The sequence below is a fragment of the Takifugu rubripes genome, chromosome 4 (assembly GCF_901000725.2).
Source record: "Takifugu rubripes chromosome 4, fTakRub1.2, whole genome shotgun sequence".
NCBI classification, from domain to species: Eukaryota; Metazoa; Chordata; class Actinopteri; order Tetraodontiformes; family Tetraodontidae; genus Takifugu; species Takifugu rubripes.
In genome coordinates this window covers 11,326,161-11,852,733 of record NC_042288.1, presented here as the reverse complement: position 1 = coordinate 11,852,733, position 526,573 = coordinate 11,326,161, and the positions used below count along the sequence as shown (strand labels likewise).

At 47.3% G+C, this 526,573-nt stretch overlaps 22 protein-coding genes and 1 long non-coding RNA gene across 93 annotated transcripts; 12 read left to right on the top strand and 11 right to left on the bottom strand.

Annotated features, from left to right (window-relative positions):
• The first annotated feature begins 1,603 nt into the window (after positions 1-1,603).
• pax2a (paired box 2a) lies at positions 1,604-25,701 on the top strand. 21 transcript variants are annotated; one of them, XM_029835450.1, is made up of 14 exons: positions 1,605-1,962; positions 2,283-3,314; positions 4,316-4,481; positions 4,968-4,988; positions 5,345-5,542; positions 8,441-8,526; positions 8,672-8,791; positions 9,534-9,578; positions 15,076-15,251; positions 16,978-17,098; positions 21,375-21,581; positions 22,207-22,308; positions 23,424-23,510; positions 23,691-25,701. In XM_029835450.1, exons 2-14 carry the CDS (start codon positions 3,272-3,274, stop codon positions 23,810-23,812), a joined length of 1,494 nt encoding a protein of 497 aa, XP_029691310.1. In that variant the 5' UTR covers positions 1,605-1,962; positions 2,283-3,271; the 3' UTR covers positions 23,813-25,701. The 21 variants fall into 21 exon arrangements, with proteins under 21 accessions (XP_029691314.1, XP_029691310.1, XP_029691309.1 ...); XM_029835449.1 differs by having other exon boundaries at positions 4,304-4,481; XM_029835453.1 differs by having other exon boundaries at positions 1,607-1,962; positions 4,304-4,481; positions 23,672-25,701.
• A 31,564-nt stretch (positions 25,702-57,265) lies between these two features.
• On the top strand, positions 57,266-60,376 carry cuedc2 (CUE domain containing 2). The gene is made up of 9 exons (XM_011603284.2): positions 57,266-57,422; positions 58,020-58,158; positions 58,235-58,378; positions 58,477-58,538; positions 58,670-58,800; positions 58,909-59,076; positions 59,158-59,222; positions 59,305-59,365; positions 59,439-60,376. The coding sequence occupies exons 2-9, from the start codon at positions 58,085-58,087 to the stop codon at positions 59,583-59,585; spliced, it is 852 nt and encodes a 283-aa protein (XP_011601586.2). The 5' UTR covers positions 57,266-57,422; positions 58,020-58,084; the 3' UTR covers positions 59,586-60,376.
• Positions 60,377-60,545: 169 nt separating this feature from the next.
• hif1an (hypoxia inducible factor 1 subunit alpha inhibitor) lies at positions 60,546-65,799 on the bottom strand. The gene is made up of 8 exons (XM_003964014.3): positions 65,374-65,799; positions 63,345-63,595; positions 62,981-63,129; positions 62,749-62,894; positions 62,479-62,585; positions 62,206-62,269; positions 62,021-62,131; positions 60,546-61,766 (listed from the first exon to the last, which is right to left on the bottom strand). The coding sequence occupies exons 1-8, from the start codon at positions 65,635-65,637 to the stop codon at positions 61,710-61,712; spliced, it is 1,149 nt and encodes a 382-aa protein (XP_003964063.2). The 5' UTR covers positions 65,638-65,799; the 3' UTR covers positions 60,546-61,709.
• Positions 65,800-68,978: 3,179 nt separating this feature from the next.
• On the bottom strand, positions 68,979-73,951 carry wnt8b (wingless-type MMTV integration site family, member 8b). The gene is made up of 7 exons (XM_003964013.2): positions 73,847-73,951; positions 73,009-73,424; positions 72,315-72,348; positions 71,622-71,760; positions 71,395-71,520; positions 71,171-71,313; positions 68,979-70,135 (listed from the first exon to the last, which is right to left on the bottom strand). The coding sequence occupies exons 2-7, from the start codon at positions 73,077-73,079 to the stop codon at positions 69,566-69,568; spliced, it is 1,083 nt and encodes a 360-aa protein (XP_003964062.2). The 5' UTR covers positions 73,080-73,424; positions 73,847-73,951; the 3' UTR covers positions 68,979-69,565.
• A 1,762-nt stretch (positions 73,952-75,713) lies between these two features.
• On the bottom strand, positions 75,714-78,345 carry scdb (stearoyl-CoA desaturase b). Its single transcript, NM_001078578.1, is given in 5 exon segments — positions 75,714-75,913; positions 76,120-76,352; positions 76,813-77,018; positions 77,235-77,365; positions 78,111-78,345. Coding segments are annotated over 5 exon segments (1,005 nt in total).
• A 1,516-nt stretch (positions 78,346-79,861) lies between these two features.
• On the bottom strand, positions 79,862-81,667 carry trmt2b (tRNA methyltransferase 2 homolog B). Its single transcript, XM_003964043.3, has 2 exons — positions 80,678-81,667; positions 79,862-80,562 (listed from the first exon to the last, which is right to left on the bottom strand). The coding sequence occupies exons 1-2, from the start codon at positions 81,521-81,523 to the stop codon at positions 79,948-79,950; spliced, it is 1,461 nt and encodes a 486-aa protein (XP_003964092.2). The 5' UTR covers positions 81,524-81,667; the 3' UTR covers positions 79,862-79,947.
• Positions 81,661-85,437, top strand: dnajb12a (DnaJ heat shock protein family (Hsp40) member B12a). Of its 2 annotated transcripts, none has more exons than XM_003964042.3 (9): positions 81,661-81,832; positions 82,196-82,373; positions 83,064-83,209; positions 83,291-83,455; positions 83,666-83,745; positions 83,823-83,932; positions 84,009-84,181; positions 84,285-84,427; positions 84,867-85,437. In XM_003964042.3, exons 1-8 carry the CDS (start codon positions 81,700-81,702, stop codon positions 84,404-84,406), a joined length of 1,107 nt encoding a protein of 368 aa, XP_003964091.1. In that variant the 5' UTR covers positions 81,661-81,699; the 3' UTR covers positions 84,407-84,427; positions 84,867-85,437. The 2 variants fall into 2 exon arrangements, with proteins under 2 accessions (XP_003964091.1, XP_029690938.1); XM_029835078.1 differs by having other exon boundaries at positions 83,820-83,932.
• Positions 85,438-85,779: 342 nt separating this feature from the next.
• On the bottom strand, positions 85,780-86,880 carry LOC101079203 (DNA damage-inducible transcript 4 protein-like). The gene is made up of 2 exons (XM_003964041.3): positions 86,611-86,880; positions 85,780-86,483 (listed from the first exon to the last, which is right to left on the bottom strand). Exons 1-2 carry the CDS (start codon positions 86,780-86,782, stop codon positions 85,990-85,992), a joined length of 666 nt encoding a protein of 221 aa, XP_003964090.2. The 5' UTR covers positions 86,783-86,880; the 3' UTR covers positions 85,780-85,989.
• Positions 86,881-91,279: 4,399 nt separating this feature from the next.
• Positions 91,280-108,135, top strand: spock2 (SPARC (osteonectin), cwcv and kazal like domains proteoglycan 2). Of its 2 annotated transcripts, XM_029835434.1 has the most exons (11): positions 91,281-91,578; positions 98,676-98,684; positions 99,053-99,098; positions 103,153-103,267; positions 103,612-103,717; positions 104,359-104,467; positions 104,575-104,709; positions 104,975-105,193; positions 105,660-105,722; positions 106,542-106,673; positions 107,224-108,135. In XM_029835434.1, exons 1-11 carry the CDS (start codon positions 91,390-91,392, stop codon positions 107,367-107,369), a joined length of 1,269 nt encoding a protein of 422 aa, XP_029691294.1. In that variant the 5' UTR covers positions 91,281-91,389; the 3' UTR covers positions 107,370-108,135. The 2 variants fall into 2 exon arrangements, with proteins under 2 accessions (XP_011601585.1, XP_029691294.1); XM_011603283.2 differs by lacking the exon at positions 98,676-98,684 and having other exon boundaries at positions 91,280-91,578.
• Positions 108,136-108,924: 789 nt separating this feature from the next.
• On the bottom strand, positions 108,925-111,238 carry tysnd1 (trypsin like peroxisomal matrix peptidase 1). Its single transcript, XM_003964039.3, has 4 exons — positions 109,971-111,238; positions 109,752-109,882; positions 109,488-109,673; positions 108,925-109,332 (listed from the first exon to the last, which is right to left on the bottom strand). The coding sequence occupies exons 1-4, from the start codon at positions 111,020-111,022 to the stop codon at positions 109,130-109,132; spliced, it is 1,572 nt and encodes a 523-aa protein (XP_003964088.1). The 5' UTR covers positions 111,023-111,238; the 3' UTR covers positions 108,925-109,129.
• A 259-nt stretch (positions 111,239-111,497) lies between these two features.
• On the bottom strand, positions 111,498-114,690 carry sar1ab (secretion associated, Ras related GTPase 1Ab). Of its 2 annotated transcripts, none has more exons than XM_003964012.3 (7): positions 114,541-114,690; positions 113,650-113,720; positions 113,334-113,453; positions 113,193-113,258; positions 113,016-113,119; positions 112,784-112,915; positions 111,498-112,579 (listed from the first exon to the last, which is right to left on the bottom strand). In XM_003964012.3, the coding sequence occupies exons 2-7, from the start codon at positions 113,705-113,707 to the stop codon at positions 112,463-112,465; spliced, it is 597 nt and encodes a 198-aa protein (XP_003964061.1). In that variant the 5' UTR covers positions 113,708-113,720; positions 114,541-114,690; the 3' UTR covers positions 111,498-112,462. The 2 variants fall into 2 exon arrangements, with proteins under 2 accessions (XP_003964061.1, XP_029690574.1); XM_029834714.1 differs by lacking the exon at positions 114,541-114,690 and adding an exon at positions 114,387-114,473.
• A 506-nt stretch (positions 114,691-115,196) lies between these two features.
• Positions 115,197-118,374, bottom strand: ppa1b (inorganic pyrophosphatase 1b). The gene is made up of 11 exons (XM_003964011.3): positions 118,217-118,374; positions 117,227-117,291; positions 117,076-117,129; positions 116,673-116,792; positions 116,500-116,586; positions 116,298-116,424; positions 116,097-116,224; positions 115,856-115,941; positions 115,691-115,766; positions 115,579-115,618; positions 115,197-115,500 (listed from the first exon to the last, which is right to left on the bottom strand). The coding sequence occupies exons 1-11, from the start codon at positions 118,275-118,277 to the stop codon at positions 115,472-115,474; spliced, it is 873 nt and encodes a 290-aa protein (XP_003964060.1). The 5' UTR covers positions 118,278-118,374; the 3' UTR covers positions 115,197-115,471.
• An 826-nt stretch (positions 118,375-119,200) lies between these two features.
• On the top strand, positions 119,201-122,542 carry eif4ebp2 (eukaryotic translation initiation factor 4E binding protein 2). Its single transcript, XM_003964010.3, has 3 exons — positions 119,201-119,517; positions 120,573-120,752; positions 120,826-122,542. The coding sequence occupies exons 1-3, from the start codon at positions 119,391-119,393 to the stop codon at positions 120,855-120,857; spliced, it is 339 nt and encodes a 112-aa protein (XP_003964059.1). The 5' UTR covers positions 119,201-119,390; the 3' UTR covers positions 120,858-122,542.
• A 413-nt stretch (positions 122,543-122,955) lies between these two features.
• On the top strand, positions 122,956-125,775 carry rps24 (ribosomal protein S24). 3 transcript variants are annotated; one of them, XM_029834715.1, is made up of 7 exons: positions 122,956-123,065; positions 123,679-123,744; positions 123,822-124,031; positions 124,423-124,536; positions 124,754-124,756; positions 125,259-125,279; positions 125,688-125,775. In XM_029834715.1, exons 1-6 carry the CDS (start codon positions 123,063-123,065, stop codon positions 125,262-125,264), a joined length of 402 nt encoding a protein of 133 aa, XP_029690575.1. In that variant the 5' UTR covers positions 122,956-123,062; the 3' UTR covers positions 125,265-125,279; positions 125,688-125,775. The 3 variants fall into 3 exon arrangements, with proteins under 3 accessions (XP_029690575.1, XP_029690576.1, XP_003964055.1); XM_029834716.1 differs by lacking the exon at positions 124,754-124,756; XM_003964006.3 differs by lacking the exons at positions 124,754-124,756; positions 125,259-125,279 and having other exon boundaries at positions 125,688-125,772.
• Positions 125,776-145,642: 19,867 nt separating this feature from the next.
• zmiz1a (zinc finger, MIZ-type containing 1a) lies at positions 145,643-218,132 on the top strand. Of its 9 annotated transcripts, XM_029835709.1 has the most exons (26): positions 145,644-145,821; positions 164,372-164,512; positions 165,402-165,519; positions 176,226-176,302; positions 195,040-195,148; positions 197,353-197,466; positions 199,211-199,316; positions 206,032-206,067; positions 210,058-210,193; positions 210,958-211,072; positions 211,195-211,415; positions 211,496-211,697; positions 211,791-212,072; positions 212,315-212,494; positions 212,604-212,672; positions 212,769-212,934; positions 213,049-213,190; positions 213,272-213,482; positions 213,594-213,699; positions 213,856-214,016; positions 214,091-214,158; positions 214,240-214,308; positions 214,393-214,661; positions 214,745-214,953; positions 215,303-215,551; positions 215,732-218,132. In XM_029835709.1, the coding sequence occupies exons 5-26, from the start codon at positions 195,080-195,082 to the stop codon at positions 215,837-215,839; spliced, it is 3,288 nt and encodes a 1,095-aa protein (XP_029691569.1). In that variant the 5' UTR covers positions 145,644-145,821; positions 164,372-164,512; positions 165,402-165,519; positions 176,226-176,302; positions 195,040-195,079; the 3' UTR covers positions 215,840-218,132. The 9 variants fall into 9 exon arrangements, with proteins under 9 accessions (XP_029691570.1, XP_029691569.1, XP_029691568.1 ...); XM_029835708.1 differs by lacking the exon at positions 164,372-164,512; XM_029835710.1 differs by lacking the exons at positions 164,372-164,512; positions 215,303-215,551 and having other exon boundaries at positions 145,643-145,821.
• A 488-nt stretch (positions 218,133-218,620) lies between these two features.
• On the top strand, positions 218,621-221,329 carry ppifa (peptidylprolyl isomerase Fa). The gene is made up of 6 exons (XM_003964003.3): positions 218,621-218,851; positions 218,928-218,958; positions 219,030-219,118; positions 219,199-219,295; positions 219,708-219,783; positions 219,864-221,329. Exons 1-6 carry the CDS (start codon positions 218,708-218,710, stop codon positions 219,997-219,999), a joined length of 573 nt encoding a protein of 190 aa, XP_003964052.1. The 5' UTR covers positions 218,621-218,707; the 3' UTR covers positions 220,000-221,329.
• zcchc24 (zinc finger, CCHC domain containing 24) lies at positions 220,980-243,582 on the bottom strand. The gene is made up of 4 exons (XM_003964002.3): positions 243,070-243,582; positions 240,589-240,789; positions 225,270-225,434; positions 220,980-223,914 (listed from the first exon to the last, which is right to left on the bottom strand). Exons 1-4 carry the CDS (start codon positions 243,307-243,309, stop codon positions 223,801-223,803), a joined length of 720 nt encoding a protein of 239 aa, XP_003964051.1. The 5' UTR covers positions 243,310-243,582; the 3' UTR covers positions 220,980-223,800.
• Positions 243,583-244,664: 1,082 nt separating this feature from the next.
• On the top strand, positions 244,665-252,533 carry anxa11a (annexin A11a). Of its 2 annotated transcripts, XR_003888246.1 has the most exons (16): positions 244,665-244,779; positions 246,221-246,490; positions 247,298-247,353; positions 248,106-248,318; positions 248,413-248,500; positions 248,588-248,682; positions 249,001-249,114; positions 249,298-249,388; positions 249,466-249,545; positions 249,628-249,684; positions 249,766-249,859; positions 249,941-250,036; positions 250,255-250,261; positions 250,845-250,903; positions 250,983-251,105; positions 251,188-252,533. XR_003888246.1 is itself a non-coding variant. In XM_011603275.2 (15 exons), the coding sequence occupies exons 2-15, from the start codon at positions 246,223-246,225 to the stop codon at positions 251,245-251,247; spliced, it is 1,494 nt and encodes a 497-aa protein (XP_011601577.1). In that variant the 5' UTR covers positions 244,665-244,779; positions 246,221-246,222; the 3' UTR covers positions 251,248-252,533. The 2 variants fall into 2 exon arrangements, 1 of the variants encoding a protein (XP_011601577.1); XM_011603275.2 differs by lacking the exon at positions 250,255-250,261.
• Positions 252,534-253,774: 1,241 nt separating this feature from the next.
• On the top strand, positions 253,775-278,492 carry dlg5a (discs, large homolog 5a (Drosophila)). Of its 5 annotated transcripts, none has more exons than XM_029835773.1 (34): positions 253,775-254,516; positions 261,132-261,200; positions 261,831-262,005; positions 262,365-262,508; positions 263,028-263,211; positions 263,819-264,078; positions 264,183-264,495; positions 264,633-264,863; positions 265,198-265,382; positions 265,453-265,578; positions 266,238-266,370; positions 266,490-266,617; positions 266,695-266,870; positions 266,963-267,066; positions 268,004-268,096; positions 268,183-269,226; positions 269,608-269,728; positions 269,807-269,951; positions 270,039-270,139; positions 270,300-270,389; positions 270,646-270,814; positions 270,993-271,070; positions 271,852-272,014; positions 272,564-272,697; positions 272,961-273,125; positions 273,211-273,394; positions 273,925-274,073; positions 274,643-274,813; positions 275,388-275,578; positions 275,651-275,794; positions 275,917-276,044; positions 276,164-276,273; positions 276,395-276,504; positions 276,580-278,492. In XM_029835773.1, exons 1-34 carry the CDS (start codon positions 254,213-254,215, stop codon positions 276,681-276,683), a joined length of 6,126 nt encoding a protein of 2,041 aa, XP_029691633.1. In that variant the 5' UTR covers positions 253,775-254,212; the 3' UTR covers positions 276,684-278,492. The 5 variants fall into 5 exon arrangements, with proteins under 5 accessions (XP_029691633.1, XP_029691632.1, XP_029691634.1 ...); XM_029835772.1 differs by having other exon boundaries at positions 270,039-270,172; XM_029835774.1 differs by lacking the exon at positions 261,132-261,200 and having other exon boundaries at positions 270,039-270,172.
• A 1,918-nt stretch (positions 278,493-280,410) lies between these two features.
• Positions 280,411-366,313, top strand: kcnma1a (potassium large conductance calcium-activated channel, subfamily M, alpha member 1a). Of its 31 annotated transcripts, none has more exons than XM_029835778.1 (34): positions 280,415-281,496; positions 300,432-300,599; positions 316,362-316,423; positions 322,808-322,901; positions 323,175-323,286; positions 327,484-327,559; positions 327,722-327,797; positions 328,195-328,365; positions 329,943-330,034; positions 334,405-334,515; positions 334,621-334,726; positions 334,820-334,902; positions 334,978-335,047; positions 335,174-335,329; positions 335,826-335,935; positions 336,091-336,159; positions 336,821-336,832; positions 339,283-339,369; positions 339,461-339,537; positions 340,523-340,531; positions 343,399-343,572; positions 346,207-346,239; positions 346,543-346,623; positions 349,787-349,880; positions 353,362-353,488; positions 353,569-353,793; positions 354,292-354,484; positions 357,215-357,328; positions 359,804-359,934; positions 360,578-360,772; positions 361,012-361,130; positions 361,252-361,476; positions 362,165-362,193; positions 363,474-366,313. In XM_029835778.1, exons 1-34 carry the CDS (start codon positions 281,206-281,208, stop codon positions 363,623-363,625), a joined length of 3,924 nt encoding a protein of 1,307 aa, XP_029691638.1. In that variant the 5' UTR covers positions 280,415-281,205; the 3' UTR covers positions 363,626-366,313. The 31 variants fall into 31 exon arrangements, with proteins under 31 accessions (XP_029691651.1, XP_029691638.1, XP_029691642.1 ...); XM_029835779.1 differs by lacking the exon at positions 329,943-330,034 and adding an exon at positions 329,759-329,850 and having other exon boundaries at positions 280,416-281,496; positions 346,546-346,623; XM_029835777.1 differs by lacking the exon at positions 329,943-330,034 and adding an exon at positions 329,759-329,850 and having other exon boundaries at positions 280,416-281,496.
• Positions 366,314-373,331: 7,018 nt separating this feature from the next.
• On the bottom strand, positions 373,332-514,959 carry lrmda (leucine rich melanocyte differentiation associated). Of its 3 annotated transcripts, XM_011603272.2 has the most exons (7): positions 514,674-514,956; positions 514,256-514,356; positions 418,034-418,160; positions 416,702-416,841; positions 414,388-414,514; positions 387,553-387,637; positions 373,332-373,994 (listed from the first exon to the last, which is right to left on the bottom strand). In XM_011603272.2, exons 1-7 carry the CDS (start codon positions 514,713-514,715, stop codon positions 373,915-373,917), a joined length of 702 nt encoding a protein of 233 aa, XP_011601574.2. In that variant the 5' UTR covers positions 514,716-514,956; the 3' UTR covers positions 373,332-373,914. The 3 variants fall into 3 exon arrangements, with proteins under 3 accessions (XP_011601574.2, XP_029690662.1, XP_011601575.2); XM_029834802.1 differs by lacking the exons at positions 514,256-514,356; positions 514,674-514,956 and adding an exon at positions 484,937-485,037; XM_011603273.2 differs by lacking the exons at positions 373,332-373,994; positions 387,553-387,637 and adding an exon at positions 413,424-413,684 and having other exon boundaries at positions 514,674-514,959.
• A 2,741-nt stretch (positions 514,960-517,700) lies between these two features.
• Positions 517,701-519,318, bottom strand: LOC115249501 (uncharacterized). The gene is made up of 2 exons (XR_003888175.1): positions 517,936-519,318; positions 517,701-517,832 (listed from the first exon to the last, which is right to left on the bottom strand). It is a non-coding gene; the product is annotated as an uncharacterized lncRNA (long non-coding RNA).
• Positions 519,319-519,483: 165 nt separating this feature from the next.
• Positions 519,484-522,338, top strand: znf503 (zinc finger protein 503). Its single transcript, XM_003963999.3, has 2 exons — positions 519,484-520,008; positions 520,304-522,338. Exons 1-2 carry the CDS (start codon positions 519,766-519,768, stop codon positions 521,732-521,734), a joined length of 1,674 nt encoding a protein of 557 aa, XP_003964048.1. The 5' UTR covers positions 519,484-519,765; the 3' UTR covers positions 521,735-522,338.
• Positions 522,339-526,573: the final 4,235 nt, after the last annotated feature.

The following is a 526,573-nucleotide window of genomic DNA, read 5'->3' as shown; positions in this document are numbered from 1 at the left end:
ACGCCCAGCCGGGGAGGGAGCGCAAGAGGCCGCACGGATCTACTGAGCTGCGTCGGGTAGACGCACCATTAGACAAGGGAGAGCCATGCCTCAGAGCGCTGGTCGATCAGGTAAGGATTTCCACCTCCGCCTTATACTAATGGAAACATTTATTTGCAGGTGAGAAGAGGCTGCAGCTCCCATCACAACATTTTATTATTTTTGCAACTTTATTTTGATGTATGATAACGAGTGTATTATTATTATTATTATTATTATTATTATTATTATTATTATTATTATTATTATTATTATTATTATTGCTAAATCTTTGAGTTTTTTAACCTCAGCTAGGGACTTTAATTGATAGCATCACGATCTAACTCACATCTTGTTTTGTTTTGTTTTTTTAGATGGGGAAGATCAATGGAAAACACTTGTAATGATCTAATTAATTATGGCAAAATTAAAAGCAAGTACAAAATCAATCAGCGATGGTGTTGGAGGATGGACTCAAATTGATATCCATCTGCTGCCGGTACAGAAGCACGTGTAGAAGCGACCCAAGGACGCAGCTGAGAGCCTGCCGCTTGGCACAGGACGCACATATGGCTCTGGGTGTCAGGAGTTCCCAGATCATTGCGAGCTATTACAAGGGACCCCCAGCATGACACAGTGGTCGATTTATTTATTTATTTATTTATTTATTTATTTATTTATTTATTTAGGGGTGGAGGAGGAAATTGGCCGATTTGTTTGAAATTGTCATTAGAACATAACGGAAAGTGTAGAAATGGCGCCATGTTTGTGGCCCGAGCGGCGAGTAAAAATAATACATCAACGACAGTTTTTTTTTCAGAGTAAAAACAACGATGGTTCATGATTTTTTTCTGCGTGGAAAACGACATCCCTGCCTCTCCCTCTCTGTCGACTTACCTTTAAAAGTCTTGCAATTTTTCGTGGTTGCGTGCATTATTTATTTTTTGTGACCTGTAAGGCTCCAAATTGAACCCGGACCTGTTAAAATGTCCACAGTCAAACAGCCCGAGCATTGGCAATTATTTCAAATGTCTGAATTATATTCTAATTGTGTTTCTGGTAAGTGTGCCAGAGTCTTTATTGTAAGCACTGAGGGAAAAAAATCGAAGACAATAATCGCATTAGGTCCTCGGTGGCCGAGCCTTTAAGAGAGGTGAAGTCAGGACTAACACTTTCTTAATTATTATACCGTTTGTTTTTGCTGTAGTTCTGTGACACCAGGACGTCATAGCGGCGCGCAGAGGTACGGGGGCAAATCGGGGTGTTGTGGGGGAAATAGCAGCAGCTTTAGGGCAAAAGTGCACTGACGTGTGAAATTACAGCCCATGGTGCTACATATTGTACCAGAAGCTCCCTCCCCTTAAAAAGAGAGGAGAAAAATAGAAACAAAAAGAGGAATCGTCCTCAAACTTGTCCAAAGGGCAACCAGAACCAAATCTCCAAAGTCCATTGTTATCGGTGTTATAATTATATTATTATTATTTATAATAATAATACCAATAATAATAAAATAATAATAATAATAGTGGTGATGGTTAAATGAATACAATTCAGCCGGAAAATTTGCTAACTTCATTTTAATTTTAAAAAGGTCCAAACCTGTGGACCTGCTTTTTAGCTGCACAGTCAGATCTGCACACGTTCCGAGTTAAACTCTTTCACCCAAGAGTGACGAGGTTATTTTCCTGATTAAGCCTATTATTCTTCTTTAAATTGGTGTTTTTCTCCTTTTTTCCCCTTCTGTCGGATTGAGTTCGACAGGAAGAGATTAAGAGTGTGTAATTCAGCTGCAGCAGGCTTACGGCACAACCCTTGACCTGGTCTGCAGCGGCGGCAGCGGCGGCGGCGGCGGCGGCAGAGAGCCCTTCCTTCCCCTGCCTGCCTCCGTGCACGGCGGCCTGTGTGCCCACTGCGCCATCTACAGAGCGATGCTGCGCAGAGTCGGTGAGTGAATGATGATGATCATGATGATGATGATGGCCCGCTGACTGACTCTCCCTCTGCAGGCTGGGAGCTCACGCCTCTGCCTGTTTCACGTTTTAAAAGTTTCACGTCAGTCATACTTTTTGTTTCGCTAAATACAGTTTAAACGCATAAAAGTCCAAACACATATTCCCACAATCCCCATAAGAATGCTTCAAACATCCAGATTTCCATTAATGTCCCCTTTTCTATTTACGTGATTTCACCTTATAAAACAGTACTAAATGAAAGTGAATAGTTCCGCTTAATTGCGACTGATTTTTATGATTATATTTCTTTAGGAAATGCGGGAAAGTCCTGTTTGGGAGACACCAGAAGTCGTCCCGTGTGGTTCCCCTTTAGAGTAAACCTAAAGTTTGAACTGCGAGACCTCCGTCTGAAAACAGTTGACACGACACAACCTGCGCCAGGCTGACAGCGCTTCTACCTCTCTTCTACGTCTTGTCTTTAATTTCCTTGATTCCTCACCCCCAAAGGCTCATCATTTCCCATTTTGTCTCCCTCCCCTTCCCGGCTGTCGGATGCAGGGACCTCCTCATTTGAGCTGCAGGTTTTTACGTGGGCGAATCACAAAGTGTTGGAATCTATTGCCTTTGTCTGACAAGTCATCCATCTCTATGCGAGGGATCTGTGGGATGGAGGGAGGAGGGAGGAGGAGGAGTGGGGGCGATCTGCGGGACTGCAGCTTTTAGAAACAGACACACGAGGAGAGGGGTTTCATTCTCAGCCCAAAGCTTCGCTCTGGCACAGCCCGTTCTGGGGGAGTGGGGGACACACTGCGCTCAGCCTCGCCGCGTCCATGTTGTTGTCATCTCCGCCCCTGTAACCTGGTCAGACCCCACAGTCCAGTGGTGCTCCGCCGTCAGAGGAGAAGGATTTGTCGGCCGCAGATTTCCTGGCGGACCCGTGGACGCTGCTTTTGTTTTTTTGTTTTTTTCGTTGTTTTTGTGCTCGTGATGTCCCGCAAACAGCAGCAGTGACCCGCTCAGAGTCAATGCTGCTTCGGCCGGTGCGCTCTTCAGACGCGCGGGTCACGCTGTGCACCTGACAGCCCCGCTGCACACTTCTGAGGTCAGGAGGAAAACTTAGCATTGCACCAAGAAGTCCACTACTACTGCAGCCTGCGGACTTTCCCCCACCACACGGACTGTTTTGCGCCTAAATATAAACCTTCGAGTGTGTGTGTGGTTTTTTTTTTTACTCATTAAAGCTGCATCACAGAGGCGAAACGGCGACCTCAGTCGATTACCTTTCTTTCCTTTGCTATCCCATGGATATTCACTGCAAAGCCGACCCCTTCTCGTCGATGCACCGTGAGTATAGTGAACAAGTTTACGCACAACAGCATGCCCATGTTGTGTTTTCAATCATGGATTTTGAACAGCGTGCTAACTGCTAATTTGCGCATTAACTACGCAGACATGCTGCCGCAGCTTATTTACCCATGTTCTATTACGGAAGAAAACACAGTTTGAACAGAAAAAAAAGGTTATTTAATCATCATATTTTCTATTTATATCGGAGGGTTAGGTCAGGTATATTATGTATAAAATATTAATATGGATTTTAAAAATAACTCACTATAAATTAGCCTTCTAAATGAGGACTTAATTGTTTTAAAACGGGAAAATAACTTTTTCGTAAAATACTTTTGGAATTTTATTTCATGAGGTCTATAAAGGCCATTGGATGGAGATATTTGGTGTTAAATAAAATAAAAACATACCTACTTGCTGCTCTCAAAATCCCCTCAATTTAAATACAAGGCTTTTATTGCCTGTGAAATGACAGCTGCTGCAGGGACACAACAGGAGATTGTGTGTAAATTGATGTAAACGCATCACGTCATTGACTCACATTGTTCATACAAGAACGTAGCTCTAAAAAAAATAAAATAAACAATTTTCCTTCTTTTAAAATGTATGCGATATGTGTAAAGAAGAGCCGGATTGTGTGTAAATTATTTATCCCCCCTCATTCGCACCATCGCGTTTGTAATATGAGTTATCAAAGCTCATTTTAATTATTTACAATAATTGTACAAAGAAAATTAAACAGGTGGAAACGTAATACCATCGACATGTGTTAGGCTGCAGTGGTCCTGGAAAATATTTCCAAAGCCCCAAATATTAAAATTACATGACGTATTAACTACGTGTTACGTATTTATTCCGGAAATTGTATTATTATTATTATTATTATTACTATTATTATTATTATTATTATTATTATGGCCATGGTATTGGTGTTGTTGTTGCGGTCTGCAGGTGTGTAATGTTATGCTCCCCTTGTGTTGCTGTTGTGTCCCACGCAGGGCACGGCGGTGTGAACCAACTCGGCGGGGTGTTTGTGAACGGCAGACCCCTCCCGGACGTGGTGAGGCAGCGGATAGTGGAGCTGGCCCACCAGGGCGTCCGGCCCTGCGACATCTCCAGACAGCTACGGGTCAGTCACGGCTGTGTCAGCAAAATCCTCGGCAGGTAAAAGCAGGGAGATCCACGATCACCAGCGCCCGCATGTGTGTCAAACATCAATCTTTAGCTGCGCGCCCTGCGCTCCAATTCAGGTTCGGCCATCGTTTATGAAGGCAGGTCATCTTTTTTTCCCCCCTTGAAGACAGCAATTTTGCGTCCCATATTTTCTATCCATCACATGGAGCTTTGCAAGGAAGGAAAAAAAAAACACTATGATCGCAAAATACAGTTTTTGGAGTGTTTACCGCGTATTTGTTTAAAAGAAAAAGTAAGTGCAAAAGTACAACCAGTGCAGTTTCCAGTTTTACAAATTCTAGGTAGATTTGAAAATCAAATTCTTTAAAATAATGACAAACACTACGTAAACATTAAAAATATAGGATCAATACATTAGTAAGCCTTTCACTAATTTTCGTTTGTGACCAGATAAATACTTTTTTAATTCAGGGCACAAACGCTGTGAGATAATATTTTGAAATATATTTTTTTCAGCTATCAGAAGGCATTTCAGAGGTATTTCCTTCCACACACACTGAATGTTTGTCACCAACATTTGCCATTATAGGTCGTGGTGGCATGTTGTGCATGCTGCTGTAAAGTCTTGGAGACTTTAAATTAGCCCTAAATGTGCTTTTGCGGCTAAAATCTTTTTTTTCTGTCCGTCTCAGTATTTATATAATTTATTTATATTTTATACTTAAATACACCCCCTAGCCTCGAGACCTTTAGAACACTTCCACACTAAAAATAACACACAGCATAGGTTTAAGGAAAATATATTTTACTCAAATCAACCTTCAGCCATGCACTTTCTGCGAGACTGGACATTTCAGTTTCCGTTGATGAATGTCCATTTTGTCTCCATGCAGGTATTATGAGACCGGCAGCATTAAACCGGGGGTCATCGGTGGATCCAAACCAAAGGTCGCGACTCCGAAAGTGGTGGATAAAATAGCTGAGTACAAGCGCCAAAATCCGACTATGTTTGCTTGGGAGATAAGAGACCGACTACTGGCTGAGGGCGTCTGCGACAACGACACCGTCCCCAGCGTTTCATCCATCAACAGGTACGTGGAAATCAATGCTTAAAATAAATGCTCAACGTTAGAATATCAGGCCGATTGTTTCAAAGCGCATTTTGGTTGAAATATCTGCATCCAGAGCAAATAAATTACAAATCAGATGAAGAAGGAAAAAAAATCCTGTGCGGGAATCACCTCTAGAAAATGAGCAGGTATCTGCTCCATTTCCACATATCGGGATAAACTGTGGTCATTTCCAGGCGGGTGGTCGCACATGTGCAATTCAATCTCCATGCGCGGCCCTCCGCCACGCAGCCAGCGCGGGGAGGGGGTGCAGCCTGGAGCCGCGAAGAATCACATCTGTCTCGATAAAAACCGATCGATGCCGCGTAACCGGATCCAGAAGCAAAGGGAAATACCCAACAAAGTCGTTCAATACGCGGACCACACTGCGACAGAGGCAGCCTCTTTATTCGCCTCTACCAGCACGGGGGTGAATGTGGTGCGACTTTCTGACACATTTCTAGGCCGATTATGAGTTTGAGCAGCTCTTAATTACTACAGCTTTAATCACACTTAATTAACATAATTATTGTCTCATTTAAAATCTAACTTCGCGGTGATTATTTGCCAAAATGTAGATAAAGCAAAGTTCCGATCATTTCTGGTCAAAGGCCGTTTCTGTCTAATGGGGCTAAAGCAGCTTCGTATACCTTCAGCTCCCATACGAGAAGTGGGACCTGGAAAACCTCCCTGCGCGTGTGCGCGAAGTGAAGCCCCCCTCACAACGCCTGCGAGTGCTGAACTTTGGTTAGGAGGCACTGTTCCAGAGAGTCGGTCATTGGCATTACATTTTAATGAGCTGAGGAGAGTCTCGTAACGCGTCCAGCTAAATGCGGGAGTGGGACAAATCATGCTGTGGTGGAGAGGGTGGCGTAGCAACAAGTTTCCTCGGGCTTCAGTCACACAGAAAACAAGGAATCTGTAATTCTAAACGTTTTTTCTGATAACTTGATTTAACAACCAATGAGGAGAAACTGTGTTTGAACCTAAGCTGGTCTTAATCATTAACTTCAAACCTGGCTGCAATGCTTGTTTTTATTCATCACAAACAGAAAAAAAAAAATCTTCCGTTGTGTGTGAAACTGTTGCGAGCTGAAATCTCTTGAGTGCTTCTATGATCTAATCTACATTCGGAGATAATTGCCTGGTTTCTGTAGGTTAGAGTTTATGCTGCTTTGTGCTGGTTGTGAAGGGAGGACTGGGAAAGATGTGGAGGAGGTAGAGAGGGAAGAATAGAAGGACAAGAACAGGCAGGTGGGGAGAGAGAGCGAGAGAGTCTCGGTGGACCCCTGGCGGTCTCTGTGGTTAAGGGGCGACCTCTGCTCTCTGACTAAAGAGGATGTCCCGGCTGTAAACACATTTTCCTGCATGAATTATTAAAGATTACACAGAGACTGGGTTACTCTTTGTTTTGCTGCTGCAGAGAGAAGCCTCCGTGCGCGGCCCAGGGCACACCCGCGGGGCCCTGGGCGCCTTTCAACCGCATTGATCCACATTTTATTCTTTCTGTGGGGATATGTATCTCTTTTTTTCCCCCACCACACCCGAACACCGAAGTCGTTAACTGGCCTGTCTAAATTGCTTATTCAATATCAGCAACGCAGACTTGAAACAAAGTCCTTGAATTTATGGGTCTCCCTTGAGTCATGAGATCAGATAACTGTTGTGGCGAGATGTTGGAAATTCAAATAAAATATTGATGTGTGTTTTCTGGAGGAGGCTGCTAGCCTTTGTTGCCCTGCCTCAAGGAGAGGAGGTAACGGGACAGTGAGGGGAATGAAAAGCATCTGATGTCCATTTTGGACCCTCAGGAAGCTCAACCGCATGGCTGCCTGATTCAGAATTAAGAGCTCGTCGCCGTCGCTGCAAAAGTCTGCCTGTGTCACAGTTTTCAAACGAGATGCCTTGGAGGTGTTCGCTCTGTCACCGCGCGCCGCCGTCTGTTATTGAACGGTCCCACTTTCGCCTGTCAGTCAAAAGATTATGGTGATGGTTTAGGGTCATGTCATCATGTCCCATAAGCGCTAAAGCTAAACCTGCGGGATCCCTGCTCACTATGCTGGTAAAAGAGCTGTAAATCTACACACACTTTGTGCTTGTCGCTAAGTTTTTGGTGACGGGGCATAGATTAAAATGTACTCAAACGCTGTTGTTTCCCAACCATTTCGAATTTATAGGCACCAAAGTGTGTTTTAGTGCTCTCGTTCAGCAGTTAGCCTGTTCTGCACCAAAACAGGAGAAGGGAACGGCAGCAGCAGCCTGAAGATTGAATGGACCAAAGAGAGCTGAGGAAAGAAAACGCACAATTGGTATAAAATAGACAGCACATTGGACAGGAGAGTAGAGATGAGGATGAGTTTTTTGGCGAGAGAGGAGTGAAAGATCAGGTTACAGAGAAAGAGAACAAGGGAGGGAGAAAGGGGAGCAGGAGAGGGAGCTGATTAGAGTTGGCCAGGTAGAGCCAGTGAAGCTGATCATTGAGGTGAATTGATGTGATTTCATGCTTTGTTTGCGAGATCATTCAGACCAAAGTGCAATGAAGACTTTCCCGCCACATCACATCTTACTGGTATGGGACTTTATCATATTTCTAACCTCAGAATCCAGCTAGATTGAATCCACGATCTCAGGGGGCAGCCGCTATTCAGCCTCACACAGTAGCAGCGAGATTGCCCCTAAAGCCCCGAGATTGGCTATTTGTGACCGATGGCCCGAATATGTGGCTACAGGCGGCCCAAACGGTGGAGCACTTGTACATGCACGGACATAAATGGACCCGATGCACGGTGTTTAAGTGTCCCAGAGCGGCCGGGCTGCTGTGAAATCTCCATGCTCTGGGAAGGGTATTGATTGATCCGTGGCTGTTGTTCACTTTGCCAGGATTATCCGCACCAAAGTCCAGCAGCAATTCCACCCATCGCCAGACGGATCTGTCACGCCTCTCTCCACGCCCGGCCACACCATAGGTGAGCATGAAAAAAGGCCGCACGCACATCAAACGAACAAGAGTCCTCAAACAAACAAACAAAAACTTGCACCTGAATAAAACCCACAAATAACAACAACCCACCCCACCACCACCACCACTGAATCTGATTTCCTCTCCTTCAGTTCCCAACACAGCGTCGCCCCCAGTGACCAGCGCCTCCAACAATCCCGTAGGATCCTACTCCATCAACGGCATTCTGGGCATCCCGCGCTCCAACGGCGAGAAGAGAAAAAGAGACGACGGTAAGGAAGGACGAGCCGCCGTTTTGCTCTCCACCCTTTTGTTTCCCTCCATCCCTCTGCTCCCACTTTTCTTGTGTGTGAAGGAGATGGCGTTTATGACAGCGCCGCGGCCGCGCGTGTTGCTGCGCGCCGTCTCCTGTGACTTGTTATGTTGTACGCCAGGCAGGGAGAGAACCGCGATTCAATCAGCTTTTCCACTCCCCGCGTTCCACCGTACACCCTCGGAGCTGCGTCTCAATTTTATAGGACGCTCAGATGTGCCTGCAGATATCCCATATAGCTGTCAAACAACACTAATCCTCGCTGGCAAAGCATCGCTGCTGCTGCGAGCTTTCGTTTCCACGACACAACAAAAGGCAGCAAAGCAAGCTTAAACAATCACTCACTTATTCCATATTGATTGAACTCGACGTGGGATTTTTGTACCTCCACACCAAACCACAATGTTCAAAGTGAAGGATAATTTTAGAGTTTAGCATTTTTCATGCCTTGGCTAGGCAGGAGAGTGGACACACATGCTGCCTGGGGGCTAATAGATTATTGGTTTTGCAACAATTGGCTGTTTTTAATGCCTGTAAATTACAATGTCCCTGGTGGTGGCCCAACCAGGTGTAGGGACAGACTGGAGCAGGTAGGGAGGGGGCCGGGTGTGTATCTGTGTGTGCGAGTGTGTGCGTGACAATGATCTCAAAGAGCACTCATCAAAACGGGCCACTTCCTTCTTTTATGTTTCTGTCTCTAGTTCTCTGGAGTGGCAACCACTTGGATGGAAGGAAAATAGGACATTGTAAGTTGAAGTTAGACAAACTTCTTTTTTTGCTTTGGTCACTCCGGTGACGATGCTTTCAATGACTTGTTTGTGCTGTTCTAGGTATAACTGACACATCCTGCTTTCAATGTGTGAATCTGTTGATGATTTTTCAAACAGGTTTTCATTTTTAAACTTGCCATTGCCATTTAATTTAACCTAAAAGCCTCCTACATGTCTCCAGCAATATTTTATGACCCTTCTAACCGAATACCCACCTTTGCCTGTTGCGTGTGTGGAGACCAGTTGAATATTTGAAGCCTGAAACACCGCTGTTGCCCCAAAACTTTGGCAATTTAGACAATCGTGAAGTGCATTTTCTAGCTGTCTATTTGCCCTTTGAGGAGGTAAAAAAAGTTCCCCGTTATTGGAGGGCCGTGGAGATAATGCGGTGTGACGTGCAGTATGTAGAACTTCAGGGACAGAGGCGGTGCACGAGCCATTAATCTGTCCCCGGCTGGTGTTATTGCAAATTAAAAGTAGCGTGTTACGGAGGGGGCGTCAGGTATAGACGGGAGCAGAAGGAGGTGAGAGGAGAGTGGAGGGGACAGTGTTGACAGTAGGGGGGTCAGCTTGGTCGGGGAGCAGGGGTTTGTTCCAGCGTCCGTGCACGCGTCACATGTTCGCGTCCGTCTGGGTCTCCTCCGGAAGCATGGTGACATTTGAGAGAATTTACAATTCTGCAGAGAGAAGCTATTAATTCACAAATTAACATCCCCCCCCCCCCCCCCCCCCCCCCCCCCCCCACTCTATCGCGGATGTGCAAGCCATCGAAAAGACAAAAGAAATAGCCTTAAGGGGGGAGAGAAGGAGCGTCTCAGCCCTATCTGTGCAGAGATTGGCTCGCATGTCTGCAAGCAGCGATACCAATTATGCCAACGCTGGAAGAATGTGTCACGATGCTCCCTCCCACTCTCGCCCCCCTCCCACTACCACCACCACCACCCCCATACCCAAATCCATCCATAGCCAGATTTATTTGTGTATCTCATTACAGGAAATGGAATGTTGTTCCTGCCAAATGCATTAACAGTGAAGTGGGGAAATTAGCCTGTTGTACGCCATGTTCTCGCTACAGTGGAAGGGAAGGCCAAGGAAAGGCAGAAAGGACAGGCTGACAACTCCTGTGTGACTGTCAAACATATATGATTTTGCTAAAAGTCCATTAGATCAGTCGCTTCCCCCAGTTTCCGTGCACTGTGACAGCTCCCTCGTCGGTTTAATCGGGTTGATCTGACCTACGTGCGGGTTTCTTTCATCGCTGGTCAGACCCTCTGGGGAGGACACAGATTTGCGAGCCACGGTGATAAATCAGGTGGAGAAAGCAAAGGTCATTATTTGTGATTGCAGCGTGGGTGTAGAAGAAGCCGAGGAGCGAGTGAGTGTGGGGGTGAAAAAAATATGGCCTAGCAGGTTGTTCATGAGAGAAGAAAAGAAAAACATGCAGCCTGTTGTTCAATAGCTGCAGGGAAAATGAATACAGTGTGAGGTTTAGATTTCATATTTGCCCTTTTTGGAGATCGTCTGCTTTTAACACACGGGGGCCATTTGCGGATGTTCGAAATCCGTTAATGTATAGATCTGAACCTGGGCCTACACCGGTTGGCTAGCCAAGCCAGTCCATGACAATGAGTCAATAGAGGATCACTTTAGAAAATAAATGCATCCAGAGAGAGGCAGAAATAAATGGAATCATGACCACCATGATGGCCCTGATGGGTGTGTGTGAGAGAAAAAAGCCCGGGTTTGAGAGAGGCCACAGAGCGTAACATAGAGACATGAAGCTGTTAGGGCCCCGACAGTAGAGGAGGACTCAAAAGCTCAACGCTGCCATTCTCCCCCACCTCCAGCTTCCTCCTACATTTTATTTCAACATTTAATTCTCCCCTTATCATCCCTCTTTTTTTATTTTGGAGTGTGCTGGGTTAACCGTTTGCTTTGGGCGACATGGCGGCATGAGAGCCGGCACAGAGCTGTAAACACTATATGATGAGATCTTTCAGGAAAATATAAGGAGAGGGAATTCACTCAGCGGAGAGGAATCATGTCAGAGAAAAGTCAATTACGGACAGCGATGCTGAGAATTAATGGAGCGATGCATTACTCAGCTTGAGGAGGGAGAAAAGGCAAGAGAAATGACGGGATGCGTTAATTGCATTTCCACAAATACTCCACGCGCGGGGTGGCGAACGCTAAACGATAGAGCAGACCAGAGGAGGGCAAAGAGGGGAGGAAAAGGAGGAAAAGAAAGTTTAAAAAAAGCCCCGAGACAGTAAACAGGAAAAGATACAGCTATTTAAGGTTTTAACCTTTTAATTGATTATATATTCTATTTGAGAGAAGACAGAATATACAATAATATATTGCAAGTCCTGATTCATTCTGATGATTTCAAGATTGCTTGTGTAAGAAAAAAAAAACATTTATTTTATTTTGTTCATGTATCACCACGTCTCAGGTGGAATTTTTAAGGCGCCCACTACCTTATTAATATTACCCACGAGTGCTTTCAGCTTAGGTCCCCGATCAGGAATATTAATAAAAGTAAATAAAACAACTTGTGCAAAAGCCCTGATGGAGTGCAAACATGAGATGTGCCTGCGACAGTCGGTACACTGGTCTCTGGTGCTAAATTGAATTAATAAAGCTCTTAAACATGCCATAACATAACAGGATCTTAAAATCCATGGCAGCGTTGCAGCCTCACCCATCTCTCTCTCTCTCTCTCTCTCTCTCTCTCTCTCTCTCTCTCTCTCTCTCTCTCTCTCTCACCCCCACTGACTCTCTCCTTTCCGCTTCAGAGGTTTCATAAATATAGCTAGCTTACAGGGGAGGAGTGTTCACCCTCTGGGTATAGCAGTGTTTGTGTTCTCTCTTTCTCTTTTTAAACCAAAATATGTGTGTGTGTGTGTGTGTGTGTGCGTGTGTCATTTTTTTAATGCATCACCAAATGATCCACATTTTGCCAAGGCATCATTTCACCTTTGAGCGGAGGGATCACGGCCTATGATCTGAACCCCCCCATTGCAACTGATTTACAGAATTCATTTGCCTTTCAAACAAGCGGCCTCTACTGTCCTCTTATCACAGGCACAGGGCAGATGAAAGAGGGGCATAAAGAAACACCGTGTCTCCGCAGGACACTAACAACCCCCTTAGTAACAAAGCAAAACAGAACAATCGCACCACTGAGATAGAAACACGTGTAACACAACCGTGGGGTCAGTCGCAGTTTCGCGCCTTCGCTCTGCATCACGGGATTTTTTTATTTCGGTTTGACGTCGGTGTGAAAGAAAAGTTCAACTTTTGGACAAAACGGTGTCATTCTGTGTTAGTTTGCTGGGAAAGAGAGCACACTGGGTTTGGGTTCGGCACGTGAGCGTCACTGTTGCAAAGCCGCAGATTTTTATCTGGGCTTTGTGTCCTCGCACGGCGGCGTTAAAACCAAGAGACGCAGTCAGCTGGTGCTGTGAGAGTGATAAGAGAATACCTGCTGAGACACCCGTGGGGGCTCGAGAGACACAGAAAATGAAACAAGCCAGTCAAAACACACACACACACACACACACACACACACACACACACAGTTGAGCTTCACACTCCACTTGACACACTGACTGTCAAAGGTTGAATCTGATTTATTGCCGCTTTCCTATATGTTAAATACAAGCCCATAATTGTAAAATAAAAAAATGCAGTATTTACAGGCCGTTGATGCTTCCATTTAAAGGCCAAATCATTCATATAAATTTTGAACAATTAATGATTTAAATGAATTTGAAGGGCCACGTGAGCCAGAACTGATAAAGCAGAACCAGTACAAATAAGCCTGTGCACATCATTTGAATTAGTAGATGGTTTTTAACCAATTAGTAGCTTCTTAATAACACATTCTGTTCTAGTGAAAACACAGAAGGTGCACCAAAAATATCCTGTGAGGTGAGTTTGTGTCCTTCTGTTGTGAGTTTACAAGGCCTGATAAAGGGTCTGCATGAGCTCCCAGTATAAACACGCTCGTCCACACTGAATGACAAGCAGTCCTCATTGATCAAGCATGACTCTTTTCTTTGATCAGCTGACACAAGGTAATTAATGATTCCATTTTCCTCCGTTCCAGACAAAACAACCCAGTTTCTTCCTGTGCTACCATTTTTTTTTTTATTTGAAGGAGGGACAAAAAATGCAGAAATAAAGAAGTGGTAAAATATTTTGTTAACTCTGACAGTGGGGAAAAAACACATCCTGCAAAAAAAGGTTTCACAAGTGAACACAGACACACACACACACATATTCTCCACACTGTGCACACTCATACCCATTTGCCGTTCCCCATTCCATTCTCTCCCTGGATCTATTTCTTGCTGCGAGTTGGGTTCATCCTCTGGCCTCAGCCATTGAAAAAAGGTCAAGCAGCCGAGCAAAATGGCAATAACACCCTGAAATGGTACCATCAGGGGAACATGATTGATCAATTGAATTCCATAGCACAGAAAAATGTGGGATTAAGTAGAGTATTATACGCACAATGAGTTGAGGCATGATGTTCATTCCAAGTTCATTTCGCCTCCCTCCTCTGCTGCTGGATCAGGCAATCAATAGCAGCCTTGCATATCATATATCACCGCAGCCTCGCCCAGGAGAGAACATAATCTGCTGCAAATTTAGAATGACAGATTTGTATGGGAGCTAAAGTCCTCATCCACTGTTGGTGGTGGGGTACAGGGAGGGAGGGAGGCGGCTGTAGAGGTTCCTGAGACATGGGCTTGAGCTTTTAGCTTTAGTGTCTTTCTCTCTGTGATTAGGGCTTGATGATCAAGCAGGGGGAGAGCTGTGGCGGTAGCCGCGGGCTTCCCGGTCACGTTGATAGGGTCAGGGATCAGGAGAAGGAGGGAAGCACAAGCTCATTTGTTTATACAGAGTATGACCGAGTGAGGAAATGCATACACTTGCCCCTGCCGCCCCATCCTGATTCGGCCTTGAGCGGTGTCCGCGCTCCATTCTCTTTTACAGAAGACAGGCAATATGTGGGGGGATGGAGGCAGAGAAAGAGACACAGAGAGAGGGATGGGTAATATGTTCAGGAGGAAATAGTGCAGTTAAATAATGGCTCTGCATTTGGCGCTGGCAGAATAAGGGGCTCTGTGTGTAATCGCCAGTCCTGCTTTCGCCCCTGAAACCGGCACACTCCCTTACAAGTATATATTTACGCTGAAGGTAATCCATCAATTACCGTGGGCCTATCACATGATGACCGTGCTGATGGTGGGGGGGGGGGGGTGCTGGAATGAGTTTATACGTGTGTGAGTGTGTAAGACAGAAGAGCGATGCTGGTGGCTAAAGCCACCTTAGCTTAGCTTAGCTAATATTCCAAGACCAACAAAAATGAGAAACCCAGGTAGAAACACGTGCTGTGCTCTGATGCAGAATGCTGTTGCCCTCCCTCCCCCTCCATCCCGTTTGCCCCCTCTATCTCTAGATGGGTCTGATGGCTCAGGCCCTGGCAGCGACTCTCAGGGAAGTGTGGAGAGTTTAAGGAAGCACCTGCGAGCAGATGCTTTCACCCAGCAGCAGCTCGAGGCCCTGGACCGTGTGTTCGAACGCCCTTCCTACCCGGATGTCTTTCCCACCTCAGAGCACGTCAAACCAGAGCAGGTTGGCCGGATTTCTTTGCTACATATGTCTTTCAATGCCTTTATGTTCCTTTTTTGTGGATCATACAATAAGACAGCTGGATTTACCACCATTATTGCCAAATTAGAGATTAAATGTACTGATTTGGGCGTCAAAAAACTTCTTGCTCAAAGCCTGTAAATCCTAATACAGTGAATAAGCTTTATTTACATTTATTAGAATGTTAAACAAGAAGAGAGGATTAAATTTTCTATTGCAACTCTATGTGAGTGCCCATGCAGCCTTAGCAGTGCCCTAATTGAGTTCATTTTCATTTCTGCGCGATCACGGGGAATTACAGCGGCGATAAATCAGAGGGACAGCCCCCTCAGCCTGCGATACGGCCCCTAATGCAGCTAATTACCAAAGTGATTTCAACGGCAAGATCAATACCAAAACGAATTGGAAATGACTTGCAATCACAAAGAGCGGAGGAGAAGGTATTAAAAAGGCAAGAGGAAAATGGAGGAGCGGGGAACGGGGGGGCAGAAAAACGGCATCAGAATGGTCCAGAAAAATCAGTTTTAATTTAATGTAATATTAATCAGGCTGCTTTCCACGCTTTCTGTGCACCTCCCCTTTTTCCCTCCCTGTTTCAAACACCCCCTTCCTTTTCTTAAACTGGTGAAAAGGTGGGATATTAGGCTATTAGTGGCTTGTCTGGTGTCTGCGTCAGGGCATTAAAAAGCCATTTTGAAGAGGCCAGGCTGAATAGGCCTCATCCCTCCCACACTTCTGGCAGCCATGTGGTCAGGTCATTCAGGCCCCTCTGTGCTCGCCACTCGCCCTCCGCCCAGCCCTGCCCAGCCCGGCCCACAGCCTATCTGCATGACAAAATGGCTCTTGTGCTGCTGAGGCCCAGCGGAATAGAGAGGAACATCCAGCCTTGTGCCAGGGAACAGTTGTAAGCAGACAATTAGAGTTTATCAGCGATAGAGGCAGACAAGACTGGGGTCACCAGCTCGCCCCAGTGGGACCCCAGGACCCACTGAGACAAACAGATGTATGCGCGCTAACACTCGCAGGCATAAACGTGTGCACAAACACTTAGCCTTCTGAATGAAGAGAAGTCGGGTCAGGAAGTGTCGTCTTATTAACAAATAGGATTCATCACAGCTGCCGGCAGTGTCCTGACCTCTGCTAGAGTGAGTAAACACCACAGAGAGGGTCTATGTTTGACTTTACTTCATCTTTAAGGGCACAACAACACTGTGCACACAAGCCGCATACCTCAGATACATAGAAGTTGTAGGTATAAAACTTCACATCATCATTTTATTATGGATTTGTCCTCGAAACATAACACAAAGGTTGATTTTGCGGTTGTACTCCCCTTAAAAACCACCACATGTCTGTTCTATAACAAAGCCCTGAATGTCTCCTCCCTTGACTGGTCACAGGGATGACTGCAGTGGAGCACAAAGAGCCAGCTGACACCCCATCCTTTCATTCCTCTCCCAATCCCTCTGTCATCCCTCTCTGCCTTCTTCAGACAAGCCTTAATGCATGCATACATCACAGATCTTGGTAAAGCATAGGGAGGGTACGGGTGAGGTGTTTGGGGGAAACGCAGCGGAGAGAGTGCACCTTTTAGATGGATTTCACCATCATCATACCAATCTGCAAGAATGCGACATTAGTTTGTTTGGTTTTTCAACCTCACCCAAGTTCTGATGCATTTCTGCATCTGCCGTGTGTTTGTTTGCAGGCCAACGAGTACTCTCTCCCGTCCCTGAACACTGGCCTGGAAGATGTGAAGCCCAGCCTCTCCTCCAGTGCCAGCTCAGACCTCGCCTCCAGTGTCTCCCAGAGCTACTCTGTTGTGACAGGTACAACACAGCTCGCACCAGATCGAGCGCTAAAAGAGTAAACACAGCTGCAGCAGGTCAGAGGCAGCTACACAGAGATTGTCAAGCCAGCCGCATGCTTTTAGATTGTTTTGTGATATTGTCTCAACCCCAGATTACAGATAGCAGCAGATAAAAAATAATTTTCCTTGGAGTTTTAAATTCCAATCCTTCACCAACCTATCTGTGGATTTATTTTGGAGGGATAAAATGGGGCGACCCATCATATGAGCCCATTAAGCCCTCCAGACCATTCAGTCCTGCTCCCAACTGGCTATCGCGTTAGCCTAGATTGGCCCGCTTACTGACTGGTGGCACTTCTCATAAGAGACAGCTGCTGTTCTCGCCACGACTCCGCGCTGTCATCAGAGGCTATGATAGTCTGCTGATTGACAGCAGCTGGAGTGGTGCTGTGGTTGGCTGGGAGATAGAGAGCCATCCAAGGCAAAAAGACCATGACACGCTACTGCAGCCCATGAACTGTCTGTTTTGGGGGCTAACGGGTACGAGCACGGGGATGTTTGATTAATTGAAATGCTGCATCAACGCGGCTGCTGAAGGGCTTTCCCAGGAGAGGTTAAGCTTACCGATGGCCGCGGTCGAGAGCAATACTGAAGCCTTTTAATAAAACACCCGTAATTAGGGAGCAGGCATCAAAGTCATTGTGTGCATGTGTGCGTGTGTGTGTGTGTGTGTGTGTGTGTGTGTGTGTGTGTGTGTATGAGGGCGGTTAAGTAAAGAGAACGATCTTGGCCCTTCTCAAATGATCCCCCAGCCCAGGACGCAGGCACAGAGTGATGGGAAAAGAAAGACCCCCTTTTTATTCCTGAATATGTGGGAGGTAGATTTGCCCCAGAAAAGTGGGCCTCAAGAGAATAAAGGTGTGTTTTTGTCTTTGACGCTGGGCCCCGCCTTTGAAAGCAGTCTTGCTCTGGGGAGCAACCTCATAGCAGGTGGCCTTAAAGCCACCTGGGGGGGCCCACCAACCTCCTAAGTAAAGCAATGTGAGCACCAGAAATTGTATAACAAGGATTTTAAAAAAAAACAATGAGAAAAACTGTGTGGAAAGTGCAGGTCAACCTCATACCAGCACTGACTTAGAGTGTAAAACCCACTCAGAAGTAATATTCAGTAAACTTTTTACTTAATTTGAACTACTTTGCAAAGTAATTCATGAAGCATTTGATAGGATGTTGGTTCTCAGCACATACTATATTTGTTTTCTGCCATAAGCAAACCCTGTAAATAGGAATATATGCCAAAGCTGAAAAATGTTAAATTACCTTCCTCATTAAGGTCTGCATCCAATTATCAATAAATTATGTTTTCATACTGGATGGAGCAATGAGATTATATTCATTCCTTAAATGTTTTCTGCTCCCAATTAAAATCTATGCAGTTATTGATCTTGTTGATTTTTATGTCCTGAAATTTGCATAATCTGTTTTAGATGACTGATTAATGAGGTGTTCAGTTTTGCTTTTCCAAGGGCGCCACTCAGGCACTGGCGGCCATCTTTGGCGTCCTCTGTTTACCCTAATGTGTGAAAGCGATGGTTACCTATGAAACACCCGTGTCAGTCATTGTACTGACACGTGTGGTTTTAGATTCAGAAGGAAAACATTAAAAATGACATCATGCATTAATAACACAGCTACACCATCTGAATGGATAAGGCAGAATATTTCTGCAGAAAAAAGGCATGTCATTTTTTACGTGTAAAAATATAACAATATGATGTAGCCACTTGTGATTTTAATGGGGACAAAATATGTACTAAAAATATTTTCTTGTTTTTATGTACAGTGCCATAGTATTATTTACATGAACAGACTAAAAATAGTCAAATTTTTACTTTTTAATATACTGCCCAGCTCTGGATCTGTACATCTTCCTAACATAGTGAGTAACATAGTCAAAATGTCATCTCAATTATTCGCCTCATTCCAAATTCTGTAACATGGCAAACAAGCAGCCATGTTTCCAGCCATGCTGCAGGGCCTAACAACATCTTTGAATTCAACACCAGCAGTCCTGACCTGGGAAAAGAATGTCTTTTACACCAATTGCAACACAAATAAATCATACGCAGTAACACACTGGTGCAATTGAAAGTTTTCTGGTGATCGGCCTTTGAAGAGTTCTGTCAGGAAAGCTTTTGAGGGCCGAAGTTCCTCTGTGTGTGTTTAGAGATGAAATGCCCACTTGAGAGGAGGCTTTTGCAGCTATATCTCGAAGCCTCAGTCCTCTGTAGGTTCTAAACAGTTCATTTCTATGGTTGATGGGGTCTGTGGACGTGGCATCAGTGGTGGAGTGGAGACAGATGTTGGAGAACTCTATAGCTGCTCCACACTCGCTGAGCTATGTTTGCTGGGGAGAAGAGTCCCCTAGGACCTCCAGTTTATCTTCCATCTCCATCATCAGGGCCCGTGATTTGACAGGCTCCCTTTACCCTGGCTCTGCCTCGTCTCCAGGACAATAAGCAACACCATGTCTGATTAGTTTCAGAGTTCAGTGGGCTTGAACGCAGCGTTCGCATCGGTTGTTGTTGCGTCGTAACCCCTGTCTGTTTGACAACGGTTGCTCAGGCAGAGAAAACAGAAACCAACGGTAATGCACAGGAAGGCTTCAGTCTGATCCTGTAAAGTTCACATTAATGTGCAGTTGGCCGTGCAGTACCACTGAGATTCGCTGCTCTGGGAGCAACACTATCTACTTAGTAAAATTAGACTTTTATTTTTTTTTAAATGATTGTTTAGATTGGTTAAGACCTTAACCCCACATTGCTTCTGGTTCTGACTGCATCACTGCAGGCAGAGCTGCTGTTTTCAGTCTGCAGAACATTTGCATTTCTGTTGGCAGCACCGCAACACATTTCAGTTCAGTTAAAGAGGAGGCAAGAGGCTGAGTGAATATGACCTTGATTTATAGTTATCCTGCATTAAACCGCACGTCAAACTCAAGCAGAGGCCTGACCTCAATGTTGTGTTAAGAAAAATATACTTCTCCAGGTTTTTAGCCCAAACTGCAACTATCCGACTGATCTGAATCCAAATAACATTTAGATATAAGCAGAGCCAATTGTAAAATTTGCAATACTGATCAGAGAATAAATATAATCATGCACAGGCCTGAAAAGTACATGTGCATGTGTGTCTGAACAATAGAGAGAGGGAAGTGCTGGATGTGGCATGAGTTGTGCTTTTAAGACACCACCAAAGCGCCGCTATGCTAGTACAATCACAATTTACCATTTAATTGAGTGACTGAGAGAAGCGAGCGGCAGTCACATACACTTATTCCTGCATTTTGCCCCATTTTCCAATATAGTCCTGACACACTAGTACACTGCATTTGACAAACTCGGGATCCGTCCAATTAAATGTAGAGTTTTTCTGCTCATGCCAGTGATTCGTGTCAGCCGCTCTTTTTTAATGATTTGATCATGAGTTGAAAAGTCACATTCTTAACCACTGTGTTTTATTCCCACCCTCACCCCCTGCTTTGACAACGACATTTGTCTCAGTAAGATGTTTAATTGCAGTACCTCTGTCCTTATCAACACTTACAGCAGTCAAAAAAAGAGAAAGGAATACAGTGAATATGCTGTAAGTGCATTTGGGAAAGTAGTCCGTTAGGTTGTCTGATTCCCTGGCATGAGGTTCATGCAGCTGACAGGGTTACAAGCGTCCCCCATTCATAGAACAGCCCTTATCTTAATGAGGAATCACAACACACAGTCCTGTTGTAAAATAACAATGACGGGGAAGCAGCTAATGAGGCTATCATGGTGTCGGGAAAGAGCCATCTCTCCCTGCAGGCCCCTGCGAAGAGAACGGGCTCGGCAGCAGACGCGGAGAGTCCGGAGACAGAGCTCACATTGATTGCACAGGTTCAAGAGGCAGATATGAAAGATGCCAGGACTCATCAGGCAAATTAGATCAAACGAAAGACTATCCACAAGCCCACAAGCGGGAGAAAGCAGGAAAAAGATGATGGTGTTCGTTTTCCTGAAACCTTTGAAATTTTAATTCATTTGAGCTTGACTGATGGGGGGGGCGGTGTTTTCGTATTCATTTGGAAGCACAGGAATTTTAAAATTCCTCTGGGTCCACATTCAATTTGTTTTGTCTGTCATTTGAGAAGTTTCCTTTGAATTGTGCATCCATCCCATCATGCATCTGAATGTCAATACTATGTGAGGAGCGGTATCACGACATTATTTCGAGTTATTTTTCTTTTGTTTCCTACCTGGCAGACTCTCACCCATCATATCCACCTTCCATGTGTGTAAAGCGGGAGCCCCATGAGGCATCCTTTGCCCCGTTCACCCCCTCCTCTGTTGGGGACTCTGCTCTAGCTGACATCTTGCCCCACCAGTCCAGCCTCTCTGTAGATGCCAGCTACCCTGCACATGCCCTCGGCCACTGCTACAGCCAGTATACCAGCCAGGCCTTTATAGCAGGTACAGCTTCATCTATAAGGCTACATATCCAGATCAAAATCAAGGTCGCCCTATTCAGCTCGCTGATTTCAATCATTAACGATCAAAGATTTGCCTAATTACAGTATTTAAAATGTCTGAAAACCTTAAAGCCTGTGGTGTTTTGTGGGCGCGCTGCTGTGCATATGGGAGCAAAATGGCTTCACCCCTCATTAACAGCGGCTGCTCTCTCCCCCTCTCCCACCCCGCTTCTCACCATCGCTGACCCTTTGCCCGTCTCACGGGTTGACAATAGGCTTCCAGGTCTTTCCATCCTCGTGACAGGTCTGAGGGGGGCTACAGGAGGCCAAAGTGGGTGATGGGGCGCAGAGGCACGGCTGCTGCTGGGGCCTGCTTTTCTCCTGGCGAGGCCGATACTGTCAGCGTTAATTACAGGACTGAATGGGAAGCAGCGAGAGCTCCTGGTGCTCCTCTCGGTGTTAAATGCTGATTACACAAATGTTTGAAATGAAATGAAATCACATTAATGGCTTCTAAAATATAAATGTGTACAGATGCAGAAGTTGATGGACGACACCTGGTTTGAAAGAGGAAATGTCCCAGTGCTTCACTGCACTGTAACAGTGTTTTTTTCTGTGCCCCCCAGGTAGAGACATGGCCAGCACCACCCTACCTGGCTACCCACCTCATGTTCCCCCCACAGGACAAGGCAGCTACCCCACCTCCACACTCGCAGGAATGGTACCTGGTAGGTGACTCCATTGCCTTTGTATGACGCCAACATTGTGACTTTAACATGTACGACTTCTTCGTTGAAAACGTGGGAAACCCTTCAAGCGTTGCTGTTGACCCAAAGGATTGAAGCAAGCTTGTTAGCAAGACTGCGGTTAGCTTGTGGTTAGCGTCGGCGGATGAGGACATTAGAAGAACTCGATAGGCGATCACCACAATCAGTGGCCGTGAGATAGGACAGTTCCTCTCAGTTACACTTCAGCTCCCAGCGCTCATTACCCTCACCGTGTCCACACAGCGCACTCTCACCGGCCCCGTCGATAAACACTGCTTTCGCTGCTCGCCTCCCCGGACACCCGGGGCTGCCGAGCATATCTCTTTCCCCTCTACTTAACCTGTGGTTCAGGTTCACAGCAAACAGTTAAGGGTCAGAACACGGAGGCGTGGAAGGCCTGTAAATATTTAAATCACTATCTCTCTCAGGGATGAGCTTCAGTTACACAAGTGACAGTGAGGATGCTGCAGCTACCAGTGTGCGAAGCGCTCCTCTGCAGACAGCTGCGTTCACGGTCCCCTTTGCCACTCGTGAAACACGTATCCTTCACGCTTGGCAATAATCACAGCACAAAGGTGAATGCTAATGTCTCAAAATAAGATAAATACTTTGATTAGATAAATGCCAATTGACAGCGTTTAAGGGTATACTCCCACAGGCCCCTGCCGCCTCTTTCATCCAGCAATATTACTTTGTTTTTGTCTGACTGAGACTAAGAGATTGGCCCAAAAGCAAAGAGCTTTTTTTCCCCCGGCAACTTCAAATAAAATGCAGTCTTTATAGTCCTGTCAACATCAATTATAGATCTACTACTCCCCTCTCAGCCCTCCGTCCATTCCCTCAACCATCTGCACACTGAGAACGAATGAACGAGAGCTGTGGAGGACCCGTTAGAGCTTTTTGAAGCGAAGCAGAACGCCTTTAGAGCTGTGAATTCTCATTTAAGGACACAATTAAGGATACCTTGAAGCGGGCATGAAAAGATACTTCCCTTATTGTACTCTGCACAAGCTGTCAATCATTTCAGCTTGTTAGTTTTATTAATAGTTTCATGTTTTGATTGATTTCTTCTCCAGGTGGGGACTTTTCTGGAAACCCCTACTCACATCCACAATACACCACTTACAATGAGGCATGGCGGTTCAGCAATCCAGCATTATTAAGTAAGCAAGTTTCTCCTACTTAATAAAATATGTGCCTAGTCAATGTTCATGTGTACACGCTAAATTTGAATTCAGGTTCACTCTCTGCGTCCAAATACATTTGCCATACCTGATGCTTGACCTTATGGGTTCCAACGGCTCGCTCTTCTGTTAACTTTCAGGTTCCCCTTATTATTATAGTGCCGCATCCCGTGGCTCCGCACCTCCCGCTGCTGCCACTGCCTACGACCGCCACTAGTTACCATGGAGACCAGCTCAAACTGCAGGGCCAGGGCTTTGGCCTCCATATTGTCCCCGTCTGAGAAACACTGAGATCAAAGGGAAGCCAGATGGAATCCTACAGGAAACCCGTTGCTGTAACTCGGTGCGGAGGAAGGATCAGTGCGGTCGACGCCAGTGTATCTAGCCCAGCTTAGGCATGACAATACATCCGGGTCGCAAAAAAAAAGGCCAGTGGGCGTTCAGAAGTCACCCATCATGCCCTCAATCTCTCACAGGCCTGAATTCCAGAATGACTTAAAGAGATTATATATATATATAAATATATATATATATATTATAAAATATACATTGAAGAAAAACAGTGTGACGAATACAATGTGGAATAAATGTTGTGGGTTTTTATTTTTATTTCATTGTTGCTGTTGTTGTTATTTTATTCACGGATCCTCCCACCCCCCCTCCCCACCTTCCCATCCTTTTTTTTCCTGCTGGGCTGCAGAATTCCAGCAGAAACGACCACGGTCCAGCAGCCAGTGGTTTTAGCCAGTGTTGCCGGGCCTCTCAGACGAAAACGCACCCGGGTTCAACCTGCGCTTTACTTTGGTGCTTTGAATTTGCCCTCTGCCCCCTCGAGTCCCCAGTCCAGCCTATTATATTCCATAGCGTTTCCTACATTTACACCAATGATTACATCACACTCCCTGTGGCAATCAATCAGATGTAAAAAAGAAATCATTTTGCATTTATTCTGCAAGTATTAAAGAACACAGCGGCCTCGTGGCCCCTGACAGAACTTTTGTTTTTACTTAATTTTGCTGTTGCTACCTTTTAATGTAAAAATATCAATAGTCTCATGATCTTTTCTTTTAATTCACGTCCGTCCGTGCATGACCGTCCTGTTTTTTCTTTGCACTATACCTCAACTTAATTAATTTATTTACTACATTCACTCACCTTTAATCCAGCTACCAATTTCAAACATGAGCCAGAACACTTTGGGTTGCAGTCTGTAGGTGGAAAAGGGGCCGACGGGTCGCCTGTCCAGTGTCCTGTGGCCACGAAACCCAACTCTCTGCGAGTTGTACCACTAGATGCCTGTGCAGTGTAGGGAGCTGTGTACAGTTGAGCCAGCCAACAGTTAATTAGCTTCAGCGATTGCCTTACGAACCCGTGTAAACCCATGCCTGTTCATTCCCAAACACCCATCCACCCTTCTGCTTCCCATCAGGACTGAAAAGAAAAAAAAAACTCACACGTTTGCGTTTTGGGACAAATATTTTGTGAATGTAATTTTGCCAAAGACTTAGTTTGATATCTAATATTTTATTTACAGTGTATGTATACATAAATGAAGCAGTATTATCTTTTCAATAGGTAGTCGACACTGAACGTTGAGACATTTCAACCGGCATAAAACATGACTGTAAAGGAAAAAGGTGAAAAACTCCAACAATCCCATCGGTACCAACAAAAAGCTGCTTTGTAGAAAGATTTGTGAATAACGTGAAGACAATTCTTCTCTGTAAATAATATCACACACACATACACACACACACACACACACAAACGTTTCAGTATCATAATACTGGTTCCCTTTGTAGATATGCAGACATTAAAAACATGCATTACTTCTGTGTCTCAGTGTAATTTGCTCTGAGGACTGCTCTCGTGGATAACCTGTGGCTATACTGTGGGTGCAGGTTTCAGGAGCTAGAGTCAGATAGGTTTGATTGTTGTTTCCTCTTGTTTTTTTCATACTGTCATGATGATGTTTATGTCACTATGCAATGAGTTTAATGTCTTTCTGTATCATCGTCTGTCGCCGGGATCCCCGCAGACAACGGCATAAAAGTTGAAAAGTGCAAAACACCTGCAGTGTGAATTGGTTTCTGTCTCTTCCTGCCTTGTTTCCTGTTTGCACCACCAGTGAAGATGTGATAAAGCTGAAGTCATTGGCAACAATCAGACATTTTGTGATCATTATCCTCCCCATCTCGTCTTCTCTCCCACCCCCCCCCCCACCCCCCCCACCCCCTTCGCCGTCTTGGCTGCTGATACGACGCCTCCGAGATGAACCTACAGAATAAAAGAAAAACTCCTCCGTTTCCGGGGGGGCTGTCGTGGCAACACAGAAACAGAGACACAGATTGCAGCCCTGCTTTACAGGAAAAAGCTCTCCAGTAGAAATTGCACTCGGGATTTGCCTATTTCTGCCTATATGCAGCTTGACACATCTGAAAATGAGGCGGCGGTGGAGAGTGCAAGCAGGTCGTTCAGGCAAAGTTATAGGAGGCGGCGCGCCTCTGGAGGGACGCGCCCTCTGCTGCTGTACAGACAATGCAGGAGAAGTGTCGCGGACATATAAAAGGATTTCTGGTGAAAAGCCTCGTGGCCTCAATCATTGTTCTGTTTAAGTTGTGTTCCAATTCTTTTTTTTTTTGTGCACATAAATAAATTCTTTTATATGTCAGCCGTTGACTTGCTGTCCCCTCATTATTAACCCTTGAAGAAAGTGAATTAGAGTTCATGCTTCCTGGGGAGCATTCCTTCTGCTCTATTGATGTTTGCTGACATGCTTGTTCTGAGCAGAGGGGAGCCCCTGTGTGATCAAATGGAAGAAAACTGTTGTAAAGACAGCAGAGAGTTAGCCGCTGCCCCTGACTCCGTGTTTAACGATGCGTCATCCGGCGGCGGCCCAACCACACCTTCCCTTGACACCTGCGACTGAGAAACGCACACGATCCCAGCCCCTCGTAATCCATTCTCCCTGCTTCCAGGGCCTATTGTTTATTTCATAGATCCCCTGTGAAGCATCAAAAGCTGCGATTTCTGTCAGCCCCCTAACAGTTATATGTGTTTGGCATTCAGGCCTTGTTAAAAGATAAAAAAAAAGAAAGGAAAAATCACACATACACATAAACCACTCCTTCCTCTGCAAGCTGAGAATTCCCAGTGGTAAAATTATTCCATTTAGATGGGAACTTTTTGTCACTACCCTGTTTAAATTGGCATATCTGGCTCTCTTGTAGGAACCAATAAACTGTGAACCCGGATGCATCTGTCAGTCAAGCTCATCTTTACTTTAGTGGACCAGATGACAACAACGGGAGAAGAGACACGCAGCAGCGGAATAGGGCGCTCTGATTGGCTCTCATCAGTTAGGCATTACGAAAAGCACCTGTCATCCTCAGGGCTTCTCAAACTCACACAGAGAGGCCCCGCCGCCGGGGCCAGCGGGCCTCACGCACAGATTCAAACACTTGACCGTCACTGTCAGCTCGGCTTGGTGATGCCTTACAGCTGTCATTAATGAGAGACACAGAGTTTCAGCACATTACGTCACGATTTATTCGAGCTATAAATGTATTTATTATAAAAACACAGAAACAATAAAAGCGTGCACTTTCCTACATACAAAGCAGAATGTATCCATTACACCTTGTGAGGCAAAAGTTTAAAATTTAATACTTAACAAGAAGCATTTAAAAAAAAGCTACACAGTTTAATAAACATTTGTGTTGCAAATGATCATTTTCCATCTTCTCTAGTAGATTTAAAGAAAGTCCAACATAAATTCTGCTTTAAGTGAAGAAATATTACCTAAATACTGAACAGATAGAAATTTCTAATCGAAACCTAATTCTCTATTTAAACCAGAACAACACCTAGAAATTCAATATATGTTTTCTCATCGTGGAAACATTCGACCGACGCCCAGAAATCAAAACTCGGAGAGTCTTGCTGTGTGACACGAGCGCACAATTGTGCCACAATGAGGCGTGGTGGTGGTCTCGCACTGACGTCCTGTCATCCGCCTGCATGGGAGCCTGTCATCAGCCTCATCATGTGGCTGCCATCGTTGATGCCGGCGAGGGGAGAGGCCAGCCCCGCCGTGTCAATCAACGAGCCCTCATTAAAAGCCGCTTTAATTAGTCGCTGTATGGGTGCACTTCACAATGGGGCCTTCGTTAACTCCGTTAATCCCAAATGGATTTTCGGTTTAAACGAGACAACACCTTCGGAAAGCAAATATATCGGATGAAGCTTGAAGAAAGTCACTTCCTGTGTTGGGAGGTTCTGGGAAAAACTGATTCCAAGTGTCTTTTTTCCGAGAGATTGAAAGATGCAGGACTTTGCAAATGTTGTCAATGTCAATAAAAAGATAGTGATGAACTTTTGACATGGAAATTTGCTCATATTTGCTGATTGGTGTTCACTCCCGGGTCAAATGGCTCTTCAGCAGATGGCTCTGACAGCCCTGATCAGCAATGATGCGAGCATGACACCTTGGTGAATATGCAGATTTACACAATGATTTAGGCATAAACATCACTCCATCATTGCAAGCAGTTGGTAACCAGGAAAAACGACAGGTTTGGGGGTTTTCGCATTTAGCTGTCCTGTGGTTGAGACGTCCCACATGATGCAATTGAGGAAAGAAAGCCTGATAATAGCTTGTTACAGTGTTTTCCTTTATTTAAAAAAAAATTGTAACAGCTAATTTTAACATAGATAATGTGAATTTGCTTCCAGTGTGAAGGGGAAGCCTGTGAGTTTAAGCCTGTTCTCTGCTGCCCCTGACAGATCAACGATTATGAGGTTATTTCCACTGTCCGCTGGTGAGACCAACCAGGCGACAAGAACATGACTTTCTGATGTTTGTAATGAGTGAGCATTGATTGACTCGACACAGCCTAAAGAGTCGTCTCCCTCCGTGTTCAAGCTCGGAGCGCGCTCAGGCTTCTGCTCGCAGCTCGCACTGTAGCCTAGTTCACAATTAAAATAATGAGCAGTCGAAGGGCTGTCTGGAGAAATGCAATTGCTGTGTTTCTCATCCCAGTCCGTGTCTGCCAACTGTATCCTATTGCTCTAATCTCATCCCAGTTAGATCAGTCAGCAGCGCGCAGTAATTCCCCTTCAGGAGCTGAATTATCGTTTTGAATGGCTATTGTGTGACACGTTGTGTAATTAAGCGCTAAATATGCCTCTCTACCTGATTATGTCAGTCTGGAAAAGCCTGCAGGAGCTACGCCATGATGGCGATCCAGCCTTTGAGTGCACACATCAAGCCATGGTGAGGGCTTTTCAGCTCGGGAGGAACTGCGCAGGGGTGAAACAAAAGGCCAAATTGTGTAAAATGGGGTGCCGCTGACCTGCCTGCCCCCGTCAAGCTGAGAGGGGTCTCCTGCCTGATGCAGCTGAAAAGAGGAGGGGGGGTTTGATTTGTCTGAGTCCCAACTGTTGGTAAAATGCAGCAACAAGAGCATCAGGCAGATCCAGGACGGCAGAAGAAGAACAGATGAGGCAACGAGGGGCAACAGAAAAGTGGGAGGCCACATTCTCCAACCCCCACCACCTCCGACTGGCTACCCTCAGCGATTCAAACACTCCCCCCCCCGCTCTCACCCGACACACACTCGCAGACGCCTGTGGCCCCCTCCCCTACCCAACACCCAGTCACTGTCAGGCCAAACACATGATGAATTGCCCTGTCAACAGAATTCATTCAGGGACCAATTAATTCAGCAGAAATGAACTAGAGCCATCAGTCGCTGAAAAACTCAGAGCAAAGAGAGCAAAGTAGCCCCTCTTTGGCAAACGAGGAAGCGCAGGAGGGAACGGCAGAGAGAGGGAGAGAGGGGTGAGCGCTGTGGAGATGAGGGGGCAAGCAAAAGACAGAGGGGGAGAGAGAGGGAGAGAGAGCGTGGTGGAAGTTAGTCTGACAGAAATTGGTCATTTAATGCTTTAGCGCACTGGAGACAGCCCCTGTCATAGACGAAGGCATGGCAGGGGCTCCCCTGGTATTTTATTTATTAATTATCGTATGCAGCGCGGGGCCTTTAACTGTCTCAGTCCGGCCCCGTCAGCTCAGCTCGCTGTCATTTTCTCTCCACAAACAGATCCTTTAACACCGTGCTCCAGGTTAATGGAGACAAAGCCGATATCCCACCATCCTCGCCTTCTCCCCCAAATACAGTATTCATCTGTACCTTATCCAGGTAATTATGTCTCCGTCGATCTCTTGAATATGTCTCCAGGATGCTAATAAAGCACTGTGGAGCCAGCGTGCAGACAAGCTGACCTTTTAAACTCCACCGCTTCACGGTGGCTATGCCTCCCAAGGAGGGCAGTAATTATTTACACTTTATTGGGGACTGCTTGTGATTGAATATAAATAGCCCTGAATACTTTAATGATGGCTGCACTTAGTATTCCAGAGGATACAAAATTGCCCCCATTTGATCATAGTTGACAAAACGCACTTTATATCATAGAGAAATTTTACTGTTTGTCTTTAGTTCGGATGTTTTTTTCTCTCCGTTTAAATTGTTGAAAGAATCGTGCAGAACTGCAGGCGCCACAAGCTGTTTTGTTTGACAAATTAGCACTGTGAAGGACAATATCAGCGCCGCTAATTAAGGTGTCATGTGATTTTTGGGCTCCGGATCAAAAATCTGCTGATTCATCCCACGGGTGATTATGATGTCCATATGGTCAATGTACAGCGAGCGACGCAAAGGAAACACTAGCAGCCTGCTGCGACGCCGGCTTTGCCAAAACTTTTCTGGGATCTTTTGTGGCGGCGGTGGGTGGTGTTCATCCACGTTCTGAATTATTGAAGGCGTCTCTTTTTATCAAAGCGGGATCCTTTAGTGGAAAATGCAGGATGGGGGCAGCTGGGAGGCTGCCTGTGACTGGGTGACATCAGGAAGTGAAATTGAATCCCGTTTCCACTGCCATTCACTGGTGGACTTAGGGTGCACCCTTCATTTTTATGGAATTATCACAGCGTATCCAACATAAAACACAATCAGTTGCGTGTTCATTGGAGATGCGTCCGTGTTACGAACAGCCATAAAACCAATAAAAACTTTATAGACGTGTCAGATTATTGGTAAAACATCCTCATTGATCCAATTCTATTCAATTCACTCTTTTACTGTAGCGCTAAGCACAATGAAAACACGACTAATAGCCCACGCTGGCACACAAGCCAAGTGGAGCTGACAAATGGGAGAGAAAAGCTAACAGAGAAGAAAGAGGTGTTTAGGCCAACTGTCACAGCTAAAGTGCTTTCCTGATTTCTGTTTACTCACCATGTTTGAGACCTGACTTCTTTTTCCTGTGACTTACAGAAAGGTTCTGTCCTTCTCTGTGGATCCACCAATACATGGATTTTTTATTTTTATTTTTTTTTAAAAAGCTTGTCCTGAATAAGTGGGCTCCCAATTAAGTCCCACTGTTGCATTTGGCCAAAGAAACAGTTTAATAGAGTGTAACGTCAAACAGAACGTGCAAAGGCTGAACGAAATAGGCATGGACGGGAATGAAACCTATATGAAAAGAAATACGACGAAGGAAGGAGATGTACTAGAATATAATTAATTAAATGAGACTAATTAGGAACATGAGAGCAGGTGCCAGGCTACGAGCTGACAGGGAAGACAGCGAGACAACATGCCAGCGTAAGGGAAAAAAGAGAGAGAGGGTGGGGGGGGGGAGTAAAGCACGGACGCCCACACCAGAGTACACAAGCAAACACACGCAGGCACGCACGCACGCTCACACGCATGCACGCAAACACGCAGCTGCAGTTACGAGGGTGTGCGGTGACAGGCACGGGGACCAAACAACTTTCTGCGTTTTGTCATGTGAAACCCCGCAGGAATACTCCATGACAGGAAGCAGAGACCCAGGCACCGTGGGGGTCTCTTGCCTTTGTCTCACGCGCATCCTCTTTATTATTTTGTTCTGCAATGGTGGAAAGAAGTTTTCAGCCAAAGACCAGTCTGGCCTAATTATTTCAACACTGGCTGAGGAACTGGGGGCGGTAAAGTAGATCCACCAGCAGCTTTTTCCTCCTCTCAGACCTTCCAACAGCTCAGCATCCTTCAGCAGGGGGAATTTAAAAATGTAATTCTCATTACGTCATTATCTTTGTTCGCTGTACTCATAGCTGACTAAAATTCAGATTTAACCCTCTGAAAGACATCAGCGTTTACCGTAGTTTCTTATATATGTTAAGGTAGGTGTAAAAGACCATGAAAGCCACCATACAGCAACGCCAAGTGTTACTGTATTTAAGTTGATTGGGGGGGTGTTTGTTCAAATTAATGTAATAAATGTAATAAATTGTCAGTGAGGGATGGAGATGGATTTCCTAAGGTTTCCCCAGTGTTTTCTTTAGCTTAGCAACTGTAAAATAGCAGAAAATCTGCTTTTATTTTTGAATTTTAGGTGGAAATTGACTCGAGCAAGAAGAATTTCAGCATTTCTAACCCTCCTTCGTTCCGTCCTGCAGACGTAGCTCCACAAAGCGGACAGCTCAATATCTACCTGTAGTGCCTCTTGTCATCGCGGCGTCGAACTTGAGTCTGAGTGAGAGTGGAGAGGAATGGGGCGGAGGGGTGAGGAGAAGGCTTTTTTAATTATCTGCGGTTGGGTCGGACTGTGCATCATCATTAGAGAGACTAAATAGCAGTGGTCACTGACTCAGGTAGTGGTAAACGGCACAATTAACAGGCTGAGGGGGAAGAACTGTATTCAATTTGAAAGCCTTCTCTCCTAATCCATCTCCAGTGATCAGCGCCACTGCTGAGCTACGCCCTTTTACATTCAATTAAATTAATCAGGTTATTACCCAGCAAAAAGTCAACATTTTAATCAAGAACTGGCAAAGTAGGGCAGGACGTCACACCTAGACGGCCGTAAGTGACAGAGAGAAAAAGCGACTGATGATGTTCCGCTGAAGGGATTCACGGTGAACGTGGAAAGATTTGAGTCCAGGCTGCACATGGAATGTTTGCCCCCCCCCACACAGACACACACACACACACTTTTTTCTCGTCTCCATTCGCAGGATTGCACCAGCTATTATGTCGACATCTAAGCGAGCCTGAACTCCTCGTTTGGAGTGAATTTCATGAATATGTACACATGTCGGGATCTGCGCTGCTGTTTCAGGCTGCAAATCCTCTCAGATATAATCCTCGCAGGTGCCTGAAAAACCAGCTGTGGAGTTCAAAATCCAAATAAGACAGCAAATCCTTTAACGCTCTTAATGGAACCTCTGGATATACATTTCATAAAGCCAGCCACCTTTCATAAACAGATAGAAATGACTCTTCGGGGGTGATTATTTCATTCACAGAAGAGTGGGGGGGCAGAAAGCCAATTTATATGAATAAGTGCTTACTTCACAAGCAGTTCATGTTGACTTTGCTGACTGACTGCTGACTGCTGACTGCACACACAGAGTGAATCTAATTTAGTAGAATCTCTGGCTAAGCAGCAGTTTCTCACCCATTTTCCCCAACTAACAGGGGGGGGGGGGGAAATCAATTCCAAGGCATCTATGACACGCAGGAGATGCTTGTCTTGTTTTTCCTTTCGTTTTATTATTTCCACACTTCTGTTTGCATTTTTGGCTTGTTAGCAGTTCTGCGAGGGCTAGCACACCAACTGGGCTCTGATTAACGGGGAGAATTTGCTGTTGTCCATCCCATAATGAGAGAAGACAGAGGTGAGAACAGCTCAATAGGAGAGATAACCGCTCTTTGATCCAAACACTCATGCAGAACCTGTACTTGCTGCATCGCCAGAAAACGGATTGTCAAGCTTCACACTTTCAAACATCCCCTTGTAAACTTCGAAAGGGACAAACGCGCTCCGGGTTGCAAATTGCAGCGTCAAATTTTGTGAATTTGAGTCGACATTTGTACCTTCATTCAGATTTTTCTTTAGTTTCCAGCTCACTGTTTGCAGTTCACATGTTAAATGTTCTGTACATTTACACAGAAACAAAGTGGCTGAGAAATAAGGCCCGATTTCAATATATAAAACTGTCCAAGTGACATTTTTCGAAACCCTGCTAACAAGAGCCATCTCGGCTTAAGATGTCTTGTTAAATTGAGACCTTGTTCCCCAATGGACTTAAATGTAAAACATATCTCTACCCTTGACAAGCAATGTTAATCCATTTGGTGTAACGAACTAACATGTCCCTAATTAAAATATGCCTTTTAATGATACATACTGACATCCTGGAAAACACTGTCACGCTTCCCTCCTTTAATGCAGGAATATGCTAATTGCTTCAGTAACACTGGTACTCAAATCCCAACGCTACCGCCACATCCTGAGGGAACTGGCATGTTGGGCTTTTTGAACCCCCTGCTCGATGAAAAGCTCGCTCAAACACGTTTTATCCAGCAGGAGATTTTGAGGCGGTTTCAGGGTCTGACTGTTAATTTTCATTTATCTGCAGACAATCGCTCTAGCATCCAGACCTCACTCTCCAGCCCTTCGTTCTAATCCTTCACCCATAGGGGGAAGAAGGTCATCAATCCATCTCGAGGCAGCTCGTTTAAAGCAAATCAGGGTGAGCGTTGCCAATATCGGCCCTTTTGTTCTTCAGTTTCTGAAAGGAGCAATAAAGCCATAAACTTTATACCCGTGATTTTCTGTTGTTTTTTGGGGTTTTTTTGATGGGCAGTGGAGGACAGATTCATGTGGGTGGAGTCCAAAGTCCTCAGTGGCCTGGGCCCTGGATGAGAGTCGAGTTTTAGTTAATAGGTTCTCTCTGGACAGATGAGGTCCATTAGGAGGTTAATTTAAAAATGAACAGAGGACGTAGAAGGAGAGAGAAGGAGGGCGGGAAACAGAAAGATCGCCCTGCACAGGCCGCCTGGATCAGGCAGACAGCAGAACTACAGCATCGCGTGTTCATTTCTCCATCGAGCAACGCCGCTAATCAAACAATGAATAACTAAATATCAGCATGACCTGGAGAGTCTCAAAATCAAGCAAATGCAAACAAGGAAGCCCGACTCAGACCCCGGCACAACTGAACCCTAACTCTTCCCGTCCACGAGACCGTTCCTTAAACATTGAGGCATTGTTCAGATGCATGGACTGCAGCCCCTGCCTCCCAATTTCCATTTCTTTCCCCCCTGCAGAAAGGCTGAATCTGATCCAGACCCATTGGTGTGTGGATAATGAAGGGGTTACCAGGAGCTGGGAGAGGCCCAGTAATTCCCCGCACCGGGGGAGCGGGTTTTTTGGGTGGAGTTTGAATGAGTATCCCTGCTCCGTGATGCATGCACTCATGTGAGCTTGTGACAGCTTTTACCCAAATCCAAGGGCAGGCGTAGGTGCTGCATGTATTATACAGCTACAGCGGAGAACGTGGCTGCAAACGTGGCACAGAAATGGAGCTGTGTGTTGGAAACATTAGCCAGCGGGCTAGCAGACCCAGAGCGGCGCTGCATTTATCACAACATGACAGCTGATGGCAACATTAACGTGAAATTTAAATTAAAGGCTTGTATGGAATATTACAGCTCTGCTCAGTTCATCATCCTCTTTCAGCAGAATGAGGAGTAACCCAGCTCAACCTAAGGTCAGAGAAATTAGCATATCATCTGGTAAAATGGTGATCCGATGTGTGGGCGTGTCCCAGAGGGGGGTCACCTTAAACATCAGTGTTAAGGCACCAGGAGACCCTCTCTCCTCCAGGGTTAAGTATCTCCACTTCATTATGATAAAGATATTAACATCTACGCAAGCAATGCTGTCAATAGACATTGAGCCCTGGCTTTATCCAGCCTCTCTCAGGACCCGACACGAGGCTCCATCCATCATCGGAATACTCCGAGCCCGAATCATTGCCGATCATTACAGTAACAGATAGAGAGTCCTTATGATTGGCCTGCAATTGTTAGATCATGAGGATCCAAGGGGTGATCCATCATGCTGGGAGGCACTCTAACACCTCCGCGTGATGGGGTTCACCTCAGGGGTCAGGACCAGGTCAGCCACAGAGACCACCTCCACTGAGAATTCCTCCAGCATTCATTACTGTTCCCTGTACGATTAGCAGTTTTATTAGCGTTAATAGGTCGATTTTTTAAAGGGTTTAAAGTTCCTGCTAGAACTTGAGTATCGCTCCCCCCCCCCCCCCCCCCCCTTCTCATTTCTCAAAACTGGTGCAAACACTACCCAGTGTCCCGAGGCTACGCGTTGTCATACAAAATGAGATAAGTTTATTTTCCCTCGACCGGCATTTGTTCCATCAGCCTGTAGGGTCACAGACCACACTAGGAAGCAACGGGGAGCCCTTCTCAGCACCTGCAGCTCGAGCGTGGTGGCCCGCTAGCTAGGAAAGGCTTTGGCTGCTGCCCAAATATCTGCCTGCACCTTCTGTGCAAACCCAGCAGCCTTAGGAAACCAGGAGGCAGCAATATTGTGGAACAAATGTCTTCTAATCTCAGCCTGCTGGTCTGGGGTCCAGAGTGGGACCTCCTCATTGTCCCGAGCAAACACACCTCCTCTGTGGACTTAAAGTCAGATACGGCGGTTTAATGGATGAGTAAACAGGACACAGCTACAATCATAACAGCCACACAACCCACCAGACTCACCACTGATGAGGTATTAATGCTCGACCGACACCAAAACTCACATTTCTAGTGGAAAATGAAAGGAGAAAAGTCTTTTTGGTAGTTGAAAACATTGTGGTTTCTTAATGGTGTGATTGTTTTTTACAAAAAAAAAAGAAAGGTGAGTAATAATTAAAGTGAGTTAGTTACACATTTTATATATTTGAAAGTTAATTTGTTTTTTCATTCTTAAGCATGGATGTCTTTATTAACATGATTAATAAAGTGTTTTCCTTTCGTGATGTGTAAAACTACTTTGAATGTGTATTGGTTATTTAATTTAAAATGGTTTTTTTCTAATGATAACATTCTATTTTAATCTTGTGTTGAACTAATCTTGCTTTTTTTCTCTTTTTAATCCTTTGTTTGTTTCAGCTGTCGTATAAATGTAATATTCTTGTATTGGCTGTAGGAACAATTATGGAATAAATTTTAAAAAATATGTGTCATGACTCTAAAAAATGGTAAATTTGTTTTTTTTAAGAAGCCGACTATACTATTTATTTTTTTGACTGTTTTTTTCCTTGTGTTTTTATGGGATTAACTATTTCACCTCCTGAGTTCTCAAAATCTTAATTTTTTTTCCCAGCTGGTACTAATTAAAGGTCCTGGAGCAGAAAGATGAATTAAGCCTTAAATCAGCTTCTTATTTTCAAAATCCCCAAAGAAGTTCTCATCGAATAATAACAAACTCCACTCACTCGGTCAGAGAACAAAGAAATGTGCCTTTTGTAGCTTTGCATGAAAGAAAAGGCCCCGTGGAGTCAGTTATTGGAAACAATATTTGGGATTATTTTCCTGATCACTGGTTTATCTGCTGGAATTCTTCCACCTCCAGTGGAAAAGTTCTGCTGTTTGAGCAAAACAAACTGAAACGCAGTCATCTACAGTGACTGAAATTTATTTCTAGTGTTCCAAAAACTGACTTTCCATTTTTCATAATCAGTTCTATTAGATAACAATTAAACTGGAGGATGCATGGAAGGAAAATGCTTTCAGATTCAGTAGGCCTGCTGATGTTCTTCAGTGATTGCTTCTTACTAGGGTGGTTGCTAGGTGGCGAAAAATAGAAAGAAACACACATACTGTATAGATGTGCATGCGTGTGTGTTTACTTTAAATGAGCAGTCAGCTGGGGGTGGAGAGTGTATCTATGGCAACGCTCTAGTCCCCAGCTGTCACTGTGAAGAAGAAGAAGATGGGTGTCATAAGCGAGGAGACCACTTAACCTCAGCTGCTCCTCAGCTTAGGGGAGTCAAGATGGTGCTGAAACCCCAGCAGAACCTCCCTTAATATGTAGACAAAAACACTCCTCTCCCTACACAAACCACCAGCAGGTGAGAGGAAGAGGAGCCGGGCATTTGTGGAGGCTCGTCGTCCATGAAGTAGAGCTCGCCATCAGCTTGCGTGCAGCAGATGGAAGGTTTACAGGGACCAGAGCGGGGAAATTGGCAAAAGCTAATTAGATGTGGTTTGACTGGAGAACGGTTTTAATTGTTCACTGTTAACATCTGATAGAGATGCAGCAGATTTTCAACTCGGCTGTGCTCATCTGCCAGAGTTCCACAGAGGAAATGGAGGCAATATGAAAGGTTGAGATGCTGGAGGCCAATAAACTATGATGGAGGCTTTATTCAGCATCACAGTTCAGGCGGTGGGATAGCAGGAACATCAGTAATAATGCATCATCTGAGGGTAGAACAAGCACTGATTCACTTATTATTTCTTTCTTATTTGTTATCTTGTAACTATAATTTATAACTCTGTGTGGTGGAACTCACTGTTTATGATTTTAGTATTCATGGGTATTTGCCAGTTAACTGGTTATTTCCATTTTCATCGAATATTTTGTTTGATGATGTAATTTTCACTAAAATCAGCTACAAAGCTATTATTCAATTTCAATATAGTCAATAAAAGCAACAACAGTTACCTCAAATAAGTAATAATAATTGTGCTTGCACAACAAAAGCTGTGGATAAATAGCAAAGCTCTGGCTTCATCTCCTAACTTGTAACTCCTGCTCAAATTTTAGAAGGGGATGTTTTCTAAAAATAACCCTCTGCTTTGACAGCAAAGGTCAAACTTAAAAATCGACTATTTATTATGCAGCTAATTCAGGCTTCATCAGCCTAGAGAGGTGCTGTGTGGATGGGGGGGTGGGGCTGACAGGGCGTCGTCACGGCTGTGACACGTATTGCCGGTGACAGAGGTCACGGGGTCAGACAGGAAGGTCTGTTGTATGAAGGGGAAGAGCATTGTTCAGCCCCCGACGCTCTAATCAGACATCGTTGCTGCCGCCCGACGTCGACAGCACGCGCTCGTCCCGCGTCTTCTCCTCCAGCTCGTCTTGTGTCTGTCTGTTCTCCGTCTGTGCTCCTGTCTGTCCTCTCATCTCCCCATAACCCTTCTCTTTCACTGTCCTTCAAACACTTCTTCATTTTGGCTTACGTATTCGCTTTCTCTTTCTCTCTCTCTTCCTCGCTCTCTCTCTTCCTGCATGTGTGGGTGTGTGTGTGTGTGTGTGTGTGTCTTTGCCTCAGGCCATCCCCTGGGACGGTTCACAGGCTTTAGAGGCCAAATGAGGTGTAAGTCTATTAAAAAGGCAGAGCCAATGTGCACATTCCCAATATGGCTTGTCATTCAGATGCAGTTAATTTCCACTTGATCAACAGTAGACGCGCTGTGGAGTTGAACAGGCAGAGGCTCGCAGGTCGCCGCCGCACACATCAGGCACCATCCTGCAGCTCTGGGCGGCTTTTATGGTCTTTTAGCATAAGCGCGTAGTTCTGTAAGAGTGTAACGAACAGACTGGATGGGAATGCCGATGACCATCAAAGAATAACAGGCGGAACGAGGAAGGTGCGTCCTGCGAGACAGAGGGATTAGAGATTCTGTTTCTCTGCGGAAGATGACAAATGCAGGAAGCTGGATGAAAACAAATGGCCCAGAGAAGATGCTATTCATTATAGATCGCCTGCAGGCCGTGGTTCTATCTAAATCAGGTCCTAGCCTATTTTCTAAGTCACATGACCAGTTTATGCAGACTCAGGCCTGCATAAACTGGTTCCACTCTGATTTGTCTGCACCCGTAAAGAACGTGGACAATAACCATGATGACCAGGGAAATGCTAAAGCAACACTTTTCATCCACTCAAACTCCAGCCGCCTGCTGCAGCGCGTGGGTCAGCGCGGCTAAGTGACGCGAGAGGAGTGTAACCAGACTCTGTCAGGGCTAATTACAGGTGATTCCGGGTGTCGTTTGCACTGCTAAAAAATTTAATTTGCTATTGATTCAATACTTAAATGGTCCACATCAATTCTTATCATTATAACATGGAAGAGGGGCTGTCCACAGCCCAGCTTTATACACCCAGCAGCAGCCGCTGAATACCCAGGGTCTAATATGATACAGTGTGATTTGTGTGAGTAGGATGAATAATAAGCGTATTCATTCATTCAGATTGTCTGGATCAGTGTTATCACATAGGGTCTTTACATTTACAGGCACATTAATGACTTGGATTTTGACTCTTATCCCAGCTTCCATCTTAATCAGGCTATTACCTGGAACACGAGAAAGCCGGTTATTCAGATGTAAGCCTATATGTTCATGATCAGAGCGGTAATTGTCGTCGCGCCGTGTGAAATTCCCCAACACAGCCGCGGGATGAACACACTCCAGATTTACAGACGTCTCTCACTGCATCTGATCACACTGAGTGAGTCCCCCCCCCCCCAACCTCCCCGTGAGATCAGTTTACAGATTAATTCATGTCACATCTTTACATTGAAGATTAGCATAGCTGGGGATTTCCCACTAGTGTCTCACATTTTATATACAGAGATGTGCTTTTTATAGTGTGTAATAACCTCAGAATTGGAGCTGATGTGAATACAAACTTAACCTTTAACCTACCACTCTTGCTGTATAACAATTTTATTTCATTGTGTGTAAATCAAATCTTTTAAATTACCAGGAAAAACTGCAGCCTTCTTACTTCCCTTATGTACAGTTCTATTGTTTTTCTTTAAATTTAGGTGATAAATACTAAAAAAAAAACAACAATCATATATTTATTTAGCATGAAGAAAATATATGGGTAGTTAACGTTTAAATTTACTGTTATAGTTCGGGGTGTCTAGCAGTGCAACACATCAACAAAAATATGCAAAAATCTACTATAAGGAGAAAGCTAATATTCATGTAACTGTGGTAAATTAGTGATTCGATCAGTTATGTGCCAGTTAATAGGGAAAGGTAGACAGGAAGACAGCCACCTGCCATCAAACAGAGCCTTTCTCTCTGTCTGACGGGGGTGCTGAGGTCAGTAGCCCAGCTCTGACCTCCCTGGGCCCATTTCTCTGACAGGCATTTGTCACTCTGCGCAGAGGCGCGTGCCTTAATAGATTATTGACCACCTCAGCAGTCCCATCGCTGCACACCGCTCCCATCCTCTTACTCCACCGGTGAATACAGAGCAGCAGCACGAGCAGCATGTGGGATGAATGAACAAAAACTTGATACTTTAAAGTGCAGACCGGAGGCTTCGTGCTCATAAATCAGCATGTGTTTAGGCCTCTGAGCGGCGTCAGGACGTAATGTGATGCAGTAGAAACGGAGGGGAAAGTCGAAGGGACACTGCTGTGCTGGTGAATCGGGGCAAGGGAGGTCCTTCCTCCATATTTTGTCTTTTGTTTTTTGGCACATTCTGGAGTCTTTAATTGTATGATAATTCATCTCGGAGCACTAATTTACCCCCCGTCGCTTGCTTTGAATGTCAGATGATTTCACAAACCAGCTCTCAGAATTAGAAATGAGCCGATGGGTCTTCCAGCAAAGGAGCATATTTGTAGCAAAGAATTAGAGCTTTGGGCATATGAGTGTCCATATGTGGCATGTTTTGAATTTGGCTTTCAATGCTTACTATACGCTGTGAGAGAAAGCTGTTTTAAAAGTTAAAAACATTTAGTTACTCCCCCTCCTCACTCAAGTGTTCTAATCCGGTGCAGTGCGGGGGGTTTGATGTGTCATGTCAGGTTTGCAATATGTCCCTTTCTAACACTACATATAACAAAAACCTGCTGTTCAGATTCTTGGATCCTGTCCGTCATGCAATTGTGGGGACATTTAAGCTTATTTCACCATTGCTTATTGAACCACGGGAGGCCTATTAATTCAGCAGGCCCCCGTCCTCTCCAGGGGCGATCGCTACCCACAACACGCGTGTCCCATTGTTTAGATCCATTTACATCTGTGGTCAATGAATAATGACAGCTCCGGAGCAGCAAAACACGTACTTAAAATGAAATGCGCAGGGACACGGGCTCCCCAAATGTAGAGTTAACGCGAAAAGAAAACAAAATATCAGAATTAGCTAGCGGTATCTATGGAGAATTATGGGTAATAAAATCTGCATAACTCCCAGCAAAGCTGTGTTTCCTTTGTGATTTGCTGCCCCTTTAGAGATTCTGCTGGTGCAACTGTTATCTTGGCACCCTCCCAGCCGTTTTTGACCCATTAAATTAGCCACATTGGCTGATACGGTGCCACGCTAATGTCGACTTTTTTCCCCTCCATCCGGTGCTCAGGCTCCTAGCACCCGGTGTTCCACTCTGGCTGTGCAAAAGAGGCTGTGCCAGTGCTACCACACATCATAGAATATTAACCCTTTTCTGTTCCCTGGCAAACATGCCAGATGGCACAGCACAATAACAGCTGTCAATTTCAAGGCAGCGCCTCTTGGATTCTTTCCCCCTTTGCTCTTTGGGATGCTGGGAGGCTCTTTTTTAAGACATAATAAGCGAGCTGATGTGCTGTTTCAGATCGTAATGAATCAAATGTCACAGTGGAGCAAGACGCGTGTTTCCTCCGTGGAAAACCTGGAGAGGTGTTGCAGAGAGAGCGCAACAGTCAGCTGCAACACCCCAGGACACACACCAGCGGTGTGCCGAGCTGTGGAGGAGATGTTGCACATTCGTGCGTGCGCCAGGTTGAGGTTTCCCCTGCTTCCACCCGAGTGATCGTAGCAGCCATGAGACGCGGTCCCTGGTGCCCCCTCAGCTGCCACTCTGCTTAAATTAAAGCGGAGGCCTCCAAACACATTCCTCATTTGGCGTTAAAGTGCGGGAAGTTGCATTTGGCCCAAGTTTAAGCTGGGGAAATGCGTGTGTGTATGTGTGTGTGTGTGTGTGCTTGTGTGTGTGAGTCTCCTTACATTGACTACATATTGAGTACCAAAATCCTCATTCTACTGGCAAAGTGGGGTCAAAGGATTGTTTGATGGTTAAAATAGGGTTTTAGGGTAGAGGTTAGCATTGGGGCTAGGTTGGGTTAGGTCCAGGAGCTAGTTAATGCATCAATGTGTTTCATTGTTTATTTCTCTGTCAGAACTGTTCTATAAGCAACAAAATGATAGGAATGGCAGGATATTATCTGTGTCATGCAGTTTCCAACGGGAAAAGGTAAAAGAGAAAGGTTTTGTATTCTTTTGTCTAAAATTAGCGCAACTTTTTTTTTTACTTTGAGTTGCCCTTTTAGTTCCAATGGCTGTCATTCTTTAGCAGGAGTTGTGGGAGGCAGGTACCAACTGTATAACCGCCACAGAGGTCATCTCTCATCACACGTTGTCCTGTGTAACTCAATTTCCCACCTGGCTTGAGCTGAGGGTGACACACAGGGAGTCAATTCCAACGGCGGCTACCCCAAAGCGTACGTACAATTGAGAACTCCGCGGTTTAACCTAAACGGACTTCATCAATCGCGGACTTGAAGTGAATCAATTCCGAATTGACCCCCATCGCAGTGCTCTCTCAGGTGACACCGTGGTGTCCATACGTGCAGGATGTCTGCTAAGTGAATCTGACTTAATGGTCACCACTCAGGGGCATTTCAGGATGTGCCGAGCAGCTCCTTGAGCCTTTTTTGCCACAGATTTCTAGGCTCCAGGACATTAAGACTGAAGTGCTGTCAGTAAATCTGCACACATCTCCTGAGATCTCATCACACTCATCAGTCGTAAGAACTCATAATCCTGCGAGTGTCTGCAGGCCTGCCAATAGTGGCCGAAGCAAAAGTATCCTGATTACAAAATGGAGGTACAAGCCCAAGTCACCGCTCCTGAATCTGGAAAAGATGAAAGAAAAGGAGGTCTCTTCTCATCTATTTGTAATTTTCATAGTTAGCACTGTACCTTTCACACTTCCAAAACACCCTCTTCATATCCCCCCCTACCAGTTCTCCACTATGGTATCCTCCCCCTTAAAGATTAATTGAAGCTAGGATAAAACAAAATGGCTCCCAGGGGGTGTCCCACTGTTTGTTATTCATGTGGGCCTGAAAACAGCAACAGTAAATCCTCTAAGTTGTTGTTAAGCCGGGGATATTACCATATGTGTGCCATTTCCATAGACTGACAGCTCCCTCTGGATCAACTGGGGACTATTGATCTTGCAGCACTCCATTTCAAGTTAATTGTGCTTGAAATGAGGTCCACACTTCCAGGCATACCTTTGTTTGAAAGGTGGATATTCAGTTTTGTTTGGCAGGATGTTGATTTCAAAGAAGACCAGACATACAGTATTCTAGCCTTGGTTCATGCCAGTCCAGCTGAAGCAGTTTCTCTTGCGGTGATTGGCCAATCAGACGCTGGTAACACACTTCAGAGTGCTGGTTCTTCATTTGCGGGGCATGTGTTGACGATTAATGCTGAAATATGTCAGGAAAACAACACCCTCAAATGGCTGAATGAAAGTTTCCCTTCCTGGTTTAGTCAGTAGAGGAATGATGCAGCATGAGGGCCTCCTCATATAAGCCAGGCGCCGCTCAACGTTTCCTCCCGTTAAGAAGCTTTTCCTGCAGATGCTGTATAAATAAAGTTGGATTGAATAAAAAGACACACACACACACGGCAAGCAAACACTTCATCTACTCATTTAGCTTCAGCCCTCCAAAGCTGCTTATGATACAGTCATGAGGATTTTGTTTATTGTTGCTAATCAGGAAGGAATTGTGGTGAACTTTGCTGCTGGAAAACAGAGAAAAGTTTCACAGCTTTGTAGCTACTGTACATACAGTATAATCCCTGTCATGATTAAGCACAAATCGGATTAGCGTGTGTGACATGTGTGTTTTCACAGCTACTTTTGACAGGCCCGACGGGAACGGATGTGAAAGGTGAGACTTCCAAGGAACGAAGCGAGCAGCAATCTCATTAGGACAAAAGAGAAAACACCATGTTAAGCTCTGTTACAGCCCAAATAATGGCCCTCACGCTGATTAAACCGCTTGTCTCTGTCGTAATCCTGCCTGGAGCAGGTGAAGGTGGATTCTTCAGCACCAGAGGATAAAAAAAGATCCACCGAGGATATCCAGTGAGTGTCGCTCTCAATCTGGAAACCATCTTGAATTATTCCAATTGCTTATTACTCTGAGGGGAAAAATGATTTTATGAGGGTGAGGAATAGCGTACACGCTTCTAAAATCCCTCCCATAACAGTCTGAGCATCTGATTACTACTGTATATGTCGCTACTGTCAAACCACGACAAATAAAAGGTGTGTAATTGAGGATATAGCTCGTGTATGAGGGAAGGATTTAATTTGCATGGCAGATTAGCCATCTAGTCCCACCAGTGGGGCTGAGCCTCAGGGGCTCCTTTTCTGCTTCCCTTTTATTCCTTTATTAGAAGGATCTTCACAAATCCACTCAATTGAATAGGCCCATATATAATCTGATTCAAATCCAGTATGAAAATGCTCAACCAGTGGCCCTGAATGACTTCTGGTTTTCCTCCTCAGGCTACTGGAAGGAGAGAGTGGGAAGATGTGGGAAAGAAGAAAATAATCATTCAAAAAAGAAAATAATCATATAGTAAAAGAAAATATTAGTATTTAGTTTCTTATTAGTTTTCTCATAGACATATTAGTAGTTTTGTTTTCATGAAGATTTTAATCCCTCTAGAGGTCACGTGGTGTCATTACAATATGAGCACAGCAGGAAAATAATAGTCACATGACATGGACCGGGTCACAGCATCATGGTGACAGACTGTAAACTAGGTGTTTAGTTCCAGTAATTCCTGATGACAACCGTGTAAGGTGTAAAAAAATAAAAACTTCCAGACAATCGTTTTATGTAGAGTGGAGGCCAAACCTTAGAATACACAGCCAATCTGGAAATAGACCTTTTCCGCCTCCAAAACATAACTGACTCAAACCGAATTCGAGGTCCAGACTTTGAGGGGGTCTGTTCATCATTTTCTGTGGTCCAGTGGTAGATTCCGCCTGTTGAAGGTCGAAGTAATTCTTCAGTAAGAAGAATGCTCCCAAACCTTCTCTATAGCTACGGCATTAGCTTTAGCTAATAAGGGCAGCAACAGAAAATGGCAGCAAACACATCTGGACAGTTTAGCCTTGTTCTTCAGCAGTAGGAGGACCTGGTGAAAGTGGCTTAAGATGCATCCACCATCCATGGAATGACTTATTCTAATTACAAATGGAAAAAGATGGTTGTCATTCCCATCATGTGCCGCTATACTGCTAACGCTCTCTTTTTCTAATCCTGTCCTACCAGAAAGGTGATAAATAAAGGAACTTTTTTACAGGCTTTCCAATATTATTAAAAATGTTTTTTGTGAACCCACACACACCTACACACACACACACACACATACACATACACACAGATGTGTGTGTGTTTGTATATACAGAGACAGGAAAATCTGTTAGATCTCCTGAGCTCCATATTTCAAACCCCAGTGAAAGATAGAGGGAGAGAGAGAGAGAGAGAGAGAGAGAGAGAGAGAGAGAGAGAGAGAGAGAGAGCCCTGCTGGAGGCTTTTTGGTCTCTGCCCTCTGCGCACTGGCCTGACTGGGGCCAAGTTTCGCCTCAGTGCTCCGGCGAGCCTCGGCTTTACACAGGCAGACAAATACATACACACTCACAGCTGGGGTTACCAGTGATTAGACAGCAAGAGGAGAGAGCCAAGTGTACACTTTCACAAAATCATGCATTCATAAATATATTTACACACCCTGAACTCTCCCCTCCGTATGCAGGAGTGAGTGACGGGCTGCAGCGAGGGGCTTGACAGCTTGGATGCAGCATGAGAGGGGCAGAGATTACAAACACAGAGGACATGTAATGAGCTGCAGGGGCCGTCTGTATCAACGGGTTATTGAAAATGTCAACTCTACGGAAATAATCTGATTTCCGGAGCATCCTCTTTTATAAGAAATCTGGGCTTTCTTTCTGTCCTGATGTTCTGATTTGAAATGTTCATCTGTAAAAAAAAAAAAATTGTAAATAATGTCATCCCTCACTATTGCAGCTTTATGAATCCTGTGATGTCAACCTTGAATTACATCTGTGCAACCCCCCCCCCCCACACACACACACACACACACCCCCCTCTCCACCCCCATCCCGCTCCAGGTCTTATTAACATAGAAGGCAACAGCAGAGGCAACAATGTTTTGCTAACAGTTCATGCATTACCACTCAGGGGAGGGTTAGCACCATGCATCCCTGCATCTCAAACACACGTTCCCCAGTGTGACTCACTGTTGGAAAAAAAAAAGAAACAATAATAATAACGCAACGCTGCCGATCAGAGCTGCCTGCTCTGCACGGGGGGGCCTGACGGAGGTGGTGCTGTTTGCGATGCAGCACAACCTGGGTTTGTCCATCGCTGATTAGCCTTTCCCCCCAGCCATCTTTTGCTCCTGACACGAGCCTTTTTTTCCCTTCTTTTTTTTTAAGATAAAAAACAGTCCAAAGATATGGACAAAGACGGGCAAACATAAATGCACGCAGAGATGAATGCTCTGCAGCGGGCAGGAGCTGTTGTTTAATTTGTAGTACACAGCCCAGCAAAGCCGAAGCAAGGCAGGCAATTAGAGGCTCCTCTTGCTGAGCACTTGACTGTATTCCTTTAACCTTTATACAATGATTTATGTCAGAGAATTTGTCACCTTCGCAGTGGGACCTTCACACACAGCTTTTCAAAACACACAATGGGGAGAAAAAGGATGGAGGGTGGGGAGGGGGGGGGACTTAAAATCCTCCTGTGAGGATTTTGAACTTATATAACTCCCAATTATCAAAAGTTCCTGCAGCCCTGCTTCTGTTTGTAAGACTCACGAAATATCTACAGTGCCACTGAAGAGTGTATAATGCCCGTGTGCCTACATGACTGGCGAAAACACTCCTGCTCTTTCTGCCCCGCTGAGTCCTGCTGCATAATGGGGGTCTTGAAGGCTGTGGGCTCAGAGCAGGCCTGCCTAACAAAGCCTCGGTGGCTTGCAGCAGACAGGAGAGGGTGTTTGCAAGCACGTTGCCAAAAAAACTAATTTTTAAGGGGGCTTTTTTGGGAGGGATGCAGTGGCAGCAGCATGACAGTGTGAGGTTTAGGTATCTCGGTGGGGGGAGTCGGCTGGGGGTGAGATATGCATGTCTTTCCTGGGCTGGTTAAAGAGTCCAGACACGGTCAAGGATGTGTTCCAGAGTGTTCCGTGTATTTAAAATTTCTCTCTTCTGGCTAGTTGTGTATTTATTTCCCTTTTTAATCATTAGGCTCTCTCTATTCACTTGTCTTTGTGGTGCACAGTAATGTAACTGTTTACCTGATGGGTGGTCTTGAGCCAGGCTAAACTAAAGCCCCATTCCCCACAATGTAAGTGAAGAGTAGCTGCTAATCCGATTTCAGGAAACAGCCGAGTACCCCCCGCCCCACTACCACCACCACCACCACCAGCACCCTGCTCCCCCAAGCCCCGCCGCCATTCATCATTCCAGCTTATCGTCTCTCCTCAGCAAGAGAATGAAATAAAAGGAAAGTAAGCAAAGACAGAGCAGAGTTGGAAGGAAGAATATATGAAAGGTTGGAGGGTTAGAAACTACTATAACACATTACACATAAACATTTCCCATGTGTATCCGGCCTTTTAATCAGGTGTGACTCTGAGAACGTATTACCTGCTCACTCGCAGGTCTTTCCTCCTCGCCCTCTCTGGGATGTAGCCGGGGCCAAACATAAAGCGGCGTTTCATGGTGCTGGAGCTTATCTGGCCTCAGAAAGTATGTGAGACATGCCGGCAAACAAAGAAGCTCCTCTACGCTGGCTAGCAGTGTGAACGTATCCCTTTCACCGGCCACACATCTACCTGGACCTGCTTATTAGCTGGTTTACAGCAAAGAAGTTTCGCACCTGGAGACTGAAAACGCCACTGGGGCTGAGGCACAAGCAAGCAAGATATATTTATCATGATGAGGACACACGTGTCATGTCTGTGAGACCATGTGTAGATAGAGTTAATGTTCCCTAATGTAATGCACTTTAATTCTATAATATAGATGCCAAATGTATGTTATTATATTATGTTATCAAAGATGAATTTACATTTGTTGGACCTAGAATTATTCTTGTATTTTAAAAAGCATTTTGAAAATCCAGTAATTAGCTCAAGTCTGTATCATATGTACATTTTAGAGATTGTGTAAAAGACAAAAGCGAATCATGCACAAAGTTTCAGCCATATTTTTCCCCTCTCCTTTATGTAAACTCTTCCAGCAGCATGAGCCTATAGATCTGTGGTGACGGAGCTCAGTGCCAGTATGTGCTCACCCTGAGGAAAGCATGGCCTCAACTGGTCAAACAGGAGCAGTGCAACCAGCAGCACCCTCCAGCCTCCCCAGCAGTAACTCAGCCGCTCATCTGGCCAATTATGCAAACGACAAGTTCTTTTTATCGCCCTTGTTTCTCCAAACTGTCAGCGGCCAGCGCTAAAAACCCAGATGTGCAGTCCTTCAACCGGGACTGTGAGGCAAAGCTGCGTGAGGACGGTAAAGGTGTGACATGAAAACACAAGCAAGGGCTACACGTGCACACGCTGTGGGATTAGGACAGCATTGTGTGTGACACTTGGGGGGGGGGGATCGGTGTCACTGTGTCACAGCTGATCCCTGGTGTACTGTCAGACAGCAGAGACCCTCAGGGCGCTCTTTCACTGCTGAGCATACAACAGTCCGGACGGCATCTGTCATACCTGCTGAAACATGAGCAGTCCTGTGTGTGTGTGTGTGTGGGGGTGTGTGTCTGTGCGTGTGTTCTGCATGCTTGTGTGGACAGATTTGTGTGTGCAACCATGGCACATGTGTTGTGCTGTCCATCTCGGCGAGCCCTCTCGCTGTAACGAGGACTCGAAAGGAAGTATTTTGGTCCAACCGTCTGCCGACCTGATTAGCCGCTCGTCCTTCAAAGTTCCTTCTGTGATCTTTCCCACACACTTAAAGACAAGCACTCAGGTTGTAGCCACCGGTGACCTTGGTGTAGCACTCCTGCCACTGTAGGATTGCTCCATAAACAGTGAGTAAAGGACAGAGAGCCTGGGGGTTAAAAGGGCCCCATTGTTGCAAACAAAGGTAGCTAACAACTCTTCTTTCTTGTGTGACTGTTTCCTGAGGTTCCTCTGAGCGAGAGCAGAGCTTTATTGCCTGATACAGGGTGTTAACCACCGCAATAACATCAATTACTTGCTCTTAGTCTACAGTATCAGAAAGCTCCCAAAGTGGGTCTGTGTGGACTATAACGTCTCCATTTGTCCACATCTCCATCCTTCTGGTCCATCGCAAAAGCCCCTGAACGTGTGGCCGTGCAACTATTTATAGATACTCATGCAGGATTAATCTGGTTCCTTTAGGTAGCCACAAATGTGTGTCAACCTGTTGTCAGCCCCGATATACATTGAAGGTATATCTGGCTGACACCAGCTCGTGCAAAATGACTTTTTAGTGAATCTTTATACCAACTTATGATCATGGGCCCGTTTTCAGAAATATTATGCAAATAGGACACAAATAGATTAATGCTATGTGGTTATTAAATCAGCATTACTTTAAAGCTTTCAGCCTGAATAAACAGCAACCATGAAGGGCTAACTGCCCAAATCACCGTCTTCATCCAGGAGACTGGGAAAGTGCTGATCCAACACTTCTCATTGCTGTGAAAAGAAGTCTCTCGAGATGGCACCAGGAAGCTCAGTCCAGCACCGGGGCAGAGACACAAACAGAACGCTCCAGATTAACAGGTTTTCTTAACGTCTCCTCTGTGACGGGCTTCTCTTTCAGAGAATGGAGATGCAAACGGGCCCCCGGTGAAAGACTCTCTCCCCATTAGTGGAGGTAAATGGCTCTTCTGTGAGCAGCCAGTTAAAGCGGGGAGGGATAAAGGGCCTCTCCACGCGCTTCTTCAACCAGATTAAAGAGGTGACTCTTGTCTCGAGCATGTAAATGTTTATACGTGTGCAGAAGAGCACTCTGGCGTAGAAACCTGGGCCGTGTCAAATCAGCAAGACTGCGGCCATCGGCAGATTTCAGTGGCGGCCCGTGAAAGCTGTTTTACTCTTTTTCGACTAATTTAAGAATTGAAGGACATGAACAGCTCATATCGAAACTCAAAATTCTTCTTAAAATCCCTTTTTTTTCTCCCTTCCCAACGTCTTGTAGGATTAAAAAAAAACTGTTTCTAATTACAGGCTCATTGTTTCCTGACCAGTTTCAAGTCCCCAGGTGTATTTCAGAAGAGAAGTAAATACTTTATGTTCAGTAACCGGGGGAACTCAAGCAGCCGGGAGCGTCATCAGACACTCACAGGGCCCCGATTCTGTCTACCTGCGAGTTCGTGGCCACGTCAGCCTGTGGCGTCTTCCAAAACGTCCCCATCCTGGATTTACGAGGCCTGTTTGTTTTGAGGAGTGTAGAAAAGGAGAGAGGAGCGGAGGTATGTCTGCCAGAAAGAAAAGGTGGGGTGAGAATACAATAGCCGTCCTTCCAGAGTGCGTAACCGTAGACTCTAATAAAGTCACTGCCTGCAAATAAAGAGCCAGCGCACGGCTCCCGTTACAACAACAAGGGCGCCATTATCCAACTCAGCTCTGCGCTGAACCTCACCACCAAATGTTAGAGAGCAACAAAGCATAATGCCTGACATTGTTATTTAATATTAATGAGCTGGTAATATCATATCAAGGTAGCACAGAAGAAAGTCTTTCTCGCTCACTTTTGAAGCCCTCCAACCCCTCAAAGATGGGAACATGATGTTTATGTTTGGAACTGTGAAGGCCTACGTGCTGTTCATTAACCTACTGCCGCTTAGATAAAATCAATAATACAGCGACATTATTGTCCTGTAAATATTAAATTCTAATGCCAGACCTGACCAAGGTGGAAACACGTAACATTGGTTTTAATTAATAGAAGTTCCCTCTCAGAAACACTTGTTAGTCCACTTGTCAATAGCTGCATTCCGCCTCTTTCTGCACATTTCACATTGCTGCCCACGTCGCTAAAGGTTGTGACCCCACTTTTTAGTTTTCCCGGGGCTGTTGGGTTAATGAAGTAACAACAAACTGGGCCTGTGGCTAATTTGGAGTGGCACTTCCTGGCCCCTCTTGTCTCCACGAAGACGTATTTCATTTTCTCTTATCTCGGCTCTGGTCATGTGGCTTTCCGCATGGACGCCCATGTCTCCCCCGGTTGCATGACTAATGGAAACTTCGTTAATGTCATTAATCTGCAGACCGGGACATGAACCAAACGCGTTTAACCTTTCTGGGCGGGCATCTTGCCACCGGAGCTGTGGTGGCCGTATGCACATACTGCACTTGCAATTGCACGACAATTCGTTTCCGAAACCAACATTAGCCGAGCCCTTCATGCTTCCTTAAAGCACCCCCCCCCCCCCCCCCCCCCAACAGCCTTGCTGGTGTTTGTACGACACCGCGCACATTCAAACAATGGCGACGTCAAAAGAGCGCTTAATGACTGATCAGATGCCTGCGATTCATTCAAAAGCTCTTATTCACGCATTCCAGCAGCTCCATGAATGGACACTGTCAGGCCAACATGTCATATACGTTCATTCATAAAGGGCAGAACAGGAGGGGAGGGGGGGTGAAGAATCCCTCTGGTAGGATGGGTAACCCAGGGGACATTCTCCTTTGTGTGGCGCGCAGCTTATGGGGCCAAATGCCAGCAGGCTTACCTCCACACTGTCTGTCTCTGCGTCCCTCTTTCCTTTGCACACAGTAATTAGGAGGATCTTAATGGAGAGGGGGTTTATTAGTGTCTGAGGAAGGCTTTAAAAGTCACTTTAATTAAGGGGGATTCAGCAGACAGCTTGTGTGGCGATGTCACCCGTTTCATAAAAACCTTGTTTAGGCACAACAGGAAAATAGAAGTGGATGTTTAAAAAGAAGAGACGGGGGGGTCCGAGTGGAAACACCGACCCCGGCTGAGCGCTAAGATGATGGTCATTATCTGCAAAGAAATTCTGTGTGTTCACGCAGGGACCCAACCTCTTCACCCCCGTCTGCCGTAAAAAACAAAACAAAAAAACAACCAGCCAAACAAACCAGCCGCCCCCTCTTTAACTGTTTCACTTAAAGATAACCCCGCTGCTAAATTTTTAGGGGGGATTAATTTATTCTCAGCATATCCGATGGTCGTTCATGCAGGATATAAAATCCAAGATTATTTCCTGCTTGGTTAACCAGCATCCGGCTGGTCCCCCTCACAAAGCCATTCTAATGTTGCCATTAGTTATGCTCCTCTGGTGGCTAAAAGATTGATCCCACAGACCTGGAATCCAATAAATGTGTACATGAATGGCCGAGGGAGATAACACGTCTCCCACGGACGGAGAGAGGGAGCGATCGGTGCCCAAACAGGATTGGGAAAAGATGATTAACAGTAGGGGGTTTGGAAACCAAGTCGCAAATTTTTCTCTTTTTTTATTTTTATTTAATTAGGAGAAAAGGGGGGGGGGGGGGGGGCAATTGTCAAACAAAACAAAAAAAAAGGAAGCTACCGTCCCATAAAAGCTTGTGTTGTCACAGACATGGTGGGGTTATAAAGGAAGACCCTTCCACAATAACTGCAGCTGCCGGGAGTCTGCATAGGGGATCTGATAATGGGCCCGGGGGGAAATGACAGCGTGCCTGCAGACCTGGGATTGTCAGGAAGACAGATAAGGAGACCCAGGAGCAGGTTATCAGCCCGTTTATGGGGTGTCGGCCAGCTCAAACACTCACCTGTCCAGCAGGAGAAGAGAAGGCCAATTGGGCCTCCTTTAGCGCTGATTTCATCTGTGAATCCTGCTGTTACTGATCGCAGCGATGGAGACATCAGGCAAAAGACGGGACCGTGGTCAGTCTGAAGCTACTGGACGTCGTTGCCACCGAGCAATAAAAACGGACAAACGGAAAGAGCAGAGTGATGGAGACAAATGGCACTCAACTCGGCGATGCAGAGGCGACACGGTGCCTCGCGGCACCACGGGACAGGTGCGCTCTCAACATTTCCCGGCCAGATCGACAACAGCAGCGACGGCGGGCTGAGGGAAATGAACCATCAGAGGGTCAGCTGACGGATCATAAAGGAGTTGAACGTGGAACGTAGGAGCATTTTCATTAACAAATGTATTTTCCACAATAAAATCATTCTGAGCTCTAAGAAACAGTGTCCAGTGATTTCCTCTAACCATGACAACAATCAGATCATGAATAATTAAAGCCTTTTTTATCACGTTAAAGCAGCTCGAGATGGTTGATTGTAAAATATTTGATGGGAAAAAAAACTGTTTGCCTGTCCATGTTAAGAATTACAGAGACACGCCTCAATGTGCAGGCTGAAGCTACCAAAACAGTCGGAAAAAGGCTGTAAATTCCGCAGTCGTTCAGCGTTACTTCCTCGCCCACAGAAATGATCAAAACAAACGACAGTCTCCACGCAAAGGAGATGAGGAGCCCACAAAAGGGAGTCTGACAGCCATTTCCACAACAGATGTTTTTACAGAGGGGTGTCTTCTCTCCACTGAGCAGTCTCACACATGAGAGACCCCCAAAAGCTTCAGAGAAACGTCCAGAAAACCAACATGTAAATTTGTAACCGCCGCGTCCCAGACTAGCAGACCCACGCTAATTTCATCTCCCTCGCAAAGATATAAATAAGCCCCGAAAACAGAAGAGGAGAGGGTGCGATTATAGAAGCTGGGGCGGTCGAGAAATAAAAGAAGAAATAACAGACAAGGTTGTTATGTGTTATCATGAAAAGATAAGTCGCTATTGATTTGGGTTGTGGGCAAAAAGCTGCACTATTGACAGGAAGACAGAATGTGTGGCCGGGGCAATATTTCACACGTTTGGCCTGTTCACTCCATCACGGTGGGAGGCTGCTTTTCCTGGGCTGTATATAATAACACATGTGCTCTTTATTTTCCTCAGATCAATGGTAATGTGAAGGGGGCCACACAAGATGGATGCCACAGGCAGGTTAACCTATCGACTGCAGAACAGAGACACGCGGGCCAACACGAGGCAGAGGGGCCCTTTCAAAGTGATGAACTGGACGGTTTTCTTCTGGATCAGAATCTGCACCTCGGATGTCTCACTCTGTTTACTTTTGGGTGACTGTGTCATGAAAATGCTGTTCTTTATTGTAAAAAAGAAAATATGCTAAAATGGGGTCCGCGGGAGGCAAAGAGCCGCCTGGTAACCACAGACAGGAGGGCGTGCTGGCCCACGCAGGTGGCCCGGATCTGGATCAGGTCAGCCGTGCACTTGGACAACCAGCCAGTTAATCTCATGCTTGTTCCCCGAGTGCCTTCACCTCGCTTAGCCTGCAGCTCTTTGTGAAAAAAGGCAAACGGATGAGATTTAATTTTTTTTTTTTTAAAACATACGGCAACTTTGATTTGAAGCGTCGTTAACACTGTACTGTTTTTTTTAATCTACATACACTAATAAGAGTCTGGAAGATATCACAAGCACAGAGCTGAAATAATTAGGGACGCTTAGATTTGATTAAAGATGCGGCTTTGATTGTGCAGCATCTCTCACATTGGACGGTTTCAATTAATTAAACGATACTTTGCTTGAATTCACTCTCTAAATGTACCTTTTGTGACGCTTCGGATCAGATGTGTTGAGTGTTTTTGAATTTTTTGACAAACTTGTTCTCAGAGTGATGTGCTGATCCCATCTCTGACGCCCAGGTGTCTGATAATGGAGGCAATGCTGCACATTCACCAAGAAAATACAATAAAATCTAAATATGAAGTCACTCTGGCTGAACTGAAAATTGAACATTGATAGAATAACACTGTTCCGACAGACGGCTCCCAGCGTTATTGTCTAAAGTTGGGTAAAAGGGTAATTAGTTTGGCAGGAAATTATTCAATGTTTTGGAGAATTTGATGAGAATCGTAATATTTCTTCACTCAGACGCCCCCTGCGCCGACCCGGAGCCCTCATTGTCTGCCTGTAAATGGAAATCTATGCCACCAGTACAATATCCACATTATGTGCCCTGACTCGACATTGTGGCATGACATGCTTGGCTGTACGCTGCTTATATAGGAAGAGAAATGAAATAAGTAAACATACCATTAGCACACATTACAGTTTGGCAGCAGCGCATGATAAGGAGGTCTGGATCAGTAGTTGAGGTTTACTATAAAAAATAATATAAGTGTAAAACGATAGTGCTCCTCACATAAGAGGAGCTGAAATTAAATCCCTCCATAAATATTTTACAGAAATTGTCATACATGACTTAAATCCGTGTTACTTTGAGGTAGTCTGTCAGTTAGCATTTTAGTGTCACCAGTGTTGTGATTTTTAATTGTCTCAGTTATTAAAAGCTGATGTATTTTCATTTTATCTTACAGATGAAATAAATGTGAAAAGTCAAAGACAAAGGATGCTTCATCTAAGTCTCAATAATAGAAACATACAACATGGAATATACATGATGATGTCGCTGAAGTACAGAGGTAAATACTAACATAATAATACAATATCATTCAAACTTGGGGGAAAGTCACTAAAAAGGGACTTAAAGTGTTTCCTGATTTAAATTGAAATCATAGAAGCACTTAAATGTGTGTTTTGGACGAATGGTTGTTATTCTGTGTTTTGCTGTTTTATTTGTAGTAGATGGCGTCACTGATGTCACCGGTGACTCAATGCTGCCACCTCGTGTTCATTTATTATAAAAGTCAGTCTGGGCTTCAGCAGGACTGTCAATTAAGTTTACCAAGCATTTTCAACCTGAGGATGACAAGAATAACCATAAAAGATTCAGAAAGGAGTTGGTGATTTGTTATATTTTACATAGTTTGCATCGGAGATTTGCTCAATACAGATGTGGGCATATGTCAGTGTTTTGACCATATTTAGTATCTTAACGTGGCCTGAGCGAGGCCTTCTGCCCGTCTCTGTCCCGTATACTTCAGCTCGACCCGTCTATCCATGAGCTCAACAGTTGAAACAGAGTTCAGCCAAGTCTGGAATTGTTGTCGCTCGTTTTATCAGCGTGTACCAAATTTCCAGATGAAATACCGCAGCCAGCAAAAGATACTACCAAAGGAGCGGGGGAACAATTCGTTGAGAGTGAATTATTGAAAGGTACATATCTGCAATAACACCAACACGGCAGAGGTAACTGAGAGCGGGATCTGATGACATCAGTGATGCTGCCTCAGATAACACCTCTGCCATCAACTATGCATGGATGTGGCTGAAGATATCATCTCAATGGGAGAGTTTACAGGCCACGTGAGGTCCAGAGCAGCATGTCATCATCACATTTGAGCCAGTGTATTATCTGTTCATTTTTGTTTTAATAAACATTAAAATACACACAGTTGGGAATGCATGTGAAAGATTAAATATAACAGAATATATTGTATATATCTAATATGTACTACTACTACTACGACAGCTACCATGACTACTGCCACTAATAATGTTAGATCTTTATGTATACAGGTGAGTCGGTTAAGAACTTATAATGCTATGGAAAAGCATTTTTCCATTATTACACACATCCGTTTTGATAAGTGTGTCGTGTCATAAGTGCATAAAAATAAAGGGAACAAAAGTCACAAGACAACTAAAGCAAGCAATAACGGCAGCTATGTGTTTTAATCACTCCCATTCTATTTAAACATTCTTAAATCGTTCAAGCTAAACTCTGCAGAGATCATTAATTATTAATTATGATTTGCGTCAACATTTGAGCGCGCGGGTTCCCGTCGAAGGAAGTGACGTAGAATGTTTTGACCGTCCGTTTGAATCGTGCAGGCGAATAAAAGCAGGGGACTGAAAACGGGCAACGCTGCGATCGACCAGCCTCCCTCCAGAGACTCTGGGGCAGAATTTACTTCATGTCCCTTTAATTCATATCGCAGTGAGTTTGATTCCATAAGATCATCAATTGCCGTCGTTCTCTTTACAAGCGTCGTATATTAGCCAATTGCTAGCATAACCCAATTTGGCTAGCGCTCGTTTGCTAACACTTTCACCGTTATTCCTGGAAACGAAACGCAGGTTAACCTAACGCAGAAACACCTTAAAAACATGTAGTAGAGACAACAAACGTATGTTGTGACTCTAAAAACAACATCTGGCTGTTTTGTGACTAATGACAGCGGTGATGGTAATTATTACACATTGCGGCTGGAAAACGCACAGAAATAGCAGCGCTGCTAACGCTAGAAGCAAAACAGGTATTATTTCTCCATGGAGACTTTCAAAACTTTTGTTAATGGGTCCTTATTGCGCGATATATAATCTTAAACGCAGGTGCTCCCTTGACGATAAATGTCAGTTGTGTGTCGGCCTAATAATCTTTATTTAAATACTGCCTGACCTTTACTGTGAGATGAGCGTGTTTTTATCTTCATAACCAACCTTTCATAAGGACACATTTTGTAACGTCCGTGTAACTTAACGCTCATTCTCTCATTGGTGCATGGGTGACAACTGTGCTGCCTGGTCATTTAAGGTCTGCACTGCTGTGCACCGAGTCCCCGTCCTGTCCTGTCCTGTCCCTCTTCACAGTAGAAGGCAATGGACGTCCACAAGATCATCCACAATGCACTGTATGAATTTATTCAGAGTTTCATCCCTGATGCCGATATGAGGTAAACATTGCCGTCTACGTTCCTACAGCCGAAACTCTGGTCTGTTGTGAAATGTTATTTATGCCTTTAAATGCAGCACGCTCGACGATGTCCTTCTGTCTTACATCACCGGAGTTCTGGAGGACCTCGGCTCCCAGCAGAGCGTGGAAGAGAACTTTGACGTGGAAGTGTTTGCGGAGATGTTGGAAGCGTACATACCCGGGTTTGCTGAAATCGACAGGTGATCGATCACACTGTCTTTCTGTATTCTGAATCCTAAGCTACTAAACAAAATCTAATTTCTTTGATGTATGCATATATACTTTTATTGTTTTGCAGTGTCAAAGTCTGTGAGATGATGTTCAGTCTTGCTTCAAAACTAGCTAGTGCGAGAACACCAGGTAAGGCTTTGATTTTATTTTAAATATATAAACATGGATAATGTAATTGCAGATCACTTCTTGATTTTTCTTGCAAAGTGACTTATAGTATTAGGCACCTTTAATAACAAGCTAATTGTTTTTTCTTTAAGCTTGTGAAGAAACTGTTGTGCCAAAAGCAAGGACAGAAGAAATTCCATTAAAATTTGCAACTCCCAGTCAACATTCCCAACCGGGAGAAAAACACTGCCTTAACACACCGACAGAGGGCGCTGCCGCAACGGTTCTCGTTGAATAATAGTTCACATCTGCATTTTCCAGATGATGATTATTAACACTTTAAAAATGACTTGTATGTCCTTGTAACCGACCGTGTGTTGTTTCCTTCCAGAAACCAGCATCTGGGTGGGAGGACCAGGAGCAACACCTGCTGGAGATGTTCCCTAAATGCAGCCTGTCCGAGGCCCGCAGTGCCCTGTCCATTGCCAAAGGTGACATGGAGGAAGCCGTGCGCCTCATCATTGAGGGTGACGTCCAGCTCAGCCCTTCTCCTCTTAATGTGAGTCCCTGCTGATGTCATGATCCAACCCTTTCGGGCTTTGTTAGAGTAGTTTGTATTTATGCCGTCCTCTGTGCTCAGGTAAACCAGGGGAAGAGCATTTCCTCAGTGGCAGACCAGAAACTAAAGGAGAGCATCCTTGAGAAGTGAGTGACTCAGTTGTGATCCCACTATGAACACAACTGTCTACCCTTCTTCCACCGTCATAACTTCACGTCTCCTCTGCAGATACATGTTGGTCGACAACGAGGACGATAACAAAACGCACCGCCCCGTCGCACCGAAAGACGTAAGCCTGCGTTTCACCTTCTCCAGCTTCGTCATCAACCGCTATGGTTTCATCACCTCGTTGATTTCCATAGGCTCCAAAGAAACTCATCCGATACCACGGCAACCAGGTGGTGACCACCAAAGGAGAGCGCTATCAGCTTGTGAAGAAGGACGAGACGGAGGACATGAAGAAGACGTACGTCAACCTCAAGCCAGCACGGAAGTACCGCTTTCATTGATGACGAGCACAAGCTTGGAAGAGCAGCTATCATTGGTTTTGTTTACACTAGAGTTATTTATGGAGCTCATTTAATCTGAAATTAGCCGTTTTTGTCCCTCCAGAGAGGTGTGTTAGCGTGTAAGTGGCTTATTTTTTTCAATATCGTGACCATGTTCTGCCTTGGTTTAAAGCTGGAAACGTACCCCTCGATTTCTTACAGGTCTGATGAGGCACTGACTTTTTTAAAGAACTCTCGTATTTATTTGCTTTTTCTTTAACTGACTCCAGTATATACCTGCATATACACGTAACCTTCACTTCTGGTGGTGCTGTACGGTTTCCTCTATAAACTCACACTGGTTTTGTTAATGATTTCAGTATCGTTCGTGCAGTGCTGACTTCCAAACAAAGTATATTTTTAAATTATTTAATATATTCCGAGATGCGAGTTGTCAGCTTTAGTGGAACACGTCCGCGCCGTTGTTTTATTACTGCTCTGTAATGGAGAAACTGTACAGCTTTCGATAATCTCACCGGTGATTTACTTTGTAGGACGGCTTTCTTGCCGAGGGCAGTAAAATCTATCGGAGCGAGTGTCTGGCACACTGAGCAGGAGGACGGTTTTGTTTTCACGTCCTGTGGTGCAAAGCTGATCACCGAGGAACCGAGGCATCGTCCTCAGTGGAAACTTTTCATCTCCTTCTGTGGGTTGTTTTCTTTTTTATTTGTATCAACTATACCGTTTCTACCGTGGTTGTACCCCACCATCAGCCCCACAGCCTTCTGGGGCAACACTGAGGTAGTTGGATATGGTTTTCCTGATGTTAGCCATGACTGACAAGACGCTACTGATATCTGTGAAGGATGGATTACTGTTTCAATCATATTTTATGAACTCACTGACGCACAATTTATAATAAATAAAGGCGATTTTTTTTTTTGTAAATCCTTCCTCTTGAAGCACTTGTGATCCCTTCAGTGAACAACTTCAAGCAAACTTTATTCAGAGGAACATCAAGAACACATACAGCAGATTTTAAAAAACTAAACAGGCATCCGTGGATAAAAACATGCCTCTAGTCGGATTTAAAGCCAGTAATTTCAGACCAAACAGCTTGTTTAACCCGTGCCGTTTGTAAGGCACAGTAAAACTGACAAATCCACTGAACTTCATCAGTTTATCACGTTCCATCATTGTGCTCTTTAACTTAAACACTGAACCCGACTGCGCACGTTTGGATGTTCCCGTTTAAACTTCACAGCATCCTGATGATACACACGGGCGACTATACTCAACATGGAAGTGCAAATAACTGCTGACGGACAACTCATGGCACGTAAAACAGCAAAACGTACGGCGACTCGGCCTTTTGAAGAATCCCCGGTAATGTTTATTAGCAACACATTTAACCACACTGAGTAAGAATGAAACCCCTGCCATGAAAAATGCAGTTTCGCTGCTATATTAGCGCTCGGCCGACATTATTGTAAAACCACATTCAGCTCGTGACATAAATAAAACACAAAGCAACACTGAGCAGTCATATATTCTTCAGCCGGAATATACGATACCTCTTCTTTCATACCGCAAGCACGTTTTGATCACACGTAATCGGCGTTTCTAAGCACATTAGTCACGTCTGTTTTATTGCTGTGCCTACACTGCCCTTCTGAAGCTGCATCCACCCGGCGCTCCTCAACACCACACAGATAATGAAGATGAAATGGACAGATTTTTTTAAAGGCCACTCACCTTTAGTGGTCTGGAGAGAATCGTGTTTAAAGCTCTCATACTGGTAAAAATGGACATTTTCACATTTAGCGCTCAGCTGCATTATTACACCTATGCAATAAATGCCACGATGAATTGAGTGTTTAATTTCCCCCTTTTCTAATCTACTAGTGGTTGTGATATCCGGGCAAGTTGACCTTCCCTGGATGAGCCTGACGCGTTCACAGATGAAACCTTTTCAGACGATTAACTCCGATTCTTCTGGTGACTGGAGCAGATTGATTTGTAAATGGCTACATATTACCATGCAGAGATACAGATCTTCATATTCTGAATGCAACACACACACACACACACACTCGCAGGACCGTCCCACTTTCACATGCACAGAAGTCCAGATTAGGTGAAGTCTTAACTGAAATCCTGGTCGTATCGGCCCTTGATCATCATTTTCAACAGAGGTCCAACCTACAAAGAAACACAAGTGTTTCATGTGTCGTCGGGGAGACGTTACTGAAAGGTGTTTCTGCCCAAGACTGTCTTTGGTACTAAATCAGGTAAGCCATAAATATTCACAGTAATTGGGCTGCTGGGGGGGTCAGCGTGCCCTGGGGATTTCACGTCACTGCTGACCTAAATGCGAGTCTGATCTGAGCTTCCAGAAACCCCGAGTGTGACATTCACGTGTCCTCTAAACGGAACGGAGAAGCGAGTGCTTTTACCTCGTGGGGGTCTCCCAGAGCTTCTCCCAGCATCTTCTCAATGTTCCTCATGATGGCCACTTTTTGGTGGGCTCGTAGGGGGTATTCAATCCTCTTGGGTGTGGGGGCGCCCTGATCAAACAGGTCAGTGTGTTACAACATCTGGCAAGTGCATCGGGAATATTACAGGCGCTGTTTGAACATACTTTGTACCAGAAGTTTACAGTGATGGTCACGCCGCCCTTCAGCAGTGACTCAATGTGATGCCACCTGAAGAGAGAGGACAGATATCAGGTTAATACCAGTCATTAGCTTCTACCCAAATGTGAAGCCATTCCGCATGGTTAGCATTTGTAGCGAGTCTCTTTTTATTCTGTTAGGTGTTACAACACATCTTAATCAGCTATTGTTAATGGCGGGGCCCCGGTGTCTGTTGTAGCCCTACAGTTACTCACTCAAAGTCCAAAAATGCCTCTTACCAATACATGGGGATGTAGAGCACATCTCCGGGCCCCACGACGGCCTCATAGCCAACAACATTTTTAAAATTTGGAAACTTCTCATAGTCAGGGTTATCAAAATCAACCTATAAATAAAAAATATGGATGCGTGAGAACTGAACACAAACACATTTCACACATCCGTTTTCAGTCACTGATATTTACTTTCTTTGGCTTTTATTCTAGAACAAACCTTTAATCCCTATCAAATAAAGGCAAACTAAAGATGTGTCTCAGTGTCGGGCTTACCTGGCTTTGTCTGTCACATGGGTGGTGCACTGGGTACGGATAGAGACATTCAAACTGGTCTGGAGGGAAGAGGAGACACCTCTTATGGCCTTTAATCTGTGCAAAGAAATTCTGCTGCTCATCATAATGTGCCGGGGTGACGTTGCCTAAAGAGAGACGAAAAGGGTATTTTTAACTGTAAAAGCAGAACTCTGTGAAATGAAATGCATACATTTCTATTGTTGGACCTTACCCTCCATCCCTATGAGCAGCAGGTTGGATGTCAACTGCCCCCAGTTTCTCTGGGCCTGCTGTTTGTTGATCCAGTTCCAGTTAAACCCAAGAAAGTCGAGAACAATTTTGTTCCCTACTGTGTCATTCAAGGTCTGCTGCAGATACACCCTTGAAATGGGAAAAAGGTATGCATCATATATGAGGTGGTGTTTTATATAGAACTGATAACAGCTGCACTATCACTATCTATATGCTCGTTTCCTAGAAAGTTGCACATTTACATGACACAGATGTATATGGACCCTGTAAATGCAAATATTTACTCTGTCAGTCTAGCTCTGAATGTCAGTTCTTTCAGAAATAAAACAGAAACTGTATCTTACCTCTCTCTCCCTCCCAATTCTTCCATTTTATGCATTTTATCCACAAATTGAGAGAATTTCATTTCTGTCCGTCGGGACGTTGGGACAAAGTTCTCAAAATTGGACATTTTTTTCTCGTCATAGTAGAGAAATTTGTGGTTTTCTGCAGTATAAACGGAGAAGTCTCCATTTCCAATATTCTCCTTGAGGTATGCGATGTCCCACTTTAGCGCTGGATACACAAGGTTGGTGTCGGTCAAAACAACCGGTTCCTAAAAAAAATAAAGTAATTGGGAAAAGAAATTTTAATAAATGATTGAAACATTTTTTTCAAATGCAACTACTGTATACTGTTTCTCTCGTAAAAAAATCTTCAACATGACTTTAGAGCTGAAAGTGACCTTAATTTTTGTTTATCTTATCTTTATTTGGGAAATAAGTGCAAATATCTGATTATTCCTAAAAATTTAAAACTCGTGTTTTATTTAAAAAGTAAAACTTGAAGACCTTGTGACGTTTACGGCCGTGAACAATCGTGAATGCGCCACTGGTTGTCATTTAGCGGAGGGTCCGTAAATGCATCCCAGTGAACCGAGCTGGAGGACTACGTGACTAACTGAACGTAGGCCGCTGTGCGCGCTCACGGCGCTCATCGGCGTCCTCGGTTTCACTTTCGCTGCTGAAGTTTCTCTACGCAGCATTTTACATTGCGTTGGAATTTCCCTAGAGAAAAACGTGTAGCGAGTAGTGATTTATCACTGGCTTCTTTCCGACACTTTCGAACAATCCAGCGCACTTGACGCCGTGTCGACTTCTGATGCCACGAACGTGTCGTAGAATCGGTTTTAGGTGCTCTTTTGACTATATAACCTAATTTACTGTATCTGTGTTTGGTATTATAAGTTATTTACCAGGGGAGAAATAGTTAATGCCCCCTCTGGATTCAAACATTATATTTTTTTAAGTTAATAGCATACACATACACCGCTAGAATGAACAACCCGCGTTTGAACGCACCACCTGATGCTAACGTCATTGTCCGATGATGGACCTCAGAGGGTGTGGAAAGCTCAAAGCCAAATAAATACCACTCACATGCAGTAAAAGTATTAACATGGCAACTTGTAACTATGCAACTACTCCTTTGTCTTCAAGTTATTGTGCTGCCCATTAAAACCGAGTTTGTCAGCATATTCCACACCATAATCAGTTTAAATGTGTTAAAGAGCATATGTTTTGCGCATAGTTACATGAAATAATTAATTATGCCCTTCCATATCAACGAGTCTTGGTGAAAAAATACTTAAGTTATAGTTTTAGTAACATTTGTTTTGTTAAAAGTTCTGCTCATAATTTTAAATAGTTTAGGAGGAGCAGGTTAGCAGGAAAGAACCCAAACTCTTAACAGTGTGCATTAATGTTATTGATGTATATATTTTCAAGAAATGTATAAAAGTATAGTGTGGTGCTAGATTTGTCACCAAGACTGTTTAACCCTGGAGCAGGATGGAAAACAGAGCCATAATGGGAACTGTCATTTGGGCCACTGGAGACCAGTTTGATGACAAACATGTTTTACAGCCTCCTCCCTCAGGATGGTCACTCATGGGACAGAGGAAGAGTCCCAGGGAAGAACAGGTGTGATCCCAGTCATCCCAGCATCAGCACCACTGCTAAAGAGCCAAGCTGCACCACTGCATCACATCTTCTGGTGCAGAAGGAGCTGGGAAGCCTCAACAGTCTTAACCACATTCTTGGACACATTAACTGATATCTGTTTAAAATTTTAATTACCTTGGGCTTAATCTCAGCAATGGGGCATATTTTATTTGCAAACTACATAAGCGGTGTCTGAAGATTTCAATAGTTTGATGCAAAATAAAACCCGACAGGTCATAACAGTTTAATGTCTTGGATCAGCCATCTAATCGTCCTTGTCCAAACATCGGTCTTTGGATTTTTATTTTCTATTTTATTTATTTTTTAATTTATTTCCTAGGGTGTTAGAAGTTGCCACAAACTACATAACGGGATGCAGATGCGGGGTTACCTCGTTATTTATCAGCAGGTCCGCTCTTGGATCCGTATGAGAGAGTCTAGGGATGGGCTTAGTCGTGAAGGAGTATTTGCGGAGCTGAGACTCATCCCAGCCCCGGCTCTGGACGCCGGCGAAGCCGCCGCAGCCGTCGCTCTCTGCCGGGTCAACCTCGACAACCGTCGCCGCTGCCATTTTCGATGAGCCGCCGCCGTCCTCCTCTCTGGATGGCCCAGACTCCACTCTGCAACGTTCCAGAGCCAGCGGCTGGATGAACATACAACGTTCCGGGGGTCAGGCGCGCGGAACAGAAAGAAGAAATTGGTGCAACGCCGCCACCAGAGCCCAGCTCTCGGTCTGCCGCTGTTCCGTGTGGGTGTTTACGCACGGCATCAATGTTGACAGTCTGAACACACTGCTGAAACTAAAACAACCAGGAAACCACTTAATAGCCACGTCGACCCACAGCGACACCCAGCGTAGCGGAGGAATAAATGCAACCAGTTTGCTGACCACAAGAGGGCGCCCTTAGCGTTGTATTACTTTCGACCTTTTGAAACTAATAGTCTATGTATTTATTACTGTCTACATCGTTTTTATGGATTTTTTTTAATTTTTGCGTCTAATGTTTTTTTTTATGTTTTGAGAAACAATACCAGGTTCACTGCACGACTGTTGAACATTATTACTGAAAGCACCATGATGAATGTTTTGTATTCATACAAGGTACAACCCTCCACAACCATATGAGAATTAACAAATACTCAGACAATATTTAATCTAACCCACATAACCCCCAAATAACTATAGTCACCATGGCATTTTTTTTCTTTGTAAGATAGAGCAGGCTGCACCTTGGCCAGTGGACTGATCGGTGGTTACAAACCTACCCTGTTGAGTCAATGTCAGGCTGATAGTGAGGCAGATCTTATCAATCACTTTGATCACAGTTGGTCTGTATTGCATATGGGTCCAGTTTTAGTTAAAAGCATTTTCAGGCCATGGGCCGTCTGTGTAAACACCTTCTCTTGAGTCAGGCTTTATCAGCAGATTGCTGGGTCCAGCTCGGACTCCCCGGTAGATTCTGGTGCTCTGTGTTTCCTGTGTAGATCAGTCAGCTTATCTCATCTGATCCCTCTGATGCTCCTTTCTGCCCATTCTTTGCAGATGCCTAAAGCCACTGCATGAGACACCCCGCTGAGCACCGAGAGGCTTGTATCTCAACCCTGCTGATAGCAACAAACAAATAGAACACTGCTGTCTTCTCCTCAGCAGATGTTAAACCCTGGACAGATCAACGCAACGCTGCAGCATTCAACCACAGGAGCTATCCACATATTTCTGTTTGAGAGTCTCTGGGGACGTGTTGTAGGAGTTCCACTCATCTGTACTCATCTGTGTCGGCTTTCTCTCACATTCATGCTGACCCTCGCCCCTCTAGGTGTTGTAGGTCCAGAACCCTTAAGCCCTAAATCCTATTAGTCAAGGATTCTTTGAAGCATTTTAAGTCATTTTCCCATATTTCCTTGATTGCATTATCATCTGCTGACTGGTGGAATTCTGCTCCTGTTTTTCCCTTCATATTATGCAATTGTTGGAGTGTGTTTAGGAGTTCTAATTGTGGATATAAGCGCATTTGCTGCAACAGTGTCATCTATTAGCTTTAGACACTAAGGCCTAATGTTCACTGCACACCAGCAACCATCTGCTCAAACCTCGTCCTTCCTCTGTGGTGTCGCCTCTCTTTTTCTGCCAGCTCGGCTTCATGCCTCCCAGGAAATTAAAGGTGGCAGGGACGATCCGACAGACGGAAGTTCGGGCCCCGCGGTCGGAGGTCGTGTCACTCTCCAGGTGGGGGGGGGCCATGCAGTCTGACACATCACGCTACATGTTCTTTCATGCGCTGATATAACATGTGTTCCGCTCAGCTTCCTTCCTGTATTTTGTATATTTTCTCTAAACTGTGAGGATCCAGAGTTACTTCGAGAGTTAATCCTAGTCCAAATAAAATATAATATACAGCACTTTGGTGTTTTTGTGGTTAGCAGATGTGGAGGTCTCGCATTATACAGTGGTATACCTAATAAAAATGCAGACTGTCCAGTTTGAATTAAATTAAGCTAGTTTTTATTACTGGTTTAATGAACATGGAATATAAGTAATCTCAGCTGTGCTGATAAAGGTTTAAACAACCGAGTTAAATGAGTTCTAACACTAACTAAATCGTCATTCTATTATTTCTAAAGCACATTTTATGGTCTCTGAACAGTGAGGATCTGCCTTTGCCACATCACAGTTGCTGTGTCAGCAGCCCAAGTGTGTGTGTGTGTGTGTGTGTGTGTGTGTGTGTGTGTGTGTGTGTGTGTGTGTGTGTGTGTGTGTGTGTGTGGTACATGCAGGTATCAACAGTAAGTGGAAAATTTGAGCCCAACTCCCACCATTAACCTTAATGTGCTCTGTAGTCCGGATTTTGTGGCTTTGTTAATTATAATCCTGAGAGCGTTGCCTTTGACGTGGGGTGAATGAACATTTTGACATGCCTCCGCTGCGCCCGCCATCCCGGTAAATTGCAGACCTTCCACAGAGCCGCGGGGAAAGCGGTTCGGTATGTCGGCTCCTTTGTCACCAGGGGTTTTGCTCACATGCCAGATGAGGCGATCACGCCACCCCGTGGGGGTCGTCAGAGGAGGGCGGGGTTTTATTTATGATCATTATTTGGTAAATAAGATGTCAACAAGGTTTTTCCTTAACACTTTATTGAGTAAAAGAAGGAAGGTGCAGAAATGAACGCCCCCTTTCTGAATGGCCCCTCTAATCTCCTCTTTCATGTCCCTGCTCGTCGGAGGGGTTTGGACTGTGGCTGCCATGTGCTGGCCTGCCTGGGCCTGGCACCTCTCACTCACAGGTGGGGTGAGTATCCTGGCAAGCATGTGTTTATAAAACCCAGTTGTTTGGGCACAATACTTGAACTAACTTCTTTTGAGAGAACAGTGTGAATCTGTGCAAAGCCTTTTCCCAAAGTCCTTTAGAAGGCGACAGCCCATTGAGAGGAGAGGAGAAGGGATTACCTTCCTCGACAGTGGTGCATTTCCGAGAGAGCTGATTAGCTCTGCATTCATTGTTAAATCGAGCAAAGGAAGGCCCTAGAGGAGTGAAAGGATCCAAATAGGTGGGCCCAGAAATAAAACAGCCGCAGGAAGCCCTGGACAGGCAGCCCAAAGTTTTCCCAACATTTCTTTCCCCCCACTCCTGAGGAGGTGCAGCGTGAAAAAGGAGATTAGCATACAAAATTAGAGGCGGGATGATTTTTAAGGATAACTTGCCTCATGCCCTCCACCCCCACGGCCTCCTCTGTCTGGACAAAGTTAATTAAACTAGTATTAAACAGTAAAGAAACTTCCAAGCGCTTGGGAGTTAGGGGGGCTCTTTGAGGATTACCACGATGAGGGAGAGGACGGGAGGTTTTTGTGGAGGCGAAATTGAGAGAGCGCAGAGAGAACATTCTAACCACGGTGCGAATAATGCGAGGAGCGCGGCCGTGTTTACCGCCAACTGTCAGGTATTAGCTACTGTCTCCAAGTGAGATAAAGAAGGATGGACACATGAGGTGGATGGATAAATGCGATTGAAGGGTTTATTATTTTTTTTTATCTTAATAGAAGCTAAATGTCAAAACAAAACTAGAAAATGCCGTGCAATAAATTAACAATATACAGTACAAAGTGCTTCATTTTATATACAATTAAATACATTAAGGGGGCAGTAAAGGTGTCGGAAAGCCAGCTAACAGGAAGTGATACTGTTTCAGCAGATATATTCCTCCTGGAAAATCAAAAGTTCAGCTGCAGCAATGCTGGAAACCTATGATAACCCTGCTAAGCTAACTGGAGCCTAGCGGGCAGTAAACCAGATAGTTCTTGAGAATTTCTTTCTGTTTCTGATCTCAAAATAAATAAATGATGCTGTGGAGAACGTTTGGGCTGAGCTGGGTGAAAGCTCCGTGACTTTTCAAAAGGTCCTAAAAATATAAAAATATACTTTAAATACCTTTATAACAAAAGTTCTATTCCCTCTATGGAGTGGCTTTGTACACACCTCAATCTTTAGAGAAAAAACTGGTAATGCAAATGGATGGGAATGGTATATTTTTGTTATTGCTTTCTGCTCCTATACCTCAAACACTGACAGGTAGGAGAGATGAAGATGCTCAGTGCTTCTTCCTCAGCCGGAGGTTCTTCCTGCGGCTGCCGGCGCTCTCGTTCTTTCCCTTCTGACCTCCTCTCTTGACGCAGAAGTACTTGGTGACTGTCTTTCTGCACTGCTCACACTTCACTGCGCAGCACCAGTGGAATTTACAGTTACAGCTTGACACCGTCTCGGCCTTGCGCTCCTCCACGGCCAGCCCGCACTCGGCGCACAGCCTCTTGCAGCTCCGCTTCTCCCATTTGCTCAGGTTTTTGCCCTTCTTCAGACACTCGCGGCCCTCTGTGCCGGGCAAACCAAGAGTGCGGTTTTCCAGACAATAGTCCGGCGAGTCCTCCAAATGGACCAGCTCCTTGCGAGAGATGGAGCTGAAGGTCTCGGCGATAGCCCCCCGGCTGGCAGCGCTGTTCCCGGCACCTCTCAAGAGGTCCACCTTCAGGGCCCTGTGGTACTTCTCTTTCAAATAGTTGCCCACCTCCCGGAATTCCGGCAGCTGCAGCCAGCAGGTCTGAGTGGTGCAGCTTCCGGACACGCCATGACACTTACACGTCCTCTGCATGGTCCCCTTCACAGCCTGGACACACCAGAAGGTCAAGTTTTGTAACTTTATCAGTCAAACTTTGATCAGGAATGTTTTATTCTGTAGCTATGGGCGTCTCAATTGTCTCTTGATTGACGTGTTGTCAAATTAACAGATTGTATTGCAGCAATGGGGCTGAATGGGTTGAAAAGGAGCAGAGATAGCCTTAATGTCTTTGTTAAGTTTCTTTGTGGTCCACTGTGTCTGACTTTAACCAGCACAAGACAGCTGGAGGCTGAAAAGGAGGAAGGGATGAACTTTCTGCTGAAACGGGACTGAATCCGAGTTTCACATCGAGCCCTTTTTTTGTCCCTGGGACGAAGTCGGAGTATTTACTTAACGTGTTCATTATCGACACTTTCTCCAACGCGAGGAGACCCAATGGCGAGCCCTATTGAGCGGAGAAATGAAAAAGCAGTTTTTCTCTCTTTCTATCCCCATTTTTTTCTGTTACAATGATGCTGCAGGTGCCGTGGGGAACCTCGAGCCCGACGGGGGGGACCGAAGGCACCGAAAACAAAGGAATCTTCAGCTGCACGCCTGTGGTCCCCTCAGACTCCCTCGGGGCCAAACAAAGACCAACATAAATGTGGGATCCTTATTGCAAGAATAAAAACTAAACACTTATTTTAAAGAGCAGCATAATACAGAATGTTGTGCAGTGTCTGGCTCCCCAGGATCACTAATTAAGCTTGCACCAGTGATCCTGAGATTCACGAGTTGAGGTCTTGTCATAAGAGGCATTCACTATGGGTAAATAGGCCCTTCTGGTACACCGAACACACTGTTATTATTGGAGAACGAGTGGCACCTCACTTATAGTGAAGTGAATGGGATGCTTGGGTGGCACACTCAGCGTAATTCTGAAGAGGGAAAAATGATTCAAAAGGTGCTTTATGCTGTGCGATCGGAGAGAGTTCCAAAAATTTTCAAACAAGACGCCCCGCCGTTTGAAAACACTCGACGGAATCATATTACAGCTCGGGAGGCCGGGTGGGAGGAGTGAAAACGCGGTGCTCGGGGGGGTACCTTCCGTCCGGCCTCGTTGTTGTGGAGGTTCATGGCCGCACGCGCGTCCTGCCCGGTCTCCAGCGCGTCGACAAACTGCTTGGAGATGGCCTCGCCGAAGACCACGTTGTCGCTGCAGCCGCCCCAGAGCCAGCCGTGGCCGCCTGCAAAGGAGGAAGCATGGGTTTGTCCCGACTGAAGAAGAAGAAAGTCATCTCTGAGCAGGCTTCACGAGCTGCGCTGACCCCGCTGTCCGTTCCTGCTGTCGTCGCACCCGCAGTTGTCAAAGTCGCCGAGGCTGCAGTTCCTGGTCAGCGTGTACATGACGCCGGCCGAGCTGATGGCGTGCACGAACGCGGTCTCCCGATTTGCTGTCATCAGAAACATTAACAAACACAGCTTCAGAACAGCGTGTTCCTCGTTTCAAACTAGACCTTCCTCTCTGTCATCCGCTGGGGACGGGGGGACCCACCACTGCGCAGGCTGCTGTGGGTGGACAGCTGCAGACCTCTCTCCGGGCAGTTCCAGCGGTCCCACGCAAACTGGTACTTGCACTCCTCGATGCCGCTCTGAGCTCCAGCGGCCACGCTGCTGGAGTAGATCAGGTAGGCCTGCGGCAGCAGCAGGCGGAGGGCGCGTTAGAATAACACGACGTGAGACGCTGAGCTGGTGCGGAAGCACCCGGCGATGGGGAAGGGGGGCGAAGCGGGATGCTGTTCATCATTGGTGAACTGAACCTCTACTAGCATGTTGTTAGTTGTGTGTTTGAGGACAGAAACGGGGCAAATCCTAGTTTTTGCTTCTTGTTCAGGCAGGGCGAAGAATAATATAACTAATATGTCTCAAGTGGCCGTTGAGGAGATGGAGTACCACCTCTTTCACAGGGGTATGCCTCCCTAATGATGACCACCCACCACAACAGTGCCGGCCCTCACCCCGATACATACACAGCCTTTGACTAAGGTCAAGTGTATGGAGCGGGGGGGCGTCACAAAAGGCCAAGATATATATCAAATACATCATACCGACGTCTTGTATATGGTATCAGTGGCACTGCTGCATAGAAAAAGAGTGCTGGAGCTGGTCGAGAGTTAAGATATCACAAAGACTATCCTGCTTCTCTGTTCCCGACTGGGAGAGAAGATCAAAAGGAACGTTGGCTTACCTTGGGTCCAGTCATCAGGAAATTATTCACTGACCTGGAAGAGGAGACAGCTTATTTACTCAGGGAAGCTCAGTGTCCTTCACAAATTCCTCTCATTATCTCTCACATCTCTCATTAGTGCGGTTTGAAACTGTGTGACACCCACCGATGTGCAGACCTCAGTCAAAAATGTGCAGGAATTTGCTCGGAAAACGTCTCAGGGGAGCCTTTTCTAGGCCGTTTTTTTTTTTTTAAATTGATTGTTGCTTATGCCCAGTTTGTGATGCAGCTCTTACAATCAAACAAGCCTTTTAAAGTTATTAATAAAGAAAATAAAGTGAGGATCGGTCACTGCTGTTTAGAGGTTGTGAATTGTGCATAAAATCTGTATTTTTCTAGAAACTGACTGACAGAATTTATAAAATAATCACAAACTAACTTTATAATACAGTAGTTGCAGTTTACTTGACATGAATAATCAACTTAAACTATTAAAATTGGCAATAGTTAAATTAAATAAACATCCGGCTCTCAATTCTGAGATGAAAAATCAATAAGTCCAGAAAAATTACTTAAAATATCAATTCTGGAGACAATTTGCCTTGTTAAATTATTGTTAAAATTACAAAATAAATGGGGAAATACGGTGAACCAGAACGAGGAAGGGGGGGGGGGGCGATCCGGAAATTGATTAAATTTAATAAAACAAACTCACCAGCAGCCGCACGGATTCATGTGAATCAGAAGGATGAAAACGTAGTAGAAAACTTCCAAATGCATGAACATCCTGACAGGTGAGGTGAGGGTGACGGTGAGTCAGAGCCCGTCCGAAGCCTGCAGACACTCGAATGATGGAGAGGAAACTGAGCTACCGCATGAAACTTCCAAAATTCGAGGAGGGGGCTCTGAAATGGAGCCGCTCTCGTCCCTACAAGAGATTATCTGCTTAATTAAAGATTTTCCCCCCTCTTGCTCTCTTGGCCAATCAGAGGTTTTTGCACCAGAGAGAGGCTGAAATGATCAGGGCACCCTGGGCCTGCAGGGCCGGGCGACGGGACGATCCCTGCCTCCAGAGGAAGATCAGCTTAATCCTGTAGGAAAAGTGCAACACTGATCCCTCCGATCTCCCGGCTGCAAAAAAAAAAAGAGAAAAAAGTTTTTTTAAGATATTTAACGCGCAGTTGATTGTCGGGGATTAGAGGAAGATGGTTCTTTGGTCGGAATAATTAGACTACAAATCCGTACTTTGGCGTGATTGAATCAATGTTTATCATCCGGAAACACAAGGGCTATTACTCAGGAAGAAGATGACACGCTGTCGTCAAACCGAGGAGAATCATCCTTTAAAATAATAGTTTTAGTGTTTTGGGTTGTTTTTTGTTTGGTTTGCGTCGTTGTTTATGTTATTGCGCATATCTAACATTTACAACAGTGGATGCTTTAAAATAAGCGATGACCCCCGCTGTCATGAAAGATTCGGACTGGGACAGAGTTAAGGCCTGGTCATTGATCAGATATGAGGCATTTGCATCACTAATCCAGACGGTCCCTACCCAGCCCTGGATGAAGGGTTATTCCCACAATAACCCCGTCTGACCCCGTGGTCCGCGTTCTTTCGCACAGGCAGCCCTTTAGCAATCTTCTTGTGTGCAAATTAGGATTAGAAGGGGGGGAAAGTGATTTGGAAATTGGAGGCGGGGGTGTCGTCCCGAGGGATGTTTTTGGATTAAGATTTAAAGAAGAATGACAAGTTAAATTAGATAACGAAAGGATTCCGTCGCGAGAAAGGAGAAATTCATTGCATTTCTGAGGAAGTAGATATTAAAATCAGATGGTTGTAGCGTGACCACAGCGAGGGGTGGATATGGCCTGACAGGCTGCATCCAATAGACACAGGGCTGATGTCACTGTTGGACCAACGAACTGACGAGTGAACACTTGAACACACTGTAATCATTTGGCAGGAGAAAATCGACAAACACGCAAATAATATTCCTTTTAAAAAGAAAAGCAAACAATGAGTTCGTTTAAATTTGCAATGCAAAGCGTGTCCAGCAGAGGGAGACATCTGACAAACGCTTAAAATCTGAACGTTTAAGAGTTTATAAGTTTAAAGGAACGAAAGTCATATGGCATAATTCATCAGCAGCCCTGCATAAAAAAAACCTTCTGGTGTGTGTGTGTGTGTGTGTGTGTGTGTGTGTGTGTGTGTGTGTGTGTGTGTGTGTGTGTGTGTGTACTATTTCCTGACATCTCTGCAGATTAAAGATGTCTTAAAAGCCTTTCCAATAATTATTCGTCAATCTTTGTAGAAATATTTACCCTAATTCAAGCATGAACTGAGTGTGGAGGTCATAGGTGAAAGGTCACTGTCGCTTTGGCCCTAAGGTATTCTCAAGCTTGTCTGTGCAGAATTCCAGGAATGTCTTGATGGACTTCTTTTTTTTTGCAAATTCAAAAGTCAGCTTGGACTGAATAATTCAAGTTGGAGGACATCTTGAAGTCAAAGGTCACAACAAACTTAATTGTAAAGTTCACAGCGGCTTTCACTCATTTTGTCAGGGCTGCCGCCAATAATCATTGAAACAAAAGCTGTTATGTTTGTTTTTTTATTCATTCTACAAACAAGTAGCACTACAGAATTCCAACAAAACAGCAACATACACTATAATATATTTCTGACAAGTAGAAAATTGGATTTATTTATTGTACATGTACAAGTAGAGGGTCAAACATTCGCTTGATAAATGTGCCAGTTTTAAGGCATTTAAACTTCAAAATGTTTAAAGTGAAGTCAACATAAAGCTGGGAAATATACTTTTTGAACAGATATTGATCTCTGATAAGGCATCTTTACAAGATTTCTGATATGTTGAAATGCAAAAGTATATCTGGTTTTGGAGGTCATTAACAATAATAATCATGATAAGAACAACTATTACTATTATTTTTGGTTTGGTCATGTGCTTCCATCTAGTTCAGATTGTATTTAATGGGAGAAAAAGACAGACAAACAAACAAAATAAAAACATATATCAAGATCCAGTGGAATTAAACTCTAAATTAGAGCCCAAATCTCTGAACGTCTCTCGTAGAGAAACCACACAAGCTTCCCTACAGCCTTCAAAGTGCCAAAGACCATCAATAAATAGCACATTAAATAAGCTGAACAGTAAAATCATTCTGGAATTGCTGCTTTGAAACTCCTTCGGACCGTCCCTTATATATTACTGTGATAAAGCTGTGTTTGCGCGTGAAGCCACGTGATAGTGAATGCTTCGAAAACAGGAAAAAAGGATCCACACGAGTTCATTACTAGCTTCTGGAAGAGGCTCAGCGTATAATCAGAAGCATGATATTCCCCATCCCCCCACCTGCTGCTACAGTCAAACCCTTTTTTTTGGCGTGGGTTCGTGTTCTTCAGCCACTTTTGTAGCTGCCGTCACCCGTCCGCTGCACTCGGGTGAGGATGGTGTCCTTCGACACACTCTTGCGATCTCTCGCCAGACCCAGGAAGCACATAAAGTCTATGAAGGCAGTGGTGAGGTTGAGCTTGCATCCAAACTCACTGGTGGCATAGTCAAAGGGGAATGTGTGATGGTAGTTGTGAAAGCCTTCTCCTAACAAGAAATATAAAGAAATAAGGCTTAAAACTTGTTGGATCCATGCAAATGCTACAATAATACAGCATGATGGTAAAAATGTTACAACCTAGAAAAAAGAAACTATGAAATCTGGATTACCACAATTGAAAGAGGGAAAAATGTGAATTAAAATATCCCTCAGACGACACACAAACGCAGATGTGAAGTTTAAGGTTTCTCACCGATGGCGCTCAAAGCGACCATGAAATTTTCCCTGGGGTTGATGGTTTTGTCATAGGGCCTGTTGCCCCATATGTGAGCAGCGCTGTTGACCAGCCAGGTGGCATTAAGAATCAGGCTGTACCTCAGGAGGCCGGGAACAAAGTACCCCACTGCTAAAGACTCGCCCCAGAAGTACCAGGGCACCAGCATGGGCAGCAGGAAGCAAAGGACCACCACAGAGAGCTTGTAGTGCCTGAAATCAGAGATCATCTCCGATTAAGGTGTCTTTGGGATTTTACACAGTCATCTGTGAGGAAAAAGGGCCAGATTTAATCTGGCAAAATGGAAGGAGAAGCAATATTGCTAAATTACTAGCATCGTTATACATCCATTGTGTTAAAAGTACCCAAAACTCAGTCGTATTGACACATTATCTTCCCCCGCATCATTAGCTGAATGTCCACAGATGACGGGGGACTGGGATTGGACGGCTGTGCCCGCCGTTAATCCCCTGTGCCTGAGAGAAAACGTGGAAATCTGGGAGATCATCCAGAACGGCAACATAGTTGAGCAATGACAAGTCAGTAGAAAGTGACAGGCTGCTGCTGCCTGTGCGCATTCAGGGTCTTCTCGTGGTCACCCTGACCCCAGACGCGGAGTCCTGTGTGTCAACTGCTGCAGTAAACCCCAAATGAATTCCAATATTTGCTCACCGCCTCTGGAACATCACCACCGCGTCGGCCTTCAGGTCGGACAGGTCCAGCTTCTTCCCTTTTTCGATCACGTCCGGATGCTTGCGCACCAGCAGCCAGCCGATGTGGGCGAAGAAGAACCCCCGTTTGGCATTGTGGGGGTCCGCGTCCGTCTCGGAGAACTTGTGGTGGACGCGGTGGTCCCTGGCCCACTCAAATATGTCGTTCTGGTCATGGGGGGGGGGGGGGGGGGGGGGGGGGGCAGAGGAGGGGATTGCGTGGGTTTCAGGTCAACAAATTAACGACTGCGATCTGTCGATAAATACTGCAGCCGCCCACTCGTGAGAGGCAATAAAAGGTAAGATTCTATCAAGTCTCTCAACTAGCTACCTAATTAGTGCACAATCAGTGCACAAGAGACAACAGACGTTTCACGTTTTTACCTGAAAAGACATGGAGTTGGCTACGGCGAGGAAGACCCGCAGGGGGAAAGAAGCCTTGTAAGATCTGTGGCTCCATAACCTGTGCGCGCCGGCGGTCACGCCGAGAGCGCTGACGAGGTAGCAAACGGCACCTGCGGGGAAGAGAGGTGGAAAGGACAGGTGTTACACAGAGAAGCAGTTCAGCGCGCACCCCAGAGAGCTGAGAGGCCCTGGGACAACGTGTTCTTTCCATGACAGCCAGGCTTCTGTTCAGGGATTGAGCCATGTTTGGAGACGGGCTGCTTGGTTAGGGTGAGGGTGGGCCAGGTCTGCCCACACACCTTTATTTTGTGTCTGTCTCTGGAGGAGCCCCAAAGGAGCTGGGCCAGAGGTTCTGGCTGGCAGAGAGGATTCTGTTGTGGTGCCGCGTGGCTCACAATAGCACCACTGTGGGGATGCCGATTGTGCTTTGTCTTTCCCCGGTGAAATAACGCACAAGCTCAGCATTGCAGAAAGAGACGGGGCAAAATTATGCAGCGCCGGAGTGGAAACAAAGTTGGGACTGTTGAGGAATTCAAGTCATGCCCCCGTGGTCTGGTACTGGTACAGATTCTAATGATTCTGACTGTTACCACTGCAATTAATCACCCTCCTAATGTGAGACACAGCCCCAAAAGGCTGTGACACTTTAAATGAGCGTTGAGCTCCTATCCCTCCACATGGATGGATGCATGTGAGGGTTATGGTGGGAAATCAGGGCCCTGGTGACTCATTCTCAATCTCACCCGCGCTTCCAGCACAGACCAGACACCAGCGCCGATCACCAGCATCAGCACATTCTGCTGTGGGTAAGAGAAAGCAGTGCTAAGCCTGCTACAGTGTGCAGCAAATACTCACTCCATACTAGAGTTAAACCGGACGCGGAGGGCAGCAGAACCAGTCCGTAAAGCGCGCCGGCGTGCAGGAGAGTCATTAGTATGATATTCCTCCAAACCAGCCTCCTCGGAGGTTTGGGTCCGTCTTTCTCTCTGTAGGTGTCGTCAAAAACATCCTCCACCGTCGACGATTCCGCCATGGCACCGCCGTTCGGTTGCCTGGCAGCGTGCGGATTCCGGTTCTCCGTCTCGGTCATGTCGCTCGGAATCGGTTCGGGTGAAGGAGAAATGCTGCTCGGTCAAGTGCGGCTGTGTGCACGAAGAGAGCGGAGAGCGAGTGCGGCGGCGGGGCTGCGCTTAAATCTCCGAGCGAGGTGGGCTGAGGGAGCGTGCCACCGCTGCACGCGTGGCATCATCGCAGTTATGTCACCGCTGGCTGTTGGCGTGACCCCGCTGACCTGGGCACAGGTCGCCTTTTTATTCCCTGTAAAGCAAAAGTCACCAGATCCTCTTCGTATGGGTTCCGTCCCTCCCCCGTAAAAAAAGGCGGGGGGAGCCATAGGATCCACAAACATTTAAATTTCATTAAAAAATGATGCACCATATAATTAAATAATGCGAATAAAATTAAGCTGGACCGTTTTTGCGCACTTTTTCTGATGAGATTGGTTAAGCGGATTGTTTGTTTTGCTTGGGAAATGTGTTTATTCTGTGATGGTCGAGATTAAAAAATTGGAAATTGACAGTAAAGACCCGACGCCACCCCCTCCCACCCTCTGTCCTCATCCTTCCATCATATGATCACATGTAAAATGTCAAAGGCCAAAAATGCGCGTCAGTTAAAACGATGGTGTAAAATAATGCGGTAAATACAAATAATATTTTCTGATTTGATAAATAATTGCTAAGAAGATAAAGAAATGGCGATAATACTAATACTGTAACAGAATGTTGTAGTTTGACCCATGAGCAGGATCTATGTTGTAATGTATGAGATCATCTAAACTTTAGTAAACCCCGAGAAAACACACACACACACACACACTCACACACCCACGCACACACGCACGCACGCACACACACACACACACACACACACACACACACACACACACAATTTAACCTGTATTGAACCAAAATGGTGAGACTAAAAAGGATGGGCGCAGTAATGGCGCCATCTAGAGTGATATTGTCGCCACTGCATGTCAAAATACAATGGCCTCTTCTTCCCTTCCAGGTGAGCAGATTCAATTTGTTAGCCCTTAAAACCTCTTGTGCTTCACCCAGAATATTCTTTGCTGACATAAACAACGTGAATAGATGCTATTTTAAAGGTCACCATCCACACATTACTTCAGCTGGTTAGAACTCCTAAAATGTGCATAAATGGATCATTATACTGCGCACTGAAAAATTGCTCTTTGATAGACAGTGTATGACTCTGTATGTTGAAGTACTTTATGCTTGATTTTGCTCATTTAATTCTGTTTTAAAAACATCTATCTGAGGAAAGCTGAGCCACCTACGAGAGAGGAAGAATTTGCACATCTCACACCGGCAACATTACTAGAGAACTGCTGAGGCACTGTGAGGCAACAGTGCCAGAGGGTGTAGTCTGGGATCAGATGGAGGTGAACACAGATGGAGCAGACAGACTCTAGAGCAGCCAGAGCAAACAGAAGATAATAGACTTTGCATACGCTGGTCAAATTTACTCGTGCCAACCTCCCGACTGAGCCAGAGACCCAAGAATCAAGGTCAACATCACAGTTCTCTTGGATGTTCATGTGGTTTTTATTACCAAGCTATATAATACAGCAACAACAAACAGTTTAAAAACGACCAAGCGCTAATTCAAACTACCTTTCAAAGAGAAGCACCAGTTCGCAATGAGCAGTGTGTGGGAACATATCCACAGGCAGAGCCAGGCTTGGAGAAAATGCTTCCCCTGTGAGCTTTTTCTGCCGATCGGGAGCGCAACAAAGTTCCCTGAAGTTCCTCATGGCCTCCCCGTCTGGTTTGCAGGACACAAAGACCAGCCTGCGGATGTCTGGTTGGTTTCGTAACGCGCGGACCACTTTGTGATGTAGCCCCGCACGAGAAGGGTTCACCACTGCTGCCACGGGGCCTCCAGAGCCAAATTGAGACATAAGTCCAGGCAGCACCACCTCCGCCTTCCCGGGGATGAATTCACAGTTCGGCACATCGTTGAGGGCTGCGTTGTGTTTAGCATCTTCTACCGCTTGTTCTACGAGCTCTATGCCAATAACTCTGTCCACTCTGGGAGAGGTGGTTATACCAATGGCACCCGTCCCACAGCACACATCGAGGAGTGTCCCAACTTTGGTTCTTTTTTCTTGGACTGAATGCTGCGGGACACACAGGTCTCTCACTGCACTGTACAACACCTCGGCCGCCACCTGGTTCACCTGGAAAAAGGCATCGGCAGAGATACGGAACTTGAAACCGAGCACCTGCGGAGGAAACAAAGATGAGTTAACATCCCTAACGCAGGTGCTACAATGGTTTACTACCAAACTGCAATTTAGAGATACAAACCAGCAGTTTGCCAGTAGAAACCAGTGTTACCTCTTCATATATGTGTGGCTGCCCATGCAGGAGCTGGTAGGGGGACTCCTCATGAGTGGTGCGAGTCATGGTGCTCTCCTGGAAAAACAGCGAGTCCAGCTGACAAACTGACCCAGGACCCCGTGTGAAGTAATCCACCAGGTCAGCCTTATGGAGCGCTACCTCCGCTGGCGAGAGCGTCTGTGGATGAAAGTAGACGATCGCCATGGTGTGGCCCTGCCTATTGGTCCTCACTGTGATCTCTCGCCAGTGGCCCCCTGTGTGGAAGAGCAAACAGGGCTCCAGAGGAGAGAGGCGGATGAAGTCCTGGTAGCACCTGGCCACCAGTTTGTGCTTTTCCGGCATGTTGAGGAGGTGGTCTCCATTGACGCAGACAATGTTTCCCTTTTTCCCAGTGCCAACGTAAAATCCTACTGTTTTGGGGTTCCCATCAATTCCCCTGTTGACGGAGAATGTGGACTTGTTTCGGTATCCGTCCTTATGTGGCGAAGGCAGGATAGGCAGCACCGGGAAGTTGAGTTTATTTCTCAGATGTGACGAGGCGTGTGGTTGAAAGTCTTCTAAAAGATAACCACTAAGCTGTCTAAGTATGTTTTCCTGCTGCTTCTGCTTCAGATCAAGCTGCTCCTCATAACTCATCCTCCAGAGAGGGGTGACCACATCAGCCAGTCTTTCCTCCCAGGAACCGCCATCAATCCTTTGAACCTTCTTGTGACGATGTTTTGACAAAGGTTTCTCAAGGACATTGAAATAAGAGTTAGTCGTTGAAAACAACACACAATGTTGTCTTGTTGACAGAGATCTGTGTTTATAAAAAAACGAACTTATGTTAGCCGACAAATTCATTCTTAAGTTTGCCAGACGAAGGTCCTGCAAGCGTCTGTCAACGTTACGTTTAAAAAAAACAACATAAAATGATTATGTCCGCTCTGAACAGCCGTCGCGTTGCTGCTACGTATAATCCAGGAGACGCTCGCTGCTGACGTCTTTTATGTGCGTCCTGATAAGTAAACATTTCCGTGATGGACTCAAACAAGGACGAAGCTGAGCGGTGCATTAAAATAGCCCTAAACGCGATCACCAAAAACGAGCAGGAAAAAGCAAGGAGATTTCTTGAGAAAGCACAGCGACTGTTTCCAACAGACAAGGCCAAAAGTACGTCGATTATAGACCTGTGTCGACGGGTATCTTATATTAGTTGATGGGCCATTCCTGAGGCCGATCCAGCTAACGTTAGCATAGACCGTATTATCGTTACACCAGCTCATGCCGACACTGGCATTTGTAGTTTTTAAGCCTCGCGTCTTCGCGTTCTGTCAGATATTTAAAGTAAAATCTTATTTTGGTGTTTGGCGTTCACATTTCCTATTCAATCTGTCTTGGCCTACATCATTGACGCATTTGCTTGCAGCTAACATGAGTGCTAACTTTTAGCTCTTAATGCTAGTGGAAAAAACTAATTTGACAGCAAAACCAAGTAGCAGGTTGTGAGTGTCGCGGCTCCAATTTTGTCTGCAGATTTATTGGAGTCGTTAGCGCAGAATGGAAAGCCTCCAGGTGAGAATGGCAGTCATGTAAACGGGGACGGGCCCCGAATGAGGCACCGAGGCCACGGAGAGGATCCTCATGTGTCCGCACAGGGAGCTACAGAGTCATCGAAACCGTACACTGCCGAGCAGCTGGAAGCTGTCAGAAAGTTAGTGCACGCAAGTTAGTGTATCTGCTGTTATGGTTTAAGATGTATCAAAATGTCCTACTTTAGATTGACCATAGCAATGAAGAACCTGGAGAGACGAGAAACAGCCTTTCCTAATTATATGATGTGCCGATCAAAGAACATATCTTCCTTTTACCTTTAGTGATCATTAAGAAACCAAAATTGGCTCTACGTTCATTTCCAAATCCTGGAGACTTTAGTTATTTCTAGGCGTCTTCCATATTTGCCATATCATGCGCTATCAGGTTAGGCTTGGCTTTTAGTGTTCCAGACACTGTAGATATGCTCACTCATTAACAAGAAGTTATCAACTGTTCTCTGTTTAATCTAGAACTTATTGTTCCTTTAACCAAACTAAAATAGCCAAATGTTAACAAGTTTACAGTTTCGCTTTGTGTGGATTTTTAATTTTTTTTAAATTCATTCACATTTTCTGAATTTTACTGACAGTAAATCCTATTTTAATTTGACAGTGTTCATCGGTATTTGAAATACAGTAATGGTTCATATTTTCAAATCACATTGTAATAAAGTCAAAAATAAATTCTGTAATTCTTTATACTGTGATATGATTGTCACTGATTTTAGCAAAAATTGAAAATATGTATGTTGCCAACCCTTTTAATGCATTTTTTTTGTTGTGTTTATTTTTTTTTTTTTTTTTTTTAGAATTAAGAGCTGTAAAGACTACTACCAAATTCTGGGAGTTGAAAAATCCTCCTCCGAGGAGGATCTGAAAAAGGCTTACAGAAAGCTTGCTTTGAAATTTCACCCTGATAAAAATCACGCTCCTGGAGCCACAGAGGCGTTTAAAGGTAAATTAAAGGTATTCTCCACGATTGGTCCATGTGTAAATGTAAACATGCTCATTGTGTTTTTGTGTGTGTGACTTTCAGCTATCGGTAATGCTTATGCTGTTCTAAGTAACCATGAGAAACGAAAGCAGTACGACCAGTATGGAGAGGAGAGATCAAACCCGAGCAGACACAGGCGAGATTTTGAAGCAGATATTTCTCCGGAGGACCTCTTTAACATGTTCTTTGGGGGAGGCTTCCCTTCAAGTAAGCACTGAAAAATAACGTTGAAGTGAAAGAGTAGCAAATGGATGTATGTCCTCATTTAATGTATCTTCAGTGGTACCACAGAAACAATCCCATCATTGGATGGCCATAATATTATAATAGTTCACACTGATTATTTATGTTTAAAGCATCTGCTTTTAATTCCTCTTGAATCATCTTTTGATCGTAACATTCTGCCGTTCTTTTTAGGTAATGTACATGTTTATAGAAATGGAAGAATGCACTTTGCACATCACAATAGGCAAGAAAGAAGAGAACAACAAAGAGACGTACGTGAAATGATCTGCAGTGGGTTTCTGCAGTTCTTACATCAACTGATGTGATTTTTTTTTCCCGCTCCAAGCAGGGAGGTTTGGCTCTGTTTTTCCAGCTGATGCCCATCCTAATCCTCATAATTGTCTCCGCTCTCAGTCAGTTGATGGTCACGCAGCCTCCTTACAGCCTTAGCTACCACCCGTGAGTATTTTTCCGGAGCTGGGTGAAAATAGATGGCCGTGTCTGTTCTCTTATGGTGTTTGTCTTGATGCATTAGGTCAACTGGACACATTCACAAAAGGCACACGTCACACCTGAAGGTGCCTTTCTACGTGGGAGATCGTTTCAACGAGGAATTTTCTGGGAATAACTTAAAGAATGTTGAGAGAAATGTAGAAGAAGACTATATTTCTAACCTCAGGAACAACTGCTGGAAGGAGAAACAGCAGAGTGAGTTTAAAGAACACGAGATTTGTCTTGTCGGTCATTTGATTGAATGGTTCGTGTACACTGAATGAATAGCTGGCTGAGAACTCCCATCTTGTATTTCCAGAGGAAGGTTTATTGTATCGTGCTCGTTACTTTGGGGACTCTGATTTGTACAAGAAGGCACAAAGAATGACCACTCCGAGCTGTTCCAGACTGTCTGAGGTTCAGACTATGCTGGATGGTTAGAAACCACGTTCACTTGTATAGGTAAGATTCTACAGACACCCAATTTAAACAAGCAAATTTGGTTAATAAATATTCTGTACCTGTGTAAACACTTTGATTCTGACATTATTATTAATAGCTAACCTTTTTGTCAACCTTGTAGCCTCATTAGGACATCTTTAAACAAATCCATCTGCTTGTGGTAACAAACTTTGACCATAAGAAGACATCAATAAATGTAATCAACAGCTTATTTTGATTGTTTGCATATGATTAGCGAGGACACGTTTTCTGCAAGATCTGCAAAGAATGACTCCGCCCATTTCCACTCCGCACTCATCCCTCGAGTTCCAGCGTTCTGTTGACGCACATTCAAATAGTCTCTTTCGTCCAAGTTCCATTTTACCCTTTGCTTTAATATTTAACTGACTGCACATCTGTGATTAATCAGCGAATTATTTTCCCTTTTTTTTCTTTTTAGGTGTGTTGATACTCGGCTAATGTGAAGAAATCTGTCAGAGCCCTGAGAAATTGGAGCATTTTTATGCCGCAGATGAAGAGATTTAGAAATGCCTTACGTGACGTGGGCAGCAGGCCTCATCAGGGAACCTCTCTGCTACTCGGTGATAAATCAGCCTCCTGTAGAACTTTTGAGAAGCTGCTGACATTTTCCTACTCTAGCATCTCTGGAGATGTCGAGAGTCGGCTCGGCAATCGCGGGGGAAAGGAAGAGTGTAGTAATCTATTTGAACAGCAAACAAAGCTGCTAAGATAAGCATTCAGCGTTCAAGTCTTTTTTTCCCCCCTTTATCGTTTTCTGAGACCCTCTGGCTTTGTCAGAGACAGATGTCTGAGCCACTCACGAGGATAGCGTGTAATTTTTATAGTTCCTACCAATGTAAATATTCATCTTTCTTTAAACAGTGCAAGGTTTGTTGGCATTAAAATAATTTAATACAAATTTGCTCGTAGCCTGTTGGACATAAAGTGTTGAAAAACGAATGCACAAATAAAGTGAACCATATTTATTAAATTAACTTGCTAAAATTGTATCAATGTGTCTCTGTCTTTTAATTAATGCACAGCTTTTCTTCAGTGTCGCCTGCAGTTCTGAAGACGCCGTCCCTGCACAATAGCGCAGGCTCGATAGGATCAGCATGTTGGTGAAGATGTGCTCCAGGCTGGAATGGATGCAAATTTACACTAATGGGATGTTTCACCCTAACTTTTATGTCTTTTTTGACTATTTGAGAAGACAGAAGAGTGTGTCATTTGTGGTTAAAATACTTGAATAGATATTTGCCTGCTTTATTTTAAATTAAATAGCTTCCCTTTGACTTGTTTGGAACTGTAACAAATGCACATGTTTGCGTGAGGAAGAAAACACTGCAAAATAATACAAAATAATTTATTTGTGTCATAGACAGTATAAAACGTTTCACCTGTAACCAGGAGAATAGCTGCCATGAGAAATGGTTTCAGGTAAACTTGAGCATCGAACGAGGACAAACTGAACAAAAATGCTAGTGCCTTGATGATACAATGCATTCTAACCATATTTTTCACAACTGTCAGAGATTGATGTGCAAGAGTGGGGTGCTTGGTCAGTAGCACTCCTCAATGAGCAGCTCCCCTGAACTGTACAGTTTCCTCTTGATTGCCCTGAAGCTGGTACTCAGCCTCAGACTGCTCTGGTGCTTTGTTGAAGTGCTGCCCTTAAAGAGCTTCTGAAACTTCGGCCACAGTCCGCTGGCATCTAGCCTCAGTACCAGGGTCACCTGAAAAGTTGGGACCAGCGTGGGGTCCACTGCTATTTGGTCCACAGCATAGAGGCAGCCCAGGTCCACCCTGTCCACACAGAGGTCGATCAGCGCCCCCCTGAGACCACAGGGCTCATTGGAGGCCAGATGGAGCAGCTCTTGGCTGATGTTGCGGAGCAGAAGATCGGAAAAGATGAGCTTGGTGCAGCCCAGGCTGGAGGAGGCCTCCTGAAGACTCAGAGTTATGTGCTGTGCAACCTCTGCTGCCAGGGTCTCCTCCAGCGGATAACACAGGAAACTGTTGTCTAACTCCGACAGAGACATGTCTGCAAAAGACCCTGAAGCAAACAAAAAAATGTATCAAATCTTGTCTCCTGCACCAAAAAAGTATTATTTAAACTGTTTTACTTGGCGGCATAGATTATTAAAGTATTGAAGTGTAGTTTTAGTCGAATAAAGACTCACCAGTTTGGCTGCTGTTCCTGCTCAGATGATCAGCTGTGGCTCTCTGATTGTTCCCCTTCAGCTCGGTCAGCCTCTGCAGCAGGCTGCCCCAGGACAGCCGGTTGGAGCGCCGGTCCTCCGTTGGAGACGGAGGAAAACTGCCGTCCAAGGACTGGTCGCAGGAAAAAGACATCTTTGTATTCAAATTTAGAAATATATATCCCTACTTTCCTTAAAGTGCACTGTTGTGAGAGTGGGGGATCTCTCTTGTGGCCCAGACCAGCTGGAAAACACTGGAAACAATGGAACAAAGCATTAAATACCCGAGTCGGGAGGCCCCGCCCACTGGAATTATCAGCCAATGAGACTTTAGCGCACGTTCTCAGCGTACTATCCTGCCTGGCAACTTTTGGGATTCTTTGATGGTGGAAAGGTCGCCCCCCCTCCTCACTGACGACTGCCTCCCCCTTCCAGCCGTGAATATTTTCATCTACATTTAATAAAGTTATGGAACATGCGGACTTCTAAGACTTCCGGTTTCTTTGTTACATCAGAATAATTTTACAGATACATATTTTACACATACTGTGTGTATTTAACCCGGGGCCTTGGCAAATGGTAAATTATTCCTGATGATTCATCGACTTCAGCTCCGACTGACACGTATCACACGTTCTTCTTGCGTCTGGTTACAATTATGATCGGAAATGTGAGTGCTGACATCAAATTTCGAAACAGCTTTTTCGCAAACCTGGAACCCGAACGTGATGCGTTTCTGGGCCCGGGTAAAGGGAATTCATAAATTCACAAATACTGGCATTTATGTCGGACTCCGACCTCAATAACAGCTCACATACAGTTCATGTGCACAATTAATGACCAGCTTGACCATTAAATGACTTTGAATCGTTATTTATGAACACAAAACAGCTGTTCTGACATCTACATCTGTGATAGATAGATAGATAGATAGATAGATAGATAGATAGATAGATAGATAGGCAGGCAGGCAGGCAGGCAGGCAGACAAACAGACAGATGACACCCGTTACACACGATTTCAAATTGCTTAAGTTAAACATTTGGGTTTTAATTCAGTTCTTTGCTCTGCGTTACCATATTATATGTACTTTTTTTTTACACATCATATGTAATTCAAACAGAAACTCCAATCTTCTTTAATATATACCCAGCAAATAGTGCTATGAATGTCTGTTTGTGTAAAACTATGATATTACTGAGAGCATATTAGAACTGATATAACTAATAATATAGACCTGGATTTGTTGTTTGGGAGCCATTATCCACAGTAGACATTAAAAATCATGATTAATGAGTCTTTCTTGTAGCGTAATACATTATTTGTACACAATGGGGCGCTATTGCATCGCACCAAAATGACAGGGAAAGAACTTTCTGGTTTTGGGGTTTGTCGGCCTGCCTGTAACCTGATATCTGATATGTGGACGTGCCTGTGGCGAATCTCACACTTCCACGCGTAATTCGGGCAGACTGCAAGTGTGATTAACCTGCTGTATCACGTGGTTCAGCGCTCTGTATTTGAATGCGATGAACAGATCTGAGGATTTCTGAAGCCACCGTTTGGCCTGAAATGTCTGGCCTGCCACAGCCCTGAGGGGGGGGGCAAATGGAGATGAAGCGTGACAAGCCGCGTGTTTTACAATTCAAACAGGTCCCGAGAGCAGCTCGGCCCGCAGAATTCATTTATATTCAAATCTGCCACATATCTGGGAAAAATGTTTTAATCTCTGATAATCTGGACTTTTTTTTTCTTTTCCATCCACTTAGTGCGAAAATGTCTGCAGCAACTGTGACAGGGTTGTGAATGGAGTATATTTACCTTCTTGAACTGACTTTTGTGGATATGACATGTTAATTAATTCAGGAAGGGTCCTCTGGATTGTGTTTGCCAGTCTGTAACTATGGCAACAGCATGGCCCATCTCCCCGAGACAGAGCACACTCAAATATTCCTCGCATTGGTTTAACAATTTATTTCCCTGAGTTCGTGACATAAGTCAAACACTTTTAACAAATAATTTAACAAAAGAAGAAATCGAATTTAATGTCCCACCTGGATCTTCTCCCTTGTTTGTCCTTTGCAACACAGTTGGCTCCTGTGTGTCCCCTGAAGATTGAACAGGGATCAATTATTGCCTTGAATGTTTTGCTGAAGGAAGCAGGAAAAGATCTGTACTCTTTGCAGGGTTCAGGAGGGAAAATCAGATTTTGCTAAAATGCACTTTTTGACTGGTAAAGTTTTGAAATTGTACAGAGATGCAAACAGCCAATGTTTGCCAGCTGAGATGTCCAGCTTGTAATTGCTGTGCTTGTGAACAAGCCCTGTATTAAGCATAAAGGCTTAGATACAGGAGTAAATAAATAATCACACCTCCACGGCGAGCACATGCATCAGAGCAGGCATCATTATTTATAAGTGTCCTGAGTGTCCCTGAGTGAGGCCGTCTCTCATCCTGCATTATTCAGAGTGGTCTATTGTTTTTGGTTTTAAATTTTATACAGCGGCTGTCGTGACAGCTCTTTTATTCTGATGCACATCACTCGTCTTCCTGTACAAATTACTTTCTGATTTTTTTTTTACTTTGATCAAATGCTTAATTGTTTAGGGAAATGGGGATTAAATCATCCAAACATGTAGTTTGGATGAGGAAGCAACTTGATGGATGGATGGATGGATGGATGGATGGATGGATGGATAGATGGATGGATGGATGGATGCATGGATGGATGGATGCATGCATGCATGGATGGATGGATGGATGGATGCATGGATGGATGGATGGATGGATGGATGGATGCATGGATGGATGGATGGATGGATGGATGGATGCATGCATGCATGGATGGATGGATGGATGGATGGATGGATGGATGGATGGATGGATGGATGGATGCATGGATGGATGGATGGATGGATGGATGCATGGATGGATGATGGATGATGGATGCATGGATGCATGGATGGATGCATGGATGGATGGATGGATGGATGCATGGATGGATGGATGCCTGGATGGATGGATGGATAGATGGATGGATGAATGGATGGATGGATGGATGGATGGATGGATGCATGGATGGATGCATGCATGGATGGATGGATGGATGGATGGATGCATGGATGGATGGATGGATGCATGGATGGATGATGGATGGATGGATGCATGGATGGATGGATGCATGGATGGATGGATGGATGGATGGATGGATGGATGCATGGATGGATGGATGCCTGGATGGATGGATAGATGGATGGATGAATGGATGGATGGACGGATGGATGGACGGATGGATGGATGGATGGATGGATGGATGGATGGATGGATGGATGGATGGATGGATGGATGGACCAGTGTACATTAGCCCAGTCCTTAGGGGAGGGTTCCTGGCTAAATCCCTGCTTGTGGACCAGGTGCCAGAAATCTTTTAGAACACTGCCAAGGTACCCTTGAGCAGCTTACTCAGTAATACAGTAATATACCCAGTTTGGGACTAATAACATACACTTCTTCTTCTTCATGTACTAAAAAAGATGATTAACGTCCCCATGCTGCTCTGGTTCCAGACATCTCAATTAAATCCCCCATTTGCGTCCCAGAGCATCAGACCTCCACGGGAATGAAATCCCATTACTCTGACTCACAGGTGAGCTTCTTAAGCAGCTTGCCTGACACTCCCCCCTCCCCCTACCATTCCTCTCCTCCACGGGGTACCTTTCCATCCTCCTCCACCGTCTCTCTCCCCGGGCCCTTCACACCACGTCATTCTGTGGGTTCTGGACCTGACTCCCAGCCTTGATCATGTGACATTAGGGATTAGGGACCTTCTTTGTTGTGTTTCCGGACGCAGGTTCCCGTCAAATCCCACAAGCGTTCCATGAACCGAGCTTCCTCTTTCTTTGCCGGTAAGTCTTAGTGCATCAAGATGAGAGATTAGGTGCTGGGCTTTATTAACACGGCCCCAAAGAAATTCCTCTCAGGGTGAAATACACATGACATCAGTTAATGCGGCGCATCACTGATATGGTGCCACCGGATGTCTCAGGGGAAGCGAGGAGATGTAGAGTGCTTCTGCTTCTCTGTTGTAATAAAATAAACAAATAAATATATAATGGTGTTGCAGCACCTGAGATCAACAGCAGAATGATTCACAAGGGTCACAAAGCAGCTGCATTTCCAGTGTCAATAAATCCTGAGTGAAGGTGTAATTAAAGACTCATTATCAATATGAACATTATCATTGTCAACATTAGCGAGCAGCTGCATTGTACGATGTTGAGGTCAAATAGGAAATAAAAAGGAAAATAATTTTGGGTAAAAAAAATGAAAATGATCATCTTCCTTCCTCATTCTTGCTCACGCACTTAAAATTGAATCAAAACACCGGCCTAAAGGAAAAGAACCTCTGATTGGTTTCACACCAGAACGCTCCCTTAATTAAGACACCATCTATAAATCCTGGATCACGTCAGTCAAGATAGGAGAAATCAACTGACTGTTGTTAAAATGAATTATCTAAATATACGGCTGCTGCTAAGGTCAGAATTCCTGACATCACGTGATTTTCTGACCAACTTTATCTTATTTCTAACACTTTCCCCGCCTAGCTCCGCCCCTCCTGCTCTCCTCTCTCCCTCTCTCTCCCTCTCCCAGGCTAATCACTTGGTACTTCCAAACACAGCCCGAGCATCCTCCCCCGCACAGAAGAGGAAGAAACACGCAGCTGCCGCTTGAGTTAAGGGAATTTTTCTGACCGCTGCCATGGTGGGAATTACGAATATAGCGTGCCTCCTGATCCCGCTGGTGATGCTCGCAGACTCTGCCTTCCAGAGCGACTTGAAGACCGTCAAGGAGGCGGAAAAAACGGGGAATTTCATGGAAGACGAGCAGTGGCTGTCCACCATTTCACAGTACAGCCGCAAGATAAAGCACTGGAATCGCTTCAGAGACGTAAGTCCAGCCGCGCTCAGCGAGAGGCGCACGGCGATGCGCAGTCCAGAGTTCTTATTAATGGCACACCAAGCCGCACTGGCAATACGATATAAACAAAGCTGCTGGGACCTGGGTCTCCTGCAGTTGTTTCAGACCAGATACTGTTTAAGTTTGCGTGGCCTATTACGCAGCCTTAAAGGCCCTGCGTGTTTTAGAATACAAACTTTAAAATCAAAAGTCCCACAGCGATGTTATTTAGAGCTCCATGTCTTATTTTCAACTGTCTTATGAAAGAATTCCTGAGGAGTGGGATGGAAGAGAAACGGTGTTTTTCTACCACTATGTTTTGTTGGAAGAGCTTTGTCCAGGACGATGCAGGTCACATGGAGACCCTGCCTATTACTTAGGTAAATGCAATTACCACCTCAGTCCTGCTCACAGAGGGAGGAGACCCACTCCATCACACTGTCCTTAATAAGGGTCCGAGCTGTTCTCAAATGTGTCCTCAGGGAGGGTTTGCAAACAACAGATCGGGGCAATTAATGCAAAAGCACCACGATGGATTGATGGTCGCAGCCGTTCACCTGCTGTTGGGAGCAGGCCGGGTTGCTGGGACTGATGAACGCCTGCGGGGTGTATACGAGCAGTGATGTATTTCCCTCTCTGTTGTTGCATGGACGTACCTTTGCCTCCAGCCCTGTGAAATGATTACTAATGATCACAGCAGGATTTGGAGAACGGTGCAGTTGGATTAGGTTCCCGTTAACTGGGTTGTAATTGATCCGGAGCGGCTATAGCACTCGACAGGTATCATTATTGGATTTGAAACATGAGCGTTTCAATGTGAGCCATGAGACCGAGGCGCCCCCGTTTTCGAAAAGACCGGCGGGCCCCTCTTCCATAATGTCACGTCACAGTGAAAGCCTGGAGTGTTAAATATCTGAATTATTGTGGGATGAGGTGATGCTGCTCCACCTGCTGGGAAAACCATCAGCTTCATCAGCGTCAAAAGACACTAAAAACACTGAAAATATGGAGATTCGTTTCATGACTCAGAGGAAATCATGATCAGCGTCAACATCACATTGAAACTCATCATCATCATCATCATCATCATCATCATCACTGAAGGTGTTGTGCAACAGCATTTCTAGGACCCTTATTCCCTACGCCGCCCAACTTAAGTGTGCAGCGCGCTAATGCAGCGACATTAAGCGTGATTTCATTCGGGCTGTTGCATCTGTGCACTTGCGTCGGCAGAAGTGATGCTGATGGCGCCGGTGATGATGGTGTTGACGGGAGAAAACACTGAAGCCAGCCACCAACCCTCTCAGGGGCATCGCCGGAGGAGGCCGCGATAATTTCAGCTCGCTACCGTAGCAACAGCAGCCTTGTGATGTGAAAGAGAGTGTCATCGCTGAGGGTTTGATTACTTTATCCCCATCAGCGGCCCCGCTTTAAGGTTGGAGGAAGCGCTGTAAAACATTTTTGGATTTAGATTTTTTTTTTTAGATCATTTCAAAGAGAATGTTAAGTAAGATTCTTAATGAGGGCTGCGGATTATTAAGTAGCAGCATAATGAATTGATCCGATGTTGCATCACGCTGGTGAAAAATTACAACTGGAAAACGAACAATTCCGTCTCCGGGAACCATTGCCACGGGAACAGTGACTTCCAGTGATGCTGTTGTATCAGATTACACAAACTGATGTTGACATGCAGAGTCCTCTGAGAGCTGACTGTTGAATTTTAATCCAACACAGGAAAGCAATAATCAAAGCCACACCACACCAGAGATGAGACCCCCCCCCCCCCCCCCCCCCCCCCACATCAGTGCAAACACTCAAACCCTCATATATCACCCACAGGCGGCAGAGATATCTCATATTTATCATTACTTACCGAAGGTGAAAACAAAATCAGGAGGAAAGGCTTTTCCCTGTGCAGAAAAAGTGCTCCCATACTTCAATTTACTTTATTTCCCTGAAACACGAGCAGATCCGCTTTACAGGCAACAAATAATAGAATTGGAAACCTTCAATCCTTTAATCTGACAGGTGCCCTCAACATTTAATTCCAGTAATGCTTCAAATCCAGGGAATAAGGGAGAACATCGGAACAGGGGAGGATAGCCAAACCTGAGAACTCACATTTAGCTTAAATTTGCAACAGAAGAGACTCCGAAACAGATGGCAGGCAAAGGACAGTGCACAGTTTAGCCATCGGTAGCTCCCCATCACTTCCAGCTACCTAGACAACCTCATACACTGTTCTCTTGCAATCACTTCCTCTATTTACTCTTCTTTAGGACTGTGGGTCTTCTACATGCCGCAGACTTTAACCCGGGATCTGTTTCCTATATTATCGCCCCCTAGAGGTCACCGAGATATGCCGCACATGTTCTGCTTGCGGGTTCAGGATCGGGTGCTTTCGTAGATGAACATCGTGGCAGATATCTTGCTAGGAGCTCCTGGATTTTATCCTCGTGCATCACTTGATGGGTTCTCTTCCTATTTTTTATTTTTTGACAGTGGCTGAATAAAGTATGTTCTGTTGTCAGAAATCCAAAGGCTCAATTAAAAGGATAATTACACACCGGCTGGATCATTCCACTATTCAGTGGACTGACTAACCAGTAAATCGAGTAGAAATTAAATTGCTCCGCGTTGTACACGGCTGATCTAATTTGGTTCAGCCATCTAGTAAAGACAAACTAAATTGAGCTAGTTTTGTAAAAATGTTATCATCCATAAAATTGCCAGGCTGTAAAATCGGTGTTTTTTTCCCTGTTGATAAGAGGAAGAGACGGTCCTCAAACTGACTGATGAGGAGGACGCAACAGTGAGCAACATCCATCTTGTGTGACGCTACAAATATGCTGAAATGACGAGAATCTTCTTTTTCTCATGTATATCGTTTTCTTAAAAGATGGAAAAGAGGCCCTGTTGTGCACAGTCATGCATTCAGCCACTATTTCACTTCATCTTTCAACCAAAAAGATAGACAATGTAGCCTCGCGAATACTTCACGTACCACTGAAAACCATCAGATCTCCTGACGCCAGTGGATTAAACACATTCTGCTCCAACGTCTGGCTCCCGACTGCTCCTCCTGATTTAAACCTCTTCTTCTGGAAACTGGCCGCAGTTCAGCGGGATGTTAACACCTTGTGCACGCAGGTTCACACATTACTGCGGCCTTTCGTCATGTCAAGACAACATGCAAAACATAATTGTGGATAATGGCGTCTGTAAGGCCGGAGCCAAAGCCTCCATTAAGGAGGTTTCTGATGAGGAGTAAATTATCCACGTCGGTCTGGCGTCCCTGCTGCAAGTGCACGCCGCTCTCTGATGTAAGGATGGACTATTCAGCCTGCGCTAGTGCATTGAATTATGATAACAGCTTATCAGAAACCTATTAGATTATCTGGTCATTTTTCTGAGCCCTGTCATGAGTCGTTCTTCATCTGCGCCGCGGCTCTGCTGGCAAAGCCCGAGGAATTTGTCTTTTTGTCCTTTGAGCGTCGGGTCTGGGTGTTGTTCGGCGTTTGGACGGATTACCGGTCTCACCGTTGGGTATCTTGGCCGGCTACCAGTGTCCTAGGTGGGCTGTAATTGAGTTAAGGGTGGGGAGAAAAAGGAAACAGTGTTTCATCTTCCCCTGACTGCATGACTGCAGCAGCTTCCCCACTGCTGTAGGACACAAGTGGCGCCGCCGCCGAGCCTGCGATGACTTACTAACTAATGAGAGACGCTGATTATTAAATGAATTATCAGATAAACTTGCACATAACTGAATACATTATCACTGCGAAGCCAACATCTGTTCGGAAAAATAGGCCTCATGAAGTATTCAGGTGACAGGAGACGCAGGAAACTCCCGGCGTGCTTGCTGTATTTCACATGCATGGCTTCTCAGAGTGACCTGCTTCGGTGTTGGCAACACAAGAGCGTTTACATCGGGCTGTGTGCTGCACCTGCCTGCAGTGAGCTCACCATGCAGACCTTCCCTCACACACGCTATAACTAAGAGGGGCGACAGCTCCACTAAATCACTAAAAAGTTTTAGCTGATTAAATCTGGATGTATCTGGGTGGATGAACAAAGAGGTGCTACAAGTACTGGTGACATTGGGAAAGTAGTTCCCAGGGACTGTAAGTGAAGGACGCATGTAGGACACTGTTGCTTCGCTACTCTCAATGTTGTCGAGGTCGGTGATCTAATGCACGGTGTTGGGGAAACACAATAAAGCATAAGCTGTCTCTGTTTTGTGTGTGTGCGTGTGTGTGTGTGTGTGAGTGTGATATGAGCTCTGGTTTGGAACTACATTTTTTGCTGGTGGTCTCATTGACTCAAATGGAGAATCCATTGACCATTTAGACGTTGGCGGCTCAATCTGCCGGTCAGGGACCAGAGGAACAGTTTTCTGTGTGGTAACCATCTGAATTCGTGATGAAGTGAGCTCACAGTTCCGAAAAAGGTTCTTCTTGGCGTGATTCTTATCAAGAGAATCTGGATTTTTATCATTTAATTTGATCGTGGATGCCTTTGATGCTGCTATTGTTTATGGGTGGGGGAGTGCAGTTCTAGTTCAGCAAGATCAGATGAGTATTTGGGTCATGAAATATAGAGTTTCTGCTGTGCTGCAGAGGATGGTTTGCAGCAGTTAGAGGAAACCTATTTTCAAAGGGTTTTATCATAAACTATAGGCTCCACCAGCTAAACGGGCAGATCTTTAACATGTTGTATATGACAATGAGCCCATTTTCAGGCCTCTGTGTCCTCCTCTCCAGTGTCCTAGATAATTTCATTGATTTTCTGTTGTTGTTCATTCTTCGCCTCAGCTCAGCGTTTTTGCCGAATTTTTTTTTTTTCGAAGGTCTTCGCCGTTTGTAGCGTTTTCTCCTCAAAGACGGAGACTGTTTCTTATTCCCTGCAGGGCTTGGAACAGGCAAAATCTGATTTTATTTTGAGATAGTGAGGTGGGCTGGCATGAGTGCACAGACATTTTGTGGATCGACTGTACAATTACTTTCCCTCTTAGCTCCGTCCCTGTATGTGCACATGTCTGTGTGTCGCAGTATATGGAGGAAATGATAACAAGGAATGGAGAGTGAGCCCATTTTATGTCTCACCTTTGCTACAAAAGTGATTATTGGTGCATGAATCAGTGTGAGGCGATCCAGATACATGCAGTGTGTTTTATATCTGCAACTGAAGCATAAAAAAACATCTAAATTATTCATTCGATCTGAAACTTTCAGCAGAGGCTGCACTCCCAGCTGTAATTGTTCCTTCTTTGCAGTCCAAATGCACTTTCCTTTTTATTTCGCTCTCAACGTCTCCTCCCCGTGTGTGTGTTTTACACAGACATTCCTTTCCTTACAGTATTCAACCTTGACCTCAGGCACACTTGAGCTTCGACCTGCTGCTACATGAGCGAGATGATCAATAAATCGTTCCAATTCAGACAGGTGTAAAAGTCACGACAGTCGCTCCAGTTACTTAAATTTCCTCCTTCCAAAGGTCTGAACCTCCGTCCAGTCACCTTCCCCCTGACTCTTCGACAACACTCTCAACAATGGATCTTGTTGATTAAATGGCTCCATCTGATCTGAACGTTCACATGTCCATCCAGTCATTTCCTCTTTTCATTATCAGCTTTTTGTCCTTCCAGAGCGCCGCATCGCCTCTATCAGCCCCACGTTCCTCTTCGTCCACGCAGTCGATGTGATTGATTCTCAGGGGTCGTTATCGCACAAACAGTTGCCGTATTAATTGAATGGAGAGTCTGGCACCATGACAACAGAGAGATGTTCAAACGTGCTTGCACTCAGTCCTTGTTTGATGTTTCCATCCGCAAATATTGGGATGATCTTCAAAGGTCGGGGAGGAACCTACACCTGGAAGATGAGCTGGAATAGGTCTCCACGGGAGAGCATGCCCTTAGCTGCTGATTGGGGTGGGGGGGTGGCGCTACCCCTCCTCTGAGGGCAACCGGAGTCAACACAGAGTGGATCTGAAGGCATTTAGCAGGAAACGGCCACCCTGGAACCTGCAAACGGCCAACCCCATCAATGACTATCAATCATCGGCTTATTATTGTAGCTCTGTGTGAGTCTGTTGGCTGAGGCCAAAAACTAGTCTGATGGGAGGATGATGCCTGTTTCGATGCTTTTTTTCATTTTGAGAATTTTCACTTTTACAGCTGGGATGAGACGATAACGTTTAGCATTTCATTCGTAAAATGGATTGAAATAACAGATTTTCTTTTTCACAGTGGCAGGAATATATAAAATATGGTCCAGCAATCCAAAGGTAGAGGGATGAAAATGAGGGAAGTGAATAAAGGATGGAGTTAAAAGAGATCCTCAGCAATTATCCACGGTTTTACAAATAATAAAGCATCAGCACAAGCAATGGTTGAAAGAAAATAGAGAAAACAGTTTCAACAAAGAAGCAACAGAAAGAAAGAACCTGGCGTGTAACAAAACATGATGGTTTCCTGTGCTGTGGGCTTGAAAATGTTACTTTAAGGGTTCTCCTCATGTCTCCCCTGGTTGGAGGCAGATTGGAGACCTCAGAATTCATGTTTCTCCACATAAATTCCCCACAATCTGTTGTGTGTAAAGTCGATGCTGTCCAGCCTTGTCATCTCATCAGAACCACTCCCTTTTCCATGGAACACAAATCCATAAAAGGCTGCTAAATAACAGAAGAGCATCAGCAAAGGAAGCAAAGAATAGGCCTGATTTATGACGGGGTTGTAAACCCTTCAAGGCCCCCCTGTGTTTACACGCTGCTCCATCAGTTGTCGCATCCACAGAGCTCAGCTGGAGAGTCCAGACATGGACGCTTGCTTCGTTGCAGGAGGGTGCTGTGGAGAGGTGAATGGAAGCGTAGTGATGAGGATATTGAGGGTCAGAGAAGAAGGGCCAGGCTTCGCCGTGATGAGTAAGAGCGAAGGAGGGAGGGGGCTGCAGAAATCTTGCTCATATGTCTCTGCGTCCTCACCGGCTTTTTTCAGTTTGTTCAATGAACGAAAGCTCCACAACTGTGTCAAGAACTATGACTAATGCGGTTTCTCTTCTTTCCCTATGCTGTCGTTTCACCAGGAGGTAGAGGTCAGTTCTCTCCAGCCTTTCAACAACGCTGCTCCAGATTCCTCTGTCTGGCCTGTCTTTATCTCCTCTGTTACACACACACACACACACACACACACACTCTTAAAAGAAATCACCGTTTTAACTCAGGGGGCGGGGCTTCGAGGGTAGAAACACAACACAGTCCACACTCATCTGTGAGTCACTCTGCTAATTATCATACTTCAGACTAATGTGTATGTTAACACGAGTGTGCAGAGTAAATGAAAAGCGCTTCGCCTCTCAAAGATGATAGAGTGTTAATATTTTATGGTATGCATAATAACTCTGCACTAATGTGATGAGGCCTGGCGGCCACTGAAAGAGTGTTTGTTTTCATGTCTCTGCAGGATGATTACGTCCGAACTTGGGATGAAAATCAAGGATCTAATGAAAGTAAGTTCAAAACTAATTCTAGGTAGATATCGGTCATGTGATCAGACCCCCATTCAATCACAACCTAATGTTGTGAGAGCATCTCAGTTGCACCCTAGTGGTCAGCTGCAGTAAAGCAACCAGCCCCTCCTCCGTTTATTGTCCCATGTGATACTCGGACAACTCTGTAAATCTCTTGTCAGGCCTTTACGACTGTTTTTGCTATTTTTCTGTATGTTTGTGTGGATGCGCAGGCTTATTCCCTCTCCCAGACCGGCTGCACGTGAACACATTTGACAGTGTGCATGTTCGGAGTGCTGGCGTCACGCTCGCTGTCCACGCTTGTGTCATCTCCTCGGTAAAACGCTTGGAAGATGTTAGCGCCCCGTTTCTTCTGCTCGAGCGGATTTAACGTGCCGCCCTCGGGGGACGCGTAACATCGGCGAACCTTCACCACGTTGCTGCGATTCCTCGTTCCTGTCCAGCGGGAGTCTGTCTGCAGCCTCCGCTCCGACCCCCCCTCAGCCGTAATTGAGCCCGAGCAAGATGAAGTCATGGCAGTCATGCCCTCAACCACATTCGGTTGATTTGCAGCCCAGATGATGCCGGCTGAAGGGCAGAGTCCATTAACACAATTTCCCAAGGTCTTAATGAAGGACTAATTATGGTTTTGAATGAAATCCCAAAGTGAGACATAAAAGCAGAAGAAGAGTGTGAGACAGCAGCGGGAGCTAATATGCTCTGATTGAGTGCGGAGCGACCAACATTATCGCCATTCCCGCCGACGTGAGGCCGAGAGTAGGACGAGAGTAGGCTCAGATGAATACAGGGTCGGATCGAGTGGGAGGACGTCTTCACCTCCCTTCGCTCAGCTGAATCGGAGGCAGAGGTCGTTAATCTGCCGAATCACATGCAACATCACAGGGAGCGTAATTCAGGGGCAACTTACTGAGGCGTGTGACACTTTATTGTACCCCGGCGGTTTATCAGAAATTATTTATTTATGCTTTTCCTGCAACAAAGACCAGGAATTCCAGAAAACGTCGGTTTCCATACAGGCAAGCGCAGCTACTATTCATACCTGTAGACACCTTTTTTTTCCCAAGGTAACTATTTTTGGTTGCTCCTATTTTATTTTCTTTCTTCTGTCGCAACATTCGTCTGTATTCAAGAAACCACACGTGGAGAAGATCATTTCTCCATTTGACCTACGCTTTTAAATAACTGCTTCCTTAAAGAAGTTGGTTCCTCTTTGCATCTACTGATGCAAATTGATGGATGAATAAAGTCAAACATGCACATTTATGTATTTTCACCAATTTCGCAAATGACAAATTTATTTGCCGCAACCTTCTTTTTTAAAACTATCCTAAGTTGAGCATCCTTTGTGGCGAGTTAGCAAATTTACTCTGGCATGACACATGATGGATCACCCTCAGGCCAGGGCTTTGCTCCTATAAACCTCCAGTCGGGCTTTATTTGAATGCCTTCAGCATGTCACTATTTTCATTCCATATGGCATTAAAGTCCTCATCTTCCCTATTTCGCTTTCCGCCCTTTTTGACGCAACTGTGCTATCGCCCTCCATTGATCTGTCCTCCTTTATGAGCTGCCTAATGAAGCGGCGGCAGGAAAGGGAGATTTGTCCCTGTGAGACGTCACTAAATCAGCGTGATGTCTTCACTCCCAATGAGCCTGCGGGTTTCGTTTCTCCATCCCGTCACGGAGAAGGTGGGGGGCTTTTGATCTGCCGCTGCTCTGAAAACACCGGCTGTAAATGCCAAAGATGGGCTGAGGTGGAAATTTGCATTCAGGCGCTGCACTCCACTCTGCCTCACATTGTGCCAAACCGGAGAGAGAGGTCAGGCTAATTTGCAGCCGATTTTCTCACTCAATCCACCAATCAGGCGGCTGATTGAATCAGGACTGTAAACACCGTGGGAGAAGGGCTGTAATTTAGCCCTGTAAGAGCAAACACGCTCCCTCTCTCTGAGGCAAACAATGAGACGGAGGACGCAATTCTTTTGTTTGGCTATTAATTTGTGGTAGCGGCAGAAGCTTTTCTGACAAATCAGAGCAAATGGAAGGAGGAAACGCACAAGTTTGTCCCCGCACAGCCACATCTGCTGCCCTCGCTCCCCTGTACACTCCACAAAATCTTTCTATTGTCCTCCCTTCTGTCCCTCTTCAGGACACCTGGGACCGCTTAAATGAGATCAGAATGTTTCCTCTACACTCCAGTGAATAAAATCTTTTTGCCTTCCTAAACATTAAACCTCTGACAGCTTGGGAAGAATGCACTACAGCAGGAAGAGGTTCATGTTCCTCCATGAGTCATGTATATAACAATAAAACTAAAGGACCTTTCTGTGTTTTCTGGTGGAAAAAAGCACCACTTAAGGCAATTATTCTCCTTAATGGGGTGGTCATTTAAAGGCAGAAGTCTGAATTTGGAGCAGAAAATGATGTTGCCTTCAGTTTACATGAAGAAACGTCGTTGTTGTTAGCATTGTTAGCTAAAAGCAGCTGATTAGGGCACATTAGGGAGAAACTGCACACTGCTGTCAGCACAATGTGCTAATCTAGTTTTTAGTCAGTTCACGGAATAGCCAAAATGCAATTCAAGCTTTTTTCCCCCTCGTTTAGAGTTATAGAAATGAGACAAGTCAGGCTTCACGGCAAACAGGGAAACAGATTATTTCTGATTATATTAGAGACTGAGTGTGTAAATAGTAGATAAGAAGGCTGATGAGGAGGATGTGGCTTTAGGCTGCTCTTGTTATCTTTAATCTGTGTGGATAAATCTCAGGCACAGTAGAGGGAGCCTAATTAGGAAGGATTCTTTTGGCTGTGGGCACTGGCTTAACACCTGAAGATGGAGATTTTGGAAAGAAAAATTGGAAGTAGGTGGGTGTGTAGGGGTCAAACCGAGCGAATGAGATGAGATCGACAGGCAGGGCAAGAAATGGGAGAAAGTTAAAATCAAGAGAGAAGCAAAAAAAAGAATCTGCAAAAGAGGAATTTATCAAGAGAAATCAGAGGTGGAGAGAATTACAAAAACGTGCTGCAAATCACACTCAGACTGGAAATGATTGCGGACCACAAAGAGCCCGTTGCTATGGAAACGTCATCATTGCAGGCAATGCTTTAATCTGTGGAAGCCTGTTAAGCTAACATGAGGCTCAGGCAGCCACCTTATGCTTCTGTGTTCACAACACAAAGCGGTGCCAGCGTTGTTGCCTGTCGCTATCAACAAGATTTCTTTACCAGTGGTTTGAAAGCAGGATTTTCTGCTACTTTTGCCTTAATTTGCAATTGAATAACTAGATGTTTTTGAGTGCCCACTCCCCTCTGTAATATGCTGTACCCCCATCTCCATATCCTCCTTTGTTTCAGGAAGTGTTTGGTAATTGGCTGACGCAACCTGAATTTGCTACAGTGCTAGTGTTAATTAGATGTGCAGTAAACACGCAAAGGGAAAAGCAGACAGGAAATAACAAAAGAGAAGGCTAACAAAGGCTGTCACTCACCAGGCAAACACAGACAGAGTGACCAGAGAGTGGGGGTGTCATTCGATGCTGACCAAAGATTGTGATTTCACAGAAACTTCTGCTGCTTTTATGATATGACGCTTGCAGCGGCCCAGGTAGATGAAACAGAAACAGGGAATCTCAGGGGGCTGTGAGCTGACACATGGTCCAGTATTAGGAGAGCCTGATGGAAGAGGGAGAGGGCGTTAAGACCACGGGCTTCAGTTCAGATTGCTGAATATGCTCATCTCAGCAGATTGGCATGAAAAAGCAGGCATTCACGATGTCAAAGATATGATGCACTTAAAATAGAAGGGTCACTTTGACCAGTTAGGAAGACCCGGGGAGTGAAATAGTGCAGTGCAGCTCTGCGCCGAGCTGATAATTCAGACTGGGGCGTAGGTTGTGCTGAGCTAACAGAGAGATTTGGGATTTGAGACTGCCGATGCAGACTGATGGCAGATAATAACAGGGTAAAACCTGTGTGAAACAGTGACGATTCATCAGCAGACGTCTTCAGTCCATTTATTCTTGCTCTTCCACAGACGTAGACACCACCAAGGACCCGTGTCAAAAGATTAAGTGCAGCCAACACAAGGTCTGCATCGCCCAGGGATACCAGAGAGCTGTTTGCATCAACCGCAAGAAGCTTGAGCACAGGTGAGTGTGTGCAGCCTGCAGGCATGAACTTTCAAAAGACCCGCACCCCGTCGAGAACCTGCTTTCATGACGCAACTAAAAACGCGAGCCCAACGGAGCCATGACAACGGCCGCTGGATTGTGCTGGTCGCTCCCACGGTAACAACAGTAACACCTGTTTGCACAGAAGCGCGTGGCTGCCTGCTCTCTAACGATAAGCTAATTCATACGGACAGCTCAGCGGACAGCTGCTTCCTCCATGTCCAGATCGCTGCTGCTGCTGCGTCTCTGCACCCCAGATGAGCGCAGCGGCCGCTGTTTGGGCCACGGTGCTGAGGTGCTTGTGTTTGTCCTCTCTCCCGCAGACTGAAGCAGCCTGCTCTCCGGTCCCCTAATGGAAACTGTCAGCCCTGCCCCATCTCCTCCACGGGGCCCGTGTGTGGATCGGACGGGCACAACTACGCCTCGAAGGTACGCGGAACCAAACCCAACTGGGATGAGGTCTGCAGATGGAGGGTTTGAGCGTGATAAGCAGGGATTCTGCAGCAGTGTGCATCGTAGTCTCCTCCTACACCCCCCCACCCCCCACCCCCGAAAGGAAAGGTGTGAAACATGAGAGGATCAATATCCATGAATCCTCAAAGCATCCCCCCAATAAAGATGCATGTTTTTTCATTGTGTGTTCATAAACGCATTGCGAATCCCGCGCACTGTTCTGTACATAAGAAATATCCATACCGCAGATTTAATCACAGCTTTGTCTTATCGATTGGGCACAGCGAGGAGTATGCACTGAAAGGAAGTGTGACACCGCTGTGCACGTTCAGAGCTGAGTGGTTGGGTGTTCAGGGGGCAAAAAGCAATGATATATGGCCTCAGAAGGACCGATTGGTGGGTTGTGGTAACAGATTCCCTCGTGTTTATTGATCTGGGCCTTGTCTTCGGGATTGCTATTCCTGACCTTGTGTGCATGTTGAGGTTAGAAAGTGCCTTTAGGAGCAGGCCTAAGATTTACACTAAGCTATACAATCATTTGGCTCATGAATATTCCATGCGTGCTGGGACGGCATTTCATTTTCCTTTCGCCGTGCCTGTGTGTATGTGCGCTGCAGTGCAAGCTGGAGCAGCAGGCGTGTCTTACTGGGAAAGACCTTACCCTGAAGTGCACAGGCCTGTGTCCTTGCACAACTGCTGCACCCACACCCAAGGAGAATAAACGAGGTAGGAACAAACCCACCCTACTGTGATGCTAAATATGAATTTACAATCAATTTATAGTGCAACAAATGAGATCTTTTCTTCTAATTCTTCCCCTCTGGCCTCCACAGAGAGCTGTACTGGACAGGATTTGGCAGATCTCGGGGAGCGACTGAGGGACTGGTTCCAGCTCCTGCAGACCAACGCCAAGCAGAACAACAATAGCAAACGTGGTGCCAGAACCACTGCAGCCAGCACCACATCAGGTCAGACTGTTTAATGGACCCTGAGAGGGAGTCAAAGCACTTTAGTTACAGTGTGCTAAAAAGGTCTAAGCAATTAACTTGATGGTGCTGCGTTCAACAACACAAGCATTGTGGAGCATGTGTAGAGAGTGGCATGTTGGACTGGGTTTGCGCCCGAAACAACAAATATTTCCAAGCGTTTATTCAGGTTTCATTTTATTGTTTGTGCAGCTGCCCCCTTGATAATAGGAGTGACATCGTTTGTTGTCATTCTTTGTGTTTGCAGTCCTGGACAGGAGCCTAGTTGCAAGCTGTAAGGACTCCATAGGCTGGATGTTCTCCAAGCTGGACACCAACGGCGACCTGTATCTGGACCAGGCTGAACTGGCGGCCATCAACCTGGACAAGTACGAGGTCTGCATCCGGCCCTTCTTCAACTCCTGCGACTCCTACAAGGATGGCAAGGTCTCCACCGCTGAATGGTGCCTCTGTTTCTGGAGGGAGAGTAAGTATCCTAGGGTGGGTGGGACACTAGTGGGTGGCGTACGCAGATTTCATTCCTCCGACCCACGCTGACCTGATCCCCCTGGTGCGTGCGTACGACGAAGCAATCCTCTCAGCGGCCCGCAGCTGTTGCCACCTCTGCTTCATCAGTATTCCCCTTCCTTGTCACCCTCCTGTTCCCCACCCCTCCCCCGGTGGCCTGTAACGGTCACCGCAAGGAGCCATAAACATCCCTCCCGCTTGTTGACAACTCGGTTGTCCTGCCGCTCGCGCAGATCGGGCGTGTCAGCGAAGCGGCCAAGCAGAAACTGGGTCTCTCTCACAACTTTAAACTGTTGCAGGGCGAAGCAGACGGGTCTCATTTTCACATTTGAACAAGGTCGTTTCCAAACATGAATTAAACACGTTTAACGTTAAATCGTAATCATCTCCTCTGAATTTAATGAACTTTGTTCCTTGTTTTGAAGAGCCACCGTGTCTGACCGAACTCGAGAGGATTCAGATACTAGACGGAGGCAAGAGAAAGTACGGTAGGTGTCAAGCAGTATTTTAAGAGAATGAAAGGGAGGTGAGGGCGATGCCCCGATCTGTTAAACACAAGCAGCCAACGGCTTTCCCATTGTTTTGAGCCCATTCGTATGACCATAAAATTACGATTGTTTTTAAATTATTCAAGCGATCCTGCAGCTTTATCAGATAGCTGCAGATTAAGAGTCTTAAATTTCTCCCGATCCTGCCTGCATTCACCTGTTAATCTGATTTATTTCATTCTTTTACATCTGCACATGTGAAAAATAGAAAGTGGAAGTGAGTGGAAGACAAAAGGCAACAAACACAGAGTATAAACGAAGTAACCTGTAGTCTATTCTGGAGCCCCATTAGCACAGCTAATGCTAAACCTGTCGTCGCCACCACGGCCAACAAAACAAGACTGGATGTTTTAGAACATCAGGAAGTTTGAGGTACTCCCAAAGTGTGTTTTGGGGTTGTTTTTTTGTTATTTGAACAGCTGTTGGGAAGATAAAGCAGCCGTTGCGCCAACTGTTCATTGATATGCTTTACTTTAGACAGTCGTGTTGTCCCATCTCATTTTCTCACACACTTTCATTCTGCTTACTCCACACATGATGCTAGTTAGCACAGACGCTCACCATGCTGGTGGTCTATGATATTACAACTTGCTCTTTTCCCATTTCCTCCCTAAGAGTGCGCTATTTGTATTCATGGAATATGGAATGATCTGCCCCACGTTACACATGTGATGTGATGCGTGGGTAGAGGGGAGCTGGTGTAAAACAAGGGATGCGTAATGCTGCTTCACCTTGAATTTTTTTGCCTTCGAATTTAAGGGCGATTCATCCCCAGCTGCGATGAGGACGGCTTCTACAGGAAGCTGCAGTGCGACAGGGGAGAGTGTTGGTGCGTGGACCAAAATGGCGGAGAAGTAGCCGGAACCAGAACCCGTGGCAAGACAGATTGCGGTGAGGTTGCAAACGCGTGAACCGATAAACGCAATTTTAACCTGGAAGTTGTAAAATATAGGCAGCAGTTTGGACCACTTCAACCAACACACACACACACACAAACACACACACACACACACACACACACACACACACACAAGGCTCCCTTTATGCAAAAACATGGCGGCCCGCTGCATCATTACTCACTGCAGGACTGGTGGCACATTCATGTGTCCAGAGTCATTTGCATTCTAAAGCCCTGCTTGTCACTATGAGAAAAGTCTTTCAGGATAAATGAGCCCCGGTTGGACTGAACGTACGTCTGATAAGAATGGCTTCCCTGGCCTGGCGCAGAAACAGCTATTAAAATCCAGACAAAGTCAAACACGCACCTCCTCCTCCTTCCCCCACCACAATCAGTGTTTTTAAAATTAATTCCTACATTCCTCACCGGCCTAGAAGAGACTCCATCAAAGTTCAGAGGAAGACTTACCCAACAGTATTTATTTCACGATACAAAATGGGCACAGTGGATAATTCAATCTGCTCCGTGTGTGTGTGTCTGCAGACGATGAAATGGCATATTCAGGCGACACCGGCAGTGCCGTCGGATGGGAGGACGAGGAAGAGAAGGAAGCCGAGGAGACTGCAGAAGAGGCTGAAGAGGAAGAGGGAGAGGTGGGAGAGGTAGACGATGGGGGCTATATCTGGTAGAGGGTTCCACCCTCGACAGTATTCACGCACGCACACACATAAACAGATCATGCAGAGAGACGGATGTGGTGACGCCATCACACGCAGAACAACGCTGTCTCATAGAAAACCGTTGGAGGGGAGGCACAGAGCGGGCGGAGGAAGACGTGTATGTAACGCGAGCATTCATGGTTAGAGGATGTTCTAAAAAAGGGGTGGTGGGGGTTATATATGTGCTGAAATCTAAGAGTCTGCTTCACAGAATTTTGTCCTCCATACTTGTGAAACTGTTTTCTTCTGTTGTGTCCTTTAAACCGTCTTTATTTTGCTGTTGCGTAATAGACAGTGAGCATTTGCAGGTGCTTGCATATAAAAAAAAGAGAGTTTGACTCCATTTTATTCATCTAAACTGGCTTCTTTCACCTTTTCTTCCTGTAGATTAACAAAATATAGATAACCAGTTTTGTATTTAGGCAGAAAACTGGCACTAGAGAGAGGAGGCTGTGTTAGAGTACTGAAAACATCATTTTCATGCTCATATGTGACAGTTGTGCTGTCTCATCCATGGCGTAATGTAAAAAGGTTGTCAAGTATCACTCTTTATCCTGTATATATGTGTATCCGAAGACAGATCACCTATTAGTCCCGTTATCGATGCCTTGGAAGACTAGCGGAACACACTGCTCAGCTGTGTGTACAGCATATCTTAATGTGGATCAATCCTCGTGTTTAATAAAAAACTGAATAAACTGGTCTATGTGGCCATGCTGGTGACCATACATCTGGATTTGAGCTTTGTCTCTTTTTATTATCTGTTTTTGAAACCTATATACATCTTTTGATGACTTTAGACTTGATGACTTGAATAAAAAAAAAAGCAGTCACCAATTTAAAGTCAAGTCTTAAAGCAAAGCCAACTACTTTCTTAGAAGTTGAAGGTCAACCTGACTGGATGCAGCCAGAATTTCCATTTCAAAGACATGCTGATGTGTCCTTTGAGGGAAATAGGTTATAGTCAGCTCACCTCTACTCTTGCCTCACCTCCTGCTGCAGTGGAGTGTAGATTATTGCTCTGGGAACTGAGCAGAAATGAGATCCAGGTCTATATATCAGCACATTTCACAGCACGGTGCATTTGCAACTTTCTCTTTAGCCTTCGTGATACCCGCTGAAAGCCACAAATCGAAGAAATCGAAGCCTAAACGGATGCACGTTGGGGACGAGGGTGGAGATAACCTGCTGTAACTCTTAAAATCGACAGCAACCAAATCTGCCAAGCGCCATTTCTCAGTTTCAGATGTAACCAGGGACAGCAGTGTCCCCCTGGGTCGAGCGGTAAGTGCGTAAGCCTGGCAACAATAGCCGCCATCTCGATTCCTGATCCCTGACACAGTCTTGTGCTCACCCAAAGGGACCAATCATTTTCAGCAGCCTGTCAGCCCATTAAGCTGCATATTTGTCCTGCTGGGTCAAAACAGGCCACATGTAACATCCCAGTTCAATCTTTGTACAGAGTATCATGTGTTCCTGATCTAGGATCAACAAATTTGTTGAAGTGATGAAATGACACAAAAAACTCCTCTCATTAATTTACTACTGTTACAATGCAATCGCCACCGTTACTAAAATAGCTTACCCTGCTACCGTCATCTTTTAAATATTTCATACTGTTTATCACATGACTGGGTGTCTATATTAAAAAAAACATTTTTGTGATGCATATTCCAGTTTACCTTTATAAACGCCATCATAAGTTTAATTATACGAGACTTAAGCTGTAATTATAGTTTACTTTTAGTTCCTTGGAGCCTCCACACCTTCTTGACCTCAGCCTCTGTGGCGTCCAACTCCTGGAACACATTAATGTTCTTTTTAAGGTCAAATTGTTCCAACAACCTCTGGAAAACAGTCACTGGAATGATGAAGTTGAGGTGGGGATAGGTCACTTTGGCAGCCAGGTCCCTTGTGTTGCTGGATACAATGCCTGCAAATAATAAAAACGTTCCTTTATAAATACGCCATTGCAGAAAACGCGATCAATGAGCATGCTCTTTAAATCCGTGAGTTTAGGTTAGTGGTGCTTACATGCCCCCTACTGATATGAAAGAGTTTAACAGTTTAAAGCGCACAGTTTCCTACCAAGGAGCTCTCCCGAGTCTCTCTGCACCACAGCGCCCCCACTGGCCCCTGACTGCACTGCACATGTGGTCTGAAGCATCACAAGTTGATCTTTAGATCTAATGGCTTTGGAGATGATGCCAGAGGTCAAGGATGGACCGCAGTAGGGACCCATACCGCCATACCCCACCACTACTGCAGAATCACCTGCAAAAACAAGTTGCCACTGATTAATTTCATTTAATTAACACGTGAAAAATGTAGAAAACGCGTGTGAAATCAAACCTTGATCAAATCTCTTGGCCATTCGAGGAATCACGACATCTGCAACAGAGTCTCTCATCTGAATTAAAGCCAAATCATAGGGTGAAGATGGTTTGGTGGAAAACAGCACATCCCCTATGATACCAAGAAATCTGTAAAAGCAAAACGGAAATCCATAATTATTTATTTGTTGTGATTAGCTATCCTCCTGATAGAGGCTAAGAAATCGATGTAACCCACCTGTGGTTATGATGGAACTTCAGGATGACCGTCAACCTCCCATTGACAACATGCCGACAGGTCATGACAAGCTGAGGGGTGACCGCAACTCCAGAACCCCAGACAGACCCGCTCTCCACCAGGCACACAGTGGGGTATTTCGCAACCCTTGACTCATGGATCATGGTGGACATGCAGAGGCTTGACTGCACAGGGCTGGGCCAAACATCCCACAGCAAACCCTGCAGGCTCCCGCAGCGGACGATGTTTCTGAATATCGACTGGACCGAGCAGACAAGAGTCAACCCTATCCACTCATTTGCCTTCCAACAAAAAGGAGACACTATGACCCCAATTAGATGCACGTCGGTGCTTTTCACCACAAACACTCCTCCTCCCTCAGTGCCTGGTAAACACCTGGCATCTGTGAGGATGACGGCATTGTCCTCCCCAGTGAGGTTACTGACGATACCTCTACTGAGGGTGCTGATGAACAGATCGAGGCAGAGAGAGCCAAAAGGTGAGCCACAGGCAAGGACCGGGTCACCCTTTTGGAGAGAAGAACAGCTCTGCCAGGGAATAGACTCTGATCTGAGGCCATCTACTTTTTCACGTGTCTTGAGGATTGCAAACCAGCTGAGGAACCGGGCATCTCTCATCAGCTCCCTGTCCTCCTCATCACCATGGAAACGCCAATGGTCAGCTTCTTGGAAAAGTGTCTGGAATGCCTCTTCGAACTCCAAGCAGTTAAAAAGCGCCACCAATTGGGCTGAAACCTCCCTGTTGTGAGCTGGTTTGCTCCCTGGGGGGTACAATTCTACAGGGTGGCTTACGTCGGGAAAGATAACACGGATTTTAAGTTTTTTACTGAAGCTGCGAGGCAATAAGAAAGTATGTTCCGCTGAGAGTTGGTCAGGGTCGGTGACAAAACGGGAGAACGGAAGACCAGTACATATGATGGTTCCAGTTTGAGGATGGACGACAACCCCGCTGCAGCTTTGTGATGTTTGGGTTGAAAAAGCTTCATTTAAAGTCACTACACAGCAGCACTTCTCTACCTCTTTTAACTCCATGCTGACAAGAGAAACGAACTTTACCCTTTTGATACGTCTTCAAAACATTGGACAGTCGTTGTAAAACATCACATTAAATGCATTTGCGAAAATAACGCGGTGGTAATTCTGGTCTGAGAAACTAATCTTTTTTTTAAAAAAAAAAGTCTTAAATACCAACCAAATCGCTGTTACCGAACTATGCTAACAGCCAACTTCCTGGTCGAGTCTGATTGGTCTACGATTCCGAAGGGCTGATCTGATTGGTTGAAATGTAGATTAAATAAATCTCGTAGCCAATCAGAAACTGGTAGGTGTTGCACACTGTTGCGTAGTTTCCGTGTGTACTTTAAGACCTTTCTGTCTCCACTTGTATTTATATTTTATATTCTAATAAGTTAAAAGTATTATAAGCACTTACTGGTTAATGTTTTGATGTCACAATGTCCTTTTACATGCAGAATTTCCCTCCTAACCTTTAAAAACGAACAAAACATTTTTAATTTATATTTTATTCAAAAATGTAATAATACCTCCTTTAAAAAGGACACTCCTCTGTAGCAGATACATTCCTTAAGTGGCCGGTTGTAACAGGAAGAACAGCCAATTCTTTTGAAAAGAATAAATACAATATAAAGCACATTTATATAAATTATTCTATTGTATCACACTCTGAGGTAATTCCATGCATATATTGTGACTGTTTGTAGGCACCACACAAGTACTCTCATAATTCCACTTCATGAGCAGACACAAATCATTAAGTACTCAAGTCATTTCACAGCAATTTACAGTTGTGAAACCATGTATGGATTATGTAAATATTTCTGTGAGCGTCCATTCTCTCTGTTGGTGTAGTTAATAATTCGAAGCTGCTGTGTTCTATGGCATTAAATAGCCTTCGGCTGGGAAATACTAAAACTGGAATAGAAATATATCTTTGTCCATAGCCGATACTATTTTAATTTTCAAGATGAAACACCCCATTATTGGAAAATATTAATGCTGCTCTGTTTAGTTGAAGAAAATACATTTTAAAAATGCATTCACCTCAACCAAGGAAGGAGAATTTATGCAAAAAAAAAAGAAAGTGTAAACTAAATTGACCGTCACTGTAATCCTACACCAGCAGCTAAATATAAACCAGGTCAGAACCAGTTCAAAGTGATGACATGGTTCGTACAGTAGACAAACTGGTGAAATATACATTCTGAATAACTCAGTCTTAAGGATCCAAACCTTAAACTTGGACTGAGAGTGTTTGATTCATATTGGCGTCTTTGACTGCATAAAAAAAATGAAAGATATACAAGAAACACTACATGAAAATCTTATCTTGTGTGCACCTTCAATACTAGATATTTAACCAAACCAAATTTCTATGTATCAGGTAGTCTTGTGTGCAAAGTCAGCACAGTAAACCCTAAGGTTATCAGAACAAACAGTGATTGCTCAATATAATTAATCGATATACTGAGAGAGCCAGCGGAAACCCTCGCCGTATCCTTGTCTCTTCAGCACGCTGCACATGAAAACTTCCATTGGCCTCAAATTCAGCTCTGTTAGTGACACTTTACCCTAAGGGGGAAACAAAAACGCTTTCAAAATACACATTTTAACGCACATCCCAAAACTTTGCTCAGATATCTGGAGCATAATTGCAGTATTGTAAATCTGAGCTTTGTGCATTCTGCAGGGCTGTACAAAAGCACACATTACTGCAAACGCATGAGAAAAGGCTTAAAATTACACAATCCAGTCATTATGTGGAGCATTCATTACTTTTCCAGTTGTGTGTCCATGTAGACCGAGCATTCCCCTTAATGCGTCCTCGCCAATGGCCTCTGGACGGTCTATTTTGTTCCCCAGGATGAGAACTGGGATATTTGAGATGGTTTCATCTGTTAATAATGCCTGCAGACAGGGAGTGTAATAAATTTACAGAACGGGTCATATCACTAAGACCAAAGAAGAGCTTTGTCTCGACTTGCTAAGATTAAAACGATTATCTCACATCGAGTTCAACTTTAGCCTCCGCTAGTCGCTCATGATCAGCACAGTCCACCATGTAGACGATACCATTGATAGCAGGTAGGTAGTTTTTCCAGATCCTGCGGGCTGTGGAGGTAACAGAGGTTAAGCTGTAAGTGTTATCTCTCTGTTTACCAAAGTGCCTTTTTCTTGTGTCCACCTTGTGTGTGACCTCCGAGGTCAAACGTGGTAAAGGTCATCCCAGCTATGGTCAGCTCCTCTGATGCTGAGAACAACAGAAACAGAAACAGCCTGTAAATAGGAAATTAAATGGGAAAACGTTCATAATCTCTGGTCGTACTTGGATGAAGAGTGGGAACGTGCTGTCCTAGCCGGTCATCTCTGAGCATGTGTAGGAGGGTTGTTTTCCCAGCGTTGTCCAATCCAAGGAACACCAGCTTCCCAGTCTTCTTGTATAAACCTGTCAATCGACACAGACCTGAGCTCGATGTATCATAAACAATTTCATCCTAATATTTACAAAGAAAATGACTGGGAGACCCTACAGTATTCCCGCAATGGGAGGATTTCTGTTATTGTATAAACATTTTGACAATACATCTAATAATGTGTTATTATCATTAATTTAAGGTGTTGGGAAAATTTGTGGAGAATACCCAACAGCTGCAGGACACTGCTGACGCTCCTGTAGATCCAATTAAATATAAACGACATTTCTCTCGGGTGCCTGAGAAAAAAAAGATGATAGAAGCGCATTAAGAGATTTGGACACATTAATGGAGAACAGAAATGGAGCCTCTCCTATGTGTTGATGAGGGACTTGGACCAGACCTCACGCATCACCGAGAATCCACTGAATGAGAGTGAGGAACACATTACAGAACCCTCTACCAAAGGTCACCGTTAATCACGTTCCTGCTCCTGATGCTGGATTACTCTGCTGGTATGTGCAGACCATAATCACACAAGCTGCAAAGTACAGCGTTTGGAGTTTTCCTAGCTCCTTCTGGGAGCCCTTCGCTTGCTCAAGCTGACCCTCCTCGGACTATTTATATGATGGTTGTGGGTAGGACACTTGATCTGAGCCCCCTGCTTCCCCCTCACTCACACACACCTGTCACTCCCAGAGTCACAATATGTTTGTCGCAGCCTTCAGTAGCAAAATCTTTGTGAAATTACATCTTAAATTGCCCGTGCCATCTAATTCCAGGTGTAGTGAGTGTAATTCCGACCCTCTTCACTGGACTAAATGGCATAAAAATATTGTTGACTAGGCTAACCCGTTCGAAACAAAGCGGACTTGGTTTAAGTCTCAAAATATCCTTACAAAAACAAACACCAGCGTAATTGCTGAGCTTGACAACTGCAGTGAATTTCCAGTGATTTCACTCACATGTAGCTAGCCGCCAGGTAACAATGAACTTAGTAAACAACCCGAGCGCAGGAAAGAAAATACCAATCAAGGGCACGGCTCCACAAGCCGAAAATTAACTTTTTGGTGATTTAAATTCGGGAAAAGAAATAAAACATATAACTTGGCGGTTTACCTCCGATTAGTGTACACACGGACCTCCGTCAGATGGGTTCTGGTGCAGTTTCCAACCACCAAGTTTGACAGTTGACCGGAAATACGTCATCACCTGAGTTATTAATGTCTTTGATGTGCTTTGAGTATTTATACACGGTGGAAGACAATTACTGATCGTTCAGAAAATAAAAATCATCAAATACCCATCACACTGTTTTCAAAGTATTTACTTGCCGCTTTTTAATTTTAAATAAATAAATAGCACTGGATTTTGGCCAGTCCAAGCTCTATATTTTCGGATAAGTGTAATTTGCATATGAAAATAATACAGAGGTGCCTCAAATTATTCCTTTAGTAACTGATCAATGTGGCATCATGTTTTAGGACCGCTTTTTGTTTAACAATAAATTTTCGACAATGAATTTAACAATGAACTTTTTTGCTCGTTAATTCGACATCACCTTTTGTTTGTTTTTTGAGAAAGTGCCATTTTTAACGATTTTAAGAGGCAACAGTTGGAAAATGAATTAGCAAGGTAGTTCTGCGCACCCCCGCTAGATGGCAGCATTACACCAAAGGCTGAACTGTCACATCTAACGTCTGCAGATCAGACGTGTAAGACAATCGTTTAATTTTATTTCTTAGAGTAGAATCAATAAACAGAACAGTCATTCTGATCATAACTTAAGTCACGAGGCTTTATTTAAGTAGTTTAGATGATCATACCAAATAAAATTGTTCAATCCAGCAAATCTCTGATGAGACCTTTGTTAACAATGAAAATACACTCTTCGGGAGCCTCTACTTTTATTTCACTTGAAATGTAATCATCGTTCAGTCTACCAATAAACATCCGACGCACAGCCAGTGGTCAGCTGCATCCCATGCTTCCATACAAACCACCTTCCAGTCATCCAGCCACCGGTGGCCCATTAACACCACTGAAGTCTTTACTTCTCGTAGTAAAACCATTTTTCAACTGCAAACAAAAAATATTAGTCAGCATCAGCGTGAATTCAACAATCTCCACATTTACATCAAGCACAGCAGTGATTACCTGATGATGGGATCGGTTCCTCTTTTCCACAAGGACATGTCTAAAAATAGAAACGCCAAATTATAAGGTAGAATGATGTGGGTTGAGTTGTAATTTCTTTTGAAACGCTTACTTCACAGACAGCTGTTTTGGCCTCATCCTCTGAGCAGCAGTAGGAACTGTCACCCTTTGACACGCACGTGTTCTTGCTGCATCACAAGATCATTTCTGGTCAGGACACCAAACATGTATACTGCCATTTCAAAGGATGTGTGTATTTAGCACAAAAAGAATGTACCAGTTTAGTTCACCAGCAGTGCAATTTTGGGAAATAAGAGCTTTCCAGAAGTTGTGAGTGCTCTTGATGACTTCAATGGCAAAGTCCTGAAACACACACAAAAAAACATGCACTTTATGAGTTTAATTCAGGGTAAAGTTGGTGGCGGTGGAGGTTTGACATGGGTGCGGTCGACATTCCCTTTTAATGTGTGTGAGATGGACCTCAGAGCATTTATCGCTGCACAAATCATGACAGTCACCTTATCTTTAAACTCCTCATCGAAGGCAAACTCGTTCTTTGGTTTCCCGTCAGGCACTTTGTACCACTTGAACCAGTCAACCGTGGCCTCCAGGTAACCGGGTTTCAGGCGCTTCACATCACTGATGTCTGACACACAGGTGAGAAAATGATTTAGCCATGAGCAACCACACATTCAGGAAGAGAAAAGTCTAAATCTTACTGTTCAGGTCTTTGGCTTCAGGGTCGTCCACATTGATAGCAATCACTTTCCAGTCTGTCTCGCCCTCATCAATCATGGCCAGGACGCCCAGAATCTTCACTTTGATTACATCGCCACGGGAACACACCTACGGAGGAGGGGTGTAGTTGTTAGCAGCCTTCGATCAAATCATGGCAGGTAAATAACCGAGGCTGAACCGTACCCTGCTGCCGATTTCACAGACGTCGATGGGGTCGTTGTCGCCGCAGCAACCGGTGTCTCCATCTTCGTGTGAAGGATCCTCCCATGTCTAAATTAGAAACATGAAAGTAAACAGAATATTTATGTAATGCACATTTTAAAACCATACTTATTGGAAAATCCTGAACAGCCGACCTGAGGAATGGCGCCATAATTCCATATGTAGCCTTTATGTGGGAAAACATTGGCAACGTATCGCAGTTTGCCCTTCTTTTCATCCTGCTTTATCGGGTTTAACAGGTCTTTTGTTGCGATCTGAAAAAAGATTATTCATGCATCACTTTTGAACACAATAGCCAGGATATTATTTCTGTTGTTTTTATTTTATGGGCTGTGGTTCCTCCTCTACCAGTCAGAGACACAGTACTGGTTTGACAGTTTAAAATCAGACGTTCCACAGCCTGCTGGGCATTTACGGAACTACTTCGTTTATAGTGATAAAATAAACATCAACTACTGTGAATTGACTGGAACCTTGAATTTTAGTACTGTAGAACGTGTTAAATGTTGTTGACTCCAAATGATCTGAGACCCATACCTCCATCTTTGCATTTGTCCATCTTGGTACCTCAACAACCATGTGGAATATGTTCTGTAGAGACAGGAGCCACTTCGGCATTATTAAGAATAAAGGGATACAGCTCAATATGGGTGATTTAAACGTATTAAAGGGGGGAATTATACTTTACCTGACTCTCATCAGCAAACATTGGTATGTCATGGAATGGTGAAATATACTTTCCTTGAGCATTTTCTGCAAAACAAGACAGATTGAACTGTTTAGCCTCCTCTCTTGTATCAGAAATGATAATCCTGGAGCAGCTTTATAACATTATTGTATCAAATTTGTCATAAATAGCTCATCACTGCTTCCTGCTTCCTGCTTCCTTGATGTGTGGCTGAAGGTTTATCTACTCTTTCTTCACTGCTAGCCTATCTCAAATCCCCTGAATGAGTCGCCAGCTCACTACAGGCATTTGGGTGTTTGGTACCTTTTTCAGGAGCCAAATAATATAAATTTTGAAAGAACAATTCATCCAAGGTAGAATCTGCAGTTCTATTGCTTGCAAGGACCACTATATCTCATTATACTATTTTAATGAAGCTACCGGTACTTATTCTGATAAACCTGAGCTTTTGGCTGCACAGTTTGTTGATTCAACATCAAGCAAATGGGTCTAGTTTTGATTTGAATGTAAAAGAGAAATGGATCTGTGAATAATCTTTCATAACAACCGAGGGTAGACAATAACCAACGGGTTTTCACTGATGTTCCTTCAAAACTAAAATCCAATCCTCCTTTATAAATCAGGGAGTGCTTATCATAATTTTTTTCCGTGTCAGTAAATATTCTCTATACTGGGAAAACATTAGTTAAAATGTAATTGACTGCAGGCTAATACTCGTTAATCTTAAGTGAAAAGGTTCAAGTGAAAGTGAAACCAGCAGAGCTACATAAGGTGTTCCTTCAATGGTCAGACAAGAATCACAGAAACACTCCCAACTGCCATGCACTTCCATGAAATGCCCAGTTTAAAAATAGATGCCCACACTTAAAAAATAAAGTCACAAGCAAAAGCTCAAAAATGAATTAGTGACACGTGGGAAACCGCGGTCCGCTTGTGGGGCGCAGAAACAAACAATGACTCATACATCGTTCCTACTCAGTTTTTACTTACTGAAGAACAAGCGGTAGCTCTTGGTGTTTGGCTTCCCCCTCTCTTCTACTGAAAAGCTCATGTTGGACTGCAAGTTTTACGGCGGTGACTGACTCCTTCTTGGATAAAGAATGGCGGCGGTAGGAAGTGAAGTGCATGCGGAAGTGCATGCGGAAGTGCATGCGCAGAATTGAACGACGCCTTCACTGAATGTCGAAAATTAGCAATGCTTTTACAACGCCGAGAACCTATTTATGAGAATCCAATGTTCTTTCAATCAAATTATGCATATATGTGCCATCCTTAACGGACGTCAGGGAATACTCGTCTTCTTTCGTTTTCTATGTTTGTATGAATAAATTACTGTAATCAGGTCACTTATTCAAACAGAGTGAGAAGGCAGGGGAACAGTGGTCAATCTACAAATGGGCTGAGGTGGCAAATTGTCTTAACAGCGTGGTATCTTATCAACGTATTTAATAAAACACAGAATCGCCATGTTTTCCTTCATTGTCATTCATCTTTGTCCCTAATGTCATCCATCTTTTCATCTTCTGCCTCACTCTACATTTGAATTTCTATCTATAGCATTCTCCTATTCTGTCCTGGTCTACACTTTCTCTCCTTTCACTTCAGTTTGGAAAAAATGTGAGATTATTCTTAACTTTTGTTTACATTTTTGCCTGGCATACAACTTTAGGGATCCGAAAACTCTGTTTAAAACCCAAATCTTGCATTACATTGTTTTTGCAATCTCTTTGATGTGGTGTGGATTTTATAGCATAGATTTTATAGTATTTGAAATACAAACAAAAATGGATTGAGCTCTGCGCACGAGCTAGTGTGTTTATATTACAGCTTTAAAAGTTTTTAGTCGTGCGCTCTGTAACTTATTGTCTTTGCCACAATCTAAATTAATTTATTGCTGAACTTTATTTGCACTTATGTTAAATTGAAAACACTGGAGAACCAGAAACGCTCCCCGCCTCTGACGTCACATCCGTGAGGCCCCTGTCTTGCTTCCTGCCTTGGCGAGGGAGGGGACGGTGCTGACGGCTGGGAGGACGAAAGGAAAGACAAGAAAGCCCTTGGGAAGAAAAGATAGCGGGGAAGGCCCGGGTTGCCACCGTCCGTCGGGAATTAAACACCAGAAATTTCCATAGCTGCTAGATTTGTCCTCAAATAGGCGCTGAAAATGAGTCGTCAGCTTAGCGAGAGCAGGGCCATCCCGACCAGGACGGTGTTGATCAACGACACAACGCAGCTACCTCATGATTATTGCACCACCCCCGGAGGCACTTTATTCTCTACCACTCCAGGAGGTACGGCCTTTCATTGTTTGCACTTTTACCACAAAGGGGGCATGACTATGGTTACGTTTCATTTGCGTCAACCATTATGCTAAGTGGTCACGTCGCTGTGGCCTTGGCTGCCTCGTCATACTGTCAAAACAAAAACAAAGGATGGCCCCGCCCTCTTTGCTCCAGAGCTGCTCTGTGATTGGCTGGTTTGCAGTGCAGAGATTTTGACGGCTGTATTGTTCTTGATCCACCAAAGCTAAAATAAAGATAACATCCAGTATTTTGTATCAAGAGTTACACATCAGTGAAATGATGTATGTATTATAGCTGTCTGTTCCGTGTTCAGCTCTGTCATTAATTTCAGCCACTCTATTCAACTTCTTCCAAAGAGGTGCAGCAATTTTGGTTACTGTAAAAACGGGAAGTGTTCTTATATCAAGAGGAACAGCATAGGCACTGCCAGAGCACTGGCGAGGTGCTGAGCAATTACAGAACCTCATAATGCTCACGTGTGGCCCTGCCGACTTATTGAGGGGTGTACACTGCCTTCGCCCATATGCAGCTGAGATTGACTCCAGCCCCCTCCCTGTGACCCCAAAAGAGGTCAATAAAAGAGAGACTTGATAATCAGTGCATACATCTGAAAAGATTGTATTCAAAGTAATGATTGCTAAGGTTACACTTTGAGTTGAATAACATATGACATAAATAGCAGCTATGGAGTAACCTGGTAGTCATCTTAATAAAGGCCACCTATATAGAGAATGCACCTCATTCTGCGTAGTCAATGCTGACACAACAGTAAAGCAGCTGCATGGCCCTTAGAAAGCACATTCAGTCTCAGTAATATTTGAGTCTGAACTCTCATAATGAAATGTCCTAATTTAAACAATAACTCTCCACAATATTTGCTTCAAGGTACCGGTATTAAGGAGAAAGTAGTGAAAAATACTTGTTAACTGTTTCTACATTTCTCATTTCCTGCACCTTTTTATGGACGTCATTATTTCATTTATATTTGAAGAGGCCCTCTGGTTGAAGTCAGACCATTATAACATGGTTTGCTCCTGCTGCAGGAACACGGATCATCTATGATCGCAAGTTTCTCCTGGATCGCCGTAATTCACCCATTGCCCAGACTCCCCCAGCTCATCTGCCTGTTATTCCTGGTGTGACGAGCCAAAACGTGGTGAGAGAGAACAAGAAGAATGAAGCCAACAACCGCATCAACAAGCATGACGACAAGTCTGCTAACGGTATGCATTAGAATGTGATTGATGTTGTCATTGCACATTATTGCAAGTTCTTCATGACTGTTCTATTTTCAAGGCGATGATGCTCAGTTCGAAATGGACATCTAACAGATGGGAACTGCACCAGGAGAAGTAACGACCTGGCATCACACATGCCAGAGGCTTGCTTGTAGAAACCAATGTTGTAAGCCCTCATGGCAGCCATCTTTAGCTCTCTGTCCACTGTTGGATGTAAAGTGTGTGTGAACCATTTGGATTCAGTGTATCATACATACAGTTTCAGTGTGACTGACTCGGTAAGCTGGGTTTTTTATTTTCTTTTCGCATACATTTTCAAGTTTACCACTCGCTGTGGCATTGAACACCCACATAGCGAGATCTCAGGCCTGAATATCAGGCTTTCAGATGCAAAGTCCTGTGAACAGATTGCAGTAAAGCTTTCTGTGTTTTAACATCTTTTGTCAAGCATGCTGTAAAATGGATCATTTTCAAACATGATTGGGGAAGAAAGTTTTTGTTCATGCCTCTGGCTCTGTCAAAACAATATTAATCACAGGATAGGTTTAAAGTCCCTTGGTAGGCATGTTGTTTTAGTGATCTTTCTGTATAATTGATTTTGGAATTACTTGAAATGCTTCACAAACTATTATTAGTATTTTTTTGTTTGTTTTTATTTCCTATGATGGTTTTTTTTAAAGGATCCTGTCCTTTTAATTGCCATTCGAAGGTTTTTAGTCTCCATCATTAAGAAAAGTAAAATTCTTATCAATTATCACAACACAAAATGTTTTGGATTTTACCATTGTTGTGTAAAGCTAATCGGAACCCAGCATTTGAAAACAGACCTTTTATATTAATATCAGACCATGTCTAATACGAAAACATCGGGAGTCGGTTCCTCTCTGGTGCTGATACACAATTGATACCGAGTTGGCTTTTGAAGAACTACTTTTCTACGGTAAATGAGGAAACGGTTAATATCTTGATTTTAAATTTGGGGTAAACTATAAATATTTTGGAGCAATCTGGTTGTTATATTTGCATTTTTATATGCATTTTCTCAGTTTTGAAGGATATTTTGTTAAATCAACAACATTCTTCAGCCTTTGGATGTGATAAGCCTCAACAACATTGTTTTAGCTTGACTGATGGTGTCCGTTGTTTAGAACTCTGTCCCCAGTGTCCTTAATCTACAATACCTTGGATGCGTCTTGTCAGTCCATGCCTTACATTGCATCAAATGCAGTAACTTAAGCTTTGTTCCTCATCACAAATTTGTACTTTCTAATAGATGTTTATTTTTTTTCAGTGGAATGTGGAATACTGTACAACACAAAAACAATTCCTTCTCAACTACATAAATTGCAGTTTTAATAATGCCACATGCTTATTTGGTCTAAGTAGATTTCTTTTTTTTAGCAACACATCTCGGTAATTGCTCTCTCCTGCAGATAAATCAAAAATGTTCTTGCTTTTTGTTCAGATGACTGAATGAATGGGCTAAAACAATTTGTATCAAAAATTTTATTTAAATTTTTGGCTTGTATTTTTTGCCATGTTTGGTGATGACCCAATTAATGGATTGTTTGAGCCTAGGTTTTGCATTGCACATTTTTTTCAAGACTGCAGATTTATTTTTAATCAGTTTGGTTTGACTATGAGGGCATAACATTGTTTGCTAAAAGACATCAGAAACACGGGAGTTTTCAGATTTTTTAATAACATTATTTTCAATGAAACTCCAATGCCAGTGGACACTTGCTGCAAGATCAATAAAGATAAATAACAAAAAAGATCTGGTGTTTTCAATTTAATTCTATCAGGACAAGTGTTTACTTGGATACCTGTAACTTGGGACATTTATGTCGATGTATGTAATGTATTACTACATTACATTTATAATAACACATTTATATAATACAAGCCACATACAATTTAATTAATTTCTTGAACCTGAATTTTATAAATACACTATTAATTTACCAAAACATGATAGCTATGTGACATCTTTTTCCCTGCAGAATCTGAAGAATTTTACTGGGCTTTCATTCTTACTGGAAGCAAGATTTGGGGGATGGTATTTATGTTAATATAAATTTTTTCCTATTTTTTTTAAACTTGTAAAAGCATAGTTATGAATAGTAAATGTTACCTCTATGAAACAGGATTTTAAAGAAAAAAAGTGTTTCGCTTTTGTTTTGTTTTTGTATCAGGCAATTGAAGGACGTGCCTACTCATTTTGTACAGGCATTAATCCGGGCCTCTACTGGTCCTTCCTCCTTTTCTACGTCCCTGAGCGAGGCCGGCGTCAAGATGGTGAGTCTTGTGGTGAAAATTACAAGTTAATCTGGCCAATATCAACGCCATCCATCTATAAACACCAATTTGTCTCCAGTTACGTGGCTATGTAGATGGATCTTACGTTATTATGTCGATATTACCGTGGTACAAAAACAAACGCCGATGAATTTAATGACATCCTAATGCTATCATGAGTGGCGTCCGTCCTGATGTTGGGATTACTATTTATCTATTATAGTTAGCGTTTACAGTTGTTTATAGTGTTTGTGGGGCTTTTGTATTAAATACTGTTAAATGTGGCACCAAACTCATCTGTCCTGAACTTGTTTGCAGCAAATGAAACTTGTCGTAGTCCTGTCGGCTAGCGTTAGCACATATCGCTGGTAAATACTACTGGCGTGGCCTTCATGCTAAATGTACTCTCGAGATTATGAGACAGCATAATACAATTTAACAATTATTCGCAATAGACGGTTTGTAAGTTATAATTTGAGGGGCATGAGCTGTCTTGGTTTAGGTTGACAGGTTTGTCCAGTGATGAAGCGTCTTTGGAGCAAAGCAACATGCAGAGTATTAGAGGTGCAAGGTGTTAAATAAACAGGTTTATTCTTTAATTTCACATTTTCAGAATGACACAGTGACAGTCAGGACCCGCAAGTTCATGACGAACCGCTTGCTTCAGAGGAAGCAAATGGTAAGCTTCCTCAGACCAAATACTTGTTCATGCCATTATCAGCCTTCATGTCCTCATGGCATCTGTCTTCTCTGTAGGTTGTCGATGTTCTGCATCCCGGCAAGGCCACAGTCCCCAAGACTGAAATCAGGGAGAAACTTGCCAAAATGTACAAGACCACCCCTGACGTTGTCTTCGTTTTTGGCTTCAGGACTCAGTTTGGCGGTGGCAAAACAACAGGCTTTGCAATGGTGTACGACTCCTTAGACTATGCCAAGAAAAATGAGCCCAAACACAGACTGGCCAGAGTAAGTTTTGCATTGAAATGTTGTATTTATGCAGTCCTGGGAAACTCGACTATTGGCTTATTTGAAGACTTCCTTTCACTTCTCACCAGTTCTCAAAATCTGTTTTGCATGAGAAGTGAATGGTTTTCAAATATATATATGTAAATAATTGGGTTTCTCTGGATTAACGAATTTCTCTAGTTTAAGATGAATGATTGGGAACATGTGTTAATATTTCTTGGGGAAGGATACCTCTGCATCAGGGTTTTTGATTGATAGTCTGGCTGCAGTTGTCAGGAATGTCCAGATAAATAGCTGCTTGTATACTAATGATCTAGGTATTATACCTATGTGGTAACTACAGTACATTTACTATTATAACACAAAATGCATGTCGGCTTGTGTTTTCCAGCATGGTCTCTTTGAGAAAAAGAAGACTTCTAGGAAACAACGCAAAGAACGCAAGAACAGAATGAAGAAAGTACGAGGCACCAAGAAGGCCAGTGTGGGCGCTGCTAGCAAAAAGGTATAAAGTTCTTGTATGCATGTGCAGATGGAGCAGGAACTAGTCCGACATTGCAGACCAGATCAAAAGAATAAAGCAGGGCTTTAAGTGTTCATGATTTTTGTTGCTACACATTTTCTTTAGTTTTTATGCTGTTGATCTTGGTTTTCACCCCTCTTTGCCTTTCCATTTCTTTGCCATTGTTCCAATCATTTCAATTGTGCTTCTGGAATCACAGAAGGTAAAGCTTGTTGGTAGACTAACTATCCTCGACAAGTGTAGTCAAGGAGTGATAGGAATACTACCCCTTGTGCACCCTCACTTACTCATCTGAAAGATACTTTTATTGCCCCTTTGTGATAGAGTTTTTTATTTTAATCATAGTAACCTGGGCTGAAAACTGAGTGACTTGATGGGCAAAAGCACTATAAACCTCAGTGTCTCCACTTAATTTCTATAGATAAATGGGTAGATACATTTATTGAGAGGATTTCTAACGACATATAATCCCTAAAAACTAACAAGACAAAGCAAACTTCAATTGTGCACATCAGAGTTGAAAAGATGTGTGTAGAAGGGTGATTAATCCCCATACTTGACAGAACTCACCTTATATTTGAGGTTGTAGCACAACACTTTGATATTCTCTTTTTGATTTATTTATTTTAACATAGAAGGTTAACGTGTTTTAACATTGTTCATCTTTTGTTCTTGATTTTGCTTCCCATGGATTTCTTATGCAGAAATAAAGTGTCAGTGTGCAGGTATAGATGCAGAAAAAGCATGGTGTGCTGTTGGTGTTGCACATCAAAAGTTAATATGATGGGAGTCGTGCACGTCACAAACCACCCCTAAACTCTTCCCGTAGTTATTGTTTAACCTTCTATCCTTTTACCTGCTCCTCTCAAACCTCTTAATCTTAACTCTAGTGCTTTAATGTCTCAGCCGTGTGGTCAATAGTAGAAAAGCTGCAGTGTAGCATGTGGAGGCTTTGGGTGTGTTTCATGTAAAAGAAGTCTGGGTTTAAAACAAAAATCCTCATCTTTTGTACCTCAGTGTGTAACAAGACAAACCCTCAGAACCCTCTCGTCTGTTCAGCTTGCAATGAAGTACTAGTGACGGTAAAGATGATCTGTCCCACTCTCCTCTAACTGCTCGTATTCTCTCTACAGTGAGCCAGAGCTGCCAGGGAGGGTCTCCGTGCTCAAGATGTTCTTTTCTGTTGTCACCAAATAAAGTTTCGAAAAAAAACCGGGACATTCTGTCAAGGATATATTGATTTGATTATTCTCCAGTGATTTCATCCTCAATCCACTGAGGTTTCGTCGGCACCGCCCAGTGTTAAACTGTTGGATACAGTATCAAGTGCTGTAATTGGAGTGTCCAGGTGTTGTGTAATGGTGACCTCTGGTGGTCACCTTTAGGTTCTCAGTTGCAAAACTAACCAATGACCCGAGCCACCACAAGGGGGCTGTCTGCTGACAAAGTAAGTCCTCAGACTAAAGCTCTAACCTGCTGGTTTCCCATTGAACTCATCCGCTCAGGAGAGCCGCTTTCAACAGGTGTGCACACCGATCAGTCTCTTCGGAGCTGTGCACTCAATAAGCCCTATAAACACAAATCTATAACATGACCTTTAAAGATGATTTGCATAGAAATAGCCCGGGAATGAGGAGATGAAGCGATAAAAATGCTAAATGTTATCGACCACGTCTCCTTGCTCTCCATTTCACTTTGTTATTCAGATCATGGAGGCGAGCTCCTCTTCCTCGGTAGAAACGGCGCACTTAATAGATGGGAACGTTAACAGTTTTGGACCCACAGAAAACAAGCAGCAGCTCTGTGCGTCTCCTGTGGGGGGGAGGGGGGGGGAGTCAGCGGGGTGTGTCGCGGCACCGCGGTGCGCCACCGGCGGGTGCCCGTGGGAGGCGTTGGCAGAAGTGGAGCTCTGAACCCAGGGACGCTAACAGATGGTGATGGCAAATTAAACCCTTCTGTGCAGCTCTGGGGGTCCCACCAGAGCGGGAATTCGCTCACGTCTTTGTTTTTAACTCATCTTTGTCCCCTGGTTAAGGGAAGTTGACTCTCGGAAATTAGCGGGAAGAGGGAAAGTGTGCGGGAAATACCGGGGAAAAAGAAACATGATGGAGAGGCAGCAAGATACGATGAACTGGCGATTCATCCAGGGGTGGAACCTGCCTTGGCCCACGGGTGCACTCTCCCCGCGACTCCGAAAGGGATAAAGTGGAATGTTCCACATTTAGTGAATTTCAATAGGATTTAAAAGCTTAATACCATTTAAAGTCAGACTCCATTATTGTCCACTAGAGGGCGCTCAGCGTCCCTTCTCCAGGTGATACAGCAAAGGTGTCTTTCACCATCAGACTGCTGATGGATGGCGATGAGGAGCGTGTTTGCGCCCTCACAACAGGGGCGGTTTTAATGGCCCGTCTCTCCTCACGCACGGAGCCGAGACGCGACATTACACACAGAAAATTAGCGGATTTCCCGACGACTCGCTGCGTGTCTCCAAGCCGCCCGTCCGCGCAGATATCAAAAGGTGTCAAAAGCAGGTTTCCAAAGGCACGAGGCTGCTCCCAGCGCGCCATTAAATCCCAGTTACGTTTCTCCAGACTCGACGCCATGAAGTGATTCGATTTAGGTGTGGTTTACCGCCGTCGGTTGCGTTCAAAGAGCGGTCATTCCTGCAGAAGTTGGTGATGTGGAGTGCGGCGACACTGTGCATCTTAATAAGCCACAGTCGGGGGGGCTCATTTTGCAGTCCTACTATGTCCTATCAGCGCTGGCAGCCTGCGCCAAGTTGACTAAACCCGCCAGTTGCTGGATGCTGATGCATAAAATGATGCGCGCCTCGGCGGCCCCTGAGCACCGGGGAGGTGTTTCGCCTTTGAGGACAAACGGTGGTCGCTGCATCCTAATTATCCCGTTTGCATCGACAGCCGGATTTCAGCAAACACGGATAACTTAATTTTAGTATTTCTCAACACAAGATTCCTGCATCCTGATTCATTCCTTTAATCTGATTATTTTTTCGCCTCGCCGATTCTATCTTATATTGAAGCCACCTGGTGTCGCCCCCCCCCCCCCCCCCCCCCCCCCCATCCTCAGGTGCACTTTTGTTTAGGATGTCCTCATGATAAAAATGGAGGGATGAAGGGGAGGTAAAGGAGAGAATCGGAATGGCGCGTTAATGAGGAAGGGCAGCAGATGTGAGTGGCAGTATGATGAAATGCTCTACGTGACAGTCATACCGCAGCCCCCATTCTGCGTGCGTGCTCGCGATCAGCCATGTGTGCGTGTGCGGTGCGCGTCCTTGGTTTTTCCGAGAAAAAAAGATACTCAGTAAAGGCTTAGCAGGTGGTCACATAGTCGCCCTGAACATCATTTTCCATTTTGTTCATTACTAAACAGGATATATGAAAACATCTTTACGCAAATCACATCTGGGCAATATTCACGCCTTTAGCTCCATAAAGGATCTGTATTTATCCAAATTGTGCATTTATTACTAGTATGAGATTGAGTGCACAAGTACATGTGATGCAATTAAATATGAATGAAAACGCAATAAAATTAGTTATTTGATGCTTTTTATGTTAAACTTTATGTTTACATATTGTTCATAATTCATGCATTTGTGTGCATTATATTTATAGTATTAGTGAACTGATGATAAATGTGTATAAGATGATATAGAACACACGTACTCTAATAAAACAATTAGAATTCCCGATTAGGATTAGGAGACATTTTTCCAAACCAGGGAACTGATGAACAGGTTTAATAGTGATGCTCATGTGACTGCAGAGAGGATGCGGAAGAAGCACTAATGTGGAAAGCAAACGTTAAAAACAGACATCCAGCAAATCTTCATGGTTTTGTGGGCTTCATGGTCGTCAGGGGAGCTCATATAGAGTCAGTTTATGAAGAAAAAGGCTCCCTGGACCTCCAGCCTCCTCCAGCTCTCTTCAGTCAATGCGGCTCTGCTGCAGTTTTCCAATAGCAATCTGGAGCTAAAATGTTCCAGCCTCTTGTGGGTTTGAGTGTGTATATCACTGGGGGACACACTCATATTGTGACGGACTGTATTCGGAGTTGTTTCTGGGTCGTTCTGGGACTGAAAACAGCCTACGTCTGCCTGCCTTATCCAGCCATTTTTCAGCCCTGCACTCATTGGTATTCCTGTTCATGTTACTCTCTTCAATCAGTGGCAGAGGAACTCTGATTAATGGCAACACTGAGAGCAATCTTCCTGTGATTCATTAAACAGGCCTGGCATGAATAAAAAGGGAGATTTGCTCATATTGCCTCTCAGATCCCATAATATGCTCTGTCGCCGGAGAGATGCATAATTCATGGTGTTGTTAGTGGCTCTCAACCGCAGAGAACGTGGAGCTCAGCTCTATAAAATAAACCCAAAAGTCAAATCACTCATCATTATGACATAGGTCATAGCTGGGATTTACTCAGCAACCTTTTTTTTAACTGCCCAAATAATTAAAACCTGATCAAATCAGTGACGGCTGATGGTGTCAAACACGCGGCCCGCGGGCCACACACGGCCCTTTGTCAACTTATTTGCGGCCGGCGACACGCTTTAGCTTCATTATCTTCATTAGTTATATTAGATGATGCTGTTGCCAATTTCTCGCCTCCACGATTCTCTTCTTTGGCGTCTTGAAATGAGCGAAAAAGACAATAAATAATTGCAAATCCTGTCACATTTTGTCCTCTTTGCTGTAACAGAACGTGTGAAAAACCGCGCCTTTTCTCGACATTTCAGTCCTTGCATCCCCGAGTATTTGTACGAAAAAGGGTCAAACGGGACAACAGCGACAACCAAATGGAGCCGGACGCTAAAGGAGCAAAAGCTCAAAAAGAGCTATCGCACCACCATAAATTCAAAAATGCGCTATTTAAATCTTAATTTCAACCATTTTTCCCAAATATGTCATCTTTAGAAGAGTAACTCAGTAATTTGCTAGTAATAATGGTTCAGTGGTTGTGATTACGTTCACAATAGTGAAATCTTGTTTGTTATAAACGTATGCCCAGAGAGACCTGGCAGTTTGAGAGTTTTAGGGTGTCCCAAAGGTCGGGACTGTACAGACGCAGACATTTTCTTTTACCGACATCACTCTGACTTTGATTTCCATCAAACGTTACCGCTGCAAATGTGCACGAGCACGGCCCATCAGGCCGGCGTCATTACTGCAGCTCATTTGCAACCGGGGGAGACGATCGGATGTGACAGGGGTGGAATTAGCTCTCCGTCATCCTCATCCGTGATTAAAAGGATACATAATTCTACCCCCGCGGCCCCTCCCACCTTCACACTGGCTCGCACAAAGGCCGCAGCCTTGGCGGAGCGCTATAACACGTCGAGTGATAGAAGCCTTCTCTCTTTCAACTTCAAGGTGTTTGTCGAGCGGGGAGATAAAAGGCACAAAAGCATCCAGGTGGAAAGCCAATCATACCGCCATCCCGCGTATCGCTTTTCCATTATAGCACACCTACACGAGATGGATGTTGCAGCCAGTAACCGAGCAGAGGCTGTGTTTTTTTACAGTATCCTCCGGTCCAACTGGGCTGCCGTCTTATTGTGCGGTGTTAGAAATCAATAGGCTCTGACCTTACGTCTGCCAGGAGACGTGTTGGAGAGGCCATCGGGAAAGGCTGCGGTGCACTTCCTTCACGTTCGACTATAAAACCGCACTGCTGCTAGCAAAAAAATCACAAGTACGGCCAGGAATTGATCCGTGATCCAATGGGAAGCGACTTAAGCCTCTCACGCAATGTAAACTTAAGCCAGCCGAGATTGCAAAACATCCCTTTAATTTCCCCATTATGATTCCACGCTACATTTGCAGCGGAGCCTATGTCAAATTAGGACAGACCCTAAACCGGTACAGCGGTTCCACCTCAGTGAGGAGGATTTCTGCCCGTGTCAGTGTTTCAGCCTGTGTAGACGGATTAGGCTGCGTGTCGAGAAGCGCATGAATAATTAAAAGCAACCCGGAATATAAGATGCTCCCTGTTGTGCACTGGCACAGGAGTAAGAGGCAGGATAGAGGAGAACGGGATGAATGGTGAGAAGTGCTCATGAAATATAAAAAAACAGGAAGAGAGCAGTTTCAGAAAAGCGTGAGAGAATTACGGCCTTACATGGCGTCCAAATCCTCACAGACCAGTTATTGGTCTTTTTTTTCCCAATCAAGGGTCATTAGTTTCCCTTAGGGGACGAAACATTTGCGTTTGAGTCGACTCTGTTCGTTAAAGTTCCATCTCGAATATCTCGAACGTGAACCTGCGCACTCACGGATAGTCAAGGCCTGTGTCGGGACGCGTTCCGATCCTGGAGACGAGCGCGCCGTGAGCTGGAACGCCAGAACTTCGCCGGCCTCTTGTTTCGTGCCCAGGCTGCGAGATTAAGATTTCACATCACTGCCGGTGTCAGTTGGAGGAACGAGCTGTTCTGTATCCCCTGTAGCCCAGCCCAAGACCAGCATCACACGCTGGTGGGGGGGGGGGAGCACGCTATCAATGGGCTGACTGGTCGGCTGGCGGTGGTGTTCAGCTTCAAAGAAGCGCCTACGGCCGTTGTGTCTAATATTGTCTCAGAGCCTGTGTTTTTCACAAAACTACTGATGCATGAGTGGCCTGGAAAAGCAGAGGGGGAAACATCAAAAGTTCTTTTGAAGTGCTCCTGCTCTTTTATTCTTCTCCAAGCCGCGGCTAAACGTCTCCACCGGAACTTTAATTAGCGTTCAGGCGTCAAACGAGCTCGCCGGCCGTTCCGGCGATGTGGTACTTTGATTTGATCAAATGGGCGCATTCTTATCCTCCCAAATGTGGTGATTATGGCCACTGAGGAGGGATCTGCAGTATTTATTCTGTACCTGACCTGTAGAGATGATGTCTGGCATTTTAATCCGTAACATAACGTATCGCAGCGAAGGATGGGCTTGAATGCTTCGTCATGCAGGTTCATCCTCACATCCTGCTTCACTATTTTATGAATATTCTCCTGGAATAAGATCCGTGGTGCAAAAGTGGAGTGATACTGATACAAAAATTCAACATAGTTAGCATCAAAGTTAGCTATCGATGCTAGCGTCTGACCTCGTCAGGCCAGGCTTGATTTTTCAAATAAAAACAGTCCACCAGTGACCAGCTAACTGGACCTGCGGGCTCAGTAGCTCCGTCCATTTATTTTTATTACCCACTTGTACATTATTCATTTAATTAACTCAGCATTAGGCCTCTTTTATAGACCTATAGATGAGGGAGTGCTAATGTGAGGAGGGATTTGTGTTGGAAGTCCATGGGTCCTTAAACGCATCATTTATAGATTTGTGGTTTTAACAGTCTTTGCCGCATGTACAGAGAGCATCATGAAAACTTCCTAGCTGGTGACACTGTTTAATCCCATCTCATCTTCTCCGTTCCTGCCGTGATGTGAACTGTCGCACCAGATCAGCTCCATGCGGTGCAGCAAACCTCTGATCATCTCTAAAAGCGGAGACTCACTTTGAGCCGTGAACGTGGCTCTTGCAGCACATCAAACGCAACACCACCTGGTATTTCCATATCAAGCAACTGTGGTCAGACTTGAATGATTAAGCCATAATAAAGAACCCGATCCCGTGTCATTTCATTTGGTTTCAGCTTGCTGGAGGTTGTCTGAAGCTGCTGTCATGGGGACTGATGAGAGAAAGTTCCTTAATGTTAAACTTTGTGACAATGCGTAAGGGCAGAGAGGGAAAGAGTGATTCAGAGAACACCGGAAAAAATCTCTTTTGCCCGGATGTTATGTTTTATTGTGGATTCATCATCCACATCATGTGACCTTGCTGTTGTGTTGTTGTTGTAGCCCCAGAAGTGCCCATTAACTCTGACCTTTGTACTTGTGAACTAAACACACTTCATTTTTGTGGCCCATCTTTTTCTAACCGTTGCTAGCTAGTCCCCCCAGTGGTCATATGGGCGAATGACACTCTGTATGCTCATGTTCCGTATAAAAGCCAATAAAGGCAGTAAATTGGCGTGGTCTTCCTGAACAGAGCTCAGGGTTGAACTGTGTAAGGACCATATATGCACCTAAATATAATATAAACATATATTACAACCTTGAACGGTAGCTTGAAGCCTCATATTATATGACGTCTGTACGTGCTTGTAATACCTGTATAATCTGAGCATTTTTCACTTGGTTGGGGTCAAGGTTAAAACAATGTTCCTGTGCCTGAACATTGGGGGCAGCCGTGGCCCATGTCCACAGTTCTGTCACGAGCGATACCAAGGTCTTCGGTTCGATGTCGACGCGTCCTTGTGTTCCTCCCGTCGCTGCATCTCCATATTGAAAGGAAAAGGAGGTACAGTGAAATATTACAATGTGTTGCATGCACTGTGTATATATTCAAATATGTATTACACACTCATAATTCACATAAGGGGAGACAGTGGGAGCGGGCAGCGCCATGGACGCATTTGTCACTCTGGCAGGCGTGCTTCCCAGTCTCCGGGTTGGTGGCCTGGTTTCTGCACGCGGTCTGAATGCCTGCCTGCCTGCGCCGCCTGGTTACTGTCACAGCCGCACCGTGATTTATGTAAATTGGCAGGTGGGGGCTTGTGGGTCAGCCACGATATGTGGTAAGACCATCACCTGCACATCGTGGGTAGAGGTGTCGGCAGAAGCGGCAGATGCAGAGAGGACGGCGTACATTACTGAAACCTGCAACCTCAAGATAAAATGGTGGGGAGGGGGGTTATAATAAATGACAGACGACTCAAAAAGACGAAGGCTGTTGATTTTAGGGATTTTATAATATGTAAATAATGCATGATATGTTGCTGCAAACACCATATAGTTGTGGTTGCTGGTTGGTTGTTTGAGGGAAGCCTACTTTTAAAAGGGGCAGATCGCCTCCCCCTGCTGCCTGATGGTGTCTCCTCACAGCGAGGACTGGACGCTCATTAATGCTGCAACTGACCCCCCCCCCCCTTAGTTTCATCTTCCCCTTCTTCCAACTTTAAGGGAGTCACATCTGTGCGCTGCGCCGGTCAGACTGGCTCTATTCATTTACTTTTTTGGGGGGGGGCGGGGGGGTAGCATTATTGTAATGTTACCCCACCATGAAATGGCTGCAGGATCTGACCCTCGCTGATCAGTTACCAGGCGTAAACTGCATCCAGGCGTGTTGAACTGGCCGATTGTCGGTGTTGGAACAACTGTCTCAACATGACATTAATGGCAGTGGACCCGGTCCAGCAGCGTGCCGCTGCCAGCAGGGGCCGGTTTGATGGCGGACCGCATGAAGGTGTTCATCCTGCTGGTTTTGGCAGCTCTAAATCAGGCTGAGTCAGCTAATGTTGTCTGCATCTTTAACAAACAAGACTCTTATCTGCACATCGGGAAACTTTGGAAACCTTGTTGGCAGCCGTCTCCGTGACCTTGAGCCGCCCTCCATTTGTTTGCAGATTCCATCTCCATCCTGTTCTGGCCTGCGGGCCAGCTGCAGTTAGCAGTTACTTTAACATCAGGTCATTATATATTAATATGTAATTGATAAGAAGATGGAAACACAAACAGCTTGTGTGCTTTTTTCTTTCCCCCAGAATAAAGCAATCCAGTTGGTGCTGGAGGTGAAGATATGACTTTGCCAACCTCTGATGCAAACAGTTGGTCTTTCTATTTTAACAGCTGGGCGTTCATGGCGCCTGGCACCGTCTAATTAGAGTGAATACATTAGGTCTGCGTGTGATCACGCTATCTGGCGATGGTTAGCGCCGGGCAGGGACTTCAGAGGAGCCAGCCGTGGCAGCAGCGCTCCCAGGCCCCGCAGAGATGACCCTGCCAGGCTTCCACAACGTTCCAACCTGGGGGAGCACTGCAGCTTCCCAGTGACAGATGGGGGGCTGCTGGGACGGATGACTGCAGGCTAACAGAGCAGCCATTAGACCAGCCAGGCACCCAGCGAGCCAACATGTCTTTATGTTGGCTCCACCTTCGCCCGGTAAGTAATGTAACGGTGTGTCATGACAGGCTGCCAGGAAACCAACTGCATGTTTACTCCATCATCCTTATTGATTTTTTCCTCCCAGTGCTTCCCCAGTGCTTGCATGCGTTCTCTCTGGTCACTCTGGCTCCCTCTCAGAATCCCGATGAATCAGGGACCCTGACTTGGTATTAGGTGCGAATCTGAGTGTGTTCTATACATTAGCCTTGCTGTCCCCTGTTTACTGGTCCAGGTTCTACCCGCCTCTCACCTTAAGGCAGCTGGGAGCGGCTCCAGAACTAAAAACAAACAGGGGGGCCTTTAGTGTGGCTGCTGTTGGTGCTGTGTTTCCTATGAAATGAAAGCTGTGCTATCATCCACCCCGAGGCAGGGAAGGGCCGGTTGGCAGGGACTCCACTTAACAGCAGGAGAGTGAAGGGAATGAATGTGACAATTCTCATAAAAAAGAGACGGGGATGGGGGGTTCGGAGCGACAGATTAAAGGCATTAAAAGCAAGCAAAAAGGAACAGACGCTGCCCTTGTGCCCACGTGCGGTCCAGAAAAGCTTGGGTCTAATGGGAGACGAGGATGCGCAGCCTCCTGTAGGTTAACCAAGCAATTATGCCACTTAAAAGTCTCTGACAGTCAAGGTCGTATTGGCAGACACGGGCGGCATTATAATACAATCTGTGTTCGGTCTGACACAGAGACCCTTTTGGATGAAAGAGTACCAATCTGCTGTCATCATCATCGCCCAGAACCTTTTGTAATCCCGCCTGAGCGGCTGACGTGCCGATAGTTTTAAAGGAAATAAAAGGGGAAAACTTGTTTAAAGCTTTTGCACGTTTCTTTTTTTCTCTCCTGAGAATGGCAAAAAAAAAAGAAAGAAAGGACAGCGAGGGACCGATTTCACCAGATTCCAAAGCCAACAGAAGGAAGCTCCTCTGAGGCAATAACAAAAGCAGATGTGGTGGGAGGACGGTGCCAGAGAAGGGTTGATGTAAGAGTTTGCCGGGTGTTTCTGGTTTTCATTTCATTCACTCTGGGTTGTCAGGGGATATGTTCACTTTTGTGTAGGTGTGCGCTGTGTGTGTATGTGCAGTATGGCTGCACACCTCAGCTGCTCCATAAACGCATGATTGTCATGGAAAAGACAGATTAATATTGGATTCAAATAATTCAGTGGGACCATCTGAGAAGGTTTTATTAATGCAAGATGTACAATGCATGAATTATTGATTGTGTGTATTTGGCGCAATAATATATCACCTAATGTATATAAATGGGGTTATTGTTACAATCACCAATAATAAAACCTGCTTGTCATCCACTTCTCATGATTTTGAGAAGGAAATTTTAAAAATCTACTGTTTGAAGGAGAAACTGTTGCATCTCATCACGTTTAAACTGATCATCTTTCTTTAATGTGATGAAATGCACAGGATCCAGACCAGCAGGCTTCCTGCGCGGGAGGTTTTGTTACCTTCCCTCTGCAGGGGAAAAAAGGCAACTTAAACTGTTGATAGTGACAAAGTGACAAACTCTCCAGCCTGGCGCCAGACTGGAGAGTGCATTGCATCATGGGTATAAAAGTTAATTTAGCAGATGGTTTCTTTGACTGCAACGCTTGTGAAAGTATCCTGTGTGACCAACAGATGGCGCTGTGGCGCATGTTTTGAGCCTGCGGTTCTTCTTGGAAACAGCTTTGCACCAGCACGGGGGAGGATAATTATAATGCTTCTAATTATGTTTTATGTGATCCTGCGCTGGTACCTAGTGTTAGTGGATGCAAATTACACCAAGTGTATATCTTAGAAAAATGAAAGAACCGGCTGATCATTCCAACCGTTATTTTCTAAATTAATGAGCACATCTGATATACATATACATCTGTGTCTGATGTGGGGGGGACTTGGAAGTGTTATTTTACCTTCAGACCTCCTGCATGCTCTAAGTAGTTTTACCTCTGTGCAGCTGTTTCGCTCTGTCTTCATGATTCTGTCTCTTCGCGCATCCATCTTCCACCTCTTTCCTCTCACCCCTCCGCCCCCCCCCTCCCTTTCATATGCTCCCCAGCCTCCTCCCTGCCTGCAGACAGTGTCAGCATGATGTGGGATTAGCCCAGTGTGCCGGACTCATGGGAAAAAAAAATCTCTGAATATGCAGAAAGGACCCTTTAATCCACATTTTTAAAAATTCTTTCTTTGTTGTGCAGCGCTACCAGTTGAATCGGTTGGTTTTAGAAATGTCTATTTCAGACAAAAAAGTGTTGCACTACATCCATGATTTCATTAATTACAGTTCAGTAAAAGAAGATTATCTTTTTTGACATTTTAAGACTTTCTGGGCATAATCTTTTCCTTCAGATGTGACAAATATATCCTGTATCCTTTCCTAAATAGCACACATGAGGGATGGTGGTTCTTGTATACATAACTCCAGCGCGCCTTCCCCAGGGGTCACTCTGACAATTTGGAGTTTGTTTTCTCTATTTATTGCTCTACTGTATCATCCCGACTGTGTGTACGGCCTTGAGCTCACATCTAAACCCGCTGAGATCACGCCGCCTGTAGCCACGGGCTTCCACAACCACCAGCTTGCCAACTGGAAAAGAAGGACAACCAGCTATTGCACACACCTTGAGGGAACTGCCCAGCTGCAGTAGTTTAAAATCACATTGTTAGTCTCGCTGATATGCACGTAATCTCCCGGCGAGCCTGCGTGTCTGGTATTATTGAGACCCCGTCTATGTGTTTGTCCTGTTGTCCCCCTGCCCTCGAGACATCCTTGGCTGAAAGTGACTCCTGCGTGTGGCTGTTATCCCAGTGATGATGCACAGTAAACTCCCGACTGCAGCACAGGGCCTCTAAAAGCCGCTGCCATTCATTTACCCACTGAGGCTATCACCTTCCCCATTACAGGATTGACTTCTGTGTCTTTGTTTCAGCGTATGTGTTGGCGCCTGTATAATGCAACCCAGGATCCATTCAATCGTGTTTGCTCTGTAGCTGCAACCACCAGAACCAGCTCAGGCGTCGTAATCAGAGGTGCTTCTCGAACCCCTCCCCCCCCTCGTGCGAGTATAGGCCCAAAAATACTCCATCTCTGCCACTCGTGTGTTGTAAAACAGGCCCCGTTTTATCAGCAGTCCTTCAGAACCGCAATATTAGCCATATGTGCGGCCGAGTTGGGACTCATCATCGCACAACGTCCCGCGGAACCCACCTACGTTCTGCCACGCCGGCAGTTGCATCAAATTTGTGCACTGGGAACCGCAGAGCCGGTGGGGGCACAGCCATCGAGAAAATGGGTTGTTGATTTTTCATTATTTCTCCTGCATCCCAAACGCATTTTGCCAGTGTGAGTCCGTTTTTTGGGGAGGAAGATAATCAAGCAGTAATGAGATGTGGGGCTTTTATGACTCCAGTGTTTCCCCTCTCTGTTTGGTGGATAAAATACGTCTTAACGTCCGTGGAATATTAGGGAATAAGTAGAATAAAACTGACGGCGTTGCGGGCGGAAATTGCGCCATCGTGCAATGGTAGAGCGTGACCTGCCGGTTTATCTGGAGCTCAATAGAACTCTGCAAGGCGGGAGAGTCAGAGACGCGGAGGGGAAGAGGTTCCAGTCAACAGGAAGCAGCAGATTCATAGATCATACAGCGCAGAAGCATCGCTGGCTCAAGTGTTTAGGCTGGGCTGTTTGTGTTTATCCTCCACCAGCTTGTTTTTTGTACTCTCCAGCAACTTCAACTTTGACCTCCTGGCACCTCTGGACGCTGTTTTACCGCACATCAGAAACAGATTCAATTATGAGGCGTTTGGGAAGCGTGGCGGTAGAGCGATCCGCACTGGCCTCAGAGCAGCGTGCATGTTCTCCAAACACCTCCGCATGTTCTTCCTCTCACAATCCCTAACGTGCACGCTCGTGTGGTTGTTTTCCACGACTGCATCCAAAGATATTCCAGTCCAGATGTCTTAGCTGAGGAAATGAGTTGTATTAATGAATACTGTAGAAACGTGGCGCAGATTGTTAAAATATCCATCATTCAACAGCTAAAATGGAACGGAGACAAAAGGATGCTGGTATGCATTGATCAGAGCCTCAAACATGACTCTTTTACTAATGTAACCTCACCTCTGCAGGATGCGCACAACAGCAGACAGCCACGAAATGAAAACGGAAGTTAATATTTATCAAAGTGTCAGCGTTGGAACCTGTTTCAAGCATCTGCGTGAATGCAGGTTTTTTTATTATTATTTTTAGCTTCAATCTTGACAGATTACTACAAAAGCACTTCATTAAACCTGCAGCAGTGCTACGCTCTGTTCCCCACCCTTCGGCGGTGGAGTAACACAAGTGGCGTCAATGTGCCTGCGATTCAATAACTGCTTCTGCTATTACCCCCCCCCCCCCTCCCAAAAGGAAAGGCGAGCGGCTTCATCTGCATCACCTTCACCCTCAACATTTACTGTTGATAATTGTTGCTGTTGAGCCACTGCAAAGTTGGATTATTCCAATTGCGTTTTAATTGACCTGGGAGTCCAACACCGTTATAAATGATCTATAAAGCATCCATAAATTATCGTGGAAGTCGCAGTGAAGGAGACCCATCACGGTGCTGCTACTTTGTGTTCCAGTGTTTGATGCAATCTTCCACACATGAGAGCCTGCGTATATGTGCACTTCTCTGAGAGGGCCATTTAGAAAGCAGCAGGGTCAATACACATTCAGAGAGTGCATTTTCCTGAACGCTTCACCAGCCCGTAAAGCCTCAGTGCCACTTTATACCATATTCTGCTTACTGCATTAATCCATCCCGCCGAGGCGTCGTCTTGTACCCGCCGATACGACAGTCTCGCGCGTGCACGGGCGTGCGCACGTTTTCACGGCTTCAATGGCAGAAAATCCATAGCCTTTTCTGGGAGGAGGAATTCCATTAGATAATAGATATGGAATCCATCTGGATTCTTCACCTTATCTTCTCCCAGGGTGAGGGATCAATACTGGGGCTTTAGCTCAACCGCCAACAATAACAGGAAATTGATGGGACAGAGCGAGCAACGTGGGGGCTCAGGCAATGACCACTTCTGTCATGCAAATAACAGAGTGGGTTAATTGGTGAAAGGCTGCCTAATGAGGAGGAATGAGAGGCTGGTGCAGAAGGATCGGATTAGGCTGTAAATAGTCTGGATTATTGCTGCAGTTGCATGACAAAACAGCTGAGATTGGTGAGGAGAGAGGAGAGAGCAGACTTCCATCTGTCTGAACAAATGGGCGCGCACGTGGTAATGGCAGCTAATTTTCCACAGAGGCACTGAGGTTTCCTGTTGGAGTTGCCTGGCGCGTGTGTTTGCAGAGGCCGTTGCCTGGCAGAACGTTCCAAACATTAGACCAGGAAGGCAAAGGGGTTGGTGGGGGGGGATGAGGTGAGAGCAGGGTCAGGTAGTGCGGCAACATCGCTCTCGGAGGGACCTGGGCGGGACTCCTGTCACGCACGGAAATGAGTCCTCTTGTGTTTGTGCGCGCTGCAGGTCCCTGCGTGGCCACGAGTTGGTGGGCTGCGGTTGGGAGGTGTAACAGCTGGCTGGCCACCAGGGTCCAGAGTCCATCCCGGTTGAGGTGTTTGCTGAGACCTCACCCATTGTGTCAAGGCCGAAGCGTGGAGAGATTCAACCTGTCCACCCTGAAAGATTGTCACGGTCTCCTCCTGAGCCACTCGCATGATCTTGGTCCACTGCCCCCTTTGATCCCCCCCCCCCCCCCCCCCCCCCCCCCCCACACACACCACTGACCAGCCCAAACCAGCAGGTGGTGCTGTCTTCTGTGGTATTTTTAAAATATTTCTCTCATGGAAATCTCCTGTTGCTGAGAAATCAGACAGCTTTCGCTCACTGGCACGACACCAGATTACCAGCAGCACGCTTGTTCTGATCTCTCGGAACATCACCTGCAGCAACAAAGTCAGTTGTTCTTTTATGTTTCTCAACCGCCCTCGACATTATGACCGCGCTTGTTATGGGAGTGCGATGGAGAACTAAAGTCATGTTTTCTTCTTGGCTCTAATCAGGTTCATGATCAGTTGGAGATGCAGCTTAATCCAGCGGGAGAAGACAGAATGTTCTCGCAGGAAACTTGTGTGGAAGGAAAACAATCCCGCAGTAGGTTTTGATTGAGCACCGACCCTTTGTTCCTGGCTCCCCGCGCCTCTCTCTCTCTCCGGCACAATGATGTCATCCGTGGGAAGGTATTTCTCTCTCAGACACAACCTGTCTGCTCCTGTCAGGGGCCACAGTAACGCGAGCCGCCTTGAAAGTCTGAGAGCGAGCGCCGCTCATTTGCAGACAAGGGCGTTATTTATTTTCTCTGGAGGAGATTCAATATCTCCTCCCGCTCTCCATCCTAAACTCTGAGGCACAAATCACTCGCCCTCCAGACAAGCAGCAGAGGTTGGGAGCTCAGTCGCAGCGCCCTCCAGAACTGGAGAGCGGCCGGTTGTGTAACGTGATTAGTCAATGTTAATGTATAGCCTGTAATCAGAGAGATTTAGGATGGCTAAGGCTCTTTGGGGGGGGCTGTGTTTCTGCTGTTGAGATGCTAAGTAGACGTTGTTAGTATTAGATCGCAGGGCTGCCAATTCCCCACCTCCTTCAGCTAAACTTTAGCTCTCCTGAAAGATCAACCATTGCCTCCATCTTCGACACACATCTTCTACGGGTAGATATGAAGGCTGGATTCTCTTATATACTTAGAAAGCCTGGTTGACACGACACCTGCAGCCTCTCTTGTGCGGAAACTTCCATGAGCTCTTGTGTGCAACTGGGGAGGAAAACAACAACATGAACTCCCTCCAGGAGCAGAAAATGGATCTCAGGGATCTCTGTGGTTAAGGATGACTCACTGTGACAAACATGTTGGGAAGCAACAGCGAGAGGAGAGCATGAGTCAGCAGGGCATATGTCATGATGTTTCATATATCTGAAAAGGAAGAAACACAGGACTGTCAAGAGATAGCTCTTTTTAAATATGTATCCATATATGTGAGACAAAATATGAATGAATTACAACATGCTGTAAAGGATCTTTGCCTAAAAACGTGCCTGTGCCTAAGCATTCTGAGCCGGAGTGCAGCGATCGATTGGCTTAAAAGGTTATGCGGATCAATACAAAGTTGTTTTGGGCACCAGCGCTATTATATTAATGTCATCCTGAGAAATAGTCTCTATGGCTAAGGTGGCTTGTCTGCCAGCCTGTTTTCCTTTTTAACTCCAATCAGAGGATCTTTGTTACGCTGCAAAACTGCTGCTGAAAGCTGTTTTAAATGGCAGCTTCGAATAAGATTTGTGAAAGATCTCAGCATGGGCTGCTAAAGACGTGGATATTGTGTAATTAACCTGCACATTGACCGCTGTTTTCTTTGAATCAGCAACGAGATTCAATCAGTCAATCGTCCGCAAACGCTGACGACGTTCTAAAATAAAAAGGTCACTGGTTTTTCCCTTTCACCGGCCCCACAACTGAAAATTCTTCTATATTTAGAGTTTTTAAAAAAAAAAACCTGCTGAATTAACTGTGCTGTGATGGTGCGGGCTTCACTGCGGCGAGGTAGCTGTGCAGTCAAGGATGACACAGAGGTTGAAGTGGCCACACACTCACAAAGCTCTCCCCCTTCCATCCCTCAGGCTAATGTTATTCCCAAGGTCACATCCTGCATTACATAACAATGTGGAGAATAAAAAAAAAACCAAACATCTCGCACATATGCACGCAAACACGCAAACTGTGCTGCAATGGGGGGGGGGGGACAACCTTAAAATAGCAAACTCTCCTCAGCCTTCACCCCAAGTGCCCGAGTCCTACCTCTGCTTCCATGACCTTTAACCCCACCATTCTTTGGTCAGCACAAACACCTGCAAAGATGCACGTGCCGTGATTCATGCTCCTTCTCTTCACAGCCATATATTAAAGTGCAAAAACAACCTCTCTCGGCCTCTTTTTGCTTTCCTTCCCCCTCTCACTCCTTCCCATGGCCTCAGGGAGGTGTTAGCTATCTGGATGCTGCTGCTCTATTGTGAGCGCTCATTGATTGCCTCTGCGCTCCCAACAGCCAGTCCGACCAGTCAGCATGGGGCCCTGGCTGTGGGCCTTATCTCCCACTACTTAGATGTCATTCACTGCAAAGAAAAGAGAGGGAGGAAGAAAGAAAAACACCAAGAATGATTGGAAAAGAGAGAGAGAAAGAGAGAGAGAGAGGTGGAGGGTGTAAAAGGGCAGTTTTAGCCTCCTCAACTCTGCCGCCACGTCACCTGTTTTCTGTTACGCTCTGACTTGGCGCCTTTTTTTCCCCTCACAGTCAGAAGCCATCGATGGTGCACTCAGTCAGACTTCCTCTCGTCTTCTTTTAATGTTAAAAGGCTGTTCTGTTTCTCCGTCTCTGCAGGAGATGATGCGTTCACTGCCAGGTCTTTTGTGCTTTTGTCGCATCTGGCTGCAAACATTAAAAAAAGGGGGTCATCAAGGGCGATTTAACTGGTTGTTTAATCTAACAAGCAGAACTGTCATTTTCAGGTGAGCTGACCCTTCGGGTGTGCATCTCAGACGCATGCAAACATCACAGGCCCCCATTCATACAATCACGCAACCCAGATTTAGATTTTTTATTCGATTTTTAAGTGGCTCGAAACTCCGCCGCCATCAGGTGCCGTCATCTGTTCCGCACCTGAATCCATTTACACCAGAGAGAAGCAGTGTGAAAGAGGAGCGGTTAGTCACGGTGTACTCGTATCAACAGGACTTGTTTATTAGCATCTCGGTGTAGCGGCGGCACTGACAGCACTATAAACAACCATCGCACCTCTGTGAACTGGAGAGCTGATGTCAGCACAACTGAAAGTCCCCCTTCATCATGTAGCTACATGAATCTGTGCCGGCATCCATCACTCGGCCTGCCGCCTCTTTAGCCAGAAAACTTGTCACGAGCACAAAGCCCGCGGTGGGGGGGGGGGGGGGGGGACACCGGGAAACCTGCAGTGCTCTGAGGCCAGCCTGGGGGTTAAGTTAGCCTCAGTCGGCGTGGACGTTCGAAACCTTTTCCGTGCACTGACTTAATACACTGCAATACAATGCAACGTGCATTAACCTTGTCGGAGCGTGTTCAGCGAGGGGTCCCTTTGATCTGCGTTAATGCATTCATTCAAACCCTCTGAAAGACTGCACCTATGAAATTATACACTGAGCCAAGTCAAGCTGTAATTACCCCACCTATAATCCATCCATCTTAGTGGCAGCACGCCGTCCGCCTCGTTTGTCGGGGAGGCTCGGGCACACGCTTGGCTATGAAAAGTGAGGACTTCTCAACCATTGTTTGACCCAGAGAGGGACCTGACCAGCTGGGAGACCCCCCCCCCCCCCTCTCCCCCCTTCCTTATTCGACAGACATAAAAGGACTCGAGTTGACGTTAAACAAAAACGTGATGGATGATCTAGACCACAATTGAAGTAAACCCAACAATATCTGTCGGCTGCTGATCCCAACCTCGAGCAGGGACAGAGGAACCCATATGTGTCGCCTATTAAACTGAGATGAAGGCTTAAAATTGACCATCCGATGCCCCCCCCGGATGTCTGGGGAAACGCCGCGTGCGCCACAATCGATATTTCTCCTGCGACATGACAGGTGAAATGCATCAATAACGGTACCATAGCACAGGCGCAGGGCGGTGGGACGGAAGGGGGGAAGAAACTAATCAGTTCATGAGTTACCAGCTCCAGCGCTGACATTGACCACTCGCCCAATCTCCAAATATGAGGAGGAGGAGACGTCCAGAAATAAAAATGAGTGACTGCTAGAGCTGGTGATGTCACTGGCTGCATTTGTCCCCCATCGCTGCAGATAGCTGCTTCAACCGGGGGGCTTGGGTGTCCTTGAGACAGTATGACAGAGATACCCCCCCCCCCCCCCCTGCACTGCTGCTACAGGTCTTTGGAATGGGGCTGGCTCCAGAAGCTGCAGACAGGAATTCAACCCCTGGGCTGATAGAATTATGTAAAGGGAAAATTGTGTATTTAGAAGCGCCAATTTGCTCCTATTTCGTGATGATCAAGGGTCTAAAGTTATCAGTCATGGTCAATGACGTGACCGAACCCACACGCAGGGTTTTTATGACGTTTGTCGTCACTGATCTTCCACTTCATTCTTATTTTTTCCAGGAAAAAAAAAAGAAAAAGAAATCAGCGTCCTATCATGAGGAGTGAGTGATTCTATCTGATGCACAGCGAGCTGGGCGCCCCCCCCCTTCGGGCGCTCCAGCCGTCTTTGACCAGGAAGAGAGGGAAGAGCCTGCGTTCTCGCGTGCGTGTCTGCGCCGTCGTGCGTGCGCGTGCGTGCGTGTCTGAGGAGGGGAGACATTGTTCCTTGACGTCACCGTTTAGCCCAGCCATCCGCTGCTCTCAAACAGGTCTTTGTTATTCCGAGGCTTCCACCGGAGACCGGCCGCCCGCAAAACACGGAGCACCGCCAGGAGCGTGGAACGGACCATTTGGCTAACAACATGTTCACATCGCTGCCACTATTTATGGGAATAATAGAAATGTTTGCTAGTGTAATATGATACAATTATTAAGGGGTGCTATTTAAATGCCACCACTTTTTTTGGGCGCATGTTTTTTCTAAGCTAGTCCACATAAACAAGCAGAGTATTTCCAACACAGCTAAAGAGATAAAGATAAACTGCTCCGTTTACAAAACCTTCATTACAAAGACGGGTGAGGCTCTAACGATCAGATGAACCTTATAATTCCGTATTCCCAGTTTTAAAGTTTTAAGTCTTCTTCGTTACATCACTCTTTGGGGCTATTTGTAGTCTTTCACCCGACAGCACCAGCAGATTGTCAGTCAAATATCGCACCAGCGCAATGAAAATGGTTTATTATGATTATTTTTATGAACTCTTACCCCCTGCCCTGACTCCCCCCCCCCCGCTGCGGCGGCGGAGCCGTGACGTGCGCTCCGCTCCACCGTCACACCCGGCGTCCCTCCGCGGGACTCCAGTTCACACTTTCCCGCAGACCCGGGAGCCCGGCTCGCTGTGGTAACTGAATAGCCAGTGTAATCTGACACTTCAACTTGCCGTGCTCGGCGGTAGTTGATTCAGTCAGTCAGTCACACTGTCTCCGAGCCGCGCACGTCGTTTATGCGAGCCGGAGCCAGCGAGCGAGAGCAGCGCCGTGGACACGAGGTTTAGGGGGGAACAATACGCGGATTCGCCACTGAGCTCCCCGCTTAAAGTAAGTTTGGCGCCTGCTCGGTGCGGTTAGATTTTTTGTTGTTGTTCTTGAACGCGTGCGTGGGGTCGCTCGAGACGAGGCTTGGACAGATACTACCTGCTAACAATAGGGTGACCTCCCGGAAACCTTTAACAGCGGCTGATGAACTCGGGGCGGGAGGGGGTCACGGTCTGTGGCCGCCAGAGCGGCGGCGGAACGCGGCGACGCGCTGGAAGATCGCCCGGCTCCCGGGTGCCGTGCGTCCGTCTTGTGCAGACGAGTTGCCGGAGGCAGAGAGCCGAAGTCAATGCGCTGCGCGGGGTCAGGTCCAGATCTATGCGGGCGGCGGATTTGTCCACGCCAGTGGCGTGTGCGTCTGTGCAGGTCTGGTCTCGGTTGATCAGCTGATGGCTCGGTCGGTGCTAAACTGAGAATGTGTGTCATTGAGCTTTGACAGGCTCCCTTCGGCGCTATTATGAGCTGCGCCGCGCACTCCGATGCGCTGCGCACTTGTGTCCATATGTTAATCTGTTGTCATGTTGTTGTTGACATTTCCTATTGGTTTAGTGATTATACTGATGATTGGGTCCTCTCAGGGTTCATTCAGAGATTAGTGCCCCCCCGCCCACAATGTAAGGTCATTGAGACCTTCCCATGTAAACAGTAGGTGATTACTATTATTATTATTTAAAGTAATTAAGTAGACGTGATTATTTCTATTACACTGAAGCGTGGATATCCATTGATTTGAACCCCCCCTGCCCTCAGAGCACACGTCGGCCTAAAACTACATCCTCAGTACCAAACTTTGTAATCCGTCCTCCAGCAGGAGCTGCTTGGAGCAGCCTTCTGCCACAAGTCTGGCGGACCCTCCCCATAAAAAAAAAATCCTCCCATCTGGATGTGAGGCCAGCCGGGGCAGAGTTCCATAGAGAGGGGGCTCCCTGCAGGAGGAGGAGGAGGAGGAGGAGGAGACTGACACTCTTTCATGACCGTGCACCCTCCTAAAGTTTGGGAAGGGGGGGGTCACAAGAACCTGCCTTGGTAAAGCTAAAGGTAAATGGACTAACCTTTTCCCAGGAGGTTGTTCTAGAGCTGCCAGTTGTTCCAGTAAGTGTTTCTAATATCTAATCAATAACTTATAAATTGGCTGTGCAGCTGCGATAACAAGGTGTTGTGCCCCGTGGCAGCAGTGCATCAGCTCTCTTTTGAGCTCCTTAAAGCCCGTGATCTAATTCTGTGTGAAACATAACATTATATTTTCAGACAGTGGGTGTTTATTGCAGCGGGATTGCGCTGGATTGCAGGTGCCGGTGCCGTGTCCGTTCCCCGTATGTCGAAGAACGTGTGTAAACAGATTTCGGATGCGCGCAACCACCGCTCTCTCCTTCCTTTGCTGTTTCAATCGGTGATGTAATGTAATTGTTTCAGCAGAAACACATTAATTAGTTCTGTTCAACTTCACCCCCCCCCCCCACGCTGTCGCGAAGCGGCATGAAGTCGTCTCCAAATAAAAAGCACGGAAAATTCGCGCTTGTGGGCGTGGATTACCTTTTAACGCTGCGAGAGGAAGATGAGGAGGAATTAAAGCCATCTGCAACTTTGTGGAAGTTGGAAGCGCATCTGTGTTATTGTGTGTCAGTTTTCTTTTCTCCTGTCGTCCCTCGCGGGGCCTCTCAGCAGCCGGCCGGCCAACGAGGCTGAGATGAGGCAGAAGAGTGTCTCATGCTCTAAACAGGCTGAAAAGTCCCTCAGAAAGTCACTCTGAAATCAAATTTCGGGGCTGTGATGCTGGGCGCAGTCGAACACGTGGTGATTTAGAGCGAGCCGTCAGGCTCTACATACCATAATATGCTTAGAAATGGGAAAATGGAGACCGGCAACTGGGACCGTGTGTGCTGGCAGCGCTACAAGTTGCAGCATGGTGATGGAGGAGCTGTGTTTAGATGCAACAATATGCTCGTCGCCTGGATCCAACATGGAGGCTGAATGGACTCTCCACGGTTCTCATTGAGATTTTATAGAACTCGCACAACCTGAACTCCATTTCATCTCATTCATTCCGTCGTTTGGATCAAGCCGCGGTTATTTCAGTCCAAGAAACTGTATCCCGCAGCCAATCTCCAAGATCTGTGGATGATTAATCCCAGAGAAGATTGAGGCAGTCAGCGCTCTTTCTTCTCCGTCCTTGTGCTCGTGTGAAGTAGGGAGCTGTGACTGATTACAATCGCGAATAGGAAAAACACCTTTCTCCTCACGTCTGGCTAATTAGCTTATTGTTACTCAGCAATTTACCAACTTGTTCAGCGTTAGCCATTGTTTGCAGAGCGGCTGCGCTGCTCCAAGCTGCTAAGTGCTTTAAAACCTGCCGAACGCTAATCACTGTTTTGACAGCCTGACATTTCATCTAAGTGCTGGTGGTGGTTTGAAGAGCGCTGCACAACACTCGCCCGTTCACTTGATATGGATTCCTGTAGCTGGGTGTCTCGCCGCCATCCCATCCCACCCACTTGTGTCCTGAACAGAAGTTCTCCTTTGTTTCTGACTCTCTTTCTGTCTCACTTGTGGTGCATCTTGGCAGCCCTTTTCATCTAGCCTGAGCCTTTTGTTCCTGAACATGTCTAGTTTTGAACTTTTAATAAGGATGCGAGAGCTTTTTAAAGCCTAATTTTCAGAATAAAGGCTCGGCGGAGGTAACAACTTCAAATGCTTATGTTTGGGCTGGGTTTGCACCCTGATACAGCCTCCTACACGTGGAGCATTTCAGTCCAGCAAAGAGTCTAACTCTTGTTGAGAGCAGCGCCGCGGCCCCATCAGTTCGGGGCCCAATTGAGCCAACGCGAGGTGCCTCGATGCCGCACTGGTCAGCGATACCCTCCAGGCTCCAGTTGAGTGAGGAAAAATGGTTGGTAAGCTGCTTTAGTTTTCCACGGAAGTTGTGAGAATTTGCTATGAATTTCGGGTCGTCTTTAATCCTAAGTAGCCGCAAACACACCAGGACCGGGCGACGGCGTGGTCGATGCCTGGACCGGGTTCAGATCTGGACTTCAGCAGATGTAATCCACTGGAAATCCAACTTGCAGGACAGTGAAACTAAAATCCTCTCCGCGGTTTGGACGTTCCAATTGACTTTGGTCATGGCTTATTAAAAACGGTGATTTTGGTTTCAACATTCTTCCATTACCAATCACTGCTGGGACCAGCTGCGGCACTAAATACCGCTAGTTTTCAGAATCAAGCCAGGAATCGCTCAGTGCTCCACTTCACATGGCATCCTCTGAACAAATGCAAATTAAAAACGCTTTGTTAACCTTGCAACAGGCTTTCCGGGTATGTTAATTACGCCATTCTGTCGCCGTGTCAGAGGAAATATAAACTTGATGTTTCCCTCAGACGTGCCTCTCCTTGTAAATGAGTTGTAAATGCGGAGGCAAAGCTGGCGGGACGTCGCCGTGGAAAACGTTACCTTTGCCTGTCGGATTTCTGGCGTGCAAATGAAACAAGGCCGCGCTGCAAACATTTGCATCAAGACCCTTCCTTGAATAAATAACGATTTGCTCCAGATATATTCCAGTTATCACATGGCTCCAGGCAAAGTGTCCATATTAAACGGATGCAGACGGGCAAATTCATCAGACGGATCTTTAAGTGATTTAACACGAGCGGCGGCTCGGCTCTCGTTCTTGAAGTGCTCAGTCCTCCACCTGTGTGATGCCTGTTTGATTTGGGGTTAGGAGGGGATGCTCCTGTCCTGACCCCCCCCCTCCACTGCCCTCGAACCTGGAGACCCTTGAATCATAAACGACACTCGTTCTCTCTCTGGGAACAATATGTTCCATCCCTCCGTTCTGCCACCGCTGCTGCCTGCACTCCAGACTTCTCACCAGTTCCCCTCGCTCTTCCTTCTTTTTCAACCACTGGTGAATCCCTCTCGGTGCTCTCCGCTGTGCTCCGACGCTGGCGAGCCAGTCGGAGATGAACAGAAATGATACTTTGTACATCGTTGAGTGGCGTCGACGTGTGTCTGTTTAGCTTGTAAATCCAGTTTAAGCTGAACAAACTCATTGTCCTCCTCCTCCAACTGTGTGCTGTCTGTGTGCCCCCTCCCCCAGTCTCCCCTTTCAGTTGTAAGTACAGTCGCTAATTAGTCTCTCTCCCTCTTCATGCTGGGTCAGTGGGTCTGCAGTGTTGCCGCTGATCTGCTGTGTTTGCCTTGTTTCCCCGTAAACCGCTGCACTCCAGCAAGTTAGCGCACGCCGCAGCCGCCGCCTCCTCCGAGGGTCTTCGCGCGTTCACGTGCCTTCAGTTTTTACTCACCTGGGACATCCTGAAGCCTTTTCAGGCCAGGTGTTATACTCCGTTTCCACTAATGCGGCTGTGCCGCTAAATGATACCGACGTTACCTAAGTAAATAAGTCTTTGTTTAAATAAACAGTTCTGAGGCCAATTCCGGCGCCGGCTGTAGCCTTATCGTAATACTTTGTCTCCCCGGGGCTCATGAAACGGACGGTAGCTGCGCCAGCCATGACAGTGCCGTGATGTCATGACAGTGAAAATGAAAGGACCTCGACAAAGGCCGTCTTTGTTGCGCTAACAATGGGCCTGTTAGGACAGGCTAACCAGAATTATGGTACCTGCCGAATTACCTCACGCTGACTCAAATGCACTTATTTGTAATCCGTTCATGAACCTTCCATACACCCTCCATACGCCACCAATCACCTTTTACCAAGATAATGCAGCACATCCGGTGTTTCTAATAATATTTATGCCTTAAGCAGGCTCTTGTCTGGTCGGAAATGTTTGTCAAGGTGCACAGCGATGCGGATGTGGGAGGTAGACAGGGATGGCGGAGAGTCCCTAAAGGCAGGCGTTAGATTCTCTCCATCATGGCCTCCGGGGAAGCATATTTCCTTGTGTTCTGACAAAGTATATTAACTTGGATTTGCTCACTCTATTCATTCTCCGCCTCTGACGGGGGAGAGGGAGTCGTGTTATCTGTGCTCCCGTGTCACGCTACCCTCATGCATGCACCGAGTGCAAAGGTCTGCGTGTGGCTGCTGATGGTAGAGTACTTCTCATTGCCTTTGCATACGCGCACGTCACATGCAAATCCCTGTTTTTGCAGACGGGTGGAGATGCGTAGATTTATTTATTTATTTATTTCACTTGCGCGAGCGGCCTGTTACCGAGGCCGTTTGTGTCGGTCGGAATAACTTGGATCATATTAACATGTAATCTTCAGCTCCAGCACCCTTCTGTGAAGGTTTATTTCCAACCCTGCTGATTGATAGAAAAAGTCCATTACTGCGCGCGCGGGGACTTTGCTTCGCTCGCTACCCTCGCTGCAGTTTTGACACAGGAGCCGGGCACTTTCCCAGGGTTCTGAGGACTGACTTCCCTTTCATAGTCCTGCCTGGCTGGCTCAGATAAAGGAGCATATTTTAAACCTCTGTGTGGATACAGCGGCTGTAAAGGGAGACGGTTTGTGGGCAGGGGGCCGTTCTTAAGCATTAACTCCACCATGGGGGGGGTAAGGGTATGATGAGGAGATGGTGTGTCAGCAATTTATAACACATTTTTCAAAAGCAAAGGCCTCCAAAGGTGTTACTTGAAATAACGCCGGGAGCTTTTGCTCATTTGTATGAGGTCAGTAACGGGATTAATGTGTGCCACTGCTTTCTAATTTCATCATGTTAGAGACGCATCTTCCTGGCAAAGCAAGGCTGCAGTGGAAGCGGCTGTTTGTCACGTTAGTAATGAGACCCGGCTAATCGTGTGCATTCCGGAGACAGCGTCGATACACTGCTTTGCGCTTGCCAGGGTTCGGCCCCTAAACAATGTTTATCATTGTCTCGCAGGACTCTTTAATTATCTGGCAAACATCACCGACAGAGCGGCCCTGGGTTTTATGATATTAAAAGACGCGAGGTCATTATTCACAGACATGATGTGCGTGAGAAACAAAATCAAGATTTTTTCCCCCAAATTTTAGGTCCTTGTCTTTAGTGGATGATTCATATTTTGAATAATATAGAAAAAAAAAATCAATAGCCAAACCGAAGCTTCAGCTGGATTTATAGTAGGAGAGGTTGTGGCTTGAATCTGATAAGGTTCATTTTTTTTTCAGTGGCAGAATCACTTTTAAACATGATGAAAGATGAATCTTTTGGGGATATGATTTGGCTCCTGACAAGACGGTGATTTGTGCTTGTCGGCGGCTGATTTTGCATTCGGATCGCCTAAAGGAAGTAGGATGCGACAAAAGTGGAAACCTCCTTTACTCTTGTTAATGTTTCTTTTCAAAACACCCTCCATCAAATTTATAATGTCATAAATCTAATAGAAGGAAAATAAAGAAAGCTCTTAAGAGCTCTTGTGCGCCTGCTAGCGTCGTAACGACTATCCATTACTCCAAATTCCCTAAATAAGCTGCAGCTAATAATGCACTTATTGCACATCATCATATTGCATCACAGCCGTCCTGCAGCCTCCGCTCGGCCGTCTGGTGGGACTCCAGTGGGAACCGAGTGGCGCGTGTTGACATTGTTAAAGATCCACGTGAGTAAATCACACGTTTCATGTCTGAGTCATATATATTTGGAGGAGTGGGGGTGGAGAGAGAGGAGAGGTGGGGGTGGCCGGGCTGACCCAAACATCTTGAGGCTGTTGCACAATATTCAATGTGTGTGGCTGCACTCTGCTGCCTAGCAATGGTCAACAACAACAACAGTGACAGACATGGCTGTGAATTATGAATTTGGGCCAGATAACACACGCGCCACGCGCACACGTGCACACGTACACCATTAGCTCCACCGGGTAACTGTGTGTGCACATTGCCATGGAGTGTGTGTGCGTGTGTGAGAGCGAGGTGGGGGTAGCAGCAGCAGCAGTGTTGGCTTGGGGTGAGGTCCTGCCCTGGTTTTCTCTGGAATTCCTTTGTTTTTGGAAGCTAGAAAGGGGAAACTGAATCTGCGTGGCCCGAGGGTCTTGACTCCTTGGGAATTCTCTGCACACATCTCCCTGTTGCCAGCTCTGATGGTTTTAGGGGTGGCTCTGTTTTCAAAGCTCAAGCAGCTAAGGTGTTTTTCACCTTCCAGAGAAAGCAAACGTTGGTGATATGACGGCTGCACCCGCAGTCAGGGGAGGGATGCTAATAAATGCTCCACAAATCTGCACAAAAGTTCATCAGCATCCAACGTGGCTTAAATAATATTACAAAAGAATATTTCTCTGAAGACTACGGCACAGCGATTTCCTTATGCCTTTTTTAATAACCTTTTATTTCAAGCTAACGAGTGCTGTAATAGGGAGGTTGCTCTTAGCATAAGCTAGCTTAAAAATTCATGGCTCGTTAAACATGATAAACCATATCACCATTTAGTTCCTACAACAACTTTTCCATGACCAGATCCTTATCTGGGGCTCTGCCGCTTTAAGTAACTTCCACAAAGCCGAGCTTTTCCCTCTTGTTTGAAGGGGGCTCGTGTGGAGTGCGGGGGAGGGGGAGGAGGGTATTTGAAAAGGGTTGTTGCTTGCCACCATTGAGCCCTGCCTCATTCTTCGGTGTCCCCTGGAACAGGCGGGAGGGGAGGTGGTGGATGAAAGGGGCACAGCCGAATGGCTTGAGGTCTGGTCACATGAGCGGTAATGGTGGTCATGCTGGTCCTTTTCAGGCTGTCACAGTAAATCTGTTTGACTTGTCACTTTGTAAATCATTATGAAGGCTAAAAGCCTCTCTATTGGATTGTGGCAGGGAGGGGGAAGGCAGCAGGTTTCTTTTGTGCCCACTTGAGGATGATGATAATCAACTTTGTTTCTGGCCGTCTTGCTGCGTAGCTATAATTAGCTCCCTCCCCTCTTATCTTTGGTTCTAACGTGTTGCTCCTCAAAGCCAAACGTGCAGCAGGGTCTTGAAGATTTGCGACTTGAAGTTTTGGGCCTCATGTTCACTTAATTCGAATGCTAATGTAGGACACATGGAGATGACTCTTGTTCCTCCCCTCTGGGCCAGAGAGTGTGAGACTCACCACCCCATCTGCGTCTAAACTTGCAGTGTCACTTTCTGACCGAACTGGTTGTTGTCTGGGGAAGTTTATCACATGACGTCAGATTCTTGACGGGGTGCAGACGCCGGCCGCCTTCATTTTTTTCCTTCGCTCTTTTCCTCTGCTCGCCCTCGTTTCCCTCGCCTTTTGCCACGTGTGTCGGCAGCAACCGTGCCTGGGCCGCGGCGCCGAGGCAGACATCTGTCGCTCTGCGTCCCTGTTCCGATCTGTGGCTCAAAGCGTCCAGGTCACGAAGAGTAGCACACGCCGTCCGGGCACTGTGGGGCCAAGTTTACAAGCCCTGATTCGCTCTTAGGTTTCTGTCTTCCTCATTAAAAAGCCTCTCTGCCACATGTGCCCACCAGGGCATTGAGCTTTTTGTTGTCGCTGCATGGAGCATCTGTTATTTGGACTTTTGTGGCATACCGGAGTGTGCGGTGTCCCATCTTGTGCTGACACAAGCTTTCTCAGACTGGCCTTTTGAGGAAAAGAGCAGAAATGTTGGTTCCATCGGGGTGTTTTTGGCCACTCGCACAGCTGAGCCAAATGGAGGATTTGACAGTTAAACTAGATCTGTGTGCCTGGGGCGGTCCCAGTACTGACAAAACCAATTACACAATGAATGAACGGGGCGCTAATTGTAGCTGTTCGGCTCAGCTATAGATTGACATGCTCGCGGTTGTCAAGCCTAAAACTTGACGTAACGTTTTCAGAGTTTAATGGTTGTTTATTGATCTCCATCGCTGCTTTGACATTTGCTATTGTTGCTGCAGTTGTCGCTTTTATCTCACAGTTGGCGACTGCACGATGACGGGAGACGCTCGGCTCAGATGCTCATGGGAAAATGGGAAGTTGAGAAAGAATGATTGCAACCAAAAAATTCCCTCTTCTCTCAGAAACTACTAATCTGGACGAATAGCCAGTCCACACTACTCAGCTAATGTTGCCGTCTGTTTGTCATCATTAGCTTTACTTCTGGATGCTCCTAGGTTTCAGATGTTGACAATTCGTCTCTCCATGTGCCGATGATTTCCTTTGTTGGGCCGTGTTGGTATCAGCTGCCACGTTTTTCCCAGTTCAAAGCTGTCTAAAGCAGGTTGAGTAGTTAGCACAGCAGGCGGCTGATACTGGAAACTCCGACACATATAGTTGCAGGGTAAACATTCATCCTGTTTGTGAAAGTTCTCTGAGAGCAAGAGAGTTTTTATGAAACCAATTTGACAACATCCATTTCACAACCCTTCCTCCTCACTGCCATTCCATTTGATTTTACGACAACGCTGCTTGTTGCCACGGCGCTTTTCAGCCTTTTGAGTGTCAGCTCTCAGATGTTGGAGGGTTTTCAAAACTGTCCTTGTCTGCAACTAAAATACCACACAGCCACACGGCTACTTTGATAAAAAGGCCACAGAGGCCAGATCGACTCGGGTGGTAACAGAAGTTTAATTTTTTTGAAGTTGAATTGATGGGAAGTAAAAAGCAGAAATATTTGTAAAAAAAAAAAAAAAGTCCATCAATTTGTTCATGTTCATATTTACAGAATATCAAATGGATCTGAAACATGATCTATTTTTAAGAACGTCTCTGTTGTTTCAGCAAACACAACTTTTAAATTGAAATAAAGTCCAATCTGTGAGCGCGGACAGCGCTACAGCACCACTAGCATGGTGCTTTTCTGATAAAAACAGCCCTATTTGATGTGTTGAAATCCTCGGGAATAGTCGGCTTTACAACGTCGCCTTAGCCGCCGGCTCTGAAACCGCTCCGATTGAACACGTCTCACGCGAGTCGCAAAGTTAAAGGGTACCATGTGTGACGAGCCGATTAGGCTCCTTTATGAAGTCTCTGCCTTTTCTATATGAATAACAGCATTTGGTTGGTCGGGTGGAAATCCCAGCGATAGAAATTCGAGATTTAAAAAATGGCAATGATTATTCCTGCATGTGCTGTTTTTGAGCATTTCTCAATATGTATTTTATTGTATACGTTGCTAATATAGATAAAATATTTTTAAATAAGAACAATAGAATGTCTTTATATAGATTTTTTGTCCCATTGTAGCTGGACTAACACCCACAGATAGATTGATAGTGAGTTGATTTACAAGAGCATGTGGACGCGAGCATGTGTGATCCACGTTTTGCTTATATTTCACTGACCTGGAAGCAGATACGTCCCGACAAGTTGTTTAGACACAGTCTGCTGTGTGTGGTAGCAACAGGTAGGCAACATAATGAACCGTGGCAAAGCGTTTTTGGAACGACGGGGAGTCCGCCACGATGCTGAATCAAAGCCTTCACGTCATGTTACATTCAAAAGTGCATGAAATCAGCGTTCTTCTGCTTTAGCATCTGGCACCAAGCCCGTTTTCACCAACTCACCAAAAGTTTCAAAGGTATTTATCGGTGCTCAATGCTGCCCCCCATGGTTTCCATCGGTACTGCGCTGCTCGTCCTGCATGCGTGCACAAATGCAGACAGAATGTGCATGTATCCAACATCCTAAGTGATCCTGAAGCGTGCTGATGCAGCGTTACTGTTACCTCATTTGTAGCGTGTCCCTGTGCAGGCTTGCACCTATATTTAACAAGCTATTTTCACTTCCTGAATCTTCTCGCTGACCCCTCTTTGCCTTTTATGCAGCAGTCTGTTCTACAGCAGTGACAAGGAAGGTCGCGGCAGTGAAACAGGACAGCTCGTGCACACACGCGCTTGTGTGTGTGTGTGTTACCGGGGCCTGACAGAAGGAGAAAGCGAAAGTAGGAGGCAGTGCGGCTCTCTACCCGCAGCCTGTCTGCAGCTACAAATCAAACCGGACACAGTTACTGCTGTCTCATATGAAACTGATCACTTACACACAGAAAAGTGTCAAAGAAATCTCAAGGGGTAATTGTTGGTGCTCCATCATTGCTGCTATCCCGCAGCTGAGGTGGACATCTCGTACAGTTCCTGGCCTTTAAAGATGCTGCTAAAGATTAATGTTGTCTGAGCACATTTTAATCAGCGCCGGTGGTCGGCTGGTGATGCCGGCTGCCTGCACACCTAAAGTGGTTTCACAGGGTGTCAGCGGTGTCCTTGAGAATGTCGTCGCGTGACGCTGAACTTGCACACCACATAGAGGACAGATAGACCGAGCTTTGAACGGGTTTGCAGGAGGAAGAAGGTGAGAAGCCTGGTTGGTGAATTGAAGTATTTAGAATTTTCCTATTAAACCTCCCCTCTCTGAACTAAGATGCACATTGAGCAGCTCTTGCTGTTATTTGTTTCTATGCTAATTTGCACAAGCAAAGATGAGAAAGGGGGACGTTATATGGCCTTTGATTAAATGGGATGTTTGAATGCCCTCCGCCTTCAGGAGAGATTTGATACTTGAAGGGGTTGAAGTGTTTTTGATGGAAACTTCATTAATGATTGATAATAGGAGAGCAGTTAAAAATCTCCCTGCTCCAGCGCCATCAATTATTGAAACCTCTCTCCTTGCATTTTGGTGGCACATAAAATATCAGTCACCATCTTGAAATCCGGAGCTGATAATATCTGTCACAAAACCAGAGCTCGGTATCGATTTCCTCGGAACAATCCCTCTTCCCGGCCAGTGCGCCGAACATTTCAAAGGTGAGATCGCAACAATTAACATCAATTGGTTGCCGCTATCTGAAGTCATCCAAGTGTTTCTGGGCCCCTAAAATTGAATCGAGGCCATCAGGATAATGTCTTATTCTTTGCTTGCATTGTGCCGCCCCTCGTCCAGCTATCCGTTTTATTCCACGCTAACATGCCGCTGCGCTCTTTCATATCTGCCTAACCTCTTCAGACCGTGTGCACTGGCCTACATTTACACTGAAGATCACGGGCACACAAGCCACATGTCGAGTTTAATGTTAAGGGACCGAGTGGGTGCTTGAATTTGACGTCGGAGGTTCGTGTCAGCCGGTGTGTCGGTGCGTGTCAGGAGAGCTGATTTAAGCTGCACGGCTCACGAGCTGCCAGTCCTGCGGGCTTCTCCTGTGTCATCACCAAAGGTTTCCATCAGCTCGCGCAGAGGGAATTCTCTCGTAGAGCATCCACACAAGAGGCCCGATTAAGTCTTTACGCCACATGTGGCGGCCATGTCTAGCCAGTCATGCTCACAGTGCTGCGAGGTTGCTTCCAGGCACGCGAGAGTAGATGTTTTCATGGCCCTTGAATCGGTTGTGGAAACTTCTTGAAGGAAATAATTATCACTCACAAGAGGGCCGACCACAGCTGTTGGATTTCTTTGAGTAATGCCGGCCTTTTTTTTGTGTCATCACAGCCGGGCTGTTGAAGTTCAAGTTATTCATTGACTACAAATGGAGCCTCACGGCACAGCGTCTGCTGATTTTTCTGTCGGTTTCACAACAAGATGCGGGGATAAATAACTTTTTCGATGACAAGGAAAAGAACTTGGATAGATAAAGATGAAAAGTAGCAGCAACCGATGTGGCAGCTCCTCTTATCTGAGCACGGAGCCTCAGTGTAGCAGCCAGGCAGGCACGGCGTGCTGCCCATCTTGTGTCAACAGCAGATTATTGACATAAGCTGTTTCCCTGTCAGCTATGACTTCTGTCCTGAGGGCACCAGGAGCTGCGGTGGTCGAGGTGATTAGACTCACGGATGGAGATTAACACGGAGAGGTGCGGGACAAAGGCATAAATCACGGCCGTGACGAGGCCGAGAGCGTCGCGTGCGACCTTTCAAATGGCGATTGTGACGCTTGTGGGCGGACGCGTTCCTGCTGTGGCTGCAGGAGTTAAAAAACAGGGTCATAAATGTAAAACTTGTATGAAAGGTTAATGTGGAGTGGGTAGCGGCGGAGAATAGGCGCAAAACATATGAAACACTCCATACGTACAAGCATTAAACACTACAAAAGACTGGAATGACTCAGTCTCTCTCTCTCTCTCGCTCTCTCTCTCTCTCTCTCTCTCTCTCTCTCTCTTGCACAAAGTGAAAAGACGGTGCTCTTTTATTAAGTAGGAAGTGAAAATTGTCCACCGGTCTGCCGGTTTTCCTGTCTGTCTGTGCACCACAGAACATCAGAAGGGTTATTAGAGGAGCCCCGTGGCTGCCACTGATAACGCCAGTCTGGGCGCTGCTGCTGTCGATGCCGCACGCCCGCGTGGCAAACATGGGCAGCCGCGGGATTACCACTCTGTTTCTGCTGATGCCTTCCTTTAGGTTACTCCCACCCCCCACACACACACACTTCCCCACCCCCGGGCCACGTTTGAATAACTCGTCTGATGTGTTCTTAACGTGACTGCCGGAAAACTGAATCTCTCTGGATTCCGAACAAAATGATTTTGTTTGTTTCTTCTTTTTCTTGCTGCTACTGGCCACAACCGGTTATTTACATGCTCTGTCACTTACTGGGAGGAGTGATAGAGATGGGTTTGGAAGCTCACTAATCCACTCTGCTGCTGTCATTAGAGAGCAGCAAACAGACTATTACCACCTCCTCCTCCTCCGTTTTCTGGCCATCATAAGTCTGCCTGGAACGTCTTAGCACGTACGCACACACTCACGCAGCTGCGATGGAGAGCGCCTCTTGTTTCTTTAGCTCCACTGAGTGGATCCCTGCTTCGGTAATTGATCCTTTTACACGAGGCGGGGCGTGTCAGGGAGAGAGAAAGAGAGGGAGGGGGAGTGGAGGGGCGGCGGGAGGGGGAGAGAGACCCTGAGTGTTGTCAGTTTGCTGCATTAATTTTTCAACTGTGGTCAGTGAGACTGGAGCGACGGAGGTGGGGCTCGCCGCAGAGCTCGCTCAGAGGAACCACGCCATACCTGCTGCTGCTTTGTCTGGCTGCACAAGTGTCCCGTTTATTAGCGCCCCCGTGCAAAAATTAGCCTCCCTCTGTGAGACACAGTTCTGATCACACGGCTTTATTTGCTTCATGACAACCTCCTGCCAATCACTTTTTTTCTTTTCTCCTGTTTGCCTTCTTCTTCTGTGGTGTAAAAATAGCCCCCGGATGGCTGTGTGAGTTGTCTGACTGTCCACAGCGTGCAGTATGTGCAGTTGATAATCGGACCTCACTTCCTGTTTGATCCCTGCTCCGCTTGCTGACTCACGGATGACGCTACCAGCCCAGGTGAGAAAGGGCACAGAGCATTAAGGCTCGTTCTGTTCGACAAATTCTCTCTGTCTTGTGAATCATAACTCTCAAAGGCTGCATCTTCGCCACCACGATGCCTTTCACCGTCATCATTAACCACAGAGGATGTCACTGCAAAGACTTGCAGACACAAGTCAGATCGTTTGGCTTTCGTTTGGGGGGAGGTAATACGTGACATTTAACACCTCCAATTATTGACTCATTCTTGTTCCGTGGTATCTGTAGATAAAAAATGTGGGTAATTGTGATCTGGAGTCATCTGCAGCCTCCTGCATCGTGAGCATGCAGTTGCTTTGCTGCATGAATTTGTAAATGTTGGTTGAGGTAAGAAAATGTATTCGGGTTATGTTACGTCACCACATTCAGGGTTAATGCCTGAAATGTTGAGTCAGCTAACAACATTTCACCAAGTTGCGAGCTGGACCTCGCATGACCTGTACGATCTACAAGGGAGATCGACCCTCTCCAGGGTCGGACTCCATCATCCTCTACCCCTCCTTGTAGCTAGCTAGGACAGGCCTTCCACTCCTAAAGCATGATTGCATTCTTGAGCGATTCCACCCTCTCCTTTAGAACAAGAGCCCTCCGCATCTCCTGCTCTTTCAAGTAGAGGCTGCTGGCCCCGTTTCCCCTTTGAAGATGTAATCTTGGAAAACACTGAAGACATCTCTGGGATTATCTTAAATGTCTTCAGTATGTCAACAGCCCGGCTCCGTTGCAGAGCGGCGCTGGGCCGTTTAAGGGGTCGGCTGTGATGACAGGCGAGGATATGCCGCTTCGCGGAGGTGATCGCGGGGTCAGCTCTGCTCGCTCCTCTCAGAGCCAGACTCCCACAGCTAAAACTGGATGATAACAGACACAATGGAGTGATGCATTCCCCCGTCTAGGTGCATTTACAACCGACTGTCGAGCAGCTGAGTGCCCGGTAACAGATGGCGTTGGAGGCTAAAGTTCAGTCGTGTTTTCCAAAAACCGAAACGTCTTGAGCGGCGCGGTAAGTTGAGACGCATCCCTGAGCTGCCACAAGAGGGAAAGTTCTACACAAAATTAGACACACACACACAAGTGGGCGCTCCTTGAAAAGGATCTTGACTTTGTAATCATATCAGATGCTATCAGGAGCAGATTTTAGGAAGGGTAAGTGCTCGGAAAATAAATCAGAGAAAAGCTGCCTTGGGAACATGTTGTTATCCTAATTACCTGCTGAGCGACACGGCAGAACCGGCGTTGATGTCGATGCCGGGTCGCCCTCCTCTCCACACAACAGGCCTGTCTTGCGTGGGCTGCTCTCTCCTCTCCTTCTCTTTGTGCGCTGCTTTTTTTCCCTTCTTCTTTTCATCCTGGAACACAGACTCCTCGCCAGAAACGACACACATTTTTTGGGGGGAGATCTGGCTCTGAGATTCGGCCCAAACTCGCACCAGCGAGTGTGCGGGCGCTGGCGGTCTCCGCCCCGATCCCGAGGCCTCGCCCTCCTCGGTCTCTGAACCCCCACTCCCTTCGGCGTGCGGGGTGGGCGCCCTCATGGGCGCCAAACGATTAGTTCTCTTCTCTGTTGGCCTCCACACAGGAAGACATAAGAGATAATGATATCAGGATAGGTGAGCGTGAGCAGTAGGAGAAACACTTGACCTGTTTGTTTTTGGAAAATGGTATTCCTCTGCTCATTTCCTCCTGATAAGTATCTGACAGCTCCTAGTAAAGTGTTTTATCTTGGCTGGAGGGAAATGGCCTCACTCTCGCTCGCCCTGCCAATCGATAGCAGAGACTCGGCCGTTTTAAATCGCAATTATAATTAAATCTGTTTTTTCTGGTTGTGTTTTTTAATTGCTCAGAGGTCATCAATTACAAATAAACACGAGTCGACTTGGGCTTTTAGCTCAGCGGGGGATTTCTCCTTGCTTCCTTCCCTCCTGCTGGCTTCTCCTTTACCTCTTGAGATGCAGCTGCAGATTCTCTCCCTCCTCCTCCTCCTCCTCCTCCTCCTCCTCCCGATATCATTGACTGCCGTTTGCCACGTTTGGGGGGGGGCATTGATTTTTTTTCTTTCTTTTTACTGCTCCCAATTCTCTCAGGTTTAACAGTTGATGGTTTGACGCCCAGGCACGGCGCCACCTGCTTTGAGGAGATGATGTAGACTTTTATTGCTCTCCCGCTCCCTCGCCCGTGGATGATAATGCATGTGTACGTGCGCGTTTGAGTGAGCCTTGTCTGATTTGAGCAGCCGCTTGAGACTCGGATTCCCCCCAGGAAGCTAAAGTAAACGTTATGGTGTTAAGGGCTTTTAGTGGGCAAACTTGGGCTTTGTCATCTTCAGCATTTAAATCGCTCTGAAGACTTTGCGCAGAAAATTGTTTTACCTCCGCCTGTGAGTGCACACACACCGTCAGAGCATAGGCACCTACGCTCCTCCATCACACACTCGCACACACACACTCCAAAGTCAAAGATGCAGGCGCTAACCTCATTTAACGTGATTAGTTTCTTTGAGGATTTTACCGCAGCCTCTTATATCTGGGATGAAAGAGTTCACGCTTCTGACAAGGATAAAGAAGAAAAAAGCCCCAGAGTCTGCAAAAGCCGGGGTGAGACGCTCGGCTCTTTCACTGCAATATTCACCACATTATGAGCCAGCGCCCGTTTGTGCTTATGTTGCTCTCCAAAAACATCTGTAACGCGCCGCTCAAGTGGTAGCAATTTCCCCGTCGTCTCATGTCACAGCATTACAAGCGGAACTCGATTGCGGATCTCCGCTCGGCGTTCTCTGGCGTGCTCAGTTTCTCATAAACATCGGCTTTCTTGCGTGGTTCCTCCAATATGCAGAAAGGATGTGCCGCTTGGTCCTCACTCGGGTATTTTCCCTTTGAGGGCCATGTTATTGCAGTGATTTTAGAGGATTGTTCTTCCAGCCTGATCTCTGCTCTAATGAAACACCGCTGCTCTTTGAGCCTCGAAAGAGCAGAAGACCTCAACGTCTGAAACAGAAGAGATGTGGAAAAAGTCCACTCAACCAGAAAACTATTTGCTGTTGACTGAACAATTGAGTTTTGTAATTGGTGTGTTTAATCTCTCAGCCTTTAGATACTTGGTGCACACGTGTTTACAAGGGTCCAGCGGTGCGTGTTATAGCTGGGTAATATCAGCCTAATAGGCTTACCTGTCAGCGCTGTGTGGGATGGAGACCCAGTAAATCACATTTGTCTGTGACACCTGCTCGCCTCCCCGTGTATTTATGAGCCTCTCCTCCGCCCTGTCCTCTTCTTGTTGGCCTTGCTCCAACATCAACCCCTTCTCCCTACGCCTGTTTCTCACCGGGCTCCTTCCTCTTGAATCAGGGAGCATGTGTGAAGAGGTCTGGAGGCCAAACTGAAACCAGCCATCTCTTCTCCCTCTAACAAACCTCAGGAGGTATCTGATTTTTGACGTGATACTTTTGGCCAACCTTGCTTTGGAGCGATCGCGCCGTTTACGTGCCAGAATACCAGATGCACAGAGGGGGTAATGCATAAAATATGACCTCTTCTTCCTTCAATCTTGTCTTGCTATGTTCAAAATAAAAGAGTATCAGATGAACGCGAGGAAACAGCGGTGTTGTGTGTCCAAATCCTTTAGATTGCTTTGGTGAGATACAGTGTTTACTAAATCTTGTTGTCTTGCCCACGAGCCCCAGGCTCTACTATCTTACAATAGCACCTCTTTGATAACATGCTGATAGTTGCCATAGTTTCACCAAGCTTTCTCGCTGTTTGTTCTAATAAGCAAATAAAGCCAGCCGTTGAGGACACACTACTTTCTACATTCATTTTCCTCGAGTGTCACGTTCAAATATCACATTCAGAAGGCAAATGTCACTCTTTGGTTTTATGTATTTGGAAAAAGAAAACCCAAACTTGCATTTTCCGTACGTGTGTGTCCTTCGGTCGACATAATAGTGGGAGTGTTGCCATCCCATCCATCTTTATTTTATGTCAGATGGTCTGCCGTCCCCCCACCTGCCGTCTAATCATTACCTCACGACTCTCTCTTGTAATCATTGGCCATTTCAGAAACTGTGTCTGGTCCCGATTTGGTTGCAGCTGTATTCCAAAGAAAACAAGTCTCCCGTGATATCTCTATCTGGGATCTGAGTGTGCAATTTCAAAAAATCAGCAGCTGGTAGTGGAGCCAACTCTAATGCTAGCAATGCTAACGTTTGCTACGGCTACAAACGGGATTAATTGCGCAGCACAAAGAAGATAATGTACAACAGGTTTTAGGAAGAACCTTCTGGAAATCTGAACAATTGAAACTTTTATACAGAACGTATTGCAAGTTTCCTCTCAAATTTTCTGTGCAAATTGGTCTTTGCCGCTTAGCAGGTGTGCTGTATATTTTATCTCCTTAGAAAATGGCCCCCAGGACAGCCTGGAGCAGAGGAAACGTGCTTGTTGTAGCTGTGGTCGGGATTGGAAACACTAAACAATGGAAAACAAAGAGGGTGTTGTGTGTCAATTACCAGGAGATTTCTAAGATAAAGTCAGGACTTGTGAGTTACTCTCTTGTTATTTTCATGTTTTTATTACTGTCGGTTGGAGTAGAAAGTAGAAAATGCTTTGATACGGCTTTTGTCATTCAAATTAGTTAGTGTGCATTAACCAAAGATTAAAAACCACTGCAGACCTTCTAAATATGTTATTATTACTATTTCTTACATTATAAGTTCACATCAACTTGAATTTGTTTACTACAGCATTAGTATTTTCTGCATTAGCTACTACAACACAAGTGACATTTAAGTTAGCAGAGTTGACCTTGATGACTGGTGAGCGGCGAAGGTGAACTTGCACCTTTACCTTCTTTAATGGTTAAAACCTAACGTCATAATAAATCTCCAACAGTAACGTTTGGTCGCTGATGTTCGGCTGAGCCCCCAAATTTTCCGGACCTACGCTGCGTTTGTGTGCAGCGTGAATATTGTGCAGCAAAGTGCCGGTGAGGGAGTAAGAGGCGCGTCGTGCGTGTGTTTGTGTGTGTGTAATGGACTCAGGATGAGGACTGACCAGAGCCAGGCTGCTGATAACCTTTAGGAAGGACGCGGTTCCTGTGTGTGACTGTGTGTGTGTGTGTGTGTGTGTGTGTGTGTGTAGGGGTATACATGACTGCTGCACTGTACAGGCGAGGCAGTGGCAGTTTGATAGGTGGTGCAGCTGCTCATTGGTTCATTGGCTTTCCGGGCGGGTTGGGGAGGGCAGCAAATGGGGCAGTATTGCAAACTCCCCCATGGCTTCCTGCATACATTTTTCAACACTGGGGGGAGAGGGTGGGGGGGGGTTTATTTCTTCACGATACCGTTGTCCTCTGTGTGAACCATACACTCTCTGGTGTTCCATTAAAAGAAACCTAACAGCATTTTTCCCCTTTCTTTCTTCTCTCAGGTTGCCGCTTAAGGAGGGAGGTCAGCAAGGGACGGAGCGTGAGGAATACATGAAGGGCAGAGCGGGGGAGGGGAAGGTGACCATAGAAACAGTCCGACTGAGGTCAGAGTTCACCCAGGTAAATGGATCTTTCTTTAAATCAATATCATTGTGCCTGTGTGCTCTTTGGTTCCGTCGTGGCTCATTTCACTGCCCGGAGTTGAGCTGTCTCAGCACGTATGAGCCACGCGAGCCAGTCGCGTATGATGGGTTGTCCTGCCAGGCTGGGGAGAAAGCGGGAGTTCAGCCTCTGACTCTGGAGAAAAGAGGAAAAAACATTAACAGACGGGCTGAGAATGAAGTTTTAAAAGGTGCAGCAATCAACACTTTGAGATGTACGACCGTGCACGGAGAAACACGTGCGAGATGCAGCGGTTTGACAGGGAAGAACCGCATAATGTGACAGCGAACACATGAAAGTATACGGAGACGCCGCGCTTTACCGCGCTGCTCTTCTGTCAGCTCGCATCCACCCCGTCTGACGCTCATGGACTTCTATCTGTCTTTTCCTCCTCCTCTTTTCAGCCTTTCTCATTAACACACATGGAACACATCAGGAGTTGATCAAACAACTGTGCAATTGAGGCAGAGTTTGGCCAGACAGCCCGCCAGGATGAGTAATGCAGAGCTCCTCCGGCTTAATTTGTTTAGAAAGCCTATCATTGCTGCAAACATGTTACAGACTGTTGCCGTTTACAGGGGAGGATTTTTCTCCCGTAGCCTTAATTGGGTGCATTTTTAATGTTAGCGCCACATAATGTGACCACTGTTGACACTGAACACTGTGGCTGTTGTGAAGCGATGTAGCCCAAATTGAGTAGAGAGTGTGTGTGACTGTGTGTGTGTGTGTGTGTGTGTGTGTGTTGGGTGGGAGGAGAACTGCATACACTCTCCATGGCTGCTTTTCCACCCGTCTGCGTACAGTCCGGTTCAGATGATTTGGAACAGCACGGCCTGATGGTTTGTGTTTCCTGCCGGGGGGGATAGTGATATCTGTGTCAGTATTTGACATTTTAATAGCACGAGTGTTTTTATCCTTCAGTAGAAGAAAGCTGAGAACGAATGCTGCACAAATGAGTCCTCAAATGCACGAAGCAGAAGAGCTAATTCGGCTAATGTCCTGATAGTTGGGGTTAGCATGACAGCAGTCGGCACGCGTTGGTATATCTCGCTGCACTTTGGACTCCTAAACTTTATGTTACAATCACTGTAAAGCAAATGTGGGGAAACTGGAAGCCCTTAAGCAGACGCTGGTTAAATCATCGGTTGTCGCCTTCACTACTCAGCACTGGCAGTGTAACCAAACTGGACGTCTCCCAGTTCTCCCAGTTGCTGCGTCACCGAAGTGAAGGCAGCGTTTGTGAAAAGCGTTTCCAAATGGATGTTGCGGATGCAGTGCGAGTGTTTTTCTTTTTCCTCTAGGCTCCGGTGCTGTGGCGCGCACACCTTGTTACCACATGTTTTCCTCAGATAAAGTAATGGATGTCAGAACTCTGGGGGATTAACTCACCGAGAGGGAATAAGCATCCAGTTCCTGGCCATCTTTTCCAGCTTTTGGCTGATTGTCTCTCCGTTTTCCTCCCGCACCTTTTCTTACGTCTGCATACATGCTAATTCTCTTCGAGGATTTTTTTTTCTTCTTCTCCTTTCTGATGTAAATCTGATACCAGGATGCGATGCTATATGCTTACGCTGGGGCGAGGCACAGACCGAGATAGAACAAGACTCTTTTTCTCCGAGGAGTTTCACCTCAGGGTGCTGCAGCTTAGGCAACTGTGATGATATTCAAATGACAGGAATGTGTATTTTTATCCTCGCCGGTGATACTCACCGCGTGGCCCATTTTTCCGCGCAGACGAGCAAGCTGTCCCTTTTTTGAATTGTGTGCAGTAAGAGACATTTCACAAATAAGCAGAGGTATAAAGTGGTGAGAGTGGGAGGATGAGAGAGAACATTGTCTTCTCCTTTCACCAGCATAGGGACAGAGCAGAACAGGTTGTGTGAGGATGCGCATTATCCTTAGCATCTTCTAACGCCGCCTCAGGGCCAACCCTCTTCTTCTAAAGCGGCTAAGAGTTTTTCTCTGAGCAGAGGAGTTGGAACAGTTGCAGCACGTTGTCAGATGGCATTCCTGGTGCACTGTAATTACCGCACAAACACTTGTTCATGTGTTACAACTTGACATAATTGCTGTGATAATTTACTGCCTTACAGGGCTTTTATTAAAGATTTTTTTTTTTAAATGAGCGATGCTCCCCAAACATTTTTGCTGCCCCAGACTGTATTCAACAGACAACCCCCGAAATGACATCACCCGCTGCGCGCCGCCATCTTTATGCGTCATTCCGCTCATGATGTTATCCATCATTGGGTCTCTGTCTGGCGTCATCAATTACTCAGAGGGAAATAAAATTAGAGGCCTGAATGGGACACAGAGCCTTGGAAGACCTGACATGGCTGTGTTATATGATTACACAACCTGTTGGCCGTCCGCCTGTCAAGTGTCTCCCGGCTCTGATGAATGGCTCTAATATGTCGCGCATCACAACACGCCACGCCATGCTCTCATTAATGGCCTCTCATAATGCCCATGTTCCTCCAATGGAATCAGAGGGGAGGAAAAAAGACGGGGGGAGGGGGTGGCAGTTGTCGTGCAAGGGACGAGAAATGGATATCATGAATGCTTGTTTCCCTGTCGCCATTGAAGGCAGTAAACAAAAGAAACACCGTGTCCTCATTTGAATAATCGCACAAATGGGAAGGTGAGACGCCAGCGACGGGGATGCACGTAGCTCCTCCCAGATGAGCAGAACATGATGGGAACGTGACAAAAACAGCGAAAGAATGCGAGAATTGTTGGATTTAATCTGCAACACGTGCGTCTGAACCGGCTGTGTTTACCTATGCTGAGCATTTGCATAGCTGGGGCTGTGCATACTTGTGTCTGGGAACTTTCCACAGGTTGAAACAGTTGAACTCAGCTATGCTAATTGCTCTTTCCTCTGCTGAATGGGGAGACACGTTCCTCGGAATCCTCCAGTCTGCTCCGCACTCAGCTCATGCAAACAACAGGCTCTGTTCTGCTGCTCCTGTAGGGTTGTGAAGGAAATGGGCGAAAACATGCTTCTTTTTGCCAGTCTTTGGGCGTGACATTGGGTGGATTTCCACAAAGTGTACACACTTTGGAGGTTATCTTAAAGCTACATGACCCTTAGCCACAATAGATGGGGGTATTTATGGCTCTGCGAGACTTTCGGTGTTGTTTACTGACAGGCTGCAGCGGAGGAGCCCTCATGATAAGCACATTCCTTCTGCTGATTTGACACGCATGTGCTCAGTAAACTTTGCCTCCTGTCTAGTCTCACACAAACGTCAGTACTCTTGAGGCCCGTAGGAGTCTCAGAGTTTTCTGGGTTGATGTTTCGGAGCGAAGCGATGAGCTGCACCTGCATGGCAGGAGACACCGTCTGCATATCGGAGCTGCTCCTCACAGCTTGACTATCTTAGCTTGATAGGCAACACCTGCGCACCAGTCTTGTAAACCACGGCCCTCAGCGCCGCCCTCCTTCAACGGGACTGCTGAAACAAAGCCATCAAATCCAAGCTCGGCACGCGCTCGTGCCCGTCAGTGTGTTTACTTCTGCTGCGTCTGAGCAAAGAGATCAGGGCAGGCGGACGGCTCCACATCAACATTAGCGATGCGGTCGTATTCATGTCTCCTTAAATATGAAGGTCAGAGGTCACTAACGGCCTGTTGACACGCAGCTGATTTACGCAGCATGCTTCAGGCTCGGGGCTCAGGCGGACACAGGCGGCCAGAGTTTCCTGTTGCTGCTGATCTGATCTTTGGGTGCTTCCAGTCTCGGGTACCAAAGTTACTCTTCGCTCCCTCACCTGTCTTGATTAAGCGGTTGGAGCCGGGCTGAACAGAACAAACTGAGGGAGTGCAGCTTCTTGTATCCCAGCAGATAGGAGCGCAGGAACAAACAAACGAAAGCAAACGGTCCAAGATCTGTGCGTAGGGGGGTGGGGGTGCCGATCAGATAGGAGGTGGCCGCTTGTTCAGCGGTTGACCCCGGGAAAGGCGAACAACATTTCTTCCTCCTCCTGCATCCTCTGGCCAACAGCCAGCCGCACTCGGCTGAAACGTGGCTGTTCCTTGTATCTCCGAGCTGCTGGAACAGCAGAAACTATCAGGGGAGCGCTGGTCTGCACTGAGGGGGAATCAAAACGGGAGGTTCGCGGCGAGCTCGGTGACAGCTGCATTCATGTCTTAGTGGGTGACGGGCTGTCCGTCTGTCAGAGCAGATATTTCTGTCTGTTTAGTGCTACCTTTCTGGCTGCCAGAGACACTCCTCATGTCATCGCTGGGTGCCTGCTGTCACTGGCTAAAAAGGACTTGGGTGCGTGCGTGTTTTTGCATGTGTGTGTGTGTGTGTGTGTGTGTGTGTGTGTGAGAGTGACAGTGAGAAACTGGAGCAGCTGTCTTGAAAGTGTCTCAGCTCTGTCGGAGCTCGCTGAATCTGCTCTCCTTTTTCAGATTTCCCCACAAAGGCGGGATTTCGCCGGGTCTTACGGGCAGACGTCCGCTTTTTCCGACACGTTTGGGAAATCAACAGATTATCTGACATTAGATAAACACTACAGACAACAGCCTGGCCCCGGCGTGCACTTTTATTGCCCGTATTATTGTTTTTTCCTTGCGTTAAAGCGGTGCACGTGTAAGATGTTCTCCATGTCCTCTCTGGTCTGGCACCTTTGTATAGGCAGCCCTGTCTACAGTTCACTTTCAGTTAATGTTACAGACGTTGCATTTACTGCTTCTTTTTTTTTTTCTTTCACAACTGTGCGAGGCCTTCCACTTGACTGAATGCGCACTTTGCTTGCGCTGGAGGCTGAGCTGCTGCTTTCGTTGGCTCATCTTGTTTTGAGGTTCTCAGCCTGCGTGTAGGGTTGTTTTGTACCAAGAGCCAAATCACCCGCAGTGTCATACGGAGAAAAAGCCCTTAAAAAAAACGTCTGGATTTGTCAGTGAATCTGTAAATTTGCAACAATGTGATTAAAATTTCAAGCACCAACCATACGAGGCCTATTAAAACTTGCAGCGTCCGACCAGCGGAGTCCAAGCAGTCGTTTTTGTGTGGGAGGTACAATTTACATGAAACATTAAATCGAAATAGCATAGTGTTTTAAATTTCCTGGGTCAACTCCATACGAGTGTGGGTGGCACAGGGAGGTGATGCCGAGCTGAAATTCTGCTGCGTGCCGCGGTTGTCTTCCCCTGGAGCGGCTCAAAAACGCGTATTCAGATGAATCCAAAGACAGAATATTTAAAGTTCTGCTGTGTGAAGTCTTTATTTACTGATTAATGGGAGCGGCTGCTATCAGAAAGCTTTGGCAAGAAGCACTGACGATTATTACACCTTCATTAGGCAAACAATGGACCTTTAAAACATCTTGTATCGCCTTTAGTCGCAGGTTTTTTTCCCGTTTTATCCCGATATGGCGGATTTTTGCAGGCAACCGGCCGTTTGATTTCCATCCCATGTTTCTCAGAGTTCTGTCATCTGATTACAAACATGTGTTTTTGGCCAAACGAGATGGCAGGCGAGTTAGGTAATGGAATATTTAGAGAGAAAAATCTGGTCATTAGCATGTTAGCAGACTGCACAGTGGCTCGGCACTTCTCCTAAAAGTCTAGTGTTTACCCAAGTGTTTACCTCTGGTGTGCAGACTGATCCTGGTGCAGCTCGGGAATGAACAGCACTAAACAGATGATTGTGTTCAACCCGGAATAATAATGGGTTTAAGAAGGCATTAGCATTTGTCTACCATTCTGCGTACAAGACAAGAAAGTGAATTTATTCTCCCAGACTACCCCTGTATGAGCTTTTACGGCGATGTTGCCTATAATTTTGTGGTGGCCGTGACAACATTAGTCTGACTTCAGATTCAGCACGCTTCCTCTAGCTTCCCAAACGCCACAGCGCGCCTGAAACCACACACCAGGGTTTACCTTCTTTAGGTTAACACAGTCATCTCCCAGTAACCTGAGCTCTCAACCTACATGTGCAGTTGGCGTGCGTGCATGTGGCTACATATGTGCCTATGCATGCATGTGATCTCACAACTGCAGAACCCATCTCTCTTTCCAGAAAGAGCTGCAGGGACTTGCCAGTATTTTCATTCCCTCTGGAGGCATTTCCGCACGCTAACAAAGCCAGGCCTGCGCGATGAAACAGAGAGGAAGCAGCTTTTGTAGAGGGAGCAGCCAATTTCAGTTTGTGCATTTGTCTGTGTGTGTGTGTGTGTGTGTGTGTGTGTGTGTGTGTATACACTGCCGACCCCTGCTAACAGATTGTCGCATGCAGATTTACTTTTGAGCTTGTAATTCAGGCTGTTCCAGACTTTTGTTTGCAGAGGAGCCTACAGTAACGTTTACCCATTCGAGTCCCATTCAGAAGACGAACGTTTGCGTCTAATTAACTGACACACTACCCGGCTTGTTCCGTTGGTAAGTGTGTGTTTTTCAGGGCTTGTTACCCACTGACCTTTCACAGTCCTCACTTCCTGTGTAACCACATCCAAAAGGAAATGTGTGATATAGCCCAGGTCACAATTCTCCAGGGTGTCTGGCTCTAGGAAGGGACTGGAGGAAAGAAAGAAAAAAACAAAAAGCCCACAGCAACCACATTGTTGCTAAAGCTCAGATTTACATTGGGATTTTTATAGAGTCAGCGTCCTGTGAATTGACAGCCAGGGCAGTGTGACACGCGCTCATGACCATAAACAGGGATTTGGCCCTCTGGAGAAAATAACCTTGATAATTACTGGGTGCATATGGACCTGCCCACAGCAGGAGGGGGGAGGAGCGGCAGACAGGGCTTGACTGAGAAGGAGAAAGCAAGGGAGCAGGCCACATCCGCTGGTGCATTCCTCCATGCTGTGTCATACTGGTGCTGAGTTTCTCCTCAGTTTGCACAGAGATTTCCACAAGGTGGGGAGGGTGCAAAGGGCTACTGACGGAGCGCTCAGTGCCGGCGCCATCGACACTGCAAGTTTAACAATGCTGTTTGAAGAGTGAACAGACTGCCAGATAAGGAGGAGTTATACAGTCAGTGAACAAGGACATATAGAAGACAGCTAAACCTGTTTATCTTTCAGAAAATAGCAGGTCGCTTTAGCTCCTAGAGCTTTTTTTCCCCCTAAATGCTCTCATGGCCCATTTCTGTTAGTTTCCTTCAGCCTGATATCAAATGATTATGATGCAAAAGCTGTTTATTGTTGTTGTGTGCTGCTGTACTGCAGTTGAACTGGATCCCCAGTAGCTAAAGCAACCAATCCCTGCTTCTTCTCTCAGGTTCTTGTGGAGAAAAGGCAACTACAGATGCCACCAGCCTTGCTGCATCTTATGCTGGGTCTTAGTCCCGGTCATGTGGCCTTCCTGGTCAGGCTGAATTGACATCATTTACAGCAGCCTGAGCTGAAAGTCTCCAGTTGGCCTGTCGCCTGCCTGCTAGCCTCTCACTCAGCTGGGTAAAGAGTCCTTGTTGAACCACTGCACTGTGCCTGGCTACCACAGGGCCATTCATGCCTGTAACGACAGAAACAGGCGAGGGCCTGAAGTCACAGTTTCCCCAGAGCAACCTCTTAACCTCGAATGCATTTAAGAAAATAAGACGCTCCTCTGTAGCGGCGTAAAGTTGAAACACGCGTTTCACATGGTGTTTCACAAGTTCTTTGTCTGTAGCATGTATGTGGGAAATGAACTGATCTAGTCCCCAAGGAAGCAACAAACAACAACAAAGATGCTTTGCACAGCTTTTGAGGCTGGAAATTTCTAACAGGAGTCTGATTCCCTCTCTTTTTTTGTTCTTCTTTTGAGATGCTTCTGTTGCTCTAATGGCAGCTGATGTTATCACAGATCACCCCTGCCTCATTGAGATGTCCTCTTCTCAGTCCCAGTGTGACACCCAGTGAGAGGACACGCAGGAGTGGCACGGCTTCATCCTTCTTCCTACCTTTTTTCTTTGAACCTTGTTTTACACAAGCTCTTCTGAGGGTCTCGGGAGAATCAGATCAGGAGTGTCTATTCACACATGCGACAAACAGCAGGAGAGCCTCCAGTGGTTCCTCAATCTGCGTACTTATCCCTGCACGCCATCTCGCATACTTGTGAAACGTCATCCTTTGAGTGGATTTTACCACAATGCATTTCATCTCAGTCAGCAACAGCAGCAGAAAGTACGCACTTCGGAAGTTCAAAAGTCTAAGGAGAGGCCGAGTATTGACAAACGGCTTCTTCAGCTGATTAATGTTGGATGCTGTAGATGGCTAAAGCTAACCTGAAGCCGTGATGTTCACATTGGCCATGAACGTTTAAAAAAAACATCATTGTAAAAATAATTCTTTGATTTTTACATGCCAGTCAAAAACCTTTTAGAGGCTCCTGTGTTGTATGTAAGGTTGCCCATGTTCCCGCACCCCCGTGTAGAATCCTCTCGTGTACTTTTTGCCCCGCTTTCTTTGTTTGCAGTCGTAATGTCTTCTCGCCATGATTAGCAAACGTGTGTTTTCCCCGGCCAGCGTAACGTCTCGAGCCGCCGCGTCCTTGGAAAGAAGCCTAATAAGCTCAGACGCACACCGCCGTCTCTGCGATCTGCAGTCCTATTCTCCAGTGTCATACAGCACACCCTGATGTAAACAAAGGCTGCCCACCCCACACAAACACACACACAGGCATGCTACGTGAGGGTGCTAATAGACGGCATACCAGACCACTGAGGACAGCATTGATGCTAGCTTACTAACGTTGACCTTCCGTGTGCCAATAACAACAAATCTGGTCCCTGATTTGAATATGGGGACGAGAACGGTGCAAATTGAAAGCAGAAATCCCCCCGGTGTGAGACGAGATGAGCTTCTGAATAAATTATTCAGATGCAGCCTCTTTTCCTGCATGATTCTCGCCTTCTGCTACATTTAATGGCATCTGCGAGGACGCCCGTTGGAGATTAATCCAGATGTAAGGGGTATGTGCGCGCACGCGTGCTGTTGCTGGCTGCGCGTGTGTGGCCCGCTCACCCCCTCTCCTCACGCATCCAGTCGTGCCTTATGATGGGGAAACAAAGCCTCAACAGGGGAATTTATTTCTTCTCCGGAGAGGGTTGTAAATAAACAACTAGTGAATCAATGGCTCCATTTGTTTTTCTCTGATAATTCCGCCTGTGTTGTGAGGTGGTGTGACAGTGATTTGCAAGCTGGTGTAGCTCTCAGCAGCCATATTTTCTCCCAGCAAGAGTTAGAAAATCTGCTGTACATTTCATTAAAGCAGACCAGTAAATTACAGGCTGCTTTTGCTTGGTATTTTGCGCCATAATGGCACATTTATTTTTATGAGAAGAATGTAACACCAACAGGAGGCGTTGCGTTTCAGACCCCTTCGGTCAGATAGAGGCACTCAGCCATAGAACTTTCCAAGTGCATTGAAATTGGTAAAACGGCAGCATCGATTGTCTCCAAAAATTCCAAGCTTGCCGGACAGAAGCGCTCTGAAATTATCGATCGTGTCATTATTGCATGATCCAATAAAATTTCTTCCAAGGTTGGCCATTCTTGCCGATGCTTCTTTTAAACCACAGAATTATGTCTATACTTTCTTTACTGGCGCTTGCAGGACAGAAGGTCCCCAAAAATATTTATATATTATTTATATATTTTAGTATTTTGAGATTTTTTGACTTCTATTGCTGGTGATTCCCTTTGTTGCAAATGAATGTTTGACATAAATTCCTGTGGCGAAATCTCAATCTCCGAACACTAACAGCTATGTTTCCAATGAGAAAGTGGTTATGCATTAAGGCAATAAATCATCATTTCCTTCGGTGCATCAAATGCGGCTCCGTGATTGGCTGGAGCTGTGAGTAATGGCCTGAAAGGCTCAACGCCAGGTCTTTGGAAATAAAGGTAACCTTCCACAGTCACCCAGTTTATGCTGCGGTGGGTAATACCAACATGACTGTTCATAATGAGCACGCTTTCTTTGTGCTCAAGCACCCTGTATCCCATATCCAAGTGTGAAATTACAATATCAGATCATATTGAGTTAATTAAACTCATATGACTAATTTAATTGGACTCAAATGTGGGGAAAATGAGTAAATCGTGGAGGCGTATTTAGCTCGCATCTTAACAGTAATTAAATGTGGGCCAGTCTGCAGCCTGTAAGGCTAGTTTGAGTCCTTTCCCCGCCTACTATATGAGTACACATGTGGCAAAAACACAGTCAGCCAGACACTTTGGGGAAGCAGTCAAGCAGAATATTAATGAAATGCGGTGGGAGTTTCATCCACAGTAATAAGTCAGTTAAAGATGCTGGCCTGCAAAGCACTTGACAAGTGGTCATCCCATTAGTCTCTCTGCACATCAGAGTTAGATAAGAGCCAGAAGCAGAGGAGAAACGTTCCTCCATGATTAGAGCCCGGAGCTTTCAAAGACGGCTGCTTCTGCAACTTAAGTAGTGAGGGACACTCCCCACCACCACGTAAAATCCACTTGTATTTGTCATTTGAGCATTTCATCTCTCATCATTGACGGGGATTACAGATGCACGTCGTCTCCAGCTCCGTCAGTCCTCGTTTCATGATTCCAATCTGTCAGATGCACGACAGAGCGCTTCATTACATCTTGATGATGATGCCACCTAAGTCTTGTTTCCTGATAAAGGCAGATCGTGTCTTGTCACAGCCCCTGATGTGCTCTCCGTTCTGTTTGGTTTCATTTTAGGCTCTCCCGGTGATTGATGAGGATTAGGGAGCTGATATCACCTGGCTGGGAACAAGAGAACGCCCTCAAACGCACTGGTAAGACGCTGATGTATCACCTGCTGGGACTTCGTCCATGCAGAAAGACCTCGGTTTGGTTACGATCGAGCCAACCCGAGGGCGTAAAACTTGAATAGCTGCGATATTGATCGCTCTCTATCAGCATCAATATCAGTCATGCATAAGGAGGACAGCTACTAATCCCTCTACCTGCATCCTCCACCCTTCAGGACAAGGCTTTGTTTACTGCAAAACACCTTTAGGGAGTCTGCTAACAGCATCAAATCATGTATTCAGCACTCAATTGGACTGCATGAATATTAAGTGTTGATTTAAAAACTGGCTGAAAATATTCGGTCAGTCATGCCCGCGGTGTCAGAAGGCTGTGGATGAAGTGATGGATGATATAATCTGGGTGAACAAGGACGCGAGGGGAAGGAAACCATAGCAAGAGATGTGGCATTACAGCGATGGTTTTTAGTTTCTAGTTCACATTTTGCTACTCCTGTTCTGAAAGGCTTCATAAAATGTCTATCCCGTAGTTTGTACACACGTAAAACAGCACCAAAGTGCTAGAAGGTGAATAATTTTCGGTGGCATCTGCACATTCTGCATTATGCTAATGAGGGAAGCTGCAAAAGCCAGATTGCCAGGAGAGAGAAGAGGAGATGGAGGGAGGAAAAGGAAGGAGGGAGCAGAGTGGAAAAGAAAGAAACAGACGGAGGCTGGTCTAAATTATGGATGCAACCTGCGATTTCCAAGAGGAAAAGAAAGGCAGAGAGAAACCTCAAGTCATGCATATCAGATTGCGCATTTGCCACATTTTCTTATCATGGTCGGTGAGCAAACTCATATCCAATCTGCCCCGTGTGTGCGTGTGTTGGGGAGGAAGCATTTACACATCATCCATGTCAGCCTGTATGAAGCCGTGTTGTGCTGTCAAGCGTTCTTTGAGCTCAATATGATGTGTGTTTACAGCTGTTTTGAATCTTGCCGCACCATCTTTGCAAGGGTCGTCTCGGCGTGCATCTAACGTCTCTACGCGTCTCCAATGTGGGAGAACGCGGACGCTTTCGCTGAAACGCTCGGCTAATAAGCACACGGCGCACACTTTGACAGTAGTAGAAGTGAAATTTCTGTCCGACCATCCCACCCGTCAGCCCTTTTACAGCCAGTGTGAATAATGAATCCATTCTTAAGTCATGTCTGACTGGGGCCTGTGCAGCGCTGTGGTTTCCCCACCAGAGCAGGAGGTGGAGACAGGAGGGGCCCGGTCTAGAAATAGCTCATCCCGGGCTGGGCGCACCTTAGGTGGGCCTCAGTGCCAGTCTCACCTTCCTTAAACAGGATCACACAAGGGAGGCACGTGACCCTGACAAATATGAAGCTGCTGTTTTCTTCTAAGTGTATTTTAACCTTTTTTTTGTCCACCTGCAGCCGAGAACGGCGAGGTGGGGAGACACGGTGTTTTCCAAGAATCAGACGAGAAGTGAAATTGGTCTGAGCCAGCAGGGGAAGTTATGAGGCTGCCCGATAATTTGCCCACATATAAAAGTGTGTTAATGTGCAAAGTAGGTCATTTATTTGGAGCAGGGATAGCCGTAGTATGCTAGTAGGAATTTCATAAGCAGACATGTCAGTGGATTTGGCAGACTGGAGGCTTACTGTACGCATTTCTTTTTTAGTATATTAAGCTCAAACTCAAATAAGGGAAGGAGAGGGGTAGTGGGAGGTGAAAATGGCTGTGGCCAGGGACGGGATCAGTAACCACAAGCAGAGATAGCAGCCTAAAAATCAGACTAAATCAGATTACCAAACAAACAGCTAAGACGATTAATTCTGATTCTCTCTCAGTTTTCATCAGATGGACATTAAATCTGCAGTCTATCAAATCCCCTCAAATGGTTTTCTGCCTCTCTTTGCATCCCTCCTTTCCCTGTTACTCGGAGTGAAGCTCTCTCTGATCTTGGGGATCTCTGCCCTTTTGTTTCGCCTCAAGGCCGGCAGAAATTGCTTTACTACGCAGGGCATCATATCGGCCTTTAGATAAACCTTTACAACGCAAATCTGATCGCCAATCAGACACCGTGGTGCAATCTGTTAAGACCCATAATGTTTTAATAGCATCTTCATACCACACAGAAGCCGCTGTGGCTCAGTGCATTTAAAAAAAAAAGTTGATTAATTTGGTTAGTATTTCAGGAAGCTTAGAAAGGCAGAGGTCATTTGAGGCTTTTCAGATTATTTGTTCTCAACAGATATTACACACCAGGGTCGAGCTGCTTTGCCGCCGCGCTGCAGCTCCCGAGCACAAAGGACCCAGCCTTTATAAAACGTGTTATTCCACGATAACCCCGTGTGTGAAATGCTACCTGTTTAGCCGCGCTGCACCCGTCCCCGGATCACTCGCGGCAGCGTATCTCCTCCCTAAGTAGTGACAACTGCGAGCAGATTTGTATTAATATCTTCCCACGTGCTCTTTGATATCGGCTGATTCATCTTTGATTCTCCCGTCAAACTCTCCCCGGCACCTCGCCGTAACATTCAAGCACAATATGCCTCTGCTCTTGACAGGCTGACAGGATGACAGCCCTGCTCTCAATCACTCCCTCCCACCGTCTCTGTCGGTCCCTCTGACACGAGCCAACAAAGACCGCAATCAGATCACACCTAATCAGATCATCTCCAACGAGGACGCCTGGTCGCATAAATCAGAGTTGGTGAGCGCCAGGAGACGATGCTGTAGGACCGGGAATGTCGAGGGCAGCCGAGACTGCGTGTGGGTCTTGGGTCAGCAGGTGCGACGTGTCTGGGGGTGGTTGTAATAAAGGCCCCCGTGATGATGCAGATGCAGATGTTGTTGAGATGAACTGAAGTCAGTCAGACCGAAGCGCGTCCCCAAACCTCCTCGTTGGCAGCAGGGATGTTGCCCGGGCGCCGGGACAACTTCCGCCGATTGAGAGCTGGCTTCAGTGGCCATAGAGCTGCGCACTTGCTCAGTTTCATTAAATAGTGCTCTAGGTTTCCCTCTGTCTCCAGGAAAACACTGAAAAACGTGTGGACTTCTCATAAATCTCTGGGAAGCCCAGAACACGTTATTTTAGTCAACGCTAAATCTGTCACGAGTGATTTACGTCGACAGGAAAATGGCATTTTGGCATTTTTAGCCAGATTAACGCAGCCCCGCTGCTTTCGGACTCTACTACAACCAGTAGCTCATCCTCAATCCAAAGAGCCTCGGAGACAGAAGAACTCTGTGGGCTGTTCTGCCAAATGAAGCCTCCCCCTCTCTTTTGTGTTCGTGCTGTGAAACAAAAGGCTAGTTTGGCCAAATCAGGACTGACATCATTGGCAACAGCTGCAGGCAGCATGCGCTGTGTGTCTATGACCAAGTGTGTCTCTGCGTGTTTACGTCTGCGTGCGCGTGTTTGTGTCTGTCAAGATGAGGTGACCTGATTGCTCAGCTGAGCAGTGAGGGAAGACCCGGCCTCGCGTTGCCAGAACAGCGCCACTGAAAACACACCAGAGCCGGACCACAATGCACCCCGTCCGCCCAGCCCTCCCCTCTTCGGCTCCCTCTGCGTTCGTTGCGCGTGCGACGTTTCGCCTCCTGGCGCCGCGGACTGGCGTTCCCGACCACGCCGTCGCAGATTTTGAGGCTGAAAAATGATCCACCGCCGTCTTTGCACCGCTCAATCAACCCTCAGCCACAAAAATGGCGCTCGGGGATGAATCCCGTGCATATTTCTAATCATTACCACCGAGTTTGCACAAAATATTTTGAACCCCGCTGGAAATATTCACACATTTTTTTCCTATTTAGCAATAATTCAGAACTGCCTCCAGGAGAAGGTTGACACGGTACATTGGAATCAATCAGCTCACAGATTTGGGAAGAATTTTCTGGAGAATTGGCGTCAGTGTTTTACATGATCGTGATTTGGCTTTCTGAAAACAATTAGCCGAAATGAACAGTGGGCTGCTGGCCCCCTACATGAACACATAACGAGCCTCCTTTAACACACACAGCCCCCCCCCCACCCCACGGGAGCCTCACCTCAGTGGCCCTGTGGCAAATCATGTGTTTTTGTGTGAAGCTTAATAACCTTACTAGAGCCATCCCACCCCTGCTGTTCTGTCTTATTACTCTTGTCTGTCCTCGGCGTTGTTTGGAGGAAGGGAAAAAGGTGGGGGATGGATTTCAGGCGGCACCTCGGGGAGCGCAGATATAGGTTAATGGTGAGGATGAGGAGGGCTGAGGTGGAGAAAATACAGCGGAGGAGAAGGCTGCAATGAGAAACAGTGAATGGAGGAGAAGACCGGGGGGTTAGCGGCTGTAGTGGCAGAGTCCAGATAAGTGATGGATTACTGGATCCACACTAAGAATGGGATTTTTTTTCTTCTTCACGCTGGTGTTGGCGGGAGAAAAAAGGCCTGAATATTTAATTACATGTATTTTATTGAGACCTTCACCAGTACGTTCCTTCCCTCCTCCCTGTGTCGGTGGTGCTGGACTCTTTCAAATGTGGTGCATCAGTACACACACCTTTAAGTGGTTGCGTCAGGTGTGTGTTTTCCGCACAGTTGTGGATCCAACAGGTGTTTCGCTGTGGGTTTGGTGCCTTGTTGGGGTCCGAATGCATCACAGCGCCGCAGAAGGTCGGGTGGGTGTCTGGTTGCAGGTCAGAGTGGAAACCCAAAGGCTCGGATTGGGTCAACTGTTGTGCTCCGCCGGCCCTCAGAGGTTAGAGTTTAGCACAGCGAGGGGCGGAATATGAAATCTTTTGTGTTGGAAAATTCAAAAGAATTGTATTATTTATAGAATTATTCTCTCTGGCAAAAATGATTCAGGGCTGATGCTTTTCAACACAAGCAAATTTTAACCTTCTTCATCTTTTCATCATTAATACTTGATAAATGTGGCCGTCACACGGAGAAGTCAGGCCGTAAACGCCACAACAATCTGACAACGCAAGTCAAGAGTTACAGTAACGCGTTATCATGTCTGAAAAACCAAAAGAGGAGTTACATTAAAACGACACAAGGCGCCTCGTCTTTCCCTGCCGCTCTTTCTCCCGCTGCCGTCTCTCTAGTCTTTTCTACCCCTCTTATACAGAAATAGACTGTTCTTCCATTTAGTCTCATTCTGTCGCTCTCTGTGCACCTGTTTGTCATCTCGTGCCCCGTAGCTCCCTGCCAATAGCTAAAGATCTCAGGATGGCTCATATAGTTTAATTTCAGGGGGAGGAAGTTGAATCCAAATGCTCGTCCCGGTCAACTGTTTTCAAATGCTGGAATGATGGTTGTAGGAATCTATCGGAAAGTCTGTCAGGTTATATTCTGCATTTATTGTGACTGTTTTACATTTGCTTGACATTTATCTGGTCAAGTAGCAACGGATGCACGTCCGGCATTCATAAAATGAAGCGGAAGGACGCAACTCTGGGAAAAATGTCGTCTCCCTTCTAAGAATTAGCAGGGGTTTAACAGGTGGAGATCCTGTTCAATGGTCAGCTGCTGACTCAAGGCAGTGGAGGCTAACTGGAGCTTCTCTATCCAAATTACTCCTTTGGTCAGTTTACGGCTGTTCGTTTTTCAAAGTGGGATCCATTCACTGCTGCTATTGTGTTCCCACACTTGATTATTGTGTGTGCGGTCTGCGCTGCCTGTTTTGATGAAGGAGATCTGTATTGCCCCTCGCAGAGTGGCTCATAAAAATCGATGTCTGATTTGCCTGACACTTGATGGAAGATTTAATGCCGCCATATGCTCCTACCTGCTTAAAAATGAAGAGTAATAGCAACAAATGGACTCATGTTAAAGCTGCTGAGTTGGACACACTGTGGAGGAAGGCGCCAGGTGGAATACAAGAACGTCCACCTCTCTCGCTGCACAGCTGTTTGATTCAGCTGTTGGGCCACTGGAGACCATTGCCTGGAGTACTGGGAGCTCCAGCGTAGGTTAGCGTGCTATAATTAAAAAGCATACCAATTTAGCGTGGCTAGCTTGCGTAACTTCAGGAACTGGTGGGGCGGATGCAGCCAGTCTTATCGGGTTGCTACTCCCTATAGTTCTGTGACTATGGAATGAACATCTGTTGCACACCCACCGACGGACTGATGTAAACATGTGTGCATCTGTGTGCAGTGTCCTCCGTGCTACCTGTTCATTCTCTCTTTGTGTGCACACTGACCAGACTCTGCAAACGACCACTGCCTGCCCAGCGCTCAAAAATCAATGGCTGCTCCTTTTCTGTCCTCCAGCATCCTCCTGTAATCTGCAATGAATACAAAGCACATACTGTAGCGCAGGAGCGGCGTGCTCATACACCTCTCCTTTAAGACGCCTCCTCCTTAAGCTGCGCCGGCTCGGTCACACGCAGCGCCGCAGGAGATTGGGCTAAATTACTAGTCAGTTACACTTAATTGGAAGAAATATGGCTGGCGTTGGAGTATGTTTGCACCTAACAAGGCTTGAGCGAGACCCGTACCGCTGCAGCTGTCACCGAGCTGCAAAGTTTATTATTACTCATGCTATATACGCCGGGCTCTGCCAACAAATCAAACAAGGCAGCCGAGAGCGCAAGTGAAACATTATCCATCTTCCATTGTTTCGCCTAGCATAGCAAAACGGTTAACAACAGTTTATTTAGCCGGTGGACGAAAGAGATCAAGCCTTTCTTTCCACCATTATGCAGGTTTTTCCTCTCGCTGCCCTACAGGGATTAAAGGTGGCGGCAGTGGTGGGTGGTGGTGGTGGTGGTGGGGGGGGGGGGGGGGGGGGGGGGGGTGGCAGATTAGCATTGACTGTCCAGCATGTCCGTCTGTCTGCCATCAGAAAGCAGAATTCATTTGTGTGATCCAGGCGCTTATGCTCAGCTGTCCGCGCTTGGTCTGTGTGTTGCGCAGCAGAGGGAAGGATTGGCGTGCACGCAGGGACAGCACACAGCATCTGCAGCTCGGAACAAACAAATCCCAAATAATTGGACTGTTGCGGAGCGGGTAGAATTGTGTGTTTGACCAGTGTTTCATGTGAAACCCTATTTATATTCCTCTACATTTCCTTAATTGCACTAATGCTATCGATGCTGCTGCTGCCAGCTTTCAAAAGGTGGGAAAGACACAAACATTGAGAGAGAGTCCAGGTTTACGGTGTGTGGGGGGGGGGGGGGCGTAGGGAGTTCCTGTTGATGGATGGAGCCAGCCTGTAAATCTTTGGGAGAGATTTGGAGCAGGATTGCAGAGGAGGTCTGTGGGGTCTCTGAAGGAAGTACTGTAGGACAGCGGGGGGAAGTGAGCGAGTGAGTGAGGGAGCGAAACAAAAGGGGCTGTCATTAATCAACCTCCCTCCACCTGCCACCTCTCCTCTCTGCCTCCTGTCCTCTCTTTATCCCTCCTGTCACCCCTCTTTAATCTCCTCCCCTTCTTGCTCACCGTGTTTTTGTTCCAAGAGTAGCCGTCTGTTGTGAGCAGGCCCTTCCTGACCGCTGGTGGCAGTTTACCGACCGCCCGACATCACTTCCCCAGATGTTAATGCTATTACCATCAGACATCATGCTCTCCATTGAGGAGAGTGGATCTCAGCTGAGGCTAAACACGATTTAAGTTTTCTTAATTCACTTATCCTTGGTTCGTTCTGCCCCCTGCCACCAGCCTCTGAGCTCCCCGGTCAGTGCGGCCCACTAATGCCCTGCTGAGACTGCTGTAATGCCGAGGCCACCTCGTTTGGTTGCTTTAAAGCCACTAAGAACATCACAAGGTGCTTCATCAGGTCACAACACCTGACTGGAGCTGCTGTGTGATTGTGTCTGCGTAGCGTACCGGCTAAATTTGACCTTTTCTATTGTTTTCTTTCATCATCTGTCGTGTCCCTGGTTGAAAGTCATCAATTAGTTTTTTAGATTTGCAATAATTTTATAAAATGAATACCAATTTAATAGATTTCACCTGTTTGATCCTCCCTAACATACTATTTCAACAGTGTGTCTTAGACTCTTTTTTAAACCAAAAAGTCCTTTTGATAGTGCTACACACAAATGTGTCCCTCTGATTGGGTGAAATTAGACACATAATAGCAGCAAAGCCTGACAACACAGTCCAAATCAAAGCAACGTAAAATGCTCCTGTCTCTTCTGTAGCCTACTTCTATAAGATTTGCATTTCACAACACTTCCTTATCATGTGCGGTATCGTGCCTCTATATTAAATGTGCAACAGTGTGGGCTCATTAAAAATGCATGCTGTGCATTGAGCTTAGGAGGCCAATTATCCCACCTAGATCCATTACAGTGGCTGATAATAAAACCAGCCCCTGCAGCCTGCGTCCCCCGGATCGCCTCAGCTGCCTTCACCTATCACCTCTCTTTTTTCTCTCCCCACTCCTTCAGTGCAGCCGCCTGTTGTCTTCAAACCGGATCATCAGTAAACAGGCTTTTCACTGGATTTGAAGGAGTGTGGTGTTTTGATCTGTCAGGATTTGTCGCCGCATGTGTGTCTGAGTGCGTTCAGGGGCCGCCGCTGCACTCTGCAGGTGCCAGAGGATAATTGTATTACAGTGAAAGGCGGACATTTTAAACACGCATGGACGAGAAAAAAAACCCCAAACCCTCAGGAGGCCCACGCATGTGTAAGCGTATAGCTGCGACGGTCACAGTCCACGCTGTGTCATCACGATTTCTGACAGGAGTGTCTTAAGAAGATGAGGGCGCCTGAAGCACAGAGGCTGTTTTGCCACCACATGTTGAGCATCAAATAGAGACGCATGTGGGAAGCGACTGCACCACCAGAGCACTTTAAAACAGCCCATACGGCGGGCCGGCTCATCAGTGGGCTCAACATTACTGGGTACACCTGCAAATATATAATGCTCAGCCAGCAGATTGTGTTTTCCTGTGCGTTTGCACATGCATCGCTGACAGCTTGCCCTTTGAGGATCAGGGGAAGTTTATCTTGCAGCAGGCAGCAGCATAAGGTATTAAGTGATGTAATGACACTAATGATTAGGTTTAAAACATGCACACATAGGATGAGGTAGAGGTAAAATAAATCCCATTTGATGTCAGAAGGACCAAAGAGGTTGCTTAAGTTTAGGAAACAGTTGATTGCATTTAACTGTAAATGCTAATGTGTTAGCTTTGCACGTACACAGAAGCAAAGATTCCGACAAGTTCCTGGGGCAGACATCTCATAGAAACTGTGATAATTCAAATCCCTCAGTTTTACCTGATTCCAGCTGTATCTGCAGCATCTGAAAACCTGCCCGAGATTCTGCAGAACCACCCTGGCTCCGTGCTGCATGTGCAACTTGGCGTATATTGAGAATCTCCTAATCTAATCCCAAAAAATCCTGTTCTGCATGTGTAAACGGTGCGTTACACGAATCAAAAGGCTATAACGGGTAGTTATTGTTGAGAACATGACTGCCTTTTTCCTGATGACACATCTTTGTTGTTGACAGTCCGATCTGCTTGGAATTGCAAGAAAGTGGAGGGTATTGTAAGTGGGAACGTCTCCACCCTCTTTTCCTTTTTGGATCTCTCCTCTCAACAGTGTTAACAGGCCTCGCAGAGCGAGCTCCACATGGGAGTAAGAGGAAGTCATTGGAGTGGATTTTATATGGGGCTTGACCCTCTTTGTGTCATCTTCTAGCTGCGGTTTCTTCTCGGTAAAAGGTCTCCAACAAGCAGTGAACACAAGAAGTCCTTGGTCGCCACTGGAATTCAAAACGGTCACATTTTCTGGCTGATTCGTCGGCGAGCACTCGGCCTTCTCTGCCGTGCGTGTGTGCTTTATCTAAAACACACCCCCTTTCACACGCATACCAGTTTCTCTACACTCGTGTATTACATGGCACTCGCTGGAAAAACTAAATTGGAGACAGAGTATTTGCCGTCTGTGGGGCTTGGAAGAGGGTTCAAGCTTGGAAAGCTGGCTTTCCTCTCAGGAAGTGTTGTTCCTCACCGCTCTCCATAAACACTGGAAAAGAGACGCAAAGAAATGTCCCAGACTCACTATTTCCACTGTAAACACTTATTGTACTGCTCCCTGTTCCATTTCTCTGGTGCAGCGTGCGTATTTCATATATGTGTGCGTGTCAGAAGAGATTCAGGGATTTGGGAATCTCTACCACTCCCTCTAATTGTGAATGTAGCGTTAATTCTTATTCACACCGAGGCTTTTTATATCAACAGCTGTCAAAAGTAGAGCAATAAAACAGGGCTTGCTCATTCGTGAAATCCCTGAGGTAAATGTGCCGGGAAGTTGTGAGTGAATTACCTTTCACAGCAGCGCAAATTTACTTTTCCGCCCGTAACAAGTGGTCGCGTCGTCGTTCTCGCTGTGTGCCACGACGAGTTAATAAATGTGCAACAGCAAGAGGGGGAATGCTGGTTTCAGCTGTCGTGGCGTTTAGTCGTCCTGCTGCAAAATCATAATTGACAGGAGAAGAAAAAAAACGCCAAATAGTTTGCGAAATGTTCGCAGTTTGTCATTTTGACAGGGTCCGGCAGAATTGATCGTGGAGAAGTTGTTTCACGGTTTTATTTTTAAATCGTCAAAGTCTTGTCTCCGCGTGTCAATCAATGTTATTTATCTATTTTTACATTTGTGAATGTATTTTGGAACACCAAAAAATACTACAAATGTTTTGATAACCTTTGCTAGTAGTCTGCCAGCTATGGTTAAAACATCAAGCTTCTTTCTTAAACAGCACCCTAACCTGTGTGTGTGTGTGTGTGTGTGTGTGTGTGTGTGTGTGTGTGTGTGTGTGTTTGTGTGTGTGTGTGCGCATGTGTGTGTGTGAGAGAGAGAGAGAGAGAGGTTAGAAACCCCTTTTTTATTACATTTCCTCCGCAGTGAAAGAGGAGGCAAGATGGACACTCCATATCTCCCTGCTGCGCCAGAAAACTCATCTAAATGGAAAACACATTGTCTTCATTATTTTGCAAGAGCTGAAAGAACAGGGTTGTCATGGTAACAGCCATCTAAGTGAGCGCAAACGGGCGGCCGAGGGGCTGGTTTTAGGGCCAGAGGAATGGAGAGTGAAAAAAAGAAGTGGAGGAGGGAGGTAGGGAGGGAGGAGGAGGGGAGAGGAGGGGAAGGGGCTGGTTGGTGGAAAGAGAGCAGTGAGAGATGAAGAGAATTAAGATGGAAGAAAAGACAATAGCAGTGTGGGGGGGGGGGGGGGGGGGGGGGGGGGGAGAGGAGGAGAGGGAAAAAAAAATGGGGAAAGGGAGCAAAGGGTTCACAAGAGGAGGCAGGGAGTGTCTTTTCCCGTGGAGCCAGACGGCGCAAATGGCCAGTTAGTGGCTTTCAGAGATGAGTTCAGAGGCCCTTATTAATTTCAAGGGGCAGCAAGATGGTAGATTTAACATCTGAGGGAGTCTGGTCCAGCAGTGCCTCCCTGCAGCCCCGCTGGCGCTGGCGCTGCGGCTGTTGGCGTGGACGCAGGCTGATGCACAGTCGGGGAAAGAGCTGTCGCCGGCTGAGATAACATTAACGGACACGGCGCTTTGGTAAACACGCTGGCCCAAAGGTGGTCAACAACTGGCCTATCGCCTTCATTAATTAAACGCCCGAGACTGGAAGCAACACGCCGAGGCGGCCCGTTATCATATATCGACTTCTACTGAATCTACGAACCGCACGAGGACGCGGGGCGACATCTAACCCAGTCCGGTCCCTCTCTCTGCTCGTGAGCGCCATTGTCTGCGTGGATTTCCTCGACGCTCCCGTCAGTTCAGCATCAACTCCAGGATCTGAGCTGTCGTCGCTGAGGAAAAGACCAATGCGATTGTTTATTTACGAGTTGTCTGCTACCTCTCCGCTACATCGCCGGTGGCTCGAGCGCGACTGAGGCCTGACGTGACATCGTTCTGACAGCCATCGGGTGATTAAGGAAATTAAAGTAATTGCCTCAGTCTTTGTCATGTAAATACTCCTAACCCTTTCCCTGGAGTGTTTGACTTGGCTTTGACATCCACAGGGATCCCAGATCCATCTGCGGGCTTCCACAAAGAGCCCCTATCATTATCGTTCCACTTCAAACGCGCTGCGCTTACATCTATCACAGATGACGCCGGCGTAGAAGTCATTAATACTCCCTTTTTTGTCTCGGGATTGATACGCTTAAGATGGTAACAACTCTTCCAGCGCCGCGGGATCCTTCAGCGCCGAATCCGCGGCGCGATGGAAGGAATTAAGTCGCTGTCTTTCAGTCATTGCTAACCTCCAGATGTGTAATCACAGTGGAGGGAAGAGCGATGAGCGCGGTTAGCGACTGACCAGTATTTAGGGAAAAGACAACATGTGCCTGGTCGGCTGTTAGGCTGCGCTGGCTGGCTCGCCAGCTGCGTGGCCGCCTGTAGGTCTTAGTGATTCATGTCACACTGTAATTGGTTTACCTGCTCCCTGTGTGTCTGTGCTCTGAGAGGACCAAAACAAATTACCCAGGGATGACCTCTTGCCATTCCTCTCCCCGCTCTGCAGCCATTTCCTCCTATCTCTCCGTGCATGTCTCTCCCAGCATCCTGCTACGTGTAATACGTCTTCTGAGCGTTTTCCTCTCTCCCTCGCTCGTCCATTTCCTCATCCCTTCCCCCCTTCCCTCCTCACACACCTGAATTTCACAAGCCAAGCATCTTGGAGAAGGAGGATATCGGAATACTTGTTTACCCTTTAAAGCCTTTGAGGTGTGACGGCGTGCGTTTCTGTGCGTCGTCTATGTCAAACATCGTTTTTTTAGCGTGAAGATAAGCTGATATGTTAGCACGCGCGCGTGCGTCAGATCATCACAAATAACCACACGTGGTCTAGGATGGTTCTTTGTTGCGTGCTGAAAGAGTTTATTTGAAAGCTGCATTGGAGCACAGCCGCATTTCAATGCGGCTTTTTTGCACAGGTAGTAGCTGTGCAGTCCGTCCCCTCTGATGGATAACGCTCGCTCCGTATACACCATTAGCCAGGTTTTCCTTTTTAGCAGCCAGCAGATCTTTTGTGCCCTCCGTGACTCGTGGCCTCGCTCCGATATCGTTGCAAATTCACACAGCCGCGCGCCGAGCGATACAAATAAGTGCACCATTCTACTCTATGTGTCAGAAGGTCTCGCTGTGTCTCCCAAAAAAACCCAACAGTCAAAGCTTTTCAGCGCCTGTGAAAAGCTCCAGACATTATTTGTATTTGTTGGGCCTCTAGTTAGGAAACTCCTCATGTTGGGGGGGGGGGGGGGTTAGCTCACAACAGGTTTGTACTGGTGTCCTTCAACATCTGTCTGCGCCACATCTAAAATTGTGGCGGCGATAACACAGACTGTGTTTAACATTTCAGAAACAGTACCCACCAAAAACCAAGCGAGCAGGACTCTCCTGTTCACCTCTTGGTGAATGCCTGTTTTTCCTGAGCTATCAGCCAGCCACTGAATTTCTCCACCGAGTGGGTGCCCTCATGCGCGGTTGTTTGTGCAAGTTTTATCTTTTTTAAAAAAATCCTCCAAAGCCAAGGCTGTGTTAATTGTTTCGCAAGGGTTGTTGCATCAAATCCCCACCATAACCTATTTGTGGACTCCTTTCACAGGATGTGTAGAAGGACTCTAACTTAGACTCTAACTCTATTTTATGCCGTATCCGTGGCCTCGTACCCCAGAACCCAGAGCTACTCTACAGGTGCTTTTAGACATTTTGCTCCACTGAGTGCTGAAAAAGCCCGGCTGCGGTTCTTTTTTAGCAAGGACTGTATAAGAGTATCAAAGACGAGGGGAGTCGAGGGCAGCCTGGCACAGATATATTTTTGCTCTCCCTAATGACACCAATACCATTTCATGGCTTAGTGAGCAGATTGAATCACCCTCACTCTTTGTCTCACTCCGTGCCCCCGTCTCCCTGTTTTCTTTGGTGCACACACACAGACACACACACACACACACACACACACACACGTGCACAGGCAGTGTCCGCTGCTCTCAGATTTACATTCATGTGCTACCATACATCGGTGTGTTGTTTAATTGCATTTGGGTCAGCAGTTTGCCACCGCTGAAACCAGAAGACATGGAATTTGTCAGTTTACTCATTCGGCAGTGGCAGGGGGCCGTGTGTGAGCTAACAGCTCCGCTGGAGTCAGGCCCGCAAGGTTAGCTTTACACAAGCCGGACAGGCTGAACTGTCAATCACTCTACTCCTCCTCCCTGTGTTCCCCCCCTCTTTACCCTCTCACCAGCTCTTCTCTATCTTCTCATCTCCACTTTTATCCCTCTCCCGCGACCCCATCGCCGATATTTGTCTCATAAATGTACTAGTCCGCTGTTATTACACTTAATAAAGCTTACAGGACTGGTTCACTCAAAGGGCTTAGTGTTCCAGGCGGTGTTAAAGGTTACACATCGGCCTTGTGTTTGCTCCATCTTGCATGACAAGATAGAAATCTAGCTTTTGCGGCTGTGGAAAATCATATGAGGCAGTCAGATATACAATCATACACAGCTGGTATTTATAGGCCTGGGCAACTGGAACGCTCTGTGGAATAGGGAGTAATTCATTCATCATGTGACACCAAAGCTCACAGATGACCTGATTTCGTATCTGATGGCGAGATAGCCGACCCTTCCCCTGTGAAGACCACGCAGTTACATGTGGGCGCACACAAACGCTTCTCTAAACGAAGAAACCGCTTAGAGAATATTATCTTGTACAAATATATTGTCACACAACGATGGCGCTACATTGGCGATATTTACTTTTGGTCGCGAGCAATTTCACTTCCACATTGACCGGCAGAGCTATAAAACTGCGTCATTCTTGGTGTAAAGTTACATCACGCCTGTAATATCTGCACGCCAAGTTGGTGAGGGTTTGAGAGAAAAGTTTGGGCATAAAGTGTGGAATGGCTGAGTGAGCGTGGGTGAATTAATGGGGAGGGAGATATGATGGAAAGGAACAACCCCTCACACTTTGGTGCGAATCCATTAACAGGCTGGATCTGGGAAATTTGAGGTGGAACCGAAATGAAATCAGCATCAATCATCAGCTACTAGACCGGTCGACGCATTGACAGTGTAAATGTTTATTTAGAGACTTTTTTTTCAACACAAAAGCAGGCAGCAACAACCACCCACCCCTGACCTGCGTCGATGCCTGGCAATACTCAGAGTTTCAGCACCGCGGTCATGTGTGCGCGCTTGTGTTCTGTCGTCCTTGGTATGCTTAAGTACACACGCACGCCTCAGCCGCTGCAGGTGCGTGTTGAGCCCGGCGGCGCGAGGCCGCCGTTGAGGTTTTTGAAACGTGGCCACGATTCACAATTTTCACATTTTAATGGGTGGCTGGGACGCATGAAATGCAATTTTATTCACGTCTCGGGATGTTACCGGCATGCTCGTGTTTTTCCTGGATGTCTCGGCGCGGATGTTGGCATCGGGCATCTAGCGGGCTGGTAAATTAACTCCATCGTTGGAAGGTGTGACAGTTAGCGTCGTTGACTGTCGTGTTTTACTGAATTCTACTGCTTGGTGTAAACTTGGAACATAAATGAGGCTGAAGGGGAGGACAGGGCTGCACTGTTCCTGTTTAATGCACGTGGTGCCTCAAACTGAGTGGTGAAATGATTTGACGCTCCTGTAGATATCTGGTAGCACATACCTGCCATACTGGCCAGCTGAAGCTCCATATTTATAGACGGCAGCGATGCGGCTCACGTATCCTCACATCTCAGCTCTTAGCATTGCAGTGTTTGGTGTCACATAGCTGCCCAGTGCTTCTGTGGTTGTCACATTAAAATGGAATACAAACAAACACCAACATTTAGCATTTATTTTTATTTCACCTGTGGGACGAGTTGTTTTTTTTTTACGAGACTATCGAGGGTTGAGTTTTATCAGAGCTGGAAGTTTTTGATGTGATCAATATCTGGCCTCAGAGACGTGGAGAAGATGAACAAAATAATGCATATAGGAGAAGAGGATAGAAAGGCAGGTGATATTGGGAGAGGGCTTGCATAAATGGGAGAGTGGAGCGAATAAAGGCAGCAAAAGCAGGGGGAAAAAGGGCTGCCGGTGTGGAGGGAAGGCTGGTGGCTTTTTACAGAGCGTGATGGTGGGAGGCAGGGAGAGGAAGAAAGGGAGGCGAGCCGAGCTGAGTGGTGTTGATTGGCCTGTTTGAAAACACATGAAGTGCAGGCAGAGTGCGAGGAGCTCTCAGTGCGCCGGGAGAAAGTGTCGCTCTGCGCCGTGTCACGCTGCAGCCCAAACCACATTAGAGCAAATGAATCTATTCCACCTTCTGTTATGGCACCTCCTGTGCAGGGCCCCAGGAAGGAGCAGGGGAGGGAGGGAGGGAGAGAGGGAGGGAGGGAGGGAGGGTGAAGAGTGGCAGGAGGGATGGGATATGAGGGACAGGAAGAGGAAAATGATCGAACTGAAAATGGAAGGTGGTGGGAAGGAGTCGCATGCTGTGTGGTTCTAATGATGTCCGAGGGCTGCAGAAAGGGAGAGCAAAGAGCGAGAGAATAAAAAGGGGTGGTTGTGACTGAAGATGGAGAGAGAGGGAAGAAATTCCCCCGCTGCGTCCAGTAAGCAGAGCAGATACTTGTTGTCTAATTAGTTAAATCAAAATCCATCCAAACTTCTTTACAAACCCCCTTCCTATTTTATTACAGTGCAATGGCATGAATCCAAAGTGTTATTCTTCTGCTGCATCACAGAGAATCACGCAGCAGCATAGAGGAGTGTGAGATGTGTATCCCTGTCTGCTCACCTCCACGAAGAAGGCTGCACTCCACTAAGGTGGCAGTCATTTGTCTGAGAGGAGGACTCGCTCATGCTGTGAGTGATTCTGTGTGTGTGTGTGTGTGTGTGTGTGTGTGTGTGTGTGGCTGCAGATAATGAAGAGATAATTTCAACACTTTCCTCTCTTGCCTTTCCACGCTGCTCCATACTTCAGTGGTTTTCATTATACTCTGCTTTTGTTTCTGAACACTTATTTCTTGCCCCACTTCCTCCGGCTAGGGTTACTTTGAAGGGTTTTTGCCGCTTTGTAAGAAGAGCAAGTGTGTGTGTGTGTGCTTTCTACCCCCGACAGTGACATAACCAAAATGGAAAATTTCTTCCAGTGTGGTGTCATTAATTGTGGTTTTATGACTTGGTTTCATAGCAGGTCGCTGTTTAAATGGAGGTTGAAATATGCACAGGATAATCAGATGTACAATCTTTTGCATTTCCACTCTTGTAAGCAGTGTTTACTGCAGCTGATTACGATGTTCAGAGGAGACGATTGTGCAAAGATTAAGTCAGCGCTACAGAGTCTTAATCGGAAAACAAATACCGTAGTGGGGAAAGCAACACAACGCCATTCGTCACGCTGCAGCTGCAATCAGCATTGTTAGCCTGGTAGGTCTCCTTCTGGTAGAGATCTGGCTGACAAATGTGTTATTTTGATGTTGAAGAGGAAGGGTCAGGAAAGGGAGCAGAGGGAGGAGGAGGGGGGGATACTGCCATGCTTCCCAATGAAGCATTGGTGGTTATGCAACACATTTTCTCCCAGCAGGGGGTGTGGTCTTCAGGGTGGTCAGTCAAGATTGATTTCCTTTTGTTACGACTCCTTCTACGGATCACCACCCGAGGGGCCGGCCCCATTTTCATATTCAGGTTTTCTTTCTCTTGAGGAGTTGTGGGTGAGACATTATGTAAGCACAAGAGATACAAGGGGAAAATGACTGTTGGTACATATCTGACCCCTCTTATCAGCAAGTGTGTTGGGACAGCAGGAAGAGGACCTGGAGGAGTAACAGTTAATCAATAGCCACAAGGTCAGGTGGCCAGCGCTGGGCTGGAGCGTGCCCTGTTAGCGTTCTGTGGAGCAGCGTGGCTGCTGGAGGGGATTTGTAGCACTTGTCAGGGTTTAAGGAGCCCTCTGCGGACCACTTGCTCTGTGTGCAGAGTGTGAGAGACAAGCTGGTTAGCAGCAGGAAAGGGAGACATCTGCTGGATTCCGAGAGGAACGGCACTGCAGAATGAGGCCACACAAAGGTTTGGCTGCGATACATGTGATTAGGGCAGTCCGACATGTCCGCATAACCTGTAACGAGCCCTCCACCTGCCCACATGATCCGCCCTCACTCATGCCGGTTTTATATCCAAAACACGATCTATTGTTTAAGACCGTGCAAGTGCACTCCAGGTAATTCTCGCCTGCTAATGCTTAAGCTCTGAGGATTAGTAACACACCCTTATTCTCAAGGTGTTCCTTTGAAGTTTTACCTAGCAGCTAAATCTCGGTGTAGAAGTCCTGTAATTCCAGTTTTTGGGTTTACATACTGTTTGTGCGTCGTAAAGACACAGAGAAAGTGAACATGCTTTCAGTTCTCTTTCAGAGATAAGGAGACTAGACTGAGCGTGAACTCTCCGGCTGAGCTTCCATCAGCTTCCTTCTCTCGCTCAGTTTGTCACAGCGGGGAATCTTTGAGGGACCCTTTATCAGTGCCGGGCAGCTTTTTTTGAGGCCCCCCTGACACACACCAACCTGTGGTTTCCCACTTTGTCTTTGGTGTAGGGAAATGTGAGGGCCAACACTGATGCACAGAAACATACTGGGATGGTGAGGGGAATGGGGTGCCTGTTAATCCCGATTTCTTAAGAGTTGGTCGGAAAAATGTCTGTCGGTGAACGAAAAAAGAAAAGCAAAAGTTGCCTTCATTGCTGATTGGCTCATGTATCACCAAACTGAAACCCTTTTCAACTGATGGGCTAAAGAATCGCGCTCACAGACCTTTCCTTCTTCTATCGTTTTACAGAGTAAAGACATTTTAATGGCGTCCCGGTAGAGACACCAAGATGAACACGTTACCGTCAATGGACCGGCACATCCAGCAGACCAACGACAGGCTGCAGTGCATCAAACAGGTGTGTATAAAGAATCCTTTAGCCCCGTTCAGAGCTGTGAAAGATGGATTTTAGAAGCGAAGAAACAAGACTCTCCATTTCCCTTCCTTTCCCATACTCCTTTCTGCGCTCACAACCTTATATGGACATCAGTTTTTCTTGCCATTAGCTGCAGTCACACAGATCATGTTGCACGGGGTCAGAGAAAGAGAGAGCGAGGGAGAGAGGGAGAGAGGGAGAGAGTGAAATCTGGCAGCGAACCCGAGAAGAGACTTCAAAGAGACATGCAAACCCCCCCCCCCACACTCCTGTCCTCACTTTACACTGTGTTTCTGACTCCTGATGCTCACACGCTCTCCCCTGTTGTGATTTTGCTTAAATGTTTCTTTCACTTTTCGGAGAGACGCAGACGTGACAATCCAGCCTTACATTGATTGGTTAAATGGGAATCCTTCCATCCCGTTCCCAGAAATGACTCCGATTGGCTTTTTTCTTTGCATGCATGATGCCAGAATTCTTTCAGAAGCCCAAAAATGACAATTAATTAGAGAACTCAAAGTCTCTTCAGTTCTTTTCTAAAGTCTTAACCTGAAACGACACATCTGACTCAATAAATGTGGTTCATATACTCTTTGATTGATGTATGAAAGAAACGTAGCAGATTTGAAAGGCTGTCGAGTTAGTGAGCTGTGAGCTCTGCTCAGGGGGCGTTGTTTTGGTTCAGAGGGAGCTGCTGGCAGAAAGCCTGGCGTTCTGCTAGTTTTCATGCATCCAGGTAGGCAACGGAACAGCTTGATCCGTGGCTGGCCTGGAAATGGGTAAGTCACTCCGTCTGTCAAACGTCTGGCTCTTTGTCTGCTGACACCCCGCCGCCACCGCTGCTGCTTAGCCCTCCCCGCCTCCCTGCTCTTGTTCTCACCCAAGCCTGAACGGCAACAACAACAACCAGAACGAGCCCCATCCTCCTCCCAGAACTCGGCAGGGCCATTTCACTCCGCTGTCCTCCCCCTCACACCAGAGTCGGGCGAGGATGGAGGGGGGTGGGGGTTGTCAGGGAGTGTCGGTGGCGAGCGCCGTGGCAGGAAGAGCTGTGGGTAAAGATTTGGACAGACAGCCACTGCTGTGTTAGTTCTGATTCCTCCAGCGCTGGAGGCTGATGTGCCTCCCATCAAGTAGCAATAATGCCAGATTATATCACTCATCTTGAGCAGGCTCTTCTCCTCCCTTTCACTCTCGCTTCCTCTTACTCCCTTTTGCCTTGTCTCCGTTGTCAGTCCAGCCCCCACGAGAGTCCACGGCTAACTCTTTAACGACTAATCTACACATCGAAAACGATGGGGAGGTCAGGCTAGCGATATCACAGGAGGCTCTCTGAGGCTCCCTCTGAAGGCCCGGCTCACACCACAGCGCGAGCTCCTGCCAAAATCTGCCAATTCTTTTTCAAAAAACACTCACCTCTGCTGGCCCTAAAGACAATAGTTCAAGCTTCTCTTCAAGGAAACAAAACGTCTCAGCTCCAGATGAGAATAATAAACACTTTCAAATGGACTCAATCTCGGCGACTGGGCGCACCGCGGCTCAGCGCCATTTCGGAACTATTAACCTTCTGAGCCACGAAGAAAGGGAGCCCAATTTTAAAATGGCTTATTGTGTCCTGCCAGCCCGAGTAGCCTTCAGACACTGGGAAGAAAAGACTGTTTCAGGCCTCAGTGAACAAGCAGGAGAGGCAGACAGACTGAAAGAGATTAGACAACACACCAACGGCGCATATTGAGTCTGCACACATAGCTGCCAGGACCAAGGTTGTTTTCTTTGTGAAGAGCCAAGCCAGTCAGTGGACTTGCGGTGCCGAAGCTCCGTTACACTCTGAGAACAGCCAATGAGATGAGGGGAAGAGGTTTGGAGGGGAAAGGTTTGGTTGCTGCGCCGGGTCACGGGGGTGAGGGCTGGGTGTTGCCAAGAGAGATTAACTGAAAACACTGGCATCATTGTTGATACGGGTGTGATCTTCTTCCCACAATGCAGCAGAGCCCCGAGTGAGCGTGCACTGGAAGGAGGCGAGGTCCTCACAGGGTTCTGCAGAAACACAAGACATTAAATCGAGGCGTTTTGGGGGGAAGAGCCAAGGCTGCAGTTTCAGTGTTTTTCTGGCTTGTACTTGAAAAATAATACTCTTTATTTCCCATTGTTTCTAATGGCTATCTGATTTTTCTGTGTTTGCACAGCACTTACAGAACCCGGCCAACTTCCACTCGGCAGCCACAGAGCTGCTCGACTGGTGTGGAGATCCCCGGGCCTTCCAGCGACCTTTCGAGCAAAGTCTCATGGGATGTCTGACGGTACGAAAACACCAATTATGGTTTTCGATGTTTCTTTTTTCTTTATTTATTTCAGGTGCTTTTGAGGAGACGTGAGCAAAACAATAATTAGATGTTTGACAGTCAGGAAAGTTTACATGCTTTTTAGCTTCATAGTCCGGAACTTTTACCAAAAACAGTGACTAAGAGGCTGACGTCACAGAATTTGGAAGCAGGCTTTTATTCAAGGTTAAAATCTGTGCGCACAACAAAAACAGGACAGCGGTCAGCAAATATCACAGTTCGTATCCACCTGCTCCCGACAAAGGGTCACGGTCACCACAACCGCCATGGATATCACCGTGTGGGACAGAGATCCGTGTCCCCGGCTCAAGTGGTAGCGTGAGCAAACAGATGAATGCTCATTAATGTGCAAATCACAATAAAAGCCTCTTAAAGGCTGATAAAGGGCTATACAAAGGAGCCCGCCACTGAGGTCCTTCCCAGCAGGAGGCGGTTTCCATCAGCGGAACTGTGGTCCCCCTCTTCTGTGGCTTTATATGTGGCAGGAGACAGGAAGCGTTTCTTGGATGCTGCCTTCGTTGTTGCTCCTTTGGGATTTGATGTGCGTTAACCCGGTCGTCCTCTAACCTGTGGCGGACGCTTGGATTCCGAGCCACCAAACGATGGCGTAACAGATCAGTTGTGCTGCGCTGTCTGCTCAGGTTTTGTCTGTCATTATGCAAAACGCGTCGAGAGGCAGCGACTCGTCAGCGTCTTTAATCCTACATCTCGTTTCCGTGGATCTCATCGACTCTTGAAGTTTATTTTTACGTAGACTAGATTAAACTACAAAGCTGCTTCTTTTATCATGACGGAAATATGCAAATAAGGATATAGATGACCCAGTAACCTATTGTTTTCGTTTTGAAAGAGCCTGGATGTGCATCCTCAAAGATTAAGCTGGAAAAGGCTTATGAGGCGAAACACCGTTAAATCCATGTTGGATCCATGTTCGCGTGTGCACTGGCTCTGCGCCTGACACAGGCCACAGCACGTTCACACACAATCCATGATAACATGACTTCATTATGTTTCAGAATGGTCACTATTTGCGCGGAATAGATGAGTGGATGAAGGTGTTTATATCTTGAGTCATATCCACATTCAGATAAATTCAATTTATTAGCCTTGTTGACTTTTATTTTCCATCAGATAAATAACGTTTATTTATGTAATGGCTTCGCTTTCAGCTTGGAAGCAGCTGTATAACCTGCCCTGTAAGCGCTTTATCGTTCCCCCTGGCTGCCTTGTCGACTCTCGGCTCTTGAACTGTGTGTTTTCAGGTCAAAAGGGAACAGAAGAGTTCTTGTACGGGCATTTAAAAACCAACAGGCTCTTCCCAGCAGTCATGATTTATCTGTCCTCCATGTCCTGTTTTACTTTCCTCCCTAAACAGTTTAATTCTGGAATCGCTGGGTCATCTGTCATCAGAAGATCTAACACGGAAGCAATATTTTACCCTTTGCTTTGCTGTCATTACCAGGTTTTAACCTTCTCGGTTAATTGAAGAAGGCAAAAATTAGCCAGCAGACAAACTGTTCATTTTAGGAGCAGAACAGGCTTGTTTAGGGATCATCCTCACTGGAGGGTGCAGTCTCCACCTTAATCTCACTCCGTCTGTCTTTATCTGACAGTGTTCGGCGCATCTCCTTTCAGCAACAGCGTTATGAGATGACGTAAATTTGATTCAGCGCCCATTCTCATGTGCCACTCTTCCGTCCAGGTGGTGAGTCGCGTTGCTGCTCAGCAGGGGTTTGACTTGGATCTGGGCTACAGGTTACTGGCAGTCTGTGCTGCCAACAGGGACAAGTTCACTCCCAAGTCTGCAGGTAAGACCCAGCATTTACTTAAATACCAGTGTTTGTGTGCGTCCACGTGTGTGTCTGCATGGTCGCACATCATCGCATCTTAATATATAATATAGTAATATATATCTATCTATATATACACCTATATAGCTATATATAGAGATATATATTTGAAGAAATGGTTGTGTGGCTAAAAAGAAAGATAATACAGCAACAGTTGGTTTACCTCTGAATTCATGTTTTCCCTCTGTGTCAGCTCAAACGGCAGTTCAGATCAGGTCGTATACACCCTGCACACCCACAGAAGCAGTGGTTCTGCTTCCGTCTGACATTTATCTATCAAATCTAACCGCATCTAACCGTTCCATAGCCCCCTCGCTGCCACCTCTGGTCCTGCAGGAGCATCCTGTTTTTATGCAGAGAGAGAGAGGCGGGTGACAGGGGAGGTCCCGCAGATGCGTGCCGGACCGGACAAAGCTGTAACCAGCCAGTCAGAGCACAGCTCAACCTTTGTTTGGCAGTTACATAAGCGACGGCGAGAGAGTCCAATATTCCAATTTCTTTGGATTTCCTGACAGATGGAACGTGTCACTGTTTCGTAACAAGGATGGCAGTAATGCTCCTGTAATGCCTCACGCCACCTGCACTTACATATGTGCGGCGCGTCCGCTTTAGCTGTTCAGTTCCGCAAAGTGAAGATTTATTTAAGATGAATATCCTCTTTCTGCTGCGGTGGGAAGTGTCTTGTTGGGAGGAACTTAAGTGGTCAGACAGACGTCAGTGTGCAGTATTGATTGCCGCCTTGCTCTCTCTGTCTGTGTTCCTGTGTCAGGCTAATGTGATTGCCAGCCAGGCATGGGCTCGGCCCGGCTGGCTGTCAGGGCCCCAACTGACAGTCAGAATCAGCCCCTGCCTGCTGATAGTTCTGGGATCTAATAAAAATAAGCACTGGGTTTCAGGAAGAGCTGTTTATGCACTGCAGACAAATGGGGACTGTAGTGTGATTATGTTGGGGGGGGGGGTAGAATGCTGGCAGTCATCGAGCATCCGTCCTGCCCTCATGAGGGCTTCTGTCTGAAAAGGCAGACGGGAAGGCGGCAGAGGAGACGCGCCGGACACCTGAGCAACTGCACATACGTAGTTTCAATGGTACAAGCAGAAAAGAAGCCAGATGAACAGGTACCGATTCATCTGCTGCCTGAGCTTGTATGAATGAGTCTACGTGCATTCAGCAGAATCTTCCCACAGTCCATATGGTGACATGGCGACAAGGATCCGAAACCTGAGAGCCCAGATTAAGGAGCAAATGGTCTGGGTTTGCCTCTCTGTAGGCTCCTTGGGCGACGACGCAGACTCCTCAAGACTGTGAATCAATCGCACTCATGCTGTCACTGAGGGAATCAGTTAAATAGATAAAGCAGTAATTCACACCCAGCTTTTTTTAAATCAACAATTTGACAAAAGAGAGTTGGGTTTGAAATAAACTGCTGCGGGAACACTTGCATTGCTGATAATGTTAGATATTTTAGGGTCAACAAAACGGTCGATTACCAGGTAATTCTGAGTGTAAGGCAAGGTTTCCCTTTTTTAATGTATTCAAAAATACATCCTCTTATTTTTAGAGGTGCCAAGGCACTTCTGTGTTTATTTTTAGATGTCTTTCGCAGTCAGAATTCCTTCGATGTATGTTAAATCAACATGGCAGCACTGTGAGACCTGTGGAGGTTTCAGACACAGCAGACTGTCTGAAGATTGTCACCCTGCAGAGAGGCATCAGGATTAGCGCGCTGCTCTAATCTGGAATCGGCGAACGAAGAGATTTATGTGCTGTTAGCAAACTAGCATTAGCACAGTTACCTCTTAAGCTGCTTTTACAGTTCGGGAACTTTTTCCAGGAACCCTAGGAGGAACCTTGTTACCACACAGACTGTGGTCTAAATGTAGTTCATAAAGTATTTTCCAACACTGGGGAGCTGTGGGACAGTGAATATTCCTGATTGGCTGAAGCTCTTTGATATGCTCCTAGGGTTATAGGTCATGGTGAAAAAAAGTGGGGGAATCTACATTATAGTTTTTCTTGTTCACTTAAATTCTTCAGTTGTTTACTGATTTGTATTGTGTCCCATGCTGAGACATTAGTCATTAGATGTTACTATTATCTTGGGTTTGTAGGGCAGCTATTATGTTGATAGGTTGTTAATAGGTGTGTGCCGCTGCCCTACAAACACACACTACTCTGAGCTATTAGGCCACCGTGAAGTCCGCTAAAAACAAATCAGATTAGTCACGTAATCTGTATCAGATTTGACCCTTTCCTTCCTTGCTGAGGTAGCCGCTGCTCTCACGGTAGCATATTTTTGTTTGTAATGAAGCAGCGAATAATAAACCACCGATGGCGTCATTATGAAGTCGGTGCTGAGAAATGCCCCCATCCCGTTTGACTCGCTTGCGCGTGATATCACCGTGACTTCACGCGGCTCGGATTATAGGTAGGTGCTGATCTGGATGATTTTTACCTACATAAATGACCTCCCTGTTACGTTTCCAGCTGCAGGCTGGCGCACAGTTGGGTGTTTCTCTTTTCCCGAGAACAATTTATGTCATTGGCGGCGTCGGTGAGACAATTTTGTCAATTGCCCGGCAGGAAGATTTGGGGTAAAAGCGGCCGGTTGGACTGAATGATTGTTTTTTTCACGGTGGGCGATTGGTTTGCTCACCTCCACCCGCTGGCGTCTGGCTTTTAAACTGTATTTGCGGAGTTGTCTGCACCGGCTCAGACAAAAGAGTGCACTCACAGGCAGGAAAACAGCTGCTTTGCTGTGTCAACAGTGACAGAAAACTTCCAGGGTGTGGCGATACTCGCCCACTCTCAATTCCTCCCGTCTGACACGTCTGTCTCAGTTTGCTTTCAGCCGATTGATTTACTCACCCCCTTTCCCTCCGTCTTTAAGCTGTGCGTGGAGCCAGAGGAAGGTGTGGGCCTCCTGTGTTACTGACCCAATCAACCTTACAGACTTTTATATTTAATTACTGCTGAGTAAGAGCAGAGCGCTGAATTATTAACAGGAAACCAGGTTTATTTTTAGCCAGCGGGTCTCTCCTCTCACACTCTCCACTGGTTCGCCTCCGATGATGAAACCCCTCCGCAACCAAAAATGTGTCTTTGCAACTTCCGTCTAAAGTTTACACAAACAAACCTCAGCGATATTAGTGTATCGTTTGGAGTGTCAGTTTTCCTGTCGCTCTCTGTTGTTTACATTGGTTGATCATCCATGGATGAGTGATACGCTGAGACCTCCGCCCATCCATCTCAGACTTTAAGCCGGAGTTGCCGAAAGTTCTGCTCTTTCTCACGCGCAGCTGATGGGCTTGTTTTGCTAAGGAAAGCCTTATTGGTGACAGTTGAGGTCTCCTTGAGGTCTCTTGCTGGTGTGTGTGGAGGGTGATTTGGGGAGCAAAGAGGAGCAGAACTCCAGCTCTCTTCTCTCCTCCATGTCTGTTGCTGCTTTTGTGTTTTTGAAGGAGATTTAGCTCCTCCCACGAATGCAAGTTGGCAGCCTGTTCTCCTTTTTGTTTCCTGACACACACTGCTTCCATGTGCGCTTCTGTTTTTCTTTGCGGTGGCGGCTTAAAGAAAGGCTAACACATCAATAACGGCAGCCAGCAACAGGGTGAGAAACGGGGATATCTTAGTTTATCTGTACTCCTGTTTGTCTCTGCCTGCTGTCTTTATCTCTCCCTCGTGTCCTCCCTCCTCCTCAGCTGTCTCCTCTGCTCCCTCTGTCTCTCCGCCTGCCTCCTCCAGAGTGCGTTGGAGCCGGTAGCAGGTACAGCGGGAGCCCATTAGTGCAGAGTCCAGCTCTGATTGGATAAGCCGGAGAGACCAGTAGACTGCCTCTGAATAATTGATGTGCATTGTGCAGACACTGGACAGGGGGGGGGGGCAGATCAGAGAGCACGGCAGGAAAAAGAGTGAGCAAAAGAAAAAGAAAAAAAGGGAGAGAGTAAGTAAGAAAGAGAGTGAGTGAGTGAGTGAGTGAGGGGAGAAAGGGATGCGAGCAGACGTCCAGGAGGTTTGGAAGCAGCAGGCACTTTGAGTCGCTACTGGCCTCTGCAGGAACAGGAGCGTTTGTGACACCAGGCTTTTCTCCGCTGTGATGGGAATGAGATGAGATGTGCAGGGACTCTGCTCGGCTCCGGGTAAGTGTGCGCGTGTTTGTGTGTGCACGTGTGCGGAGGGCCGGTGCAGCACTTCAGTCTAAGATGATACGAGTTTACACCGAAATTTTGAGTCTTTTTTTTTTCTTTTTAACCTTCAGCACTGGTGGTTTTGACTTTGTTCTATCTGATGCAACTGTAATTTCCACTGCAGTTAAAAACACTGTCGCACCAGACAGGATCAGCAGGGATCAGCTGATCACTGGTTGACCTGTTAGAGTCACATACCAAACATTGTAAGGAACTGTAATATTTATCGTTTTATTGCTGTTTTGGGCTGAAAGAGAAAAAGTTGTGTGTGTTCTGTCTGTGGAGGCGGCACCATGATTTCCACTATAGCACCAAAGGCAAGTGTGTGTTAGTTTATGACCCACTTTTCTGCTCTGGATCCTTTTTTCTGCTCTGCAGGCCTGGAGGAGGACAATACTCTCCCCTGAAAGGCCTGTTTTTTTTGTTTCTGTTGTGTTTAATATCCCATAAAGGGATGAAACAGTTGCCTCTTATGAATGAGTTGAGGGTATTTGGGCAATAAAACACAGCGCTGCACAATATTCATTCAGCATTTAACACAACCTCGAATCTAACATCTTAATTAATAAGCAAGCCTGCAATGACCTTTAAAGAGGCGTGGAGTGGCTGCGTCTCCCCTCCTGCCCCTGGTTTTGGAACCTCTTACTCTACATCTTTGTTGTGGAACTATGTGGCCTTTCTGTTGGACTGCTTAGTGACTCATTGCTGACATTTGAACTACGGAGCATTTGTTTGCAACAAGGTTGTTTTTTTTTAAATAATGAATTATTGCTTAACATCTTTTTCCCCCTTCCTCCCATTTAGCAGCGAGCAGCCAAGTAAATCAGAGTTAAATGTGTTTCTGGAGAATTCGGAGAATTTCTGGAAGCACAAACAGTTTTATGGGAGATAAATATTGTCAGCAGGCAGGAGGGGGGCCTTCAGAACACTCGCACGTTGTTTGTTGGCACCTTTTCCCGTTCACCTGCGGAGGCTGCGCAGCTGGAATTCCTCTTTCTTCATCAGATCGCTGCTGCGTTTTATCAAAACAGCAGCTGTAGGAAATTCCTGATTGTGTTTTCATGATTCTGCCGGAGGAACAAACTCGGGGAGAGATTAAGCCACACAATGAGGAAGTTGTGTCAAGTAGTGGGCCTGGTTATAATTAGGCACGTGATATCTACCAGTTCCCCTCCAGTGGTGGAGCTGCGAGTGGCTGGCAGGAGGAGTTCATTCACAGTTTGTTGTTCTCTCCTCGCAGTGTGAGGCACTTTGCTGTATAAGTACTTCTTCAAAAACACTGACAGTGAATGTGTTTGTTTACACAGCGGCACAAAGCCGAGGTTTTCTTATTTACTGGGGGGAAAACTGTCCGTATCCAAGCAGCGTGTGTATGTGTGTTTTTTAGAGGTGCAGCTGAGTGTAAATATGTATTTTTAGAGCATGATCAGACATATGCCATCCTACGCTGGCTCGCCGTGATTGCTGAGGCATCAGATAAAGCCGTCCGATACAGATGTGGGAGGTCGCCACACTGGAGGTCTGTGGGGGAAGCCACACACACGCGCGCTGACTCACGGAGCATGTGACGCGGCCGCCCAACAAAGCTGAATTTAACACTGGTCGCTTCAGCGGCATGACTTGTGTGTGGTGGGAAATGTGCCGGACGCGTACCCGGAGAGCTGCGTGGTGTCACTCCGCATCAAGCAGGGCTGGAACCAGCCTCCATCTTGTCAAACACAGCGTTTCCTCAGTCAGATGTTCCGCCTCCAGAGAAGGATGTGGTGACGTTGCAGGAATGTTCTCTCATTATCTTTCCCGTGAGGTGACGCCGCGACCTCCTGTAGCTGTGCATTAACGTGTAACAAACAAGGCACTAATACTGCCTCTTAGTATTCCTGAATTATGTTTATTCTGTGCATTTGAAGCTGAGTCTGTTGAATTAAGGTTAATGTATGTTAACCACAGATATTAATCACGCTATGAACTGGAACCCGCTTGCTATTTCATTCTGGTCTCCATGAAACAACAACTTTTTGGCTTTTGTCCTAATACATATTTAGTTCTTTAAACTTTCGAAGCAGTCTTCATGCCATGGGGGACCGCGCTGACCCTCACAGGCCCGTCTTGATATTAAATCATCTTTGGCAGGTTGAGAAAATGTCAGCACATTTTGGTTTATATTCAAGCTCAGTTGAAACTGAAACAACCCAGACTTGATATTAAATTCAACAGGAAAACAAGCGCGAATTGGACCATGAATAGTTATTGCAGCACTTTTCAGAGGTTACAGATGCTCATATTTGTAGCCCTTTGTCCACATAAGACCTGTAGAGGACGTCTTACATATTTATTAAACACAAACACACGACTCAGATGTGTTTAGTCACATGTGAGAGGTTTCCCAGCTCGGACGTTTAGCCAGATTTAGCCGCTACATACTGCATAATGTTTGGTGTGTTCTTGTGACCCTGTCCGCCATTTAAAATGTGTAATTTGAACCCCACAGAAACCAGCACCTGCAGGAGATGTCAGAGTGACTCAGGTAGAGACACCCTCCCTTCCGGGCTGCAGCATCTTTTTTTGGCTTGTGACCCACACACATACTGGGGAGGGGGGGATCTGCCCACTCCCTCCATCCCCACCTGTCCTCTGTCTAGCATCCTTCCATCCATTTTCTCCCCCCTCTGTCCTCATGTCTGGTGTGCTGCCAGAGGTCATCAGTGACATGATCAACCAGGGAAAAAACCAACAAACCAAGAGTTGGCTTGTTCAGTGAGAGAAAGATTTAAAAAACCCCAAAAACTAATGAAATTAAACAAAGGCACGAAATTTGAATTCAGATGCTGCTTCAGATCTGTAACACGTTTGAAGAGTTGGTAGAATTAAAGGCACGGTTTTGGTTTTTGGAGTGTGATTTCTGACAGGAGATGAGTCTCTGCAGGGCACGTTTGAGTTTGTCTGCCTCCGAGCTTTGAGACTAAAGCCCATTTGATATGCTTTTCTCTTGAAAGAAGTTGGCTGAACAGAGAGGGGGCAGCATGGGGGATATCATTGACTGCTTAAATGGCTTCCATCACACCTCAGCAAAAAGCATGATTGTTTTTTTTTGTTTGTTTGTTTTACTTTGCAGGATTTTCTATCCTCTCTATATTTGTCTTTTGCATAATTTACCATATTGTACCCACAGCACAGACCTACCTGCTGTTTCCCAGACCTCTATGATGATCGATTCTGAATTAACGCCTTCTTTTATTCATCCTACGCATCGTCTCAGAGAGCTTTACTGTCGTGCCCGTGTGTAGAAGCTTTGATTGATCGATGTAGCGTTTGACCATTCATTACCTGCAATTGTATTGCTACTGAAATATCTGGAATCTCTCTGTTATCTAATAGTTTTGAACACCATCTTCTGCTGTGATACATGGCTTAAAACAAATGAACCATTGATGTATTTCCATATTTTAACAAGCTTGTCATTGATGGGAGCTGAAGCTCTACTAGTCGGGGCTCTCAGGTGCCACCTTGCACGTGCAAATAGACCACGAGTGATTTTACTCTAAAAACAAAACCTGTTCTTCCCCGTTGACGAGCCCTGCCACCATGTCCAAGGACGGAATCTGTGTGTCTGTTCCCACTGGCTGTTGGATCATTTTGGCCCTTTTTTGCCCCTCTTTTTTTAGTGCGCTGCTTTCTCCTGCACAGGAAAATTGAAGCTTTCCTCTATAGTCCAAAGCACATTTGGTTCAGTGATTCACACTCCTGGGAGCAGTCCAGCGTGGTGACAGTCCTCCGCTGTGTGCTTCAGCCTCATGGTTACATACATGAAAGCAGGCGCGAGGACTCACATTTAAATTGCATCAGGTGTTCATCAACAAAGTGGCGTCCGTATTGTGTAGCTAAGTGAATTTGTGTCGGGCCACACACACTTACAGCGTTCTATAATCTGATAGCAATATGTTGTGACACAAACACGGTGCTTTCAGCATTCATGGTAATTAGCATTGAGGTTCCTTGTAATAAAAGGGCTTGTGTAGACACACACAAAAACACACACTCTGTCATTAGTTAATGGGCCTTGCAGCCTGTTACCATGGCTTACTCTCCCTCCCTGCTGCTCCCACAGGGGCCGAGGTGAGGGGAGAATGAGCCGGGTCTCCCGCTATCAGTCACCCATATGGGGTTTAATATGGCTGGAGTGAGGAGGGCCCATATGTCTCTGGGTATTACTCAATTGAAAGCTGGAGCTTCTCGGAATGGGGGCTCTTCTGGGGGGGGGGTTAAGGAGAGTTTCCTAAAAACAAATCTGCTTATCTTCTTCTCTCCTTGCTGGCGGGGGAACAGAACAAATCAGCTGTTAGACGATCAATTCAGAAACTCTTATTGACGTGTCTGTCTGGAGTTTTGGAGGTGTAACTGGAGCGATTATCTATGATTCCATTTCCAGAGTCCAATCATTTAAACAAAAGGCAATAAATGCTGGATCGCTTTCCTCATAGGCTGGAGTGTTTTTGCAAGTTAGAATGAACAAACCCAACAAGTACCGATCCTCGTGCTGACGCGTGTGCCTCAGGACAACAGAGTAGCAGATAGGCCTGTTGTTCCAAACCGGAGCGACAATCTCTCAACATCCCTGCCTGACTGGGAAGTGTCACATCAACACATCACGTAGCATTGAGGTTCTGCAGAGATCCTCTGAAAATCTGGGTAAACTCAGCTGATTTTGACTGTTTCACGTGTGCGAGTCAGTAATTCACCAATGAGATGTGAAGAAGGGGACAGACATTAGACGTCTCTATGTCGATATATGACTGGGGCGTGGCGTTTAAGGTTGACCTCCTTTGAGCAGAGCCAGACTGTGGAGATCATGAGATGATATGCCGCTCCGTATCGCTGCTGTAAACAGCCATTAGCTGCAGGAGCACCCAAGGCTGAGCAGCACGTTTTACTGAAAGAACTGTGCAATTTGCAGCTTCTAAAAGTACAATGATGTTTCCCAACCATTTTTATATCAAAATAGAAAATTGTTTTGGCACTAGAAAGAGTGTAAGAACACCACTGGTCTGCATTCCAAAGTTGTTGGATATGCTTTCAAATAAAACTGCCTCCGACATCCCATTCTAAAAAATAACACAACAAGTATCTTTTACCCTGATCTTTATCTGCAGCCAAGAGAAACAAAAGTTTAAAAATAAGGCCATTATCGACTGAGTGGCTCCATCCTTTCATTTATCCCAGTTGTTGTTTGCTGGTTATTTATAAGAACCGTAATAATAAAGCATAAAAATGCATTTGAAATGAACTCATGACACAGCGTAGCTCCCATCCCCCAGACCTCGCGTCTGACAGCACAACTTAAAGTTGTCAGCAGGAAATTCAAAGGGGACGAGTGAGGGGGTTGTGGGCGTGCAGCGTTGGTGAAAAGGTGGTGCAGCGGTGGGTGTGTGATGGTGTTGGCAGGGTTTTAACATGGGGGTGGACAACGAGCTGATAGCAAGGTCGCGCGAGCTGTTCCAAGCTCACTAAAATATGCACATTTCCTTGAGTGGACCCTCTCTCTGTTATAGGTGACCTCTGGCCTTCGCAGCTTGTTAGAGTTAGTTGCTGATGTGCTAGCTCACCTCCTCCGTCTCATTGCGTGATCTTTGGGTCCTAATGGCGGGTTGCCAGTCGAGGAGGCAGTTCCTCGGTGTGGAGGTGGTGATTTAGTGAGGAGATAAGCTCTCTGTAATGGCAGGGTGGAGTAATTCCTCCTTAACTGGAAGGTTTGCCTCTCTCCGCCCTGCTGGAGAAAATGTCGCCACTTTGTTTTTCATTCCTCTCCTCTCGTTATCTTTATCTAACTTGTTTCTCTTCTTGTTTATCTTAGTAAAGAGACCCATATACACTCTGCATATTCAAACCATAAACCAAGCATGATCACATCCTGGGAACTTGTGTTTATAGGCCGATTAGGCTGAAATAATGTGTTAAATAATTGAATTTGATCCCAAAATGTTGCCTTTTAGTGAAGATTTTACAAGGATTTTAACGTTGACTTGGACTAAATACAAATTGAATTAAGAATTCATAAATATTGTTTTCTTTTAGAAGGTAAGACAGTAGGTAGTGTTAGTGCTCCTCTTTTTTGGGGACCTGGGAGGTGTGGAAGATAGACCAGTGTTGGTGAGGTGTGAAGAAAGCGGAGGAGTATGAAGACGCCACCGTTTCATTTGTGTGCCGCAGATCATGTTGTCTCCGTCTGCCTCTCACGCTCCATTCCAGCCCCTCCCTCTCTGCACCAAATAACCTGCAGGTCCTTTGTGCTGTACAAGAATTTTATTTCCTGTGATGTTAACTGTAAATAATCAGAGCCGATTTGCTGTCGTACGGCGCCCCCTGCTGGATTTAGCAAAGACTGCAGGGTGATCCATCACTGATGATGCATTTTGCTGCCCACGTGAAAAAAATCATCAAAAAACGTGTGTGTCGTGTTGAGGTGAGATAAATGCACAGAATGTACATTCAAGAGTGTTCATATGTGTTTCCCTCGCAGCCCTGCTGTCGTCGTGGTGCGAGGAGCTGGGTCGTCTGCTCCTGCTGCGTCACCAGAAGAGCAGGCACAACGAGCCGCAGGGAAAAGTCCCCATGCAGCCGAGCATGAACAGCATGAAGCCTGGGCTCACTCACAGGTTAGTGGGGGGGGGGTACTGCTTCGGCTTAGAGCTCAGACCCTCTGTTTATTTGACAATGTCCACTTTATTGAGCAGTAAAATACAGGAAACCTAAGTTGATCAGAAGTTTCCTCTCATCGGGATATTATCTCAGATTTGTCGCTCATGATACTCCCAAGCCGAGCGAGGTGGGAAGAAGTGAAGTCACATCTTTGGAGAACATTGTGTGCTAATACCTCTCTGACGGTGAAGCCAAGAGTCAGGCCTTGGGTCAGGCTGTGCTTTTAAGAGGGGAAGATTGAGCACCTCGACCAAGAAAAACAAGAGTCTCTCCAAAAACAGCAGTTTCCTCCCACTTAACTGGACACATGCCTCTCCCCAGGAGGCCCCAACCTGTTCATTAAATAAAACACATCAGCATCAACTTGTCCAGATATTTAACTCAAATGTGAAACGTTCCAACTGCTTTGGATGGCTATCAACCCAGATACATAATTTAACTTAATAAAAGGTCCGTCTGAGTGCACACCTCCTTATCAGTTCAATTGGAGCTCTTGTACTCATCGCTGTGCAAGCATTAGCACAAATCCTGGATAAAAATGTGTTTTGAAATTGGATGCCAAGCATTTCTAATGGCCTCACATTTGGCAGACTGATTTCCCCAGTTATTTGCATTTTTAAGGTAGATCCTCATCTCTCTTGGCTTTCTATTGGTTATTTTCTTGGCCAGTTTACCCAAGTGTGACGTTAGGCACATGTTTTTGTTTTCGTGTACTTTCTAGTGATGGTTCCTTTCCCTACGACTCTGTCCCCTGGCAACAAAACACCAACCAACCCCCTGGGTCATTGTCGGTGGTTACAACAGTGTGGGGTGTGACCAACACGTCACAGAGCCAGGTACAGTATGTCCAAACATCGTGTCAGGATAAATTCTATTCCGCAGGCTTACGGCTGCACTGCACACTCTTCATTTATTTTACATCAGTCATGGTTGTTGTATCGTTCACTGGTGACTCCAGGTGCTCGGGAACCCGATGGCAAACAGCAATAATCCCATGAATCCTGGAGGTAACCCTATGGGATCAGGGATGTCTGGCAGCGGACCGGGGCTGAACTCTCCTCAGTTCAGTGCTCAGCAGCAACAGTTTCCAACCAAAGGAGGTTCTAACCAGTCGTACATGCAACAGGGGATGTACGGCAGGCCTGGCTACACTGGAGGTCCTGGTGGCTACAGTGGGAGGTAAGAGTCTGTCTTTTGTAGAGAATGTGGCCAGTAGCATTTCCTGTCATCATTAAAGGGTGTTCTGTGTGTTTCTGTAGTTATTCTGGAGGCCCAAATGCCCCTCCGGGTGGAATGGGAATGACCTCTCACACGCGTCCCCCTGGTGACTTCACCCAGCCAGCCGCCGCTGCTGCGGCAGCCGCCGTTGCTGCCGCTGCCGCCACTGCGACGGCCACGGCAACGGCCACGGTGGCAGCTCTGCAGGAGACCCAGAACAAGGACATGAACCAGTATGGACAGGTACAACACGCGTCTGCTAGCATGTATAAATAATCCCTGCAAAAATAACCACTGATCCACAAACCACCCTGAAATCTCACGTCCCCCCTCCAGATGTGCTCCTCCTTCCAAATGGGCACCGCTCAGGCCTACAACAACCAGTTCATGAACCAACCGGGTCCCCGAGGCCCCCCTGGAGGGATAAATCCAGCCAGCATGGCATCTGCCATGAACAACCCTAACATGAGCGGGCCTCCCATGGGCATGAACCAGGCTCGAACTCCTGGAATGGGGCCCTTTGGACCTCACGGCCAGAGGATGCCTCAGCAAGGTTACCCAGCGGGACCTCGACAAGGCATGCCCATGCAGGGGATGAAGAGGCCTTATCCAGGAGAGGTGAGTGGTTTCAGTAGATTGATTATCCCTGACAAGGTTTATCTGCAGGATTACAACTGTTGCACTAACATTCCTGCCTGCACAGTATTTTTGTATTTGAAAGCATCCAGGCTCCTTTTCAACTGTTACTCAGTCTTCACGGTCTCTTCTACGTCTATTCTGCTCTCTATTGTTCGTGCTTTCGCCCTCCTTGTGTATGAATCGTATCCTTACCTCTATCTTTCTTTAAATTATTTTTACAGGCAGGTTATGGGGGTCAGCAGTACGGACCCAACAGTCAGTTCCCACCACAGCAGGGTCAGTACCCCACATCAAACACGTCCAGGCCTCTGTCATCGCCTAATTACCCTGGCCAGAGGATGCCGGGGCAGCAGAGCCAAGGACAGTACCCCTCTGGCATGCCCATGGGTCAATACTACAAGGTCTGTTCCACCATATGTTTGTTATAGTGTCCACTATAAAAAACAATAATATGTCTGCTTTAAGAGTAAAAACTGAGCAAGAATGTATTGTTTTGCATTTCTTATACAGCAAGAGTCCTTCAATGGTCAGAGTACCAACTTTTCTGGTGGTGGATACTCGTACAGCCAAGGCAACGGGGTGAGTTTCACCAAGCTGTTGGTCTTAGATTTGACGTGGTCGCACATGTGAAATGAGCTGTACAGAGGTTTTCATTTACTGACTTTCCTTAAACAGCCCCCGCGGCCTGGAAACTACCCCCACTCTCCTGTCCCTGGAAACCCCACACCCCCTATGACCCCAGGAAGTGGTATTCCACCATATCTGTCACCAAATCCGGACGTGAAGCCCCCGTTTGCGCCTGACATGAAACCAAATATGACAGCGCTGCCGCCCCCTCCAGGTGAGCGTCCCAGACGAGCGTCCTCTTTGAAGCGCACCGTGTTTCCTTTGATCTGCCGTGTTGCATGACTTTGACGGTTTCAAATGTCACCTCTCGCTTTCTCTTCCATCTCAGCGAACCCCAACGAGGAGCTGCGGCTGACGTTCCCGGTCAGAGACGGAGTGGTGCTGGAGCCGTTCCGCTTGGAGCACAACCTGGCCGTCAGTAACCACGTCTTCCATCTACGACCCTCCGTCCACCAGACGCTCATGTGGAGGTAGGACGGCGCCACCCCAGAATCTGTTCTTCCCCCTCCCTCATTCACCTTTTAAATGCCACTCTCTGCTGCCCCCTGCAGGTCTGACCTGGAGCTGCAGTTTAAGTGCTACCACCATGAAGACAGGCAGATGAACACAAACTGGCCCGCCTCCGTCCAAGTCAGTGTCAACGCCACGCCCCTCACCATCGAGAGAGGGGACAACAAAACATCCCACAAACCCCTGCACCTGAAGCACGTGTGTCAACCTGGGAGAAACACGATCCAGATTACCGTCACCGCCTGCTGTTGTGTGAGTAACCGTGTGCAGATCTCATCACCGCGACGGTAATTGAAGTCTTTAGCGGCGTGCTATATAGCACTGTGCGTTTCATTTTCTCCTTGTTTTAACGTTGCCTCGCAGTCTCACCTGTTCGTGCTGCAGCTGGTCCACAGGCCATCTGTGCGCTCCGTCCTCCAGGGGCTTCTAAAGAAAAGACTCCTTCCTGCAGAACACTGCATCACCAAGAGTATGTCTTCTTTTGTCAAATATCATAGTTAATATGCAAAAGATCATCTCAATTACATTTGCCTTCGCCTGCTCCTCTGTTGTTTTAAAATAAACCCTGGTGCGTCGCCAGCGAGTGATCGCAAAGTGAAACTTTCCCTCTGAAACTATGTTTCAGTTAAGAGGAACTTCAGCAGCGTGGCGGCCTCGGCAGGAAACACCACTCTCAATGGGGAGGACGGCGTGGAGCAGACGGCCATTAAGGTCTCGCTCAAGTGTCCCATCACCTTCCGGCGCATCCAGCTACCAGCACGAGGACACGACTGCAAACATGTGCAGGTGGGTTCAGGTTCTGGTGGACTTGTGTGTCCCTGACAAACAGCGCTGGAGATGAATTGTCCTGTCGTCTGCAGTGTTTTGATCTGGAGTCCTACCTGCAGCTCAACTGTGAGAGGGGCACGTGGAGGTGTCCTGTGTGCAAGTGAGTGTTAACTTGAGCTTTTTGGACAAGGCCATCGTGAAGATTCTTATTACTGAGTGTTATTTTGGTTTTTTTTTCCAGTAAAACAGCATTACTAGAAGGACTTGAAGTGGATCAGTACATGTGGGGAATCCTCAACGCCATCCAAAAGTGCGTTTCTTATCTTCTGAGTTCAGCCCCAACTCTTGGTCTTCATAGTTCTGTGATGTAACGTCCCACTTTCTTATTCCACAGTTCAGAGTTTGAGGAGGTCACTATAGATCCCACGTGTAGCTGGAGACCCGTCCCCATTAAATCTGAAATACACATCAAGGAGGACCCTGACGGGCCACTGGCCAAGCGGTTCAAGACCATGAGTCCCAGTCAGATGACCATGCCCAATGTCATGGAGATGATCGCTCAACTTGGGCCGGGTCCAGGACCGCACGGACCGGGTCCCAGTCCCTATACGCCTCACCCCGGTCAACATGTCAGTGGGAATGGGGGAGATTACCCAGGAGGAGGTACACAAAGCCTGATCCTGCCGAGCGCTGTAATAACAAAATAGCCATCATCTTGACACTCAAATGTCCTTTTGTTCCCGAAGGCAACAACTATCACAGCCAGGGGAACTTTGACTTCCCTCATGGGAACCCCTCTGCTGGGGGAGTGGGAGGAGGTGGAGCAGGAGGTGGCGGTGGCGGCGGTCCACCAATGAGCGACTTCATCCATGGACCCCAGCTCTCCCATCCCCCAGATGCCCCTGGCGGTCTCCTTCCCCAAGAAAAACCCCACACCCACGGGATGAACGATGCGGTGAGCAGAGCGTGTTTGACCCCTCGATCTACCGACCTCTTTGCACCAGCGCATCATTTGATTTGTCCAGCTTACTCCCCGACAGTGTGGCCTAGCATAATATGAATCCTCAGGTAGTCTCTAGTGTCTGAAGGGGGCGCCACATGCTCATCTCGCTGTGTGTAGTCACAGCTCCACATGTCTGCTGATCACGGCTGGCTTCCATTAAGGAGAACTGTTCCATATTATTCATGCTAGTGCTCATTTCGCTTTACCTGTCTTTCTTCATGCTCCCGTCACCCCTTCTTAACACGTAACCTCTCTAATCTTCCTCCTTCTCTGGCTTTCTGTCTCCCTCTCGCACCTGCAGATGTCCCATCCCGATCAGTCCCATAACTCCATGCAGCAGATCTTGCATGCGTCTCCCCACCCTGGCAGCCAATCAGGGCCTCCCTTGCATCACAGCAGCCAGTCATCTCAGCCGCCGCGTCAGTCGCAGCCGCAGCCGCAGCCTCAGCCAGGGCAAAATAGTCACCCGCACGGTGACATGAACTTTAACCCCTCCTCAGATGGCCAGTTGGGTCAGGGAAGCCAGGACATGCCTGAACCCTCCCTGGACGTAAGTGTGCTCGCTTTCCGGTGCCATAACTTACCTGTTAACAGCTAACATTGTCTGCCGCAGCCGCTCTCGTCCCCGTGGTCGGTGCTCCGGTTGCTTCTCTTTTTCTGTGTGTCGCTATAACAACACACTCCGTCCTCCTCGCCCGGTCTCTCATTTTGCTCTACTTTTTGTCCACAGCTGCTTCCAGAGCTGGCTAACACAGACGAGTTACTGTCTTACCTCGACCCCCCTGACCTCCCCGCCAACAGCAACGACGACCTTCTCTCCCTGTTTGAGAACAACTAGCCCCGCTGCACCCTCCCGCGTTGTGCTCGGCTGTCTGTCCTCAGACACTTCACCGTCCTGTTGACACTTGGCGAAGCTTCCTGTGTTCACACACACACACACGCGCGCACACATGCACACACACGGTCTGATGGCGTGTGGCATAAGGACGCATCTGAAAAGTTTGGGAACTCCGGGGGAGAAAAGGCCACTCGTCCCCTACTCCCCACCCCCCCGAACGCATCATTTACAGCCATGGCACTAAAGTGGTAAAATAAATAAGATATTTGTGACTTTTAACTTGTGCAGCTAAAAACATCACATGTAAACAACACAGGGGAGAGTCATCAAAGGGTTGTAGCTCTGTTTTTAGCCATTTCCTTTGTTAAAAAAATTTAAATATGTTCTTCCAGACTTCCCCAGACGTATGTGTGCGTGTGTGTAAAAGGGACAGATGAAGGAGGAATAAGTGACTTTAAGAGGTGACTCTGTTCTCCTGTAGCTCCTCCGCTCTTCCTTGTCCATGTCTTTGTCCACAAAGTGCGCGTGTGCCAATGGCTCCTGTCGTCTGTGTCCAGCCTAGATGTGCTTGATCAAACCGCATTTTTTTTTCATTTTCTGTATATTTATTGTTTTAATTTTTAACCATTTGTCTTATCTTGACCCAATAATGCCCTGAATCAGATTCCCATTACCAAAGTTGTCTATACTTGGCCTGGATATCATGTCGGTGTAAAAGCAGGATTTTAATATGTACGCCAGTTTTTAAATCACTGTGTTTTAAACGAACATTTGCACGACCCTTTCCCCGTTTTTCGTTGTTTTGTTACTGTCAAGTTGCGTCTTTTAAAGCAAAATCCATCCTGCATGATCTGACAGTGTTTCCAGAGCTCTTGTATATACCTTGTGTAAATATTTTGTGACTGTACAGTACGTCATACTGGTAACTACATGGTACTGTACGTCTGACAAACACAGGTTATCCCTGAACTACCAGTCCAGAATTATGGTAAATTCAACCGGTCGCACTCTCATCGGCCTTGTATCGAGCACCCGTGTAGTTTTCCATCACCCTGAGAGTCAAATCATCTTCAAGGGTCATCTTCAATCCTTAATGCAGCTTAGAGGTCCGGATTTGTGTTTTTCTTTCAGGTGAGATTGTGCAAAAGCCTCTGCGTTGTTCTGTGGCCTGATTTTTTTTTTAAATAACCTTTATTAGCAGTAGAGGAAATACCGTGTGTTTTCGTCCCATTTTCTATTTTTAAGTTATATTTGTCTTGTTTTCATGGCTGTTATACCCTCCAGTTAACACGAGGTGGCGTAGTTTCCCCCAATTTGAGACGCGTAACCAGCCTGATGAACCAAATATGAGAGGATCAGATGTTTGTGTTTGTATGTCTGTTGAAGACGATGCACTGCCGCATTAGGATGATTTTTTTTAAATTATGATTATTTCCCTCTTTGACGTGATATTGTAAAGAGTAACCTTCCACAGAAAAAAACAAAAAACAACACATCATTTGAGCCACACAAACTGTACCGTCTGGTTACAGAGGTCAGGAATTGACTGTTGGGCTTAAAAGAGATGCAATTAATGTAAAAACGAATCATAGAGCAGGAGTTCGTGGCAGAGATAAGAGGGTGGGCACTGGGGTGTTAAGGGGAATGTGTACATAGTGTAAATGATAAATAGAGACACGCTAACAGAATTGTATTCATTTTCTCCAGGGGGAGTGTGCATAGTGTATGTAGAATTTGTAAAGCTGCCATGATCCTCCTGTCGGACATTAAATTGGCAAACTGAGTCTGTGTTTGTGTCTGTGCAGACCTCTCTAACCACACCTGTTCATTTATGTAAGATATTTTATGTACCCATTCACGCAGGGTTTCCAATGAGAGAAAAAAAGACTTTTTTCTTTTGTGTAATATTAAACTTCTGTGTATTACCTGTGTACTTTATAAAGGTGCTACAAAATTAAATAAACCTTATGAGGTATAATTGGGACTTGGAGGCGCTGAGCTGTGATTGGCTCTGGAGGGTTGTCTCCAAACTTACAGTTTGTAAAAGATTTTGTCAAATTTCTAACTTTTATGCAATGTGGCAAAAGATGCTATAAAGGTACAATCTGAAGCGATTGGCACAGCGAGCAGCAGTTGTCTCTTTGGTTTTGTACATTCTATGTACAATCATTTCATACTCTAAACTGGTCAGACAAACATTGTGATTTTTAGTCTTGCAAATCTGTATGTAGTTAGACGACGTGACATCCTAATATTTATCTAATAAATATGTATTCAGATGAAACACAGTCAACAGCCTCCGTGTCTTCTGACATATAATGTCTAATAAGAGCTGAAATATTTCATGAAAAACCAAAATTAATCTATGCTGCACAAACCATAAAATGTGTAAAATGTGTTTAGTGCCAAACTTAATGTGTGAGATTTTGATTCAGGGAACTTTCCTGTCGAAATTACGCAGTTCATGGGTGACAAATCTGACCTTTTTTCTTTATTAAGGGCTTTACAGACCCCCCGCCAAAAAAAAAAAAATTAAATACTTTGGTCTGGGGGAAAACACTACATTATTACAAATACTACATGATGACATAAAAACAACAAAATCTCTCTTAAAATCATCATATCATCTTTCTGTTTGATCATGTGATGCCTCGTGCCACTTCAGTGTCTTTTAACTTGGTTAAAATGTGATGTTAAAAAGTTCAAGAGAGGAAAAAAATATTAAATATTTGTTTGTTTTGTTGACCAATATTTCATCTTCTTACTTCCTGATCCTTCCACGTGATGTCGCTGTCTGAGTGTGTTATGACGTCACTTCACCGCGACGGCAGTATGGCCCCAAACTCTTCCTCGCTAGGTTAACCAGCGATGTTCCAGATTAAAAACCGCATTAGATACAGCTCGCCGGGTATCGCCACTGCGAGGCTGTTTTCTGTTGGTTCTACCGAGAATCCCACCGTATTTCTGGATGTTGAAGCCGACGATGAGCCGCTCGGGAGGATTATTATTGAGGTAGCTTGCTAGTTAGCACGCTGGCGTTAGCATGTTGGGAAGCAAATATTCACTGACATGGTGTTTTTCCTTGCAGCTTAATGCAGATGTAGTTCCAAAGACTGCAGGTATCCCCGTTGTCTTAAGTCTTGCTTGATGTCACTATTTGCAAATGCTTCACTTGTTTTTAATTTTACAGAAAACTTCCGAGCACTTTGCACTGGACAGTATGGCTTTGGATACAAGGGTTCTGTGTTTCACAGGGTCATCCCTGAGTTCATGTGTCAGGTGAGATTTAGGATCCAAATAATTCCAATATTGGCATTGATTTTTTCTTTAAAGTGCTTCTCATCTCTTTTCTTTTGCAGGGAGGGGATTTTACCCACCACAACGGCACTGGGGGGAAATCTATCTATGGGAAAACATTTAGGGATGAGAACTTTAAATTAAAACACACGGGTGCAGGTATTTTTATATACACTGACTTACATGATAAGTAATAACTGTTTCCATTTCAACATTATGACAAATTCAGCACGAGAAATATTATTTGATTATTTACGCCTTAAATATCAGATTTAGCAGGTTTTTTGACGATGACACAACTCTGCCAGTAGGGGGCAGTGTATGGTTTCGTGCAGCGTCATCCATTATGGTTCTGTCAGCCCCCAGTGACCTACATTTCAGCGAGACTGTACGGTTTAATTAAAATAACTAATAAATAGCGCCTTGGTGAAGCCTCCTTAACATGCTGATTATTTGCATCCAAATGTTTTACAACCATAGCTTGAATCTGTTTGAGAAAACTACCATTCTTTCACACACAGCTGTTTAACTTCATCAGCGGCTGTTTATTAACCCGTTTCCGTCTCCGCAGGAACCCTTTCGATGGCAAACTCGGGGCCAAACACCAACGGCTCCCAGTTCTTCATCTGCACGACTAAAACTGAATGGTAAATTGTTGTTGATTCACCTGTGTCTCACGCTGTCAAATGTCCACGAGCCTGATCCTGAGGTGAGCATCTCTCGACAGGCTCGACGACAAACACGTGGTGTTCGGGAAGGTGAAGGAAGGAATGGACGTGGTCGCAAAGATGGAGTCTTTTGGTTTACACGATGGGGGCGTGATCAAGAAAATAGTCATTGCTGATTGTGGGGAGATCAAATGACACCTTTAATCCCAGCTGGGCTGTTGCTACAACTTCAACCTGACCCGTCTGCACATCCGTCTGTGTCGCTCCAAAATATCTCACAACTTTCATTAGTTGACAATTGATTCACCGTTTGAGTCTCTCGGGTCCCGAAACGGGACGTTAGCAGCCTTGCTGCTTTTATAGCTTCCTGTAAACGACCCAGCGGCTTTTTTTAGACACCGGCTTTCCAGCAGCTTCCTGTCCGTCAGAGGGGGAGGTGACGTCATCCGCCCCCAGCAGAGCCCAGCTGACCCACGATGGACCCGCTGGCGGCAGCCTCGGTGATAAGACCACAGCCCGACTCTGACTTCGGCTCAGATGCGGGCCATTCTTCCGTGTTTTTTTTTATTCTTGACTCCGAAGTTCCTGGAGGACAATGAGAGCTGGGGGCCAGGACGCGTCTGGGCCAACGACTGGGTGGTGCTGCTTATCGAGCTAATACGTTATGAAAGTAAATAATAAGCGACTTTGGGGGAAGAAAGCGCTCGTCCTAAATGAAACCACATGTGCGCTGACCTTCGCTCGTTTGTTTGAATACTCCGATTACATTGTTGCCGTGGAAACCCTCCAGCTCTGGCTCTGCTCGAGATGTTGTAACAAACTTGATATAATTTGTGTCCACACCCTCTGGTTTAGTTTAAGTTATTTGGAATGCGCGTCAGATATTGTGCACGGAAACTTGGCCGGGCGCAGTGACATGGCTGCAGCTGGCACAGATGTTGCCGTGGGCCGGCTTCACCCACCTCGGCCGTATCCTTTCTTCTCTCCACGGTTGGTCCCTGAGGTGTTGAAATCATTTGCACATGTCATGTCATTCAGCAGCGGAGGGGAAAGCTTTCCCCCCACGCCTTTAAGAAACAAAACATCTACTTTATCACAAATGCTTTGAATGTTGTGTCATTGATGATTAAAATTTCTGTCATCTGGGTCCGATCATAGAGAACAAACACGTTCTAGTTCAATATCGCTTTAATTCACCAAACTCTACCGACACAATGTTAAAATGTTTTCCAAACCGACAAATAAGGCACATTTTGGAATGCCGTTTCATGGAAACCATGACTGTCCTTGTTACCCCCCCCCCCCCCACCCCCACGCCCGTTTTCTGTCCAGCTCGAATATTGCAAACATGACAAACATCTCGTGATACAGAACACAAACGTGCCTTAAGTGTTAACACGTTACATTCAGTAAATATGTAATATTCATAGGCTACGCTAGCATTAGCATACGGGTGTTACAAACAATATGTACTTGAGCAAACTATCTTAAAGGAGTTGTTTTTTTTAAAAATAAATCCTACATTGCACAACATATTTCATTCAAAACCATGCACATGCAAACTCTAAAACAGTTCTTTGTCACACACAGTTGTCTTTTTAAAGTATAAACTCCCTAAACTACAAATTTATAATAGTTCCTCATCATTGGCGCTTTAAGCAAACTACATCTCACAGTTTAACGTGTTTATACAGTGGTGAGTATCATCACTAATTAAAAAAAAAAAGAAAAAAATCTGTTAACACAATATACTTTCATTATATGTTTACAAATTCGAGTACATGGCGGGCGTATGGATATAAAATAAAGTTCATAATTAGTTACAGGTAGCAACTAAATAACATTGGGGGTTATTCAACACGTATAACACAATGGCTTATACTTGAAAGTGTATTAATTATGTACCAGCTTTTTAATAATACTCTATGTAGACATCAATATTTCCTTCTTAGTATAACTTTGTTGCATATTCTATACAAAAAAAGTGTTGTAAAAAATCTTTCCATAAATATTCCTGCAGGATAAACCCCTCAGATCTTTGTAAAACATACAGGGGGGAAATAAAACTCCCAGCTTTGTTTATTACTCAGCATGAGGCCCTTCTTCACGCACAAAAGCTTCCATATTGCATAAAACTACAAAAGAACTACGGTCCTTAAAAACGCAGGCCACCAAATATATACATAAACAGTCTTTGACAGGGAAATAACTCGAGATTTTGTCTTTTTTCTTTTTTTTTGCAGATTGCTTTAAAATTCTCAACATCTATCAACTGTCCCAAAATACACATCTTCAGTCATGGAAAATAAATTTGAAATTGTACTAGAAAAGTCAAGTATGCAGAGTCCCACACCTCTTTAACATTGGCTCCTAGGTTACCATTCACAATGGCCCTCGGGTAAGGCGGCTCTCGTCCTCCGTCTGAACGCTGAATTGGTTGGGTCAAAGGTCGTCGTCGGTGTGTTGAGTTGTGATGTCAGTTGAGCCTCCGACGATGATGTAACAAAAGCAGGTATTTTACACCTGAATGGAGAATATTACTGATATGAGACGTTCTGTTGGTTTCCGGGCTAAATGTGGATTTTTCACTCAAATCAAATCCCTGCTTTTGTTGCATTCTGGGAAATGTAGGCCTTTTCTGGAATCCAGTTCCTCCTGGAATCCTGGAGTGTTCCTTCCACATCAGATGCAGCTTTGCTTCATTCCCCAAAGTTGTTCAGTACCGCTCCAGCCCACCGAGGCAAGAGAGTGTGTAAATTTTTGGATTAAAAAACAAAACCCAAAGGTAACAATAGATTTTAGAAAAGAAGAGAGGACGAGTGAGGTCCACAGTTTCATGTGCAACTCTGTTTTGTTGTGAAGATCAGCGGAGAACAAACGCCTTTGTTGATGTTCCATGACAACAGACCACAGCAGGGTTGTTCCTGCCAGCTGGGAAACTACGAACCGACCCGCTGCGAACACCCACATTGCCCGTCCAGCCCGCTCCAAAGCCTCAAACCTGCGTCTCCTGATGCGTTCAAATACTTTGAAGGCACATATGTTACATTACAGTATAAAATATAGTCAACCAGCTTTGAATAAGGCTAAAAAATACAGTACATGTAAAATAGTCCTCTGTTCTGATAGGAAGGTTCGCTGGAAGGCAGATTTCTAAACATTAATCTGAAGTGCTTCAGGCCGGCGCGGTGATTTATGTAAACTCTTTTCTTCTTCTCTTTGCACTTTTCCTCACTTTCATTACATCCCCGAGTTACTACATCCCAAATCAGCCCTCTGACGCTCCACCTCCCTCTGGACTCTCTTCACACTCCGGTCAGCCCTCGAAAACCCTCCAGCTCCGCTGGTCTCGCCAAATTTCTGGAGCCGCTTAAAACAAACGGTTCAAATCCGATCGGCAATCGTGTTAGCAATGATCCAAATATCGCGTGGAAACCCGCACAGGCAGCCAGATCCGTTGTCGGCGGAAACACTGAAAGCGAAGCGCTAAACCAAAACGGAGATTAACTCTACAGTAGTTTTTCTAAAGACACGTGGAAGCAGTAACACAAACGCACAAAGAACATATCCGAGACATCCCAGTTCACGCTGTCATTGCACACTAGATGATAAGGAAATAAATAGGCTAAGCTAGGGATGTGCAACACATCATCCCTTAGTTATTTCACAGTTAATAAGATGTGCTGCTGACCCTAACCTGACCAGACGTCAAGGACCGACCCGTCGCGGGAGGCCCAGGTTAGACCGTCATCACATTACCACACGTCTCACTAGGCTGGGGAGTGGAAGGCGCATCTCTGTAAACACTGAGCCAGCGAACGCCAAGGTGAGGTAATCCGCTGAGACCGACACCGGCCAATCTGCCGGTTGAGGCCGTCGCTTCGAAAGAGAGATAATCTGTTCTGGCAGGTGGTTGGAAGAGAGGAGGGGGGGTGGGGGGTTAAGGAGGGAGGAGGTATGGAGGATGGAGCGCCAGGCGGCGAGAACGCCGTTCTCTTATTGCACGCGGCGGCAGTAGTAGCCCAGGACTTTACATTTCTCGCACAGGTGCTGCGGATGCTCCTTGCTCTGGTCGGAGACGTCCAGGCCGTCGGGCTTCTCCAAAGGTCGCTGTGGAAGGAGACAGACGGGAGTGATCAGCCTGCTAAACACGCAAAATCAGGATCTGATCTGGTCGCGATGGATTTGGGATTGTTATCGATGGCCGGGTTAGTCCGCCGGCGGCGGCTCATCAACAGTATTGCTATTTATTCCGTGTGGTGCGGAACCCAGTTATGGTTGGCGGCGGCGGCGGCGGAGATGATTCAGTTGTCTGCAGACAGAACGGGGAACCTGCGCCAAACTGACGGGGTCGTCCAAGAGCTGAAAGATCTGATGTATGTTTAAAAATTCCTGAGTGGAAAGAATTCCGAAGCTTCCAGAACCACCTTCTCTCGGGGCCCCGGCTGCTGTCTGAGCTCTTTCCATTTGCGGGAGCTGGAAACTGCTAAATTGTTCAGGGATCAATAACGCACGCCGCTGTTTGGTGTCGCGGAAGTGGTGTTTTGGTTTCAGAGGTTTTCGGGATCGCGGCGGCCGAGTGGCTTGACTGGGGCAGCCCGGTTCAGCTGGAATTTTAGAAGGGTTATCACCATCAGAACCAGTCCATTCCATTCTGGTCTGACCACCAATCAACCAAAGAAAACAAGCAGGACAGCCGCTGATGGAGGCTTGTCTAAATCTTTAGTCTCTCTGTCTTCTCTAAAACAAAGCTTGTCTCCCTGATGTAATAAGCCGCCGCATTCTGAATAACAGGAAGTGTGTGTGTGTGTGTGTGTGTTGGGAGGGGGGGGCTGCTGTTGTGCAAGAGACAGAAACAAACCATAAAATTGAACCACGAATGCTTAAAAAAGTGACGTTTTGAGTTTGTTGAGAGTCTGGGGTCAGCCGTGACCCGGTGGGAGGGGCTACAACACACAAAGACGCTCAGGAAACGAGCGGGATGGTTCAGGCTCGTGGCACTTACTCAGGATGGGCCTGGACGTATCCCTGGAGAGGCATGGACAGCCTGGGATGCTGTGACCCGGACCAGTCCAAGCAAACTGGAATGGACCAGCATCACAAGTTCCTCTTACTGGGAGTCTAACGAGATCTTCTGTGACTAAAATCTGCTGCTTTTAGCTCCAGAAAGAGATTCACTCAGACAACAAATACGCTCAGCACTCGGGAAAGGGTTTTCCTTCTGACGGGGACAAATATCTAACGCCCCAGGGCCGAGCTGGACGATGTGTTTTCAGGTTATTTATGGGGTTCCGCAGGGACGGAGGAAGCCCTGCGGACACTTTCAATCTCAAGGACCTCTGATGAGGAAGTAATCCCGCAACCTCAGGCAGTTTTCCAGCCTCTGGAGCTTCTATTGAGCTTTCCGGCTTTGCCTCCGAAATGTGTTTGAGTCGTTCTGAAAAGCGTTTTTGCTCCCCGGTTACCTGTTTGTGTGGATAGACGTTGATGTGGCATTTGATGCACTCTTGCCCCATGTTGGCCCAGGAGTTGCCGCTCATCCACTTCCTCTTACACTTGGGGCACTTGTACTCTCCGAAGCACCTCTTCTTGCCCTGGTAGGGGGTCAGTCCTTCACCCTTCGGCCGGGCCTGGGCAGGAAAAACAAACAGAGCCGAGATGAAAATGGGAAAAACCCGAAGCCGCGCAGCAGAGCTGATGTGCGGGGCGGCAGCTGTCATTTTAATGTACAGTATGTGCACACGCCTGCAGTCCATACAGCGCCGCACACGCTTGCATAACTGACATTTACATCCAGTGCAGCTGTGTTAAATTAATCCTCTAATTCTCTGGCGGGGGATGATTACAAACAGCCAGTCGACCATGAAAAAGCCAAGCAGCCCAGGGACGTTTCTGGGAGGAGATCCTCTGACTTCATGCTGGCAGCCATATTTGGGCCACTTTTAGAGAATTCAGGGACTGTTTTTCTCCATTAAAGTCCCAAACAAATGCACCACAAATGTAATGAAACGGATAACCAATGCACGCCACGGCCGGGCGAAAAGGAACCAGAATACGGAATGTTTATGGCGGCGGCGGCGTCCACGCCAACCCAGAACGCTCAAGTTCTAGCGATTAAAAATAATAATAAAAAAAAAAAAGACTTTTCATTTAATCACTGGCAGGCTGCAGCTTGGAGCATTTTAGTAAGCTGAATTCCTCCAGAGTGGAGATAAACATTTGAAGCGGAGCTGGAGAATTATCTCAAAGTTTAAAAATGTGTGTGTGCTCAGATGCAAATCTGACACAGAGATTTTAATGCACAGCCGGGAAAATGAGGAGAGACGGCTCGCATTTCAAGTCCTCCCCCGCTGCAGACTGTTTGCACAATCACTGGAAGGCTGGCTGCTGACTTCAGGGGGTGGATCTGGGGGGGGTCCTGTATCCCCGCCCCCCCCACCCCCCACCCCAGTGCCGGCGTGACTAATGGGAACTGTAATCAGCTGCATCTGGTGTCGCCCTGACAGACGTCAGCGGCTCGCATCAGCTCCAGCCGCCACTCGGGGTACGAGCGCTCTGACGTGACCTCAGCCCTCGGCGTCCGCCTCACGTCTCACGCCGGCCCGGAAAGTCTGACGCCGCCTCCGTGCCATCTTAAATCTGTTACCGCGGCAACGTTCTGTTTGGATGCTCTCCTACATACGATTCTTTTAATGCTTTGCAGCTACAAACAGGCTGTCATCCCCAATCTTGAAAAATACACAAAATGCGGCCAAAACGATGGAAAGTATTTCCATCTTGTCTCCGCTGCGGCGCGTTTACAACACTTTTACCTCATAAATCTGTTCTCCAGCTTACAAATACACCATTAGAACTGCGCCAGGTGTCCTCTCCAGGAGGTCTGACTGCTCATCTGAGACCTTCAATGTCACATTTCCGATAATCACAGAATCACCCAGATGATGAAAAAACACTCATCTTCCTCATGAGCGCTCCTCTCCCACTCAACACCGGGCCCAGGCTCTGACCTTCACCGTTCATCATCATGTGTGTGTTTTTGTAAAAATTGAGTACAAAAATACGCATTCTACTAGCAAAGTGAGGACATTTTGGCTGGTCCCCACAATTTTCAAGAACCGTTTGAGGGTTAAGATTTGGATATAAGGGTTGAGGTTAGAAGTAGGTTTAGGTCAGGGTGAGGAGGTTAGTTGGAATGTTTAGGGTAAGAAGCTGGGGAATGTATTACGTCCATAAAAGTCCTCACAAAGATAGAAGGATGAGTATGTGTGTAGCTGAGAGCTTTTAGATATAATAGTTCTGTCCAGATGGTGTACAGTCAAAGGTTGTTGCTCAGAGGTGTTTAAGAGTGGAGACGAGCATCAGCACATGTTTTAGCTGTTTTCTCAGAACTTCCACGTCCTTTTGATTTATAGATGAGTTGTTATTGGATTAAAGTTTAGTGATGAATGGTGGATCCTATAGGAGGAATCACCGAGCAACATGGATCGGATTTGGATTTGCAGATCTGGAGTCGGATCATTGCACCACATTTGTTGATCGCCCGAGATAAAGATTTGCAGGCCGTAAACTTTACGGACACAATTGGCGCTGCACATTCCGAGGCGCCTTCCAAACACATGGGGGGAGGAAAAACGTCACAGCAACATCTGGAACGCTGTGCCACCACTGCCAGCTGGACCATGAGGAGAAATATGGCAGCTGACACCAGCCGTCCTCGCCTGCGTCCATGTCCCGCACGCAGGCCTCGTCTGTCCATTTCCATGGGGGCGCAGGATTTCAGCCCTGGGCTGTAAACACTTTGTTTGAATAAATGTTTAAACGAGGCTTGATTTTCTCGAAAAACAGCCACGCTTTGCTGCCTTTAAAGCTACATTTGCAAACCGCTCTCCGTGCACACAGCCCCATTTAATGGAACTGCGTCATCACGCCACGCGGACCGGCGCGGGAGGACGTGTCTTTTGCTCTGCAAATAAAACCATTCAAGCTTGCCTGGCGGTAACGCCTAAATGGACCGGAGCCATTGGAAGCATATGGACGACAGGCTTGGAGACAAATCAGGCGGTGTTTGTCATGTCACTTCCGCAGCGCCGGCCTGGTTGGAGTCCGGGATTGTTTGTGTCCCCGCAACTGGAGCCCCATGTGGCGAGGCTAGGGTCAGCGCGCGTGCACATGACGAGCGTGGCGCGATAACCACGGCTAGCTGGACGCATCGGCCTGCGAAATCTGCAGCAGGAAGCCGCCACACACGGGTCAGTGGACTCTTAAATTATGCGTACGCACAAGTGACACACTGATGTAATCTATGAAAAACATGACCACACACACACACACACACATTCCACCTCCACTGATTTTCATGCACTCTTGAGACACAACTGGAAAGTCTGTGCACGGTTTCCAGCGTTCCTCCCCCTCACGTTAACCCTGCTGCGAGGACGCAGATCACTCTTTGGCTTATATCACAAGACTGGTGAGCTCACAACGTGCATCAGATAGAATAAACAGAGCTGCTCGAGAGCGAGAGAGTCAAATAAAAGCAGGGACGGAAAGCAGCATGAGGCACAAGCGGAGGGAACTGGAGAACGCTCATTAAGCTCTGGGAGGACTCCATTCTTCTCCTTCTCCTCAAGGACTCTGTGAAAGCAGGAGAGTGGACAGAAGAACGGACAAATACCCACAAGCCCTGCGTGAGCCAAGCGTGGAGAGACTCTCCAGCTCACTCCCTCTCAGGAGGGTGGAGAAAGAAAAGGAAGGAGAAAGTGAAGGATGGAGGAGGAGGTGGAGGAAATCCAAATCCAAAGCAGATGGCCTCCATAGGGGCCAGAAACACTGAGAGCCGTCGTAAAATCGCTGCTCTGCTTTCACTTATCCATACATTTCAGAGTGAGAGGGGCTGGAACAGCGTTAACTACAGATTATTGGTGATTCTCTGGGGGGGGGGGCGCGGAGGCAGGGGCACTATTACACATGGAATAATGAGCTAATGATCAGGTTTCAACCATCAGAATTCACTATCGTTTGCCCATGATAATATGATTCATGAAAAAGGAGACTAAAATGTGTCTGGGCCCTTAAGAAGATCCCGCATTTGTGCTGATCCCACATTCCAGACACCAGAAGACCGACACCAGATGTACGCCTTCAGACACTGGCCCTGAAAACATGAACTCTTAATCTTGAGTCTCCAGCAGCCGAAGACGTTCAGCGTCGGACGTCCTCTCCAAAACAAACTCGGTAGATATTATTCAGCCTTCGCAGCGCTCTCAGGCTCCGTCCATCGCCCGCTGCCCGTCCGCAGGCAAATATCTCATATGCAAATGAGACTTCCGATTCACGTTTTAATAAAAACGAGAGGGCACTTGGACCAGTTTAAAGACCCCGAGCAGTTTACGGGCAGGCTTTTAGAAACGAGGCTGGATTTTCCTAACAACGGTGTCAGTATTTTGGGCTATTTTACGTCCTCGTCGCCACGCTCCCAGAACCAGACAGGTTAATGAGTCGCAGCGTAAGCTCAGGGGTGCGCGCTGTAAAAAGAATCCCCCCGGGCGTCTGTCAGAACGCACCAGAAGGACCGGCGCTGTCCGAGGTCACTTTAACACATTAATTCTGTGAGCAGAAACACGGGGGGTCAAATTGCAAAAATACTTGATCCGTTTCCGTTCCCATGGCAACCAGACGAGGACAGAGAGGATCTATTTGACGCTCCTTCATCATCACTCCCTGCGGTATCTGACATCACGGTGGATCAGGATGAAGTGGCCGCCCTGAACCGTGGGTCCGAACCGAGGTCCGGGCGAGGGCGCCCAGATGGCCGCCGCTTCAGCCCTCACAAGGATGTCGCCCTCACCGCCTCAGCTGTGTGTCACAGCACACAGAACAAGCATGTTTTTTTACTGCCTGTTTCCGTTGCTGGATTAAACAGCCCCGAGTCGGTGCCAGACCGGCCGCCAGGTGCATCGCGAAGACTGTTTATCAATGCCACCGCGTACTCGGGGCTCTAAATACAGCCACTGTTTTCTGTGCATCCCTTTTTTTTTGCTGCCATCTCTCTCCCTCTCTGTCTGGATCCTTTGCTGGTGCAGCTGTCTCTCGCTAATGCCTGCAAAGAAAAGTGGCCGAGGCTGAAAGTGACGGGAGGAACAGGTGTGCCTCTTAAGTGACAGATTTGAACCCCCAACTTCTGCACAGTGTGCCTCATTCTGCAAAAATAATCCCACGACTGGCAACCAAGGGCCAAAAACAAGAGCAAAAACAAATATGTTGATTACAGTCAGACATTTCTTTTTAACGAGGTGCATATTATTGCACATTAATTCGATTCCATTATTAATTAATGTCACCCAGCCTTTGGAAACAAAGCAAACTCCTGTTTTTTTCTGTTTGTGAGTGTGTCAGACAGAGGTGCTTCAATCCCGGCCTGCTGCAGCGCTGCCTCCCCGTCCTCCAGGGCTCCGGTGACTCGCCAGCATCTGGAAACCATCAGGGTAAACAAAAGAGCAGCGGAGGAGCTCAAACCTCGCTCTGCCTTCTCTGCATCCCCCCAGGACACCACTCACAGAGCCACACTAAACTATCTTGGAGGCCTGTGTATAGCGCACTTCCACATGTGCAATAGCGTGTCCGTGCACATATGTGCGTCTACTCTCATGTTCTGAACTCTGAATAAGTATTTAGCTTGGCTGCGGTACAGAAGAGCAGAGAGCTGCAGATAAAGCAAACGGAGTTCAGGCCACGGCGTTGGCTTTGAATCTTCTGGAGCTTTTGTTTAGTTTGCACATTAAGCGTAGCACTTCTGATAAGACGTCTAATTGCTGTAATGTGGTTTGGGGTAGCATGCTAACCTTAGCGCTCTGGTGATTTCTGAAGTGGGGGCGAGGCGTAGATGTGGGTCTTCCAGACCAAGAACTCACTCTGCTCTGTGAAACGTCAACAAGATCAAAGCGTCAGTGGCGCTTGATCCCTCTCGGAGACGAGGAACTATTTCCTGAACTTTTCGCAGCAGAACCATAATAGTAGTATGTCTATTAATCATGCCACTGGATTGTTTTCAGTACAGCTGCAGTCCAAAAACACATGTTGTGCAGAGCGCTGAACCCAGAACCTCACACTTTAGTGAATTATGATGCTTGTAAACACACACCACAGATGACAGCTGTACCTTTGAGCTGCACCTATAACATAATTCGAAAATAATTGTTTCTTCCATTGATGTGGTTTTGGCTAGCAATAACCAGTTTATAAAGGCAACGACCAGCTATATAACTCCCTTCTTGTGTGTGTATCAAACTACAGAAGACACCAAACGAAAGGACCTGGGTTTTGACCACCATCCCCTCCATGCAGCAGGCCCTGGGTGAGAAGCAGCGACACGCTCTGGACAGGTCACCAGTCCACTGTAGGACACACACACACACACACACACCATTCAGTCACACCTCTAGGCTATTTAGAGTGTGTGGACTGCAGGAGGAAACTGGAGTACCCAGAGAAACCCACATCGGCACGAGGAGAAGATGCTAACTCAACATAGGAGGCTCGCGATGGAACCCTGAAGGATCTGCTCTCATTCGCGTCTCCTCTGCGGTTATGACATCATCAAAGTTAGAGATGGAGCGCTGACAGAGAAGGAATGGAACCAATTATTCACGGCTGTTTGAAGAGATAGGTGGGATCTGTTCGGGATCTGTCATTGGGGTTTCCAGGGATTCTAGATTCCTGATGGGTGGTCTACATCTGGCAAAGCCAAATCCCGACGGCAGGTCAGCGCTGCATCCAGAGCGAAGCGTGTGTGAGATGGTAGAGCTCCACGTTGGTCCCCCTGCCTTCACATCTATTCCTGCTGAGATAAACATTCTTATCTTGTGCAGTTGTCTCTATATATAAACCACATTACACAATCGTGGTTACCTTCAGCCTCACTCTGGATTCAGAAACAAGGTTTCCATGTTAGTTTCTCGGCCATTATTATCTAATAGCTACTCCTCTGAACCTGGATTACATGAGCTATTCATACCCAGCCGACATTTCATGCCAGTATATAAAGCTCTCTACTCACAATAGCACATCTGAGTTGTTTCCAGGTCTAAATATGTGCACGAGGCACTTGTGCAGTCATAAAGAGCCACATTTATCCCCTCTGGTTGGGGGTAAATGCAGAACACAAATTGTGGCCTCCAGATGGCTGTGAAACCGTGCAACACGTGTCATTAATGCAGTTCAGGTGCCGACCGCGATGCTGGAGCTTTCAGATCTCCTCAGATTTTGGAGGGAGTTGTGCGACAGGAACGGCCGTATCGCTGGTGTTTAGTCTGTGTTTTGACGGGCTGAGAGATCGGGCAGGGAAAGGTAACCCCAGACATCTGTTCCAGAGATAAAACGCACCACAGAAGGCAGCGCTGGAGCCAAATAGACAGACTGTGCCAGAAACAAGAGTTAAAAGTGCATTTTTGATTCCCATTAATGTCCTCTGAGAAGTCAGGCCCATGTGTTCTTGACCTTTGACCCCACGTTCACGGATCCTCCTGCTCCTCCTGTAGGAAACGTTATTGTGATCGTTTATTTCCAGCAAAATCGGCCGAGTTGACATGACAATCTGCAGAACTGTTGGTTTAGATTAGAGCAAAACTCAGCTAAGTCGGCTTTAATGATGTTTGCGCTCACAAATGAGATTTGGTGACCTGCATTTTCTGCTTGTTTGGATAAACTGGAGGAGGAGGTCTCCTGCAATGAATTGTTTTAAGCTGGATCTCATTTCGACGTTATGAAAATTAATACCTTGTTGATGCTGTGCAACCAAACAGTTATTATTGCAGGGCCACCCCTCACCGTCGGTGCCTTCCAGTGGATATTTCATGTGTGCGCGCCTTCAGTCCTTCATGTCTGAAACAGCTGCAGGAGCACCACAACTGACCCGAGCCTCCAAGAGGTTTTTCTTCCCAGGTTCCTCGATTTCCACATCCCGGATTCCCCAATCTGCCATGGATCTCAGCGTCGTATTTTTGACATTTCGTTCGCTAAAAACTGTTTCACCTGAGTCGATTCTTACATTTTCCCCCTCAGGAGGTTCCCTCTTTTTCCACAAACTCCTACGCTGAGCATGTTTACAGGGCATTAGGGCCTAATCCTCTGTCAGGATGTGGGTGTGAACCCCCCCCCAACATGCTCTCTCCTCGCCTCTGCCTTAGCCCGGGTCCCGTTAGCTGTGCAGCTGCGGGGCAGCGTTGGGTTACCAGACCGGTGAATGACAAGAGCAGGTTGGGACACAAACTGGAGCAGACAGAGGTGCAGCGAAGGCGTCCCGTCATCCTCCGCGGGGGGGGATTATGGCGCTGTGCAGGGTGTGCAGTTGTGCGCAGGTTTGGGGTGTGTTCTTGTGTGCCTACTGAGCGCTGTGCGTATTTCTGACAGCGGTTCTGCTGCACACGTGTTGCGCTAATCTCAGTGTCACTCGGTGTCAGGGCTATATCGGACCCGTGGCCCTATATGGTTTCTGGATGCCGCTGCTATAAAGACTCTTTCTGTCTATAACTCCTCAAAAATAACACACGTTGACAGAGGGCAGCTGTGGCTCTGGCACGGGCGACATCACTGATAAATGTGTAATCGTTCAGGACGGTCCCTGTCAGACCCTCGCCATGGTAGCATGAGCGACAGAGTGTCGGTGACGAGGCAGGCGCGAGGGCTTCGGAGCCGTTCTGCTGCAACTGGAAGGAAGATCAAGGGTCACCTAAGAAAAACATTCCCATCGTGCACCTCCCCCCCCCCCCGGTCCTCGTCTCTGCCAGAAAGTTCCCGACATACTGCAGGGCACAGCGTACGGAAAGAGAGCAGGAACACGGGAAAAAAAGCTACAAAGAGAATTATTTTTACAGTAAGAGACCGGGCTATCACCGGGAACTCTTTCCACATTAAAACGACCGGAGCGCCGCTGGAGTTTGGGGAAAAATAACAGCAACGATTCCACGAGAAGTTCGTTTTTACCGGACGAGTAATGTCTACAAAGGCTTAATGCTGAAGAGGAAATGCTGAGGAGTTCAAGTGCATTAGGTCTTAATGCGTATGTTTGTGCAGCTTTAACGGCGTTAGCATCAAATTCAGACGCCAGTTCTCAGTAAAACTAGGATTTGCTGTCATTTTAAACAAAAGGTCGCCCGGAGCAGTCGCACAAGAATGCAGTCGGTCTATTTTTTGACACTGTTTTCAGACTTCTGTGGCCCACTCTGTTCTTCGCCGCCGCTACAACGTCATGATTCCGACTCATGCGCCCGTGGCAGCGCACGCCAACCGCATCCGGGTTTTATTCGATGCCCGGGCGTAGCCTGTCACAGAGGGGTCGCTCACCACTGAGAGAGAGAGTGAGAGAGGGTGGAAAATAAGTGTTGTGAAATCAAACGCAGAAGAATCCCCTCTGGTCCACATGTTTACAGACGGACGGACAGACAGGCTACACAGGCCGGCCTGTGTGGTTTGTTGTTGTAAATCTTTTTTTCTCTCTCTGTCCAAACATACTCGAGGCTGACACACCGCTGTGATGCAGTGAGGGCCCCGCTGAGGGAACAATACAGAACTGCCTTCCTGACCCCTCTGTCTTAGAGATCCTGCAGACGTACAATGGCCGCCTTAATTACCAGCCTCCATTCCCACCACTTGGGTTTTCCCCAATGGCGCCCATTCAGAATGGCCGTCTCTCCCCGAGGTACCCATTCAAGTGCGGCACAAAGCCGGCAGTGTCGCTCCCTGATCTCTTGACACCACACCGGGTCCTGTGTGCCAGCACTAGCGACCTCGCGGCCCGTTTGGGCCGTATCTCGGGAGGGATCTCTGTCCTTCACATCTTACAAGAATCGGCGCTGCTCCAAGCAGCGATTAGTTCGGCCACATACTGATCGACAAGCTGAACCGCTTGTTTGGATGTGATGCTGGGGTGGAACTACATCCACCATTTTTCTCAGCTTCCCAGAAAGGAACTTCCCTCCTCCTCCTCCTCCTCCTCTTCCTCCTCCTCCCCCTCGCCATAATCAGGGCTAATTATGGCGAGCTAACAGGCCGGTCTTGAGGGTTTAGGACAACAATGCTCCTCATAGGTCTAGTTCAACCTGCCTGGAGCTCCCCCCCGGAACCATGGCCGGTTATGGGTCCTGGTGACGGCCCCGTCCTCCCCCAGGCGGCTCAACCGTCCTCCAACTTAATCAGCTCATTCAAAATTTTAACATGTGTCTCAAATCAGTGATGTCACCATTCGTGATCCTCATCATTATTGTAAACACTGTAATCAGTAGGAGAAACACTCAGAACTCACGCGGTTTGAACAACGGCTGTAGTGAAACCCCAACCTTTGACCCCTCCACCCATCCCTCCTCCCTCAGTGAAAGGTGACCCACCCTGTTGTAGTTCCCGTGGCCTGACTGTATGGCCGCTGACCCCATAACGCCGCGACTGCGTTACAAACACACATGTTGCTACAGCGTAAACAGCTGCTGCTGTTGCCTTCTCCAGTCTCATCGAGGTTCTGGCAGCCTGACATGCTGGAGATCTATTTTTTTTACATGGAAGTTATGCTTTATGAGGAAAAAGGGGGGTTCTTTCCATTTCGTGTCCATACAACTTTCCTCCCGCCGGCCACGTTTCGGCCCTGAACTCACCTCTTCCTGACCACGGTCTGTGTAACTGTACGCCGCTGCAAAGCGATGGGGTGAGAGGTGTCACGGTTACCAAAACAGGAAGTGGTGCAATTGTTGTCTCAGCAAAATCTGAGAGGAAGAGAGGGATTTCAGTGCAAAACACAAACCAGCTGGCAGGAAACCGCACTTTTATCTCCCCTTTAACTTTGATTTCCTTGCAGGGGAAGTGCCCTCACTCGCCTCTGACTGCCTCGCTGTCTCTTCCCTGGGTTTCCCAAACTGTGCCCTCTGTCATGCGGGCTCCGCGCCGCCGTGGCGATGTTAATGAACTCTTGGCCCGCCACAGCAAATAGCAGTGATCTAACAGCGGCCCCGGGATACAGGGATCGCAGAGGTAACATGGGAAGCTTTCTCTCGTGACAAATGTTGAAGTGTGACTAGGGTGCCGATCAACAGGGTCAACAAACTCATGGACGGACAAAGTGAGAGAAAATGAAACAAGGTTAAGGAGGGAGAAAACAGCTGCAGGAGGGGTGAGGGGTAATGTAAATATATGATTAAAGCGGGTTCAACAGATTAGTCATGGTCCTCCCTGCAACATTATCCTCCAGGCTAGCGTCTTAGCACTGGCTGAGCAGCATGTATCCAGTACAAATCTACAAATGCTATGGAGACAAGATAGAAAATGGCTCACAGACGCGACAGGATGTTGGCAATATTCCTGCTTTGCTGGGGAGGAGAGTCGTCTGCTCCTCTGTGCAGCCTGCGCAAATGCTGTTGTGGCTAAAGCAGGTAAAGGAAATAGCTTTTAAGCTTTGTCCTGATGAATTTAAGTCTTTAATGCACACAGCAGGAGCTGGAGGACACACACACACACACACACACACACACACACTGCTAAACTGTCAGCTTCTAATCTATCTGACACATTATTCCCCCAAATACAACAGCAAATCAAAAAGTCACCTTATTATCTCAGTACGACTGCAGGCAACTGGGGTCTCGAAAACCCGTTTTGTTGTCATTGATTTGCATTTTACTCAACGTGAGATTTGCCTCCTCCACTTTCACAGCTCCCCCCTGGTGGGAGGTGAGGGCCACCATTTGTCACAAAGGCTGCTGGATTTACCGCCGCATGAGGTGCGAAGGCCCGTTACGGCGCTGCAGTTGGCATATGGTCACGGGGACAGACCCTGTCCTCAGAGGGGCCGGGCAGGGACTCAAGCTGGTTCAGGTACTTTGTGTTAACGCTGTGGAGGGAAAGTGTCAGTGCAAAGCTGCAAATATAGAGGAATAATTGCTTTAAGCGCACAAATTCCAGAATTATTTGAGCAGAAGTCAAGTTCTTTTGCAATGAAGAGGCTCTTTGTGCGGACCAACAAGCTGCTGGTGTCCGAGATGAACTTTCTCTTACAGTTGGTTCCACGCAGGACTTAATCTGGTTCAATCAATTATTCCTGTTTCTGTGCAACAGAAAAGGCAAATGTGTCCACAAGCCTCTGTTATTTATCCTGTCCTCAAAATGGAGGGAATGAAAGGATGTAAGCGCTGGCAACTCATCTGCAGATCTGGGAGTCAGGAAGATTTATCCTTGTTGCTCTCCTCTGCATTAATTATGAGCAGACATGCATAATCTCGCCAGATTATTGCAACGCCTGGATTGAGAAGAGGGACAGTCATGAGGAGATGGAAAACATATAAGTACCCTAAAATTCACCTAAAACGGTTTGTAATATATTTTTTAACGATGCACCTCGTTGCTTAAATGGTGACGAAGAGATTAACAGCTTTTCTCTTACATGGAGACGCCTTACTGTCAAAATGTAGAGATTTAGACGAAGGTGACCACGAGTTCACGTCCAGGCAGACGTAGCCGGTGCATCGTTGATCGGGAGGCGTTCTGCTCACAGCCGAGGGAGCGACCTCATTTTCTGTATGAAAGCCAGTTTACATAACACCTCTGTCCCCATGACAGAGAGCACCGGGCGGGCGCTGACAGGCCGGCGTCCCCCGCTCCAGCGCCCGAGCCTTGCCTGGGAAACGAGTTTCCCAGCAAAGCCACAAGTCTCCACTGCGTGTTTCCAACATTAACATGTTACAACAACAGGACGGCCTTAAATTTCAAGTAACGCTTAAACGGCTGAACCGCAGTTCTGGCAGAAACGGGCGATTTCGAATAAAAACATAAAAACCTTTTGACAGCGACACCCCAGTTTAACTGGACTGCGTGTGGTTGAGATGTGTATTCTAAAAATTAGTCCCAGTCAGTCAAAAGCTATTAGGATGGACATAATTCACGATGCACAGAACCGGGAAGCTCTCAGATCTGACTGCTGTTTGGATTATGGCAGATTTGGTGGACAAATGAGTTTTTCCAGCGGAGAAAATCACGTACATCAGAGTGGAGAAAAAAAGAGAGATCACTTGTCATGTAGAGTCGTGAATCTCTTCCAAAACAGCTGAAAAGACATAAAACAAAGCAGGCGGACTGGCCATGGAGCAATCCCTGCAGGTATTTACAGTGTAATCACCCTTGGCACGTTTCCACTGAAATTATCCAGGGAAAAAATCTCCCCCACAAGCCAGAACCATCCCAGTGGGGTGAGGGCAGGGAGGTGGGGGTAGGACTCAGATTCCCTGAAATGTCGATAGGCGGGGCTGTTTGCTGAAGGACCCTGGTTGGTGGAACCCTCTGACAGCCTTGGGTCATTTATATGCCAGCATATAAGGAACATGCAGGAAAAACTAATCTGAAAGTGTTTAGAATAAAGTCAGGAATTGTGAAATAAAAGGAAATGTTTTCAAAACTAGACTAATAATAGCAACTTATTGGTTTTATACTACAATTTGTAACTTTCCTTATTTATTGAACTGCACCTTTTACCTTTTAGGCTTTTAAAATAGAGAATATTTCTCTTAATAGTTTCGATTTCTCTTGGAATATTATGACTTTATTCCTCAAATCTCTGTTCTGTTTATCTGTTATTATTCATTATGACTGTTTTGATCATTTGGAAATTGAAGGAAAGGAAGACAAGAGGATGGATGACAAGATCCAGACTCTTTTCAGCATCTTTCAGCAGAAAAGCTTTTTATTTTCAAGAGAGTGACCGTACCCCTCCCCCATCGGCCCCATTCGAACACATTTTTTGGCACTTCAGTAGGGTAAATAGATCCTGGTAACATAAGTTCCTGGAACCGTTGGTGGACAGCGGGCTGATGACACAACATGATGTGGCGAAACATCTCCGACCAACATAAACAGCAGGGACGCGTCTGGGAAAGCATTCCAGAGCGCGCGACGCTACGTGCACACAATCACTGCGCCGGTGTAAAAAGAAACATACTGTTTGGTTAACACTCCCGGCTGAACCTCCTGCCATGAAAAACGTGTGTCCACGCCGAGCTGTGTGTCTCATCTGTTGTCATCAGAGCTGCAGCCAAAACTGGAGGTAAATCTACAGAATGGGGAAGGAAAGAGAAGCCCAGAGGAGAGCTAAATAACCCAGGAGGTGTTGAACTGCTCTGGAGCCCGGGGCCACTGGGCTCTGCTGCTTTTTGGCAGTTTAACGAACAGCTGAAATATAAACCAGCGGAGGGCTGAGTGTGACTCTGAGGTTCACGCTGGAATGCTTACATGTAGCATGATTTCACAGCTCCTCCCCGCCAACCCAAACGCAACTTTTGAGGCTATTATATTCTAAAGCGTTGCCCGCGATCGCAGGTCTGAGCATCCCCAGATGGACTCTGGCGTATATGTGGCCCAGAATCTCCGCGAGCGATGATCTAATTCCCACAGCGTTTGAGCCTTTCCTCGACATATTTTGCCAGGACGCAGGTTTGCGGACCTCTGTAGACCAGTCGTCAGATGTCAGAAAGTGAGTCAAAGCATTTTAAACTCACATCTGCTGCTCATTACCATTTCATGCAAAAGAAATGTAGGTCTGAGGTTAGGCTGTCGCACCTCACCCAGGGATCAGGGAAGTAAGAAATAAGGGATGAGGGAGATTTTGAGGCACCAGAAGTCTCACAAACAGGCCACCTCTGTGTAAAAATTCCACAAATTCAGACTAGAGAAATTGCCATTGTGTCCTCAGTGAAATCAAATCACTTCCAGGCTGCAATTCCAGGCGTAGAGTTTGAAAGGCTCTATTTAACACCATCCTGACGGATCCACCGCAGTCATTTCACAATCCCCAGCAACTCTTGCACAAAAATCCACAAAAGTTACTTTACCGCTCTCAAGTTAGTTAGCGCTACAAGCAGATGGGCACGTTTTTCCCTTCTAACTTGTTGGCGAACGAAACACACTCTTTGTAAACAGGCCTGCCTGTTTAATTTGAATTGGCATATTCTGCAGGATGACTGCAAGCCTTAAACTACGCAGTTTAATTATGGTTAAACAACTACTGATCCTTTCAGACCAGGCATATCTTGCCCCTACTGGTGAGTGGTGGTAACTGCACATGGGTTAAACAGTTTGGACCGCTCCGCAGCCTTTATTGCAGCGATTCATGGTGGGGGTGGCGTCCTTCCGGGACGACATTTCCGGCTATCCAATCCCAAGTGTTTGCCCCCAGAATGAAAAACCCTCCAATCACCAGTGATGTAACCCAGTTAGCTTCCAATCATTTCCAACATCCAAAAACTCAACTTGGATTCATGGCAGCAGGCGCACAACAAGTCGCATCAACCAGTGGGAAAGTGACAAGAAGGGAAAAAGGTTTTTTTGTCAACAAGTCTGCATTGAAAACACAGCTAGCATGTTCCACTTCAAGGTCGGACAGTTTTGCCTTTCATTCTTAATCTATTTTATCAATCAGCCTTATCGTGGCTCCTTAAACTGTGGCTTTTACGATGCACACAAGCACTCACACACTCTCACACATACACACACACATGACTGGAGAAGACAGAGGCCGGCCTGTCTGACAAGTAGGTCACACCAGAGCCAAAAGAAGTGAGAGAAATAGAGAGAGACAGGCACTGGCTGAGGCGAGCACAGCTTCTAGTGCCATCATTGACTTTGTATGAACCAAATGAAAAGACAAGGAGGGGTTTATGTCACAGTTCCTGCAGTGCAGCACGTAGCGTTAGCGGTGATGCTAAGGCTGTGGTGCACAGTGGCGTTTGTGTTGTGGCGAATGTGTGTTACAGATCTCACCTGAGGACAGTCTTTGATGTAATGGCCCTTGTTGAAGCATAGGTGGCACAGGTAGTTGGGAGGGGGTCTTTTGTTGGGTTTTCTGGGCTCAGAGGACAGCGAAAGGTCTGAGAAGTGGTCCGTCAGTGAGTTGAGTCCATCCACGATGTTGTTCAAGGAGCCATAGGGCGACACGTTCTTATACACGTTGTTGTTTAAGGCCTAGGAACAATAGGGGCATGAGACAATTAGAACACAGCACTCTGGGAAATATCCTCACACCCACTATGGCTGAGAGGGATAAAAATGTTTCCTAATTTACATTTAAAAAAATAAGAGAAAAGAAATGAAAAACACGCCCGTTATGAATTCTCATTAAATTCAGGACATCTGGCGAAAGTCCCAGCTGTGCTCATGGGCTGGAAAAGTACTGAGCGGGTCCACAGAGAAGGGACAGATGGATGACTCACTGTAAACAAGACGGGAGGCCTGTTCCCGCACCAGCCTGCCGGACATCAGCAGCGGCACCGCTGCTGATAAACTGGCATCTGTGGCTCGGTCAGAACACAGACCCGCATGAAACCAGGCCGAGTGAATTGATGGCAGACGCCATCAGAATGTTAATAGGACTGCCTGCATCCACCCCCTCCGCTCAATCCCCATCAGTGGGAACAGGAACGAGGCTTCTGCACTATTCTCCGGTTGCATGTGGTCATTTTGCCACTTGACCTGACATTTAATAATTTAATTACTACAGTAATAAATAGCTGAGCTGCAGCTCTAGAGCAAAACCATCAAGCCCGTGATGAAATCCCCAGGCAGACCCGGCCAGCACCGGCCATGTCTTTCTGCTGAGGTTTAATCCAGCGCGGCACAGAAAGCATAAACTTGGCGGCCCGGCGAAGGGTGGAAGCCAAAGCTTTATCTGCGGGCTACGAGATTGTCTCGCTAACCAGCTCCAGCTTTCAGGCTCATGTTCATTTATTACGCAGTCGCCGTAAATCAAGCGTTTCGTCTCCGTGCTCTTTCTCAAGTTTTCCATCCGCCATATGCTTGAGCTCCGCGTCGGTGCGGTTCGTGTTACCCCCGCGTTGTGGGAATGTCCCTCCTGGTGCATTTGCTAAGCACTCCTCCTGGTGCAGGAAGTGAAATGGTTTTAACAAAGACACAGCTGGGCCCTCCGCTCGGTGGATGTACCCCGCATCTCTGCTTCAGTTTGGCCTGGAACCACCTGCTGTCGTGACCTCGCACACGTGTGCTAATGGTGGGCTGAGACTGTTTGCTCGGCGGGCGAGTGAGAGGGTGAGCGAATGAGCGAGTGAGCAAACGGGATTTGGAATTGTAACATCAAACAGGTGCCATTAGCGCGCAAAACCTGCAGCAGAGCCGCTCATGCAGGTTCGGCTGAGGTGAGAGGCGTCACATGATCTGTGTAAAAAGGTCCAACCCATTTATGAGGCTAGGAGTAAACAATTAAGCTAATCCATTGATGCTGAGATGAGGCTGGATTGCATTTCACCTCTCACATACTGTGTTTTCATTCGCTGCAGAGAGGAAAAAGCCACATTACTCATCTCATTACGGAACCTCTGCAGCAGCTTATTTTGCTTGGCCTAGCCAGCAAAGCGGCCTGCAGAATGCAGCCCGCCACCCTTTAACCACTTCCAGACATTATGTGCTCTGTTTGAAACGGTTTATCCTGATGTGGATTGAATGGCATTACACCATGGTATGTAATGTGTAAGACGCACGCCCGAGTCACTGAGGACCGTCCCGTCTTAAGTGACAACGAACGCCCTCTTCGTGCACCATAATAAAGGACCCCGGCTCTGGACACCACCCCGCCACTGCAGCCCATGGCGTCATGGTAACGCAGATCTAAGAAAGTGGACTGCGATGTAATCAGCATACTGGGCCTTGTGTGTTTAACTGGCTCGGCCCACACGGCCTGATTATTTTTCTCTCAGCTGTATTTACAGTGTCTGTGGGTGGGTGGATGGGGGGGGGGTGTTAGGGGTCCTTTCTGCAGAGTCAGGTCTGCAGTATCAGGTTTGCTCCCCACATACATTATCAGCATGTTTGTCCCTAAAATTACGCAGCGCTGCAAATAGACAATATGTAAACAAGGATGGATTTTTGTTTGTCCGACCAGATCTATTTGAGGGAGTGTGAGGCTGCAGGGGCCGTTCTGTCCGGACAGAAGCATGTGGGTGGGTGGGGGGGGGACTGGTGTCTGATTAGGATGCCTTTTGGGCTCAGTGATGTACATTAAATCAAAGATATGCAGAAAAAAGAGCGGCTCAAACACAGGAGGAAAAAGATATCAGTGTGGGTTTTTTTAAATTTATCAAGTAACATGTCTAAAAATAATCATTTTAAAGTATAACTTTGACCATAATTCTACTAGGATAACATGCTGTAAAACACCAACTTTGTTTCTGCATGAAAGAAAACAGAAGCACGGCCAGGAACGGCCCATATATGTATGTATGCAGCATTCACCTCATTCCTCTGCAGCTGAAAGAAGTTGTTGAGATAGTTGGAGTTGAGGGAAGAGCTTATGTCCGCCGCTGCGGGAGTCTTGCTGAAAGTGAGATCCGGGTGGGAAGAGTTCGGTTCGGGTCTGAAGGCGTCAAAAGCGCTGGTCTGGTGAGGGTCTTGCAGGGAGAGATAGACCCAGTTCAGGAGCTGGGCTGGCTGGTACACGGAGGCACTCGTGTCTATGGCAGACAACAAGCTCATCTTTCAATTGAAATGGCTTAACTTGATTTTCCACCGCTGACTCTTGGACCGCTCTCAACTTTTCTTTGCCGTCTTGCTTTTCGTTCCTGGCAGATGGCAAGTGTCCCCTTCTTTCTCTGTCTGTAAAGGTCCCTGTCCGCCTCACGCCGGGAGCCTCGTCCCAGATAGATGTTACACAAAAGTCATGGCGCTAACATGTCAGTTTTTCAAAGTTTGCCTTGCTCCCCATGGTCCGCTATCTGCCTTTATTGCAGCACAGCAGAGCAGACTGGGCCTCATTGAATATGCGATGATGTCGGAATGACGTCAGGAGTACACTGACCAATCAGCGCCTTTCTTCTATGAATATTCAATATCATCCAAATTATCTACTTTCTGGATTTTCTGTCTAACATTAAAACAACACAATTAACCAGTTAATAACAATAGATGCAAAATTGACTGTTTTATCTTTACTCAAGGCCAAAGTCAGTCTGAAGTTTTCCTTTTTCAAGTTTTGGACACTATTAAAAACCGAAAAAGAAAAGTAATATAAAAATCTTCATCGCTAGAAAGAACTAGACAAATATGTTGTTTGATTAGAAACTCACGGGTAAAAGGTGTCATCACCCTGACACCAGCCTCTGGCCTTACACACACGCTTTATTACACGTGTTAAAGCTTGTACAGTACACTCTGTACAACAGTTTAAAGGGCTCCCTCTTGTGGCAAATATTTGTGATGTCATACCGTTACCTTGTATGTCAAACTTTCTCAGAATGAGTATTTTTCTTCTCAAAAAGTAGGTTTACAGAAATGATTCGCTGACCCTATGAGTTGAGGACAGTTATTTGTTTTGGGCACTAAGATTTTTTCGGTTTTAGTAAATATAAAATATCTTTAAACTTTCAACTGTTAACCTATTCCTTTCTCATTTGCGTCCACCTTTAACTTTCCAACACAACATTTTTCATTGCATAAACAGAATGTGTACGTATTTTATTACGTGTATTGAATTATTTCAAGTATTATGTAAGTAATGATGCCATAAGCAATCTCTTATAAATGTTTGGTGTTTTAAAAACCGATTCAAAAGAGAATCTAGATAGTTTATCATGTACGAGGTTTATTTGTTTGCTGTTAAATGCCTTTAATAGTACAATATTGTTGTAAAACACGGGTAATTAATTATAGCGACAAAAATGAGTAAAGAATAACATGCGATATATATGACATTATTGATATTTAGTCGAGTTTATTTTTTTTATCAAGGTGCGTCAACTTTTACGGTCAGTTCCGTCAATTTTTCCATCATGTCAGTGACGTCAGCGTCTATAAATGACTCAATTGATTTTTGTTTACGACTAAATGGATTGTGGGCGTGTCCGTAAGTGGAGACAGCGAGCCACGCCCACTCCACCTAATAAAGTCAAACCTGAGACTTGTCAAAGAAAGCCTTTTTCCCCCGGAGGATCCCGTCATCTCACCGAAGTAAGTGCGAAAATCTACGCGCTTCTCACATCTACGAGCAGCAGAATAGCGCGGTTAAAGTTCGTTTTCGATTTAACGACAACTGTTTTTCCGTGTCGTCTCGACTGCCAACATTAATCTGGCGATCTCGACGCTCCTTTAGCTTCCAAACGTCATTTAGCCAAACTGGCCGAAAAGGGCTTATTTACTAACAAGTCAGCCTATTTTGTTACGTCTTTTCGGTTGTAGCCTTGTCCTACTTTAGTTATGACAGTGGGTGATCCAAATGGAACATTTTTTTAAGGCACTTTATGTAAGGAAGGTGGGAGGTGGCGTTAAGTTAGCTAGCTTTCCATAGGGTGTTTGTAGCGGCCCAAAGAGCCTCTTTCCGCCGTCAACTCCTGTTAGCCTGATATAAAACACCTATTTGCCTCCGTAACGGTTTATTCAACGTTGGCAGAGACTATCGAGGTGGTGCGCTGCCTAAACTGTACTTATTTGTATCATAAGAATCGCTTTGCGGACAGAATTGACCGTCCGGGCCCATCCGGTAGTGTAACAACCCAGGATTAGCCACCGTGTCATTTATAACCCAGTAACTACAAGGAAAAGCGGTGTTACTACATTCGTTGCAACTTTAACCTCGGGTTAATCGAGATAATCACGACCACTTTGCATCATCGTGCTGTCAGATTGGACTCTAAAGGGTTTTGATCAAATGTTTGCACAAGAACATGAACTACTTGTTTGGCTGATCCACAGTTCTGATTTCGAATCTGAACCAGCAGTGTTTCACCTTTGACTTATATATTAATATACTGTTGCTGTTGCATATTGCACAAGCCTCTCTGTGGTCTGTAGCAACACTATGGTTTGAGGAAGTGACAGCTCAGTGTGCAGGCCTGCCTGCCTTATCTTAAACTTGTATTTTATTTAGATGCACGGATGGTAAGTTATTTCCGTAAAATGTAGCATATGGTACTTGTTGAACAGGAATAGGAGAGAGGTCTGCACAAATCCACAGTAATCCACGGAACAAACATCCTGGGTGGCAAAAAGACTGGAGAAATAGCTCCAAACATCTGCCAGACCCAAGAGAATCGTGTAGCATTTTACGACTGGAGTGACTATCATCTAGATATATTTGCATGCATATATTCATGACGCGTGTTTTACGAACACTAAAGACTGTCTGCTGCCATCTTTATAATATTTATTCTCTGTTTTTAGTGGAGACATAGAATGAATAAAGTTTTCAGAACATCTCAGCCAATGAAGAGTTGTCTTCATTATAAAGAAGTACAAATTTAGACCTGGCAGGGTTATTAATTTTACTGTTCTTAGGCCAATAACTGTAGTAAGTGTTGTATATAGAATTTACAGACCAAGGAGGCTGCATACATTGTGTATTTGCATCATAGTTATTCACATATTATGTCCCTGCTTCTGCTTCATATTCTAGGAATGAGCTACCCTGGATACCCACCTCAGTCAGGCGGTTACCCACCACAGCCTGGGGTGTACCCTCCTCAACCTGGCGCTTACCCACCTCAGTCTGGTGCTTACCCTCCCCAAATAGGGGGTTACCCCCCTCAGGCCGGAGGTTACCCCTCTCAGGCCGGAGGTTATCCCCCTCAGGCCGGAGGTTACCCCCCCCAGGCTGGGGGCTATACTCCACAGGCAGGGGGTTACCCACCACATGCTGGAGGATACCCACAAGCACCACCAACAGGTAGAACATGATGAGGATGTTGAGGTCATTCCTTTTTTAAACTACAGTGGGAACTCTACTTACGAAATTAATTGGTTCCGGAAGTTGTTTCGTAACCTGAAAATTAGGAAAGTAGAGACGCGTTTTCCATGTAAATGCCCTAATCCTTTCCAAACCCCCAAAAATTCGCACATAATTTTTTTAATAAATCATAAAAATGCATCAGAACATGTAACAAATACATGTTACAATTAGATTACCGCACAATAAATGTAGGAATTCAATGCAAGGCTTCTCCAGGAACAAAATGAACTTTATTACAGGCTACAGAAGGTATTGAGCTAAATCAATACATTGTATTGGTAAAATGAAGAGATGGGTGTCAGTCTCTTTCTGGGGTGCAGAGTTTTCCTGTAATTGGGATTAAATATGTAGATAATTGAGGCTTGTTCGTCCACAACAAATTGCCAGAAGGCACCAGATGTAGTTGATATTGTAATAAAATTGTGTTTTACTAGAATGAAACTCTGTTAAATAGGTCAGCATATGTTGTCATGTTTGGGGGCACCGCAGATCAGGAGACGTAACATGATGTTACCAGAGTGGAATTTCTCTCCCTTGGTAAAACAAACAGGCCTCTGCTGATCCTGAGAAGAACATGTTAAGTCCACAGTGCTTCCTTTCTCTGCCTGCTGCTCTTTCACCTGTTACCTAATTGGAACGTTAGGAAAAGGAGGTTCCAGAGTCTCGTTCCCAGTTCAGTGGAATATTTCCCATTCTGCATGCTCCATGTCTCTGAGTGGTTTTGTCTGGGTCTGTCTTGTGCAGGGAGCTGGGGAGGTGGTCCTAGTGCGTATCCCTCTCTGGGCTTTGGAGCCGGCATGGTAAGTTTAACCAGATCTTCCTCACACTCACCCTGAAGAATCTAAATCCATAATTCATCTGACATCATCAGCATTAATATTCCAGTTAGAATGAATTACATTGGCTTTCACGGCCTCGTACATCCTTTAAATGTACGGTAAGACTTCACAAAGTCCATATCTTAAAACCTTTAGCATTACTTTTTGTTTTTTCTTCAGGTTTCTTGCATGAGAAAAACCGCCACACCCTTTTCCTTCCCACATAGGCCATCCCTACGCTTCTTAAAGCCGTCAGCTCGCAGCTCCTGCTGTTAGCGTGCATGTTTCTGTGCTACTGCCTTGTCTGTGTCGCCATGTCACTTGTTATCTTTTCCATCTTTTCATATAGAAACAAGGCCACACTTTATTTGGATTAAGTCTCTGTATTCTAAAAGAACAAACTTCTACCATCTGTGGAATTAGTTAAAGGTTGGGGCTTATTTTGGTCATTTTGGTAGTTAAGGGGCAACAAAGTTGTTGACATTGATGATGTCATTGTTAAACCGAACTGTCATCCGAAAAAGGTGTGACCTGCAACTATCATAAAATCATCTCATCAGGTATTCCGGCATGCTAATCTCTTCACATCACAGGCCTCTCAGCCCTCTTCAGTCATGGGGGGGTTCACATCAACCCCATTCATGGTCGCCCAGGCCCCTGGGTTGTACCTGTGCGCCCTTCAGCCTTACAGGTATAGTGCCCCTCTCTCTAACCAACATGGCCTGTATCCACAGCCAGGAGGACCCATGCCCCAAACTCAAGGACCAGGGATGGGCTACCCGGGTCAGCCAATGCCTGGATACCCCCGCGCACCATCTCCCAACCCACCCATGGCTGGGTACGGAGGGGCACCGGCACCCATGCCAGGATATCCCAACGTCCCCTCACAGACTCCGTCCATGCCAGCCTACGGAGGAAGCTCCATGCCAATAGCTCCACCCATCAATGTAAACACATATCACAAATATTTCAGTTATTATTGGGTTTTCAGCCCCAAAGTTGGTCTGTATAATAAATATTTCTTTAAAATATTTCCAATAGAAGGGATTCAGAGGATCCATCAAAGACTTTCCTGGAGCTGACTCACTCAAAGACGTGGAGGTCCTGAGAAAGGCCATGAAGGGCTTTGGTAAATGATTTCATCCAGTTATGTTTAATCAGGAATCAGGTGTTATGTTTGTTTTTGACATGAGTATTTGTATTTGTTTCTGCTCAGGCACCGACGAGCATGCCATTATTGAGTTACTGGGGAGTCGCTCCAACAAGCAGCGTGTGGTTTTGCCCCGAGCCTACAAAACATCCTACGGGAAGGTAACAATCCTATAAGACAGAGTTGAGATATCCTACAATAAATGCAACAGTTGCAGCTTCATGAGGAGAGCATCTAGTCATAAATCATTATTACCGAATAGCATAAACTGGTTGTACTCATGCATAGGTCTCTGTACATTACTGTGGACGGGGATGACAAGCAGGGAGCAGCTGCTGGTGCTGCCAGTGCAATAAAGAAGGGATTAACTGTTCTCTGAGCTGGTTATGGCTTTGCACCAGAGCTGCACACGTGTCTTTTTTAAAACTAGAACAGTTAAGGGTTGTTTTAATTATTCCTACTGTGATTTTTATTGACAGGATCTGCTTAAGGACCTGCACTCAGAGCTGTCTGGAGACTTCAGAAAGCTGGTTATGGCCTTGTTGAAAACGCCAGCTGAGTTCGACGCCTATGAGCTCAACAGTTCAATAAAGGTATCTGCAGAACACTGGTCAGGTTCTGCTGTTATCACAGCCATGTTTTATTGCCCTTTTATCAGTTCACAGCTGCTCATTTAAATGTCAGAGGTGCTCGTTCGTTTGCTTTACTGGGGTCAAAAGCGAGACAGAGCGGCTGGAAACCAACGTGACTGATCCATGTTTCTGCCTTCCTGACAGGGAGCCGGAACCGACGAAGCCTGTCTGATAGAGATCCTGTCATCGCGCTCCAATGCCGAAATCAAGGAGATCAACCGCATTTACAAGCAAGGTGAGATGCCGAAAATTAAATAAAACCATTAATTCTTGTCATTCAAACTGGTGCGGAATATTTTTGTGACCCTCCAGAATACAAGAAAACGCTGGAGGACGCCATCAAAGGGGACACCTCAGGCCACTTCAGAAGGCTTCTGATCTCTCTCGCTCAGGTGCAGACTCAGTCCTAGTTACCTGGATGCTCCGAGTACTTGTTTCTACAGATACTGATGCTCTTCTGCGCGGTGCTTTCAGGGTAACCGTGATGAAAGGGAAAACGTCGACATTGCTCTGGCTAAACAGGACGCTCAGGTGAGGTTTGCTTTGACCCAACTGCTGCTGGTGTGGTCCTGATTTGGCACTGACACACTGATGTTCTCTGGCTCTTTTCAGGCACTGTACGCTGCTGGAGAAAACAAGCTGGGGACAGACGAGTCCAAATTCAATGCCATTTTGTGTGCCAGGAGCAAGCCTCATCTCAGAGCAGGTACTCTGAAGACGTGTTGAGAGTCAGGACTCGTATGTAGACATCAGCTCACTGTGTTGTCTCGTGTGTGTCTGTGTGTAGTGTTTCAGGAGTACCAGAGCATGTGTGGCAGAGATGTGGAGAAGAGCATCGGCAGGGAGATGTCAGGAGATCTGGAGAGTGGCATGTTGGCAGTAGGTAAGAATCTTCAGGCACCTGTGCAGGCGTCTTTATTTGGAGGTCGTTCACACACATGCACTGTCTGACAACCGCTTCTACACCTCCACATGGTGTGGATATATTTATTCTTCCATCCTCTTTACGCTCATAGTGTTTCTGTTGTACTTACAATCCGTGGGAATGTGCTTTGATGCTAAATGTTTCCCTTCTTGTTTTTTTTTGCCAACGTTTTTCAGAGTTCTGGTACAGTAACCTATTTTAAGATGTATTTATTTTGAATACTGTCACATCTGCATTGTATATTTTACATCCATTTACTGTGAGATGACGTGCGCTGCTGTGTGCGTGTTTGTGTCACACCTGTGTGATGTAGTGGCTTTATTTCTGGTTTTTACCTCCACGCTTCATCTTTATGCCGCATTGATCAATATTTGCCTACTCTGAGGCAGAAAATGCCCTCAGCGCAGGTTAGCTGTTGAAAGCTACCATGCTGTAATCGTCTTTACATTAAATATGATAAATGTATGACACCGTGGTCCCCCTCCATGTCAGGCTGCTTTATCTTCCGCAGCCAGTTCTGGTGTTAGCCGATAAGTACAAGAACATTAACCCAGATGGCAAACCCAAATAAGCTTCAAAAATATATCAGAAGTGCAGATGGGGTCGCTGTGAAGGTGTTGAAATGTTGACTAATGCAGCTGTAATATTGCTCCTTTCATCCTGGTACTTTTTTTTTTCTTCCGCCCTTTTTTTTTTGCAGTGGTGAATATTTTTTGAAGGGTAAATTAACGTGTTCACTGAGCTCCTGTGTGCCTTCCCATTTCAGTCAAGTGTATTAAAAACACTCCTGGCTACTTTGCGGAGAGGCTGTACAAGGCCATGAAGGTGAGACGCCTCATCCTGTTCAGGACAGAAGTCGTGGCGCCTGTTTTTGGTTGTAATTTTGGCTGACCCACTTGTTCAGGGCGCTGGGACCAAAGACAGAACCCTGATTCGGATCATGGTCTCCCGTTCCGAGGTCGACATGTTGGATATTCGAAAGGAGTATGTGAGAAACTACGGAAAATCACTGTACACAGACATCTCTGTGAGTATTCTCATTAATTCTTGGGTATAATAAAAAAACGGGATGATTTAAAGTAAGAGTTTGTGTTTTTGTTTAATTATAGGGAGACACCTCAGGGGATTACAAGAAGCTCCTGCTGAAGCTATGTGGAGGCAGTGACTGAAAGGGCCGCACCGTTTGCTACAGTTTTGAATTCTATTTCCTCTAAATATCAGTTTTCTGCCTTTCATATCTGCACTATCAGCACGACTGCTGCATGCCATTAATGTACTCTCAATGCAACGTTTACCTAGTTTTTAAAAAAGTCTCATAGCTCCACATATATCTGTGCAAAAAGGTTTATTTTTATCCTATATTTTTGCTAAACATTAGATATTTGAATATAGAAGGCCATCCAATAGAGTTGCTGGAAAATACATATGAATTCATTTAAACTTTATATTTGTTAAAGATTTTATTTCTTGTGTGCCATTCTGTATTAATCCTGATGTTCAGCAACGCTGGAGAGGCCAAGAAACATAAAAAATGTAAGATGAATGCCAAAGATATTTTAAGATAATCACCTCTTATTCTCTGCAGGTATTTTTATCTATCATAGCCAAGCTTTTTATTTTCGGCAGGATTATCTTGCTTATTTGTGTAATTTACTGTTCAAACATGGCATTTCATCTAGAAATAAATCTATACATAAACTGTATGTATGTGCGACATATGCAAGGTATATTTGAGTCTCACTTTAAGTACATCAGATTTGAACAGACTAATAGAGATGTTTCGTTTTGTAGTACCCACAGTCTACCAGTAGGGTGCATTGAAGCCTGTATATAGTGACTTGCGTGACACCACAAATCAAATAAGCATTTTTAACGATGATAACAATACTGATGTAGGAAATTCGAGGTAAATGTGTCTTTCGAAGGGCTGCTTTACTTCCTGATGATGCTGACGTCCATAACTTGGCTCCATCAGAGGAAACCGATGCAATCCATCAATCCGTCTGTTCGCAGCCTTGCCTGCATATAAGGCTGTAAAAATGCCCCAGAACTTAACATTTAAATGTTGAGATCACAACCCTTAGCATTTTAAGGAGGTCTAAAGCAATTACATGTAATTTCCTGAGATCCTTTACACATTGTAGGTTGAATATTATATGCATTGATATTTGGTTTTTATCTCCCGATCATCATCATCATCATCATTGTTTATTGCGCTATTTCCCTTCTATCAAATGTGCAGTATCTTTTTTCTTATTACAAAATAATTGTGAACAATCTCACCTTCAGCTGCTCTTATAAGCAGAAAAGTCCTCAACATGATAAATCTGACAATAAAAGACAGACGGCTTTCTAATTAAAGGGCATCATCACACTTCCTTGTGTCTTTTTGATAAAAGATCAAGCTTATGTTTTGCCTGATTTATAAATAAAACTCATCAAACTGCAAAAAAAAGCTATTGTCTAATCATTAATCCCATTTATGAATAATTCTCTGATTCATTTGGAAGTAGGCTGCAGACACAACAGCCCAGCCTGTCAGAGCAGGGGGACTGGTTGGCTTTGATATAAATGAAGAGTAATTAATTTTTCATCTGAAGGGAGAGAGCACATGGATGCACAAGCCGGTGGTGTGTGTGTGTGTGTGTGTGTGTGTGTGTGTCTGGGGGGGTCAGAATGAAATTCAGTGCATGCATGAATAAGGTCAGGGTTTGAGAGGTATGTCTGCAGACGCCCGCCCCTGTGCCAACAATCTTTATCCAGCTGCAGACATGGAAGCCGAGCGCGCTCGTCAGCCCGCGTTGTGCAAATCCTCCACAAATACACGTTTCATTTGTCTCCTGACGTATTGCACATGTCCACAAGTGGCTCGCTGCCTGCTGCTGTCTTATTAAGATACGCAGATGCAGGACACGCAGTGCTGCTCAGCACACACGCACACACACATGCACGTGGTTACACAACAGGACTGCTGTTGTCGAAGCGATGCAATCACAATTAAGATTTATATAGCAAGAACTGGTCTGGAATGATTAATGCAAGCAACAGCATCAGAGCTGTGCACAGTTTTATCATTAATACTGTATTAATCTTTCTACAGACAATTTGGATTGTAACAGATGCTGTATAAATAAAGATGATTTCAATTGATGCTATTAGTAGACAAAGGATCAACCTAATATGGATGTATTATTTAGCATAATTTCACTACTGTGACTTAATATACAAGAAAAAATAATGACCCACATTACATAGGCACAGATTTTGCTTGCATACATTCACAAGAGTATTGATATTTAAGACGACTGTTGCTAGTAGGGTGCATGATGTGTATTCTGAGAGATTTAAAATTTTTAATCCCACTTCCATTCAAGTGTTGGTTTGTAATGGTCACCTATGGATGCATGTTTATTTTATTTTTTTTAAGCTGTGAAATAAAGGTCAAGGACGATAATTTGCAGCATGGATCTATCGTATCCTGTACGTTGCATCGTCGTCGTTGCCCACAGAACATGCATATTTTTTTAAAAGGACGATTTTTATGTAAATTCTCCCCATTCTCGTCGAATACGGCGGGGATTTTCGACGTACTACGCAGAGATGCAGACGCCCATTGAATAAATGGGTGTGTCTTAACCAACCCCCGCCCCGTTTTACCTAATATGGTCACGGGACCGAGCGTTGATTGACAGCGTGCAGCAGCTGCTGAGTTGCTCAGACATGGCGGAGGATACAGTGTAACTGGGGATCGGCGGCGGAGTTACGTGAGTTTTCCCCGCACCCGAGTCGCCGAATACGCGTTAAATGGTACGCAAGACGAGGACGATGTGTACAGATGGAGAGGGCTCTGGGAGGAACCACGAAACGACCTGAACGGCCTCTCGCGAGTAAGATGGAAAAATGTATCGCTGTTTAGTGCAGTCAACAGCCTTGGGCAACAAATATGGCTTCTTGTGCCTTTTTCAATATGCTGTAAATATTGATCTCCCGTGTACGCTAACGCCGTGGTGGCTCCGGCTAACTTCTGCAAGCCACGATAAGTTGAGTTAAGTCGCTCGGTACTTCTGATCGGTGAGGATTATTAGGTCCACGTCTGGGGTTAGCGGGGAAGCTACGGAACTACAGCGGGTAGCAATGGAGCCAAAGCACAAAGAGTTGCTAGATCAGTGTCACCAGAACTTATTGGAGTCCATAACAGATGCGGACCGGGTCATCGAGCTGCTGATAGTTTCTGGCACCCTCAGCCAGCTCGATAGGTTCGAGCTGGACCAGAACTGCTCGTCCAGCGCCGAGAAAGTCGACCACCTTTTGAAGATGCTGATGAACAAGGAGAGCGACCATTTCCTCGACCTGTGCGTGGCCCTGGAGAAGGCATACCCCGACCTGTACGCTGCCCTGTTCGGCAACAACGGCGGAGGACCCGTGGACCACTCCACCGGTAAGAGCTGCATATAAAACGGGCTTTCTCCTCCAAACGAGCCGCCTTGCCTCTGCATGACCCCGGCACTGTTTGTACAACATGGGTGGTCTGGCATGTAGAGCTTGTGCAGATAGTCAACGTTCCCATTCTTATTTACCTCCGCGAAATCTGTGTAAAATGCAAATAAAGGATCACGTGAATGTTGCAAGGACGTGCAGCAGTGCCGCGTTCGGCTCCAGAACCCTCTGACCCAGGTAAAGTGCTGAAGTGAACGTGAGAGCCATAATGCACCAACCATGCATGCCTTAATTAAAACGTCCCTGTGCTGTGCGTCACACCCCGCCGTCCCGCACCCATGATGCATGTGTGATGTTTGCTGCAACTGTGAGATCGGCCACGCCGGATCCTTTTTGCATCAGTGCCAGTGTGTACCTGGGTGGTTACCATGGCGCGCATCCCTGACACGGCTGTCCTGTGTGTGGCAAATGTCCGCCAGTGTACACAGGCGTCCTGGTGTGTTTAAAGTATTCCACCTCACAGCAGTCCAACGTTCGTCCTACATTTTTAATGGCGGTGTGTGCTGTGCTCGTGTCCTCGCGGCGGCCGCATCCACTTCAGCAGGTTTCAATTGCTGTTTTTGCACAGAGACAAAGAGCAGCCAAGTGTAAAAGCCTCGTCTAGTTTATCCTGGTTTGGTTTGTCTGAATGACCAAAGCCAGTGGCTTACTCACAACCAGCGTCACGCCCCCGGGCCCTGAATGCAGGATGAACCTTGGGGTACAAAAGAGGAGATTTGGAGCCTCGGTTTCCTCTGATAGAGCCCGTGGTTAATTAAAAACATTCAGGATAGCCGTCCTAAGCTGTAGTAAGTCGGTCGGCTCGTCGCTTTGCTAATAGTTCTGTTTTTTTGAGTTCTTCAGAATACTGCTGCGGGTTCTGAAACATGTGGTCGGTTGTTGTCAGTTGTGGCTTTGAGGTTTTCCTACACGGGTCAGGGGTGTGACCGGTCTCTTTACAGGAACAAGCGCGCCATTTTCATCCTCTGGGTGTTTCAGCCGAGGATTAGATGCTACTCCTGCTTTATTTTATCACACTCTCCACTTCACAGGCCCGCGTTGGGCGCAGCGGTCTTGGATCCCTCTGCGCATTGTCTTTTTTTCCGACGTGTTATCATCTTTAATGTTGTGATTCGGGCTGATGCGATTACAGCGTTTAACCACACTTGCGAGAGAGCGAAGACGAGCTCCGTCAGATTAGCTTCAGGCCAGAGAGTCTGGTAGGAAGTGCACGGTGGGAAGAGCTCTCCAGAAGCCCCGCTGCGCCTGCGAACGACACGGGGTGTGAAGAGGGGGGAGTATGAGCGCGTGATGAGTCTCGCTGATAGCAAACCTGCTCGCGCGTCACTTCCCTGCACTTGCTCGGATTAATTGCGTTCCACCTGCACCTCACACACCGCATGCTTATGAAAGCACCGAGGCTCCCAATGAACATCTAAAAGCACCCAGATTAAAAGTGCACACGCACCAAAGCTCCTTTTTTTGCTCACTCTTGAGGGGAGGCAGAAGAACCGTTAAATATTTAACTGTTTTTGTGCACGACCCCCGTTCGAGGACATCATTTTCTTTCAGCCCATTTCCTAAATTTTTCTTAGAGTAATGAGCCTGCTGAGAGTTCCACCTGGATTTAAATCCACCTTCTGATCTGTCGCCTATCGAGATCTTCTCAACCTCCTGGTTTCAGGTTCCTGCTCCTGATGGCCTTTCTCCCCCGTTACCCCCGTCTTTCCAGTTTCTCTGTCTCATTATGTTTCTGGTCTCGCCACAAAGTGATTTAGTTGTTTCACTTAAAGGTACATGGGGACACGCCGGACCATCAGAGACGGGCGACAGAGAGAGGGGAGCTGGAGCGAGAGGGGGAGACAACAGGCCTTTTGTTGAGGAGTTGAGCAAGCCTGAAGTGCCCAGTCAGCAGCTTGCTCTGTGTACTGGGAATCTAGGGTGTAGGATTGTGTGCTGTGTGTGTTGGAGGGTGGGGAGGGTTGCCTTTCTCTTTGTCACCCAGTTTGTGTCCCACTCTATAAAGCACAGTGGACAGACAGGATGAGTTATGGCTCTGACGCTCTTGTCACAGCAGTTGCTCTTAAATATACAGTCGCAGCTGAATCTGCCCTCACTGACTCACACCGTTACTCATGGTCCTCCTCTCCCCTCGCCACTCTTTTGTTCCCCAGATTTACTTCCAGTTGTGGGAAATTAAAGCTGGATCTGCTGTCAGCTGATCTGACTGCATTCTCATCATTGATGTCATTTGTGGAAGCTAGGTGTTATTTCCTTGGTGGCATCTTTCCTGCCCCTGGAGCTGCAGGCCGACGGTCGATGCTGCCGCGGCGTTCCCTGAATGTTGCAACCTTCACTTTAGAACCAATCAGTGACTCTGGAACACTGATTTAAGTGTTCGTTGTCGGCGATTTGCAGTAAACTGTAATGTTGTTGATAACAGTAAAGTAGGTAGCCAGCCCCGACAATCTACCATCATTACCGGTATCGGTCTGATACTGGATCAGTACCTGTGTGGGTGGCTGTTGGAGATGGAGACTTTGTTTTCTGCCAGTGTTGCTGCTGTAAATTAGCATTTAAATGGCCAATTCCTGTGTGCCTGGGGGGGGGGTTGTACACACAATAACCTGCGTTATTATTACCTCATATGTAAAAGAATAATTCTTCCCTCCCACACGGTGGGTTATTGATTGATAGATCAGCACTGGGTATCAGCTGAGACTGTACGCTCAGGTATCGGTATCAGGACTCTCCCTGTGGACAGACTGGACTGGACTGCTTACTCTGAAGAAGCTGAAATGGCTTCGTTGATAAATGCTCAATAAATGGATCCAATCTCGGGCGGCGGCGGCGGATGACGGGCCGACCACGGCAGTTTTACTGGCTGTTTGTCCTCCATGAATCCAATCCGCTAACCTTTACACACTTTTGTCTGCGTGTGTAAAAAGTGCACATATTTACACTCCAACATTAATACGTGTTGGCAGGTTTATTTACACTCTTAAGTGTGTGAACCACAACCAGGAGGCTTCAGTGCCAAACGCGGCTCTGTTACTGTTTTCCACCCCCCCAGCACCCCCATTTTAATTACCCACACGGTTGGTGAGTCTAAATGTTTACCAGTGAGCTGAAGTCATAGAAATAAACAGCTTGTGCTGGTGTACCCGTCCTTTGTTTTCCTTTTTTTCCCCGGCGCCGTCTTTCCTGTATATCCCTCCTCTTCCTCCCCTCATGGTGTCCAAGCTGTGTCTCATCCCCTTTTATTTTCCTCGGCTCTCCATCTGTTTCATTGCTGCCTGCCCAAACTGATTTAGGTCAGGTTGGACCACTAACAACCAGCCAATGATGGAGATCCTTACATTTTGTAAAGCAATCTTCCAGTTACACGCGACCTGTTTATGCGCTAAACTCTCTTCTGAGCTCCAAAACAAACTCGACGTGCTCTGAAAATAGTTTATGAGTCGGAGAAGACTCCTACTGTATTCCAGTAAACATGACGGGAATTTGACAGAGATTCCAACGGCGCGTTCGAGCCTCCAGCAGCAGCCTCGTCGTGCGACGGCGTGCCGCGTTCGAAGGACGCCGCAGACATTTCTCCATCTTTTTTTTTTGTTTTTCTGACCCAGCCTCGGGTGCAGCCGAGCTCTTCAAAGCGAAATGATGTCACAGCTTTGCTGAGCTCGGGCTCTTCACGGAGAAAACCCTATTATCTGATAGTCGTCCAGGCTCTGGGGGGAGGATGAGGGGGGGGTGAGCTTTTGGTGCTGCTCAGCAGTTCAGTAAGATCTTCAGAGCTGAAGTTTGCGAATCCTCTTCTGTGCAGCCTCATGTTTCACATCTGCAGTAAATATTGGCTTCAGTCAACAAGATACCAGCTCTTGTTTTGCCGCCGGTCCAGAGTTTGTGGAAGGTTTGACTCCGAGATGAACACGGCGCTGTGAGTCAGGGGACGTGCGTGCGACGGAGTAATCGGGCCTCACGGAGTCATCGTGTTCCACGTCTTCGTGTTTATGCTCAACGTCAACTCTTTAAATCGGACGATCAATCCTTTAATCTGGCAGTGAGGTTTTCACTGGAGCTCTGCCCGGGATCTTGGCCCGTGGTGTCGCTGCCTGCGCAGACATTCGTCCCGGGTTACACGGCCAAGTGCAGGCAGGGATTAGGGAAGGTTGCGCAGCAAGGGAGGGAAACTTTGCTTTAATAAGAGCGTCACAGATCGTAGGGATGTTGGAGATTCATCGTGCCGACAGGCTCCCTCCAGGTTACTCATCTTTACCGAAGCACACTTAAAATAAACAAGGAGATTTCAGGGAAATGAGTGGCTCCACTATTGGCTGTCAACCTGACAGCAACCTGTCAGGAAACTGAATTGTGTGTCCAGGCATAATCATTATCTTGTGCTCTTGGTGTTTGGGGAATCCCCTCAGAGTCGGCTGAAGTAATCTTCCAGATCTGATGAATAATTTGGTCTGAGCTGACAGTGGAATCGAGACTGCGAGGCTCTCTGATAAGGATTCTCCTCCGGCAGCCTTCCGAGTCCGATTCTCCTCTTTTTTTCCCCTCCACACTGTTGCAGAATTTGCTATTCCTCTCATCTCTTTTCACCATGGCAACGCATGCCATCTTGCTTTATGTGCCAGAGAACATAATCTGGTTGTCTGAAGCAACTGTTGGTCGCTGAACGCATCGCTAGATGGGGAAGAAAGGGGAGTGGGGGATGTGGAACCCTTAGGTAGGGTGAGCACTCCCCTGACCTATTTAAATCACAGCGACGGGCCTTTGTTGCCCCCCCGCCTCAGGTCTCGCGCTGGAATATTTCTCACTTCTCGGTGCATGCAAGTCAGGAGCAGATGCTCACTCCGTATTATCATAGCTGATGGCCTCTGGTGGAATCCGCCATCGTGTGTCTGAAATTAGCAGTTTTGGGTTGTGATCCGAGCTCTGATTTGCTCCTGCTTTGACAGACGTGTATCATCATCATCTGCAAGGATGCCTTATTTATTGATGTGCTAAATCCATTTACAAATGATCCGCCCCGTTAGCTTTATCTGCTGCTAATCGGTATCGATGATTGGAAAAGGCTCGCACACGTGCTCACAGAGAGAGCAGGCTTGTGCCTGGCCTGAGATCCATCTCGTCTTTGGTGCATTTACGGGTTTAAATGTGGTGATGTGTGGCTCCGTTGTCTTTTGGTGGGGGGGGGGGGGGGGGCATGTTGGTTATTTTGTTCGTATTGAAGGGGATTACAGGGATTTTAATACATTTCCAAGTCGCACGATAACTGAGATCGAAAGGTTCACTCAGCCTGTACCGTCGTGCACTTTTGAAGAAGATTTAATGGCTCATGACTTTGCAACACGTGCTGATTCACGTGAAATGAACGCGCGCCGCTCTTATCGCTCGGCGTTGATTTACAGGGGGTGGGGGAGTGATGATGTGCAGAGAAGCTCTCATCACGTCTGGTGGAACAATATGAAATTAAAGCTCGGCGCTCCGAGCGCTTTGCAGAGGAAAAGTGCGGAGCGTCGGGGAGTCTGTCACAACAGATTAAAAGCCTTTCCTCACCGCTCCTCTTCCTCATCTCTTCAGCACATTCTGTCTTTATCTCTGCTACAAGTTAGTTAGGCGATCCACTTTTATCCGCCCTCCTCCGTTCCGCGCCTCCTCCCCGTTCCTTTCGGCAGGCCCCGAGTGTGAGTGGCTCAGTCGCGCGGAGCTCGCAGTTAATTAGGCCTGGCCTCGTCACACACTCGGGGCCGGAGCGGGGAGCTGTAGCTCACCCCTGACGGGAGGTGAGGACAGAGATGGAGATCTGGGACAGTCGCTGTCAATCTGTTGCTGACAAAGCCGGCTTCTCCTGAAGTGTGTGTTTGTGTGCGTGTGCTGCAAAGCTTTTGTCTGGGAGGTTTGTGTGCACTTATCACGTTACATTATTCCTCCACGTGTCCCACTATGGGGGGAAGGGGGGGAGGTTACGCCACTTCAGATTTGCTTTTGTTGATCCTGACTATCTGAAGCTTGTGTGGCAGACACGCACGCACAGTGCAGCTCTGTTACATGTGTGCCTTTAAAAAGGGGACAGTTTAAAGAGAGCAGATTAGATGTATGTGAAAGAAGAAAAATGTATGTTTTTTGTGCTGCTAAATTCAGCAGCAGCTTGCACATCCTCCCCGAACCCGTCCTCTACATAAGGAAACCATTTGTTGAAGCATCAGCCGCTCTCAGCGAGTGTTTTCCAGCTTGTTTGTGTCAGCCTCTGAGCAGGCACAATCTGCCTTTTACACACACTCTCCGACGGAACGTGTAAAACATCCCTCAGCTTTACTCCCTGCATGGTTATTCAAATTATTTTCTCGCCTCATCTCCCTCTGCACGCGCTTAACATAAAAGGAGAAAATCCCATTTCACCCGTGACATTCTGCCCGCGTAGCTGCAACACACGGGGAGGATGTAAAGCTGGGGGAGGAATGTTTCAGTGATGAGATGACGTAGGGAAATCTGTCCGTCCCTGGCAGATTGACTCGGATGCGTTGACACCGTGTCTGAACCCACATCTCTCTGTTTGGTCTCTTGGCAGGGTCCACGTACAGCGTCCTCTCCACCATGCCCTCAGACTCGGAGAGCAGCAGCTCTCTCAGTAGCGTCGGTACGTATAAACCCCAAAGCGAGGTTAATGCGTGTGTCTCGGCTGCATTCTGACAGCCGGGACGTTTATGCTCATTTAAGTGTTATTCCCGCTCGTCTGCAGGATTATCGGTGCTAGGTATTTTTATTTTGGCATTTAAAGCCCTTTTGGGGGCTGAAACCTCCTCCCAGTGTCTTCCTGCTTCCTTAAGGGAGGGTCTGGCTTTTCCAGTGCAAAGATGGAGATTGCTCTGCTGTGGAAGGCTATAAAAGATATAATAGATGCACCCGCTTGGACCTGGGGGAGTCATCACTAGAAAACAACATAAATGAATGTTGGACAAATAAATAAAATGTAGTTATGGAGTGTTGCCATCCTGTTTTCTGAGGTTGCAGCTGGTTTCAAGATGGCTGCATTTTCAAATGTTTGTAGTTTATGAAATATAAAGTTTTACTAGCCAATATAAACCAATCAATGGAATATAAGATGACCTTTATCTGTCCCATATTGGGGAAATTTTGCAATGTTAAAACGGCACAAAATACACACCAAACATCACTTACATCATGTTATTGACGTGTGTAAAACGCCGTCTGTCACTCTGCTCACGTAAGGCCGAGACAAACGCGTGTAATTTGTTCGCTCTTGCAGGCTCGCCTGTGAACGGCGAGGCATCCTCCCCACCCCCAGCAATCAACGACAACCGGCCAGCCAGCGACAGCCTGGACACTATCCTGTTCCAACTCCGCCAGGTCACCAGGGAGAGGGACGAGCTCCGCAAGCGTCTGGCGTTGGCATCGCCCGGCACCACCTTCGATGACTGCAGGTATAGATCCCCTCCCGCCCGCCAAGCTGACGCTCCTGCTTTCAGTCCAGTTGGTAACGGTTCCCTTTGGCTGCTGGCTTGTTTCTCCTCCAGATTGTTAATAATGATGCTCTTTTTTTCTTTTTTAAAAACCAAAGACTGTCTTGAACTTACCAGATGTTTGTGCAGCGGAGGACACAAAGGCTGCTTGGCTTCGGTTGATGCACGCTTTAATTTAGAATTCCTTTACTTCTGCTCAAATATTCCATTCCTATCTCGTGAATTGTTATACAGCCAGAAGGTCGACCTTCTGTCTGAGCCGCCGCGCTATCATGCAAAGCTGACGGGGTCTTGATTCCGTACTGCTTTCCGTCCTTCAGGCCGAATTCCAAACCCAGTCATGACTACGAGCGTCTGAAGAGTCAGTGCATGAGGGCCATGGCAGATCTGCAGTCTCTTCAGAACCAGCACACCAAAACGCTGAAGAGGTGCGAGGAGGCCGTGAAAGAGGCCGACTTCTACCAGTAAGTAGCTGTTTTATCACGTGATCTCAGTTCTGCTGAAATGTGCCGTGTTGGGGATCTGATGGCCATCCCGTCATCTGCTGAATAATTTTTACAGTGGAAACGACTATTACCCCCCCCCCCCCCCCCCCCCTCCCTTTGGAACAGAAACTGACACGGTGTCGCAATTAAGCTGATTACATTCGCGTCCCTCGGAGCTACAGCTGGGTATCGCATTAGAGGGGAATGGACTCCTAAGAGAAAAGAAAAAATATATGCGCTCTTTTAAACGCTGAGAAAAGGAGGAATTTAGCCTAACAGCTCATTAGTTAAGAGGACATTTCTGGAGCATAGAAACCAACTTTACGGTTTGTTAGCTCTGCTGTCTTTTTTTGTAGGGAGTGAGGGCTCCCTAAAATACCTCCTGGAAAGATCCTCCCGGAGGGACTTTTAGAAAACGGACTTTTCCCAATACATTGTCTGCTTTTTTGTGCATATGCGTATGTGATTCATCCCCCTGTACCCACACGTACCCTCCAGCATGCTGCACAGCCGCGTCCTGGGAGAACAGACTCAGCTGAAGGAGGAGATGGAGGCACTCAGGAGGGACAACGCCCAACTCGTCCGTGAACACAACCACCTAAAACAGAACTGCGAGGAGCTTAAGCGGCTGCACGGTCAAGACCAGACAGAGCTGGCAGATCTGAGGCTGCAGCAACAGCAGGTACACACACACACACTCTCACACACACACACAAACATGCTTACACTCACTCATCTGTCCGGAGGTCATGAATTACAGATGGTAGATCCACTATGTCAAATTTAACTCTGACACTTATTTCCCATACGTTTGCACATTATCCTTTTGAGCTCTTTTATTTTTGCACAGTAAACTTCTATTTCTTTCTAGCTTACTGTGCACCCTGCTCTGCATTAAAGGTGACATGGCCCCTGTTGCACTTTGATGCTGCACTGTCTTGCGCAGCACCCTCGGGACCGCTGCGGTGGCTAAGAGTTTGAGGCAGCCAGGCAGAGGGAAGTGCACACAGAGCATTTCTGAAAAGGGCAAACACAGAGGAGAAGGGCTTTCACGTGGCAAAGGGCACACTGACCTCAACCCTGTCGCCGTGTGAGATCAGTGAAGGCAGTCTATGCTGCGCTGACAAAGTCAATAAATCACTGAGGTTGGAGCTGCTGTTGGGAATCGGCAGAACTAAAACAAACTTTTAAAATAATATTTGCGTAGCGTATAATAGCTAGTCCGTAATCTGCCACGAAAGGTGTTAATGTTGGTTGTCAAATGACATTTTATCTCGTCTTGTCTTAAGGTAATGAGAGAAAAAGGCTCCTCCGAGGTGCTAAACAAATTGTATGACACGGCCATGGACAAGCTTGAGGGTGTGAAGAAGGAATACGACGCCCTGAGCAAGCGCTACAGCGAGAAGGTCGCCAGCCACAACACGGACTTGAGCCGCCTGGAGCAGGCCGAGGAGGAGAACCGGCGGCTACAGAAGCAGATGGACGCCCTGCTCAAACAGAGGGACTCGGCCATACAGTACCAGCAGCAGTGCTCCACCTCGATGAGGAGGTGAGAACGTGCATCATCTGCACGTGGCAGCTGCTCCACTACAGGAGGCAGTGAGCCACTGGCTTCCTGTGGCGGTTTCTCACTCAAGTCCAATTCCCTTTCAGGTTTGATTCGGTGCAGCAGGAGCTGAACAAGTTCTCCTCACAGAACAAGGAGCTGCAGAGGGAGATGGAGCGCCTGCAGTCAGAGGTGACGCGCTACATGAACCTGCAGCTCAAATCGGCCAAGGACTGCGAGAAGTACAAGGAGGAGAGGGACTCGGTGTTCAACGAGTATCGCCTCATCATGAGCGAGCGCGACCAGGTGATCAAGGAGGTGGACAAGCTGCAGACGGAACTGGAATCGGCAGAGGCGAGGCTGAAGAACACCTCCTCGGAGAGAGTGGTGGCCAGCGAAGAGTTGGAGGCGCTCAGACAGGTATTTCCCAGCCTCCGATGGCATCACCGTCCCAACCAGACATAAAGAGACCTTACAACCTGCAAAATGGGGAATTTAGCTATTTAAACTGTTAAAACCGTGGCCAAAATCCAGAATTAACTGCGTCATCGTGACAGGAGTTGAACTCGTCGCTGGTGGACCGCGACAGGGCCATCTGCGAAAGAAACGAGTTGCTGGAGAAATACTGTCACGAGGTGAAAGACAAGGCCGAAGCCCAGAAGGAACTGAGCCAGGCGTGCAAGGACATCGAGATGGTCAGGGAGGAGAGGGACGTGGCCCGCAAGGAGAGGACCGAGGCCATCATTCAAAGGGACCAGCTGCTCAGAGAATACTATCAGGCCAGACAGGTAACAAACACAAGCAAACTTAACGTTGACAGCACAGAGTCAAAGGTCAGAGCCATGATAAAGAGCTTGGGGCCTTCAGGCAGATGTTAGTTAGTGGATTAGTTTGTTGTTGGGCTCATCTCTAAGTAGATTTAAGTGCCCCTCTCTCATCTCTCTCTCTTTCTCTCTCTCTCCGTTGGATGGCGCTGAAACCATTTGTGTATTTGTCTTTGCAATTAGAGTTCAATTTGGCGATCGTGAAGGTCACAGCGGTGTATATACGACCTCCACATTCACTGTTTTTAGTCGGTGTGCAGAAAACTTGGTGTTCATCCGTCTCTGCTGAACGTTTTAGAAACAAGACACGGCAACACTGGACATGGAACGAGCCAATAAAGAGATCGAGGTGCTGAGGAAACAGTATGAAGCCATGTCCCAGGAACTGAAGGAGGCCACTCAGGAGGCCGAGGTGGCCAAATGTCGACGGGACTGGGCCTTTCAGGAGAGAGACAAGATCGTGGCGGAGAGGGAGAGCATAAGGTCAGTCTGTGTGAGGCCAAAGTCTCATGGCAGAGCCGGTGTAGGTCTCACCTCTTCTTTCCTCTCCCAGGACTCTGTGCGATAACCTGCGGCGCGAACGGGACCGGGCTGTCAGTGATCTCGCCGACGCCCTGCGGAATTTGGACGACATGAGGAAACAGAAGAACGACGCCCTGCGCGAGCTCAAAGAGATCAAGTGAGTCGACGCTTCGCTTCTACAGCCTCAGCTGCGATGCAAATCACAGTAAATGTGTAATCAAAATGTAAATTCTTCTGGTAACTCAGTCGTGGCCCAGTCATCCCTCCACTCTGCTGGCATTCTGTGTTCTTCTGCCTTTGTCTTCTAAGCTCTTGTACTTTGTGTATGTGACCGACTATAAGCTGTGATATTCTGCCTTTGGAGGCTTCACTGAGCTCAGTTGGTTGCTTGGAGCCATTTTTTCAGGCCAGATTATAAATGTAATCCTGGAAAAAGCAGCAGCTTTTCGACCACACAAGCACGTGTGGTTTCACTCTGTGCTCCTCTCTTTAATGTAACAGCTCCCTCTACGGGCCAAAGTCTATATTACGCCGCTTTCAGATGTTAAACGACAATAACGGTGCAAGAATTTAATGTCAGAAGGAGCTTTAGGGAGCATCTCAGAAGGGAAGCATGTATTTACTGGTAGTTATTGTGTGCATTCCTCTTTTGAATTAAAAATTTAATTAATATTCTACAAATGGCTGGATGAAGAAAAACAGAGAATCCTTTGTTGCTTATCTTCTGAAAATGTTCATGCCATTTTCTCTGTCGTCTTTGGCTTTATGTCCTCCAGTATCTGACCTTTGACTTTGTGTGCCACATATTCCTTTAAGGGAGAAGATGGAGAGCCAGCTGGAAAAGGAGGCCCGCTTCTGTCAGCTTATAGCCCACAGCTCTCACGACTCAGCCATCGACACAGATTCCCTGGAGTGGGAGACAGAGGTGGTGGAGTTTGAGAAAGACAGGGTGAGAGCCGAGCATGGAGCTTATTACAGAGAGCGATCCAAGAAAAGTTGCCTGGTTAAAAAAAAAAAAAAAAAAAAGAAAATGTCACAGTGAATTAATTTACTGATTCTGTTTTACAGGATGACATGGATTTGAAAGCACTTGGGTTTGACATTGCAGAGGGGGTAAATGATCCGTATTTACCAGGCGATTGTGGAATATTTGTTACAAGAGTGGACAAAGGAAGTGTTGCAGACGGACGGTTAAGGTACGAGCAGTCACACATTTTTCTCTCCGCTAACAGTTTATCGAACGCTTCATCATCCACCTCCTTCGCGTTTTCAGAGTGAACGATTGGCTGCTGAAGATTAATGACATCGACTTGACAAATAAGGACCGGAAGCAGGTCGTAAAGGCCGTTCTGAACGGAGGAGGACTGATCAATATGGTGGTACGACGAAGGAAATCTCTGGGAGGAAGGCTCGTCACTCCTGTTCACATTAACCTCATGGGACACAAAGGTACAGCAAAGCCATCATTTCCCTGCTGGGAAATCCATCCGCTTCCATGGTGGTATTCAGTCAATTTCTATATTTTTTATTTGTATCTTCAGACAGTGGGATCAGCCTGGAGAACGGCGTTTTCGTCACCGCCATTGTCCAGGGTAGTCCAGCGGCCAGGGACGGCTCCCTCACAGTGGGAGACCGGCTGATCGCTGTGAGTACCCACATCTTCCACACTGCAGCTCGCTCAGGTCCAAATCCATGGCTTGTTTCATTTTATTCCACATTCCGAGGCTCAGATAAGGTGGGATTTGGTCGAGTGCGTGAAGTAAAAAGAGTATTAAAAAAAAATCCCTAATAAAGTCCTCAAAAAAGGTCCAGCCATAAAAGGCTAGGTGGCGCTGTCCCTCCGCATATCACCACAGTCTGATCCTACCGGAGCCAAAAGGCTAACGTCAGAAAGGAACCGTGCGTGCCCGATTTCTCAAAGGTGGCCTCGCTAATCAGCCAGTGGCAGCAGATATCTTAACTCCGTCAAATTAGGCATGAAACCTGTACTTGAGCTGTAAATCCCAGAGCGCTTGGATAACTGTTCCCCATGCAGAGGCAGAGCGCTCTCCTCCGTGTCGTCAGGGACCTCATATCTCAGTTCAGCCACAACAGCAATGGGCAGTTGCAACAGTAAATAGAGGGGATGAGTTTGGAGTCAGTGGAGTTTATCAGGCCCATGTGGACATTAGTCATATTACTGTATTAGACTATGCATGAATCATTAATTGCTATATAGAGCCCAGAGTGCAGATTTATTAATGAATTATACATGGGTTTTTCTGCAATATCAGCTGAAATCTGGCTCAGCTTTGAGGTCAGGTGCCCTTTTGCATTTAAGCACACGTGACATAAGGCTGAATTTCAATGTGCTGGATCTGAGGAGTTGCGTAATACTCGTTTCACTCTTTTCTATCCTCGACAATTTCAAATTAAACTTTCTCTCTGAAGGCTCCTGCAGATAGTGGTGCGAGTCTTTTTTAATATAAGAAGGGTAAATACCGAGTCCGACCGCACGTACGCGTGTCTCGGAGGGACTTCATGCATGTGGCTTTCGTGCTGGAGAGCGCCCCTCATTTCTAACAACTCTCTCTGCTCCCCAGATCAATGGCATCGCCCTGGACAACAAGTCTGTGACCGAGTGTGAGGCTCTGTTGAGGAGCTGCAGGGACACTCTCAGCTTGTCCCTCATGAAGGTAGTTGTGATTTTATACCTCACTTATGCAAACATCTTGATTTCAGTTCAGGCGGTGTGGCTAATCCTTCCCTCTGGCCCCCACAGTTTTTCCCTCATAGCACATCAGGCCAGAACCTTTTTGAGTGTTTGCGCGAGACGTCCGAAAAGTCCAACGGGCGCGTCCACCTGTCGGACTTGCACTCGCGGAACAGCCGCAACCTCAAACACAACAGCTCCACGCAGACGGACATCTTCTGCACGGATGCTGGGGGCAGCAGCACAGGCAGCATCTCTGGAGACAGGAGGAAAGGCCGAGGGGAATGCGAGGACATGTACAAGCCCTTCTCCATGGGTTCCCTCCACGCCACCAGCCTGCGTCCGGCCTCGGACCTGGGCACCGGGCGATACGGGCCCAGTGCTTTCCAAGAGTGCTGTCCCTACACAAAAGGACCTTCCTCCCTGCCGTTTGAACCCGTCACCACCTCGGACTGCGTCACGATGGAGGCCGCCCTGGAGAAGAAGCACAGTGGGGGCACGTGGCCCAAGATGATGGCGGGGGGGATGTCGGTCGCGCCTGATAACAGCGGATCCATCACAGCCGCAGCTCAGCTCTCCATCTACAAATCGCCAAAGCAGAGGAAGTCCATATTTGATCCAGACACTTTCAAACGTCCCGAAACTCCCTCCTCCAAGATGGAGTACGTGGCAGCCAACCAGATCGCGGCAGCTGCCGCCTCCGCTGCTGCGGTTTCACACTCCCCGCAGCCTTCGAAGACAGATTCCCTCTCATCCTCTTCCACCCCTACCCCCACCCCTCCAACCCCACCCACCCGCAGCGACTCCTTTAAGTTCAAACACAAGCACCAGAGCAGCTCCGCCTCCGACTGCACCGTTACCTCAGACAGCAAAGGAGAGGCCGCCGTCGCCACGGCAGTGGGGGAGAGGAGGGAGCGGGGCGAGCGCGAGAGAGACAGGAATGGCAACCACTACTTCCTGGACGGTAAAGTGCTCACCTCGCGGAAGTCTTGCGACGAGGACATCGGCAGGACGAGAGGGGAGGAGCCAGAGGTCAAGAGACCGCGCCCTAAATCGGCCCCGGCACTTCGCCGCAGGATGACGCCGCAGACCGTCACTCTTCCGACCTTCCAGGTGCGTCTAAGATTCGGACATCTCAAAATGGTGATGTCATAGGAACAGCAAAGTCAGCATCCCACTGTCTCTGCTGTTTATATCCCTGTTTTAATGTCCCTCTTCGGTTATCTCGTTGGCTAAAGTATCAGTTTCAGTAATGGATTCTGAATTCTACCTTCAGAACAATGGATGCCTCTGCACCAGTGTATCCATCAAATGCAGCTCTGGAGTCAGGCAACCATGCCTGACTGCCCCCCCCGGCGTTTGAAGTGAAGCCTTGCTTTATTTTTCTGTGGTTGGACGTTGGTTTTGCCATTTTTCTCACCTGCCGCCACCTCCAGCACAGAGATGACGCATCCTTTAAAAGTTGTAACCATTTGCTCCCGTCTTTCGTCACAGAGCTACTGCCATGACGACCACTCACCGGAGCCCAGGGACATGCTCCGCTCCTCCCCCAGCCGCTCCCACAGGCACAGCGTGGGGTTCGTCCCCACCGTCTACAACGGCACCCTACCTCCCAGTGAGCCTCTCCCATGTTCAACAGAAACTCTCGCGCTCTCGTCCCTTCTAACGCGGCGACACGTCTGCGCTCTTCCAGACTCCGCCCACAGGGGTCTCTCTCCTTGCCCCGCTGTGACGGCCGTGATGAGGAATCCCGTCTACACCGTACGCAGTCATCGCGTTCATACCAGCAACTGCCCGTCTGTTGCCTCCCAGATTTGTCACCAGCACACCCACACTAGGTTTTGTTATTTCCACACTTATTAAACACCTATTTTTTCAGGTTTTTTTTTTTTTAGGCTAAGCAATATTGTTTTTGTGGTTGGCAGCCCTCAACACCAGGGTCGTCTGAGCCTGGATCTGAGCCAGCAGAAACGCACCAACGACTACTCGGAATCGGCCTCGTCACGCAGTAGCAGAGCTTCACACGGTACAAATTCACTGCCCTCCAGCGCTCGACTTGGTCAGTCTGACACCCACGCATGCATGCAACACACACACACACACACACACACACAAAAAGTGTCGTAGCTCCAGTGTCCAGTTACCTGGACACCTGCATCTCAAGCCTCTCGTGCGTTTGCTTCCAGGTTCTTCTAGCAACGTTCAGTACCGCACAGAGAGGATCAAAATCCCCTCCACACCACGCTATCCTCGCTCCATGCTGGGCTCAGACAGAGGTACTGTGTTTACCACACCACTAATAAAATATTCAAAGGCCAGAGGTTTATTTTACTTAAAAGGAGTGGAACGTGCAGCTATTTTTCCAAGTATCCCACAATCGCAAACCCAGATCGTACTTCTGACACCTCTTTTTGGTGGGACTGTGAATCACACTGAGCAGTGTCATATCTGAAGTGGGCTATACTGTCCTGCTATTAATAACTGTGAATAATTCTTTGTGTCAATGCGGCCTTATTCCTCCCTTCGTTGCAGGCTCCCTCTCCCACTCTGAGTGTAGCAGTCCCAGTCTTATCACGCCACCGCAGTCCCCTCTTAATCTGGAGACCTCCTCATTTGCCAGCAGCCAATCACAAGGCTCCATTTCCACCTTACCTCGGATCTCGGTCAGCCCTGTGCCAATAGGGGAACGGAGAAAAGACAGGTATAGCGCGCTGCTTCCCCCTCGCTCTTATATTCTGCTAGCTTAAAATGTTCAATCTTAACCTTTTCTGTAACGTTCCTTTGAGGACACATTCCATTTTTGCTGTCTCTGTATGATATCTGTCCTCCATTCTCCTCTCTATCTTCCTCCCGCCTCTCCGCAAACCTCATATTTTCAGATCTCTTTATCGTAATCGATCTTTTCTAAGGATTCCTCTGGCTGCTAGGCCGAGGTTCTCCTCTCTCAGAAGCCTCAGGTTCGTGTCAAGGTTCGAGTAAAGGCAAAGCCCCATCACCCCCTTCCCAACCCCCCACCCCGAGTTCACGTCCTTCACATGCATCAGTGCAGTTTCACAAAGACGCTGACCAGGCCTGTGCAATCTCTATGCACCGTACACGGAATGCAGAGGAGAATTTGCGATGCTGTTCTGGTTTGACGCGTCAGGACTGCTGGCTGTCTGCATGACGTGTGTGTTATTGTCATTCGGAGAGCGAAACGGCCGAACCACTGGAACCCCGGCTGTTGCATGCAGCACCACACAGTGACAACCTGGTCACCATGCATGCTCCTCACAGCCACTGTTGTGAAATGCTCTTATTACTCCTCTGGGCCTTGGCCTTATGACCTTTTTGTCCCCTCATCTCTCAGTGCTGATGCATTCCTCTCATTATTTTGCCCTGTCCAAGGCCAGCTCGGCACCGACGCACAGAGTTCATGCAGATCTCTTCCATGCGAAGAGATTTCACTTGCGTTTGCTTTTCTGAAGCTGCACAATTTCCCCGCAGTCCCGACCTGTCCGGTTCCTTCCGTTAAACCAGCCGTAAAACTGTGTTCAAGAGAGATGATCAGTTTCCAGACCTGGGGGGGGAATGCAAGCTCAGGCAGCTTTAAAGTATTTCCTCTATCCTTTGAGTTTCTCTGAAAACCCCTGGTTGCCAGTATCTCTCCACAGCTGTAACTGTTGCACCATGTCAGCGTTTCCTCTCCTCGTATTCCTGAGACGCCGCTCACGCGTTGGTATTTCTTCCTCCCACCAGGCCGTACCTGGAGGAGCCGCGCAATGTCATCGTGCACAAAGGTGCGGAACCACTGGGTATCTCCATAGTCAGCGGGGAAAACGGAGGAATCTTTGTCTCCAAAGTTACTGGAGGCAGCATCGCCCACCAGGCGGGATTAGAGTATGGAGACCAATTACTGGAGGTATGAAGGATGCACTCTGTGTCAGGAAGGTTTCGCCTTCCAGCAGCATGAAAAGAACTCGCTGCCAGACGTCCTTCAGGGAAAAGTACAATATAGGAACCCCTTTAATGTTTAAAGTGCCTGACTTGATGTATGATTTCTCCAAAGGCTTAGACATTCTGCTGTCGGCTGACTGCATTCATTACCGTTGTCACGGTTCCCAGGATTTTAGCACAGGCTGAAATGCATTCATTCCAAATGCACTTTTCATTGCGTATATGAAAAATTGCTGCGCGAGCTGAAATTCTGTCGCAGTATTACTTGATTAATGTCGGTGCCAGCGTCGCAGTCTCAATGTGTTGGACGATGGGGCAACAGATTGGGACTGCTTTCTTTTAAGTAACACACTGCTGCTTGATAAGATCTTAATTTGTACTTCATTTTGGAGGAACTGCTCTTGCAGAGTGTCTCCTGCATTATTACAGCTGACATTAAATTCAGGCAGGGAGCCCACCACGCTCATCTTTCTGCTCTTAATCTCTCTGCAATCACATTTCCTTCCTGTATTAGTATAATGGAATAAACTTGCGGAACGCCACTGAGCAGCAGGCCCGGCTCATCATCGGGCAGCAGTGCGATACCATCACCATCATGGCCCAGTACAACCCACACATGTACCAGCTGGGCAACCACTCTCGCTCCAGGTAACAGGATGTTACACTCTGTTCCCGTGGGTGTGTTTTGTCTGATTTCTGAATCGGTGTAAATAGGCTTTGATGTTTTAGCAATAAGCCATTAGCTTGTATGATTGTTCAAAACATGGAAGTGCTACGCAGGCTAATGCTAGTAAACCAGGGAACATATAAAACATTTAAGTCATCGTTTCTGTAATGAATCTACGCATTAGCCGAGGCTCTGGGAGACCTAATGACATCGCCGGTGCCATTTTTATTTCTTTTTAATGCAGCTCTCGTCTGGAGCCCGTCAGCACCCAGTCCACTCCTCAGGGGAGCGGAGCTGCCACCCCCGAAAGTCACTCTGCCATCGATACGCTCAGCGAACAGGACGAAGGCACGCTCACGCCCTCTTCCAAACAGACCACCCCCACGACCAGCCCCTGCAGTTTGTTAAGGTGAGCCGCGAACAGCTGATCGATGCTTTGCTAACGAGACGCACCCGCCCCGCGACCTTCTGACCCTCTGCTTGTTGCTCGGCAGGATGCCGTCTGAGGGCGGCAGGAAGGTGGGCGAGCCGCGGCTGGTGATGGTACGCAGACCCGGGGTGGAGGTGGGAGTCATGCTCTGTGGAGGGAACCTGCGGGGTGTTTACATAGAGAGCGTGGATGAGGACAGTCCCGCCAGGGGCCCTGATGGGCTGCTCCCTGGGGACCTCATTCTGGAGGTGCGAACTTAAAAACAGGCTGACTTTAAAACTTTAATGCTCTTTAATTCTCTCTATACTGATGATCCTGCTGTCATGCCAAGATTTTCCTTTACTGCCCCTGTAATCGCCACCTAACTTCTGTATCTGTGTGGGGCCCCATCAGAACTCTCAGGCATTCTCCCGCCTGCCTCTGCTCTTCATCGATCTTCTTGTCCGTCTTCCCTCTCCATTTCCCATTCTTTCCAAAGGGCAGCAAACTCATAATAAACAATTCTTGGCTTGCTCCCACTCAGCCCAATGCTCAGAGAAGCTTCTATCTGAGTTGCCATGAAGCTTTGTCATTAGTCTGCACAGCATCAGCCCGTCCTCAATTTTCCACCCTGTTTGTTTTCTTCCTCACATACCCCGGACAAATCAATACCGCGACACTTTATTACAGCCCAAAGTGTGGAAGAAATGTAGCGTAGTGGAGCCTTTACAGCCACGGTAACACTCACAAATGAATCTACTCCCGAAGTTGTTTTTCATATGTTTAACTTCCCTTTTAGTACAACTCGGTGAGCATGAAGAATAAAACTGCAGAGGAGGTGTATGTGGAGATGTTGAAGCCTGCAGAGACGGTTACTTTAAAGGTGCAGCATCGGCCAGATGACTTCAGCGTGATGAAAGATCTCCCAGGAGATGGATTTTATATCAGGTAGGTGCACGCCGACCCTGCGCGACCTCATCTTGGTCCACGATTCTATATTTAATATCCAAAAATGTCCCATTGGACGAGCTGGAAACTTTCTCATTAAACCAATTATGTCCCAGATCCACCGTGTGATTGCGACGACGCTAATCCCACCACAAATATAGGTTATCTAATCTCTCTGCGCCGCGGGCCTCAGGCCCAACACGCCGTTCCTTTCAGCACCTCCATACTTTCCGTCCGAAATGCATTGTGTAAACCGGAGCTCAAAAATAGTTCCGCTTTATTGTTACTTCGGCCGGGGTTGTCTTTCCACAGCTGCTGCGGTCACTTGTCACATAGGCGAGTGCGCTCGTGATGTCATTGGCAGTAAATACACTCGTCCTGCCAACTGTTCAGCAATAACTTAAGAGGCTTCGGGAGGAAGTGAGCGAAGCCTGGCGCTCCGCTCGCTTTCTCTCCATTTCCCCTCCTTCCATCCTGGCCGTCTTTTATCTGTTCTCTTCTCACCTCTCCCTCCACTCTTCACTGCTCTCCGTAACTCGCCGTCTGTCTTGGTCCGTGCTTCCCACCAGAGCACTTTACGACCGCGTGGGCGAGGCCGAGGGGGACCTCAGTTTTAAGAAGGATGACATCCTGTTCGTGGATGAGTCTTTACCAAAGGGGAGCTTCGGCACCTGGATGGCCTGGCAGCTAGACGAGAACGCACAGAAGATCCAGAGGGGTCAGATCCCCAGCAAGTACATGTGGGTGGAGAATGTGACACACACACACACACACACACACACACACACACACACACACACACACACACACACACACACACACACACTTCTGAGCTACAGTTGCTTTTGCACTATTTGTTGGAACAAACCAACACGGGCGACATCTTGTCCCATCATGGTAAATGTTGGTATGGTGGTAAATGTTGCTCAGCAGTCAAAACGACGGTCTGACCTCCCAAAACCGGTTTGCACCAGCATTTGTGAGCAAATATAAAAGTGCACGTATGTAAGAGATGGTTCCTACGTGGTGGTAAGTACCCTGCTATCTGTTCAAATTAAGATTGTTCCTGTGTTTTAAAGGTGTCCAAATGACAACCCGTCATTGGAACAATGAAGTAGTTCCTCCTGTGTAGATACATTTTTGTATTGTGTCGTCATCCCTGAGATGATACCCAGTAATTTCAGAGTGTAGAGTTATATCATTTAAGTTGATGCTCTATAATTTTCATTAATTCAGAGTGCGCCAGTGTCGGTTTCTGTCTCATCAAGGGTCTCGTGGTTCTATCTCATATGTGGTCGTTCCCCGTGTCGGTAGGATGGACCAGGAGTTTTACCGCCGCCACAGCATGACGGAAATGAAGGAAGACTCCAGCAAGTCCCTGTCCGCCGCCGCCCGCAGGTCTTTCTTCAGGAGGAAACAGAAACACAAGCGCAGCAGCTCCAAAGACAGCAAAGAGACGGTGGCCTTGGACGCCATCAGCACAGACTCCATCCCGTTCCTCGACGGTGAGGAGATCGTGTTGGAGGTTATTGAGTAGAAGAAGCAGCGCGTGATCCACTCTCTGTTCTTTGCATCAGACTGCGTGAGTCTGGCTTACCAGAGGGTCCAGAAGGTGGAATGTACCTCTCCTCGACCGGTACTCGTCCTCGGGCCCCTCACCGACGCCGTCAAGGAGATGCTGGTCAAGGAGTCTCCTGGGAAGTACTGCAGGTGTATTCTGGGTGAGTTGAGGCTCATTGGCTATGAATCTGATGGACGGACGACTGCAGTTGGGTTTGGTTCCACTCGGGCTTGAAGAAGCGCCCGCATTTAAGCAATTCGCTCTCCTTTCTTCCGTCTGCAGAGCTGATGAAGGCGTCCCAGCAGGCCATCGAGCGCGGCGTCAAAGATTGCCTCTTCATCGACTTCAAGCGCAGGAGTGGCCATTTCGACGTGACCACGGTTGCGTCGATCAAAGAAATCACGGAAAAGGTATCGTGCCAGCAGCTCTCGCAGATCTGATCAGCAGAAAATAAAATCCTTCACCGTCTGTTTGCTCAAGACAAAACCAGCACGGCACATAATGATGGCAGCATTTCTCTTCAACCCAGGGCTGTCACTGTTTGCTCGACATCGGCCCGCACGCCATCGAGAGACTCCACAGCGTTCACATTTACCCCATCGTCGTTTTTGTCCGCTACAAAAACGCCAAGCAGATCAAGTAAGCAGCAGCGTCCTCAGCAAAATCCATTTGTGAACCTTTATGAACATTTAAACGCCTTTAAAATCAGCCGTTTCCCATCAAAAGCTCCAATGAATTTCCCCTTTTTTTGTTTTCCCAGGGAGCAAAAAGATCCGGTTTATCTGAGGGATAAAGTGTCTCAAAAACATTCCAAGGAGCAGTTTGAAAATGCACAGAAGATCGAGCAAGAATATAGCAAATTCTTCACAGGTGCGTGCGCAAACGGAGCATTTGAAGCGGGCGGGTGAAGCTGGGCGCTGTGCTGACGCTGCGTTTGTGTTGCAGGTATTGTCCAGGGTGGCAGCCTCCCCTACATTTGCACTCAGATCATAACTATAGTTGATCAAGAACAAAGTAAAGTCCTGTGGACTCCGCTCGGCTGCCCCTAGAGGAGAACAGCCGCCACTACAGCATGCTGCGTCTCGCTGCTCCATTCTCGAACACTAATTAACTGTTTCACACCACAACAATAGGTACACTACAGTGAACTAGTTATGTAAATTATTGATATATTTTTATTTTGTCTATTTGTTATGATTTGTAATCAGAGCCTCCTTTTTATTTCCCGACGTGCTCCGGAGCAGGTCCGTAGCACTGGACCTTGACGTTAAGTTCATTCAGTCTTCCCTAAGGGTTCCTGGTGGTGTGTTCGTAATGCTGCATTGTAAGTGTCCGTTTACAGTCGAGACGAGTCCGGCTATCGGTGTTTTAGTATTTGCTCAAGCGCGTATTCAAACCTCACGAATAATAATGAAGTCCAGCCTCCCTCCTGACCCGCACATGTAAACGAACCAAATGTGTGACTTCCCCGCCGTGCTGCCCCCCTTAGCAGTGACTGACCACCGAGTTTTGTGCATTTGTTTTTGTGCGTCTGTGAGAGAACGACGACCTCGTCTGGGTTGAGTTGCAGAAATGGGAGTGCAGGGGTCCGACATCACATCTCCAAAAAAAAAAAAAAATACCTGGATCAAACCTCATGAAGTAGAGCATGTAGCTGTGCGCCTCCACGCCAGCGGCCGGGAACACGCGCCAGTGTTCACTCTATGCATTGTGTTTCTATAGTAGCAGGGCATGTGGACAGTTTATCAGCCTTTCGGAAGTGCCTTCGGAGAAAAGGGCGCCATCTGAAAACACCCCCCCCCCCCTCCCGTTCCAGCCCCTGCGACTGTCTGGGGGGGCTGATTTGAGATCCGTGTTGTCGAGCGCAGGACAACGGCGAGGATTTGGGAGCAGGCCGAAGAGGCGGTCAGCAGGTTTCACTCTTCAGAATGCACTCCAGGGCTAGACAGACCACTGTGTAACTATCATTTCTTTCTCTTTAACATATATTTAACAACCTTAGAGAGTTTAACCATTATGCAGATAAAACAGAAAAAAATATATATACATATATATAAAATATATATTACATGTATTTTCACTAGGTCAGATACCTAGGAACATCAAGTCACGTCTTAGCAGGTATTAGCATGTTTTTCTTTTCTTTTTTTTGTTTTTACCAGTTTATTCTCGTTTTTCGTGGTCGGTTCGTTGTCGGTCATTTATCGATGTGTTCATGTTAAAGAGACACTAAAGAAGTAAACTTTGCAGGGTAATATTTTAAACCGTTGTTTAAATGATGGTGACTTTTCTTTGTCGATTTTTTCCCCTCCCCCACAGAGGAGGCAAAGCAAACTAAGAACTATTCTGCCCTTTTTCAGAAAAACAAAAACGCCACCCTCTCACGTGCCAAAATCCACTGAGGCAAACTTCATCCTATTTTCTGTTTTGCACTTGTTTACCTGTTGACCTTAAACACGTAAAACGGTACTTTCATTTTTACTTCAACAAAGACGTTTTTACCTCTCACGCGAGTTCCTTACATTTCATCGATTGCCTTTTAATTTCCTAATTTGAAGAAAAGGATCACTTCTTATTTGCGTTATTAAAAAGGGATCTATTCTTGCACAGGCTCTCAAAGGAAAATTGGTCCACCAGTTTGACTATTGGGCTAAAAGACAAAGCGACAAACCTTCCTATTTTTCTGCATAGTTAGCATGCGCTAGACGGAGAGTGAGCGGGATACAATGTGGAACGGTTGTATTTTTGTAGAACGGTTCTAGGTGCCAGGTACTAATTGAAAATTTCTTTCATTGAAAAGAATGTGATTTGTATGTTGAGACATAACATGTGAATAAAACTCATTTTCTGTATCACAACACGGACTCTCAGTGTTAATATGTTGTACTTCTCTGCCTCCAACTTCTGGCTCGGTAACCATTTTAGCAGAACTGGCAGCACAAAGGGGGGGGAAAGGATAAATGAGATGTCTGACTTCTTATTTTTAGTCATATTTTAATGAAGGAATCAGACGGTCTTTTCATTTCTCGCTGAAATGTGCCGCTCGAGATGGATGAGCGCGAATCCACTTTGCTAAGGCGGCACATGGAAGATTGGCAGATGAAATGGACATCTATTTCTGCTCCCAGATAAGGCGGCGTGACAATCTGCCAGGAGCGAGGATCCCAGGAGGGAGCGATTAAAGACGCAGCCTTCCTTCGGCATTAAGGAGGCTGAGGGGACGTTCTGCTGGTAGCGGGTCGGCCTGCGACGCCTTCGCAGAGCAGAGGTCATGTTACACTTGGCTCCTGTTGAAATCTTAACTAGAAACCCTTAAAAAATGGATCTCTCCCCCCTTTAATTTCACAATTATCTGTTGGCTGTTGAAATGGGACTTTTCTCCTTTGGATCTCTGCTACTTACCTAAACGGGAGATTTTCTGCTGCTGTGATAGTTTCTCACATTTCTGGATGAGTTGGTTTTCATGCGATTGGGCAGCCTGTAGCTGCACCACATCCTGCTGCTTGATTGGCTGCTCCTGTCCTCGGGTGGTTTCCTCTGGGCTCCTTGTCGAGGGCCAAACGGCCCTCTGGCAAATGATGCTGCGGTGAGTTGCTCCCCTCCAGCTGGCTGCCAGGGTCGCTGGGGCAAGGAAGCCCCCAGTGCTTGTGCTTTTGAAAGGGATGGTGGTCAGGAACCACTGGTCCAGCAGCTGGCCGTAGGCTCCCCCCCACCCCCCCTAATGTGCTGCTGTGGAGAACCAGCCTGTGGTTGTATGAGTCAGTTCAGCCTTCCACCGGCAGGAGGACGGTTCCAGGCCCATCCTCCGAGGAACAAGTGCCCCGGCGCATAAATCTTAACTGGCACGCAGCAAAAGTCTGGGGCTGAATTTGATCTGGGCATTTTTCTGCAGGGTGGCGCAAACTGTAACAAGAGTGGACGTGAGCTTTGGCTCTTGCTCTGTAACCTGTGCAATACTCTGCATCGCCCCCTTCACTTAGAGGAGGTCAAATGCCATCACGGGCACCCATAACTCCTGATTCATCCGCGAGTGTTGTGATTTACAGATTTTCTTGTCTTCGGTGCGCGCGACCTCTCCCCGGTTCAGAGATTCGGTTGCAGCAGCTGTTCCTGTAGAAGTGCTAATATTCCCCCGACAGTAAATCACCGTCGTAAAAACCTAAATCGGAGATATTCCTCACACCTCCAGCGGGCACATTTACTTTTCTGGTGATCCGCGCTTGAGCCCGGGCGTCACGCGCGCCCCGCCGCTGCGGGATCACATTATTTGTTAACGCGCTCCCATAAATCACGCGGAAGGACGTGGACCATTAGCTGGAATCAGAGACAGATTATTGAAGATTTATTGCGATCCTCCGAGAAGATCGGAGTCTTGTGACACAGGTGGCTGCCTCCTGACCATCTTCGTTGAAATTGAACCCTATCAAACCTAATCAAGCTTGACGTTCCCGGTGCGCGTGCGTGTGCTCCCACAATGAGACCGGGGACGCCCATCGGCCGCAGCTGCAGCCGCAGTAATTATTAAGGGGGGGGGACACGAGCACGAAAGCCCTGCGTGACGTAGTCGAAGATAAGTGACCTCTGTTGCCGTCCTGTGTCGATAAGGGGCTCCGGGAGGGGGGCCCGGCGTTTACCCGGAGGTTTCAAATCCAAATTAGAATCTTTGAAGTCCTTTCTGATCAACACGGTGGTGTTCTAGAAAGCCTCCTGCGACGTGCGTCACAGGCGCGCACCAGGGACGCAAAGGCGCAGTGGGGTTTTTTCTGCGCCCGAGCGGCGGAGACGCGGCCATCGCGGCTTTACTGCGCTGTCCATCTTTATTATTAGCGCGTCGCTCCGCCCTCCTACCTGTAAATCTCGCCCCTCGCCTCCGGAGCGGATCTGACACGCGCTTTCAGCTGGCCGCTGCGTGCCAGGGCTGCGGAGGGGGACCGAATGGAGACAGTCGCATCCGTCCGAGCGCTCGTCTCTTTTTACGCTCGCAAGAACGCGAAGTCTCCCGCGACGCGGCGGCAGTTGAACCAACTGTAGAGCGAAACCGCGCCTCGCCGCGTTGCCTCGGCGTCCTCTGTCCGATCGCGCGCTATCGACGCCCGGAGAAAGTGAAATCGATTCTCTGTCCGCTCGTCGACGGGATCCCTGAATGGAAGACGGCTGAGACGCGTCGCGTCGCCGAGAACAGGCTGCGAGAATTTCCACCGTCACTGTGTTTGTGCCATCCGAGATCTCACTGGCAGCCTTCCGTGGCCGCGAACGACGCCGTTTTTTTTCCGCCATGGCTTTCAGCGTGACAGCGCCAGAAACCCCCCCGAATTCGTCATTATTGCGGATTTAGATGCCCGTCTCAAAGTGGCACCGCCGAGCCGCTATTTTGGTCACGTTTGCGTGCGCTGCGTCTCACGCTGTCACGAGCAAACAGTTGCCGGACTGCTGAAAAACACATTAGAGACTCTCTGGTGACTCAACATAATCTACAGCGCAGAAGGGGATTTTTTTGGGGGGTTAATTTTCGAGCAATATGGCTGGTGAGTGGGGCTGGGGACGCTGGCACAGGCTCTCCAAGGCTAATAAATGCTAGCTGAGGCGGATGGCACCGTTCCCCATGGAAGCGACAGCTCTATGAGGACAAGCAATATCATTAATAAGATAAACCCGGACTCTTCAATCTTAATCTCCAAGATGGAAGACGTTGTCATCCCGTTCTCGTCTGAGGTGCCCTGTGACAATAATGGCCAGCGCATGTGGTGGGCTTTCCTCGCGTCCTCCATGGTGACGTTTTTCGGGGGTCTCTTCATCATCCTGCTGTGGCGGACCCTCAAGTATCTGTGGACCGTTTGCTGCCACTGCAACATCAAAAACAAGGTATTGTTGTCGTGTTGAAACATAAATATTCCCGTTTTTCCTGAAGGCACCGGCCTGGTTTTTATAATGGCCTCCATCAAAGCCACCGCAGTGATGGATGTGACGGCTCTCCCTCATTACCTGCATCATCTCAGCCCACTACACTCATCTCCAGTACCATTTGCACCGCCTCCATAATGAATCCGTCTGTTTAATGTACGTGCTGTTGCCGTTAGCGGTTGGTCGGCTGTGTTTACCAACGGCCACGCTCGCATCAGGAGGGTGGCATTGCGTGACAGACGCTGGCGGGATGAGAGGACAGCGCCTCTTTCATTTTATTTTGCCTCAACGTAGATCAGAGCATCCTCTGTGCCACACTCGGAGGGGGAGAGCGATCCTTCGGGGATGGTGTAGCCCAACATATGATCCCACACATGCCACCAGTGAGGCCTAATGAAGTCCTCTGGGGCTTCCTCGTACGACCCCGGTGACACGGGGACGACCCCGGTGACACGGGGACCACCCCTTTAATCAGCTCCAGGAGAAACATTATTCTTTCATTTTCAGCTGCGAGTCGGCTGCTCAGCTAATGGTCGACTGCCGATTAGTGTGCTGGCTGCCCCCCCCCAGCGAATCCTGCCTCACATGGGCTCCATACATAAGTGACAGTGTGAGTTTGGTCCCAAGGCCAAGAGTGGGCGAGAGAGGGGCCTGGATCCTGTGTCCATACGTAATAAAACACCTTTTCCTTTGCATCTTTAACTCTTTGGCTGTGTTGGGTTGTTGTTTTCCGTCACGTAGGCAAAACAAGTGGAAATAAAACCCGACATTTGAGGCCAGCACATCACACAACTCATCCGTCCGGATGTCGGTTGGCTTCTCATTTCAGATCAGCTACGTTCAAACAGCTGCTGGTCTTTTATCTCTTAGCTTCAGAGTCAAATGTGCAGCCTTTGGTGTGCTCGTACGTCGCGCTCTGCCTCCTGAGCGGGACCGAACCGTCACGCTCGTCAGTGAAAAGCCTCCCATGCAGCTATAATGAGGGCTCCATCTTGAGACCGCTGCGGGGTATTTGGTTGCGTCTCCGCTCGTGCGTATCAGAAACGAGCCTGTTTGCGCGTTGCTGCCCACAGGGACGAAACAGCCTGACTTTGGTTGGGGCTCGGCACTTGGCTGCGGAGGGAAAAGGCTCGTTAGTAGCATTAAGAGGGGGGAAACCAGAGCCGGGTTCAGGTGACCGGTGCGGCCGGCTGAGTCGGCATGTGTCAGTAACAGGACGCGCCGTTGGCTGCGGCGGCGGCCGTGTCTGTGGTGCGGCAGTACTCGGAATCTGGAATCAGAGGCAGGAAAATAGAGGTGAAAACTCTAGAGAGAGGCTGAGGAAGCGGAACGGGCTTGGGAGGTGTCGCTGTGCCGAGCGTCCCCCTGTGATACACAGCTGCGTCCTAAGTCCTCCAAACGTGCCCGTTCCATCAGGATTAGAACCAAGAGGTCAGAGGTCACTGAGGACAGGCTGTAAGAAGGAAGCGGGCGAGTTAAATGTAAACGAAAATGCTGCATTTGTGATCCTAAAACGATCAAACCTGGACCGATGCGGCCGACACCGGGTCTCCTCGGTGGACTGTAATAGCCTCATAAAAGCAAATAAAAAAAATAAAATTGATTTTTTTAAAGCCCTGCACCAGTTGCAGTGACATTTATGGCATCATTCATCTGCTGGGCTTTTCTGGCATTTTAAGAACACATGAGTTTGGCTCCGGTCCCCGCGCTGCCATTCCCGTCTCCTCCCACTGCATCTCCGGATGGAGGGGAACGCGGGAGAGAGCCCCTCGTTAGCTGCCCTTCTCTTTCTAACCTCTTCCCCGTGGCTCGGACGGGTTTGTGGAGGGATTTTGAGCTATTTTCTCTTCCTTCCTGCTGCAGTCTTGTTATCTAATGGGTTATCTGCTCTGCGTCATGCCACCTCCAGCACCTCTGCGCTGCTTTTCTCTGTTTTTTTGGGAGCGTGCGAGGTAGAGGAGATACACCAGATCACGGCAGCATTCGAACATGAATGGCAGAACGTGAGGGGAACCTTTCAAATGAAGCTGGAGGGCAGGTTCTGATGGAGGCTTCGGCCAACTAATCAGCCTTTAATGAACGATTCACCACTTCTGGTTTCAGTTAAACATCTGTACAGATGCAAAAATCTATGTGGGTCGAGCCCACTCTCACCCCATGTAATCAAATAACGAGCCGTTGATTGGATGAGCGCAATTATGTGAAAGAAACACATTTGGCGGCAGTTTTGGATGCTGTCCGGGTTCGTGAGGGGTGGGGGTCTGACCCCCGGCCTTCAGTCAGTAGTTCCCACGGTTGGTTTGTTAACTGGTCTCGAACATCTTCCCATATTTAATTCAGTGTTAATCTGTCATTAACAAATATGATTTGGGGTGTGTTATTTATGGAATTGGTCCTAATTCGTCCTAATTCATGTGAAATGCAGCCCTCAGCACTGCGGATTCCCAAACTCTTCCTTTCCTTCCCAGATTTATGGCTGGTCGGCTGCTGATTCGGGCTGCAGATTAATGCCGCCCAAGAACTATATTCAGAAGTTTATGATTGTGATTAACTGGCTGCTGACTAAGAGATACAGCTGCTGCGACTCCTGTTTGTTTAATGGGACGGCGGCCACGCCCACGGCGCTGGCAGGAGCCGAGGAGACGGGTCGAGCTGCTGCTGCTGAGGCGTCTGATGGGCCGGTCTTAAAGAGGCGGTTACGTCACCGCAAACTGGACCGGACTGGGCCAGACACAGCCTCTCCGCCACCCCCCCGACCAGTAAATGTGCCACCCCTGCGTCCTCACGCCAGTGCTGCCGCCATGGAAGTTTCATACTGTCGGGAGAGTTCGATGTGTTTGTGACGGCTCCGCGTCTGTGAGGTGACTTCTAAAGAGGCATGGAGGGGACGCCCTTTCCTGTGTGACCCCCCCCCTCCCTTCAGTCTCCATTTAGAGAGCTGACAGTGAGGCGACACGTGCAACAGTCCCGCAGCTTTGACACCAGCGCCGGTGACTCTGGTCCCATTAAAGCCTCAGAAATCCATCATCCTGATTGGGTGCTGAATGAAAACAGCAGGTTATCAAATCATCGCAGCAATTGCATAATTTATCGGATCGATTAGTCAGAATTGGACTTGAACACCCCCCCCCCCCCCGGGTGTTTTTGTCTCCAGTGCGCGTAGCTTTAATGTGATGCTAATGCAGGGTGGCTGCAGGGAGGGACTGACCTGAGACCTGTGCTTGGCTGAAGACCAGCTGCATTGGGCCAGAATAGCATAGAACACACCCTGATATCAGCTGCAGCTCCCAGGAGCCTCGGCCTAACTCACCCCGCTAGCTTGTGGGACCCCAGAGCGGAACAAACGTGACCTCTACAATCATCAGGGAGTACTAATTTATGACGCAGAATGTGCGTTTTGATCTCATCACGCTTCCTTTGTTTTCAGCTGTCATGTTTAGCGCGCGGCTTCTGTGTTCTCAGCGGTTAGCATGTGTCTTGTCATGTGTTTGTGACACGTCTTGGGACTGAGAACCCCTCACAGCTGTCCCGGGGCAAAGCGTGACCAGTTTCCACTACAGCGTACATTCCTCTGCGCAGCCCCTCCCAAACCAAGATGGAAGTTGCTTCATCCTTACGCGATCATAGATTTCTGATGTTGTTACACAGTAGACGATTCCTGTAATATTGATTAAAATAATAAATTCTAATATTTGATATCAATACCAAAAAACATGGTCAATCTTCACGTTTATGTTCAAATTTTAATCATGGGTAAAACGCAGTATGTAGTGGGCAACGTTAGCTAATACGGTGCGCGTTTATTTAAAAAGACTGGATTATTAACTTTCTTTTCTCGCGGGTGTGACTCATGAGTTATTCCTCTGTGGTGATCCTTCTTTTTGTAGACTTTAATCCCCAATTCACCGGGCCTGATTTGATGGCCTTTTAGGGACAACTGCAGTGTGCCACACTGATGCAGGCTAATCCACAGACACGGCCATATATCAGGCCAGACTATGTATATCGTGAGGCAGACTCAGAGGTCACCCTCCACCCCCCCACGCCGTTCTGTGCTCCCCTGCCGTCATGCTGTTATGTCTTCTTTGGACTATTAAAAGGACTTCCACGCCCTGGGAACTATTCAGAGGTCAAAGGTGAGAGGGGAAGGGTATACCTGGCTCCAACAGTGCTAGACTGGCATTCCCTTCATTGGAAACGTGCGAGGGGGGGGGCAAGCCACATGATCCTCGCTGGCAGTGGCATATTATTTGCTGGAGGAGAATGGCTAGCCTGGGCTATGCTAGGGAACTGCGATGGCGGGTTATTACCTGATTAACCAGCTGCATCATGGTTGATGGCTTCCAGTGTAACACCCCCACAGGCTGTTTTTGCTCCTTTTAACACGTTAAACTAGATTCATTTGCCGTTTTGTGTTGTATGCCAGTTTTTATCGCTCTTATCCTTGCGTTTTTGCTTTAAACATCCATCACTGTGCATACTAAACGGTCATTGCGCTATGAGAGGCTGAGATATGTGCACAGCCCCGAGACAGTTTGCTGTTGACTGTCAGAGCAGGCAACCATCTCCCTGTTTTCTCCAATAAGCGGCACAATCAGGGCAGCCAGTGAAGCGCTGATATGTGGACGTTGAAACATGGTTAACAACATAATTGCCCCTTTGAGCTGTGCAATGATGCTCAGAGAAGAAGAGAGAGGGGGTAGGCAGGGGGGAGGGGGGCGTGTGCTTGTAGAGGACGTGCCAGTGACCTTCAAAAATCTCGGCAGGTGCTATTTTTTTCTTCGTCTTCGGACGCAAGCTACATCTGTCCCTGAAACATGCGTGACCGTTCGAGCCGGAGTATTAAAAAAGGCCCAGAGACGTGGACAGGAAAGTGTTAAGAGTTCACGTCACCGCCACCACAGGCGCTGCCCTTAGCAACCTGTCTCAATTAACCTCCGAGGGGGGCAGGCTAATATGCTAATTGTCATTCTGCTAGCAGGCTAAGAGCAGGCTCAGGTTTCTCCCTGTGTGTCAGCAACGTGCCTCCGTAACCACAATGCTAAAATTGCGCCCCATTTGGCAGCGTCCCAGTCAACCTCTAGTGGTAAAGTGAGCGCCGCGTGCTAATAAAATGGCCTGTTTTTTATGGGGAGATGCAAGTCAGCCTGACAGTGAAGGATAACCTACAAGTTGAACCCTGTTCAGCAGAAGGCCTGAACATGCCTGTTACACAATGACTCCACTGCTTGACTTCTTCTGACATTTTCCGCAGCGATTGTGAAGAATGAATAGCCCAGCTGTCAATTACGGCCTTATTTGATGCCGCCAAGAGAAATCCCAGAAGGTGCACGGTAGCTCAGGTTCTGCCTGCTGCCCGGCGCTGCTCTGAAGGCTGAGATCTGTGTACACGTGAAGCCACTCGGGCGGTTTGAGAGGAGCCTGAACACCATGACGGCATGTTTAGCGACCATGAACACTGCTCATGGTCGCTAAACATGAAGGACAGAAGATCGTTTGGATGGATTGTGGTTGTTATATGTGGTCATTGAAGATCTTGTCTGTCTGTCTCTCTATATATAGAATGTGTGTGTGTGTGCTGTGATATTTTTATTCCTGCAGTATAAGAAGAGCCTTATTACTGTTTAAAATCCTGCCCAATATCCACCATCACAACCAGTTGTGGTTTTCACTTAGAATTCATAGTGTAATGATATTCTGTAAGAGGTTTTTAGTGTCTCTGGTCGCGGAAACGTGACATATTTGAGGTATTTGGTCTTGTTTTTCTCCTCGACTGTGCCCGGCTCTCCATCCAATGACACGACTGCACGCCCTTGACGCCTGAAACATACAGGGGGCAGCTCGAACATCCTGTTTTTGCAGGAAGTGTTAGAGATAATCTGCAGTTGTGTTCATCTGCGGGAGTATTTTCAGCACCACGGAGAGCTCCGGCAGGCTCTTTCCTGCAACCTGGGAATGGGATCGAGTGGATTGAATGGGAGAAAAAGAATGTAATTAGATGCACCACTTAAGGTATTAATTTACGTTGGGGTCATTAGTCATTCCGTGGACGTAGATGAAATATTTGACACAGCTCGGATCAATCTCATTTCACAGAGCAGCTCTTTAGCTAATGATCAGGGAGCGCAGCGCCAGCCGGAGCCGGCCCGTCTCAGAGGCAGGCAGGGATGTGAACAGGTTGCTAATAACGGTACTGGAGTTGTAGCCGTGCGTGGCAGAACGATCCAATATCCTGTCACGCAGCGCGTGTTGGAGACGGAGATAAGGAATGCAAAATCTGCTGGAAAACTGGCTGCACATCAAAGAGAGGTTTTCATTCATGGCTGAGCCTGAAACAGCCCGCTGGGCTCTTCTGTAGCTTCATTGATATGCAGTTTTATGATGGCAGAGAGTATTTTTGGAAATTACGTTGAACCTAAACATCACTTAGGAACATTGCGTAATGCTGCAGTGCTGCAGCGGCAGGCTCTCGGAGGCTTTATTTCCCCACCATCACAAACTGCTCATTAGACTATTTTATGTGCAAAGCTGATGTTTTGGCCTCAGGGTTCATTCTCTGGGGGGCGTACGTGTGCAGAGGAAATGTCATGAATAGAAGATGGGCCGTCACAGTTGCGTTTCCCTTGAAGAAATCCAGCGGCTGAAACTTCACCCAGGCAAAAGTCTTCCAATCCTCATCTTTACAAAAATCAAACGATAATAAAACCACATTTCTCGTTCTCTCCAGACAGGCAAAGACCAAACAGATTCCATTAGTTTAGTTTTGAAACATCAACGCGGCTCTAAACAGGATTCTAATCCTTGTTGATGTCTAAATCGATCGCTTTCAAGGCTGAAAAGATGTCGTGTGCGTCGACATATGAAACAATGGAGAGGAGGTGCACCTGAGGCCATTATAAGAGAAAGAGAGGATGGTCTGTCTGTGTCAGAAGGATCGACTCTTGGACGTTGGGGGGGGGGGGGGGGGGGGTTATGGTGAAAGATGTTGCAGGGAAGATGGTGGAACAGCATCGGGGGATCCGACACCTCTTTAGAGCTGTTAGGCAGGAGGAGACCTCTGGGCGTTTGGACTGGTTTCATCACAGAAAATGAATAATGTAAACGAAGGCAGAGCTTTAGACTCCATCACTGACTGTTTAGCGCGGCATTATTTGCCCTTTTTTAATGATAAATTGCACCTCCTCTTTAGGAAACGGACCCCTGTGTAGGCTGGCGTGAGGCTGACCTTAGACAGGACCTTTCACCCGTCTCAAGAAGGGGGTCAGGGTCATAGTTTGAGGAGGGCTCCTGGGAGAAATTAGCCCGTCTGCATGTTCTCACATGACGTCCTTGTGAAGGGAACAAAGGTGGGGCGTTATTTGAGTGGAAACCCAACCTGAGAGAGCTGCAGTTCCACTCTTCCCTGCCCTGCAGGATGAGACATGGCTGCTTTCCTAATTACTACCAGGCCAGGGCTCTGACCATTACCGCCCAAATACAGGGTTTATTCCATTTAAATATTTAAACAGCAGCAAAGCAGGAGAATGGGGAGTATGAGGCATGTAATACGATTACCGCCGTCTCAGGCCCAGACTCTGCCCAAGAACACGCGCCCTCCTGCATGGCGTCCAATCAGAGGCCTCCGTTTAGGCTTCCTCTCCACACAGGTGGCGGTTTACCAGCATCTCACTTACGGGCAGGAGAGTGAGAGGAAGCTGGGGATGAATCAGGTGGTTTATAAGGGTTGGCCGATCCATCCATCTACACGTGAAGCTTTACCCGCCGCATCATCCAGCGTGCGTGATGACCCCCCCCCCCCCCCCACCCGCTCTGATCTGTGGCTGCAGGAGGGGTCAGTACTGGTGCCCTGTGATGCTGCGTTTGAGCGCGGCAGCCTTAACTCGATGCGGAGGCTGATTATTATTCACATCAAAATGCAGGTTCACATCCATGAAAGTGACCTGGGGGGAGGAAAATGCAATTAAACGACCGACCGAAGGGGTTCGGGATTCAGAGCGCTCGTGTCTCCACAGCATTTGAGACAATTACTGGAGGGAGCATCTGCTTTCCTGCCTCTGTCTGCTTTTAATCTGCTTCCGCTTGTTTTTATCAGCGGCCCAATCCGCCACACTCAGCTGCTCATCTCAGAGGTTCTCTCTGCTAATGACATAATGTCCCATTAGTTTACAGCAGCAATACTGTAAACGCCCCCTCTATACGAGGGAAGACGGTCATCTTGCAGAATCTCTGCTGTGTCTCACGGCTGCTCGTGTTGGTTTTTCTTCATGCCACAAGTGGGATTCCTCATGAATTATGGACCAGCATGTTGTTGGTTTGTTATGTGGACACAGAGTCTGGAGCTGCATTATTGATGCGCCCACGACTGAAGCAACGTTCTTCTCCAACCAAGTCAATGACCACAAATCCTTCTGGTTCTCAGAAAAACTCTGTTCATGACACGCGCCGCTCCTAATCCAAGCGCCGCAGTTTACTACCGTTCCCACTTGCCGGGGTTGTGTATCGACGTGAAAATATCTAAAATAATAATAATAAATCCTGGCTGTAATGAGCTGTCTGTGGGGGTTGAGCTTAAAGGCTGGGGCATTCTGGGAACAACCATGTGATCAGGGCTGTCTTCTGGACCCACCCAGCAAAACTTGGCTCTAATCCTGCTTCAATAGTAGACAACAGCTGTAGGGAAGCACTGAGCCCCGATTAACAGGCAAAGGAAATTTGGCCCCTTTCTCCACCAAATCTATAGGCGCTTCGTGTGTCTGCTGGTGCCGAAAGATAAGAGAAGACATAAAGATTGCTGGAAATCCTGAAATCTGCGCTGGACACGTGGGGCCGTGTCTCCTTTAGCTACATCAGACACGACGCTTTAGATGGTAGCGAGGATGATTGTTCTCTTCCTGGATGCAGCTACAAACAGGGTTAGGGTTAGGGTTAGGGTTAGGGTCACCTGTCACCTGTAGGGTCACCTGTCTTTAGCCCCCCCCCCCCCCCACACACACACACACACACTCACACACACACTCACACACAGTCCTGCTCTCCAGGGGTGTTTAGTTTCTTTCCTTTTGCGTAATGTTTTTTCAGGCTCACTGGAGTCTTCTCGGTCTGTCATTGTTGGACTGGTCTTAAAATAGATGGGGGGGTATTTGGAGGCAGCTTAAACTGTAACACATGATTGAATTAGAGCGCTGTCAGTCGGGTCCATTATAGAGATCCCTTGGATATTTTCCATCAGCATCACGGTAGACAGCGTCTCCCGTTACACCAGCTTTCTTGGAGCGTTGGGCTGATCGATCCGGAGACGCTTTATTAACATGCACCTGAAACAAAAGTCCAGATTAAGGGGCCTGATGAAATGCCCAGGGCGGGGGGAGCTCAGCTCTTCAGCGTTGCACCGTGTTGCCGACTGGTTCCCTCTCCAGGAGAGCTTCCAGCTTTAGCTCAAGTTTAAGAGATCAACAGCTCGCTGAGCTTGAATGACACCGCGGCGCGCCCGCTGTGGTTCGCTCTGGTTCGAAGAGCGGAATTCTTAAGTGACCCCGTCCTTGTCATTGAGCTTTCCTTGAGAGTTGGCCGCTGCTGGTGACATTAGACCAACGTGGGGGGGGTATATGCCCTGTAAAGCCCGGCCCGATAGGATTGAGCGTGCACCAAGGTTGCACTTGGACTACTTTTCACGGGACACTGAGCTAAAAATAACGTGATGGTATTTTGGTATTTTGCCACCTGCATTATTAGAACACCCTTCCTTTGCTGACTGCTGCACCTTTTAATATGGCACTAAATATTAGAATCTTCTACCCTTGACATTTCCTGCTGGGTACCAAAACAATGGGTGGAAAATATGAAAGTATTGACCTTGAAGTGTGTTCCTCCGTTTGCATCGTGTCAATTTTTGATTGAGTTTGCGCTTTCTCCATTTTCCCTTATGTTTTTTTCACGCATCGGCTGGTAAAATATGCAGGAATATACCTGCTTCAACATCTATTAGTTTTCCAAACTAAATATTTTTCTTCACTTCGCTCTCGCTACGCTTGGTCCATGACTTTCTCTCACCGCCTTTCGCTCTGCTCCTGTCCCTTCCTCTACCCCCATCCTCCAAACCTCCCCTCCTACACGCTCTAACTCACACACCTACTGTCTGCCCGCCAGGTCTCTGTTGCTAAGCGACAGGCGATGGGCGATGGACTGTTCTTAAGCGAGCGACGTTTGTCCATCATGAGCTCATACTTCTGCGTCCTCAGTGCTAACAAACCGGGTTCCCCCCGCTGCAGTTAGGGAGCAGCGCTTCCTCCTCACTGCCTCCTATACTGTCCAGATTTTTCATTTCTTTTGGGGTTTTAACAGAACAATAGGATTTTAACATTTTCAGTTCAGTTTGCAATTTAGAATTAAATAGAGGACACTTGGAAAATTCTGTTGCTTAAGAAATATCACTTAGATTTGATGTCATTTTCCAATTAAATAGCAAAATCAATCAATGTTTACCATATTCCGGGACAGCACACATGTCATTGTGGGGGACGATACATGCATGAACAAAGATAAATCAAATTCCTACTGTGGTCTGAAGCTGCTGCTGAGCGCACATGTTGTTGCTCCCCCCCCTGCCCCCGTTTCCTTCTTATGTTTCCACGCTGCAAATTTCCTTGTAGCTTCATCCCTGTTGATTAGTCCCTCGGGCTCTCGCAGCTTTTATTTTGACAAATGAGCCTGTTGCTGAGCGCTAAAAAGCACTTGCTGTAGTATTGATTAACAGTGGCTATTAGTTGCTGAAGGGGAGGGAGATGTTCCTACAGCAAACCTCTGGCAGCCGTCCGGCCTGTTAAGCGAAGGGGGGATTAGCCATGTGGATTTCCTCAGTGCTGCATCTGAAGAGAGGCTGATGGTAATTCATCTTTATGAGTGGATTACTGAAGGGTCCCTCTTAGCACTCTCCTAACGCAGATGAAGTGTTGATGTAAACTGTTTGTTGTGATGCAACGGCCATTGTGTCACATGAAACCCCTGCATAGATGTCGGCGGACGGGGGAACCTGCACACATGTGTCATCGGCTTTGTTCAGGGATGTCGGGCCCCGTGGTAACTGCCCTTCCTTGTCCACACACATCACCTCTGAAGCGAGGAGCGCATCGCTGCGGCTGTCATCTGCAAGGACAGCGCGTGATTGTCTTTAATGAAGAGCTACGGAGCGTTCTTCCAGCTGCCTTATGATTCATCACTCTCTCACGCACACCCACAGCATTCTGGTCGCCCGCTTTGTTGCTCCAGTATTATTTCTTGAAGTAAATAACCCCCGCGCGCGTAAATGGAGTCATTACACATTCCGTGTGGCCGCTGACTCGTCCTTGGGTTTGCGTACTGCCGCGCCGAGCGGGTCCACGCAGCGAAGACAGCAGAGGAGAGCTGATTCAGTCCTCGTGTCATCCCGTGTGAAGGCTCTTCCCCTGTCTAACGTGTCCTGACAACGCTGAATTTCCATTGTTATTTGCGTCGCAGCCCGCAGGTTAAAATAGACGACTCGGAGGGGGATGTGGGTCTCTCTCTCTATTCCTGCCTGCACCAACCACCCCAAAAATCACAAATACCATTGCTGGGGAATGCCTGTCTTGACCTCAGGCCAAAGGCAATTCCCACTATTCCCGTCAACTCCCGTGCTCTCAGACCTGTTCCAAACACAACACCATTAACGGGAGCGGGCAGAGGCCGGAGCCGACACTCGCCTGAGACAAACACGGCCTGACTTGAATGCAGGCGGCCTCCGCTGAGCCGTGGCTGTTCCTAAACTTTAATTTGGACAAATCAAGCACCAAATCTCCAAATAGTCTGGCTCTGATAATAACTGCATGATATTTCAGCCTTTGATGAAGCCCTACCCTCTGTTGTGCAGGACAAATGTGGATCCATTCATCTCAAAGCATCCACAGAGCCCTGGCAACAGCTGACTTTTGAGAATATTATTGTATCAGGAGAAGATAAGGTAATGAGACCTGTCTCTCCAGCAGAGAGAGCCTAATCTCCCCGCTCTCTCCATGCTTCTCTTAAGCTGATGGATTTGAATGAAGTGGAAATGAGAAGAAGAGAGCCACGAAAAAACGGGGGAGGAAATGGGAGAGATGATTTGGAGGTAGAGGAGATGATAAAGGAAAGGGAGAGGAGGATGGAGGGATGAGTGGCTGCGCCGGTTGACCTCAAACTGTGCGTCGGGATTTGAATTATTGAATTATGGTCATCCAACTGTGACAGTATATAAGAGAGGATGGACTAGACGGTCACTGGAGAGGACAGGGCAAATAAAGAGATTATTAAAGGAGGTTAACCAGTGTGCAGGTCCTGATAGCAACGGACGAGGAAAAGCTATTACCGTACCTTATAAATGACTTAGTTATTGTTGATGTTTTTGCAGTGGATTGTCTGGAAGCATCACAGGAACATGCGGGATTGAAACTTGTTTGAAAAATAAAGTATTAAAGAATTGCCATTTGGGCATGTTTTGCACATCTGCTCGCTGGGTGTGTTGAAAGACAGAAGCCATACTCAGTCATTCATGGATGGGTGCTGCTCAGAAACTGCGTGCCATTATGCAACGTCTCCCACTCATCTGTTGTTGTGTGGTTACACATTCTCTGGAGCGCTCGATTGAATAAATAACACTTTTTTTTGGGATCAAATGCAAATAAATGGGCATAAGAGCATTTGTCACCATTAGTCAAATAAAAAAAATGCAATACTCTTGGCTAATTAGACTACCAAATGAAGTAATATTGCACGGAAGTGACGGATTGTCATGATGCGCTTTCTAACAGTTTGCTATTTGTGTCTATTTTGTTGCTCTTCAAACTCACTGAACACCACAGTAACCACATAAACTCTCCTCTGAGAGATGCCAAGTTGTTATGTCTCTTGCTAATATCGCTGACGCTGTATTAGATTTAAAACACCTTTTAAATTGAATTTAACGAAAAAGGTCATGGTTTGCTTGTCTTTCTGTTTTGGTCTCTCGTTCAATTGGCATTTATTAGCGTTCCCGATCACGTAATGTTTGTTTCTGATTAAGTGGTGTACCTGCCACTCATGTCTGGATCGTGCTCTTTGGGACTCATTGATCAGTGCAGGTCAGACAGCATGAAGCCAATTAGAACATTAGCTAACGTCTTGGTTGTTTTTTGCTCCGGGAAAGCACCTAAACAGTCCGTTCTGCAGACGGTAACGGCCCCTGATCTCTGTTGTCTGTCCAGCACACTGAGCTGCTTAGTGACAGCCAGCTCTCAGTCTGTATTTAGGAGAAAAGCTCATTATATTCTTCCGAGGGCAACAGGGGATCAGGGTAGAGACAGGTGACTGTTGATGAGATTGTTGCTGCTGTGTTTGTTTCAGATTCGAGGGTGTGGATGCTTTGGTGCTTTTTAAGTAATGAATTAAACTTCTTTTACACATTATATTGGCTGTGACTTTAGGACAGACCTGCAGGTTTGTGGTCAGAAGGCAAGATGAGGTTGAAGGAATGATGATCCTGTAACTTGGTGAGTGATCTGGTTCCATACATCTACAATCGTCCATTCATAACTGTGCTCGCTCTTATACAAAATGGTGGAAAATTAGCCCCAGGTTACTGTTCACTGATGCCGGGTTAGCGGAACGTTAAAGGCCTGCGCCACTCGCTCAAGCGTGTGGCTTTTATCCCTGTTCCTGCTGCTTTCTGGCTGGATACAACAGCCCTTTGGGGTGAAATTCTGTGTGTTATGTTATCATCTTTAGTAAATATTGTAAAATACCCAGTGCTGTAAACTGTGGTTAACAGGTTTCTCCGGTTCATAAAATTAATTTAATGTAAATGACTTCAGTAATGCCCGCATGCATCCTTGAATACCAAAGATAATTCCATATAAGGCTAAAAAATATGTATATTACACCTGGAGGCAATTAAAAGCTCACGATATGCACATGTGGATGAGGACAAGACGTGCCTGTGTTACATAATGACTTCACATTAGCAATACTTCCCCCCTCTCAACACTCATTTATTCAATTTGATCTCCTCAGTCTTCATTAAATTAATTATGTTATCTTACAATTGCTGGAGTCCATATATCTGGTTTCCTTGGTGGTTCCAGGGAAAATTAACTGCATTCTTTTTGACTCCCCCCCCCCCCCAATCCTGCTACCAGTTAAGTAGAATTCACACCTAATCTTTTGAAAGAAATGCAGCCAAATGACCCAGTAGATTTTCTCTAGTGAGCTTCTTTGAAATCATATAGTTTAAACTGATGTCACCTTCCACCTATTATGTGGCACCATTAAATGATAAAACTCCAAGATGCTACAGATGACAAGTGCTGACCTTTCTCTGTCTCTCTGGGTCTATTTTTATCTCGGAGCACTGGAGCATGAAATGATGTATCAATGGAGGACTTGCAGTCCTGCATTATGAATCAAGATGACAGTAGGTTTTTTCAGGATCATCCCCTCAGGTCAGGAGGAAGAAACATTCATGTTGAAGTGTCTTTTTTGTCCACACAGAGGGACGTGAAAGTCTTCGACAGGCTTACATTAAGCTTTATTTTCTGTCAATCTCTTTTTTTCCTTTATCTGAGGAGACATCACAACTGGGACAAAAAGCTTACTACTGAGTGCGGCCATTTTGAGGAATGAGTTTCCGATCGTCCTGCAGGGATGTTTGCTGTCCAGCAATATAGAGAAGGAAACACACCGACTTGTCTTTATGTTTGCTGTCCTACAGAGTCAACAAATCATCCAATGATGAAGTTGAAATGTGTCTACATTAAAAGTGCTGTACACCAGCCCCATTTATTCCAATGTCATTGTTATATTTTTGAAAATATAAAGGATTTTATAGATCAACTAATTCCAAATTCAGGGACAACCCTGAATATGTCACCTCAAATTCAGAAACACATTCTCCCATACTTGTGTCTTTTATTCTAATTAAAACATTTCAACAGATGCTTTGATCACGAGGTTCCATGTGTCAATATTAATAGCATATAGTTGTTTTATACATAAAATTCAATAGATTTCCCACGTGTTTTTAACCATTAACAGTCGCATTCATATGAGATAAAAGAATGATTGTTTTCACCCTCTTTACGGCACTTTTTACGACAGTCACGACGGAAGTCTGGGCCGCTAACGACAGGATGAACAAATGTTTCGTTGTGACTTAAACTTGACACGAAAATGAAATAAAAATCTATTTTTAATTAATTTAGTTATTCACAACACTCGCCTCAGAAAGCAAAGTTTAAGTGCGAAACATTTAGATTGATTTTTTTTTAAACTCAACGTCTTTACGGCACTCTGTACGACAATTACTGCAGTTAAAAACCAGCACAAACATCCAATAAACAGCCTTAACTACGACTTTAGATCGAACTATACACCAAGTTCGTGCCAGTCTGACATTTCAGTTAAAGGTGAGGAGAAATATCTTGTTTCCCCGGAATTAGCAGCATTTAACGGGCAGGTGAGCTTGTTGATGATTGAATGATCTTTGCAACAATGAATGTGGCGAAAGGTGTCATTACCACCAATGAGTGGTCGCACTTGTCCTCGTTTTCCCTTGTGCGACTGATTTGCGTGATTTATGCGTGGCGCGGATCTCATTCAGCCTTGTGCCAGCTGATGTCTGCATGATGCTTCCTCCCTTCGCGCTGACCCAGTGTAGATCTGCAGCCCAGCGACTCCGGGTAACTATACCTGCATCAAAATAGCAACGGGGGGACGGGCCATGCTGTGAGATTCGCTAGTTTCGCGTCTCCCTGGGGTGTATAAATAGCCCTTCACACCGGAATAGAGTTTTCCCCAGCGATGCGGGCCAAAGCCAGAGGAACAGCTGCGCTTGAGCCAAGTCCAGTTATATCAGCAGGCTTCTGTCCCTCCCTGTCTTTTCTCCCCGTGTGTGGCCATCCTGGTCACTTGCCCTACATGCCCCCCGTCCCATTGATTTCCTCTTTTTTATCTTTGTTGACACGTCTTCACCATCTCTGTTTTCTTGTCACCACTCTTCCAGGTTATCTTTCATCAGGTCCTCCACCTGTAAAAATGTCTCGTCTCCCAAGACCTCATGTCCTGAATTCTCAGTCTTTATTTTTTACCCTTGTCATGTCTTTTTTTCTTTCGCTCATTACTTCCAGGCCTCCCTCGTGTATTGTGTTAATTGGTGCAGTCCTAATATTAACAATGTTCATCTTTCTTGCTGTAAAAATATGCCGAGAAGTAGGAAGATTAACTGAATTCCCACTGTCGAAGGGGAAATAAGTAGGTGATATTTTAAACATTCTAGCATGACCCCTCAACCGCTCCTCCTCCACTATGGCACTGGTGTTCCATACTGGTTTTCTTTAATGATAAGTGAGGGAGTCCAGTCACATCACAGCCTTACACTTCTCAGCTTTCTCTGCCACTCCCTTGTTACCATGACGATGAGATGTAGATTGTATAAAGCACACAAATTGAAACGCCAGACGTCCAAAATGAAATCAGGGTCCTTGACTCAGTGGCAGTTAATGTAAAGGTGAAATAAACTCCAGCTTTCTACATTCATGACTTCTTTTCTGATGAACTTAAATCGTGAAAGGAGATTCATTTAAACATTAAGAAGGATTAAAATAACAAGAATCAATAGTGTCAAATACAGCGCTGCACTCACAAAAGGCCCGCTGCTTGACTTCACCCAGTGTTCATCTCAGTGTTCATCTTTCATATACCGTTTGCCTCAGTTTGTGCCCCCCCCCCCCCACCTGTCTCCCCCCCTCTGTCTGCCTCTCATTTTGACATCACAGGTGTGTATATATAGCCAGCAGATGGGTTCTCCCATGACAGCCCCCCCCCTCCCCCCCACCTCTCGTGCTTGCTCGCTCTGTCTTTATTTAAATTGCCTCAGATTTTGCCTCCATGCTCACACGCCATCCCTGTTCCTGGCCTCCGGTGTCAGGTGCTATTCCCAGTTAATCCTGAATTCCTCCCGCTTCCGTGCTCAGGATTGTTGTTATATTTGTGCGTGTGGTGTCACGCCTCGACGCTTGTTTGAAATGCGCGTTTGACGTCTTAAAGCAGTTCTGTCACGCTTGAGAGACAAATGGGTTTGGGGCGGCGGCGAGCGGGGCTGCGAACAGGCGCGGCTGTCGCTCCTGACGCGTGCCACATTCGGTAGTTCCAGTCTGCTGTGGTGTGTTCCCACCGCAGGTCCGACTGGGAAACTGGGAGACTCTGAGAATCTGAGGACTCGTACATACCGTGGCACAACATGCCTGAAATGCTCCGGAGCAAGCACCTGGCCAGCTAGAGTGAAACCCTAGATATTCGTGTGTGCACGGTGACCAACACACACGCACACACACACACACACACACACACACACACACACACACACACACTTTTTCCAGCCTTTGACAAGATGGACAGATGCCGACTGTGTTCACCCAAGAGGCTGAATGTGAACTTGCCAACTTCATCACGACTCTATAACTGATTTGGATTTGTGTTGTGAGTTTGAGCCCAAATATTTCTGGAGGTGATTTTGCGGGTTAAACCCGTTTTATTTGATGCCTGAAAGTTAAATCAAGTGTGTTCGCCCCTGCAGCACCGAACTGGGGCTGCTAGTCATCTTCACTAATGACTTTTTTAGATCAGTTAATGGGTTTCGTCGTATGGTTGGAATCCAATTAGAGGGATGGCGACTGGGTCCACGTCATTACATTATGAATGGTAATCCAGTTTGTCAATTCTCCTGAAATAATCATGCAGGATATAAAACATAGAATGGAATATAACAGGATATGGCTTTAGTAAATCCAGACAGCAACTTTAAGAGCAGTTTTTATTGGTATCCTTGGTTTGTATTCAGCCTTTGATATTATGGCTTAAGTAGTTGTTTTAATAGCACCTAGATATGGAGGCAGGACCCTGGAGGTGGTCTCTTTAAGCCAGTATGAACGTCACACATGAGGCTACCAACATGCGTAAATACTCAGGAATGCATTGTTTACATCGGCAGGCTGAGATCAATGTGAAATAATTGTAATGATGATGTCCGTGTCTTTGTTATGTTGGCACCATCTCGATGGAAACGCCCCCCCCCCCCCAGACCCCGGTGATGTTGGCTGCGTCCTCCCCAGCTCCCGGTCCAATTGAGTGTTAATGAAACAGTAAAGCCAGCCAGAATCAGTTTTGTCCCTTCTGTTAGTAGTTTTCCTGTTGACCATCTGATCTAAATGCAAATGTTTACCCGACTGATGCTGGACGCTGTCCCAGATCTGGGACATCTGTTTTTGAAAGCTCTGGGACAACAGGGTCCAGCTCTGCCTGTTCTATAGTCGCAGGAGAGCTCTGCTGGAGCGGAGCAACAAGTCACCATCGAGGATTTGAAAATGCCTGCCGACACTGAAGGGGTCGCACACATTTCCCCCCACTTTGTAGCGTGTGCATGTGTGTAATATTTAAAAGAAAATTGCCACATTTTGAGGCCACAAAGCACGATCTAGTTATTCCTAGTAGTGCAGCCCGATGCCCGGCTGTGTGGAATCAAGAGCAAGCGAATGACTGGAAACAGCTGCACCCGACCCGGCGCGTCAATGAACCGCGATGCAGCTCTGCTCACTCAGCTGGACACAAACGCAGTGGAAACCAGCACGAGAACAGCAACCTCACCCTCTCCACCCAGAGGGAAGCTGAACCTACAGGAGCACGTGTGCAGAACGGCGAGAGCCGCGAAGCGTTCACGTTTAACACGTCACGCAACAATCACATATGTTTTGCTTCAGAAGTTCGACTCTTTCGTAGTTTCGCATCCAACGCTGTTCTACAGTTCATCCTCATTGTGTCCACGACTTTTATTGTTGCGGTGATATTTCCTCACACGGGTTATTCTTTTGTACCCGCAGGAGGCTCAGAAGGTGAACAACCCCGCCAACAACCAGCCAGCAGAGAAGAAAAAGAATCCAGATGAGAAGGAGGAGGTGGCGCCGGCGAGCGAGGTGGGATGGATGACCTCGGTCAAAGACTGGGCCGGTGTCATGATCTCTGCTCAGACTCTCACTGGGAGAGTTCTGGTGAGTGTTCCCAAGTTTAACCCCCCACCCACCTCCCAAAATTAGCCGTTGCTAACAAGTCACGGCTGGTTTTCACACCCGAATTTGGCTTCCGCGTCCGCTAATCCAGTACCGTGTAGACAGTTACTCACTTGTGATGTTAATGTCCCACTGCAGTTAACGTGATCCCCACAGAGGCTAACAGACACTCAGTATTTACTGAATCTCACTCGGCTCTTTTGCTGGCACCGTCCAGGCATCTTTCTGCTGCATTGGCCCATGTCGTGCACGCTGTAATTCACCCTGCTACATCTCTGCCAACAGGACTGCTCAGTATGTGCATGTGGGTGTGTGCTCATGCCGGCGTGTGTGTTTTATTTCTCGGATGCGGCTCCAGAGGTAGGCGTTCGTGCGGGACGTGTGAACCCGCCACGGTGGCTGTACTTATGTGAATTGCAGTCGTCTCTGCGGAGTTCTAGCTTAATTCCACATGCAGCTACTGGATGCTCTGAAGTGCTTCCTCTCTTCTCTGCTGCTTCATTATTTCAATTATAAACCGCCTTACTGTTATTTATAACGAGCTCCTCCTGTGAGCTTAGCAAAATGTCTGCCTGTCGGCTCCAGCAAGCAGCTGTCTGAAGTTAGATATGAGCAGGTAGCCTCCGTCTGTTAGCAGCAGTCAAGAAAAGATTTAATTGTCTCTTTTGAATTTCATCTTCCTTGGACAGGACCAAAATGACCCTGACAGCAGCCCATCAGTGTTCTTCTATAGATAAAACACTTCAAGTTGTTTACCTGCCTGCGTCTCTTTGCTACTGTTTTGTCAGTTGTGGTTTATGCTCACAGTTTCATTCTTTACATGATACATTATTTAATTTGCAAACTCGATAGATTATTTTTAGAAGCCTGATCCCCCCACCCCCCACCCCCCCCACCTCCTCTGCCTTTGATTGCCAAGTTAAGCCACCGTGTAAAGACAGGCTGAATGAGGCGGCGGTCCAGAGTGAAATACATCAGAGCTAAAACGCTAACATTACCATTGCTAGCATTCGCTATGAAGATGAAGAATCCTGCGGGAAACTGTCAATTTCTGAAATGACTTTCATCACTTTCCTGCACAAGCAGCTCTGGTGGCATGGGTGTAGTTCGCTCTCGCTTTCATCTTCTACTCCAACACTTCCAATCTGCCCTACATTCATTCGTGTGTGTGGCACGGAAACACAGACACAAAACGTTGTTGTTGTTGTTTTTTTTGCTCAGAGTCAGTGGGAAAAGAGGCATCGGTTGACTTCTAGAGGGTTGCAGGCAGAGTGATATCCCAGAGTATCACCTACTGTGATTTGTGCTACTTCTGGCAGAGCTAATAAATATTCCCAGCAGGCAGTGTTTGCATATGATTTCAAAGTAATGATATGCAGCACAGTACGAGCCCAGCAGCGCCTCGTGTAGGTGAATGAGTAGCTCCGTTTGCAGGTGTACGCGCTGTATATGGAACGATATACAGGCTAACAATAGTTCTGTGCAAGCGATCCGTGTCCTATAGCCCGTGTTAAGTACGCTTCTGTGTGGGCGAGCGATTTTTTTTGTTGGATAGTCGTTCACTCATCCATGTTTTATTGCACATAAAAATTCTGGTGAATACCCATGGACACACAACCTGGCTGGTAACATAGCAAGGGCTGTGTAGTGGTCCTCAGTCAGGGGGTGTCTGCCTGAGCAGAGCAGGGGTGACACACACGAGCATGCATGCATGCACAGGTGGGATTATATCTGGATGCGGGCTTTGTTCTTTCCTGGAGGAAGATCTAAAGCCGAGGCAGATGGAGACACATAGCCTTTGGTAGGCCGCGCTCCATCCCTCTTCATTTGTCCGCCTTGATGACTTCACCGCCAGTGAAAGATCAAGTGGAGCCCCAGGCTTATTGAATTACCACACAAATCTTAATCCAGCAGAAGCTCGCCGCTGGAGTTCCTCATATTGTTTTCCCACGCTGGGCCAAATTACTGGCCTGTGATCAATCTTGTATCGGTGACTAATGCAGCACCGAGATGAGATGTGCGCCTCAAGACAATTGTTTTTGCCATTAGCAAAGCCAAAGACGTGCAGTTGTCGGGCCACTGGCTGCGACAGCTGCCCTCAGAGATGATGACACAGCTCGGGCAGATGGGTAGGTGCACATCACATTTATTTAGACATTATTGTGGCGCTGATAACAGGCTGTTTCCTCACCATGGTTGCATGTCAAAGGCATCCGTCTTCTGTGGGATCATGGTCTGTCGGCGACATGCATGAGTCCATTCCACTTATCCATAAATCCAGGTCTGATGGGTCGTTGTGTCACCATGCATCTTTATACACCACCATGAAAAGGATTGATGCCAGCAACACTGCAGTGTAATTCCACCGCACCTCCATAACTTTCTGTTCCATCCAGCACATTTACGACATCAGCTTATCAAATATTAATCTCCTCAAACATGTTGCTATCAGGCAGCGCTGACATCAGGGTCATATGAGGAACACGGGGGTGTCGTAAACATAACCGAACATGCTCTTCTGCAGCGGTCATCACAACATGTCCCCCTGGCTGGCTGCAGGGTACCCATCTAGCTCTGTTTGGCTCCAGCCACTTCCATTTTTCAATGGGAATTGTAGTAATCTTTTTTTAGTACCATCTTGCTTGAGGTTCCCAAGACAACAAGGATACATCAGGCGGTGCGATATAGTACAGAGTGGTTCCAGACTTTGTGAATAACGCCAGTATAGAAAAACCACATGGAAGAAATGACCCAGCAACTATTTGTTTCTAATACAGGACTGTCTGTGTATGCTAGCCCTGGGTTGTTCCGTCAAGCTAAAATTAAGTTCTAAATGAAACGAAAGCAAATCAGTTTACACAGGCTGGATGCAAATAAGCCACAAACCACTACCTGACTCTGGTCTGACTCTGGACGGTTCATCGGCCTCCTGACAATCGTATCACTCAAGTTGCTTTGTAGAAAGACCTCATTAAGCCCTCAAGGGCACACTGTCAGGGACAATGACTGTCTGGTCGTGTGGAAAAATGATTTGTGTGCGTTCCAGTGTAGCATCAGCGCACCCTGGTATCTAATGATTCCTGCATTATTGCCACGTAACAACATAACTAATCCCATAACACTGAACCAAAACACAGAAGATTAGAATTTATGAATGCGGATCCTCAGCCTCTCTCTCTGCAGTCCATTCGCACGGAATGGTGGGTCCAGAAATAGGTCAGCCCTGCCATCTTTCTTAATGGGATCTTGGGTGGCAACCAAGGACCATCTGTTCCCATGGCCTGTTCCCTAAACCCTATGGTCATCCCTCTGCCTAACCCTCCACCCACGCGCGCTGCACTGGCACGCTGCAAATTGACTTCTGCCATCTGCAAATATAACACATCTGCTTTTTTTTTCCCACCCTCTTTGGAAAAAAGTGAATCCAGCAGATTTGAACGGCAGCTGCACAAAAATCCCAGCGGCTCCGTTTCCACGGGATCCGAGAAAATCCACACCTTCCGTCCTCGCGCTTCCTCCCGTCGTGCGCTCGCCTGAGATTGCCTCGCAGATTCCCCGGATTAGGCGCGAGAACGCTTCCTTATAGTTTTGTCTGTGTGTGTGTGTGTTTCTTGGCAGGAAACGAGGTGAGATTGTGCACTGTCGGGATCTTCCACTGTGTTGCCACGTGTCCTGACACGTGCACAAAACAAGCGTGACGGCGTTCGCTTGAACTCGCCATCTGCCTAAAAAACAGCCGCCCTTCAAGTTCTCCTTTTTAGCACCTTCCTGTCACGCGTCTACTCCCATGTCTGAGTATTCTGGAGCCTTTACGTACCAGAATGTACTGTTTGTGTGTCTGATTGTTGACAGGCTTCACTGTTTTTTCCCCGCATGCCTGCATCTGTTTGGGTTGGTTAATTATGCTTTCCTGTTGAGCGCGTTGAGCTAGCTCAATGCTGTCAGTGAAGTGCTCCGCGGGGATGCAGCTGTCACCATCTCCCACGTCATCCTGCCTCTCTGGATGCAGCAGCGGCAGAATAAGGTGTCCTGACTCCTTCTGTCTACTGCAGGACTCCAAGAATGAAGATTTTACTATACAATGTTTTATTCATGACAGGGGAGAGATGGAATCTGTGCAATAAACACACCCACACGGACACAGACACTAGTGTATGCCAGCGTAACGAGTCTAACTATTGTTTAATCTACGAGCCCCAAACATTCGTAGTGTAAAACAAAAAAAAGAAAGTCCAAATTTCCAAAAAGATGAACATTCGGGATCCATTCTATTCCTGCCTCTCACCCAGTGGCTGCTGGGATGGACCCTCTGACCCTGGGTAGGATTACCGAAGGATGAATGGATGGATTTTCTCGGGGTTTAACGAGCGATTCATTATTTTGAAGAACACACATTTGTAGAATGGTTGCGTGCGCGGATGTATGGATGCCACTAACGTCCGCCCCCAAGGCGCTCATCCAAGAAAGTTTCACTGGCATTCGTCTGAGAAATAAAGTATATTTGGCCCAGTGACCGTCTCTCGGAGGCATTGCTCAACTCAATTTCTCTGTAAAATAATAGAAATGTGCAGAGACAGATGTATCAATTTCTCATCTCAGCGTTGGACATGGCGTGTCGCGACACTTGGCTCTCCCGGTGTGCTCCTCCATAATAGAATTCAATTCTCAGACACTTTGCTGCTGTTCTCTTGAATCAAACTGGCTGCCCTCCTTAACCTCCACTTTGCCCCAGCGTCTCTCCCCTACGTGCCCCAGATAAGAACGATCACAGACCATTTATTTGGTTCTTTGCTGTGATTCCCCAGATCATATATTAGCGACCTGATTAGTGCTCCCAATTACTCTGTGTGTGATGCTAATATGGGCACTTTATTGGTTGTGAGTTAATCTTTGTTCTTGAGGACATTTGGTTGTTTATTTTCATCGATGTTGTAGTTTATGAGTGCGTATTTATTATTGATATGTGTTTACAGGGAATCTCCTGTTTCTAGCCTTCACGTGCCAGATTTGGCTGCATTCACAACTGGGGCCACCAGTCAGCTCCGCGTCCTTGTTTCTGGGCTGCTGTCACGTCCGACTCAAAACTCGGTGCACTTAGTCATGGAGGGAGATCACAAGGGAGAAGCAGCAGATTAAATATTACTTTCCTTGGTACACAGACAGCAATGAAGACAGAACGTCTGCCCCTGCATGTTGTAAACTCAGGTGAAGAAAAAGGCCATTATGAGTAGGAAAATAGTTGAAGAGATGATTCAGTGCAACGCACCACCTGCAAAGTCGACCCATCATTTTCACCATAATATGCATTTGTATACATAAATGGAGACCCACGGGTGATAATATTTCCCTTTTGCCACATACAGACCATTTTAATGGCTCTTATTGAAGGTTTTCTTGTTGAATTTTTTCTTGTTGAGTTCTCCAACCCCGCTCGGATGGTTGGTATTTATCCCCGTGATTCATTTTGTGTCTGCAGCCCCTCTTAAAGCCTTGCTGCAGGATGAGTCACATCCCCTCTTCCTTTCTCCCCACATCTATTAATCCACCCGTTTGCCAGCTCGGCCTCCGTTCCTGAAAAGTCGATGACCCACACTTGCCTCCACTCTGCCCTTTGTCTGGCTCATCAGTCTTTAAGCTCCTTCACAGAAAGGTCAAGAGAGCAGCGAGGAGTGCTGCTGCCCTATGTTGACTGACCTGCTTTTTCATTATTTGATCACCTGTCATAAGATGACGTGCACGTAGCCACCATCATGTATTTCCTGTAGACCGAGCGTGTCAACACTGAAGAATATTCACCAATCGGATCACGCCCCTGTACCTGACTGAAGTAAAGCAATCTCAGGCCGCTGCTCCTGGAGTGTTTGAGGAAGTTCAGAATCCCTCAGCTCAAACTAGCCCCCTTTTAGACTGAAATATTTCCATTCTGGGCCTCCGCGTGTGAATAAATTGTTGAGGTTCTGTTTACTTTTCACAAAGTCCTCTAAACCCTGAGGCTGACAGGTGACGGGGTGTCACACACGAGCGCCACGGGATGTAAAGAAAACCTGGCAGCTTTGGAAAATGTAGACGCAGCTAAGACGAAGGGGCGTTTATTTTTGGGTTCTTTTTGTAGCCTCTGGAAACAGCACTCTCCTCAGGTCATCACCGTCACAGATGACGGGTAGGTCCACAACCAACGCAGTGGATGGTGAGACATTTAGTCAGAGCTTTCCCAGAATGCAGTTCTAGACGGTGATGAATGAGAAGACCAGCAGAATGTTGGCAACTGCCCATCGCTGGAATCATTATTTTAATTCAGAGTTTCCTCATTAACGAGCTTCTGGTCTCAGACACACACCTCGGGGTGTGTGTACCCGGTGATTTCCCTGCTTCATCCGCTGCTCCCATAAACTCCCCAAGTACTAATAGAACATCCCGCAGGGCTCTGATCAGGTGCCAGATCGTTAACATCGCGTATTTTCCCTGTGTAGGTTTCTCCGTACGTGCCTCGTGTCATCGGCCCTGTGATTCAGGAGCTGCCTCCTCTTCTGAGTGTCTCGCATCACATCTATACATCAGCAGGTGTGAGTCAGAGAGAGAGAGCGGGTGTGGGAGTGAAGCTTGGACAGGTTATTATTGCAGCAACATCAATACTCCTCCGAAAACTGACCCAAGAAGCAACACAAACAACTGTCACATAATGTGTTATATAGATAGGAAACACCTCCCACCTCTGCTGAGCAGAGCCCCAGAGGGTGAACAGGTGAGAGGCGGTTTCCATGCAGAAGCGTTGCTATATGTTTGGATTATGTTTTTACACAGGAAGCAAGCACAAGTATGGTCTCGGAGTCCTTCTGACTACACCATCTAATTGCTTGTCAGAGGAGCCGGGCCTGTCGGGACCATCTGTTTAGCCTGATTCCAGATCCGTTCGCCCCTGCTGGGCACGGTCACATGGCGTCCCTAAAACAACATCACCTCCACCAGCGTGCTGCCCGCTGCTCGCTGTTTCCATGAGATCATTCCAGGACGGACGCAGGTGATGTAAGAGGCACAGGAACGCTGCGTGGGGGAGGGACGGTTGGGAGTGGGCAGGTGGAAGTGTTGGAAGGTTTATCCAAGGACAAAAGTATCATTTTGATCTTTTAACATCCCGGTTTCCTTTGATTTTCCACTGTCATTTATCTTAAAAGCAGCTTGTGAAATATTCTAATAGCGTCTCATGTTGCTCATGAATAAATGAGCGTCGTGTCTTTGTTACAGAAGCCCTGAAAGGCTCGGTGCCACCACTCAGCGCTTATTAAAAGGCTTCTAAGTCTGCCTTAGCTTCTGGCCCCAAATTGCATCAGTATTGACTTCAAAGCTTCAGCGCATCAAAGGAGGAGCTGTGACTTTTCTCGTTTCCCTCTCCTCCCGTTAGACACCAGTTAAACCCGCGAGGAGAACCGTTCTTGTTTGCACGTCTTGACCGCAGCAGCACGGGTCTGGCTGCGTGCACGCGGGTCATGTGTGGGCGTGTGCGTCGCAGCCTCCGAAGGCGCTGCCTCGCTGTTGGTTCATTACTTTTATGCTGGCATGTCGCATCCCTCGTCGGCACCGGTGGCACGTCACCATGGCAACACCACATCTCTTTTTCATTCACTGAAAGATTTCTTTGTTTCTGCTCCCTTTCTGCATTTTTATCTTTTTCATTAACTTTTGGCATTCAAAGGTGTCAGCGTAGCTGGGAAATGTGAGAGCCAACCTTAAACCTTTCCCAAATATGTTCCTGGAGTCTGGCTGGAGACAACAGCCTGACCGGATGTAAGAAAGCCAACCTTAATCCTGCCGAGCTCCGGGCTGCTGACCTTTCCACTGACAGCCATGTTTGCTATTGACCATTAATACTGGCGACTGTGCTGGTCAGCGATCGATGGCTGCTGATCAGGGTAAAGGTGAGGGGTGGAGGCGTTCAGCTCGATGCCTCCTCAATAGGGGTCCGTGAGAAACTACACAAAAGGTCACTTGATTTGTGTCGGGTGATAGATAAATGAATTACTTAAACAGCCATTGCCTTTGGTTGTTTACTGGTGGTAAACATGGGGGTGGGTTTGACTTCCTCAGGGACACTGTCGGAGTCGGATTAGCCGTTATGTTGTGAAAGGGACTTTAATTACCTACTGAATGAATAACTAGGATTCAAGTGGAATTAATAACATACGCCCCAAAAGGCAAACAAGCAAAAACTATTACTAAGTGATCCATCTGTTCTGCCAAAGCCACAAAAGCTCAGCGAGCCACGCAGTAACGACATTGAGTTTGAAATAAGGACGCCTGAATTTCAGTATTTCTCAGGAAACTTTGACTCCTCGCAGCTCACCGTGAGCTTGTTTTGGGCGAAGCCGCTCTGACGTTCAGGGTGACACCTCAGTCCCTGCTGCTGATGGGTGAAGGCATTAAAGATGGGTGAAGGTCATCCGTGGCAGGTTCCCTGCATCCACCCACGTATTGACTGGAGCGGACAGCTGGTGCGCAGGGCCTGATCCTCGAGCAAGCTGAGGAGAGAGACACGGAGATGCTGCTGAGCTCCCCTCTACGCTTCATCTGCCAACAGAAACAGAATACTAATACAGCGTTTCCGACTCCAGCTCTCAGCTTTCACCTTGCTGCGAGCGAGCCGTCTACCTTATCAGGACCTGCTGGGTTGTCAGCGAGTGAAAGTGGGCCCTGCTGCCAACGATAAACTTCTCATTAACCTTCAGGAAATTAAACGGAAACCTTGATTTAATTAGATAAAGATCGTGTCACCGCTGAGTCTCCTGCGAGATGAGTCTTGTCTCCTGGTGATGCAACGGCGTTCGGAAAGAGGAAAACAGGGTTTGATGCAGCTCTTGTTTTGTTACGGTGGTCAATCGAGGCCAATGTTTTTAATGTTTTAGCTGCCATGGCTGCTGGTTCTGCCGGGGTGGGATGGAGTCTGACTGGGAAAGCAATCTGCAAGATGCGCCACCATGCATCCTCCAGAGTAATCACTCTGGATGCATTATAATTGAAAATGCTTTGTGATCAGGTCTTGATGTTATCAAATGTGGCGGGGATGATTTATGCTGTGATTAAAGTGCCGTAATTGAACTCTGTGGCAGCAACTGCTGTTTGGCCACAGGTGCGGTGAGCAGAATGTGTTATGACTGGGTTTTATTAATCGTATAGCAGATTTATCTCTTCATTTTGCTGAAGGCGTGATGAATTTTCTTGAAGCTTAGCAATATAAAAGAAGGGGGAAGTATAGTTGATCATAGCTCCTGACACAATATAGTCATTGCAACTCTAATATAGACTGAAACAAGAAAAAATTCTGCTGTTGTTGAAATTGAGTAATGATAATAATAGATTGGTCACTTATATAAGTCACTGATTGTGACTTCCCTGTTTTCACGAGAGTAAGAAACGCTGCAAAAATGATATGCAAATGTATTTCAGAGCTAATCTGGCAGGGAAGCTACTTTGTTCTAAATATAGAAACACTACCAGCAAATTAGTCTTTGAGGATGGTTCTTTTGACAGTTGTCAAAAAGGGAAAATCATTTTAGGAGAACTGGGAAGTGACAGTTTTCACTTTCGGTTTCCTTCTTAGAGTAAAGTCATTAAAATCCAGATGTTAGGAAAACGCACCCGTCCGGATGGTCATGTTAGCTTTTTTGCTCGAGACGCTACTGTTACTGTGCTCACATTTGTTCATAAATCACCCATGATGTGTCTTTGTTCTACCAGGATCCAAAAAAGCATTTCTATTTAGGTGTTTTGCTTATATTTGGCATATTTGCAGAAACATTTGTGTGCTGGGGTGGGAAGTGTTGGGATTCGTTGTCAGTGGCTTCCTGCATTCCCACATCTTCCCTGTGCTGGCATTAAACCCAGCAAGGGTCCTCCCTTGTGTCTCACACTAAAACGCACGTGCACAAAGGTTGAGCATGTGTTGATGTTGCAGAAACACACTATATGGACACACACAGACACACAATAGGCCAAGACACGTGTACACGCTGTGGCATTTAAGCTTTTGCTGTGCCTTGAGGACATGCTCTAATATTCTCCATCCTTCTCCCGGTGTCTCTCTGTCTCTCTCTCTCTGCCACAAGCCATTATCTGCAGCCTCTTCATGCTGCTCATGTCCCACGGGGGGAGGGCCATCTCTAATATTCTCACATCCCTCCACCTTCTGTCATCACCTCCATCTTTGTATCCCCTCTCGTCTTTTGTCCTCCTGGTGTCCTCTGTGGACATTCAAGGTCACAGTCACCCTGTTGGCTGCCTAAGAAGGCTGATCCTATACACAGGAAACAGTATTGAGGAAGGAGGGCCTTGTTCTTATGATATTTAATGTATAACATGCTTTCAGTAACTCGGCCGATTAGGATGCTTTTTTATGTGAGTGAGTCGGCGCTCGACAAGCTAAAAAACCCCAAAACAAAACAAAAAAAATCATGAATTAATAACGGCACAGAGAAACTTTTAGCAGAGATATTTTCAGACAGGTTGTCGTGGTGGTGGGTAAGAGGTTCCTGCAGGCCTCATCTTCATCTCCCACTGGCAGACGCTCATTTTAGGAGCTGTCATCTTGTCAGACCTGAGAGGCTTTCCTCCTTAATCCCCACTCTCTCACCATCAATCTCTGTTTGTGTTGCCTGGGTACAAGCGTGAGTGTGTGCGTCTGTCTCATGAAGGCGACGGGGGTTAAAAGGAGCCACTTTCAGGGGTGTGGCAACACTAGCTGGCATTTTAATAACGCTCTATATGCTGTATAGATGATTGTTAGCATTCTGCTACATGCTGACCTCTAAATAGCCTGGCTAACGTCCTTAAAAGGTCGTAAATCAGCACTTGATATCTCTGACCAAGAGTTCCAGATTTCCAGAACATGATTTTGGGGATGAGCAGCAGGATCAGGCACTTTTGTTGAAATGTTCGGCTCGGTTGTTCGTAATTGTGTAAACCTGTGTGTTGAATTTTTGCGCCCCCTGCCAGCAGGCGCATCAGCTGTAGCCGTGCAAGCAGGCTCTTGTTCTGCACGCCGTGGCTCGTTAGTTTGCACCTGTCGTGCCGGCGTTGCCAAAATTTTAAATTGAGTCAGCAGTCCAAAAGTGTTACATTTCACGCCGCGTTTGTGCATTCACACGCCGAATTCAGGTCCAAGTCCCAGTAGTATCACATTTCAGGCTTTGCAAATGTGTAATAAGTTTCTCTGACTGGAGGATAAAATGATGGCGGATGATGTATTGAAGGATGACACCGTGCACCCAGGAGACAATCACTGCCTGACCTTGGATGGTGACACCAAATAGGGGAAAGACAACGCTCCAATATAATCATTAAAGCTTATTTTCCACCTCCACATCAACCCTTTTTGATGATTAGAGCCATTTTATTACAGAAGGAGAGCTTCTCTCTGCCTCTACTGCAGACAGGCAGAGCTGAAGATGAAATGAATAACTTAGACTTCAGCGAGCATTTCCATTCCCCTCATAATTTATAGATGGAATATTTGAATTTTAGGCATAAGTGGTTAATTTGACAGCCAAATATGCTAAACCACTGCACACTGCAGTCCTATTGCAGATTTATGGAATGGAAAGGTTAGGCTAACGAGGGGCTATATCGAGATATTTAAAATAAAACGGCTGCTATGAATGTAAGAGATAAAACACAGTTAAGGACATCTAAACTGTCATTATTTCAGTCAGGGGCAACAGCTGTAATAGGTGTCAGCTGACATTCAAGCGTTGAGAGTCTGCTACAGACACGACCTCTCAGCAGGCTAAAACTCAGACCGACCGAATTGGATTTTCCAGTATTCCGATATCCTCGGACTGGACTGTCTTTAGACAAGGTCAGATGGATTCTTCAACGTTCCTTAAAGCTGCTGAAGCATTTAAAGCATGTTAAGTGTTGAACACATGTTCTTTTTATTGGAGAAAATCTATAGCTGTTCTTTTTAGCCGTCCAGCAGTCAACAGTCTGCAGTTCCGCAGTATGTGACTGGAATTGAAAGCCTATTTTTCCCTGACAGAATGTCAGATCATTCACCCACCTGTGTAGCCGTCTTATACCCCACTGATACCTGAGGTGGGAAGGTGGGATCACGAAGCCTTCTGATGTGTGCCATCCAACTTTAATGGAGGTTTCTTTTTGACACACTTCCATTAATGCCGTCTCCCTGCGCAGCCGCTCGTGACCTTCTTCCCTTTGGAATCTGGACTGGCGGCGCTGCCGGGCGACTGCGCGGTGATTTGGTGGCGTTTGCTGCGATGTTTGCAAATACTGTGACAATTCAAATGAGTGAGGGAGTGCAGGTGTATCTGTTTGACTAACTCATATTATTCTGAACAAATATTGCTATATGCTCACTGCAGCTCGTTTACTAAAAAAAAAACACCACGAAGACCTTGAAATCCTTTCCTGCTGCAGCATCAATCTCATATTTTGCATATTTTCCTTCAAGCACGACCCCATTAATAAATAGGCTTGAGGACAACATTGTTTAAATCCCACTAAAGACATAATGTGACCTTGGATGACCTTTTTTTGTTGTCTAAGACGGAAAGAGAAAGCAGCCTCAGGGCTCCTGGAGATCAAAGTTAATGTTCCTGGAATCTGCTCATTTTCCCCATGTTGACGTGCAGGATATGATTTTTATTCATACTTGGCAGGAATTGTGTGTCTTTTAATTTAACAAAAAAAAAAAAAAAGTTTTGTAAAAGTTTCAACCTTTATCCAAACCCTGCGGACCAACACACCAAGCGTGACCAGCCATGATCTGAGGGTTGAATTAATAAGAAACTGCTCCTCTGGGCTTTTATTTTAAAGATTAAAAACATGCCTTTTCAAGTCAGGGGAAGTCCTCTTAACAGGAAAGAATTCAGGGATTAATTTACTCCAGCCCAACGGCTAACTCTGCTCACACTCTCAAACACTGGTCTTACTCAGTCTCACCATGATCTCCACCAGAGGCTCCAAGTGTTGAGGAACAGTTCTGACCAGCTCTTTGACCCAAGAGTGCTCGTGCTTTTGTCAGTATATAGAATATAGACTGTTTAAAAAATACTCCATCCATCCATCCATCCATCCATCCATCCACCCACCCACCCACCCACCCATCCATCCATCCACCCACCCACCCACCCACCCACCCATCCATCCATCCATCCATCCATCCATCCATCCATCCATCCATCCATCCATCCATCCATCCATCCATCCATCCATCCGTGTCATTCACTTACGTAAACAGATCAATTGGACTTTATTTCTACAGCATCAGTTACAGTCAATATTGGCTGTAGGTGTAGAAACCTTGAGCAGGACCAGGCTCATGTGAAGGTGACCTTCATGATAGTTGGTTGGGTAAAGGAAGAAGAGGAAGTGTGGGGGACATAAAGAGGAGAGGAACAGACATATACCTGCATTATATGTGCAAACTGCAAATAAATTAGTCGTGGTTTGTCACCCTGAATATCTAGATTTAAAACGGAGGCGGTCAGTGTGCAACTGTGGAGTCTCTCACACCAAGGATCAATTCATAATCTTCTATTAACCTAATTTAGCATTAATCTGAAGTCTTTATTCTCTCCACCAGCCCACATCACCTCTGTCTTTGCGTCTTAAATCATGTTTTAACAGAGCGGTCGAACCCTAGTTGACTCCTGCAGCCTTTCATATTGAGCCATCAAAACACTTTGAGCTGAGGGAGCCAGGCTGGTGTTTGTGTTTATGCGTTGAAGTTGCGTTATTATGTGTTAACAGACTGATGGTGTCATGTGAGAGGTGCTACCTCTAGCCCACATGCAGCACTGGAACCTGAAACCTGCACGCCGTGGAATGGACATGCGCGCCCACAATTCCTCCCTGCCGTCCTCTGCGGTTGGAGTCTTCCAAGATGCCTGCTAAAGCAGACCTCAGGAAACATCTGACAGAATTGGCTTTGCACTTTAAATATAGCAGGAGATACAGCAGTGAAAACCTACAACGCCATCAAAGAGAAAACATGCGTCTCCTCTGCCTCGACGCTGACGGCGTGTTGCTAACAAACGTGACTTACTCGTGGCATTTAATAGCCTGTGAATCATGAAATATGAATATGAGCAGCTTAATTGAGGAGCTAAAAATACGACAGCGGTGCCCAAACATGGCCGCCGTCCTCGCCGCTGTTTAAGTCCTTATCGCTCGTGAAGCCTGCACGTCGTTACTGCGGCTGATTTGGAGGCGGTTGCTTGAATCGGCTCGACGGCAAGCTGTTGTAGATGCTCTGCAAAGGAGGAGCGCATGAGAGGAATGTTGGGGGGGAAGGGGTGAAGGGGTGGTTTGGCATTCACAGCTGAATAACTGGGTCAGTTTAAGATGATGACGCTCCTCGGCTCATCACTGGGTCTGTGCCGTTCACTGCCCAGCTCTGGGAGCCACACTCCTCCCTTCACTCACTCCTTCCTTCTTCTGTCTCGGCCTCTCTCTCTCTCTCTCTCGCTCTCGCTCTCTCGCTCTCTCTCTTTCTCTCTGCTATACATCCTATCCAGTAAATACCAATATCTAGCTTCAGGGGATTGTTGATCTTAAAAAGTATTGTTTTGCACTATTACAACAGTATTTTTTATTACAGACAGACGTTTAAATATGCTTGTGAGTGCATGCCACCATGTTTGGAGTCATATATTTGCCAATGTCCACTTCCGGGGGGGCGGGGAGGGGCTGAAGCCTATTCTAATTGCCTTTGGGCAGGAGGTGGACTAGACGCTGGACAAGTTGCCAGCTCATCACGCGGCTAACATATAGAAAAAGACGGGGGGGGGGGGGCGCAGGTCCTGCAGAGAAGCCCGACAGGCACAAACCCAGAACCTCCTTATGATGGGGTGGCAGTGCACCACTGTGCTGCCTGGCAACAGGACTTATTACAAATGACAGTGTTTGAACCAAATATAATATTGATATTAAATCACCTTTGTCAGCTTTGTAATAATTATTTTGCACTTAAGTATTAGTACATATTGCGAGATTAGATCAGATAATGTCCCCCAGTAATGACTTCCCATCAAGAGCAGACCCATGGGGAGCTTTTCAAATAAAAAGCCAGATGTTATCTTCCAGTTTCATTCTGATCTTCTTGCCCTGTGTGTGGAGAAACCATTTAGGTCTTTGGCTTCTGAGCTTATTCTAAGCCTGAACAACCCTGCAATTGTCTTCCATTCAAGCAGTAAGCCATAAAAAATTCAGGGGTATGAAGGGTTTACTTAACACCCCAGTCACAATGCACCGGTTCGATCCAAGAGACCGTCACGTGGAAGTAATCAAGCTGCCATCATCAATAATGAATGAGACAATCAGCGTGGCCAGTGGGCTTCTATTGTGAGACCACTGAATAGAAGGAAAGATGGCCTGGGCTGCAGCGTTCTGCCTGCGCTGGGCAGCTGCTTGTGGAAATGATTATGATTACAGCGGCGATCATCTGCTGCCATATGGAGCTCGGGCTGGTTTAAATAGATTCCCAGGGTCACCGTCCCTCACAATGCCCGGCTTCACTTGATAACTGTCAGACCCGGGTCTCAACCCGCGCTCGGCAGCCCTGCGTCCTGTGTTTGGCTGCATTGAACTGACCTTGAGTTCAGTGGAGCAGATAGATAAAGCCCTCATGAAGATGTGAGGGTCTGTGACCCACAGGGGGCTGTGAAATGGGCTGGGGGGTTTCGGGGGGATGCCCCGTGCGTGAACGTAATTTCCCTTGTTTGTGTTTCTCTGCAGGTGGTGTTGGTCTTTGCACTCAGCATCGGGGCCCTTGGGATCTACTTTATAGACTCCTCAGAGTAAGTATCTACATTTTGGTTTTCTGTGCTGCTCTAAACTTAAATAAAGCGCAGTAAACTTTTAAAAAGAAGGTTTTTTGCATGTATTTGTAAGTGTCCTTGCTCATCTCTGCAAACAGCAATCTCTGAAATGCAAATGTACATCGTCACACCCCCACAAAAGTATTCACCAGCGCGCACACACACACACACACACACACCTGCATCGGAGGATTTTTCAATGGGAGGCCTGTCAGTTTCCATGGTAACAGAGGCAGGCGGATATCGTGCTGTCTGTAAGTTTCTGTGTGTGCGTTTGTGTTGTGAGTCGAGTCCCTGGCTGGCAGCCACCCAGAGACGCACTGGTATCTCTCTGAAGCCACCGCAGTTGCCATCCAGAGCCAAACTCTGAATTTAAAGCTCTCGCTGAAGCCTTTCCCCCTCGGGTTTAGATGTGGGGCCTCCTGAGCACACAAACGTGGGAAGATGCTGCGCTTTTGGGTAGAAATCCCAGAAATCAGCCTGACATTTATGAATATATTACAGTTTGGTTTTTTTCCTCGTATCACGACACCTCAGTCCCTTTAAAGTTGGGGTGCATTTATCCTGTTTCACACACCAGCGAATTTATGAAAAGCCTGAAATATTCGCTGCAGCGCCGCTGGTTATGGGATGTTGATCACGGGGGGACCTTAACAAACTGGCCAAGGTCCAGTTTCATACACATTTGTTTGTCCTTTGCTCCCCTGCAGCATGTTATCTCTACGTAATGACAAGCTCCCTGCAATTTGGTGCCACTGATACCAAAATCAGTGAACTTTGATCGGATGCTCTTGAGGGAGCTCAGTCTGAAAGGCTTAGAAATGTCCTTTTTTCCCTGAACTAATCTAAATGCAGTCCAGCCTTCTGCATTCTTATCTCATCAACAGTGGTAAATTATCCCTGGCATGAGTTCAGTTGTCCATTTAAACCTCAGAATTGAAGCATTGCTCGTGTCCCTCCTGCATCCTTGCCTCTGTTTACAGTAAAAATCCCTTTATTATCCTCCTTTTTCACATCTGTCTTTAAAAAAAGACATTCACCGCTCATTCTTAATCTTTTCACCATGAAGACTAAACAGCCGCCTTTCTACCAGTTAGCTTAAAATTAACCTTTGATTCTTAATGAAATAAATTACCAGTTACAAATGTATTTAGGGAATTATTATACAGTTTAATACTGTATTATTGGTTTAAAGGCTAAAGTTTCCTGACATGAAGAATTCCTTTTCTCTAAACATCGAGGCATTTGAACATTTGGATCCACAAATGCCAAGAAACCTGAATAAATGCAATGTTGCACTAGTTTGCTTGTTAAAACGAGCTGTCTGCTTAACCCATCCACGATGATTGGCAATGACGTTGATGCTTATTAGGGGTAAACCTGACAGATGACAGTTATGTAAAAACCTTCTGTATTCTGCTGCAGAGCTGAAGGACTCTCACATGTAGGATTCCCTCATCACAGGCAATTCCATCACCTTCTGTATCATCTGGTTTCTCTTCAGTGTTGCTCTGATCTCCATATTCCCATCAGGCTCAGGCCCTCTCAGCCCTCATCATCGTGATTAGCTTAAGCTTGTCACTAAAGTGTGCACATCCTCCCAGGGGGTCTGATGATCAATGCAAAGAGGGTTCAGCTGACTCTGGGGGCTCTGACATCATCAAAGCCAAGCGTATTTTCACTCCAGCAGCCGGAGCCTCTTATGTGCTCGACAGTTCCAGCTACTTGTCAGAGATTTGACCAGATGCTAAATCGGCCATAACTGTCTATTGTGAAAGATTTGTTGTCACCGCCTGGATGCGTGATGGCTATGGCCTCATATTTGCAGTCTCGGAATCATCCAGCCATGCATCGCTCGAGCCCATCTAGGACAAATAGACTCCGCTGACGATAATTTTGTATGTTCTATGTACAGTGAATAGCCAAATCCAGGAAGCTAACATAGAGGGACCTCAAATTGTAGATCTTTATGTCCAAAAGATTTAAATAACTGACATGGAGCCTCTCTTTCTGCATCCAGCAGGGAGGGGGTTAAATATTGACAAAAAACATACATTAAAACGTTAAGATTTAGACCTGAATCCACCAAGAACTACAAATGAGTGCCTATATTTTCATCTCAAGGGCACAGATATTGACAAATCCTCTTCCTCTCATTACTATCCGGTGCGTGGGATTCCATTAGTATTCACAGCACGACTAGATGACTCATATTCCCCCAGAATGCTGGAAATGCTTTATATCAAACCGCTAATCAGGAAATTGACATGTGCAAATGTATAGGTCACCTTTTTATGGGCAGAAATGAGGCCCCCAAAGACTGAGGGCACACTAAAATGAATCGTTCAGGCTCAATCCTCTGCATAACATCATTCTGAACTCAAAGCCTCAGTAAATAGTGGGAATTTTAATGGCAGCAACCTGCGTGACACGAAGCAGGGAAACCTCTTGGGGAAACATGCAACGACACACACATACTTACACAAAACATGCAAAGACAAATGAATTCCATTAATATCTTTGTCGTTGTTGCCTTGGCAACAGCATTGTTGTGATTTAGCTGAATGACTGAACTTACTTTGGTCAACAGAAACGCAAGCGGCCCTTTTTCTGTCGAGGGCATCGAGCTGTAGGATAAAGCGGCTCCTTTCCTGGTTCTCTGCATATTGGTAAAATGGCCTCTCCCAGATCGGAATCTGCTTTATTACTTTAGCCCTCACCTCCATCTCTTCCTCTGACGTCTTTGTGTTCCCATAAAACAAATAGGAAAGAAATGTAGGACAGAGTCCTGGAGGCAGCCCTTAAAGGGATGCCCTTGTTCCACTTCTGTGTCTATTTCTGGCCCGATCTTTGCCACATACCTCTTAATGCACACACACATATTCACAGTCACGTTAAAAACGACGCTTTCTCTCAAAGAGGCCTTTCAAGGACGCGTAACTATGGCAACCAGATCAATGCCAGCACCGTAATAAACGGTGGTTATCAGAAAATGGATGGATGGACGGATAACAGATATGGACCAAGCCTCACAGAACAAAGTCTAAATGAGGGTGAGGAACAGCCTGCGGGGAGGGGGGGGGGGGGGGGGGGGGGTAATGACATTGGAACTAGAAAGGTGTGAGGATGAGCCTTACACTTCTAATTATAATGAATAAGTCCTTAACCTTTGAGAGGCATCAACACCTGACAGGTACATTAAATAACAATCTTCTGAGTGTTTATTGCTTTATAGATTATTATTACTCTCCACAATCAATACTGCCTTTTCACACTTCCAACGAAAGCTCTGGGTATAGCGCTGAGCTAGTGTCGTCAAGGTAAATGGTGGCATGACACTGTAGCAATGTCAGCCTAACATATGACTGATCTCTCACGCAATGTAACATTTTCATGCTAAAGCTAACACACCTTATGGGTCAGTGAGTCCTGTAACTGTTGCATTTTTAGAGAGGTTGCATTTCTGGTCAGTCCTTGGTTGGGATCTAGCAGCCTATGGCCGTGTGTCATTGTCACCACGGCGATATAGAGGCCATTTGCTGTTGGAGTCGCCAGTTATCCTTCAATGTCGGGTGGAGTGGCTATTTTTAGAGCTCAGCATGGGCCACTCATTCAATTAACTTGGTAAACCTCAGACAGAAACTGGAATGAGAGTGCCTTTTTGCCCACAACATCAGTTAAATATAAACTCAAATCTAATCTCACTAACAGGAGGAAGACGGGCCCTTTCATGTGGCTACACCAGTGACCAGCCTAAACCAGCCTAAACATAATTCCACATTTCTGTGTTCATGTGGCCATTATCAGCATGATTTAAGTGTAATTTTGCTTTATACTTTGATGCAGTCTCTTGATCCTCAGCGCCAAACCTGACAGCATGAAATAGTGAATTTATTTTTGGCATTTATAAATATTCTACTTGATCCATTTAGGTGTTTAGGACCTCAGACGTCTCACTGACCTGTGCTATTAATTCTGTTATAGTTGTAAAATTCCATCCTCAGTGTATCCATAATGTTCTGTTTTGAAATTGCTGCTGAGACTTTTCCCAAACAGACATGAAATATTCCAAAAAGCTGCGGTGAGGCAGGCAGCCCATGTTACTGTGTGTGTGGGGGGGGGGGGGGGGGGGGGGCAGTCTCACTGCTTCTCCTGCACCCAGCCAAGGTCATGAGTAGACTAACAAATGGTGGGCTCCCCCCAACTGGCTGAAGGTGTTCAGGGCTATTTTTAGAACGTCAGCATCAACACACTCCTTTGCCCTTGTGAGTTTTACCTTTCTGCTCACGTTTTTCCAGATGAAGAATTCCAGGTCAGAGGAGCTTAACCCCGGAACAACGCTACAGCCTTCCTCAGGAAAATATTGTCCTGTGTAGCGTGTGTGCACATGCGTTCCAAGTACACACTTCCCTCTATCCATAGCTTGATCCTCTTAACATTTTCGCCTTTGCCACGTCCCAGAGCTCCCGTCTCCCGCCCCCTCCTCCCTTCTCTTTCCCTGCTTCCTGTGTAACCCCGAGCCATGTCAGGGCTTAAAGAGGAGCAAGAAGTATGGTGGGCAGATCTATTTTCTGCAAGACACTGGCAGCATGTGATCAGGATTCCCTCGTGGCTCCCTGGTGTGAAGTGACATTGAAAACAGGAATCCCATTAAGTTGCACCTCTTAACTGTACATCATCGACACTACTAATGAGAACGGATGAGGAAACACTGATTCATTGTGTTTTTGTCTCTATCACTAGTTTGGTATCGTGTTGGTGCAGCAAAGCCAGTTAAATAAAACAAACAAACATTCTTTTGCACTTAAAAAAAACAACCATCTGAGTTATAAATTGCTGCATATACATCGGATTGTGTGTCGCCGCTCAGCGCCTTTATGTGACGCCATGATCTTTTTGTGTTCCGGAGAACGCGTTGGGTCACGTGACTGTTGATGAGTGGTTATCCGGAATGAGGTCAACGTCGGGCTCAGGGGGAAACGCTACAGTGACCATTCCAAACGGTCCCTTGTGTGCACCATCTGTTTTATATATGCTCATGTGTGATATATTTTCATTTATTTAACTCATATCTCTGCATTCTGATGCACAGCACTTTGAACGAGCTCGCTTGGCCTGTGCTTCAGGGTTCAGGATTTGGGAAAACTGAGCGTCTTGATGCGCATCCTTCCACCCGCAGACGCTATTGATATAAAATGACATTTAATGAGCACGCAGGGCTAACGTCCAGGCTCCATATGTGATTCATGACGGGCAGCGCCGCCCTTGTTTAGCTTCATGCACAGAGAATCACATCATCACAGAGGGTAAATAATGGAGCATTAAGGCAAGATCAATGCCAAGTCGTTAGTGGGGTCAGAAGTGAATTAGCCTCTGTCCAACCTCTGATGGCGCCGTTTAAAAAAAAATAAAAAAATAAAAATATATACAGTATATCGGCTTAAGGAAAGCCAAATGATTGGCTTTAGAAAAATAGCTGTGGCTTGAACCACAAGGTTACTCTTGATGGATCGCTGTCTTGAAACAATCCGTCTCCTCTTGCCGATCCGCCATCCACATAATGGGATATCACGCGATAGGACGTTCCCAGTCGAATGAGACGTGATTAAGCATCGTCGCTCCGGAGGTCGGAGAGCTCCCACTCTGCCCCTATGGGCTCCATGCATCCAAATGTCTTTGCAGACGTTTAATTTGGACGTATCGGGAGCGCGCGTGTTCCCTCGGCAGTCTGCACATTCCCAAAGGTCCCCTATAGCCAGCTCCACCTCACGCAGAGCACTCGTGAATTTATACTGTGGGATTTCCTCATTACTCAGAGGCCGACGGCTTCGTGCCCACAGCCGAGAGGAGCCGGAGCGGCACTTCTGTTTATTATTGCTTTTGTTGAAAGCAGCCACCAGCTAATGGATAATCATCACAAGGTGGACATAAAGATGGATTATTTGACACCCCAGACAGATAACAAGTCATTTATCATCCTCCGTCTGCCTGTTGCGCTCCGTTAAAAGCCGCATGGTTGGCAGTGGAAGGTCCTCCGGAATATTCTTATGTTTGACAGGCTGAATAATTTATTCCTATTTTACTGTCACCTCGTAGCAGCTGTTGTTCTCTCTGATTAACATTCGCTGTTCTGCCATCATTAATGCATTTCTCAAGGTCATTCCAATGACACCTGACTGAATGTGTTAAAGAGGTTGGACCGTTTGATGTGTCCAAGGATTTATAAGGGAAGAACTGCTGAGACTCCTGCTGTTTCCTCTCCTCTGGAGCCACGGCAGGAAGAAGACGGATGGTTCTATTGGTCCCGAATCGGCTCATCAGTGTTTGTCATATGTCTTATTTTATTTCTCTTTTTCTCTCCAGTCCCATAGAATCCTGCCAGAACTTCTACAAAGACTTTACACTACAGATCGACATGGCCTTCAACGTCTTCTTCCTTCTTTACTTTGGCCTGCGAGTAAGTTAGCCGCACCCTCGCTCACCGTACCTGAAAATACTGGCAGATTTCACCTTAGCCTGTGAATAGGGATGTGATGGCGGAGCAGAAACCCGACATCCGGCATGAAAGAATACATAAACACACCAGCCGTTTGCATGACTCAGCAAGTGTGCCAGAGCTTTAGCCATTTGTCCGAGGAGCCAAATGAGAAGAATCGCAGATGAACGGGGCGATGAGGGGATTTGTTGCCAATGTTTGCATCACTGTAAAAGTCTCCTTTTCTCTTGCTAGTTTATAGCAGCCAATGATAAGCTGTGGTTCTGGCTGGAGGTCAACTCAGTCGTGGACTTCTTCACTGTTCCTCCCGTGTTTGTCTCCGTCTACTTAAACAGAAGCTGGCTGGGTAAGTCTCGGATTCACCCCCTCATTCTTCTTTTCCCCCTCCTTTCCTCCGCAATGTCTCACACCGTTGCACAACTCCAATCTAGAATTTCTCTCTTTGACCTATATCGTCACATCCCCCCTATTTTTATCACTCCCGTCTCTCCCGGTCCACATTCTGTCTCCGTGGTACTGTGAGTGTGCCTCTGGGCTCTCTTGCTCTGGGCTGAACTTTGTTTCATCATTGAAAGTGACAGGTCTGGAATCTTCTGATGTATCAGGGAACAGGGATACAGCAGAGTGCAAATGGAAGAGTGTGTGTGTGTGTGTGTGGGTGTGTGTGTGTGCAGACACAGTCCTACCCAGTTTTGTTGCATTTCTATCAGTATGAGGACCCTCATAGACATAATTTATATTAACTATCCTGACAAAATGCCAAACCCTGACTCTGCAAGTGCAAGGTATATTCTGGCACACACACAGACACACACACACACAGACACACACACTCTTGAATGAGCAGATTGGAATACACCCTAACCAGAATTATGTAACGCTCCGTGTGTGCTTCCAGTGTCGTGACCTAACATTGCACTGCAGTCCAAAAGGTGGTTCTTCATCACATGTATGTCCAACAACAGTGATATTTACGCACTCTTCATTTAATTTCACTTTATTCGAGTGTCCCTAATCATCTCTAAGCTACGCACAAATGTTCCTGCAACTGTTTTCCACTTATTTCAGAACCCAGCGGCTTGGTATGTTCGTACAGAACCGTAAATCACTGAAGCATTTCTGCTGATGTGAGGCGTCCTCTTATCTGTTAGCGTCTCAATGGGGATGATGAAAGCCCGGGAAACGGCGCTCTGGCTGACGCCTGACATTCTGCAGTGAATAAATTACCTGTGATCATTAAACAGCCCACGTTTGGGCTCCGCGTACAAAGCAAAGGTGCATTTTATGTCCGACTGTGGTTTAAGCTGCTGCCTTGAGTCAGCAGAGGAGTCTATTGTTTTGAGATGTCCTAGATTCCAGAGCTATTAATACACGTTTATTAATATTGCTTCTAAAGACAGAAAGGCTTCAGTCTGTTTGGCTCTGGAGGATGTTGAATTTGGGATGAGTGGAACGGCACTAGCATACGCAGTGTTTACTGCTGGTGGCACCGATGCTGAAAAGCCCCAGTTATAAAATTAACAGCGTGTAGATCTGCAACAAGATATGTTGTAAGCTAACCATCCAGTGTAACTGGTAAGAAGTTAATGGGGTGCTGAAACTATTAATATTCAGGCTCTGAGGATGAAGGAAGGACCTTTGCTGCCATTTACTGTAGTAAAATAACTTGCAAAAGGAAAGTAAATGGAGTTATTTTCTAGAAAACCCAGAATTAACAGACTATATGTGTTTTCACACTCTTAAATGAAATAGCTGCAATGTTGTCAACCGCCCATCTGCATTTTCATGCACTGGGACGTAATTGTTTCTCTACTAATCGTTGGGCCGATCCATAATTGCTGCCACTTTCATTTAGTGTGGTGTGTATTGCCTCTTAACAGGCTTCATAAGCGAGAGCCAGGGTGGTTTTAAGGATGTTTTATTCTCCTTCCCTCCAGATGAGTTCAGCCCTCCTCATCAGTCACTCAGGGGAGAACACACCTCAGCCAGTGTGATATATCATAATTATTTCTATTCCACTCCTTTATGAGACTCTTCTCAACCCAATGAAGGGGTTCTTAGAGTATAAAGAGACCTCTAATAAGGGTTCTGCCCCGCGCGGCGCACTGGTGCGCTCATCCGCTCCACACCCACAAAGGTGGAAGGTGCAATTTGGGTTCCAGTTGCTCTGCCTCTGCTAATTGGACATTGATTAAGAAGAGGAAAAGTCTGCGTGGCCGATGCAGAATTCAGCAGAGGTCTTCCTTGGAAACTGGAATTAATCTCCATTAGCTGCTTGAATTGAGCATTGTCCCCAGGAGAGTCTCAATGTTTCAGGATTCATGTGAAAGATGTTTTTATTTTCTTTTTCACCGAGCATCAGTTTAATTTCTCAGTTAACTTTATCTTTAATAACTAGAGAGCAAAAACAAACAAAGTAGTCTGAAATTTATGGACTTGCTCAAAACATTCAAGTTAAATTTTAAAGTAAATAGCAGTGCTAAAGCTCTGTTTTTTGAGTTTGTTGCTTAGTTTCCGCTGGTTTGAGACGCCTTCAGTTGCGTCTTACCTGCTACCGCCGCCTAGCGGCGACTGACCGCACTGTTTCTGATCGCCTGTGTTTTCCTGCCGAAAGAAGCTTACAGTACCTGACATGGGCATGAGTGCATGTGCATTTGGCCCCTGGCAGGATGACTCTGTACGTTCAGACAAGGAAAACGAATTTGTAGTTTAATCCTCTTTGCTGCAGCCAGGGTCCTTATGAATCATTTTTATTTTATATTTACATGTGCCAATATTAAACGCAGCACATCATGCACTATACACTACAGATGTTTGATAACCAGTGTAGTCTTCAGTAGGAATGTGTGTATATATGTTTGCTTTAGTGCTGCCTGGACTGTATAATCTAATCCTGCCGGCTGGGCTGCTCGTATTATCCGGGATGAACCACTCAGGGACGCTGGGGATGCTGATTGATGAAAGGTCTCGGTGGGTGGCTCTGCCAGAACACGTGAGCGGGAGGCCGTGCCCCGGCTCCAAAACCCTGAATGAAGCGAGAGTGGGCACTGAGCAGGAAAAACCCTTTTGAATGAGCATCTGGCCAGATGAGGCTTTGGCTGGAGCGGGACAGAGATTTTCCTCAAACACAAACACGTGATTTCCAGGAAGCAGAGTTTCATTCAGCTTTTTTCCCCCTCAGACATGTGCACATGTGAGCGTGGCTTCTCACGTGACGATGCGCACGTGTGCACATGCAACAGCTTATTATGATAATGGGATGTTGGACCTTGGTGGCTATCTGTAGAAATAAGCTTTTTGCCCTGCACAGATAATATTCAATGACTAAAATGAATAAAACGGAATCTCTTTATATTGGTTCCATATCAAATATCGATGCTTCTCTGTGTGCACTGAAAACAAATCCACCTGAAGGAAATGAGATTCGGTCTGAGGTGATCCCAGTCCGGATGCTACCCCCCCCGAAAACAGGATACCTGTTCTGTAGTGGGGATTATTGATTCCGTCCTGTATTGTTTTCATTTTTGCTCCATGTCTGATAATCCCCGACAGCCTCAGACTTCCAGACAGTCGCTTCAGCACAGCTGTGTCGATGGAGACCAAACGAGGTCCGATAGTGACGCAGAGGTCAATCTCGTCAGGTCGTCAGGATTACATCCCCAAAATGAAAACCAAAATCCCACCTATATTAGAGTGGCGCTTGGCTCCAACCTAGTCCTGAAAGCCGATTAAAGGAACAATAGCCTTGTGCGTGTGCGGAACTTTTGACTTTTTTCTCTCTGACTCGGAATACCCGTCCATTTTCCAGAGGTGCTTGAACAAAAACAAGCTCCGAATAGTTTCAGCTTCTGTCGAAGGAAGGAACCGCGTTTTTTGCGAGGATGATTCCGCCGAAGCTGCTGGTGTATCGACGCACGCACAGCGACGCTAACGTGGAGCCGCTCCCGGAGACGCGGAGACGGAAGAAGTCCTGCGGGGACCTGTTTCAGAACGGGTACAGGGTGAGACAGGGTCACCACAGACAGGAGGACAGGGACAAACGGACAGGGCCCCGTCCTGTCCGCTCCGCTTTACGCGTCCTCTTTAACTGGGGTAAGAGCCTCATTATCAGCGTGCAAATATACGCGCACCAGCTAAAACGCGCCCGCGTCGATGATGTCAAGCATTTTCCCTCCTTTTTGTTCGTTATAATTTGGTGGTGAAGATTTCAAAGAGCCTTTTTGTCACACACACACACACACACACACACACACACACACACACACACACACACACACACACGCACACACACACGTCCATGTTCTCTGGCCAACACTAGTTCTGAGGGATAAGTCAGGTTACGTAAAGGGACAAAGAGGCAGGTGTCCCATTGTCCCACAGTGTAATCCCAATGAGAGCTGGGCTCAGATCCATATGGAACTAATGGAGGCCATTTAATGTTTCCCACAGCTGCTTCACTTAGGGCTGCATCGTGTTGCAGGCTGGAGCAGAAACATGTCTGAAGTGATGGATCTCTGTTAATCTCTCCCCCTTTTTCTCACAGGTTTAAGATTCCTGAGAGCGCTGAGGTTGATACAGTTCTCTGAAATCTTACAGTTTTTGAATATTTTAAAAACAAGGTAAAGCTTCCTGTCTGGAACTCTTCTGCTCTTTAACTAACCCAACATATCTTTGTTAATATCAACTAGCTTTTAATAATATCAACTACCTTTTTATTGAGCGTCACATCAGTTCCCAGAGAATCAGATAATTCACATGCTTTTTTTTCATCTTCTACTCAGCAATTCCATCAAGCTGGTGAACCTGTGTTCTATCTTCATCAGCACATGGCTCACAGCTGCTGGTTTCATACATCTGGTAAGTGGACAGGTGCCTCACTGGTAATGAGCAGCTAATGAAGATGACTGGCTGGAACACGCCATGGTTTTGATGAAACAGACCTCCCCCTCCTACCATCCTGAAATCATAATCTCAATTTTAGACCGCTGAAAAGGTTTGGAAATATGCCCCTAAAGGTTAGAGGAGGCTAAAGATGGAGGGGTTATGTGCGTGGCTGCAGATTATCATGTCACTGTTTGTTGCACTTTAACATGTATTTAATTGTCAATATAGTCGTTGGCGTAACCTGGCTGTTTGACCACTAGGGGGCGACATAAGCTCAAAAAAGGCTCCTCTTGATGCTGAACCTTACTTGATTGTTTGCAAACTGTTGGTTAAAGTGACATCTAACTGTATCTTTCCGACCCTGTTTTAGGTGGAAAACTCAGGGGATCCTTGGGAAAACTTCCAGAATTCCCAGTCACTTTCCTATTGGGAATGTGTCTATTTACTGATGGTTACCATGTCTACAGTAGGCTACGGGGACGTCTATGCAAAAACCACCCTGGGACGCCTGTTTATGGTCTTCTTCATCCTTGGTGGTTTGGTAAATTGAGTTTTCCTTCTCCTTTACTCCCTTGATCCCCTCCTGTCTCCTGCCTGCCCCCATCTGTAGATTGTTTAAATGTTGGATAATATAACAGAAAGAGAAAGTGCTTTTGTTAACGTATTTTAGTAATTGCATATTCTTTTTAAACACAGTTGGATGTTGACTGTAAACACACATGCTATTTACAGTGTACCTGTACGTCCAGCCCACTGTATTTTGTCCGCTGTAGCTACAGTACTACGTGCTCCTCCGTCTCCTGTCCTCCTGTTTCTTCCCTGTATTTGATTAGAGTTTAAGCTCTTGTCTGATAATGTTATTACTGTTCTCTTAAATCAGTTGCGGTTTCAGGACACCCCTCCTCTCGTGTCTCTTCCCACAATTCCAACAAACACAGGGGCAGGGAGATGAGGTTTAGGCCGGCCTGACTGTTACCATAGCAATAGCAGCCTCCCACTAACTCCCGCTCGCCACCTCCGATCTCCGCGACAGAGAGCGTGTCACGGGTGCACACACCTGCGAGCGCACGCCAGAGATGGCGGGACGGGACGGGACGGGACGGGGAAAGCGGCCACATCGCAGTTGCTTTGTTCCGTATCTGAAAAGGCCTCGGCCGTGCGCTGATGGCCCGCAGCTGCGTGCATGTGTACAGTATGTGGCCATGGTGATGGGTTGTTTTTGTCAGTGTTGAGAGCCCTGGAAGACTTTGGGCTCGCGCTCCAGCCTGCTTCCTATCAGCGGCAGCGGCTGAATAATGAGTCCAGGCTGCAGATATTCCAGCGCCAGGGATCGTATTAAACACACGTCATCTCACATCAGGCCTGCCGGAGCCGTGTGTGGCTACGTTTTCCAGGCGTGATTTAAGTGCGGATTTCTCGCTGCAGCTGGAAACCCGGAGAGGGGAACGCTCAGATAGCCCGCTGAAACTTTGCAAAATGCATTCAGCTCATTTCCTCCCGCCCAACCAATGAGTCTTAATGCTTTTGCAGCTGTGGGGCATCAGGCCGGCCTGTTCAAATCGACCTGTCCGATCATCTGTGTTTGTTGGACAAAACATGGCACATAGGTTTTTACCCGCCTACCCCCCCCCGCTCAGGTCTCTTAGGTCTCCTCTCCAGAGAGATGTTTGGTGCTCTCACAGCCAGATTCTTCATCTGCTGTGGCAAAATTATCGCCCACATATCAAACAAAAGCTCTTCACTTCAATAAATGGGGCCTTTTTCCCCCTCCCAAAATCATTATTTTTTAAGACTCCTCAGACAATGAGAGAATGAAAGTAATATTTTTCTCTCCTCAGAAATCTGGATTTGTGCACCATTTTCCCCAGGCATCCACTAAGCGGCGTATTAGTCTCTTTTTTAGTCTCTTCTCCTGTCTTCTATCTTCTCCTTAGGCCATGTTTGCCAGCTACGTCCCTGAAATCATAGAGTTAATAGGAAACCGCAAGAAATATGGTGGTTCCTATAGTGCGGTTAATGGGAGAAAGTAAGTATTCCAGATGGTTCTGCTGTTTTTCTGTGTGTGGTAGAACCCTCTCTGCATGCCTTTTTTCTTTTTTTTCTGTTCCATGCATGTAGGCCATGTTTGCTCGCTACGTGCCAGAAATTGCTGCTCTCATCCTTAATCGGAAGAAATACGGAGGGAGTTATAACTCGACAAGAGGCAGAAAGTAAGTTGAAATCCAGTCAAGGTGTGGTTGTGTGACTCAAGTGCACCCCTGTCAAGATTCTAGATGCTGGGGTTTAGTTAACCTAACTTTTCTGGAACAGTACAACTTTAATCACACCAAGTCACACTGTGTGACTGGAGACCTTGGCCAAGATAGGTCACATGTCCACCCCCCCCATCCCCCCCGTAATGTCTCTCTTTCACTCTCTGTCCTCTTCTTCATTCTCCATCCTTGTGTCCTTATCTTGCTCTGTCCATCTTTCTCTGTGTGGCTGTTTTTCTTCCTTTGTCCTCCATCAAACATCCTGTGTTGCGCTTCACTTTGGAACATAGAGCTTTCATGACTCCCCCCCTGCAGCTGTAGCGCCACATCCATGCCACACGCACCCCCCCCCTCAACGCAGGCCTTCCTTTAGCGATGATCTGGCCACAAACCGCACAAGCAAAACAGTCATGAAACCCCTACCATCCACTTCTAATGGAGCTTTCCCACAAGAAAATGGAAATTTTGAACAACTGCAAGTACATTATTATTGGTGGTCTTCTCCAAGTATCATCAATCACAATGGCTGTTGCAGGATAGCATTTCTTTTCTTGCTTCCTTTTGCTTGTTTTTTTTCCCCCTGCATGTTTTACGGAGCTTTTTTCTTTCAATGCTGCATCATTTCCAGCATGTCTCTCTTAATTCTTATTATCTGTTGGATTTTTCTGCCCCTCAGTTAATTGCAGACTAACTGAAAAAGCCGCCTTCCTCATGTCTGTCACCGCCAGCCCATCGCATCATCAGTGCTTGACATTAACTCTGGCCCTGATCTTCAGTCAGCTCCCACACCCTGAATGCTGGATGCCTCAGCTCCCTTTAGAGCCCCCCCCGGTTGCTTCTGGCTTGCTTTGCCTGCTTGGTTCCTGGTGCTCTGCTGGATCTCGTGTCTGTGTGGTGACGCCGTTTGTCTCCCCGACGCTCTCGTTCTTTTTCCGTTCATGCGGCCTCTCGCAGCAGAGGTGCGACACTGTGGTCATCCGTGCAGTATAACCACAGTTCCTGTACTTTTCCTTCCCTCCCCACCTTTTTGTGGCTCAAACTTTACTGACACTCAGCACACAGACTGATTTTATAAGGCAGGTTGACTTCTCTCCTGCTTCTCTACTACCGTGACTTCTGGCTCTTTTGTCTTTTCCTTTCTCACCCCCCCACTGGGTTCAGTCAGCCTGTCCCGCTATGTGAATCTAGGCAGGAGGAAACATTAGAGGGAGAGAGGGAGAAAAAACCCCCTTTGTCCAATAACATTTCCCTGTCATTGAGATAAGATTGATGAAATGTTATGTTTGGCCAGCGACCCCAGTCCAGACACACAGATGGGTGTTGAGAGAAGCTCATGTCAAAACTGAGAATAGTCTCTCCCACATGCTTTATTTTCCCCTTCCACAACCACTTCCATCCCTCTCTCTGGTCAGACATGCGGCGCAGACATATGGTAACCATCAGAATACACCCACCAAACACACAGACGTGGAGCAGAACCAGGCTTTCATGCTAAATCACTCAGATGTGTGCGTGTATTTTGGTGTTTACGAGTATAGGACCTGACACATAGACGACCGCTTTGTCATATGGGTTTAGGATTGCCATCAAGGGTTCAGTCATTTAACAGCTGTCAGCACAAAAAGGGTCATGGAAATGAGATTAGGAGATTACAAGTATCGGCCTGATTACAGAGCGCACGAGCGATGAGGTCATGACACATTGTGGACTATTTTAAATGCGACCCTTGCTTGATCTCGCCAGGACGCTGTCATTTGAAACAGGCCTTGAAGGTTATTTGGAAGTGAGATGGAGTCGCGTTGGGAGCCAAACAGCTTGAGTTTTCCTTCTAGTGTTGCTCACAGTGCTCGGAGGGCAGTGAAAGCATTTAGCCTGTGTTTACCGCTATGATAATGACAACTTCTGCATTCCGTTGGCGTCCAGCGCTCTCGGTGCTCTGCGGTCTCCATTACAACTCTGTGGTTTCCATTAGCCCCGGCTGTAGGAGTGGGGTTGGCATAGAAACGGCTTTCAACCCTGACTGAACTCTGACATTCGCCTCTGGAAGTTCGCCATGAGCGAGCCACTTGCCGTGTGCAGGCCCAGAGAGCGTAAATGTGCTTTATCCTGAAGGCAGCACACAAAGGTGCCGCTCTTTAGCCTGTGGAGCAGGTGAAGGTGCCCACAGTCCATTTATCGGCACCACTCACACAAAAGTTCCATTAAAGTTGTTGAAGCAGGAGCTGCGTTCTGGTTTGTGGAAAGGTGATCGGGTGGTCTAAGGATTAGAGCAGTACCGAGTGAGCGACCTCTGTTGCTGACGTTTGAGCTCCTGTCAATCATTTTGTCTCCAGCACCTCCCCAGTTCTAAACTGGGATGGTTCCTGACTGCATGCGCTGTGTGCACGCACAAAAAAAAACCCTCTGCATTGCGTGATTGTGTGTCACCCTTTTCTGTCCCTCGGTCGATTTCTTTTGTTTTCCTGTGTCTAAAGTATAGTTTCCTTTTCTTCATTCTATTTGTTTTTAGATTCAAGCTGTGTAATTATGTTACTGTGTTTTATTATTATTATGAATACAACATGCGCATCGATTCTATTAAAGTAATTCAAACATTTTCACAACTTAAACACTGTAATAACGTTAAAGCCAACAAAACAGTTTAAACTCAGATAAAAGAAATCACATATATTATGAGGATGATGTGTTTCTGTGTGTGTGTGCGTGTGTGTGTGCGTGTGTGTGTGTGTGTGTGTGTGTACACACTTATTTACACCCTCAGGTTTGTAGTGTGTGCTGTAATGTGCATTATTACTCGGTCAGAAATGAAAACACAGTGTCTCCGTGTGATCGATGCGCGTCTGGACGTCCTGATAGGGACATTTGGGACGACGTCCAGTGTTTTTCTCCAGCTGAAATCAGAGACGTCCTGTTTGACACGCTGCCGGCTGCCCACCGACACGGCAGCTGCTCCGAGCTCTCAGCCCTCCGCTCAACTCTGGCCGTCGCACTTGCTAATTAGATTCTTCTAAAGGACGCGGGTGACATCCGTGAGGCCCATTAGGTCCTGCAACATGCTGCCGGTCCTCCTCGGTGTGTCTCACATTACGGTGCCAGGTCTTCTCCAGCTGGGTTTAAACCAGCCTGCCCGATGCCCCCAGTGATCTGGACTGTGGTTCCTGTCTAGCATCAGTGGATCCAACCAGCTCAGACAGTCGTGAGCTTTATAATCAGGGCTCGGGGTCCACGTGAGCCAGTGAAGCTTCTGGCATTAAAATGAAAGATCGGACAAACCCAATGCGGTTTGAAGATAAGAACTGGGCCAGTATGAACGCACGAGCGCACGCTTTATTTTAGGAAAGAGTAACCTAATATGTTAAAGTGTGAAATGCAAAGCTCTTCAGAGCTCCTAGCTAAAGTGGTTCATTTGTCTCCTGGCACATCCGTAGCCGTTCCACAGATTGCCTGCAGGTCTCTGCAGGGTAATTATAGTGCCCGCCGAGTGTCCAGACTAATCTCCGCTAATATGAGGGGCCGTGTTTCTCATTTAGGGCGTTAGCAATGTGATTTGGTGGTGTTAACCTGAAGCGCGTTCAGCTGAGTTCCCTCATGCTGATAGATTCGTGACAATATGGTTAAATGGTGATACTTATTCTGTAATTATAATCCAAAATATGCGTGCGTCAGAAATCCGTTTTCTGTCACGATGACCGCCGTAAATCCCTCAACGCCGTTAAATCTTTCGCACCCGACCAACAGAAAAGCTAGCTAAGCTCCTCCGGTCAGGCCACACAGAAACATTCCGTAACGGTGAAGTTGTTCCGCCCTAACGTCAGACTTTCCCCATCATCCCTCTGACGGATACATCTGCGTTTGGCCAGGAGACACGTCAGATATTCTGAAGGCCTGTTTAGAGTTTGTGTCGTCCCCGGGCCCTCACATCACTTTGAAAGTTTTGGACATTGTTCTGTATGAAAGCATCATCATATTTATGTCCACGTCTGTCAGCATTTGCTGAGAATGGCGAGGGGCTCTTTGGCAGAGGAGCGCGTTCTTTAGATGCAGAGCAGATGTCACTCCAACCTCTGCGGGCTGTGGGATTAGACCCGATATTCTAAAGTGCCTCAGAGTTGAGCGGTTCAACCACTTTCATCAGATTCCCTTTTATTCCGGGTCATTCTTTGCTCTGTAAAGACGTTTCTTGACATGTATTTAGATTCTTTCTGTTTATATTTGTGTTAGATCTTTTAAAGCAAAACAAAACTGGGGCTTGATTATCTCCGGGAGACGTGCCAGTGTCTGCTGTGATTTATGTCGCCCACTCAAGATGATTTCTTCCACCCTTCCAGGCACATTGTGGTCTGTGGTCATATTACGCTCGAAAGTGTCTCCAACTTCCTTAAAGACTTCCTACACAAGGACAGGGATGATGTCAATGTAGAAATTGTTTTTCTCCATAAGTAAGTGTTTCTGCTGCTAACACGTGTTGACTGTCGATGCCCCGTCGGCCTGGCCGTGGGGTCGCCGCACGCCCGCTGACCTTTCTCCTCTCTTCTATGTGTTAGTATTTCCCCTAATCTTGAGCTGGAAGCCTTGTTCAAACGCCACTTTACACAAGTCGAGTTCTACCAGGGATCTGTTCTCAACCCCCACGATCTGGCCAGAGTGAAGGTACTGTCGCCAGAGAGGGTAGAAGCGAAAAGACGCTGTATGGAGCAAGGAGTGCGCTTGTGACATGGCGGTGGTGTCTTTTTATCCGAACAGATTGAGTCAGCAGATGCCTGCCTTATCCTAGCCAACAAGTATTGTCCAGATCCCGATGCTGAAGACGCCTCCAACATCATGAGGTTGAAACCAAGCAAGGTCCCAACACCATCCTGGTTCCACCTCCTGTACGTAACCGCTCCTCTGCCTGTTTGCAGGGTCATTTCCATCAAGAACTACCATCCTAAAATCCGAATTATCACACAAATGCTGCAGTATCACAACAAGGTAAGGTGCTCTTGTGTTGTTCCGTTAGCACATACTCGGATTTACACATTTCCTCAGTGTGAGGCACGAAGCCTTTGATATGTTCTCTTCAACCTGTGGCCTCCTGTCTCTGTTCACGTGACGAAGGCTCATCTGCTGAACATTCCGAGCTGGAACTGGAAGGAGGGCGATGACGCCATCTGCCTGGCGGAGCTGAAGGCAGGGTTCATCGCCCAGAGCTGCCTGGCCCAGGGCCTGTCCACCATGCTGGCCAACCTGTTCTCCATGAGGTCCTTCATCGAGGTAACGCTCCGGATGGCTTTGGTTTCACTACAGTAGGCGCATTGTTTCTGTGAAAGAGGCTTATTTGGGATCGGAGCCCCAGACGTCTGCAGTGCGTCCCTCCGCTGACAGCTGGACTCCATCTCTCAAACACAGCTCATGCCCTGCGAAGCCTCAACGTCTTCGCCCGGAGGAAAGACCCGCATTAAAGTGTTTTCAATCATCCCGGCACGTCATATTTCCTACCGTGACGGTTCAGGTGGAATCAGTTCAGAGTTTCTGCAGTTAGGAATGTGAAGAGGTGCTTGTCTCTATCTGAAAGTGTTCTCATGTCAGGAGAGATGATGGATCACCTCATAATGAACAGGCTGATGTGCAGCGCAGCATCTGCAGAGCACATTGGCCAGCCATCGGAGGGAAAAAAACCTTGCTTTCCTCCCCCCCCCCCCCCCCCCCCCCCCCCCCCCCCCCTTATTGCCTTCACATGTGACACGAACGTGCTTGTTGTCTTTGCCAGATTGAAGAGGACACGTGGCAGAAGTATTATCTGGAAGGCGTGGCTAATGAGATGTACACAGAGTATTTGTCCAGTGCCTTTGTGGGCCTCTCTTTCCCCACCATCTGTGAGTAAGTATTGCTCAGCAAACCCACCGGTGGGTGGCTAATACCTCTGAGGTGAGGACGAGAAGATGAATAAGAGCATTTGGGATTAGAATTCCGGAGGTTTGAGCGCGCCAGGCGTCTGCTGGTGCTGCCCTTTAACAGCTGCGCTTGTTTTCCAGGCTGTGTTACGTGAAGCTGAAGCTGTTGCTCATTGCCATCGAATATAAGTCTGAGCAAAGAGAGAGCAGGTTTGTACACTGGAACTTCAACCAACCGGCACCAGACACAACCGATTATCCCCCTAATTTCCTCCTTTCAGCTTTAATTTGGAGGGTTTTTTTAGAAGTGCAGTTTACCATTCTATAAAAAAGGGCGTGTTTTAATGAAATCCTAAGAATCCTCTGATATCCTGTATACTTGGTTAACACTTTAGGACCAACGATGTCATCAGAATTCCATGTCATGTGTTTCCCGACCCGGATTCTGCTGTGTCTGTTAACCACTAATGCTGCATCAAGTGTCAGTCTTGCCATCAGTAACATGAAGTACTATTCTTCAGTAATCTCTGAACTGCCCACCCCCCCACCACCCGTCCCCATTCACCCCTGTCGAATATTTCTGTGCACATGGCGCTCCTGACCAGACTCTAAAGGCTACAGCTCGCTTGCTTACCTTTCCCCCCCTTTTTTAATGATTTGGACGCTGAATTCTGGGTTTTTCTCGTGCCCAAGAATGTTTTTATCCACCGTTTTCACCTAAACTTTGAGGGAGGAGCGTGGGGTAACTAGTGGCGCCGTATGCGCCGCACCTCCTCGGCAGGCAGAGCAACAGTAGCAAAGGTCTCCTTTAACCCTCCTTTATGTTGATGATAACTGTTTGATTTGAGATTTTTTTTCTTGTTGTTTGCAGAAGCCGAAAGCGGTATGCCCTCTACCTTATCTTACTTCCAAAGTTCCACCCAATCTCCACCACTTTAAAGCTTCTGACTTTGGGAGTCCCCCCCCCCCAAGGATATTTTCCCAACCAAACCCTATCTCACAGGCTTCTTTTTAAAAACCTCTTTTTTATGGTGTCCCTTGTGCTTTATGCACTAACTTCTTTGCAGGCAGAGAGAGGCTAGATAAATTGGACATGTTTGTAGAAGTGCCGTTTCCTTGTCTTTGCTGTTGTCGCTGTATCGAGGCCAAACGCTCACCCTCTCCATTATCTACCTCTTGTTTGACCTTTTCCACTTCTGTCCCTTTCCCCGTCCTCTGTTCACTTGTTTCTCCACTTTGAGTTCCTTTTCAGCGTTGCTCAGTGGCTCTGCTGTGTGTGCGGCCGGCCTTTTTCCCTCAGTCTCTTTCTTTTTGACCATCACCAGAGCAGTACTTCATGGTTCCTCGTGACTCCGAATCAGCGAGACGTTGTTTGCACGTGCTTTAGGCCTCCGACGTTGGGTTGATAAGAACGAATAATCTGTTGTTCTCATTAAATCCAGAAAGAAAAGGAGCATATTTGCTGTAGGCAGCAGCTGATTTGACAGCATGTCTCTTTTTTTTTTCTTTACCACTGCGTCACATCACCGATCTTTGTATTTTTACTCACCATCACTCAGTCGGAGCTTGGAGCTGTTGAATTTGGATAGCAGTAACGTTCATCCAAAATGAGAGTGAATATCGCGAAGCTACGGCCGTTACGAGTGCCCCACATTTCACTTTTGCATCCCATCACACCCTCATGCCGCCACTGCTAAACATAAACCCATCTGTGCACGTGCGGTCCGTGCGTCTGCGTGGAGGACGAGGAGGAGGAGGAGGAGGAGGAGGAGGAGGAGGGTTTCCTGTGTGAACACGTGTGTGTGTGTGTGTGTCTCTGTGCATCACAGCCACCATGTGCAGCCCTGTTCATGCGTCTCTCGAGTAGATGTTCCCAAGTGAGGTCACTTCCTGTCAGTTTGGTGTTTGAGAAACAATCCAACTGCACAGAAGTTACTGCAACCGTCTGCATCTACGTACTCGTCCCTATAAATGTCCTGAAGTGGCGATGCCTTTTCTGTTTGATTCTCGTCTTCTTCACGCTGTTTGGTTCTGCATGACACGACACTGTCGCTGACGCCTGCTTTGTTGCTCACAATATGAGGTTTTGCTTTGCTCTCTAAACTTCAGTCCGACTGCAGAAAAAACCCCAAAAAACAACCCAAACCTCCTTTAAAATCTCAGATTTGGGCAGCAATGTTTGTGACTTGATCTGTTTTATTTGATATGTTTTCACTAACGTGCATGCCGGGCGTGACGCCTGTTTATGTGTGCGGGGGCCATTCAATCTGAGTACGAGATTCTATTTAAAATCTCTGCACTGCTGGTGCAGTTTGATCACAGCCTGTTTATGGATTCAATTGCTCCCTTAATATATTTTGCTTATTTTCTCCAGTGTAACCTTTTCTAGAGCTCAGAGCAAAGATGTCATAATTTAGACGTCCCGTCTCTCTTAAAATTGGCAGATTTATTTATTTTTTTGTCAAACTGCTGTGACAGTCAGCCGAACCGATGTGGTACGTTTGCTGCAAATTGATCCAAGTCAAAATGTTAAGAAGGGGGGAGAAAAAAAAACAAAAAAAGGAAGGAACTCCACCATCTTTCATCTGGGCTCGGATTTTAAAGGAGTGTGACCGTTGAAGGCTTGTCGGTTTGCTCACACTCGCATCATTGATGACTGTTGCCCACAGGTGACCATTAATGACCGGGGTGTGTGTGTGAGTGTAACGTAAGTGTGTGGTGCCTTCGTTTTAGCCTAATTAATGGGGAATGATACAGCCAGTCTTCTTAAAAATGTCCCTTTTATATTAGAACGGTTTGACTGGTGGTAGCGTGTAGCTAATTAGCGTAGCCACACTTTACTGAGAAATAAATGTCTTGGCTGCGTTTTTTTAGTTTTTACTCTCACAGAGGAGATTTGGCTTTAGGTTGATAAGAAAAGAGCTGTTCATTCCTTCACATCCCACGTCCAATACTAACCAGAGTTACCACTCGTAACACACACACATTTGTTATTTAATGACTAAACCCTCTCATGATTTGAATTCTATCTTTGGCCTTCTTTCTCTTAATTCCTACCTCTCTCACCTCACAATAGTGTTCTGGATGCAAAAAGATTGAACCTTCAATCGTGCCCTTGAATCCCCTCTATCGGGATTATGAAATTTTAGCAGGGGTGAAACCTGGACAATACTAATAATGTTAATAATAATAATGATTTAAAATAAAAAAACAGACCCTGGTGAACGACTTTCCAGGAGTGTGTACCATTCCTCTTGATTAGCGAGTTGTTTGCATGAGCAGCCTGACGGGCAGGAGTTAACTTGCACGCTGTGTCTGTCTCTGAATACCCAGCATCCTCATCAACCCGGGGAACCACGTCAAAATGCAGGAGGGAACACTGGGATTCTTTATCGCCAGTGACGCCAAAGAAGTAAAGAGGTAACCCAGGGCGCCCTGACCAGCAGCACGCTCCACCTGTAGGAGAACCTGATGTTTGAACCTAATAAACACTCACGGTTGCTGATTTCAGAGCATTTTACTACTGCAAAGCTTGTCACGACGACATCACCGACCCCAAACGGATCAAGAAGTGCGGCTGCAAACGACGTGAGTAGCCGCGTCTTTCTCCTGCCGAGTCCTTCACTTGCTGTCACCTCGCCTGTCGTTCTGCCTGTGTCGTTACACCTCGCATCACATTCATTACACGGACCCCTGTGTTCTTCAGAAATTCATATTTTTATGACGGGTCCTTGCTTAACTTCCACCCCCTCCATTACGCTCCAACCATCAGTCACCTGTGTTATAAATATGGATTTCCCCATCTTTGATTGTCATCTTTCTTTGCCCAAATCCCGATTTTTACATACGAATCGTCAAGTTGTGCTTGGGTGCGCTTTGAAAATTAGCTCCCCCTTCTCTTCTTGGGGGTTTTAAGGTCACGCACACCAGTTGTAGTCGCACACATTATGAGGACATTTCAGAATACACCAATGTCCCTGTCAGATGAAGACGCCAGGACATAACATTACCATTAAGGCAGCGGTGGCACACAGATGTAACCTGACCTACGTGCGCTTGTCACATGTCAGGACGCGTTAGCCGGTAAATAAATAATTTAGGCGAATGTCGCATATTTCCACTAAAGGTCACAGTCGGCTACAGTAGGCAGGCTGACACAGACGGTGCTCAGGTTAAAAATAGACATTCTTTTGTCTGTGTCGTTTCAATTAGTCAAACCTGTTTTTCCTCTTGTACGGCCAGCAGACCCTTCACACCCAGGTTTCATCCAGACAAACTGTTTACCTCTCTCTGCTTTCTTAATGTCTCAACGTCTCGGACCGCGGCGACGGACACAGCGTTATGTGTTATCGTGTTACACTTGTTTCCGACAGGAGCGTTGCATTTAGAGAAGGTGACAGTTCCATTACCGTAATGGAACTCTGTGTGTGTGCGCTGAAGTATGTTCTGCTCTATCATGTTTTGTTCTGTTGTTCTTTCCCATGTTTCTTTATGACCAGTGACACACTTTTGATGTATTTCCTCCCCTGCTGCCATTGGAAAACAACACTTTATTTTAACCACTCACTGGTAGTGATTTATTGTGAGTAAAATACATATATATAAATATATAGGTGTACTATTACCCAGAGTGCAGTGCAAGTATTTTTTCTTTTCCTCCTGGGCAAATATTATACTGTATATATGTTGCATGTACCAGTGTAGCTTCTTCATCCCTCTCCTCGCCTTTCATTACTACACTGTGCTCAGACCAGAACCAAACCAAAGATGCAGTAATCGAACCCAAAGCAGGCCTCCCAATCAGCCCATGTGCTAATTTCAGCGCAACCTAAATGTGGCTTAAGAGGTCTGCAGCTCTCCCCGGTGGATTACCTACAAGGAACCTACTTATTTTAGCTTTCCAAGAAGGCTTTTGGACCACAGAGCATGATAACGAATCATTAAAACAATAAAGAAACAAGAGCCGATCAGATTAAAATTTGGACGGTTTTGTGTCAAAGCCAGTTTTAGTCAATTCTTTGAGCACAGAGAGCAGAAAATGTCTTTGTGAGTAGCTCCCTGAGTTGTAACCTGCGAAGTTGCCACAATACAATCAAAACATTCTGGTCTCCCTTTGGTCGCACCTCTCTGTGATGGCCGACTGTGTAAACTCTGGGTCCTCATCCTGCACAGGCTGAGGCTTCTGCGTCCATCATTCCATCTCAGAATTGAAATCACACTCCTCTTGTGCATTTCAAGTCTGGGCAGTTGTTGGGCCCTTTAGTATTATTATTGTTATTTTCTTTTTTAACTCATGGGAAAAAATCTACGTTCATGGAATCATGGAAAAAATACTCCTGAGATGTCATAGCACTAGATGACCTCTAGATGGGGCTGCCGTGCCAGTGTCACACAATATAACTGACGTGATGATGTTTGTAGAGGAAACAAACCCCCCCGAAGGCCTCCAGTAAAAATGCAAGGACGAAACAATTATATTTTCTAGCACCGGGAAAATATGTCTAATCAAAACAAATTTTATTGCTATTGATTATTATTGGATTTAGGCTGCAGGACACCGTCTGCCTGTCCTCCAAACTTCTGTTTCATCCCTTGCACTCTTGCTGAGTGCTGAATCTTTACAGCGACACATCAGAACTGTGTTTTTTTTTTTCTGTGGAGCATCCGTCCTATTCAACATAGTGCCCTGATAGCTTCTGTTCCAGTAGGCTGAAGACCAGGACTGATCAGGTCTACGTAGACATTTTATCAGGGCAGCAGTGATGTTGAATCTCCACTTAAGAATACCATGAAACGGACACTTTTACACGCCCAGAGCTCAATCTGTGTGTTTGTGAAGTCAAAGGCATATGTCATTGTGTGTCTGTGCGTGTGTGTGTCTTGTGTTACCCCCCCCCCCCCCCCCCCCCCCCGACCACTTCCATGTGTCCGTAATCGTCTCACAACATACGTAAACTGTGCACAAGCCAAAACTCTGAAGTCAATCAGTGTCAGCATGAAGTCGCTGCACTCGTCTGCCATGCTGTGATATCTCTACCTCCCCTTCTGCTGAAAACAAACCGGCCATTTCTGCATGCTTATTACACGCTCATAAAGCACAGGCGCATGCCGACGGACGCCGCGGTCCCTGACCCACAGGCTACCATGTGTGATTCCCATTCTTTCCTTCGGAAGATGCTAAAACATTCTCCAAGATCTGATTTGAGAGTGCGACTGGAGAGCCAGAGATGGTGCGAGTGTCTGTGTGAAGGTGTCAGACAGTATTATTCTGCTGTCTGTTTGCACCTTGACAGTGAAGGAATGGGAACCAGGGACTGTTTCTGCCTAGCGTCACAGCAATCTAGATGTGCTGCTCTGGGGACTTTCACTCCCACTGCTCTTGGGGTTCAGAGCTTCACACACACACACACACACACACACACTGCAGCCACAATACTGTCACCAGCTACAGAGAGTTGCATCCTCACAACAGGATCCTTTTTCAAGTTTATTACTTATTGTTGTAGAAGATGTGCATCTGGCTTGAGTACACATCGATAGATTTGATTTATTTTGTCACACAAATGCACTTGTGTTTGAATTTTATCACTCAAATTTGTTCAGATTCCAGTTAATGGTAAGGAATCACACTATTTGTTCTCTCAATCAACAATAAAGTATTCTTGATACAGGCTTTAAATGGCACAACATATTTTCTAATGATGTTCAAACCCAGTGATCAAGAGCTTGCTAACGTTGACTAGCATCAGGCTATCACAACACAAACAGCCATACAAGTGTCCTGCTCCACACACATAAACAGGCGCACTATAAACACACCTGTGAGCGGAGCTTCCCAGCAGTAGTGGAGGAGTGAAAGCTGCTGCAGTGTGGCAGCACTCGTGAACGCATGAACTGGCCAGTCTAGACTAGAGCGCTAGTGTGATGCCGTGGACAGAGGCGCTGCAGCTGCATGATGGGGATACAGGTACGTGATCCACTCCTTTAGCCAAATGCATAGAGGATGTTAACAAATCCAAACTGTATGAAACACTGTATGAGGTTTGCTGCTGAAGACATTGCTCATGCCTCTTTTCCCTGAATGGCTCCCTTCTTCTCTCCTGTCTCCTCACCCCTCTTGTCCAATATTATGATTTTTGACTTGTTACAGCCGTAGCACACAGCTTGACCTCTTGAAAACCATCATAATCACAGTGACTTCCTGTTTGTGCTCCATGTTGTGTCAAAAGCTGCATTTGAAATCCTGAATTGGCCACTAAGTAAACCTGTTTTAATTGTGCTTATTTAATCCTGAGGCTCAAGTCTGTGGGAGCGGGTGACTAAGGCTTGCACTTTCTGATGAAGTTACCTCCAGACTTCCTCTCCCCCCACCCCTTGGATGAATATTTCTCCTTTTTTGCCATTAACCTGCTGCTTTTCCTCTCCTCTCATCCAAATACATGACCGTAGCCAAGATGTCCGTCTACAAACGAATGAAACTGGCATGTTGTTTTGATTGCGGCTGTTCAGAGCAAGACTGCTCTTGCATGTCAGGCAGTGTACATAGTAACATGGACACCCTTCAGAGGGCCTACCCACTTTCCTCTGTCTCTGTTCATGATTGCGCAACCACTTTACGTGCCTGTAAGTGACACCGCCCAACACATGCTGTTAAATGTCTGTGATGTGTGCTTCATGTGCAGAGGTACCGTAACTGATAGGTGTGTTCCTGTGGTCCATGTGGAGTAACGTGTGACTGTAGCTGCTGCAGACCTGTCTCTCTCTCTCTCTCTATCTGTCTCTCTCTCTGTATCTGTCACTCTCTCTCTCTCTGTCCCTCTGTGTCTCTCTCTCTCTCTCTGTACCTGTCTCTCTCTCTCTCTACATTAGTGTGGTGGGTAGTGTGTGTGTGTGGTGCTGTGGCTCTATGGTGCTGCTGTACACGACTGTAGCTGTCAGACGTGGCTCCGCATGCTGCGCCACTCGTGCAGTTGTGTGATAAAATTACCACTGATAATAAATGTTTTTGACCCTTTAAAAACAAAAAGGAAGGTAAGATGTGTGTGTACCACTGGATTGTACTTGTGTTCTGAAGGTTTTGATGCGTCGTGTGTTTTAAATCATTTATCTTGGGTTTGTTTGGTTTATCATTTGAATTTTTTTGGGTGGAGCTGTCTGTGTATTTTCCTTTTATCGTCTATTTTTTGACCTTTGTTTTAACTCCAGACCTGACAAAACGCTAGAAGGGTGAAGGCTCATAAATCCGGCGCATCGACACGTTCAACATCAGGTGGCAGCAGCTCCAGCATCCGTCTCGGGATGGCTGGGACCGTTTTAAGCTGCCTTAAACGGACGTCTGACATGTTTAGCGTCTCTCCTGGCCAATCTGGGGGGGAAAAAGAGCAGTCGACAGGATGAAAAATCAAATAACCAGAGAGCAGTTTTATAAAAGAGGAGAGCAAATCGAATCTGAGAACTTAAAAATGAGTTAAAGGAAAAAGGTTGGGGGGCAAAACCTCCTGGATGTTCCTCCATTTTCCTCTGGAGTGGATGAGAGCTACTAAATTGTCTGTCAATTAGACGTGGCAGCAGCAGGAGCAGAAATCAAAGCTCCGCTTTAGGACGTACAGATCTGATTTCCTCCTCAGCATTCTCCCACCGTCCGCCGACTCAGCCTAGATTAGCGTCAAACATGGCGTGATGAGTTTGGCCCGGCCTCTCGCAGTTTTTCGGCCCGCGCTGAGATCCCTCGGCACCAATTAGTGGCCATTACATGGTTACTGATCTCAGTACTCCCTCAACCCCTGTAGGATTTCAGGAAAGCCTCCCCTGTCTTGGATTTCCTTCCCTTTTCAACTCGGACTGCGTCTGAACAAAGTGGGCCGGCTGCACCGGCGCGTCGGGCTTTGTCAGGCGGGATTGTTGGATTTCCTCTCGCCATTTCCTGCCGCGTTTCCACCAGACAGGGAGGATAAGACGTCTTTGCTCGTGATGACTTCATGCTGTCGGTACATCTGAAGCAGTTTTCCGAGGATAATAATCGATTGTGCTCGTCATTGATAGCAGTCGGACCACACAGACGCCACGTTTGTGTGGCCCTCCTCTAATTAGTTACGTTATAATTGATGGGTTTCAAAAGATAATCAAATCCTGAGCGCATTCGCACATAAAAGGTTAGAAAAGTTGTCCCAGAAAACAAGTTTTTCTCCTCCCAGTGGTTTGTTTGTAGTCGACAGCTCAGATATCCCGCTTTAGTTATTTTTCCGTGTCTTGGAGCATCTTAAACACTTTTTCTAGCGTACCGTTCTGTCAGTTTCCTGACCTCCGGAGTTGCTCACCCAGTTGCAGAGTTTACTTCTGGCCCTTGTGCGATGCTCCTTGGTGACCGGGCCACCGTCCCAGTCAGCCCAGCTGGGAGAAAAGTGAGAGACGTGACACGTTGTTCGCTTTTTTTAAACTGAAGCTGCAGTAAAGACATCCAGGCCTGGGAGGTGCTTGTGGCGAGAGCTGTGGCCTTCTTCTCTCCGGGTGTGTGCATGTGCACATCCTTGTGTGTGTAACAACGTGCGCTCGTATCTCCACGTCCGTGCATGCGTCTGCTTCTCATCGCCGGGGACCTGATCTCTCCTGACACAGAAATTATGTTTGCATTTTCATTTTTCCAGCCCTGCTGGTCTGTCACCAAACTTGCCCTGACAGCTCCTGTCCACCAGGCAGCCTTACACCCCCCCTCCCACACACACACACACACACACACACACTCTGTCCTATGCTGCCTCGCTACGCCCCAGACGCTAGCCCGTTAGTGTGCTGCGCCTCTGTGGCGCTGGCAAATTGCTAGAGACAGATGCCAGGGCCACTGCGGGTCCCTGTTTGAGGATCTGTGTCACAGGCCAGCTTGGGGGGCCCCTTCTGACCTTTACTACTGGAGTGAGTAGTGGGTGTCAGCACCAGAACCAGTACCACTGCACCATTGCTATTCTTACTACCCTCCTCACTCGTGATACGGCTGATTTTAGTGGATCTCGGGGGGACGACTCGGCGAGAAAGAGCCGTTTGTTTGCCCTCACGCGGGTGGTTTTTGGGGTCAGATTCAGCTCCTTTTACAGACTGAACAGTTTTAGACAAATTCATCTGACCCACCTGCCAGATATTCTGTCATCTTTATCCATCCATCCCTCCATTTGCTGCACCTCCATCCACCATGTTGCCGTCTGCTGTGTCATCACGTCCTCTGTCCCTCTGTGTGACGGCCGCTTGTCTTTGTATTCTCTTTAGCCACTTATAGATTTAATGGATTTGTCAGATCATGTAAGTGTGTTTCTCTGTTCTCTTCTTCAGCCGTTTTTCAACATAGATTCTTCATCACACCATTTGACATGATTAATCATGTTTATTTTGTCTCGCTAGTATTTTTTAAAACATTTCTGCACATCCAGATATGTAGATCTTAAGCTGTGTTCAGTAGGTTGAACACTGAACTGTTATTACCTAATGTCCCCACATATAGACTGGAAACTGAAGCAATAATTCCTGATTGAACTGGCAACTAATAGCGAATTCCTTCCCATAACGCACCCTTGAACTATTCTTTTTGCATTGTGCTGCGTGTAGCAGCAGATGGCGCTACAACACCAGGGAACAGTGGAAGCCAAAAAGAGGCTGGTGTTCGATTCAAAGCTGATTGCAAGTTAGGTAAATCTCACATTCCATAACAACTGTTGAAAGCCTTATTTCTGACTGAACTCTAAATCCCCCACCTCTATGTATATGCTTTGTGTTTTGCTGGGCGAATCGATTGTTGTTTAGGAATATTGCTTCCTGGCGGAGCTGCAAGTAATTCCAGCAGTCATTCCCATTCCTGTGCAGCAGCAGAGCACCAGTGCATGGCAGAGAAAGCTTTTCACGCAGTTGCGGTGCAGCAAAACGCAGTCAGGGACAAACCAGTTCAGCCCCGAGGAGAGTCCCCCCCCCCCCCTGCTGTTTCGACTCTGGGTCCCGGCGAGCCGATAAAGCTTGCATGCGGGACAGCACCATCATGTGATTAGCATTTCGGGAAGGGACAGTTGCCGTCTGGGTGGTTCAGGATGCACAGTGGAGCTGCCAGGGCGGGTGAGCGCGCTCGAACGCTGCGCGTGTTTGACAAGGGCCAGATGAATCCAGGAGCGATCGGTGGCGCCCCGTAAATCAAGGAGGCAGCTGACGGTCGGGATAAACGTCTGTTTATCGCCCGGGGCCACCCAAGCATGCTCTCTCTCCCCTCCAACCAACCAACCACCCTGTCCCCTTCAACTCTGCAGCCCCCTTGCAGGGCGCGCTAACGCACAGCGTGCGTGCGCGTGGATCGCAGCGTGTTTGCACAGAACTCGACACGTGTGTTTGTCAGTGTCAGAGCTGGTTACTGCAGAGGACATCAGGATCTTGATGTTCTGATGACGGCGACACTGTCTGCGGCCTGGAAATCAATTTCACAGCCGATCCAAAACGAGGCCCTGCATTTTTAATGAAGACGAAGCCTTTAAAATGAATTATACTATAAATTATTAGGCGTCCTATTATATTTTTCCCGTGAAAGTAGCATTCAAACATTAAACTTATGCTTGAGCCGACAAACCGTCTGATGAGATCTGACATAACCACATTTGCTTTGTTCGAAAAGAAAGAGGAACACAAGTGCTGCGTGAAACTGAAATGATTAATTCAGACCCGTCCGTCACAAATAAAGGGAAGATTACGCAGAGTTTAGCTCCGTTTGCATCACGAAGCAATGACACCAAAATTAAAAATGCACCCGTGACTCCGAAACACATTCCAGTTATTAATATTTCACCCCCCAAATGAATCGGCAAAGAGTGGAAGCTAATTTCCTTGTCGAAGCTCTCGGGCCTCCCTCTGACTGACTCTTTATTCTCCATTGTTTGACAGTATCGGACCACGTTAGGCCGTCCTTTCAAAAGCGATCGATTAAACCCACCGCCTGCGCCTCCACCTCCAACACCTCAAATGCGTTGCTTCCCGACACCCTGCACCCCCACCAGGACCCGCCGCTCCACCCGGGCCCCCCCAGCGTCCCCCTTGTTAATAACCGTAAAGGAAGCCTGCTCCCCAGGCGGCCCGGGGCCGACCCCTCCAAACTGCGCCTCAGTATCTCGGGTCCAGGAGACATGGCGGCCAGACCCCTGGCCCAGAGCCGACTGAACCGGGCCCGCAGTCTGCCGGTGAAATACCGCTACCACCCCAGTAATGCCATGCTGCTCAATCACAGTAGGCACTGTAGGTTGCCCCCTCGGTGGGATGCATCAGCCAGTAACCCCGCCTGTCCTGCCCCCCCCCCCCCACTGTCTTTTTTTGCTGCATGGCGGTTCACGCTGGACGAGCTGCTGCTGCTTTGCACAGATTTACCCACTAACGCAGAGGCCCGGCGGCTGGACTGGGAGCCCAGTAAAACCAGTCCATGGGGGGGTGGGGGTGGGGGGCGGCGGGTAGTTTCTTTTATTGGAGCTCTTTAAAGATCTCTCTACATAAATAAACATTAAATTACATTGCTGTGGACTTTTGTTCTTAATATAGTTCAAACCAGGAGGAGCCTGATAAATGACAGGAAATGATTATTTTTAATGTGTTGTTTCTATGTCAGAATTATTTGTCGAGTGAAAAGCGTTCATCAGCTTAATGCCTAATTGCACAAAGGAGACGTCAGACGGTGACATTTTATTACAACAGTAATATTTCTTATCTTTTATTAGCAGAATTAGGTGACACTCAAGTAAAGGGGAGATTGTTCACGTGCCTGGAACTGTGACGGTTTGTGGAGTGCGCATTGATTTGAACTAATATCACGCTGTGTTATTGATTCCTAACCAGAGATCTAATACGGGTTTGAAGTGACGCTGCGTTTGGCGTTGGCGGAGCGGAGCGGAGCGGCTGAGTGTCTGGGCTCCTGTCGCAGGCTGAGACGTAGATCAGACTGAAATCTTCAGACGACCGGGCCTGGCCTCACTCTGGCTGCTCCGTGTCGTCTACTTTTGTGAGACTCAAAGTTAAAAATAGTGTTTGTCCCCCCTTTGGTAGCGCGGAGGAGCACAGTTGACAGGAAGCTAAACTTCGAAACAAGTAGATTCAAAATAGTCGCGTATTAAAAACCAAATATTTGCCATTTTCTCGGCCTTTTGTAAGGAGAATTTCCGATGCTGGATGCCAAATGACCCCCCACTGAGCCCAACTGCCCACTAAAAAGTACAGTTAGCATGCTAGAGCTAATATAGCCTGTGTTGACTGATAAGTAGCGTCTGTAGCGCTGCAGCGTGAGCTGGGTTTCCATAGTCTTTTGGGGGTAAAATAAATAAATAAAAGCAACCTGCTAGAATCCATCTCCATAACCTTGATTTATTCCATTCTCATTGCTTTCCCACACTGCACTGACAATGGCCGCCTGTAGCGTCACATGGCTATTAACGGTGTAGGTACGCAGGGTCGTTCCCACGCAGACTGCCGAGGTCAGCCCACCTCACAGGGAGCCCCGAAGGCCTGACAAAAGCACCCCCGGGAGCCAAAGTCCAGGGGATTATGGGAGTCTCCCGGTCAAACGCTAGCTTTTCCTTTCCGTGGTTTCCACCCGCTTCTCTCAGATTTACCACCTGTTACTAATGCTTTCTTTACTTTTCCCCGATTTGACACCGAGTTATTAATTTCCTGACGCTAAACTTTATTGTGTTCATTCTCTTCCGTTCACTTGTTTTGTTTGCGATGGTTGAGTGATTGCTGGCTATTATTTGGTTGTTTTTTTCCCCCGTGTCGGGTCCGGAACCCTTTCCCAGCCCTCCGCGCCTGTCCTGACATCCTGTGCGTGTTTTTGCAGTCGAAGACGAGCATCCGTCAACCCTCTCGCCCAAAAAGAAGCAGCGCAACGGAGGGATGCGGAACTCGCCCAACTGCTCGCCCAAAATGATGAGGTAAGAGACGCCCGTCCTCCTTCCAGACCTTCAAACGCGGAAGGAGAGGAAGTGGGATGCCAGGGAGGGAGGGAGGGAGGGGGGAGACTTCAGAGGGAGACGCTGCTGATGCTGAGATGGTGGGAGTTTGGATGGATGGGAGGGGGCAAATTAAGGGTGGCAGGAGGAGGCGGTAAGCAGCTCGGTGAGAGGAGGAAGGAGAGGTGCCCCGTTAGGCGCCGGCTGTTTGGGACGGCGCTGTCAGCTGTTAATGACGGAGCTGAAATCAGATTTCTGTCACCAAAACAGGCTGCGAGGAGCCGTTTGAACGCTCCTCCGGCTTTAAAGTCCCAGCTGTCGCCTCCTCCGCTCTGGTCCACATGTGCTCCTTAAACAATGGTGGCACTAATGACACCAGCAGCCAATCAGAGGGGCCGCAGGGCTGCTTTTGCCCTCAGGCCGCCGCTCTGTGGCGGGAACGCCCCATTCCTGCTACTTAAGGCCATATGTGAGATGTAGCATCGCAATCAAATATGAATTCAGATATTACCTTCCTTTTATCCCGTCCCGCGCAATTAAATCGCCGTTAATTGATTTTGAAAGATAAAAAGGGGGGAGGTTTTTGTGCGCGCCGGGCTCCGAGGCGGCGTGGAAAACTGGAGCTGGGCGGGACAGGGCTGGATGTGGGTGTGGGGGGGGGGGCAGGGCCGCCACCGAGCTCTTAATGGAGCCGTCTGAATGTACAGCAGGACACCCTGAAGAGGACGCTCGTCCCACCAGAGGAACCTGCAGCTCCTAAAATCCAAAGGAACACAACCGTTCACGCCTGTTTCCCTTCAATCCGCACACATAAGAAGCCCCCCCCCCCCCCTTCCCGAGTCTTCATTATTAAAGTTTGAACCCTCGGTTTTCTCTGCCTGGTTTTGGTTCTGCTCCACATCTCTCTGCACACGTTTGAGCTGGACCTTCCTTCCGTGCACGGCGAGCCCCCCCTCAGGCGGCGCCTCCCCCTCAGTTCTCCACGCAGGCAGCACATAACGAGGCTCCTCGCTCGCTGGCCCGGCTATTAGCCCGACGCAGAGTCGTACCCTTCAGTGCGGTCTGCATCGCAGCACCCTCTCAGATGCCCCCGCTCAGAGGCGCAGAGCTACGGCCGCTCCAAAAGAAGCCGGCCCGGGTGGATCCTGGCCCGTTTCCAGCTAAGCGCTAGTTTAAGAAGCCGCTTCGTTCGCCTCACTTAAAGCACAAAACCTTCTCTCGCCTCCTTCCTTTGGCGTCGATGGTCCCTGTTTGCAGGGTAATATATGCGTCTCCGCTTTGATCTCGCTGTGATAATAAGTCTTGCAAGTTATTTACTCGGTTCTGAAAAGGCTTCAAAGTGGTGTCAGAGTTTTCTCTGCTTTAGGGCTGCTTCTGTATTCTGCTGGCTCTTGGGTGCCGGGATGACAGGTCCTCTGTATTAGGTGGAGATTTTCTCTTTTTTTTTTTTTTTTTTTTGCTTTTTGCTTTTCCAAGACTTCGCCCTCAGCAAAACATCAAATTATTCATCACCCCCCCCCCTCACAGCTGCCCCTGTCAACGTACAACTGCGTATATATTAAACAGTTGTGCTTTACAAGGTGGATTTTATGCACAATGAAAAGTGATTGTTTGAGGTAGCCTAAGGGATACTTTATTGTACAAGCGGGTTGGGGGGGGGGGTAGAGAGCTAGCATACGTATCAAGTATGGTTTTTACAGGACTCGCAGCCCGAAGGCCTTTGTAAATAAATAATGATCAACAGATTGGCTGTGGGCTTTTGAGAAGCATGCCTTTGTCAGTTTGCATGATGGGGAAAATTTTCAAAGCTGCCTTCGTCTGGCAGAGAGGGGCCGGGGGAGCGCGCACCCCCCCACACACACACATCCCCAGCTTTGTGACGGCAGAGTGATACGCTGGAATAACTCAACTCTGTTTGAAACACACCCTGAAAGGATGAAGGCGAGGGGGGGGGGGGGGCAGTGCCAGAGAAAATAATCCTCTGGTAAAATATTAGATCTGGGAAATATCAGCAAAAACAAATTGACCGGAAAGATTAAAAAAAAAAAAAGGAAAACGTGCATTTTCCTGAGCATGGGTGGTATAAGCTAACGAGGTACACAAAATATATAATTCATTAACAACCCCGTTAGCGCTCAGATGCTACATCCCTCTCACCCGGGCCTCGCCGCGGCTACGTCGTTAGCATTAGCGCCAAATCATTAGCCTCATTCCCGCCAGCATCTCCTGACGAGTCGTCGTGGTTCGCAGGAGATGTCACAGCGTCACCCACGGCTGGTGTCCCGTGGGTGTGGCAGCCCCGCTCAGACGTCATGTCTGCTAACCCCCCCCCATACTGAATCTTGTGGTAGGCTCGACCCGAGGCAGGGAGAAGGCAGAGGAAGGAGGCGGCGTGCGCGGCGTCTGACAGGCTGCCACTCAGGCCGCTGACAGCTCTGTGAAAGATAGCTGTCTTGGCAGTGGGAGCTGATGCGGCAGCTCGCCTGCAGACGCCAGTCAGCGCCCTCGCCGAGGCAAGCGGCGCCGAGCAGATTGAAGTGACGGGCGCTCTGTGGAGCTGATTGGTGCAACACGCGGCCTTGGATGAAAGATTCAGGCTGAGTGTAAAAACACTAAACGCTGTCAGTGTTATTATCACCTGCACTAACTGATAGAGGAGAGAGGCTGGCTAATTGACAGTTTTGGGGGGGTTTTGGGGTTTTAAACTTAACTTTTCCTGCGACGGTATGCAGCTGGAATGCAGACTGAAGGGAAAGCGGCATCAAAGCCTCGTCAGCCGGTGACGGCGCTGATAGATGAGAGTGAGGAAGATGTATGTCAAACTCTTCGAACGCTCCCTCCGACGTCGTTGCTTCCGCAACGCTCCAAAATTCTGCATTTGGGCTGTTTTAACTGAGGCTAATTTGCAGATGAATCGCGCGCGCCGCTGCTCCTAAATGAGCTAAATGTTTGAGGAAGGAAGCACAATGTTGAAGCCGTTTCCTGCAGGAAGGAGGAACTCCGAGAGCTCGTCTGGTGGGATAATGGAAGGCGCGAGAGAGGCGCTCCGAGCCGACCGGCAGAGGTCCGTCCTCGGTCGGTGCTACAGCAGATAAAACTCCCTGTTGTGGATTAGCTTGTCTGGTTGTGACGTGCCGCTGAAACATTAATGGTCGTCAGTTGCAGAAGCAAAAATGTGATTGGGCAAATTCCTGAAATATTTAGGGCGCGAAGCCTGTCGGAGCTTTTACTGTGGGAGCCGCGCGGCGTCGGGAAGTGGAAGAGAGGGTAAAAGCTGGTAATTGGCCTCGTGTTGTCGTGCCGTTCGGGCGGCGGCGCTCACGTCTCGCCGCGCGCCGCCAGGACCCGCTTCTCTCATCACACGTTTAAAAACCTCCTCTAAAGAGTCGAAACTTTGACCTCTGTGTGCTGCAGACGCCCTCACGTCTCGGCCTGTTTTCTGTGTGTCCGTGTGTCTTCCCAGCCGTCACGACCCTCTTCTCATCCCCGGCAACGAGCAAATCGAGAACATGGACATGAACGTGAAGCGCTACGACTCCACTGGGATGTTTCACTGGTGCCCGTCAAAGGAGATCGAAAAAGTCATCCTGGTGAGTGGAATCCTGCACTACGGACCACAGAGACCATGTTCCGGGTTCCGGGTTTCCTGACTCCCCTCCTCTCCCCGCAGACTCGGAGCGAAGCCTCTATGACGGTGCTGAGCGGCCATGTGGTGGTCTGTATATTTGGGGATGTCACGTCTGCTTTGGTGGGGCTGCGAAACCTGGTGATGCCTTTAAGAGCCAGTAACTTCCACTTCCACGAGCTAAAGCATATAGTTTTCGTGGGCTCCTTAGATTATCTGCGGAGAGAATGGGAAACCCTGCACAACTTCCCCAAAGTCTCCATCCTACCGGTGAGTGCACCAGTCCGCCGCCAGAGGAGAGGCTTTTAAAGGCAGAGATCTCGGCCCAGCTAGCGACGCGCTGACATTTTAGGCTAATGTGCACACTGACGTCCTGAGAGCCATCGTCATGCTGATGTGATCACACAATCGAGTGATCATTCGGCCCTCCCCTGTCTCATCCGGAGCACTGACACATCCTGCACGTCTGAAGGGGGGGTGGGGGGGCTCACATGTGCCGCAGCTGCAGAAGCCGTCTCGGAGTGCAGCCCGCTGCCTTCCAGCTTGTTAGGCCTGACTTGACTGATGATCAGAGGAGAATCTGAAACACAGCCCTCAGCAGAGGCTAGCCTTTAGATTAGTCCGTGTCTCTGACTCCGGAGTGCCTGCTTCCATCCGTGGAATGTCATCGCCTCCAAACAAGAATACTTGTTAACTAATTTCCCAGAGCTCCGATCTGCTCACTTGTGAACCGTTTCTCTCTCTCTCCCTGTTCCTCTCACGCTAAAGGGGACGCCGTTAAGTCGGGCAGATTTGAGGGCTGTCAACATCAACCTCTGCGACATGTGCGTAATCCTGTCAGCCAATCAGAACAATATCGAAGACGCCTCGCTGCAGGACAAGGAATGCATCTTGGCATCACTCAACATCAAGTCTATGCAGTTTGATGACAGCATCGGGGTCTTACAGGCTAATTCCCAAGGTAAGGGGTGTCCTGCTGGACCGCTGCCCACAGGGGACAGGTTGTGGACAAAAGAGCAGTCACATGGTGGGGGTGGAGGGGGTGGAGGGGGGGGGCTCACACCCTAACTGCTCTTAATTGAAATATTGTGCGTCTCCGCTGCGTCGGTTGTCTGTTCTCAGCCGCGTTCCTGGTAATTACGCGCGGTATAATATTTTTTAATGATGTAATCAACGCGACTGTGTCATTCGATGCCCCCCCCCCCCCCCCCCCCCCCCCCCCCCCGATCTGGTGTCTGGCAGATCGTCTGGAACAGATTGTGGATGTTTGCAAACACATGAACCTGGCGTCCCATCAGGCCTCATCATCATTAAGCAGCAAGTACAAATCACCAGGCAGGCCCATTCAGCTGCTCCTCATTAGTCACAGCAAAACAGCGGCACGTGCACACACACACGCACACACAGCCTGTGTGCCATCACGCGCCCCTGCAAACAGGTGATCCTGGTTTCTGATTGGCTGATGAGTCGGGAGGTTTGAACAACAAACATTATCTTTAGTGCAGAACATTTCCAGGTGTTTCAGGAGAACGCCGACACGGTTCCGTCGCCCGCCCGGCGCGAGTGACCCGCCGCCGGTGGCCGTGGCGCCGAGGAAGGACGGGCACGTGTAAATCTTTGGGTCCTGGGAACTCGGGAAGTCCCCGATAGACGAGCGGGGCCCCCTCCGCCCGCTGGGTGGATGGATGGAGCCTATTGTCATCAATGATTGGCTCGTCCATCAGCCGCCCATTTCAGTGATAAATACTTCACTTTCGGAGGCGTGCGCACAAACCGCCCCGACGTGCAGCCGTGCACGCGCGTGCACGACCCTCCTCTTGTTTCAAAGGTATTGTTTTGGGAATTTCTCCCTCCTAGCAGTACTCCTGTTCAGACACTGTACGTGGAATTTAAAACACGGAAAGGCGGATGAATAAGTAAACAGGCGCCATCCTGGGGGAGAGCTTCTCACGGCTGCTGCAGCGTGTAGTCGACCGCAGAGCACGGCTGTGCCCGGGGGGCTACAGGGGAAGAGGGGGCATGGAACCCAGATCTCACACGTCTGTTGTTGCATCAGAGTGGAACAGGCAGGGCTCGGAGGGCTGATTCTTCACCCCGGCCATTAAGACACGTGTGTTAACTGTCAGAATTAAACAAAGGGCTCCAGATTTATAAAAATGAAAACAGAATGAAGGCGATTGATAGAGAATCGCACAGAAAATGTCCCATCGACTGGATTTTCCTCAGGTCGACTGGTTTGCGGATTTAAAAGTAAGCTAGCTACGGCGGTGCTAAACTGCTTCTCTAAATGGAGGCTAATGTCAAAAATGTCCTTCAGATTTAGCAGCGCAGCATCTGAGCTAATGTTGGCGGATCTGGCGAAGGTCTTAGCAGCTGTCCAGCTCGCTGTTTCTGGACCCGGGCGGCTCTGGAAAAGCCCCGAGTCCCCCTAAAACCCCATCTTCCTGTAGGTTTGCTAGCATGCGACGGGAGTACTCGGCTGTCACTCCGGGGTGGAGTGAACGTCGTCGTTTATGGGCATCGACACAATGATGTTTGCTCTGTCTGAGCTGGTGCTCCTCACGTGCACGGAAGCGTCAGCCCTCTGCTATTTCCAACTTCAGTAATTGGTGTAACAAGAGGTCTGATTACCCACGCCTGAGTGCGGTGTGTGTGGGTGTGTGTGTGTGTGTGTGTGTGTGTGTATGTGTGCTTCCTGTTGTGTAGTCAAACTCTTTGGTGTCTTTCCTGTTGCAGGGGGAGGGGGGGGGGTCTCTTTTGTAATGTAAGCAGCTCATTGAGTTTGTTGACAGAGATGAAAAACTCACAAATACACACGCACACGCACACAAACACACACACACACACATATGAAAAATGCACAGTCCTTTTAAAAGTTTGTGACCTGAATATATTCCCCGCATTATGTTTCCTGGGCTGTGGCACTATGGGCTGGCGTTCTGCCGCAGTCAGCAGTAAATGATGGATGTCAAAACACAGCTGATGCATTATGCATCGAGCATTACAGATTTAAGGTGTTTACTTGTCACTTTGAGGAAATGCAAAAAATGTGAAGTCATGTGGATTCATCCTCCTGTCACTTGCACTTGTATTTCATGGTTCTCAGCCACGCCACTTCCCATAAAAGGTTTTTAGGATCCACTTCACCAATTTTATTGTAACAAAATGAACAACATTTAAAATTTATGCCTGCTGGTTGATGGAGGGACGTGAATGCTAAATATGTCTTGGCTGACCTCTAAAAGCAGAGGAGCCGTGTTGCACTTTGAAGACAGGTGCCCTGTTCGTTTAGGCGTCTACATCCAGCTTTTATCGCCGTCATGTCACGTACGATGGCGCGAGCACACGCCAGAAACACGCTTGTGCCCTGGCCTCCACTTCCTGCCATAGGCCTAACAGCAGGGCAGGCTCTGAGCTTATGCTAGCGCTAAGGCCAACATGTTATTACGTTCTGTGGAAAAAACAATTTGGGAAGGAATTCTGTTACTTTGGGAGATATCTTTTTAATTTAGACATGAGGAGAAAGGAAGCAAAGTCATGCCACAGCACCAGAAGGCTCTAGTTTCTAGGCTGCTAACCTATGCTGCACCTCCAACAATGCTAATGCTAACCATGCTACCACGTTGTGCTTTTACCTGTGTTTATTCCTCCTTTCTTCCACTCACAGCTGCTGTTTGCTTTGGTTGTGCAGGTTTCACGCCCCCTGGAATGGACCGGTCATCTCCAGAAAGCAGTCCAGTACATGGCTTCGTGCGCCAGGCTTCCGTCACCACGGGCTCCAACATCCCCATCATCACAGAACTCGGTAAACCTGACAGCCCCCCCCCCCCCACTAACGCTGATAACCTCCTGACTTTGCGACACGTGTCCGAGCGACTCGCCGTTCATTCGGAGTCGATCGTTCCTGTTGAAAAAGAGGAACAACTGCAATTGATCTGAGGTGAACTGAGCGGGCTGGTTGTGTTTCCATGGCAGCGGTGGAGGATTTTACCCAACTGAAGTTGATGTTTGCATGAGCTCGACTCTCCGCTCCGGCGAGCTCACCTGCATCACCTGCAGGCGCCGGGAGCCGCCTTTGCTCGCTGGAGCGTTGTAACCGGAGGAAGTCGGATGGGCATCTTTTGAACTTCCCATCCTGCAATTTGTCTCCTAATGCACAGGAGAGCCTGATGGAGAGGGTGGGAGAGGGACGGGGATGAAAAGATATGGGGGGGGGGAGAAAACTGCCTGGGTTGCAAAATGGGTCCATTTATTAATAACAATGGCAGCGGTTGTATTCCCACTGGTGGTGGGGACTCATGAAACTTTTACATCTCCAAGGGGGCTTCTAAAGCCGCGGAGGCCGGCCACTTTGTCTCCCCTGACCCAATTAGGGAGCAATGGAGCATGAGGCCAGCTGAGAAAATGCCAGAACGGGGAAAAGGAGCTAGCTAATATTACTTGGAAGCGGAGCAGCCATTACCTGCAGAGAGGCGCTCCCATCAGCCTGCATACGGAATCGCCGGCGTGGCCGCGCTGCTCTCACACATCCAGTAGTCGAGCAGCTCGCGGCTCTCAAAGCCAACTCCGAATGTGCGGAAGAGCGCTCGTTCCTCGCTGGAATGGCGCCGTCAGGTGTCCGGTTCAGGCTGCCAGCAGCAGATTAGCGCTTCACGTCTCATTAAGGCGCCGGGTTCTCCTGGCTTTGCGTGGGAGGGAGGTGTTGCAGATAAGAGCGTCTTCATCCCCTTTGTCGTCCAACCATGGAGGAGTTCGCTGTTGTCTGCAGTGTTGTGACACATGTAATCCAGGAGGCGCCGGCCGCCTTCTCCTGGTCCGAGAGCGAACCCGGACCAGGCCAGGGTTTCAGAGGCAGAGAAAATGCAGTTTTTTTTGCTTTTGTTTTCCTTCAGAACTGTGAATAACCTCCCCGTTTCTCCCTTCCCTGCGCCGTCTCGCCGCCGTTAGCTAAACCTGGCAAACTGCTGCCACTGGTTTCACTCAGTCAGGAAAAAAAGAGTGGAACCAGCATACAAATGATAACAGAGCTGGGTAAGCCGAGCCTTTGTCACCCGCTGCTGTCCTCGCCCCCGCCCTCGCCCTCGCCCTCGCCCTCGCCCTCGCCCTCGTCCTCGCCGCTCCGCATCACTTTGTCTTGATTTGTCTGGTTGCAGTCAAGGCCCTCGCTGCTCCCATGGCTTCACTTTGAACACATTCTGCTTTTAAATTCTTTGTTCTGGTTGAAATCGACTGTCTTGTTTTGGCCCATTTCAGTGTTTTATTTATTTATTTGTTCTTCTTCTTCTTCTTTCGGGGCTATCCCCCCCCCCCCCCCTCGCTCCAGTGGCATCACAGGCTTTTGATCATGCTCTATCTGTCCTTGTGGCTGTTTTCATAGCAACACCCCCCCCCACACACACCGACACACACTCCCAGTTCAGTCTTCTGGCCCTGGTCCTTTTGCATCAGCCTCTCGCTTCTCTGACTGACGTTTCTGTTCCACAGCCGCCAGGAGCCTGGAAAGAAATCAAATATCAAAGACAGATCAAAGCATCTTTTAAGCAATTTGTGTATTTTGCACATCGTTTCTCCTGCTTTGTCCTTTCTTCTCCCCCCCCAACCAGAACTCTGAGATATCAGAGGAGAACTAAAAGCATGTGTGCCGCTCCCTTTCTGCATCTAAGAGATGCACTAAATGGAGCGTTTGTTTCGTGTTCTGACACTTAAGCTGCAGACGAGGCTGAAAAAATCTCCTTTTTTTGGCCATTTAAATCCACTCAACCATCCATTGAGCACATTTTATCCATTTTCAGATGGAAAACTTTCGTAAGCTTCCTTTAATGTAGCTCTTTGATGTTGTGACGGACTCCTTCGTGGAGGGGAACTGAACACTCAGCATGCCTTCTCAGGTGCACGGGTGTCTTTGTGACGCTGTCGCCATTGTTGGAGTCTCACTGTAGAGAGCTGCGCTCTCTCCTGCTCGCTATCTCCGTCTCCGATACTAAAAGCACCTGAAATATTCCACAGTTGGGACTTCTACAATGGTTTCCACTGTTTGCTTCATAGCTGGAATTCTTTCTCCGGGAGTGGTGGTTTGTCTTTGTGTTTGAACTTGCATGTTCTGTAGAGTAGATGGAGTCCTAAATGTTGGATTATGGCCACTAAATACTCACCAAATGATGTCAATCATGGTTCTGATCAGTCTTACACGCCACAGACGCTCCCTCTTAAGCTTAGACGGGTCCCAGGTGTGTGTGTGTGTGTGTGTGTGTACTGACTGACTTGCTCTCCTCCCCCTCAGTCAACGACTCCAACGTTCAGTTCCTGGACCAGGACGACGATGACGACCCGGACACAGAGCTGTACCTCACTCAGCCCTTCGCCTGCGGCACCGCCTTCGCTGTCAGCGTGCTCGACTCCCTCATGAGCGCGGTGAGTTGTCAGAGCCTGTCGTGGCGGGCGGGCGGGAGCCCCGCCCCCACCCGCCACGACCAGTCGTCCTTCCTGACCTGTCATTTATTCTGGCAAAGCAATAACCTGAATTTTAAAGTGATGAAAGAGAAGAGCGACTTCCCCTCCCCTCGTCTTTTTCACCCTCACTTCTGGTGAGCAACTGATGGCTTCATCCCAGCCGCCCCCTCTGAGGGGGGGGAGGGGGGGGTCAGAGCGGCGCCGTGCAGGAGCGGAGCAGGCGTCAGCTGTAGTCTGCTGCCGGTCAGAGGTGACACCGGCTAATGGACAGTGCTCATCCATCATGAGGCTCCGCGGGCCTGTCAGGGGCCCGCGGAGACGCGCTGCCACTCCGGCCCGCCTGCCGAGTGACATCGGCTGTCTCCGCGCGGCGAAAGCGGGTCCCGATCGGCTTGAAGGACGAGAGAGGCCGACGTCCGCGGAGCACAGTTAAACCGCTGTTTGAGAAGCCACTCGGGCGTGGCGGCGTGTGGAGATCAGCAGTGCTGCGTCTGATTGCTCATAACGTCCACGTGTAGCACGGCGAGGGGGCGGGGGAGGGGGAGGGGGAGGGGGGGGCCTGGACCCCGGCGCCAGGTTACGGATCTTTCCTCCTTGTCTGCAGACGTACTTCAATGACAACATCCTGACGTTGATCCGGACGCTGGTGACGGGAGGAGCCACACCAGAGCTGGAGGCCCTGCTGGCGGAGGAGAACGCCCTGCGAGGAGGCTACAGCACGCCGCAGACGCTGGCCAACAGAGACAGGTGCCGCGTGGCCCAGCTGGCCCTCTATGACGGGCCCTTTGCTGACTTGGGGGTAAGCGGACCTGTATGCAAAGTTGACACTTTCTGGCAGCACCCAGCAGCACACATCCTGCGGCGGGGGGAGCGGCCACGGGCGGACGAGCACGTTAGCGTTAGCGTCCACACGTCGGGCGGAACATCACTAATCACACTGATTTTCCAGAGGATTTCTCAGCTCCACTGATCAGGATCATTAATCGGACCTGTTGTTGACGTTGACGTTGACTCGCCTTTGTTTTCTTGTCTCACTAGGATGGGGGTTGCTATGGAGATTTGTTCTGTAAGGCTCTGAAGACCTACAACATGCTGTGTTTTGGAATCTACAGATTAAGAGACGCTCACCTCAGTGTTCCCAGCTCGTGTACAAAACGGTACCTTAGATCCGAAACAGTTAAATCTGCCCCTCTGACCGTCTGATGTTGGCGCCTCTCCATCTTTGACCCCCCCCCCATCCTTCCCCACCAGCTTCATTCTCCCATGTTTGCTCCGCAGGTACGTGATCACAAACCCGCCGTACGAGTTCGAGCTCGTGCCCACCGACCTGATCTTCTGCCTCATGCAGTTCGACCACAACGCGGGCCAGTCCCGGACGAGCCTGTCCCACTCCTCTCACTCCTCCCATTCCTCCAGCAAAAAGAGCTCCTCCGTCCACTCCGTCCCACCCTCCAACCGGCAGAACCGCAGCACTAAGACCCGGGAAGCCCGCGACAAACAGAAGTACGTGTCCCTCCTGTGGCGTCCTGGTCCGTGTTTGTGTGCAGAACCTGGTGGAGGCTGTGTATCGGCGTGTTTGTGGTCTGTCTGTGTACCGTGTGCTACACCTCCCTCACCATCACCCGCCTGCGATCATGGCTGAAATCGTAACATGAGCTAGCTACGACGCCCGTTTCCTGGCTAGCTGCCGCGCCGCTCGCGTCGGTTGGAAACCGGGTCCGATTGAACCCGCTGTCTCGTCGAGTCCTGTTGCATCTGTCCTCTGATTCACCTGTTCTGTCTCGCCTCCCCGTCTTTGTGCGGTAAACGACCCTTTGTCTGTGGAATCTTTGCGGCGCTCACGATCCGCCGGCCTGGTCTGTGGGTCCTGGACGACCCGCCTCATCCCACCAACGCCCGTCCGCAGTGTCGCCCATCGTGCTTCTGTAGCGCATGTCCATGTTTCTGGATGTTTCCGCAGGCAGTGTTACACCTGAAGGACAGTTCAAAGCACCTCCGCTCTAAAAGCATGCAGATTTGTTATGGTGGACGAACTGTTCCGTAGATGTTCAGCCCTCGATACATCTTCAGCCCGAGATGTACGCTAGTCTCAACACTGTTGTAACACAACTGAGCTTTAAATGGATTGGTGTTGTGTACTGACTGTAAATACCACGTACTCACAGTAGATTACTTACCTCTCTCTCTGAAGTGCAACAAGGATGAATAGAATGGGCCAAGGTACGCAAGTTAACGATTCTGCATGACTTAGCAAGTTTTATTGGAGTTCTGATCATAACTATGTCCTGTGGATATTGTTATGACGGGGGGGGGGTTGACTCATTTCTCATGTTGTCCCAACGCTGAGTGAACCTCACGCCTCAGTTTAAGCTTTGCTTTCGCGTGAGAAAGCAAAGCGTCTGCTTCTGCTGCCTCCCCCCTCCCATGACCAGGACCATCCCCACACTGCATGAGGTTAATCCAGAAGAGCCCCCCCCCCATGACCTTTCTTTCATGGTTTCTTTCTCATCTGTCCTGCACTTCTCTGCTTTTCTTTGGACTCTGTTCTGGTTTGCACTGTGTGAGAGGTCTGCGTGTTTGTGCATCTTCCCTCCTCTCGAATGCTGTTAAATGTCCGTTACCGACGTTCAACCTCGATGTTTCTCCTCCCGTCGAACTCGGTAAATTAGTATCGTCCTGACATCATCATGAAGTGTCCCCCCCACTGCATAAATCAGGATCGGACATGTAGGTCAGGCTTATTTAAACCCCTCCGAGCAGCCAAAAGTCGTCCGGTCCTTCGCAGTTGGTCACACCAGGAGAGAGCTCAGCGCGACCAATCGGGGGGCTAAATTGAACAGGGATTTGAGTCAATAAGTTCCCTACTTGTAACCCAGCGCACCTGATATGGTGGTTTGAGGCGACATCAGCCAGTTCTCCATATCAGACTCTGGAGAGAGATGGCAGACATCTTGCTTCACCTCAGGCGCCATTCAGCACATCAAATAGCACTTCTGGAACACACAGACCCGTGGCCTCAAGCCCACACACACACACACACACACACACACACACACACACACACACACAGGGAGTACATGAACACACAAGGTTTGCTCCACTTAGCAAAGTTAAAATTTGATATTACAACTTTCCCCAAAAGGAAGTGACATCCTGAACGACAGCGCCGACGCTGTGAAGTTCAGCAGACGAGTTTACAAACTTCTAATAGCCGGCGCACATCGCTTCCCCTTCCCCGCGCCCTGAAACAGGGCGCTTAAAAGAGCTCTCCGGAATGACAAGGAAAAGTCTTTTAAATCTCTTCTCTCTCAGAACGACTGTCAGAATAAAAGCAGAACTTGCCCTGAGATCCGAGCGTAGCAGTGACATTAGCTGGAACCAGGAGCGCTAACGCTGTGCAAGTTGCTTAAACTGAGGCCGCGTGCTTGCTGCTCGTGCCGTGTTGTATTCCAAGCTAACTCTGCCTTCTCTTCTTCCCCTCCCGCCTCGTCTTTCGCCAGAAAAGAAATGGTTTACAGATGAAGCGGACAATGCCTACCCCCGGAACATTCAGATCAAGCCCATGAGCACTCACATGGCCAACCAAGTCAACCAATACAAATCCACCAGTAGTCTGATTCCACCGATCAGAGAGGTCGAGGATGAATGCTGAACGCGGTTCTCCCGACGCTTCACCAGGCTCTCATTACGCTCTTTGGAAGGAAAACCCGGGGAGACGACCCTCAGAAGGGGGTGTGTACCGATGATAACGACGGCCACGTTGAAGACCGACACACTTCCCTTCACTCATTCTTCAGCTCACGGGTTGGACAGAGACCCACACTAGAAGGGACCTCCTATGTGTATACCGTTAATGTTACTTCCACGCTCTTGGACATTGTTTTATTTATTAATGTATCCATAGTGATGTACATAATGACAATCAAATAAGGATTGTACAGCCCCTTCCCCTTAGCACTTTTTTGGAATTATTTTATGAGCTGAAAAAAAAAAAAAAGAGTACTTCCTGTAATTCTTTGCAATAGTTCACCGCTGTGCGACCGGCCTCCCGGACTGGGGGGGGGGGGTCCTCAGAGGACGAGTTGTTGCGGCGATAAACTGATCATATCACCCAAAGATTTGTCCAGATGTGTCACGTCGAGCCCGCTGGGTCTGACGGCATCGTATCGCCCGTCTGCTTCTGTTCTATTTGCACTAAAACCGAACGAGTTTCTTTTCGACGGAACCTTCAGGTTCCCCCGGTGAGGAGAGGAAGGAAGGAAGGAAGGAAGGAAAGAAGGAAGGAAGGAAGGAAGTTGGGGAGGGAAGGCTGCTAGGCTGTAGGAGGCATGCCAGTTTTCTGTTCTTAGGTCGTCTTACGTCATGACGCAGCAGACGCACTCGAGCGCGCGCTACATCATCGCCCATCGCTACGCCCTACAGCGCCCCCGCTGGCCTGTGCGTGACAGTGCATCTTCGGGATACGATATAATAAACCTGGGTTTGGATCTACAAAGAGAAACGCCACGTTGCATCGAAAAGCAATCTATGGTTGAGCCAGCAGGACCAGCAGCTGCGGCTAAAATGGGAACACACACAAAAAAAGAGCTTTTCTGAAGGTTTAAATGTGTTTGAAGAACGCCACATGTCGCATAAAAGTGGGCACGAATGGGTCCTCCTCTGACCCGAGCACCCGCCTGGCACAGGACTGGCACAGAGGCAGGAAAGTGCTTGGATGTTCTCTGTGGCCAGTCCAGACGTCCCACGCCTGAAACCTGCTGTTGTGTCCCGTGTGTTCCCAAATGCAACACGTGCGTGTCAGATCCAAACCCAGCCGTGATTCGGAGGTGGTCGCACTAACACGGTCGCGTCGTTCCATCACTAAACACGATATATTTGTAGTTATTTTTCTAGACAGAGGAGCTGAAAAAGATATTATATTTAAGTACGACATCATATCAAAGCATCATTTACGGATGTAAATAAAGTATCAGTTGTAACCCCCCCCCTCATTCTAGGTCACCTTGAGCAGCTCTAATTCGCTATCCGCTAACGAGCATGCGCAGCGAGCGGATGAGAGGGGTTCTAACCAGATCAGTGTGCTTGTCCGTTCGTCGCCTCGTCCTCAAGTGAACATTTGACCTGTGACCACGTCGGTGTCGCACTGTAGCGAAAAGATTTCTGCTCAGAACAACACGTGTGCGCGCGTAATCGGGCCGCTTGTGCGTCTTTAGCTCGCGGCTAAAGAAATTGACAAGCTGATTGTTCGTTGCTGAGACAGACTTCAAAAAAGGGTCCCGTCGCAGACGTGGAAATGAGCGCCAGTCCAGCGAACGATCCGGTCCGGAGGGAGAGAATCCTTCGTTTCCCTGTCTCTTACTTTTTACCGGGTTTACATTCCATTTTGTCCACTCGGCGTCCACCTACCGCTTCTCATTTGTTTACAGAGCGTTTCCCTGGTCCTTAAACGCAGCGCCACGCAAATCCCAAACAGGAGCTCACCACGGAGTGCAAAGGTCGTTTTTGATACCCCCGTTGTCCCTCGTCGTCCCGCCCGCCTTCGCCCCGTCATACGTGTCCGTGCGATGTCTTGGAATTGTTTGTTTTAGAGTGTTTTTTAAAGTGCCACGAGTTCAGGCGAAGCATCCTTCAGTCATTTGGGTCCGATCGGGGTCTTCACTGTGAGAGCGCAGTCTTGTACCGGCACGGAGAACATCCAAGCCATCAACGCCTCCGTGCCGGTATAGTGCCAGGCGGGGTCCAGAGGGGGGTCCGTTGAAGTCCCACTATAAGCGAAAAGTGGCGTCTGGAGAGCAGGATTTCGGGGTTCGGGTCAGACGTGGATGACTAAAGGATGCGCTGAGGCTTCACACATCACTAACAGTGTACGGCTTTATTTTTGTGAATCTATTTTTTTGCTGGAAAGGATGGAAATAATAACTTATCTGCTGGGAATTGAAGTAGTGACGATAGAACGTAGAACCTAGGGAGGGGACGCGGGCTTCAAGTCTTAATCACGCATTCAAATTGCGTACAGCAATTTTTATGTTTTTATAATTTGTTGCTATTTTTGGCTGCCTATCATTTCAGGAAGAATTCAGGACGTCGCTCTTATCACAGATAGGGTCTGTAGGCGCGTTACCATCGCGGCGAGCAGGAGGTTGACGCAGCAGACGGGTCAGAGCGGGTGGGATGGGTGCACGAGTGGCGCGGTGGTGCTGAGTCGATCTTCCTGACTGTCCAATATAATCTGCTGATAGATAAACTGTCTTGTACAAAACGTTTGTACATAGATTGTACATGGTTTCTTTTTGTATTTTCTCAAAATAAAATGGATGTATTTGTGTTCTAAACCATGAAATTCTTTCGCTCTGTTTTTTTTTGTGGTCATACTTCCTTCTTCCTGTTCAAAGCCCCCCCCAACATTAGTCCAGCTACATGTCGGCTGATGGGAAAATCAGACCCCCTCCTGACCCCACCTGTCCCAGCAGGAGGCCTGACTTTAATGTTTATTGTGTTTTCCCAATTCCCACCCCACGGAGGGGTCCGGTTTGGCATTAGTCTTGATTTACGTGTACTGACGCGCCATTAGCTGCTCCGTCACTTCCACCCGTCAGTTTGAATCACGTCCACGCCGCCTCCTGTATCTACATGAAAGTGCTGACAGCAGGTACGTCATGAAACGCCGCGGATTCTATTCTTGGGGAATGTTAGCCGGGCGCCATTGAAGCTTTTTCCTTTTTTAATGCACTCTGGATTCATCATTACCCCCCCCCCCCCCCCCCCCCCCCCCCCCCCCCTCCTCCAGAGCTCTCTGGGGCAACACCTCCATCTGGGGGGTGAGACCTCAGCAACCATCTTACCCTCCGTGTGGTAGCGTTCCCAGGGCCATGATGCTCTTCCTGGTCAACCACGTGAAGGACCGCCTCCAGAGCGAGCGCAACAATCTCCTGACCCGGTCTGAGGACGTGGCCCAGCGGCACAAGGAGTCCGCCGACGTGCTCCAGGTCAGACTGAAGAAAGCAGCCGGGTGATCGCCGAGTTCAGGGAAACGCACCTGCGGTGAAGCGGAGCCTGCGCCGAGCCCCCCCGTCATGCACTCATCGCGTCCAAACCTCAAGTCCCGAAAAACAAAAACCTCCTCTGAGGTACAGTAGGTTCATATTAGTATCCCCCTTCCCCCCTGAAAAACAGAACCTGTAGAACCTCAAATTGGCATCGACTGGATGAACCCCCCCCCACCTTTGTTTTGGCACTGCTGTCCAGAAGGTCCGACCGCTGGCTCTGAATCACCGTCACATTTATTTATTGACGTCTTCCTTGTCGATAATTATGTTTGCACATCGCTGCCTATGTGGCTTTGCTTAAAAAACCCAAAACACCTAAAATGATTACGTAAACAAGCGGTTCTTACTTTGTTCCGAAGTAACTGAAAATAAAAATGGTGTTTTTCCCCAGTTTATGATTATGGTAGATGAGGAAAACAAATGTTAACATCACTTAGAATAAAAAGACTAAAAGTCAGACTTTACTTCTATAACAACATAATCAAAGTTGTCCAGCAGATCTCTCCCTCCTTTATGTAATCATGCTAAGCTAACTAGCTCACATGCATTAATCAACCAACCAACTACCAGTGTGGTGTAAAACTCCAGCTGTTGCCCATAACACCCTCCATTTATGGACCCGGGGCTTAAGGGAGGGGACACGGCCCCCTCCCTTAAGCCCCATCAGGCACAGACAGGACTTGAACTAGACGCAGCACCACTGGTGACTCACGGTCGCACTTGTTCCCACCAGGCCATCAGAGGCTGGGAGCAGATGTTCTCATGGGACTTTTGACATTCAAGTTGGACACTCGTTACTCTAAAAGTAGGAAAAGGGATTTGAACCAGGAACCTTCAGAAGCACAGCCCTATGTTGAACCACCTGAGCTACACGCTCACGGTGGCCCTCACCCCCCCGAGAGACTTCAGGAGAACTTCCCCGCTGTCCGACGTCTGAACAAATTTGAAAATTTGCCTCTGTACATACGGTTATTGTGTTATTTACTGTTTGTGAAAGTGGCCTAAACTTTTTACAGTGTTTAAAATGTTTCTGTCAACTTTTTCAAGGGTGCAGAGGAGTCTGAGGGTCCTCCAGGGGCTTCTGAGGAGGGAGGCCTTTCCAGACGTCCTCTTAGGAACCGCCGCTGTCTCTCCAGTCTGGTCACCGCCCGCTCTTCCTCCTCCTCCTCCTCTTCCTCAGCTGAAGTGTGCAATTTCACACTTCAATGTCAAACAGGCGGTTGGGAGGAGAACAGGCGACCCGCCCTGGCATTTGTCCTCATTCCTCTCGCCAACGTGCGACCGCCATTAGCCTGGGGTTAGCTTAAGTGGCGCTGCAAGGACTCGCAGAACCTCCTTGCCATCAGGGGGGTGGGGTGGGGTGAGGGAGTGGGGGGTAGGTGAGGGGTGGGGTGGAGGGGTAAGAATCAGAGCAGATGTTTGTGCGGCTGTTGATTTGTGGTGAGATAAGGAGCAGCTGGGACTGATGGCTTGTTAGTGTTGGGGTGTGTGTGTGTCCATGTGTGTGTGTGTTGGGGGGGGGGGGGGGGGCTCTGTGAGGTGTTTTCAAAACGATTGATTTACACGTAAGTGGCTCCAGGTGTGCTCACGCGGCACCACTGATGCAGATCGATCCCGCCGCAGCTGATCGATCAGCCGTTTACTATAGTTTGGTGTTACCGCGGCGACGGCGAGGCGGGCTGGGCCTGTGGCCCTGCCATCGCCGTGGCAACTGGCCTTATCTCAATATGAGCCACAAAAGTGTAATCAGGCGGTGAGAAACGCCGGCATAAATGTTTATGATTGTGTGCGTTGCGCCGCCACCGAGGCGTCCTGCTCCTCCGAGATACTTGGGGGGTAATGAGGCGCGCGGGAGGAGCGGGCGAGTGTTGGCCTTATCGCCGCGTCACACCCAGAACGCAGGAATAAATAACAACACTGGATTCCCGTAAACAAGCAGCTCGTTCTCGGTCGTATTTAACGGCGTCGCCGCGGCGACCTTCGCCTGATTTAATGGTGTGGCGACGCCAATCGGACAGAAGAAGAAGACCTCTCATGTCAAAAGTGTCTCTTCTGGGCGAAGCCTTTGGTAATTTTTCCAAACACGGAGCGTCGAGAGTCCTCACCGACCTCGGCGATGACGCCCCGGGCGACCTCCGTGACCTTTACACACGGCCTCTCCGCCCAAACAAACCTCTCCTCCACTCTGCCGAGGACCTAGATCACCAGCGTGAGCTTTCCCCCCCGCGGTGACGGCACGCAGCGCCACCATCATCTTGCTTATTAGCAATTTTACACACTCGGCGGGGGTGAGAGGGCGTCAGGATGCCAATAATATTCACCATCTGCTGCGGGGGCCAGTCAGGGGAGGCCTGGCGGGGGCCGACGGCGCCGGCGACCTGCGGCCCCCGCAGATGGACTCAGCGGAGCGTGGCGCCGCCGCTCGCACTTTTGAGAGGCAACAGCTGATCAATAAAAACAGACAACAAATCAAAGAGGACGATTATACAGAGCGGCAGAAACTCAGGGGTCAGTTCATACATGGGGGGTGTGGTTGCCATGGCGATTCTTCTTCATTTCCATAAAACGCAAGACGTTTACACTAATTATGCCGTTTGACACCCCCCCCCCCCCCCCCCATCAGCGTTTAAGGGGACAGGTGTCATTAAATGGGAAAAGTAGAGATCCGAGCACAGAGCCTCGTCCCATCGCCGCAGTGTTGATCGTTGCCGTGGCGACGGGCCATGCTCGGCACGTCGCTCCTGTCCCAGATAAACAGAGCCTTTTACCAAAACAAGGGGGTCATTACGGAGCCTTGTCAGATCAATGCTCGCTGTGTCTGGGTTGATTAAGACGTCCCCCCCTCAGCTCTGACACGACGTCAATAGCAGCAGGTGCAGCGTGTGTGTGTGTGTGTGTCTGTGTGTGTGTGTGTGTGTGGGGGGGGGGGGGTAGACATACAGATGATTGGAGTGAGATGGACATCAGTTCAGGAGCCCTAGGAGAACTATATGACAACTCAATCCTGCTCACTGGGGGAGGGGGGCAATGACGCACCTTTCGAATGCAGCAGTCGAGTTTTTCCCTGGTGGCAAAAACAACGAGGAGCTCTCTGTAAGAGGAGAATTAAAGCAGCTTTAGCCTCTGCCCACGGTCCCGCAGCCTCAGATCCATATGTTTGGGAAGGCAAACAAGGTTAGGCCCGTCAGTCAGCGGGAGGAAAGGGCCAACCCACCAACACGGAGGTTCACAGCCCAGTTTACCCACAAACGGCAGGAAGGAGGCGCCGCAACCAATAAACCTTCAGCTCAGGGACGTTCCAACCAACTCCTGCGAGCATCAGACCTCAATGATTTCTGCTATCGGCTTAAACCTTCATATGCATATTTGAGGGGATGAATAATTTGCTGTGCGCAGTTTGCTGAACTTTTTTCCCACACAGGAACTATTGTTATTGGGCTCAAACGCACCCATGACATTAGCATCAATACATCAGGATCAGCTGACCTTCACAGATTTATAGAGCATCTGCTAGTGCCAACACACGACGGCGTTGCAAATGGTGAACTTCCGGTCCCCGCAAGTATAGCAACTTTGTCAGAGTTTTACCAGGAAAAAACAGGCAACGATCACTCGATAGCGCGGAGACGCTAGCAGACGCTGCCTTTCATCTTTCTTATTGACAAAGAGGTGCTGAACAAAGCCTCGGAAACTGCCTCCAAAACCGCATCGGGGGACGTTTTCACTTCAAATCCCAAACATGTTGCGTTGTTGTCGTACAGTGTTTAACGCTGACACTGACCGCGATTAATATTCATGAGCGTGGCGACTGCAGCCCCTCAGGATGGTTAAATTAATTATGCTAACAGGGTCATTTAGCTGCTTTATTCAAAGCAAGCCATTCCGGTGCCACAGATGACACAATAATTACGCACGCCATCTAAGGAGACGGCGGTGACAAGCGGAGGACTGACGCGCTCATCTCCATAAAGTACAAAGAACAAACACGGGCGCCAAACAAGAAGACGCGCGCGGGTGTAAAATCCGTGCACACCAGAGACGAAAGGACAACAAGAAGCTGCGGGAGTAAATATGATTTACTGCCGCCTGTTGTTATTTAGCGTTATTCATCTCCTCCGTCAGGGTAATAGAAATGCTAGCGAGGTGGCTGATTTAGCTAGCAGCATTTTCATATCAAGGCTCACAAGGCGTGATTGGAGAACAGGGAATCATACATAATGCAGGCTAATCTGACACGACCTTGAGACTTCTCCATGCTGCCGTATCTCAGCGTCGCGGCGAAGATACATCTGATGTGTTTAAGGTCGTTTTACAACGCCTTAGGAGGCCCCACCTGAGCCGAGCGCTCTTTATGCGCTCGTGCATTTCATCGCAAGAGTTCGGTGTCGTTCCCGACCGCCGACTCTCGTGGAGACAAACGACCCGCGGAAATGGGCGGAGGGGCTCCATAATGAGGGCTTCAGAAGAAATCCCCACGTTTTATTTCCATCTCATATTGGGTGCATTTATTATTCGAACCCTCCCAGATTCCGGCTGCTCTCCTCCGCAGGAATCGATCGACCCGCATCCGGGAAAAAAACCCACAGAGGATGGATATCATTTTTCCCACCGAGCGATGGGGCGTCAGATCAATATTCCCACTGTTGGTTAAGCTTTGGCAACCTTTACAACGGCGTCTCCCATCGATCCATCGCACATAATTGTCTTCATTTTCAAATCAAACGTTCCTTCTTTCGCTTTTCCGTCAATGACGTTCGGGATTGCTCCCGAAAAGGGCGCCAAACACGCTCGTTAGCGTAGCGGATCTTTTTTTCCCCCCTCCGTCATCCTCTCTTCACCTCCGCGCTCCGAACACGTATTTCCATATAAAAGGCCCCGTAATTATGGGGGGAGACAGTCGGACCCATTTTCAGAGGGAACTCTGAGGGGGAACCTGCGAAAGAACAGAGTCCATTTTGATATAATTGGCAGTGGAATTATTTATGACGTTAATTGCTACATTATGGACCGGCTGTCAGCTCTGGTGTCAGTCTGTCCGTCTGTCTCAGCAGAAAGCGCCAGCTCAGCCTGCTGCCCGCTGACAAGCTAATTACTACAGCGCAGCCCTCCGTGACAAATGTTACTCATCTAAAACCCGGAAATGAGGGCCGCTCCCACCCCCACCCCCGACCCTCAGCCTCTGGATCAAGTGAGACATCAGCTTGAGGGGGGTGGGCTGGGATTGAAGGATTAAATCCTCTTTTCCTGCTCTCCCTCAAGTCCTCCAGGTTCCTCCCAGAAACAGGAAGCACGTAAACGATGTTCACCAAACCAGGCAAAAGTGCAGAGAAAAATGGGGGGGGGGGGCACTGATGCGCTCTGATGAAGTGGCACGCCATCTGTTCAGCCAATCAGATCTCTGGGAGCACCAGGGGGAGGGGCCTCGCCCCCTGGCCTCCAGGTAAATCGACCAGCTCACACCTTGATTAATGGAGCGCCACCACACGCCCTCTTCATCCTCCGCCCGCATCACTGATGCCGCCGAGCTCCGCCCATCCCATAATGTAGTTCGTGCCGGGGATGCGTCCCTGACAAGGATGGGAAGTGACACGCGCCGAACTCGGTGTGTCCCCCGGCCACCGGAGCTGGCTGGGGGCCTGTCAATCCCAGCTCCGTCAGCGGCACTGGCTCAATGGCAGCGCCCGTGACACATGTCACAAAGTTTTAACTGTCTGCTCTTTTCAGCGGGACGGCTGGCCGCTCGCCGCTCGCCGCAGCCGGGGGAAGGATGACATTTTGTGTCGCGCGGGGGGGAACTTGTTGTGGCTCGGCTCTTCCTGCCTCCTCCGGCTGTCAGCCCGAGTTTCCTCTCGGCCAATCAGAACACGGACAATAAACCTTGGCGTGGTGAAACGCCCGCACTAGTGACCAGGCTCCTGAACGGCGTGTCAGCTGGAATATGGTCACGGAGTCCTGCAGGAAGTGGTGTGTGGCGGCGTGCACACACGCACGCGCACACACATGTAAACTAGCGCCAATGTTAGCTGATGGAAGAGGAGAAGTAAACAGTCGGAGACACAGTGGACAAACATGGCAGAAGGGTATCTCTGACCTTTCCATCATCTGTCTGGGAATGATTGACGGCTGGAGTGATTTTTTCTTGGGTTCCTCGCCGTCATGATTTATTCATCCGTCTCCGCGACACCCGCGAGCCGCAGTACTCGGGGCGAGTTGTCACTCTTTTATTTCTAAGCGCCACCTTCTCTGGAATTAAGAGGAATTAAAGTTATTTAGGGGGAAAATGTGGAACAGGACGGAGATCTGGACAAGTGGGCGGAGCTTCAACACCAACACGCTTTATTTAAAGTCTTCAGACATCCAGCATCACATTCCTTTCAGTGGCGTTCCGATTACCCGGAGGAACACCCTCCTACCAGGCGCACGCGGAAACACCCATCAGGTCAAAGTTCAGCTTCACAGATTACAAAACGTGCCGTCTTAGCGGCGCTGGTTTCGGAACGTTGGCGGCTTTTCTTGGCTTTTAAAGCGCCTTCGCAGCGACGCGGTTCAGGGGGAGTGTGAGGATGAGCGAGCGAGCCCGTGTCAGGCCCCAGGTGTGTGAGCGTCACCCCCTTCATCCTTGATTAGTGGTGGTGCAGGACGGGTGATCCATCATGGCTGTCAGAGGAAACGGATGCTGGCTGGGTCTGTTTGTCACCGACGGCAACAGTGTGTGTGTGTGTGTGTGTGTGTGGGGGGGGGGGGGCATCATATCTGAGTGACTGTCTGCTTGGATGTGATACGAAAACGTGGCACTTGCGGTTGAAACGACCAAACATTTCACGACTTTTTTCTTTCTTTCTAAAAATAACAGAGGCGCTTTTCCAACCCGCCGTCCTTCCCGGCGCCGCCGTCCTCACAGCTGGTCGTTGCGGATGAATCTGTTGCCTTCCGAGTGTTTGCCGTAGTAGACGTAGCGACACTTGGCGAACACCCCTGAAAAGAGAAACAAACAGCGGTTAAAGTCGCAGCACGTTGGACGCTGCGCTACGGCGGTCGAATTCAACGCTAACAAACGTTAGCAACAACCTCTTGTGACCGCTGCTGCTAATGAGCAGCTAATTTAGACAAAGACACAGAACCATTAACCATAAAGAGCAGAACCATTTGTGGGAGCCTCTTCTTCCAGTAAAAATAAACAAATTCAGTACAACCATGTGGTCGATTTGTGACATCAGCACGCTAACAGGAGCCCTCGGCTCTGATGTCGCCGCCCTCCTGCGGTCACGTGACCGTGTCGCCACTGCACCAGTCGGTGGCATCAATGCCATCAATGCAGCCTCCGCCGGGCCTTTTAAACAGACATCAAGTGCATTATGGGAGAAGAGGAGGGGCGGATGTGGTCCTAAGAGAGCGGGTGGGGGCCCTTGGAGCGCCGTCCAATCACGTAATCCAAAGAGACACTGTCGACGCTCGGGAGAGGACGGCAACCAAGTGACAGGAAGCAGAGACGGGGACAGAGATACTGGTGCCACATTAGTGCCGAGCGTATTCCGACGCCACCCACGGTCCTAACTGGGCCTGACACGCTCACTCCTCCCTTCTCCTCCCGACTCTTCAAAGCGCACAAACACGGGCACGCCGGCGCTCGGCAGCGCCGCACGCGCTTCCTTGCAGCGGTGGTGGGCGTTCTGTCAGTCGGAGGAGCCGTGCGGCAGGAGTGGTGGCGGCGGCGGCGGCGGCCCACGGGCCCGGGGACAGGCTCAGTCAATCTGAATCTGGACTTTGTAGAGGAGCAGTGCTCATTTCCCCTCACGGCTCAGATACTTGAGGTGATCGGAACGCTGAAGTGTGAGGAGCTGTCACCTCCGATAACATCCGGGCGCCTGTCCGCTCCCCCGGTGTGCGAGGGAAACGTACACAGCCTGTGTTTGTCGGCGTGTGCACGTGCTTCCTGTGATCGAGGAGGTTGGTGGGTAGCAGCCGTCGAGATCTGCCTGGAGGCGCAGGTGCCACGGCTGGAGAGCGGGCCTGACACCGCAGGACCGGGGGTGTCTCACGCTGCTCTGATCACACAGGCGCCGGGGACTATCGCATTTCCACGGCTTACCCGGCGAGAGGGCGGCGCTCTCCAGGAGCGGGGCCCTTAAAGAGATTACCCGCCCAGGCACCAGAACCGAGGCGGCTCCTACCAGACTTTACCTGGAGGGGGTGTGTTTGTAGGCAGCGAGCAGAGCCTTTCAGAGCTAACCTTCACAGATGAAGGAGCTAAAGATAACGGCCCCTCGGGCGCTCACACTCTGCTGAGCTCAGCGGCAGCCTGTGGGGGCCGAGAAGGAGGGGAAGGGAGCACAATCGGAGACGCCGCGGCACCAATCGCTAGGCTCCGGCGCCGCACGACCCGCGACCCTCCGACGGTATTTAAAAAGCGGTGCCGGCACATCTGAGATCAAAGGGACGGAACCGAACAAAGAGCCGCTAGCAGGAGCAGGTGAATGTGTCTTCATTTTGTGGCCCTGGATCCGTCCCAGCTGACAGCAAGAGCTCGTCCCCGTTACACGAGCTCACGTGTGTTAACGAAGGAGGGAACCGAACGGCCATTAAAGTGACAGATTAAGAAAGTGATGGGGGGGGGTGATGCCTTGGTGGGGGAGGAACTGGGCCAGAGTTCTGCAGACAGCGTGCGTTACCTTAAAGGAGAGGAGAGCAGAAGCGTCTCGTCTTTATTAGAAGACCCAAGAGTTCAGAGAGGAACAATTCACAGAGGTCTGTGACAGCCACGCTACCGTTAGCATCCAGGAAAAACACAATAAAATGATATAAAACAATAGATTGCAGTGACACACACACACACACACACACACACACACACACACACACACACACACACACACACACACACACACACACAATCCAGGGATTTTCCACGGATTGAGCCTCCGCCCGTCTTATTTGCCAACAAACGTCTGCGTGTTAGTTTAAAACTGACAGGATAGTTAAAAAACAACAACATTTAGTCCATTAAGCAGGAGGAAGTGTCCTCGTGACGCTCGCCCGGGCTCCCGGCTCCTCTCCCGCCCGTTTACAACTGCAGCGCCTGCATGTTCCCAACTTCAGCGTATTGATTAAACTTTTAACTAGCTGCCATATAACCCTGGGACAACATTCATTTGCGTCAATGTTCATCTGTAATTCATTAGCCATTTATACCCTCCACATCCACACTGGCTATCAGGCAAGGTGGCGGGATGGGGGGGTGGGGGGGGATTACAGTGCCTACAATAACAGAACCACCACAGCAAAGCAGGTGGAGCCACAAAACCACTGAGCCAAACATTATCAAAAGATGGACACACACACACACACACACACACACACACGCACACACACACACACACACGTTTGAAGGACTTTACTGTAATACGTCCCCTGCTAACGGGATGAACCATTACCACTTACCCCAACATTAACCTAAAACCAAGTCTTATCCATCAAACAGCCTTTAAAGCTGCAAGAACCAGACAAAATCTCCTCACTTCTTTGTACTTTGGTCCGCACTTTGTAGCATTTACAAACACACCCACAGAAAAATAATAAAACAGTAACCACACGTGTCGTGGCGCTGTAGCGTGAAGCTACATGAATGTGTGGATGGCACGATGTATGCTAGCATGTTAGCATCGGCGCGTGGAAGGATGCACTGAAAGGAGAGAGAGAATCAAATGACCGAAGCGTTGAACTGAAGTGACCCACGTTTCTGGGCTGCAGCATTGTTTTTATGCCTTTATGTTAGCGTGAGAGCGCGAATATTGAACAAGACTCCACTGATAAAATCATCCCAACGTCAGATGTTTGACTCATCAAAGGTTTATGGAAACTTCTACGTACAGTGAATTATTCCCAGGTGTCAATTCAATAGCATGAATGTTGCTTGATTTCAAGTTCTCAGTGAAGTTCTCAACTCCTGGGTAAATGACAGCTCAGTGATTAATCCGAAAATAACGACCAGCTAAAGTGATTAGCCACAATCCCGAGGTTGAGCTCGTCGACGATGCCGTTTTGTCTCAGAAGGATGACACCGCGCCGCCACCACGGTCATTAAACGCCTCTAAAGCGAGGATGGCTTCATTTGCTGAGCTGGGAACTGCAGAGAGGAACGCCGTCTTTATGGGGACGGGGAGGAAATTGAATTCTGGGGCGTATAAATTTGGACTGAAGGAAGCATCACCGTCGCAGGAGGGCTAATGAAAAAAAGGTGAAATTAATTCCAGTGACGTTTATCCCCCACGGAGGCCAGAAAGCAGCGTTACAGTAGCCCTGGAGAGCGCCGATAAGAGGAGGGCGGTTTACGACCAGACCCCGCCCCCCCAGACAACACAACAGGAAGTACAAAACTCTCCCCGCCACACACCGATGATCCACATCCGGAGTTCCCGAAGGGCTCCGTCTGCCCCGAGAGGCACGTGGAAACACTACAGACCCTGGCGATGTGTCCAACGTGGCGTTGCCACTGACGACACGTGCGGCGACGCTGATGGATGGCGTTCCTCATTACAGCCAGGATTTCTAATTAAAAGAAAAGCACAGATAAGTGGTTCGAACCTCCAGACGAAACAGGGATGGGGGGGAGTGAAAATCCTAATTAAAGGTTTGGCTGCGTGCGCTAATGGCGGTTGTATGAAGTGCGGCCGGCGAGTCACTCTGAGGCTTTAATCAGCGGGACGGGATCCAATAACAAAGCGGCGGCGTATTAATCAGCAGAGAGAGATAACTTCAGCGCTCATCTCTCTGACATTGGAGGGAAGGATGAATTAATGATGCTCTCAATCTCAACACATTAAATAATAATTATCAGGCAGAGCAGCATGAAAGGGACTGCGTAATGACGCCCATTGTCTGGTCAATTACAACCACGTCAGGCTGTTCAAAGGCAGGTGGCGCGCTCATCTGTGCTCGCACCTCCCAGTTTACACCCGTCAAGTCCAGAAGTTGATACTCCAGAATAGATTTACGGTGCATTTTCCAGGTGAAGAGAAGCCCTAGAACAGATAAAGGCCCCCTGTCAGTGTTAAGTGTTAGCTAGCCAGTGTTAGCGAAGCCCAGCTAGGAGTGGCATTTGTCACCAAGAGGAAATACGGCTTTGGGTTTTGAGCGGGTTCCTTCTGACGCCGGGTGATTGGCTACCGGCCTCGCGGCCGCTCGGTCTGTGCTGGACATCAGTACCCGCATGGCTGCCGCTGCCCTGGCGGACTCTAAGACACACAGCCTGGCAGCCTCGGCAGCGACACATATCAATACTAATCCGGCGTCTTGTTCCGCCTCAAACCTCGTCTGGCTGCACCTGCGTGACCGCGGCGACCGCGTCTGGATGTACTTCCTTCACACTTCCGTCCCCCGCGGACATTAAACGCTTATTACTCCCAATCCCGGCTCTGCTAACTGACCAGCCTGTCTGGGCCGTGCGGGGGCCCCGTTATTAGAGTCGTTTCAGTGCCCATCCTGAGGGCAGCTCTCTACCTGGGGCTCCTGCTCGCCGCCCGGCCCACTGAGCGCTTGGCCAGCCAAACGGTGATCGGACATGACACGGTGACAGAAAACAGGGAGAGAAGGGCAATGGAAATAAAAGCAGAGAGCTGGCAGAGCGAGGCAGCGGCGCGGAGAGAGAGGGAGGCGGGTGTGTTCGCCGGGGCCCTGGTGGTGCTGGGTGTGCCCATCAACACGGATGAGCGTTAGCCAAGAGCTGCATGTCACCATGATGGAGGGACTGGATCACTCACATCACGCATCCGTCTGACTGGAAGATATCAATCCCCAGGCCTAATCCGAGAGGACACGCTAAAACATCCTTTAACAGTGCTCTTCCCATCATGCCTTTGTGCGTCCCCCCCCCCCCCACCCCGCTCCTGCCTCCGCGCGGCTCCAAATGTGAGTAACCTTCATTGTGGGACCTTAATCGACCGCACTCATTTTCACATCCCATTTCCTCTGTCGCTCGCACTGACAGTCAAATTATGACGGGAAAAACTCCACCTTGACACGTGGCATTTAGGATAATTTGTCACAACGTGGCGGGGGGTGGGGGGTGGGGGGGGGCAAGAAAAAGGGAAAAAAAAAAAACAGGAAAAAGTTCAGATGCACAAACAACTTAAAGAGATAAACGGACCCGGCCAAACCCCCCAATTCCCTCATTAATATTTCAGATGCGTCGGAGTCATGAAGAGGAAAAACAACCTTGAAACCTGGAATTTCCCGTGTTCATTTAAAGCATCACTCCATTTGGGGGGGGGTTCGGATGGTCCCCCGACCTCTAGTGGTGCTCAGAGGACCTGGAGACCCTCCCAGCCAGCGGTGAGACCTTCCCCTCCCCCGCTGCTCCAGACTGCTGAGTCAGGAAGGACACGTGCGCGACAATTATCTCCCGCCTCCTAAATGGACAAATTGATGTCCTCCGAGTTTATGGACTCGGGATTGTGTTCCGGAATTTAGTGCTGCCCTGGTTTTTACGAGCGGCATATTTGAAACACTGATTCCACCGATGGAATCACATTTTCCACCCGGTGACTCCTCTCCCGTCGGGTCGTCCTTTCAACGGCGTGACGCGAGGAAAACGAACGTGCGCGGCCCTGCGCACGTAAGATGCACCGGGACGTACGTTTGCCAAAGCGACAAAGCCCCCATGTTGCTAGGCAACGGAGCAAGTAGAAGGCTTCAGCAGATGATACGGGTGACCCCCGTTGACATCGGATCTGGCTCAACGTCGCGGCCGCGCGTGGTCACTTCCTGCCAGCGTGTAACCTGATCACACAGAAGCAGCCAATGGGAGGCGCCCAGGAGGACATGAGACCCCTCTGGCCTCCGCGTGTCCCCCCCCAGCAGACGGATAGCTGCACTGTACCTCCACTCCTCTTAATTAATATGACACGTCCCCCGCTCGTGTGCAGAGGACGAGGGCGGGGACGGCGAGACGGAGGGACGAGCAGATGATTAAGTGTGAGATCCGCCCCCCCCCCCAGCTCTCACCGTCCTCCCTCCTTCATTTCCGTCCCCTTCAGTGTCTCTCCTCGGCCGCTCCGTCTTCCTCCTCCTCTTATATCTCTCTCGCTCTCTCCTCCCCGCCTCCACGCCACTTTCGGACCGTCCCCCCCCCCCCCCCCCCCCCCCCCCCCCTGCACATCCCCTGACAGGTAGAATAATAACGCTCGTACATCACTGCCCCGAAAAGTCCAATAACCTAAATCTTCACTTGCCACACACCCCGGGACTCAATTACTTTATTGACATGTAATCTTCATAAGGGGAGAAATATTGAGCATGTAAGGTCAGCCGGTTATGAAGACGTATTATCATATTATCTGCATGAGGGTTGTCGGGGCGACGACCTGACAAAGCTAATTATAACGGTACATGTTTCACAGCTCAGGGCGGATTATCTGCCCGGCTGCCTGCTTGAGCCACAGCTGAGGTATCGAGGAGGGGACGGGCAGAGCGGGGGCGGCGCGTCGACCCTGGGAATTAATGAAGCCGAATATTATCGACGCCGCTAATATCCCTGATTCGCTCGTTGTATTTGTCAAGGTTACCTCGCGGAGGAAGGGAGACACAATCCGAGCCGGACGGAACAACAACAGCAACAAAAGCCTGGGAAAAAAAAGAAAAAAGAGGCTGAATAAGCCGTCAGTGCTGCTCCTCAGACAAAATGTCACAGCGGGTTAGTGACGGTACGGAGGACAGTGGCCACGAGCTCCGTTGTCCTTTTCCTCCCAAGGTTATCCCATCATCTTTGGACTCTACTGCCGCGCTGAAAAACCAAGTAAAACCCGCCACATTTTCTTCAAGTATGTTTTTTTTTTTTCTAAATTACCACAAGGGTAGAAGAGGAGAAAGATAACGGAGTTTGTTATTGTAGCCCCCAATGCAGCGGATCAGAGGGCATCAAATAAAGAGCTGGCTGGCCCTAAGACACGGCGTCTCAGGGTCACGGCGAAAAATCTGAAATTCCACCGCCAGACACGCTAACATTTCACTTCGGCTAATATCAGAGCCTGGTTTCCCCCCCGTCTCTGCTGCCCGGCTGTCTGAATCCTCCGCTCGGAAACGGCGGCCTGATAGAATGGTGCTAGCACGCCGCTGCCAAAGGTTATGTGTTAACGCTTGCTAATGGCATCAAATGCAGAAACAGATTTTAGCTTTCTTTCAAGGGGATCCAGCCACTTAACACCGCGAGCGATGGCAAACATCTCTGTTTATCTGCACCAGTATTTAAGCTTTCAGCGCCGCCGTTGCTAAAAGGATTTTTTTTCTTTTGCTGCATAAATATATATTTGGTGAGATATCTTTAAATAATCACCATCACATTTTTCCATCTCTCGGCAGATCTGATGGAGTTTGACGGCGAGCAGTTGTGAAGGTTTAGCTTTGAACGCCTGTTCGTCCTCTGGGAAGAGAGTGAGGCGAACGGACTTTTAAATCACAACAATCTGGAATAAATTCATCTGTTTGACCAAAATGACTCAGTCAATCCGCCGGTCCTGCGCTGCGGCGACATACCATGCCAGAACCCATCGGCAGACGCCATCCTGATGCCGAAATAACTTGTCCGCTCGCATTACGCTGACAGAGAAACCTGCTCCGTCTGTTTAATGTGACTTAATCAGCAAATCAAAGTGACAGATTAAAAGGTTGTTTTGGACTTCTTGGCATTTGGACTACCTCGCTCTTTTCGCTCCGCTCCCGCTTGAATGTGGATGGGGGAAAAAAAGGAAAGAGCTACTTCCCAGAGTTGGCCAGAGTTTAGAGTAGATACACATAAGCTAGATCATTCTAGCTATTTTAGCATACGTTAGCGGCTAACTGTGGCAGCACCTGAGCAGGCATGATTTAGGGAACCTAGGGCACAGGAAGCACACTGCGCCTGACAGGAAGTGCCGATGATGCAGCCATGCAGAAGGTGTTGTCACCCAGCGTGATTAACTGGCCAGAGACTGAATTGGAAACTAATCTGTTGGGGCCATTAACCAGAGCGCCATTACGGCAGGTTTTCATCATGACTGATTACCAGGAGGGAGATCTGCTACCCAGGAACGATCATCTGTGGTCAGGGGATCATCTATTCAGGAGGCCCTGATGAAGATACAGTAGGGGCCAACGGATTTAACCAGCATCTACATCTACTGTTGCCGTCTTCTCAAAGGATCCGACTTCATCTGTTGCATCCGCTACATTGTTAGCCACACCCATCCTGCTGGAAAAACGCTCCCAACCATCCTGCATCCAGCCCCGTCCCAAAATAATCCGAGCGGACACCCACCATCCAAAGCTCGGTCTCAGATATGCAGGGACCGTAAATCACCGTTTCACTGGCAACGACGCGACTCCGGGGGCGATTCAAGGAGCGAGACCCGACCACGGTGGGTGATTTATGAGCTGCCGCTCCTCCAAAAATGACCAGAGCCACTGGGAAGTGGACCAAAGTCCAGTTTTTCCAAGAGTGCTGGGCCAGTCTGGCGGATACTGGTGGGGATTTATAGGGGCATAAATGATGATTTATCCACAATGGTCACAAACAGTGAGGATTCAGGGGAAAGCCTGTTTTCTTACAGCTGAGAATCTGCTTCAGTGGCTCTAATCAGCCTGTTTTGCATAATTCTGAGCTCTCCGACTGGTTCTAATTGCGTAATACTTGTGATTCACCCTGTTGTACAGTGACATCCAGATGAAATATCTAATTTGATCCGCCAGCGTCACTGCTAAACTGCTCCCATCACTCCTGTCACAACAGCTCGGCTCTGAATTGCAGCTCATTAAGGTGGTAAATCAGAGAGATAAACATTCAGACTGATAGTGAGAATAAACAGGTAAACATCTCCGACGCTGGCTGTTCCATCTCCTCGCTTTAACCTTCCGCGTCACTTCAAGAAGTCACAACACTCCAGAGAGTCTCTCCGCCACATCAAACAGCCGGTAAAAACAATAGTGTCAGTGAGTTCCCCCCAAACTGAGCACAAACAGAATTATTTACAGGCTGTGATGGAGCTGCGCGTGCTGGAAGGCTGCTTCCTGTACGCTGTTCAGGCCTCAGAACCTCGGAGTTATTCCCGTTGTGGAAGTTCGGGAGTTTGCTCGGGGAGGGGGGGGCAAGCCGGGGCCCACCGATCAGCTCTCATCGCTCTGTGAAGGATCACAGGCGCAGGTTTCGCCTCGTACCCTCTGCCTTCATCCATCTCCGGAGGCTAGATTTAATGGATATTCATGTCACCATGACGATTCACTCCTGGGAGGAATAATATGGCATCATCCCACTCTCATAAAGGAACTGGAGCCAGGCCACAGACACAGGGAGTGTGTGATGGGATACACAACGGGAGCTAGCTTCCAGAAGAGGAGATTTATGTGAGCGAACCGTCTGTTTTTGGTGCACCGAATTATAAAAGCAGAAATTCTTCATCAGTGATGTCTTCCGTGGCTCCATCTTCCATGTTTGTCAGGGTCAAAGACCCAGAATTCCTTTGGATAGAGGAGTACACTCCAACTGGGTTTAATACAAACAGTTGTGCTATTTCTATCTGAATATTTTACATTTGTGAAATGAATTTTAATGTTTTTAGAGCAGCCAAACAGGCAGTTTATTCATTTTCAGACCTAATTTCTGCGTTGAGTGGAAAGTTTTCAAGACATGGAAAACCTTCGCACCGCTGGAGGCCTCCGGCAGGGTTTACGGGCCTTTGACTCAGCAAGTTTAGCCAACACAAATTACTGCACTGGTTTGGCTAAAACGGCACCTTAAACATGCTAGCTGGACTGAAACCAAAGCTCTAAAAGTTGAGCGAACACACCCAGATAATGAGAAAGTTGCCTATTCCTGCGCATACCAGGGTCTTATTGGACTGAACATGGTTAGCCTCTGGGATGCTAACTTGCTAACCAATGATTTGCCATTGTTGGGTCTGTAATACTGTAGTACAACAGGAAAAGTGGCATTATTTCATTAATAAATTGATAAAACTGCCGTACACAAAGACAAGAGTCCAAACGTATGCATGTCAAAGTTCCCACCAGCGTTGGGAGTTCATGTGTTTCCACGGAGACCCTTTTGATCGAGGTCTAACAGGAGGCAAGACTTCGACTGGAAGCACAATTTAGCTTCATCTTGCTGGCTTTTCAAACCATTTGAATCTTTAAAAACCAGTCCAGGCACTATGTGAGCTCCCTCCCATCGTAAATTTGTGGCTGTATGAAGAAGTGGACACGCGGCCATTCAGAAAGTCACATGATCTACAGCGCTTCATCACGTCACGACCACAAGCAGCAGACGCCGCCCAGAAAACCAGACCTTCGCGCAGCTCCAGGGGCTCTGGGAAACCCTTTTTATAGACTGGTTCTGCTGCAAGAGGCCACATCTTTATCCGTCGCGCCACCTCATAGGGGCACGTTCACTCAACCGGAGCTCTGGTCCGTTCAAAACATCCGTCTGTCCTTCCTTAATCCTGAAAACGGTCAGTAGAGCAGCTTTCTGGTGAGGCTGCTCAGACTTTCCACAGCGTCTGCTGCTGGTAGAACCATTACAGGTTAGAAGGGAAAGTCCTGCCGTGCACGTGCGTGTGTGTGTGCGGGGGAACGCCAGAGGGTCCCCGTCTTCTCCCACGTTCCTCCAGAGAGTCAGCATAAAAACAGGGGAACAGCAGAGGCAACGGGGGCCACAAGGCACCATTTTCAATCAACAGGAAGTCAAAGCTAGGGGGAAAAAAAAGGAGCTTCCTTCTTCATTTCCACGACTGGGAAGTTTCAGCGGTGGCGCTTTGCTCCTCCATTAGTCACGTTTCCATCCAGATGTCTGGTGGAGGAGCGCGAGGGAGGAGGAGACAGCAGCAGGTGTAGATATGGGCGAGCCCAGCTGAGCTCTAAAAGCCGGTGCTTAGCACCCACGGCTCCGTCATCTGGCCTCTCCCCCGTCTCTGCCAGCCTTCCGACAGCCCATTCCTCATCATTTACCCCTTTTTGGCAAAGCCCAGGGCCCTTTTAATGGACCGCTCTGAATGCTTCCAGATGTTTGTTTATTTGTTGTGCAGCCACTATAAAACGTTTACTCTGGCGCTGGAGCTTTTCCCGTTGCTTTATGTTTTTGGGGGGGCGGGGGGCGGGCGGCGGGGGACTGAAGGATCTAATGGAGGTGTGTGGTGGGAGCCGCGGCGCACATTACCCCGGCAACTGCCTAACAAATGCACGAGGGCCCGTGGGTGTTGTCAGAGGGCGAAAAAAAGCTTTCATATTTTAGAGCTTTTGCTTTGAAGGCTGGTCCCCCCCCCCCCCCCCCAGGTATTTGCAATAATAGTTGGGGAACAATTTAAGACACGTACAGCACATACAGAGTAGCTGGAAGCGGGCCCAGAACCACCAGAATACAGAAAACCGGCATTTTCACTCCTCAGTTTCACTTCCTGCCGCCGGCGCCGAAGGATGGGCGACGTCAACAGACGCGGGTACGCGTGTGGATCAATCAGAACAGACTTCGGAAAGAGTCAGAATTAGAACGTCGCTTTAAAACGTGTCGCAGGTCGGTAATTCTGGCGCTCACGCACAGGCCGAGACGGCGGCAGCTCCAGAGGCTGCGGCGCCGCTTTAGACCTGGACTCGGACTGGACTTGGAGCCGAGCTGACAGTTGCACGGAGAGTCAGAGCCAAGGTGACACCGGTGGAGGATCCTCAGGCCCCCCTGCCACACCACATTCCCCACCGGTCTCTGCTGGAACCCCCCCCACTCTGCCCCGTCCCTCTTCCTTATCTCCTCTCCTTGTATCTGCTGTAAGTCTCGATTTTATGTCCCCCTAACAGCAGCACGTCCTTTGCTCTGCGTCCTCTCCTGACTCCTTGTTTCCTTCCTTGTCTCCCTGGGCGGTGGGCTGCCATCCTCTGGGATCTCCTATTAGCTGTGATCACCTCTGGCAGCCGGGCTCTGGGCCCTTCCATACAGGTGACACGCGGGGGGGTTGGGTGCAGGGAGACCAGGACTAAACTACGGAGCCTCTCCTGGGAATACAAACAATTGTATAAAGCACCAGTAGACAAGATGATCAGTTAGCATTTTTGTGAGCTATCATGGCCTCCAGAGGGGAGCCGCCACTGATCCCTAGAACTGATCCTCCTCAGCGTTCCGTCCTTTTTTCCCTGGTATCATCCGGCTTTACAATGACAAAAGGAGTGGGACTCTGTCAGGGCCCCTTTTAGGCAGGGTGGGGACGGTTTCATGGTTCTGAGGGCGTTGGAGAGAAAGGAACCCTAAAATCAACAGCTCTCCAACGCCGATGTTGTAGCTGCGCAGCGGATTTAAAGACACTTTCAGGAAGTGCATCTTATCTGCAGCTTAAAGAGTCGTTTCATGGCGCGGAATGAAAGCGGCGGTTGACAGGCTCAGCGCCGCAGAACACAGCAGCACTTGTATCAGGAGACCTTGGATGAGCAGCATTTACTCGCTTAATTCACCATCCACAGAAAGCAGCTCATTGTTTCCTCCTATTGTGTTCGTCCTGAACTGAACTCTCACGCACTCGGAAAAATGTCCCCCGTTCCCTCCCAACAATATAAAGAAGACTTTCACCGTGACCGTCTCCGCCGCGAAAACTGTGTTTCCGAAGCGTAAATGAAGTGAGAACACAGCAGGAGAGCAGGCGGAGCGGAGGTGAAGGGCGACGATGGGGGCGGCCTTATCGAAGACTGCAGCTCCGCGTCATAAAAATAACAAACGCAGGCGGCGGCGGCGGCGGCGGCGGCTCAGATCTCACACAGACGGGGAAATATTTCACGTGTCACATCCCCTCACCTTTAAATGGACCGCTCGGCACTGCAGTCGGCTCGAGCTGCCGCTGTCAAGATCTTCATATCAGAGATCTGTCCTGGGAAGCTTTACGCTTCTGATCCTGAGCGCTTTGCATTGGGGGTGGGGGGGTGGGGGGGTGACTGGAGCAGGAAAACTCAAAGGTGGCGAAAGACGGCTTCAACTGTGTGGAGTTATTCTGGTAACACATCCCTCAGTTTTCCTCATTTTACAGCCCAGCCTGGGATCAGCTGTTTCTATAGGTCATTTACATTTAAGGCTGTAAATGGGCTTTAAACTGATAAATGCAGTGATAAAACATCACCTCACAGTAAAATATCACGAAACAAAGCAGGATTTTCTGGATTTTCCTCACGTTTGCTTCCACAGAGGTGGACAACATGGAATTGATGCACAATTGCATAAACTTACAACTCGGGGCCATTAGAAGTCCTAATCAATGACTTGTATCAGCAGATCCAAGGATGTTTCATCTTCTTTATGCCCCCCCCCCCCCCCCCCCCCCCCCCACACACACAGCTAGATTATTCAGATTGATTAGTTCTATGAACAGATGCAGAATGAGATCAATAAGCGCAAATAAAAGAACTTCAAGGTCCGTCCTTTCCCACTCCGATGGGGTCGTGACCTCCATCTCCATAATCCTCGAGCTGTGGCAGGACGCATCGCCACAGGTCAGTGTTTATTTTAAGAAACTCCATCTGGTTCTAAAGGTCTCCTGGTTACCTTTGTGGTTTTGTGGTTCTCTGGATCCTCGAGGTAGAGGGGTGTAGGGCAGAGGCCGACTCTCGAATCCCGTCTCGTGAGGCGCCTGAGAGAGCAAACACACAAACGTTAGCGTTGACGCTGAGAGCAAAGAAACCAACAAGGAACAACAAAAAAAGCTCAGGAAAAGGCTGGACAAGCTGTCAGAATGACAAGTGACGCTTCAACCGGCCCTGACTCCTAAAAAATGCTGAGCGCTCCTGTTTTACGACATGATGTGGCGGCCATGTTTCATCGCTCCTCCCCTGTGGCGGAGCGCCGACCTGCTTTGATGATCTGATCTACGAGGTGGCGAGGGGCCGCGGGTGTGAACCTTCGCTCAGCCGTGACCTCCTGCAGCGGTCAGCTGAAGGTCAGCCGTCACTCACTCTGAACGGTGTGGTTATGCTCACCCCGTTGGTGGTGACCCCCGCCCCCCGCCTTTATTAGCACTTATGCTAATAGCATTTTAAAAGGACCCTCTCTAATTTTGAGCCAGTGAAAATGAAGTTTTCTCATCATCTGCTGGTGGAAGGTCAAGAGTTCCTGGCCTAAAGGTTTTTCTGTTGCTTCTCAGGAGGCGTTTTACTAATCTGACTGAATGTTAGAGACTCGCTAAACTAAGCTATGCTACAATCAAGGCTGTGTACAATTAAAGTATTTTTTAATAAACCAGAGGCTTTGGGGATTCTAAATAACAGGAAACATGCCCTCCAACAGTCTTTTTTATACTGTCAAGGACTTAAACACCCTCTTTTTTGCCCTCTTAGACTCTTAGTGAGTGGAGCGGGCAGTTTATCAGGACACGGCCATATCTGATGCCTTTGCTCAGCTACTTTTCTTCTCTGCAGGAAGGAATTCAGCGGGCCTTTAATCATAGCCAGGAATCATCTGACAAATACATATTAGAGGTGGTTTGGAGCTGCGTTTCCCCCACTTTTATTGTTGTTCTGCTATATGCTCATGCATAACCTTGAGGAATGGAACGGTCTGCGCTGGTAAATGGAACCATATTCGTCATGGGCAAAGAGAGCGCTGTGAATTGAAAACGATCACATAATGTGCTTCCAGATAGCATCTCAGAGAGGCATTAAGGTCCAGCAGTGTGTGTAAACTGTGCAACTAAAGGAAGAAAAACCAGAAGAAGTGAACGCTCTGCATCTGGTCCACGTGGCTGCTGAAAGGAGCGAAAGCTCCTGATTTAAAAGAAAACATATTTACAGATCACACCCCTTTGCTCTCTATCCCCCGATGTTATGCATCATTGTAACACTGGCTATAATATAGTCGACTACAAGCTAAAAGAGCAAGTCAAGCGCTGCGTCAGGCTTCTTCTCTCTATTTGATCTGCTCTCCTGAACCACCGTGAAGTCCAGCCTCATTTCCTGGCCTGCTAGAAAGATCACAAACAGGGGCCTCTTCTGGCCCGCTGGCCCCCAGAAAGCCCCTCCTAATCCCGCTGCTTGCACACGATTAATCTTCCTAGTTGCCACATTATTAACGGCACCACCCACAGACTGATGCAGGAGGCTGCTGGAGGAGGAGCGGCGGAGGGAGGGGTGCTGCGGTGCGCTGGGTGGAGACCCTCAGGCTGCCTCCGCATCTGCAGGACGTCCATCGGCAGCATCGCCACCCACCGCTTCCACAGAGAGAACGCTTTACCTTTTGATCAACCCCTCCACATCTGCATCTCACCCAGTGCAACCATTTTACCCCACCCACAGTGGGTGAATCAGCCAATTTGCTGACCCTCAGATCCGGCTTCACCCCCCCCTCCACATGAATGAGAGCGCGCCTGGAACAAAGGCTGGGAAAAAGCCGGCTCTTTATTCCAGAATCTGGTCTCCCGGTCTACTTTTCTGCCCTTTTTCTCGCCACCCCTCCTGTTTTCCTCCATCGTGGTACCTGTGCTGGACAGAGGGAGGTGCTGCTGTGTCGTCTATTTCAAGACTCTTTTCTTTCTCTCCTCCTTCTCTCTCTCCGTCTCTCCGCTGTCCAGATTAGTCTGCTCATCAAGCTGAGCATTGTTTTAATTTGCTGGGCCCGGGGCATATGCTGAGTGTTCACATCATTATTGTCTCCGTGCACTGTGAGTTATCACCACAGCTTATGATAATGTGGCACAAATTTACAGGCTGAGAGGCACCGAGGATTCAGCCGCAATAAAGGGCTGGACGGAAGAGAGCGGAGAACAGGAGAAAAAAGCAAGGAGGGTTGTTGGCAGAGGGAGGAAGCGCTGTTGGTTGTCATTATGAAAGATGATTCCCGTAGCGGATAATACATCACACCAGGGCCGTCTGTCTGCCACTTTCCCATGTTGTTATGCGAATAAATGCTGATAAACCCAGAGGCGAGGGTGATTATTACTTCCAACGCATCACCGGGAGAGAGGGGCTGGGGACGGAGGGGAGGACAGGGAAGAGGAGAAGACAAAGAGAGCCTCCCCTCCTCCTGGAACCACACAAGCGTCGGCTGACGCGCGTCCAGGTGGGATTCATCTCCACAAAGTTTGCAAAGTTTAGCTAGCCCTGCCGTCTGTTTGGAAGCATGACGTTGCCATGACTACCGCAGGGTCTCGGCCGGGACGGGATTAAGATTTGAGGCGTGCAGAGGCCGAGCGGGTTTCCAGCCCGACACAGGTGGTTCCCGCTTCGCCTGGCCTCACCTCGGCCCTTCAGAGCGAGCGGCAATACAATCTAATTACAGCGGCGCTACAGAGGGAGACCAGTGTAAACACCAGCCCTTTTTATCTCCTTATACATCTGGACAAGTAGACAAAGTGCTAAAAGGAAATAAATGTGGCCTGACAGCCACATCAAAGAGTTCAGCCAGAGGCTTACTGCTACTTAGGGCACAGGAATGTTGTTGCTAAGCATCAGCCCACAACCTATCAGGGTGCAAAGAGGGCCCTGTCCTGCCTCAGAGGGGGGGGGGCGAAGAAGGGAGGGCGGCTGACATTGAGGGGAGGCTAGGGACTCAAGGAGATTTTTGTAGCTTAAAGCAATTGTTGGAAGAAACAAGCCTTCTGTTTTGTTTTCTCTTGACACCATTTCTGCTTCTTCTGCTTGCAAAAGACATGTAGAAAAATCTCTTTTGATATCTTTTCTCTTTGGGTCTATATCAAAATATTTCTTTTGTGTCTGCGCATGGAACTTTTTCCTCTCCCCCGCGCCCCCCCGCCTCTGTAAACTGGTGCTGCCTTCTGATCGTGTCGGGGATCAGAAGAGACGCAGCTCGCGAACTCATTGGAGTCAACATTTAATGCCGGCGTGACGCGTTCACTTCTCCGCGAGATGGAATTTTTGATGATCCCCGCCTCGCGCCTGTGATGCCGGGGCTCGGGAGCGTCGGGAGCCCAGAAACAAACAATGAAAAAGCAAATTAGCCGCAGCGGCAGTGACAAATTGAGGAATTCAGGCTCGAAAAATGGAAATTCATTCACATTTTTATAGCCGAACTCGGAGACTTCTGAGTGGAAATATTAGAGTGTGTGTGTGAAATCTATAAATGGTGTGTGTGTGTGTGTGTGTGTGTGTAGGGGGGGTAATGTTGTGGTCCCCGCAGCACAGAAGTCTTTGCTCAGCAGGAGGACCGCTGAACGTGTGCTTGATGATTTACCAGTTCAGGTCCAATGAACTCGTAAATGTATCACATGATCAGTGATCACAGGAGCGGCGGTTCAGGCGCCTTCGCTCGGGGCCGCGAGGCGCACGGGGCCGACCGGTGACCCTTTCATGTACGGCTGAGCGTCAGACAGGCAAAGGTTGAGCGTTGCTGGATGTTAATCATCCGTGGCGACGACTGAGAGGAGCTCACAGGGCCGTGGTTTGTTTTGGGGGTGGGGGGGGGGGCACAGGCCTGTTTTAGTTAGAGTTGACCTTTGCACTCTCAGAAGCTACACAATCACATCGTTTCATGTATATTCGCATTACCGGACAAATAAATTCCCTTATTTCCACAAGGGGAGAAGTGGAAAACTTTATTCCGACATGTTTTCTGGCCTGTTTAAACTGCAGAAATATTTTCCACAAACTACAAACTCCGCACAAACAGGTATGCGCTTAAAGCGGAGCAGAGTGTGTCGTCTTTCCCTTCTGATTAAGGGCCGTAGCTGCCGTCAGAGCTGTTTTCCAGAGTGTAGCATATTTAATAATTGAAGAGTCGGGGAGCGGACCTGTCACGCCTGCTTGTCTGGAATGTTTCCCGCGCAATTAGATGCAGAGAGACATTTGAAGAGGGCCCACGAAAAGAGCCACCAAAAGTGACATGTGAACTTAAAGGAAATTAGCTCTTCACACGAGTGAAAGCTGAAGGTTACTTAGCGATGCTTAACTGGGGCTGCGGCGGCGTGACACGCGTCTTTGACTCGGGCTCGCCACAGAGATTCCAGGGCTGCGATTTTCCCTACTTTGAGGCGACTTCAGTCATTGAGATCACAGAGGGGAAGCAAACTAATTTTGACTAAAGGAAGAGTGTGTGTGTGTGTGTGTGTGTGTGTGTGTGTGTGTGTGTGTGTGTGTGTGTGTGTGTGTGTGTGTGTGTGTGTGTGTGTGTGGACCTGAGATGTGTCGAAATAATGAGATCTCTTGATGTTTTTTGCAGATACGGGAGGATGCCGGCAGACGCACAACTCCCGCATGTATTTAAGCACAACCCACCAAACACACAACACAGAGCGCACGTGCACAGACTCGCTCATGCAACCGCGTACGCATAAAAATACAGAGTTAGACAAACACGTGTTAAATATAGCGGAAAACAAAACTAAAGATTTCCAAAATCAACAGCAGCTGTCTTTAGACATGCTGATAAAACCTAATTAATCATGATTAAAGCTCTGATCATGTGACTTCGCTTTGCCTTTGATGGAAAAATACCAGACGACAGCTTGTAAACATGGATATTTAATATGCTCCTTATCCATCTCTGCGCCTCTGACAACCTCTCAGGAACCCCCCCCCACATCTGTGAGTTACAGGTCACAATGATAACGCTGTCATCCCCCCACGCCGATCATAAGTCACAGGCAAACGACCCAGATCCTCCGTGGCGAGGAGAAAAACCCTCCGCGGGCCTGTAAGCTGTGTGGCTACACCGTGTCATCTTTATGGCGCGGAGCGGAGCGGCACGGAGCGGAGCGGAGCCCGGCTCTCTAATCACTCTGCCTCCTCCATTTACACAGACGGGGACGGAGGAGCAGGCAAACAATGCTTTAAAAATGGAGCCCCCCCCCCCCCCCCCCCACCGCATGCCTGCGCTCTTCCACCGGTGGCTGCCGCCTCGCCGTTTCTCTGAAAGCTGGAGAGGGGAGATAGCGGCGGGCCCCACGCCACGGCGCTCCTCCCGCCTGCGCTCATCCTCGGCTCCTCTTCGGGAAGGACTTGTGAAGGTGAGCGGCTGCGTCGGCAGAGTGGGAATAAAAGAGACAAACCCGGGCTGGAAATGAAATAAAAAGTAGCGGTCTTAACCAGTAATTGCGCTGCTTTGCTGAGCACGCGTTCAGATCTCTAAACCTGATTTAGTGACGGCGCCGCGGCCACAAATCACCGCGCCCTCTGAGAAACACTTGTGCTATGAAATTGTTTAATCTCATCAAGTTGTGCTTTCACAGCGCGCCATAAATCACGTCGTCTTTGTTATCATAGACCTCCACGAGCGCCTCTGAGGCAGGCAATGGATCGTGGGTCTATATAATCTGGACTGCGTAAACAGCAGCGTCTGAGCAGCCTGAAATACCTTCATATTAGCCGCGGTGCAGCTGGCGGAACACAAGCGCCCTGATGGATATCTCATTTCCTGCTCCCTGCATCTATTTCAGGCAAATTATTACCGCATAAATTTCTTGTCAACAGAAACGGCCAATTAATTAAGCTAAAAATGCAGCCGCGATGGCGGCGACGCACCACACAGGAGAGCGGCGCCGATGTTCCGCCGGGGCAAATTTACGGCGGGGGTCACCGCGATGAACGATTTTTAACTCTGTCGTAAAGCGGCAGGCAGGCCAATGTCCACACGGGAGCCGCGCTGCCCACCAACGCGCGACATATTTGCATAAAGTGTATTTATGTGAGGAGGCTGGAGGACGACAGCCCGGGCGAGGAAATAAAGTTTACAACTGCTAAACAAAATGTCCGCCAACCCCCGCCTCCCCGCCGCTTCATCAAAGACGTGTGGGGAGGGTTGGCTGGAGATCACACCAGCATATTTGGCATTTAAGACGCAGCATATACACATTTAACAGAGCTCCCGAACTCAATGAATTATTCATAATGTATGAGTGGTTGGTGTTTGTTGGGGGGGGGGGGGGGGCGTTTATTCAGCTTGGGCCATTTATCAGACAGTGAGGATCCCACGGCGGGATGAGTTGGGAGATTTATCTGCGTTCGGGCTCCAACGCAGATAAATCAGCGGGTGTAATCACGCTGCGAGCGGCCCAGCTGTGACCCCGTGGTGAACTAATGACACGGGGATATCTTCCTCTTTTCCTGTTCCTGGCTAAGGCCCTTAAGGTTAGCTCCCTGTCAGGCGCTTGGCTAAAGAAAGACGCGGCCTCACAGTGGGAGGGGGGGGCGAAAGGGGGAAGCTTCACGTCCCTCCTGTCCTGTTTACGCCGCCGAGCTGGATTGTTGAAGCGTTCCTATAAATAACAGCAGCGGGCTACTGCGCGCCGGCGTTAGCTAACACGAAGGCAGCCCAAGAACAGGCAGTGATTTTTGCAGGTTTTTCTTCACAGCAGCTCGTGTAAAAGATACTGCTGATGATGTCTGCAGTCGCCCCCCCCCCCCCCCCATCCCCAGCCTCCTGGACCGAGCCCGCTCTGATTTATCATGTCTTCTGCTAGCAGGCTGTCCGCTGATTAAGCCGGTGGAACTTTGTTTCACTCTCCTCTCTCTTTAATCTGTCTCTCAGAGAGATAAATTAGCCGGTGCCGTGCCAGCTCCTGCTCTCTTTACCTCTCTCTGATTTTTCCCTCTGTTTATCTTTCCTGCCTGTCACACGCTGGGAAGAGAGCGGACACATCTGCTCTCGCGCTGCTGCGGGAGATAGGGCCGGGATGCATCCCCGCTCACATTTAGCTCGGAGCGTCTGCGAGCGGGAACGAGCGTGTTTTTCCTCTCTTTTTCTCTCCGTGACAACATACTGTCAAACAATCTCCCTCTCCTTGGCCGGGCTCAGGCGCGCTTTGTTGCTAGATAGTAAATCAGGGAGTATTTATGATCTGCAATCCCCGTTCTTAGCCTTTTAATGGCTACACGTTTGTGGGTGAATTAAAGGGGGTTTTATTCTCCAGGCTGCCGGCCAAAGCGAAGCCTGGGTGCCTGCGCCTGTGAATGTTTCCCCTCTCTGCTCTTGCCTGGGCTGTAAATCACCTTCATTGTCAGGCCGCGCTAAGTTAGTGTGCGTCATTGGGGAGAGCAGGAAGCACTGAGCGTAATTCTGTCCATCATTTGAATTTATTGTATCGGTAGCTTTGTAATCTCCGCCCTGTAAATTAACTGGCTGACAGACAAGTATTTGGTTTTAAAGCCAGCCTTCATCAGCATTTTGGGTGGCTGCGTTCATTATTCCTCTCCCGGCTTTCTGCTCCCCCTTTCCTGTTATTCTTACAATTACACTGTAGTCATAACATCTGTTTGTCAGGGTATTAATTCCAAAAGACAGCTAGAGAGACAGGAAGGGAGAAGAAGAGAGGGGGAAGACGGAGTCTGAGGACACGACCTTGTTTGGAGGTTTCATTCCAGGTGAAATATAAAGCCTGATACAAGGGCACGGCTGCAGCATCTGCTTTGCAGATAGTGCACTTGGCTCCGCGTCTGTGCCAGTGAATATAAATCAGGCAAGGCATCTCAATGCTATAAGCCCAACTTTTAGAGGCCAACAAATCTTTAACATGAGATTAAGGCCCCGCAGGAGCCATTTATCACTGAAAATAGAGGAAAATAGCAGAGCACTCCAAAGTCTATGCAGTAGAGTCAGGACTGATGAGTCAGAATGACTGTGTTTAATGCTCCAGGACCTTTTCTCAGGCTTTCTTACCCTCTTCTTGCAGCTGGACTCAGTAGGTCGCTCCATGAAATTGAGAATGATAAAGCTGCCTATACAAATTTCATTAAAGGAAGCAGCGAAATGGCATCAAAGCTCAGAACAACGAGGACCAGACTAACGCTTAGCTGCTCTGATCCTAAAAGGCGAATACATTTTCAAAGCTGGGGTCGGCTTTGTGCCTTTAAATCACCGGCATTGGACAAGACGCTTCGCACGGCGGATCCATTTGTACTCGTGGTGAGAAGAAAGAGAGGCTGTGAAAGCCTAACAATGAACAATACCTCCCTGTAGCCTCCTTAACGCAATGTATTTACATATCAAGCCGCTAGCCCCGATATGTAAACACACTCCATCAGACACCGCCATCACAGCCAATGAGAGCCGTTTCAGCTCCCCGGTAAGAGTGGAGAGCGAGACAAAAGGGAGAGAGGCCCGAAAGAGACATCTCGTGTCATCGCCCATGAGAGATAATGGAGCTGTTATACATCCTTGATCAGCGACACATCTCGCTCTCCCTTTGCTAATTCTTTGTCTCACTGCTCTTAAAGTCTCCCTCTGTCAGACGTGAGGAAGAATTCCAGCACACTTCACTGTGATAGCGCCTCATTCCTTTTTTTCTGAGGACTTCAATTTGCAGCCCAGCCTAGAAGGCAGCTCCTCCTGATATGTTAATTGGGGGGTACTTAAGCGCTAAAAGATTAACATAAAACCCTTTAGAAACTAGCTAATAGTTTATGATAATTCGTGCACGGCCTTTGTCTGTCTATCATTATATTGCCTCTAGCAGTAATTTTATCAAGGGCTGTAAAATATCATTTAAACCAGTTCGCTTTCAGATAATTAATAGCAGAAACTGTAGCGCTGAACCACACTGGCACCATTAACAATATGGCATTTGAGCTATAATTAAAGTATTTGATTTTATTAACCTATTCATATCGCTGTGTAAATGATGACACAGACACACAGACAGTCTCTTTCTCCCCCCGCTGAAGCACCGTCACCAGTGCAATTACAGCAACCCTTGCTCCTCTCTGCAGATTAAAGCTTTTAAATTAGCAGGTAAGTGCTGGCTGAGAACACGCTAACACAGCAGTGCCGAGCCGGGAACAATCACACCCATCTGCCTCCAGATCTACAACCCATAGCTGCCGCGTGACACCGCCATCATAGAATTCTGAACTTTTTATTTGATTTCATTTTTAATTGGCTAATTTAAACACTTTAATAATAAAAAACCTATAATAAGATTAAATTTGGGGGAAAAACGTCACCTCCGACTCAACCGCGTAGCCAGTTCGTGCAGTGTTGGAGCTCGTTGGCCCTCTGTGACAGAGACAGGAGCTCGTGCACACATATTTCAGACACCCCCCTCATGAATAATACAAACCTCCCTCCACTAAAGAGCGATTTATTCATCTGCATACCTGGAGCCTCGCAAGATGATTGGCCCGCCATTACCACCGGAGAAAAAAAAAAAAAAAGGAGGGAGAGAGAAATGTCCCCGAAACAATTTGCTTCAAAACGAGACAGGAATGATTCTGTTCTTTTCAAGGCCCGCGACAGGCCCCTGTGCATAATGATGTTAGCGTAATGGGGTGACAGATAGACTGGGAGAGCGTGACATTAGCAGGAGGGATGCGCCAGTGAGCAGCCGCTCGGCTGTGGTCTCGGAGGGCCCTCAGACGTACATCCGCGACATCGCTTATCTCGCAGCTGTACGAGGCAACAAATGAAGACGTGTCATGTTTCCAGGCCCAGCGAAACGCCGTCTCATTCCAGCAGACACTCCACCTAATGACGGAGGGAGACCTCTGCATTCCAAACGCTCGCCGTCTGGAGTGTTATTAGCGGCGGGCGATCTCAAGCAGTCAGATCAAGAGGACCGAGGGAGGGGGGCTCTTCAGGTGTGATGGATTTACCTGCTCACAGCACCAAGTTTGTTTAAGCTAAGAAGAATCTCACGCAGCTGGGACAAAGACAAAGAGACGAGGCCGGTCTGAGGGCGCCCCCGTCCACACCCAAACCTTCTCCCAGGCTCCATCTGCTGCACTGCCCACCTGTAACACGCCAGCATCTGCTGTTCCCCTTCAAACGCGGCCTTATCTCACGCCGGCCCTGCCCAGACCCCGCACCGCCGCTACGCTCCGGCCGACCGCGCTCGTCGCCTCTGGGAAACGGTGACGCCGCGGTGATTGAAATCATCTGCTGCAGTTTTTCTAGCGCCGCGCTAATCTAGACGGAGGTTAATGGCACCGAACTCGGCATAAATGGCCGCGATCCCTCTTCATCCGCATTTCTTAACCATAACTGTTGAGACTGGAGCTAAACAGCCATCACTTATGTTGCTGTTTGGGGGGGCGGGGGTTATTTTTGCATTAATCTTAAGATAAATAGAGAGGGCCCTCGCGGCTCTTTTATAGGGGGACTTGAATGAGCTGCATGTAATCAATTTCAGCGTGTTTATTTCAATATTTAAAACAACTTTATCAAGGCTGTCGGGCTGTCATACAAACGCCAAACGCTGCGCAGAGCGACTGTCTTAGAACGTATCTTGTTTACTTTGGTCTGCAAACGCTGAATCAAACAGGGCGATGACCTCTTTTTTTATGAGTCTCCACACAATCACCGTGGGGCTGGTGGAGAACGCTGCGAGGAAGCTCCTCTCTCTCCTCTGAGCTCGGATCGCTGCCGTTAGCCAGCCCTTTGGGGGTGGGGGGGGGGGATGTAGACATGCCCCTCTCTGGGGTTCTGTACATACGGCCTGTGCCTCACTTCAAAGGGAGGGCAGGAGGGCAGCATGCTCCCCCGCCTCCACCCCAGATCCACTCACAGCTGACTCCTCCGTGCGCGTAAATGTTTGTGTGTCTCGCCCCGACTCTCTCCGGGCCCCTCTAGCTTTCCATTCAGACGCCCCCCCCCCCCACCCCCGGTCCTTTTTGTTCGGGAGGACGGATAAAGGAAGACATGAAGGTACGAGCTGCGGCTTTTGTGTGGGCGAGCGTGACCGCGCGTCTCTCTTTGATGCCCGATAAGAGAAGAGCTAGCGTGCCGTGTGTAAACACACCGTCGTGCCGGGCTGCCTCCTCATCCTCCTCATCCTCCTCATCCTCCTCATCCTCAGCTTTGGAGCACATGACGGTGAACCGGGAAGGTTCGACCAAATATCATCCGAGACATGATGATTCACAACGGCCCATTTTAAGAGACAAAGAACCAAAATAGAGGCTGCAACACGGGGAGGCCCGGCCCTTACAAACCCCTCATCCTCCGCAGGTTTACATGGGACTGGCGGGCGACCCAGGGTTCACCAGCCCTCTCATCATTTTCAGTCAGGCATATTTCCGGACACCCTAGAGTAGCTACCCCACTGGGCTCAAACTCCCTGGCCACCGTGGCGCTCCCCTGCAGGTCTCCTCTACCAGGACGACACGCCTGACAATCTGAGTGAGGCTGAACGGCAACATGTTGTTAAGATGCCACAGAGGCCATTTAGCCGACGCCTGACGAGGATGTTATACGGTTCACGCTGAGTGAAGGTGCCTTCCTGTCACTGGGGCAATTAATTTGTGTTGTTTGTTTTGCCGAAGCCCCTGGGATCCTTCCCACGTCAACGCCATTTGAGCGCCCTTCCTTTTATTTGGAAGGGGGATCCTTTTGGTATGATAATACGAGCAAGTATAACAAGAAACTATTACGGTGTTAACACACTTTTCATAAGACTGAACTGCTCATTCACTAAATGATTAATCCTGACAGTGAGCCGCCAGCACCGCATGACAAAATCTTTAAATACAGCCTGTTAAGACAAACTGTACTTGTAATGTCACAATGATTTCATCCATGACGGCTTAGCTGCCCTCTTTCCATTCACCAGGTGCTTAATTCCTGTCAAACTCTGAAACTAGGTCTCCCTTGAGGGACTCAAGAGCTGAGGAATTTGACTGAGACAGACAGCACTATTAGCAAGGCCTGGATGAGCCCCAGCCCTGAAAATCCACTCAAAGCTGGCACCAGCAAGGCAGGAGGAACAGGTCTCTTTTCTCCCGGTTTAGCCAGGAAGACGTTAAACAAATGTCCATCACTCTGTCAGGAGGGGAGCCGACTTGATCTGGAGGGCGAGGAGAAGGTGGAAGAGCTGCAGTCCGAGGAGACATTCAGGGCGATAGCATCTAAGCTAAAGGTGGCGTTGAGACGCAAAAATGACACATGATTAAGGTCGTTATGCTTTTCAAACCTTTACACCCATGTTCAGCCCACCTGATGGTGGCAAAGGTCCTGTGGAAAACTGGTCATGAGGCCATTCTGCAAATACAGAATCGTTAACCTGATAAATGATTTGATATCATCCTCTCTGGGATCTGACCCACTGACCTTTAGCTGATAACTCCCTCATCTCTTTCTCTCTCTCTCTCTCTCTCTCTCTCTCTCTCTCACACACACACACACACACACACACACACACACACACACACACACACACACACACACACACACACACACACACACACACACACACACACCCACAGTAGTTCTGAGTCCCATTTATCAGCCAGGAGCTGTCCGTCATCATCAGCTTTGATAACGTCTAATAGTGTCTCCAGCAGAACTCCCAGCCAGCGTGGGTTTGTTTCCCCAGCTCGCCGGCCTCTTCTTCTAATCACCTTTCATTACAGCCGTCTGATCCCCGGCTCTTCTTTGTGTACCGCGCTTCATCGTTTCTAATTGCACGTGAAAGATGCCCCCTTTGATTCCGCCTGCGTGCCAGAGTGTTATCAGGGAGCGAGTGTGGAAAAGTGTCGCTCACGTCTGTCTGCTGGGAGGCTGACGGAGCCGCGCCTTCACCTGCTGAGGACAAACCCGCTTCTCCCCGAGATATGACGCGTCTATCAGAGGCTCAGAGGATATCAGCGCTGCCTGTCAACATAATAGCGAAGGGTGGGGGTGGGGCAGCACAACTGGAGGAGGGGGTGAAAGGGAAAACTGGAAATCCGGCTTTGATTGCGCAATTCTAACAGAGCAGCCAGTTGTGAGGCGGATGTTTGACTGTCCGACTGCCTGGTGACGATCCAGGAATATATCAAACGCTCCTCTTCTTTAAAATCTCCTCATTTGTTGCTCTTCAGCGGAGGTTGTGTAACCGCGACGTCGGCCTTGTTCACTGTCAGTGTTTAACCTTTTCAGAGCGATGTCTGGGAGACCTTTGGTGGCCGCTGTGCAGCCGTCTGCAGGTTTTATGTCCCTCACAAGAACTCATTAAACCCCCCCTCCCCTCCCCAACACACACACACACACACACACACACACACACACACACACACACACACACGCCACGGCGCCTCACCCATTGGAAACGCATTGACGGAAAGATGTTTCTTAAATTTGTCAGGCCGGTATTCCGAACCCGGAGGAGACACAGCAGCGTCGGCCAACAGGCGATAACCGACTTCACCTCCGTGTTTCTCTGACGCTGATGAAGGGAGATTTGAGGGTGAAACGTAAGATGACTTGTGGATCCGAACGGTGGGGAGAGCTGCGGAAAGATGAATGAGCTCCTCGGGATCGAGGGGAAAGCCGCTCTTTGTCCGCCGCTATTTACCAACAATGAGGATGATAATATCAATCAGCGGCCTGTCGGCAACCCAAGAGGCTTGTGAGGAGACCAAAGATTCTTTTAGAACCCTTCAAAAGGACACGCTGAGGTACACGCCATTCGGGAGCAGGTAATGCTGTCAGAGTGTTCCGGGATCAGGACCCGGCGCTCCGGTGATGAGTCAACCCGCCCGGGGCCCTTCCACGATCAAGGCCGGGAAAACTAAAGCTGACGGGTTAATGAGCTAGCAATCAGCACAGCGAGATGAGCGGCGCAGCACCGACACGTCGGCCCTCCGCCTGTCTGTGAAATATAGCGGTGGATAACGGATTTCCTCCCCCGGCCTTTAGCGGTGATGAGTGGGAGAAAACGCGCGGCGGCGGCGGCGGGGACGGTTCCGTGTAATTACTTTTGGCCATCTTTCAAAGCTTCCCCTCGCAGGAGAGAGATGTGTGACAACATTTGACAAGAAAGCCAACAAGCTTTCCATCCAGAATAATGGAATCCATCACGATGAGGCAGACACACCTGTCTGGCTCTCAGAACAATGCCACACCGCCTATTTATTAGGTGCCAGAAAAGTTTATGTTTGTTCCCTGACAGTGACAGCAACTTGATCCTTTTTCATTTTTTTTTGGAAAGGGGGAGTTGAAGCTTTGGGGAGGAGACGGAGGAGGAGGGAAAGTCTGACTCACAGATTTCCTCCTCTGGCTGCTGCACAGTGAGTTCTCTTTCTTCCCGATAGCTGTCTGCTGTGAAGTCAGGAGACAAATAACAAAGACTGTCATTCTCCAGGAGCCTCTCACTAATTCTTCCGTCCCCCCCCCCCACCAAATGACACGTATTATATCCTTCTGACACCTGAAGTTCAGCACCATCTCCATCTCTCTGGGCTTTGCAGCGGAATGGCACATCCGGGGACACACACACCACTACTGATTATTAAGGCAACATTGGCTGCTGGTATCAGTCAGAACCCTTTTAGAGAATTGTAATTGCCCCCCCCCAAAAATAGACTTTTATTGTTCTACCTTGATTCAAAATATAAAAACCCAATTTCAAAAAATCCTGCCAGAGATTGGACGGCTGTCATCCCAGCAGTTAATAATTAGGCTTCCTCCTCCCACGGAACGCGGCGCCACGGCGACAAAAGCCAACGGCAGCCGAGGTGCCGGCGTATTAGAAATAGTCCGACCGGATGATTAATGAGAGGGGCCATCTCGCATGCAGACAAAAGGCTGCCCGCACAGCTGCCTGCGCACAAAGAGGTCGGAACAAAACGGAACACGACGAGCCTTGTCCCTGGAAGAACTGAGGCGGAGTGGCGGGGGGGGGGGGGGGGGGGGGGGGGTACGGCAGGTAAATTTCCACTGACTGTTTAAAGACTTTATTTAACCTTCGAGCACGGTGGGGGGGCGCATGGACAGACTCTGTTAAAGGGTCTGGCCCGTTCCTTCTGTCGACCAAGAGGCGTACGAGCGGTACGAGGAGACAAAGTTGAAATTTGGGGATTTCAGTGTTAGTTTTCCAATCTTTTTTCCCCGTTTCTATTTCCATCACGTGGTTTCTCACCGAGACGACTGGAGCACCGTCGCTGGTAATGCTACAATTTCCCATTCTGAAATCACATTCATCAAAGTAAAGTCAACAGGTAACAACAGCTGCAAATGTGTTTTTCTCCCAGCCCCACAAACAAACACGGATGCCTTATTCCTCCACCGGCCAACAATTATCTTGAATATTTGGATGCGAGTTTGCTCCGAGCAGGAATTTCCATTTGACGGGCTTTATTCTTCTCCTCCACTTTGCTGCTCCGGGTTGGCAGGGCTCTCAGTTGTCACAGCGTCTCCTTTTAATGCCCCTGACAGGGGGTTATTTGCTCCCATATATGTTTTCTCTCCAATTACACCATGGCAGGATGGAGGCTGCCAAACCACGCCGCAGAGACGATGATGGTCAGCTCTTTGACTAGTCCTTCCTGCCTCCTGCACTATATTTTTCATCTTTTTAGCTTCTATTAGAGAGGAGGACTCTCTCATTTATCTGTCCTTGCTCCAAAGTGTTGTTTAACACCTGAGAAACGGCACCATAATGGCTACCGCTATTCGGCAGGAACGGCAAAATTGGACGTTGGTCCTCAAATGACTGGCAAAAATACAAGAGCAGGGAAATATTGTGGAGGGGGAAAAGGCATATTTAGTAAAAAAAAACAAAACAAGAAAGACACGACAGATTCTGACTCCAATTAATTGTCCACACAGACCGAGCAGCTGCAGCAGCACGAGCTGGGGGGGTTGTGTGTGTGTGTGTGTGGGGGGGGGTTTATTACCTCAGATTGTCTTAATTATGTCAAAGTGTTTCAACTTGCAAATTTAAGAAAAAGAGTGCGGCTGCACTCCATAACAAATTAATTCGAATAATTTGCTTTATTCTCTGTGGCTGTTTACAGCAATCAGGGTGATCAAAGACAAAGCGAAAGCGATACCAGGGGAGCGATATTTCAGATATACAAGATGCAAACCCGCCGAATCAATAGAGCAAACAGACAGCATTTGTGAGCATAGCTTAAAGCTAAGTGGGATGCCAAATGCAAAGGCTGCCATTGATAGCACAATGAAAAATGCATGATTTCAGAGAGAGAGCGCTCTTTTATCTACGAGGCACGATCAATAGTGGGAAGGGGTTATGGAATCAAAGTTGTTTTGCTGATGCGCTCGTTAACCGACACTCTTAAAAACATCTGAATGCAATTTCGCAGAACAAAGCGCACGAAAAGACAATTGGAGGCGAGTAAGGTGAAGTTCTGTCGGATGATAAACTTTTTCGCATTCTGCGAGGCTGAGCGTCCGGGGCAGCGCCAGTCGGATCCAGTTACCACTGACGAGCGCTATGCGCCCTCGATAACGGCTACAGAACAATCAAGGCAGATTTAGCGGGTTTTCTTCTGGAACACCAGAACCGTAGCGAGAGTTCTGCACGGGGCCCATCTGGAGAGAACTGTGAGGTAACCTGAGCCTCGCCACAGGCCTGTGAGGAGGCCGAGGCAGACCCAGACCACTTGGGCAGCGGCTGCCTGGACCGGGTACGTGAGAGGAGACAGATCGCAGGAGAGAAAGGTGGTGGTGGTGGTGCGGGGGGGGGCAGAGAAACAGGGAGGCCAGAAAGTGAGACACATGAAAGAACAGGAGACGCACAGGGAGGGAAGCGCCAGAGAGAGCAGGGGCGATGAAAGTGACCGAGAGCCAATGACAGGTTGGAGACTCATCACACATCCGACCATAGAGGGACCCGGCGTTTAAGCTAACAGATAGCAATCACAGCTATCACGGCGCGCTGAGGCTAACAGCTAGCAGCTACCCTGTCACCGCCACCTTCAGCAGCCCCGTGTTTTCATCCTCATATGCACGAGGCGGCACTGTGTCTTTTCTTCTGACGGAGATAAGATGTATAAATTATGAGCAGCTGACAGAGTCTACTTCAGCGCCCCCGGCGTCTCATCAATCACTAGCCTGTGTGTCAGCAGGTAACTGACGTGGCCCCCGGAGGCACAACCCCCTCTTTAGGTGTACGAGTGTCTTTGTGCACAAGGAAAATGGTTTGCAAGTGCGCAGTTTGGCATCTGCACATGCATACGCGTGCGTACATATATGGTAGCTGGTGTGAAATGATGACTCAGCCTCGCTCAAGGAAGGAAAACAAAAATGACATGAACAGATTTCCTGGAGGTTTCTTGTGATTCCAGATTATCCGATGTTCCATTTTACTCTAAAAGAGGAATGTCAATACCATTAAGGAAAGGGCAAGCGCAGAGCGAGCTCGCCGGGTGGACTTTTGGAGCCCTGGAAATTCTGCGGTGGACCACCCAGTATGATTATTAGCACGGGCCATTTTCTACGGACCTCGGCTTCCCACGGCTCGCTGCGGCAGATAGACCCACAGGAACAATTTCCTTTTTGGTGCTAAATTTCTAATTAAACATGGCAACACTTGGGATTTTAACCCATTTTATTGCTGTAATAACAGGCTGCAGCTTGGATTACAGGGTAATTACAGAGCCTTAAAGACAACGCACACCTTTCTCAGCCTCAATATTGAATTAGGGATCAGTTCATAATGCACAAAATAAACAACTCAAAAATCAGTCAATTCAGTGAAATTTTCATCCCCCCTGACTGAACCGGTACCAGGCCTCAAAGCACACAGCAGAATTCCAGAATGTTTACGCAGACGTCCTAACGCAGACAGTGTTCGCTCGTGCATACAGTATTGATCCGCTGTCTGGGAGCCAAGTTGCAGGAGAGGAGGAGGCAGAAAAGTTTGTCTCCCTGCGGTATCGGGAGAAGCAGCTCATCTCAGCACCAAAGAGAGGGAGGGCTGTCATGTTCCGCGTGATGAGCTGAAAGACTAGAGGCGGCCCGGAACAGCGGGGTATTCCTTCCCCCATAAACAGACCTCTGAAAACAAACAGCTCCACCCCACAGAGAAGGAGATGGGACGGGGAGACAAGAGGGGAGGGCAGACAGGTGTCAGGGAAGAGTGACATCCGTGACAGAGGCCACTGAGAGGAGCTGGAGGAGATGAAGACGGGAGTCTTCATGAAAGGAGGAGACGCTCCGCGCTCTCCCGCCGTCTGCTCGCCTTCTTCCGGTTGGATTTTGGGACGTTGTGTTTTGCCGAGATGAAACGCACGTCGTGAATTGAGTGAATGCCGTCGGTTCGGACCACCGTGGCGTCAGCGGGGCCTTTGTTTTGAGGCGCTTCCGTCATGTGACGCGTTATCTCTGAGAGGGTGAAAGACAAAAGCTGGGACGAGTGTGACGGCGCGTTAGGCCATGTGATCCACTGTCCAGTGGTGGCGGAGCTGCTGGTTCATCCTCAACGCACTGGTGAGGCGAGCCCGAGCCGCCGCGGCGGCCCGGCCCGATTCTCACATTACCCCGAACACGTCACAGACACCGAGGTCGCCCGCTGACAGGCACAAACAGTGAGATCTCACAGCCTCCGCGCCCCACCCCGCTGCACAGAAGACGGCGTATCAGGTGATCCCAGGGGGGACTTTTATCGTTCCAGATTAAATTTCGGGGCTACGGGTGACAGTTATAGGTCCAATGAAATAAAAGATGTACTTTAGACAAGGCAGCCGGGTAATACAAGGTCACCAGCACCAGTCTGACGTGTCCTTCACCTCTGGGAGATGTATATCAACCCGAGTGTTAACTGAACCAGGCGAGCGCTGAAATAGAGCCGCACGATCCGTCCAACTGGTTTTGTTTGCCGAATGCTACCGAATTACCTCAGTTCCTGTGTTCAGTTCATCAGAGGTGACAAAACGACCATCTTGGGACGAGCCTCCTTCTGCCGAGGGAGACGATTAGATATCTGTGTCGCTCCAAATAATAAAAAACAAAAACGGTGGGTTGATAAAACCTGTCGCTCACCACTGGAAGGCCACACAAACAGAGGACAGAACCTTAATTAAGCTCTCAGACATGATGAATACACCCAAGAATGCTGTTTAAGTGTCACTTGACCCCTCCCCCCAAAGGTGACCCCTGGTGCACCCGGGTCAGGGCTCACTCTTTCCCTTATTTGCCGTGCCGAGCAAGAATGTCCCCCCTCTCCGCTATTGTCTCAGCTTAATTTTCTTTCGTCTGCTGCCAAATGTTCTGCTTTTTCTCTTTCCATTCACGGTGTGAGAGGGGTGGTTTAGAAAAAAGGACTCTTCACCAGCAGAAAGCACGGCGACGAGTGGGTGGCTGGGAAAATGGGGCTGCTGTGTCTGAAATGGGAACGGGAATGAGTGTGTGCGGATTTTTGGACACATGCATATGAGGGGAGGGCACTTGAAACCTAGACAGGACAAAAGGACTTAAATAGCTTCTTTTATTTAGAAAATAAGTGATACGAGATGCACCAAATGCAACAAAAAGCTATCTTTTGCCGAGCGGTTGCAAAGGACACTTTCGAAAGGTCTTAATTTTCTTCCCTCCGTATTATTTCTTTCAAAACATCATGACCTCTGGACAAATGCAGGGGAGGCTGATGTTATTGGAGCTGTCACTCCTGCTCCTGACAGACCTGAGCTGTTAAAGCGGCAGCTTTGACTGCTTAATCCTATGAAAAAACACTTGTTTTGTTAGTGGGGTGCTGGGGTCACACCCTTTTCTAACCTGCAGTGCTCCAACAGTCTTAGCCCCCCCAACCCAAACACGTCCCAGCCCTCATCGCTGGCCTTCAGACATCCAACCACCCGCATACACCAGCAACAAAGCCGGCGGTGTCGAGACTACCTGTCTCACCAGCAACCCCCCCCGACTGACCTGCAGATAGCCCTGGGGGAGATTAATTATAGAGGAGTCTGACTTGTTGAGTGAAAATAGACAGACGGGAGAGTGAGGGCAGAAACGATGCAGAGATGTTGTTACAGATGCTGTCACCTCCTGATCATGTCATCCTGCGCTACACTGAGGCAGCGCCGCGCTTACGCTCCATCAGCTTTGCCATTCATCTCTGGGGCTGCTGGTGTTGGACGCCGTGTGTGTGCGCGCGTGTGCGTGCGCGCGTGTGTGTGGGGGGGGATGTAAAAATGGCAACTTTTAATTTCCAACAGGGTTCAAGTTTTGGTCAGACCCCCACCGAGCTTCACGTTTTAGCGGATCCAAATGTGCCCTCAGCATCCCTGACGTGGTCGTCCTTCATCCAGAGATAAAACAAAACTCAGCACACGTGCGAGACGCTGCGTCCCTTTGATGCGGCTGCGCTTCTTATCAGAGCGCCAAAAAGGCTCCCTGATAAGAACGTACTTCTGTGCGGATGTTGCGTAGACGTCCGCAGAACACCGAGCTGCCACCGTGTGATCACAGTGATCCGTCCAGACAAAGGGAAGCTCCTCTTTCGCATTACCGCCTCAGATTAGACGACGCGCGGCCATTTGAGTCGCCCGTCGCCTCGACAGCTCCCGTCTCTAATGGACCGAGTGGGATTTCGCAAACGGCGGCGCGAGGAGAGGTCAGCGCGTTTGAAGGTTAGTCCTGTCTGGGGAATCAAAATAAATACCATTCAGGTGCCGCGTCCTCTGTCAGGTGAGCGTCCTAATGACGCCAAGTTAACACATACTAAATAACAGCGCCTCCCCACGCGGTGACAGCCTCAGAAATAATTGACCAGCGTGCTCCAAACGGAGACGCAGCAGGCAGAGAATTCAATCCTGCAGCTGACAGAACCCATCGAGCGTCACTGGATTTTACATTATACACACAGCAATGTCAGGTCAGGGATGCGGCCTCCCGCTACTTATTCGCTACTGCGTCTACGAGGGCAATTTACCAGACTTTCCACAATATCATCTGCTTAACTAATGCAATGACGCCAGAAAGCCTCAGATTTATTTCCTGTCTAGATCACAATCAGACGTGCGTGGCGACCCGTATTGAGCTCACGTTCAATAACCTCTCGCAGCGCCGCCGACGTCTCTGACCCCAGACAAAGACGTCACGGCAGAAAAATACAGGATAAAAAAAGAGAAATGTAACCTTCTTATGTTCGGAGGCTACCAGCAGTGTGTCATTTCATCCACAAGTTCCCATGTAAAACGTGTCGGCTGGAGGTGGGGCGGCGCGGCGTGAAAGCCCTCAGAGGGGGATCCATTATCCAAACGCCGTATACGGTGTCCTGTCATTTTGTTGTTGTACATGTGTAAATCATTCGCTTCCTGTCAAAGACCTCACCTCGGTAACGGGGTCACGGGGCAACGCGATCCCAGCGCAGACAAAGAGGAGTTTTACCTGAGCACGGCTCGCTACTGATGGTGACAAAGATGACAAAAGCTCGGTGCTGCTGTGGAGGCTGGGAGAGAGTGTGTGTGTGTGTGAGAGAGTGTGTGTGTGTGGAGGGGTGACAATAACAGGATTCCACTCCGACGCTACGGAGCTGCTCATTGTCCACAATGTGCAGCGGAGGTCTTCCTCGCCTTTCTTTTCTTCAGAACGCCGTGGCCTACGGTCGTCCCTACAATGACAGTCGGTGGAAACGCCGGCTTTCATTACACAAAGTATAAATAGTGTAATCTATCAGTGGTGCCAATCAGGATGATTGATTATGGGCTGTCGGGGAGGAGAGTGACATATTAGAAAAGTTTGGTTAACAATGCCTGTAGCTGGTGCTGGGCTGCTGCCACCCAGCCCGGTGATTAATGTGTTGTCAGCCTGTAATCCCACACCCACGCCTAATGAGGCAAGAATTTATCATCCCGGCAGAGTGGCAGATGTCAGGGGGAAAAGAATCCAAGTGGCCAGACACAATATACTTATACTAGCTCGCGCCTGACATGTGTGACAAGTCCTAAAAAGCACAAAGGAGGTCTGTGTAAGCACAAGTGGAAGTGGATGGACGTCCGGCTCTGGGCCCGACTCGCCATCAACCCCGGGTCACATGATCCTTGAGACGCTATGGCTACCCACCATTTTGACTTCTGAAACGCTACTTCGGCATCATTGAACAGAGATCACAACCTCTCAATGTTCATTAACTTGTTTTTAAGTCTTGCATAGGCAGCGAGGGAGCCTAAACGACAATAAAATAATCGGAATTAAGGCCGCGCTGCCTCTGGTGGGGGCGCATGACGACCTGCTTCAAAGGAAACCTAGAGACGCCGGCGCCACAATGGTGATTAATGCGCACTATCAACATCCGCTAAAAGAGACGGGCCAAGGAAGAGCTGATCCCTGGAAGAGATATAAAGTTAGCACGTGTGTGTGGGGCTGGGTGTGAGAAGCAGAGATGGAGGGCTTTTTTTTTTTCAACAAACACAACACTAAGCTAGCTGTCTCTCTTTAGGCTAGCAGCATCGTTCCGTCACAAAAGGGACCGAACAGGAGGATTAACCGATTGGGCTGATAGACAAATGCACTGGGAGTGCAGGAGAGGCTGAAAGCATCAGTTGATTAGAGGTGTAACCGAGGGAACATCGCTGCCACCATCTTTCTGTAAAAAGGACCGCCGAGTTGCTTTCTAGAGATATTTTATATCTGTGCCGCTCTGAAGAAGATGGAATTCTGTTCCACATGCTTTTATTTTAGGGATTATATAAAAACCAAATTAGAAAAGTTCAGAAAACTTGCTTGGGGCGACTCATTAAGGCTGAGCTGAGCTGGTCGCCACGTGGCTGATTCGGTGTCGTGGACGTGCTGATGAAAACACAGGTCCAGAGGGAAAAAAAACCCCGAAGAAACGTGACTTCAGCGTGTTTCATTTCCCCCAGCGAGAATGACGTGACACGCGGGTCACACGCCACACGTCTCCGGACTTTGAAGGAGGTAATAAATCAATCCCGGCTCTTTTTACTCACAATTAATTACGCTTTAACATTTGACAGCGTGTTTATGATACGTAAGGCCTGAGTGATTTATGTGGACGGCGTGAGTCACTCCACCCAAAGCGCCGCTGCGTTCTGAGCTGCTAACCGCCGTCTGACCTCCCGGCTGTAGCTGCCGGAGCGCTCGGAGCCGGACATGCCCCACTAGTCCTGATCCTGGCAACCAGAAAAAGACCGACTCTATCTGACGATCCGACGACATCTGGGATGCTATCTGAGGAATTGAAGGTCATGAAGGTCAACTTTCTACAAGCCAATAATGGATTAAAAATCAATAAATTGGAGGATATATTTGAGATGATGTGTCTAATGCCTGATCATCTACATCAGGGCATCCTCATGTATTCGTAATTTGCATTTTTGTTGGTTTTATACAGAAGTTGTGAATGAAACTCTAAAATGTGAAACAAAAGTGAAAGGTTGCCAGAGAGGAAACCACACTGAAGGGGGGGTCGCGTTGGTGTATACAGCCTGTAGAGAACTTGAGTGAATTATAGAGGACTGTATAAAAATGTAGCTAGGAAATATGGAATGCAGCGCAGCAGCGATTGGTGGTAAAATATGAACCTGTTCCCACAACAGTCGACATTTCCTCCCCCGGCTGAAACTCTAATCTTTGAGTTCCCTCTGAGGGCAGATTTTAGTTTATTTTTTTCCAGCAAAGTGATTCAGCAAACGCAGCGAAATCACGTTCAAAAAGCGCTATATTGCGAGCTGTTTGTTATGTTTGAGAGCTTCGGTGAGCTCGTAGATCTCAGGCACAGACGTGAACACAGTACTTTATAGGATCGGAGGCTGTCACAACGCCCCTTTGCCCCCTCCTGAAGCGCCGATTGGAAAACAACTCCAAAAAGTCCACCAAAATAAGGGCAGGGCAGGAAAAATACTCCTGATTTGGACATAAAATGAAGCAGAGCAGCTGTGGAGTCAAACAGGCTGGAGCTGGAGGTAGAACAAAGGCACCTGAAAGGATCCAGGAGGACTTGTCCTGGCTCTGTCATTGTTAATTCCCTTGAAGAACCGTTACTGTCTGCAGGCACTGAGGGACCCTGAGTGATTTACATGATGCGTAGAAGAATGGAGGGATACAATTAAGCAAAATGAAAGCTGAATCTATAGAAAGTGACATTCCAGGAACAGTTCAACTGGAGCAGCGTCTCCCTCATAGCCGTGTCTCTACCCTGCGTCCATCCTCTGTCCACTTACTCGTGTCCTTCCTCCAGGACAGCGCGTGCTGTCAGAACACTGTGGCAGACGCCGCCTGTTTAATCCCAGGGTTCGACAGCCAAAGTGAGCCTAAAGTGGACCGCATCCATTTTCCAAAAAGCTGCTCAGCACAGTCAGAGCGTCTCTGCGCGCTCTGACGCCATTTCATCCCGTGACCTCTGCGTCCTCGCAGAGAATTATCACATTATAGCATTCCAGCACGCCCGATTTCCCAAAATACCGCTCAAGGCTTTTCCGTCCGACGGTGCTAAAAACTGGCCCCACTTCTTTAACTCCAGGTATTTCTATATTCTCTCCCTCTCCTTTCTCATCTGTTGCACCTAATTTTGTCGTGGATGGTGGTCCTATGGGCTCAGAAGAGAGAAGATGTCACGTTTCTGGTGCTCCCCTGAAGAATCCAAAGCTAGTGAAGAAGTAACAGAAGCCTCATGACTGAGGGGGGTGGTTGGCAGCTGGGTCCCCAGCAGACGGAGCGTTCTCAGGGCAGACAAACCATGGAAGGTGGTGGTAAAGAACCATGGTCTGGTCATAGCAGAAGGTGCCAGGACACGTTCGGAGCACTGCCGAGGTCCCTTTGAGCAAAGCTACCGAACCCACAAATGCTCAGGCTGCTGCGATAAACCGCCACCTCATGCAGGCGTGGTCCCGCCTTCGTGGGCTCACCAACTGGCCATCCAGCCTCTCCTCTTGCTTCACGCAACACGGAAAACATCGCAAATGCAGGAAAGTTCTGGCGCTTGGATCGCCCCAGAGGCCGTAGCGGCTTTTATCTGAAGCGCGTGGCGACCGTGCCGCGATGGAGGGAGTGAAAAGAAGTCGGCTCTGCGGTCGCAATCCACGCCAGTGGGACTCAGCAGAGGTCCTGGAAGTCCAGAGCTGTCTCCCCATTAAGTGTTCCGGTATGTGCATCACGCCGTGGGAATGATGCGATGGTGGGAGCTGAGGCGGATTTCAGTGCTTCTGTGTCACACCGAGGGAAAAAGACACATTTTTACTTCCTGTTGGCTCTCTTTCCAATACTTTTGCTAATTGAGACTCAAATTGTGGCCGAGGAGACAGCGAGGCGACTAATTAGCGTCCTCTGTAATGAAGCGACTTGCAGACGGCGTCCTAGGAGCGACCATTGCGAGCAACACCCTGCTGCACCAGACATAAAAGCAAACACAGATATCTAATTACGCCATCATCTCTCCTCGCTCCGCCGCACCGTCGCGGTCGCACCGTTAATTGGAGGCTCGCACTATTGGTGAGCTCGCAATCGCTCGCGTGATGTGGACGCTTAGAGGCGGGGGGGGCGCTCGCGGAAGCTGACACATCACATCTCGCCGGACTGGAGACAAACGCTGGGGGAACGCCGCTGGGAAGTCTGCAGGCCCGGGGCCGGGGACGCGTCCTGAGGACGGATAATTAAATCACGCCCTCATTGAGGAGTAATGGAGAATAATAAGGAAGTGTGGACAGGACGGCAAAAAAAACTGTGCTCAGGCGCAGAAGGGAGCGAGCGGTGGGGGGTCGACACACTCTCATCAAAGCTGCAACCCTTTGCTTTGCATAGGGAATAAATAATTACATACAGCCTGGTTCAAAGCCACAAAGACACATAAACACACATCATGTCATCCAGAATCAGTTTTCCCCCCCTTTAATCTTGAAGCTGCGGTGACAAAGGCAAACATTTCATTTTCCCTGACAGCCTATGTAAATAATATCTCATAAAGCGACTTCACCCTGCCAACAAGCATCGCAGAGGTCCTGCGTTTCTTTTTATATAAAGTGGGTGAGCGATGTTTTCATTCCTCTTCCCTCTGTCGCGTAAACACGCCAGAGTGAGGTTAAGCTTTCGCAGTGTTTCGCTTGCTCACATGCCACCTGCACCTAGAATCAAGAGGAGAGCGCGGCGATAAAAGACTGCCTGCGACTGTGCGTGTTCACCACGTGCGCTCTCAGATCCGACATTGTTTCGCCTGCTTCTGATTTGTCGTCGGACACGTTTGCTGCATCAAATGTGCCTTAATGTGGCCAAACTTAGCCGCTTCAAAGAGTGAATATTTCATGACCTTACAATTGAAACGGATGAAATCCCAGCAAAGGGGGAGAGACAGAGGAAGAGAAGCCCCCCCCCACCTGGATCCTGACCCCTGAAACCTCATTGAACAACACAGGAAGGAATAAGTGCATTGGCTCAGGATAACTAAGTGATTGTGCACGACGTGTACGTGAGCTGTCGCTACAATTGCTAACCACGTCAGAACTGTGGGCTGACAGCCGCCCGTCGCCTTTGATCAGGGGCTAGGGCACGTCTCACACACACACACACACACACACACACACACATACACACACACACTTTAGGCAATAGGAAAGAAAGACTCCATTCAGAGGAGTCGTGTGTCCGGACCTGTGTAAAGGCAGCCTGACAGCCAAACATGCATGGGAAGAAAGGGAGGATAAGAATAACCCTACGGGGGGAAAGGGTGAAAAGGCGGAAGGGGATAAATGTGAGGAATCCTGTCAAAAGTTGGGAGGGAACAATGCTTCTGCAAACAGGTTAAAACACACAGAGCGGGGCTCCACTTACACCCTCCGTCTTGGGTTTGACCACCTTCATGAAGGCTCCTCTGGTTCTGGCCTCAGTCACTTCTCTTCTGGTCACTTTTCTGCTGTCCAGAAACTTCAGGTGGGGCAGCTTGTGCAGAACAAAATACCTGGAAGACAACAACAACAACAACAAAGGGGTCCATAAACCAGCCCGTTAATCGGAGGGAGCATGTAAACTGTGATATTAGCATCAAACTGACACATTTTCCAATATGTAAATGTGCACATCAACTTTAAAAGAGGCCCATGTTTACAGAGATTTATTTAGATGCAGATTTAATGGCAATATTTCCTTGTATATAACAATGTTCAAAGCTGATAAGAATAAGTAGGACGTATAAATAGCATGAAAGGAGATAGAGGCTGCCTGCCAGAGCTGTCAGTCTGGCAGCGTCACACATATCTCCCCAAGCTTTCACACACACTCCGTCTTTCATTGGGAGGCAGGGAAACGTCAAAAGATAATGGCTGGAATACACAGATGACAACAGATTCTTTAACAGGCGGGCGAGGACAGACGAAGTGGTGCGCCGGGACTGAGCCGGGAGCTGGGGGGGGGGGACGAGACCTGTGCGCAAAGAGCCGTGACAAATTGATGACGGCGATGGCGGTGAGGGGAGATGGCAAAAGACCGTGTCAACTTTTCAACACCTGAGGATTAGAAGGGGGGGGGGGCTGCGTTTGCTGACACCGCACAAATAACGACACATCGCTGCGGAGTCGAAGGAGAAAAAGTTCTGGGATTTGAAGGCACTAAAAGAATTCCAGTTTAATGCACCTCCTCGCTGGTGACGCTAAGCCCAGGTGACCCCCCCTCCCATCCCAGAGGGACTTTATATGGGGCACATTCATGATGAAATGTGAAGATGCCCTTGGGAGAAGGACTTTCTCCATAGGTAACCCACCATCGCAGGGGTCAGAGCAGAGGTCAAGGCTCTGTCAGCCAGGAGGGATATTAATGATTCGGGATGGGGGGGGGGGGGGGTGTAAACTCTAACCATGATAGAAATGCAAAACTGGATCTTTGATATAGTTTATAACTTATTCGTGTTTCTTTTATTCCACAAAACGAAGCAGTTAATATATTGTTCTGAGACGTCTCTCTGCCCACAGATCATAAAGTTAAACGGCCTAATTGGAGCTCGTTAGCTCTCTGGCTCATAATTCTGCTACATCATCACCAGAAGACTGTACCGATGAGAAACAACCCAGTTTTCTGCCAATAACTTTTCTACCTCGTGCGCACGTTCCCCCTCAAAAGGGACCCAAACCTCCGCTAACGTCCCTGCAGAACAAAGAAAGCCCACTAATCTATAGCAGAGAGGGACGCTCCGTCCCCGATGTAACGATCTCTGTGAGCACAACAGCACATTAGCTCAGCTGTGGTTATTGCAGCGCCCCACGCTGACCACGGAGCAAAGGCGTGGAAAACAAAGAGCAGGACAGCGTTTGACCTCCCCAAAGACGGCGCTGTACGCCGCGAACAAACACTGTTTCTATGTCATTGCACTAATTGGCGCAGCGATGAAACACGCCAGGGTGTTTCACTTGAGAGACCGCGGGCTCCTGAGGCGCCGGGCTGGGTATTTATTGCCCAAGGCCAGTGCTGTCACGACCTGCGCGCAGCCTAACCTTGTCAGACACGGAATCTGCATCGCGCTCAAATTGATGTTTTACTATGTGACAGATTATGAATATTACATTACAGGACCCTAGACAATGTCAGTCAAAACAGGAGAGCACCCCCCCACCGCGTGAGGGGGTGGGGGTGAGGGAGAGGGATGGAAAGGGGAGGGAAAACAAGACACGGACAAGAGAGATTATTCAAGAAAGGCATTGGTGGTAAATGATTAATAGGCAACGGTGAGTCAGAAACAAGCACTTAAGGCTAAAACAGACAAAAGAGAGTGTGTGTTTCGCCTTTTATCGCATTTCATGTAAAAGACCCTGACAAATGGTGGTCATATTGCATGGCTGGAGGCCCCTCTTGATGTTTAATGCATCGTCTGCTCTGGTACGGCAGGGTAGTAAACACTCATTTGTGGCGGTGACTAGTCACACATGAAATCCATTTTGCAGAGTGGAGTGTAGAGGAGCCGGTTGACAAAGCTTTTAGAGCGGTGCGGTTCAAGTCTGGCCTGCCTGGCGCAACGTCGGGAGACTGCATGTTAAAAAAGGAACATCTCCGCATCCATTACTTACAAAAAGCCCCCGCTCGGAACAGTAGCGGACCTGTCAGGCTGACGGCCGGCGCTCAGACACACACTCAACAGCAAAGATCCCTCTGAGCAGACCTGTATCTCTGGTAGTCGTCCTCGTCCTTATCCGGGCTGACCAGCTGGTTGGGGCAGGCCTCGTTCCCCAGCAGGCTCAGGTACTGCAGCGACGGGGTCACATCAGCCAAGTGTTCCAGCAGACCCTCGATATCAGTCAGGTGTCAAAGGGCGGATGTCAAGGACCCGGCGCTGTTAATTACATTAGCATTTAGCGCCCGCACGGCCCCCTCCCTGGCCTGTCTGCGCTAAAACGCCTCGCTGTCAGATTTCCTGAGGTGTTCAAAGGGGTCTAGTCACCGGCTTTGTGAGGCCGGGAAGACAGACGGGCAATTTAAAGGTGCGGGCTTTGGCATATCGTAGCGACGCCATTTGGCTGCTACTTTCTCTCGCTGTCTTTCAATACCTCGGTGGTCGGGCGCGGAACAGTGACAAAATGATGGATGCCCTGCGGTTCAAAGAGTGCGTGCTTCCCAGAGCCGTTCTGTGGAAAACTTTTTACGAAATGTGGAAAAAAACCAAAAAACAAACAGCCCCTAAAGCGGCCGCATTCATCACTAATACATTCGCTCGGAAAGCTGAGCCCCAAAGTGTCAAAATAGGAGCGCGCTAATGCGGCGCTGCAGCCTGAAAGTGGCACCGCGCCACGACAGGATGTACATAATTGGCCTATTAGCATGTGCCGACCACTTCACAACCAGCAGCACACAGTCCCAGACGCACACTTCAAGGAGCCCCCGTTTTTTAGGGCTGGAGTCTGGAAGCGCGTGCGCGAACGTGCACCAGGGAGCAGGAAAACAGGACACAATGCTAAACCTGTTCCGAAGCGCACCGGGGGGAAGTTTTCCCCACATTTTCATCCGACCCCTCGTCTCAACTCCGGGGCGGCCGCGCTCCTTTTTACGTGTTCACCTCGGTGGAACGTGCACAACCGTAAAGGCGAGCTATTCTTTCTTAATATCGTTTGACACAGGAGGCTGTGCTAAAAGCCCGATCAGAGCGGCTGTTAAGCTCCTCATCATTTAAAATAACTATTAACACCCAACAGCACACTGGTGCCATCCTTCATTTTTGGAGGGAAACAACAAAACACTTCGACCCCTTTTATAAATAGCAGTTTAAAAGACACTTTCCTGCTTTGTTGACTCTAATCTCTGATTCCACTAGAGGTCCCTGTGGTTCAGAATCTAACCCCATGTGGAGCTGTGCGACGACTCTCTTTTGAAACGCACGGCGCTCAAGGCGACGTTAGGAACGCTTCCTTTTGTGATTATAAATAAAATAAAGTGATTGCTCCTCTGCCGGCGCCATTACTCAACAGACTGCCAGCGGAGAAGGAGCACCGAAGGATATTTGGTTCTTGTTGAGCGTCAGGGTGTGGAGGTTGACCAGCCGGGGCAAGCGGAGGTCGTTTCCCAGCAGATTGTTGTCGACCACCAGCTCCTCCAGCTCGGCGAAGGGTCGGAGGCCGGCCAGCGACCTGCAACGATAAGGCGACAGCAGAAGCGTTACGGCTCGGAATCTGCTCAGCTGCTTGTGCAGGAATAAATATTCCAGCCGCTCTCTTTCATACGCGGGGAGGGTGCGAGCCCGGGCCTGTCAGGGAAGTGAATGACAAGAATTAGTGGTGCTGAGCTCTCCTGGCATGGCGAGGCATCCTTCAGCGGCTGGCAGGATGAGGGATGGGGGTCACTTGTGAGTAGCCAGGATTCTAAACAAAAGGCTTCAGAAACGCGGCGGGCAGGATGAATTTGTCAATGTCTTGTGCCTTGAGGCGCCCAGTTTCGCCTGACCCTAACCCTCCATTCCCAAGACAAATCACTCTGTCACAGTTCACCTTCACTCCCCAGACACAAATTTAACTTGTCATCCATCATTTTCACAGAGGAACCAGAATACACTCACAATCACAGACGGAAGGGAAACTTTTTTTCCCTTCTCTCTTCCCCCCCAACCGCGCTACGCCAGGAGAACGCTGGGATTCCGACATCAAAGACCTATTTTCCCACCCCCTCTTTGGCTTTTCCGCTTCTTTTTATGGTGCAGCACAAATACAGGTGAAGGGTCATCTCAACGCTCCCCCCCCCTCCGCACGCAGGCGCATTCACACGGGCGGGGAAATGATGGAGGCTGGTGTTTGGTGAAAGGTTAGCGCTCCGAACAGTTCAAGTCTAGGAGGGCAGCGAGTGCTCTGAATAGCAACGCGAGTCATGCTAACATGCTAACAACTGGAGGCAAACAGGCTTCCAAACTGCTCAAGATTGAACTTTTTATTCAAAATCCTGTATGTTTCCAGATTTAAATCAGGCCTCACACTAGGCAAATGCAACATCTTTACCCTGGGGTAGTATTACCGGTACACTGAAGTCACAAATGTGAAGACTGATTGGAAGAAGAATAATGAAAATGGGTCCGGCGCACATTGGCCATGAAACCCTGAACCTAAAAAAAAAGCTTGAAAAATAAAAATGTCCTTTATTAGTGCAGGCTCCAACTCTGGTGTTCTGTTTCCAAAGACACTCTGCAAACACACATACTGTAGCAGCTTGCTAGCAGCTAGCTCACGCACACGCTAAGGCGATAGCCGTCACCCTCAGATCGGATCATTCGTAGATGGGATTAAACAAATTAATACAGTGTCACCACTGGTGTTCATTATTAGAACAAGTCTTAGCCAGGTTCCAGGCTACTCCACTAGTACAGACTGGAAAAATAAGTTGAAAGATCCAGATGGGTAGAAAATTACATCAATAAACAGCAATGGCAGAAGAAAAACTGGTACAGTAGAATGGAACTTGACAAAGACTGTAAACTACCCATACACAGACTCAGTCAAGGGATTAGACAGGAAACACTTGACATTTAAGCCAAACACTGGAGAAATTCCCGGTACGCCTTTGCACATTTCATGTATTTCTTTTTCATTAAAAGCAATCAGCAGCCAGAAAAATGAAAATAAAGGGGCGTGCAGCTCTGTAGTAGAGCCCAGAGGTGTTCCATAAAAATGGTGATTAGGAATGAAAACGTGTGTCTGTTTGTCAACCCTGCAAACACTGACGGAGAACTCTGGACATGCAATTAAACAGCCAGTACATTTGTTTTCAAATGTGCGGTTCGGTGCAATTGTGCAGCGTAATTGGAGAAACATTATTGCGTTTTCTGGGAACATAAGTTGGCAACCGCCGCCACCTGCGTGTGTGTGTGCGCACATGTGTGCGCGTGTGTGTGATGGGCTGCCGTCCTGTGGGTTATGTTATTAGCTGCTCGGTTAAAGGGAGCCTCGTGGCGCAGGGGGGAGCCTTATTAATTGTTGTTTTCATGTCACCACTGCTGTGTGCACTGGCTGATTTAATCAGTTAAATTCACAGCCAGGGGAGCAACCCAGTCCCATCCAGCATTAACTAGAGTGCCGGGATTGAACTCCTAATACTCTCCAGCTCTGTGCTCCCCTCGCAGATTAACCGAGCTGCTTTTATAGCTTTTCATAAGCTTTCCAGTTTTAACGCGCGGCTCGGAAAACTAACAAAGTTTAATCACTGCAGGAAAAGTCTCAGTTGTTATCTTCCAGCGCAGGAGTAGCAGCAACGCTAACCAAACAGATGCAACATCTACCGCCCTGTAGCATCATTTGCTAGCGTATCCCTGATGGAAGCGTTCACTCATCGTGCATATTTAGACAAGATCTGCAAATGCTTTCTTAAGCCTTTAACTAGCAAGACAGAGGAGGAGCGAGCGCGGCCGAGGGAGGGGTAGCTTTAACGAGGTGAAGCCATGAAGCCTCTCCTTGTTAACATAATTATGATCAGCCTCATTGTCAGAGCTAATACCTCACGTCTTAACGCTTTGACTAGCACTTAGCCCGCGCGAGCCTTGCCATCACGCATCATATGGTCCCCTGCTCCCGCATTTGCGCGTGCGAAACTTGTGGATGCGTGCTGAAATCTTCATTATCGGCTGAACACACAGCAAGTTCAACCAGCAAGTCAGCACATTAAGTGAGGGGAGGATGTGAGGAATCAGACAAGGACATCGGAGAGGAGACGCCGACCCGGGGAGCCGCCCGGCTGGATCGATCCACTAATACTAATGCAGGCGCAGTGATTGATAAACCAGTGCTGACAACAGGGGAAAGAAAACTCTCGACTGTTATTGGCTGAAGTGTCAGTCACTCCTGCCAATGCTGTGTGCTCGTGTCATGTCACATATCCTCAGGCAACACCGGGAAAAATGGAGAACGGCAGCCTCGGCTCCTTTACAGCCTCCTCTAATGTCTGCTGCCACACAGAAGACGCGGATTTGAGAAGCTCCGGAGATGATAATGTATGCATGAGTGACAGGCTGCTGCCGGGGAGCCACGAGGTCCCAGTCGTGGAGAAAAGGAGCCTGAAAAGCTCCGTTTTCCCGCGGAAGGCCTTCCGCCCCCCCCCATCTCAAGATGGCGTCCAGTTCTGGAGGCAACAGATGGATGTTTGATGGATGGACCAATACTGGGACCATGATGGTCTTCTTCTGCATAATGGAGTCTCCAGTGATCGCCCGCCTGGGTGAGATACTGTCATAAATATGGCAGAAACCCGGAGTGTGGACCCACTTTAATCACCATAATAGAGAATGAAGCCCGAGGAGGGGGAATATAGAGCCTTATTTAGGCCAAAAACGGTCAAGAAATATTCTGGGGGGAGGGGTTGGATGTTAGAGATGTGCCCCAGAGAGCCAATAAATCATCGATTTGCTAATCTTCCTCTGGAAACAGGAGCTCTTTAAAGACCATATTTTAAGAATCAGGACGAATTCGGATTCAGAAATGATGTTTAGAGTGAAATTGCATCACTTCCTCCCGCCGCAGAAACACAAATAAACATCAAACAAACACCATCAGGATTAGCTGCTGCTAAATAAGCCGACGTTATCTGTGAAGCAAATGAATGCCCTGCAACCCCCCCCCCCCCCTCCCCCCTCCAGTCTCCCTCCCACCTCCACGCGGCGTTGATCGGGTCTGTTCCGGCGCTCTCCCCTCCAGCTACGTCCCGTGGGCCTGCACGGGGCCCCGTGCACGCATCTCTGGTGGGGATGCTGAATTAGACTGTCATTATCTGTCTCTATTCCCCCCCCCCTCCTGCCTTTAGACGGCCCCCCTCCCAGTGTGGCACCTCTCCCTGTATTGCCAGGCCTCAGGTGGCAGTCATTTAAAGATCACACTTCCAGGACACACGCCGCCCTCCCTGAATACATGTCAATTCACACATGGGAAGAGGATTACGTCTCCTCCCAGGCAGCCGTAAATTACTATTAATGGCGATGCAAATCATTAGGGTGCATTTGGCGCCGCCAGCGGATCGCTTCTTTATGCCCATTTGCTCTTAATCTGTTTTGGATATCGTGCGTGCGCTCTCCTGACAGGCCGCGTGGAAAAGCGGCGCCCTCCTCAGAGCCGTCAGCTGATAGCGGCACGTCGGATTGAACTTTGCACGCGCTTACATCATCCGCAAACGGAGGGAAATAATTCGGGGTGAGCGCTAAACAAACGCCGGTCGGGAGCGATGGGCGCCGGGCGATCGGCAGCGTCCCGCGCTAACGAAGCCTGAGAGCACGGCTGATTGCATCCCTCACGTTATGGGAGGTTATTAGGGGAGGGTTGAGAACGTCTGCGGCGCGGCGCGGCGCCGTGCTGGATGGTTAACGCCACTTCCTGCGCGTTTGAATGATCGCACCACTGTGGATCCCGCTGCGCGCCTGTTACACGCCTCCCCCGTGGATCTTCCCGCTGAGTGTGTGAGGTTAATATTCTCTCTCGGTGTCATTAGCGCTGGCGGAGTGGGAGAGAGGACTGTGAAGCAGACAGGGACTGAGTGGAACGTCTCTCACACACCCTCACACACACCCTTACACACACCTTCCCGACCAAAGCAAAGGCGCTGCACAGAGGTCGGTGTCACCTGGCCTCACGCTTCCTGTTCAAGCTGCAACCCTCGTCTGATTAACGACCCGGGATCAGCGCTTGGTGCTGGTTAAGGACTGGACAGACATTCCCGTCAAGCCCGGCCTCATTAACCCTGCGTGACCCCGGATGATATCCAAGCCTCGGCGACGAAGCGACTGAGGTCGGTGAAGAAGGAAACGGGGCCCTCCCGTCCCCTCTGAGGGACAGGCAGGACACTTGTACTCCGTCCCTGTCCCCTCTGAGGGAGGGCAGGACATTCCTGCTCTGTCCCCGTCCCCTCTGAGGGAGGGCAGGACACTCCTGCTCCGACCCGTCCCCTCTGAGGGACGGGCAGGACACTCGTACTCCGTCCCCGTCCCCTCTGAGGGAGGGCAGGACACTCCTGCTCCGTCCCCGTCCCCTCTGAGGGAGGGCAGGACACTCCTGCTCCGACCCGTCCCCTCTGAGGGACGGGCAGGACACTCGTACTCCGTCCCCGTCCCCTCTGAGGGAGGGCAGGACAGTCCTGCTCCGACCCGTCCCCTCTGAGGGACCGGCAGGACACTCGTACTCCGTCCCCGTCCCCTCTGAGGGAGGGCAGGACACTCGTACTCCGTCCCCGTCCCCTCTGAGGGAGGGCAGGACACTCCTGCTCCGACCCGTCCCCTCTGAGGGACGGGCAGGACACTCGTACTCCGTCCCCGTCCCCTCTGAGGGAGGGCAGGACACTCCTGCTCCGTCCCCGTCCCCTCTGAGGGAGGGCAGGACACTCCTGCTCCGTCCCCGTCCACTCTGAGGGACAGGCAGGACACTCGTGCTCCGTCCCCGTCCTGTGACCATGCATCGCGTGAACTGTCCACATTAGAAGATTAGTTGTCCATGCACCTGACAAACGCCCTCGTCCCTCAGTGAGCAGGAGGTGAAAATCAATTCCCTGATGGCGTCTCCGTCTCCCAGGACATCGGCGCGGCGCAAACAAGCGCAGGCAGGATTTCACACACCGTGCACGGCCTCACACGTCTCCGCGTGCGTAATACTGTAAAATTACAGTGACAGGGTCAACCAGCCGTGCCTTATTTTGATAAGTGTGCTTCCCATTAAACGCTGAGCTTTCGTAACATCCAGCAGCAGCGCGTGGTGCTGGCGAGTCAAAGAGAAGCGCCGGCGCTCCTGCAATAAAACAAACCATTAAATAATAGATTCTGCAATCTGCGAGGGGAAGAATCTCCCAGAGTGCCGTCTGCGCGTTGGCTCTGTCATTACAGTGTTCAGGCTCAGCGCCTGTCAACATCAGCCTGAGAGGGGGGAGCCGTCCCGCATTACGTTTGAGTGAGTTCAACTGTCAACTGCCAGCCATTTGTATGCCTCAGCATCCACCTAATAGCAAATAATCACTACCCTGCGCTCTCTTCGTGGCGAATGATCGATGTTGTCTTGAAGTCTGATGGATGACCCTGCCACGGCGATGTCCAGGCACGCATTAAAAACCACCTCGATGAAATGCCTGTCAGTCTGATGAAGCCGCCGGCGCGGGGGCGCGCCCGCGCCGGCGCTCCGAAGATGGAGGAAAGCGAGGCGAGCGGAGGAATGCCGGCGTGCAGCGAGACGCGGAGCGAGTCGGGTTACCTGACAGGGCCTGTGGCGTGATGGCTGCTACAGGTAGACTACCCGAGCACCATCTGGGATGCCTTTTTCCTCTTCCCCTCCCTCCGTCCGGTACACAACTCCCCCCCATCCCCGTTACCCCTCCATGCTCAGATTAAAATGCACGGTGCCGCAATCTTTGATCTCACACTCGATGACACAAACCCTTTCAGGCCTCTACGTTTTCCCTGCAAAGGTAATTAGTGCTAATTAAAAAGTTTCAAAAGCAGTGGAGTTGATGCTACTGCCAGCACCCTCCATCAGACCCCCCCACCCCACCCCCCCCACACACACACACACACACACACACAGGACGAGGGGATGCATGTGTCAGCCGTGTCCCCGCCCCTTCACTGTAAACAGATCCCACAACCGGCTGACGCCAGTCAGCCTCCAACGTCTTCTTTCTTCCTCTCTTTTAGAGTAACAGGAGGGAATGTGGGGGCCCAGCAGGGGGTCTACCTGGTGCTGGAGAGCCCGCGCGCTGCAGGAGAGCGTGTAATGACAAATGTAAGAGCCGCACAGCTCACATTTGGAACAGGTGTAGCCTTTAATTGGGAAATGCTGGCTTGGGGGAAGCTTGTAAACACGGAGTAATTAACTTAATAAGGGATGAAGTTTGCTGGAAACATCAGAGCAGGAAAACAGATCACTCACTTTTGACCCGAATCACCACGAGAAAGGACTTCAAATTCCCAAAGATAAACACGCTCCCCGTTTGGCAAGAGTCCATCCATTTCAGGTAAAGACACGTGTTCTGCGGGTCTAATTGTACCATCATTCATTCACCGGGCTGTCTCACTGCTTTCACCAAACCATTATTATGATATAATTAGCAGCCTTTCTAGCATATTATTAAGTGGCTTGCTGAGTGTCAGGTGCAGAGACGTCTCCGAAAAGACGCACTGGCGTGCAGAGAGAGGAAGGAAAAAAGCCCAGTATTCATTCACAGTGTTTCAAAAGATAATTATATAATCCCAGCATGGGAAGCAAGTGCAAACGCGATAATTAGACAAGTATTCCTGCCAATTAAAACATGAAACTCTGCGTGCCCCCCCGTGACAGATAGCTTCACGCACATCCATGTATGAAATAATCTGATTATATTAGGTGTGTCGTATCATAATGAAGACGCAGCGGCGAGGAGCTGCGGCGCCGTTTGCAGCTTTATTTACTCCGTTTTGGAGCCGTTTGGGTCCTAATAACCAGTTTAGCTGATTGACGCCTTCGTGGCGCCAATAAGAAAAAAAGCTGAGTAATGAAGCCGTTATTGATTTGACCTTTTGGAACCGGCGGCGTTGTTGTCCTACCCGGCGGAGGGAGATAATAGAACGCGTCGCCGCACAAAGCGTTTCCAAAGTGAACGCCATCATTTTGGTTTAAACGGTATATTTTGGGCGACACCTCCGTCGATGCGTAATTGGCATTAGCCGAGCGTGTTTATCACTCAGCCGGAGACGCAGACAGATGCGCCGCTTTGATGGGGCGACAGTCAGACGGGGAAGAAAATAGAACAGAGAATCGACTGTTGCGCTGTCACTTCAGCTTTGTGTCACAAACTTGAGCATCAATGTGCACAATTAGAAACAGCACACAGGATGGAATCAGGGCTCCCGCTCCAAGATGGCCGACGCAGCAGCGAAACGCACACTTTCTTTTTAGTTAATGACGACTGGGAAAAATCCACCAAGGTCAGGAGGGTCCACGTGATGGTCCACACCCCCCTGAAGACCCTGAGGACCACCGTCCTGCGTGGGGCGTCTGTCTTCTCAGCACTGCCGCTGCGTAGTTTCCTGTCATGATAGGCTAAGTGGGTCTGAGCAAAAGGATATTTGCCCAGTGAAAACTGTGGTGCTGAGAATAATAAAACCCTCCCCCTCCCTCCCTTCCCCCCCCCTCCACCCCCCCATGTCTCACCACTGGCCCATTACCTTTACATAGAGGGGCTCATTAAAGGAGGCAACTTGAGTCAAATCTTTCTGTAATTCCACAGAGGTGAATTGCTGTCAACATCATTAACCGTCACTTGGCCAGCCCTCTTCAGTACTTATGAGGTGTTCTTTATTGTGTAATGATCCGAACCCCTTCTCAGAGGACGTACCACCCAGGCAGCTGAAGAACACGCTGCAGAGCCGGCCTGGACGCGGCTGTCTGCTCGGCCTTGAACGGAACGTTTTATCCTGCTTTTAGCTTAGCAGGTAGCACTTGAGCTAAGTAGACCCAAACGGCTCATGGCAGGGAGGGATAATTGTCCGGGCTCAGGCTCTCTTTCAGGCCGCTTTACTGCGCCCAGATGTAATTGTGTCAACTTCACCGCAAACTTCTACCCGTTTTCTGCCCTTACTGGTCTCATATAGCTCCCAGATCTCACGAGGCCAATGGCCAGAGTGGCTGCATGTCTAATTACAGTGAGAGCTGCACTGCTTGTCATGCTAGATGCCCTCCGAGTCGTGAAAGAAGCCTCCTTTGTGCCCCCGCCATTGTGCTTCCCCTGGTGCTTAGTATCATGCTATGAGATGTCCCCCAGGCCTTGTGTTTGGGGGGGAGCCTCTTTTGTGCAGCCACCATTGTGTGTCCCCAGCGCTGAACCCCTGCTAGGTAGGAACACAGACAAAGTGCAGCAGGGGGATGCGTCTCAGGACCCTTAGACCTACAGTAAATCTTCAGACAATTACGACAAACAAAAAACGGCCGCTGCGCCGCACTGAAGCTAGTCGAGGAAAAGCAGATGAATAAGCAACATCAATTACCGAGGCTCTGACCTGCAGGCCCCCACACCATGGCACACATTTCACACCAAATCGCCCCAGATTGAAGTTGACACTGCTGGAGTGGAAACACTGACCCCTCACAAGGCCGGCGCTTCAAACCTAAGAACAGAGAGATGCTGGGAGGACTGACAAACCACATAGAGCAAGGCCAACATGGAAGGGGAAAAGGAGGAGGGGGATCTTTTTTTTTTTTTTTTTTTAAAGACCTGCATAATGGGCCCTAGTTTGTTTCAAAGTGAGACAAAATGGCTCAATTTGAGCACTTAGGCCATCGAATTAGCCTAGCTGAGGTACAAGAGGAACATGTGAGGGGACAACCGCATCAAGACCCTGAGAAGAAGCCCGTAGGAGGAACAAAGCTGGGTGTCCAACAGGCTTACCAGTGAACCTGAGCAGGACTGGACCTTCTTTAAAAGTTGCTTTAGCCTCCCATCATTACCCCTGAAAAGTGCTGGTTCCTCTGAAGCCTTTTTACTCAGGCACATAAGGCCTTTGTTAGTCCAGACAAATGTAAAATAAACACATGGGTAACATTTGTTCAACACACAAAAACACAGTTCTACTAACTGTTTTTTCAAGTTCAGCGAAAGCTTCAAAAACAAGGGCAGGTTTGGAGCCTAATCAAGCTACATATTTTCAGCATTACGGAGTGAAAATATCAGTATGTTAGTTTGAGCTTATTTAAACTGTTCTTTGGGATCGTGAAAGTTGTACAAAATAAGTTATTTGGTTCCAAAATTAAGGTTTTGTAGATAAATACCGCCGCTGGAGTAAATTGCTAAATACATGCTAGCATGCATGTTTTAAGCTAGCGGTATATTTTACCACGCCCCCTATAATCCAGTGCGCCTTATATATGTGTTAAATACAGAAATAGCACCCGTAACTGAGACTGACACTTCCAATACGGTGCGACTTCCAATACGTTAGCTAACACGCTTAAAGGTGGCGTTTGCCAAATGATACTGCCGACATATAAAGTACCGTAATTTCCAGACTATAGAGCGCACCTGATTAAAAGCCGCATAATATAATTTTAGAAAGAAAATCAATTTTGTACTTATACAAGCCGCACCAGATTTTAAGCCACAGGTATCCCACGGAGTAATATGAAAAATTAGATCAAAAGATTCAGTGCCGGTATACTGTATGTTTTTATTACCGTAAGAGACGAGTCACTGACGAGTGACAGACAGACAGGTAAGAAACAACAGCCACTCTTTCCACTTGTATGTTTATACAGAGACCTTAGATCCAAGTTTTATCACATCAGGATTTTTTAACTTTTCTTTATTTTAATCCGCTTAGCAACATAAATATATTGTACCGGTAAATGCTTTTTTTTTTCTTTTGCTTTGGATCAGTTCTTCATGCTGGCGTCTCCACCTTCTCGCCATTGATTACCGTAATGCCAAGATTACGCAGCTCGATTTCCTTCTTCAACCGCCAGAGTGATCGCCTTTAACTTAAAAGTCGCATCATATGCTTTTCTTCTAGTATTTTCCATGTTGATGAGGGTCAGTAAAAATGACGGATTCACAATAGTTGTGATAGTGCGCCACGAAAAAAAAACATGAATAAGCCGCACCGTAGAATAAGCCGCAGTGTTTAAAGTGTAGGAAAAAAGTAGTGGCTTATAGCCTGGAAATTACGGTATGTATAGATAAATAGATTTAATTTTAACTTTTGGGTACAAAAAAAGCCAGAAATGCTGAGAAAGGATTGTGTGCGCTGTCACGCAACAACAGTTTTCCACTGCAGTGTTAATTAACCTACCGGTAATAAAAAGAAAGTAAAACTAATCCTGGCGCAGCAGCACGTTGACACAGGCTCGACATTCATAACAACAGTCCAATTAGCCGTGCAGTAAGCATAAAACATGTTTCAGGAGGACAGAGCATGTATGAAGCATGCCTTTAATTATAAAGGATGGGGAGTAGGACATTTGCTTCAGGATCTTCATGTTATTTCTGGACCAAAAGTGTTAAAGATCCACAACTGGGATCAAAATTAGGGCGGGAGAACAGTTGAGTCCCCGTTTGACCTGAATGTGACCTCAGATACATTAGCAGGGTCTTCTGGGGATGACATCAACTGTTGAGAACCTGAGAGAACTTAGGAAGCTCTGTTCTGACCTCCTGACCCCCGCTGAGGTAATTGGACAAATGATCCCTAATGCTGGATGTTCCCTGACAGAAGCCCGACTCATTCCTTCATGCTAACGCCAGGTTTTATAACAATCAGCGGCCCTCGTGGACCACACGCACACACAAAGTAGAATAACGCTCACGTGGCTGCGGGTCAAGCGAATACATCCAGCCCAGCATCACCATCACGTCAGCATTAACACGTGATGTGGTTAACCTAGAGCAGCAGATCACATGGTGTCACGGCGTAGCAGCGGAAGAGGCTACACGTACACCTTAAAGCCTTAAGGTGGACATTTTTCCAATGTGAATGCTAATGATTAACATGCATTTGATGGCTAATTTCTCAAAGACTGATTGAGAACATTTCTTTAAATTACCATTTTCTTAACTAGTTATTTATAGATTCGGTCACTTAAAAAGGCACTTAAAGGATATGAATAAAATAACAATACACATACGCAGCAGATAAATGTGCAATGACAGAAAGAAAAAAGGAAACTTTAGCATCCAAATGTTAATGTCGTCACCCTCTGTTCAACATATAAACCACTAACCTTCAGACAGTGAGTGACAGAGGGAATTATGGGTAATTGTAGTGTCAGAGAGGGAGACACCTGCATGATGAGATCCTGTGTCATTTAGACAATCAGAAACTTAAGAGGCAGTGTGACACCCCCCCCCCCCCCCCCCCCCCCCCCATTTCCCCCTTCCCCCGACAGGCCTCCTGACATGCCTGGTGATAATTTCCAGCAAAGAGGGAAAAAGAGAGCTGCAGAAAGAGCGAGTGCAGGAGGCACAAATGAAAATGGAAGCCACAGAGGGAGAGGCGTGATTTCTGTTTGTGCGGCCGAGTGACGGCCTGCGCTCGGCATTCATTGCTGGAATCAGGACAAAATATCCCCTCACATGTCAACCTGCCAGCCAGATAAGAGGGGTCCAAAGCTCTGTTTGAGAGGAATACTTCCCAGCTAGAAATGCCACGGGGACACGGGATGCAGCGAGGACACTCCAACACGCCTCCAGCCGGGGTCAGGTGTGTGCACGGACAGAGGCGGGCACGGGAACACGGCTGTCAGCTGACGCTCGCTCACGCTGCCCATCAGCAGAGGACATGAAGGCGCCGCGTATGGAATTTAATAAAAGCAACTTACGATATTGTAGCATCGTGTTGGAAATTGAATGTTACACGACAACAGGAAGTACAACTGTAACGCCCTTAAAGGATAGGGAAGGACAAGAACAACTAAAAGTGACATCTAAACATGTCAACAAGCATCTGTGCTAGTAATAAATGTCACACAGTTCTAAAAAGGCTCATTTATTACATAGAATTAATGCGTGACGTATAACATGCACACTACTGCCTCTCCTGGAGCGGTTATGCTATTACACTCCAAATCCGTGATCTACCCTGAGATTTTACAAGCTTAATAACGTCAAACAGCTAGTTTGGGAGATGCCATTCAATCATTTTTAGTGGTTATTATCGTGTTGTTATGGTTTTTCACTGCTTTGCAAGGTTTGTGCAGGAGCCTGTAACCCTTGCTGGTTAAAAACATCTAAAAACAGCTTCATAAAGCCCAAAAGTCAACGCCGTATAAAACCAGCCCGTCTGAAAACAAACACAAAGAGCTGCTCCTGTAAAACAGAGAGAAAAGAAAGCGATCCCTCTTTTCTTTTCCCTCCACTTCTCCCCCCCCCCTCTGTTCTGCAGTCGTGTGTCCTGACCTTGCAGCTTCTACGGCCCATCCATCTTGGGCTGCTTAGCCATTTCGCCTGCTTCATACTGTGCAGATTAACACAATTCATCACCACAATCATCCTCCATTCATCACCCTTTCCAATGAATGTTTTGACATCCAGTTAATTTTCTGCTGATGATTTATCAAATTATAATTACCATGCTCTGAAGGGCTCATTTATTATGTTGATACATGATAATGATGCCAAAGTGGATTGAATTTTAAGTAAGTTCTCCCTGTGATTATAACATATGCATTATTGTGAATGATGTTGTGCGCTTTGATTCCTTACAGCCTAATGACAGCGCTAACGTTATAAGAATCAATGCGAGGGAAAAAGGGAGACAAAGTGGGACTGTTAATTCGATGTTTTTACAGAACAAATTGTTTGGCTGGGGCGCAGCGAGCATGAAAAAGTTCAATTAGATTCAGAGCTCCCATCTTGGATGCTCGGTAATTAAACAGCGCGCTAATTCAATCAGAGGGTATAGGACTCCGGCAGAGGGAGTTGGACTGTTTCTTAATAGGTGAGAGGTTATTTCTCACATACTGCTCTCATAGGCACTTCATTAGCCTCCTGCTTTACAATTCACTCAGCTTTTCAGCCTCATTATTATCCCGGCTTATTAAAATCCAATGGATGTCTATCTGTTTCTATTACTGAGGAGCTGACCAGGCTAATGTAGCAGGTCACCGCTAAGGGCAAACGCACTAAATGCTGTTTATGGGCAGCGAAATAAGAGTAATAACGGCTACTGGAACCGTTATCTGGATCCGCGAGCTGCTGGGTGACCTCTGCGCGTGCACGCAGCCGCTCTCCACAATAACCTTTCAGAGCATGATGGATGATTACATCTTTTCAACGCAGCGCTGGGTTTTATAGCGCAGAATTAGATTTCATTTGTCTGATTGTTTTCCTTTTGTCGCTGTTTTGTTTCCCCCCCTCCAGCGGTGGCTTTTCAACCTTCGGCCGGCGCACGCGCGGACGCCGAACCGACCCGTTCGGCGGAAGACGGGGGCAGCCTGGCGCGGAACCGCAGCGGATTCTGGGGCGATGGAAAGAAGCTAAGGGAGATGAAGGCTGAGGAGGAGTTAAAGGTTATTGAATGCTGGAGAATTCTCCTGGCAGCAGCAGCATTGTTTACAGCTATCTATTTTTTTGACTCTTTGCCCTTGGGCTGTGGCCCATAAACAGTGCTGCTATTCCCCACACCCCGGCTGCTGGAGAGTGCACGGCATAATTGTGAGTCCCCCTTGGATGTCCCAAAAGTGAAAGATGTGTCTGGTAAGAGAGAGAGGTCAAACACGAGCACGGATATTTATTACATGCACTGCAACCAGATGGAGGCGGGCCATCCATCACAGGGAGCTGTCACGCTGGTCACAACCCCCCCAACAAATGCGTGCACATCATCTCACTGTTGCTTTTGCACTGAGAAGTAAGAGAAGAGGTCTGACAGCGTAGATGAATGTTAAAGAAGACACGGCCTTGTTCTGCACGCAGAGTCCCAATCCCCCGGTCCCGGTAACCCCCCTCCCCCTGTTTTGTTTTTTGTTTTTTGAGCCACAACTTTTGCCGGTGCTGCTGGTATCGACGTTCAGAAAGGGCAGGACAGGCAGGCATGCAGCCAGGCAGCTTAGGGAGATATTAAAACAGTGGTAGGGGAAGCAGAAGAAGGGTGTTTCTGACACTTGCTCCCTCATTCATCAGGCCCTCATAGGCCCGTCGGTGACAATGAAAAGATTTCACAATACAGCTGCAGCAGAAACTCATTCTGGCCCTCATCCATCATGCTCAGCCCGCCAGTCGTTTCACTGACCTAATCTGTGATGCTTCGCTGCCTGCACCCGGTTCCTTAAAGGCAGGCTTCATTACTGTGAGGGAGAGCAGGAGATGGAGGCCAGGGGCAAAGGGCCCGGAGAAGAGGATCGTACCACTGCTGCAGACGGGAGGTGCAAAAACAGAGAGACAGCCGACCGTCAGGATCTCCCACCTCCAGCAGCTAAGAGGCTCGGTCCACATCCTCGCAGCCCAAACGGGCCTTTAGTGGCGATAATAAAAATAAAACAAGGGAAGCGGTGCGGGGGTGCCAATCAATTGAGACTGATTAACTGGGAAAACAATCTCACTGTCATGGAAATGTCAATGGAACAATCCAACAGCCTTCCACCCATCCATCAATCAAGTGATTAGGCAGCTTGTTTCTGTCACAAACAATTCCCGAGTTGATGACTGACAGAACCAGAATCACAAACTCTCTGAGACAGTTCAGCTTCCTCCGGTCTTATCTCCACACTGAGGAAGATAGTCCTTTTTCATTACCACGCTAACCCTCGTTCTTGAGCCCTGGCTCCCCACGGGACGCATGTTTTCCCCAATCCGCCCCCGACAAACATTACCCCGCCCAAAACGGGTTGGACAGACGGAGCCGGTCCATCCGAGCTGGGACCTATCACAGAGACTGTTTCCCCAAAGCCCTGCAGTGGGTCCCAGGCCAGAGAACATTGGCTGTAGTCCCCCCCCTCTTGACTCTCTAACTACTCTGCCCCCAGACCCTTTTGGCCACTGCCTAATGGAGCCGTTCCCTCCACGGGACCGATTCCATCAAATCTCTCCAGACATCTTTAAATAAGAATAACTGAGCTTTGAGGGAAACGATAAAGCCTTTCTACTAAAAATTAAGGATTTATGTTGGTGGCCATGAGTCGGATTTAACTGGGACGCTAGTGATTGTGTAATGTACTTAAATAACTGAAACAGGAAGTGAGACGTATATACACTATATATACTGTATATATATATATATATATATAAGGGTCTGGCACTCCGCAGGTGCTACCATTGCACATTGGTTCCACCGTCTCTGCCAACATTAATGACAAGGTGACACCTTTCTTCACCCTCACAGCCAACAGTGACCTCTGGCATGTATTAGCTGGGGTTGCTATGGCAAAGAGGCACTCTGTTGTTTTATATCTGACACTGTACAGGGGTGATTAAAAAAAAAAAGATTTCTCCAGCCACGTTTGTTTGTGATCTCGGGGTTTAGCTTTAGCCACAATCCTGGTGAAAACACAGCATTTATAAATGTGTTTTTAAAAAAAAAAGCATTTCTTTCAAGTTTTTGACCTCGGCTAACAGTCAACTTACGCTACGTTTTCTGTCTATTGATGAAAAAGCCAATGGGCTCAAACCCCTCAATGTTGTTGTTTGTTTAACCGAAACCCTCAGAAGATTCCCATCACACGGAGGAAGAAAGCAGAGTCCGAGGGCATCATTATCACAGGAAATATGGGAAGTTCCGTTATATCCGACCTCACAAGTCACTGACGATCATATTAGCATCGGATTCATTGTTGCATCACACTCCCTCCTGTGTTTGGTTGGGATGGGGGGGGGGGGGGGGGGGGGGGGGGGGGGGTGAGATTAAAGACAGCTAACTGACAGGCTCGGCCAGAATGTGCACAGATAAGATCTAAAGACGGTATTTTCTTTAAAGCGTCTGTAAATCAAACATCAAAACACATATCATGTGGTTTTTAAGGATGTAAACAAAGCTGTAAACACGCTGCACTAAATTCCTTCACATCGTTGCCACTTCGGTTCCTCTGTGGGTTTGTGGCCAACCCAGAAGCATTAGTATCAAAATTAGAATCTATAGAGAGCATGTCCAAGCATGATGCAGAACAAGAAGTCAATAAACGGCGCTGTAATTCAGCAGAGACGCCGGCACTTCCTGTCTGACGCTGATGCTTTTATAGAAAGCCGTTAGGGAAAGGCAGAGTCCTGGAGTGATTTTAGCTTTTTCCCCTGACAATTTAACTGGTTCTCCTGACACATTAAATGACTACGCTGACAACTTAACTGCACTGCCAATCAATATTTCCTATTACTCTCATTGTCAGAGAGAAAATAAAAATATGACGTGGAGGTCAAACCTGGACTGACAAACGAATTAGGCCCTATCAGCGCAGCTTATTAATGCAGAGAGCCATCAAAAATAGAGAAAATACATATCTGGCAGAGACAATTTCAGACTTTTAAATGATTCTAATTGTAAAGGGAAACAGTTACAATCTTGGCTGTTATATGGGTCCAGCTTACCCCCCCCCCACCCCCCATGATGTTGTGGGCCCCGCCCACAACATCACAGCACATCAGATTCCACATCAGCGATGAGCAGGAGACAATTAACCACGGCTTTAACCCGCCAATCATGTCCTGTCAAGCTAGCGCGCTGGCGGCTCCACCTCCTGCTTAACTCACTCTCTGATGTGTTGCTGGCAGTTTGGACGGCTTTGACTGACGCCAGGCGTGATCCCGAGGCGCCTCGGTGGATGTCTTAGACGGGAAAGTTTACGATCGGGGTGGAGGTGGATGAGCACTGAGGAGAAATCCGCTGATTAGCTGCACCAAGCAGCCGCTCAAGTGGGAGGGGCCACGTTACTGTTTTAAAGCATATTAGCAAGCGAAGCACTAAAGAAGGAAGCGTCAGCCGAGCCGTGTGTTGGCCGAGTCCGCTCCTCTTCCTCTGCTCCCGGCTTCCAGCCCTTTGGATTCCATACTGTTCTGTTAACCATCAGCAATTATCTCCCTGTCAGAGCTAAAGGTAACAAATTTCCCCCCATCCAGCCAGCCGCTATCATCCTCTGGACACCAGCATCAGCTGACAGCAGCTAAATCACATGAGCCAGCCCAGACGCATGACAGACAAATGCACTACCTTGGAAAACCTGCACCCATCACTCTCCGAGGGGGGGCGGGGGGGACCAGTCTCTCCCTGCTGACCTTATACTTCTTACTTTTTTCCTCTGCTCCCTTTTTCATGCTGTAAGAGATGGACTGCCCTGTATTCTGTGAGCACAGGGCCCCGTTCCCAAATAAGAGAATTATTAATGGAGGCTCCCTGGTAGCCGGTTTATCTTGCAGCATCACGCCAGGTTCAGGGCTCCTATTTCACAGACGGACACAGAGAATAGGAGCCGTGAGTTATCCACACGGCAACAGCAAAACAATACCAAGCCCCGAGTACAAACACCATATTTCTTCTACTTGGGAAACTTTCAAACACCTGGTTTCTAAAAGCAGATGCGGATTTAAGGGGATCATCGGGGATCATCGGGGATGGGGGGGTGGGGGGGGGTCCGATTTAAATCATGTACAGTATGCGAGCTCATTCATTAGCAGCTGTAATCTAACGAAAGGTAATTAAAGGTCTGACTAATTTATGAAGGAAATATGCAAACATCATTTCTCATTGGAGGGTTCTGCTTCTCTTTTCTTTCAAATCAGCACAGCAAATAAAAGCCTTTCGATATTCTTTCAGCAATTTTCCCAACGAGCTGTTTTGCTTCCCGGAACATTAAAATAGATCAGTGCGACGGTGCGCCGCCAGGATGAGGAGTCTCCATTTCAATGACATGACCTTTTTGGGAGTGAACCATATCTCCCCTGTTATTTTGAACTGGCTGCACCCCAATTAAACATTTTAACTCCAACACTCTCCAAAATAAGGTGGAGTAACAGAAGAAGAAAGGTGGAAACCAGACAAAGTAGCTTCGACAGCTCTTCCCATCAGATGGCATTAGCATACTCATGTTGGTAGATTTCTGCATGTGGCACCTTGTATCAGTAGGGGTGAAAGAGGAAAGGAGCGGTACCTGACAGTGACCTGTCAAGCCTGATAGGATGTGTTTAACGATAAGCTGTCTGCCTGCATCACTCACACACACTCACGTGCACACACTCGTCTGCACGCCGGTTCAAAGGGAGCTCAATGACATTTGAAAACCTTAAAGGTTAGATGTAAGAAGCAGAGCGCAGGTGATCGGATCTGTTCTCCAAATATCAACCGTCATTACTTACAAACAAGACAAACCACGTAAATACACATTAATGATAAACCAAACACCCCGCCCCCCCCCCCCCCCCCCCCCCCCCCCCCCCCCCCCCCCCCAGTCAACCTGTGGACCATCAGACTGAGAGCACAACAGCTGGGAAGGTGGCAACGGCCTCAAAACAAGCTCAGCATGTCAGCGACGAGGGCCGGAGCTAAGCTAACAACATGGATGCTATTGTACTGCAGATCAAACCTACTGGGGTGGACTGGTTAGGCTGCTGTAATTGGGAGTTCTACACACCACCCACACACCGAGCCACACACACGCAGGCAGCAGGCGGGATCAATATTTGTTGGGATTGCACCTTGCTCCAACAATGCAAGATTTACGTCAGGAGGAGGGGATTTATACTTTGTCTTCCAAACAACTCATCAGCGCGACCCAATTACTAACCCCAGACATACAGCATTAATATGGGCTCCGCCGATGCTTTATGACCCCTGAGCCTGGCTCATTCCAGCCTCTTCACATGCTGCCATCCTAACAGATACCGCACTTAAAATGTGCACGCAGGGATGAATTCTCGGCCTTTCATTACGGCCTGATTTACGCCGCATCATTCCGCGGCTATAGACAAAGATAACACGTTGTAAATTACCCACATCTCGTCTGCAGTGCAGGGAAGAGGGTGGTGGGCAGGGAAGGGAGGAGGACGCGCCGTCATGGAGGCGTCACAGAGAAACATGACCACAAACGAGTGACCAGGGTCCTACAGCTCAGTACGCTACCAAATCTCAGATTTTGAGCAGCATCGTGCACTGTCGCGGCTACGGACCAGCCGAGAAGATCTTACTGACGGGCGATGCTGCAGCTACGCCGTGCTACTACTGATTAGCAGACTAAACAAGGAAAGTAAGAAAATGGTCTCAGCCTGCTTCTGTCACAGCCCTGAACATCGGGCTGCTCATCAAACGCTCCGTATAAAGACACATTTCTTACTGTCTTATATTATTGTAAAATGAAGGACAATTAGGATGAGTTAAATTAGTCTGCAGATTATTTTTCAATGTGCACAAAGGAAATAAATCTATATATTCAATTAGCATCTGGCTAGTACAAATGCTAGCACTCCATCTGTTCTAGTAGCATTTATCTGTAAGTGGCATGACTTGAAAATGGTGCTGATGTGGTCTGTAGGGATCCCCCCCCGCCCCCACCCATGCTATAATTCCCTCCACCCTCGGTCCTATTTCAGTGGTTGATAACTAAGAACATTAGTTTTATGCCACTTGCCAAGCCTAAATGAAAAGAGAGCTAACTTTAATGACACCGCAATTAATCGGCCCAATAGACAGACAGCTAAAAGACGAGATATTGACTTCATTAAGGATAATGTATTATGTCATTAAGTCAGCAGGGTCACCTTGTGTATCATACAAGCCAGCTAATATATCGGCCTTTTCCATGAATGAGATAAATTCAGACGTGTGAAATAAAGCTGATTAGAAAATGTTTCAGCCAGGGAGGCGGAGGTGCCTGTTAGTCAGGGCTGCTTCTGGAGACAAGTGGAGCTCCAGAGGGAGAGAACAGGGATAATGTGCTGGCAGTCATACGTTATCAGCCGCCTGATTGATTGTCTGCAGCAATTTAATCATTATTGTAATCTACAAAGAGGAACCCTTCAGGCACGAATGTCTTTACAGACATGTCACAAACCTCAGTCATTTTAGCTTGAAACTTGTTTCATTTACACTTAGAATGTGTAAAAATCGCCACCGATAAAACGGCTAAAAACACTTTTGTCTTCATTGCACATCGGGGAAAATGACACTTGACAAATGTATAGAGTGAATCACCTGTAGCAGCTTCACGCGGCCACCTGTAGCCGCGGCTATAGGGTGGTGCTTCTTGTTTAACTCATCGTGTCATGAGGAGCGTCGAGAAAAAAATAGCTGCCTGGATCAATAGATGAAGGGGAAACGGAGCATGTCAAGACAACACATAGATGATAATTTGGGGCAGAGATGACATAAATGTCACACGCCCCTGGAGTGAAATCACGTCAGCCGTCAGACGAACCGCTAACGTCCTCGCTAAAACCAACACGGTGATGGGCCGCTCCTCTCTGGGCCTGGCAGGGTTCAGCCGTGGCTCTGTCATTAGATCGTGAACTCATGATAACTTCTCAGAATAACTCTTTTTTGATTATGTGAATTAGTGGTTAGTGGGCCTTTAAATATTGCAGTTTATACTGCCGCAAAATGAGCGAGCGAAAATTTATGCCCAAAGAAGCTAGGGAGGACTTTAATTATGTGGCCTTAATGAGGAATAAATTATGGTAAAACTAATTGGTTTTGAATGTGAAGACACAGCTGACGACTTCTGCTGTACAGCACTTTCTGATGCTACAGCAGAAGCGCGTGTCATTTCCTGTCTGGTCCCTGCTGATGAGGAGATCTGGTGGTGTGCGTTTTATCAGACGTGCGCTGTTGGGAATATTAGCACAGCACTTAAATGAGGCCTGAAACCTTGATGTGAAACCAAGACAATGTTAGAAAAGTGACACGGTCATTATTGAATCGCGACACGCTACATCAATCATGCGCCACATGCAGGGAGAAACAAAAGCAAAGGCCAGTGGAAAAAAAGGCCACTGAGCATATATTTGTGTCAGTAATCAGCACGCGGGCCTCTCGGCTTCTCCTCACGGGTCGCACAATTAAACCGTCTTTCACTCAAGGTCGAGGCGGAACAGCCAGGCCTCATTACATATTTTCCACCACTTCCTGTCTGTGCCGCGAGATGATCCCCTGCAGTAATTATCATGGCGCTCCGGCTGCTTTGTTTTTGCTCCGGTAGCATCCGTCGACTCGTCGCACAAAAGTGTCCTTTTGTGCGTGTCACCCGGCTCGCATATGTAATTCCAGCACGTCAAGACGTCTAAATAAGACAAAGATAAGGGCACAAAGTCACGACAATTAAGACGAGGACGTGGACTCTTTTTGATGAAAGGACCCTCTGTCACATCACAGGAAGCTGAAAAGAGCAACAGGAAAGCCCTCAGACGGGAGCTGCAGTAACCCTCCAGACCAGAGGGGGCGTGGTAGATAACGGCAACAACAAATCTAATGAAGAAGCTTCCTCCCCTTCCTGGAAAGCTTCGCCCTTGCAAAATAAATAAAGAACAAGGAAAATGCCGACCCAGTGTTGGTCAACAGTGACCGTAGCAACAGAAAAGGGCAACAGATGCTCCTAAAGTCGATTTGTTGGGTTGTTGTGTGTCGGAAGTCCGGAGAAGCAGCTCTGCAGATTGTTACAGACAGCCCAGAGCCAGTCTAATGCCACCAGCAGAAGAGCAGATGGGTTCTATCACCTTGCCGTAGCCGTCTTCGGGAACTTCTAATTGACGGCTCGGCCCGTTCTTCTGTCCCACACAATTTCCCACCGTGCCTCCTCCTACCGCTACATGGCTCTCGCTAACTTCTCCTCCCTTCTCATATCCCAGATTCTTCCTGCCTACCTTTCTTCTCACCCGTACGCGTTCTCCATCTCCTCTCCGCTCCCTCATTGCTGCCGCTGGGCTCGGCTGAGCGGGCCTGACAGGCGGATTCCTTTCCTTTTCGCTGTATTAAAGCCACTTTCTTGCTCTGACAGCCTGCTCTCTCCTGCCACCTCATAGCTCTGGCTTCACACTTCTCTGGGCAGCCACAGCCTCTTGACAGACCACTGTCACTTCCCATCATGCTCTATGCTGATCGCACCTCCCTCCTCCATCGCTCTGACACCCCCATAACCACCCAACCCCTCCTCGGCAGGCTCGCGCGATCCCACTTCCATACCAGTGCAATTATTTTTTTGACAAGCCATCCATCAGCCTTAACTTTAAAAGCACTCTCCACTGATATCCATTGTTAAACCCCCTTTGCAGCCCCTGCTTTCCCTTCCAGATAGAGCTTGCATGAGAGAGTATGATATCAGACATCACCAAACCTACCAAACCATGTAAATTTACTTTGTTCTCAGCTATGTTTCCAATTTCACGTCCAATTTTTCGGTACATTATGCGTAGTTGTTGTGCCTAATGCAACACTGTCAAACCCCATCACAGTCCGCTCCCTCGCTCTCCTCCGAAAACAGGTTACAATTGAAATTCTATGTGAGCGAGGCGTCCTCTGTGGTTGGATCTTATTAAAATTATCTGTTCAACCCTCACGCTCCTTGGTCAGCGCAATTTGCAGGCATTAGCAAAGACACATATGAAAATGTCAGCGTGTCAACTAATAACCAAAGTAAGGGAGCGCATCGCTACGAGTCAATAACGCTGCTTTACTGGTGACACAAATTTGATGGTAATCTAAGAAAATGAATAAAAGCCCCGGCTGTTTGGATGGGGATCTTGTCCCGTGTTTAATCATTCGCCGCTCCTTCACTTGGCCTACATCTTAGCAACGACGAAGGGAGGAAAGGGGGGGGGGGCACAGCTGAAAAGTGCTCTCCCATCACTGCTGTCTGGTCTCCGGAAACGATGCACATTCCATGCGGGTGAGGAATTAGCAGCAAAGCTCAAACGAGCATTCTCCTCGTGCAGCCAATGCTTTCATTCGTTCCTGCCCCACACAAAAGTCCAGACAGACCAATACTTGATCTGGCTGCTTACGCAATTAAAAACAGCCCGCGTGGTTTCCTGTTGTGGATTCTACAAACTGCGAACTTTTACTCTGCATAAACTAAAAAAGCAACTGTTTGTGTCACAAAACAACTAGTGTATCCAGACGTATCGGCACGTGGAGCTCATCGGGTACTTTTTGACAGAGGTGTTCAGTAAATATTAGTGCGCTTCCAAAATATATGCATGCATAGGCTAGTTTACACAAGCTAATGCTAGCATTAAAGTTAGGGTAATGTAAAATACATAATCCACTCATGTATGTAAAAATGCAGCTAATTATTGTCAACACACACACATACACACTATCTCTGGGAGTCATCACACTATTATTTAACGGGTTGGGTGTCAGAAAATAAGAAAGCACGTTCTAAAATATAGAAAAAGGACTAAAAAAGTAACATTAATGAAAGTGGTACCCTTTGTTTAGAAGGACGGCGATAAGAAGTGACTGAAGTGGCAACCCGAGGCAGCCTGCACACAGCGCTTTAGAATTGTTGAGCCAAGTTATTTAGCAAACTTTAGGCCAATTGCATTCAAAAGCCACTCTTCATCAAAGAGGAAACACAATTAACAAGCTGATACCAGCATGTGTCTGGCCGACTTAATGAATATCAAATTATACACAAACACTTATAAATCATCATTATCCCCCAAATCTTAATTGATCCCACAATTAAAGATGACAAATGCTACATATGGCGAGTCTTGACTTTATTCTTCCCCTGTAAGGGACTATTTGTCTTTCTCTTTTGCGAGTGCGTCATAGCTAATTTCACATGGCGGGTGCTGCTAATTAACGAGAACAGACAGTGAGTTTGAGAGCAAGGTAATTTCTTTTGTTTACAGCAGGGAGCTTTCTATTTCGAAAGATTTCCAAGGCGAGTAGGAAACGAGTTTTTCCTCTAATAGCTTTAATTCTAACCTTGCTATAAGTTTTGTACAATTTCCTAGCTGTCAATTAAACCTTTTAAAGGAAACAAAGTCGAATGTGAAAAGGCGAAAGGCCTCTTCTCAGCTGAATACTGTCTGTGTGAAAACATTTAATTACAAGCTAACCAGTATGTAGGTGTGCACTTGATTAGGCCTATTTGGCCGTCTGGCTGACGTGTTTATTTGGGCTGTTTTGTGTTTGCCCACGCTGACACTGACGCTAAAGGCACCTGCCACTGTCATCGGTCCCAGCAGAGCCGAGCAAGCCCCAGCATATGTTATCAATGATCCAGATGGCTGCTGTTTGTCTGCAGTGTGACAACTTTGCTCCTCCATTATCAACACTACTAATTAGCCAAAATCAAGTAGGTGTTAATTAGACGTAATGAAACAATTTCTGTTTAGTCAGACCCTACTATTTGCCAATTACTTGTAATTATATGCACTAAGCACTTGAGTGTAATCTCTGTCTGTCAAGCCGGTGGGGCTGCACGTGTGTTGGCGTGTCTGGAGAGCCTTTTGTTTTGGCTAAAAATTTGGCAGATTCAAACCTGCGGCACTCTGATTGGCCGGCCCGTCGCAGTCGCTGCAGTGGAGGAACAAAAGAGGCATCGGAACATAATGACAGAGCGGGGGAAGTTTTCCATTCCCCTGGAGAGGATGGCTGCTAATCAGAGTGATCCCTGACCCCCCTCCTCCCCCGCACATCTGCTGGTGCTACACACCTGGCTGGAAATTCTGGAGATTCAAAGCCGGAAATGTTTGGGAGAGTTGAGAGAAGTGACGAAGACACAGATATGAAGGGACAGGTGTCTAGATGTGGTCTGGAAAAGCTACTTTTTCCTCCAGTAAGACAACATTTATGTTGGTTTAAGTTGGTTAATTTGTCTGTCAACGCTTTAAAATCCTTATTTCTGTTGGTGTCCCACTTTTGCCAAGCTAGCTGCTCAGTTTGGCTTCTCTCTGTTTGAGACGATGAGTTATTTGAATAATAAAATGACCACTGTCAAGACCAGCCCCAACCACCAAACTGAGCATCGTCCTAATTAAAGAGGACCGTGAAAGATCCCGTTTGTGTTGTCTCCAGACAGAAAAACACAGTAACTCCATCGTGCACGGCGAGCCTGTAAACACGGAGGCCATAACCTCAGCTCAGCCCTCATCGCCGCGGTTCAGCGAAATCAACACCCCATCGTCTGTTAAGCGCTGGAAAACTCTTCCCAACAAGCCAGAGATGGACTAAAAACAGCCACACACACTAAAACGAGTATTAATGTTGGTCTCAGCGGTACTGGGGCTCATTTTAAACTCCTAATGGGAAGCCGTAGAGGACTGTGCACACAGCGACGGGCCTGTGGGATAAAGAAACCTTTCCACCTCTCCACTGGTGCGACGCCACCCAAACGTCAGATAACTGTAGCTGCTTTGTGATGCGCGGGCCACGGCATCCCCGACACGCGCCTACGGCTCGGCTATGAATAGGAGCGGCCCATCACAGAAATCATCAGAGAGTGTTGGCACGCCGGCGCTGCAGTCGGGCTAAATGTTATTTTCAATCAAGGCTTTCTCTCCTGTAACGACGGGGAGCGATGAGGAGGAGACGGCAGAGGGTGTCTGAGGTGCCGAAGCCTGAACGGCTTCTCGGCAGCATGACTGATCACCGAGGCCGCCTCTAAAAGGATTGCTGCTGGAAATAAAGACACCAGCGTGTCAGCTGTAAGCTCCTCAGAAGGACCCATCAGACAAATGGATGCGTATTGACAGGCTGAGACAGCCCGAGCGAGGTATGGAAAGATGAAGTGGGGGGAAGACAGGCGGGGAGCGAGGAAGCCTTGTGAAGTCCCTCACCTTGGCACCGGCCGCAATGTCAGCCGACCCGGAGGCCATCACTCTGCGGCCCTGTCCGGGGTATTATTTAAAGGCAAACAAATATCGGGCGGTGAATGTCACCACAAGGACACCGGGGGCCTCATCTCCACCAATCAGTGTCCGCCGTTTCAAATCACCTTTTCTCCTTCCCTCGCCAACAAATCCATCTTCCTCATTCCTGCACCTTGTTTCACACCCCCCGTTCGACCCCTGACGACCACGTCGGGGGGGCGGCGCCGAGCAACAGATTTACGATCCCCGCCGTTTCGCTCCGGGCACGATTTATTGACATTAGCTATCAGCTTTCTTTTTGAGGGATTGCACATAGAATTAATTTTAACTACGTCTTAATGTTAAATATCCTGGAAACACTAAATTTCATGGTAGGTGATGCTCAGAGCCACATAAGCATATATCAAAGCCCTTTTTGCTTTAATTTAATAAGGAGCGGCTCGTAAGCGTTTCATCTCAGCTGTTAATTACACATTCTTTATGCTGAGCAATGATGTCGGGATGCGATTAAATGCATCAAAAGTTTGAGTCGTATAATTGAATTGTTTTTATTACTTCATCATGTCCGAGGCTGCGCAACTTGACGGAGAACAACTGGAACAAGCCGTCTTTGAGCGGCGACGGCGAGGCTTTGTCCTTCAAATCCACACCTTTCCGCTCACGGTTCATCGTGAATTAGGCTCCTCAGGCCGCCGTAGCCGCCCCACGAGCGCCAGGGTCCCGGTCAGAGTCAGGCTCCGGCCTCCCAAAGTCGCGCTACAAGCAGATTAACGCCAAACTCGACCCAGTTCCTTGTACACCCGACTAAAGTTCGTTATTTCTGTTTCGTTACGATTCAAATCGACTCTGCTGGCGCTGATTACAAGGTCAGATTGTGCCATGACAGCATAATTAACTTTCCCAGCCAGCCTTTGCGCACATTAACTTGAATTTATCTTTATTTATTTTACACATTTGCAGCCCGCAGAGGCGGAGGGATCCGTAAAATACGAGCCGCACCTTTCCCCGCGGCTCATATTTTCACGCTGGATTCTCGGTGCCTTTGACAAGTGAGTGAAGCACTTCCACCCAAACAGGAAAACACGCTGGAATAAATCACCATCTCGGCAATAAACTTGTAAATCTTGATCGATATGCACTTGCCTTTTTTTTCCTCCTCCCCTCTTTCCCAATAACAGCTGCTGTAAAGGCCTGCTGAGCACAAGCAGCCATAAAAGTATGTAAAATAAATTAGGAGAGCATAATGAGAGGCTCCGGCAATTCCGCCATAAATATAACATAACGACCACAACTAAAATGTCAGGGAATCCAATAAATCAATTTCTCAGGGACAGGCCGGCCTTTATGTGTAGAGCACACAGCCACATTTAGAATTCTTTTTCTTCGCCACTTTCTTCTAATTTTTTTTTTTTTCTTGCAGCAACCACGGAGAGGGTGCAGCTCAACACAGGTCCCCCTCACATGAGGAAGGTTTAATATGTGTTCTGTGTGATTCATCACCGTGACACGGGCACCTGAGGCCTGGGCCGGCTCCAGTTCTGCCGCTTAAATGGTTTCTCGGGGACCATCCTACACATGCACGAGGGCGGGGGGAGGGGGTGGGGGGGGGGCAGAGAGAGAGAGAGAGAGAGGTAATGGATTGGCAGAGAAAGCCTCATTGAAAAAGGAGAGAGCTATTTTGTTGAGCCCTGTAATAGATTGTGAGTCGGAGAGTCTTCTGGTGTCACTGGCGCAGGAACTAATTCAGCGGTGATGTAAAGGGAGCGGGGGGGTTGGGGGGGGGGGGGGGGTCCAGGGGAAAATGAGATGATTGAGATTACAAGCCAATTTCAGATAACCAACGCGCTAAGAGGGGAGTTTTCACAGAGGTGCGGGGGTTGCGGACCTATTACACCTGCTGAGAGTTACTTCAGACTATATAATGCGGCTACTTACTCCGCGACTCTTCAGTTTTACAACCCACGCCGTCACTGGAGGACCTGGACCTGATGGGGCAGTCAGGTGACGTCCACGCAGACGCTGCCGCTCCGTCTCAGGGGCCATTACATCAGTGAGGCGGCGGCGTGGACGTTTACAGGCCAGTCGTTGTCAAAGCTCATCAGAGCGCCCCGCCGTACCGGCAGATATAACCAGCTCAGCGGCGAACTGCATAGAAACGCAATTATTCTAATAGCTTCCTCTGCAAAATCAGAGCAGCCACTTAAAGGCAACCTAATAAGGAGCGTGTGATTGATGGCGGGACCACGATGCTTTTATAGAGTAGAACACACTCGTGCATCTGCACACTCCTGCCTCCGGTTCATCGGATAGAAAGCAAAGCTACACGCCGCGACCTGCGAGAGATTTGATTGCTTCTGACGTGCTGGCTGGTTGTCAAAGGTAACGGCAATAAAGAAAACGATACAAGAACCGATCCGACTGTAAATCCATCTCCCGTGAGTTCTTTTATATTTAAAATTCTTCTCTGACAGTTCTGAAACCTTTATATAACTCAAACGGTGCGTTTACTGAACTGGTTGGTTCGCGTCCAAAAATAAATCATACGAAAAAGATCTTTAAAGATCCCGAATAACATCTACATACTCGCCAAAGTGCCTGCTTCGTACCAGCTAGCATGATTTGACCACATGTTATATTGCAAATACTATAAAGTTCCTGACGCAGGCTGGAAGTTGTGCACAAACTACATCCGAGGCAACTGATACTTCGTCTCTGTCCATCAGCCCCAGTCTGGAGAGGTGGCTTGTTTAAGAAACAATTAGGGGGGTATACAGATCCATTTGCAGGCAGCAGGCTTAGCTGGGCAGGCCAGTTGGCTGGAGTACCTTTCACAACTGATTTATAACACTGTCACCCAGGCAAGGCAACATAATTAATAGGAGCACGGACTCCTAATTCCAATGACTTCCACACCAAGTGGTTTTCGTTTGATTTATGATGGTCAAGAACTTTGCATTTTATCAGTTCATCCAGTCATTATTTATGCTGATGATCAATTTCAATGGGTCACTATCTTTTTACTCGCCACTAATCAAAGAGAATTAGGGTTCACTGCATTATTTAGAAGGTGCTAATTTATCTTTGAACCACGCCAGAGGCGTGGACGTGGGGGGAACTTGCTGTGCCGCGAACCAACGTTTTAGTTATGTATGGAAATATAGCGCAGAGCTCTTGGTGTGAGGGAACAGTGAAATACGCAGAAGAAGAGGTCGTTTCTTTAATAGAATGAATGAGACAACACACGAAGGATTACCTGGATTACTGACACCATGATGCAGAAGGAATCAGGTTCTTTGTTTTATTTAGTGGATCAAAACAGGCTTTTAAAAGACGGTGGGGGGGGGGGGGGGGGGGATGGTCAGAGCGTTATCCCTCTATTAAATTTGACTCGTCTACGGACTCTAAAGTGCGTGAGGGTGGAGTAATGAAATGGTGGACTGGGAGAATCCACCTCCTCAGCATGCGCCGTAATTGCACTTCAAAGGTGACATATTCCCAATTTATGAACGATGAATCTAAAGCAGGCTCAGTTTGGCAAATCATGTTGACCAGCCTCAGCCCAAAGGCACAGATGGACATATCAAAGCCAGACGTCTCTCAAAGTGTCAATATCTCCGCTCATCTCCGCTAACTCGCTCCCAGTTTGGCTAGGGCGCCGCGCGGCATTCCTGATGTCTGTCCGATGACGGAGAAACTTGATATACGCGAGATCGGCTGATTTATAAGTATATTTTCCTTCACTTCAAAGCCAGTTAATATAATTCAGTTGGCAAGCATGAAAAATGCAACATGCAATTCACATCAGGCTGACTTATGCAGCTCAGACCTGAGGGTCATGGAGCGACGCGGAGGGAATATTTCACAGGCATGACTTTTTTATGTTTTTGTTTTGACTTTAAAATGAACAGAATAAATCAGGACTGTGTTTACGATGTTAAAAAAAAAGGTTTCAAATTTCCTCTTTATTTATTTGTTTCTTCCATCAGCATCAAAATAAAACTGATTGAATGCTCAAAGGGCTGAGCTTTTGATGACACTCGGCCTAAACATCTGGGACTTTAAGTCAAGGCAGGAGTTGGGAAAAGAAGTGACGGCGACGCTGCTATGGAAACGCGCGCCTGCGATTTACCGTTATGAAAATGAAAAATGCACTTTTCAAATGCAGGACAACAGGTCCAATGCAAATGATCAGACTCCATTTGGACGCCGTTCCCTCGCCGCGATCCCCAGAGCGCTATATTGCATTTAGCAATCCGCGGGAGGCTAAACGTTCCTGGCATTTTTTTTTATTTTATTTTATTGATTTGCATGAGCTATATACGTGTAATCCTGTTTGTAGGTAAATCACCGTGGGTTTACTTTGAGGGTGGAAAATTTGGAGACTCTGCATGGGGGGGGGTAGAGGCGGGCATGGTGGGAAAGAGATGTGGCCATCCGCTGGAATGTGGGAACCGCTATTAAGATTTATAGGTGTTGGGATTCTATGGAGTGAGGCATTATTCATGGTAAAGCCTCTCTGTCTGAGCCTGTTTATAAGATGAGACAAGGCTGACAGAGATGGAAGCCCTCTACAACAGGGCCAAGCTGCTCCAACACGGGGCTCAGTCACCTGATACACCCGGAGCACCGGCCCGACCATTCAACATCTCAGCCCAGACGCACATGCGCCCCAGCAGATTGACAACGCCGCGCACGACTGTCCGTTACGATCACACGGACTGGGTTCGTGTTTACCGCCTTGAAACACTGGGTGTAACGTTTGGGAAGCTCGGGCTATGCTGCTCGAGGAACGGATCGGTATGGTGCAAGCTCTGAGGACCTTGCAAGTATGTGCTGACGAGTACACTTTACCGAGGATGCTAACTACGGCGTCACGACTGAGCTTGGGTGCTCGTTCAGGGAGCCACGGTGACAATCTGTTTATTCAGCAATTTCCCCAGAACCCCGCCATACTTTATTTAGGCTTATTATACGAAAACACGGGGATCACCTTCAACTTTATTAATGGCGGCACTCTGGATGAAAGATGCTGCTGAAAACCCGCAACATCTGTTTGCTGCATTCACTTCTCAGCGGGCTCCACCTATTCCTCATGCTTAATGATGCTGATCCGCGCTGCAAGTTTTACGGACAAATGTGTGTTTGGCCGCATTCATCATCCTGAATGAGTGTTCCTGATGAGCCATCGCTCGGCCTGTTTCACTCTTTCTAGCATACGCTAACAAATGACAAGTCCTGCCACATGTTTTCCATTGGGGGGGGGGGGGGGGGGGGGATTGTGAAGGCTAAAAGATGGGCGGCTTCAAGGGAAAAGAGTCAATGAGGCCTGCTCTTAACAGAATCAGTCCTCCCGTGTCATCAACTCGCCGCAGCACCATGAAAATACATCAATTATGTAACGCTTTCAAGGAACAGTTGCAGAACTGATCCGTGTCGTCGACGCTGCCCAAATCGGAATCCTTCATGAGTGACATAAGCAGCTGACATGTTTTTAATGTTGGTGGACTGTAATCCTGGCAGCCAGCAAAGGAACCACATGAAAGGGCAAACTTAAAATATATGGATATGGCCAAGAATGTTAACTTGGATAAACAAGTCGATGGTCTTTTAAAGTCCTGGGGAGTTGCACCCCTAATAAATCATATTCCTTTAGATGTGCATCTGGTTACAAGTTTAGAAAGAGTGGAATGGTTAGAACAGATGAGAGTCAAAAACAAGGACACAGCGCCTGCTTCTCTCCAAGTCTGGGAACCTTTAGCAAAATCTGGGAACCCAAAAGATACATGTGAGAAAGAATTAAAAACTTAATGACAAACACGCCTGGGTGGAGTTTTAGGAAGGGAGATCCATTTGAGATTTTATTAATATATGTTCTACGTTGATATAAACTGTTGGGCTTGTGCTAAGCTAGTAGCCTATGTCCTCTAGGTGTCACTATTTAGTCAGTTGCGTGACAAAAATCAAGCCACATCATGTTGAATGTTGACAGTATAAAAATGACTAAATGTAATGATAATTAGTTCTATTTTTGGCAGAAGGTTGCCAAGGGGAAAGTGGGTGGGCGCACGTCCAACCAGCGACAGCTCACCACGTCCAAGTCAAACCCTTTTATCAGGCGTGATTTCATAATGGATCAAAGCTCAAATAAAATGGGATTTCTCACAATGACCTCATAAAATCTTTCTTGCAAATTGATTATTTCTTCCCATTTAAATGCCTTGTGAAAAATATCTATGATCAAAAAAGAATTAATACATATTCCAGGTCCTGTTTGATGAGGAGAAAACAGCACATTTTGAGAACAGGCTCCAGTGTGTAGGTTTAAAAAAGCCCTGGCGTCCGTTTCCGTTTAAACGGGGAAATTACAGCATTTTCAAGATTTGGTGTGAAAATGATACTAAAACCAGCAGGTTCATTTGGGGTAAATGGGGCCCTAAGATGGACAGTCCAGGGTGTGTTTCATCCTCACACCCGTAACCATTCATTCATAAATCCTTCTTTATGGCCATACACACCTCTTATAGAGAGATTACTGTAATCCTCCGGCGAGGACACACCTCCCTACACACGAGAGCCAACAGGAAGCCTCTCTCCTGCTGGAGAAACGCTCAGTGTGGCTCGTAAGTCAAACGTGCGACAAACACAGCCAGAAGACGTGCGCCCAGCTGACCTCCTCGCCGTCTGGAAGAGGCGTCACACCCCAGGAATCAGAACGCACGGCTCGATTATGACACAGTCACACTCATGAATAATATCCAGACTGACTTGATGACAGTAAACTCATTAATGGCGAAACAAACCCAATCTCATGGTAACAGATGATGCTGGAGATGTTTATTATGGTATGTTCTGCATTATGAGCTCTGAGTGATGAATCACACAGACAGCACATTACTCCAATTTTCTCTGGGCCTTGTAACAACAAAGTTCATAGACACCAAATCAGTTTCAAGGGAACCCGGGGGCTACAAGTGCAAGACTGCTACATATGAGACATTTATAATTTATGTGCACTTGATGTAGTGATATGTAAAAAAACTTCAGAGGAATTTTAATGGGCTTGAGGCTGAGAGGGGAAGGAGGGAAAAAAAATCTTTGATATGGTTGTTTGCTCCCTTTTTAAGAAAAAAAAAAAAAAAGAGTAAATCACTTCTACACCAAAAGGAAAATGAAAAGTTTGGGGTCTCTAAGAAATTCAACCATTGAGCCTGTAATCACTGAGAAAAAGAGAATTTCATCTTTTTATTCCGAGGTTTTATTGATCATGTGTCCCGGCTCTCACCAGATCCATTACATGACCTAAGCAGCGGCTACCAAACTGTCCCATCCAGTCAAGAAGGAAATGGTATTTCTATTGATCAACGTCCTCCCACAAACAAGAGATATAGATTGATAACACACTTCAGCAAAAACCTACAGTCCATTAGGGCTTGATGAAAAAAGAATTATGTGCCGGGACAACACGAGGTCTTCATAAACAAGACCAAAAGAAAAGAAAAGCAACCAGAGAGAAACTCGCCTCACATTCATTCACAGATTAGATCAGACGGGACGAGTTGTTTAACTCACAAATGACCAAATGACCAATTTCAACACAAAGAAGGAGCTGAAGAAAGAACAAGGCCAGATCGGTTCAAATTCCAAGACCTGTTCTCATTAAACGCGGCGTTAACCCGTACGCGCCAGTAACAAGCTAGTGATCCACACAATTACGTGTCACCTTGTTATCGCGTTGACATATCCAGTGTTTGACTATCTAGTCTTTCACTGCTTCCTCCACATCTGAGGTCACGTTACGCCCCTGGAGCCCAACGTTAAGAGCAGTTCGGTGCTTTTATGACGAGAAGAAACGTCAACGTCTACAAAGACGGGTTTTAATCTTCATTGAGAGCGAATAAACCAGCTCTTATTTGTCGCTGCTATCAGCTGCCCACAAGCATGTTGATTGTAGGGGAAGGAGAGGCTCATGGGTCCCCACCACACCACAAAATGCAGTGCATTATGGGATTTGTAGAATGAGGGGTGTCTGGAGCTTGTGTACGTGTACTATAGAGTTTATTCGTGGCTCAATGTTGAGTGCAGACTGATGCAGTTTGACTCAGAAACAGAAACGCTGTGTATCATTGACTGAGAGGAATGCCAAGCCGCTCCTGGAATCCAATTCCTTGTGGAAGCCCAAACACTTTGTGATTGGAAGATGGAACAGAAAAGTCATGGTAAACGCAAAGAAGAGTGCAAATCCTTCTAAACAAATGGCTCTGGGATTAAAATATGCCGGATTTTAAAAGATAAACTATCGAAAACCAATTCCTTGAGACCACATTTAAGTGAAACGCGTCGACCAAAACCCAACTGCAGCCAGCCTGTCGACGTGTTGAGGTTTATTCGTGTAACCAAAGAAGAGCGGGGATTTAAAAAGTCAACCTACTGTAAACTGTAATTTTAAGCAGCTCCATTTATGAGTTGCATGACGAGCAAAAGTACATCTGCCCTTCATACAATACTTGAACAGCCCAAAGCCAATATCCACAAGAAATTGGCCAATGACACAAAGGAGGAATCTTCAAAAATAGCCCTTAATTGAGCCATGTGGGACAAAACGCATCACTCATGCCAACCAGTCCTTCATCTTCCACTGATAAAACCCACTTTCCATTCATTAGCCTTTATTATAAACACAAGTCCGGAGGGAAGCGGGGTTTAGAAGTGGTCGGGGCTGGGTTCTTATTTATCTGATGATGCTGTGTAAATTCCCTTTGCTAAGAGAAAGATGTTCTTCCAACAGAAAGGACAGTGATAGGACATGAGGGACTTGCTCATAGAAACTCAAAGAAAGAGCACTCATCCCAGCATATATCCTGCTGCTCTCCGAGACCAAATTACGGCTCAATTCAAACTAGATCACGAGGAACCGAAACGCCGCGTCTCCCACGATCCTCCGCGGGGCTCTGATGGCAACACTTAACTTTGGATTTCCAGACAGCGTCGAGGCGTTCCTGCTTGTTTGCGCCCCGACTGTGACGAATGTGACAGCTGTCATACGCGCGTCAGCTGTCTGGGTTTAGACGTCTGAGAGGATGACGGGATTGGAAAAGAAGTTCATCTGTCTCTCTAATAAATCCATTGTCTTGTCTCCCTTGAACGAGACGTGCGGTGACGGACACATCCAACATCGGCGGAGAGGCTTAGTGAAATAGCCTCGTCGCGGGAAGTCTCATTCAGTTTAAGTGAGAGTGAAAAGTGAGTTGATGCGCTCGAGTAAACAACTCAAAATCACTCTGGCGGAAAATGACAGACAGGACGGGGCGCTGCCAATTTAGAGGATATAAATTACCTCCAAACATTAGGAAAATATTTGTGAAATCAATTGTTTTTTCTTAAATGACAGGCCAGGGAGCAGCCGTGCAGACATCAACCATGAGTTTTGGAAGGAATAGGTGCTTTTATCCGATCAAACCAAAGAGATTCCGATATTTATGGACAATAACCAACCCCCGAGGCTCCCAAATTTACAGCTTCACCGCATCATTAAAGCCTGCTAGCAGGAGCAGACTGCCGGGAGCTGTTTTCAACATTCATGGTCATGAAGCACAATCTAAATGAGGAATATTTACGAATAAAACAGCTTCTAGTTAAGAAATTTGCTCCTAGTGAATGGGATGGAAACGCACCAAGATCAGGGATAAGGTTCTGGTAAACAGCTCCACAATCTGCGTGGTGTGAAAGGGCCTTGTGAGGTTGAGCCAAGTAGAACGGCCCAGGCAACAATGGCTCCTTATGTGCCCCAAAGACACCAGCGAACAAAACTCAGCAGCTTCTGTGGAGAGGAGTTGAGGGGTCATGTAAACTTGCAGTGGACAAGAAGACTCCAGAGTGAAAAGAGGAGGAATCCGCTGTTCAATCACCGCTTTGTTTGCCGAGAGGGTTCGCTGCCATCGCAAACATCAACCCAAATTTCTCTACAGACGGGTGCAGAGCGGGGACAAAGGGGTCCCAGACAACATGATACTCTGTGTGTTTGTGTGTGTGTGTGTGTGTGTAATGTTAAAGAGGTCTTTGCAGTCTAACCACTGAGGACCCCCTGGAGTTTTGGAAGGGTTTCCCTCCTCAGAGAGCAGCACACAAGCCCAGATAGCACGCACTCGTAATCACGGAGAAAAGTCACGTAGCAACGTACGGGAAGACATTTGTAGCTCCTCAAAGTGCAAACAGGAAGTAGAGGGAACAAACAAGGGTAAATCGTGGGCTGCCACCATCATGTGGTGGGAGGAGCTCATTGTGTCACAGATTACAGCAGCACGACACAGTGCTGAGCTCTGAGGTGGTGGTGAATCCCAACGTCTCGTTTCCTCTAATGACGTCCACCTCAGGTAAATAAAGAGTAACTGTGTGGCCAATCACACGCTGCCCAGTTATTATTTGATGAGACTAATTCCATTATGACACGTCGGCTCTCTCAACCAACGTTTAAAAACATGAAATAGAGAGCAAATTACATCACTGCCTCCACCCCCCAAGAGTGCGGAGCTTCAGTCGTCACGTGTATTGAGTGAATCACCTGATCTCTCTGCAAATCCTCTCTACAGAAGTGATTGAACAAAAGCTTGAAGATGGTAACATTTCCCCCCGAGCGCCTCGTTTCCAAAGAAGCAGCCTGGCAAAGTTTTGTGCTATTAAAATAAACAAGACAAAAAAAAACAGTACCTCGAAGCACAAAACCCTTCATGTGAAAAGTTGAACATTATCTAAGTTTCTCACAACTCGAATCTATCCGAGAGAGCTGCGAGATGGTGGTCTGACACGCGGTGCACGCTCGTGGTCAAATCTATATTTGCATTTTCAATCCTCACAAGCTTTAGAAATACCCATGGCTAACTTAAATTTGAATGGCACCGCGTGACACTGTAACCCCTGCGTGAGGTCACACAGAAAATGAGGATGAGAGCAACTTTTAAAAAAAAAAGAAAGAAACCCTTCCGCCCACTTCACTCTGCCATATGTTAGAGAGTTACTGGTGTCCACAGAGAGCCAGACATCTCGCTGCTCTGATCACTAACTACCGCGCCAATCAAAGCCTTCTGGCCATGGAGCAATTATCTGCTCTCCATAGCATAGGTGAAGAGGGAACCAGTAACCCCTGCAGCTCCGGCTTTGTGCCTCCTAAAATAACTACAAATGCCTCCGTAGTCCAACACTCGTATGTAAAACGGGGGGGGGGGAAGTGATTTCTTTTCTTCCGAATGAGCCGAGATCACATCACAATGCCACGCCGAGCGCAAAGCCGGGAATTGTGGGAGTGGGTTTCCACCTCTCGCCGATACCAAGCGGGGATTTTTGTCATTACATCAATTTATTTCAATGTCGTTTGTGTAGGCTGGAGTTTTGCCTAATTGAATCAAAGAGTGCGCGGCTCACAGTGGACGTGACTTTAGTGCGACGCCTATAGAGCAGCAGAGGAGAACTTTTACTGCAACAATGTTGTTAGAATGTAATAAAACAGCATAAATGCCAACTTGAACTCAGCTGCAAAGGCTTAAAAAGTCCCAAAAACTGAAAAGAAAGGCCATGTGGGAGCTGTGGAGATGTATCATTTACTGTGTTGCATCATACATGGTGCCTAAAGCTGGGTTCTTGCACGTGCGTGCATGTGCAGGTTTATATGTAGCAATACTTTATACGCTCAGTGATGCAAAATCCATGCTTGTTCCACATGGATGTGCATTGGGTGATATCTGACAGTGCTGGACTAAGTCCAAGAGTTCGGCAAACACCTGCATGTAAAGATTATCTGAAAGTGAACTGTGGGTATCAGGAACTTTATCCTGAATACAAAAGCCTTCCAAGAACAACTAGCATACGCAAGCTAGGCATGAGTTAGCTTACAAACTTTACATTTCAACTTAAAATCAGTAAAGTAGCAGCACTAGTCCTTTGAAGGAGGTGGCTGTTTTTGCCATTATGGTGTGATTAAGGAGGTGCATGCCTGTTTGCTGAGGAACACAGTGTCCAGGGGCCCTTGGCTGCACCAGGCCCGACTGTGAGGCCTGTGTGAAATCCAAACTGACTGATCCAGGACAGAGCCAGGATTACACCACTTTCCTCCCTGAATTCTGTCCTTTTCAACAATGGGCTTCCTGTAACCACAGTCAAGTGAGTCGTTAGTTAGCCAGTGGAGCCGCAGAGTGGTAGTTCAGGGCCACTGTGGGAAAAGGCAGGGGCCTTTAGGATCATGTTACTTATTCGCCCCTAATAAAAAGCCCCAACGGCCTCTACATCACCCCCCTCCACCACTTCTCTCGGTAGGTGTCAGGTTCTGGCACCTGCTGCAGGCTCTGGCAGGTTCGTGGCCCCCCCGACAGGTTCAGATGTCATTCGGGCAACATGCGCGTCAGCGTTGTTTATTTCTGCACCAAAGGCGAGGATGAAGGATGTTCACGGGTAAATAGTCAAATATAAGAAAGACAAAGCTATTTCCTAAAGCTCGAAGCCTCGGCTTGATGTTCCCGCCCAAGTCACGTAAAGAGGAACCCACATGGCCACTTAATGAAATCTGGGGGATAAACCCCTTCTCATCTTGTTCTTCTACCCCCTCAAATTCCTGCTAGACCATATTCCGACATCTATTTTATGGATCCGAGAGCTAAATGGGGAAAAAAGAGCGGCTAGCACTGAAGTGAGTGAAGACATTGATGTGTTCGGCGGCCTGGCAGTGGCGTAAAGGGTTAATTATACCGTACAAAGATGGTTCTGTGATATGTCCTAAATCACGGCGCGCTGACACGCGGCTCAATACGTCTTTCTTGAAGAAGGCGTCAGGCGCCATCGACAGGCGCCCTCTCAGAGAATGCAGAGGTGTATCATTTGGCGTGGAACGATAATTAAATGTGGAATTTACTGAAAATGTCAATGGCAGCGTCAATAGAGGGTCTCTCAGCCTACGTCAGCCAGCAAATCAATGACAACTTTCGGCTATGTAGTCAAGACAATTACAGCTTTTCAACTGGACAGAAGAGGAAATGTGAGCTGCTTTTCCTTGTTTACAGAATTTTAAAGCAGGACTACCTCTTTCTTTCTCCAACTTGTGGGGGGGGGGGCATTAATTCCATGCAGTCCGTCACCGCTGCCGTAGCTACTGAAGTGCGATTTCAGTGGTAATTTGCTTTATGAGTCACAAGATTGTTTTATAACTGGCCATTTGAAGATGTCACCTTCGCTCGGTGGACTTTGTGATGGAATATTTATTAACTACTAAGATTTTATGGGCGAAGCCATTTATGATTCTAGATAAAAACGTTCAGAGGAATTGATTATTAAAATAATTGTTGGTTTCCAGGTTATGAATCCGTCATTCTCTAAAGGTCAGGAACTACTTTTGGCAAAATGTAAAATGACTCTGAACCACCAGCTCGCCAGCTCTTAGAGCCCAAATTTATCTCCATCTCCAACAGATTTAGAGTCTGGGGTTGGAGCGGATGCTGAAGTCAGCAGAACCTCAAGGTGAATGACGCTGATTTGGCCGCTGAAACGCAGAACCGCAGCCCGATATCGCTAAGGGCAAATTATCACGGTGGCAATGCGACGCTGGAATCTTCAGAGAGGTATAAAGACCAGTTAGTCAGGCCTGGAATATCACAGGGAAAATGAGAGCCACTTATCCAATAACGAGAGCTTAATGAGGGTCCCTTTAACCAGCTCCAATGTCTCTCCTTCCCTCGGAGAAACATTTGTCTTACAGAACAAATGTGATTCATGCATCATTTCTATTGTGAGAGAGTGCGATAATAATGGTATAAATCACAAAGGGCCCACGTTGGGGTAATGAGACCTAAATCTCTTAAAACAACACCAGGAACTCGGCTGAATGATAAAATGACGCGGTGGAGGAAAATACTACCTTCTTCGGGTAAAGCTACACTGCTCGGCTCTTAGGCACGAATGGCTTTTGGCAGCACACAAACCCTACTTCATTTAGCTCTGACAGGCAATTTAATACCACAAAATTACTACCCTCAGCTCCACAATTACTTTTCCAGCTCTGAACATTCTCAACCCTTCCACTGATGTAACGTTAAGGTTTCAGAGACTGGATAGGGCAAACCCCAAGGTCGTCACTCGCCGACACTACAGAGGGTACATAACATAGGAGTTCTCTCACTGACGCCCCCCCCCCCCCCCCCCCCCCACACACACACACACACAGGATGGAGTCCCACTGCATTAAAATACAGAAATCCCTGGTGTAATCTCTCATCAGCTTCAGTAAACCTGCTCATCTTATCACCCTCACATCCTCGCCATCGCCTTACAGGAGTTATATTTAATTCCCCGGAGACCTTTTCACACTCAGGCCTGTTTTGTCAGCCGGGTGGGGGGGGGGTTGCGATGAGGGGAAATGATTTGTGTTGCTCCATTTCTTGCTCATCTGCGCTCTTAACTGCGGCGTTCCTAATCTTCTGACAGATGTGTCCCCTGCCGTCTGATTAAAAATGGTCATTTCTACGGCACACACACGCGGGGGGGGTAACCTTTCCACTGAAGGATGGCTGCCGGAGTGACGGAGACTCGTCTTTTGTCTGTCGACGCCAAGGATACTGGCGTTCATATTTTGCCTGTGCTTTCATGTTAGAACAGATGTCACAGTTGGCAAGTGGTCCAGACAGGAACAGCAGGTAGGACAGAGCTCAGGGGGCAACGGGAGACATGAGGTGAACATGACAAAGTGCAAAACAAGTCTATGTTTTACATCAGTCTTTCCTCTTTACCTCACTGGAACTTCCAGTGACCCTCACAGAACATCTGCCCGCTGCGCTGGGCAGGTTCTTGATGCCCTCCCGTCTCTGTGGCCCCTTTCTCATCTTCACAGGTCTGGGCCGGTGCGAGCAGGAACACCAGCCAAATGATGGCAGTGTTCGCTTATCTGGGACACGTAGAAGCACAAATCAGGGCCCCCCGCGGTGTGCCAACCCATTTGCTTGCACAAATTAGGGTATTCTCATGCGAGAGCCGCCTGTAGGGGTGTGAACTCGTTGACGTGCTGGTAGAAGATAGGATATCAAAGTCAACAAGTTGATCCATGTGTCCCCAGGAAAACTTCTGAACTGCAGCAACCCAGAGGAGCCTTTAAATGTTTTCTAAAGTGCCACCTGATCCATCACAGACAGTGTCATGCAACTCTCTGTGCTATCAACACATGCACAGCGGGGCTAGCCTAATACTCCATTCCAACACGGCAGCAAGGAAGCGCCTGAGAAATGTCACCATCCAGCAGCGCTAAACATAGCATTCATGATTAATTACCACCTATTGAGTCCCAGCTACACATATCCTATGTTGTAGAATTTATTTCATATTAATATCCCGATGATGCCGAATGAGCGGCGGATTAGACTGAATGTTAGTTTAGTCCAGTGTAGAGTTAAAGAAATGCGGATTGTTTCACAAGAGGGGTTATCTTGTGAAGAGGACGGCTTGTCAGCGTCACCATGGTAATAAAGTCAAGAGGTAAAGGCGTTAAGGCTGTGTTTAGGTCATGTTATATGAAGCTCTGACAGAAAAATGCCACATCATCTGGACTCGACATAGAGCCACTCCTGTCCTCTGAGCAGCTAACAGTGCAGCTAACACAGCTAACAACAGCAATCGAAAAATAAACTTCCAGCATTTTGATTTGTGGTAGCGGCCTCTTCGGTGTGGTGAGGTAGCTCCACAGTAACGCACATTTCTGGCAACACAAATCACTTTAATTGTTCGGCGTAGCAGTTATGAAATTGATTAAGAGGTAAAAGGGATGAAAAAGCCTTAAACGTCTGCATCGCGAGGACATGACAGCGGAGAGACTTCAGCAAAATTCAAATGGGGCATCACAGTTCACACCTCTCCCTCTCACAGCCAACACAGGGACAGGAGGACGTATTCGAGCTCGCTCGTCAAACGTCACTCAATAACAGATGGTTTGACAACGGGCCACCAGGTGTCACTATTCCTGCTACCAAATAAAGTCACTTTGCTGCACAAATAAGCCCCAAAGATTTTCCCCATTATGCTCCTACCGCCTAATGAATGCAGTCTGAATATACCTGGACAACATTTAAGCTACCCACACATAGAGGGTAACACATTAGCATGGTTATACCACAGGGATGGTGCATTCACTGCCCACTCCTTCCTCTTGCCCTGCTGGTTTAACATCTGTCCTGTGGATTTTGAGGGGTGATGATAGTTTAGCGACACATCTAAACAAGCCTCTTTAAGTAAGAAGCAACAGGTTCGTTGGCGATGTGCTGCGAAGATGGCGATAACTCTGCAGACCTCTGGAATGCAGCGTCCACACACAGGAAGCCCGAAGGAGGAAGTTAAGAAACCGCCACCAAAGCACAGCGGGCCACATCAAGCAGAAAAGCTCCTTGGGTGATAAAGGTACTTATAACCCTACATATATTTATGGACGCCATTAAAAACAAAACTGCTATAAAGAAAATAGCTGACTGCAGAGCAAAAAGCCCGAAGGACCCAATTTCCTCCTGAAGCACCTGATGGACACACTGACAAGCAGATTGCTTTGCAGCACCAATTTTTGGAGTATGTGAAAAATGGTCCGTGCAGCCAGTATGTGGTCTGAGATGAGTCATAAATCTTGTTTTATCTCCTCCGTGGCGGTAGCAGAAAAGGATGAGTTGCTTTTTTTTTTTCACCCCGCCATCTCATTCACATGTCTATCTGTCTGTTATCTGTGCCCTTGAGCAAAGATTACTGATGCCCTGTCTTTGATATATGACACATCAGACAGAGCAGCTTTTCATCCTCTGAATTAACCCAGAGAGGAGGGGAGAAAAATGCAAACCTGACTGCCATCAGCCGGGGGGCTCTCTCACTGTGCCTTTGTGCTCCCCTGGTCCCCCCCTTGCCTCTCTCACATCATCCTCCCCGCCTCTCTTCCCCGTGAACCCGCGGGTCCCCTCCTCTTTCCTCCGTCTTGAGAGAGCCGAGAGCGTCGCGGGCAGGCAAGTTTGGTGGCAAATTGTTTATCTGACCTCTGCACGTCTCTGCATTTTATAATCTAGAGTATGTCACCACTGTCCCATCCCCATAACAAATAGCCCCTGTCAGTTCCTGCTTCCTTTATCAGAGGCAGGCGGTAAGGACAGGGCCACTGTAAGTAACTGCAGCGGGAGGAATTCTGCTGCGGAAAATAAATAAACAAGTAAATAAAAATGGGTTTTCGGCGTGAGCGATGAAAACAGCGATTCCTGTAATGATGCCTCAAGAGCAAAAAAAAAGGATAAAAGGCCGGGATTAAAGAAACAAATGGCGCCATATTAGGCGTTAACAGCTCGTGTACGTCATGCGGCAAGACTGAAACTGCGCAAGGTTTCCACAAGAGTAATACCGCCGCTGCCGTTACCGTCTCCGTGAGGAATATCTTATTTAGCGGCCAGGACGGCAGCCAGGGCCGAGCGCAGCCTAATGCATCATCTCCCAATACATCAGAATAACTGGGATTTAAATGAGGAAGACAAATAGCAGTGACCACTTTGTGCGATCTGAAACGGAATGTAAAATAACACATTAGGCTGCCACGGTGGAAATGAAAAGGCTCTACATTAAAGAGTAATAACCATCTCTCTCCTGACTCCAGACTTCATTAACCCAAAGCTAATCTCCCACTCAAACTCCCGATCTTTACATGCCACGGCAAAAAAAAGTCACTCGATGCGGCTTGTTTTTATGTCCCGGCCTTTTCCCTTTTTCATACGACTGATACAAAAAGGGAATAAATAAAATTGTGTGCTCCGGAGGAAGCGCTGCCATCCATTATCATAATGGCGATGTTCATGATCTATTGCATTAACATCCAGTCTTTAACCCAAACAAATGTGTTCCTCACCCCGGCGTTGCGCACCCGTTTACCAGATACAAATGTGCTCGTGCATCTTAACCTGGAGAGCTGCAGGTGTGATGCATCGCCGGCAAACTGAGGGGAAAGAAGCGGCATTTCCCACCCTGCAGCTCAACACTGAACACACCCTTTCATTTGGTGCTGTCGGACGTCTTCTCGTCGGCGATGGGCTCATTTTTGGCGCGTTGGCGTGGCAGCAGGTGCGATTAAAGACAAATCAAGGGCAGCTAACATTTTAATATGGGCCTGTCAGGCCGTGTGCTGGCGGCATGACCCCGTGTCAGGGGTAGAGAGGCGCCGACGCCGTTTAAAAGATGACGTGGACAACAGAGGCCATATGTGTGAATGACTGCTACATGCAGCTGGAGGGCACAGAGGCCCACTTCCTGTCTCCTCTAAGTGTTAATATAACCTTTTCATCTGTTCGCCACTGGAATCGATCCCCCCCTCGCTGTTGGTACAACTGGCACCTCAGCAGCCTCTTTCATTCGTTATATTGAGCTCCATCTGGCTTCAGTCGTTTGCCGTTTTAATTTACTTGTCTCCCGCTTTTTAATTTGCAGCGCATTTACAAATGGCGGCGGCCGGCCGTTCCAAGCTGCCCCTCGTCGGCGGCGGGGATATTTGAGGACAGCCATAAGTCTGCAACGCCGGGTTATTAATAGACAGCAACAGATGTTTACTGATCGTTGATTGCCAGTCGTGCCGACCAGTAAAATCTGTTCATGAACGAGGCAGGATTTATTAGAGAGCAGAAAATAAACACCCGTCTGCAACCTTTTTCACCCGCTCTCCCGTCTGCACCAAATTGTCACAAAATGTGCTTCACAGGGCGCGAGGATGCCTCTTCTCTCACCGTCGAACTCCTCCTTCCTTCCTGTGCAGACAGAAGGTGACCATTTGGCGACACACCCTGTCAGCACTGACACGTCTGGCTCATCAGCCGGCAGCGGCCAGAGACTTTGCTGCGGAGAAAATTTGCCTTCAAATGATGAAAACGCCGCGGAGGTAAGCTGGCACGAGTGGCTTTCTACAGGTGTGTAATGGAATGTACATGATATATGACATTTAGTTGTTTTGGGGGGCAAGTACGCATTTTTACCCACAATTAGCCGTTCTTTTTTGCCCCTCTGCTGCTGATTTATGTAGCTGTGCAGTAATCATACCCTCTAAAAATGCTCTATTTACAGCCACAGGGTCGAGAAACCAGGCAGATACAGACAAGTTGGAAAAAGTGACAAGTTATAAAACTTTAAAGCGGGCCGTAAATAGCTCTGTCACTCTACCCCCAGTGTTATATTACCAACATGGACGCATTTATCTGACGGGCGGTAAATCTTAATTCCCCATACCACCCCCCCAAAAAGAGGTAAGATGACACACAGGAGTAAATAAGCTGCAGACAACAGGACAAAAACACAGGCCCCGTTCGTCAATATGAGCTTTGCGTGGAGATCGTCGTCGATGGAGGCGGCTGAGTGGCGGCAACTTCCAGAACAATAAATTCAGCCTTTATTTGCTCCTGTTAAAGGTCTGTAGGAACAATTTGTGCCTGCTAATATTTTTTTATGGTGGCTTCACCTGCCTGAGATCCTTCAGCCCCTTCCTTCAGAAGCTGTCAAAGCCGCCAACTATAATATATGGCCCCTCCAATGAGAACAGCTGTAGCCGCTCTCTCCGCTGCCACGGCTACCCTGCCCCACACCCAATAATACATCAAGATTAATTGATTTCCTGTCACACTCTTAGAGAAAAGAAAATTAATTTTCATGTATCTTTCCCCCGCCCTCCAACCCTCGGTGCAGGAATTTTGTACATGGGAAGTAATTTAAGTTCTTAATTATTCATAAGGGCTAAAAACATGATAAAGTGTCGAGGGGAACACCCCGAGGCCTCCGCCGAAAGCTGCGCGTGTTTCTCAGACAACAATAGCGGCTTCTGATGGTTCTCTAAATAATGAACGTATTTGCATGGACTTTAATGGAGTTGGAGCCGCGCCGTCTCCTCTTTGCCTGATTCAAGGACACAGGATTCTGACCCGAGGTACAGTCGGTCCATTTACATGCAGATTAACCGAGTTATGCTTTAAATTGGACTTCTGCATCTTGTAGTTGTTGGTTCCTTGTCCCAGTTGACATCTGGGCGTCCCATTACAGTCAGATTAAGGAAATAAGTTGTGTTTTTCCAAGTGTCATGTAAACCGAGTGACTGTGGCAGGTCAGCAGACAACATTTCTATTGTCCTCAGTTATCAGTAGTTGCCATAGCAATATTTGCATCAATTTCAGATGTGCTGCCGACCTGCCTCACTCATGACCCTTAAGGCTTCATTTGGTTCTTAACTGGTTCTTTCCTCCTATTTTGATCCATTGTCCGTCCATCCATATTCAACTGCAACTACCGAGCAGCTCTGGTGCATGAATAAACTAGTCGAGGCAGTTTTGGGTGGGTCTCATGAGATAACCTTGGTGTTTGCAGAAGATAGAACAAAATGAAGGTCAAGGTCACAGGTCAAGGTCACACAATCAGTGTACCCTGGCAGCGGTCAATTAATGAGGCCCCGGTTCAACTTGGCTCCAAACCCTGAAAGAGGTTTTGTGTGCATGCAGCCTGCAGCACTTTCACTGCTGCTGCTGAGGTTGTTCAACTCATTTAGTCTTAAATTTGCTCTCATTTAAAAGTATAAATACATTTTTGCAGGAAGCCGAAGCAGTTTAATCTGAGGACTGTTACAGCAACGACCTGCACTGTGTCACTGATTCGAAAACGCCCTTCGCCGACGGCGTGACACATTGTGACACGTTGCACCCAGGGATGCGTTAGCTTCTCAGTTTTTGCTGTGCCTGAAATAAGCTAGCGTTTAACTGCACTTGTATTAAGCTGTGTTATTTCAAACAAGCACCATCGAGACCACACGCACATCTCAAAAGCTCCAAAGAACAAAGGAATGATTAACATATTACGGGAACAGAGGCCCTACAACCCCCACACGTGTCTTGTCTGATAGTTAGCAAGAGTGTAATTATAAGGTGAGATATGTGTGAATCCACCTGTGATTTCAGGTGTGTGTGTGTGTGTGTGTGCGTGTGTGTTCATCTTAATGCGGTACTATTCAAATTGGTCTGTCTAGCAAAAGGTTCTAATTATGCTGAAGAGTCTAATTAGCATTTAGTATAACACCACAACAAATGCCACAAAATCACACTAATTCCACAATAAACCACCTCGGCGTTGCACCATCAAGCGGCTTTGCTCTATAATGAGAAATTAATCGTAGAATACTGCAATGGGCCATTCCTGCACTCCTGCTGAGCGTGTTAAATCATTTTTCACTCTTTCCAGATTGTTCCCATCAACAGCTATTCCCAGGAACCCTAATGAGCATGTATTCCCACTTCTACCATAAAACATAAATGATCTGCAATCTCATCACACACTTTGGCAAATTATTAGGCCACTGACCCCCGAAAACTGGTGTGGAGTTGCAGCTTTGTCATGAAGTCGTTCATCCAAGGAGCTTTGGCTGCTGTAGTGACCATGTTTCCATACATTCATTATGTTGCTGTTGTGGACATTAAACACACGTCCAGCCTTTATCTCAGATAACACTCGTGTTTCAGTGTAAGATTTTAGCAAAGCTATGAAAATATACCGCGTACATGACTCAGCTGTACACGAACACTCAGTCAAGTTCAAATCTCCAACTAGTAATAAATATCTAGAATTGCCTCTAATGAATATAAATCACTGTGAGGAAATTATCTCCCTTTTAGTTGAGTTAAATGACACCCAGTCTAATGAAGTTGCATGTTGCAAGGCAATAAATTCATACTAATAACCGGTAGGCCTCATCTGTATTTAAATGGTGCGATGCACAGATGTGATATGAAAACCAAGGGGGAATATAGATAATATTTGAAATGGCTGGTTGCTTACACACAGAATATGTGGATAAAGAATGCAGAATCTGACAGATGGGGGGGAAAGAAATAAAAATCTTCATTTGGTTCTTCAACACATGGCATTTATTGCTGCCGCCTGATATATTATTTACGTTCTTTCACATCTGGAGTTAATGTTCCTTATCTTGCTAACAAAAACAATTTAGAAAGGAAACTTCCACAAGTCAAACCAGACTGTTTCCCAGACTCCTCTCTGCTATCTGTCTCCATTGAAATATTCTTTATTTATTTTTTGGAAAATTTAAACAACTGCTGCTACGTCCGCCTAAAGCAGGCTAAAGCCAGACTAGCATATTCATCATTATAATACTTAACACTGGGGGGGAGGGGGGAGGGGTGGTGGTATGGCATCGCAGGCATGATTTAGGCCCTGCAGAGACAGGAATCCAAGCTGTCAGAGTCTGAAGTAAATTCAGTTCCTGTAAATAAATTGGGGGTGTCCAGTGCTAGCACACGCTATCTGGTTCTATAAACGAAAGAGCAGACACTTGACTACACTTGTGTTCTGGTGTATTAGTGGGTGTGTGAGGCAGGATGAGCAAACAGGAAACAGGATGAGCAAAATGTGGGAAGGAGCAACTTCTCAGGTCCAACTCATATCGACTGGAGGAAATGCTAACAAAGGAGGAAATGCGACCGCTACCAGGCCTGTGTGACAAAAAACTGTTGACAGAGCTGTGCTGGGTCACCGTGGCAAGGTTTCAAATACAATTATTTCACAACCACAGAGGCACTCTGGTTCACAGCCAATATTAACATTGCGAGGACACGCGTATGAGAAAGTTGCTATAAACGCTCAGTTTACGATTCATCATTTGCAGGAAGTTCAAGGGCTGTAACATAAAACTGCTCAGCACCGGGAGGTCCGGTAGAAAAATACATTAAAGGTTATACTGCAATCTGCAAGCCTGACTGAGTTGCTGAGCACAAGGTCACGGGACTGATACCATACTTAATAGCAATATTAAAACCAAACAGGGCTGCTATTTCAAAGGGACACGGGTTGATGAGAAGAGACAACCTGTGATATGACACACATAAAGCACTTAATTTCTTATTAACCCCATAGCAGGGGTATGTTTTGACTCTGAATGTCGGTTGGACATTCAGCTGAATTGTGTCCTGATTTATTCATCACTGGTTGTCGATTAAATGTTGTGGAAAAGCTGCAAATGAAAGTGGAGATCTTTACTAAATATGTATATTCAAGATGAGATAAATTATACTAAAACAGCTGCACAACAACCAACATCACACTTAAAGGGACACAGATAAAGGGACCCAGGAAACTGCCCTGCGGGACGCCAGAAGCCAATAAACCCTGTATTTGGACGCTATGCATTGATTGTTCTTGGTCATTTAAATGCATTTAGGTGCTGAGCTTCCATTTCTGCTCTATATTTAACAGAACCCACATAAACTCAACAGCAATCCATCAAACAGTGTCTGAACACTGCTTGTTATTAAAGCTTGTCAGAAAAGCGTGGCAGCAGAATTGTGAATGAATAAACATGCTGCACAGAGGAGATATATCACGGACGCGGGGGCCTGCCTGGTGTAGCCACATCCAACATTTTGGAATAACGTGCGCGATTTCGAGGGAAGGAAATGAGGCAATAATAAAACTCCCCTTTCGGCCAATTCATCAAAATGATTTACAGTGCACCTATGCAAACATGTTATCGTTTCATTTCTCAAAGTAAAACAAATAGCCACTAAAGCCTCCCTCTGCTTTGCTCTGGCCCCTTTTAAAAAAAAAAAAAAAAGGAAAAAAAAGGCACATTTGAAAAATGCAAGGCTGCGAGCTAGCCTGCCTCTCACGACGAGCTGACACGGGCATCTATAACCTTAAAAATGACTTCTGGGTACCAGGTATCCAATTATTTCTTACCCAGGAAGCAGTGCTAAATGGAGCACTGCAATGATTTACTCGCAACCTCTCCTTTTATTAAAACACTTTGTCTTATTGTTTTATTGATTTACAATCCGTCCTACTTTTTTGGCATCTGAAAACAATCAAGGCGCAGGGCAGCAGAATGTTTGGACATTAATCGTTAAAAGACAGTGTTTTATTCCTGGCCTGGGGTTTGCTGCACCAGCTGCTATGCATTCTGGTAAGAGGCAGTGATTTATGACCCGGCAGCAATAACGATGAGGCGCGCTCATTAACATATCGACAGGCTCCAAGATGGATCATCAGCATTGATTATTTCATGGCCTGTTGATGCCATTTGTTAAGAGAGGGAAAGAAAGGGGGGAGCGGGGAAAGGAGGGGGAGTGATGGGCTGTCTCGCGGAGGTGCGAGGATTTCTCTCTCGAATCTTTACAGCGGAGGGGAGAAAGACAAAACCCTGACTCCTTCAATCACCGGAGCCATCACTCTGCTGTCAGAGGGAGGAATCAATGATTGACAGCGTTTAACCAGTCCTCAGCACTCGGCAGATCCATACGGATGAAAGGTGCACGGTAGGGAGGGCCATAGAGATCCGTCTTAACACACGCTGTAAAACATTACTTCAGAGGCACAATTACAATATCAATCAGTCAACGCTGTCCTCCATTCCAACAGGGAGAGCATACAGGAGGTGTCATTCACATTCGGAAAACCTCCAGTGATACCGGCGCCACAGGGATGGTGAAACTGGCGAGTAACGGTAATAAAAGGATTTTATTGTCTTTTCACCCGTTAAAACGATTCTTCTAGGTGTTTTTGACCAGTTTTAGCATATTAGCATGTCAAATATACTGTATTGTAGCAACTAGCTATGTCGGCAGTGGTGCTGCCACTAAGCGAGTTGCCATGGTGACGGGTGCTAATTGATGAGTCTCACATTTATGACGGCGTGACAGCTACCCTCACGCCCCGGCCCAGAGTCGCATACTTCTGGAAGGTACTGCAGTGAGACCATGCCATAATCACATGGTCACATGCACAAGGGGAGGGGTTTCCCCCACCCCCCCCACATGGCCGCGCTCAGATGTGCACGTGCAAGGCAATACAAGCACAGCCAACACAGACCAACCTGCAAACGCACGCTCACTCGATCGGTCTCAATGATATGAGACACATATTGACCGTTGGGCTTTGTCCCAGTACGACACGGGCAAGTGTGAAAGCATCGTGCACACACACACGTCCTTCCTCATCAGGATCAACGGTAAGAAACGACTCGCAGACGCGTATCAATATCGGATTTCTGTGTGATGCAACAAGCAGATCAAGCGTGTTACCACCCCCCCCCCCCTCACATGTTAACTGAATTAAAAAGGCACAAAGAGAGTCAGTCAATTAAGTCACTAAGGGCTTGGCCTTCAGGTGTCCTTGGAGAACAGGAACAGAGAGTAGTGTGGTTTTAGTACTTGTGTGTGGGTGTGTGTAGGGCAATGCCTCCCTTCCTCTGACAGTGGGGGCTCGCCCTGCCTATTGTACTGTAAAGACGGGGGCTTTAAATTGCTTCCGTCACAGGGCCCTGAGTAATGAGTGTGATTCTAATCGCAGTTCTTGGGGCCATCGACATTAGTCTTAATCTGAGCGAGGCACTCCAACACCTCTGACAAGTAATGCAGAGCAGGTACGGGCGTAACGAGAAGCTACACACACTCAGGTTACCCCACCCAAGATGCAGAGGAAGGCTTTTGTCAAGAGAGCAGTTAGAAGCCCGCCACTGTCTCTGTGCGAGGCTGCTAAAGTGGGGAGGCTGTGTTAGTGTTTGCAAGCCTAAAACGCAGCAATCAGAACACAATTACATCAACATTAAAACATGTATGCCAGGAATGGTGTGTAGAACGAGTCTAGGTGTGACCTTATTTATTCTTCGGGGCACCCAAATTCCTCCAGCCTCTGCACACTGTCACGATTGTTCACCCGCACGCCGAACAAACAGGTAGCAAAGCAGAGAGTCCGCTGCCACTGGGGTAGTGGAGGGCTAAATTGCTGTGGGGCTGTGAGTGGCTGCATAGCCGAGCAGGTCGTTCCTCTCTGTCTCTCTGTGTTTGCCTGTGTTAAACTCCCTCCTCTGCCCTCATCCATCCTCTCATCCAGTCCCCAGCTCTGTCCATCCATCAATCCCAGCACTTTGTCAGCACCCACTCCATCCTGGCTGCTGCAATCACGGAGCAGAAAGGGTGGCGCACGGGGCATGCGCGAGGGAGAGGCGTGTGTAATAAAGCCACAGACAGGTTCAGAGAGGATGGAGGGCGGGGGGGGGCTGCCTGGCCCACGCTGTCGTCCGCTGCCTCCGAGCCCTCGTCACTGGGGAGCTTTTCACCTCCCATCTGCATCGGTGCTGATCTGCTGACAGAGGCCCTGACAGGCGTCGCCTCCTATTGCACAGGCAAGCAGAAATACTAATGCCGCGCCCCCACCCTACCTGGAGCACTCGCACCTCCTCTCCCAGGCCAAGACATGACGCTGATAAAGAGGGGTCGCGAGGTGGCAGTGACGGAACAGGTGACAGAGGTGTGGACGTGCAGCAGGACAGAGGGGAAAGTTGATCTGAAGATGGAAGAAAGCAGGAGGAGGAGGGGGAGAGGCTGGAAAACAGGCTAAATTACGACGAAAAGCAGATAACAGCAGGTACAGGAGGGAGCAATTTGGCCTTTTTTGGGGGGTTTAGTTTACCGCCTCGCTGTCAGAGAAGTCGCAGAGAGAAAACATCTGTTTGATTAAACCTTGATCGGCTGGAAGTCGGAGGTTGTTTGGAGACTGAGCAGACGTCACTGATCTCACCAGTCGTGCTGGCTGGGACGCTAATGAGAGGAGGGCGCGCACGGCGCATTAGAAAGAGCACAAATGCACCTTAGTTGTAGGGAGGTCCCACGGGACGAGGTTAAACTTAAAAACAACAGTCTCACCTGAGAAAAGCTTCCCAAAATAACAGCAAAACACGCACTGTTGTTTTTTTTATGTTCACAGCTGCCAACACAGCAGATCTACCCTGGCATTATTACCACTAATCCAGCTTATTTCCTCACTTTTCTGACCCAACTGCTACGGCAGAGTCAGCGCACGTGGTTGTAATTCCTACAAGCATCCAGGGCTAATTCAGGTTTACAGGTTGTTACTGTTAATGGAAAGCATCATCGCGGGCCAGGAACCAGGGAGAATAATCAAACCGGAGCCTGCGCATCTTCAAAGGCCCGCCCTGGCCGTGCCGTTGACTCGGTAACGGCTGATCAAAGCGAGGCTACAAAACGAGGCGGCGGCAAAAATCTGTAGGAGAAACGAAAATGTGGGGAATGCAGCCGTCATATATGCAGTATAATAAAAAGATGGCGCTACGGCTGGTGGCGGAAGGATACAGCGGCGCACTTTTACACGCCCGTTGACCTTTTTTTAATCGAGGCAACATTACTCCTTTTCATTAACAAAATGTGCTGATTTTAGCCCCCTGATGCGCTTAAACAAAGCCGGCGAGCCTCCGTCTCGCTCCCGATGCAGTTTCCAATCAGCTGACACTAATTAGACAGCAATAAACTGTTATTAATCGGCTGGACAGCGCACAACGAGCAGGATATAAATGGTGGCTGTCAGGGCTTCATTCAGGAGCCAAATGAGTATTCTCAGCTCACTGCCTGTACATGAGGCATCAGCACCTATGTCTGCTAACAAATGCTGGCAATTCGCCGCACTGTTGATGTGTCACACACACACACACACACACACACACACACACACACACACACACACACACACACACACACCCCAGTGAAGTCACAGTTTTAACCGTGTTATATACCCTCTAAAACAGACGTTTCATAATGGTCCTACTTTTGGCCCGGTGAGGTGGGCTAAGCATCTTGTTCCGCCACCGGTCCCAGTCTGGCTCGCAGATAAGGGCTGTAATAAATGAGAGCCTTATTTACAAAGTCAGCTCCACTTTAGCCAATCTGTGCCTGGAGAGAGCAGTTAGAGCCGGAGAAATGAAAATGTGTATCGACGGGAAGAAGAGGGACAAGCTCCTCGGAAGCGGCCAAGACAATCTATTACGGCAGCGTTTCCAGACGTCTCCATTGCTACCAGTTTATTAGGAATGTGAATGGCCCCACACGAGAGGCATTTATGATGGAATGTGATTGGATTACACAGCGCTCTAACCATGTGTGATTGGTTTATCTGGAAAATATTAAATTCCTGTTTAAATGGACTGGTGGGGAGGTGGGGGGGGGGGGGGGGGGGTCGATAATGCGCCTTCCTCGCTGGAAGGACTTTGTGGGGGTGAAGTTATGAGATTTGATATTTTATCACTCATTTCATGCTTTAGTGCGGCATGGAGACTGACGCTAATGCGCTGGAAGGACGCGGCGCTGACAGCACACCAACATATTCGCGTCCAATCACCCCTGGCTCAAGATTCATCCGGACTGGGAATAATCCATTCTGAAAAGATGAAGTGGAGGTGGGCGTGTCTGACCGCTCTCCTCGTAAGTCATCTGGAAAAGAAGAATGAAGTCACGGCAACGAGGATGGGAAATTACAATGGAACGGAGGGGGAAACTGCCTGGGCGTGGGATTGTGAAAACCTTCTAAATGTAGAAAACAAAAACAACAGCCGCTGTGGGATGGAAGCGGGAAGACAGTGCATGCATTTAAAGCTTGTGTCCTGTGAAGAGCAAATATGAATAAAGGGCTTAGGAGTAATAAAAGATTGTTTATGTATTCTGGCATGAAATGGGGCGGCGTTGTGAGGGCGGCAGGCGAGAGGAGACGGATGGACGGGACTGACAGGCTGGTATTCATCCTGCACGCCCCAGCGGCCGGACTGCTACTGGCGCTCGACAGAGCAATAAATCACCAGCTCTCCAGTCTGTACCTACAGCTTATTACATCCAAGATGACAAATAAATAATAATCCCTGTCACGCCAGGCCTTTGCTCAAGGATTGAGCCAGAAACCTTTTGCTCATCACTCCTGATCTTAAGTGAAAACACTAGAACAAGGGAATTGAAGGCCACGCTTTACTGAGCTTATGGAAGTCGCAGCGAGGGAGAGAGAGACCAAATTCAAGAGATGATGCCACTACAAAGTCTTTCTGGGTGAGAAAGGAAATGATCCAGAGAGGTGGAAAGAAAAGGGGAGGCGAGGGGGGGTGTTTGGGGGAGAATTGCCCTTGTGCTCTGCTGGAGGAGGGGGTGAATGGGGCTCTGGAGGATAGAGTAAATCAAAAGGCTTCATCACTGAACAGGACCACAAACACCGTGTGCAATTTAGGCTGGAACAGCTCCTCAGCATATCCATTACCCCCCCCCCGCCACACACACACACACACCATAACACAACACTCACTGGTCACACTGTGACGGACAATTGACTTCAACTCATAAGTGAACGTCCTCAACACAGCCCGAGATGAACAGAGACGTCCAAGTTTGGTATTAAAGTGAGTAAAAACACACTTGCGTAACCGGCTTAGTTCACTCCGGGATTATTCAACCACTTCCCACCTTTTTGTTGAACTTTACAACAGTTAACAGAGCCTGTGAAACGAGTCCACTTATGTGTTATTTCATATTAATTGGCACTTTAAGGAGGGAAGAGAGGGAACATTCGACAGCTTACTCTCTAAACCCCTTAAAAAATGAAAACAAGGCTTCTCCTTTAAACAAGACACAATTTACTTAGTGCAGTGCCACCATAAAAATTAAAAGCCTTCAACAGCAGCAAATGAAACAGCACTGGGGTGTTGTAAATCAGATATGTCACGTCCACCCAGAGAGAATCTACATACAGGAAACAGGGGCCTCCTATTAAAGAGTGCACTGTCATAAAGGTTACTGAATTGCAAATGGTCCTCTCCATCTTCCCTGTAATGGAGACTGCTTGAGACAGAGAGAGAGAGAGTTTGCTTGTGGCAAAAGGAGAGGAGAGAAAGCAGCAGAAGCATGATAGGAATAACAACCGAGGGGCAGCCGGTCCCAGAGTCTGGGACTCTCCCAGTCCCTTCATAGCCAGCGCCAGAGACATTAATCACTGGATCACCAAGCCATGCTTAATTGCAAGTTGTATATCACCGTGCATACAGTGGCTGAAGGGGGAAGGAAACTCATTATATGGGTTTGCTGGATGCAGAGCGTGGTGCACCTCATCTGGACCCCACCACCTCTTCCTGTCACCGTACTCTGGGGAGCCAGCGCGACGTGACAAGGAAAAATGAAGCATGCAGTCACCTCCTAATTAATATAGCTTTGCCACTGTTGTCGGACCACTGAGGACATTTAAGGCTGATCAAAAATGTACTCAACCAGTCACGCCACTGGGGGCCAGGGGCGTCAGAATTTGAATGGGTGTAGTAGACAAACACGTGCGTGATTTTTGCTTATTAGCTGAGGCAGAGGAAGCATTTGTGGGAGCCACTGAGCACCGGAGTCAAGGTCAGAGGAAGGCTTTCTCAGCTAAAAGAGAAAATGGGACCAACTCCCAATCGGCCACTTTTATTTAGATTTCTGTTAGTGTTTCTGTGGGCGCTATGCTAATGAGGCGGGCTTGATAAATGGCTCATAATATTTCCCAGACATTTTGCTTTCCCTCAGAAGTTTTCCAATGTGATAGCCTGAAAATAATAAGGCGCACTCCATCATTATATCAATTTCTGTTACCCAGATATTTCAGCCCACATTAGCACTGATGAGCAAAAGGCAAACAGAACCAAGGGCAGAGCCTGGCACCATTGATCAAACACTGTCATTTAAAGACTGCTCCTCCTGCAGACACACGCAGGGTAAACACAATATAATGTATGCACAAATATCTGCGCGCATGGATAAACATCAACCGCATTCATGCGTAAAGAATTGCACAAAGGAAAAAATTCTATTGGGGTGATTGAGGGATATTAATTTCTCCATATTGATGGTTTTTAATCACATTCTCAAACGATAAGTAATCAATAATTAAAGATAGATAATTACTGACATTAAGTAGGTTCAAATCTGGTTAATTTCATAAATAACCTATTTTTTTGTAGACTGGCAGAGCTTTATAGTCTTAAAATGGGACATGTGTGTTTTTCAAAGGATATTAAGAAACCATCTATTTTAATGAACAGTGTGGTTTTTGTTCATTTTAAACCAGTTTAAAAGAAAGAATGGAGATGATTAAAAAAAAGAAAAAAGATAAAACACTCAGATCTGGTCTTGTGGTCGGGACTCAACCACTGTGTTGGGTCCCAGCCCAAGTTTAGCTCTCAAAAGCTCTTGTAAAACTTTGTGACCCGTTCTGAAGGAGGCCTCTGGGAAGATGGATGCAGGGTCAAACAAGCATTCCAGGTTTAGGCATGAAGTGAGGGACAATTTCCATACAGTTGTAAAAAAAAAAGATAAAGGTCAGGATTCCTGAGAAGTTGTCACCGAAGGGCCAAAGTGCACAGAGAGTTCAGAGGGTGAGCGAAGGACGCTGAGGGGAGGAGGGAACAACGGATGAGACGGAACCAAGAGCTGATGTTCCTCATATAGGTGCTGGAATGAAGATGGGATGCCATCAAAACTCAGTCAAAAACCAAATATGGTGGCTTTCTAATGTAAACAAATGTAAACACTACCTTCATGCAGCCCGGTTTCCTTCAGGACTGGTTGGGTTTCCAGCTGACAGTTCTGCTGAACAAACCCAGCAGTGTTTAATAACCAGCCCGGTGCTGATAAGATTATTTGCATGACCTGGAGGACTTCTTAAAAGTCCTCAAATCCTTTGATCGTGTTGTCTTGACCCTTCTGTCTGATGGTGGATGCCATGCTACACGTGTTCTACATGTTAGTTTAACTTAAAATGGTTTGGAATGACATGGATTATCAAGCACGGAGGCGAGGGCGGCCTTCTGTTCCCTCAACTAGGTCAAGGTGGAGAGGAGGGAAAGTTGACAGAGGCCATTCCTTTAGGCAACCAGGTCTTCTGGAACAAGGAGACGTCGGAAAGAAAAGCATGGACGGGAAGTACAGCGGAGTCTGAACCCAGAATTCGATCAATCCCGTCACGGCTGCAGTTCCAAACAAAGCCCAACATTCCTCACCGCTCAGCCAGGCTTGTTTTGCTAACGAGAGTTTAAGTTAGAAGCTTAGAAGCTGCAACACAAACACCGTCCTGCCAGACCCCTGACCTGCCACTTACAACCTCGATCGCTCCTCCTGATTAGACCAAAACAATGCTGGCTTAGCTGAACCAATATTTGTGCGAGTGAGATGAATCACTCAGGCTTTGTTTTGCCTCATGCTAGTCACTCAGCAGTAATGGACCCAACATCCCAGCCTGGACTAATGTTCTCTAGCTGACAAATAACAGCACCTGTTGACTGAATGAGAACCCCCCCCCCCCCCCCAATCATAAACTGTAGAAATGTGATTTCAAATTCAAAACAACAACTTGAAATTGCCGTTGAAGGTCTGATGCCGTGTTAGCGTCACCAACTGTGACAGGTACTAAATCACTCCATGGTAAATGCCATATTTTATCAGATTATAAAATCAGCTTGCAGACATTTCATTCCCCCCCACCCCCCCCCCTCTCGTTTAACTAGGGAGACGGGCCGCATTGAGAAACTGTCTGAGTTTTTACAGGGGTTACAGAACACGGAGGAGACAAAGTGGGGGGGTAGGGGGGGTGAAAGTGTGCGTGCTCTCCTTATGAATTACTTTGTTGACCACAAGCTAGGAAGGTGCCCGTCAAGTCCGAGTGGATCCATACTGTCAGGTTAGCCTGTAGGTGCTACAACCTTTGTGTTGTGTTGTCAATAGCTTGATGCTAATGGAGCCCACCTTCTTCAGCTCTGATCACGGGTCATACCTCTCCTCGGCCTTAAGGGGCAGTCTTTACTTTGCTGGGACCCCTGGGTCTGTGTTGGCCGCTGCATGGTCCCGCCCTAATGCGAAGTCTGTATAAACACTGTTGACTGTGCTCCCCTTTAAACTAGGGGAGGTCAGAAGTTCAGTCGCCAGGTTTTAACAGTTAAGGCCGGGCTGTGAACTTGTGACCTCCTGGAGTGAAGAGGAAGGGGGTCGTGAAGAACAGGAAAAAGAGGAGCGGAGAGGGGAGGGCCGATTGTCGTCGATGCAGAATGACTGGATTTACAGCTGCGTGCTTACTGCATTGCAAGCACAGCAGAAAACACCTGATAGCATCGCCTCGGGGGAGGAACTGCCCGACCCCTTTTGTTGTCTCTCTAGCCGTCATCGGAGCGCCATAAATCATGTTAATTACTTGACTGATGGAATAACCCTTTTGAAAAGTCAGTCTGTGGCAGCTCGGCTTGGAAGCGGAGATTCCTGCAGCACTGCTCCTGCTTGCTCTGCAGCATCTGTCACCCTGTGGTCACCGTCTAATCTTTCCATTTGTCTCCGGGACTTCTGAAGATGTGGATAAGCAGGAGGAGGGCTGGATGACTGGGACACAGGGACCCACCCACCATCCGTCTTCCTACGGGTGGTCTCCGAGTGAGAATCGACAAACAAAAGCTAATGCTAAAATCTGGAAGTCTGTCTCTTAAAGACGGTTGTGTTTGACCCACGGGTTTGGCTTCACGAACGTTGTTCTTTCAAAGAAGCTGCTTCTCGACGTGCACGAAAGGCCCAAAAGTACAAAAAGTGCACAGACCAATACTTTTATGAGAGGGTGATAAAGTCATTTTTGAAAGCCACCTATTGTGGAATCATTCATAAATTGCGTCTTTATTTCCTTCTGCTACATGATTACATGACTTCAACAGTCAGAGTTGGAGCCACAGAGCAGAACGCCAAAGACATGAAAGGTCATTCACACACAATAACAATCCCTCCAAGAGTGCACTCACGGGCTTGTGGGTAATTACAGTTCTTTCGCTGGAGTGTTTTGTGTTTCGCTTTGCTTGTTCTGTCTCAAAAGCTAACAACCGCTCATTATTCACGGTTTGAGTTGGCTTTCTTCCTTTGGCGGGCCAAATTACACACAAGAGTGACAGCTCTCAGAGGACGACAGGACCAACAGTTTTGCAGGGTTCTGGTAAGTGCAGGCTTAAATCAAGGGGGAAGGGACACCGACTCCAACCAGACAGTCTGTTGACTTTGTGGCAAGGGCAGCAAAGGGTTGGACTTTGAATATAGCGTCTTTTTACAGCAACCGCTATACTAACTGTATCAACATCTATAAAGTCTCCATCATATACTTTTTACGGCCTTGGCCTGCTCTTTATGAGTTCTAAACATATAAAAACAAACTTAAAAATAACTTAAACATGCTGAGCCTAACCGGTAGGGTATCCAACTCCACCCAATGAAAGGCCTGAACGCCATTCTTGGGAGCATTTTCCCCAAATAGTGTCAGTAGCACAGATGACCTCACGTGGTTCCACGGCTTGGCGAGCAGCTAAAATGTCAGGTTATTGACACAGCTGATTCAGTCAGTGTCAGATCAATACTCCCCACCCCCCAAAACCATAGAATTCAGGGCTGAACGGTAAGCCCCGCCCACTCTATTGTTTAGCTAGCAGGCGTCTACTGTACTGGGCTGTAAATGCGCGGTCAGTTTGGGGTCTGCTGTGGGAAGGATTTATGATGGCAAACAGAGGGTAACGAAACCCGGGGAGATGTTTACCGTTAGTGTCAGAGCTCATTATCCCCTTAAAGAAAATGAGGTCAATGGGAAACAATGGCTGAAAGTGTTGTGCCCGTCCGACGGGCTTCCATCGGTATCACCAGAGAAACAGGGCGTCAATGGCGATAAATAAGCAATTCACGCAGGACGGCTGGCGCTCCTTCTTTTTTTGGCGTACTGTTTAATCACTTTGCCATGGCTCATAACGTTTGCTGTTCAGCTGATGTGACAAGTCTATTTAAAGTGTACACAAGACCACCCTGTGCACCCCGAGCTCGTTCACGCTCACATAGAGAAACGGGGCCTCCGTCTGAGACGCTCATAAATTTAATGACACTTAATGAGCATTTATTTTAATACTGCTGTTTCACGGGTGAGACAGTACTTCACTCTACCCAAAATATAGTGCTGTGGTGTGGCTAATAATTAGCACTACTTTTAAAAAAACAGTATTTTTACAGGTTAAAGTATAGAAGGCATTTTAATTTCAGTCATCTCCCATGAATAAATATATATTTTCCATCTTCAAATGGACTTCTGCTCCATGGAAAATCACCATGATCTTCGAGTCTCTTCTGCCAGTTTTCACATACGAGGATTATCACAATAATAAGCACCAGTGCTGCTGTATTGATCACAGAATTCGCCTCGACTGCCTGAGAAAGGCCTGTCGATATGATCAAGGAAAACTGAACGAGTGAGTGAGCTATCCATATAAGCTTCTCTGGAGATAATTAATACTAACGACACAACTGGAAATACAAGGTTCTGCTTGAAGAGGAATTTGGTGGTATGAAAACACAATACTGGGCCATTAGCTGCTTGCTAATGCTAGGTCAACTTGGCCAACCAACCTCACCTCCTGTCATTCAGCGACATCTGTGTGAGTGGCCAGTTCATCGCAGGGGCCTAATATGAGCATACGGGGGTTCGGTACCTTGCTCAAGGGTACCTCGGCAATGCTCTGAAGGTGTTCTGGCACCTTCCCCTACTACCAGAATACAAATTTGTTGGTTTGTAAAAAAAATTCTTATCGGAACCAGACAGAGTCAAAAAACGACTGAAAAGTTTAAAGTCTGACAGTAAAATGTGTGGAAGGGAAAAAAAGAATTAAACGGAGTTACGTGGTGAGCTTCACGAATGTCAACCAGCATCCGAACACAGGCGTCCTAAATCTGAATCTTCATTTCCTCTGGTGAAGGAACTTAAATAGATCACATTTGTGGAGATCTATTACCCATCATGGCACCCTCATTCATCTCAAATGCATAATTTCTATGGGTAATGTGTTGCAGCTCCCGATGCATCAACATTATTTATGGTTTGACATTATAAAAGTAAGTGCATAATTTATGGCTCTAAATTAATGCTAAATTAATGCACTACCTTCCGTGCTGTCTGTTTTTCAGATATCCTACGCCAGATTGCCTAATGCCAAAACTACGGAGCAATCCAATTTGGAGCGGAGAGCCCACAGCAGCCTTGATTTATGACAGCAAATTAAAAAGAATGAAAAATTTATGGCAGCAATTTGAGGGCAGTCATAAAACTATTATAGAACTTTGAAGTGGCATTTTGTCCTTTTGCGTGGAAGGGCTGTAGGATGATCAAATGGCCCAGAAATACCAAAACTGCCCTTGTTTGAAAAAAGATCAGCCGTAGCGATCAGAGGTTAATTGATCCGCCACTTGAGTGAAATGAAGGCAGCGGTAATGAAGGCCGGTGGTTTCCCATCAACATATTACTTCAGCCGGGCCGGCTGCGTGCGAATTCCACTAGCATGAAATCGAAGCTGCTTCTGGCATTTGGGCGGACGCCGAGCCGTGATTGAATGGAAGCCCATCCTTGACTGACAAATGACATATTAAGCTTTCAGTCAGCGGGGGGGGGGGGGGGGGCGGGGGAGGGCAGGGGAGCCAGGCATGTCAGTTACCTGCTCCGGCTGAAACTCTGCTTGTCAGTCTGCCATTGGCAGGGCTAAACATGATCTGAAATGTTAAAAGCTTCGTACGCCCGAGTTCCTTTTTCCTCTTTTTTTCACTTCGCTGAGACACTTAGACACATGAGCCGTGACACAGCAGCCATGAGACTGGCCGTCGCATGATGAATCCATGTTGGCCATGAATGTCAGAGTATCCCGTTCATAAGTGGAACTCCATTTGTTGGGCCTGTGGGCATGCTCCTCTGGTTTCATGGTGGATATCAAAGGAAATCAGACTAATAGACAAGTGACACACAAAGCTTAACAGAAAAAAATGGACCTTCAGGTGGAAGGAGACGTGGCGTTATGAGGTGCGTTCTTCAACCACTGCATTTAAGCAGCTGTGCTACAGTGGCTGCTCATGTTGGGGGTATTTCTGTGTTCCTCCTGTCCATGTGTGGCCCATTAATAAAGATCCGAGTGTACATGTGACAGCGGTTTGTGGGCAGCGCTCAGCGGCTCCATGTGGCCCTCTCCTTGACTCTGAGGGTGTTGATTATGGATGATTAATGGTGTAAAGGAACAGAGAAAGAAAGGTCATCTCCTGGGTTTTAGAGGGAGCAGCTACATTGGGAGTAATTAAGATGCGTGTGTAAGCATGATTAATAAGCACACGCGGCTGCTGCGCACGGTAAACAAGGTAACCAGATGGTTCAGATATGGACTTTATAGGTCTGCAGATGGAGCTAGGTATAGAAGTGAGCGTGCATCATTCTGAGGATCTATTTTCCTCAGGTAACTGGATAACAGCTTACCTTTTGTGAAGACAATAAGCCAATCATCATTGAACAGGATCCAGCGGAGCATCACGTAAGCATGGAAGAGAGGAAAGAAAAAGGTTTTCAGCCTGTTTTTATTTAAACGTGTGGAGTTAATAATAGACACGGGCTGCGTTTCCCAGCTATAGCATATCAGAACAGCCGCTGAAAATTAAGACCGACCTACCTAAGATGACCCATTAGACGGGAGGGAGAGAAGAAAAAGAAAAAAAAAAATCAATCAACATCAATACTCCCAGCGCAGTCATTTCTAAGACAGATCCCATCAGCACATCCTGTAACCGACCGGCTTGGACTCGTATTACAGCAGCTTTAATGCATCCCACCGCCTGCACTGGCGTCCACGCATCAGGCCGATGCTGCATCAGAGCTGTCACGAACGTTGTCCAAATGTCTGGACGGATGACAACATCTCCAGCAGATGCTGTGACAACGGTACTGAAAGCAAGGGCAGCGTTCCAGCAACGGCGCCGTTTCAATATTAATACAAAAAAGAGAATAATATACAAGACCCACTTGAGGTGCCCCACGCTCACCCTGTGATCTTCCCAGTCATGTGACAAAAAGATTAACGCCAACATGGCGCGTGACTGGGGGCCGGCTTTGGGACAGGTGTCACTTCAGTCCAGTGAGCAGAGACAACTTCTGCTCATTCTGCCGTCTCATGTCTGCATGGCCGCCCCCGATGTCCTCATCGGGTCGGACATTAGATAAATACAGAGCGGCTGTTGGGGATCTGGCCATTTATGCTGGAAAAGGAGCACAAAAAAATTGAAAAAGGCATTTCTTTCCTGCGTAATGGTATAAAAAACACGAGTGCTGAGCAACAGTTAATGCTACATGATGTATGCGTGCTACATAATTGGGTTTATGATGATAGATTAATGCGATTGTCATCAAGTACTCATGCTAACGGTGCTATTAAAGAAATAGCTGACAAAGGTCTTCAGCTCAATCTGGTGTCTAATAATCACTGGCAGCGGAAGGACGCAGCTCAGACTAAACTCATTATGAAGGCACGGGGGCTTGGTGGGGCTTCCGTGGGGGCAGGAGTCGCTGTGTGAAGCTGAGGAGGCGGAAAATGTTGAGACATGCCCCAAGAGAGCAGGCGCCATCTTCTTTTACTTCCTGTATACAACCCGCACGCGCGACAACAAAGACCCGTCCAAGTATTCGTCTAAATTAAGATGAAATATCTGCAGTGAAAACAGCTGTCTGTTGGTCCAGCAGGCCCCGTTTGTCAGGGTGCGTTCAAGCTAATTGTAAGTGAGTCCCAACATCAGGTCTACAGTATGAGCCCAGCTTACTGTGTCAACAAACGGAGGACAACCAGGGCTGACAGTCACTGAGCCGCGCCACATGCTAACGTAGCCTCCACCAGAGGCCGTGGGACGTGATAACACCGCAGAAGACAAAGGGATGGGCTCCATATGGCCAGGAATCACAGCCTTCAAAAAGAAAAAAGGATGGAGCTATGAAGAGAATCAGGATGACAGCTCCAAGAAGCGAGCGGCATGGAAATGGGACCAGAGCCAAAACAGCGCCGTTTGGGTGGTAAACCCACTCCCGAGACAAAACGCTCTCAATATCTCTGTTTAAATTCTAGCGCCATTACTCCTATCTGAGTTGGTTTTGTGGTTTTGATGTTTCTCGGGGTCTTGCGTGTATCCAGCTGGGGGAGTTTGGCTTTGTGCTGAAGCAGTTTGAAGCCCTCGTTCATCAAACACAGTCCTGCATATTTGGACAATCTGGAAAAGTCTTACTCCTGAGCAAGACAGAAAACAGGGCTTCTCACTTCCTAACGCACGGCACACACAAATGTTGGCAATGTTTCCTGTTGGAATCTCGCGTCTGCTTTGTCCCATCCAAGTTTGTCAAACCGCTGTCATTTCAATTGTTCTGTAAAAGAAAAATTGTAATCCACCTGTCAACGGTGACAGGGTGTTGGAAAACCTAGATAATGGATAGCATAGGACCCAAAATTCCAGCTACGCCACTTTCTGCCAAGTATAAATCCCAATACTGTTTCTTTCCCCAAGTTTATTTGAAAATCAAACTACATCAGTGTGGAGTTTTCTGAGCGTCAGCCTCCACAGACAGACCCAGATCTGAATGAATAAAGGAAAATGAAATATTGACTTGTGGGATTAAGGCTTTAAACCCCATCCAGCACACTTCACAACCTCGCCCAGATAGGAAGAATGCAGCTAGGAGATAGCGGCGTTATATTTAGGGTTACACTGACATTGAATTCATAATTTGATTCATGAGGCCATTCCGAGCTACTTCCACAGGTAATCAACCTTAGAAGGGAAACAGTAGTGTCCACAATTAGAGATTAATGTCGTCTTTGGCCGAGTGGCTCACTGGCGTCATCGAGGTAATTAAGGAAAGATAAATCCCCCGCAGCTTAACATGGAATGAAAGTCAATTAAAAGACTTTAAAATAGCAGAGTAGGTTGTGTTTCTGAAGATCTACATTCTGCTGCATGAATAATACGAAACTGAAGGGTAACAAAAGGCCACCTAATGCAAAACTACTGTTAAATCTTGCAAATTCAGTGCTGATCACTGTCCTGACCTCTGCACTGTTAGCATGTTGTCAGTTGCGCGGCGCTGTGTAGGATTGGTTTTATTAACACTTGGGGCCTATGCACCAACGGCCCACTGACAAAAGCCGATGGGGGGGACGGCTTTGATCTACGCGCCTCACTAAATCAACACCAGGCGAGGGTTCACGCAGAGGTCGCTGGAGTCATCTGATCATCACATTCCAAAACCGAGCGCCGCATGACAGCCGCGGACCGGTACAGTTTAAATGTCACTAAAAGTTCAGGCTCGACAAGACGGGGCGGCCAAGTTTAACACATCCCCACAGCGGCGGATCCACTCGAGCTGACCGGATCGGCTGGTCGAGTCAAATCCGTGGCATTTAATCGATATCTAAAACAAAACGAAGAGCAAAAACTCCCACATCCATCTGTGCACACCATGGAAATGCAAAACATGCATTCGGGTTTACACAACTTAACGTGCTCGCGCGCACGTTGATGACGCCGAGGAGAGCGCCAGCACGACGTTGGGACCGCACAAACACCGAGGCGGCCGGCGCCGCGCGGCCATTTGCACGGGGTCACTAGCCTTCACAGGAGACCAAACCTATCATAACACAGCTGCGAGCAGAGACCTCCTTTGTATTCTCAGAGAAAAAAAGAGGATGTGCTGGTGGGGGGGCCAGAAAAGATGATCCAATTAAAGTTATATATCACTCAGCTCTCCACCGTCAGTGCATATTCCTCCTCCCAGGCAGGCCGGTGTAGCGCTGTAATTACACCTCTTCCTCTGACAACCTGCATGATTGTTTTCCTAACGCCGTATTACTTCGTTAGTACTTTCCGGTGCGTGTTATTTTTAAACTGTCAGTCTGGCGCGGCTCATCCTCCCACCCCCCACCCCCCCGCACTCGTCTGTTTATCATAACAATCATTAATAACTGTCACTTGCCAACAACCACAGAACAAACTCATTGCCTCATTACCATGTTGTGGCGTTTGTTCCGGCGCCGCGCCCGTGTATCGCTCGCAACAGGGCCAAGCCAATTACTTTGCTGAAATGGAATCGCATTAATCAAAACTTAACAAGGTGGCAAATGTAAAGATATCACGTTGCAAAAGACAGCGGAACTAATACGTCTCTGTGGTGGCTGCTGCGGAGGCACGCGGCCGCCAGCGTCTGGATGCGCCGGCTCCGGGGAGCTATATGAAATTTGACATTTCATATGATCTGAGGCAGCGGTGATGGTAAACAGAAGACATGCGGCGGGCAGGAGGGAAGTTCAGAGGAAGAATCAAAGCCAGGACGACACCGACAAAAAAGCCAGTCAGATAAAAGAGGGGAATCGGAGGTGGAAATGGTGGGGGCAGTAGTGAGACGTTGAGGTGGTGGAGGAGGACAAAAGTGGGAGGAACAGAGAAGAAGAGCAGACAGCGAGGGAGGCGCCTGGATGTACAGAAAGAAGAAAGAAGCATAGAAGAAAGAAAGGCGCAGAGATGGACAGGGGGCAGCCGAGTAGAAAAGAGGAGCAGGGAGGCGGGCGTGAGGGAGGAGGAAGCGCCGGGCGTATCTACGAGAGCGCCAGCAGGCGGCACTTCATCATGTCTCCCTTCACAGAGACGTTTTCTTTTACACTTTAAATGATGATACTCATCAATCAGGGGCTGACAGCTGCATCAAGCCGGCTGCAAACATGCAAAGGCCAGCAGTGTGAAACCTGCTGACGCCACCCATCGCTGCGTGCAGGAGGAATCAGTCAGCCGCTCGGCCGCCGCCCGCCATTTATCTCCCGCTCTCGCAGCACCCGGCTCGCCCTCCTCCACACCAAACCAGGCTGAAGACACAAATAGCACATTAGTACGTGTCATCATTCTGGATATTATTGCTGTGGTGAACAGAGACGGCAATTTCTGTCATTCATTTAAAAACAGGGGGAGGCTAGCCGTTCTTTAGCTCCTCCATGCTACCGGTCCTTTAATTTGTCACCATCTTTACTTGATCCTCCCTTTTATTTAGCGCTCATCCAGAGCACCTTTCACCGCGAGTGTGTGTGGGGGGGGAGGGGAAGGGGGGGTTCTGAACACGGCCGAGCAGATGGATGTGAATTCAAAGTTTCCTGATCTTTAGCAGAAGTTATGGAGGGTTATCTTTGGCTGTATATCTGGGCCCTGGCAGCTCTCCCCTGGTGATGAAGGATTAAGCAGCACAGCTGTCTCTTCCCAGAATGATGCAGTGCAGTGCTCTCCGACACGACAGCATCACTTAATCTTAATGTCCGCTCCTCCAGTGCAGACGCGCAGGACAAAGCCAATCAGCATCACATGCCACGGGGATGGACCCCGCTGCCTGGCCCGGGAGTCTCTCACCCTCACAGGCCGATTAATCAACTTCAGACAGCCCGGTTCAATCCCGACCGAAGCTCCCCCTGCTCTGATCTGCTCACTCTGACACACACACACACACACACACTCCCACTGTTGTGATGCATAGAGCGGAGGAGGGCTACTATGCAGAAACGCTTATCAGATTGCAGTTCCCATTATGCGTGTCTTTGTGTTACACAGAGGGGAAAAAGGGTATTGAGCAAAGAAGGATGGACTCCAGAGGTGGAGTATTGAATGCTTACACCTGATTCCGCCTGCGAGATCCATGAGCTCCAACAAGGGCTCTAAAGAATAATGACTCAAGCTCATTTGAACAAATGACTCTCTGGGAGGTCCGCAGCGTGGCTATGATAATAGTGCACGTCACAAGGACGCTGTCTCCCAGCGGCTGCCTTTACACATCTCATTTCATAGGATAGCCTAACAACCTGGAGCCGGATCACAGGCTCGCGTCAGCACACGCCGCGCGCACCCCGACCATAGAAAACGGCTTACGCCGCGATAAAGAGAGGAAATCCGCCGAGAATCCGCTGCGACATATCAAATGCAATTCATCAAGCCGCCCCGACAATTACACCAGCACCGTGAAGACACACAGGGAAATAATATGCATGACAGAACGATGTTTGGAAAACACACCCTAGTGTGTGTTTATGGCGTCCTGTCGAGCCCTGGTTATGCGCAGATATAGAATATTAGCACCATAAGTTATTTTCAATTGCAGTCAGTCTCATTACCCACAGGCATTTCCCTGTTTCATGGAATGATGAAGAGCGGCCCTGCTTCAGCTGGAATAGTGGGGTGTGTACAACATTAACACATGCAGGACTCTCAGGCGTCCTATCTGAAAGGCCACTATGATTTAGGAGAGCTAATTTAGAGCAATAAGCATTGAACACTGTGAAAGTGGGTGTGCTGCTATTATACAGTATGACCTTGAATAAGTAGTAAACCAAAATAATGGGATTCTTTATCTGAAGAATATGCTCATCTTTCTTCCGCACAGTAGCGCCGCATCTAATAAATGTGCACTTATATAGCGTCTTAATAAAAGACATAAAAAGAGAAATGTTTGCATTATTGTATCTGTTTCAACACTGAAGTGTAATTCATGGCAGGAAAGTACACTTAGCTTTGACAATAAGGACTTGTCTTTAATAAAAGCAGAGTTCAAGGTAATAAACAAACGGAATTCACTGTATTAGTCAACTGATCCCTCTTCTGGTCGGACGCACGGAGGAATCTGGGCAGGATTTCTTCATCCGTCATTTCCAATCTCTTCACGGCGCGGCCTCTTAATCTAATAAGTTATTCAGGAAATGCGATATCCACCGAGCAGCAGTGGTCATTTACACAGTTAGGTCGTTTCTATGGGGGTAATCGCCGTTGGCAACAACACAGCGTGCCGATCGGACAGTTTGTGATAGCATCTTTGAAGGATTTCACTTTTCCAGCTGTATCATCCTAAATTAGCAGGCAGGATCAGAGCTTTTCTATTAGGATACTGTTTTCTGACGCATCCATCTGGCGGACTGGCTCGACTGGAGCCAATGCTGATTTGTTTGGGAAATAAAGGGTAGCTATGGCAACAACATGATTGATGAAGTTGCCTGTCTTTATATCACAAGGCTTTGGTGACGATCACAAGGAGGCCGTGAATGCCAAAAGTCATAGGAAATCCCGTGATCATTGTGCCGGTTGCGATACTGTTTGCAGTTTCAGAATTTGACATTTGACCCCTCTTTCGTGAGTCCGTTTCTTTGGTCTTCCTGGTCAGATGAGCCTCAGTGCTACTAAATTAGCAGCTAACTATACAATTCACTTCACAGAGGAAATAGTATGTTTCATTGCTTTAATCTTGTGGCTATTAGCAATATGCTAATGCTTTTGGCCAAGTCAATTTAACCTCTTATTAGTAATATCTATTACTGTTGGCCATGCAAATGCTCTATGAAGGACTGCTAATGCAACCAAACAGTAGAAATCACTTCATACATCGATATTATTGAACATATTACCCCGGGTGCATGTTTTTGGGATGGAAAAATATGTTGAGTCTTCAAGTCCCAAACCTGTCCTAAAGTTAATAGAAAGGAGTGCATGAATCCATCCTGTGCACTGACAGAGAGCAGGACCCAACCCACTGCATCATTACATTTTTATAGATTCCTACCTGTGGTGTGAAATCGTCAATGGTGTTCTAATGATATGATGATAGAGTCGGGACATAGTTCCATTAATTCATCATTCTATATTCCGCAGCTTCCAGAGACCCAGCTAATACAGACATCATCTCCTGTCCCCTGTACATAATAAAGGCCTGTCAGAGCCACGGTGTTATTAATTAGCACTTCACTGAGGTGAAATTCAATCAAGTGCAGGCTCCATGATAGCTTTTTAGCAGGTTATGCAAATCAAATGTGACCAAGCCCTGTCGCTGCTACGAGGACACCTGGCTGCACTGCACAGTCACTCTTCACACTCCTCCTCCTCCTCTTCCTGCTCCTACCGAGGCACTAACGCATTCATTACTTTAACATTTGAGCTCTGCTAGCTCTGATAGCATCCAAGAGTGTGAAAAAAGGCAGCGGTGGGGACCCTTAATTGTCATTTAATTAGAATTAGACATATGGCGTAAGGAGCAGAGAGGGTGACGGGCCCGGCAATGACTCACCTGAGGGCAACAGAGAGCCAACACTCCACCACCACGATGATAAGAATACCATAATGGACAGACTGAGACCTCTGCATTATACAGAACTGTTTTACCACTTTAAATATAACATGTCTACCATCAATCTGCTTTGTGATATACTCTCTATCGTGGAACAGTCACGCAAATGTAAGAGGATGAGTCGGTAGTGGCTCCAGAATCTCTGCTTTAAACCCAAACGTTGCCCAGAAAATAAGTATCTGGCAAAGCTAACAGCGGCAGGCGCTAATTGACCCGCGCCTTTAAAGCGAAGGGAGAGCAGGGGAGAGATGAAGAGCCCAGCAAAACTGTCATCTCAGCCTTTTTCCCATAATGCAGCCATAAATCCTGTAGCCATCGCCCCGTAAGTCAGACGTTTCCATTACTAACATATCAGTTTTATTGAAATTACTGACATTTGCATGTTTCAATAATTGCAGGTCCTGCAAAGCTGTTGTAGCAATTTTAAAAGGGGTGGGGGTGGGGGGGGGGGGGTGGGGGGGGGGACGCACGCTGCATTCTGGATCAATTTTCTGCTCTCAAGGGACAAGAAAGGCAACGTGGTATTGGAATAGGCACAGCAGCCCGGATAATATTGTGCTGTTACCCTGTGACGGAGACAAACAGTTTAATCCCTTGTAAATCGTCAGGCGCAGTGTGAGATTGTTTTATACAGAGATGTAAATTGCATTGTCAAAATCAGTCATCTTCCAGGTATGGGGCTTAACAGCAGCCACTTTAGAACGGGGAAGACAAATGCTTATCTCGCTCTGCAAACCCGGAGGGGAGGCACGGAGCCACCTGGAGCGAGCTCCCTCTTTGTGTGGACAAAACGGCGTCAAATGAGAGGAAACACAAATACCTGCTGAATAAGGTGTTTGGGATTTATCAAAGCTGAAAACTATGACACAAATTTGTACACGTGGCTCGCACTGTAGGTTCTTATCACTTCACCGTAATGGGATCCCGGCGCTGTGCAAAACAAACAGCAGCACGGACCTAATATAATAGACAGTATGAGACGGGGAGGTTACAGCGCCGCAGTAATGCATGCAATTCCACCCCTTTGAATTATCTATGGTCTATCTATACATAATGCATACCGCGACGGGCTGTTATAGCAGAGCCTGGCAAATGAAACATCCCTGGAGTTTTCTGGGCGACACGGTCCACTAAATCAATGCAGCGTTTTGATAAAGCTGTGTGTCTAGATAATAAGTCAGCAATAACTACGTGCAATCATTTCATTAGGTACAGTATGGATGATACGGTTAGGGAAATGAGGAAAAAAGAAGGTTGCGGATGCAATGTGGAAAGTGCTGGCGCCGTGCCGGCGTGTGGGTGGATGCGTGCGCGTGGTTGTACGGGCAGCTGAGGCGCGCCAGCCTACGTCTGCGGGTCTATGCGTTTGCTGTGACTGGGACCGGACTGATGAGGCTTTAGTATATCTGTCAGGCCCAGTTTGGGGACCAGAGGAGTAGGCGTGCAGGAGCCGGTGGCCATACATCTCTATTACACTGGATGGTCACCACAGTGGCCAGCTGTTTATTCTCATTAGCTCGCACATTGGCTGTCCAAACCGACTCTGCACAGCCTTGCTCAAAGTTAAGTCCAGTTCAAACCAGTCCAGCACAGATGGAGTCACATTAGTGTTTTTCTCTTTATTCCCTGTGCGTGCTGGTGGGTGCATATTTTAACAGGCAGTATATTAGGGAATAAACTGCAGTGGAAAGGCAGAGACAACACCAGTAAATGGACCAGAAAGTGTATCTGCAGCGATCAATACTGCCGATCAATTCCACCTCACAGCCGCTCGATGATTCCTTCTGCGCTTCCCCGTCCTGCTGGGCGAGGGACCACAGCGATTCTGATATAATGTCCATTCTCTACATTACAGCTGTTGTTGTGTGCAGATTGTGGGCACGTGACACTGGCGGTGGTGTTAGCCGGCCCTCTCGGTGTGGGATATGAAGGGGAAGAGGGCTGTTTTTTTCCACAGACGTGCACAGACAAGGCTGCAGTGAGAAAAGCTAATGGCTATGATTAATGACAAAAGGCCAGAGGAGAGCCGGGACACAGACGCTACATATATCATCCTCTCCCATCAGTCAGTGCACCTTCCAGGACCTTCTCGGCAGAGGGGAGGGGGAGCAAGTGTGTGTGTGTGTGTGTGTGTGTGTGGGAGGGGGGGTGCAGGAGATGAGGGGGAAGACAGGGAAGGAAGACAGAGGGAGAGAGAGAGAGAGCTATCTAGTCCCAGTAGGAATTGCTTTTCTGCTTCTCGCGGGTGAGTGGAAAAAAGGAAAAACAAGTGACAAAGAGGTGATAAGGTGAACAAGAAAATGGCGTGTAAAATAAGTGGGAGATATTCAGTAAGAGCCGAGCAGCGCCAACAGGAGGGGAGCCGCCCGTGATCGCTCCTGATTTCAGCAACTTGACTCTCCGCATGCCGGAGCCACATTTCCAAGGTCCTATCTGCCATATGGTCTGCCCCGTTCCGATGATTTATTAGGCGAGAAAAGGCGCCCTGATAAATTGTACTGTATTTCCCCGCACAGATGAGCCGAGGTGTCAGTGACACGACTCAGACGTCCTGAATAAAAACTTTTAGTATCTCTTTTTGAGACACTGTGATATTACACTGGTAAGAATACATGTTCTGTGCTCCTAAAGCAGAAGAGAAGCCCAAAGGGGGGGTGGGGGGGTCACTGTTGTATTTCTACTTAATTGAAGCATTGGGCTGTTTATGGCTCACACAGAAACAGCGTGGGTTTATTTATGGCCAATCACAGGGAGGCGTCTTGAGTGAAGGAAGCCCATTTCAGCTTCAGCTCCTTTGATTGTAATTATTCAGATTTTTGGTTAATTTGCCTGATTTACAGAGTGATAGGCGGCGGGGGTGGAGATTGATTTCCTATTATTAAACAGCATAAGTCCTTTAATGAAAGACACAAAAGCCTGTTGAAAAGCCTGCCTTTTCTCTTTATACCCCCCCCCCCCAAAAAAAAAGAAAAGAAAAAAAATCAAGATATTTGCGATTATTTTAAGATGAATATAAAACAGAACCACTGGCTCGTGTTACATGTCTAACAAAAGAAAGGTCAAGTTAGGTGAGAATTCTTTTTCCGTCAGTTTGCCATTGCAAATGAGGAAGCTTAATGGTTTTCCTTTTGCGACCCTTGCTTTATGAACTGGTGACATGTTTAAGATATTCATGATGGGGAACCAGTTTGCCTAACGTGTGCCAACAGCTCACCAACAAAGGACTGTTCATTTGCAACAAAATGGGATTTTCGGAGCACATTTAAGGAGTTTTCATTTGCAAACCAAAGCTGGACCTTTGAAGTACAAATAGCCAACATTTAACAAGCTGGAGTCACAAAGGTCACCGGAGGTCAAGGCACTCATTCACAGAGCCACTGTCAATAAGTTACCAGGTCTAATGGCACACAATTTACATAAAAATATAGCCAATGTGTAATTACTAAGAAGAAAATACAATAAAAAATAATGGGCCGTAACATTCTCCTGAAGGAGAAGCAGCACAGCTCCAGCCTCGCAGGTTTTTTTGACTTGTTTATGATGACAGTGTAATTAATACTGCACAGCTTGCGTTCTCATTTTTCAAACCATTTCCCAGGAAATGTTCTACACCCCATAATGGCCCCAGTAACGCTGTAGTTGTCATGTCCTGGACAGCTGCATTTTTACAAGACAAACTCAGACGCATCACACTCATCTCTCTGTGGACTAGCTCGCTGTTCGCTGCTGCCCAACACACACACACACACACACACACACCCACACACCCACATTTGTCGAGCTACACAGAGGCCAAGGCCAGCAGCTGTTAATAGCTGCCTGGAAAACTTTGATTAATATTTCACCTCTTGTTGCAGGGCGGCTGAGTGAGTGTCACCTTCCAAACAGTGTCCCATGAAACCATTTCTGGACACCCCACCTTGCCAGGCAGCGATGATAAATCTGTTGGAAACATACCCCCAAAACCTCATCAGGCTAATTAGAGTGTAGTCGAGCGGCTCCGATGCACGTCTTTGTCTCTGCCTGCACCCACACGTGTGCTACATTAAAAACAGCACAACAGCTTTCTTAAAAAAATAAAAATAAAAAATAGGTTCAATCCACTGTTTTGTGACGGTTTGGTCCATCTTGGCGGCGAGCAGGTCTGGTAATTACACATAGCAAACGCGGACAAGCTAGGTGTGAAAGTGAACACAGCTGACACCTTGATGCAAACAGTTTTGCTCCTGAGATGTCTTTTCTCCTGTGGTCATTAAAAAAGGAAGGCAAAGGTGACAAAAGCCTCAACGTCACAGACAACCACACAATTCTAACAACAATCTGACACTATGGTTCAGGGCCAGTGTTTACAGAAAAGGTTTAGCAACACAGGAATTCAGGATTTTACTTGTCTTATTGCACGGGTGAACGCGGAACGTTTGAAATTACTGAATTCTGAATATATTTAGACATCTCGTGATGTCATACAATCATCACGGACACCGGAGCGAGCACTTCAGACAATGTGCTAATAATGTGTTATAATTAATATTCCGGGTTGCCTCCTCCTGCAGCTGCAGAGGAAATGTGACAACATCGGCGACGCAGCCACAAAGACGCAGGAGGGGAATACGAGTATATTTGTGTCATCCCACACCTTCGTGTGTGTGCTGCCGGATGGCGCGGCTCCTCTGTCAGCTGCTGTCTTTTGTTTCCACACACTTCACACTGGTTGCAGCACCTGTCTTTCCCATTCCTGTGTGAAGACTGTGTGGAAGGATAAAGCACAGCGAAGGTGTGTGTCACCTGGGGTCCTCTGACTGAGAGAGGCTGTCATGCCCATCACTGCCCCAGCAGGCCCGCCAATCACACACAGGCGGGCCCACGCTGAGGCGAGGCCGGAGAAAACAAGCAAACAAGACAACAATCGACAGCCGCCTTTAAACGTGCTTGTCATTCGTTCCTCGGAGAGATTTCCAGTTACGCTATTTAAGCGGCAAATAAAAACACAACAGCCGTCGCCGACGATCTCTAAATACGGCTCTGGTGTTCTGCTCCGTGGAGAGATTACAGATTTCCAGCAATTTAGCAGCGAATGACAAGCATCTGCAGTTCAGGGGGGGGGGGGGGGGGGGGGGGGGGGGGGCACAGTGTATGGCAGTCTGACTGGGTTAGGCATGGCGTGGCGTGTCATTTTTTGGGTGCGCTGTTGCTCAACATCAGGAGAAATCAATGGCGTCTCCACGGGGGCAGGCAGGCAGGCCTGTGGAATAGAGGAGCTTCTCAGGTCGGATTGAACTCATTTTATTTTCTAGGCGGTTGCCCCCTCACTCAGCCCCCTAAGGCATCTCCCTCACAGCAGGCCCTGACAGCTTGACACATTGACAGCTGCCGCTGAATGACAACTGATTTGTACAAATTTCAAGCCTTATAAATCTACCTGTCACAACAAGAGCATAAAAGAGCTCGGACCCAGCAGGTAATTCGGAAGTGGTGGGAGAAGAAGAAAAAAGACGCCGCTTCCTCCTCCTCTTCCTCACACCTGACAGCCCAGTCTAAGGGGGTGAGAGGAAGAGACAGACGACGGAGAGGAATTTTTTAAAAAGGAGACAATAAGGCTCCTTTTCGCCTGTTTTCCCGACCGGCGCTCCGTGATCCTCTCCTCGGGCCCACATTGAATCAGGAGTGGAACCATTTTCTGACCAACAGGTGATCAATCATCTCATTTAGGGATTATAAAAAGCTGGAAATAGAGATGCAATTTGGGTTTAAACCGACATTAAAGCAGCGCCACCTGCTACTCGTAGGATTGCGGCATCATTCCGTGTTGCGAGGCTCTGACCGGGCTATGAGTAGAATCTTTTATGGTATTTAAACTATATCCAATACTGCACCACCGTCCCTCCCCGACCCCTGCCTTCCGTCTGTGGGTGTAATGGCTGGGCCGGCAGGCAAAGCCTATAGCTGCAATAAATCCTCTTCAGCTGTATATATCATGGCTCGATATAAACTGAGAGACGGGGGCCCGGAAGAAAATCAATAGAAGTGACAAACACAGAAAAGGGTTTATAATTCTAAATGAGTTACCTCCCTTATTTTTAAAGGCATGATGGCTCATCTGTCCGGGCCAGTAAAAGCAATTCCTCACAAATGAAAACATAATTGTGCGACGACTGCTCGCCTGTTCACCCGTTCTTCAAATTCAAAATTGTAACGTGACACGCTGCTGACAGACAGCCATTACAGGAGCTGATGGACGACCTAATGTGAGAGACAAATGGTCATATCTGGCTTTAATTCGCAGCAATGTTAGAAGCAGATCAGGTGGTAAGAGGCCAGTCAGGTGTTTTTGTGTTTCCGAGACGTTTTGGAGGCGCATAACTGCCCGATGACATTGCAGACGCTTGTTTACCGCTGCTAGTGTCCAATTGCATCAGGCAGCACGGAGGACCAATCAGGACAATCTGCAAAACTATATTGTCTGCATGCAAACTGACGGCTGGGGAAATGTGCTTTGAAGATGTGCACGGGTAATTCAAATATTAGCTGTTACAATGATCGGAAAGTCGGTATTAGCTGGGAACCATGAATGGGCTTCAAAGAGGCTCCAAGAATGAAGAGAGCAACTCCTTGTTTTCCTAAAATCAATAACTTACTCTTTCACTATTGTAAAGCTGCCTGCTAAATCTCTCCTATTTGCAAGTAGGCAAAAAAAACCCTAATCCTCCATTTGTGTCTATTCATCCCTGTCCTAAATGTGCCCTTCCGCACTTTAACCCCCAATAACCCCTCTCTTTATGCCACCACCAACCCTGATGTTTGATTAAGACTTAGCCCGCTGCTTTATTCCTTGACCGAACACCAGCTGGGCCAAAAAGCACGAGATGAGCAGAGGGATTATCGGTGCCGCTCCCACTGTGGCCGTCAAACTGTCACGCCATCAAAGCGGATCCTCCCGCCATTGAAGGCAGGTGTCCTCTCATATTCTAATGAAGCGACAAGTGCACAGAGCCAGCGCCTGGATGAGATACGACGTGGCTGCCTGTCTGCCGTGATGGGAGATGTGGCCGCAAATCATGTAGCGAGGTCAGTTATCAAGTCTGCTGTGTAAACCTGAATCAGTGTAATTAGTCTTATACTGATCAGATTTAACAGAGGACTTAAATGGTGGCAAGACATTCCAGAAGTGTTGGGACAGAACGGCTGAATGGATATCCCTTTCAAAAACAGAAAAACTGCAAATCGTAATAAGGGCTCATGTGTCTTGCTAATTTGCTAACATGACATAGCATCAGAAAAGTCAGAGCAGACATGCGTCTGGAGACTTCCTGGATCGTCTCTGCGTTGCCGTCAGTGTCTCTCCAAACATCAGAATGAAGAAATGGATGGGGAAGTGGGAGGGAACAAGTCATAAAGATGAAAAGGAAGGGTGAGAGAAAAGCTTTTGCTGATAGGTTTGACCGTCATTAAAGGAGGGGGGGACTGACCGGTTCTTATTATGGCACCTGAAAACCCAGCTGCCCTTGGCCCAGCAGGTCGGCTGTAGTTCAGCCGAGGGTCTTGTGATCCAAGTTGCGGGAAGGGGAGGGACAGAGCAGGAGGAGTTGGGACTGAGGGGCTTGGTTGGGGTAAAGGGATGACGGATGGGCCCAAGGGTGAATGCCAAGACCATAAATCTACCCTCAGCCCGACCCCAGCATCCAATAAAGTTTATTTACATTTTCACGTTGCATCCAGCACCTCTAAAACGTCTATGTTTAGACATTTCAGAGCAGCGTGACAGCGTCACCGGGCTGTCACAGAGGACAAGGAGCCAGGACCAGTTCACCCCGACCGGATCTGAATAAATGCAGATGCATTTCTGCCGACCTGACAATGCTGCAAATTTGGAGGCAGCTATGCATCTTGGTCTACGTTCCATCATTCCTAGATGGTATGTCATTGAAATCATGTCAGCGTTGAGTCTTACAAATCCCAACGAGAGCTTTAGCACAACACTAGATGTAGCCTACTCGAATGTAATCAGAAGTAGCAAAAATTCAATTCATTTTACTGTCAAAACACCAAACTAAATAAATATTAAAAAAAAAAAATGTTAGCACACCAAAGGAGCTCCCATGCTTTCAACCCTTTTCTTCTGTCTGCAAAAAGTGAGATAAATAAATAACCAAAGGCAACATCCTGCCGTTTCACTTCCACACAGCCCCCATACGCTGCTCTTTTTGATTTGAGCGCCTGTTGAGAAACCTTGTTTGGACAGCCATGGGGTGGAGCTGCCAGGCTTATAAGTCTGCCACAGAACACAGGCGCAAACAGGGCAGCCCGCGGGGGTCCTCTCATCGGCAGAGGGAGGGGATTCTTCCACCTTAGCGGGTGAGAAAGGCGCAGTATTATTACACCCCATCAAGGAAACTCCAGCTGACAATAAATCCCTGAGTGCTTTACAGTGCAGACAGTGAGTATGGAGGGAGGGGGGGGGGGGGTGTCAAGGGGAGGAGGGCTGGGGAGTGGGACAACCCCTCAAAAGACCATAAAGGCTCCAGGTTTTTTTTTTAAACCTGGAATTTTCTAATTTATCAGCTAATAAACGTCATAAGATCGACGGGAATGAAAAGGACTCTTTCAGTTGATCAGCTTGTTTTTCTGCCGCTCAGCCGAACAGCGTCCACCTTGCGAATGTATGAATACACTCACTTCTACTTTGACTACAAACTCTTATGGCAGACAACAAGAGCACGAGGCATTTTGCTGCCAGCAAAACCATTACGTGAAGAGTGTCCTGTCAGAGAAAAATATCTTCCAAGAGCAGGAAGGAAAATACACACAAAATAATCACTGATGAAGCCTGGCTAGTTCTGCGGTGGAGACGGGACTGTGCGGCCTTGTGTGAGAAAACGGGGAAGGAACATGCCTAAGTTATTACTGCAGGAAGGCAATCTGTCAAAGCCGGGCTGTTCTGGCATAGCCAATACCACTGGTGAGATCAGAGAGTCAGATTCTGCTTGCAATTACTGCTAAAGGACCTTGGATGCAGGCAGCCTGCTATCAATTATTTCCCTGGCCCTAGACACTTGGAGCTGTCAAAGCCCTACCGTCTTGTGTTTTGTAACAGCGGGCCCTCTGAGGCTCAGAGGAAGCCTAGCCTCTTTTCGCCGGCGAGAGAAGATAGTTTATGTCATTAAGTGGTGCTATTATGGATTCACACACACTTCAGTGTATGTTTTTCTCCTGCTCCGTACACTATCTTCTTTTTTTTCCAATATGTTACGCTGCTCCTCGAGCAAGCCGAGCCCAAATCTCTGGTGTACAGAGACCATGGAGACCGGATCACAACAAAGAAGAGGACACATAACTCTTTTGTCAGGTCTTTACGGTGAGGTTGTTGGTTCAAACCCTGATTTATAAAGCTGCTCTATAATTCCACACCTAACAAATAAATCTGATTTCTTATTATTTTACAAAGACAAATAAAGCATGTTTATTTCCCCTGACTCGGTTTTCAATTACCAGTGAATTATCATGAGGAGCTAATTTAGCAGCGGCTAATGAGACATAAATTAACCTTTTGTATGCATCATTGAAGCCACTTATCCAGCTTCATGTTGTTGTGCATCCTGTCCTCCTCGTGGAATAAAGGGTAGACCAGGACAGATTCATCACTTTTTCCGCAGGATGACATTACTTTGGCCCGTTCCAGCCCTGAGCTGTCCCCCAGGGCGAGCCCTTGGATCATCCAGGGCCAGAGCTTTGGCACAAAACAAGAGGCTCCCCTCAGCAGCCCTTGCCAAGTTCCAGGACCTTATTGCTGAAAATTGCATTCTTATGGTAAGCAAATCCGCTCCAAAGCAATACCGCAGTTCAGTTAAATGAAATATAGCGCACGTGCACATCTATAGCTCAAAGAAACAGGGTTCAAGGGACGATAGCAGGGTCACCGTCATTTAAAATCCTCAAGGTCAGCTGCCGTCGTCAGCAAAGGTATTATCTCCTCACAGAGACAGCTAATGTACCTCAGCTCTGTCCTTGATATGGACGGCAGCCTATGACACTCAAGTCTTCAGTATTTATGTCTTCTATTTATTCCCATTTGATCCATTTTGGAGTATTTTAGAGTTATGACAGAAAGTATAAAGTCTCAGGAGGCCCATTGTCTTGGTTGTTTCACTCAGTTTTATCATCCAGACAATGAAAATGTACAGTGAAGCAAACAGATGTGTCCCAGTTATTAACGTTACCGCCTCGCTCAGAGAACTCCGTGTATTAAAAGTGACGGAAATTGAGCAGAGTTTTTCAACAGGATATCCAGAAAAATCTTCAGCCAATTTTCCTCGGCGTAAGATCCAATAAAACCCCAAACAATTCCAACAATTGATGTTAAAGAAAACTATGAGACTGGAGTGTCAATCACTCTCAGGTAGCTATTAGCGTCACCGAATGGAACAGATGAGAGGATTAACTTCCACCTTATTGATTTGCAGCAGATATTTGTTTTCCTGGGGGAAATTTAAATTTGCTCCGCTCTCTTTTCCTCAGCAGGGTAAGTCATGCACGTGGAAGGTGCTCAGAAGTCACAAATACCTTCAGAAGGGTGAGGAGGAACTCGCTCTGTCACAACCTTTTGTGAAGGGTTTACAGCTTAGGAACCTTTTGACCCGCTTTCCCCTCAGTTTCAAAAGTTTCTCCCAACATCAAACTTTGGATTATCTTCTGATTTCCTTTTAGAAGAAAGGAGCTCTTAAGTCCACAGCTGTGGGGGTCTAACAGGGGAGGGCAGGAGTGACTGCTAAGTTGGCATATCTATCATGGTTGGGTTACCTCTCCCATCACAACCCTTTAGCTCCCACATGCTAATTGGGGATATCCTCCATACTCCTCCACACCGCTCTTCCATTGCTCCCTTTATAAACCTTTTTGCCTTTTCTCCCTCCTTTCCCCTTTCTCTCTATTTACCCCGTATACACCCCCACTCCCTGACTCGAGGCTGTCCAGGGGGAAGCAAGGTCTGTCAAATCAAGTTGAAAGCCTATTAGCATGCTAATCCACACTAAAAGCTGTAGATCTCTTGGGTTATATTTGTCACTTCCCCTAGGTCCAATCAGACACATAAGGAGGCGTTGATAACCAACACCAAATGTAAATGATCTACTTTAATGCTGCACTGTGGATATAAGCATTTGGCGCTTTGATACACATCTAATCCTATCAAGAGACTGACTATTTGAAAGCGAGTGCCCTTCAAATTCTGAGAGGAAAACAAATTTGTAAAATAGTCTCTGTAATTGGTGGTTGCAGAAAAACATGTCCCCGGTAAGCCTGCGTAAATAAAGAAGTCAAATGAAGCAAAGAAGGGACACCGGCTTTTTTAAGCAGACAATGCTGGGGGACACATAAGCTCTGTACGATATGTTGAATATGCGAGTGTGATTTGGGTTGTTTCCCGTCAATTGATCCGCTTGAAATGAGCCTGCAAATCTATTTATGATAAATCTGTTTCTCACAGGACCATGGCGTTTGTAAATGCCAAATGTTTCCGTCTAAATGACTTGACAGCCTCAAGTCGGCTAACCGACTTAGCAAACGGTCACACAATCTTAAGTTTTCATCCATTTTCCAAAGTATTAACAAAACAAACAAACAAACAATAAGAGACACATTAAGGCAACAAACATAAGAGAGTTAAACTTATTTTTCTGAGAGTGCGCCGGGTACGGCTCGCAGTGATATCGGAGAACATGGCGGCTGTGGTTCGCCTGCTACCATCAATCAGAACCCAAATGGCTTCCCTGACATGGCCACTACTCATTTTCCAGCATGCATTATGCAGCCACCACCTTGAAACAGGCATCAGAAATAAACTACTAAGGACTAAGGGTCCTTCTTGTATTAAGAGGCGGGTCGGGAGGGTTAAGGTTTCCCAGGTGCGCGTTAGAGGTGAGTGTGTTCTCCCGGCAATACTGCACATTTTAGACTTTCTACCAAGCACCACCCCTCGTCTTCCCCCGCCCACATTGATGCCATGCTCTTCCTTCACGTCCACCGTACATCTCCACTCGTCTCCGGTTTCTCCAACCCCTCCTCCTCTCCCTCCTCTTCCATGTGCTGAGGCTAGAGTCAAATTTATAACAACTGTCAAAGTCAGGGATGACAGATAAATTAATCTTCTCTTCATGAGTTTACATCGCAGGCATCTGGGCTGCTGATCTGGCCCCTAACAAGCGCAGGGTCTCAGCGAGCTGTCTTTTAAAGCTGATGTTTTCATGGCCGGAGATGAATTACCCTGTCACAAGAATCTATTTATACAGCAGTTAGAGGGCGGGGCTCCGGATACAGGACAGTGTGATTCCATGGGTTAAGGTCCCCCTGAAGTATGTCTTCAATAATCTGATTCTGTCAGATAAAAATCAGCACAGGGGACACTTTTGGAGTCGTTTAGATTTTCGATTTTCTCCATGCGCAGGACCACACATTCCACTTTCAAGCACATAACTTTAGACACCATAATTTTCACAGTAAAATAAGAGCGGAGAGTTGTGCACAAGGTCTCTTTTCCTGCTTTTCTGCACTCTAGACTACCAACAATTTACCGGTAAGTCTTTTGTCTTGGGTCAAATAGCAGACAGGCTGCCTGTCATGTTGGTGTGAAGTATGGGATAGGAATCATATGTCTGGATTCTAAGAGCAACAGTATTACCTTTCCAGACAATTAGAAACAACACAAACGAGGGGAAATTTCCAATACGGCACAAAATGTTGCCTATAGAAAGAAACACATGCTATAAGGGTCAACAGTGCTGTATGACACAGGCATACTAACAAAAGCAAGTGTGTGTACCTGACTATGATTATAGACCTAGAAGCTAAAATGTGTATGTTGCAACGCTGAAATTGCTGATGACTTTCCTGTTGAAGTCCCCCCCACCCCTCGCTGCCTCTGTTTCTCTTTCACACTCTCTCATTCATCTTAAAATGGATTGCTCTGTCACCTGGACTAACACTTTACTGAGAGCGGCCATCAATACTTTTTGTCAAAAACTGCAGGCTTCGCCAGACGTGTCATCAATCACCATTTACATAAAACAAAGAGCTTTCTATGGCTGCCAGTCAGAGGCAGGCCTGCTCAGACTCTGCTGAAGATAAAAGTGGCCGTTTCATCGCTCCACAGAGACGCCGGCTGCACTACAGGCCTACACGTGTTGTCAATCTCAGATCTGCCGCGATCGGTTCGCCAAACGGCAAAATGGCGGGCGATAAATCCACGACGGCCGAGCCATTTGATCACAAGCAGCAGACACGGGGTTAGTGGACAGCTTTAAAGGGCCGTCGCAAATGAAGAGGCAGGTTAATGTTGGAACGGAAGAAGAGCGGAAGAACGGGAAAGGTTAGCGCTACGATGCTCCAAAACACACAAGGAACAAAGAAAGTCAGTGGGAACATTTGAAGACTTAAACATCTGATTGCCTCACTAGCATCTGCAGCATGTCAACGTCCACCTGTGTTTGGAGGAGTTCATGAGTCAAGTGATATGAATGGCATCCCCCCACCCCACCCCCTCCGTCTCCCATCCATCCCCAGTAGACAAAAATAAGCCGGTGTTGATATGAAACACACACTCTTGCCTCACAAGTCTGGCTCATACATTCCCAGCTCCTGACATCCAGAGGAAAGCAAGGCTTCATATCATTTATTTAACAGAAGAAATATGGTAATCTTCCTAATAATTGTTCCCCCTCCATTCTTTACTTCCCAGACCACAACAGTAAGCAGGCCAAAAACACCGAGATAATCTATTCAGCTGATATGGTTTGTTATTTTGGAAATGAAGCATCGCATAAGCACTTCAAACTAACAAGATTCCCCCTGCTTTCTTTCACCTACGGTTTTGCAAAGATGCACAAATGTGCGGCGTGTGTGCACACACGGACGCGTGCACACGCAGCCAAAGAATTCAATTTGGAAACCATCATTGGAGCGCAGAGGAGAACTGGAAAGTCATATTGCTATAATGCTCAGATTATCAATCATTCTGACATTTTATTGGCTTTATCACTGTACATACCATTAAAATGATGTCTGGCCCAGATTGTCAGGGGGCAAACATTAAACAGGCCGGGATTAAAATGCAGATCCTAAACACCTTCTCCTCTGCTGCTGAAATTGCACAGGACTAGGCGGCCGACTTTGGATGTGCTGTCAGAGGAGATGCCGCGTCAACGCGAAGCCGGGCTGACGAGCAGATAGATAGTGTCACACTCAGGAAATGCAGAGGCTTTCCTCTATTTATCACACGCTGTAGTCAGTCAATGCACTAAAAGAGTGATAACAAATGAGGGGAAGAAACATCTATTAATCTCCCCTCGCACTTCCAATCAGACACCGTTGGCAAACTCCTTCGCACCAGCATGATGTGTAGCCGAGCTGCTGCTCATGGAGGAATATATATTAATACTATGTGCTAATAAAGGCAGTTTCAAGGCAGCAAAGAACGCAAACATCCATATGTCAAAAGATGTTGACGTTTTAAAGGTTGTTAATGGGCATTTAAATGCCGGTGTGCTGCCAAGCTGGCAAAGAAAACCATAAAGCAAAAGAAATGTCTCTCCTTAAACCTTTCATCAATGCCATGTAACACAAATGTACTGCCTGTGTACATTGAGGCTAAAAGAGCTTTGTACAAAATTTTGATTTATTTTCTTTTAAATGACAGCCGCTGAGAGGCTGTGCGATCCCACCAGCCCACACAACTCTTATGTTATTATTCCTCTATAATTGTATACAGAAAGAAATGAATAACTGATGAACAAGAATATGTTTTGAATATTTTGGCTACTAAACTGAACTGAAAACGTGAATAAACTGAGTTGTGCTGTCAGGAGATCCCAATATTCCCAGTAAAGTCTCTTTGCTCTCTAGATCAGTCTGATGACCAAAGGGCCCAAAACCACCGATCTCATGATCGGACCCATAATTTGTTTGATCTGGGTCATTCAGTTATGGGTGGCACCAAACCAGAGACAAAGCTGCTCTTTCATGCCATTATCAGCAGGATTTACATGGAACGACAGTTTGGGTGATTGACTGTTGGGAGGAATGAAAGCGCTTAAATGGGACAGCAGCAGCAGCAGAAATGACCTATTGTCCAAAATATAATATCAGGTCTGTTCCTCAAATCAAACAAACCAGGCAGGAGTATAATATCACGGCAGCACACACTTGGTATCATGTGCTGGCTATGTAGACATCGTCTGGTACTGGGATTGTGAAGCCCTCCACAAAAGCCACAGCATTCCTTTTATTACTCACCAGTTAGAGGAAATGAAAAGACTGACTGGACTCTACATGTGTTTGTTCTCTCATAAAGAGAAACAAAGAAGAACTGGGAGTGAAAACTGCCCAAGCTATTAAACTCATCTGCTGGTCTCAGTGTGAGAGAAAGGGACGGTAATCCAACTGATGTGCAAACGACTGTGCAGAATGAAAGTAGGGGACTGGGTCATCTCCCACTCTCTTTACATTATGGAATAAATGGCTGGGAAATATAACTGAATGTGAAATAAGACTGACTCTTTCATCCAGTGTGACTAAACTAACATCTATATATATATATCTATATATCTATATCTATCTATATATCTATATAGATAGATATAGATATATATACCTACCATATAGGTAGGATAACCAGAGGCCAGCAGCGGTTGCTAGTTTTGAACTTTCCGGACGCGTTTGGGTGTTTGCGACTGCGTCTTTTCCAGCACCTCATCTATATTCCATTAAAATAATACACAAACCGCACCACCCTTGCATCACCCCATGAGAAATTTGGTCATACAAGCCCTTTCTCGCTTCCGGATATTCTTTTAAATTCTGGGTACCTCGAGCATCCTCCACTGGATCTACTACTTCAAAAACACACCTCATGAAAAAATCAGGAGGCCTGTCTGACATGTGTCCCTTTGCCCTGATGGCATGCCAACACCAAAGACCAGCATTGATTTTCTGTAACGCCAGGTCGGATTAGCCCTCTACAGGGATTAGCTGCCTCTGCAGGGCCTCGGGGTTCGCTATAAAACTAATAATTAATTTAAACAGCCGGGCTCATGGATGGATACACTCACTGCACATTCCCAGCATGAAGAGGTGAGTATGACTGACGGACTGTCTGCAGGTGCGCGCGCACGTGTGCGTTTGTGTTTTCCACCCGACGACAATAACAGTATTTTGTAAGAATATCAGATGAGTATACTGTGTATTGTTTCTTCATTATCTGAGCCATTAAATTGGCTCATAAATAAGGCATTCGGCTGATAAGGCGATTCTGACGCTCGCTGAAGTCGCAGGTCATTAAGATTGTATTTAACAACAACCATAACTGTGTGTCATGAGTGACTGCAGCCATGTCTCTTCCTGCTCCACATTGGGAGGGTAACAAGATAATCTATTTTCACACAAACCCCGCAGTTATCCGGGTCATTAAAAACATCTATCAGCACAGTCACCATTCATTTAATTGATTTTTTTTCCCCTCTCGTTACGAATCGGCTGGGCTAAACAAACACTCAAATATGGGTCCTCAGATTTCAATATTGTTTCTGTATAGTAAGGTTTCCTCCAAAAACACGCACTAGCGCACACATTAGCGAGGGACTGAGCCGGCTATAGCTCCCACATTAAGAAGGGTTTGGCTGATTTTATTAACGCCATCCAGCAAAAGGTGTGCAAATAGAAGGACATTTGGACAGATGTTTTACTGGAAATGAAAACAATGGAGAAGCATCACAAGGTGAAGTGTTCCAGTATCCTCCTCTCCCCCCCACCTGCCAATAAAGGTTGCTACACTCAGAAAGTAAAGGGATTTCTCCTCTTCAAAAGACTTTGATCCGTCTGACACACAAACGGCCCTCAGATCACAAGTCTGCAGACCCGGTTGGGCCCCTCTGCCTGGTCTGCTCGTACATGTAACGCTCCGTCCCCATGAGGACTCCTCACCCTCCTCCCATTTCCCTTCGTCTTCCCTTCATCCCTCCTTCTCCTTCCTCTGCCTCCTATTTTGACTCCTCTTCCTCTGCCGTTTGCTGTTTTCAAACATCTGAGTACAGACGTGTTCTGAGCTTTGGAGCACCCAGGGGCCCCGAGATCCAGACAGAGGGAGAAAATAAAGAACCTCTACAGTGCCCACGGTGCAGGAGCTATCTCGCTTTACCGCTGGGGAGAAACGCCTAAACATCACCAAACGTCTGGACAGACAGATAAGATCAGAAGACTGCTTGGATTGTTGTTCACATAATCATGCTGTCAGCTAATGGTGCAGTTGGCAGCCCGCGCTGGAACGGCCGCGATAGGAGCGAACGCAGTTTTATCCTAATGGATAGACGGAGCGCGATGAGGGAAAACAGAGAGCAAAAATGCCGCACTATACAAACTATTAGCCCCAAAATGGACGAGCCGTTCCTTCTGGTTTTCCAGCAAAGACGTGTCGGTGACGCAGACATGAAACACGCTGTCACTGTTTCTTATCTCAACGCGTCCCTGAGTGGAAAAGTGAGGCAACAGCTTGCTGATGTCTTGCAGCCTGCCCAGCCATTAAAACATATTTCCATGCTGATGGATGTCAGATGCAGACTCCAAAAACATGCTCTTGATTTGCTGCGCTCGTCCCACCCCCCCACCCCCCGACTTTGGTTTATCAAACTTACTCTTCACGCTCAGCAAATGGAACAAGGGACTGTAAAATATAAACAGCTTAAATTAATAGAGGAACGGGGTGGGGGCATGAGAGAGCGGACGGGTGAGACTGCCGCCCGTAAAGCTTCCCGTCGACCAATATCGAGTTCTCAGGGAGGCTTTGGAAGGACAGCAAGTCGTGGTTTTTATTTTATTTATTTTTTTACAAGTGAAAGCTGTGAAAGATATAAGTTTATGTGAAATGGAAACAGGAAATGAGTTACAGCTGTTTTGAGAATGTGGCACAGCTGTCCAGATGCAGAGATGGGGGGGGGGAAATGTGCAACAACCCCCCAAAAAAAAAGGATGTCAGGGGACTATAACTACGGAGCAAGAAAAGTAGCAGGATTAGCTCCCCAACAGCATTCATCATGCTGTCTTCCTCCCTAAAATAAAATGTAGGAAGAGCCTGGACCAATCGCTGCAAATGTGGGCATGAATCATCCTCGTCTCCGTCTTCACTCTTCAGCCTGGGCCCTCTAGGAAAGACTGAAATCCTCGAAGCACCCAAAAGTGCACCGACCATCCTGGAGGAAGCTCCTTTGTTCAGCTTCCAAAACAGCCTCCTTTTAAAAAAAAAAAAAAGAAATATTTTTCTTTTCATTTGGGATCCAGCCAAGGGAGGTAAAGCTCGGCTGCTCCCCTCCGCGCTCTGTTCCAATATGTTCCGTGCCTTCCAGTCGCTTACATCATCAATCTGGGAGACGGCTAGCTGTGATGGGGTGAGCGTAAACAGCACTCCAGTTGTTGAATAAAGGAGACCTTAGTTTACCTTCACTTCCTTCTTTTAGGGCTGCACCTCAGAGGGGGAAGTTTGGGTAAATCTAGAAATTTGTCAGCTTTGTGGGGGAAACTCGTTACTGACAGCCGAGCGTCAGTCTTAATGATCTCCCTTTTACTGTTTGCTTTAAAAATGCACGCCCTCGTGTCAGGACCTGAGCGCGCATTAACACTCCCCAAATCGACTACTTGCTAAACATGTCAGCAATGAATTATACATCTGACTTCCCCCCCTCTAATATTTAGATGGTGTTTCAGTGGAGTCCTCCTAGAGGTTGTAAAGTTTTTAAATATGTACGATTCCAGATTCCTAGCCGGGCCGCGAACTGTACGGTGGATGTTTACGCAATATCAAAAGACTTGGCTGCGTTGATCAAAATGAAAAAGGCATATGACTTTTCTTTTTTTTTTTGCCAAAATAGAAAAGGGAGTGTACCCACTTGGGCCCCATCAGGTCGGATCATAAAGATTCATCTCTGGCTTTGCACTCAGCTGAAATGCCAAGGAAACGTACTGTGGATTTTAGGGCCCTTCTTTTATTCAGCCAGACTGTGTACTAAAACTAATTGGATTTCTGTCAATGGAACAAAATATGTCCCCGGGACAGCTTTGAACCCAATAGCTCTGAGTGTCCCTCGGTGCACGAGGAAGTGGGACCTCGCTGCAGCATGGGGGAGGAAATTTAGACCGGTGGTCAACATAAAATATTAAAATATCGCGGCACCGGGTATTTGAAAGACGATGTCAGCGCTCATTATGGCCGGCGAGCTATATTTAGAGGGTGAAAACTGAAATCATAACCGCTGTCATTACCGCTGACAAGTTTCTAAATAGCACCCAACGTGCTCCCTTTTAGCGCGGTCCTCATGACCGTGACAAATACAAAGTAGAAAAACAGAATGTCTTTCATTCGTACCTCCATCGCCAGCCCCCTTTTCTCTCTCTCTCTCCTTCCCTCTCACTCAGAGCCCATAAAATGTCAGCTTTTATTCTCCTCCTCCAGAGTGTTGGCGAGATGTCAGAAGACCCTTCTAAGAGCTCTGCCACTGCGAGCTAAAGGCCTGTAAATCTCCATGTCAGCAGCACACCATCCATCTCAGGATATACAATAAAAAATGTGACGCAGTCATAAAAAGAACGGCATCGCTGCCCGGTATGTATAATGTGAACAAAAGGAACATAAAGATGTTCCATTCAGCTCAGAATCCAAGGCCACAATGGGGTCCCAGACCCTGACAGTGACTAGCAGATGTTTTCCTGCCATCAGTGGCTTTTGTGAGCGGGAAGATTTACCCTGTGCGCTATAGTGAACCTAAAGCAGTTGTGCATCTGAAAACAGAGGGTCTGACCACTTTACAAGCTAGAATAGCAACTGCTGGGTTTTACTTTCTTAGCAAGTGTGGCCCTTTGGCACCACATCAGCAAACTATCTAAAAACATACCAAGTAATGACATGACTGCAAGTGTCTACACATGTAATTCAAAGGATAGCACACAGTCAATGACTTGTTGCCATGCTAAAACAAGCTGTACAGGGACTTTTACTACATTAGCATACACAGGTTAGGGGCAAAGAACACACAAACAGGCCAGAGCTGGAATCAAACCAAGAACCTTGAGCTGTTTTATTATTCTTGAGAACCTGGAAATCATCATCAAGACTTATTACACTGATGTTGTTTTTCTCGGAAATAATGTGATACTCTGTGGTGGAAAAAAAATAAAAAACCAGGAGAAACACTAAACTGTAAAATATCTTTCCGCATAGCTGGCAGCACTGGGAGAGTACCAGCAGAACAAGGCCTCTGTGTGAGCAGATAGTAAAATTAAACAGGGCTGAGGCTAATTAAAGACCACATTAACCAGAGTGGATAAGACTGAGCAACAGGAAAGTGATATGACCTCTGGGATGGTATGCTTGGCCACACAGCAGTAATAGCCGCTTCATTCAGGGTTCTGGATCCACTCATGGCTGGTAAGTACTTCCTGTGTACAGTTAGGATTGCATCTTTAAGACAGATTTTACCAAAACAGGAGAAGTTATGAAGTGCAAGATCTGCTGACTCTGCATCTTCCAGTGGCGTAACCAGACCCTTTGCCTCGACCTTTGGGCAAAGGGTAGGTCGAGGTCGTCCTTGGTGGAGCGCCCCCTGTGGTGAGTTTCCATTACTGCACACCCTCATCTACGAGGTGCAAAAGTGCTAATTGTTTTGTTAAGTTTGTCAACTACTTCCTACTTAAACAAGAATCAAGTCGAGGACAGACAAGCTTTACAAAAGTGAAAATCAAAATCAGACCTCGCTATTTGTGAAACAAAACAGCCCCCCCCCCCGCCTCCTAAAGAAAACCAGGCTACATAAACAAGACAAATTCAAACCATAGCTTATAACAAACCTGACATCAGAGCGTATTTACTGTTTTAATGAGACCCATTGGTGGGGATTTGCTGCCTCTCATCTGCCGGCTTCATCTTTCCTTCAGGCAAATCTCATACAGAAAAAAGTTGAATGAAATTACTTCAAATACAACAAACTGTGATTAAGGCCAGACTGCAGAAAGCTTTCAACCCTACACTAGAGACTTTAGATCAGATACACTGGAAGATTAGGGTTTTAATTGACTTAGTGCATCGAGGTTTGTGTCAAAAGCCGATACTGCAGGCTCTTAAAGGTCTACCCAGACACACAATACGTGAGGGACTCTAAGTAGTAACCTCGTTTAAAGGACTTGAGCCGTCACATGCTGCTTTGATAAACAATTTCCTCTTTATTTCAGTTACTCAGGCTCCCTGTTGACAGCGTGTTAACCGTCCAGCGCGGCGAGAGAAGCACTCGCGGCAATCACACAGACAGAAAGTTCTGATACAGCCACAAATTGGAGAAATGGAGGAATAAGACAAGACATCTATTATGGAAAACTCTCTTAACTCCACACCATCCAATCACTTACCCAAGTGTGGCGCTTAACTTAAGAAAAACAGTGAAGATTCAAATGGGTGTGTTTTCCCCACTCAAAACCATAAAATAATGTAAAATATCAATGTTCCTGAATATGAATAAGTTATTTCCTGCTAGACCTCATCCCTCTCATCTATCAGGTTTAAATTTCTCAGTACTGGGGCGGCTCTGTGTTCCCTAATTTATGAGACACAGATGAGGTTATCTGAGAATATTGGCCTAAACAGGGCTGATGGATCAGATATGGAATATATTTCCCCTGCAGGACAGAGTATGCCCCCACCTGCCATTACCAGACACACACACTCTCTCTGCTCTAAGTGAAGTGATTTGAGGAGTTGATACTGCCAGTGTTTCATATCCTCTCCAGCTAACTGACACTTTATCTGCATACCAGCATCTCTGAAGATTGAACACTTAGGCGAGACGGCGACGGGCTCTCCTGCCGTTGTCACTTCTCATTCTGGGACCAGTCTAACCGTCTGTAAACAGGGGCTCTGGCCCACAGAGGCACCCCCCCCACACTCATCACAGCCTACCTAGCGTGGATGGAGAAGGAGCGCTCGATGCCTGTGACACTCGTTTGTCAATTAGCGGGCCCTTTCTGTGTTGACGCGCAGCGACTTGAAAGACGGCGCGGCCCCCGTGATGAATTAGGAGAGACAGATGAGTGAGGCGCGAGCAGCGGAATAATACCATAATGTTCTTCAGATATGAATATAAAATGACACAGCTGACAGGCCATACAAGGTTTTATTTCATTTCTCAGTGTATCAGGCCTCCCTACTTTGTCTTCTTTGTTCTCTTTTCATCAGCCTGCTTACATCTCATTTTGACAGCCGGGCGACATTTAGAGCACTTTCGTTTTAAAACGCGAGTTAGCATACTTGATTTATCATTAAAATGCAAAATGCCTGCCACCACCAACATAGCCAGGGTGAGCACACATCCAGTCGTGCACACAATCACACACACAGGCAGGTGAGCTTCATTTGCATTGTAAAAGTCTAATGTGGACCCTCCTGCCTTGACAGCCCGATTTTCAACCTCAAAGCTGAATATTAAGAGTTCATCTGCTCTACACGATTCTTAAAAGTATAAATAAATGAAAGACCTGCGCGGTCAGACACTGATATCAAAGAAGTGCTAAATATACAGCAATGTACACATTTTACAGACGTTTCTTTATCACAAGTGATGGAATGAGAGGCATGGCGAGATGCAACAGATAAAGAAAATTGTCAGTATTTATCAGATATTTTGCATTAATTCAGATTTTATATATTTATGACAAAAAATGCTATCTAACACTACAATTCAACACCCAGTTTGACTAGTTTATCGTCCACTTTGTAAAATTGCTCCTTTTCCTCACCTCGTATTAGGGTTGAAGAGAAACCTTCATTTTGAAACAAGACACCAATCAGTCCCACATTGATCAGACGATCTGGTCCTTCATGGACATAAAGTTTCTGTTTGTTCATGATAACAATAGCTGCATTCCATTTTCATATGTATGGACCCATAAGTGCAGAAACAACACCAGAAAATGGCCCATGATAAAGCCAACAAATGGTACCATACCATAGTGTCACCAGACCCAACACTGGTTTAGCAGATCTTTCTTTTCCAAACAGATGGGATCGGACAAAATGTGCAGAACTCAAGCGCCAATGACAGATCTTACGAGCTCGAGAAGAGGAGCAGGCTAAATTCGGTTTGATGAGCAATTTCTCTGGACATGTGTGATCGGGTTAACAAGGAGGGCTGTCAGATCGGACACTGTAGGAGATGCCATTCTGCAGCTCGCAAACAGATTCCTCAAAACGTCACCTGCTGGGACAGTAGTGCTGCACAGGCGCCTCAGTCTCCGAGAAGAATCAAGCCATGGCAGCATATGCCCACTCAGTTCACAATGCACACACCTGACCTGGAACAAAGTGGACAACACAACAGTATCTGAACACAACAGCATCCTAGCCCGTGAGCTACTCTGCACCACACTGATGAGACAGGCTGACACCGCTGCACAAACAGGCCGGAGGAGTGGGCGTGACAGCGCGCTGCCATGATCTCATCCTGCCATTACCTGCCCGGTCGCTCTCAGGTTCAGCCACACAGAAACATGCATGCAACGAGCACCGAAACACTCGGAGCTGATTTAAAGGCGATGCCATCGCTCTCCTCGATGTGGCTCATTGTCAGGTGGCTGGATGCTGTCAATTGGGGTGACAGAAATAAGCGCATTAGGCACCAAAAAAAAACTTGGCAATGTCTCAGTCTCTATTTGAGTCAGACAGCATAAAGAGGAAGGAGATGGTGACGGCGGTCCTCTGACGTTCACAAACACGCGCATCGGTGTACAGCTGGTTTATTGGAGCTGGCACTGAAACAACATCCCTGTGGCCGTGCACAAATAGCAGATTCCTGAAGGTTGAAACAAGAAAATAAATGACGGTAAAAAGCAAAAATGAAGCTTGAATGGGGTTTTTGTCACAATAGATGACAAAACCATAATTAGTCAATCATACCAATAAGTCAGTACCTGTCAGAAAATACAGAAAAAAGGGGAATTCTAACTGTATGGCACAGCTAACATCAGCAAAAAAGCAGAGAGCAACAGTTGGGTGAAGGCCTGGGTTGCCCGTGTCAAACCACAACGTCCAGTAGCCTGGAGTTCAGATTCTGGGTCATATTTCTGGACACCAAGAGGTTAAGACGCTCAACAGGCCAATCGGCAGACAGCGGGTCGTTTTTGATGTAAAACACAATTCGTTATGATTTTGAGAGTCGGGGCCATCTTTTGTGCATTGTGTTTATTGTGTTGGGATTAATAAGCATGTAAGTTCATCACATGCTCCCTGGATTTCACAGCTCCACCCCATCATGACCAGAAAGGGTCATGTGACCACAGACGCAATGGAAGCCGGGAATGAATAATTGCTATACACTTTAATCGGGGATCTGTATGTAACACTTGTGTTGCAGTGTTCTTAAAGCTGCACTTCTGATGTCAAAAGGAATTTGAATCAGCTTTAATGGCACATTTAACATGTGTACTCCTTTAAAAAGAAAATGAAGCCTCAAGTAGTGTCAATAAGTCAAGGGTCATTCATTTCATAGAATGTTTGCTTGGTTCCTGCAAGATAAATCAAAGAAATGTGCATTAAGATGAGCCGATTCATTTATTAATACAAAAAGATGTTCCCAGCTAGTGCCAACACTTAGTAAAAGGCAGATTTTGCAGCCTGACATTGTGTCAATCGCTTCAAATGGGGTTTCTTCCATCATCTCTGGCACAGACAACTGCCTTAAGACAACAATCTTCCACATAAAATTGCCTCCTTCAGACAGCTTCATGGTCTGACAGTCATGAAAGGGCTTCAGAAACAAAAGCACCTCATAACACCATCTCCTTTCTTTTGCTCGGCGGATCATCCGCGCTCGTCCCGCTGTTGAAATGGCAGCCCCCTCTGAAGAGGCTGCCATGAGGTGTTCCTTCATGTCCTGACAGAGGAATCTTTTCTTCTATTCACCCCCGAATTAGCATGTCACATTTATCGATCGTGCCTTTGACTCTGCTCCAGCGGGGCTTTGGGGCCGGCTCATACACTCATTCAGCTCTTGATAGTTCTGATGACACTCTGGCCACCTATAGACCTCAGCCATCAATTTGCCTGCCCCTGCTGCAAAGATACACATCTCCCAGGAAGGTCAGACAGACACAGACTTTACATTGCACCATCTACCTTAGCTGATTGAAGCTGAGGTCCAGTCTTCGTGCAAAATGGCCATATCTGTGAGCAAGGAAGTCTGGGATGTCTTTGTAATCATGTCCGATGAAGGAGATCTTCAAGAGAAAACAAGTTCAAAAGTTAAGAGAGAGCTCAAGAGCTTATATTCTCAAGTAAAATACAAACAAAACGTGTCCTATTTATTTTTCCTGGATATTGCATTTTCGTTTCTACTACGAAATAAAAAGAATAAACTTCTTTTCCTCCGCTGTGACGTTAAAGCCGGAAGCGTCATGCCCGTAACGTTAGCAACGCAGTCACGTGACACCGGTGATGGAGACACAACAACGCGTAGTTTACACAATTCAACATGTTTGTATACACGCGTTGTTGTGTAAAACTCAGCGAAACGACCAAAACAAAACCAACTTACTTGACTTCCATTCAAAGCGACCAGCGGCTCTTTCTCTGCCATATGGCTGTTTTTCCCCTCCGACAGAAAAAAAACAAGTTTCTAAACCAGTTTCCTCAATCAAGCAACAGCCTCCTCTCGCGTCTGAAGCTTACGGCTGTCAATATGAAGCTGTAGGACAATATTTGTGGCTAAATCGCGGCTGTTGTGCAGCTCGACAGGCGGCTTCCTCTTGACTTTACAGTTTCCGCGTGCCGCTGCAGTCAGCTGACCTGCTCTTGTGCGGAAGCACGCGGACAGACTTTGACTCGAATCACTGTCCGCTAATTGTTTTAACGTGTTTAATTGTTATGTCTGCACTTTTAACATGTTCGCAAAAGATGCTGTCTCATCTGCACCACGTAAACGACAAACAGGAAGTTGTCCAACGCCTTCCAAAATGCATGCTTTTTCTACTGAATGTAGCATTAGCACAGCACAAATGACAAGTTTGGTGTATGAAATGCACGTGCCTCGTTACTTTCTTGAGAGCAAATTAAAAGTACAATTATCAGCACTGCACATTATCTTAGGGAGAGGGTGAGCATGTAAGAGGTTAATAAAATCACAACACTGTCATCACAGCATTGCTTTACATGTGTCTTTATACAAAATATTCACTTGAACAAGGCTATCATGTCTCTTGTGGTGAGAAACTAGTTTTGCTACATCCCATAACTGTTATCTCGCTTCACAAGATAATCAAGAGCAAGACAACCTGCTGCACTCATAGCATGCATGATGTCTGACTTTAAAAAAATCTTTATCTGGAAATTTGAGTTTGTTTTTATCACAGGGAATTAGCAACCTTATCTCAAGATAACTCGATTTATTTCACTATCATGAGCCATTATGCCATGATAAAGACACTAATCCTATGACTCGCGATAACTCCAGCCATAAATGAAACTATGAGTCCCATCAAAGTTCCATTTACCATCCATTTATTTTCTGTTAGCTACCACTTACCCCTAATCAGGGTCATGGGAGAAACAGAAATACACACAATGTTTCAGTTCTGTTGAAGGAACATGGACTCTCAAGCAGAAACACACAGGCACAGGAAGCACACCTAAACTCTACAGTACAGCACAGAAGGCCCGAACAGCAACCAAACAACAAACCTGCTTGCTTCATGGTTGGGCTTATTTTTACTGTTCATAAAATAACTCTTGCACTACCACATACGTTTAATGTGATCCCACCTATCAGCTATTTGGCATCTTCTGGGCACAAAAGGTAATTGCTAACTTAAATGCGCACACTGTGATAGTGTGAGCAGCTGTGGATTTTATGCATGATGACATAAATGTCAAACCAGGAGTACCATCAGCCGTTTTTCTGGCAGCCTCATCAACACGTTTTTATGTAAATAAGGCTAAATGTATGTTTATGAGTGCCAAATCCACTTTAAAAACCCTGTCTGCAATTTCAGTTGATCATGAATTTGTTTAAATGGCCTTACACTGATAGGGGAATTACTGTTGGGATGTGCAGTTGTGACAAAATAAATGTTTTTTGTGTTTGCAAACCCATTATTGGTGGAGTCATATACAGCAGATTGAGAAAAGGGAACCTTTGCTTGAGTAACGCGACACTGCGCAACACCCAGTGCTGCTTCTGATGAAACACTCAGAATCGAGTTCCCTTTGCGCGTTAAAGATAAAGGAAAACTACGATTTCATAAAGCAACGTTGTCGCCACTGAATGGTCACAAACTGCGATAATAATGGCGATCAGTCTCTGAACGTCTGGACCGGTAAACTCCGATCCGCGACACCGGCGCCGAGCTCCAACTTTGCGTGACAGTGTTTTTCCTGTTTCGGCATGTGGTCCGTGACGTCACGTGGGACCGCCCACACACGGAGAGAGAGAGAGAGAGAGAGAGAGAGAGAGAGAGTGCTCAGACGCGGGCGCGCTCGTCTCTGTGCGCGTCATATTTAACAGAAGGTGATCGTTTCCTGTGTTAATTTGATGGGGAAACGTGGCCGCTTAAGCGGGGAGACCGGCCTCTTCTTTATTTGATGCTTTGATCCCTTTGACATTTTACATCGGAGGTTTTTAAGTAATTCTCCCAGGTAACGTCGTGTCACGGACTTTTTTTTTTCAACCTCTAAATGGAGTTTTTGTACTTTTAATCCCTCTTCTTGCATGTATTATAAAACTTTATATTAATTTTGTCAAAAGGCTTTTTTGGGAACATTTCAACAATATTGCCGTAAAACGGGAAGGGAAATAAGAGCTATTTGAGTTTCTAAAAGCTTTAATCAATCTATAAATATATTAGTAAGATTAATGGTTGATAATTGTCTCGGAAAGTTGTGGACTATTTTTTTCAAGACCTTACAGGTCACAGTAACCCTGGCCAAAATATTTGCTCAGGATCCGTCGTGTTTCATAAACATGCCACTTTCATGAAATATGCGGAATATTACTTAAACTTTCTATTTAAATACGGTCAATTATGGCTGCAAAAACGTGTGCCCATTTAAGGAAAATGTCGAGTGTTTTGGCGTCTTCTGCAGAAAGCCATTTGTCATGTGGACAATAAAGAGGGTTTTTGCCTGACAGTGAAAATTTATGGTTGCCCTTCTTTGCCCTAATAACTCACATATTGTGTTGCGGACTGACAGCCCTGCAGAAGAACAGCGAGCCCGTTATCAATCAAACATCTTTGCATATTGTCCAACGTCCTCACTCGATATTTTCTCCAATAGTGAACCATTTAAAGGGATCTGGGCTCGTTTTGAATTTTAACTGGAGGTTTTCCTCTTCCAAAAATCAACACGTTAGGTTAAAATGAACTGTTGACCTCTGGGGTAGCTGCAGCTTATGTTTCAAAACGATTTAAACCAAATTCCGAAAAAAAAATAAATAAATCGTGGTTTAAACAGGCCAGTCACGATCAACTTTAAAAAATAATATTAGTGGTAGCGTTTCTATTCCAATATGATCTATGTGAAAACTAACATAAACCAATAACAAACGATGCCTTTTTATCTTGTTCCCCTTAGTATGACGAAAATCATGGCCTTTCATTTTTGGCGTTTTTCCCCAGTTGTGTTTAGTTTTAGTTTTAAAAATGTAAACACTTTTGCCCATTTGCTGTCCACTCCAGGTTTTCTTGCTCTCCAACTTGACCTGTCAAGCAGATTACCACAGAGGGAGATTAATGGCAGAGGCGGGTTGCAATAATAATCGTTTTGTTTGATGTGACAACTTTGATAGGCGTTGATTTACTTACAAACTGATAGGCTTTTAATTGAGCGCCTCCATCCCGATTGAGATGAAAGGAAAGGCGCATTGAAAAGCTGCCCGATTGCCCCGGAGCCTCAATACTGATTAGCCATCTCAGCGGTGAATAGTTCAAGGCATTTGGAACTTCTTTTCTCAGCGGGCTGACAGACCATTTCTCTTCTTTTCTTTGTCCCCCGTCGGCTTTCCTACCTCTTGGAGAAAATAAATCATTTTCATTGTATGTAAATAAAATTGAGCCGACATCAGTATAAAATGTCTGGGCTTTCTTTTCTTTTCTACCCCCAAACCTGCCCCCCCCCCCCCGGCTTTTGTTATTCTGGTTGCGGATGACAGTGCACCCCAGGCGGACGACAGGTTTTTACGCACAACAGCCGACGCGCTTGACCAAAATGGACACTTTTCTCAGACTGATTTGTCTCTGAATGCGGGTAAATAATTTCATAAAAACAAATGTGTCCACGTTCAAGAGACATTGAAGAGCTCACACAAACCAATCTGTCTCAACGAACATGTCCTACAAAAAAAAAACACCAACTAGAAGCAGCCACCGGACTGAAGGGTGCCGACGCTGATGCGTTTGAGGACGAGTTAAAAAAAAAAAAAAGAAAGTTAAAAGTCAGTCCACGGTTTCTTCAGCCATTTCTTTAAAAAAAAAAAAATCTTTTCTGCAGATTCGGTTTATCCCTCGTAAAAACTTGGTTGTCTTCTCTCGGAATCCCCCCTTCCCTCCATTTGCCCCCACCCAACCCCGCAGTCACACTGGCATGTAATCAACCACAATGGCTGACATAAATCAAGCGTGGGATTGACAGCGCCTGACAAATAACTGATTGCGGTGGAGCAGAATTGACACTTGACGATGGGGTGGAGATAGAAATAGAAGGGCGGTGTATATTATACTGAAAACATGTGACATTCACATCCCTCCATCACTACATCGGTCTATTCCTGTCAACGCTCGTCTGTTTAGGGAATTCAAGCAGATGCGCTTGGTCTTATGGTTAAGGGTGACAGTGAACATGTCACGGGAGGGTGTGCGTCATGGGCCGTGTGCATTTTAAATCACAGGGATAATAATTGAAAGAAAAAACAAGAAGGGAAGCTATTTCAATTTTTCCACCAGTTTTATATGGATTGATTTTACCAGCGAAAGTTGTGTGGAAAACTACGTTGATCACGCGGATCGTACCGTGACGCTTCCATCACGAAGGTTTGAGGTGAAACGAAATATGTTTACTAAAGACATAGCACGTCTAACGTGCTAAGTCGCCAATCTTTGTTGAACTATAAACATGTCTGCAGCCGTGAGCTCATCCAGGTTGTAGATGTCGCTTGCCAAAAACACTGCGAGCGTTCACGACAACCACCATATTAAAGCCTCCTCCCTCCCCGAACTGTCGAGATGGAGGCGCTTCCAAAGAGGAGAACGTCACATCCCCTTGACCCTCCAATCACCTCAGGGTCCCATTTGATTGGAAGGCGGCAAAGGCTTTAATCTCGGACTAATTCAGCTGCTTTTGAAGTGAAATTTTCTACCAGTTCGTACTTCGGGAGTACAGAGCGCGGACCTGCAGACACACGCACGCAAGGCGCAGCGCTCACGGTGAGAGGCGCAGCCGCGGATCCGCGATAACCCCGCACCGACTCCCTCCAGCTGCCGCGCCTCGCTCCTCCACTACCAGGATTATTCGACCGTTTGGCGATTCTTTCTTTCTGTTTTTAATCTTTCCTAAATAAAAGAAGGACTCGATGCTTTTAAAATTGTCTTAATGTATCTGAAGAGAGCGTCGCCGTTTCCTTTGCTGACAATTGGGACATGATCACAACGCCCTCGGCGTCTGCCCTGAAATATAGTGATCACTGTGCAGCTCGGCAAAGCAGTTCTCGGAATAACAGCGTCGGTAAGCCTTTTCTCCACCCCGCACCTCCGTCTGATCCAGCACGGCAAGCACAGCGAGTTCCCATTAAGCTTTTGAAAATGCTCACTGCACGGTCGGGACACATTCTGCACCCGGAGTATCTGCAGCCTTTGCCCTCCACCCCAGTGAGTCCCATCGAGGTAAGATTTTTCAACCATTAACGTCAAATATTTCAGCGTTTTAGTCCTCGCTGCTCAATGTGGAGTTAATGGCCAAGTTTTCCCCAAAACATTTAGACCCCCCCCCCCACCCCCCGATACTTTATTATCAACACTGCACTCTTTTGTAATAATATATAATTACAGATTTGATCGCTGTGCGGATGCATATATTTACATGTGTAAATCTCCGTCTTTAAAGAGCTTAAAATAAAACATCTTTTACATGTATCTTGTATCATTTATCGACGTTTCGTCTCTTGTTTTCAAATTACAGCTAGATGCCAAGAAAAGTCCGTTGGCTCTGCTGGCGCAAACCTGCTCTCAGATCGGCAAACCGGACCCGCCGCCCTCCTCCAAACTGTCCTCCGTCACGCAGAATGGATCTAGTGAAAAGGAATCTAAATCTGGCCCTTTGAAACTGAGCGACATCGGCGTGGATGACAAGTCTAGCTTCAAACCATATTCCAAACCTTCAGATAAGAAGGACTCGTCTCCGGGTGTCTCGGGCGGAGAGAAGTCTGGTTTCCGAGTGCCGAGCGCCACCTGCCAGCCGTTCACGCCGCGGACAGGCAGCCCGCACTCCAGCACCTCCGCCTCTCCCATGCCCTCAGAGGGGAAGTGCGGGGACAGGGATGATAAGAAGGAGGCTGACTGTAACAAAAGTGGCTCCACGGACGGCTCCGGCACCACCAGCCACAGCAGGATAAGCGTGAGTTGCGGTGGAATTAACGTGGAAGTCAACCAGCACCAGGAGACGACGCCAGGCACCAAAACGTCCTCCTCCTCGGAGTCCCCGTCTGTGACTTCTGTATCCTCCGCGTCCGTTCTCGGTTCTGGACTTGTGGCGCCAGTTTCTCCTTACAAGCCGGGCCAGACGGTTTTCCCTTTGCCTCCAGCCGGTATGACCTACCCGGGTAGCCTGGCTGGGGCCTACGCTGGCTATCCTCAGCACTTCCTGCCCCACGGAGGAAGCTTGGTGAACGCGCAGCTGGCCAGCTCGCTGGGCTGCAGTAAAGCCGGTTCCAGCCCTCTGGCTGGGGCCTCCCCGCCATCCATCATGTCAGCCAGCCTGTGCAGAGACCCTTACTGCCTCAGTTACCATTGTGCTAGCCACTTAGCGGGCGCAGCCAGTGCGTCCTGCACGCACGACTCTGCAGCCGCGGCGGCCGCGAATGCCATCAAATCCGGTTACCCGTTAATGTACCCGACGCACCCCATCCACGGGGTCCACGCCACGGCGCCCTCGTTCAGCGGACACCCTCTTTACCCCTACGGTTTCATGCTGCCCAACGACCCTCTCCCGCACGTTTGTAACTGGGTCTCGGCCAACGGACCGTGCGACAAGCGTTTCTCCACGTCGGAGGAGCTGCTGAACCACCTGAGGACACACACCGCTTTCACCGGGGCGGAGAAGCTGATCTCTGGTTACCCGGGCTCCTCATCGCTGGCCAGCGCCGCAGCAGCGGCCATGGCCTGTCACATGCACATGCCACCGTCAGGAACCCCTGGGAGCCCCGGAACTCTGGCTCTGAGGAGCCCGCATCACGCGTTAGGACTCAGCAGCCGCTACCACCCGTACTCCAAAAGCCCCCTGCCCACCCCCGGCGCGCCCGTCCCCGTCCCTGCCGCCACCGGCCCCTATTACTCTCCTTATGCACTGTACGGACAGAGACTGACCACAGCATCGGCGCTCGGATACCAGTGAGGAAAAATGACTCTGCAAAGTTTATTGTCCTGACTAAACAAATAGAGAGACTTTTATATGAACAGTGCGACAGATATGGGCGGGATCCGGACTTGTATTTATTTATATGTCGGCTTAAAAGCAGGCAACAATATCTGCAAATGGAAAATATTTGAGCTGCGCAAAAAAAAAAAGAAAAAGTGCATTATGTTGAAACTGAGCTCTACGAAAACACACACAACCACACACACATACGCACACACGTTGTTAGAGTACTAATTACAGTAGGGGTCTTCATTTTGATGTTAATTTGAAATTGCTATGATTGTATTTGTTCTTATTTAATGTCTCCAGGAGATGATGACGACGATGATGATAATAATAATAATAATTTACATGCATGTTTGTTTCTTAAATTTCCGAATTTGTCCACATTTTAAATTGCCGTTATTTTTCAGGTGTCCACCTTGGAAAGAGAATTGGTATTTTTTTGTATGTATTCTGGAAAAAAATAAGAAACAATTCTGTTCCATATGCGTGCACGTGCCTTTCTTTATGGTCAACGTGAACATTTTAGAAAAGTTTAAATCCGTCTGTTGCATTAAAATAATTCCTTTAAATTTCATAAAGATCTTTACGTCATTTCCCCCAAAATCCATCATCATAACGAAATTTACTTTCTTTCTTGTTTAAGTTTATCTCTTTCTGTGCGCGTGTGCTTTGATGTGTGAGTGTGTGTGTGTGTGTGTGTATGTTAATAACTTTTGACTCCGTTTTTAAGATTCCTCCCAAACTCAATTTTCTTCATCTGAGCAAATAATTTGCCGATTATTGTTTGTTTAACGTTAAATATTTAGAATATATTTAAATATAAGATTGGTTTTAAAGTCGTTTCATACACTCGTTCTCACTAGAATGTGGACGGAATTATTGTGAATGTTTTTCTACAGTGACTTTAAGATTTAAAAAAAATATCATCCAAAAAAAAGCCCGGTCACAATTCGATTATTAACTTAGTTTACAGATTTTTATATTGTAAATATATTTGCGCTGACGCTATTTGACAATGTCACGCTGGACTTTTCTTTCTCTTTCTCTGACTTCTTTCTTTCTAGTCCTGAGTAATTTTAAAGTAACAACTTTATTTAATTGCATTCTACACTTTTTAACATTTGAAAAAATAAATACCGGGAGGAAAAACAAGTTTTTCTGAGCATTTCAATCAGGCCTTAGAACTCAAAACTCGACCGATTTCGCGTGAAAACATTCAGCGACATTAACTTTTGCTCTCAGCCGTTAACGCAGCTCCCTTCTCAAGCGGACTGTTTATTTGAGGAGTGTGTGTCTGCAACAGTCCGCCGGTTCTGTTCGGTTCTGTTTGCCCCCGGTCTCCTCTCAGCGCGTCCCGGGCTCATGTCACGACTGGGAGCGGCAGAGATTTCCACGTCTGCCCGCATCACGGTGGCGGAGAGTCGGAGGGTCCCGGCGGAAGGCAATTTATCATCTGCCCCTCCCCCCGGGCCCTGTCAGTGGAGGAACAGGCAGGCACATGTGTGCATGAATTACCAGCAACCCTCCCACCTACGGAGCCCCCCTCTCCGCCTGCCTCCCCCTCCCTCCCCTACTGAGGCGGTTTGACACACAGGAGGGAGAACATGGGGTATTAAGAGTGTGAGGGAGTATTAAAGCGCATATTTACTCTGTCCATCAAGACACTTGCTCAATAGTAGCAATTCAACTACATTTTACAAAAAAAAATGGAGCACAACAGGAGAGATTTGTGACCAACTACTGAGATGGATTGGCTAGAGTATTGATCTAAAAGTCATTTAAACAATGATCTTAAAAATATCAACAGGTTGAATTTATAGTTGGAGCTTCAATTGGGAGAACTGGAGCGAAACGATCCAAATGTATCTTTCTTAATGGAAAAGTGGTGAGAACTCGGAGTGACGTGTATGGGCGCTTTGGCCTCACAAAATGGCCTTAAAATGTCACCGAGACACTCTTGCATCCTCATCCAGGACGAGACACCCTCTCAGACACCTGGCAGGAGGACGGGGGGGGGGGGGGGGGTGGCGCCCAGGACGTGAGTCACGAACCCATGCCCGGATCCATCCCTGCTGAATCCCCAGTAAAGCTGTCATTAGTGGGTGTGTGGTGCAATATACAGGACAGGCCGTTCCTCTGTGGTGGCCAGCCTATAGTCTGGCCCCAGCTGTGTCAATAACAGGGACGCCGTTATAGCGTTCTTTGTTTTCCTTGACCGCTATTTCCCTTGTGGTGCCATGGGGAGGATGCAGGAGCCAATCCCAGCTGCCCACGGGCGAAGGCAGGCTACACACCTTCAAAGGATAATGTCCAACGACCAGCTTTTGCATATATGTATTTCATTTGCAATTGTTTTCACCCCAGAGTTGAGGTAAAATCTATCGTTTTAGGCGGGACAAAACTGTCCGTCCCTCTGCTGATGAAGCCATGGGCAGGATTGAGGATGAAACTATAAATTGGGTCACATGAATCAGGAACCACCTTCAGCTTTTACCCCAACAACTAAGACACGATGCCTGGGCTCTGAAGGACCCCGTCAGGGCCCGAAAGGCCCTCGCGAGGGGGTTCGACGCCCAGATATTTCTCCCCATTTCTGATTGTGACGAAGAATATTTTATGGAAATGTGCCTTTGCTGCATGCAGCCTTAATGGACTCTGCTGGAACAGCAGACGGGCAGGACGCGGTGGTTGTCTCTGGCTGGTAAATGTCAGGGACGGATTCTGCTCCGGACAGCTTTGTTACATTATATAGTTATTTTGGGGTTTTTCTTTAATTTAGCCATGCTAAGCGCTGCGTCTTCTGGAGATTCCAGCACAAAATCACCAGGTTACTTAAACTGTCTGGAGCAGCGTGAATACAATATGAGACGTCTCACAGCATCTGTCTTCGTCGCAGTCATCCAGCAGAGTATCGGAGACACAGACAGCTTAATTTGCCCCCCACCCCCACTTTTTTTGACAGGTTAAAGTTTCAGTATTCCACCTAATTGCCATCTCCTCGCTTCCAAAAGAAAACCTAAATGCTCTGAGTGGCCTCACACATCAGTCTGAGTGTGTGATGGTATTTCCATGGGTGTGTAGGCGCGATTATCATAACTCACAGGGTGACTAATGACAGAAAGGCCTCTTCTGTCATACTGAGTGAGGGTGTAATGAATTGTCATGAGTTCATAGGCCTTTGTGGAGAGTCCAGAGAATTCTGCATTGAAGAGATAACTGAGATCACATGTGGCTCATTGAGAGTTGTTTACATCACCAGATGAGTGTTTGCATGTGGGGCGGTTGCATGTCTACATCTAGATGCTAGGCTAAGCTAAGCGTCTGTCCATCCATTTGTTTTTAGGTTGTAGTTGTGGGTTTGGTCTCTTAACCTGCTAATGTTGGGCCATTTCCAGTAGACTCACTGGTTACGTTAACCCAGAGGTAAACTGGTTGGATACTGGTCCACTGTGTAAATTCATACATCGCTGCATACATCTCCAGCAAACGTCACAATTGTCCACGCCATGATTCTGTCAACCAGTCAGCAGACTGCAAACCTTAAAGCTGCGCTCGGAGGGTTTGGTCAGATCAGAGGAATCAAATAAGAAGCCCAGAGAACCAACAGAATATTGATCAGTGATATTATGGATGATTTGCTGCCGAGCCATCAGCCGTCAGCAGGAGGCTCCCCTCAGAATGTGAGGGGAATCTTTAAAACCACATGTAGAGGTCATCCACTAGACTAGATAAGCCTTTTTGGTTAGAAGGAAGTGTAGGAAGTTAAAATTACTGGATCTTCAATGAGAAATAAAGATCACAAAACAAAGTCGGCATTACTGGAATCACAACGAAGAGGGCGAAGAAGGTCCGTTATAAAACAAGCCTATTTGGGCCGTAGCGCTCACAGGGCTGAGCTAGCGAGGAGCCTGGTCATGTGAGAGACCTGGTCCTCCGACACGGAAACCGTACCGTTCCAGAGCACGTTCAGTCCTCGCGCACACGTGGTTGCGCCTCCCTTTTCCCACCTGTTTATGCAGAATCAGACAGGAACCAGTAAAGAACCCTATAGGAGCATTAACGCTCATAATGTTGGTGCTCCGCAGGACCATCATCCCGCTGAAGGACCCAGAACTTTCTGAGGGTGCGGCAGAGCCCCGCGGTGATATTCTCCAGAGTTTCCTGGTCAGAGCCAAGTGTGAAAAACAGCAATATATAACACTTAGGTGATTTATGAGAGCTATATTTATCATGTTGATATAAACTATTCAGCTATTACCAGCCTCCACATTACTCCAGCAATTCATTCACGTCAGCAGACCAAACAATTCCCCCGCACCACCACCCCCAAAGCAAGACTATCTGCCCGTGCCCAGATGACTTTCTATACAGACCTCTCTGAGAAAATAAAAAAGGGAGAGGGGGCATTTCTCAACTCATCCGCATGCAATAAGCGATGATGTGGTCGTGTATCACACATTGATCTGAGGTGTTTGTGGGAGCTGAGCGTATTAGGGGAGGAGTGAGATAGACTAATGGGCCTGACTGGGAGACAAATTGAGCAAGACACACGGCAACAGAGCCCCAGGAAATACGGGGGGCCCACGTCACTTTTATTGCTTTAACACATTTTAGTGTTAACTGAGAAATTGAACCTCAAATTTCCGCCCATATATTTGTCGCCTGTCGTGCGCCGGTGCAGCGAAAGCGAGCGCTGTCGCCGTTTCTGAAGTAGTTTTGCTTATTTAGATCAGCGTCCCGTCCGGACTGGGTAAAAGTTTAAAAGCAATAAAGGCTCCTTTGCATTTTGCCTGCAGATAATCGGATCGC

Coding starts and splice junctions, on each gene's coding strand:
- pax2a (XM_029835449.1), top strand. CDS start 3,272: ATGGATATTCACTGCAAAGCCGACCCCTTCTCGTCGATGCACC. Junction 3,315..4,303: donor CCCCTTCTCGTCGATGCACC/GTGAGTATAGTG, acceptor GTGTTGCTGTTG/TGTCCCACGCAGGGCACGGC. Junction 9,579..15,075: donor TGGAAGGAAAATAGGACATT/GTAAGTTGAAGT, acceptor CTCTATCTCTAG/ATGGGTCTGATGGCTCAGGC.
- cuedc2 (XM_011603284.2), top strand. CDS start 58,085: ATGGACGTCCACAAGATCATCCACAATGCACTGTATGAATTTATTCAG. Junction 59,077..59,157: donor TCAGCCCTTCTCCTCTTAAT/GTGAGTCCCTGC, acceptor CTCTGTGCTCAG/GTAAACCAGGGGAAGAGCAT. Junction 59,223..59,304: donor AAGGAGAGCATCCTTGAGAA/GTGAGTGACTCA, acceptor TCTCCTCTGCAG/ATACATGTTGGTCGACAACG.
- hif1an (XM_003964014.3), bottom strand. CDS start 65,637: ATGTTCATCCAGCCGCTGGCTCTGGAACGTTGCAGAGTGGAGTCTGGG. Junction 62,586..62,748: donor CATGTGACAGACAAAGCCAG/GTAAGCCCGACA, acceptor TTTTATTTATAG/GTTGATTTTGATAACCCTGA. Junction 62,132..62,205: donor CTGTAAACTTCTGGTACAAA/GTATGTTCAAAC, acceptor CTGTTTGATCAG/GGCGCCCCCACACCCAAGAG.
- wnt8b (XM_003964013.2), bottom strand. CDS start 73,079: ATGTTCATGCATTTGGAAGTTTTCTACTACGTTTTCATCCTTCTGATT. Junction 72,349..73,008: donor ATGAATCCGTGCGGCTGCTG/GTGAGTTTGTTT, acceptor CTCCTCTTCCAG/GTCAGTGAATAATTTCCTGA. Junction 71,314..71,394: donor CAGCAGGAACGGACAGCGGG/GTCAGCGCAGCT, acceptor CCTCCTTTGCAG/GCGGCCACGGCTGGCTCTGG.
- trmt2b (XM_003964043.3), bottom strand. CDS start 81,523: ATGAATTTGTCGGCTAACATAAGTTCGTTTTTTTATAAACACAGATCT. Junction 80,563..80,677: donor AGCCACACATATATGAAGAG/GTAACACTGGTT, acceptor TTTCCTCCGCAG/GTGCTCGGTTTCAAGTTCCG.
- dnajb12a (XM_029835078.1), top strand. CDS start 81,700: ATGGACTCAAACAAGGACGAAGCTGAGCGGTGCATTAAAATAGCCCTA. Junction 83,456..83,665: donor TGGGGGAGGCTTCCCTTCAA/GTAAGCACTGAA, acceptor CGTTCTTTTTAG/GTAATGTACATGTTTATAGA. Junction 84,182..84,284: donor CTGGAAGGAGAAACAGCAGA/GTGAGTTTAAAG, acceptor TTGTATTTCCAG/AGGAAGGTTTATTGTATCGT.
- LOC101079203 (XM_003964041.3), bottom strand. CDS start 86,782: ATGTCTTTTTCCTGCGACCAGTCCTTGGACGGCAGTTTTCCTCCGTCT. Junction 86,484..86,610: donor CAGGAACAGCAGCCAAACTG/GTGAGTCTTTAT, acceptor TGTTTGCTTCAG/GGTCTTTTGCAGACATGTCT.
- spock2 (XM_029835434.1), top strand. CDS start 91,390: ATGGTGGGAATTACGAATATAGCGTGCCTCCTGATCCCGCTGGTGATG. Junction 103,268..103,611: donor CGCAAGAAGCTTGAGCACAG/GTGAGTGTGTGC, acceptor TCTCTCCCGCAG/ACTGAAGCAGCCTGCTCTCC. Junction 103,718..104,358: donor GGCACAACTACGCCTCGAAG/GTACGCGGAACC, acceptor TGTGCGCTGCAG/TGCAAGCTGGAGCAGCAGGC.
- tysnd1 (XM_003964039.3), bottom strand. CDS start 111,022: ATGGAGTTAAAAGAGGTAGAGAAGTGCTGCTGTGTAGTGACTTTAAAT. Junction 109,674..109,751: donor GGCCAAGAGATTTGATCAAG/GTTTGATTTCAC, acceptor TTGTTTTTGCAG/GTGATTCTGCAGTAGTGGTG. Junction 109,333..109,487: donor AGACTCGGGAGAGCTCCTTG/GTAGGAAACTGT, acceptor TATTATTTGCAG/GCATTGTATCCAGCAACACA.
- sar1ab (XM_029834714.1), bottom strand. Junction 113,454..113,649: donor CAGTGTCCTGCAGCTGTTGG/GTATTCTCCACA, acceptor GTCGATTGACAG/GTTTATACAAGAAGACTGGG. Junction 113,259..113,333: donor CGTTCCCACTCTTCATCCAA/GTACGACCAGAG, acceptor TGTTGTTCTCAG/CATCAGAGGAGCTGACCATA.
- ppa1b (XM_003964011.3), bottom strand. CDS start 118,277: ATGAGCTTTTCAGTAGAAGAGAGGGGGAAGCCAAACACCAAGAGCTAC. Junction 116,425..116,499: donor TCTGTGAAATCGGCAGCAGG/GTACGGTTCAGC, acceptor CCTCCTCCGTAG/GTGTGTTCCCGTGGCGATGT. Junction 115,619..115,690: donor CCAAAACAGCTGTCTGTGAA/GTAAGCGTTTCA, acceptor TTCTATTTTTAG/ACATGTCCTTGTGGAAAAGA.
- eif4ebp2 (XM_003964010.3), top strand. CDS start 119,391: ATGAGTCGTCAGCTTAGCGAGAGCAGGGCCATCCCGACCAGGACGGTG. Junction 119,518..120,572: donor ATTCTCTACCACTCCAGGAG/GTACGGCCTTTC, acceptor CTCCTGCTGCAG/GAACACGGATCATCTATGAT. Junction 120,753..120,825: donor TGACGACAAGTCTGCTAACG/GTATGCATTAGA, acceptor TCTATTTTCAAG/GCGATGATGCTCAGTTCGAA.
- rps24 (XM_029834715.1), top strand. Junction 123,745..123,821: donor TGCTTCAGAGGAAGCAAATG/GTAAGCTTCCTC, acceptor TCTTCTCTGTAG/GTTGTCGATGTTCTGCATCC. Junction 124,032..124,422: donor CCAAACACAGACTGGCCAGA/GTAAGTTTTGCA, acceptor TGTGTTTTCCAG/CATGGTCTCTTTGAGAAAAA.
- zmiz1a (XM_029835708.1), top strand. CDS start 195,080: ATGAACACGTTACCGTCAATGGACCGGCACATCCAGCAGACCAACGAC. Junction 206,068..210,057: donor GAGATGTCAGAGTGACTCAG/GTAGAGACACCC, acceptor TTTCCCTCGCAG/CCCTGCTGTCGTCGTGGTGC. Junction 214,017..214,090: donor ACGACTGCAAACATGTGCAG/GTGGGTTCAGGT, acceptor TGTCGTCTGCAG/TGTTTTGATCTGGAGTCCTA.
- ppifa (XM_003964003.3), top strand. CDS start 218,708: ATGTTCCAGATTAAAAACCGCATTAGATACAGCTCGCCGGGTATCGCC. Junction 218,852..218,927: donor TCGGGAGGATTATTATTGAG/GTAGCTTGCTAG, acceptor TTTTCCTTGCAG/CTTAATGCAGATGTAGTTCC. Junction 219,119..219,198: donor TCCCTGAGTTCATGTGTCAG/GTGAGATTTAGG, acceptor TTTCTTTTGCAG/GGAGGGGATTTTACCCACCA.
- zcchc24 (XM_003964002.3), bottom strand. CDS start 243,309: ATGAGCTTGTTGTCTGCCATAGACACGAGTGCCTCCGTGTACCAGCCA. Junction 240,790..243,069: donor TTCAGCTGCAGAGGAATGAG/GTGAATGCTGCA, acceptor TATTGTTCCTAG/GCCTTAAACAACAACGTGTA. Junction 223,915..225,269: donor ACGTCTATCCACACAAACAG/GTAACCGGGGAG, acceptor CTCCTTCCACAG/CGACCTTTGGAGAAGCCCGA.
- anxa11a (XM_011603275.2), top strand. CDS start 246,223: ATGAGCTACCCTGGATACCCACCTCAGTCAGGCGGTTACCCACCACAG. Junction 249,685..249,765: donor TGGCTAAACAGGACGCTCAG/GTGAGGTTTGCT, acceptor GGCTCTTTTCAG/GCACTGTACGCTGCTGGAGA. Junction 249,860..249,940: donor CAAGCCTCATCTCAGAGCAG/GTACTCTGAAGA, acceptor GTCTGTGTGTAG/TGTTTCAGGAGTACCAGAGC.
- dlg5a (XM_029835772.1), top strand. CDS start 254,213: ATGGAGCCAAAGCACAAAGAGTTGCTAGATCAGTGTCACCAGAACTTA. Junction 268,097..268,182: donor TCAGCTTGTCCCTCATGAAG/GTAGTTGTGATT, acceptor TGGCCCCCACAG/TTTTTCCCTCATAGCACATC. Junction 270,815..270,992: donor GGGGAACGGAGAAAAGACAG/GTATAGCGCGCT, acceptor TCATATTTTCAG/ATCTCTTTATCGTAATCGAT.
- kcnma1a (XM_029835778.1), top strand. CDS start 281,206: ATGCTAGCTGAGGCGGATGGCACCGTTCCCCATGGAAGCGACAGCTCT. Junction 330,035..334,404: donor AACTCGACAAGAGGCAGAAA/GTAAGTTGAAAT, acceptor CCACCCTTCCAG/GCACATTGTGGTCTGTGGTC. Junction 357,329..359,803: donor CCCCATCATCACAGAACTCG/GTAAACCTGACA, acceptor CCTCCCCCTCAG/TCAACGACTCCAACGTTCAG.
- lrmda (XM_011603272.2), bottom strand. CDS start 514,715: ATGGCAGAGAAAGAGCCGCTGGTCGCTTTGAATGGAAGTCAA. Junction 514,357..514,673: donor TCGCTTTGAATGGAAGTCAA/GTAAGTTGGTTT, acceptor TTTCTCTTGAAG/ATCTCCTTCATCGGACATGA. Junction 414,515..416,701: donor GACGACTACCAGAGATACAG/GTCTGCTCAGAG, acceptor GTTGTCTTCCAG/GTATTTTGTTCTGCACAAGC.
- znf503 (XM_003963999.3), top strand. CDS start 519,766: ATGATCACAACGCCCTCGGCGTCTGCCCTGAAATATAGTGATCACTGT. Junction 520,009..520,303: donor CCCCAGTGAGTCCCATCGAG/GTAAGATTTTTC, acceptor TTCAAATTACAG/CTAGATGCCAAGAAAAGTCC.